Source organism: Bos taurus, unplaced genomic scaffold (assembly GCF_002263795.3).
Source record: "Bos taurus isolate L1 Dominette 01449 registration number 42190680 breed Hereford unplaced genomic scaffold, ARS-UCD2.0 contig_X_unplaced, whole genome shotgun sequence".
NCBI classification, from domain to species: Eukaryota; Metazoa; Chordata; class Mammalia; order Artiodactyla; family Bovidae; genus Bos; species Bos taurus.
This window is the reverse complement of record NW_020192294.1, coordinates 93,787-623,442: the sequence shown is the minus strand read 5'-3', so window position 1 is coordinate 623,442 and position 529,656 is coordinate 93,787. Positions and strand designations below refer to the sequence as shown.

Genomic DNA, 529,656 nt, shown 5'->3' with positions numbered 1-529,656 from the left:
GGACTTCCCTGGTGGTCCAGTGATTAAGACTCTATGCTTCCAATACAAGGGGCATGGGTTTGATCCCTGGTCAGGGAACTAAGATCCCACATGCCGTGCAGCACAGTGGAGAAAGTGTTTTTTTTTTTTTTTTTTTAATCTAGTTAAAGAAAAGAGGCAAGCTAAAAATTGCTAGAAAATGCTGGGGACCAAAGAGAGAGAGAAAACAAGAAAGGGTGAGAATGAAACTTCAGGGTGAATGCTTGTAAACCTAAAGTAAATGGGCAGAAAAAGCCAACTAAAGAAAGTAAGAAACAGGGAGGTAACATTAAAAGTCAAAAAACATGAAACGAGACAAAAATGGTCATGGTGCTTGAGCTGGTGGGGCTGAGAAGACATTGTTCTCTAGGTGTCTTGCTGGGAAAGAGGATAAGATGGCCCAGAAACGAAAGCAGGCAGGAGTGGAAGAAAGCAAGCATCCGGTGAAAGGGCCGCATGACAAGACAGTCAGCCAAGGGGTACGTCCCAGACACTGGCTGCAGAATAATGTCCTGGAGGGGTTCGTCTCCACTGCAACTGAGCCCTGGAGATGGCAGGACTTGTCTGTTGTTGTTTAGTCACTCAATCGTGTCTGACTCTTTGTGACCCCCATGGACTGTGGTCCCGCTCAGGTCCTCTGTCCATGGGATTCTCCAGGGCAAGAATACTGGAGTGGGTATGCCATGCCCTCCTGGAGGGGATCTTCCCAACCCAGGGATCAAACCCACATCTCCTGATGGACTGAGCCTGATGGTTATAGTCCATGGGGTCACAAAGAGTCAGACACGATTGAGTGACTAAACAAGAACAGACAAGTCCTGCCATCTCCAGGGCTCAGTTGGCAGTGGAGACGAACCCCTCCAGGACATTATTCTGCAGCCAGTGTCTGGGACGTACCCCTTGGCTGACTGTCTTGTTCATGCGGGCCCTTTCACCGGATGCTTGCTTTCTTCCACTCCTGCCTGCTTTCGTTTCTGGGCGATCTTATCCTCTTTCCAGCAAGACACCTAGAGAACAATGTCTTCTCAGCCCCACCAGCTCAAGCACCATGACCATTTTGTCTCGTTTCATGTTTTTTGACTTTTAATGTACCCTCCCTGTTTCTTACTTTCTTTAGTTGGCTTTTTCTGCCCATTTACTTTAGGTTTACAAGCATTCACCCTGAAGTTTCATTCTCACCCTTTCTTGTTTTCTCTCTCTCTTTGGTCCCCAGCATTTTCTAGCAATTTTTAGCTTGCCTCTTTTCTTTAACTAGATTAAAAAAAAAAAAAAAAAAACACACTTTCTCCACTGTGCTGCACGGCATGTGGGATCTTAGTTCCCTGACCAGGGATCAAACCCATGCCCCTTGTATTGGAAGCATAGAGTCTTAATCACTGGACCACCAGGGAAGTCCTTTTTCTCCTGACCCCTTTGTCCTTCACCTGCTTGTTTGCTAGGCTTTTGTTTATAGATGGAGAGCAGGCTTGATTGGTGAGGGGAGAGTAGATTTTTACTGCTTTGCGACTCCTCTCTCATTTCCTGCTTTTCTTTGCTTTCTTTACTATTTTTTGTTTTCTTTTTACCCCTGACCTCTTTGGTAACTTCTAAATCATTATACTTGGTCTTAAAAAATGTGACATTTTCTTTTCTTATATATTTCATCTGACTTAAAAAAATCAGTCAACAATGCCTATTTATTGTTCTCAATAGGGAGAAACTTTCAAAGGGACACGTACATTTGGATATATGTAGCTTGTATATGTGTAATAAACATACAGGGCTTCCCTGGTACACAGATACATACATAGATACCCACAGTGTTGCTTTATCACTCATAGTGACTATAATACATAAAACAAGAGCTGGCTGTACCAATGGTAATATGTGGAAATATTCTACAGGAACTATACAAGGACTGAATAGGTCTTGAAAGCAGCAATAAAAATTAACTTTATGATAAAATAAATATATGTTGGCATATAACAATATTCACATTTCACTGGAATAACTAGTGTTACATATTGTGAAATTGTGTTATATATTTCATATATATATATATATGTATATACATATCAAATCTAAAGTTAACTGTGAAACTCCCAATCAATAGCAATAAATTATACACACACACACACACACACATTACTGTTATTTTCCCCACAGAAGGCAGGTCATTTAAAAATAAACTTTTGGATAATCTAAAACTCACATACTGACTTATGCTACCAAAATACAGCCTGGAGTAAGCAGGGAAACAACTAAATCAAATGGACAAGGATATATAAAATAGACTGTTTCAGAGATAACATAGGACAGGTTTTATTAACTAATTTATGACCTACAATCTGTTGGCGGAGACCTTCCTCCTCCCCAACTTCAGCCTTTCTCAGCAGGATAAACAGACCAGAAGGCCTGATGGTGTGCAAAGCTCACATCTTTATCTTTGCAGGAATTTTATTTAGGGGCCTGGAAACAGAAGTTCTCACCGTTTTTCATTCACTGTAATGTTTGATGTGCTTTCTCTATACTGCGACCTTCTCTTTGGATCATTCTGTCAGGTTCCATCTTAATCTTTGAACTACTGGCAAATGATTTACTGGCAGGTAACTACATTCACAGGCAAAGTGAACTCGCTGACACTGCCTAGCTCTGGCTTCCTGCTACTGCACTGTGACTCCTCAAACATCCAGACTCGGAGCCACTACTACTGCACATGCTAATTAGAAGTTGCCATGGAACGCCCCTGCCTTGAACTCAGCAAAACTAAAGCCAACTGGGTCTTTATGAAGTGAAATGGCAGCCCCTCTGGGAGACACAGTGTGGATTTAGAAGTGCCTTTTTACATTGCTCTTATATCTTAAAGTGCATTTGCATCCAAATAGACCACATAGAGACACAAATTATAAAGGCAGGGAAGGTAGTGGAAAGAGGAAGCTCTTAAAAGCCTGCCTAAGACTTCTAATTCAGATAAGAGCTTCCACTCCACTTCCTTCTCCATTCCTCCCGCACATCCCAATCCCTGCCTGGGTGTATACAGTCAACTCTCAAATATCCAGATGGAGAATCAAGAACAACTTAGTTATCTGTGCGAAGACCTTGCGTGCTCAGTCCTGTCCAACTCTTTGCAACCCTGTGGACTGGAGCCCATTGGGCGCCTCTGTCCATGGGATTCCCCAGGCAAGAATGCTGGAGTGGGTTGCCAGTTCCTTCTCCAGGAGATTTACCTGACCCAGGGATCGAATCTGAGTTTCTTGTGTCTCCTAAATTATCAGGTGAATTCTTTACCACTACTGCCACCTGGAAAGCTATGTGTAAATTAATTTTGTTATCCAGAAATTCATACAAATGTGTCATCTTCTTCCAGCCCAAACAAGTGAAACAATGAAATAAAATGCCTCCCACCCTCTCCCACCCATTTTTCTATATGGAAATAAGTGTTTCCTGCAAGGAAAAATAACTGAATGGGGTCTGGATGGGAAATAACCTCTCTGATAATTCAGTGAGAGATAAACATGGTTATAAAAAGACAACAGTGTGGCAAGAACAGAGGGAAAGAAGTGGAGCCAGGCAACAGGGGGAGATGTTTGGTAGTAGTTAGGATCCTGCAAGGTCAAAACACCAGCAGAGAGGAAAGTTAACACCTGGATTCCAGAGGGCTTAACCCCCTCTGCCCCTTCACCTGCCCACTCCAGTGTGTTCCTCAAACACTGGCTGCAGCTTTCACTGCCTAATGGCTCCCTTTAATGAGGGGCTATTTGGAAGCCAGAAAGGAATGTGCTGAGGTCACTCAAGGGCATAGGAATTACATATGTCGTATAAAATGCCCTCGCTAAATTGACGCTAGAAAAACAGAATGGGAAAGTCTTCCCCCGAAGCCTACAGGGAGGGTGAAGCTAATCGACTGTGCTCATCTGTTAGTGCAAACTCTTGGGTTACATTTTCCTAAATCCTCTAGTCCTCTTACAAGCGATAAGGGATCTCAGCTGAGAAAAGCAATGTACCTTCTTCCTCTATGGGTTCCCTTGATCCAGGCTGAAAGAGAGGAGGAGAGGGGGTGGGAACAAAATAGAAGGAATTCACCAGACAAATGAAGCTAATAGCTGCCCTGTACATTATCAACAAGGAGAAACTCCACTAAGGTAAACTTACAGAGTCCTGAGATCTCAGCTGTCAAAACTCCTACACACCACCCCACCTCCTAGAAAGTTCTGGAAAATAGCCACTCTGCCTCTAGGCTTCACTGCTGCTCAGTTCTGGAGTGATCATAGTAACTTATGTAGGAAGGAACTTCAACCACGTATGAAGTTATGTTGATTGTCCCAGCAACCCTGTGAGGTGAATGTTTATGGCTTCATTTTTAAAGATGGAAGAACTGAGGTTCAGAGAAACTTAGCATCACAACGCTAGTAAATGGATGAGCTAGACTTATTTTCTACTTCTTCAGACTACAAACGATTCCTCTCTACCCTCAAATCAGGTCAACTTTCACTGCTCTCTACATCATTAATGACAACACTTATTCCTCTAGTTTTGTGGACCAGATTCCTGAGAGTTTGTCATGACACTTCCCAATCCCTCATCATTGCTCTTGTCCCATTCATTACCAATACATATCTATTTCACCTCTGAAATACAACTAAAAGCCATCCACCTTGCTTTCTCTCCACCTCTGTGATACTAGTACCTTGAGCCATCATCTTTCCCTAGACCCCTTTCTTAGGCTCACTCACATTCACTCTGAAGCTCCCCAACTGAGTCTCCAGGATACTGTTAATGTAGTCTTCCTGACTGCTGAAAACTCTCAGATACAGTCTGGCCATTTCCTACCCCTCCAAATACTGACTCACATCCTATCCTACTACCTCTCGGTTGAAGCATCCTTTTCTCGGGGAAGCTTTCTCTGACTTTCCTTGATTATCTGAATCCTTCCAGCACAATGTCATGGGAACACATAACTATACTTTATAGCTTTTATTCTAGTAAGACTTTTACACTTGTTGGCCTGATATGTTGCCGATGCCTGTCTCCTACACTAGAAGGGTAGGTAGGTCCTTAAGTGCAGGCACTTTAGTGTCAGGATGTAGGGTGATGCCTGGTTCAGACCAAGGATTTGATAAATTTCGTTGAATGAAAGTTGAGTTGCTTCTTTGCTCTTTTCCTGCTCTCTTTCCATTCCTGTATCCTCATCCCCATCCCATTCCTTGTCCCATCTTCACAGGCTCTTGCTCTTTCTTCATCTTAATGGGAATGAAATGCATGCCAAAGCAGTAAATACAGCAACTACACATTGCTCTCTCTAGAGTCATTAATTTCTACTAAAACACTCTTGATGCCTTAAAAGACAATTAAATCATTCTCTAACGCTGAGATTTTAGGCATCCCTGTGGGGTGGGAGAGATGCACTCTATTTCCTGAGTTCTCAGGGTAAGTGCTTTCCTGTTTAACCAGGCTGACACTGGGAGGTATCTTACTCTTGCTGCCTGGGAGGCGGTCCTGATATAACTGTCATTGCCCACCCATGAACCTTCTTGGTCACAGAAGTTCATATTTTTTTCACTTCTTTTGAGTTCTAGGCATTATGTAAAATCAGCCCCCCACATCCGGAGAAGAGAAGTCACATGCTTCTCAAAGGAATGAAAAGGAGGAAGAGCTCCCCCAGGCCAGGGGGAGATCCTCTTTGGGTTCAGGTGGGACTATAGGAAAGTTGTCTGGGCAGATATCCAGGAGATCAGTGGAAGCCACCAAGAGTGTTGCTTCTGAACATACTCGTGGACGTGTGTCAGAAGGGCTAAAGAATTAGTCACTTGGTGGGTATACCTGCATTCCAGGTAGAATCATTAGAGGAAGAAATATAGTTCTGGTTGTTATCTTTTGGTAGAGACTCAGAGACAGTAGAGATGCCCCCTAAAAAGAAATGCTGTCTCCTGGCACAGAGCATGACAGCATGGTGTGGAAAAGTGCATGCACGACAATTCTGATTGAAACGTGATTTAGGAAAGCTGGAATCTTAAACAGTTTTCTTGCCACATTTTTCATTTTATGTATGCACAGGAGGAAGACATGATTTTCTTTTAAAAAATTGGTCGAAATAAGCCAGTTTTGTTGTTGTTCAGTCCCTAAGTCATGTCTGACTCTTTGTGACCCATAGATTGCAGCAAGTCAGGCTCCCCTGTCCTTCACTATCTCCTGGAGTTTGCTCAGATTCATGTCCATTGAGTCAGTGATACTATCTAACCATCTCATCCTCTGCTACCCCTGTCTCCTGTTTGCCTTCAATCTTTCCCAGCATCAGAGTCTAAAAGAATTCTTTCCATAAATGTAGTATAAAATGTTTCAATGCTAAGAAAACACTCTTATGATCTAAAAAGATTTTTTTCTTTCTTAACGATGTATCTTACAAGAGATGATATCTCAAGATCAATGAAAATAAGTCAGAAATACAGAGTCACTTGATCTATGTCTTGATAAAGCCATTTCTGTGGACTGAATTGTGCCCCCACCACCAAGTTCATATGTTGAAACCCTAACTCTCAATGTGATGATATCAGAGATGGGGCCTTGGGGAGGTAACTAGGGTAAGATGAGGTCATGAGGGTGGGGCTGCCATGATGGGATTAGTGCCTTTATAAAAAGAGGGAGAGATTGCTGTCTCTCGGGCAAGTGAGGACACAGTGAGAAGAGACCTATCTACAAGCTGGATAGAGAGCTCTCACCAGGTACTGAATTTGCCGACACTTTGATCTTGGACTCCCCAACCTCCAGAATTCTGAGAAATAAACACTTGATACTTAACCACCTGTGTGTGCATACTAAGTCACTTCACTTATGTCCAACTCCTTGCGATCCCAAGGGCTATAGCCCACCAGGCTCCTCTGTCATGGGCTTCTCCGGGCAAGAATACTGGAGTGGGTTGCCATGCCCTCCTCCAGGAGATCTTCCTGACCCAGGGATCCAACGTGGTCTCTGATGTCTCTTGCATTGGCAGGCAGGTTCTTTACCACTAGCACCATCTGGTAAGCCCATTCAACCACCCAGTCTGTGCTATTTTGTCATAGCAGCCTGAGCTGACTAATACAGCTGCCCTGCTTCCCCATCAAACAGCACTATTTGGTCCCGACTAGCCTTAGCCAGGAGCAAACTCTTGTCAGGGCACATTAGTCCACAGGACACATCCTGTCCACATCATAGGAGCAATATAAGATTAAATGTGATATTCCACTGGGGCAGGATGTAATGAGTGAGAGTGGGACAAAGAGGGTGGGATCTGAGGATAACCTTGGGGACAAAATACCTTAGAGACCCTAACACATCAAGACACCTGGAAGACCACTGTTATGAACTAAAGCCAGGGAGATGTTCTACTTACTGTCCACAAAACGAGTGAATTTTATCCATGAATTTACTAGTCCAGTCCCTCCCATCAGTGCTGTTGGAAAGCTTACAAGCTATCAAATTACTGAGTGCAAAATGAGTATTTTTTGTTTTGCTTCTAAAATGTGTTACTTTGGGGAAAGCACCTTAAAATGGGGTGGGGGGGACTTACATTTGAGATAACGTAGATTGCTATAGAAGAAGCTGTTATAACAAGAGTCTCAAATGCAAAACCTATAAGGGACAAACAGGTGACACTAAGAAAAGAGGACCTGGTATGAGACGTTAGAAAGTATACCACGCTTCACTGAAAAGCAGGTTTTAAATCACGGAGTGGGCAAAAGTACACAGGGGACACCAATGGTTGCTTTCTACTTCTTCAACCTCTTAATTGTTTACTTGAGAATGCCTCATCCACTCCCATGCATTTCACATCCAACGAATACTTATTGACTGGCCTCCTGCCCAGCACTGTGCTAGGTGCTGTCAATACTCATAACTGTCCAGTGAACTGTGTATTCATGTCTCCAGTGATGGATGAGGAAATTGAATCCCAGAGAAGTTTAAGATGACTTGGCCAAGCCCACCATCCACCACCTTGGAATAAACCTGGGAAACACTGCTATTCTTTTGTTTTTTAGCTTTAAGCCAAGTATATCAGTTCGAGTAAACTCGTTATCCGTTCTCTAGTAGTTTATATACAGTTTCGGTCCCCAAGGCAATACATGATGAGTGTGTCAGTACAGATCTAAATAACTGCACAATTAGATACTTGGGGTGGGGGGTGGATAAATTGGGTTTAAATAACCAAGGCCTCTGCTGCAGAACAATACCTATAAATAATGCAGTTATTTCCTGGCTCCGGCCCTTTGACCAAAATTCCTATTCTGTCACGTGTTAAAACTCAAACTGTCAAATTGAGGAGGTTCTGCTTAATTTCATCTCCGTCTCAAGTTTAGACAAGTGAAGAGCAACTTGCAAGAGAGTGGGAGCAGTCAGAGCCAATCTTTATGCAGACCCAGCTATTAGGTAAGTACCACACACACTGGAGAGTGCTCCATTCCACAAAGCGCTGCTATCCATTTTTATTTTCCTTTTAAATAAAAAATAAAATCAACTGAACCCTTAGCATTAATATATAAAGCAACTCAGTTTCTCTGAAAGATTCACTCACAGAAGATTTCCTTATACGTGACTGCAAGCAATTAATTAAAAAATGGAAATGTATTTTTACACTTAACTAGAAGTCCTAGTCTAGTCATGTCTATTACCTCACCAGCCAAGCTTTCCTCAAATATAAATATATTTTAAATTGGTTTTGCTAATGCCTGAGATATTTGCAAAATCCTACTGACGCAAAAAGTGTGGGTTAGTTGCTCAGTCGTGTCGGACTCTTTGTGACACCATGAACTGTAGCCCAACAGGCTCCTCTGTCAATGGGGTTTTCCAGGCAAGAATACTGGAGTGGGTAGCCATTTCCTTCTCCAGGGGATATTCCCGACCCAAGGATTGAACCTGTGTCTCATGCATTGCAGACGGATTCTTTACCGTCTGAGCCACCAAAGAAACCCCCTACTGGTGCAAACCAGTTAGTAATTCATGATCCCTGATTCTAAGCCTTACATCTACAACTTAGCAGTAACAGCAGATGCTGTTGCCTGCTTCTTAAGAATCATCACTAGTCAATTAGTAATTTCCAGTGGGTAAAAGCCAGTATAAAACTCTGAAGTTACCTAGTACTCTGAAAATCTCTCTTCTTAACATGGTGCCCTAGGAATCCCTTACAATCCAAGAAAATGTGGTCTTGAAAAATACATTAGCAAAACAGAAAAAGGTATCAGCCAGCTCCCTGTTATCTAGAGATGCTCTGTGGGGAGCAAGGGGGCATCTTTCTTCTGTAAGTAACCAAGTTCGTTGGCATCTACTGGACATGTTCTGACGTGGAAATTATCTGGTGAACATCTTGACAGCATGAACATCGTGACCTGTGTGTTAACCTGTTTTCTGCTCACCAGTTGGAAAGCTTTGACTTCAAGAATGTCCCTCAGGATGATCAGCCAAAAAGTAAGTGGTCGAGTAAGTTTGCAGCAAATCGTACTTCACATGCTGCACACCATTCAGGCAATGAGATTACTCTTTGCAGAAATGCTACCAATTGCATGAACACTGAGTTTAAATTCATCTGTGTCCTATATACCCGCTTTTCCTTTTGAGTACTTAGCAAAGGACTTCAAAAGGCACTCAATAAATATTTGCTGAATGAATGTAACAGGAATTAATAATGCAAAATGTTTTTGAAAAGGTAATTGATGACAAATGGTAGGCAGAGAAAGCCAAAGAAAGTTCACCAGGGTTAAGAATGATGTGTACAAATTTGGTACAGTATCTAAGGAAAGAATTTACATTTAATAAATAACTTTGGAAACCAGGTTCTTTTGTGTCATTGCCTCTGGACCAGGCCACACTGGTGGCGGGAGAATTTGAGCCAAGCAAACTGTGACAGCAGTTTGAGAAAAAGAATAAATGATGATTAAACATTAGAAAGGAAGCCAAGAGAAACCTTTTGCCATCAGCTTTCTAGGGGATCTTTAAGACTAGAAAAACAATGACAATGACAACAACACACACCCCAATACTTCTTTAACTTTGTTACAGAACAAAGGGGGCAAACTGAGTGACATACAGAGGACCTTGGCCTCCCCATGATAACATGAAAGATGATAAAAAAGAATAAGGTTATGTTTCATCCATGTTGAGCCTTGAGGCTCAGGTTTTAACACAGTAGTTGAACTTTCCCTGGCTCTCTCTGTATTCTGGGCCTGGATTGTCAAAGACAGTTTCCTAGCTTTTACACAGAAATTGATCCTATCTGTACAACGCATTGGGGCAAGCTGAGGAAACTAAGTGGTCCACAGATAACCCTCAGGGGGATATGCCCATCCCAGGCACAGCTTGATGGCCCAGATGCCAAGGGGGATCAACTTCTGGGCATGTCTGCAACTCGCTCATCATCTACCAGTACTCCATGGCCCATCTTTCACAAAGCTTTGCCTTAGAGAATGTTTCTCAGGATGATCAGGCCAAAAAGGATCCATCAGGTACATTTGCAACAAATCATCTTCATATGCTGCACTTTTTTAGGGTGTCACAACATATATGAGCAAAGGACGATATTAAGGTTCCATTACTTGCTTTTTCCCTCCCATGATTTTTCAGTCTCCTTATCCAGGACACTTACTAACACCTCACAGACCTAAACACACAGCACCAGTGACTGGAAAACGACTAATGCGGCACCACTGCACCTTACCTGCCTTTCACTGGAGGATTAGTTCGGACCCTGAAATAACTTTAATCTTCAACAAGAAATCCTGTTGGGACGCTATGAATACCAAAGCGTTAAATACAATAATCACTCTTGTTACCCCCAAATGAGCTGCCCAGGAACCAGAGGTAAGTAAATTCAGGAGTCAGGGATCCCAGTCACTGACAGTAATTCATCAGCCACTGGCAAGAAGAACGCTAAACATGAGATTCCCCAAACCCAAGCTTACCCCCAGCCCTCCCCACCCCAGGAGACAGATTTATCTTTCTAGTTATATATTCCCTTGGCCGTTGATGTAATTAGTGTATAATAACTGTGTACATATCAACTCACAGAAAAAACAGCGGACGTGCTAGTTGACTTGGCTGGGGGCCATCTCTTCAGCAGGGTGAGAAAACCAGGTATAAACATCTGTTATTAACTGTATATTTTAAAAGTGTTTTGTGTCTCCTGGGTTACTGATTCCCATCGAAAGCAGTACAATATCAAGACTCCTATTTTTCTGAGCAGCAGTGAGGAGATAACAAGCTTTAAAACATTTGCATTAGGCTCCTCAGTTCTGCCGCTTGTGTTATGAAATTTATTTACTAAGACATCTGCTGTCTTATACACACACTGTTTTTCTTGGTTTCATTCTCACTGAGATGAGCAGGTTTCATTTAAACTGTGTTACTGCAAATAGTAAGGCTTTTGCAAGTTGAGAGCTCTAAATAAAACTGGCCATAGCTTTTGTTTTTATGAATAAGCAGTTGCCAATCCCTGTATTAAATCTCACTATTAAATGGACTATGACTTGCAATTTTTAAAAAAGTGGCCATTCGCTCAAACCTGCTTGTTTGTGCTGGTTACTTTTCTTGAAATTAATTTAAGAAATTAATTTCTTAATATGACAAATTGGAAATTGGGTCTGTGCGCCACTTGCCTGCTCCCCAAACCCTTAGGATTAAGTCACTGTACATGACAGAAAATGACAATATTTCTCTGCAAGATGAAAAGTCAAATCATTCAAAACAATTATCCAAGCTCACTGAATTAAGAAAATCACCTTGCCAGAAAAAAAAAATTGTACCCCATTCCAAAATCATTTTGGATGGTTATACTAGATTTTTTTAAAATAAACTTTCTTTTCAAAGTTTTACCTAAGCCCCAGAACTCAGCTGGAATGGCTTTTTCTTCTTTCTCACTCAGTTGCCTCTTATAATTGAGCATTCTGCAGTATTACTAAAATTCCCCTGCAAGTCTGTTAAACACTTTCACATTTCCCTGTTTAATTACATTCAGACTTCAATTTTTGTCCACATATAGAATAGAGCCAAATTTTAACTCAATCGACCACAACGCCTTTGACATAAAGCCTTTCTACACAGTCCCTGCCTTATATATAAGTAGACATATGCTAACTTGTCAAAATGCAAGAGTGGGCTTCTTTACATTGTCTAGAACAAAGAGCTCAGCTCAGCTTCTTTCTTTTCTCAGTGTCTCAGAAGGTGTCCTTTATTACATGTGCAGGATGGAAGGATTTTTGCTGCCGCATGAATGAAAAATGATACCTTCAGACTGCCTTTTTTTGTGACAAATTGCACTTCTACAGACTATCACTCCGCCTGTAGTTTTTGGAACCCCACTTAAAGTTACTATTGACATCCTCGGGGGCTCGGCGTTCTCGCGAAGCACCCCAGGGTTCCTTTCCACTCTGCGCGGTAGGAGAGAAACTCCTGAGTAGTTAAAAAAAAAAAAGCCAACGCCCCCCACCCCCTCCTCAAACCACCAAAACACTCTAAGGTGCGAAAATCACTGCCTCTGTGGATTCTCGGGGTACAAAACAGGCAGGAAAAGTTGTCTGGAGGTATTCGCGAAGCCTGGTGTTTGTTCAGGAAGGAGCTGTGGGGTGAGAGGCTGAGCAACGCCTCTGCCTCCACTTCCTGGGTGAGACCAGCGAGGCGTGCCCCTGAGCAGCAGCATAGAGAGAGAGATCGGTAAGACTCACCGGCTTCCCCATTTTTCCCAGGACGGGGTTTTTGTTCCTCAACTGTGATCTGGAAGAGGCAAACCTGTAGGTCCTCCAGGCAGCCTGCCTCGGATCAGCTGAATGGCTGGTGCGATCAGGAAGCTTGCTCTGTCCAGCTCGGAATCACTCCCCGTCTCTGGGCTGTGTGCTCACACGCCTCCCAGTCAGCGCAAAAATCCGCCAAACTCAGGTCAGCCTAACAGGTTTCCTTATATAGGTAAACACGAATTGCATTCCTGGTGAAAGAAGTTAACTAGGAAGCCCGGTAACCTGGTTAACTCTACACACGCCAGAGTGGCTCAGCGTCAGCCAGCCTGAGGAGGCTTTGGTTGCAGTACAAAGGGATTTGTGCAATTTAATTAAAATCATCTTTATTCCAGCAGTCTGTAAAATTGGCCCTTCTAGTGTAACTGTGAGTCAACAGCTAGTGTTTTATATCATGAGCTATGACCGACCTTCTATTATATAAAGGCACTGTAGGGAGAAAAACCAAAGTATAGGATATTATCAGTTGTCTTTTATGTTTTTAAAACCAGGGTAACTTTTCTTGAAATTATTTTCAAAGAAGTGAATAGAACGGATGATGGGACGAGAATACGAATAAACCTCTATCAAGTAAGACCCCCTAATGCCTTATAGGAACATAGTAACTAATAGTTATTCAACTTTTCCAGGCCTTTAGTAGATAATACAATAAGATCATTTAGAGTTTACTCCTTTTACAATGCAGTAATTGCCACTTTTTTTTTTAAGGGTGAAATGACACGTAATATCTATTTATTCCCTGAAATAACCCTCCTGAGCCCACATATTAAAGTGTTTGATGGTTTCAGGAAAGAAATCTAAGACTTGTGAATTTGCATAATTACATGGAAAAAAATTTAAACAAACAACCTCTTAGACTTAAGAAGATAAGAAAATGTATCTTTAAAAGTACTCTGTGGAAGGTTTAACTCTAGGCTCAAAACAGTTTTTAAATGTAAGTATGTAACACATCCATTGTCTAATAATTGGCTCTTCTCCTCTACATTTGGCTACAATTGGCTCTTCTTCTCTACACAGGCCTGTAGAGAAAAGTAATAATTCTTTTTAAGTCTAACCAATTCCACTGAAGTCTCACTATGAAGAACAGACTCAAGACTTAGTATCTGAGTGCTGGAGGTGAAGACTGCCTGCTAAATAAAGCTTATCTTAAAATGAATCATTTGTTTCTATTTCATCCACTGGTTGACTGCTCCTTGAGTAGTGTGGATCTTAGCAAAAATAGCTCAGTGTTGTGTCTTTGGTCTTTGCTCAGGGAAGAGGAGAGAATGAATGTTTACAGGCTACTGAAGCCAGCACCGACACAAACCTATCATGAAGGGTTTCTGTTAAGAGCAGGAGACTGCAAAACAAACAAACAAACAAACAAACAAACAAACACCACAGGGGCATTTTCCACCAGGCAAAGACTTTTCCATACCATTTTTATTTATATCTCTACCGGAAGCGTGTGTTATTATTTCCTATTCAAGATAACAAAATTGACATGCAGTGATAAGTGACTGGTCTAAAGTCTCATTTTGTGGCAGATCCAAAATCTCAGATCTTCTAGAATTTACCTCCAATAGAATTTTCAAAAATAAAATCCACTTGAAGAGACAGAAAAACATTCCAAATGGCAGATTTCCATGTTCAAATATCATTTTTAAGAATCATATGTCCGGAGAATTTAAAGGTAACATACCAACTGATTAAAATACTTTTATGAAGTCATAACTTACTGCTAAAATGATTGCCTTTACCTGACTCCAGAATGATCCTAAAATGAGATATTAGGTGCATTTTTATTGAATATAAATTTGGGTTATAAAATATTATGAAAATATAACTTTGCAAATATTGCACACGTTTTTCTGTTCAGAGTACACACATTTCTATGATATCAAGTTAAGACTCATCTTGACTGCCCCACTGGAAGGAATATTAGTGTTTTCTATTTATTGGGTTTTCATTAATCTTAAATAAAACTCTGTGTGCCATGCTAGGTAAATGGCTTTCACTAATATAGTCCATTTATGATCCTGCGCCCTTTATGTTCTTATAATTCCCACTGAAGCAAGTTCTGTTTGTGCAGGAACTTTAGACTTTATTAACATGTTGATGCAAGACAAAGAATGCATTTTTTCTCCAGGGCAGGCTAAACCTTTAAGTGCCTTAAGCTGGCTTCCAAATTTGTTCTTACAATTCTAAGCAAACAGTCATTTGGGCTTTAAACATAAAATATCTTAGGCTATAATTATTGAATTGAAAGGTCAAAATGAAATTTGGATATGAAAGTAGCCTATTTCAAAGTGGGAATATAACCCTCTGCTAAATCCATCTTGGATGCCTCAAGAAATGGTTTGGGAAAGACAGGGTCAGGGAAGCAACATGAATTCAACCTAACCATAGAGGACCCCAATGAGAGAATACATACAGCTGAATCATTATACCATGCCCCCAAAATAGCATTTATGGGAAATGAAATAAAATACAAGACCTACTTGAAGGGGAGAAAATATCATTGTGGTTTAAAGAAAACATCAGGGGATAGATTTGAGAAATCCCCAATGACATATAACTAATGAGTAGCTGAGCTGTAATTCAAATCTCGGTCCATCAGACTCCAGAACATTTGCTCTTTCTACTGAAGCCTGGGTGCACCATGCTATCCGAGAAAGAGCAAATGCCTGAGAAGCAGAATGCTCCCATTCTGGTTCCATCTCTTCGTGGTGTCACCTTGGGTAAATTACTTGTAATGTTTCTGAGCCTCACCTCCAAAACAGACATAAAAAGGGCTGCCTATCTCAAAGATGATGGAAAGTATCAAATTCAAATCATTCCATGTATTTTTTGATGCTTCTATGGTCCGGGCATTCTGCTAGGTCCCAGGAATACAACCAGGAGCAAGTGAGGCATGTCCCAACTACATCTTAAAGAAAGCCTGTGCACATGAATATTATGGAATGTGAAGCTCTAATGTTTCCCTAAATTTCTCCTAACAGAAGGATGTTTCGTTGAAGCTCCACATCAATACAGAAGTGAAAGAAGGAAAGTGTTAGTCACTCAGTTGTGTCTGACTCTGTGACCCCATGGACTGTAGCCTGCCAGACTCCTCTTTCCATGGGATTCTCCAGACAAGAATACTGATGTAGGTAGGTAGCCCTTCCCTCCTCCAGGGGATATTCCCAACCCAGGAATCGAACCCACGTCTCCTGCATCTCCTGCACTGCAGGTGCTTTCTTTACCATCTGAGCCTCTAGGGAAGCCCCAATATAGAAGTATTAATAGGCAAATGCCCAAGCTCATTCTCTCACTATAGTGAGTGCAGGTTACTCTCAGTAGCCAGAGGCCGGTCTTACCATGATTAGAAGTGGTGAATCTGGGCTGAGTTAACTTAAAGTAAATATTAGGGAAGGTAAAACCTCCATCATAATGACTATATCCTTATATCAAACAATAGAGGAGAACCAGGGCATTCAATTGAAAAATACCTTGAAGGTGCTTAAGAAGCTGGATGTATATGGAGTTGTTTTTATTATTAGTTCATATATAATACAGCTTCCCAGGTGGTGCTAGTGGTAAGGAATCCACCTGCTAATGCAGGAGATGCAAGAGCTGTGGGTTCTATCCCTCATCCGGGGAGATCCCCTGGAGCAAGGAATGGCAACCTACACCAGTATTCTTGGCTGGGAAATCCCATGGACAGAGGAGCCTGGTGGGCTACAATTCATGGGGTTGTAAAGAGTTAGACACAACTGAGCACACGCACATATATAAAAACAGGATGCAAAAGCATAAAAAAAGATTCCCTAAATATGTTAGCCAGTTATCTATCGATCTATTATTAAGTAACTTCTATGCAATAAACATTTAAGTGGTATGCACAGTGGATAAGGTTCTGCGAGGGATATACACAGAAAAGGATCCATAGGAAAAGAATGGTCCCAAGCTTTAATGGAGCTTTCTAGAAAAATGTTATGGTGCTCAAGAGCTGTTATCAGGCAAGATGGGTGAGGTTATGCTCTGGAAACAAGCCACCCCCAGGTCTCAGTTGCTTATAACAACAACGGTGTGTTTCTCACTCGTGCTGCACATCTATGCAGATCTCTAGGGAGGGGTCTCTATTCACAGTCACTCGGGAGCCCAACCTGATGAAGGTTCCTTTCAACACGTACTTCCACAGTTGCCAAGACAGGAAACGCGGACCTGGTGAATCATGAACTGCCTTTCAAAACTTCACTCCCTAAAGGATGCAAACTTCCGCTCACCTTTCACTGGCCAAAGCAAGTCCTCCAGCCCTCCTTAATTTCAGAGCAAGACAGGAAAACCAGAATACATGATGAGCAGACACAACAGGTATGGCAAACCCATCCGCTTAGAGGAATGGGTCCGTTAAGTAAGTAGGCCATGCTCATGACCACTATGGTATCATGACTGGCATCTGAGGTTTGGCCATCACTGACGAGATCCAATTGTCAGAGGAGTGGGAGCTTAAAAGTGGATTCAGATTATCAATGGTTCTGGCAGAACCTTGAGGGAAACAGTGACATTTTAAAAGGATGTCCTGAGGCAGGCTCTTCTTAATATTTCCATCAGTTGTTTGAGTGATGAAATAAAAGACAAGTTGATTTAATTTGCAGATGGTGCCAAATTGGATAGCTAACACCTCAGAGGATTGTGTTATAATTCAAAATGACCTTGAAGAGATGGGGGAAAATAATGTTAAGAAAGAAGCTTGGGTTCAATAGTGATAAATAAAGGATGGAAATGAAAGATCTACAAAATGGATGGGAAAAAAAACTATATTGGGCCATTATTAGCCTATAAATTGAATATATACTGGTAGCTTAGCACTTTTACTTGTAAAGCCTGTGGTATGGGGATGTAAGCCATGTAAACACAGGGAAATAGGTGTTCTTAAAATATTTCTTTACTGGAGATTCACATTTTTAGAAATAAGAAAACAGAGCAAATTCAGAAGCAAAAGCTGAAATTTCCAAAAGACTTAAGTGCCTTAGGTCAGGAGTGGGCAAATTTTTTTTCTGTGAAGGGCAAGATAGTAAATATTTTTGACTTTGCCAGCTGTACACCTCTCTATTACAGCTAACTCTATTCAGCTACTGTGGTCCAAACCAGCCACAGATAATACGGAAATGAATGTGTGTGGCTGTGTTCCAATAAAACTTTATTCACACAACTGGGTGGCCAACCTTGGGCTACACTTTGCAGACCCCTAGTCTCTACGTTATGAGAACTGTCTCAGAATGGCAAAGTGAATTTACTGCATGTGCCCAGAGGCAAGAGGAACCCTATTTTGGCCTAGTTCATTTAATAGTCCTTTACACACAGGTGCTAGTGAATAAATTGGTGAGATAAATTAAATTAAATTAGCCAATAATGTTATTCCACTGGTTTCCTTATTATATTCAGAAAGAACTAGACTATGTGATCCTTGAAAATATCATAAAAATAAAATCTAAAATATAATTTGCCTTTTCAATGTGTTAAATATTTATCAGTTACATTGTTTTTCAGGTATAAAAATATTAATGGTGAAAAATATAATGAAACCTAGAAAAGAAGGATTATGATAATGAAATTTCAGGGAACAAAAATTTGCAAAGCAGAATATATACATCAGTTCAGTTCAGTCACTCAGTCATGTCCGACTCTTTGCGACCCCATGAATCGCAGCACGCCAGGCCTCCCTGTCCATCACCAACTCCCGGAGTTCACCCAAACTCATGTCTATTGAGTCAGTGATGCCATCCAGCCATCTCATCCTCTGTCGTCCCCTTCTCCTCCTGCCCCCAATCCCTCCCAGCATCAGAGTCTTTTCCAATGAGTCAACTCTTCACATGAGGTGGCCAAAGTACTGGAGTTTCAGCTTTAGCAGCATTCCTTCCAAAGAAATCCCAGGGCTGATCTCCTTCAGAATGGATGGGTTGGATCTCCTTGCAGTCCAAGGGACTCTCAAGAGTCTTCTCCAACACCACAGTTCAAAAGCATCAATTCTTTGGCACTCAGCCTTCTTCACAGTCCAACTCTCACATCCATACATGACCACTAGAAACACCATAGCCTTGACTAGACGGACCTTTGTTGGCAAAATAATGTCTCTGCTTTTGAATATGATATCTAGGTTGGTCATAACTTTCCTTCCAAGGAGTAAGCATCTTTTAATTTCATGGCTGCAGTCACCATCTGCAGTGATTTTGGAGCCCATAAAAATAAAGTCTGACACTGTTTCCCGTTTCCCCATCTATTTCCCATGAAGTGATGGGACCGGATGCCATGATGTTCGTTTTCTGAATGTTGAGCTTTAAGCCAACTTTCTCACTCTCCACTTTCACTTTCAGAATATATACATATCATGCTTTAATTTTTCTTCCCAAGTTCTTTGTAACAAGATGAGGTTGATAAAGCAGATGTTGTCTTTTTCAGTTGTTATTTAGTAGCTAAATTATGCCTGCCAGGCTCCTTTGTCCATGGGATTTTCCAGGCAAGAGTACTGGAGTGGGTTGCCATTTCCTTCTCCAGGAGATCTTCCTGACCCAGGGATAAAACCTGAGTCTCCTGTATTGGCAGGCAGATTCTTTACCACTGAGCCACTTGGGAAGCCCAGTGGTGAACATGGAGACAAGGAGAGGTTAAGTCAGTTGTCTGATGTCACCAAGCTAGTGACGATGGAGAATAAAATAGGGCCTGGGTTCCCTGGGTTTATAATTCTAGACTATGATAAACACCAAGTGCATAATAGGATCTAGGACAAGATAGCTGATACAAGATGCAATGGAAGTGCTGCAGTGTGTCCTTTTGGCTGCCTGAGGGAAACCCAGCACTGTGAAAATCACCTCTCCTTCCCACCCCCACCCATGTGCCCCACACAGCCCCTCCCTCTCCAATCTAGTCTGCTTTGAAGTCAACCCCCAGCCTCTTCCTTCTTTGATAAAGCCCTGAAAGCTAAAGCCTAGTAATGGGTGAGTGTGTGTCCAAACCCCGGAGAAGGAAATGGCAACCCACTCCAGTATTCTTGCCAGGATAATTCTATGCACAGAGGAGCCTGGTGGGCTAAAGTCCATGGGGTTGCAAAGAGTTGGACATGATTGAGCTACTGAGCACACATGCTCTGACCACGTCTTTCCTGTTGCCTCCAACCCTTCCAGTTTCTCAGCCTCCGCACCACAGGTCAGGATCATTCTTTGTGCTGGGGGCTGCCCTAGGCACTGTAGGATGCTAAGTAGCATCGCTGGCATCTTCCCACTGGATCCCAGTAGTACTCTCTCTCCCCTTAACCACAAGTCACAACTGGAAGTCTCTTCAGACATTGCCAAATGTTCCCTAGGGGCTGGCAGCACAAAACTGCCCCCTGTTGAGAACCTCTGAACGAGATCACTGTAATTGTCTTTTTTTTTTTTTTTTTTAATTGGTGAGACCTTTGATTCCTCGACCGGGGATTGAAACCGGGCCCACAGCAGTCAAACTGCCTAGCTCTAAACACTGGACCACCAGGGAATTCCCTGTACTTGCTTCTCAATTGTTCTCCCTACTTCTGCCCTTGCCTCTCCACAGTTTATTTTCACAGAGCAGCCCAAACCATCTTTTAAAAATATATATCAGATCATGCCATTCCCTGCTCAAAACCTCTAGCAGTCTCCTCCTATGACCAGAACACAGTTTAGTTTTCATACCATGGCCCACCGAGCTTTCCATAATCTGACCTCTGCCAGCCTTCCCCAGACTAACCTCAGAGCATTATGTCCACCCACATTGGTCTTCCTTCTCTTCCCCCATCATACCCATCTTGTTCAGACCTTAGGGCCTTTGTACATGTTCTTCCACTGCCTGAAATGCTCTGCTTCGTGTGGTAGGCAGAATAGTGACCTCCCAAAGATGTCCACATCCAAGTCTCTCAAATCTGCACATATATTAAGTTAAATGAGGGGGAGGAGTTAAGGTTGCAGATGGAATGAAGGTTCCTAAATCGCTGACCTTAAGATGATCAGCCTAGATTATCCAGGTGGGTCCAAAGGAATCACAAGGTCTTTAAAATGTGGAAGGGGGAGGCAGAAGAATCTGTGTAAGCATAATGTCATGTGAGAGACTTGACTAACTACTGGTGGCTTGGAAAATGGAGGAAGGAGACCATGATCCAGGGAATGGGGTCAGCCTAGAGGTTGGGAACAGATTCTCCTCTATTCCAGAAGGAATACAGTCCTGGAGACACCTTGATTTTAGCCCACTGAAACTTATGTTGGACTTCTGACCTGAAGAACTGTATGAAAATAATTTGAGTTGTTTTAATCCACTGAAGTGTGTTAGTAGCTCAGCTGTGTGACCCCATGGACTACAGCCCACCAGGCTCCTCTGTCCATGAATTCTCCAGGCAAGAACATGGGAGTGGATATTCCCTTCCCCAGGAGATCTTCCCAATCCATGGATAGAACCTGGGTCTCCTACGTTGCAGGCAGATTCTTTCCTGTCTGAGCCACCAGGGAAGCCCCAGGCTGGTGATAATTTGTTACTGCAGTAATAGGAAACGGATACACTTGGTGTCTTCACTGCTGCTGCTGCTGCTGCTAAGTCACTTCAGTGGTGTCCAACTCTGTGCGACCCCATAGATGGCAGCCTACCAGGCTCCCCTGTCCCTGGGATTCTCCAGGCAAGAACACTGGAGTGGGTTGCCATTTCCTTCTCCAATGCATGAAAGTGAAAAGTGGCCCCTAAACCCTCAGAATGTATGCAAAGGTTTCCTCCGGGAAGAGGCCATCCATGACCAATGACAACCAGGAAGGACATCTCCACCTGTCCCACCTCCAGTGGTTCCATCTCAATTGTCCTATGTTATCACCTTCACAGTTTGGATCACTTTCTGACGTTGCCAAAAGGAAAAAATGATAACAAACTGAAAAAAAAATTAAATGGGGTGGTCCTTTTATATGCCTCAGAACAGGAATATTGGAGAAAGAACCAGGTTTGGATTAAGGAAAAAACGTTTATATTGGATGAAAAGACATTCTTGACGGTAGTTGGGGTAATTGCACAATGAAACTCGCTGCCAAGAGGGCCACGGAGGACGAGATTGTGGCAACACTCACAAAAGAGATTAGATAACTCAAGTCAGGAGAGTAAGTGGAGCTCAGCCGAGAGCATTTACTTGATGACCTGCTTGTTCTTCCTCCAGCTTGAAAATGTGTGGAGCACAAAGCAATGAATCACAGGACAACATCTGCATGTAATTGCATTTCTGTTCCAATAATAAATGTTTCAACTGCTATACTATTTATGAAAGCTGTTATCATAAAGAGCCAAGTGGGGGAAATTTGAAACACAAATGCTTATCTTAAGAAACCTTTCCTGTGCAATTCAGTGTCCAAGTACCCAAACACCCAATTTGCTGGAGCGTATGAATTGTCCTGGGGAGTTTATTTTTTGAAATTCAATTTGAAAGTGATTTTTAGGTATCTGGGTCCCTATAAAAGCCCTCTGTGTCACCCATGGTTTTCTTAATATATTTTGAAACCGAGGAGGAACAAAGGCTAGAAAATTGTTCACTACTTCCCCCACAGACCTATTGTCTGAATTTGGGGCCCATGGTCAATGAAGGAGAGAGGGTGTTTTGCACCTTATCTTTAGTCAAGAATGCTTACTCTCAAAACAGAAGACTAGGATGACAGAGTTCCCCACCCACGTCACTCCCACAAAACACCCCACACTTCAGGATTCGCAGCCTTTAAAATTGCTTGCAAAATGCCAGGACAGTTTAAAATTATTAACTGCCGATACAGAAAAGACTAGGAAATACGAGAAACTTGTGGTTCCTCGGATCAGCCTGCCCCCTCACCTCCCCACAGTTGGCAGATCATTTTTCTGGAGGCACAGGTCTTGGCACTAGAGAACCTAACTTCTCTGTTCAACATTCTCCATGCCCCCAGGGCCACCAGCAAAGGTGAGCGATCTTTCTGGCCTTTTCAACTTAGCTTGGAGGGAATGAGTGGTCTGAAAACTTCAGCAAGTTGAACTTTTAAACACTTCACTTTACTCTGCAACCTGCAACTGCGTCTGTCAGCAGCAAGAAACCCACTGCTTTGGATAAAGCATCAAAACTCGGTAAAACCACAGAGAAAAGAAAGCTAGTGCTCATAAAAGGCTGCCTCTTTCTATGTGGTGAGGCAGGTGTTTCGAGATGATGTTGTTGAGAGTTTCCCTTTTAATGAGATGGCAACTTACCACAAAGGAGGGAAATTCTCAAATGCAATGAAAACAAGCAATTTGACGATACTAATTCTAAAGTGCCTCCCCATTTCCCAAGGTCTGCATTGCTGAACTCCTACATGCTTACCTCCCACTTCATTAGCACTGCTTACAACACTACAGTTACATATATAAATCATAAGAAAAGTTCCAACATCCTTTTAGGAGGATGAAAACGTATCCCAGTTTTCCAAAGTTATTTTAAATTCATTCCTTAAAACCCAATCAATACGAGTGGTTGGACTGTGGACTGGTTAGTATCTAGGTTGCTTAAGATGTCTCTTTTTCCCACCCAGTGACCCTGACCTATATATATGAAGGTGGAGACAGAGAGATATTCATTCAGTCACCAAGGAATACCGATTACATACTATGTGTCACATACACACTCCTATTCTGGGGTACAGAACAGCAACCTAATTAAAGGTTGGAAGAGTTTCAAAAGTTAGGCTATAGTGCAAATATAAAATATTGCATTTTCTTGTTTTTACATTAAGAGCAATGGACATTCTGTGGCATTAGAAATCAACTAGACTGCATTAGCAGTGATAAGTGATGCTGATAACATGTTACAATGTGATGAAAAGGGCACTTCACCTCCTTGGTATCTTTCCCCAAACCCATCACCCCAATCTAATCGTGAAAAAACAAGAGATAAACCTAATGTCTTAGTCCATTTGGGCGGCTCTAACAAGATACCACAGACTGGGTGGCTTATAAACAACAGACATTTATTCTTCACAGGTCTGTGGGCTAGAAGTCCCAGATCAGGCTCCCACCATGGCCGGGTGTGACCACCCTCTTCTGAGCTGGAGACTTCTTGTATCCTTACCTGGTAGAAGGGGCTGGGGAACTCTGTGGGGGCCTCTTCAATAAGGGCACTAATTCCAATCATGAGAATTATACCATTACATTGGAGATTAGGATATGCATGCTAGGAAGACAAAAACATTCAGACTGTGGCAGCTAAAATGAGTGACATTCTGTAAAACATCTGATCAGTACTCCTCAAAACAGGGAATATTTTGGCGGGGGAAAGCGAAGACAAAGAAACTCACAGCCCAGGGGAGCCTAAAGAGACCTGATGACTAATACAATGTAGTGCTTTGGATGGGATCCTGGAACAGAAAGAAGGCACTTGTGAAAAAACTAGAACAATCCAAATAAAGCCTGTAGTTTGTAATGTACTGATGTTGCTTTCTTACTTTGACAGAAGTGCCATGGTAAGGTAAGACATTGACATTAGAGGAAACCAGGTAAAGGGTATAGAGGATCACTCTGTACTTACTTTGAAACTTGTTAATCTAAAATTATTCCCTCAGTTACTAAAAAAAAAACACAACATGGACTTCCCTGGTGGTCCAGTGGTTCAAAATCTGCCTGCCAATGCAAGGGACATAGGTTCGATCCCTTGTCCAGAAAGATTCCACATGCTGAGGGGCAAGTAGGCCCGTGTGCCACAATTACCCTTGAGATGAAACAACAGAAGCCACCGAAATGAAGAGTCCCCACTCCAAGATTAGATAGTAGCCCCCACTCGCTGAAACTAGAGAAAGCCTGCCACAGCAATGAAGACCCAGCACAGCCAAAAATACAATGAATAAATTAGAAAACAAACAAACAAAACCCAAACAAGAACAATAAAACAGAGCACATTCATTTTACACCGTGACCAGAGAAGGAAAAATAAGATGGAGAAAATACCCATCCAAGGACAGAAACCAGGGGCGGGGACATGTGAAGAGCAACAGACAAAGAAATAGACAGGTGGGCTCCAGGAGTGTGTTAAGAGCTCCATTTTCTTATGCGGCTCCCCGCTATTCTCTTAAGCTATAGGGAACAGAGAAAAGGATAATCTTTTAAAGAACTGAGAGATTTGATGCAGTTTTGAAACATGTTAGCATAAGGAGAAATTTCTCTGCCTTTATTTCAAATATTAGGGTCTTTTTTTCTATGTGATTCTCAAGATTCTGCAGTGTTGTCAAGATAACTTTGGTTTACCGAGTTTTTCAGTTTGTCATAACTTTCCTTCCAAGGAGTAAGCGCCTTCTAATTTCATGCTGCATTCACCTCTACAGTGATTCTGGAGCCCAGAAAAATAAAGTCTGACACTGTTTCCACTGTTTCCCCATCTATTTCCCATGAAGTGATGGGACCAGATGCCATGATCTTCGTTTTCTGAATGTTGAGCTTTAAGCCAACTTTTTCACTCTCCACTTTCACTTTCATCAAGAGGCTTTTGAGTTCCTCTTCACTTTCTGCCATAAGGGTGGTGTCATCTGCATATCTGAGGTTTTGATATTTCTCCCGGCAATCTTGATTCCAGCTTGTGCTTCTTCCAGTCCAGGTTTCTCATGATGTACTCTTCATATAAGTTAAATAAGCAGGGTGACAATATACAGCCTTGACGAACTCCTTTCCTATTGGAACCAGTCTGTTGTTCCATGTCAGTTCTAACTGTTGCTTCCTGACCTGCATACAGATTTCTCAAGAGGCAGATCAGTGGTCTGGTATTCCCATCTCTTTCAGAATTTTCCACAGTTTATTGTGATCCACACAGTCAAAGGCTTTGGCATAGTCAATAAAGCAGAAATAGATGCTTTTCTGGAACTCTCTTGCTTTTTCCATGATCTAGCAGATGTTGGCAATTTGATCTCTGGTTCCTCTGCCTTTTCTAAAACCAGCTTGAACATCAGCAAGTTCACGGTTCACATATTGCTGAAGCCTGGCTTGGCGAATTTTGAGCATTACTTTACTAGCGTGTGAGATGAGTGCAATTGTGCGGTAGTTTGAGCATTCTTCCATAGCATGGAGTAATGATATCTGATGTAATTTTTAATTTTCTAACCAGCATTTGGTTACATTTCTAAAGATTCTATTCACTGACCTCATGTCACAAGCCTCTCACAGTCATGTTGTATAATGAGGTTTTCAACTTCACCACTAGATCCTTTGGGTGGACTGTTTTATGGGTAGAGGGGAGGCTGTCCTAGGCCTGGAGGATATTTGACAACATGGCTGGTCTCTACCCCACTGGATGCCCAGTGGCCTTTCCTCTATTGTGAGACCCAGATTTGTCTCCGTCAGTTATCACATGTCACCCTGGGGACTCAAACTATCTTTTCTTTGTCTGCTTATCCACGAAGCATTAATGCTTTCAAAGTCCATCTTTTGCTGAAATTGCCATATTATCCTTTCTTTCTTATGGCTGAGTAGAGCATCCCATTGTTGTGTGTGTGTTTATTAAAAACATCTTCTTTATCCATTTATCTGTTGTCAGACAACGGGGTTATTTTTGTATCTTGGTTAATTTGAAAATATTGTAATAACATGGGAGCAGAGATATCTATTTCCAATAACCTATTTTCATTTCCTTTAGATATGTAGCCACAAGTGCGGTTGCTGGATCACTATGGTAGTTCTATTTTTTAATTTTTGAGGATCTACCTTATGTGTTTTCCATTAGTGGACTGTACCATACATTCCCAATCCATCCAGTTTAAATTCTTGGCCATATGGATGGAACTTTCTTTTTCCTCATCAGGATACCTAAAGTTTTAAACTTTAATTCTAAACTAACTCTCCTTGGGACCTAGTAGAGTTACTTAAAAAAAAAGAAATGTACTATTATACCGGCTACTTTTTAAATTACTTAGAACAGATACGAAAATGACTGATACATTTCACTGTCTTGACACTGACAGCTATAAGAAAAAATGTAATGAGCATTAAGATGTTTACATGTATTTTCTTTTTAAAACAGGAACTCTCCAAAAGCAAATAATCTCCTTTGCTGACAGTTAGATGAGATTTTACTAATGTTTCATTAGTCGTCCATCAGACTTTGTAGCAACATTTACATTTTAGTTTCAGTGTTAGAAGAATGACTGTTTTATCCTCAGGAACTAGGTCTTCAAACAATACCTCGCTTGCTTAAGGGAACGATACAAATGCTGACATTTCCTATTTCAAGACCAAGATAAACTGAGAACCTCTCTCATCCAAAAGAGCCAAATGGAGTTACTCCTGAATGTACCAAAAAATATTTTTTCAAGGACGTCCCTTGTGAGCCTAAGCAATCTCAAGTTTCCCAAAACAAAAGCATGTATGAAGTAAGGTGGCAGGTGTAGTTTAAACAAAGAAATATAAATCTATTATGCCTTATATTAAAAAGTTCTCCACATCCACTCTTAATGTTTCTTCTTCTGTGTACTCGAATGTCTTTCAAGTTTTTGTGTCCAAGATTTGCCCTGCTGTTGTTGACAAAAGAGTCCTCTCAAAACCAGAATATAGCATTTCTATACGTTTCTCTCTTGGTCATTTCTCTCATAAATTTATCTTAGAACCAAGACATGTATCTCCAAGTTGGAAAGGTCCTCAACACAGCAGAGAATCAGCTTTCTTCCATTTCAGCCCCTTCAATCTATTTCTCTTTAAAATAGCCAGTAATTCCAATTTGAGCTTTGCATTTTACTTCGGGGACTCCATTGGGCAGCAGAGAATTCAGTTTGCCTCAGTAGCTTCCCCAAGAACCCAGGCCTGAAAGAAGTCACTGTATTCTCCCAAAGCAAACAACACAACTGGAATAAAGGACTTATCAGGCATTTAAAAAGGATTAAGAAAGAAAACAACGGCCCTAGTTCCTCAATTATGTGATCTCTCAGTTTTTATTATTCACAGGAAGCAGGACTTGACTTTGTTTTCAAATACCCAAGGAGACCTTAAAAAGAAAATCTTCTGTAAAATAAGGTATTTTCTTGGTTGCCCCATGGATGATTCTCAAGGGTATGGGAAGAGCAATGTGTTAATACCAAGAGGATATATACTGATCAATGTTGATGCAAACGCGTCTTTTCTCAATCACCCCAACTGCCCATGTTTAAGCCTCACAACTAAACACAGTGAATATGCCAGCATATATTTATCCCTCTGTGCATAATTCTGAGACTTTCCCAGGTGGCTTCAGATGGTAAAGAAATGCCATCTGCCAGAGATGCAGGAGACCCGGGGGTTGATTCACCTGGGTTGGGATATCCCCTGGAGGGGAAGGGCTACTCACTTACCATACATTCTTGCCTGGGAGAATCCCATGGACGAGAGGAGTCCTGGCGGCTACAGTCCCATGGGTTTCAACAGATCAGTACAGCAACTGAGCTTGCAGAATGCACACACAGTTTCTTTAGCTTATTATTGTTGGTTCATCAATCTCCCTCAAGATATTTTAACCAGAAGAAATATTTTGCTTTAAATCAAGAGTCCGCAGGTCTCGGCTTAAATCAGTGCTGCTCCTGAGAGCATTCTGCGGTAGGACTTGGCATACATCGCCAAACCAGCTGCCAGAATGACTACAATTGAGCAAATTTTCTCATCAGAATGCAGGTAATTTCGATCTCTGGAAGAGAAACGGCAAACACAGAGAAAGTTGCCAAAAACAGAACAGCAATTCCTTCTTCTTACCTACTGAGACATCGCTCACGCCCCATCCCAAAGTTTGTAAACATCATTCCTACAATTCAGGAAACTTGAAAGCTCAGACTTTCATGTTCTTGTCGCCATGGCTTCTGACCTTTCAGGCTGAACCCACTGAATAAACCAGCATAAGAGAGATTAACGTAACCATATTGCTGAAGGTTTCAACCATCCCTCAGGGGTTCATTGAACTACACAGAGAACTCTATGTCCTGGCAGGGAAACACAGTCTAACCCAATTTTTTTTTCACCACTACATGCTTCATGGGCCTGGAAAAAATGATTCTTCTTACTTGCTTTAACCCAAAACGCCATCAAAAACAAGGACTAGGTGTCACCCAAAAACTTAATCAAGAGCCTGGATTTTATTGTGGCCGAGGGGAAAGCAGAAGGTAATCAGTGACATTTTTCTTGGCCTCTTGAGCTTACAGGAGGGGACTCACAACCCAAAATTCCTCAAGGGATACCCAAATGTCACTTATAATTCATGTGGAAAGTTGGTTATTTACCTCAAGAATCCAGAATCCTCCTCTTATGTTTTGGCAAGTTGATGACATTAAATGAGGCAGTCATCTAAAAAAGTCTTCTGTTACACTTGTTTTTCAGTTGCCTCCTTAGAGTTCAGTCCAAAATATGGCGCTTCATTCTTTAAAAGCCTCCACCTCTTGATGTCAGAAAACCTGGAAAATCTAATGCATTATTATCAGCAGAAAGCTACTGCCCAATACTAAAGGCGAGGCCTGCTAGGTAACTTTCCTTCCAAAAGCTGAGATCAACTCTCTTCCATAGAGTTACAAGCCAAACACCAGGAAGGCAAAGACCACAGTTCCTTTCCTCAAAAACGTCTAGGTCAGGTGCAAATTTGCCGAGTCTCTCTCCCAGTCACAAGTGGCTACTCCGTCGCAAGCACTTTCCCCACTACCCTTACTTCGGTTTCAAGCCATCTTCTTCCTTGCATTAATCACACCAGCTTGTTTTTGGTTTGGTTTTTGGCAAAAGTTACGTGAAGTAGAAATTTCCATATTATAAAACTCACTCCCATTCTGGTGCACATGACTTTTAGTAAGTTCACCAAGTGGTACAACTCTCCCTGTCATCTAGTTTTAGAACATTTCCATCACCCCAAAGAGATCCTTTCTTTACTACGGATGGTTAATTTCTGTTCCACTCAGAGAGTCCTTGGAAGGACTCCATCACCCCTATACCAAAACCTGACATAGATCCACAAAAAAAGAAAACTACAGGCCAATATCACTGATGAACATAGATGCAAAATCCTTAAACAAAATTCTAGCAATCAAATCCAACAACACATTAAAAAGATCATACACATGACCAAGTGGGCTTTATCCCAGGGATGCAAGGATTCTTCAATATCCACAAATCAGTCAATGTAATACACCACATTAACAAATTAAAAAATAAAAACCATATGATTATCTCAATAGATGCAGAGAAAGCCTTTGACAAAATTCAACACCCATTTATGATAAAAACTCTCCAGAAAGCAGGAATAGAAGGAACATACCTCAACATAATAAAAGCAATATATGACAAACCCACAGCAAACATTATCCTCAATGCTGAAAAATTGAAAGCATTTCCTCTAAAGTCAGGAACAAGACAACGGTGCCCACTTTCACCATTACTATTCAACATAGTTTTGGAAGTTTTGGCCACAGCAATCAGAGCAGAAAAAGAAATAAAAGGAATCCAGATTGGAAAAGAAGAAGTAAAACTCTCACTGTTTGCAGATGACATGATCCTCTACATAGAAAACCCTAAAGACTCCACTAGAAAATTACTAGAACTAATCAATGACATTAGTAAAGTTGCAGGATGTAAAGTCAACACACAGAAATCCCTTCCATTCCTATACACTAATAATGAGAAAACAGAAAGAGAAATTAAGGAAACAATTCCATTCACCATTGTAACGGAAAGAATAAAATACTTAGGAATGTATCTACCTAAAGAAACTAAAGACCTATATATAGAAAACTATAAAACACTGGTGAAAGACATCAAAGAGGACACGAATAGATGGAGAAATATACCATGTTCATGGATTGGAAGAATCAATATAGTGAAAATGAGTATACTACCCAAAGCAATTTATAGATTCAATGCAATCCCTATCAAGCTACCAACAGTATTTTCACAGAGCTAGACCAAATAATTTCACAATTTGTATGGAAATACAAAAAACCTCGAACAGCCAAAGCGATCTTGAGAAAGAAGAATAGAACTGGAGGAATCAACCTACCTGACTTCAGGCTCTACTACAAAGCCACAGTTACCAAGACAGTATGGTACTGGCACACAGACAGAAATATAGAACAATGGAAAAAAATAGAAAGCCCAGAGATAGATCCACACACATATGGACACCTTATCTTTGACAAAGGAGGCAAGAATATACAATGGATTAAAGACAATCTCTTTAACAAGTGGTGCTGGGAAATCTGGTCACCCACTTGTAAAAGAATGAAACTAGAACACTTTCTAACACCATACACAAAAATAAACTCAAAATGGATTAAAGATCTCAACGTAAGACCAGAAACTACAAAACTCCTAGAGGAGAACATAGGCAAAACACTCTCTGACATACATCACAGCAGGATCCTCTATGACCCACCTCCCAGAATATTGGAAATAAAAGCAAAAATAAACAAATGGGACCTAATTAACCTTAAAAGCTTCTGCACATCAAAGGAAACTATTAGCAAGGTGAAAAGACAGCCTTCAGAATGGGAGAAAATAATAGCAAATGAAGCAACTGACAAACAACTAATCTCAAAAATATACAAGCAACTCCTACAGCTCAACTCCAGAAAAATAAATGACCCAATCAAAAAATGGGCCAAAGAACTAAATAGACATTTCTCCAAAGAAGACATACAGATGGCTAACAAACATATGAAGAGATGCTCAACATCACTCATTATCAGAGAAATGCAAATCAAGACCACTATGAGGTACCATTTCACACCAGTCAGAATGGCTGCGATCCAAAGGTCTACAAATAATAAATGCTGGAGAGGGTGTGGAGAAAAGGGAACCCTCTTACACTGTTGGTGGGAATGCAAACTAGTACAGCCACTATGGAGAACAGTGTGGAGATTCCTTAAAAAACTGGAAACAGAACTGCCTTATGATCCAGCAATCCCACTGCTGGGCACACACACTGAGGAAACCAGAAGGGAAACAGACACATGTACCCCAATGTTCATCGCAGCACTGTTTATAATAGCCAGGACATGGAAGCAACCTAGATGTCCATCAGCAGATGAATGGATAAGAAAGCAGTGGTACATATACACAATGGAGTATTACTCAGCCATTAAAAGAATACATTTGAATCAGTTGTAATGAGGTGGATGAAACTGGAGCCTATTATACAGAGTGAAGTAAGCCAGAAGGAAAAACACCAATACAGTATGCTAACGCATATATATGGAATTTAGAAAGATGGTAACAATAACCCTGTGTACGAGACAGCAAAAGAGACAGTGATGTATAGAACAGTCTTATGGACTCTATGGGAGAGGGAGAGGGTGGGAGATTTGGGCGAATGCCATTGAGACATGTAAAATATCATGTTTGAAACAAGTTGTCAGTCCCGGTTCGATGCACGATACTGGATGCTTGGGGCTAGTGCACTGGGACGACCCAGAGGGATGGTATGGGGAAGAGGAGGGAGGAGGTTCAGCGATGGGGAATGTAATACTAATTAAATAATTTTCTATTAAAGAAAAAAAAGAAAAAAAAAAGAAAAAAAACAAAAAAAAGAGATCCTTTCTTACTACGGTATGGTTAATTTCTGTTCCTACCTCGAAGGTCTTGGAAGGATTAGTGTATTACATGCCGTTGAAGCCCTTAGGACGAGTCCTCACTGAAAGTTAAGTGAATGACCAATGAATTCTTCAGTTTTGGCTTAGATTGGCTTCCTTTAGAAACTGTCTCTGGTCCCATATTGTACGAGCTTGCTTCCTTTAAATAAATGTGTCCATAGTACTCTGTTTCTGTTGTTATCACCGTATCATTGCCATCCATTATTCCATTTACTGGGCTTGTCCCCTGGCACTCTCTGAGTTTTTAAGGCAAATTTAAACTACTTTGATCACTTCTACCACATGTTATGTCCAGAGAAGAACTTCACAGTTAAGTGCCTTCATTAAAATATTTGCTGAACTGAAAATCTGTTGCTAGACATTCTCTCGCCTCCATTCCATTCTCACACCTTTCTTTGTCCAGTTTCTCTCTTGCCAGAGAGAGAAGCTCCATGGACTGCAGCATCTGGACTGCTAACAGCTGCAGTTTCTTGACTTTGGCCAAAAGGAGGCTTTTGGCAAGATTGAGTGTGTCCACTGAATCCTATGGGACCATAACTGGTACAATGATGGAGCACAGCCATTACCGTCCAATTCCACATTTCCTGCTGGGGGTTCGGGTGGCAAAGGGTCGGGGGGCGGGTTTCTTGGATGTATTTTGTGTGAGAAGTGATGGTGGGGAAGAGTATGATTTCATTATTAAATAGCCTGCACTTTTCTAGTTTTTATTTTTATATGACACATTGTCATTTGCCATATGCCAGCATGTGTTATTGCCCAAGGTTCTCCCCTATGGAATGTTCTTAAAGCATGGACCTGTGGATCTTCTATAGTGCCACTTTCTCCATGACGACTGGGTAGTAGCGTTTGACCTTGCTTAATGGAAAATCAGTCCATCCCAGTGCTAAAACTCTTCAAGTATCCATGATTTTTTTTTTTCAGTTCCAACTAATGGAATTCCCCAGGCCAGTTATTTCTAGTCTCCACTTGAAAAAACAAAGACTGATATGTGATCCCATAAGTTCCATTATAAGAATAGCTCTAGACAGACATGTATCAGACTGAACAACCAGGACGATCTGTAGAGGTCCAAAGACCACCTCCCAGACACCTGTGTGTCATTGTGTTGATCTGTTAGTGTCTGTGAGCACACACTCCTTACAGGACCACAGCCTTACTTGGCTCAGTTCCATAGAAATAGGAGGCTTGGACTGAAATATTCAAATAGTTATGATATAACATCCTTTGTGTCAAGTCAGTGTCTTTTTGCATGTGAACTTCGACGTTATTAATAATCACCCACAAGGGACTTGGCATTATTACCCCATTTTTCACCATTTACAGTGTCTCTAATATGATCAAATGGCTAGATTTCAAAAGGCTCTAACTGAAACTGTTTTGTTGAAGCCATCAAAATGTGTCACGTACTAAATGTGAAGAGGCTTTGACATAGGAATTGGTGAATTTACAAAATCATGGTCTTCTAAAAAACACTTGCTGTGCTACTTGCCTATGGCTGCTGTGTAACAAATTTTCACAAATTTAGTGACCTAAAACAAAGCCAACTTATTGTTTACAGTTCTGGACATCAAGAAGTCCAAAATGGGTCTCACTGGATGAAATTCAAGTGGTGTGGTGGGGTGTGTTCTTTCTGCAGGCTCTGGGGGGAATCCATTCCGTGTCTCTTCCAGCTTTGAGAGGCTGCCTGCATTCCTTGGCTCCATTGGCCCCCTTTTCCCATCTTCAAAGCAGCATGGCTGGCCAAACTTTCTCATATTATATCACTTGTGATTTACTGCCTCATTTCACATCTCCTCTCCACCTCTCCTGTCTCCCTCTTTTCACTTATAGGATCCTTCTAATTATACTGAAACTCACCTGGATAATCCAGGATAAACCTCCCCATTCAAGATCATAACTAAATGACATCTAGGTAAAGGTCCTTTGTCACCCATAAGGTAACATAGCTATAGCTCCAGAAAGTTAGATGAACATCCTTGGGGCCTTTACTCTGTCTACTACAGCTCCTATTGAAATAATTATTTAAAAATTTTAAAACCTCTCCTTTTGCCAGTTATAATAATGGAAAGTATGGAAATTAAAGCTATTTTTATGAGTGATTTTTAGTTTTTCTCTTATAGCCACAAAATTCCCTAGACACACGTGCCTGATGTCTTTACATTCTTAAAAGAGTATTAAAAAACAACCACTTCAAAGGGGTTTTAATTTTTGAATTTGGAAATTAATATGTAGGTGAAATTACTGTCTATAGAGACAGTGCTTGAAATCGTTCCACAGTCATCATCAAACCATTTTCCTGAGTTAGGAAACATAAAGATTTCATAGTGATAATGATAACTGTTTAGGTTTCAGATGTTATTTTGTGATTGGAAGCTCCATTGAAACAATTTCATACTTGGTATCCTCTCATCTTTCAAAATTAAAATACAGGAGAAACACAATTTTGAGTCTACATATAATTTTCACTTATATGTGAGTGGGGTTTGGCTTTCTTACAAGATAGGAACTAGAAACATTTTTAGGTTTCTGTGGCAGCAGCTTGGAATTTCTTGCCCCAAAGAAGAAGCCAAAACCATCATACGTGATTATCCATTGAGCTCAACTGAGAGTGATTGCCCAGATGTTGAGAAGGCCAGGTTGTCTTAGCACTGAGGAGTATCAAGCAGCATGCTATAGGGGAAACAGCTGTGCAGTAAATGCTAACACTGACAAAATTTGTATTATCCAAAGGCTAACTGATTGCCAGGTTAAGGGACAAGGGTGGTGTAAGCAGAAAGCGGCACCTTCTTTTGTGGGTGCCTACATCTGAGTGGAAGATGGACAGAAGTAATATACAAAACAGATAAGTGAGCCCCAACACAGACGTTGTAATTTCTAAGAAGGGTAAATGCTATGGTGACAGTGAATTGGGTTGGGCTGTGTTTGTTGGCAGAGGGAAGGGAATTCTAAGGGATAATTATATCTCTGGAGAGGGGACATTTGAGGCTCTCATTTTGTATGAGAAGCCAATTACACTGTAGGTTCTCAAGAGTCCAGATCCCTAGGACCCCTCTCTCATCTCCAAAGTGAGGATATTATACTACTGAGAGTGAGCAAGTAACCAAACTGGAGAATACAGGGGTGGAAGATTAAATTTTTCAAATTTTAATTTCTTTCTTATTTTCTGGTCTAAAATAAATATGGTAGATGTTTTCATCTTTCCACCCTGTACTCAGTTGGTTACCTTGCTTCACTCTTTACTATGGCACCCTACTACACTTGTCCCAAGATATATAGTCATCTCTCAGAATAGTTCAAAGTATTGCGTTTTGGTAAGAACAATTAAGTGAATTTGGAAATGCTATTGTCTAAATTTTAACTAGAATAAAATCATTTCTATACCACATACAGGTGTGGAGAGTTGGACCATAAAGTCGAGCAACTGAAGAATTTGATGGCTTTGAACTGTGTGCTGGAGAAGACTGTGAGAGTCCCCTTGGACAGCAAGGAGTTCCAAACCAGTCATCCTAAAGGAAATCACACCCATGAATATTCAATTGGAAGGACTGATGCTGAAGCTGAAGCTCCAATAAACTCGGCCACCTGGATGTGAAGAGCCAACTCATGGGAAAAAAGACTCTATGCTGGGAAACATTGAGGGGAGAGGGAAGGGGTGACAAGAGGATAAGATAGTTGGATGACATCACTATCTCAATGGACATTGAGTTTGAGCAACTCTGGAGATTAGTGACGGACAGGGAAGCTTGGCCATGCGTATAGTTCACAGGGTCGCAGAGTTGGACACGACTGAGCAAGCTGAACAACACCACCTTAAAATAAATCCTCCACAATGATGGATCAATGTTTCAAAGTTTTTCTCTAAGGAAACCCATGGATGAGAAGTAAAACTATTGAGTGCAATTTCAAGTTATAATAATAAGAAAATGTCCAGAAACAACTCTTTTCTCCTCCAAGTAGGCCATTGCCAGCCACATTATGACTCTTTATTCAGAGCAAAAAGAACTCAGCCAAAAATATTTAACATTGTCAGAAATTAAAACATAAACATATATTGACAAACCAGCTCCCATTGTAGGCAACTCTATACCCAGACTCTTCATAGGATGAACCATCACAGTGGTTCCTCAAAATATTCCTTAATTCACATATACAACATGAATTAATATACATATATTTCGGTTTTTCTTGTGCATTTCTTTTTACTCTAGGACTTGCATAGTCAAATGTGCTTCTGTCATTTCTAAAAACTATTGATAGTTTATGGGCCCTTGTCAGCGACTGTCAGCAACCTATATGGACAACCCAGCTCTGAAACTCTGAAACCAAATTTTCAAGATGGTGTGAATTTTTGAGTGCTAATCAATAGTGCAGAATCACAAATTCCAGCAGGAATCATGGTGGCAGCAGGCAAGTTCCCCGAGTGATGTGGGAAGGAACATTCCAGTTCCAGCTAGAAGCTGCAGGGAATCTGAGCTGATCCCCGAGGCCCTCTCTAATTCCTGTTGCTTGGTCATAAAGAAATTGGCCAAGATTCGTCTGCACTGTCTCCTCAAAAATAGAGTTTCTGAGTCTACACAGGGTCCTGTCGTGACAAGATTTATGTGGGGTGCCTTTGCACACACATGTACAAAGTGAACCAACAGGGTTGCCGTCTACTTTTCTGTGATTTTGTTAAATACCTTTGACCCATTTTGATGCTTGCTTTATTTTACGTTGGATAAAGTATTTTCCATAAAGAGGTTGTTTCTTTCTTTGGTCAGAAGCCATAAAATCCAAAATATAGCTAAAAGCATTGTGACCTTAAAACAAATAGAGTGCCAGATATTTACTCATAGCAAAAGATGGTTTATTTGGAATCAGCAGAGAATTGCAGTTCTGGACTGCAACCATGGTGCCACCCTGCACGTTCCCACATGGGGCAAGGAAGGAGAATCTTCTAATAGAGCGGAAAGGAGTTGGAGGGACAGAGTAAACAGAGTTCCAGGCTTCTATCCGTCGTCCCTATGCCAGGAAAGAAGAGGAGCTTTCTTCTTGTTGCTGGGCTCTGCCTATAGTGACAGGCATGAGAGCGCCCCCTTCTGGCTCCCAGCTCTATTAACGTGAGATTTCTGTTCATTATTTTTACAGACACCAGAGAAAACCATACTTTGGAAAAGATACATGCACCCCCCCCCCGATTAATTGCGCCCACTATTTACAACATGCCAAGACATGGATTCCAACCTAATATGTCCATCAACAGAGGAAGGGATAGAAAGATGTGGTACATATATACAATGGAAATATTGACTGGAGCCATAAGAAGAATGAATAATGCCATTGGCTTTATCATACTTAATGTGAAATAAGTCAGACAGAGAAGACAAATATCACCATATAACTTTCTATATGTGGAATCTGCAAAACAACTGATTACAATTGAACTTATTTATAAGCAGAAATAGACTCACAGGCTTAAAAATAAAAACTTCTGGTTACCAAAAGTGTGGGAAAAGGATGGAGGAAGGGATAAAAAATAGGGGAAAGGCTTGGAATTTAAAACAATGATATTTACCACTTACTAATATACCCAAAAATAAGGAATATCCCCTTTTTTCCCTCCCTTCCTTTGGTAACATATCCAGTGAGAAAGAGTAGTATGATGATTAACTTCGTAGTTTTCAACGCGATATCGTCTAAGATCAGAAGAAAAACGTTGTAAAGACCTGAAATAATATTACCCCAAAAGATAATTTTGCAGGTTATATCTGAATAAACCCCTGGGTAAAAACATTATTGAAGGAACCCATAAAAGAAATCGGGGAATTTAAGTGGATAAAGATGGGGCAAAATAGCCCTTATTGTTTCTACTGTTAGAGTTCTGCAGTAATTGTAAGTTCCGAATCTTATGGGGTGAACTCACTTGAATTAATCCCTGAAGATTGTTCCTAGCCCCTTACACTCCCTGGTACTATTCTTCATGTCCAACAAGAGCCGCAGGTTCATCTCCAAAATGAAGCAAAAAGAAAATAAACTTTATCGGTGGAAGTGGGTAGTATTAGTCTCACCTTTTCCTTCTGACGGATCCAGTTATGAGAATATAATTATTTCAAGCCGACCCTATGTAGAGCATATAGGTTTTCGTAAAAAACTCTTCAAAGGATCTGTGGCCCAGGTTTCCTTGTAAAGGATCAATTGCCCTGCCACTACCAGTTGGACATAGGGTTATATCTTTTTGATTCATAACCCTCGAGCAATTACCGATCGGAAGACACCCTTGCGGTGTGGATCTTCCTTCCAGGAAGATCCCCTGGAGGAGGGATTAAGGGCTACCATTCCAGTATTCTGTCCTGGAGAATCCTTTTTGTATCCATGTTGATACTGATTCCCATAGTATTCCCTTCTCACAATGATCAACGTGTGTGTCACAAATGTAAAAAGATCAAGACTTCAAAAGAGTTCGACTGTAAGTCCTTCTATTACTTATTTCACTTCCACTTCACTCCTCGAGAGACTATGACCGACATTCACCGCAATAATATTGCTTTTAAGGTCTAGTTACCTCACATTGGCATGAATATCTTCTGTGCGGAATGTGTGCGCCTCAAGAGAGTTGGCTCTTGACTTGAGAAAATAGAAAATCATACTTCTACTTACTTAGTGTCCCATAATGCCACCAAAGAGGAGTGACATTATTAGGTAACTTGACCTCCTTGATATTTAGTAACTCTAATTAAGCTATCTATCTAACTTATTAGATAAAGTCTAGAGAATCCTTTACTTCTTTGGTTGTTCTATTTGAGAAAGTATATATCATTCTTAATCAGTTTCTACTAAACGATGTACTATTTGTGCTCAACTCTGTTGTCCGATTCCCAAGAGCAAATGCCGCGACGTCAGAGCACTCTACTCATGTAACCTAATGATCATCCATACGTACCGTGAGGAGAACCTACATCAGAACTTGCAAATAGAATTACATCATGAGTTCAGGTGTCAGAGTAAATAAGCCAATCCCAATCTTATTCTCTCCTCTGCCATCCCTCTATCCTCTTTTCCTGACCTTTCAAATTTCTTTTATGCCCATACGCATATTGTTCAGAATTCGGATCGATTTTCCAATGTTAGTCTGGTTTCTTTTGCATCATTAGGATCACGAAAGTGGACCAAACTATCTGTATTGTCTGAGTTTCAGCTTCAATATCAAATCTTTCGTTGTGGCCTTCCAATGATTAATCATAACAAGGAACTGAAGTCTATGCCTAATTCCCTAATGAAGATTGGCATAGAACAATTTATCTTGGATTCTTCGGATTCTCATTCATTAGCTTAATAGTTTACTTTCAAGGGACCGTCTCTATTACTAAAGTGAAAGTCTTCATTGCCAATGATCTCAACGTTAACCAAAAATGCTAATCAATTAATTCTTTTTTGGTCAGTGGCTCAAAGCATTTTACTTTTCTATAAAGTTAACTTAGTTAATAACCACTATAAATACCTTTTAACAATAATATACCCATAGGCATAGATTTACTTACTTAGAAATAAACCGCTTTAGTCGATAGTGATCTTGTTGACTAGTATTATAATTAGCGAAACTGAAATAAATAAATCTAAGGCAATGAAGAGTAAAGAGCATACAAAAGATATGAATAAGGAAAAAATGGCACCCACGATGAAATATGCCATATGAGAAAAATATGATGCCCCCTTAAAGTTAGGAATTGGATCTGGATTTTCCACCAAGTTGTCCCTGCATATAGGCCTTTAGTTTTGGGTAAAGAAACATCCTGAAGTTTCTTCGTTATGGGACGCTCCTCTGTGATATTTAGTGTCACTGTCGCGCGTCCAGAAGTTGTCCAAAAATAGTCCCGCCTGGTTTCCCTGACCATGCTAGAACGCGTTCCACAGTCTTCAAGGTGTTAAACTTCTGACACCTATTCTAGTATTATGCACCCTAATGGGAACTGTAACCCTCCTTTGTGTTGGCAGCATCCCCAGCTGCCCATGCACGTTGTGACTTAGAATCTGCCTCAAGTGGGAGACCTTTATTGATCCTACCACTGTGGTTGCGCTTATGAGAGTAACCTCTTTCCATAAAGAAAAAAAATGACGGTTGACAAACACGCGCCATGATCCCTAGTGCCCACCCTAACTTAAAATTTGACCTGGAGTAGCCTCTAGTATGGACATTATCCCCTAATACCTGGTTATTATAATGTGAGTCCCATTGATTTCACACCAACAAAAAGGCGCTATACTAGATGAGTGCAATTGTGCGGTAGTTTGAGCATTCTTCCATAGCATGGAGTAATGAAGTCTTGATGTAATTTTTAATTTTCTAACCAGCATTTGGTTACATTTCTAAAATTCTATTACACTGACCTCATGTCACAAGCCTCTCACAGTCATGGTTGTATAATGAGGTTTTCAACTTCACCACTAGTATCCTTTGGGGCTGGACTGTTTATGGGTAGAGGGGAGGCTGTCCTAGGCCTTGGAGGATATTTGACAACATGGCTGGTCTCTACCCACTGGATGCCAGTGGCCTTTCCTCTAGTTGTGAGAACCAAGATTGTCTCCGTTCAGTATCACATGTCACCTGGGGGGACTCAACTATTCTTTCTTTGTCTGGCTTATCCCACGAAGCATAATGCTTTCAAAGTCCATCTGTTTTGCTGAAATTGCCATAATATCCTTCTTTCTTATGGCTGAGTAGCATCCCATTGTGTGTGTGTGTGTGTATTAAAAACATCTTCTTTATCCATTTATCTGTTGTCAGACACGTGGGTTATTTTTGTATCTTGGTTATTGTGAATAATATTGTAATAAACATGGGAGCAGAGATATCTTTTCAATAACCTATTTTCATTTCCTTTAGATATGTAGCCACAAGTGCGGTTGCTGGATCATATGGTAGTTCTATTTTTAATTTTTTGAGGAATCTCCTTATTGTTTTCCATAGTGACTGTACCAATTTACATTCCAATCCATCCAGTTTAAATTCTGGCCATATGGATGGAACTTTCTTTTTCCTCATCAGGATACCTAAAGTTTAAACTTTAATTCTCACCTAACTCTCCTGGGACCTAGTAGAGTTACTTAAAAAAAAAGAATGTACTATTATACCGGCTACTTTTTAAATTACTTAGAACAGATACGAAACATGATGATACATTTCACTGTCTTGACACTGACAGCTATTAAGAAAATGTAATGAGCATAAGTGTTTACATGTATTTTCTTTTTAAAACAGAATCTCCAAAGCAAATAATCTCCTTTGCTGACAGTTAGATGAGATTTTACTAATGTTTCATTAGGATCTCCATCAGACTTGTAGCAACATTTACATTTTAGTTTCAGTGTTAGAAGAATGAACTGTTTTTCCTCAGGGGAACTAGGGCTTCCAAAAATACCTCGTTGCTTAAGGGAAACAGATACAAATGCTGACATTTCCTATTTCAGACCAGAGATAAACTGAAGAACCTCTCTCATCCAAAGAAGCAAATGGAGTTAACTCCTGAATTTGCTACCAAAAATATATTTTCAAGGACGTTCCCTGTGAGCTAAGTCAATCTCAAGTTTCCCAAAACAAAAGCATTATGAAGTAAGTGGGCAGGTGTAGTTTAAACAAAGAAATATAAACTATTATGCCTTTATATTAAAAGTTCTCCACATCACTCTTAAGTGTTTCTTCTCTGTGACTCGAATTTCTTTCAAGTTTTTGTGTCCAGATTTGCCCGTGCTGTTGTTGACAAGAGTCCTCTCAAAACCAGAATATAGCATTCTATACGTATTCTCTCTTGGTCATTCTCTCATAAATTTATTTAGAACCAAGACATGTTATTCCAAGTTGAAAGGTCCTCAACACAGCAAGAGAAATCTAGCTTTTCTTCCATCAGCCCCTTCAATCTTTTCTCTTAATAATAGTCCAGTAATCCAATTTGAGCTTTGGCATTTTACTCGGGACTCCATTGGGCAGCAGAGAATTCAGTTTGCTCAGTAGCTTCCCAAGAACCCAGGCTGAAAGAAGTCTTGTTATTCTCAAAGCAAACAACACAACTGGAAGACTTATCAGGCATTAAAAGGATAAGAAAGAAAACAAGGCCCTAGTTCCTCAATATGTGATCTCTCAGTTTTTATTATTCACAGGGAAGCAGGACTTGACTTTGTTTTCAATACAAAGGAGACCTTAAAAAGAAAATCTTCTGTAAATAAGGTATTTTCTTGGTTGCCCCATGGATGATTCTCAAGGGTATGGGAAGAGCATGTGTTAATACCAAGAGGATATATTACTGATCAATGTTGATGCAAACGCTTCTTTCTCATCACCCCAACTTGCCCATGTTAAGCCTCACAACTAAGACGACATGAATATGCCAGGATATATTTATCTCCCTCTGTGCATAATTCTTGAGGCTTCCCAGGTGGCTCAGTGGTAAAGAATATGCCTGCCAATGCAGGAGACCCGGGTTTGATCCCTGGGTTGAGAAGATCCCCTGGAGAGGGGAAGGGCTACTCACTTCAGTACTCTTGCCTGGGAAATCCCATGGACAGAGGGGCCTGGCGGGCTACAGTCCATGGAATCTCAAAAGAATCAGATACAACTGAGCATGCAGACATGCACACACAGTTCTTAGCTTATATTGTTGGTTCAGATCATCTCCCTCAAGATATTTTAACCAGAAGAAATATTTTGCTTTAAATCAAGAGTCCCAGGTCTCGGCTTAAAATCAGTGCTGCTCTGAGAGCATTCTGCGGGGTAGGACTTGGCTACATCTGCCAACCAGCTGCCAGAAATGTACATACATTGAGCAAATTTTCTCTCAGAGATGCAGGTAATTTCGATCTCTTGGAAGAGAAACGGCAACACAGAGAAAAGTTGCCAAAACAGAACAGCAATTCCTCTTCTTACCTTACTGAGACATCGCTCACCCCCATCCCAAGTTTGTAAAAGTCATCCTACAATTCAGAACTTGAAGCTCAGACTTCTCATGTTCTTGTCGTGGCTTCTGACCTTTCAGCTGACCCACTGATAACCCAGCATAAGAGAGATTAACTAACCATATGCTGAAAGGTTCAACCATCCCTCAGGGAGTATTGAACTACACAGAGAACTCTATGTCCTGGCAGGGGAAACACAGTCTAACCCAATTTTTTTTTCACCACTACATGCATTTCATGGGCCTGGGAAAAATGGATCTTCTTACTTGTTTAACCAAACGCCATCAAAACAAGACTAGGTGTCACCCAAACAACTAATCAGAGCCTGGATTTTATTGTGGCTCGAGGGGAAAGCAGAAGGATCAGTGACATTTTCTTGGCTCTTGAGCTACAGGAGGGGACTTCACAACCCAAAAATTCCTCAAGGGATACCAAATGTCACTATAATTCATGTGGAAAGGGGTATTACCTCAAGAATCCAGATATCCTCCTCTTTGTTTTGGCAAGTTGATTGACATAAATGAGGGCAGTCATCTAAAAAGGTCTTCTGGTACACTTGTTCTCAGTGCCTCCTTAGAGTTCAGTCCAAAATATGGCGCTCATTCTTAAAGCCTCACCTCTGATGTCAGAAAACCTGGAAGAAATCTATGCATTATTATCAGCAGAGAGCTACTGCCCAATCTAAAGGCGAGGCCTGCTAGGTAACTTTCCTTCCAAAGCTGAAGATCACTCTCTTCCAATAGAGTTAACAGCCAACACCAGGAAGGCAAAGAACCACAGTTCCTTTCTCAAAACCTCTAGGTCAGGTGCCAAATTTGCCAGTCATCTCTCCCAGTCACAAGTGGCTACTCCCAGTCGCAAGCACTTTCCCCACTACCCTTACTTCGGTTCAAGCCATCCTTTCTTCCTTGCATAATCACACCAGCTTGTTTGGTTTGGTTTTTGCAAAAGTTACTGAAGTAGAATTTCCATATTATAAAACTCACTCCCATTCTGGTGCACATGACTTTTAGTAAGTTCACCAAGTGGTACAACTCTCCCTGTCATCTAGTTTTAGAACATTTCCATCACCCCAAAGAGATCCTTCTTTACTACGGATGGTTAATTTCTGTTCCCACTCAGAGAGTCCTTGGAAGGACTCCATCACCCTAATACCAAAACCTGACATAGATCCCACAAAAAAAGAAAACTACAGGCCAATATCACTGATGAACATAGATGCAAAAATCCTTAACAAAATTCTAGCAATCAGAATCCAACAACACATTAAAAAGATCATACACCATGACCAAGTGGGCTTTATCCCAGGGATGCAAGGATTCTTCAATATCCGCAAATCAATCAATGTAATACACCACATTAACAAATTGAAAAACAAAAACCATATGATTATCTCAATAGATGCAGAGAAAGCCTTTGACAAAATTCAACACCCATTTATGATAAAAACTCTCCAGAAAGCAGGAATAGAAGGAACATACCTCAACATAATAAAAGCTATATATGACAAACCCACAGCAAACATTATCCTCAATGGTGAAAAATTGAAAGCATTTCCTCTAAAGTCAGGAACAAGACAAGGGTGCCCACTTTCACCATTACTATTCAACATAGTTTTGGAAGTTTTGGCCACAGCAATCAGAGCAGAAAAATAAATAAAAGGAATCCAAATTGGAAAAGAGGAAGTAAAACTCTCACTATTTGCAGATGACATGATCCTCTACATAGAAAACCCTAAAGACTCCACCAGAAAATTCCTAGAACTAATCAATGATTATAGTAAAGTTGCAGGATATAAAATCAACACACAGAAATCCCTTGCATTCCTATACACTAATAATGAGAAAACAGAAAGAGAAATTAAGGAAACAATTCCATTCACCATTGCAAGGAAAAGAATAAAATACTTAGGAATATATCTACCTAAAGAAACTAAAGACCTATATATAGAAAACTATAAAACTCTGGTGAAAGAAATCAAAGAGGACACTAATAGATGGAGAAATATACCATGTTCATGGATTGGAAGAATCAATATAGTGAAAATGAGTATACTACCCAAAGCAATTTATAGATTCAATGCAATCCCTATCAAGCTACCAACAGTATTCTTCACAGAGCTAGAACAAATAATTTCACAATTTGTATGGAAATACAAAAAACCTCGAATAGCCAAAGCGATCTTGAGAAAGAAAAATGGAACTGGAGGAATCAACCTACCTGACTTCAGGCTCTACTACAAAGCCACAGTTATCAAGACAGTATGGTACTGGCACAAAGACAGAAATATAGATCAATGGAATAAAATAGAAAGCCCAGAGATAAATCCATGCACATATGGACACCTTATCTTTGACAAAGAAGCAAGAATATACAATGGATTAAAGATAATCTCTTTAACAAGTGGTGCTGGGAAATCTGGTCAACCACTTGTAAAAGAATGAAACTAGAACACTTTCTAACACCATATACAAAAATAAACTCAAAATGGATTAAAGATCTCAACATAAGACCAGAAACTATAAAACTCCTAGAGGAGAACATAGGGAAAACACTCTCTGACATACATCACAGCAGGATCCTCTATGATCCACCTCCCAGAATACTGGAAATAAAAGTAAAAATAAACAAATGGGACCTAATTAAACTTAAAAGCTTCTGCACATCAAAGGAAACTATTAGCAAGGTGAAAAGACAGCCTTCAGAATGGGAGAAAATAATAGCAAATGAAGCAACCGACAAACAACTAATCTCAAAAATATACAAGCAACTCCTACAGCTCAACTCCAGAAAAATAAATGACCCAATCAAAAAATGGGCCAAAGATCTAAATAGACATTTCTCCAAAGAAGACATACAGATGGCTAACAAACACATGAAAAGATGCTCAACATCACTCATTATTAGAGAAATGCAAATCAAAACCACTATGAGGTACCACTTCACACCAGTCAGAATGGCTGCGATCCAAAAGTCTACAAATAATAAATGCTGGAGAGGGTGTGGAGAAAAGGGAACCCTCTTACACTGTTGGTGGGAATGCAAACTAGTACAGCCACTATGGAGAACAGTGTGGAGATTCCTTAAAAAACTGGAAACAGAACTGCCTTATGATCCAGCAATCCCACTGCTGGGCATACACACTGAGGAAACCAGAAGGGAAAGAGACACGTGTACCCCAATGTTCATCGCAGCACTGTTTATAATAGCCAGGACATGGAAGCAACCTAGATGTCCATCAGCAGATGAATGGATAAGAAAGCTGTGGTACATATACACAATGGAGTATTACTCAGCCATTAAAAAGAATACATTTGAATCAGTTTTAATGAGGTGGATGAAACTGGAGCCTATTATACAGAGTGAAGTGAGCCAGAAGGAAAAACACCAATACAGTATACTAACGCATGTATATGGAATTTAGAAAGATGGTAACGATAACCCTGTATACGAGACAGCAAAAGAGACACTGATGTATAGATCAGTCTTATGGACTCTGTGGGAGAGGGAGAGGGTGGGAAGATTTGGGAGAATGGCATTGAAACATGTGAAACGTCATATATGAAATGAGATGCCAGTCCAGGTTCAATGCACGATGCTGGATGCTTGGGGCTGGTGCACTGGGACGACCCAGAGAGATGGTGTGGGGAGGGAGGAGGGAGGAGGGTTCAGGATGGGGAACACATGTATACTAATTAAATAATTTTCTATTAAAGAAAAAAAAAAGAAAAAAAAAAAGAAAAAAAACAAAAAAAAGAGATCCTTCTTTACTACGGATGGTTAATTTCTGTTCCTACTCAGAGAGTCCTTGGAAGGATTAAGTGTATTACAATGCGTGAAGCCCTTAGGACAGTCCTCACTGAAAGTTAGTGATGACCAATGAATTCTTCATGTTTTGGCTTAGATTTGGCTTCCTTTTAGAAACTGTCTCTGGTCCCATATGTACGAGCTTGTTCCTTTAAATAAATGTGTCCATAGTACTCTGTTTCTGTTGTATCACGTTATCATTGCCATCATATTGCCATTTACTGGCTTGTCCCCTGGCACTCTCTGAGTTTTTAAGGCAAATTAAACTACTTTGATCACTTCTACCACATGTATGTCCCAGAGAAGAACTCACAGTAAGTGCTCATTAAAATATTTGCTGAACTGAAAAATCTGTGCTAGACATTCTCTCGCCTCCATTCCATTCTCACACCTTTCTTTGTCCAGTTCTCTCTGCCAGAGAGAGAGCTCCATGGACTGCAGCATCTGGACTGCTAACCAGCTGCAGTTTGCTTGACTTTGGCCAAAAGGAGGCTTTGGCAAGATTGAGTGTGTCATCTGAATCCTATTGGGACCATAACTGGTACAATGATGGAGCACAGCCATTACCGTCCAATTCACATTCCTGCTGGGGGTTCGGGTGGCAGAGGGGTCGGGGGGGGCGGTTTCTTGGCTGTATTTTGTGGGAGAAGTGATGGTGGGGAAGAGTATGATTTCATTATTAAAATAGCCTGCACTGTTTCTAGTTTTTATTTTTATATGTACACATGTCATTTGCCATATGCCAGCATGTGTTATTGCCAATGGTTTCCATATGGAATGTTCTTAAAGCATTGGACCTGTGGATCTTGCTATAGTGCACTTTCCTCATGACGACTGGGTAGTAGCGTTTGACTTGCTTAATGGAAAATCATAGTCCATCCCAAGTGCTAAAACTCTTCAAGTATCATGATTTTTTTTTTCAGTTCCAACTAATGGTACATTCCCCAGGCAGTTATTTCTAGTTCCACTTGAAAAACAAAGCTGATATGTGATACCATAAGTTCCATTATAAGAATAGGCTCTAGACAGACATGTATCAGACTGAACAACCAGGGACGATCTGTAGGTCCAAAGACCACCTCCCAGACACCTGTGTGTCTTGTGTTGATCTGTTAGTGTCTGTTGAGCACACACTCCTTACAGACCACAGCCTTACTTGCTCAGTTCCATAGAAATAGGAGGCTTGGACTGAATATTCAAATAGTTTATGATATAACCATCCCTTTGTGTCAAGTCAGTGTCTTTTTGCATGTGAACTTCGAGTTATTAATAATCACCCACAAGGACTTGGCATTATTACCCCATTTTCACCATTTACAGTGTTTCTCTAATATGATCAAAGCTCAGATTTCAAAAGCTCTAACTGAACTGTTTTGTTGAAGCCATCAAAATGTGTCACGTACTAAATGTGAGAGGCTACATGAGGAATTGGTGAATTTACAAAATCATGTCTTCTAAAAACACTGCTGTGCTACTTTCCTATGGCTGCTGTAACAAATTTTCACAAATTTAGTGACCTAAAACAAAGCCAACTTATTGTTTTACAGTTCTGGACATCAGAAGTCCAAAATGGGTCTCACTGGATGAAATTCAAGGTGTCGGTGGGGCTGTGTTCTTTCTGCAGGCTCTGGGGGGAATCCATTTCCTTGTCTCTTCCAGCTTTGAGAGGCTGCCTGCATTCCTTGGCTCATGGCCCCCTTTTCCATCTTCAAAGCCAGCAATGGCTGGCCAAACCTTTCTCATATTATATCACTGTGATACTGCCTCATTCTCACATCTCCTTCTCCACCTCTCCTGTCTCCCTCTTTCACTTATAGGATCCTTCTAATTATACTGAACTCACCTGGATAATCCAGGATAACCTCCCCATCTCAAGATCATAACTAAATGACATCTGGTAAGTCCCTTTTGTCACATAAGGTAACATAGCTATAGGCTCCAGAAGTTAGGATGGGAACATCCTTGGGGGCCTTTACTCTGTCTACTACAGCTCCTATTGAATAATTATTTAAAAATTTTAAAACCTCTCCTTTTGCAGTTATAAATAATGAAAAGTAGTGGAAATTAAAGCTATTTTATGAGTGTTTTTAGTTTTTCTCTATAGCCACAAAAATTCCCTAGACACATTCTGTTGCCTGATGTCTTTACATCTTAAAAGAGTATAAAAACAACCACTTCAAAGGGTTTTAATTTTTGAATTTGAAATTAATAATGTAGGTGAAATTACTGTTATAGAGACAGTGCTTGAAATCGTTCCACAGTCATCACAAACCATTTTCCCTGAGTTAGGAAACATAAAGATTTCAGTAGTGATAATGATAACTGTTTAGGTTTCAGATGTTATTTTGTGATTGGAAAGCTCCATGAAACAATTTCATACTTGGTATCCTCTCATCTTCAAAATTAATACAGGAGAAACACAATTTTTGAGTCTACATATAATTTTCACTTATATGTAGTTTGGGGTTTGGCTTTCTACAAGATAGGAACTAGAAACATTTTTAGGTTTCTGTGGCAGCAGCTTGGAATTCTTGCCCCAAAGAAGAAGCCAACCATCATACGTGATTATCCATTTGAGCAACTGAGAAGGTGATTGCCAGATGTGAAGAAGGCCAGGTTGTACTTAGCACTGAGGAGGTATCAGCAGCATGCTATAGGGAAAACAGTGCAGTAAATGGCTACCTGACAAAATTTGTATTGATCCAAAGGCTAACTGATTGCCAGGTTAAGGGACAAGGGTGGTGTAAGCAGAAAGGGCACCTTCTTTTGTGGTGCCTACATCTGAGTGGAAGATGACAGGGAAGTAATATACAAACAGATAAGTGAGCCAACACAGGAACAGTGTAATTCTAAGAAGGGTAAATGCTATGGTGACAGTGATGGGTTGGGCTGTGTTTGTGGCAGAGGGAAGGGAATTCTAAGGGAAGATATCTCTGGAGAGGGGACATTTGAGCTCTCATTTGATGAGAAGCAATTCACACTGTAGGTTCTCAAGAGTCCAGATCCCTAGGACCCCTCTCTTCATCTCCAAAGTGAGGTATATATACTACTGAGAGTGAGCAAGTTAACCAACTGGAGTACAGGGTGGAAAGATTAAATTTTCAAATTTTAATTTCTTTCTTATTTTCTGGTTTAAAATAAATATGGGTAGATGTTTTCATCTTTCCACCCTGTACTCCAGTTGGTTACCTTGCTCACTCTTTACTATGGCACCCTACCTACACTTGGTCCCTAAGATATATAGTCACTCTCACTCAGGAATAGTTCAAAGTATTGCGTTTTGGAAGAACCAATTAAGTGAATTTGGAAATGCTATTGTCTAATTTTAACTAGAATAAATCATTTCTAGTAACCACATACAGGTGTGAGAGTTGGACCATAAAGGTCGAGCACTGAAGAATTGATGCTTTTGAACTGTGGTGCTGGAGAAGACTGTTGAGAGTCCCTTGGACAGCAAGGAGTTCCAACCAGTCATCCTAAAGGAAATCAACCCTGAATATTCATTGGAAGGACTGATGCTGAAGCTGAAGCTCCAAAACTCTGGCCACCTGATGTGAAGAGCCAACTCATTGGAAAAAGACTCTGATGCTGGGAAACATTGAGGGGAGGAGGAGAAGGGGGTGACAGAGGATAAGATAGTTGGATGACATCACTATCTCAATGGACATGAGTTTGAGCAACTCTGGGAGATAGTGACGGACAGGGAAGCTTGGCATGCTATAGTTCACAGGGTCGCAGAGTTGGACACGACTGAGCAACTGAACAACACCACCTAAAATAAACCTCACATGATGGATCAATGGTTTTCAAAGTTTTCTCTAAGGAAACCATGGAGAGAAGTAAAACTATGAGTGCAATTTCAAGTTAATAATAAGAAAATGTCAGAAACAACTCTTTTTCTCCTCCAAGTAGGCCATTGCCAGCCACATTATGACTCTTTATTCAGAGCCAAAAAGAACTCAGCCAAAAATATTTAACATTGTCAAGAAATTAACATAAAACATATATTGACAACCACTCCCATTGTAGGCAACTCTTACCCAGACTCTTCATAGGATGGAACCATCACAGTGGTTCCTCAAAATATTCCTAATTCACATATACAACATGAATTAATATACATATATTTCGGTTTTTTGTGCATTTCTTTTTACTTCTAGACTTGCATAGTCAAATGTGCTTTCTGATCATTGTTCTAAACTATTTGATAGTTTATGGCCCTTGTCAGCGACTGTCAGCAACCATATATGGGACAACCCAGCTCTGAACTCTGAAACAAATTTTCAAGATGGTGTGAAGTTTTGAGTGTAATCAAAGTGCCAAGAATCACATAATCCAGCAGAATCAGGGTGGAGCAGCAATTCCCGAGTGATTTGGAAGGAACATTCCAGTTCCAGCTAGAAGCTGCAGGGAATCTGAGCTGATCCCCGAGGCCCTGCTCTAATTCCTGTGCCTTTGGTTCATAAAGGAAATTGGCCAAGATTCGTCTGCAACTGTCTTCCTCAAAAATAGAGTTTCATGAGTCTACACAGGGTCTGATCAGTGACAAGATTTATGTGAGTGTGTGCCTTTGCACACACATGTACCAAAGTGACACCAACCAGGGTTTCCGTCTACTTTCTGTGATTTTGTTAAATACCTTTGACCCATTTTGATGCTTGCTTTATTTTAACGTTGGATAAAGTATTTCATAAAAGAGGTTGTTACTTTCTTTGGTCAGAAGCCAATAAAATCCAAAATATAGCTAAAAGCATGGTGACCTAAAACAAATAGAGTGCCAGATATTTCTCTAGCAAAGATGAGTTTATTTGGAATCAGCAGAGAATTGCAGTTCTGGGACTGCAACCATGGTGAGCCACCTGCACGTTCCCACATGGCAAAGGAAGGAGAATGCTTCTATAGAGCGGAAAAGGAGTTGGGAGGGACAGAGTAAACAGAGTCCAGGCTTCTCATCCGCTCGTCCCTTGCCAGGAAAGAAGAGGAGTCTTTCTTCTTGTTGCTGGGCTCTGCTATAGTGACAGGGCATGAGAGCGCCCCCTTCTGGCCTCCCAGCTCTATTTAACTGAGATTTCTGTTCATTATTTTTACAGACACCAGAGAAAACCATACTTTGAAAAGATACATGCACCCCCCCCCCATTAATTGCAGCACTATTTACAACAGCCAAGACATGGATTCAACCTAAATGTCCATCAACAGAGGAAGGGATAGAGAAGATGTGGTACATATATACAATGGAATATTGCTGAGCCATAAGAAGAATGAAATAATGCCATTGGCTTATCATACTAAGTGAAATAAGTCAGACAGAGAAAGACAAATATCACATTATACTTCTTATATGTGGAATCTGCAAACAACTGATACAATTGAACTTATTTATAAAGCAGAAATAGACTCACAGGCTTAAAAAATAAACTTCTGGTTACCAAAGGGGAAAGATGGAGGAGGGATAAAATAGGAGCTTGGAATTAACATATATACACTACTATATACAAAATAGATAATCAACAAGGACCTACTGTATAGCACAGGGAACTCTACTCAATACTCTAATAACCTACATGGGAAAAGAATCTGAAGAAGAATAGATATATGTATACATGAATCACTTTGCTGTACACCTGAAACTAACACAACATTATAATCACCTGTATTCTAATATGAAAATAAAAACTGCAATTAAGGATGTATGAACAATTAATAAAGGAATTAAATGTATCTTTAATTTATGTGTGCATTTTTCTCTAATGGCATTGGTGAAATAATCTGAAGTTTTGTTTTTCCTTAGGTATAGGCACTAAATACCTCATGTAACTGAGCCCTCTTTGGCCATGAATAAAAATCATAATGTGCTAATGGTGGCCTGTGATAAAAAGCGAGTATTAATCTTCAAGGATTTCTTCATGATTAGAATACAGGGGCTTCAACATGTACAACAGAATGCATTCCCAGGAGAAAAAGGACAGCAGAAATTCAAAGGTCTGCCAGGCCTACCATGTCCGACAGTTCACATGTATCAAACTACTAAGTGTCTTATCAGAGGAATTTTCTCTCATTCCCTTTTCCTATCCCCTTTGTCCCTCTGCAGTAATGCACGTGCACCCACTTCCGCAACATTGACGAACTCCTCCCAGAAATATGAGCGGGGTAGAGTTACCTAAGACTGAGCCAGTGATGGTGTATTTCATTCTTGCTTTTCATCTATTTCTCCACCATCCTGTACTCTGAAGGGTAAGACTACAGAAAGGCCATTCATAAAAGCTTCTTGTGCACATAATGGTGTGTGTGAGTGTGTATGCTCTGGACACAGGGTCCACTGTCTCTGAGGAGATAGATAACTTCATGGTAGGATTCCTAGGAGGTCAATGCTCAAGGCATTTGAGCTTTGATGGTGCTGGTGATGGTGGGTACGTATGTATGTGCACACACTGGCAGAGGGTGAGGGAACAGACTTGCATAGAAGACCCTCGCCCATACTGTGGGAAAGAAGATAGAGCCAAAGCCTCTTGAATTACTAAACAAATACCACTTGAGAGCTCATCCCAGGCACTGGAAACTTATGAAAGTGGCTGGCATGATCCATGAAAATTCTACATTTGGACATGATTATTTGTTCCTTGGAAAATCTCTTCTATCCCTTTCTTGCCACATCTACCCTGAAGGTAGATCCTGGATTTCAGGTTCAGGGAATCTATGAGTTCCAGATTGATTTTAAGAAAACTATTTCTAGTTTTAAGCACTGTGGGGGTCAATGACAAACTAGCCATTATCTGGGCCAAGTGGCCACTTCAGACGGAGACCTCCTAGATATGATCAGCTCTGAGAAGGAAAAGAGTGGGCCCAGGACCTCTCAGTCACTTTGACCTTGACTGTCTTCTCCATAGGGACCTACTCAGTCTCTTCCATCTTTGAATACTGAGGTCCTAATGGATTTCCTCTACAGACAACAGCTTCCCAGGGGCCTTCAAAAGCCTGATGTCCTAAGCCAAAAATACAGAAAACCAAACACCCCCCTCTCTTGTCATCACAATAAACATGTGCAACAATAGGATGGTTTAATTTACTTTCCATATGGAAGATTTTATTAAGTTTCAAGTAGACTGGGTATGCAGTTCTTTCCTGCGGCTGCAGTTTATGACGAGGGTAACCCAAAACACATGACCACATGATAAAACAATGTAAGGCAGTGCTTCAAGAATTCTAAGTGAACAGAAGGTTGGAAAGCGATCCTTTGTATAAATAAGAGCTGGTCTCACATAATGGTAGATGCTTGCGGATTTAAAAATCCAAAGAAACATGCACTTTCCCTATAACCCATTGCCTCTTCTGGCCAGTCCAGATATATGTCTTCAGACTCTCAAGGAGGGACAACTTGAGCATTGCCTCCTGCATTGCCACCAGTAACCTGCTCTGGTACTTGAGCAACTTTTGCAGAATGTTCTTTCTTGTTCACAAGTATGTATGCTTAGTTGCTTCAATCATGTCTAACTCTTTGCAACCCCATGGACTGTAGCCTGCTAGGCTACTCTGTCCATGTGGTTTTTCAGGCAAGAATACTGGAATAGGTTGCCATGCTCTCCTCCAGGGGATCTTCCCAACCCAGAGATCGAACCTGTGCCATGTACGTCTCCTGCATTGGCAGGCCGGTTCTTTACCATTAGTGCCACCTGGGAAGCCCCAAGTATAATCCTCTCAAAATACATGAGATATTAAGAGATAAACATAGCATTTTGGAAGACACTGTGGTTGACATACGCAGGAACTGGACTAAGCATGAAATGGTGTGAATTACCAGAGAGAAGATATACTCTTCAGCTAGTAGCCTGGATTCACAGTACTCACTCTGCCATTCACCAGCTGGGGGAGTTCAAGCAAGTCATTAGGCCTCTCGAAGCCTCATGATCCTCCTCATCTTAAAAGAGACCAAGAATACCTCTCTTATCAACTTGCGGTGTGTTTCTATGAATTGGATTATTTGTAAAGTGCCACATGGGGGTTATTTATTGGTATCCAATGATTGGTTTCTGTGCTAAAGAAAATGAGAGCAAAGAGGGACTTCTTAAGAGATTATTTGGTAAAACCAGTTCACTTTCTAGATAAGTGACCTGAGGCACAAAGAAGAGAAGAAACTCAAAGTTTGTCATGGTTACACAGTGGATGTTTTCAAGATCCAAAAGAATTACACCAACAATTGTGTTGGCTTACGTATCCACCTGCTGTAAAAAATTTCCACGATACCTTCATGGAACCAGTTCAGAGAACATGAGAAGAACATTTCTGTTCCAACCATTCCTTTCAAACATTCTCTGTTCCAGTTCCCTTTTCCTTCCTCAAAGATATCCCCAGCAGACCCTTCAGTTGCCTGCACATTCTGATATTTGAAAATGCCCAGGCCATTCCAGTTTAAACTTCAGTCTCATATTCAACTTATCATGCTGGGGATCCAGAGAAAGGCCTTGGCCTGAAGTGTGTTGAGGACAGGAGGGAGCTTTGGTCACTTCTTTCATCCTGTGCTCTTCTGTGTTCTTTCTTCCTGTTCTGTGTCGGAGACGAGGGAGAAGGTACAGGGGTGGTGGTACCTGGGGCAGACGTCCTTGCCAGAAGAGGTGCCTCTGCAGTCTTCTCTGTTGACTCTTCCTGCTTCTTCCCAGAAGCCTCGTGTATGCATGAAAACAAATGCTCCCTCTGACATGAGGCTCATGGATATATTTTTCCAGAAGCCTCTGGGGATGGATCTTCCCACCACACAGTTCTCATGTAGGAAACATGTACTTCAGTTCGAACTCACTACGAACACTGCATTTGATGGTGTGCCATGCAGTCTCTTGCAGCCAGGGGCCCCTGGCTAAATAGGCAGCCATCATGCATGAGATGATGGCTCAAGCCCAAGTACTTCTCTCTGTGTCTGTTGACTCATGGGAAACCCAAATATCTTGGCTTCACCCAGAGCAAGTGTTCCTTTGTCTCTATCATGTTCTCTCTCTCTCCATTGATTGCTCTGCTCCTAAGTCCCAGAGAAGGAATCGGCAAGTTCATCACACAGGCAAACAGCCAACTCTGGAATTAAATGACATCCCTTCATCACTAATAATGATTCTTTAGAACCTTCTCCATCACCTTATTTAAAACTTAGAGCTGTCTTCTGATAATTCTCCAATGTATTCCCAGCCTTCTACTTATAAAGCATGAGGGAAGCGGTAAGGAGACTGCAGTTATTGGGGCCTCTCAAGTCTTATTAAGTTGCAGGGAATTTGTGAATTGAACACGGGAACATTTGGTGCCTCTTATTTTCATCCTAGTGTCTTTTATCTGTTCAAATTTGCTGTTAAGCCCCTCTAGTGAATTCTTCATTCAGTTATTATACTTTTCAAATCTAGATTTTCCATATAGCTCCAAAAAACTAATTTCTAGCTCTTTGTTAATATTCTCTATTTGGTGAGATATTCTCATACTCTTATTTAGCACTTTAGATATGGTTTCCTTCAGTTCTTTAAGCATATTTAAAATTCCTGATTTAAAGTCATCATCTAGTAATGCCAAAATCCGGCTTTCACAGGGACAGCTCCTGTCGCCTATTTTTTCTCCCTAGTGGATGGTCCATATTTTGTTATTTATTTCCATGTCTCATAGTTTTTGGTTGAAAATGAGACATTTAAAGTAGTATAAGGTAGTCACCTTGGAAATCAGATTCTCCCCTTTTCCTACGATATGTTGTTACTGTTATTTTTTGTTGCTATATTTGGGTTTTGGTTTTTGTGCCTTTTTTTTAAAGCAACTTTCCTGAGCTGACTGTGTTGTCTATATGCTTTGTCATTCATGACCACTAAACTCTCTACTTGATTAGCCAAATAGAGTTCTATTCACTTTTCTCATACTCTGTCAAGCCACAAGAGAGATGAGTCATCCAGGCAAAGAAATATTAGTAAGAGAACTACACCCAGTGATATATCTATGTATGCCCATATATCTATAGCTATAGTCTTTAGGCTGAAAGATGAGGATGTTCAAGGAGTGTGTGACAACAGTAATTTTAGAAATGCCATACCAGAACCATGATCTCATCAATGATCATTAGGAGCCAGGGACTTCTTTGGGCAGATAGAGAAGAAAATTTTGACGAAGTCTAGACTTGTACTGGGAATGTAGGGTGATGCCATTTCCAAGAGTGACAAGTTTAATATAGTGGGGAAAACAACCATTTCAAAACTATTACAGTGGTTGGATGAAGTATAAATGCAATACTAATTAACATATTTGCCTACAATGTCAACCTGTGGGTCTGATATGAATGCTCTAGGAATCTCAAAGTTCACCAATAAGGATTGTTCTGTTAACCAAAACCTTAGTCCAAGACCCACGTTTTTTTCTTAAGTTCTGGAGGATGAAGGTGGAGTGATCACAAGGGCTGTCATTTCCTCAGATCCCAGCTCACTCTTCTTGCCTGCCTTTGCTTTCATTCTGGTGGTAGAGATTCCTTTTGTTCACATGTATCTGCACCCCCTCTCCCCTGGAGCTATGTCCAGTTGTTCAAAGTCAAGTGACGAGTAATAGCCAATATGCTGTGGAAAGAAGTGACCTGTGTCATTTCCCAGCTGGGGAATTTTATTGCCATTGGGAGATCTTGCAACATTCTCTTCCCAGTGCTGTCATGACTGGTGATATTCCACATGTTGGTAAGTCTATTAGTCTGGTTTCCAGAGGTCAGATGACATAGAGGAGCACCCTTCAAAGACAGCTGCTATTTATCATATGTGATTAAAAATTAAACCTCAGACCAATCACAAGTACTGAAATTTGAAACTGTGATTAAAAAGCTCCCAACAAACAAAAGTCCAGGACCAGATGGCTTCACATGCGAATTCTATCAAACATTTAGAGAAGAGTTAATACCTATCCTTCTGAAACTATTCCAAAAAACTGCAGAGGAAAGAACACCCCCAAACTCATTCTATGAGGCCACCATCACCCTGAAGCCAAAACCAGAACTAGATACCACACAAAAAAGAAAAATTACAGTCCATTATCATTGATGAACATAGATGCAAAGATCTTCAAAAAAATATTAGCAATCTGAATCCAACAATACATTAAGAGGATCACACACCACCATGGTCACATGGGATTTATCTCAGGCATGCAAGGATTTTTCAATATCTGAAAAGCAGTGTGATACACCACATCAAAGAATAAAAACCATACTATCATCACAATAGATGCAGAAAAAGATTTTGACAAAATTCAAAATTCACTCATTATTAAAAAAAAAAAAAAAACACCTCTCCACTCTGTGTATACTTATGGATGATTTATGTTGCAGTTTGACAGAAAACAACAAAATTCTGTAAAGCAATTATCCTTCAATTTAAAAATAAATTAAAAAAAAAAAACTCTCCAGAAAGTGGGCATAGAGAGAAACGTACCTGAACCTAATAAAGGCCATATATGACAAACCTATAGCTAACATCTAACTCAGTAGTGAAAAGCTGAACGCATTTCCCCTAAGATCAGGACAAGATAAGGATGTCTACTCTTCCCAGTTTTATTCAACATAGTTTTGGAAGTCCTAGCCATGGCAATCAGAGAAGAAAACGAAAGGAAATCCAAACTGCAAAAGAAGAAGTAAAACTGACATTCAAGATGATATGATACTATACATTGTTGTTGTTTGTTGTTTAGTCACTAAGTTGTGCCAGCTTCTTTGCGATCCCAAGGACTGCAGTGTGCCAGGCTTCCCTGTCCTTCACTGTCTTCCAGAGTTTGCTCAAACTATACTATACATAGACACTATACATAGAAAATCCTAAAGATTCTACTGGAAACTACTAGAGCTCAACAAATGAATTTGATAAAGTTGCAGCACACAAAATTAATAGACAAAAATCTGTTTCATTTCTATACACTGACAATGAAAGGCCAGAAAGAGAAGTTAAAGAAACAATTCTATTTATCATCACATCAAAAAGACTAAAATACCTAGGAATAAACCCACCTAAGGAGGCAAAAGCCCTATACTCTGAAAACTACAAGATGCTGATGAAAGAAACCAGGGATGACACAGACAGAAAGACATACCATGTTCTTGGATTGGAAGAATCAATATTGTCAAAATAACTATACTACCCGAAGCGATCTACAGATTCAATACAATCCCTATAAAATTACCAATGGCATTTGTTTCACAGAACTAGAACAAAAAAAAAAATTCTTTTTACTTTGTATAGAGACACAAAAGAACCTGAATAGTCAAAGCAAACTTGAGAAAGAAAAGTGGAGCTGGAGTAATCAGGTTTCTGGACTTCAGATTATACTACGAACCTACAGTCATCAAATGACTATAGTTTTGGCACAAAACAGAAAGACAGATCAATAGAATAGGATAGAAGGCCCAACAATAAATCCATGCACCTACAGTCATTTAATCTACAACAAAGGGGGCAAGACTATACAACGGAGAAAAGACAGTCTCTTCAGTACATGGTGCTTGGGAAACTGGACATCTACATGTGAAAAAAAATGAAATTAGAACATTCTTTAACATCATACACAAAAATGAACTGAAATGGATTAAAGATATAAATATAAGACTGGATACTATAAAACTCTTAGAGGAGAACAAAGGCAGAACACTCTTTGACATAAATCATAACAATATCCTTTTCAATCCAACTCCTGGAGTAATGGAAATAAAAACAAATATTAAGAAATCAGTTCAGTTCAGTCTCTCAGTCGTGTCCAACTCTCTGAGACCCCACGGACTGCAGCACGCCAGGCTAGCCTGACCATCACCAACTTCCAGAGCTTGTTCAAACTCATGTCCATTGAGTCGGTGATTTCATCCAACCACCTCATCCTCTGTTGTCCCTTTCTCTTCCTGCCTTAAATCTTTCCCAGCATCTGAGTCTTTTCCATGGAGTCAATTCTTCACATCAACTGGCCAAAGTAATGGAGTCTCAGCATCAGTCCTTCCAATGAATATTCAGGACTCATTTACTTTAGGATTATCTGGTTGGATCTTCTTGCAGTCCAAGGGACTCTCAAGAGTCTTCTCCAACACTACAGTTCAAAAGCATCAATTCTTCAGTGCTCAGCTTTCTTCACAGTCCAACTCTCACATCCATACATGACTATTGGAAAAACCATAGCTTTGACTAGATGGACTTTTGTTGGCAAAGTAATGTTTCTGCTTTTTAATACACTGTCTAGATTGGTCATACCTTTTCTTCCAAGGAGTAAGCATCTTTTAATTTCATGGCTGCAGTCACCATCTGCAGTGATTTTGGAGCCCCAAAATAAAGTCATTAACTGTTGCCACTGTTTTCCCATCTATTTGCCATGAAGTGATGGGACCAGATGCCATGATCTTTGTTTTCTGAATGTTGAGCTTTAAGCCAACGTTTTCACTCTCCTCTTTCACTTTCATCAAGAGGCTCTTTAGTTCTTCTTCACTTTCTGCCATAAGGGTGGTATCATCTGCATATCTAAGATTATTGATATTTCTCCTGACAATCTTGATTCTACCTTGTGCTTCACCCAGCCCAGCGTTTCTCATGATGTACTCTGCATATAAGTTAAATAAGCAGGGTGACAATATACAGCCCTGATGTACTCCTTTTCCTATTTGGAACCAGTCTGTTGTTCCACATCCAGTTCTAACTGTTGCTTCCTGACCTACATACAGATTTCTTAGGAGGCAGGTAAGGTGGTCTGGTATTCCCATCTCTTTCAGAATTTCCACAGTTTATTGTGATCCACACAGTTAAAGGCTTTGGAATAGTCAATAAAGCAGAAGTAGATTTTTTTTTGAACTCTCTTGCTTTTTTGATAATCCAACGGATGTTGGCAATTTGATCTCTGGTTCCTCTGCCTTTTCTAAAAGCAGTTTGAACATCTGGAAGTTCACAGTTCATGTATTACTGAAGCCTGGCTTGGGGAATTTTGAGCATTACTTTGCTAGTGTGTGAGATGAGTGCAATTGTGTGGTAGTTTGAGCATTCTTTGGCATTGCCTTTCTTTGGGATTGGAATGAAAACTGACCTTTTCCAGTCCTGTGGCCACTGCTGAGTTTTCCAAATTTGCTGGCATATGGAGTGCAACACTTTAATAGCATCAATTTTTAAGGATTTGAAATAGCTCAACTGGAATTCCATCACCTCCACTAGCTTTGTTCACAGTGATGCTTCCTAAGGCCCACTTGACTTCACATTCCAGGATGTCTGCCTCTAGGTCAGTGATCATACCATCCTGATTATCTGTGTCATGAAGATCTTTTTTGTATAGTTCGTCTGTGTATTCTTGCCACATTTTCTTAATATCTTCTGCTTCTGTTAGGTCCATACCATTTCTGTCCTTTATTGTGCTCATCTTTGCACTAAATGTTCCCTTGGTATCTCTAATTTTCTTGAAGAGATCTCTAGTCGTTCCCATTCTATTGCTTTCCTCTATTTCTTTGCATTGATCACTGAGGAAGGCTTTCTTATCTCTCCTTGCTATTCTTTGGAACTCTGCATTCAGATGGATACATCTTTCCTTTTCTCCTTTGCCTTTTTTTCCTCTTCTTTTCTCAGCTATTTGTAAGGCATCCTAAGACAACCGTTTTCCTTTTTCATAGGGACAGTCTTGATCATTGCCTCCTATACAATGTCATGAACCTCTGTCCATAGTTCTTCAGGCATTCTGCCTATCAGATCTAATCCCTTGACTCTATTTGTCACTTCCACTGTATAATCACAAGGGATTTGACTTAGGTCATATCTTCATGGTCTGTTTTCCCTACTTTCTTCAATTTAAGTCTGAATTTTGAAATGAGTTCATGATCTGAGCCACAATCAGCTCGTGGTCTTGGTTTTCCTGACTGTATAGAGCTTCTCCATCTTTGGCTGCAAAGAATATAATCAATCTGATTTTGGTATTGACCATCTGGTCATGCCCATGTGTAGAGTCTTGTCTTGTGTTATTGGAAGAGGGTGTTTGCTATGACCAATGCATTCTCTTGGAAAAACTCTGTTAGCCTTTTCCCTGCTTCATTTTGTACTCTAAGGCCAAATTTGCCTGTTATTCCAGGTATCTCTTGACTTCCTACTTTTGCATTCCAGTCCCCTATAAAGAAAAGGACATCTTTTTGGTGTGTTAGTTCTAGAAGGTCTTGTATGTCTTTATAGAACCGTTCAACTTCACCTTCTTCAGCATTACTGGTTGGGGCATAGGCTTGGATTACTGTGATATTGAATGGTTTGCCTTGGAAACAAACAGAGATCATTCTGTTGTTTTTGAGATTGCATCCAAGTACTGTATTTCAGACTCTTTTGTTGACTATGATGGCTACTCCATTTCTTCTAAGGGATTCTTGCCCACAGTAGTAGATACAATGGTCATCTGAGTTAAATCCACCCATTCCAGTCCATTTTAGTTGCTGATTGCTAAAATGTCGATGTTCACTCTTGCCATCTCCTGTTTCACCACTTCCAATTTGCCTTGATTCACGCACCTAACATTCTAGGTTCCTATGCAGTATTGCTCTTTACAGTATTCGACCATGCTTTCATCACCAGTCACATCCACAACTGGGTGTTGTTTTTGCTTTGGCTCTGTCTCTTCATTCTTTCGGAGTTATTTCTCCACTGATCTCCAGTAGCATATTGGGCACCTACCCACTTGGGGAGTTCATCTTTCAGTGTACTATCTTTTTGCCTTTTCATATTGTTCATGGGGTTCTCAAGGCAAGAATACTGAAGTGGTTTGTCATTTCTTTCTCCAGTGGACCACGTCTTGTCAGAACTCTCCACCATGACCCACCCATCTTGGGTGGTCCCATATTAAGAAATGGGACCTAATTAAATTTAAAAGCTTTTATGCAGCAAAGGAGACCATAAACAAAATGAACAGACAACACACAGAATGGGAGAAAATATCTGCAGAAGATGTGACTGACAAGGGATTAATCTCCAAAGTTTACAAACAGCTCATGCAGCTCAATACAAAAAAAGCAACCCAAACAAAAGATGGGTAGAAGACCTACACAGACATTTCTCCAAAGAAGACCTACAGGTGGCCAAGAGTCATGTAGAAAGATGCTCAACGTCACAGATCAACGAGAAATGCGGATCAAAACCAGTGGGATGTCATTTCACACAGTCAGAATGGCCACCATCAAAAAGACTACAAACAGTAAATGCTGGAGAGCGTGTGGAGAAAAGAGAACCCTCTTACACTGGTCGTGGGAATGTACATTGGTACAGCCACTATGGAGAACAGCATGGAGATTCCTTAAGAAACTAAACAAAGAGCTATACCATAGGATCCAGCAATCCCACTCCTGAGCATATATATGGAGAAAACTGTGATTCAAAAGGGTACACGCCCCCTAAAGGTCATTGCATCACTGTTTACAATAGCCAGGACATGGAAGCAACCTAAATGCCCATCGAGAGAGGAATGGAAAAAGAAGATGTGGTACATATATACAATGGAATATTACTCAGCCACGAGAAAGAAGAAAATAATGCCATTTGCAGCAACAAGGATGGTCTTAGAGATGATTAAACTCAATGAAATGAGTCAGAGAAAGACAAATACTGTGTTACCACTTATATATAGAATCTAAAAAATAAAACAAATAAAATGAATATAATAAAACATAGATTCACATATACAGAGATCAAACTGGTGTCATGAGTGGGGAGAGGGAAGTGGATGGGGGAACGATAGGGGTAGGGGACTAAGAAGCACAGACTACTATGTATCAAATAAGTAAGCTACAAGGATATATTGTACAATACAGGGAAATAAGGTCAATGTTTTAAAAAAACTGTAAATGGAATATAACTTATAAAATTTTAAATCAATATGTTATATACCTGAAACTAGTATTATAATGAAAATATATACATCAATAAAAAAAGATAAATAAGCAATAGGGATGTAATGTACAACATAATAAATATAATTAACACTGCTATACATTATATATGTGTTTATGTTTAGAGAGAAAAGTTATTTAGAGAGAAAATCTGAAGAGTTCTCATAAGAAAATTTTTTTTCTATTTCTTTAATTTTGTATCCATGTGAGAAGATGGATATTCACTAAACTTATCGTGGTTATCATTTTATCATGTATGCAGGTCATATCATGAGGCTGTATACCTTAAAACTTATACAGTGCTGTATGGCAATTATATGTTAATAACACTGGAAGAGTACGTCAAGGCTGTATATTGTCACCCTACTTATTTAACTTATATGCAGAGTACATCATGAGAAACGCTGGGCTGGAAGAAGCACAAGCTGGAATCAAGACTGGCGGGAGAAATATCAATAACCTCAGATATGCAGATGACACCACCCTTATGGCAGAAAGTGAAGAGGAACTCAAAAGCCTCTTGATGAAAGTGAAAGTGGAGAGTGAAAAAGTTGGCCTAAAGCTCAACATTCAGAAAACTAAGATCATGGCATCTGGTCCCACCACTTCATGGGAAATAGATGGGGAAACAGTGTCAGACTTTATTTTTTTGGGCTCCAAAATCACTGCAGATGGTGACTGTAGCCATGAAATTAAAAGACGCTTACTCCTTGGAAGGAAAGTTATGACCAACCTAGATAGCATATTCAAAAACAGAGACATTACTTTGCCAACAAAGGTCCATCTGGTCAAGGCTATGGTTTTTCCAGTGGTCATGTATGGATGTGAGAGTTGGACTGTGAAGAAAGCTGAGCGCCGAAGAATTGATGCTTTTGAACTGTAGTGTTGGAGAAGACTCTTGAGAGTTCCTTGGACTGCAAGGAGATCCAACCAGTCCATTCTAAAGGAGATCGGTCCTGGGTGTTCTTTGGAAGGAATGATGCTAAAGCTGAAACTCCAGTACTTTGGCCACCTCATGCAAAGAATTGACTCATTGGAAAAGACTCATGCTGGGAGGGATTGGGGGCAGGAGGAGAAGGGGGTGACAGAGGATGAGATGGCTGGATGGCATCACCAACTCGATGGATGTGAGTTTGGGTGAACTCCGGGAGTTGGTGATGGACAGGGAGGCCTGGCGTGCTGCAATTCATGGGGTCGCAAAGAGTCGGACACGACTGAGTGACTGACTGAACTGAACTGAACACTGGAAGAAAAAAATTTATTTCTGAAAAAACAAAATAAACATCACTGTGTTTCATAAGAGTTTGGAGGCTTTTTTTTTTTTCTTTTGTTGTTGTTGTTAACGTAGCATAATCTGTGTTATCCCAACTGGTATGTTACTTCATTTCAGGATTTTAAGCTTGACCCACCTATAGTCCTTTGGTTTGGCCCCTGGCACCATTTTCACCACATATGCCATATTCATCAGTTTCCTCATGCTTATTTGAGACAACGAAGGGAGGAATTGGACTTACATTTTTTAAAATTGTCCTCTGAGCCTCCCACTAACATGTGAAGTTATGACACAAACCATAACAAACCAGTCTGTTCTATATTTAACATTCTATCTCTCTCTCTCTCCTGCTCTTTCTCTGAAAGATAGACTTGATGTGGAAGTCAACTGCCTAAAATTAAGTGATGAGACTACAACATACTCAGAGTTCCAATGCCTCATTATGACTTCAGCAAACCACTATCGTCTTGGGTTTCCTCTTGCTGCTCTCTAAAGCAAGGACAAGAGTGATATTTCCCAAGGTGGTTATGAGAATGAGTGTGTGTGGGTGTGTGGGGTGGCAGTGTTAGGGGAAATGCAGTGCATTTTGCATAAAGTGAGCTATAATTGAAATAGGCACTCTATTCTAAGGGAGCAGTTGAGAGAACTATGGACCTCCGGAGCATGTTGGAATCTGGTTTCTATTTTCCCACGTTTGTTTCATGCTAAATTGTTTGGGTCCCCATTCCCCACTGAAATATTTGGCCAAAGTGACACATGGTATTGCTATATTCTTTACTGAGTTATAAATAGTAGCCAATCCAATAGGAAGAAGAATCATTCTTGTATCAGCCTTTGGGGGAAGTAAAAAAAAATGTGCTTCTTAAATTCTAAATGCTTTCATTTTTAACTTTTTCTTATTTTGCTTATAAAAGAACCAGCCACTTTTCATTAAAAGATTAATATGCTTACATAATGTTGAAACATTAAGCCTTATTAAAGGATGTGCAAGGTCAACTATATTTCATTTTCAGACCACGTTCCTAGCTTCCAGTCCTCTTTAGAAAGTGAAAGTGAAAGTTGCTCAGTCATTTCCAACTCTTTGCAATCCCATGTACTGTATAGTCCATGGAATTCTCCAGGCCAGAATACTGGAGTGGGCAGCCTTTCCCTTCTCTAGGGGATCTTCCCAACCCAGGAATCGAACCCAGGTCTCCCGCGCTGCAGGCAGATTCTTTATCAGCTGAGACACAAGGGAAGCCCATCCTCTCTAGAAGCAACTCTTGCTACTCTTACACATTCTATGAATTACAAACATAATATATGATACATACAATGTACAACCAGTCCATCCTAAAGGAAATCAGTCTTGAGTGTTCATTGGAAGGACTGATGCTGAAGCTGAAGCTCCAATACTTTGGCCATCTGATGCAAAGAACTGACTCATTGGAAAAGACCCTGATGCTGGGAAAGATTGAAGGTGGGAGGAGATGGGGACGACAGAGGATGAGATGGTTGGATGGCATCACCAACTCAATGGACATGAGTTTGGGTAAACTCCGGGAGTTGGTGATGGACAGAGAGGCCTGGTGTGCTGCAGTTCATGGGGTTGCAAAGAGTCAGACATGACTGAGCGACTGAACTAAACTGAACTGAACAATGTACAAAACCTGGCCTTCCTCATATTTATCAACAAAAAGTGGGAGCAGAGTGTGTACACTGTTCTTAGCTTGGCTTTTTTTTTTTTAATCAATTGTATCTTGGTTACTGTTTTTCTTCCATCCACATAGACTGACCCATTTTTTTTCTAATGGATAAATCTTTCATTGTACATTTAGGACTTGACTTGCTGCAAGTGGCCAAGCAGGAGGTCTGTAGTTAGGTCTAATTTAAAAATCCTGAGATGCAGTAGAATATAAGCTCTGGTAGTGCAGGTTATGCTGTGTGGACAATTCCCAGATGATGGAACATTTATGTCAGACTAAGGCTATTGAAAACATCACTATGAACAAAGCTAGTGGAGGTGATGGCATTCCAGTTGGGCTATTTCAAATCTTGAAAGATGATGCTATGAAAGTGCTGCACTCAATATGCCAGCAAAATTGGAAAACCCAGCAGTGGCCACAGGACTAGAAAAGGTCAGTTTTCATTCCAATCCCAAAGAAAGGCAATGCCAAAGAATGCTCAAACTACCACACAATTGCACTCATCTCACATGCTAGTAAAGTAGTGGTCAAAATTCTCCAAGCCAGGCTTCAGCAATATGTGAACCGTGAACTTCTAGATGTTCAAGCTGGTTTTAGAAAAGGCAGAGGAACCAGAGATCAAATTGCTAACATCCACTGGATCATGGAAAAAGCAAGAGAGTTCCAGAAAAACATCTATTTCTGCTTTATTGACTATGCAAAAGCCTTTGACTGTGTGGATCATAATACACTGCGGAAAATTCTGAAAGAAATGGGAATACCAGACCACCTGATCTGCCTCTTGAGAAACCTGTATGCAGGTCAGGAAGCAACAGTTAGAACTGGACATGGAACAACAGACTGGTTCCAAATAGGAAAAGGAGTACGTCAAGGCTGTATATTGTCACCCTGCTTATTTAACTTATATGCAGAGTACATCATGAGACACGGTGGGCTGGAAGAAGCACAAGCTGGAATCAAGATTGCTGGGAGAAATATCAATAACCTCAGATATGCAGATGACACCACCCTTATGGCAGAAAGTGAAGAGGAACTCAAAAGCCTCTTGATGAAAGTGAAAGTGGAGAGTGAAAAAGTTGGCCTAAAGCTCAACATTCAGAAAACTAAGATCATGGCATCTGGTCCCATCACTTCATGGGAAATAGATGGGGAAACAGGGGAAACAGTGTCAGACTTTATTTTTCTGGGCTCCAAAATCACTGCAGATGGTGACTGCAGCCATGAAATTAAAAGACGCTTACTCCTTGGAAGGAAAGTTATGACCAACCTAGATAGCATATTCAAAAACAGAGACATTACTTTGCCAATAAAGGTCCATATAGTCAAGGCTATGGTTTTTCCAGTGGTCATGTATGGATGTGAGAGTTGGACTGTGAAGAAAGCTGAGCGCCGAAGAATGGATGCTTTTGAACTGTGGTGTTGGAGAAGACTCTTGAGAGTCCCTTGGACTGCAAGGAGATCCAACTAGTCCATTCTGAAGGAGATCAGCCCTGGGATTTCTTTGGAAGGAGTGATGCTAAAGCTGAAACTCCAGTACTTTGGCCACCTGATGCGAAGGGTTGACTCATTGGAAAAGACTCTGATGCTGGGAGGGATTGGGGGCAGGAGGAGAAGGGGATGGGAAAGGATGAGATGGCTGGATGGCATCACCCACTCAATGGACGTGAGTCTGAGTGAACTCCGGGAGTTGGTGATGGACAGGGAGGCCTGGTGTGCTGCGATTCATGGGGTCGCAAAGAGTGGGACACGACTGAGCCACTGAACTGAACTGAACTGAAGGGTATTGAAGACAATGCCATGAAGATCTTGTTTGACCTTTGCCCACATGTGCGGGTAGATATGAAGGATACACTCCTAGAAGCAGAGTCACTGACATAAAGGGTATGTAAATTTTCTTTTGCTTTAAACAAACTTTACATACAATCAAATGCATCCTTTTAAAATGTTACACCTGGTGGAATCTTTAGGGTTTTCTATGTAGAGGATCATGTCATCTGCAAATAGTGAGAGTTTTACTTCTTCTTTTCCAATTTGGACTCCTACAGCTCAACTCTAGAAAACTAAAAGACCCAATCAAAAAATGGGCCAAAGAACTAAATAGACATTTCTCCAAAGACACACAGATGGCTAACAAACACATGAAAAGATGCTCAACATCACTCATTATCAGAGAAATGCAAATCAAAACCACTATGAGGTACCATTTCACACCAGTCAGAATGGCTGCGATCCAAAAGTCTACAAGTAATAAATGCTGGAGAGGGTGTGGAGAAAAGGGAACCCTCTTACACTGTTGGTGGGAATGCAAACTAGTACAGCCACTATGGAGAACAGTGTGGAGATTCCTTAAAAAACTGGAAACAGAACTGTCTTATGATCCAGCAATCCCACTGCTGGGCATACACACTGAGGAAACCAGAAGGGAAAGAGACACGTGTACCCCAATGTTCATCGCAGCACTGTTTATAATAGCCAGGACATGGAAGCAACCTAGATGTCCATCAGCAGATGAATGGATAAGAAAGCTGTGGTACATATACACAATGGAGTATTACTCAGCCATTAAAAAGAATACATTTGAATCAGTTCCAATGAGGTGGATGAAACTGGAGCCTATTATACAGAGTGAAGTAAGCCAGAAAGAAAAACACCAATACAGTATACTAATGCATATATATGGAGTTTAGAAAGATGGTAACAATAACCCTGCGTATGGGACAGCAAAAGAAACACTGATGTATAGATCAGTCTTATGGACTCTGTGGGAGACGGAGAGGGTGGGAAGATTTGGGAGAATGGCATTGAAACATGTATAATGTCATGTATGAAACGAGTTGCCAGTCCAGGTTCGATGCATGATACTGGATGCTTGGGGCTAGTGCACTGTGACGACCCAGAGGGATGGTATGGGGAGGGAGGAGGGTGGAGGGTTCAGGATGGGGAACGCATGTATACCTGTGGCAGATTCATTTTGATATTTGGCAAAACTAATACAATTTTGTAAAGTTTAAAAATAAAATTAAAAAAAAATTTGAATGAAAGAATAAAAAAAAAATAAAATGTTACACCAAGATAATTAAGGTATAAAACTTTTCTGTTTCAGGAAGCTTTTCCATTATTGAGGAATGATAAGGCCAACAGATCAAGAGATGACTGCCATTAGAAGAATAGTTTATGACACTCACAGTTCCTGAGAGTGAGAGTACACACTGTGTCCTGGGTGAGCTGGGGAATCAGCAAGGGTGACATAGCTAAGTCAGCAGGGAAGAGACAGAGATGCTGTGGACCCAAGCCTCCTCTGTGGTTTCCTCAGGAAGTAAGTGGGAGGAGCAATGACTTTCATAGGTTATTAGAGAGGGGACTGGAAACACTGGATTGGTTGGTTTGGACTTGAGATGACTCAAATTGGGCTTTCAGAACAAGGTGTGTCTTATATCTCCATACAAGGCAGATGTTAAAGCATCAAGTTTACAGAGTCTAAAAATGTGGCTAACACAATTTCCATTACTGCCAAAGTTCCCTTACAACCCTTTGCAGAAAATCCTTCCTTAACCTCTGCTTCCGGACATGCGCTTACCTGCTTTCTATCCCCATAGTTTCGCCAGTTCTAAAACTTCATATAAATGGGATCAAACAACATGCAACCTTTTGTGCCTGTCTTCTGTTGCTCAGGATACTATTTTTGAAATTTATTCATGTTGTTTTGTGTAGTAATAGTTCTTTGTTTTCTTTGCTGAGCAGCATTCCATTGCATAGATATATTATAATTTGTTCGTTCATTCATCTCTGATAGACATTAGCATTGTTTCCAGTTTGGAGTTATTATGAATACTGCTGCTTTGAAATGTCTTTCAAATGTCTTTTGTGGGCACAGGTACACATTTCTGTTGGAAAAACACCCAGAGGTAGAATGGGTCCAGGTGTACGTTTACCTTTATAAGAAAGCGCCAAATGGTTTTGCAAAGTGATCGTGCTGTTTTATATTCATAGAGGTGTATGAGAGTTCCAGTTGCTTCAGATCCTCGCCAACACTCGATATGGTTAGTTGACATGTGTATTTCGATGAATATTGTTCTCCAAATGTGTAGCGGACACTGCTAATTGTCCAAACCAACAACTGTCCCCCCCATCTTCTTCCTACTATCATTAAGTTAAGACTTTCCCAACTTTCCTTCTTCTTCAATGTATTAAAGTCCTAGCCAGGAGGGTATAAATCAAAGTCTGCTGGGACCTACCTGGGCACAGTCTTATTTACCTAATAAAGGGACAGATATGCCAGCACCCCTCCTTTCCTCCCTCCTCTTCATCTTTACTGGCCTGATTGCAGACATGGTTCCAATGCTTGCCACTATGAGGGGAAGGGCAAGAGAATTCCAGCAGACAGTGGCAACCCAGAGCCCTCTAAACCAGCAGTCCAAACTTCAAATTATGAGAGAAAAGTGAACCTAGACTTACTGAAGCCATGGTGCCCCACATATTATCTTATTTCTAGGATATCAGACTAACATTCCTCACATTCTTTATTATTCATTTACGCAGTACCAAAGGGGATTGGCAGCTGACATACCTAGGGAATACAAGTGTCTGTTTCTCCACATTTCTCCTAATACATGGCATGGTTTTAATATTTACTCTTTTGAGGTTTTAAAAGACATTCACTTAGCTGTGGCTGAAGTTTAAAACAACCTCTGTTGTTTAAAAGCTTTTTTTTTTTTTTTTTTTCTGTGACTCACCTATATATGTCTTTTGGGTATTGACTTGTAAAAATTCTGTATCTTAATTAAATCAACTCTTCATCTGTCATATTTGCCATTTATCTTTCAATTTTATGAATGGGAGATTTTTTTTTACTGGTCAGACATTTTTAGTTTTAGTATAACGTTTTTCTGAAGTGAGATGTCCTGCATTCAAATATTAGGTCATTATTCTAAGGGAAATCACACCTGAAGTTCCAGGGGAGACTGGCTTTCTTGACTGTGCATACTTCCAATCTTTGTGAACATGCGGCTACCTTCTGCTTTCATCTGAAGGTCATAAACAGATAAGTGGGTCCTCTAAGAGAAGTCCTACTTAAAGCACTGAAAAAATTTTACTCTCTGTGGCTTATAGGAAGGTTGTCCTCATACTTCCAATCTTTTTTAAAACACGTGGGTCCTCTGTGACTTCATCTGTATGATACACATAGATATGTGGTAGGTCCAAGTTGGTCTCCCAAGATCAAACTGTATCTCCCCTTTGATCATCTCTACTAAAATTATTTATTGTAGTTCATGAAATCTCCCAATGCCATTATCAGTCAAGTGTTAAAATGTTATCAACAATTTAAATTATTATTAACATAAAAAATTTAAGGACCATGAACAATCAGCTTAGTGTGGGCTTTTCTTTCTTTCTACAGGTATATAAGGGTGGGCGTTTTGTTTTCTTTAACCTACATGAAATTAGAATTTTACAGTACATGCCAAACAAAATCAGCCTTTTCCTCAATCCCGTTTTAATTTTAAACTGCGATTTTGCTTTGGCTTATATTTTAATAAAGTTGGCATTTTTACCTCTTCTGCATCTGGAAATTCCCAGTTGACTTTGTCATGATGTGAACTGAAATCGTAATTCAGTTGGACTGAATTTGCTTTGAGGAATAAACCACTTTTTACATTTTTCTGCCCTATGATTTATTGATTTGCAAGATGTGCTATGAAATATACATACTTGTATATGTGTGTGTGTTCACACACAGAGAGTGAAGTTAAAAAAGAAAAGCATTGCATGCATGGTTCAGCTTACTACTAATTTGATTTCTTCATTTAGGGCAGCTCCAAGGAGTTAGAAATGGAAAAAAGTGAACTCAAGAGAGGACAAACAAAAAATATAGATGCAGACTGCTAAAATACAATTACTTCCATCACGTCACTGCTTTTGGAAAATAAGCACTATTTTCTATGTGTTCAGTATTTAAGAAGAATACATTCTGATACATCACTAACTATAGGTAAATCCATTAGACACTCTAAACCAACGTAACTCTAAAATGTTTGAAATAATGTGACAGCAATCAAAGATGTCCATAGTTCAGTTCAGTCACTCAGTCGTGTCCAACTCTTTGTGACCCCATGGACTGCAGCACGCCAGGCTTCCCTGTCCATCACCAACTGGTCCTGGTTTTTCCCCATTTTTGAAAGTAAACAGGGGTGTCATTTACCAACCAAAGACAGCCGCTCTGCTGATAGCACTTTCTCTTTTGTTTGTTTCAGGTTAAGAGCAGGTGACCAATTGTATTAAAACCATTTACCCAGAATAGGGGAGATTCCTGAAATACAGAACTTTCAGTGCCTGGGAAAGTCCTAGGAAACTGATGTTGGTCAGCATAGAGCAAGTTGGTCAACCTGTCTTGAGTGGTACAACTGTACCCTTCTGGGTTTGATATTGGAATATATACCTCTCCTTCATGTGCCCAGACACCATGTCTGGACATGCTCATAGTGTCTAAATGGAAGAAAAAATTCTAAAGCCACAATATTAAAGGTTTTATAAGTTTAAAAGGAGTGTGTTTTGTAGTTTAATGTCTCCAGTCATCAGGATATTGTTATAAACACATTATATTCTGAAGCAAATTGCATTAGAGAAAAACTACCTTCCCTAAGATAAATGTCTAGTCTAAGATGTACATCAACTTTGTGTTTTGCTATGAGGGGAAGAGGGATATTTACAGTATGGGTGGAAGGGTAATATTATGCTCAGAAAGCCACTGTGAAAGCAGCTTCTTTTATTGTTATTAGCACTGGACTCTCTCTCATTGGAAGGACTGATAACGAAGCTGAAACTCCAATACTTTGGCCACCTGATGCGAAGAGCCAACCCACTGGAAAAGACCTGACTCATTGGAAAAAACCCTGATGCTGGGAAAGATTGAGGGCAGGAGGAGAAGGGGACGACAGAGGATGAGATGGTTGGATGGCACCACCGACTCAATGGACAGGAGTTTGAGCAAACTCTGGGAGACAGTGAGGGACAGGGAAGCCTGGTGTGCTGCAGTCCAGGGGGGTCGCAAAGAGGCAGACGTGACTGAGCAACTGAACAACAACAAGACCAAGATAATGGAATGCCCATTTTCTGGGAAAAAGCCACCAGTGGCTGACATTTGGGTGGCAACTTTTTAAAAAGCTATACCTGAGTCTGCCACTGACATCCACATTCAGCTAGGCACAAGATCGAAGGCCATATCTAAACGCCTCTGATGTGAAGCACAGACTTCTGAAAGGGAGGTATTTACAGTCACCATGTATATGTTCAGTACTTTACAAACAACTAGACACCTCTCTTTATCTGCCCTTCTCCATTGGCCATTTTGTAGGAAAGATCTGGGTTCAAAACTTTTCCATCTACTTTGGAGTTGAGAGCTAGACAAAATGCACAGACAAGGGAGGAGACCTGGCTGGACTTTTTATTCTCTAAGAGGAGCCAGGGTGTAATGTCAGCCCAGCCAGGCTTTCCCTTTTGATTCTCATTAAATTTGTTGCTACCCCCAACCCAATTGTAGTAGAGATCCTTCAGGGATTCACAGGGGCAGGTGGAGCTTGGACCTCTCCTACGTGTTTTTTATGCTAATTCCTTCTTCTGACGAATTAGTTGTGTTTGGGCCACATCACTGACCCTTCTGAGGTTGGGGTTGCACCAGTCAGATCTCCCTTCAGGACAATTTGTGGCCAAGTGTATGGTGAGCAGATAGCCGACAGCGGCTGTACCTACCGATCTGCGATATTTCTCCCAAGACTACACTGCCTCGGGACCACTCCCGGCCAAAGAATGAGGCTAGATTCAAACCCCTGTCTGATGTGGATTCTCTAATAGGAAAGCTTTGCTCAAGGACTGCCCAGCATCTAGGGCATGATGGTCTCAGAGCTCTGTTATAGACCACAGGGTTCCTGTCCCAGTGTTCCTTCCTTCTCCTCACAGGCATTAGACATGCATCATGGATCAAAGGCTCTCCCTACCTATTCCTGCTCTGCTGCTGCTGTTTCATCTCTCAGTCATATCCAACTCCTTTCGACCACATAGACAGTCCCCAGGCTCCTCTGGGATTCTCCCAGGCAAGAGTACTGAAGGGGTTGCCTTTCCTTCCTGACCCAGGGATCAGACCCTCGTCTCCTGCTTGGCAGGCAGATTCTTTACCACTGAGGCACCTGGAAAGCCATCCCTGCTCTCTCTCTCCCATATCTTTCATTGGTATTTTCTCCATCTGTGTAGCGGCTTCTCAGATGACCTGAACTGACACACAGTTTTTCTTATTGCTTGATGCTAGAGGCCACTCAAAGTAGCAATGACATAAGGTTCTGTGTTTAGCAGGTTTTTGTTTTGTTTTGTTTTTTTTTCCTGAAGGTTGGAGGCCAAGGACAGCATTTACCCTGTAACACATCAAATGATGTATAAGTGCATCTTTAGCATTCTTGTCCTCAAAATCTTTTCCTTACACCCCATCTTATTATTTCCCATCAATTCTTCTTCCATAGGCTTCAATCTGTTGCCACATCTTTCACATTCTTAGTCTTGCCTTGTTTCTTTGATCGCCACGTGGCACTCAGCATTTGCTATGCCCCCTAAATGCTTGTTAACTTCCCCCTTTACAAACTATGTTATTGGGATATCACCTGCCACAGTTCAATCGGTTTGTTATCTCTCTTCCTAAAAGTGACTGTCAGGCCAGGGCAAAAAAAAAATGACATTTTTTCCCCAAACCCTACTATGCATATAATGCATGATGCTTCCCAGGTGGTGCTAGTGTTATAGAATCCATGTGCCAGTCAATGCAGGAGACACCAGAGATATGGGTGGGGAAGATCCCCTGGAGCAGGAAATGGCAACCCTGTCCATTACTCATGCCTAGGAAATTCCACGGACAGAGGAGCCTGGTGGGCTCGAGTCCATGGAGTCACAAACAGTTGGACACGGCTGAGTGCTCTCTCTCTCTCTCTCACACACACACACACTTGTTTTATCGGATTGTTTCTGCACTTGTTAGAATTCAGCTGTGCATATATATGTGCATCTATTAATAATTTCTCCAATCTATTCCAATACTCTACTTATCTATATTTATATCAATACCACACTGTCTTGATTACAGGAGCTTAATAATATCCCTTTTTCCCACTTTTAAAAGCTAGTTGTATCCTAGCTTCTTTGTATTTCCATATGAATTTTAGAATCAGTTTGTCAATATCTGCTAAAAAAAGTCCTACTGGGATTTTGATTAGGATTGCATTAAATCTATTGATTAATTGTGGGAGATGTGAAATTTTAACAATATTGAGTCTTTTGGCCTTTGAACAAACAGACTATGTAGGTAATCATTTATTTTCTCTCAAAAATGTTTTACCTGTACATGTCTTTTACATATTCTGTCCAATTTATCTCTAAAGCATTAAACTATTATGGTATTGTAAATGATATTTCTACTTTAATTTCCTACTGTTCCATGCCAGTATAAGTGAAGTTGCTCAGTCGTGTCCAACTCTTTGCGACCCCGTGGACTGTAGCCCACCAGGCTCCTCCATCCATGGGATTCTCCAGGCAAGAATACTGGAGTGGGGTGCCATTTCCTTCTCCAGGGGATCTTCCTGAACCAGGGATCGAACCCAGGTCTCCTGCATTGCAGGCAGACACTTTAACCTCTGAGCCACCAGGGAAGCCCTTCCATGCCAGTATCAGTTCAGTTCAGTCACTCAGTTGTGTCCAACTCTTTGCGATCCCATGAATTGCAGCACGCCAGGCCTCCCTGTCCATCACCAACTCCCAGAGTTCACTCAGACTCATGTCCATCGAGTCAGTGATGCCATCCAGCCATCTCATCCTCTGTCATCCCCTTCTCCTCCTGCCCCCAATCCCTCCCAGCATCAGAGTCTTTTCCAATGAGTCAACTCTTCGCATCAGGTGGCCAAAGTACTGGAGTTTCAACTTTAGCAGCATTCCTTCCAAAGAGCTTTAGCAGCATTCCTTCCAAGGAAATCCCAGGGCTGATCTCCTTCAGAATGGACTAGTTGGATCTCCTTGCAGTCCAAGGGACTCTCAAGAGTCTTCTCCAACACCACAGTTCAAAAGCATCAATTCTTCGGTGCTCAGCCTTCTTCACAGTCCAACTCTCACATCCATACATGACCACAGGAAAAACCATAGCCTTGACTAGACGGACCTTTGTTGGCAAAGTAATGTCTCTGCTTTTGAATATGCTATCTAGGTTGGTCATAACTTTCCTTCCAAGGAGTGAGCGTCTTTTAATTTCATGGCTGCAGTCACCATCTGCAGTGATTTTGGAGCCCAAAAAAATAGTCTGACACTGTTTCCACTGCTTCCCCATCTATTTCCCATGAAGTGATGGGACCAGATGCCGTGATCTTCGTTTTCTGAATGTTGAGGATTACAATTATTTTTGTATATTGATCTTAAATCTTGTAACTTTTCCCAACTCACTAGCTCCAGCAGCTTTTTTATAGATCTATCATATTTTCTATATAAACTATCATCTGTAAATAAGACAGTTTAACTTTTTCCCTGTCTATTCTTTAGTTCTTTTCCTTAACTAATTTCTCTGGCTAGACTTTCCAGTACAATGTTAAATACAGGTGAGGAAAATGAACATCCTGATCTTATTTTTTATTTTAGAGAGGTGGATTTCAGTCTTTCACCACAAGAATGACATTAGCTATGGCTTTCTCATAGATGTCCTTTATCAGATTGTGGAAGTTCCCTTCTGTTCCTATTTGTTGAGAGGTTTTGTCAGGAGTGGATGTTGGATTTTGACAAATGTTATTTCTATGTATATTATCACATAGTTTTTTTTTTTCTTTATTTTTAGTTTATAAATATAGTGAATTATATTGGCTGATTTTCACATTTTATGCCAACCTACATTCCTGGGATTAACATGACAGGGTCATGATGTATTAATCTTTTTATGTATTGTTGGATTTGACTTGTTACAATTTTATCTAGAATTTTTTTTTGAGAAGCACTGGTCTAGCACATAGTAAGTATTCAAAAAATGTTAATGACCCATCAGCTCAAATGCACATACCCCTTCTAGTGTTGCTGTTTTTCTGGAGTCTGATAAACAAAACTACAAAAAAATATACCTACATGGAAGCACCTGGACAAATTTAATTAACTTGTTCAGAGTTGTCATAGGAATTTAGGTTAAAGTACACATAAACCTAAGCTGAACTTCTATTTCTTAGCTACATGAAAATAATGAGCACATGTCCCTTTCTGTCTGTAACAAAGGGCTTCTCGAGTTGAGGGTTTACTTGCAATCTCAAATTTCTTCCTGGCTTTCTATGTTCAGTTTCAGACTTATCCAAGCAGCAGAAAAGCCTACCTTTTGAAACCATGGCTAATGGGGTATCTTTACACCCACACAGGACAGCAGGGTCAGGCTTCCCGCAGAGAGAACTGGGGAAGCCATCCAAATACATTACATTCTGTTAAATCTCACACTTGAAATCCACTCATTCCAGCTCACACATTATGTACAATTCACATTCTATATACACAAGGCTATTCGGCAAACTGCCTGAATTCCAATGCTTGTCATCTTCTACCCCATTCTTACACATCAAGGAAGAACAAGGACAACCGTGTGCAAGAGCAGAATCACTGTCTTCAGATTGAGTCTTCTGTGTCATCATTTTCCAACATTTCTTGAGTTAGTGTCATGGGCTATGTAACTCGGCCATTCAACATGCCCAGTCAAAGGAAAAGTTGTTCTTTTTCTTACTACCCATGGACTGTTTACACAACAGCTAGATGGAAAGAGACCTCCAACTCTGGGTACACAGCTGAGTTTTAGGAGGCCTGGGAGAAGGAACATAGCAGAAGAATTAGCAAATGTAGGTGGGTGTAGATGGGGCTGTCCATTGGGGCTATAACATACAATGAAATACAATCTAAAAGCAAGGTATAGAAAACAATGTTTAAGCTTAGCACATTTGTGCCTAAGAAACTTGATTGTTTACAGTTACATTCCATACTAGGAAGAAGCCTTCAGGATGTGGGAGCAATTTAATCCTGCGGTCTCAAATACCTGTAAAGCAGGCTGGGTGGGGCTTCCAGTTTATATTCTGACCATCTTCTGAATGATCCCTTTTGGGGTTCAAGACTGGCTACTATAACTTAATCTCGTATTTGTAATCAGCTTCAGCCATGGTTGAATGGAAGTATATTTCTAAAATGAATCATAGCCCTACTGTTTACCTAATCTTTTTCCTTTCTCTTGCTCTCTATTTGCCATTATTATATTCTAGGCAAAGATAGGATGATAAATTAGTAGAAGTCTTGCTTACTGGGAGATATTGCTAAGAAAGCTCTGAGCAATTTCTCATGAAATATTTCTAAATTTAAGCATTCAGTAAAAAATGAAGCTTTTTAAAAAACTCCATGTCTTATGACCAACTTAGTTGGCATGCATATGCTTTCATTCAACTTTTCAGGGAACGCTATGTGGGTGTCCAATGCAGTTTCAGATTTTGAAACAGTAAAGCTTTGGTGAGCAAAGATAATCTCTCATATTTATTTCTTAGATACCAAAATATCCAAGACAATGCATGTCACATTATAAAACTTCTGAAAATACTTACAAAGAATTTGAAAAATTGTGTATTTGGGGTAATGCTTTTTGTTGTTTGGACATTTACTCCAACAGTTTCCTTAACTCTTTGTTTTCCATGATTTTTATCACAAATTCTTCTTTCACTCTAATGAGACATGGATGTTCTTTTTAAAAAAATACATAAAAATTTATAAATTTAAGTATTATATATTTTATATCTTCGTATTTATGTATCGGTGTATTATTTCCTTCTGAAAACACAATTGGGCAAAATCATGAAAAGAGGCTATTGCCAGAGACCACATTCTGTGTGCTGAACAATATTTTGGCAGGACTTTCTGAGCTCTAACCTCCCTGGAAGGAGAAAGCACAGAGTGGCAGATATGCTAAGCTGACACTTCTAATGATAATCTCTCTTGAATTGGGAAGGCAAGTTGAACTGTGAAAACACGTATCTTCAACTGGAACAGTTTGGGCTACAAGAAGCAACAGAGAATGCAAAGCAGCTCATCTTCAGAAAATTAGGTTTGGGGGAAGATTTCAGGAGACATAACCTGGACCAAGTGCCCAATGCCTCAGTTCAGTGATTAAATACTCTGGTGTGTAAAGTTTGCATGTTTGGAAGGTCCAAAAGCTCACATTCAAGTTTCATTGCAAAAGGAGTGCTGTGAAGTCACAGGCAATATCATGTTTAGGTATCTGGATTACCTGTTTCTCTCTTCCTCTCCATTCCAGAGTTAATAAAGAGCCAACAAAAGTAATAGACAATAGGGGCAACATCAAACTCAAAGAAGTGGAAAGGAGAGACGAGCAGCATCTGCTGGAACTGTTGGAGGGAAAGCACCAAATACAAAAGAATGATGCGAACCAGGCAGAACAATTCAAGTTGGAAAGGAAGACACATGTATACCTGTGGCTTATTCATGTTGATGTATGGCAAACACCATCACAATCTTGTAAAAAAATAATTACCCTCTAATTAAAATGCATATATAAAAGGAAGATGAATGTCAGACATTTCCAGAAGGAGCAGAACTGGAATCATCAGTCAGGAGGAAAGAGAAGAGAATGCTTCAAGGAAATCTTGAAAGAAAACATGACTCAATGAGTATCTTGGACTCAAGTCCCTTAGCCTCTCCATGTCTCAACATCCTCCTTTGCACTCCCTTCCAGGGAGTCACACTGGCACACTCTGATAACTGAAAGTCTGGGAACAGAAATATACTTGCATATATTTTTAATGATATCAAAGTCTTATCCAAATTTGAAATGTAACATGGCATCCTTTAAATGTACCCTTTGTGCTTTATTTCAGTAGTTTCTTCAGAATGAAAAATTTCATTTGGAAACCAACCAGTAAGCACAAAATAAAATGAATGTAGTGAAAGTTGTCAGTAGACTTTCATGTATGTGTCAATAGTGAAACATTGTCTCATTTTTTTAATATGTCATTTTTGGGTCAGCCCCTCCATAAATATGCTTTTCACACCTCAGAAAGACCAAGAAAGGAATATTTTTAAACTGGGATAACTGGATGTGCCCAAAGCCTTGTCAGAAGCTCTGAACCCTTGAAAGCCTTGGTTCTCAGTGTATGAGTCATATGACACAAATTTATCCCAATGCTGCAGTCTGTTATTTAAAGAAACATGTTCTTATCTCTTCTTGGTTTGTCTTTTTTTTACTTCAGTGTAAGGAAATTTCTTCATATCTAGCAAATGTGTCTGTGTGGTAGAGGGGAGACAGAAAGAGGTGGAACGGGAAAAAGGAAATACTCTTGTGATGGGTAAGGGGGAGTTCCAGAAATATTTTCCATGCAAGTTTCCACACCAAGCCAATGGTAATGAGGACTTGTTACATGCCAGGCACTGGGTGAGGCATACAAGACACCATGTTAGATAGACATCAAAGAGACAGCAAAGAAACACAACAGCTTGGCAGCCACTCTGACTTAAAACCCCATTTGCACAGGCTTCAGAGAGCCGGTCATCTCCTGGGGAGGCTTTGGCATGGACAGAAGAAAACATCAAAGACACTCCAGACTTCAAATCCCTTCCAAGGGTGCAATCAGCAGGACAGGAAATGGGAAAGTCATCCTAGAAGGGATTTGGAAGGGAAGAAGCTCATCCAAGGACACCTCTGGCCCTGTGCATGAGCTGTTGCCATGTGCACATTCAACAGACGTGATGCAGTGAACAGCTTGGCACCCAGTCAGTAGCAAGCCTTGCCCTAGGCCCCCACTGAGAAACTGCAGGGAATAAGGCGAATGAGAGAAGAGAATTCATTGAGAGTGTTTTGTCATCGACATGGTCGACTTAATATTTTTAAAGGATCCCATGGAACAAGAAAGCCAAGTTCTAAAACAACAGAAGCATAAATAAATATCCAAAGATCGAAGCCCAAAGGGATGGGAGAAAACCGAATTCAACCACGAGAAAATGAACAGATAGGGTTTACCTGAAATAATATCTGGCAGGCTAGACTAAAAACTCCTGGTAACCCAGCAGGGTTATTCATGCTTATGGTACCTCATTATGACCAGGGAACCAAAAGCTGCCAACACACACAAGGAAAGACCTTTGATTTCATGTCACTGGGAAATAATGACAGACTATGAAATCTGCCTGTGCACAGAGCCCAAACATGGCTGAAATTTCACATGTGGCCTGTCACTGAAAGAAGATGGCAAAAATGAACGTGGTCATGCTTTTTCTCAAAACACTGGTTCCTACAAAAGCAAGGGATAGGAGCTTTCTTGAGGAGTTAGGAACATTAAGGCGAATATTATGGGACATATGGGATGTATATTGACTGTACGTACTGTATGCGGATTCACTCAAACCACACACACTATCTACGTACATGTGTGTCATTTGCGTCTTAAAATAAAATATAAATGTAAATCTTAAAACATGTATTTTAAATCAAACAAGGCTAAGATTTTATTTTATTTTTATTTATTTTTATTTTTTTTTAAGGCTAAGATTTTAAAGTAAGGCCACAACAAGTGGGAAATTTTAAGATGAGCCTCCAAGCTCAAGCAATCCTTTCTTGCGGATGCCTAGCTAGCAAGGATGCACATGGTCTGGTGTGGTTTGGAGGTCATGTACCAGTCACACTTGGAGTTTCCTGAGTGAAACCTTCAAGCGTTAGACACCAGCCTTGTTACTAAGTATCAGTATGACTGAGAAAAGATCCAGACTTCAAGAAACATGAGCATAATATCAGTACTTACCTTATATGGCGATTGTGGAGACTGAAATAATATATGTTAATCACTAAAGTGAACCCCAGAACATATTAGAGACTCAATAGACATTCACTAGTAATATAATAAATCTATTATAAATCTATAAAGAGATAATCTGTGCCACATATCACTTTATCATGCCCACAGCAACTAACAAACAGTAATCAGTAGTATTTAGTACATGTCTGTTATTTGATTTAGAACTTAGATGATCCAAAACTTATTTGATTCCCTAAGTCTTACAATATAAACAGACATATAAAACAGAACATTTCATTTTTTCTATGTGGTCATTTCCATCAGTTATTAAACAAATGCATTTTTCACTGTACCTATTTTTTAATTTCATCTTCTTACAACAGAGAAAATGTCTGTTCTTGTCATCAGTATTAAATCCCATAAACAAATCTCTAGATGTCAACACAATATTAGTACCTTGGAATAATGTTCCTCAAGATTTCTTCAAGGAGCAGATTCTCCAGATGTAAATAGGCATCTCTATTAAAAATAAAAAAAAGGACTCTATTAAAGTTAATTTAAAATGTTGGATTAAATAATGGTAATCAGATATGTAGGATTTAACAGAGCCTTAAATATGCTAATGTGTGCTATGGATCTCCAAGAGATGAATATAAAATTGCACATTTCCCCAAATTACTTGTCTACACAACTCCTTTTTTATGGCATTATCTCTTGCATAGAACTATGATCCCTAGACAGAACTAATGCTCTGTGATAGGTACTTTGGGACACGCTATTTTAGAGAGAATCCCTTAACTCTGATGATTTTACCCTGAAAAGTGGGGTCAAAATTTCCTGAGAACACAGTTAATTTTCTCCTCAGATAGTCTGCATAGAAAGCAGCGGTAGTTATAAAATATCAGTGATCTAAGCCCAGGGTTGATGGTGATATTTAATCATTGTTTTCAGGGTTTAACTGTTTATTAAATACATTGTTATAGCTCATTCAACCCATTTTTGCTCCAAGATGAGCAGAGGTTTTCATCTCTCTTCTGAACTAAGTGAACTAATCCTCTGGATGAAAAATTATTTTTCGGCAGACTAGCCATTTCTTTTCCTTTTGTTAAATTCAAGTAAGTGATTGTAATAAAACCTGCTGATTGGGAAGGCGCCTCCTGCCTATATAAGCTCAGAAAATCCAAGTGAATATTAGTACCATTTTCAGTCAAGGTCATCACTGATTCTGGAATTGCATCATGCTAACCATGTCATCAGAGAATACAATGAAAGATAGCAAAAGTCTACATGTGTATCATACTTTTCACAGTTATTTAAGCCTACATTCCAATTCCCTCTCTTGATCAGTATTTCCTGAGCTTTAGGATAATGATCACCCATGGAACTTGGGATAAATAGCAATTCTTGGGTTCTATCAGCTCATGTGTTTTTGAAATATTTCCCTGGTGAGGTGTATGAACAAGCACCTCTGGGAAACTCAACCTTGACTGCACATTACAAATCTTTATTTTTTTGAAAACACCAGAATCCTAACAGAAACCCTATTGAATCAGAAGTTGCAAAGGTTGGCTGGGTAATTGTATTTTTAAATGTCTAAGAAATAGAACCAGCTCTCTAAGGGGAACTGTGGCTCTACACTTCTGGTTCATCCATTGACAAAGCGAGAGATGGAATTACAAGGCAGCTCCTCCAACATATAGTCCCAGGCTTCTTCCATGGGATCCATTACTATTGGCCACAAGGTTCTGACCAGCGAGGCATGCTATACACGGGGAAAGCTTGAATATCCACTGAATGAGGAAGGAAGGAATGTCAAGTGTAATATCCAAAACTAAACAGACAGTATCTTTGGAAAATAGTCAGAGGTGGAAGCAGGGAAATTTGTCCAAAGAGCCCCAACAGGGTTTAATGAAGAGGTTCTTGTGCTCATTTTCATGTGCTAACTTTACTTTACCTTCCAGTATTTTCTGTCTTGTAAAATAGCTCCTTAGACTTTTAGTCTGTGACATGAAATACCTCCTCAAACTTCACCATGCAGTTTTCTGATTGGTGAGGTGGTTGCCCAATATAGTTCCATTTGTTTGGATCCCCACCCTCTGGGCTTCCCTGGTGGCTTAGTGGTAACGAATCAGCCTTCAAATGCAGGAGACGCTGGTTTGATCCCTGGGTCAGGAAGATCCCTTGGAAAACGAAGTGGCAACCCACTCCAGTATTCTTGCCTGGAGAATCCCATGGCAGCCTACAGTCCAGGGCATTGCAAAGAGTGGAACATGACTGAAGTGACTAAGCACACACACACTAGTAAAAGTGTAGAACTTATTCAGATTTCACCAGTTTTCCCACTAATGTCCTTCTTTTGTTCTAGGATCCCACCCAAGATTCTACATTGCATTCAACTGTCACTTGTCCTTAGTCTCTTCTGATATGTGAAAGTTTTCCAGATCTTGACACTTTTGAAGAACAGTGGTTGCTTTTTGTTAGAATGCCCCTCAGTATGGGTCTGTGTGATGTCTTCTGTGAGGTTATGCATTTGGGGCAAGAATACTATTGAAGCAATGTGCGCTTCTCAGGGTATCATATCTGGGGGTGCCTGATGTTCACAGGTATTACTAGGGATGTTAACTTTGATCACCTGGCTAAGGTGGTGTCTGCCAGAATTCTCCACTGTAACTATTCTTCCCTTTGTGATTACTACATATCTTAGGAGAGATACTGTTAAGTTGTGTGTCTGTCTCTTTGTAACCCCATGGACTGTAGCCCACCAGGCTCCTCTGTCCATGGAATCCTCCAGGCAAGAATACTGGAGTGGGTTGCCATTCCATTCTCCAAGGGATCTTCCAAACCCAGGGATCAAACCTGTGTCTGCTGCTTTGCAGGCAGATTCTTTACCATCTGAGCCAGAATTCTTCCATAAGGAAGAGTATAGCTTCCTTCCTCCCTACACCCATTTAAGACAAGAGACTAAAGGGCAAACACAGGCTACACAATTTTAGGTAGACCAGTAGGACAGCATGCATAGCAGTTTGGGTCTTCAGAACATGATGCTACACCTGCATTCCCTGGGGAGATTCTACCCTAAAGACTAGCAACACACATATTAGACCTGGAATATCCTAGAGTTTAACCCTAAATGCAGAGCTAGGGTAGAGACAGCAGCATAGTGGTGATGATGCGAGGAGGAGTGTTTCTGGAGGTATCCACCTGAAAAAAGTGTTAATGCTTGTTGTTTTTCAGTCACTAAGTCATATCTGACCTTTTTTGTAACCCCATGGATGGTAGCCCGCCAGGCTCCTCTGTCCATGGGATTCTCCAGGCAAGAATACTGGAGTGGGTTGCAATTTCCTTCTCCAGGGGAATCTTCCCAACCCAGGGATTGAACCTGTGCCTCTTGCATTGGCAGGTAGATTCTTTACCACTGAGCCACTTGGGAAGCCTGTGTTAATGCTAGTCAGGAATAAGAGAATTTCTGGGGTTCAGAGAATATATGCAGAAAAGGTTAAATAAGCTCATGGCAATTGGATGCTTGGTAAAAAAACCAAGTTGTTACTAAGAGAGTCCAGAGAAAAGGTGGCAGGGCAAGTGAAGAAATTCTAGAAAGAACAGAGGCTAAGATCTCATGAGGCTTAGGACTGGAAACTGAGGAATCTGGGTGAAAGCAAGGAAGCCAGGCAAGTGTGACAGAATGGGAAAATAGAAAACCTAGTATCATCAGAATTGTTCCCTGTGAAGGGCAGGAGAATAAATATTCTGGGTTTGTAGGCTGTAAAATGCTCTGTCCCACAACTCAGCTTTGCAGCTGCAGTGTGAATGCAGCTATGAACAGCATGGAAAGAAATGGGCACAGTAGGCTTGGTCCTGCAGTGGGTCAATTTGGCCTGTGGATCTTAGTTTGCCAGTTATGAAGCTGCTGCTGCTAAGTCGCTTCAGTCGTGTCCGACTCTGTGCGACCCCATAGACAGCAGCCCACCAGGCTCCCCCGTCCCTAGGATTCTCCAGGCAAGAACACTGGAGTGGGCTGCCATTTCCTTCTCCAATGCATGAAAGTGAAAAGTGAAAGTGAGGTCGCTCAGTCGTGTCCAACCCTCAGCGACCCCATGGACTGCAGCCTACCAGGCTCCTCCGTCCATGGGATTTTCCAGGCAGGAATACTGGAGTGGGGTGCCATTGCCTTCTCCAAATTATGAAGCAAATAAAGCCAATAGTATAACTGGAGCCAAAATGTCCTTTAGGCTCTATACAAAGTACCTCTTAGTTGGTCTTGTCTTCACTTAAAGACCTCCTCAAGTGGCAGAGAACCAACAAAATGACTACAGTCACTTCAAATAAGGCAAAGCAATTTGGGGGATTCTTGATAATAAGGGGTCTTGGGGTTACTCTAGATATTGCTCTGTTTCTAGATAAAGGAGTGAGCATTACCTTGAAATGTAACCAAATTACTTATGTTTATAATACATTCCCACCCAAATTAGATACATAATATGCTTTTATTTGGAAGTCAAATTTTAGAAGTGCTTTCTTTATGTTGAGGTTTCTTAAGATATTTTGAACCAAAATTGAATATAAGCCACTATTATTATTAAACAGCCTCTTAACTTGAAATTTTATGATATGAGTAATTTGAACCAAGTTCCTGCCTTAAATTATTTCAGTAAGTTGAAATAAAGGAAACACTAACATTCTCTCCAGCCTTTGATTCATCTCTGGCCTGATGTTTTGTTTAACGTTCTCCTTAAACATTATACCTTTGAAATACAAGCTTTTAGAACATAATGGTGGCTAAATAGAGGAGGATGAACCCTAGAACTTCAAATCATTTTGCTCTAGGAGAGTTAGAATATAGAGAAAACATTAAACTAACTCCTTTAGGAGTGAGATGTCAGTTCTATTTTCCTTGTACCCTCTGGGCTTTTCTTGAATCTTTGAAATCCCTTCTCTATAACTGGAATTCCTGTGAAGATATTTCTGTGTATTTATTCTCAAGTAGCATCAAAAACATTTTAGAATTCTTTGCTAACTTAATTTTATATTACTTTATAATTTTAGCAGCTTTGAAAGTTATTTGGATGCAAACCTAAGGCAAGACAGGAAAAATGCAAAGCTGCTCATCTGCGAGATGAACAGAGAAAAATACCTTCCAATATTTTCAGTTTCCATAATATCTTAGTAGTTCTCTGGAAATTTAACTTTGGGCCTGTATCATACTTTGCACTTTCCTGATGGCTCAGTGGTAAAGAATCTGCCTGCAATGTAGGAGACGTGCATTCAATCCCTGGGTTGGGAAGATCCTCTGGAGAAGGAAATCTTAACCCACTCCAGTATTCTTGCCTGAAAAATCCCACGGACAGAGGAGCCTAGAGGGCTACAGTCCATGGGGTTGCAAAAGTCTTGGACATGACTTAGCGACTAAATAAACAAAAACAATTGTACTTTGCAGATTTGATTTGAAGTAAAAGAGGCAATTTTAGCAAAATATCAAGATGTTTGTCCATTTTACATTTTATTTGTCCTTTTCATTATAGGGGACTGGAATGCAAAAGTAGGAAGTCAAGAAACGCCTGGAGTAACAGGCAAATTTGGCCTTGGAATACGGAATGAAGCAGGGCAAAGACTAATAGCATTTTGCCAAGAAAATGCACTGGTCATAACAAACACCCTCTTCCAAAAACACAAGAGAAGACTCTATACATGGACATCACCAGATGGTCAACACCGAAATCAGATTGATTATATTCTTTGCAGCCAAAGATGGAGAAGCTCTATACAGTCAGCAAAAACAAGACCAGGAGCTGATTGTGGCTCAGACCATGAACTCCTTATTGCTAAATTCAGACTTAAATTGAAGAAAGTAGGGAAAACCACTAGACCATTCAGGTATGACCTAAATCAAATCCCTTATGATTATACAGTGGAAGTGAAAAATAGATTTAAGGGCCTAGATCTGATAGATAGAGTGCCTGATGAACTATGGAATGAGGTTTGTGACATTGTACGGGAGACAGGGATCAAGACCATCCCCATGGAAAAGAAATGCAAAAGAGCAAAATGGCTGTCTGGAGAGGCCTTACAAAGAGCTGTGAAAAGAAGAGAAGCGAAAAGCAAAGGAGAAAAGGATAGATATAACCATCTGAATGCAGAGTTCCAAAGAATAGCAAGGAGAGATAAGAAAGCCTTCTTCAGTGATCAATGCAAAGAAATAGAGGAAAACAACAGAACGGGAAAGACTAGAGATCTCTTCAAGAAAATAAGAGATACCAAAGGAACATTTCATGCAAAGATGGGCTCGATAAAGGACAGAAATGGTATGGACCTAAAAGAAGCAGAAGATGTTAAGAAGAGATGGCAAGAATACACAGAAGAACTGTACAAAAAAGATCTTCACGACCCAGATAATCACGATGGTGTGATCACTGACCTAGAGGCAGACATCCTGGAATGTGAAGTCAAGTGGGCCTTAGAAAGCATCACTACGAACAAAGCTAGTGGAGGTGATGGAATTCCAGTTGAGCTATTCCAAATCCTGAAAGATGATGCTGTGAAAGTGCTGCACTCAATATGCCAGCAAATTTGGAAAACCCAGCAGTGGCCACAGGACTAGAAAAGGTCAGTTTTCATTCCAATCCCAAAGAAAGGCAATGCCAAAGAATGCTCAAACTACCACACAATTGCTCTCATCTCACATGCTAGTAAAGTAATGCTCAAAATTCTCCAAGCCAGGCTTCAGCAATATGTGAACCGTGAACTTCCTGATGTTCAAGCAGGTTTTAGAAAAGGCAGAGGAACCAGAGATCAAATTGCCAACATCCACTGGATCATGGAAAAAGCAAGAGAGTTCCAGAAAAAGATCTATTTCTGCTTTATTGACTATGCCAAAGCCTTTGACTGTGTGGATCACAATAAACTGTGAAAAATTCTGAAAGAGATGGGAATACCAGAACACCTGATCTGCCTCTTGAGAAATTTGTATGCAGGTCAGGAAGCAACAGTTAGAAGTGGACATGGAACAACAGACTGGTTCCAAATAGAAAAAGGAGTACGTCAAGGCTGTATATTGTCACCCTGTTTATTTAACTTATATGCAGAGTACATCATGAGAAACGCTGGACTGGAAGAAACACAAGCTGGAATCAAGATTTCTGGGAGAAATATCAATAACCTCAGATATTCAGATGACACCACTTTTATGGCAGAAAGTGAAGAGGAACTCACAAACCTCTTGATGAAAGGGAAAGTGGAGAGTGAAAAAGTTGGCTTAAAGCTCAACATTCAGAAAACGAAGATCATGGCATCTGGTCCCACCACTTCATGGGAAATAGATGGGGAAACAGTGTCAGACTTTATTTTTCTGGGCTCCAAAATCACTGCAGATGGTGACTGCAGCCATGAAATTAAAAGACGCTTACTCCTTGGAAGGAAAGTTATGACCAACCTAGACAGCATATTCAAAAGCAGAGACATTACTTTGCCAAAAAAGGTCCGTCTAGTCAAGGCTATGGTTTTTCCTGTGGTCATGTATGGATGTGAGAGTTGGACTGTGAAGAAAGCTGAGTGCCGAAGAATTGGTGCTTTTGAACTGTGGTGTTGGAGAAGACTCTTGAGAGTCCCTTGGACTGCAAGGAGATCCAACAAGTCCATTCTGAAGGAGATCAGCCCTGGGATTTCTTTGGAAGGAATGATGCTAAAGCTGAAACTCCAGTACTTTGGCCACCTCATGCAAAGAGTTGACTCATTGGAAAAGATTCTGATGCTGGGAGGGATTGGGGGCAGGAGGAGAAGGGGACGACAGAGGATGAGATGGCTGGATGGCATCACCCACTCGATGGACATGAGTCTGAGTGAACTCTGGGAGTTGGTGATGGACAGGGAGGCCTGGCGTGCTGCGATTTGGGGTCGCAAAGAGTCAGACATGACTGAGCGACTAATCTGATCTGATCTGATCTGATAATGAATATTGGTGTAAAATATATTTGGATCCATGTCTTCAGCTACTTTGTTGTAACACAGGAGTTGAAATATTAAGCAAATTGTTTTTCATCTAGGAAATGAAGTGAAGTGAAAGTTGCTGAGTCGTGTCCGACTCTTTGCGACCCCATGGACTATACAGTCCATGGAGTTCTCCAGGCCAGAATACTGGAGTGGGTAGCCTTTCCCTTCTCCAGGGGATTTTCCCAACACAGGGATCGAACCCAGGTCTCCCGCATGGAGGGCAGATTCTTTACCAACTGAGCTATCATGGAAGACTGTAGGAAACTTGTCAGCAATTAGCTATTACTTTGTGAAAAAAAAAAAAAAAAAGCTTTACATCCCAAAACAGTAAACAGATTACAGAATCATCTGAGTCTTAAGGCTGTAAATATTCTGATCATTAAACCCATGCATTCCTTTGGGCATAAATTAGCTTAGGCCACAGGGCAGTTGGAGGGTGACCACAGCTTGACAAACCTTATGGTTCAGCAGATGTGGTTGTAAGATATGGCTTCACTGAAAAATATTCACCACTAAGCAATTTTAGGACTACATTCTGAGGTTTTGATTTAAAAACTTGGAATTTCCAATAGAAAAGGAGTGGGTTTATATCATATTGGTCTTGGGATACAGAAATATTTAGTTGCCTCAAGTAAGCAATAATGTGAACCAATAGAGCATTTAAAATTGCAATATTTCTACAAATCTGTAAGTCATGAGATGAGAAAGGTTTCCAGCACAAGTAATGACCCTTTTGCAGTTTCTTTTTGTTGACTTCCAGATACCCAGGGGCTTTTCATGGTATATATATCAGAAGCCTTCATGTGAATCATTTGCTTTAAAAGGTCAGCTCAATATTTGAGTAGCTTGTTTGAACTGTATATTCTTTGATTTGGAAAATAATATGTATATTTTCATGTAGGTGTAGAATTATTGGAATGTTCCAAGATTTTAGAGGAAATATCACAGCCACAATCATTTCCTTGGCTGTAGAGCTGAACACTATCATTTATAATACACATTGAGAAATTCCATAAAATCATGAAATGCACAGGAATCGAGTAGGTTACCTAGACATGCAGGAGAATCAGGATGAAGGAACTCAGAAACAACCTAATGTCAACCTTAAGCTTCCAAGGTTTGGGTTAATAAAAATTGAGTCAGACCAGTAATATACTTTGATCTAGATCAAAATTTCCACTCTAATTCCCTGGCTATGAGAGGAAAGTAAATTTCCAGATTTCTCTTTGTAAAGGAAAAAAAAAAAAAAAAATGAAAGATGCTGACAGACTTCTTCAATGGTTTCAGAACTTGTGGTTAAGTTTAGGACACTCAGTAAGTTACAATCCAACATTTATATAAAGCAGGAGGGGGCTGATGAAATTAACATGTCCAAAAGTCACAAAGGAAACTTCTAAGATAAGGCAGGACTGCTATATACTTTCCTAAAGGCCGGGGAGCGGGGGTGGTTCCCCCTTTGGGGCATCATTTTCTGGGGCATCATTCCTACTAGGTGAAATACCCAGTGTACAGAATCTCTGTGACTTATTCCTGTTCCTGGCTTACCTTTCCATGGAATATTCAGAGTAGCACTTATTGGTTTTGTTAGTCAGGATTCTTTGCTTCCCTGGTGGCTCAGACGGTAAAGCGTCTGCCTGCAATGTGGGAGACCCGGGTTCGATCCCTGGGTTGGGAAGATCCCCTGGAGAAGGAAATGGCAATCCACTCCAGCACTCTTGCCTGGAAAATCCCATGGACAGAGGAGCCTGATAGGCTACAGTCCATGGGGTTGCAAAGAGTTGGACACAACCGAGCAACTTCACTTTCACTCTTTGCTTTCCCAATCCCAACAATATTTCTTTTAAAACATTCCTGTTTACTTTTAGTGGCCTTGAAAATGACCATACAAAACTTCACTGCACATTCATACAAATGAGTGAAGACCAAGAAAAAGAAAAGTCATGTTTCCATTGCCTAAGAAGTTGGCAGTGTTTTCTCATTAGACTGTAAACTCTGTGAGGGTCGGGATATTAAGCATTTGTCTTTCAGGCACTACTATGTGGTCTGTGCGTAACAGAGCATTTCAATAACTATTTCAGTTTAATTGATTACCTCTGAGGTTATCAGACCCTGTGCAACGTATTTACTTATCGCCAATTACACTTCACAATGACTTTTCTAGTTAGGCAACATTATCCTCATTTTATAAAGTTCCAAGATCACATAGCAGGAAAGCAAAAATATTTAGGATCAGATTCTAAATTTCTTATTTTAATAATTCCACATCAGCTGCCTAAAATGGTATTCAGTGGACGAAAGCAATTGCAAAATCTTTCCTCATCCCAGCAAATAAAGGATAATGTTGGATTCTTCTCATTTTTATTTGAATATCTGATATAGGAATCCCTCCTTAACCACAGAAAAGGAAGTGTTTTGAATTGTTAAGGAACCAAAAAGTCATCAGTTATTATTTAGAGAAAACCCTTCCCAATCCCCACTCCAATATTTCCCTAATCACGTTCCTGGTTGGAACACAGGCACTGAATTTAGAACCTGAAGCCCATTTCCTGTCTAAAATGGTTTTCATTCATCGAATGTGAACACTTGTTTTTTTTTTTTTTTTTTTTACTGCAAAGTTGTTTACAAAGCTGAGTTTCTGGAATTCATTTCTTTTAATGAACAAAAGAGTGACGGAATATGTAGCTGGAAGGAATTCTCAGAGAGCTGCATGCAACTGGCAGAGTTTTAAGAAAAAGTTTTCAGTTCTAATGGAGGCTCCTTAGTCCAAATTGGAGCAACATTCAGGTAAAATTCTTTTATTGAAAGAATTGAGTAACTGAGAAAAGGAAGTTGGTAACCTCTTCAAACTAAACAGAGCTTGTTCTCATCCAACAGAATCATTCATTCAGGAGTCCACGGAATTCTCCAGGGCAGAATACTGGAGTGGGTATCCTTTCCCTTCTCCAGGGGATCTTCCCAAACCAGGGATCGAACCCAGGTCTCCCTCATTGCAGGCAGATTCTTTACCAGCTGAGCCACAAGGGAAGCCCTCAGGAAATACTAATGAACGTAAAATCCTTGCTACATGCCATCCATCAGGATACTAAGTTCGTTAAGACTGACTAGTATTCATAAAAGATAACCAAGAATTTTGTTTTATGAAAGTGGTATGTGACTGCTATTCTTAAAGGCAGTACATTGAAGTGAGAGCAAATTACACTCAGAACTCTAACAGGAAGAACAATAAAATCAACACATAAGGCTGAGATCAGCTGCAAATACAAGTCACCTTTAAGACCAAAACTTGGTTGGTAGTTGATCTATAGAATATATGCATCAAAAGAAAGTGTTTCTTCTTTTACACTGGTGAAGCTCTAGTCTTTTAATTTAAATTGAGATATAAATCACATACCATAAAATTCATCATTTCAATGTGAACAATTCAGTAGTTTTTAGTATATTCAGAGTTGTGCAGTCATCACCACTATCGAAGAACCTCCCTGGTGGGCCAGTCGCTAAGACTCTGTGCTCCCAATGCAGGGGGCTCAGGTTCAATCCCTCATCAAGGAACTAGATTCCACATGCCAGAACAAAGAGTTTGCATGTTGTAACTAAAAGTTATGCACGCGGCAATTAAAAATAAAGATCCTGCATGCTGCAACTAAGACCCGGTGTGGCCAAATAAATAATGAATATTAAAAAAAACAACAATGCATCACCACTATCTAATCGTGGAACATTATCATCACTGCAATTAGAAACTCTATACTCTTTAAGCAGTCATTCACTCCTCCCTCCTTCTCCCAGCACTGGCAATCATGCACTTACTTTCTGTATCTACGGGTTTGCCAGTTCTGGAGATTTCAAGTAAATGGGATCATATAACAGGATGATATAACATGTGGCCTTTTGTGATTAACTCCTTTCACTTAGCATTATGTTTTTGAGATTCATCGACATTGTAGAATGAATCACTTCATTTCTCTTTAAAGATGAATAATATCACATGGTGAGTGCTGAAGAATTTATGCTTTTGAACTGTGGTGTTGGAGAAGACTCTTGAGAGTCCCTTGGACTGCAAGGAGATCCAACCAGTCCATCTGAAAGGAAATCAGTCCTGACTATTCATTGGAAGGACAGATGCTGAAGCTGAAACTCCAATACTTTGGCCACCTGATGTGAAGAACTGACTCACTGGAAAAGACCCTGATGCTGGGAAAGATTGAAGGCAAGAGGGGAAGGGGACGGCAGAGGATGAGATGGTAGGATGGCATCACCGACTCAATGGACATGAGTTTGAGTAAGCTCCGGGAGCTGGTGATGGAAAGGGAGGCCTGGCATGCTGCAGTCCATGGGGTTGCAAAGAGTAAGACACAACTGAGAAACTGAACTGAACTGAATATCCCATGGTATGGATAGACCACATTTTGTCCATCTATTCATCAGTTGATGGGATGGGCGTTTGGGTTGTTCTTATGTTCAGGTGATTATGAGTAATTCTGTGGTGAACATTCATGCACTGATACAAGTTTTTGTGCGACCATGTTCCTTTCATATGGTCAGCTTAGAAACAAAGAAAAGCAAGTCAGAAAGGTACCCACGACTGTGCCAATGAGAGCAAATTCATCAGTAGTCTGTTCCTTTTGTTGCTGAATAGTATTTCATTGTATGAAGATACCACTATTGATTTACTTACCAGGTGCAAGTTATTTGGATCGTTTCTCAGTTCAGTTCAGTCACTCAGTCGTGTCCAACACTTTGCGACCCCATGAATAGCAGCACGCCAGGCCTCCCTATCCATCACCAACTTCCGGAGTTCACTGAGACTCATATCCATCGAGTCAGTGATGCCATCCAGCCATCTCATCCTCTGTCGTCCCCTTCTCCTCCTGCCCCCAATCCCTCCCAGCATCAGAGTCTTTTCCAATGAGTCAGCTCTTCGCATGAGGTGGCCAAAGTACTGGAGTTTCAGCTTTAGCATCATTCCTTCCAAAGAAATCCCAGGGCTGATCTCCTTCAGAATGGACTGGTTGGATCTCCTTGCAGTCCAAGGGACTCTCAAGAGTCTTCTCCAACACCACAGTTCAAAAGCATCAATTCTTCGGCACTCAGCCTTCTTCACAGTCCAACTCTCACATCCATACATGACCACAGGAAAAACCATAGCCTTGACTAGACGGACCTTTGTTGGCAAAGTAATGTCTCTGCTTTTGAATATGCTATCTAGGTTGGTCATAACTTTCCTTCCAAGGAGTAAGCGTCTTTTAATTTCATGGCTGCAGTCACCATCTGCAGTGATTTTGGAGCCCCCAAAAATAAAGTCTGACACTGTTTCCACTGTTTGCCCATCTATTTCCCATGAAGTGATGGGACCTGATGCCATGATCTCCGTTTTCTGAATGTTGAGCTTTAAGCCAACTTTTTCACTCTCCTCTTTCACTTTCATCAAGAGGCTTTTGAGTTCCTCTTCACTTTCTGCCATAAGGGTGGTGTCATCTGCATATCTGAGGTTATTGATATTTCTCCCAGCAATCTTGATTCCAGCTTGTGTTTCTTCCAGTCCAGCGTTTCTCATGATGTACTCTGCATATAAGTTAAATAAGCAGGGTGACAATATACAGCCTTGACATACTCCTTTTTCTATTTGGAACCAGTCTGTTGTTCCATGTCCACTTCTAACTGTTGCTTCCTGACCTGCATACAGGTTTCTCAAGAGGCAGATCAGGTGGTCTGGTATTCCCATCTCTTTCAGAATTTTTCACAGTTTATTGTGATCCACATAGTCAAAGGCTTTGGCATAGTCAATAAAGCAGAAATAGATGCTTTTCTGGAACTCTCTTGCTTTTTCCATGATCCAGTGGATGTTGGCAATTTGATCTCTGGTTCCTCTGCCTTTTCTAAAACCTGCTTGAACATCAGGAAGTTCACGGTTCACATATTGCTGAAGCCTGGCTTGGAGAATTTTGAGCATTACTTTACTAGCGTGTGAGATGAGAGCAATTGTGTGGTAGTTTGAGCATTCTTTGGCATTGCCTTTCTTTGGGATTGGAATGAAAACTGACCTTTTCTAGTCCTGTGGCCACTGCTGAGTTTTCCAAATTTGCTGGCATATTGAGTGCAGCTTTGGGGTAATTATGAATAAAACCACAAAAACATAGGTTTTTGTGTGAATATAAATCTTAATTTCTCTTGGGTAAGAATCTAGGAGTGGATTACTGTATCATGTAATTCTATATTTAACTTTAAAAGGAATGGCTAAAATCTTTTCAAGGAAATCCAACCATTTTGCATTTCTACCAGCAAAGTATGAATTCTAGTTGCTCCATTTCCTTGACAACATTTGATATTGTCGGATTTTTTGTTTAATTTGTTTTTAACCATTCTAATAAGTGTTTAGTAGTGTCTCATTGATAGTTTTGATGCTCTAAATCATCCTAGGTGGGTTTTTTATTTGGCAAGTAACTTGTTTTCTTGTTACTGTTTTTTTTCTCTAGCTTTAAAAAAAAAATACTTGTACAGATATAGAGAGAATAGTATAATAAATCTGCATAAACTGATTACCCAAGTGTCAATGATTATCAACATTTTGCCAATTTGTTTCATCAAGCTCTACAACCAATTATTTTTGTTTTTTCCTGTGGTTCTGTAAAAAATTGCATACTTTATTTCATGTAACTATTAAACATCTCAATATGAATCCCTTGGATGCCTTTACAAATAAAACAAAGTGTAATCAAAACAAAATTTAACAATTCCTTAACATTTTCTAATATTTAGTCCATGTTCAAATATTCCCAATGCCTCAGAATTCTTCTTAAAATTTATTTTTTTTTTAAATTTAATTTCCTTAAAACATTCAGAGGAAGCTAAAAAATAAAATCTGAGGTCCTATTTCTCCAAATGATTGAGGTTCCCCTCAATTTTCAGAAATAGTTTGAAGTTAGCTCAGATTTTACCCAAGTTATAGTTTGGTATTCCAAATTATATTTTTATTACATAGCAGGAATTGGGGGTTATGAGACAGATATTAAGAAAACAGAATTGGTGAATCATTTATCTCAGATCAAATATTTAAAAGATGCCTGTTACTGTTAAACAGTGCAGCCAGTTGATGCTGTTGGTAGTGAATACATGGGTTGGCATTACCAGTCCAGAGTAGGAGACAAAGGACAAATGCAGTGATGGGGACACAGGAAAGGGTTCTTTATTTGGCCACGAGATAGGAAGACTTGCTTCTCTCACCTGGCATTGTTCCATACAAGCTTAGTCATAGTAGGTCCTCAAATAACTGGAAAATTAATTAAAAATCCTACCAAGAGATGTGTATATTTTACATCCGGGGCTTCAGGCAAATGAAATTTTGGTTTTGTTTTGGAATAAAACCCAAATAAGAACATTTTAAATCATGTCAGTTTCAACTTTCACTTCAGTTAGTAAACAGACAAGACTTTATTTTGAATTAGTTCCACTTTAATTCACAGTCGAATCATAAAAAAATCCATATATTAATATGGAGATTTGAAGATAAGCAACTTGGTGTGTTATGTTCTGATTTCTAAATTAATATCTCAGTTTAAATTCCTGGTGGGAATAAGACTTTTCTTCACTGCAAACTGTCATGCTGTGTTATATGGCTCCCTACATCACCTGAGCTCTTTTCAACGTTTGCACAAATGTATTTGCTAGCTCTATTACCATTTGGTTCAGATAACAAGGCTCAAGTAAATGTAGCCTGCACAATAAGAATATAATCGCTGCTTAAAATCAAACTTCAGAGCGGGTCAACATGGCATAATCTCCTGTCTAAGTGATCTGTAATTCACCTCTGTAGATAGTCATCTTGGCCCTGGAGGAGTTTAAAAGGTAGTAGCTGCCAAAAATTGTTAACCATTAAACAAAGGTTTGCTTTTCTTTTATGTGGCAGGAACAAAGGTAGACTTCTAAATCTGTGTCTGAAAAATGTGTAGGTTTTGAAGACTCCTATCCACTCTGTAACTCTTGATTTTGGTATCCAAAACAAACCTTTTAAAGTGTTCTGGGGGTTTGGGTTTGTTTCTTATTTTTTTTGTTTGGCCTTGGTTGGGTGATCTGAGCCAAGGTATAAGGGTTTCTTTTCTGGGAGCAAAGTTGACATAAAGAAAACTTGGAAAATGCAAAAGAGCCCTGAAAGGAGGGGTATTCCACTGAAATGTATTCCATCAATTGCCAGAATATTTAAGAACACTGTCATCATCATGGGGAACGTCCCCTTTGTGAGGACCAAGGTAAGTTTTCCTCATGGAGAATATACCCTTTCATTGAAACATGGTGCAGTTAACAGTCCATATACTGCCTTTCATGGTAGCTTAAAAGTATACATTAGCATTTTTGTTCACTTTTCAATTTCATAAAGTTAGCCCATTGCATTACTTCCAGCTTCAAAAAAGTCTAGTTTCGTTTTCAAGGCAACTCTAGAAGATACAGCATTTTAAGCACTAGGGGACTCAAGACTCATACACACACAGCTTCTCATGGATTCAATTAGTCACCATTAGCACCTGAAGATCTAAGTTTCTGCTCAGGGCAAGTTTCCCCCAGGGCACTGTGCTTTGTCATGATTACATTTGGTTTCTGCCAAGTTCTCTTTTTGGAACTTAGAATGTCATTTTAGACCTTCACCAGTGGAAGGACAACACCAGGTTTTTCATTAGTGTAATGGACCCATTTGCCAAAGCCAGTGGAATATGATGTTATTGATCAAATTCCTTAGAGTAAACATGTTGGCAAAGTCATTGCTTGACTCTACCTATTAGAATTGTGGTCCCCTCCTCCCCTTTTTTTTTTTTTTTTTACTGCCAGATGAAAGAGACAAAGGTAGTAATGCTTTATAACCAGGGTTTTTCAATCTCCTTGGCACTATGAACATTTGAGGCCACTCTTTGTGGTGGCGGCTGTCCTGTGCATCATAGGATGTTGGCAGTAGCCCCGGCCTCTACTCATAGATGGCGGTATCACCCCGCCGCCAGAGTCATGACAACCACAGATAACTCCAGAAACTGCAAAATGTCCTTTGGGAGACAAAAACCATCCCCTGTTGAGAATCACCATTTTATAACCACCAAGACAAGTATCTATCTTCTGTCTTTTGAATTCTTCATTCATGGACACATTCCACAGTTAACTACTATATAAAAAGTGGTGCCAGACACAGGGTGGTACTCGACATGATCTTTGCATGATGCTTAGCTTCACAGAGTTTTTGGATTAGCTAAGGAAGCTCACAGGGTAACCTTGTTCCTAGTATCTCCCTAGCAAGAGCCCTGAACCACAGTCAATATAGGTGAGGACCCATTCTGTGAACTCACATCCAGTTCTGGCTCATGACCTTCCTGTTTGCCTCCAAATCCCCAAACCATAGCACCTGTATGGTCTCAGTGGCCACTCCAAAGGATGGTTCTACTCTCTTTAGAGCTCTTTCATGGCATTTGGTTTGTATCATTCATTTCCTACTGCCCAGTTTACAGATACTATACCCAATTTATCACTTTATTCTTTTTATTTTTAAAAGTAAATTTATTTTAATTGGAGGCTAATTACTTTACAGTATTGTAGTGGCTTTTGCCATACATTCACATGAATCAGCCATATAGCACCTCCCTTAGATGTCTAATTGGTTGCCTGGATGGATGGTCAGGTCAATTATGGTGGGGTACCTTGGTAGTCAAACGAAAGAGTTTGGAGACAATCTTATTTGAGTATGAAAATGATATGACCAACATATTTAGAAATATCATCATGTTGCATGAGGCAGGGTTCTTGGGGCTGGTGCACTGGGATGACCCTGAGAGATGGGATGGGGAGGGAGAGGGGAGGCCAGGTCCGGATGGGGAACACATGTACAACCATGGCTGATTCATGTGAATGTATGGCAGAACCACCACAATATTGCAAAGTAATTAACCTCCAGTTAAAAAAAGTAAAAAATAATAAAAAAAAAGAAATATCATCATGTGACACTGAGCTGGAAAGACTGGAGAAGGAAAACCCGGAAGCCATGGAGACAGTAACAAAATTATTTTATATTCTTTCTATGGATCAATAAAGTACATCAGCAGAATGACGGCAATGTAAAAAGGGGAACAAAGGAACAAAAGAACTATTTTAAATAAAAAATAAATAAGGTTTTGAAAGATGAAGTGATCATTACAAATTAAATAGAAACCAAAGGTCTCTGAAGTTCAGAGTGTGGGGGTCTAAAAATATGATTTCTCCATTAAATACAGATGGTATTCAGATGAGCCAGGGATGTCCTGATATACTAAGGTCATCATTCTTCATGTAGTTTTCCTCCTTTGAAAGTAATGTTCTTATGAATGTCCTACTCTTAAATTCAGCAGTAATCTAAGAGCAACCAGATTAGGGAGTCAGACAATTCACTATGTGGATATCACATGGCATACAACGATGAGTATAGCAATACAATATGGATAAAAGAGGACTTACAGGATCCCTCTACTGCTGTGAAGGGAACAGACTATGATGGATCTAGGGAATAAGGAAGAAAATCATTTAGGAATTCATTACATTAGATCCTGGTGTTAGGGATGGCGACCATGAGAAGTGGTGAGATTAGAGATATATTGTGAAAATTGAGCCAACAGAACTGTAGATGAATTCAGTGTAAGAGGTAACTTAAACAAACGAACAAAAAAAACAGGTTTCACGGAACAAAATAATGAGTTGAGGAACTTAGGGAAGTAGCCAGTTTGGGGAGATATCAAAAATTCAGTTGTTGACATGGTAACATTAAGGAACTTGTTAGATATCCAAGCATTGATTTCAAATGGCCATTTGGAATCATGAATCTAAAGTTAGGTGCTTGGCTAGAAATAAAAACATGTGAGTGGTACTGCACAGAGTTCTTAATTGCAGACAACAGAATTCACACTTGCCAGTTTAAACAGAAAAGGGATATTACATAGCTCCAAGAATTTGAGGGTGAGATAGAACAACATTTGGATGTTATACAGCCAGAAATAGTGCAGCTAGGGCAAATGGCTAACCAAATCAGGGGAAAGTTCTAGTGGAAACCTCACTGTTGCTAAGTCACTGTGATGTTAGGAACTGGACACTGGAAGTCTGTCTGACTTGTTTCAGATGACACTGACACCTCAGCCATTAGGAAAGGTGGTCCTGCCTCTCCTAGGCATGACTACACCCCAATCTTGCACCTCTGTGCATTTGAGTCACAGACATTCAGTCATATGTTTCCTCTCTAGCTACAAGAAAAACATACAATTTTACCTTTACAAGCTCTCTAGTATTGGAAGGCAAGCTAGGGGAGTTTGAGATGAGTGTTGAATATGTCAATTTGCTCTATCTGCTTCAGAGAGTCATTGGTGTATACGTGGTATTTATAGTTTTGGTATTGGGGGAGGCCACCAGGGGACAGAAGAGGGACAATGCCTGGACCTCACACACCCCAATACTTAGACTACCTTGGTAGTCAACTAAAGAATTTGGAGACAATCTTTTCTGAGTATGAAAATGATGTGACCATAACAATTACTTAGAAATATCATGTGACATTGAATGAGGACTTTTTTCCCATGATGAAGAGATGCTGAATTTTGTTCAATTATTTTTCTGCATCTATTGAGATGATCATGATGAATTTCACTGATGTTTGAATGCTGAACCAATCTTGCATTCCTAAGAGAAGTCTTACTTGGTCATAACCGACTTTTTCATGCACTTTATTTGCTAATATTTTGTTAGGGATTTCTATGTTTATGCTCATGAGGGAAATTGGTCTGTCTGTTATTTGCTCTCCTTTAAATGTTTTGGCCTGGTCTTGGTTTCAGGGTAATGCTAAACTCATAATTTGAGTAGGAATGTGTTTCATCTTCCTCTATTTTTAGGATGAGTTTATATAAAATTGTGTTATTTCTTCCTTCATTGTTTCTAAAATTTGCCAGTGAAGTTATCAGAACCCAGAGTTTCCTTTGTTGGAAGATATTTCACTACAAATTTAATTTCATTATTTAGTATAGGGTTATTCACATTACCCATGTCCTCATGGTTGAGTTTGAGTGCTCGGTTTATGACTTTTGAACAGTCCTTTTCATAGCATTCAAGTTATCAGATATGCTATTAAATAGTATCAAGTTGCTCCTAATGATGCCTTTATTTCCCTTTGGATGTCCTGAGGATCTTTAGGGATGTCTCCTCTTTTAACCAGATAGTGTTAATTTGCGTCTCTCTTTTCTTCAACAGCTTGGCCAAAAGCTCATCCATTTGATTGATTTTTTTCAAAGAAACATTCTGGAGCAAAATGGAGGTTTGGTTAAGTCCAAGGAAGGAATGCATAAAGTGCTTTGAAAAGAGACAAAGGCCAAGCCAGCGTGGCAGGGTGTCACGCCTGGTGTGATTTCAAGCTGTGCATTCTTCGGTTCTAGCACTGGCTTTCCTTGGTCGCGTTAAGTGCCCACTTAGAGGGAAAGCAAAGTTCAGCTCCCCATGCTGAGCTGCGCACCTGAACGCTCTGAAAACTTGTCCTTCTTTTATTCTTCTTCAAAACCCTCCAGGCTGCTGACCAGGTAAAAGAATAGAACATATGGTCTCTATTTAATTCCTTCGTGCTTAGTGCCAAGACAAGAGGAGGTTGAAGAGTGAAGATCTCTTGGCTGTCTCCAATGCTTTCCTTTAATCTTGCTTTATTTACTAAGAGCTAATAAAAAATCTGAAGTGCTTAACTCTCGAGTGTTGTTTTTCTTCTGGGCACTGGTATTTGATTTGTTCCTTAGCCTAAACCCCCCACTCCTTTTACTGCTGAATGTGCTATTGTGAACCTCCTTTTTAAGGGTCTTTCCATTCTCCTTTCTTTGATATATCTTTCAGCTTCTCAAAGTTTGTCTTTTCCCACTCTTATTCAAAGCATTCTAAGTTATTTTAAAATATAACAATATTGGGCTTATAAAAGTAACAATTTAATTATCCTGGGCTTATAAAAAGTAACATAATTTAATTATAAAAGTAATAGTTATATGAACAATTTTGGAGGAGAGGAGAAAATAATTTATAATCTTGCTGCCCAAATGCAGTAGCTCTTTATTCTCTTTTAATATAAGCAGTGCATTTTGCATACTGACAGTCAGAGAGTAGAGAATTCTGTCCCAAATGTCTTTCACTCCATATTATTCTATCAACATGGTTCTCTATTTGCTAACTCTGTCTTATAATTACTAGGTTTGATATTCAGGTGACATTGCCTCAATTTACCCAACCATCTTGCTATTTATGGGACATTTAGATGGATAAAATCTGTTTTTAATGCTGTGTTTGGGACAAGAGCTTTGGAAAGCAATCATTCGTGCACAAAATGTAAGGGCTAATAATATGCGAGATGTGTGAGGTTTAGATATGAAAATGACCAGTTATAAAAACTTTGTGACGAATAATTCAACAAGAACAACTCCCTCTGGTTATTTTCAAGACAAAGAGCTATAGATTGGGGATGTGAGCATAAACATGACTGGAGTATCAGCATTCATTTTAGAAAAGGGGAGGAGGGTTATTAATATAACCACCCATACCCACAGAGTCAATTTCCTGCCATATCCATATCATATCTAAAATTTATCCTTGATGAGAGGGGAGTTTGGGGGAGAATGGATACATGTATACATATGGCTGAGTCCCTTTGCTGTTCAGCTGAAACTATCACAATATTGTAAATCGCTCAATTAACAATACTATAATCCAATATAAAAGTTTCAAAAAATAAAACAAAATTTATCCTTGAAAATGTGATCCTTGATACTATATTCAACTCCCAGGCCAAACTAACTTTTACCCTTAATATTTATATAAGATAAATATTTATTTCCTTATTAATTATATAGTAAGCAACCTTTCAATTATCTTTCCAGTTTCTAATATTCACATCTTCTAATATTTTATTTGGAGCTTTTAAAAAAACAATAGTTCTCAAAGGTTCATATTTCTCTATACATAATAAAAACGGAGAATAAGAGCTTGAGACACCTGACGGCTTCCTTACTGTTAAGCCTGATCATTGTGTCTTTTGAAAACAAGGAAATTGTAAAATAGAAAAAAACATGCTCTTACTCTTTGTAAATTACTCATTGTACTACCTCTTTTTAAATATTGTGCTTCTTAGTCTGTATATCAGTTTCTTTTCTTTTTAAAATTATTTTAACTTGTTAATAAAATACTTAGGATAGGCAATTAAGAGGTATAAACTATTATGTATAAAATATGCTACAAGGATATATTGTACAACACAGGGAATATTGCCAATATTTTCTAAAAACTGTAACTGGAGTATTGTTATGCTGTACACCTGTAAAAAATTAAAAAATAAAGTAGCTATATTGTACAGAAATCCTTGAGATTCTTGATATGATCAACTCCAAGAGCAAACCCCTTTAATACCCTTATCAGATTAATTACTTTGTCCTTACTCATTCCATTTTTAATATCTTTTCTCCGTTTATACATTTTTCTTAAATTCTATTTTACTTTGTAAATGCATTAGTTATCTCTGTTTTTTTGTTAGTGTGCACATGTGTGTATGGGAAAGAGCTGATATTTCCCTGAATATAGTTTTGCTAAATTCCTTTATATTAAAATGTTTTGTATCACTTTATGTTTCTCTTGTGAGCAGCATACATTTTATTATTTATCCAAACTGGTTATCATGTTTAATATATTAATCTTTTTGCATCTATTCTTACTGACAAGTTAAAATGTATGTTATATTTTACTTGTTCTTTATTCTCTGCTACTGTATTTCCTTTTTTTGACTTCTGTCAGATTAATAACTTTTTCTGTTCTTCTTTTAAAAAGATACCGTTTGCATTTATATTACTTCAGTGGCTCTTCATGTTAGCATACATAGCAATTCTACATTTTTCTAACAACTTTAAGATTATTTGCTAGTCTCACCCTTTTATCAGGACAAAGCAAGTACTTTACTGCCTTAAGCTCCATAGTAACTTCCACCCTCTCTCTTATTATTGTTCACAATTTTTTTCTCTTTCAAAAAATAAACTTATTTGCTGTCAGAGTTATATCCATTTACATATTTTATTGATTTTTATGCCCCAAGTTTTTCTTGTACCCCATATTTTCTCCTGGGTTTATATTTCTTTATGCAGAAGCCCCTCACTCCTAGGTACTGTAGCGAGGGTCTCTGACGGGGGTAAATTCACTTAAGTCTTTGTGAAACTGAAAACATCTTTATTTTACTTTTGTTCTTGAATGACAGTTAACTGAGTATAAAACCCTAGGTTGACATTTACCATCAGCACTTGGAGGCTATTAATCTTCCATTATCTTCTGGCATCTATTTCCAATTATGAAGAAATGTTCTGGGAGTCTACCTGACAACAGTCCATTCTCTGTCTTCTGTCTCTGGCAGCTCTTAAGGCCTTTTGTATATTACCCTCCACGTTCTGGAGTTTCATTACTATGTGTCTAGGTGTGGATTTATTTTCATTTAACCTGCTTAGTACTGGGGGCATTCTTTCAAATTGAGGACTCTTGTCTGTCTCCAATTTACATATAGTTAAGCTATTGTACCAGTCATTTCCTCTAATCTTAGTTCCCCACTCTTCTGACACCATTTTGATCGTTAGGGAGGGTTGAGGTACCCTGTTACAGTCTGGAGAGGATGGACATCTAAGGTCTGCATCTGGCCTTTGCTGGTGAGGGTGGTCTTTTCTTTCCAGTATTTTCTGTGATGTTTGGCTAGAGTAGTTAGTATCTAAAAGTTCTTTATATTGTCAGTCCCTCCTTTTCCTGGTCCTTTAGCTAGAGAGAGATGGCTTTTCACAGCTTTTATTTTGTCTGTGCCTTTTAGCATTTCCAGGTATCTAGTCTGGAGTCTGGGCTTCCCAGGTGGCGCTAGTGGTAAAGAACCTGCCTGCCAATGCAGGAGACATAGAGACATGGGTTCAATCCCTGGGTCGGGAAGATCCCCTGGAGAATGAAATGGCAACCGACTCCAGTATTCTTGCCTGGAGAATCCCATGGACCGGAGGAGCCTGGTGGGCTACAGTCTGTGGGGTCTCAAAGAATTGGACACAGCTGAAGTGACAGCATGCACACAAGCAGTCTGGAGTATATAATATAAAAAGGAAACCTTAGGTTCCAAGGTCCTGAGTGGGTCTGCCTTCTTTTGTCCAACTTTTTAAGTGTTGTTATGCTTGTTTTATGTGTTTTGTTTGGAGTTTTTAGTTCTACCTATGTGGAGAAATAGGGAACATCTACTGCATCTTCTTGGAAACAAAACCTATGTATTTTAAAGTCTTTGTCAGAACTCTTCTGGAAATTAATTTTAAGTGGGAAGAACATAAATAATGATAATTATCAATATTTTTGGCTATGCTCCTTGCATTAGATTTCTTCACCTATTTTTGCATGTTGGTTTTTAAGCTCATTGGAAAAGGAAAGATTTGCTTTATTTCCCTTTCTCTCTCTCTTTCAATTGTCATCCATCTCTTTCTAGTAATATTGTTGTTTCTTTCTCCAGACCCTAGACACCAATTCCAGTGCTCAGTTGCATCTGACTTTTTGTGACCCCATAGACTGTATGTAGGAGAAGGCAATGGCACCCCATTCCAGTACTCTTGCCTGGAAAATCCCATGCACAGAGGAGCCTGGTAGGCTGCAGTCCATGGGGTCGCTAAGAGTCGGACATGACTGAGTGGCTTCACTTTCAGTTTTCACTTTTCTGCATTGGAGAAGGAAATAGCAACCCACTCCAGTGTTCTTGCCTGGAGACTCCCAGGGACGGGGGAGCCTGGTGGGCTGCCGTCTATGGGGTCGCACAAAGTTGGACATGACTGAAGCGACTTAGCAGCAGCAGCAGACTGTATGTAGCCCACCAGGCTCCTCTGTCCATGGAATTTTACAGCCAAGAATACTATAGTGGGTTGCCATTTTCTTCTCCAAGGTATCTTGCCAACCCAGGGATCGAACCTGCCTCTTCTTCATCTCCTGCATTGGCAGGCAGATTCTTTACCACTGAGTCACCAGGGAAGCCCGTATTCTAGAACCAGGTTTAAAATGCAATTTAGGGCCCCTGTTCCTTGCATTGTGGGATAAAGTTATCACAGACCTGGGTTCCAAGCCATTTGATGAGTTGGTTGACATCTTAGTTGACCAACTACACCTGAGGTTTCCCACAGGCTTGGCCCACAGGTAACAAACTGTGAGCGTGGTCCTGGGCACTGAGTGGCAACCGGTGTTTCAACCTCCTTTCATTCATGAGGGAAAAGGAAGTCCCATCTCAGCCCCAACTTTCAGTAACAAGCCTACCCTGGTGCATCTCAAGTGGAGATGGAGAATCCGAGAGTACTTTAGTTGCTCTTACTTTGTAGAAGTCCAACAACCTACTATCAGACTCAGATTCCAAATGGTCTCTTGCTTCACCTCTCCCTATCATTTTGCTCTTCTGTTATATTTCTGGACCACAGAACTGTTTAATTATGTGCTGTTTAAAAAATCTCTTTGGGATCTCAGTGTCATGTACTGGGAGCAGAAACTGTATACCAAAGCAGGAATGTACTGGGTCATCTAGATGGAAAAATCTATACTTCTATTAAACATGCTTTGGAAACACCTGGATGAACTAGTTTATATAAAATAATGAGCTCCCAAATCCAAAATTATCTTTGTTAATTTAATAACTGAACCAGTTACTTAACATGACATCATTTATTAGCCATTTTGATATATAATTATGCAGTTCTCTCTTACATCCTCTTCACCTCAACTTACCATCCAAATAAGGATAGATGATAACTTTCTGCTATGTTTGTTATTCAGTATTATTGGGTAAATATAAGCCAATTGTTTACCATGATGAAACTAACTTTCTTGTAAACTTTTATTTTTGGTGCTAGTAACTGTCTCATTCTTCTTTGCTTCATTGTCTTTTTTACCTGTGGTTAATTCAACCAGTCAATCCTAAAGGAAATCATCCCTGAATACTCACTGGAAGGACTGATGCTGAAGCTGAGGCTCCAATACTTTGGCCACCTGATGTGAAGAGCCAACTCATTAGAAAAGGCCCTGAAGCTGGGGAAGATTAAGGGCAGGAGGAGAAGAGGGTGGCAGAGGATGAGATGGTTGGATGGCATCACTGGCTCAATGGACATGAGTCTAAGCAAACTGGGAGATAGTGAAGGACAGGGAAGCCTGGGGTGCTGTAGTCCTGGGGGTCATCATCACCAAGAGTCAGACATGATTAAGTGACTGAAGAATGACAATTCTCCCAATACTGTAAAATAATACAGCAATACAGATTTCTGTGCAATCAAATCTCTCAGTCCCTATACCGTGTTCTCCTTTCTCACATTTTTCTTAGTACTCTTCATCTTCACGATCCATTAGGACCAGTTTCTTTCTTGGACTTAATAAAGGGGTATGGTTTGTGGTCTTATGTGACTGGCCTTCCTCCAGAAGGATCACAGAGATGATAACCTGGATTATCAGGTTATCTCACTTTGGGGTTTCCCTAAAAACAGAGCCTGAGATGATGGCTTGAGTGGAATTAATTTGGAAGATGATATTTGCAATAGAAGTGAGGGAACAAGGAGGGTATGACAGAAAAGAAGAAAAAGCCACAAAAGACTGAGTTACTGACTTAATAAAGAGTGTGGGAAACTGGAACCCAAGTCCAATGAAACCATCTAAAGAACCAGTAGAAGAGATCTCAGAAATGTCACATCACATGAAATGGAAATAAAGTTAGTTGTCTATTGAGTCTCACTGCCCCTCTTATCAGGATCATCCCTGGGTACATTAACACCTCCCTCACATTTCAGAACAGTGGCTGTTACAGATCTAACAGGTCCCCCCCTGCTTTGCAGAGAGATCCTAGCAGCCAAAACAGAGATACTGAATGGTGATGCTGTAGGCTGGCACAAGGCACAGAATGTTCATTTCAGGTACATGGAGATCAGTTAGACTAAGAGCACGTAGTGAGACACCATGAGCATCTGCCAGCATGGGTGGTGGAAGATGATGCAGGTAACCAAGCAAAAGAGAGAAGCACTGCCTAGCTCAAGGGAGTCAAAGTCAGAGGGTTCAAGCAGAGATCCTCCAAGGAGCCCTCAAAAAGGCCCACATGGGATTCCCTGGTGGTCCATGGATAAGACTCTATGTTCCCAATGCAAGGGGCATGGGTTTGATCCCTCATCAGAGAACTAGATCTCCCTTGCCACAACTAAAGAGTCTGCATGACAAAACTAAGACCTTGGGCAACCAAATCAATAAATACAAACATTTTTTAAAAAAGAAAAGGCCCACCTGACAAAAAACCTGCTTGAAACAACCATCAATCTTGGGAAAGACAAAGCCAGCTCAGAAGGGATCAACTCCATTCATTTCCTCTTCCCTTTCCCACTCCTCCCTATGGCCAGACCCTTGAAGCCATCCCGGTCAACCGGCTGGAGGTTTGCAGATGAGGAAAAAGAAATCCAATGCCTCCTTTCTCCTCTGGAGGCTTCAAGCCTGGGGAAGTGATGAAATGCTGCCTTGAAATCAAGTTCAGGGGGTTCACTACCACCCTGGGTTGGACATTGACTTGTGAAACAAGACTGTTTGCAACTCTCTTTAATTGGAAGAGTTGTGTGTTACCTGAGGAAGATGAGAAAAGTTTTCATTCTGGAACAGGGGACATTCACACCCTTCCAAACCAAGTTCTATTGCGGATATGGGAGATCAATAAAATTGCATTTTGATTGCAGCATCAGTTGTCCTTATTGGATCAAAATGTATCATGCAATTTTCAAAAAATAAAATTCATCTTTGCTTTTCTTTCTTTTCTGGGTGACTGTATTTCCCCAAATGTAAAAGGTGATGAGGGATCTGACAGACAGAAAGTCTGGCTTGAGACTATATGAACCCAAATTCCTTACCATTGCTGATAAGGCTTGTGTGACCCTGAGTCTGATTATTCCTCCTACTCATGTAATACACTCTTTCTCAAGTTCTGTGCTCCAGCCACACTGCCATTCTCTCCCTTCCTACAGAGCACCATGATGTGGCTCCTCTCCAGCCTTCCATATTGTCCTTCTCTTTCCCCTCCTCGCACTTCATCTTTTATACACACTTAATTACTCATCATTCACTAGATCCCAACTTAAATCTTGCCTCCTCCAGGAACACCCCCACCACCCCACCAACCAAGCACCCAAGTTTACATCCGCACCTTCAGGTGCTGAATGAACTTGTTTGTGGTGCCCCATCCCTCCCAGCATCTTATCACTACTCTATCTACCTGTTTACTTTACAGGGCACTTTACCCTCACCCACGGCCACAATCTCTGTAAGAGATAATCTGTTTGGTTCATATCAGCAGCCCCCAAAGCTAGGATACTGTCTGGCATACAGTGTAAATGCTTGTCAAATGAATTAATTTATATGTGCGTGTTTATAAAACACCTGACAAATGTCCATGTATTAAGCCAAAGGGTTAAAAAAAATCAGCTTAGCAGGAAAGAGGAAAAATGACAATATATTGGAATCACCCTGGAAAATTCAGGATTTATGGTGGCTATCTATTCCTTAAGAGGGAGTTTCTCAAAGTGTGGTCCCTGGACCAGCAGCATGCCTGGGGAACTTGTTAGAGATGCAAATGCTCGGCACCTCCCCCTCATCAGAAACTCTGGGGGAAGGGTCCAACATGTGTGTTTAACAAGCCCTCCAGGGTCCACTCAAGTTTGAGAACCACTGCCTTAAATGCCCCTCCCCTGCAAAGCGCTTAAGTCATATTTGGAAGGAGGAGATGGTGTCTATTAAACATCCCTGCAAATCGAGACCCATATGATCTCCTTCTTCTTGATGCCATTCAAGTGAACCATCTAAACTAAAGACCGCCCCACACAGTCCATTACCAGAGGACTCAGCTGGAAAGGATTACAAGTGAGCAGCACTGTCAACATCTACAAACGGGGTCCAGGTGTGTGCATCTGGCACTCTTGGCTAGGAAATCACTGGATTACTTGCTTCATTTAGTTCTACATTTTAACAGTCTGACATTTTAAACTGCCTGGCTGGCTTTTTAATCAGATGGGCTCGTATCTGTACCTACCTTGGCGCGACCACTCGCTTTGTGGGAGAGTTGAATTAGCAAGGGTGTTAAGCCTCAGGTTTGGCCAAGAGGAGAGGAAGTGACACTTGAAATGTTTGGCTGATCCATACGTGACCTCAAGATGTGAGATCAAAGCTTCCAGGTGGAGGAGAAGAGTGAAGAGCCACAGAGAAATCACCCAGATCCTGCAGTGAGTATATGCTGACTCCTTTACCCAAGGAGGTCATATATTCTTAAAACCCTATCAAGTTCAGGGAGGGGGAAATTCTTGTATCTTGGATCAGATTCTGTTTTATCCATGATGGCCACCAACAAGAGCAATGGGACAGACCTTAGACACAGGAAGGAAAATAAGTCTTTAAATGGGATAAAAATAAAAATTGAAAAGCCAAAACAAACAAGGAGAGCAAAGGAAAGGAAGGAAAAAGAGTGAAAATTCTTCATGTTAACAGAATGACAAAAACAATGTGCCAGACACTGTGTAGAGGAAGAAAATAGAGAAAAGAAGAATAAAACTTTCATAACCTTAGTGCCAAAGGCTACCTACTTATTCCAGAGCGTCTTTGCCCAATAAGGAAGCCAGTAGCCACATGAAGCTATTTAAATTCAAATCAATTGAAATTAAATAAAATTTAACATTCAGTGCCTTAGGCACACAAGCCACATTTCCACTGTGAGGTAGCCACATGTGGCTAGCATAATGAACAGCGCAAATTAGAACACTCCTATCATGCTAGACAATTCTATTGAACAATGCTGCTCTACAACTTGCTCTAAGATTAAACTTCTAGGGATACCTAAATTCAGAAAACATGTAAAATCAAAGGTAAATGGCCAAGGAGGCAAGTAATTTTGTTTTGTTGATAAGTTAGAATTCTCCCTGAAATTCAGGGCAAACATAGCCTAATTTGTTTGTCTACACATCCCTCAAGCAAATACATGATGCAATTTAACACAACAAATGTGAACTTGAAGGCCTGCTTGGGCGAGGCACTGCCTTGGGTACCACTTAAAGAGTCAAGATGCACAGAATGTTGTTCTTATTCTCCGGGGTCATACTTGATGCAAAATGTAAGACCAGGACACTACTAGGAGATAAGAAAAATAGGTACATTAGGAGAAGTAGAAACTAAGCTGTGGGTCTCCAGCACTGCTAAACATATAATAGCCTTGCTAAACAAAATAAATGGATGCTCCAGTCTCATCTGAAGAGAGGAATATTACTTGGCTCTTGAAGGTGTCAGGAACATACCTTCTTCAGGGAAGCAGACACATGCAAGATGGCTTTTGAATATCAAGAGAGAAGACAGTATAGGAGAACAAGCATTCTATAGACCAAGAGATGGAGGATTTATAAACTTGCTTTGGCATGAAGGTCTGTGTTTTTGACCAAACCACTTCAGCATCTTAACAAGTTAATTATTGTCAAAAAATCCCATCATGATTTGTTTTTGAATCTTCCAAAGCAAAAAATAACAATTTGAATCCTTGAGGAGGAAAATGATCTCAGGAGTTGGTGAGATCTGAATGAAATTAACAGGGAAACAAGGTTCTGATGTCACCACAAGTATTCAGAGATCTTAAGCCAACCAAGAAGACAGTATGTCCTATCCTTTGGGGACAGATGAGTCATGTATTATACTTAAAGAAAGAAATAAAGTGAAGACACTCAGTGGTGTCAGACTCTTTGCAACCCCATGGACTATAGCCTACCAGGATCCTCCTTCCACCTGATTTTCCAGGCAAGAATACTGGAGTGGGTTGCCATTTCCTTCTCCAGGGGATCTTCCAGATCCAGGGATTGAACCCTGGTCTCCCGCATTGTAGGCAGATGCTTTACCATCTGAGCTACCAGGGAAGTCCCATTATACTTAACAAGCTATTAATTAATCTAGGGGGATCAGCAATCCTTAGGGGGAACTGCACACTTTTTTTTACATAGGGAGTAACTTTGGATTATTGGAGAAGGTGTTGGCACCCCACTCCAGTACTCTTGCCTGGAAAATCCCATGGACAGAGGAGCCTGGTAGGCTGCAGTCCACTGGGTCGCTAAGAGTCGGACACAACTGAGCGACTTCCCTTTCACTTTTCACTTTCATGCGTTGGAGAAGGAAATGGCAACCCACTCCAGTGTTGTTGCCTGGAGAATCCCAGGGATGGGGGAGCCTGGTGGGCTGCTGTCTATGGAGTCACACAGAGTCGGACACGACTGAAGTGACTTAGCAACTTAGCAACAACAACTTTGGATCATAGGAAAGCATTCCTGGGACTGCAATATTTAAAGCTTAGAGCAGCTGACAAAAATTATGCCCCAAGATGCTGTGCTGATCAGATGACAAAAACTCCTGAGCCTCTTAGTTGGGGAATAACTTTGTGACATTATCAATAGCATCTCCTGACTCATCCTGTGGCAATAATGGCTTTAACATCCTTTGGCTGATTGACTTGGGCCAATGAGATGTACACTTGCCCTGTGTTTGAGCAAAACTAGAGAAATCAGCATTAAGATTGTAGTTGACTTTGATAGCATCATAGCCAAAATCATATAAGTATTAAAGTTTTAACTTTTCCATCTCATCCTGGGTTCCGTTTCTCTTCTATTCCAGACTATTGCAAATGCATTCCTTTTTTCCTCTTTCTTTTCCTTCCTTTCTTCCTTCTTACTCCTTCCCATCTTTCTTCCTTCCCTTTTTATTTTTTAAACCTTGGAGATGATGCAGATTGCTCTTTCTTAACAGGATAAAGCAGGCAAAGAGCAAGAATGTCGATTCATTCAAGGCTGTCTTAACTTTCTTTGTCTGAACATAACCTGTCATCACCACCAGAATGCCTTCTTTAATGACAATTTCCTGTTGTACCAGATTCCAAGACTTTAATCCCTGTGAAGGGCCATGCAAATGTTAGATTTGTAAGTCATGTGCAGTTGTTCCAAGGAATTTTTATGGAGTTTCATTGGACACGCAGGTTAAAAATGCAATTTCTGGCTTTTATTAGACACTAAAAGTCTATGTTTCAACTAACTCAACAAAGAAAAAATTGGGGTGCAGTACATAGCAGATGGAAAGACCATCACCTAAGACTGTACTGGTTGCACACTGCTTAGCTCCAGGGAGAGTCATTCATGGTCATTGCAATGAATAGTGTCCCTGGGAATTGTACAGTGTACAACCTGCTCAACTGTTCATAAAAGCCTTGACAGGAAGCTTTCTAAAGAATTCATAAGTTATTTGTTCACTCAATTAAGTACTTATTGGGTGTTTATCATATGTAGGCTTTGTACTAGATCCTGGTGAGCAAAACTGATTAAATCTGTCTCCTCAGATAGATCTCATTTTATTAATATTACACTTTGCTTTATTGCACTTCACAGATAGTGGTTATTTTTTTATAAATAAGCTGAAGGTTTGTGACAACCCTGAATCATGCAAGTCTATAGGCACCATTTTTTCAACAGTATTTTCTCACTTTATGTCTCAGTGTCACATTTAGAAATTCATGTAATATTTCAAGTTTTTTTATTATTATTTTATTTGTTATGGTGATCTTTGAGTAGCAATGGTCTTTGATGTTATTATTGTGAAAAGATTACCACTTACTAAAGGCTCAGAAGATGGTTAGAATTTTTCATCAATAAAGCATTTTTTGAAGGTATGTACATTGTTTTTTTAGACATAATGCTATTGCACACTTAATAGACTATGGTATAATGTAGACCATATATGCACCATGAAAACAAAAAATTCATGATTTGTTTTATTGCAATATGTGCTTTACTGCAGTGGTCTGGAACCGAACCTGCAATATCTCTGAGGTATGCCTGTATCAGGAGAGTCAACTAATTAAGCAAGCACTAATGATTGAAGCTTAAATACTGAGATACAAGAAGAAATAATACATGGTGCTATGGAGCACAGAGGATGGAGTCCCTTTGGGAAGAGGCCAAGAGAGATTCCTAAACGAACTGATGGTCATTTCAAAATACTAGGAATGAAGCGGAATTAGACAGGTCAAGTGAGTAGACCAGTCAATCCTAAAGAAAATAAACCCTGAATATTCATTGGAAGGACTGATATTGAAGCTGAAGCTCCAATCCTTTGGCCACCTGATGCAAAGAGCCAACTCATTGGAAAAGACCCTGATGCTGGGAAAGATTGAGGGCAGGAGGAAAAGGGGGTGACAGAGGGTGAAGATGGTTGGATGGCATCACTGACTTTATGGAGTTTGAACAAACTCCAGGAGATAGTGAAGGACAGGGAAGCCTAGTGTGCTGCAGTCCATGGGGTCACAAAGTGTTGGACGTGACTGAGTGACTGAACAACAACAAAGTGAGTAGATACGGTTGGCTTGGGAAAGAAGCAGGAGATGCTGAGGAGAGAATGTTCCAGAAAGAATGCTGCTACTGCTGCTAAGTTACTTCAGTCATGTCCGACTCTGTGCGACCCCATAGACGGCAGCCCACCAGGCTCCCCCGTCCCTGGGATTCTCCAGGCAAGAACACTGGAGTGGGTTGCCATTTCCTTCTCCAATGCATGAAAGTGAAAAAGTGAAAGTGAAGTCACTCAGTCGTGTCCGACCCTCAGCGACCCCATGGACTGCAGCCCTCCAGGCTCCTCCGTCCATGGGATTTTCCAGGCAAGAGTACTGGAGTCGGGTGCCATTGCCTTCTCCAGAAAGAATATTATGCATGAAAAGCACAGAATGATGTGTGAGACACTGAGTCATCAGCTACTTCCTGCTGCCCTTCTTGTTGGAGCTGAGTGTACATGGCTCTCAGCTGAGCCATCGGACCTGCTTGGGGAAGATGTCATCTCTATGCAATCAGCCGGACAGCTGTGCTATCCCCTGCTTAGTGACACTTGTCTCTAATCTTATGCTTTGTTTCAAAGTAATTGGAGTATTTTATTCCCCAGTCAACTGTGGGAGCCCACTGAGAAAGGATATCTTAGCTCTCAATGTCCTGTAACTCTATCTCTGCATGTGGTAAGTGTCCAATAAATATTGACAGAAAAAAACTGAATCATAATCTAATCTATGGTAAATCAATGTGAGATAAGGACTGGAGGACTTTATTTTTCCTTTCCCCAAACTTTCAATTAAGTTAAACCAACACAGACATCTACCCGAGGCAGTCTCTGAGCCTGGTATTCCTGATTTCAGCTGTGCCATTAGTCAACACACAAAGAGCAGTTTCCTGATATTGTAAGATGACAGAAAAGGACGTTTAAACAAATAATGATATTTGCAGCAAAAGCCTCATGATCTCATGTTTTGATTCCAATTTTATAAACACTTGAAAGTAGCTTTATAGGTGTCCTGGGCTAATTCTAAGGGAGCGTATAGTTCTTGTGCAGTCATTGGAAAGAAAACACAGTATCCTGTTCCAATAAAAGTTTCAGACACAGCAGTAAATCAGGCTCGCCTTTCAGAATACAACATTGGGCCATTGGTTTGGGCATAACATTTGGTAATATCATTGAGACACTGAAGGCAATCGTCATAACCCACATATATCCCCAGTTCCAAGGGTAGCTTTATACTGAAGCCAGAACATGACGTTGGCATGTGGTTTTTACTTGGTATGGAGAAGACCATAGAGACAGCCTGAAATCCATTAACAAGATTAGTTTTTGCCTTGACACTAGGGGAGTAGCTTTTCTGAAAGCTTATAAAATATTTTCAGATCTTCACTAGTAAGGGTGCAATAACAGTGAGAGAAAGTTCTAATTCATTTCATGCAGCTTAGCACTTTTTTAAACATGTTAAACTGCAAATATGTGCACTGACTGAACTCAATTGCATCGTTCCTTTCTCTTGCCAGTGACAACGTTCAATCACAGTGAAGGTAAGGATCTAAAAAGTGGGTTCTCACAACGTGGCTTGTATTTTCAGCTTGCATTTCAATTAGATTTTACTTCTAATTTTCTCCTGGTTTTTGGACTACTTTGATTTCTCACAAGATCTGATTCCAAAATAGCTATGTCAAATTTGATCATCCATGACAGTGGTAAAAGTTACAGAAATATTGACTTCCAGATTTCTTTGGAGAACAAATTGAGATTTAATGCTGCCAATAACCCATATTTCTTGGGAGAAATATGCTAAAATCTTTGATTTCATCTGTAGGGATACTCAATAAAAATGAATAAAGTTATTCATTTAAAAGCCTCTCATTTACTGTATATCCTCATTACATTCTAATGATCTCGGATTACACTGGGCTATTTCAGCACTTAATTTTTCATGGTTTCTTGGGACTTTTGAACTAAGCAAATACACTCTTTAGGTGCAAATAATTGATATGTTACAGCATACATATAAATAGCTTTACAACTAGCATCTTCCCACATTTGCTTGCACATAGCTGCCCAGCGAATTTTTTTGAAAGAATGAATAATTCTATAAATATTTCTCCATATCAATCAGCCAAAATATGTGACTTGGATAATGTTCAAACAACATACTTCCAATTGCAAAATGCATTGGTTCTTTGGTCTATGTTCTCTCACAGGCCAGCTCCCAAAAACAGCCAGTAAAGTGACTATGCCAGCGTCAACTCCATGGGTGGCCCCATTCTTCAGGCCACATGAGTGTTTACCTTGTTCCGCTGGACCCTGCGTAGCCCTATCCTTCCCTAGGGCTTAGCTCTCAGGATTCCTACAGAAATCTTTCTCCAGAGACTTCCTTGGTGGTCCAGTGGCTAAGACTCCATGCTCCCAATTCAGGGGGCCCAGGTTTGACTCCTAATCAGGGACGTAGATCCCACATGTCACAACCAAGAGTTCACATGCTGCAAATAAAGATCTTACATGCCACAACTAAAAGATCCCACATGATGCAACTAAGACCTGGCTCAGCCAAATAAATATTAAAAGAAATCCTCCTCCATAACTGAACATTCAGTCCTTTGCTAGTGTCTAGAGCCAATCTCTCTCTTCGCTGGAAGGATTTAAGGAACTCTTTTTAATATCCAGAACATATCTTCATACTCTCTTGGAGTTCTTATAACTGAATGTCTGTTTTGTCCCCAGGATGATCGGCTCACTTGTGGCCTCCCACTCACCTCTGGGGCTCAGTCTGTATCTTAGTAATTGCAACTTGGACAGAGAAGCCTGTTGGGCTACAGTGCATAGGGTCACAAAGAGTCGGACCTGACTGAATCACTAACACTTTGACTTCACTTTCAGCATCCGTAGGAATGTACTGTCTTCATTATTTCTAGGAACCTTACAGCAGTGGAGGACTGTATTCTCTTGCTCCCCCATCAGCTCTGGGAGGAACCCTCCTGCAATCTCCTGCCTGCTTGCTCCTGATATTTCTGAATATCCCCTCTGGCTCCTGAAATGCCTGCCAATGTGCCCCTTCTACTTGTCAGAGACCCCACTTGGTCTCTTAACCCCTGTTTCCTGTAGGGACGATGGCTGGGTAGTATGATCTACTTGTGTGTTAGCTCACATCCTCTGAGAAGCGAGTGCTGTGAGATAGGATGAAGTGCCCAAGGATTTCATTAGGGGGCAAGCCTCCTGGAGTTGGTAATGGACAGGGAGGCCTGGCGTGCTGCAGTCCATGGAGTTGCAAAGAGTCGGACACGACTGAATGACTGAACTGAACTGGACTGCGTGAGAGGAAGTGGAGGAGGACAGGAGAGCATGCAGACTGTGATGTACAGGGACTTCCAGTGAAGGAGAGAAGAGGAGAAGACACAAGCCCCGAGTCTGCCCTTCAACCTGAGGAAGAGCTGTCAGGGCACCTCAACTAAAGTCACCCATCAAAGGAGTACCGTGTCTTTGGGGAAGGGGCTTCAGTGCATGTCCCACGATGGACAGAAGGGGGCAGAACCTAGGGCCCTTGGTCAGTTATCCACCCCACAGTCACAGGCCAGCCAGGTGCATGCTCCGAGCCTTCATCACCTGCCAGACTGGACTTTGTTCAAACACTTGAAGTCAGCTCTGTACCCTAGGAGCTGACCTCACTCTGGCCAGCACTCTGTTTAATGTCCAGGACCCAGCCTCCACCAGCCTGCTCACAGCTTATCACAGGTAGCACTTTCATGTGTCAATTCCCTCCTGGCATTTCTCAGGTTTGCTTCTCAAATCCAAATTAAAAAATAATAGAGTTGAGACATCGAGAAAATAAGAAAAGGTGTTATAACTCTCCTCCAAGAATTAAGACAGAACAAAGATGCTGGTTCAATGATTCCTGGGCCACGGAGGTCCCCTGGAGAAGGGAATGGCAACCCAATCAAGAATTCTTGCCTGGAGAATCCCATGGACAAAGGAGACTTGCAGGCTATAGTCTATAGGGCTGCAAAGAGCCAGACATGACTGAAGCGACTTAGCATAGCCAATATAGAGACATAACTGGTTTGATGGAAGTCATTGACACCAAGTCAAAAGAGTAGGAAACTCTGATGCATGGAGTCAGAGAACAAGGTCAGTGTTTCTGGAACTGGGACAGGAGCCCAGAAAAGAGGTCACCATCTAGTCAGTCAGCTTTGCTTGCTCCTGTTGCCATGATATACATGTGTGACTTCCCTGGTGGCTTAGACAGTAAAGCATCTGTCTACAATGCGGAAGACCTGGGTTCTAGCCCTGGGTTGGGAAGATCCCCTGGAGAAGGAAATGGCAATCCACTCCAGTACTATTGCCTGGAAAATCCCATGGACAGAGGAGCCTGGTAGGCTACAGTCTATGTGGTCGCAAAGAGTAGGACACGACTGAGTGACTTCGCTTTCACCTTTCACTTTCTTTGCAGATAAGATAAATGTCAATAACTTTCTATGCATAGTATACTTTATACAAATCCTATCATTGGTATTCAAACAAAAGTTTTTGAAGCAAAAGTAAGTTCTTCAATTGTCAATTTCCATGTGTAACTCTGGACAGCGTTGTTAATCTTATAAGCACATCTGAACATAAGTTTATTCAGATACTACCCAAAAACACTTGCGAGCATTTCCCAGTGTTTAAATATTTCTTATATGCCACAATTCTTTGTAGATAATGCTAAAGCAAAAATTCCTTATTAAACAATTTTTGACAGCCATAATAATTACTAAAGAGCATAAAGGATGTTGGATGTTCCATTTTAGCAACAAAGCATAATAGAGAATGACTTATCAAAGTCCTCAGAATTCTCATTTCTCATTCTGAGTCCTAAAGAATGGAAACACCAAGACAGCAAACATGGGAATCCTCCAGGAATGAGGAGAGAAACAATGATGACTAAAATGAGCCTTCACCAGTCAGAATTCAACCCTCTTAGCCAAGCAGAACTTTAATCTCACTGCTCTGTGAACCTAATTTAACTGTTCCTTCACAATAAGGAAAATTATTGTATCACACAGGCTTCAATGGGGCTTCCCAGGTGGCACTAGAGGTGAAGAATTTGCCTGCCAATGCAGGAAACATAAGAGATGTGGGTTCGATCCCAGAATCAGAAAGATCCCCTGGAGAAAGAAATGGCAACCCACTCCAGTATTCTTGCCTGGAGAATCTCATGGACAGAGGAGCCTGGCGGGCTACAGTCCACGGGCTCACAGAGTCAGACTATGACTAAGTGTACACACATGGACACAGGCTTCAATTGTGAATCTTTCCATTTTAGAAAAATATAATACAGTTTTCTTGTAAATTATTCACCCTCTAGAAAGCTTGGCAACCACATAACTACAATGGAAAGAGAAATGATAACTTAAGAAAAAAAAGCACACCCTTTTATCTATGATACTGCTGCAGATGGGTTCATGTGCTTGATCTTCAGTGAGTGTATCATATCCCTAAAGAGCTATTCCTGATTCTATTTTAGCATCTTGGTTTTATTGGAATGCCATGACAAAATATCATAAACTTCGGGTGGTGGGGTTTCAACAACTATGAGATCTACTTCACATAGTTTCAGAGGCTGGCAATTGCAACATCAAGGTGTTGTGAATTCCATTCCTGAGGAAGCCTCTCTTCCTGGCTTTCATCTTGCTGGGTCCCCACATGGCAGACAGCAAGCTCTCTGGTGTCTCTCGTTTCAAGAGCACTTTTCTTTTTTTTTTTTTTTATTTTATTTATTATTTTTTTTAATTTAATAATTTTAAAACATGTGTTCCCCATCCTGAACCCTCCTCCCCCCTCCCTCCCCACACCATCCCTCTGGGTCATCCCAGTGCACCAGCCCCAAGCATCCAGCATCGTGCATTGAACCTGGACTGGCATCTCGCTTCATACATGATACTTCACATGTTTCAATGCCATTCTCCCAAATCTTCCCACCCTCTCCCTCTCCCACAGAGTCCACAAGCCTGTTCTATACATCAGTGTCTCTTTTGCTGTCTCGTATACAGGGTTATCGTTACCATCTTTCTAAATTCCATATACATGTGTTAGTATACTGTATTGGTGTTTTTCCTTCTGGCTCACTTCACTCTGTATAATAGGCTCCAGTTTCATCCACCTCATTGGAACTGATTCAAATGTATTCTTTTTAATGGCTGAGTAATACTCCATTGTGTATATGTACCACAGCTTTCTTATCCATTCATCTGCTGATGGACATCTAGGTTGCTTCCATGTCCTGGCTATTATAAACAGTGCTGCGATGAACATTGGGGTACACGTGTCTCTTTCCCTTCTGGTTTCCTCAGTGTGTATGCCCAGCAGTGGGATTGCTGGATCATAAGGCAGTTCTATTTCCAGTTTTTTAAGGAATCTCCACACTGTTCTCCATAGTGGCTGTACTAGTTTGCATTCCCACCAACAGTGTAAGAGGGTTCCCCTTTCTCCACACCCTCTCCAGCATTTATTATTTGTAGACTTTTGGGTCGCAGCCATTCTGACTGGTGTGAAATGATATCTCATAATGGTTTTGATTTGCATTTCTCTGATAATGAGTGACGTTGAGCATCTTTTCATGTGTTTGTTAGCCATCTGTATGTCTTCTTTGGAGAAATGTCTATTTAGATCTTTGGCCCATTTTTTGATTGGGTCATTTTCAAGAGCACTTTTCTATCATGAAGACCCACCCCCAAGACCTCATCTAATGCTCATCATTTCCCATCTGAAATACAATCACAGTAGGGGTGAGGGTTTGACATATTAATTTGTGGGGGTTGGGGGGGCATTCAGTCCATAACATCCAACATGGCTGACCAAGACCACCACCAGATCATAAAAAAAAGAAGAGTCCAATCCTGGAGGGATGACTGGGCAGTTCTCACGCAGTCCTTTTCCTTGGTGCTCCTGACTCCCCTGTGGACACTGGTTCCTTAGTGTCCTCCTCTCTGGGATCTGGGCAGGGAGTGAGAGGGCACTGCCCTCCCATGTACTGAGGGCAGCCCATAAGTAAGGGTTCACAAATATCAGCAACTTCCATCCTCCCAACATCCCTAGTGGGAGCCCTCCTCCATTTGACAGACAAGCGACATCTGAGGTTCAAACAGTTTCAGTAATTCACAGGCCCATGTCACAAAAATGGTAAGGACTGGACCTAGTTTTTTAAAGATACACCACACACTACAAAATTCACCCCTTTAAACCGTACAGTTCAGTGTTTTTTAGTATATTCACAAGGTTGCACAACCATCACTACTATCAAATTCCAGAACATTTCCTCATCCCCTCAAAAAATTCCAGATACAGTAGCAGTCATTCCTCATTCCTCCCTTCCCTCAGCCCCTGGAAACTGCTAATCTGCTTTGTGTCTCTATGGGAATACCTATTTTGAACATTTCACAGAAATGGAGTCATACACTATGTGGTCTTTTGTGCCTGGAAATCAACCCTGAATATTCACTGAAAGGACTGATGCTGAAGCTGAAGCTCCAACACTTTCGCCATCTGATGTGAAGAGCCGACTCATTGGAAAAGACTCTGATGCTGGGACAGATTGAAGGCAAGAGGAGAAGGGGGTGACAGAGGATGAAACGGTTGGATGGCATCACTGATTCAATGGACATAAGTTTGAGCAAACTCCAGGAGATGGTGAAGGGCAGGGAAGCCTGGCGTGCTGCAGTCCATGGAGGTCACAGAGTCAGACATGACATAGCAACTCAACAACAATGAATGATGGACATATTTCATGTTTCTTTTCTGCTCTGAGGATGCTCTCATAATGAACTGGCCATGATGCCATCACCCTGAACCTGGGAGGAGGTTTGAAAGGTTGAAAAGTTTGCTACACATTCACCAGCACAGTGCAGCCTGGGTTGCTGCCTCTTCCCACCCACCAAACCAGATCAGTTTCAAAACTGTCTCTTTCTCAGTAGCCTCTGGTTTGATTTAATTTACTGCACTTGGAATTTGATAAGTTCCTGGCCAGCTTTCACATTCTTTTGCATCCTTGTAATTCACATATTATCTTTCAGCTTTCAGTTCTTCGAATCTTCAAGTTACTCCTGGAGAAAAGCTGCTTTACCATTTTATCTGGTTGCTGCTGCTGCTGCTGCTAAGTCGCTTCAGTCGTGTCCAACTCTGTGCGACCCCATAGACGGCAGCCCACCAGCCTCCCCCGTCCCTGGGATTCTCCAGGCAAGAACACTGGAGTGGGTTGCCATTTCCTTCTCCAATGCATCAAAGTGAAAAGTGAAAGTGAAGTCGCTCAGTCATTAATGCCTAAAAAACTAAGTCAAACACAGGGATGTATCATTACCCAGAAATGTCACTCTGGTCCGGACGCTCTTCAGAGTCTGACGTTTGGGGAGGTCTGTCCACAGGTCCCATTAGGGATCCACAAATGGAAAAGAATGCCCCCATCCATCAGGAGCTCATGTTTTTGTGGCAAGAATAGACAACAGCCAGTCACAAAACAATACAAGCATTCTGGCAGGTAGGTAAGTGCCCAAGCCCATGGTTGCAGCACCCTGCACAGACTGGGGATGCCGTGAAAGTTTTAAAACTGGAGGTTGTAGGGACTTCCCTGGTTGTCCAATGGCTAAGACTCCTTGCTCCCAAATGCAGGGGCCCAGGTTTGATCTCTGGTCAGGGAACTAGATCCCACATATGGCAATCAAGAATTCACATGCTGCAACTGAAGATCCCACATGCCACAAGTGAAAAAGACCCTGCATGCTGCAACTAAAGACCTGGTGTAGCCAGACAAGCAAACAAATAAATATGTTGAAAAAACCTGGAGGTTGTAGAAAATGGTAAATAAGTGGGATGACCATGTTCCAGGAGGCAGGCAGGCATCCCCCAAACATCTGCCATGAGAGTGGATTGATTCAAGCATAGATTTGGGGCCAGAGGGCAAAGAGACATAAAAATGGTGAATCCTTAGTCTTAATGCACACCAGGCAGAGTTCTTCCTGTTTACTAACTCCTAGTAATCCTCATAGCAGCTGGAGAAGGGAAAGGCTACCCATTCCAGTATTCTGGCCTGGAGAATTCCATGGACTGTATACTCCATGGGGTCACAGAGTCAGACACGACTGAGTGACTTTCACAGCAGAGGGTGGTCACAGTGTCCAATAAGGGAGGCAACTATGATTTAAACCCAGGTAGGTTGGGTCAGAGTCCACAGTCTAAAGGCTGCCAACAAAGGTCCATCTAGTCAAAGCTGTTTTTCCAGTAGTCATGTATGGATGTGAGAGTTGGACTATAAAGCAAGCTGAGCACTGAAGAATTGATGCTTTTGAATTGTGGTGTTGGAGAAGACTCTTGAGAGTCCTTTGGACTGTAAGGAGATCCAGCCAGTCCATCCTAAAGGAAATCAGTCCTGAATATTCATTGGAAGGACTGATGCTGAAGCTGAAACTCCAATACTTTGGCCACCTTATGCGAAGAACTGACTCATTGGAAAAGACCCTGATGCTGGGAAAGATTGAAGGTGGGAGGAGAAGGGGACGACAGAGGACGAGATGGCTGGATGGCATCACTGACTCAGTGGACATGAGTTTGAGTAAACTCTGGGAGTTGGTGATGGTCAGGGAGGGCTGGCATGCTGCAGTTCATGGGGTCGCAAAGAGTCAGACATGACTGAGCGACTGAACTGAACTGATGGTGAGAGACCATGTGGCAAATTTTAAATGACTTGACCAGTTCATCCCATTCATTCTTACATTATTCATTCAACACATATGCCCAGAATGCTGTCAGTATATGCCAGGCATGATGATAGGCTTGAGGACAAAAGGGCCAAGGCCCTTGAATTCTACCCTTAAAGCAACAGTGAAGGCAGAGCAATGGGCAGGCTGCCATTTCGTTAAGATGGAAATAGAGTAAGAATAAGACATTGCCTTCTGGGTGCTGGAGTCTAACAGGAGGAAATGCTATGAAACAGGACATACTCCAGCAAATAACTTCAGTCAAAATCAGGTACAGAAATTCGGGCTCAGCATCAGATGTAATAACCATGGAGTAGCAAACAGCTACCCACTCCAGTACTCTTGCTTAGAAAATTCCATTAACAGAGGAGCCTAGCTGGCTACAGTCCATGGGGTTGAAAAGAGTTGGACATGACTGAGCACGCATGTGTTGTTAGACCTAATAAAGGTACATCTCATCATGTATACGTGGATAAAAACTAGTGAAGAACATACTGTCACACGTGAAAGAGAAGGAATACTGTCCACAGACCACGGATGCCAATGGAAAGGGGAGCCAATTTGGTATAAAGGTGACACGGAGCACAGGGCAGGCTTGCTGGGCTAGTGAGTGGCACCTGAGGTACCATGAACATGGCTTGGGTCTCAACCCCAATCCATCATGGCTTCTCTTGGAACATTTAAGGACGTGGCCAGCACATATTAGCATATTAGCATTTGCAGGCAAGTCTTCAAAATCTCTCTGGCTGACAGAGAGGAACACTGACCTAAAGGAGGGAGTTCTGAATTCTTCTGGAAACACGCCCAATTAGAATACTCTGGTCTCAAGCGATAACGACTTCCGCAGACTGGGCACAAAACGTAGCATCTTGGCAACTCCCAACAGGCTAACCTGTTCCGTCATGAACCCCCCTCTCACTGCCCCTGCCTCCTCCAGAACTTCAAAGTGACAGGAGACGGCAAACTACTGGGTTCAGAAAGTTTTCCTCTAAAACTCCTTCTTGAACCAAAGCAGGGACAACACTTTGGGAAAGCTCTTTCCCAAACAGATTTTTCTGCTTGACCAAAGGTATAATTTTTCCTCCAGGAAGTTAAGGCACCTCATGCTGGTGTAATTGAGTTTCCCTGGGAAGAAGCCGCTGCCCCCTGGGTGGTCACTGCTGCTGAAAAATTAAACACAGATGTTTGGCGGGTCGCCTCCCCATGCATCCTGCTCTTTGTGTTTTTCCTCTTAAAGAGATGGGAGTGGGTTGAGGATGTCCCTAAAGCTAGCCCTCTGCACTCAGCAACAATATGTCCATGCAGTTGGCCGTGATACAAACCTCTGAAATGAATCAATCATCCAATGACTCCAGTCACCTCCCATATTGTTGAGCCCTCCTCGCAGCCACTGTCCTAGAAACGGACACAGCAGTTGTATCCCTTCTTATCTGAGGGATGAGCATGGGAAAACTCACATTTGTGAAATGTGTATTGTTTAGAAAAGCTGTGTTCTTATTTTAGAAACAACTGTCGATGATTTTAACCTTTCAAATGAAGGTAAAAAGGGCAATGGTTTTCCCAGGGGGCTCAGTGGTAAGGAACCCGCCTACCAATGCCAAAGACGCAGGTTCAGTCCCTGAATGTGGAACATCCCCTGGAGGAGGAACTGGCAGCCCACTCCAGTATTCTTGCCTGGGAGATCCCATGCACAGAGGAGCCTGGCAGGCCACAGTCTATGGAGTGGCAAAGAGTCAGACACGACTTAGGGACTCAACAACAAGAGTGCAATGGTTGCCTTCCTAATATGGTGCTATTGGGTGAGGGTGATGGATATTATTTTGCTAGTTCATTCACCTAATAGTAGTTTCTGAGAAATTATAAGTGGGGAAAGGAATAAAAGTTTAAGCTACTTTTAAAACTCATCTTTACAAAATCACTGCAGATGGTGATTGCAGCCATGAAATTAAGACGCTTACTCCTTGGAAGGAAAGTTATCACCAACCTAGACAGCATACTGAAAAGCAGAGACATTACTTTGTCAACAAAGGTCCGTCTAGTCAAGGCTATGGTTTTTCCAGTGGTCATGTATGGATGTAAGAGTTGGACTATAAAGAAAGCTGAGCGCTGAAGAATTGATGCTTTTGAACTGTGGTGTTAGAGAACACTCTTGAGAGTCCCTTGGACTGCAAGGAGATCCAACCAGTTCATCTGAAAGGAAATCTTTCCTGAATATTCATTGGAAGGACTGATGCTGAAGCTGAAACTCCAATACTTCGGCCACCTGATGTGAAGAGCTGACTCACTTGCAAAGACCCTGATGCTGGGAAAGATTGAGGGCAGGAGGAGAAGGGGATGACAGAGGATGAGATGGTTGGATGGCATCACTGACTCAATGGACATGGGTTTGGGTAGATTTTGGGAGTTGGTGATGGACAGGGAGGCCTGGTGTGCTGCGGTTCATGGGGTCGCAAAGAGTCAGACACGACTGAGCGACTGAAGTGAACTGAACTTATAAATATCCTACTGTCTCTTCTATTTAAAAAAATGCACTCCAATCCCCCTCCAGCTACTCTGCTCTTTATTTCCTATCATTGATAACACAACTCCTTTAAAGAACTGAGTGAACATTGATCCTGATTTCTCTTTTCCTACACATTCTTTGTGACTTCAATTTCTTTATCTCACAGCAAAAGCTATCCATTTGAAAACCTTCCAGACACACAACAAGTAGGCTGTGCTTCGAGGCTGAATCTCATGTTCTTTCCAATCCTCTACTCTCTCATTTGAGGACCGTGTTCTAATTAGGCTTAGGCATTAGTTCAAGGAGAATTTCTTTTTCGTTCACAGCTACACTCTCCTATGGTGGGTCCTTCAATCAGCCAATAAAACCACAATGAAAACACTGTCTACCACTTCATTCTGCAGTGCAAATACTAATCTATTGTCAGCTATATTCAGTCAGCAGTATTTTCTAGTACCAACAAGTCTGTCCAAACCTGATACAATGCCCCAGAAAGCAACATGATATACAATTAAAATACTGTGTTTCCACTCTTCTTAGTCAGGGCCAGTAAACAGAGTGTGTTTCCATGTGTGTGCTATGTACACTTGAAGTATACAAATGCTACTCAGTCATCTTGCATTTCTACAACTGTGCTCACTGAACGTGTTTCTTCCCTAAGTGATAATAGGAGACGAGGGTGATGGATTGGTTTGCAAGTGTATTCACCCTCCAATGGTAAACCCTGCCAGCAACTTTTGAGTACTTACGGGGAGTAAGTCAAAGTTTTAAAATCACCTTCAAAACATGTAGTTATTTCTCCCATCCCTCAATCCTTCTCCAGATACTGCCCATTTCCTGATTTCCCTTTATAAGGAGTCCTTCCAAGTGTTACGACTATTTCTGGTTTCCAATTTCCTGCTCACGTGAATTCCCATTTTGTGAATTTCTTCTGATTAAGCTTTGCAGCCGCCACTCACCAATGTTGTTCTACTGAGAGGTCACTAGTTACTTCCACATTAGTAAGCCCAGTCTCAATTCTCAGTCCTCCTCATTTGGGGCTCATTAGTAGCATTTTCCAAGCTTGTTGTGTTTGGACATGTAATATATCCAAATTGGAACTCAGAATACTCTCCCTGACCTGCCATTTGCTGCCATTCCTGCTCCTAGTCTTTTAATATCAGTTAATGACAACTCCATCTTTATGGTTTGGCCAAAGAGCTTAGAGATACCTTTGACTGTCCCATACTCACATTTGATTCTTCAGCAAATTGTATCACCTGTTCTCATCACCTCTACCCTGACCACCTAGGTCCAAATTACCCGGTCCAATCTCTTCTAGATTATTACAGTGGTCCCCTGGCTGGTTTCTCAGCTTCTGGAAAAACTGGATTTATATATACATATTCTTTAAATATAATATTTGTGCTCTGCTGTGCTGTGCTTGGTCACTCAGTCATGTTCAACTTTTTAGGATCCCATGGACTGTAGCCCACCAGGCTCTTCTGTCCATGGGGATTCTCCAGGCAAGAATACTGGAGTGGGTTGCCATGCACTCTTCCAGGGGATCTTCCCAACCCAGAGATTGAACCCAGGTTTCCCACATTGCAGGTGGATTCTTTACCATCTGAGCCACCGGGGAAGCCCAAATATATATATACATATATATATATATATATACACACACACACACAATATATATATAAAATATTCTATATTATATACAGTATATATTATATAAATATACATTTATATGTATTTTTTATATATTTTATGTTTATTATACATAAACATCAACTCCTCGGGATTCTCCCTTTGTTGATATTTGCACAAACTGTTCATCTGAATCTGATTATAAAAAAGTTGGGGGGAAAAAAAGAGTGAAAGCAGCACTGTATATACAATAGTCACTCAAAAAAAAACGTTTTGTGTGGGCAAAAGCATTATGACCTTCAAGGAGACGTATAAGTCTATCTATTATCATCTGGTGAGAACATTCTCCACTGAAATAAGAATGGAAGAAATGCCTTGATTTATTCATTTTAAAATGTTCTTGTATTCTGGTTTTATTTTCCTTGCTTCCAACTCTTTGGGAAAAAAAAAAAAAAAAACATCAATATAAATTAAGTTCTTCAGTCTACTCCCAGGGAAAGGAACAAGTTCTTCTTTGTGCAATTTTGAGAGTCATCTCCCTTCATCCATTTTAATATATGAACTAACTCCTGATTCCCTGGCCAGCTTCTATTCCATGTGTATGAATTAGCTCCATGTTGCCTAAGATTTTCAAAGGGCAGTAAAGTAACTCCACTGAATCCCATTCACAAACAGAGGAATTTAAGAAAGTACTGAGAGCATCAAAAACTTCAAGCAAGGTACAATGAGCATCAAACTATTCTACTTGTCCAATGTATAATTGTGCCACTATTTTCAAGAAAACAAAATTTGTGATGTAATACCATTGTCAACTTATCTTGCTCTAAAGCTGTGGTTTTCAACTGGGGGCAGTTCTCGCCCCTTCCCTAGGACATTTGGCAACCTGTGGAAAACACCTTTGGTGGCCTCAATGAGGAGGTGTGTGTGGGGGTGCTCCTGGCAGCTAATGTAGAGAGCCTAAGGATGCTTCTGAACATCCGGTAATGCACAAGACAACCCTCACAACAAAGAATAACCTTGCCTCACATTCCAAGAGTGTCAAGTTTGAAACACTCTCATTTCCATTTAAAACATTTATAATCCCATGGGACTATGGAGTAAATATCCAATTAAAATAGATTTAAATTTTATGAGCAGAATTTTGGTTTTCAGACTTCTGGTGCATCTCATTGAAGACACAGCTTTGACAATTTCATGCCTATGTAAGTCACCCGTGTAGCACTAAACCAGCTTCTGGAAATTCTCAGAGCAAAGTTCAGTAGCAACTAATTTCCTGAAACACAGATCTGGCACCAAACTGATACTCCAGAGATGAATACCAAAGAATGAAGCCAAGTGCACTGCACATAGTAGGTGCTGACAATAAGTATCCAGTGATTTACTGATGCATTCAGAATGTGTTTACAGTTCAAGTTTCTGGATGGTTTGCTGATACCTACATTTATCAACCCGATATAGTATTCAAATCCACAAATTTCTATAAATGAAGGTCGTGTATGATGATTTAGGAACATTTTAATCCAAAACGCTCAAATCAATCTTTATTTCAAGTATAAGCATATGTGTAGGTTTTGGTATAACTGTGTAACCACTGGGGACATCTTAAATTGGAAATCCCACATGTATTGTATTCTCTACTTTTAGGGGCTAACTACAACATTGTTAGTTACCAGAATCATTGAAGGACTAATGATCTAGTGGAGCCACACCTCTCTTACTACAAATGAAGAAAGAGAAGCTTCCAGAGCTTAGAAGACTTTTTCAAAGCCTTCTAACTGACAGTGCTGGTTAGTCACCAATCATGGACGAAAGCTCTGGTCCTCTCTTGGAGTATTCTGGGATTTTCCCAATAGACTAATTTTTATTTGCTTGTTTAGACTCAAACTTTCTAGAACAACTGTATCAATTTGTGTCATCTAGTTCACCGTGAGTCTATAAACTTGATATAAGTCCCTAAATAAGTTATTTCTTATTGTTTTATCTAAAATTAAAATCTTTCCGCTGGGCATACAGCACAATTCTTTAAAGTGAACTGAAAATTATAATTATACAGATTCAATAAATGTAATATATAATTCACACACAAGAAATGCCATTAATAATTTTTCTGCCATAATGATTTTTGAGTTATAGCAATTTATGGACAATTCCTTTTCTCCCAGAATATCAACTTTTTAACCCCCAAAACACACTAAATAAACTATAAGAAATGATATGCCAATATATTAATTTAGGAAATTACCTACTCACCAATTTACTCGACATAATTTTTAGTTGGAAAACTCAATAGTATGAAACATATTTCGGATATACCATGTCTGAATAAATGCAAAGAATTGTGTTTGGTCCTTACACCAAGCAAGAGAGATCAACAAGTTGACGGCTGTGGGCTACAAGTACCATTTTTTATATTTTTAAGCACAATCATACTTAACTTAATGCTTCTCTAAAAGTACCTTTCTGTGCTCCAACTTAATAAGTTGCTTATAATGCAACTATAGCCTTAAAGATTGCAAACCTGATAAGAAAAATGGGTCCAAAAAAATGACAACAAACCTTCATAATATTGTATTTTATGTATGAAATCTCTTTATGTACTTACCTATTCCATTTATGTAGCATCTATTTAATCTAATCTATGAAAGCTTTTTTTCCCCCCATTGAATGATTTTCAGGAATAAAGTTAAGCAAAGAGAGAGTTGAAAGTAATTTGGGATTTTAATCATAAATCCGAGTAGTCAAGCACCATCCACACTTAAAATACTACAGGTCACTTTTCCTTGTTCCCCAGTAGAACTAATTATTAGAACATTTCATTCCAGATCTTCTCTTTGCCTATCTTCCCTTTATATCTCTTCCTGCCAGCTAAATACTGAAGCATTGTAACAGACACTTCAAAAATGCCTGGAGTCAGGCATGTGACTTTAATAGGAGACTCTGGCTGGAGCTTTTTTGCAATGAAAACCAAATAATTCTGCGTTCAAATGGAAATGGAAATATTTCATCCTGAATTATCTTTATAAGATGATTCCAGCTTTTACATATGAAAATAACGGGAGATTTTTATCTGTGAATTTCTCAGGAGCTCCATTTTCAAACTATGTGGTCTATTTTAAACACACCATATGGATTATGTACTCTATGAACTACTCTGGGCTAAAAAAACTGTGCAAACACAAACCACCCAGTTCTCAAGTCCCAGCTGGCACTTCTGTTACCCGTAAGTGCTCTTTTCTGTTTATGTTTCTTACACCCACATGTATATATGTTTGCAGTTGGAATCCTTCACCCTTGTCTCTTAAAAATTCCTTGAGCAAAATTGCAGCTCCGAATGGGACTTTGCTCCATTTCTGCAGGTCAATGTTCTGCCCAGCGCTGTGGACAAGGCCCAGGCTGCAGGAGAAGGCTACCAGGAGAATGCATGGCCCAGAGTCTTCTCCTCCCCCCTCCTCCATTCTAACTGTCTTGTCTGATGTTCCATTTACTTGAGGCTCAAATATCTACTTTTGCAGATGCCACCCAATCAGAGGAACCAGCATTTCCCAAAGTGTGAGCCTTATGGCTGCTGACAAGAGTCCTATGAAAAGAAGGGTCCTGTGGCAAAAGTTTGGGGAGTCAAAACTTCTGAAAAGCTTTTATGCCTAGAGCTTTCCATGTTAATGTTCTTTGTGAATGTTCACGGTGATGGGTCTGTGGAGTACAGGTTGTTTTGTAGTATATTTAAATGTGGAACTTTTCCTTTTCTACTGAGTGTCCTCCAGGAAGAATGTTCCACAGAGCTCATTTTGAGAACTACTACCAATGTTACCGGGCTTCCCTGGTGGCTCATTGGTAAAGAACCCACCTGTCAATGCAGGAGACTCGGGTTCAATCCCTGGGTCAGGAAGATCCCCTGGAAAAGGAAATGGCAACCCATGCAGTACTCTTGCCTGGGAAATTCCATGGACAAAGGAGCTTGGTGGGCTACAGTCCATGGGGTCACAAAGAGTTGGACATGACCTAACAACTAAACAACAACAATAACCAATGCCACCAGCTAAAAGGAACTTCCCAAGGTCTAATACTATATCCCAGGGCAGGAGTCTTAAGTAGGACAGGCAGGCCTCCTAGATAGCTGCTGGGAAGCTATTTTTAAGTAAGTGGCTCTATTGGCACATGTCAGGACCCACCACACAAGTGCTTGACTATTTCAGCCTTGATAATGTACTCCTATGTGACAGTCACATTGTCACCCACCTAGGGGTGACAGCAATGATTCCAGGGATGCTGAGACATGAGGGGCAATGCAGAAAGTAGAGAGAAATTCAACTGTGTAATTTAGGGTTTGTGAATTACAAGTAGCAGCAATCCTGTTTGTCCTTTGGGTTGAGTACCTTGAGAGTGGGGCCACGTTGTCCTGGCATATGTGTGCACTCAGTGAATCTCTGCAGAATGACTCAGTGATATAGAGATCACCAAATTTGGGCAATCTCCTTGGTTTTCATGTTACTTCCCTCCTCTCTGCAGTGCCAATCCCTACTTTCACAGACAACCATGGGAATCAGCAGATATAGCCATCAGAAACAACCGCTAGGCAACTGTTTGTCCCCAGTCTAAAAGTGACCACATAAGGTGAGAGATCAGCTCTCTATTTAAAAACTCCAGTAAAAGAGGCTTCAAGGCATGCTTAGTACTCTGCTTCAGAGTTGGACACTCGCAGCTAAGGAAATCATCCTCAGTCACACCTTCTATCTCATGCAACTGTCTAAAAGGCACTTGAGGGAGGGTGGCCATCTCCCCTGAGGTGTCAAGTTCAACCACAGTATTTCCCTAAACACTTCGGCAAAACTGCCAGAGAACAAGATTTTTCCTGCTGCATGATTAGATGAAGGACATTCTCTGGAATCCATTCTCACCTTAAAATATGTGTGTGTGTGTACTCACAAATATATCTGTATACATGTGCGTGCATTTACACGTGTGTGTTTGCACGTACTAGTACCATCTGCCTAATCACATATGTTCAAGACTTTAGCCGTTTTCACGTCCTCCTTCTGTGAACTTTGTTCATTTAAATAGCCATTGAATTGGATCAAGCTGTTCCTGAAATGACACTCACATTCACTGGATCCTCTCCAGATTTATACCCTTAGTTCTGGACTTCTTTCTCTTTCGCTGACACTGTGCAGTAGGCTCCCAACTCGTAGAGAGAGATTTCCAAACTCCCCACCCAGTACTGCATGTGTATGGCCCTTTATAACTGCTGAACTGTTTTCCAATATGTTATTTGATGCTTGTGACAGCCTATGCATGCCGATGAGGTCACTGTGGACGGTAAACCACTAGCTAAGCGTCCCACAGTCAATAATTTATTTGTCAACAAATCACTCTTCCCCTGACCTTGTTTTTCCCCTATGGACCTTAGATAGTTATACAAACACAATTAAAAAAAATTTTTTTAAAGACTGCTACATAGGACCTTATTCAGTGGAAAAAGAAAGTTTGTCTTGATAGATCATTAATAAAGAAGCAACTATGGATGACAATTAAATATATTCTACTTAAAACCAGCTACTTTATACTACAAAAAAAAAAACAAAAAACAGCGAGATACTTTTTTTGTTAATACCTAAGCTCAGGTGGTGCTTCCCACATGGCTCAGTGGTAAAGAATCTACTTGACAATGCAGGGGACTCAGGAGACGTGGGTTTGATTCTTGGGTCGGGAAGATCCCTTGGAGGAGGAAATGGCAATCCAGTCCAGTATTCTTGCCTGGGAAATCCTATGGACAGAGGAGCCTGGCAGGCTATAATCCAGGAGGTGGCAAAGAGTTGGACACAACTGAGTACATGCACACACATGAACGGTGGGTGAAAAGTGGTGTGTTACCAGGAAAGGACGCTCCCTAATTGTAGGGACTTGCGGGTCTTGCCAAGTGGAACGTACAGCATATCATGGGGCATACACTATGCTTGTCTATGCTTTCTGCCCAGCACAGGCTGCCTCCTTCCAGGGTCCTCAACCTGCCAAACCCTGCCCAGCCTCTAAGCCCCAGTTCACATGCACCCCTTCCTCCACTCTGCAAGCCTGCTCTGCAACCTTAGGTTGATGCTTTCAACTCCTGTAAGGGAGTCATCAGATTCTAGTCTGTAGCCTGGTTATCTCGGTACATGCCCTCCACCCTTAGAGAATAACTCATTCACTTTACTGATTCAACAAATACCCCTTCAGTGATGCTACCATGCCGAGTGCTATTGTGAGCTCTGAAACAGAGCATCTTAAGAAATAAATTCTGCCTTGAGAGTGCAATCTTGTGCAAGCACCTGCCATCGCTGTTATGTCACATACACTGATGAATAGTGTTGCTGTGGCCGGTCCAGCAAGTCTGATGGCAGACTCCAGTTTATAGAGCGCTGTTTACTCTTCCCCTCTCTGGTGTAGCCTGAGACTGTAAATCCAACACAAAGACATATTGCATTTCAGCCTTGCATTTAGCATCTAATAGCTGACTGCACTTCAAACAGAATGGTGCTTCTATTGAGAAAGAAGTATCCCTTACATGAGGCCAGCATTCCATTAACCAATCAAAGAAAGTGTTGTTTAAACATGCCATTTCCCCCTGAACTCTTCTCTTAGTTCATTGTGTAGCTCAGAGCATTAACGGTCATGAAGAAATCTGTCACAGTCAAACTTCTTTTCCACTAAGGAACTAATTAGAACTTCTTTTTTATATTGAGAGTTATATACAAAAGAGTTAATTTTGCCAAGTGTACTGAGTTCAAAAGTGAAGAGAAGGTTCCATGGCCTCCTTGAACAATTAGCAACAACTGTTTGAGTGCTTTGGTGTTAATTACAATTGTCAGTCCATCACTTATATAATAAACTCTTCAAAGGGCCTCTTTCCACAACCAGTGTAAGCGAATACAGCAAGGAAAACAAAGAGAAACTAAGGGAACAAAGGGAAACCGCTTTCAGAAGTTCCAGTAGAGCTGAGAAATTAGAGACTCCATCATTACTTTAGATCTTGGAGAACTCTTTCAAAGCAGGATTTGAGACAGTTCTTACCTAAGTACATAAATTCCAAGTAAAAACAGGAAACTGAGGTCATGAAAGGATGTAGACAGAAGATGTACACTCATACATTTGAGGAAAGTAAATAACAGATGTAACTCTGAGCTTCCTGTTGACCAGGGCAAAAAATGAATAATGAGCAGTAACTAGGTTCTTTTTAGCAGAATGGACCATGTATGTGTGTTTTCTCTTTGGCTGAACTCCTCAATTGAGAATGGGTGGTAGTTTATTCACCTCTGCCTTCCAGTTTGTTAAACTGGATCTCCCATCCCAAGTAGAGGTTTGGACTGCATTAAATCTGACTAAATTTCCTGATGCTGAAGCTAAAGCTCCAATACTCTGGCCACCTGATGCAAAGAGCTGACTCATTGGAAAAGACTCTGATGCTGGGAAAGATTGAGGGCAGAAAGAGAAGAGGGTGATAGAGGATGAGATGGTTGGATGGCATCACTGATTTGATGGACATGAGTTTGAGCAAACTCTGGGAAATAGCAAAGGACAGTGAAGCCTGGCAGGCTGCAGTCCATGGGGTCACAAACAGTTGGATGTGACTGAGCAACAAGAACAACAAACTATTAGTAGCTTATAACTGGGACGCCTGCCTTCCCTCATGATTCCCTATAATCCATTCTTCAGAGGAAAGTTAGGGTGATCCCTCAGGATTGTAAATCAAAGCATGTCTCTCACATGCTGGCCATCCTCCGAAGGGTTCCATTGCAGTTAGCACAAAATCTAGACTCCTGTACCCTGACACCTCTGGCTCTATCTCCCTTCCTTTCCCTCAACTCTGCTTAAAGCACTCTTGGGGTCTAAGATCCTGCTATCCCCTCTGTCTGCAAAGCTCTTTCCCCCGATTTTCATACAGAGGCTTCTTCATTCATTCAGCTTTCAGGTTCAATTCTCAAGGAAGCATTTTCCTGACCACTACAGAATCAGTCTGTGCATAACTTTTGAACCGATTATGAGGTCTTACTTCCTTCCCTACACTCACCATCTGCAGGGACCTTAGTGCTTGTCCTGGTTGGCTTCTTTGTTGGGGTCCTCACACTAGCACATGAACCCCTAAGAGAAGAGGATCTTGCTTCCCTCTCCTTCCCTGGAGTAAGGAGCCCTGCATGACAGGTGCTGGTGATAAATCAATCAACTCATAAAAGACAATATACTGTAAGCTGGCTTGATTATAAAAATGAACAAAATGAACAGATACATAAATATATCATGGCTAACTCCCTTCCCTTTGTGATTAACTTTTACCTCCTTTGGGATAAAAGTCCAAGTCATTCATCTAAAGCAGGGATTCAGCCAACTTTTCTGTAAAGGGCCAGAGTGTAAATATTTTAGGCTTTGTGGGACATGGTTTTTGCCTCAACTACTCGGCAGTATGGAAGCCACAGTATGTGAACACACACAGTATGTGAACAAACGGGTATGGCTGTGTTTTAACAAAACTTTATATGCAAAAATTGGCATCTGTTGGATTTGGCCTGTAATTTCCTAACTGTAGATCACAACTGGGGCTTCCCAGGTGGCCCTAGTGGTAAAGAACCCACCTGCCAATGCAGGAAGCATAAGAGACAGGTTGGATCCATGGGTTGGGAAGATCCACTGGAGAAGGAAATGGCAACCCACTCCAGTATTCTTACCTGGAACATGGACAGAGGAACCTGGCAGGCTACAGTCCATAGGGTCACAAAGAGTCAGACATGACTGAAGTGACTTAGCATGAACACACAGACCACAATTAGTAAGAGGAAAATACTAGCTAAAAGTAAAAAACCAAATAATCAGACTTGTGGACACAGTGGGGGACGGGGAGGGTGGGATGAAATGAGAGAGTGGCAGGAAATGTACACATCACCATATGTACAACAGCCAGCCAGCGAAGTTTGCTGTATGATGCAGGAACTCAAACCCAGTGTGCTGTGACAACCCAGAGGGGTGGGATGGGGATGGGATGGAAGGTGGGAGGGAGGTTCCAGAGGGAGGGGACATGTGTATACCTATAACTGATTCATGGTGATGTATGGCACAAACAAACACAATATTATAAAGCAATTATCCTCCAATTAAAAATAGATAAACTAAAAAACAGACAAACAGAAAAATTCAATGGCAAAAAACTTCCAGAAACACTAGAGTGAAAATTTGTAGGTCTAGAAAAATACTGATACCAGGTAATAAGTGGATCCAAGTTAAGAACAGTAAAAGAAAGACTGAGTACCACCAGTGCCAATGGCCACATCACGGTTGAGGCTACACTCACAGGCTTCACTCTGCGACTGTGAAGTGATAACCCTCCCCTTCAAGAAGATGTTGATGAGATCACACTTGGAAAAATAGAGACAGGTCCAGGCATTTTATTAAAGGGAAAATGGGGGAAAAATGGACAAAAAATTGGAAACCTTTAAACAGTCACTGGCATGCATTCAGAGGCACACAGCCAGAAAGAAGGCTCAGGAAGCTAATAGATGGAGAGGGATTAAAAAGACCCCAAGATCTGTAACAAGGGGGGATAAATGAAGACTACAGAGGACACACGGAAGGGCTCATGTAAGAACACTGCAAATACTGTAGACAGAAGAGGTCTATGCTGTTCATCTATCTGGAGACTTGAAAACATGAAATATTGTAGAATGAAATTCGGAAAATACATATTTAGGCCAAATTTCCCTACCAGAGTTCAGAATAAAAAATCTCAATATCCAGATTTTTAAAGTATATTCCAGTGATCCCAGAAAACATTTCCAAGAATATGAGTATTTACATTTATTTAACACTTCACAGTTGTCCGGATACATATAGACACTCCAGTCCAATTGGATCACTGAGGCAGGCGGGAAAAAATTGATTATCCACTTTTTGTAGATGAAGAAACAGAGGCTCAGAAAAGTTACTCATTAGCTAGGAAGTGGTGGTAGAAAGCCACAGTCTTGAAGATCTCAATTAAAAGTGTTAAAATTTTGAATTGGTCATTTAATAGTTTAACAAAGAACTTACTCTAAACATACGTATACATCTTCATGGACTCAAAGAATGTTAGACTTGGAGAATTTCTGGCTATACATTAAATTGAATGGAATGATTATTTTTCAATGGAGCAATGCCTGGGCCCCACCCTAGAGCAATTAAAGAAAAAATTTTGGGGAGTGGGATTCACACATGAGTAATTTTTATTATTTTTTTTTAATTTTATTTTATTTTTAAACTTTACATAATTGTATTAGTTTTGCCAAATATCAAAATGAATCCACCACAGGTATACATCCTGAACCCTCCTCCCTCCTCCCTCCCCATACCATCCCTCTGGGTCGTCCCAGTGCACTAGCCCCAAGCATCCAGTATCGTGCATCGAACCTGGACTGGCATCTCGTTTCATACATGATATTTTACATGTTTCAATGCCATTCTCCCAAATCTTCCCACCCTCTCCCTCTCCCACAGAGTCCATAAGACTCTTCTATATATCACTGTAATTTTTAAATGTTCTAAGTCATCACCAAAGTTGAGGATCACTGATTAAGTACCGAGGTCAGCAAATATTTTGTGTAAAGGATCAGACAGGAAATATTTGAGGCTCTGCTGGCCATATGGTCTCTGTCACAACTACCCTGCTGTTGCATGGTGAAAGCAGCCATAGATGATATGTAAGCAAATGGGCGTGGCTGTGTTCCAATAAAACTTTATTTATAAAAACAAGTGATTGGCCAGATTTGGACCAAGGGCCATGGTGTACCAACCCCTGATGTAGTAGAACCTTTCTATGGAAGAGAGGCCTAGAGATGTGAACTATCCTACCCAAGGTCTAATCATGAATCAATAACAAACCCAAGGCTGGGCTCTGCTCTTCGTTTACTGGCTGCTGTGGTTCCTCTACCAGTTCTCTGGGACTCTCAAACTACAACTTTGGACCTGCTATGCTTCATTTTGCTTCCCTGGTGGTTCCTGCCAATGCAGGAGACACTTAGGCTTTCCTTGTGGCTCAGCTGGTAAAGAATCCGCCTGCAATGCAGGAGACCTGGGTTCGATCCCTGGGTTGGGAAGATCCCCTGAAAAAGGAAATGGTAATCCACTCCAGTATTCTTACCTGGGAAATCCCATGGACAGAGGAGCCCGGTGGGCTACAGTCCATGGGGTCCCAAAAGAGTTGGACACGACTTGGCAACTAAACAACAACACGCTTCATCTTTCACAAGCTTAAACATCCCTCTTGGAATAACTTATTTATTGGGAAGAAGGCTGCGTTTGGGCAGAAAGCTGTGATTTTGAGTCCCAGCTCTTCTACTTTACTAGCAGGAGAACTTCTGGCAGTTCCCTCAAACCATCTGAGGCTAGAGTGTCTGCATTGTAAGCCAGGGATGAGATTTCCAAAGGAAAATGTCTGTATGGATTAGGTGAGTACTGCGTGACCCGGTGCCATGCGTGACACATAGTATGTGCTCAGTAAATGTTTATTTCACAACCCGAGAACTTTGACTACTATCAGATTCGGGTTTTCTTGTAATTTGTGTGGACAAAAATTTGAGAAACCTAGAATATTAGGAAAAGAGAAACATTTCATCAAAATTTATTCTCACTGTCAAAGACAAGGACATGTGAAAAAGGGATGGGTAGAAGGGTAAAAGGGATATACAAAGAAGCTCCCCCAAGAGGTTGTGATGGCCATGGTCCTGGCCAATCTCATCACCAACTGACAATCACTAGCCTAAATTTTGATAAATTTCCCATCATCCCAGAAGATGAGGGGAGATAAAGAGAGTGTGATGATTCCTTGTTTTCATTCAGAGGTAGAAGATTCGGGTTGGGGGTTTGTTCACTCCATTCTCCTAAACTTGGCAACTTGAATATGAACCTAAATCTCCACAACCCATTATTCTCCACTGAACATGAGACACTACTAGCTAAATTATGAAATCAGGATTTAGCTGAAATAAGATTGATTTATACTCAGTATCATCAGTGAGTTTACTTTTCAAAATATCCTGGGGGTGACCATCAAACTACCTATTTGTATACTGAGGGTTAGAAGATTTCTCTGACATATATTGTAAAATATTGGGATGGTCTAGAAGCAGAAATTGTTGGTTGACTTCTGTGCTAAGAGATACAACATGCATTTCCTTCCTTCCTTGCTAAGGGATTCTTATTTCATTCAAACATACCTCACTCAAGTGCCACGGTATGTTTCATGCTAGGAAGTTTGAACCTATTTTCAGCTCCAGCCAAGGACTTGATTCACTTAGGAGTTATATATTAGTCTTCTCATCAGTGAGTGGATAGAGAACGGGCATGTGACTTTACTCTGGCTAATGAGAGCTAAGAAGTCAGGTAGGGGCTTCTGAGAAAGTTTTCTGATTCTCCTGAGAGGGCAACAGGACAGACTGTCTCTCCTCTTTCTCTAGAAACTATTGTGTCTGTAGACAATGCCTGACACCTGAGCTGTCATCTTGCATGCGTGTTAAGTCACTTTAGTCATGTTTGACTCTTTGTGACCCTATTGACTGTAGCCTGCCAGGCTCCTCTGTCCATGGGATTCTCCAGGCAAGAATACTGGAGGGGGTTACCATTCCTTTCTCCAGGGGATCTTCCTGACCCAGGAATCAAACCCGAGTCTCTTACATCTCCTGCATTGGCAAGCGGGTTCTTTACCACTAGCACCACCTGGAGAGCTGCCATCTTGTAGTTAAACCAATCATAAAGATGACCCTGGCAAACAGATACAGAACCTGGATCCCTGTGGACATCATTAAGTCACAGAATCAACCACTCTGAACCCGCTCTGTTTATGGACATTTCTTTCTGTCACCTCATACTTCTCCTTATGGTTTAAGTCAACTTGATTGAGAGTATCTTGATTCTGAACCCAAGCTGCTGAAACCGTTTATCTGATGCTATTTCCTGGTTGTGTTTCTCCCTCATCTCTTCTAAAATCAGTTTTCAACTCATTTTTTGCCTGAAATACAAAAAAGCACAAAGTAGCTGTCTGGCTACATTTGGTAATCTGATGCTTCAAAAGGAAAGCAAATAGTCTGGCATTCCAGAGTTTAGAAGAGAAATGTGCTTTATTAAGAAATTTCTGCAAGTGAACTTCACAGTTGGATGGTAATATACCCAGAGACGACAGCCATTCATACTTGAGGAAAGCAATGTTTTTGAAGCTGAGGCTACCTGAATGCACACAATTGAGGTAATGTTGTCTTTAATCCATCATTTCTAATTTACAATCAAATGTTCACCAGAGCAATCAAACAAGAGAAACTTGAATACATGTCTTCAAAATAACATAAGTTATTAATTCTCTCAGCTCAGTGTTTCAACTTTCTGTACTTACTCATTCCACAAATGCATGTTGAGTTTCTACTGGGTGTTAGGTTTAGGGAATACAGAAATAAAAGGGCAGTATCAATCTCTTAAGGGGATCAGAGGCTATCAGCACTACCCATTAGAACCTTTTACAATGATGAAAATGTTCTCTATCTGCATGGCCATTAGCCACTCTGGCCAGTTAGTACTTGAAATGTGGCTCTTGCAACTTAGGGACAGAATTTTAAACTTACTTTAATTAATTTTATATAGCCATGTGTACCTAGTGGCCACCATATTGTACAGCACAAGCTGAGATGGTAAAGATGACAAGAAAACCAAAGGTATTATGATCAGTACCACAAAAACAGATTCACATCATCCTACAAAACAGGACTCCAGGGGACGAGCACTTAAGGAGTTCAGCCTTGGGCAAGATAAGAAAACTCATTCAAGGAAAGCAGACTCTTAAATCCAGCTCTAAAGAACAAAGAGCAGTGAATCACCAAGTTCACTTTCTGCTTCTCTATTGTTTTTTTTTTTTTTCAATTGTATTGGGTTGGCCAAAATGTTCGTTCATCTATGAGAGCTCATGGGAAAATGTGAATGAACTTTTTGACCAATCTATTATTATAATAGTCTACCTTGTCATAAATTAGCATTTTCCATTATATTAGCATCTCCCATTTACCAGTTCACTTCATACTTATTTCTTTGTATGAAGTAGATTCACTGTGTACATGTATTAGAGCTTTCCTAAATCAGTCACTCTGCATTTGACCCAGAGAGATACATAATCAACATTTTTGTGTTAAATACATAGTACAAGGACATCCACATGCCACTTTGAAATGGTTATCTGCTGACTTGCTGCTGAGTGAAAACTACCAAAATAATTTTCTCTGACCCCACTGTATGTGTGTGTTTTCCTCTTTCATCTATTTTAAAGATCAGTTTTCAAATTACTATTCAAAATACGTATTTACCAAAATTATGTCTCCAGTTACATAAACACTAAGTATGTGGAGATTCAATTTTCTTTCTGTCCCTTATTCACTGAGACAGTCCCTTCTGACTTCTGAGCTCTTTCTGAAGCCATGAGGGCCACCTGCCCCCTAGATCAACACTCAGTACGAACCTCTGTGAATTGATTGTAGGTCCTGTCACATCTTCCCTAAACACCACATGTCCCCTAAACACATGTCCCCTAAACACCACATTCCATCTCTTTCCAAGAGGGGAAGCTGGAAATATCTGACTTTCTAAGTACTGTGGACTTTATAAGACTAGGAGGTGCAGAATGAAGACAACAGATGAGGGTAGGGACAGTGCTCCCTGTTGAGTAGAATCAACAGGGAGGCCCTGACAAGGAGTAAATGGAGAGTTTATTACTGTAGGAACTCAGGCCAAAGCAGCAGGGATGGAAAAGCTGAGGGGAGAGACAATGACAAATAGACTATCTGTTTGGAAACCCACTGAGTGCCAGAGGGCAGAGAGAGCCAAGACTTTAAAGTGGGTGATTGGACAAATGGTGTGGTCATTGTATAAACAATGCTGAGGAAAGAGATGGCTTCTCTTGGGCTGTGGTGGGGTTCAGTTGGATTTTAGGAGCAGCGGATTGTCGGAAATGCAATTTTGGAGGCCAGTGATACAGAATTCAGAGGTATCACTGAGGCAGGTAAGAGAGATGGGAAGGAGAGGGAAATAAGGCACAAGAGATTAGGCAGGGAGCAACCACCTGGATGAACTGATGCTCTTGGAGGTTTTTAGGTCTTTGAAGAGGATCATGAGACCCTGATGAAGATTATTACATGAGCAGACTGGAGCAAAGGGAAACCCGGGATGGAGTTGGATAAGGAACCCTGGGCCTGGGATTCCAAATGAACAGTGGAGAATATGTTGGGAGGGAGCATAATGCAATGGTGAAGACCACAGCTTCTGCCAACATTGAACCTGTTTTGGGATCCTGATTCCACTGCTTCCTGGCCATGAGACCTTGGACACATCAAACTGTCTTCCTTTGCCACAGCTTCCTTCTCTATAAAATACCAATGGAAACAATGTTGTGATGTGCCATGCCAAGGCTTGAGTTTACACCAGTGGTATACGCAACACAGGGAAGAGGGAGAAGAAGGCAAGTGGTCATTCAGAGTTGAAGATCTTGAAGATGGGACAGCTGTGAGTGATGGAGGTGGCCGAGTTGGGTAGCAGAGGTGAGGTGAAGATGGAGGTCCATGAAGTGCTGGAGGGTGAGGAACAGGCAGACAAGTAGGTTGGGAATGTCTTCAACATGAATGTAGAGATAAATGGGAGTGAAAAAAGAGTGGAAGTACGATGCTAAGTCTTCCTGGTAGAAGATTGATGGAACTCAAAATTTTAACAGATTATTAATCAAACATGCCAGCCTCGATCAGCAGTTTATGTATCTCTACCTCATCTTCTCCTCACAAAAGTCCTCTAAGGTCAATGTTTTCCTCCTTTTCAGAAAAGAAACTGGCACTCGAGGGTTTCATATATTTACAGTGCCAAAGTTGCTACACATAAGACATAAAAAGGGGGCCCTGAGAACCTGGGCTTTTCTAACCATAACTATGCTGTGGGGAAGTAGAAGTGGAGGTCAATAGGTTGGACCTCCAAGGCGGAGTAACTGTGGAGCTCAGATGGTGATGATGAGGGGAAGGCAGACTGAATAAAGAGGAAGAGGCAATGCTGCAAGACTGAAGGATGGCCGACATTGGCTTGGGTATTCACAAAATGAAAAGAGAGCCAATTGGTTTCCATCAGTCCTTTCTGCTATTGCAGTTACTGAACTGAGAAAGCCTTTTGCTCTTTGCTTTTTCTGGGGAATAACATAATCATTCAGGTTGGGTTGAGTGTCTGACAGTGTTTTGTGTAGTCCTCTTATTTCTGAGCCTGCCTCCTAGCAACCTGTCTGCTATGATATATACCATTTCATCCCTCTAGCAATTGGGAAATGCATTTCTGGAAGCCAGTCTCTTGGTAATTGATGCATCATTTTTCCATTAAAGAGAGTACTCATGCATTCCCGAAGAATTGCAGGTTTAAAGTGTTTGGTAATGATCTCTGGTTGCTTGTCAAGCAGAATTTCGATCGGAACATGAAAATACAACATTAGTATGATTTGCAACCCTTCCACTGGGTTCCTAATTTCCTTCAACAACACAGAGTGATATTTCTCCATGCTTAAAATCCATTACAGGTGCTTACTACATTTGGTCTCCTTTGGAGGTACATCTTCTAAGTCTGACACAGGAAAAAAGTTAAAAATGTTCTAAATGAGTAATCCCCCTACCCCACAATCTTTTAACTCTGATTTATTCCTCAGCTGAAAGTATTCATCACTAGTTGAGCTAAAATAAACTAACTCTTATGACATATAATTAAATTACTGGCAGAAATAAAATCTAAAATTCCTCCAGAGTACTTCACATAAACATCAGCAGAATAATTGAGTTGAGGTAAAATATTTTGTTGAAAGGCCCCCAAAAAAGTCACCTGAAGGAATTTGTTTCCCTAATCTCTGACAATGTTTAATTTTCTTTCACGATAATTATGGAAAAAAATTTCACTTGTGTGTAAAATCCCCTCTTCTTTCAACTCTTCTTTGCCTGCCTTCCTTTTTTTCACATCTTCACCAGAAACTGGAAATAAAAACACTAGGAAAATGTTTAAACTCTTAGCTAAATGATAGTCTCTCAAGATCTGGCTAAAAGAAATCATGCATTTACTCATTATTCACAGCTTCTAGGTTAAAATTCTAGAAAGGAGGAGTGTTATATTTCCATTCTATCCATCTGATTTCTCTTTTAGTTGGCCTAAGAACAGGCTCAACAGAATCTCAAAGACTTCATAACCAGGACACATGGGGGAGAACAGTGATTTCTCAGTCCCCAGTTAAATCCTTCAGGAGAAACACACACACACACACACACACACACCTCAATCACTCTGCACTTTTGCTCATTCAAGAACTTGTGAGTCCTAGTCCTCAGCTCCATTTTGCTTAGGAGTTCATCTTGCTTTTCTGTCGTTTGAAATTCCAAAATGATAGTCATTTTGGAAGCCAGAACTACGATGTCCACATCGCATGGAAAATTTTTAAGCTAACTTTTTCTAAGTTCACCACAAAATGAACAACAAGTCAATGCAACACTGGGTGGTTTGTGAGGCAATAAATTTTTCCTCTAAGATTCTGCAGTATCATTTTCATATTTATTTCTAAATTTAAAACAATTCTCTGAATCCACTCTTTCTTTTGGTGAGAAGCAATTGTGAAATTATCTGGTGGTTTGATAAATTTACCTTATTTTTCTCACCCTCCCTTCAACTGAACCAGTATTTGTCAAGCCATTATCCTTTCCAGATGAAGAAGAAAAAGAGACATTGGACTTGGATTAGGAAAACCGAGATCCACCCCAACTCTGCCATTTGTTAGCCACATGGACTGTGGCTGATCCTGGAGTCCCTCTGAGCCCTTAGGTCTATGTGTAAAAGAACAACATAAATAACTACAACATGAGTAAAGGGTTCAAAGAAATGGGAATTTATGAAGAAGCTTTCTAAGTGCCCAGATGCCGCACATAGGTATTTTTTTTTATTCAGACACATCTGTGTGATGAGGAATATTGGGCAAAAGAATGCTTCAGTGTCTTCCTCTTGGAAGAAAGGGTTGTTCAGTCACTCAGTCATGTCCGACCCTTTGCGACCCCATGGACTGCAGCACACCAGGCTTCCCTGTACTTCACCATTTCCTGGAGTTTGCTCAAACTCATGTCCATTGAGTTGGTGATGCCATCCAACTATCCCATCTTCTGTCTCCCTCTTCTCCTTTTGCCTTCAATCTTTCCCAGTATCAGGATCTTTTCCAATGAGTCAGCTCTCCGCATCAGGTGGCTGAAGTATTGGAGCTTCAGCATCAGTCTTCCCAATGAATATTCAGGGTTGATTTCCTATAGGTTTAACTGGTTTCATCTCCTTGCTATCCAAGGGATTCTCAAGAGTCATCTCTAACACCACAGCTTGACAGTTGTCTCGTGTATCAGCACTCAGCTCTCTAAGGACAAATGTCTTCCCACTCCAATCTCCAGAAAACTCCTTCTCAACATTCAGGACCCTCCTAGTTCCAGTCCCCAGAAGAGAACACAACTCTATCATCTGAGGAGCTCTGCCTACTGGTAACATCTTTCTACAACTTCATTTCCTTTCATCTCTCTCCCCCTTCCTTTGTCCTCTTCTGCCTCTTAACCTTAAAGTTCCACTTCCCTTCCTGACCAAAGGAAGATGGGCTACCCCTTGTCACACCTCCCAGGATTTGGGGGTCGGGGTAGAATGACTAGGAGGTGATGAAACACTCCCTGCTCTCCTCTGAAGCTTCTTGATTCCTGATTTAATGTGCAGCTATATTTCTAGTTTTTACGTCTTTTGCTATATGCTTACGCATCTCCCCTTTGCCATTCATGTTTTTACATCCTGGGACATTTTCCTAGGTCCTTTAAGACATTGAGCATCCATCCCAATTTTCTCTTTCATCATCCTTTAAAGCTTTAATAACCCTATGGACACCCTTTCAGACACCACACCTCACAGATCCTTGTCCTTTAGGGTACTAAGAACTTATTTCTTTGGCACCTCCCCTCTAAGGAAACATCACACTACACTTCACAATTTATTGCTACCAAAATCTCAAACTGTGAGAGTCCTCTAAGAGGCCACAAGTTCCCAGACTTTCAACTCTAGCAAATCCTTACTGCTCCCACAGCTCCTTTCTTGTCAGGACGTCAACTTCTGGACCCTCCCTGCTTTTCCAGTGGATCAGCATCTGTGGTCAAAAACAGGCCCTGGGAGGTGTCCATGACCTAATATCCAGAATCTGTCAATATGCTACATTATATGGCAAAAGGAACTTGCAGATGCAATTAAATTCAGGATCTTGAGATAGAGAACACTGGATAACCCCAAAGGGCCCGATGTAACCATGAAGGTCCATATTAGATGATGGGAGAAACAAAGCCAGACAAGGTGATGTGAGGATAGAATCAGAGACTGGAGTGATGTGGCTACAAGTGAAGTCATATCAGTGCCCTCTAGAAGCTGGAAAGGGCAAGAAACAGACTCTCCTGTGGAACCTCCAAAGAAACCAGCCCTACACCAAAGTTTTAGCCCAGTGAAACTCAGTTTGGACTTCTGACCTCCAGAACTCTATGAGAGTAAATTTTTAATTTAATTCCCTAAATGTATGGTGATTTGCTACAACAGTGACTGGAAACTAATACACCACTCACACAGTTGAATGCCCTCTTAACCCAGTTGGGAGAAGGCCAATAATCAATAGTTCCACTTTTGCCCTTATATTTACCCTATAATTCCTCTTTTGGGGCCTTCTTGTATGTGTGCCTTGCAAACACCCGGCCTTGATTGACTTCCATCCTAACAATGGACTTTTCATTTTGGCTAATCAGCTTCTAAATGATGCTGGAATAGATCTCAAACTAGTGAATAACTGGGTTCATTTATAAATCACTGGATTGGTACAACTATTTCTACTCTGCCTGGGATCCAAAACCCATTTCCTATCATTTCACTGTTAGGTGAACCTACTGTTTCTCAGGTTAAGATCATCTACAACCTTTCAACTTTGCTTCTTTGCTTCTCTAACTACTCCTTTTTCTTCCCCACTGCCTCAAAATCAGTACCCTTTCTCCTTCTCCAATCCACATCCTCTCCAGGCCCTCTCGATCTGATGTCATCCCATATATTCCTCAACTTCACTCTTCTTTCTAGCTTCTGTCCTTGGAACACATACAGAGAAGTCATTAGCTCCACTCATGTGTGCAGGGAAGCAGCATCTAAGCCATCAGGGATAAATTACTCCCTAGCTTTTCCCTAAAGATGTCCAGAGCCAGAAATCCATAGCTTATTTTACTTCCCCTTATATTACTTGCTTGGGCTTCCCTGGTAGCTCAGCGGTAAAAAAAAAAAAAAAAAAAAATCCACCTGCCAATGTAGGAGACTCAGGTTTGATCCCTGGGTCGGGAAGATGCCCTGGAGGAGGAAATGGCAGCCCACTCCAGTATTCTTGCCTGGAGAATCCCATGGACAGAGGGGCCTGGTAGGCTACAGTCTGCAGGGTTGCAAAGAGTTGGACATGACTTAGCGACTAAACAACAGATACTGCTTGTTTGCCTTAAAAATCAAGGAGTTCTCAGACTCCCTTGGTTTCCCAGTGGTTAAGAATCCACCTGCCAATGAAGGGGACATGAGTTCAATCCCTGGTCAAGGAAGATCCCACATGCTGCAGGGCAACTAAGACCATGAGCCACAGCTACTGAACCATCATGTGCTAGAGCCCATGCTCCAAAACAAGAGAAGCCACCGCAATGAGAATCCCAAGCACCATAACCAGAGAGTAGCCCTTGCTCACCACAACTAGAGAAAGCTCTCATAGCAACGAAGATGCAACACAGCCAAAAATTGAAAAAAGAAGAAAGAAAATAAGCTCTCAAGTGGGAAGTAATATTCAGTTGTTTAGCCTTTCAAAGACACACAGGAAAAATGGTAAACATAGTGACATTAATAGGAATTCTATGAGATCATGCAGATTAAAAAATTCTAGACGAATGTCTTCATAAATATAAAATGGTGCTTCATTTTCTTTTGAAAAACAGAGCCACTCTGCCCATGAGTCCTAAAGAACTTTGTGTTTTATGTAATAAGCACTAACTGTTTATTGAATTAAATGGTCAAAGAAGCTCATTGATATGGAAATATTCCATGTGCTGATCATCACAGGAACTCTTAGCCCAAATAGCTGGATCTGCCTTCAGGTAAGAATCTCTCCATCTCTGTTTCCGTAAGTTGGCTACAAAATATTATTTTCAATGTGTAACCTTTATCATATGGCTGCCCTTGCTAAAAACAAAATTATGTGCCTTCTACTGCTGACACTAATATATTCTTGTTACAGGTTTCAAAAACCTCACATAATAGTTCAAACAATTTTTGCTGCCAATTGAAGCCCAAGGATGAAGAGAAAGAAGCATAAAAGGAGAAAGCTATTTTAGAAAAACAACTGACTTTATGTAGATGTTAAAGATGTCAACATTTGTGGGGGGAAATCTTGCTTATTTTAAAATGTCTAACATTATTCTAGCCAAATAAATATAGAACTAAGCTTTTGCAGAAATATAATCCTTGTGGAAAAGATATAGATTTTTTTCATACAGCTATTTACTTTTGTCTTAAATTAATTGCATGTGTATGTAAAATCCACAGACTTACATTTTAAAAACATTAAATATATTAGCATTCTCAAAAATTACATTTTCAATCAATGAATTTACATACACATGAAATATGTAAGCCATTTCAATGACAGTGTAAAAATAGGTTAAAAACTCAATTTATGAAAACTAGTGGGAGCCCTCCTCCATTTTACAGATGAGAGGCATTTGGGGTTCAAATAGATTCAGTAATTCATATGCCCATGTCACACAAACAGTAAGGACCAGAATTATCTGTCTTTCAAAAAATCTAGTTTATATGCCATCAAATTTAACCTTTTAAAGTACAGTTCAGGGGTGTGCAGTATGTTTGCAAAGATGTGCAACTATCACCACTATCTAATTTGAAAACATTTTCATCCCTCTAAAACCCAAAACCCAATAGTAGTCACTTCTCTCCTCCCCACTCCAGTTCTAGGTGCCCACTATCATACTTTTTTTTTTTATCTTTTCTGTACCTTTCTTATAAGTGGAAACATACAAGATATGGCCTTTTGTGATTGGCTTCCTTCATTTAGGATAATGTTTTCAAGGTTCATTCATGTGGTAGCATGTATCTGAACTTTGTTCCTTTTCCCAGGTGAATAATATTCCACGACAGAAAAATCTATACTTTTAAGCATTACACTGTGAGACAAAAGTGTTTGTGGTCATAAAGTTCAAATACCATGTTGCAGAAGATATAAAAAGGAAACACCATTTTTCAACTATTGGATCGGGCAACATCTAAAAATCTTACAATACTCTGAGCTGCTGAGGCTGTAGGAAAGCAGCATTCAAGCATTGCTAGGGCAACAATGATGAACTGACCCATGCATTATAGAGGGCAATTGGGTAAAACTATTAAAATTACAGATTCCCTTTCTGGAAATTCATTCTATAGATACATCAGCACATATGTGAAATGATGCATTTGTTTCAACACCATCTGTTGCAGCAAAAGAAGGGAAGCTACTTTAAAGTACAGTACTACTGAACTGGTTAAATAAATGTGGTATGTCCATACAGTCCAACACTCTAAAGAATGAGAAAGTTCTTTACGTACCAACATGGAAAGTTCTCTATGATACTGTCATACCTGAAAGAACAAGCCAAAGAACACTACACAAAGAAGGATAATTATTATAATAAATAAAGGGAGTATAGTAGAGTATATATACTTATATCTTATATGCATAAAGAAACTCTGGAAGGATAACAAGAAGCTAGTAATTGTGCTTACCTGTTTGGGGGAAGAGGTTAAAACATTATGACTGGGGAATAAGTTGAGAAAGACTTTTGCCTGCACACATGCATGCTGTGGTAGGCAAAATTCTATTAACAAAAATGTCCAAGCCACCTAACTGCTGACTACTTCCTCAAACATTCATCTAGGTACTGCTGTGAAAGGACCTTTCAGATGGAATTAAGGTTGTGAGTCAGCTGATCTTAAAGTAGGGAGATTTTCCTAGAATATCTGAGTGGGCACAAAGGAATAATATAAGCCCTTAAAAGCAGGAGAGGAAGGCAGAGGAGTCAGTCAGAGAGATGATGAAGGAGGTGAGACTTGACTCACTGTTTCTGGAGGGGGCCACAGAGAAAGCAAAATAAAGAATGCAAACAACTGCTAGGAGCAGACAGTACTCTAATAGCCAGCGAGGAACAGGGACCTCAGTCCTACAACCACAAGGAATCAAACTGGCCAACAAGCTGAGTGAGCTTGAAAGCAGATCTTTCCCAAAGCCTCTTTAGGGCAGCACAGGTAGCTGACACCTTGCTTTCCATCTTGTGAGCCCCTGAGCAAAGACAGCAGCCATGCCAACTTTGACTTCTGACTCACAGAGCTGTGACATTTTGCGGTGTTTTAGGCTGCCATATTTGTGGTAATACATTCCAGCAACAATAGAAAACTAATGCATATATATGCTATACTGCTAATCTTCTTATGACAAAGATTTAAATTTAAAGGAAATCCAAATAGACTTCATAAAATAGCTGAAAATAAGGTTAACTTTCCAGGGGCATAACTATCAAGTCAAAAATTCATGGTACTCTTCTTTGTTTTATGTGACCACACTTAAATAATTTCAGACTGAAAATCACAATTTTGATAAAAATCCCCTGGGAAGCAAGTCTTATAAAACCTGAATGGTAGGCTTGTTCTCCCAAGGCCCTCTGTCTCCTAAATCTAATGTCTTCTCTAAAAACTAAAATGCCAGCATATAAACACAGTATATTTAATTCCTAGTTAGAACCGATAACATTAAATTGATAGACACTGAAGAGACAGACACCTGGCTTAAAGGAGAATGTCTGCCTTCTCTAATTGAAATGTCTAAAGGTTAAGCCTGCACTTTGTCTAACCTGTAACTACACATTTCTTCCCTTTGGTATTGGGTACGTTCCAGAGTTTTGTTAAAGGAGTTCATTGTTCTTACATGGGGGAAAAATGGTCAAATAAGTGATCTTTGATACAGAATTAAGATGAAAGTTCCAAGGACACCAGTTCTCTTTATTATCATTTAGTTCTTTATACCTAAAAACTTTGTATGAAAACAAAAACCTTCCAAAATTAACTACTTTATGTGAGGAAAAGCAAAAATCAATTTCCTTTCTAATTTGTTAGAAAAGTTAAATTAACCTCACTGTTGAGAAAAACTTACTAATTAATGTCATTGCTAGGGAAAACCTACTTATTTTCAAAACTATCTCTCCTCTTCTAAGGCCTGTGTCTACTTCTTGCCATCCACTGCGGTCAATGGATGGTCAATATCTATCCCAGTGATTCTCAACGAGATGCAATTCTGCTCCATGGGGCACATTTGGAGATATTTTTTGGTTGGCACAACTGTGTGTGTGGGGATGCTACTGGAATATAGTGGGTAGAGGTCAGAGGTACTCTTCAACATCCTATAGTGCACAGGACACTCCACAACAGAGAACTATCTGGCTTCCAAATATCAATAGTGCTGATGTTGAGAAATCCTGGTCTAGATGAATCTTGAAGGATGGGTCGGTAATGAATAAAGATGTGAGGTTCTTCATTGAGGAAAAACAAGGAAAGCCATGTTGGTACAGGCAGATCAAAAAAGGGAGAAAAAAAAAGAAGGGAAGGAAGTTCCTTTCTTCAAAGTTTCCCAATAACTGAATTGAGTTTCATTATTAAATTTAAATTCATTAAAAGAAAGTAAAATTTAAAGTTCAGTTCCTCAATCACATGCACTCCATTGCAAGCCATGTATGACAAGTGACTAGCAGATTGGGGGCATGAATTCAGACAGTATTCCTGGGACGTGCGTGTATGCACGCATGCTCAGTATCTTCAGTCATGACCAACTCTTTGTGACCCCACGGACTGTAGCTGCCAGGCTTCTCTGTCCATGGGATTCTCCAGGCAAGAACACTGGAGAGGACTGCCACGCCTTCCTTCAGGGGATCTTCCCGGCCCAAGGTTTGAACCTGTGTCTCCGGCATTGCAAGTGGATTCTTTACCCACTGAGCCACCTGAGAAGCCCAATTCCTGAGACATAGATAACATTTAATATATAGGAAGAAAGGAGGAAGGGCAGTGAGGAAGGGAACAGGGGGAGGAAGGTAGGAGGGAAGAAAGAGATGTGGGAAAGGATCACATTAAGGAAAGGGAAAGATGGGCAAAAATCTAGTGATAAGAGCAACGAGAAGACCAGGAGGACAGAGGGTCACAAAGACAAGGAGATAGTTCTAAGGAAGCTAGGCAGACTGCTGCAAAACAAGAGCACCAAGAGATTACTAAGGAAAGCCCATGACTTTCTTACTAGTGTATCATGAGCTACAAGCATTCAGGGAACAGATGAACTTTATGGAAGATTTCAAGGAAGATTATTTTTGAAGGAGCAGGAACAGATGTTCCTTTTAATTTATGTTTATTTCATGTGTTTGTTTTCTTGCCTTTTTAGGACAAGGAAAAATGGAGAATGTGGTTACACAGATAAAATGACCACCAAGCTGTCTCAAAAGTATTACTGTGCCAAAAATTCTCCTCTGAAATAATTAGAACTGCAAATCATTTTACAAAATTTTCACAACTGAAGCAATCATGTGTGAAGAGGCATTCATCATGGATGACCTTTTAAGTGAGGTATAAACTGTTTCTTGAAAAAAAAGAAATAATCTAGCACAAAAACATACTCTTTTCTCCTTGTTCCTTTCATGAAAAAGTGAAAGTGTTAGTCCCTCAGTCATGTCCAACTCTCTGCAACCCCCTGGACCTGCCAGGCTCTACTGTTCATGAAATTGTCCAGGCAAGAATACTGGAGTGGGTTGCTATTCCCTTCTCCAGGGGATCTTCCTGACCCAGGGATTGAACCCATGTCTGTTGCATTGTAGGCAGATTCTTTACCATCTGAGCTAACAGGGAAGCTCATCTCTACCCAGTTGTAAAGCCCAGTTAATGAAATATCTTAAAGAAAACGGTGATTAAGTGTAAACCATCATTCAACTGGGGTGAGGGAAATGAAGAAAGGAGAAGGTTTTGGTTACACTGGTATCTGGCATATGATCAGTAAACTGATTGGCCTCTGTTTGTTTTTCATTTTTCAGCTGCTTTTTCTGAATGGTATAGAGAGCTTATGGAGAAGGAAATGGCAACCCATTCCAGTATTCTTGCCTGGAAAATCCCATGGACAGAGGAGCCTGGCAGGCTACAGTCCATGGGGTCGCAGAGTTGGACACGACTTAGCAACTTAACAACAGCTGCAACAGTAAGCTTAAGTCTGATTTCCCCATTTGAATTCAAAGTGGATTGACATCATAACTCTTTCTTTGAGTAAACCATAAAAAAATATTCAACTGCTATTCATCCTGGACAGTTGGTTATCCTTCTGGACTTCATAAGCCCTTCCTTTATGGAGAAACTGCTCTTGTGACCCCACACAGCCCTTGAGGTGCATCTCTGTGGCTCCTTGGAAGGCAGCTGAGAGCTGGAAGTTCACTGCTGAGTAGCAGACATGAATCACTCCCTTTTGGAAAGCACAACTAGGAACATCTATGGATTTCAGATTTTGGGGAGGAAGCCTGCTCATCCAGTCTCTAAAAGGGGAACATTTTCACTGTAGCACTGTTTACAATAGCCAAGACATGGAAGCAACCTAAATGTCCATTGACAGAGGAATGGATAAAGAAGATGTGGAACATATATACAATAGAATATTACTCAGCCATTAAAAAGAGTGAAATAATGCCATTTGCAGCAACATAGATGGACCTAGAGAGTGTCATGGAGAAGGCAATGGCACCCCACTCCAGTCCTCTTGCCTGGAAAATCCCATGGATGGAGGAGCCTGGTGGGCTGCAGTCCATGGGGTCACTAAGAGTCAGACACGACTGAGCAACTTCACTTTCACTTTTCACTTTCATGCATTGGAGAAGGAAATGGCAACCCACTCCAGTGTTCTTGCCTGGAGAATCCCAGGGATGGGGGAGCCTGGTGAGCTGCCGTCTCTGGGGTCGCACAGAGTCGGACACGACTGAAGTGACTTAGCAGCAGTAGCAGCAGACAGTGTCATACTGAGTGAAGCAAGTCAGACATGGAAGGAGAAATATCATATGACACCCCTTATATGTGGAATTCAAAAGGAAATGATACAAATGAACCTTACTTACAAAACCAAAACAAACTCACAGACCTGGAAAATGAACATATTGTTGCTGGGGGAAGGGACAGTTAGGGACTTTGGGAAGGTCATGTACATATTGCTATGTTTAAAATAGATAACCAACAAAGACCTATTGTATAGCACAGGGAACTCTGCTCAATGTTATTTGGCACCTTGGATGGGAGAGGCATTTGGGGGAGAATGCATGCATGCATGCATGCTAAGTCACTTCAGCTGTGTCTGACTCTTCGTGACCCCATGGACTGAAGCCCACCAGGCTCCTCTGTTCATGGGATTCCCCAGGCAAGAACACTGGAGTGGGTTGCCATTCCCTTCTCCAGGGGGAGAATGGATACATGTATATGTATGGCTTAGTCCCTTTGCTGTTCACCTTGAACTACCAAAACATTGTTAATCAGCTATACCCCAATAAAAATGTTTTGGCGTTAAAAAATAAATAAATAAAAGGGGAACACTTTTGCCCAGACCCTTGAGAGCATTTGGTTCTAGCATTCTCTTGGCTCTGGGTTATAGAATCTAGCTGAGAAAGATCTGATAAATATCACCATGCATTCACTCTGCATTCAGTCTCTTTAAAGTCACTGACATGCCAGCCTGGGGGCTAGAATTGAAGTCCAATGTCACATGTGTTTCCACCTCTGTAGGTTGCTTAGCTTTGCCTTACCTCACACTGTCTCACCCTAAATAGGTCTACAGAAACTGGGTGTGGATAGATCTGCATGTTCTACGGAACTGTTTCTGCTGTTGTTTAGTTGCTAAGTCGTGTTTGACTCTTTGCAACCTCATGGATGGTAGCCCACCAGGCTCCTCTGTTCACTGAATTTCCCAGGCAAGAATACTGGAGTGGGTTGCAATTCCCTTCTCCAGGGGATCTTTCCAACTCTGGGATTGAACGTGTGTCTCCTGCATTAACAGGTGGATTCTTTACCACTGAGCCACCAATAAAACACCATCCTTCTGATGTAAAACCTGTAGCATCTTCCATGTAAAGAGATAGCATTCTATTATCCCTGGTGATAAAAGTAGATGCTACATAGAAGATATTCACATAAACAAGTCTACTTCCTATTCATAAGCAGCTGAATTCTCCCACCATGCTATGCTCTCCTGCTAAGTTTACAAGTCAAGAGCCCTCAGTCTGTCTCTCCAGTCCCTGCCTGCCCCCCTTGAAGACTTTTGACTTGACACACACTTCTGTCTCTCTAATCCCTGCCCATCCACCACTTTGTCCAACATTTCAGAAGGACACCACAGGATCTTGGCACTGAGCTTGTGAGAAGTTGCCAGGCCTAACTGTATCAATGCCCCTACTGAATGCTCATACAATGAAATTATAGTTTAGTATGAAAAACCCCATCGCTTTTATAAATGTGGTGATAACAGTCTTTACACCAGTACAGAGCAAGAGAAAGGAGCTCAGACTTAATCCGTTTTAATCATAGTTATTTCCTAATATAAAAGACTGTGGGACTTTTCACATTCTTTTGGAAGGATTAGTGAAGGCAAACTTGAATAACAAATTGACATTTCTGAGTTCTGGAAGAGCCAAAAGCAATACAAAAGGAAGGCAGACAGATCAAATTTCTGAGCAGAATTATTTTTCTAAGCAGAGTTTAACAGTTAACATTAGGAACAAATGTTAAACAGCTCAGCACAGTTATTTTTCTATACCTAGAACACATTTTGCTAAACAGTAAAATGACAAGTTTGAAAGACACATCTTGATGTTATAGAGACAAAGGAACTTTGTCTATGTGACAAGCATGAAGGAATCTTTTTTTTAAGAAGTGTTTCTTGAATAACAATTTGTATATTCCTTTAGTCATTTTGTTGTCTGAGGTATTCCAAAACTAATGGTATCAATTTTTCCAGTGAAGATACGTTGCTTTCTTTTAAATCATTGAATACTGGTGTTAAGAGAGATTTTGAAATCATCTACTTTGGCCTCTTCCTTTTGTCAATGAGGAAAGCAAGATCTACAAAGATTTTCCAAGCCATCCAACAGTAAAAACTCAGGGATCCATAACAGTTCAGGACTAGTACCCTGTTTCTGTGATGATAAACTCAATGATCTTTTCATTTATTGCTGGACTTTCCATGAGAACATTATATTTTATTGCTGTGTAGTTAGTATTAACTTGCTCCTCCACTATGACCCCATTTCAACTTGCTGGAATGTATCTTGAATCAAAATAACATGAACAAATTTGTTCTTGAGGTTTTACTTGTCTTAATGCTCCCACAAAGTCACTGAGCAATGCTGTGAGAATGGGATCCACCCAAGCCCTTTGAAAGCAATTTACATTTAACTCATAGAAATCGTAAAAGGAAAAGATCCCTCAGGAACTAGTTCCTTAATGGGATTCTAGATCTTAACACACTCCACATTCACCCTTCACCCTAGATGTAGGGTTTAGTCTAAACCCGGGGTTCTCAACTCTAGCACTGTGAACTCTGAATCAGTCATTAATGTTGAATGCCATCCTGTGCATTACAGGAAGCTTACCAGCAGCCCTGGCTTCTACCCACTGGGTGCCAGTAGCACCCTATCCATGAGTTGTGATAACCAAAAATGTCTTTAAACGTCCCAGATGTCCCTTGACGGGGGCTGGGGGTGTAAAATCACCCCAGATTGAGAACCACTGGTCTAAATCCCTCAGCACCTATATAAACCTTGACACACAAGAGGCACAAAAGCCAAGATGAAACGTGGGATAAAAAGGAACTCACTGGTACTTTCAACTATGAACCTTCTTTAGCTCCAAAGCCATTTTAAATGTTTTGGTGGGGAAAAAAAAAAAAAAAAAGGAAACTTGTTTTAATCAACTCTAGGCCTTTCCTCACTCCCACCACACTTCTGCCTTCAACTGTATTTTTGTTGCCATGAAAACAGAGCTTGCCTGTTTGTAATTATAATATTATTCTGTAGCAAATTTCAGTAAGAGTCAATTGGTGCACTTCCAACTCTTTGCGACCCCATGGACCCTCCAAGTCACTCTCTCCTCTTCTCCCTTCCTTAGCCAGTAGTTTGGACCTGCTCACCACACTTCAAGCATCACCTTGCCTCTGCCCCAACTTTGTGCCACAACAAGGTTCTCATTTGCTAGGTATGTTCACCCAAGACCACAGAACATTGGTGAGATGGTCAGGACTCAACCATAGGGATATGATGAAGGATGGGATGGAAGAGCCAAATCACCCATGTTTAATCACAAAGAGATAGGAGATTTTATTCATAGCTTAGATTACTTCTTTGAATATACCGATGATAGCCATGTTGTAGGAATTTGATAGAAATGTTTGATAGATGTGATTCTTACCTAATTTCTTCTCTACCTTTCTTCTGCCTTTTCCTAGATTGTGATATAATAAAATGCTCAAATCTGAAGTGTAAAGCTCTGTGAATGCTTACACAGTATGTGCTGTGCTGTGCTTAGTCACTCAGTCCAGTTCGACTCTTTATGACCTCATGGACTGTATCCTGCCAGGCTCCTCTCTCCATGGGGACTCTCCAGGCAGAATACTAGAGTGAGTTACCATGCCCTCAAGGGGATCTTCTCAATCCAGGGATCAAACACAGGTTTCCCACATTGCAGGCAGATTCTTTACCATCTGAGCCACCAGGGAAGCCCATGAATACTGGAGTGGGTAGCCTATCCCTTCTCCAGGAGATCTTCCCTACCCAGGAATTGAACCGGGGTCTCCTGCATGGCAGGAGGATTCTTTACCAGCTGAGCTACCAGGGATGCCCTTACATATGTATACATTCACGTATTAAAAAGCAAAGACATCACTGTGCCAACAAAGGTCTGTATAGTCAAGGCTAAGGTCTTTCCAGGAGCCACATACGGATGTAAGAGTTGGACCATAAAGAAGGCTGAGTGCTGAAGAGCTGATGCTTTTAACCTGTAGTGCTGGAGAAGACTCCTGAGAGTCCCTTGGACAGTAAGGAAATCAAACTGGTCAATCCTAAAGGATATCAACCCTGAATATGCATTGGAAGGACTGATGCTGAAGCTCCAAATCTTTGGCCACCTGATGCAAAGAGTCGATTCATTGGAAAAGACCCTGATGCTGGCAAACACTGGAGGAAGAAGGAGAAGGGGGTGACAAAGGATGAGATGGTTGGATGGCATCACCGATTCAATGGACATGAACTTCAGCAGACTCTGGGAGATGGTGAGGGACAGGGAGGCCTGGCGTGCTGCAGTCTATGGGGTTGCATAGAGTAGGACAAGACTTGGCAACTAAACAATATTCATGTCACTGCCTCCCAGATCAAGATATAAAACATTTCCATTACCCTAGCAGGTTTCTTTACCTTCACACAGTTAAAACCTACCTGCCACCTCCCAAGGCAAGCAATATTCTGATTTCTGTTAATGCAAATTAGCTGTTTCTTTTAGAATTAAGTTGTACAATATGTACTCTTTGTAGCTTTTCCCCCACATAACATATTTCTTAAGTTCATGCATATAGTTTTATGTGTCAGTTTTTTGCTGTTGTTGCTGTTGCTATGTAGTATTCCATCATAGAAATAAACCACAGACCTTGTTAATGGATATTTGTGGAGTTTAAAAATATTTTGGGACCCTTACAATAATGCTGCAAAGAAAATGCATAAAAGTCTTGTCTGGATGTATACATCTGGTTTCTTTGGGTGTAAAACTAGAAGTCAAATTCTAATATTAACAAAAAGAAAATGTCAGTCATTAAACTGAAGTTTTTAAATCAGGGTAAAGACTTAAAGGACACAATGCTCATTACTCATTTATCTTGCATAAAGGAAAAATAGATGAACTTTTAAATTAATGTATCAAGAAAATACATACTTAACATACCTAACAGTAGGGTGGACACAGAATGTGTCTTGAAATTGGGAAATTTTTCAGAGTACAAAGGACACTGTTAATACTGGCATTGTTGTTTAGTCGCTAAGTTGTGTCCTACTCCTTGCAACCCCATGGACAATAGCCCACCAAGATCCTCTGTCCATGGGATTTTCCAGGCAAGAATACTGGAGTGGGTTGCCATTTCCTTCTCTAGGGAATCTTGCCAACCTGCGTCTCCTGCTTGGCAGGGAGATTCTTTACCACTAAGCCACCTGGGCAACCCTAATATTTGCACTGGGGCCATGTAACCTGGATTTCCCTGAGAAAACTAAGTCTCATGATCACTCAAGCTAATTGTGACTGAAAAGATGAAAGCAAGCGCCAGATAGCTAATGTCAACTTCAGAATCAAGTTCCTTTCTGACCTTGTCCAACTTCTTTAAACCCTTGTCCTTTAATCATGACACTGGTCAGAATCTTCTCTATTGAAATTTTATAAATACTTCATAAGAGCCAGTCATAAATCATACATCTCAAAGCCAACAGAGCTGTCTAGGAAGGACTGAAGACTAGAATGCAGACATCCAGAGCTGCGACACATGCTTTTAGGAGCCTGAATATACCTGCATCTAAAGTGCCACTCAACTAATGTATGAGGTTCTCTCTTCTATTTCATTTTCTCTTTCGGTTCTCAATACATTCTGACTTCCAAATAAACTTAGGCTGGCCACAAATACTCTATGTTATTTTGCTGAAAAGAACTGAACTGCAAATTACATCAGCGGTTGCTACACATTCGGCAATATCTTTCTTCTTCATGCTTCAGTCACTGGACTTCCACTGTGATGAGAATCCCAGAAGCCCAGTGGACAGTGCCTGAAATCTTTACTAAATCAAATACCATGAAATTGTTTCATCAAGCTGATTCTCAACATTGGATGGGAGGGGGTAAGGGCTGCCCCACTGAAGCTGATACTCTTAGGCTTATGTGACAGAAGGTTTTCTTTCCACAGTATTTAAAAGTGTGAAAGCTATATAAGACAATAGCCGTAACTTAGCAATGCCTTTTGAACATGAAGGGCTACCAGTTGTTACAGGTACTGAAAATTATGTTTGTCAAAAAACAGAGAGAAAGAGAGAAAATTGAAAACTAAAATAGGACTCCTTGAAAGGAAAATAATATATACTGGCTACACTTAGCGTGTTCCCAGATTTGCTATAATGAAAGGATCAGTTGCATAGAGAGAGTAAATTTTAGTGGAATATGATGATCTGATATTAAGGACACTGTACTTTCCTATGCGGGAGAAGGCAATGGCAACCCACTCCAGTACTCTTGCCTGGAAAATCCCATGGACAGAGGAGCCTGGTGGGCTGCAGTCCATGGGGTCGCTAGGAGTCAGACACGACTGAGTGACTTCCCTTTCACTTTTCACTTTCATGCATTGGAGAAGGAAATGGCAACCCACTCCAGTGTTCTTGCCTGGAGAATCCCAGGGATGGGGGAGTCTGGTGAGCTGCCGTCTCTGGTGTCGCACAGAGTCGGACACGACTGAAGTGACTTAGCAGCAGCAGCAGCAGCATACCTTTTCAAGGGGCTTCCCTGGTGACTCAGTGGCGAAGAATCTACCTGCAAGGCAATAGATGTGGGTTTGATCCCTGAGTCAGGAAGACCTCCTGGAGAAGGGAATGGCACCCCATTCCATTATTCTTGCCTGGCAAATCCCATGGACAAAGGAGCCTGGCAGGATATAGTCCATGGGATTGCAAAGAGTCAGACACAACATCTCAACTAAACAAAACATATCTTCTAAAAATTAACCAATGTGCTCACATTTTGGCTTTAAAACATCCCTATCTACACTAATACACAACCCAGTAATCAGACTCCTGGGCATCTATTCCAGAGAAATGAAGATTCATGTCCACATGGAAAATGAAATGTGTGCGCACATATGGCATATCTGACTCTTTGTGACCCCATAGACTGTAGCCCACCAGGCTCCTCTGTCCATGGATTCTCCAGGCAAGAATACTGGAGTGGGTTGTCATGTCCTCCTCCAGGGATCTTCCTGACCCAGGGATTGAACTCATGTCTCCTGTTTTGCAGGCAGATGCTTTACCACTGAGCCACCAGGGAATCCATCTACATATAAACCTATACACAAATATTCATGGCAGCTTTATTGGTAATAGTCAAAAAGAGGAAACAGCCCAAACATTCATCAACTGATGAACAGACAAATTAACTGGTATGTCAACACCATGGAATACCACTCAGCAACAAAAAGGAACAAAATCTTGATACATGCAACAATTTGGCACACTTTAGACAATTACTCTAAGTGAGGAAAAAGCTAATCTCAAAAGGCCACGTAGTCTTCAATTCCATTTATATAAAGGTATAAAAATAGAAAAGTTACAGAGATGGAGAAGAATTTAGTGGTTGCCAAAGGTTAGAGATGGTAAAGAGGAGTGGGCGTGACTCTAAGGGGCAGTGCATTAACGAGTCTTGTGGTCATGGAACATTTGTGTATCTGCACTGTGGTCATCGTTACCCAAATTTACATATGTGATAGAGTAGTACTATACCCACAGATTGTACCAGTGTCGATTTCATGACTATGACACTGTAGTATATTTGCATAGGATATCACCACTGGAAGAAGGTACATGACACATGCAATCTCTATTATTTTTGCTGCTGCCTGGAAATCTAATTATCTCAAAGTTAAAAACTATTTTTAAAAAGGTAGAGCCACCAGGCAATTTCTTGGAGGAAGAGGTAGTAGATGCCATGTGCCTGTTCCCTTTCTATGGCACACAGCTAGCTGCCCAGAAGGTGGGGTGGTGGTGAATAGAGCCCATAAATATAGGTAGTGATACTAGAAATGCCCATAAATATAAGTAAGAATATTAGGCCAATCTCCCCTGAAAAGTACAATTCTTATAACCTGAATGGCACAAATTGAAAAGAAGAGAGGCTGAAGTGGTATATTACTAAATCTTCAAGGCAACTCGAAAGTGGATGTTAAAAGTATAAGGAAGTTTGTTTCTCAAATTATCTTACATTTTCAACATTCACATTTTACTTATAAAATCGATTTTTAAAATATACATATCTACTGTATAGCACAAGGAACTCTACTCAATATATTGTAATAACCAATAATCAAAAAAATCTGGAAAAGAATATATATATATATATATATATTTTTTTTTTTTTTTTTTTTTGCTCACTCAGTCATGTCCAACTCTTTGCAACCCCATGGACTGTAGCTGCCCCCACAGGCTCCTCTGTCCATGGGATTTTCCAGGCAAGAAAACTGAAGTGGGTTGCCATTTCCTCCTCCATGGGATCTTCCTGACCCAGGGATTGAACCCATGTCTCCTGAGTCTCCTGCAGTGGCAGGTGGATTCTGGGCATACATGCCTACAAATGGTCTTGCTCACCATGGGTCCTTGATCTGAGAGGAAATGATGGTAGAAAATTGCTCCCTCCAGATCCCTTGAGGTCCTTTCCACTCCTTCTGGGCCACCTCCCCTGCTGTGGGTACAATTTGGCCTCCAGGGACTGCCCATGGCACAGCCCTTGGCCTAGGGGAGCAGCTTTAGCTGCATCCTGACACACCTGGTAGTTGATGCTTAGCTCATGATCAATAAGAGAGGAGCATGTAAACCAGCTCAGTTCCTGGCACCAGAGGAGGTGGCAACCTCTGAGATAGTAGCTGCTCTTAGAGGTACCCTGTGGCATATCAGGAGGATGAGACTTTGCTCAACATCATATCCCTGCTTGCCTTCTACCCTGGCTGCCTGCTTGCCCAGCCTCAGAAACTCATTACCTGCAAGCATTTTCTTCATCACCTACATGTAGACCCTCATTTCAGAGTTTCTGGAGACCAAACTGAATATAAACCTATTTTTCACATAAAAATGCTTCTAAAGTCTAAGAGTATCTTACAACTGCAATGAACATTTAACTCAGATTTTGCTACTGAAAACTCTATTATTAAATTGATGTTGCGTCTTATCTCTGATGACATCTGAGATTATAAGCTGTGTGAAGGCAAGGTGGGTCTACTTTATTTTCCACTGTGCATCCAATGCCCCCAACATGCCTCAAACATATTTAATTCATTCAATTTTTGTGGAATTAATGGATTAAAATATAGTTTTATAATTTGTCTTCTATTATAATTCAAGTTACAAATTTTCTCAATGGTAGGGCAAGAATCGTGTCTGTATTTAGGCTTTTCGTAATACTTAATGCAACATCATGTCCAAATTCACCAGCAACAAATGTTATCTATAACTGGAACATAGATGCAAAACATTTTTACAGAGCGAAAACTATTAACTAGGAGAAGCTGAGCAGAGAGGACAAAAGTACGGGCAAAGAAGAGTTGAGGACAATAGGAAAAAGGGAAGACAAGAGAGGGGTGCAGTCAAAAGAAATGGCAAGTCGTGGATGTAGGTCAACTTCCAAGTGCCAACAAAGAAGAGACTACAAAATCCGTAATGCTGGGAAGAAGATGTGAGCAAGAGGCATTTTTTCAAGAACAGAAAATTAAGATCTGGACTTGATCTCCCAGAGTCTGCAAAATTCTCCATCCAATAATTATGGACCAGAAGTATGAAGATGCCCTAACAGAGCACCATAACACAATGGCTTGTAGCGCTCACCATGATGTCAGGGACTCCCAGACACAATCCAACATGAGAAGACACCAAGACCCAGGGTGGAAACACCGGGCATCCGTATTCTTTGGACCAGCCAATGCAGGAGACCCAGGTTTGATCCCTGGTCCAGGAAGATCCCCTGGAGAAGGAAATGGCAACCCACTCCAGTATTCTTGTCGGGGAAATCCCATGAACAGAGGAGCCTGCTGTGCTACAGCCCATGGGGTCACAAAGGGTTGGACATGGCTGAGCAACTAAACACACATGAGTACCCAAGTGCCCTTCCATCTGTCCTTCACCAAAGCCAATCATCAGGACTGAGTCATCCTCCTCGAGTGTTCTTTAAAGACAGCCACACAGACAGGGGGCTGCTATTTGTAGTTTGGTGCAGACATGATCAAAGGTAAGGTGACTTTTGAAGCTGTCCTACATGAAGAGGTGTCTAGATAAGACAATAGAGTAGAGGAACAAAAATATACTATTTCAGTGGGAGCAAAAGCACCGTTATCTGTGTTTGCGTTAAAGCACACATGTGTCCATGTGTGCGGTGATGTGTCTAATCACAGTTGGCAAGTACAGCTGTGGAATTTGCTGAGTGAAGAGAGTTGGTGTCATTGGGAGGGAATGAAGTCAACGTGAAGGATGTGGTGCTTCCTTTGAGACACAAAACTCAGCTCATTCCGATGCATCGCCCCCCTTTTACTTGGGATGCCCCAACTCTCCAGGAAGGGGCAGAGGGCAGTAAAAAGGTGAAGGGGACAGGAAACACAGGGCAGGAGAGACCCAGCAATTGGAGGCCCAAATTCAAAATCTATTAAGGACGGGAATGGAAGAGGTATAGGCAAGGCCCTACCCACTTTCTTGCCCACTCAAGGAGGAAGGAAGTGAGAAGAAGAGCAGTGGAGCATCAGCCTGTCCTACCCAGAGCCCCCACCCCCACCCCCACCCCACTGGCCCCTGCTCCTTCACCACCTGGCTCATCCCTCAGGGCCGCCGCTTTTACCCAGGCTCTGTCTGCAGCCTGGGTGGTTGACTCAGCCTAATTTGCTTTGCACACAGGGCTCTATCCCCTTGTCTGAAATGAGCCATCCATTATCACGGCAAATGTGGCTAGAGCAAGTAATGAAGAAGTGTTAAAAGACATGAGCAGAAAAGAGGAGTCACTTAAGAAGAAACGTATTACAGTTGGAAGCCCGTAAAAATGAGTGGTTCTCGACCAGGGGCAGTTCTGCACCCACCACGACAGCGTGGACAACATCTAGAGGCACTTTTGGTTGTCATAACTTGGGGGGTGGCACGGATGCTGTTCGTTTCTGGTGGGTAGTAGCCAGGGATGCTGCTAAACATTTTATCACGTACAGGAGACCTTCCAACAGCTGAGAATTATGGGACCTCAAATGTCCTTCATGCCGAGGCTGAGAAAGCCTGACCTAAAAAGAGCCCATCCCAAAGGTCAGCTTGGTGGTGGAGAAGCAGCCGGAATACATGGCCAAGGACACAGGTGGAGAGAGCCAGGTGGGTACTTCATGGTCACAATTCAGAGCCCGCCTCTCCAGAGCTGTGTGTTACTCCACATTTCTCAGTCTCAGTGTGTGTGGTAGCCGCCCTGTCAGTGTGGCTATCAGGATAAAGTAGCCTCTGCCATTTATGCCTCCTCCAGTGCCAGCTCCTGGGTCCTAACATCTGCCCAGGAATCTGCAAGGGTTAAAGCACAGGTCGGCCATGAAGCACTTCTCAGGCCTTCCACAGGCCTTCAACAAAGAGCACTTCCCTCCCCTTTTCTGGCTCTGGATCATTTCCGGAATGAAAATCACAGAGGCAGAGGGAGGAGGGGGACGGTCTGATCCTCTTTCCACAACCCGACATTTCCAGCATCCCTTGGTGCCGTTTCCCCTCTCCTCTGTTTTCTTTCTCCTCTAGCTCCTTTTGAGGATGGAGGGCTCCCTCCATCAGCAATCAAAGGCCTGGGCGGCAGCCAGAGCAATTTCTCTTTGCACCTTGTGACTCAAGAAGATCCAGCAGTGTGAACTTACCAGGGCTTCTAGGCACAAAAGAGCCCAAGAAGCCCTTGGGAAGATTCCTCACCCTAAGAGAGCCAAGGGTCCACCACAGAAGTGTGCTTCAAAGACAACGGGTGTGCTTTGAAAGAAAGGGTCATTCTGAGCACACCAGAGGTCCTAGAAGAGAATGACTTTCTTGTTTGCTCAGTGTGGAGTCACCCTGAGTCTCTGGCCAATGAAACTCTAATAAATATCCACTAGAATCCAAAATTGTTTCTGGAAGATTTCTGAGAGCTAATGAAAGGGCAAAGGATCACAGAATCTGTGATGGTGGAGGAGGAGCTGGTGTTGGAGGAGGTATTGACGGCAGGGGCTCCTTTACTCTGACGACCATACTGGTGACATGGTGGCCAGTACACACACTCTCGACAGAGGCCACTGGTGGCAACTGCAGCAGCCACGCCCTTGAGAGATATCAGCAGTGGAAGTAGTTCCTCTGGGGTCATTAAAAGCAAGCAAATTCCTCCCCACTGAGACCAGAGGAGGGGAGGGGAGAGACGGCAGGCACTCCCACACCATCAGGAAGTCACCTTGTGAACACGGGAGGCCATCCGTGGGAAACCCAAGCACTCTGGAGGGACCACACAAGCAGTGGAGGCAGAGTGGTCAGATAAACCCTGGTGGTGGTCACTGGCACCCTCTTCCCTTCTTATTTTCAGAGAAATGCATGTACTTTAACAACTTTCTGATCACAAAGTAACACGCCTTTTAGCAAGGCTGGAATCTTTAACAACAACAAAAAAGAAACATGGTGACTGTCACTCACGCCACTGCTCAGAGAGGACCACCTGCCTGAGGGTTGCAGTGCCGTTGCTCTGGTCTTGTACTTTTCTGTGGGTATTTTTTACATCGTTGGGAACATGCTGGACATCCATGTCCACACTCACCCATTTTTCCAGCTCACATGGGAATGGTCTAAGAAGTCAAAGCTGTAGGAAGACTTCCCATGACCCCCACCCATCCAACTCCATGAGGCGTGAGGAAAGTGGAGTAACTCTTCTTATAACTTATCAGTTGTCTCACCAATGCTTAGAGATCACAGCACCCTCACTTCCCTATTTCAGAAAATATGTTTTCTTAAGTTCAAGGCTTTCCCCTTTACGGGGAAGGAAAGTGAAGCCAAGGTGGTTTGACTTGCCTGGCACCACATTAGGAGACAAAGGCAGCCCCAGGAGCCCTCCCTCGCCCAGACAATCGTGGTACAGTCTCCTCTGGAATCAGACTGCCTGGAACACATACAGTGTAAATACAGAGCTAAGGAGGAAATAAAAGCCTAGCTCTCTATGATATATTAGAGGAATGCAAAATATTAGACCTAAGGCCTTCACATTCAATCTCCTACATTCCACTATTTATATCTGAAGCTCCTTTCCTTGTTCTTTATGTCTTTATTTTTTGACAGGATGTTAATCCTAAATCAAGATTGTAAAACTACACCATTTAAAATACATGCCTGGTTAGCAAAAAGGATCCCAGGTTTTAAGAATCATTTTTAAAATTAGATTTTTCAATTTCATTCAATAAACATGTATTGAATGTCAGCCCCAGAGTCTCCAACTCCATTCATTTGTAGGTACTAAAGGCCCCCAGAGGCGAGCCCATGCTAGCCCAATCCCAATTAATCTGTCCTCCAACCGGTAATAGACCTCTTTCCATCGAGGGCTTCCTATATGCTGGGGCACTGGGCAAAGAGCTGTTGGAGTTCTCTATCTAATACATCTATAGTCGACACCCATTTCCGTCTTTACTGTAGACAAGAAATATTTCACTTTCCTCTTAACTCTCCTATGTATATTTATGTATAAATGTATAACTCTTCTATATACACATTTTACATATACAGGATGATAAATGGCACCAAAGTATGGCTTCCGTGTTAGGTGTGTGTGTGTACTCAGTTGTGTCTGACTCTGCGACCCCATGGACTGCAGCACACCAGGCTTCCCTGTCCTTCACCAACTCCCGGAGCTTGCTCAAAGGCATGTCCATCCAGCCGGTGATGCCATCCAACCATCTCATCCTCTGTTGTCCTCTTCTCCTCCTGCCTTCAGTCTTTCCCAGCATCAGGGTTTTTTCTAGTCGGTCAGTTCTTCGCATCAGGTGGCCAAAGTATTGGAGCTTCGGCTTTAGCATCAGTCCTTCCAATGCATATTCAGGGTTGATTTCCTTTAGGATGGACTGGTTGGATCACCTTGCAGTCCAAGGGACTCTCAAGAGTCTTCTCCAAAACCACAGTTCAAGAGCATCAATTCTTTGGCACTCAGCTTTCTTTATAGTCCAACTCTCACATCCATACATGACCACTGGAAAAACCATAGCTGCAGTCCACGGGGTTGCAAAGAGTCGGAGATGACTGGGAGACAGAACAACAACTATGGAAAGCAGTTTGGAAATACCTGTTAGAATTAAAGTGTGAATTCTTTCTCCATCAGCTAAGTGTTTATCCAGTCCTAAGTGTTTATCCTGCAGAGAGACTCTCACACGTGTGAAATTATGTATGTTCAATATTCGTTTTGGCATTGGAAATGACATACATGTCCATTAATGTAAGACTAAGTAAATACAGTACACCCATACAATAGAATTCTGTATTGCTATTTAAAACCTGAAACAGCTTTATATAGGATGACTTCACAGATAGAATGCCAAGTTTAAAAACAAAAACCAACAACACAAGGTGCAGAACACCATGTGCTCAGTCGCTACATCCTGTCTGACTCTTTTTGTGACCCCATGGACTGTAGCCCACCAGGCTCCTCTGCCCATGGGATTTTCCAGGCAAGAATGCTGGAGAGGGTTGCCATTTCCTTCTAGAACATTATATACATATGCTAACATTTGTGTTTTTTTTTAAAAAATATGTATACATATATAATTGTCTATGCTTCAACATGGCCATGGGCCACTGAATCTCAGTGTTTCCATGAGACAGAAAAAAACTCTGTGTGACTCTTGATTTAGGGCTTTTGGCCATTCTGCCAAGGCCTTCAGGTAGCCATTAGGAGCACCACAGTTATCCCCGTCCATAATCCTCAGCCCCTGTTTCCAGCTGGGCACTCCAGTTTCTCAGTGCAGCTGGAACCCTGCTCTGAATAGCTAAGAGAAGCTGTGATCATCAGACTTGACCATATCTGTTTCCCTGGGTGGCACACTGCCTCTGGCCTTCCCTGGCCACTCTGTCTCTTGCCAGTAAATACTGCCTGGGATTGTGCAGCCTGCCCAGAATGAGCCCTGACTTTGCCATGCCTCTATGAACATCAAGGAATGGACTACGGTCTCCTTCTTCTGAATCAAGTCCTTCTAGGGCCTGGTTAGAGCTCCAAGATCTATTCCATGGAACACAAGAATCTCATTACTTATACAGATAAATAAACCTTACAAATTTTGCATACTCTTGCATATGCATAATCACACTGGCATAATAATGACTCTGAAGATTGCAGTGTAGAAAAACAGTTGCCTGTTTCCACCCAGCAGCTACCCAAGATTATCTGACTAATGACTCTTCCCTCTCTTTGTTGAACACCTGTGAACATGATGCAGGGTTAGTATTTCCCAAGCATGAGCAACAAAGGATGAGATGGTTGGATGGCATCTCAATGGACATGAGTTTGAGTAAACTCTGGGAGATAGTGAAGGACAGGGAAGCCTGGCGTGCTGAAGTCCACAGGATCGCAAAGAGCAGACACAACTCAGCGACTGAACAACAACACATACCACAATTGGGAAAATCTATTTTAACCTGAGTCCAGCTTTTCTTCTTTTCTCCAGCTTGTCCTTTATAAAAGAGATTCCAGTGAACTTCTCTAACAAAGCCACAGGGCTTATGGTCAACCATAAAAAAAAAAAAAAAAAATAGAGAGAGACTAAATAGGAGAGGGAGAGAAACCCAATAAGGAGGAAAATTTCAAAATTAAATATCTGATTCTGTGATTTGATGGTTATGTTCATTTCAGGCAGAAAATGAACCAGATCATAGAAAGTAATAAATCAGAAAATCAGAAGGCAAGCAGGTGGGAGAACAGATAGGAATGTGGAAGGTCACAGCAGGCAATGGGTCATAAATCAGGAGATAAGAGAACACAAATGCCTAAGAGGAGGTCAAGGTCAGTGGTTCCACTCTGGGCAGCCCATCAGAAACCATTAAAAAGCCACTGGAGGGAGATAGTTATGGACTCTTCCCTCACAGAAGGTTCAGAGATGACTACCTTTTAAGTTGGATTGATCTGAATCCTTAGAGGCCAATGTGATAATGCACTTGTACATCTAGAGGGAACCATTAAGATGGCAGACACTGTAGATACGAATATTTATTGCCATTTTACAGAGGACTTTTTCTAGCAAAAATTTTATATTACAGAAGTCTAGAAAGAAATTCTATTTATCCTTCATGCAAAGGTGTCATACGAGTTGCAGCAGCCCTTCCCCAAAGGTCTACTCAGTCTACAGAAGGCCATGGGGTATTGGGCAAGATGCCAGCTCTTCGAGTCAAGTGACCTGCATCCCATACCTGGCTCCATTGGACACCTTCTTCACCCTTCTAGGTGAGAATGTTCCTCAGTGGCTCAGTGGGTAAAGAATCTGCTTGCAGTGCAAGAGACACAGGAGACATGGGTTAGATCCCTAGGTCATGAAGACCCCTTGGACAAGGAATTGGTAACTCACTCCAGTATTCTTGCTTGAAAAATCCCATGGTAAGCCACAGTCTGAAGGGTTGCAAAGAGTCGGAAACAACTGAGCGGTTAAGCACAGGTTGGAATGTCCTCATCAGCTAAATGAAATTGAGCACTAGACAATCTTTCAGTTATTTGAGTACACTATACACTTTCCCACCTCTGATTTTTCAAACATCCTGTTGCTTCTACTTGAAATGCTTGAAGGCTGAGGCTGAGCCTCCAAATCGTTCCAATCTCAGTATGATGCCAAATATTCTAGAAGACCTTTACTTCTACCATGCTTAGGTCCCCTAATGAATACTTCTTCCATCTTCCACCAACGTAAATCACATCAGATTTTACCTTAATTTTGGTGTTTGTCTTTCCCACTAGACTTTAAACACCACCAGGAAGACAAATATCTCTTTTGTTCAGGGCTATTTCTTCACCACCAAGCATACAGTAGGAGCTCAATAAATATTTGCTAGATGATCTCAAAATGAAAATCACCAAGTCTCATTTTTAAAGATTTTTTTCTAGATCTAGTATACTTTTTCATTTAAATTTAGCAAAATAAGCCAAATTCAGTAGTCTCCTGCTTAAGAAAGTTGTCTTGAATCCTGATTTCTTATTTTGACCTTTTCTTTCTAAAAATAAAGTGTTAAACAGGTTCAAATACACTCCTATAAAGTTGTATGTTTTGAGGATGTGAAAATTGGTTTCTATTTTAATTGTACTCTGCCACTTAGAAAAGGCTTAGAAAAATGCCAAAGTGAATGATATATGTTGGATATAATTTTTATTATCTTTAGCTCTCTATTTGTGCCTGGGGCCTTGGAGGAAGTTGTGTCTGTAAGTTACAGAATGCATCTAGGTTCTCCAGCCTAGTCTGAGCAATTAACAAAAACTGAAATGGCAGGATTTCCTTGGGTCTGGGAACCCAAAAAGCTGAGGTCATTTAGAGGTCACACTAGAATCACTTGGGATCTTCCAATTCTCTGATTTTGGTGTGGACCATGGCAGAACGGGAACAGAAAGCAGGGTGGAGATTCCAGTTAACAAGGGGAGGGTGACAGAATGAGAAAACACCAGCCCTGGAGAAACAGAGGTTGGAAATGCCAGGAGACAAAGATCTTTCATGTCCCTGGTCAAATGTTGGCCAGGCTTTCCTTTCTAGGTGTCTTCTAAAGAAGAGGATAGCAAGTGCCTCATGGTAGGAGGCATCCAGAGCCTAGAAGCTTTATGATCATCCTCCAGTGCTTTAACCCAACATGAAGAATCTCACTGAACAACACAGAGCACTGAGCTGGAAGATGAAAAAAGAAATTAATTTTCACCATCAATAATTTGGTAGCCTATTGTTCCCAGGTTATAGCTTTGTACTGTTTCCTGCCATGAAATACCACAAACTAGTTTTTACCTAAAGCTGTATAACGCTTGACATTTGTGCATTTGGAGACTACTGATTCATCACTAAGTTGTCAGGGTGATGTATACGTATTAGCCTCTCCCAAGAGGCCGTCTGAAAGAGGAAGACACTATCATTAACTTCACTTCCAACAGCTGGCCTATTATCATCTGGTTATTCCTTCCGCAAAGCATCTGTGACATTGCTGGAAATTGTCATTATGACCCTTGGCAGCACACTCAACCTCTCATTCTTGCTGGGCACTGGCTTCTTACTGCACTGTTTTCTCCCCCAGCGCCGCATGCTGTGCCTGAGGCCTGTGGCTGGGCTTGCAAATGTCATTAGAGTTGGGCCTCTTGGCCAGGTGCTTTGTCCCACCTCTACTAATTAGCCCAGGTTTCCTTTCAAGGCATGTAGGAACTCTCAGTTAAGTCAAATGAAAACAATAGGTGGGGTGATGTCAGTTTTTAAAACTGTTGATTATTTTCCATATAATATCATATAGTCATGAGGATTACTCTGCACTTACAGGTAAACTATTCAGCTACTCATGAGCTCAGTCCAGACACAATGAGGCTTGTCCTGGTTAACTAAACTTTTAAGCCATGGGACACAGGGAAAAAGAAAGTCCTTCTCCAAGAAGACTTAGACTGAATATGGTACTAAGACCTCCTTTCCTGGTGAGTTTTCTAGTAATTTTTCTCACAACACAACACTTCTAGAGACAGGATTTGGAACAAAAAGTAACAAAATGATGATATCTTTAGGAAGGACCTACTGTACAGTACAGGGAACTCTGCTCAATTATATGTGGCAGCCTGGACGGGAGGGGAGTTTGGGGGAGGATGGATACATGGGTATGTATGGTTGGGCGCTTTTGCTGTCCACCTGAAACTATCACAACATTGTTTGTTAATCAGCTATACCCCAATATAAAAGTTAAAAAAAATAAGGGTATCTTGAATCTCTCTTTAGAAGCTAGAGGCACATTTTATGAATATATCATTGGCCGATTTTTCAAACAGGGTGACAACAGAATTAAGCACTTCCTGGTAGTAGCATAGGTTGTCCTGACACTTCCAACATACTAAGTCCATAGGTCACCCTAGCACAAGAAAAGAAGCTTCCAGATGTTAGCTCTGTGGCATGTGTTATATACCCTTACTTCCTTCTCCAGGGATTCTCAAAAACTGGTCCAGGGACCAGCAACATCAGCATCACCTTGGCAACTTGTTAGATGGACAAATCCTTGGGATTCACCCAAGACACAGTGAGTCTTAAACTCTGGGGGTAGAAGACAGCTATCTAAGTCTCAAGGAGCTCTCTGGGTGATTATGGTACATCTCCCTCAGATGAAGCTCCACTGCCGATCACCTAGCCAAGAAGAGCAAAGCCAGTCTGTACAGATGTTGGTGGAATCCTGGAAGCCTGGAATCTTCGATCCTAACAGTGTTAGGATCATTGTTAGTCCTACGAAGAAAAGGAAGAAGGAAAAAAAAATCACCAATTTCCTGGTAAATTTCCCCAATGGTTTTAGCAATCTTTACCATATGCAAAGCATAAAGTTCTCAAAGACTAAATACCACTCTTGAGACTTAAAGAAAAGAGGAATAGAAGACCATACTTGGGAAAAGAAATTTCTCTCTTTCCTGCTATGGAAGAAATATAACACTTATTAGGTCATTCCACAAACTACTGCCTTGGTTTCTAAGACAAAGAAAACTTTTAAGACAGAATGGCCAAGACGAATCAGAATACCTGTCTGTAGTGACTTTCCCAGTGTTGCTGACACACAACCTCTCCAAAGAAATTTTTCCTAAAGAGATTAACCTAATTACTCAAGTTCTCTTTACTGCAGTCACAAAGGAAGGTGGTGGGCGGGGGGTGGGGGTTCAGGTGAAATTGCCTTGAAATCAGAGCCCCAGACTTCGGTACATTCTTCACATTTGTGGCATTCTTGAGGCCATCAGACCACCCCTAATGACAGGGAAAAGACGACTGACTTGGAGGCAGCACAAACACCAATTATTAAAGCCGTTTCTAAGTGGGTATCTCACGAAAACACATTGCTTTATAGCCTTTAAGTGGCGGTAGGGATAAGGGAGGGCATGCCCGGTAATGGGAGAGTGTGACTGAGCAAGAGCCTTCCTGAACTTATCAGCAGGAGAAGGCTTTGAGGGGATACAGATGCCTGGGCACTGAGCTCATCTCAGCTCCAGCAACTTTCCTACTTTCCACTGCCGTCCAAATCCGATTGTTTATTTGGATTAGCTCTACCAATTTACAAGAGATGCTTCAAGGAAATCCAAATAATTTATTGCACTCAGTTAAATTATAGGACCAGCACTGGCCAGGTAATTTAACCTGGAGGCATGGCCACTTTGTTCATTACCATTGACCTTGGTCAACGGATTAAATCTCTCATTGCTCCAGTGATCCCATAAGTCCAGTGGGAATATTATCGTCAGCTTATTACGGGATGACTCCTGAGAGAAATGGATGAAAGGAGCTGGCCATTCTACAATTTGCAAGGTATTTTTATGTTTTCAATTTATTTGTTTACTTTAATTGGAGAATAATTACTTTACAATATTGGGATGGTTTTTGCCATACATGCAGAGCACCATAGATATTTTGAGCTTGAAGAACCAATTAAAAGTGGTCCATATTCCAAGTCTCTTTCAATGAAGTTGAATGGGAAATTACTGAGCCAGGGGGTAAGCATCCTATTGTGCATGACATTGACCATTAGAAGGAAATCAATCAAATGTTTCTTTTAACAGCAGAGCTTTTCTTCAGAGAGAGAGAGAAAAGGAGAGAAAATAATGTGTGTGTGCGCATGCGCACAGGCACATGTAAGAAAGAGTAATTTAAGCCAACTAAAAGGTTGGATTCTCAACAGTTCCTAGGAATCTGAGAAGTTTGAGATAAGTGAGAGTGACGTAAACGGCACTAAGCACTGATGCTTTCATAATAAATATTCTATAGCTATCTGGCAATCCAAGCCTTCAACTGAGGAAGTAGCTACGCCAGTAGGGGTGATGCCATAGTTTTGGTCATCAAGGTGGCCCTACATTCACTATGTGCCTACTAATGCACATTTCTTGGAGAGACCTGAACCCTCCCTAAGTAGCACCAGCTCTTCAGGCTCAGCCAGCTGCGGTTGCCATGGCCCAAGGGCAGGACAATTAACATTCACGAGTCAGATCAAGGGAAGAATTCCAAACACTGGGCCCTCCACCAAGAATGCAGCATCCTGACCCTCCTACTTCAAGACCTGAGAAGTTTTCAGTAAAAATAACCCTCACTAACCATCACTCCTGTGGAAGACAAAGATAATTTCGGTGAAGTCACAAGGAGCTAAAAAGAAGTCTTTAGAGATCAAAGAGTTATACTCAGAAGGGGTCAGGAAATCCAGGATACAATGATTCATCTTACATCCGCCTGCTCTTTCCGAGCCTCAGACGGGGCTGGGAGGAGGCTATCTGTCCCACAGGTAAAGCCTAACGTTGAATTAATTCCTAGTCCCATGCTGAAAAGAAACCTCATTTCCCCATCTCAAATAAATGAGTAGTATGCACCTAAGGAACGTTCAAAACAGAGAGAGTCATCACGGTGACAGACTTGCAAAAGGCAGTTGCAGGAAATTGCACAAAATAAGCAGAATAAATATTACTGGAGTGAACTGGATGCTTTATGAAACCACCACCTGAAACTCCAACTTTCTTTCAGATTTCACTTTTCCTCCCTTCTCTTTTTTTGCCAGATGAATGTACTTCCAGCTGGACCAAGGAGAAGCAATGGTGTCAAACAACGACTTGTTAAGAAATACACACCTGTCATAAATGCAAGATTCTCTCAGGGGATATATTGAATTGCGTTCCCTGCTTCCTATGAAAAGGTGCAATGAAAAAATGAATTAACTATCAACTACCAGATGTTTCTAGCATCTCTATTAGTCTGAGAAAGATGAAACAATTGCTGCATTGTACAGATGTACAACTCACATAAACATAAGTATTTAGTATGTGGGAAGAAGGCTCTACTAAATGCGTCTTGAGAATAATTGATCTTTTCTTTTTGGCAATGCTTCATCATAACAGGAAGACATCTCTTCTTCTTGAATTGACATATCTTATACCAACACAAAGAATAAGTGGGCATTTTTCTAAGGGTACAGTCATAAAGATAAGCATTTTTAGTTTAACTTTGCTTCACTGTGTCAGTTATAACTAACTTGAACTTCCTGGTGCTTCTCATACATGTATATTTCATGATTTCAAAGTGTTCTGGTTACAGAAAGCTCAAAGTACTGCAAATTCCATTCTCTAAATAACGAGAATGGGTTCCAGTGAGGAGAGGTGGTGTGATCAATGGTGCAGGAAGCACAGAGCTGCCTGCCCTGGAAAAATATTAAAGGAGAATATAATAAAAAAGAGAGAATAAACTGTTTTATTTTATTACACAATGAATAAAGTTACATTGTTCAAGTATGCGGAACAGTCATCAGTACATGTCATTCAAGGGAAGGGACACGAGTACATCATGACAAGAGCTTCAGTGTTTGCTGCTGGCTCTACATCATTGTGTCTTCCAAGCGACTGGGCTTTGTTTTCAGTTCCCTGTCATCTCAGTTCCAAAAGAGAACCATGAAATGGAAAGCAGAGGAGGAGGGGGACACCATTTTGTGTCACATACTACACGGTTCACGAACAGGATTGGTTCAGATTTGGCTCACGTGCCAAAGCTGATGGATTTTCATTACTGGCTGCATAGGCCCTTTCTGAAAGATTCTGAGATCATATCTGGGCAGAAAAAAAGTTGGAGTTTCTTAGCAATATCTGACAGTTCTCCAGAAAGAGAGGGTGTCAGCTCCCAGGCAGGAATTTTCCAGCTCAGAGCCTGGTAGCAGTTAAGAGAGTGGGCTCTGTGATCCACCAGACCTCAGTTCAAAGGCACAGCTCCACTACTTACAAGTTCAGACACTCTAGGAAACTTACTTCACCTCCCTAAGATGATTAATCCTACTTGAAAGAAGAGACAATAATGAAAATTACCCAAAGGGGCCATTGTAAAGATTAAATGAGATGATGTATGTCAAGGTTTCACCCATTTCATGGCATAGAGTAAGAGTGATAAGAATGACAACTGTAGTGATGACAAGAATGGTCACCCTAACCGTAACAGCAGTGAAAAGTGAAAGTTGCTCAGCTGTGTTCGAATCTCTGAGACCCCATGGACTGTAGCCCACAAGGCTCCTCTCTCCATGGGATTTCCCAGACAAAAATACTGGAGTGGGTTGTTATTTCCTTCTCTGGAGGATCTTCCTGAGCCAAGGGATCGAACCCCTGGATCATGGGTCTCTTGCAATGGCAGGTGGATTCTTTACTATCTGAGCTACCAGGGAAGCCCAGTAATAGCAGTACTGGCACCCCACTCCAGTACTCTTGCCTGGAAAATCCCATGGGCGGAGGAGCCTGGTAGGCTGCCGTTCATGGGGTCTCGAAGAGTCAGACACGACTGAGCGACTTCACTTTCACTTTTCACTTTCATGCATTGGAGAAGGAAATGGCAACCTACTCCAGTGTTCTTGCCTGGAGAATCCCAGGGACGGGGGAGCCTGGTGGGCTGCCGTCTACGGGGTTGCACAGAGTCGGACACGACTGAAGTGACTTAGCAGCAACAACAGTCTAATAGCAATGGTAGCAGTAGTAGCGGGAGGAATATTAGTAGCTTAAAAAACTACTAATGTGAAGTTTCCAGTATAGATTAGAGACAAAAACTATTGTCAAATGGGAGAGAAGGGAAGGGAGGCAAGAAGGGGTGGGAGATTGGCAGAGATTGAAAAAGCGGTGTTCTGACCAGACAAGTCCACTGGAACCAGAAATCATCTCTGGAGATCATGGCCCAGTGGTCATCACCCTTGCACTGAAGTGACCCTCCCAGCCCCTAGAGAGGTTTGCCCTTCTCTTGGGTGTTCTCAGTACTGTGACATGCGCTTTACCTACTGGACTAAAACTGTGCCAGTTCTTCTGAGGTGAGAGGTATGGTTTGAACTCTCTGACTATAGTGAGTATCAACCAAGAAAGAAGTGTGCCAGTGATTGGTGGTCGGGTTCTCCTGAAAATCTTGAAAAGGCAGAGAAAACAGAAATGGAGGGAAAGCCATCAAGCCTTGGGCTGATCCTTCATCCCACTGGTGTCAGCTCTTACGACTCTGCTTACTGAGTGGCACCCAAAGGTGAGTTATTGGGTGGCTTGGAGAACTGAGAGCCTTTGTGGATAAGTAAGAAAGAAGAAAATTGGTGAGAGGTTGAATGCTGAGAACACGATTGCGAGTTATGTTCCATCTGGATCCTGGAGCTACTAATTGTAACAGGGTGGGTTTGAGAGAATCAAAGACGCTCAGTGTTTCACAAAGGCAATATGCTCCAGTAAATTTATTAGAGAAATAATGCCCGCCTTCCAGACCAATATTGAAAAAAAGAACAAATTCAGATGGAGGAGATTAAAAGAATGTTAAAGAGCACTGTTGGTAGAATAATAAAAGAAGGGCAGCTACAGATCATAGACTTTTATTCCTGGAATAAATCTCTGAGATATTTAATCTAATCCCATTATTTATAGGCAAAGAAATACACATCTTCTGGATAAGAGACCTTGGAAATAACCTATTAAAACCGGGTGTTACTGTACTAGAAAAAGGAAGAGAATACAGAAATGGACACGCAGACTTAGAAGTTACCTAGGTACACGTGGTAACTGAAATCATATATGATGATCCAGTTGACCCTAGCAGAGAGAAGAGACGAATTTCAGCTTCCAAGCAAAGCATGTAAAGAGTAACACACCCATGTTGAAACAGCCAAATGGGAAACACCCAAACATACATAACTCTATGATCCAAGCCACGTGACTCAACAGAAGAGGCTGGACAGTTATATTTCGTATTTTTTTTTGTCTATCATTTGAACTTTATTTTTTACTCTTGGGATGATTCTGCTTCTTAAAGACTGTTAAGGAAATAAAGGCAGATTCAAAATTTATACAATGTTGATACTGTTTGGCCAACAACTGTAAATATGTAAAGGAAAAAGAATTTAAGAAAGACCTTTTGTCTGTTGGTAAGCAGTGAAAATATTTAGATCCAAGGTGAGTCACATACATATGTTTATATTAGAGAATCCAAAATAATGCATCATTCTTAAAAGCAGAGGTATGGGTTAAAATAGTTTCAATATTAAATAATAGGGCTCCACAACTCAGATAACTCCAACAAAAATCATGGACTGCATATACACAGGGAAGGAAAAATAAAAGCAAGCTAATGACCTCATCTTACACGGGATTCAAATAATTGTATTTCCTTTGTAAGACTGACAATTAGAGATATACAAGCTTCATTTTTTAATTTAATGGTAACTCCCTTGCCTGGAAAATCCCATGGATGGAGGAGCCTGGAGGGCTGCAGTCCATGGGGTCGCTGAGGATCGGACACGACTGAGCGACTTCACTTTCACTTTTCACTTTCATGCATTGGAGAAGGAAATGGCAACACACTCCAGTGTTCTTGCCTGGAGAATCCCAGGGGCGGGGGAGCCTGGTGGGCTGCCGTCTCTGGTGTCGCACAGAGTCGGACATGACTGAAGTGACTCAGCATAGCATAGCATTATAATTAAAATACATTCAGTGTTTGCAGAGGAAAACAGGTCAGGAATTAACTAATTATAGTTATGAATATTTACGATATACCAGGCACTTTCAAGGTATTTATTTATATGGTCCTCCGAATGGGTAAATATAGTACCTATGAAATGGGTACTGTTTTTATCTCCACTTTACAAACTGTACAAATGAAGACATTGAGGTACAAAGAATTTAAGAGCTACTGATTCTTGAAATGTTGAAATGAGCTGATGGTCTTAACATGCTACACATGCATCAAAAAATGGAAACCGGTAAGGACAACAGAAAAAATATTTTTCATGTAAATTGATGTTAGAAGCTCAAATATATTAACATAAACATAAACTTGTTTTAAAACTATTTAAGCAATAGAATTATCTATTATTTACAAGAGACTTGATACACAGAACAAAATGACGTAGAAACTTTACAAATAAAAAGGATGTGCTAATATGTACCAAGCCATTAAAAGCAAAACTAGAAAGCACTACTCAGAGTGTAATAAATAATAAATCCAGCAATGCTGCACTTATGAAAAGTATAATTCACTATAAAATACAACAGTCCGGATCAATACTGTGTAATAGAACTTTCTGTGACAATGGAAATATTCTATACTTGTGCTGTCCAACATGGTACCTACTAGTCATGTGTGGCTACTGAGTATGGAAAATACAGCTAGAGTGGTATATTAACTGAAATTAAAATTAAAAATTTAAGAAGCCACATGTGATGAGTGACTACATGACTCAATGCAATCAAGAACAGAACAAGGTAAACTTCAGAGAAAGGAAATTATAAAGATGAAAGGCAAAATTAATGAATTAGAAAATAGAAGTCATAATTATGAAACTAAATGTCTGAGAAATTGAAAAATAAAGAAAATAATAAAGGGAAAGCTCTCAATTAAGTTTTAGTGAAAAATATTGAAAAGTATCAAACACAAAAATGTGAAAAGGAGAAAAATATTGTTAAAATATAATATGCTAACAGCTTAAAATCTTAATAAAGTGTTATTTGCTAACAAAGTATAATCACCAAGCTGACATGAGAATAGAAAACTTCTGGTTGTAACACTAATTTTAAAATGTCTTTTATGGCTATCAAAAATTATCTCCCCCAAAATCTACCATGTCTAAAGAGTCCTACAGATGAGGTCTATCAAATCTTCAAGAGACAGAATACTGCTGCCTCAGAAAAATTTCAGACCATAATATGTAAACGAAAGGCTGATTAAAAGCCTAACAAGAAAAGATTATAGAGAAAATTAGAGCCTAAATCATTCTTAAATTCATAAACAAAAATCAACATTAAACAGAAGCAAATCAAGACAGTGTATTAAAACAACTGTTGTGTATTATTAGAATGACACACCTAAAACATGGGATTTATTTAAGATTTCCTATTAGGAAATTTATTATTTTGATTGATCACTTAAATATGTCACAGGATAAAAATGTTATTTCAAATACACATTAGAGGGATATTTTGTTAAATTCAATACTTGCTGCCAATTCTTAAAAACTGTATAATCCAGAAATATGAGTACTTCCATAAGATAATAATTAACATCTCCATTAGGAAAACAGTCTGTCTCACAACTGAATGTCAGCACAAAAAGGAATTCTCATGAAAATCAAGAGCAATTCAGAATGCCCAGTATCACCACATTTCCTGAAATTGTCCTAGAAGTTGTAGCCAGTGTACTAACACATGAAAGAAAAGAACGTTTACAGCTATTCCCATAGAAAGGGAAAACTCTTACTTTGTGACTGATCTTACCTATGCAGAAAATGAACAAAACAAAGCTAGTACTGGTACAAAAATCAGAATATAATAAAGTACCTCAAAATAAAAAATAGAAATATAAAATATTTTTCTATATACCTCCAGTAATAATATAATGTCATAACATGAGAAAAATAATCTAGATTTAATCTAGGATTAATAGGAAACATAAAGAAATTGTTAAATCTATTATAAGATGTAAGATTCAAAAGCATGAAAAGGCATTCCATTTTCCTGGATGGAAAGACTAATTAGTAGGATGTCAATTCTTCCCCAACAGTAATATTAATCTAATTCCAATTACAGTTTCATCAGTCCATTTGAAGAGTCTTTTAAAAGTGATTCAAATTTATATCAAGAAGATTAAATGGGTGTTACATAAAATAAAATTTTGAAAGAGAAAAAGACTGAAGTGTGAGAAAGTGTGATCTACCAAATAGTAAATTACATACATGTATGCAAATTTGATACAACAAACTCTGGAAAATTCTTAAAGAGATGGGAATACCAGACAACCTGACCTGCCTCATGACAAATTTGTATGCAGGTCAGGAAGCAACAGTTAAAACTGGACACGGAACAACAGACTGGTTCCAAATGGGGAAAGGAGTAAGTCAAAGTATTGTCACCTTTGTTATTTAACTTATATGCAGGGTATATCATGCAAAAATGCTGGGCTGGATGAAGCAAGAGCTGGAATCAAGATTGCCAGGAGAAATATCAATAACCTCAGATATGCAGATGACACCACCCTTATGGCAGAAAGTGAAGAACTGAAGAGCCTCTTGATGAAGTGAAAGAGGAGAGTAAAAAGTTGGCTTAAAACTCAACATTCAGAAAACTTTGGCTTAAAACTCAACATTCAGAAAACTAAGATCATGGAATCTGGTCCCATCACTTCATGGGAAATAGATGGGGAAACAGTGGAAACAGTGTCAGACTTTATTTTGGGGGGCTCCAAAATCACTGCAGATGGTGAATTGCAGCCATGAAATTAAAAGATGCTTAGTCCTTGGAAGAAAAGTTATGGCCAGCCTAGACAGCACATTAAAAAGTAGAGACATTACTTTGCCAACAAAGGTCCGTCTAGTCAAAGCTATGGTTTTTCCAGTAGTCATGTATGGATGTGAGAGTTGGACTATAAAGAAAGCTGAGCGCAGAAGAATTGATGCTTTTGAACTGTGGTGTTGGAGAAGACTCTTGAGAATCCCTTGGACTGCAAGGAGATCAAACCAGTCCATCGTAAAGGAAATCAGTCCTGAACATTCATTGGAAGGACCAATGTTGAAACTGAAACTCCAATACTTTGGCCACCTGATGAGAACTGACTCATCGGAAAAGACTCTGATGCCGGGAAAGATTGAGGGCGGGAGAAGGGGACAACAGAGGATGAGATGATTGGATGGCATCACTGAGTCAATGGACTTGAGTCTGAGTAAATTCCGGGAGTTGGTGATGGACAGGGAGGCCTGGTGTGCTGCAGTCCATGGGGTCACAAAGAGTCAGACACAACTAAGCGACTGAACTGAACTGAAATTTTATGCATAAGAATTTATTAGATATTTATTACATATTATAGATTAGTGGTAAAAGGAAGGCAAATTCATCAAACAGTACTGTGACAAAAGCAGAGTTTATCCTCATGAAAAATGCTAAATATATTCCAAAGTAAATTTCAGAAGAATTAAAGATTTAAATACAGGAAACTTCCAGCTACAGTAGCACTGAGGTGATGCTGCTATTACTTCAGTTCAGTTGCTCAGTCGTGTCCAACTCTTTGAACCCCATGGACTGCAGCACACCAGGTTTCCCTGTCTATCACCAACTCCCAGAGCTTGCTCAAACTAATGCCCATTGAGTCAGTGATGCCATCCAACCACCTCATCCTCTGTCGCCCCCTTCTCCTCCTGCCTTCAGTCTTTCCCAGCATCAGGGTCTTTTCCAATGAATCAGTTCCTCGATCATCAGGTGGCCAAAGTATTGGAGCTTCAGCTTCAGCATCAGTCCTTCCAATAAATATGGAGGGTGGATTTCCTTTAGGATGGACTGGATTCCTTGCAGTCCAAGGAACCCTCAAGAATCTTCTCCAACACCACAGTTCAAAAGCATCAATTCTTTGGTGCTCAGCTTTCTTTATAGTACAACTCTCACATCCATATATGACTACTGAAAAAACCACAGCCTTGACGAGATGGACCTTTGTTGGCAAAGTAATGTCTCTGCTTTTAATATGCTGTCTAGGTTGGTCATAGCTTTTCTTCCAAGGAGCAAGCATCTTTTAATTCCATGGCTGCAGTCACCATCTGCAGTGATTTTGGAGCCTAAGAAAATAAAGTCTGTCACTGTTTCCATTGTTTCCCCATCTATTTGCCATGAAGTGATGGTAATGCTATAAATGCATATAAATGCTGGATAAAATTTTAAACACTTTAGTATACAGCCAATTTTAAAGGGAAAAAAGTAAGGAAGGAAGATAGGGAGGGAATGAAGATGTAAGGAAAGTAGAGAGAGAAATCCTCTCCAAAAAAAGTTTGGGTGGGGGGGGAGAAGGACTCTCAAGCTAGAGAAGTAAATGAGTAAAGTGATACTAAAGTGTCACAAGAGGGCATATGCCTTATTAAGAGTGGGGTCTGTTCTGCTTTGGCATGGGGGTGGTCTGATAATGAATTTATAGGAGCCCTGTGTTATGTGAATACTAGTCCAAGAAATTATATGATCTATTCAAAGTCACACAGTAAGTCCTAAGGAGGAGAAAAATAAATTCATAGAAATATCATTAGGAAACCACACAACACCAAAGACTACTAGAAAATTTTAGAAGCAGCTAGGGAGAAAAGATAGATTTCATATAAAAACCAAACAAACACAATTAGACTTCAAGCAGACTTCTCAACAGAAGTTAAAGATAATGGCAAAACATCATCAATGTGTTGAGGACAACTGTCAACCTATATTTTTTTTTTATCTTTTGCTACACTGCATGGCATATATGATCTTAGTTTTCCAACCAGGGATTGAAGCCATGTGCCTTGTATTGAAAGAATGAAGTCTTAACCTCTGGACTGCCACAGAAGCCCCCAACCTAAAATTCTATACACAGAAAAAGTATAATTTGAAGTGGTGGGAAAATAAAGGTATTTCTCAAACAAGATTGAGAGAATTTCCAATTCTCAGACCTTTAATGAAAGGACTGCCGAAGTTCAGATGTAACTCAGGAAAGAAAATTGACACATGAGAGGCAAGAAGGAACAAATAGGAAAATGTGATAATGTAAACAATTTCTTCTTGTAAAGGATAATTCTGAACATTACGATGACTCTGACTAACTGGTATAGTACCAATAAGTTGGAACTAAAAATCTAGATCACAGTAACATGAATATGGTAAAGAGAATAATCAGAGTTCTAAGGTCTTGTATCGCTTGGAAAGAGGCTGACTGTAGAAAGTGACTCACGAGGCACAGTGGTGAGCATCAAGTGAATGAGAACACAGAAACCCATCTGGGCTGCAGACAGGCTGCAGGCTGGGACTGGGCTCCACAGGAAGTAATGGACAGCTGGAACCTCAGAATTCCTATCAACTGCCACCCCAAATCTCAGTCGGGAAGATCCCCTGGAGGAGGGCATGGCAACCCACTCCAGTAATCTTGCCTGGAGAATCCCATGGACAGAGGAGCCTGGTGGGCTACAGTCCATGGGGTCACAAAGACTCAGTTGGACACAACTGAAGTGACTTAGCACACATGCACACACCCCAAATCTAGACAGAAAACTGAAAGCAGCCTGTGTGTTCACCCTGATTGTTGAGGATGCCTTCCATGTTGCCCTATAGGAAGAGGCACACTCCTACTACCAAGCACAGGCACATACTACAGGCTCAGCAGCACCATGGGCCCAGGGCAGCTCTCTGCAGGATGGTGGATCAAAGGGAGAACTGCATCTTTCAGTTCCTTGCTTCAGTTTTCCCTATAAAAGCCCCCTTTAAAAGAGTCCCATATTAAAAAAAAAAAAAAAAAGCCCCATATGCCAGAGTGGACTTTGCTCCAAATCCAGAGGCATAACATGTGGTGACCAGAAGAAATCCACCTGGCACAGAAGTCATATATGCTTTTTTCATTTTAAGGCTAACAAAAAGTTAACAGAATGCAATAATTCCAAAGGGCAGAGAAATATACAGAGATTGAAAACAACTCAAACAAAAAAGTGAGAAAAAATTGGAAAAGAAAAAATAAGAGAAATAAACTTATATATCATAACAATCAAAAAATACAAACAAATCAAATCCACTCTAAAAGGATATTCCCCAACTGAGTAATACAACAAAAGTAGTTCTGTGCTTATTTTTAGGAGACATAACTCAAAGACAATCCACAGACTTAGAGAAAATCATTGCATGTCATCTATCTGATCAAAGGCTTGTATGCAGAATATACCAAGAACTTTCAAAGCTCAATAATAAGAAAACAAACAGCCCAACAAGATAAAAATGTGCAGATTTGAAGACACTTAAAAAGTAAGATACACATATAGGAAAAAAAACATACGCACTTGAAAAGATACTCAATATCATGAGTCATTAAGGAAATACAAATTCAAATCACAAGATACAATTACACACCTACTAAAATGATTAAAACTTTCAAAATTAACCACACAAGGTCTGGGCAAGAATGCAATCAAGGTACAGCTATAAGTCTTTAAATGACAGAAAAAAATACATTATGAATTAAAAAATCACACATCTAAATTCCAGTATCACACATCAGCCTGGATATACATATTTACCTCTACACCCTCCCCAAACTCCACTAAGATTACAGAGCTATAAAATGGCCAAAACTCACAAAAATAAAGAAATGGGGGGAAAGGCTATACCCACAACATTTTGGAGTCTGGAATACAGATAGAATTGAAATGGCAATGAGAAATCCTCAAAGCAAGCTAATTTATACCACAGGATGCCAGAATCATTCAGGAATTGGAGCCACTAGTTATCTTTAAAATTGGGTTATGGAGAAGGCAGAAAATAGTACAATTAGTTGCATTTTTAAAAGTGGTTAAAGACATGTATCTTTTCCCTAATCCAGGTGATCTGGAAACTACTCATTTTGGTAAAGATTACAGATATATTTTTGGGAGGGGATGGGTTGCAGGTGGTCTGGACTTCAGGATGGTCAGGGAAAGGATGCTGTAGGGCCATTACTTAGAATTCCACTGAATGATGAGTGAGAAATTTCCAACCAGCATTAAATCTCCCAAGAAGGAGATGGGGAACATCCCCCTGGGAAAACTCGTCTCAGAGAAAAAACTCACTGACCCTGAGATGTGGGGGACCCTCAAAAAATAACTCCTCCCAATGATCGACATTGAAGCCCATTCCTCTAAAAGGCCCTCCTTTCCCAAAAGGCACACAGGAATCCAGAGCAACCAATTAGCTCCTTTTTACAAGCTGGACACCAACTATCCATAGACCTTCCAGAAAGCCTCTAGCATGAATAACAGAGATCAATACCAAAGAGGAACTGAGGAAAAGATAGGGAGGCAGGGAGGACACTTTAAGAAATTAAAATATCAACCAAGAGGTAAGAAAAGGTATGGCACTCAGGAAGGAAAGACTGGGTGGTATTATTAGAAAGAAATAGACTTTAGAAAGTAAAATCCTGATAATAGGCATTAAATATATGAGAAGGATTAAAAGTTGAAGTTGATAACATTGCCCAAGAAGTAAAACAAAAAATTGGGGAAACTAGAGAGAAAGGTAAAAATACTGAAGCTAAGTTTAAGTCCAAACTTCAAATTAATAGAAATTTCAGAAAGAGAGAACAGAGACTATTGTAGGTAGAAAAGTATGCAAGAAATAACACATAAATTTCCCAGAAATTAAGAACTCTCCAGATTGAAAATTCCTGTCAAATGTGTAACACAATGGAGCCCTTAAGTCAAGTTGAGAATTGCTCTGCTTTATTATTATGAAAGAAAGTTAAACTGTTAGTGGGCTCCACCGGTCTGACTCTTTGAGACCCCATGGACTGTATGTAGTCTGCCAGGCTGCTCTGTCTGCAGTGGGTTGCCATTCCCTTCTCCATGGGATCTTCCTAAACCAGGGATCGAACCCAGGTCTCCTGCATTGCAAGCAGATACTTTACCATCTGAGCCACCAGGGAAGCCCTCACTTTATTATTACATATGACTATAAAGTAGCATACCATGAACTAATCAGATTCCCAGATGCAGTACTATTGTCACAAAATAACTAACAATGTAGCATCATGATACATAGAAAAAGAAGTCCTGGGCATCTTTGTATTATTTAGAGGATCAGCTTCCCTGCCTGTATCACCATGAAGCATGCTACCAGAAATGTTCTATTATTTTTTTTTTTGAAATGTTCTATTATTAAGAAACATATTCACAAGAGTTCAAAGGTGGAAGCAATCAAGTGACTATCAACAGATAAATGGATACGCAAAACAGTCTAATCATACAATGGAACTCAGCCTTAAAAAAGAAGGAAATTCTGACATACGCTCGAACATGGATGAATTGTGAAGACTTTATGCTAGTTAAATCAGCCACACACAAAAAGACAAATGTTGTATGCTATCACTCATAAGAGGTACTTAAGAGTTGTCAGAGTCATAGAGACAAAGTGGTTGCCAGGGCCTGGAGGAAAAGGGGAAAACAGAGTTACTGGGTAATGGATACATGATTTCAGTTTTACACAAAAAAGAAAAAGTTCTGGAGATGGATGGGGTGATGGTTGCACAACAGTATGAATGTATTTAATGCTACTAAGTGTATTTCAGTTCAGTTTAGTCGCTCAGTCGTGTCCAACTCTCTGAGACCCCATGGACTGCAGCACGCCAGGCCTCCCTGTCCATCGCCAACTCCCGAGCTTGGTCAAACTCATGTCCATTGAGTCAGTGATGCCATCCAACCATCTTATCCTCCGTCGTCCCCTTCTCTGGTCTTCAATCTTTTCCAGCATCGGGGTCTTTTCCAATGAGTCAGTTCTTCACATCAGGTGGCCAAAGTATTGGAGTTACAATGTGTATTAAAAACCATGTATTTAAGATGATTTAAATGGTATATTTTGTTATGTATATTTTACTACAATTGAAACAGTTTTAAATAAAGTTATTAAAGAGTGACCAACAACAAAACATTTAAAATTTTATCTTTTCCTTAAAAAGTAAAAAATCTTTAACATTTCTAGCCACAAATATATGGATGTACACATACATATAAACATATATGTGTATATAGCATTTTTCTTTAATACTTTAAATTTTATTGGAGTATAACTGATTTAAAATGTTGTGTTAGTTTCTGCTGTACAACAAAGTGATTCAATTATACATATATATATATATATATATATATATATATATATACACACTCTGGAGAAGGCAATGTCCCAACCCACTCCAGTATTTTCACCTGGAGAATCCCACGGACAGAGGAGCCTGGGCATCTACAGTCCATGGGGTCGCAAAGAGTCAGACACACTGAATGACTAACACACACACACAGTCTCTCTCTCTTTTTAAGGTATTATTCCCATATAGGTCACTATAGAATACTGACTAGAGTTCTTTGTGCTATTAGTAGGTTCTTATTAGTTATCTCTTCTATATATATATATATATCAGTGTGTATATGTCAATCCCAACTTCCCAATTTATCCCCCCTCCTCTTTCCCTCCCACTCCATAACCAAAAGTTTGTTTTCTATATCTGTGATGCAACTTCTGTTTTGTAACTAGGTTCATTTGTACCATTTCTTTAGGTTCCACATATCAACAATCTCACATGGTATTGGTCTTTCTCTATCTGACTTACTTCATTCAGTGAGAAATCTGTATGCAGGTCAGGAAGCAACAGTTAGAACTGCACATGCAACAACAGACTGGTTCCAAATACGAAAAGGAGTTCGTCAAGGCTGTATATTGTCACCCTGTTTATTTAACTTATATGCAGAGTACATCATGAGAAACGCTGGACTGGAAGAAACACAAGCTGGAATCAAGATTGCCGGGAGAAATATCAATAACCTCAGATATGCAGATGACATCACCCTTATGGCAGAAAGTGAAGAAGAACTCAAAAGCCTCTTGATGAAAGTGAAAGTGGAGAGTGAAAAAGTTGGCTTAAAGCTCAACATTCAGAAAATGAAGATCATGGTATCCGGTCCCACCACTTCCTGACAAATAGATGGGGAAACAGTGGCTGACTTTATTTTTTTGGGCTCCAAAATCACTGCAGATGGTGACTGCAGCCATGAAATTAAAAGACGCTTAGTTCCTTGGAAGAAAGTTATGACCAACCTAGATAGCATATTCAAAAGCAGAGACATTACTTTGCCAACAAAGGTCCGTCTAGTCAAGGCTATAGTTTTTCCTGTGGTCATGTATGGATGTGAGAGTTGGACTGTGAAGAAGGCTGAGCACCGAAGAATTGATGCTTTTGAACTGTGGTGTTGGAGAAGACTCTTGAGAGTCCCTTGGACTGCAAGGAGATCCAACCAGTCCATTCTGAAGGAGATCAGCCCTGGGATTTCTTTGGAGGGAATGATGCTAAAGCTGAAACTCCAGTACTTTGGCCACCTCATGTGAAGAGTTGACTCATTGGAAAAGACTCTGATGCTGGGAGGGATTGGGGGCAGGAGGAGAAGGGGATGACAGAGGATGAGATGGCTGGATGGCATCACTGACTCAATGGACATGAGTCTGAGTGAACTCCGGGAGTTGGTGATGGACAGGGAGGCCTGGCGTGCTGCGATTCATGGGGTCGCAAAGAGTTGGACACGACTGAGCGACTGAACTGAACTGAACTGATAACAATCTCTTAGTCCATTCATGTTGCTGTAAATGGCATTATTTGGGTTTTTTTTTTAATGGCTGAGTAATATTCTATTGTGTGTGTGTGTGTGTATATACACACACCACATCTTTATCCATTCTTCAGTTGATGGACATTTAGAATATTTATGTCTATACTTCATACTGATCTAAAGTGCACAGATCCTCATGTAGATAATCACAGGATGACAATTAATCAAACTGCAATTTTACTAAAAAGGACTTTTGAGTTCATGGTGGTCATAATGATACTCAACTTAGCACCACTCACCTCACAACAATATGGCCTAATATGAAGAACCAATGTGCAGAAATATTTTCTTAAAAGGAAAGAAACACAGCAGGTGATCACAGAAACTTTGCATTTTTTTAATGTTCCAGAATGTTCAATTTATAATAGTGTACATTGAAAATACAGAGGAATGAAAAAGTGTGCCTCCTTTAGTTTTCTACTGAGAGATGTGTCTTCTTTCTCTTTTCCTCCCATTATCCTCTTATCAGGTTAGAAATAAACTGTAAAACTGGGGAGGGAGGAGGGAGGAGAGTTCAGGATGGGGAGTACAGGCATACCTGTGGCAGATTCATTTCGATGTTGGGCAAAACTAATACAATATTGTAAAGTTTAAAAATAAAATAAAATTAAAAATAAAAAAATAAAAAAAGAAATAAACTGTAAAATGTTATCTTCTGTATATTAATTTTGTATTCAGCAGCTTTACTGAATTCATTGATGAGCCATCTGTTGCATTTCTATATATTAACAATGTAATATTAGAAACAGAAATTAATCATAATCATTATTACCAAAAAGAATAAAATACCTAGCAACAAACCTACCTACAGAGGCAAAAGACCTTTACTCTAAATACTGTAAGATGCTGATGAACGCAACTGAAGATGACACAAACAGATGGAAAGATATACCATGTTCTTGGATTGCAAGAATCGATATTGTTAAAATACTCAAGGCAATCTATAGATTCAATGTAATCCCTGTCAAATTATCAATGGCACTTTTTAAAAAAACTGAAAGAAAAAATTAAAATTTGTATGGAAACACAAAAGACCCAAAATAGCAAAAACAATCTTGAGAAAGAAGAATGGAGCTGGAGGAATCATGCTCTCTGACTTAAGCCTATATTACAAAGCTACAGTCATCAAAACAGTATGATCTGGCATGAAAACAGACACATAGTTCAGTGGAACAGGATAAAATGCCAAGAAATAAACCCATGCACCTGTGGTCAATTAATCTATGACAAAGGAGGCAAGAAAATACAGTAGAGAAAAGACAGTCTCTTCAATAAGTGGTTTCAGGAAAACTGCACAGTTACATGTAACATTCTCTAACAACACACAGAAAATAAACTCTAAGTAGATTAAAGACTTAAATGCAAGATCAGATACTGTAAAACTCTCAGAGGAAAACATAAGCAGAACACTCTTTGACACAAATCACAGCACTATTTTTTTGGTTCTGTCTCCTAGAGTAATGGAAATAAAAACAAAACTAACAAATAGGACCTAATTAAACTCAAAAGCATTTTCACAGTGAAGGAAACCATAAACAAAAGACAACCTACAGACTGGGAGGAAATATTTGCAAATGATGCTACTGACAAAGGACTAACTTCCAAAATATACAAACAGTTCATACAACATACAAGCAAAGAAATAACCCCATCAAAAACTGGGCAGAAGACCTAAACAGACATTTCTTCAAGGAAGACATTAAGATGGTCAACAGACATATGAAAAGATGCTCGACACTGCTAATTATTAGAGAAAAGCAATCTAAACTACAGTGAGGCATCACCTCTCACACCAGTCAAAATGACAAAAAAAAAAAAAACGTAAAATAATAAATGCTGGAGAGGGTGTGGAGAAAAAGGAACTCTCTTTCCACTGCTGGTGGAAATGTAAAATGGTACAGCCAATTTGGACATTCTTCAAAAAACTAAAAAGAGAGTTACCATATGCTTCAGCAATCCCACCTCTGGGCATATATCCAGAGAAAACTACAATTCAAAAAGATACATGCTCCCCCCTATGTTTGTAGCAGCACCATTTACAACAGTAAAGACATGGAAGCAATCTAAATAACTTTGCTATACACTGGAAACCTATGCAACATTGTAAGTTAACTATACTTCAATTTAATAGAAGAAAGATGTGGTATATATACACAATGGAATATTATTCAGCCATAAAAAACAATGAAATAATGCCATCTGTAGCAACACAGATGGACCCAGAGATTATCATATTAAGTGAAGTAAGTCAGACAAAGACAAACATCCTACAATATTACTTATATGTAGAATCTAAAAAAAAAAAAAAAGATACAAATGAACTTCTTTACAAAGCAGAAATAAACTCACACAGAAAACAAACTTATAGTTACCAAAGCAGAAAGCAGGGTGTGCAGGAAAGAGATAAATTAGGAGTTTGAAATAAAGATATACAGGTTCAATCCCTGGGTTGAAGATCCCTGGAGGAGAAAATGGCAAGCCACTCCAGTATTCTTGCCTGGAGAATTCCATGGACAGAGGACCCTGGCACACTGCAGTCCATGAGGCCACAAAGAGTTGGATACCACTGAGCTCACACATTATCATATATAATATAAATGACAAGGGCCTACTGTGTAACACAGGGAACTCTACTCAATATCTTTTAATAACCTATAATGGAAAATAACCTGAAAAGGAAAGTTTTGGGGTGAATCACTTTGGTGTATACCCGAAGCTAACAGCCTTGAAAATTAACTAACTTCAATTAAAAAGAATGGTTTAAAAAAGTTATCTTCTACTCCATCTCAGTCAGCCTTGAAGGAAGGTCAGTTTTCCACCAGCACTTGGTGAGTATGAATCTATTACAGTTTCTAAGTCAGAGATTTCACAAGCTCCCTGATAAAGCAGGTCTGTTCTAACTGTCTCTTAAGTAATCAAGTGAAAGTTGCTCAGTCGTGTCCAACTCTTTGCAACCCCATGTAATCAAAGTTCTTCATTTCTTTCCTGCTTTGCCATTAGTAGAAAAAGTTGAAATCGGTATGTTTTAGATTCTGATTTCTAAATCATTTTTTCATGATTAAAAAATTATATTTTAATGTGGTCATTGAAGAAACATTCTAATAGTAGATCAAAACTTTAAAACTATGATATGACCCAGCAACCCCACCACTGGGCATACACATATACCTTGAGAAAACCATAATTGAAAGAGACACATGTACCCCAACATTCAGCACTTTTTACAGTAGCTGGGATGTGGAAGCAATCTAGATGTCCATTGACAGATGAAAGGATACAGAAATTGTGGTACATATATACAGTGGAATATTACTCAGCTAAAAAAAGAATGCATTTGAGTCCTAATGAGGTAGATGAACCTAGAGCCTATTATATAGAGGGAAGTAAGTCAGAAAGAAAAAGACAAATATTGTATATTAATGCATGTGTATGGAATCTAGAAAAATGGTGCTGATGAACCTATTTGAGGCAATGGAGATGCAGACATACAAAACAGACTTGTGGACACAGCGGGGGAAGGAGAGGGTGGGACCAACTCAGAAAATAGTACGCAAACATATACACTACCATATGTAAAACAGATAGCAAGTGGGAATGTGCTGTGTGACACAGGGAGCTCAACCCAGTGCTGTGACAACCTAGAGGGGTGGGATGCAGTGGCAGATGGGAGGTGGGTTCAGAAGGGAGGGGACATATTTCTACCTGTGGGTGATTCATGCTGATGTATGGCAGAAACCAACACAATACTGTAAAGCAATTATCCTCCAATTAAAAAAAGAAAAACTATTGTCTTATATACTATATGATCCCATTTAAATGAAAAACAAGAAAGTGCAAAATTTTAGTGACAGAAAGATCAGTTGTCTGGGGCTAGGGGTGGGTAGAGGGAATTCACCATAAAAGGGCACTGAGAACTTCTTGACTGGGATGGTGATAATAGACTGAACATCACAGTTTATTATACTGTATACCAAAAATGGGTGAATTTTATAATGTATAAATAATACCTTAATTCTTTTAAAGTGCTTTGTTAAAAAGGAAAAACAAATACAGCCTGCAATCTCACTATTCAAACACAACCACTATTAATATATAGATGTGTTCTGAATGTTTATCATACTTTTTTCTTCATTTATAAACATAATGGAATCATACAGCCCTTGGCAGTTTGCTATTATAACAGTTTGACATAGTATTTTCTATGTGACATGGTCTTCGAAATCACCATTTTCATTAGCTACCTAAAATTCAATCAAGTGACAAGAATTACTTCATTGTGAAAACTACTTAATTATGTGTCTACTGTTAGTCATATTGATTCTTGCTCATTACTCACACATGCAAACACTACTTAGAAAAAATTTTGTACATAAATATTTGTACATTTTATTTCAAAATTTAGAAATATTTTTAGACTACATTCACAGAGGTATAATATTGAGCCAAACAATATCAACATGTTTAAGGCTCTTGCCAAACTCTAGATACTTGCCAGAAGAGCCATACACATTTTTACTGCCTTCAGCAATGCACAGTACCCTTTTCAACCCTCCAGAATTGGATATTATCATTTTTTAAATCTTAGAGACTTCCTAAGGACCTCTCCCCACAGCCTTTCAGCCATAATGAACTTCCTAACTTTTTTGTATCAAGCTTCTCAAAATTTTTCTTTTTGTTCCTATTTCCATTCCCCGTTTTCTCTTCCTTCTTTCCTTCTCTCATCCACCCCATTTTCTCCCCTTCCCAAACCAACCTTAATTGATGTTTTTCTTCTTTATCAAACAGAACGCTTGTATAACATGAATCTGAGAAGAAATGTTTCACCTAGGCCAAGACCAAATCTAAGGCATGGGAACAACAGCATGTCCTTTGTGTAACAAAGGACAGAAAAATACTCAGGAAAATCAAATGCATTTCAGAGACTGGACTGTCAGAGGCCAGAGACTGCAGACCTTTTTATTGATAGAAAGTGAAAGTGTAGTCGCTCAGTCATGAACAACTTTTTGTGACCCCATGGACTGTAGCCTGCCAGGCTCCTCTGTCCATGGAATTCTCTAGGCAAGAATACTGAAGTGGATTGCCATTTCCTTCTCCAGGGGATCTTCCTGACCCAGGGATCAAACTTGGGTCTCCTGCATTGCAGGCAGATTCTTTACTGTCTGAGCCACAAGGGAAGCCTTTTAGTGACAGGGAGTCTAGGAAAGCAGAGTCAAGGAGTCAGGCTTGAAGGCTGTCACTTCCTTTCTTAAGTCCTTCCTTAACGAAGCAGAAATCTGGGGACAGAAAAGTCACTGGACCTGGTGAGAATCAGGCACATAGTAATCAGCTAATAGAATAAACAAACTCATAAAGTGCCCTTCCCAATTTGGATTCCAGGGTCAGTCATTTCTTTGGATCTCCTGGGAACCCTCAATTTGTCCACTATGCCCACTTCCGTCTCTCTCTTCTTCTATGTCTGTCTCTCTTTCTCACACACAAACATACCCACGTGGTCCTTTTCTTGTCGAGTCTCACTCTGTATTTCTATTTCCTTCTCTTGCCACCATTGACCAATGGTGTACCAAAGTGGCAGGGAGGGGAGTCAGTGGTATTTTATCACTGACATTTACAATCACAGGTACATGGTAGTAATGAAAAAAAGACTAACTTTTAGCCAGTTTTGTTAGTCTCCTATAGAGAGGGAAATGGCCACACAGTCCAGTATTCTTGTCTGGGAAATCCCAAGGACAGAGAAGTCTGCTGGGCTATAGTCCATGGGGTCACAAAGAGTTGAACACAGCTGAGTGAGTGAACATACACACATGCATTCATCTCCTAAAATTATCTGTATACGATGTACCTTCTCCTATCTGAACCCAGGGTGGATGGCCTCCCTGCAGCCACTGTGAATATTAGTTCATTCTTTTCCCCCTACTTCATTTATCTTTTCATTACCTCATAGCTTCAGCTAACTCATGACTTGTGAATCTTCCTAACCACAGCCTCTCTGTTTCATTGCCAAGGTTCTGCACTGCACCACTGTGGGAGTCCTGCTCATGGCCTTCCTTGTACCTCACTACTTTTTACCTTAGGCTTTTGATCATTCCTATAGAAGAGCTGGAAGGAAAAATCCAACCCTTCATTTTGCAATTCCTAATTTAAATTTCCAAGGGAAAATTTCCAGGAATCTGGCTTGACTCTCCTTTTCATGCGAGGCTGCATGGGAGGATTAACTCCACGGAGTTGTGGGCCCATCTTGAATCCAGTAGATGATCACCCTGCTGCATCCTAGATCAATTCCCCAGGTACCTGATAGACATACCTCATAGGGGGAAAAATTGTTCTACTTATGGGATATTAGTAGCTCACACAACATATTGAATGGTATGAGGAAATGTACAGAATCTTTAAGAAAAACAAGGACCAGTTTGTTTACATGAAAGCCAAGACAATACCCAACCACTCTAGTCTCTTCCAAATGAGGCCAACATCACAGCTTTCCCATCCTTGCATAGCTCACACCAAAATTCTCCTTTTCTCTTCAGAAGGCAAATCCCACACATTTAGTTTGCTGATTTCTATGTCAGCATATCCAATGGGCATCTTTGACTGCAGAAACCTAGGTCATGGGCAAGTGTCTGGCTCCAAATGACGCTGGAGGAGTTTTTTGCCTTCCATTTTGGGAGGCCAGAAGTTTCTCAATTATTACAAGAGTGTTCTTAAGATTCTAGGCAACAATCATCCACTATATCCTTCCTTCTTGATGACTGAATTCATATCCTCCTTCCAAGACACAGCAGATTCCCTCAGGCACTGGGCTCTCAATCTCATGGAGCATACCTATACTGTGACCTCTGTCTTGGAATTGTGTATTTGTGTTTCCTCAACTCATAAATTCCATAAAACCCATCATTGTCATGGGTGTGCTTGATCCTTCTTTGCATTATTATTCTCCTTATTTAGCACGCAACCAATATCTGGCATATGAAACCTACATGCAGGTCAGGAAGCAACAATTAGAACTGCACATGGAACAATAGACTGGTTCCAAATAGGAAAAGGAGTACGTCAAGACTGTGTATTGTCACCCTGCATATTTAACTTATATGCAGAGTACATTATGAGAAACGCTGGGCTGGAAGAAGCACAAGCTGGAATCAAGATTGCCGGGAGAAATATCAATAACCTCAGATATGCAAATGACACCACCCTTATGGCAGAAAGTGAAGAGGAACTAAAAAGCCTCTTGATGAAAGTGAAAGAGGAGAGTGAAAAAGCTGGTTTAAAGCTCACCATTCAGAAAACAAAGACCATGGCATCTGGTCCCATCACTTCATGGGAAATAGATGGGGAAACAGTGGAAACAGTGGCAGACTTTATTTTTTGGGGCTCCAAAATCACTGCAGAATGTGATTGTAGCCATGAAATTAAAAGACGCTTACTCCTTGGAAGGAAAGTTTTAACCAACCTAGACAGCATATTCAAAAGCAGAGACATTACTTTGCCAAAAAAGGTCCGTCTAGTCAAGGCTATGGTTTTTCCTGTGGTCATGTATGGACGTGAGAGTTGGACAGTGAAGAAAGCTGAGTGCCAAAGAATTGATGCTTTTGAACTGTGGTGTTGGAGAAGACTCTTGAGAGTCCCTTGGACTGCAAGGAGATCCAACCAGTGCATCCTAAAGGAGACCAGTCCTGGGTGTTCACTGGAAGGACTGATGCTGAGGCTGAAACTCCAATACTTTGGCCTCCTCATGCGAAGAATTGACTCATTGGAAAAGACCCTGATGCTGGGAGAGATTGGGGGCAGGAGGATGAGACGACTGGATGGCATCACTGACTTGATGGACATGAGTTTGGGTGAACTCTGGGAATTGGTGATGGACAGGGAGGCCTGGCGTGCTGCGATTCATGGGGTCGCAAAGAGTTGGACACGACTGAGCGACTGAACTGAACTGAAGCATTTAATAAATGTTCTTCTTGATAGGAGTAAAAGTGGAAGAAATCTTAGTTGAAATACTCTTTATCTGCAAATAGTTCAGTGATATACCATTGGTTGAATTCTCTTTGGCTCAACACCTCCAATTCAAGGGAAGATTTTAAATTCTGACTCAATAATATAGCACTATAATTCACCAAGGTGTCTAACCAACACTAAAAACCATTTAAATAGTTTGTGGTTTTCTACTCTGCCTAAGGGAAATAAGAACACTAGCGTGAGTCTTCCCAAGATTAGCAATACACAAGCAATTTGAATTCAGGATCCTGTGATATTATAAATGATGTGACTTTCAAATGGAGACACGGTCATGAGGAAGAGGCTAGAGAGGAGATCTCAACTGTAAAAGTCATTTAAAATGAGATTTGTTAATAGCCATGGGATTTGCATCAGTGTTACTCTGATTCTACTTTGACATCATCAAATGGTCTCCATGGGCCTGCTGACAGCTTCATGTGTTGACTGTGACAACAATCTGCATCCATGAAATGAATAGGCAAGTAGGGAGTACATATTTTTATAAGTGGACATAAAGAGAACAATGAGCAAGCAAGTCCCCTTTCTATGTTTGAAATGTATATGAAACTGGTCATTTGGAGCCAATTCAAGGGATTTAACATCAATCTTTGATAGCCATTTAACTGAAATTGTTATGAACCAGTAAGTTCTGTAAACGGGATGATTGACAGAGTACCTGAATGGCAGATCCCCACTCCAGTCCCTCAAGTTGTACAATACCATGGCCCATAATCTTGTAGACAGTCTAAGCAGGTGATAAGAGTGAGGGAGGGGAGGCTTAATTCAATGAATAGCAAATATACTAGAAAATACTCAAAAAAGACATCCAAGGGCTACCCTGATCACTGAGAATAAAAGGTAGGACAACAAATTCTATTTTAATACTCAACTCCACTCTTCACTCCACATTTTTAAAGATGAACAAATAAAATGAAAAATGTGACACTGAGCCTAAGTCATCCACTCCCTTTTGCATAGTGAACTTTTTTTGATAGGGAAATCATGTGAACTTCCCTACACTAAATGCATTCACTGTTTTCCTCAATTTTTTGTTAAGGAGGAGAAAGAATCCAGTTAAAATTTCCACAGTAGTATGTTTATTATCGCAGGTAGTATACAGGGCTACTTTAAACCTATTGAGAGCATTTCAGTACAATAGAGATAATTTACTTTCCAATGATGACAGGTCAGGTTCAATTTCATGGTAGACTTGGCTAGCAAGGAAGAATGGACTAGCATTCATCTGGGGTCTCCATATAGTTCTTGGCTTAATTTCAGCAATATACAGTATGAACTATGAGGCTCCATTAATTAAAATCCAAAAGACCAAATGGAAGATGGATGTTTGTTCGACAAAACTACTATTTTTTCCATCTGTTTCAACACTGTGTGAATAAGGATTTTCTCCATCAAATGAAGAAAAGCCAACATTTCAGAAATGTCTGTATTTCCAAATATTACGCTGAAATTCAAACATTTCTAATAAAATTTGACAGTGTTTATACATGTTTTTAATCTAATCGTTTACATATTCTTTTTTCTTCTAAAATGATTAATCTGTTAATGTATATGACTTTGGCAAATACCAGAATTGTGTTTTTCACTATGGTCTTAGCAGTTATGACTTTTTTTTTCTACAATACTTCACTACTAGATTCCTGTTCCTCACCTTTTCACCCACCATTCCTTCTTTGCTCTATTATTCCTTCTATTTCTCTTTCCCTTCCTCTCTTTTTCTCCATTATGTATGATAGGAATATAGAATTATCATATACTTTTATTTATAGAATATCTTCACTTTAAATGGAAATGACGATAACACTAACTTCATTTGGTTTCCTGTGACAATAAGTTAATATAAGATTGGGATTGACATATACATACTTCTATCTGTGTGTGTATATGTCTGTGTGTATGTATCAGTTCAGTTGCTCAGTCATGTCTGACTCTTTGAGACCCCATGGACTGCAGCATGCCAGGCTTCCCTGTCCATCACCAACTCCTGGAGCTTGCTCAAACTCATTTCCATCGAGTCAATGATGCCATCCAACCATCTCATACTCTTTCGTTCCCTTCTCCTCTTACCTTCAATCTTTCCCAGCATCAGGGTCTTTTCCAATGAGTTAGTTCTTCACATCAGGTGGCCAAAGTATTGGAGTTTCAGCTTCAGCATCAGTCCTTGCAATGAATATTCAGGACTGATTTCCTTTAGGATTGACTGGTTGGATCTCCTTGCAGTCCAAGGGACTCTCAAAAGTCTTCTCCAACACCACAGTTCAAAAGTATCAGTTCAGGTTGTTTTTCAGGACTCGGCAAGGGTACTAGACGCCAAATTGCTAGAGACCAGCAGCTGTAGTTGCAGCCATTTTATGTTCAACCTCAGGATGTTTCCCTTGGCCAAAAACGCACTAAGTCATCTGAGAGTTCAAAGCATTCAGCAAGCAGTGGCAAAGCAGATCCATCAAAAGCGGGCACCTGATTTCCATGACAAATATGGTAATGCTGTATTAGCTAGTGGAGCCACTTTCTGTATTGCTGTAGGGGTATATATGGCAACACAAATTGGAATAGAGTGGAACCCATCGCCTGTTGGCAGAGTCACCCCAAAGGAATGGAGAGAACAGTAATCATCCCAGCTGATTTAATACTGAATTGTTTCAAAATCAACTCATAATTAATTCCAAGTAAAAGTACTATGTACCCATTAAAATATAGCATGTTTGAAGAAATAAAGTATACTTGAAACCTTCACACAAAAAAAGTATCAGTTCATCAGTGCTCAGCTTTCTTTATAGTCCAACTCTCACATTCATGCATGACTACTGGAAAAACCATACCTTTGACTAGACAGACCTTTGTGGGCAAGTAATGTCTCTGCTTTTTAATATGCTGTCTGGGTTAGTCATAACTTTTCTTCCAAGGAGTAAGTGTATTTTAATTTCATGGCTGCAGTCACCATCTGCAGTGATTTTGGAGACCCCAAAAATAAAGTCTCTCACTGTTTCCATTGTTTCCCTATCTGTTTGCCATGAAGTGATGAGACGAGATCCCATGATCTTAGTTTTCTGAATGTTGAGCTTTAAGCCAACTTTTTCACTCTCATCAAGAAGCTCTTTAGTTCTTCTTCACTTTTTGCCATAAGGGTGGTGTCATCTGCATCTCTGAGGTTATTGATATTTCTCCTGGCAATCTTGATTCCAGCTCTTGCTTCACCCAGCCCAGCGTTTCTCATGATGTACTCTGCATATGAGTTAAATAAGCAGGGTGACAATATACAGCTTTGATGTACTCCTTTCCCCATTTGGAACCAGTCTGTTGTTCCATGTCCAATTCTAACTGTTGTTTCTTGACTTGCATACAGATAGCTCAGGAGGCAAGTCAGGTGGTCTGGTATTCCCATCTCTTTAAGAATTTTCCACAGTTTGTTGTGATCCACACAGTCAAAGGCTTTGGCATAGTCAATAAAGCCGAAGTAGATATGCACAGTACATTATGTGAAATATCAGGCTGGGTGAATCACAAGCTGGAATCAACATTGCTGGGAGAAATATCAATAAGCTCAGATATTCAGATGACACCACCCTTATGGCAAAAAGTGAAGAAGAACTAAAGAGCTTCTTGATGAAAGTGAAAGAGGAGAGTGAAAAAGCTGACTTAAAACTCAACATCCTAAAATGATGATCATGGCATCTGGTCCCATCACTTTATGGCAAATAGATGGGGAAAAAGTGGAAACAGTGACAGGTTTTATTTTCTTGGGTTCCAAAATCACTGTGGGCAATGACTGCAGCCACAACATTAAAAGACACTTACTCCTTGGAAGAAAAGCTATGACAAACCTAGACAGCATATTAAAAAGCAGAGATATCTGCCAACAAAGGTCTGTATAGTCAAAGCTATGGTTTTTCCAGTAGTCATGTATAGATGTGAGAGTTGGACCATAAAGAAGGCTGAGTGCCAAAGAACTGATGCTTTTGAACTGTGGTGCTGGAGAAGACTCTTGAGTGTCCCTTGGACTGCAAGAAGATCAAACCAGTCCTACCTGAAGGAAATCAATGCTGAATATTCATTGGAAGGACTGATGCTGAAGCTGAATCTCCAATACTTGGCCACCTGATGCAAAGAGCAAACTCATTGGAAAAGATCCTGATGCTGGGAAAGACTGAAGGCAGGAGGAGAAGGGGATGACAGAGGATGAGATGGTTGGATGGCATCACTGATTGAATGGACATAAGTTTGAGCAAACTCCAGGAAATAGTGAAGGATAACTTAGTAACGGAACAACAACAACAACCATATAGCACTAGGAACTCCACTCAATACTCTGTAATGACCTGCATGGGAAAAGAATCTGAAAAAGAATAGATGTGTGTGTGTGATTCACTATGCTGTATACCTGAAACTAACACAATGTCGTAAATCACCTATATTATGACAAAAATTAAATAAAAATATGACATTTAAAAAACAACTGGGGAGAAGTAAGTGAAAGTAGGTAATATGCTTAGAACATTGCTGGGTGTATAAGTTAGCAAACATCATCTTTACTTTTGGTAGCTACTGAATTTTATAATCCTTGTTCTTAATTTCCAAGCAGACAAGTGAAATGTCTAGCATTTCTCTTTAAAAAGCTATCTTTTTATTTGTTGTTCAGTGTCCTCTCCATGCTTTGAGGAATTCCCAGAATCTCCAACTTTTTAGAGCAGTGGCTCTTTATCTTTTGGGGATAACAAGAGATGCTCTAGCCTTCACCCAACAAAACTGCCCATATACACAACATTCTGCACACTATTAGGGGTCTCACTGATATCTTAATTCATCTGTTGGCTGATTATTGGTCCATTAACCTTATTTGAGAACCTCTGCCCCAAAGAGAAGTTTAGTACTACATTACAAAAATGAAAAATAAAGCATGTGCTTATGGGTAATGCTACCCACTCCAGTATTCCGCATTCCATGGACTCTATGGTCCATGGGGTTACAAAGAGTAGGACACAACTGAGCAACTTTCACTTTCACTTTACTTTATGACAATACCAAAGCAAGGTGGAGGGGAGAAACAGAGGTGGGGAGGTGCTCTTTGAAAATATTTGATTGCTGCTATTTCCATAGTAACTAAACACAATATTGAAAATGTCACTCAGGTTTGTCTGTAAGATGGTATGGGAGAACCTGAATGAACTTTTTGGCCGACCCAATATCACCTTTGGGGAAAATGAAAAACTTCATGGGAAGTTTCTGCACTTATTTGAGCATTTGGCATTATTTTATTTTGTATTACATTGGAGGGATTCATCTTTCTAGATGTCACGACCATGACCCACCCATGCCTTGCCTCAGGACTCAAAACAGTGTTGTCAAGCGGAGAAAGCAGAGATTTTGGAAGTCTACATCCTGGAGTTTGTGTTCTGGTTCTCCTCTCTCATTTCCTTGCCTTGGGTGTGACATTACATTTCTTGGAAGCCTTGTCTTTCAAAGTTTCAAGAAGGTAATATCACCTACTACACAGGTTACTGGAGAGACTATCAGATTGGTGTGTTTAATGCTTGTAGATTACCTTTCCTTGGGTTTTTAAAAAAGTTTGCTGAATGAACAAGTGACAGTGAAGCCTGTTGCCCCTTTTGTTTTAAGAGCAATTTTAGGGCTGTCACACCATGATTTTCATGCCTTACACATCCTATCTGGGTGGTAGAGTTTGCTTCTGCTGCTTTTACTGTAAAATTTGAACTTAGAAACATCACTGTAGAATAGTGTTCCTGTTCCAAGAACGGGACATCCTTAAACCACACAGAGAAACTGTTCATATGTCTATTTTCTTTGACTTTATAAGGGAAGGTATAGAGAAAAAAATGAGGACACAAGAAGGAAATGGTAAAAATGGGTATAAAGTATCTGTCTTCTTCTATATGCTTTATAAGAGAGAACAGTACAATTGGTATTAATCCTCCAAACTTTAAAATTCTCATTTTAAAGACAAATTCTCATTCTTTTACCCTTACTCATGTTTTTCCACTTGCTTTCATAGTCTAATAGGTGAAAAAAGAAAATATCACATCTGGCAATGGTTTTTCATGGCAACATTCTGTTTGTGGTATAAACTTCCTCCCACCATTTGATAAATTGAGACACAAATTGTGATAAATTTCCATCCACAAATTCCATCTGCTTATGCCATGTGTTATAATTAATCTATTGTAAGCAAGGCAGTTTTTCTTAACTTACCAAAGAATGCCCACTGAGAGGAAAAATTAGTACTTCTTTAATTCATTCCCATCTACACTTTATGCCAAAAGGGCACTTTTTTCCTGTACTCTTATGTATTTCTACAAAATTCAGTGATCAAATATCCATGTATAAAACCTAAACACTGAGATGGATACCTCCAAGGACAATTGTCCAAATAACTTTTGAACTTCCATTCTACCAGACACTGGGTAAATGTAAACTGTTGGAGGCAGGTATTTGGGTAGCTTATGATTTTCTTCTGGGGGACAGAGGCATACATGAAGAGGGTGAATGATGCCAACAGGCTAGCATTTGGAACATCAGCCCTCAAATCTGTGGATCAGGACTCCTTCCTGCATTTTTCTCTTAACCTTGATGGTTACTATACTTCTCTTCCTATTTCGCCATCCTTCCTTTGATAAAAGCAGACTACCCTTGCTTTTAAAAATGTCCATATCAGCACCCATCATTTAAAAAGTGGACACTGAATTTCCAAATACATGGGGTTTTTAAAGCATCTTTGATACTAATTTCTCATTCAAATGCTTTCTTCTCTGCAATTGCCCTCCATGGGTTTTCAGTCTTTTAACTTTACTGAGGCTTTCTACAGCTAAGTCAAAGATCTCTCTTGGTAACTGTCACATTACCCTTGAAAATAGGTGGGTTATTTTCAAACATCTTCTGATATTGATTTCTAACACAATTCCATGGTGATATGAGAACAGATTCCATATGATTTCAATATCTTTAGACCACGAAAATTTTGCACCTTGTTTTATGTCCCTGGATATGTTCCAGTGTCTCCTGGTTTATAGTCTATGGGAACTTGAATAGAATTTGTATCCTGCTCTTGTGTGAAAACTGTATAAATCTTAATTATGTTGAACTGTTTCATGGTGCTTTTCAGGTCTACTATAGCCTTCTACTTTCCTATTCATTCTATTAATTTTTGTGAGTTTGATATTGAAACTCCAACTAAAAATCTTTATCTACTTAAAAAAATAATTGTAACATAGTGGAACTTTATGTAACTTTGTTCTGTATTTTCCAAGTCTCCTGTAAATGTGTTATCATACTTTCATAAAGCAAAAAGAGAAAAATTTTTTCATATCAGAATCACTCTAAAAGAGACAAATAAGTTCTGCTCTTTCTTCTGTTGTCCCTTATTTTATTTTCCTGTGGTGGAAGGATAGCCATTAAGTGATTTTTGAGATGAATTTACATAGACATGAAATTCAGATGAAATACCAACCATTTCCACCAATAAACACTTATTATGCACCTACTATATACATTAACTTAGGCACTGAGAACATAAATATGGGTTGGGTATAATTGGTGCCATTTACCCAGGAATTGTTTATTAGGACAAAAAGATGCCTAAATAAGTAATTATATGGGTATACAAATATATGCCTAGGAGTTTGCTGGCACAGGGGATGACATGATGAATTGTGCCTAGAAGGTAGGGGTACCAGAGATAATTTATAACATCACAAAGGAATGCTGTATAAATGAATCTAAAAGGTGAAGGATTCCAATAATAGCAGATTAGATTACTGGAACCACCCCTCCACCAAAGGAAAACAACAAGGTACTTTTTTTTTATTTATTTTAATTGAAGGCTAGTTACTTTACAATAATTGTAGTGGTTTTGGCCATACAGTGACAAGAATCAGCCATAGGTGTACATGTGTTCCCCATCCTGAAGCCCCCTCACACCTCCCTCCCGATCCCATCCCTCTAGGTCATCCCAGTGCACCAGCGCCGAGCACCCTGTCTGATGCATCGAACATGGACTGGCGATCTGATTCACATATGATAATATACATGTTTGAATGCTATTCGCTCAGAGCATCCCACCCTCGCCTTCTCCCACAGAGTCCAAAAGACGGTTCTGTACATCTGTGTCTCTTTTGTGGTCTCGCATACAGGGTTATCATTACCATCTTTCTAAATTCCATATATATGCATTACTATACTATATTGGTGTTTTACTTTCTGACTTACTTGATTCTGTATAATAGGCTCCAGTTTCATTCACCTCGTGAGAACTGATTCAAATGCATTCTTTCTAATGGCTGAGTAATATTCCATTGTGTATATGTACCAACGCTTTCTTATCCATTCATCTACCAATAGACATCTAGGTTGCTTCCATGTCCAAACAGTTCATCCAGTAAACAGTGCTGTGATGAACAATGGAGTACATGTGACTTTCAATTCTGGTTTCCTTGGTGTGTATGCCCAGCAGTGGGATTGCTGGGTCATATGGCAGTTCTAGTTCCAGTTTTTTAAGGAATCTCCACACTGTTCTCCATAGTGGCTGTACGAGTTTGAATTCACACCAACACTGTAAGAGGGTGCCCTTTTCTCCATTCCCTCCCCAACATTTATTGCTTGTAGATGTTTGGATAGCAGCCATCCTGACCGGCATGAGATGGTACATCACTGTGGTTTTGATTTGCATTTCTCTGATAATGAGTGATGTTCAGCGTTTTTTCATGTGTTTGTTAGCCATCTGTATGTCTTTTTTTGCAGCAAAGGAATTTAGAATGGAGCAGTGGGCTCCCACAGATGGGGCAGGGGGAATAGCACACATACCGTGCAGGCAATACTGGGGGGCATTGCCCATGAAGACTTTTATTAAAAGAATAAACCCAAGTAAATGCTGGTTCTGTTTTTATTACCATCTCCATACTCCAGTATTCTAAAATAATGTCAGTAATGACATACGTTTCCTCTGCAAAACCAAATTGTGTTGGTTTAAGTTTGAAAAGTTGGTTGTCATATATGTCAGGTTTTAATATTTTACATATTATTTCCAAGGTACAAAGTTTCAGTGTACATATATACAAATGCACACACACATGTGTTTGTGTATATATATATAAATATATATAAAGGCACATGTGTGTGTGTGTGTGTGTGTATATATATATCCAAACACATACACATATGTGTGTATGTGTATGTATATATAAATATATATATATATATATATATATATATAAATTCACATGGCCACAGTTTTAGCACTGATTTTTAACAATTCATTGTCTTCTATGAGGGAGTTCATTAAGAGAAGACCCTGTTCAACAATTGTCACCAACACAGGCTGCCATGGTTACCACTGCTCCCTTCCCCAGAGCATCCTTAATGGTTTGCAAGACCTTGAGATCACTTCCTGCACAGCCTGCAGTCCCCGAGGGAATGTACTAATAGGCACCCCACATTCAAACAGTTGATTCTAAATACACGGTGATACCACAAAAATTGTCAGAAGACGCACGATGTGCTTTTATTTACGTCTAAATCAGTGAAACAAAGTATTCACTGCAAGGAACAAACTTTTTTTAGCTTGAAAAGAACAAAATCGTCTTATATTTGAACACAAAGTATTTGCTGAATTTGAAAAATAGGTTTTAAATGAAATTCATTCTTAATTGTCAGTTATTTTGAGACTATGGAACAAAGAAAATAAACTTATGTTAACTGGGGCTGCTTAAGCTGTATCTTTTTCAGATTTTTTTTTAATTCCCTTACACTTTTACAGTCATAAATAGATATAATAGACAAGGTTTGGAGGAGACACACTCTCCCTGCCATGTGACCCCATCAGAGTTGACTTAAAGAGATGAGGATGGCAGGGAGTTTGCAGGCCTCTTTAGGGGAATTACAAATGCCCCATTTCTCCCACCAAAACATCTGAATTGCTCCCCATCCTCCGCTAGAGGTGTCAGGATGGGACTTTGTGATGTCAAGGCTCACCCAGGGCCACCATTGGCTGGGCAGGAGACTTGCTGACCTCATAAAGCATGAGGGTGTGTCTCCCTGGGGAGGGGTATATATAGTGGTGCTCAGGGGCTCTGGAGCAGACCACTGGGAGGCCTCAAAATGACTAAGCGGACTGGGAAGCCCCAAGGCTCCAGAGTAGTTAGGAAACACCTGCCTCCTGTTACCCGGGGCAAAAGGATGAAGACCTCCTCTCAATTGAGGCCCAAAACAAATGTCAAGGTGAGCTGAAGCCACCTAAACTCCTCTTGCCCATTGACCCCACCCCATAAGACCCCCTGCCCTGGTCTTGCCTGGCACATAACCCTTCTCTGCCCACACCCCTTCTCCGGAAGCTGTCGTTCCTGTCCACCTTCACCCTCTTCCCCAAACCAATGCCATTCTCTACCCCTCTCTTGTTTTCTCCAGGTGGCCAGGGCAAGTGCGAGAGTGAATAATCACCTACAGGCAAAGCTGACCAAGAAAACTTCTCAGAAACCGCCCACCACGAGGAACCTTAGAAAAATCGGAGGCTCAAAGCTCTGTAGCCAGGGTTCCAAGGTGAATGAAGAGCTGAATCAGAACGGACCAGAGGAGGTCCCAGAGAGTGTGGAGACGCCTGTCATTCCAGCGGGACCGGTGGGCAGCCAGTGACTTGAAGGTATGGCTAGAGACCTCAGAAATCTTTGGGGGTCTTGCCGCTGAGTACTGGCCAACAGTACAGACGTTGACTATTATACCAACTCCATACATTAAGAATGAAAATAAAATCAACCTGATGTGAAAGTATGTTTGTCTCCGAGTTCTCTGAGAGTGGGGGGCAGGGAGGGCAGGGCAGGGATAAATGTGTGAAGAGGGAGAGAGATGGGTCCTGTGGGGTTGGAGATGGGACCAGAAGGTCCAGTTTGCCAGAAAGTAGTGGGGGAAGAACTGGTTCCAGACTCAGCTTCAAAGATATACTTCCCATGGGAGAAGAGGAAGAGGACTTGGTGTTTCTCTGCGTGCGTGCAGAGATGGAAACTGAGCCGGGGAGCCGTGTCATGTGTGCGGTGGCAGTGCCATTTGCTACAAAGGCATAGAAGGAAGTTGCCCCATAAAAGGAATGGAATATTGACATTTGCAGCAACACGGAAGGTATACTATGAAGTAATATAACTCAGACAGAGATAGACAAATACTGTATGATATCACTTATAGAATCTGAAAAACACCACAAAGTAGAGAATATAACAAAAATGGAGGCTCACAGATACAGAGAACAATCTACTGGTTACCAGCAGGGAGGGGATGAGGGAAGGGCTATACAGAGGTGGGGGAGTGGGAGGCTCACCGTGTTAGGTGTAAGAGGAGCTCAAGGATGTATTGTACAACATGGCGAATAGAGCCAGTACTCTGTAATAAGTATAAATGGAAAGCAAACTTTTACAATTTTTTAATAAGAAAGAAAAGGAAAGAGGGGGGAGGAAGGAGGGAAGAAAGGAAGGAAAAGAATGGTGTTTTTGGAGGTCACAAAGCCAGCATTGATTAGGCCCTTTTTAGCAAAGGAATGTAGTTTATTTTTTTTTTAATGTATTTATTTTTTTTTAATTTTATTTTATTTTTAAACTTTACATAATTGTATTAGTTTTGCCAAATATCAAAATGAATCTGCCACAGGTATACATGTGTTCCCCATCCTGAACCCTCCTCCCTCCTCCCTCCCCATACCATCCCTCTGGGTCGTCCCAGTGCACTAGACCCAAGCATCCAGTATCGTGCATCAAACCTGGGCTGGCAACTCGTTTCTTACATGATATCTTACATGTTTCAATGTCATTCTCCCAAATCTTCCCACCCTCTCCCTCTCCCACAGAGTCCATAAGACTGTTCTATACATCAGTGTCTCTTTTGCTGTCTTGTACACTGGGTTATTGTTACCATCTTTCTAAATTCCATATATATGCATTAGTATACTGTATTTATGTTTTTCCTTCTGGCTTACTTCACTCTGTATAATAGGCTCCAGTTTCATCCACCTCATTAGAACTGATTCAAATGTATTCTTTTTAATGGCTGAGTAATACTCCATTGTGTATATGTACCACAGCTTTCTTATCCATTCATCTGCTGATGGACATCTAGGTTGCTTCCATGTCCTGGCTATTATAAACAGTGCTGCGATGAACATTGGGGTACACGTGTCTCTTTCCCTTCTGGTTTCCTCAGTGTGTATGCCCAGCAGTGGGATTGCTGGATCATAAGGCAGATCTATTTCCAGTTTTTTAAGGAATCTCCACACTGTTCTCCATAGTGGCTGTACTAGTTTGCATTCCCACCAACAGTGTAAGAGGGTTCCCTTTTCGCCACACCCTCTCCAGCATTTATTATTTGTAGACTTTTGGATCGCAGCCATTCTGATTGGTGTGAAATGGTACCTCATAGTGGTTTTGATGTGCATTTCTCTGATAATGAGTGATGTTGAGCATCTTTTCATGTGTTTGTTAGCCATCTGTATGTCTTCTTTGGAGAAATGTCTATTTAGTTCTTTGGCCCATTTTTTGATTGGGTCATTTATTTTTCTGGAGTTGAGCTGTAGGAGTTGCTTGTATATTTTTGAGATTAGTTGTTTGTCAGTTGCTTCTTTTGCTATTATTTTCTCCCATTCTGAAGGCTGTCTTTTCACCCTGCTAATAGTTTCCTTTGATGTGCAGAAGCTTTTAAGGTTAATTAGGTCCCATTTGTTTATTTTTGATTTTATTTCCAATATTCTGGGAGGTGGGTCATATAGGATCCTGCTGTGATATATGTCAGAGAGTGTTTTGCCTATGTTCTCCTCTAGGAGTTTTATAGTTTCTGGTCTTACGTTTAGATCTTTAATCCATTTTGAGTTTATTTTTGTGTATGGTGTTAGAAAGTGTTCTACTTTCATTCTTTTACAAGTGGTTGACCAGTTTTCCCAGCACCACTTGTTAAAGAGATTGTCTTTAATCCATTGTATATTCTTGCCTCCTTTGTCAAAGATAAGGTGTCCATGTGTGCGTGGATTTATCTCTGGGCTTTCTATTTTATTCCATTGAGATACATTTCTGTCTTTGTGCCAGTACCATACTGTCTTGATAACTGTGGCTTTGTAGTACAGCCTGAAGTCAGGTGGGTTGATTCCTCCAGTTCTATTCTTCTTTCTCAAGATCGCTTTGGCTATTCGAGGTTTTTTGTATTTCCATACAAATTGTGAAATTATTTGTTCTAGCTCTGTGAAGAATACTGTTGGTAGCTTGATAGGGATTGCGTTGAATCTATAAATTGCTTTGGGAAGTATACTCATTTTCACTATATTGATTCTTCCAATCCATGAACATGGTATATTTCTCCATCTATTAGTGTCCTCTTTGATTTCTTTCACCAGAGTTTTATAGTTTTCTATATATAGGTCTTTAGTTTCTTTAGGTAGATATATTCCTAAGTATTTTATTCTTTCCGTTGCAATGGTGAATGGAATTGTTTCCTTAATTTCTCTTTCTGTTTTCTCATTATTAGTGTATAGGAATGCAAGGGATTTCTGTGTGTTGATTTTATATCCTGCAACTTTACTATAGTCATTGATTATTTCTAGTAATTTTCTGGTGGAATCTTTAGGGTTTTCTATGTAGAGGATCATGTCATCTGCAAATAGTGAGAGTTTTACTTCTTCTTTTCCAATTTGGATTCCTTTTATTTCTTTTTCTGCTCTGATTGCTGTGGCCAAAACTTCCAAAACTATGTTGAATAGTAATGGTGAAAATGGGCACCCTTGTCTTGTTCCTGACTTTAGAGGAAACGGTTTCAATTTTTCACCATTGAGGATAATGTTTGCTGTGGGTTTGTCATATATAGCTTTTATTATGTTGAGGTATGTTCCTTCTATTCCTGCTTTCTGGAGTTCATTGGAGGCTAATTACTTTACAATGCTGTAGTGGTTTTTGCCATACTTGACATGAATCCGCCACGGGTGTACACGTCTTCCCCATCCTGAACCCTCGCTCCCACCTCCCTCCCCTCCCATCCCTCTGGGTCATCCCAGTGCACCAGCCCTGAGCACCCTGTCTCATGCATCAAACCTGGACTGGCGATCTGATTCACATATGATAATATACATGTTTCAATGCTATTCTCTCAGATCATCCCACCCTCGCCTTCTCCCACAGAGTCCAAAAGACTGTTCTGTACATCTGTGTCTCTTTTGTGGTCTCGCATACAGGGTTAGCATTACCATCTTTCTAAATTCCATGTATATGCGTTAGTATACTGTATCGGTGTTTTTCATTCTGACTTACTTCACTCTGTATAATCGGCTCCAGTTTCATCCACCTCATTAGAACGGATTCAAGGGTGTTCTTTTTAATGGCTGAGTAATAGTCCATTGTGTATATGCACCAGTGCTTTCTTGTCCGTTCGCCTGCTGATGGACATCTAGGTTGCTTCCATGTCCTGCCTATTGGAAACAGTGCTGTGATGAACAAAGGGGTACACGTTGTCTCTTTCAATTCTGGTTTCTTCGATGTGTATGCCCAGCAGTGAGATTGCTGGGTCCTATGGCAGTTCCAGTTCCAGTTTTTTAAGGGATCTCCACACTGTTCTCCATAGTGGCTGTACTAGTTTGCATTCCCCACAACAGAGTAAGAGGGTTCCCTTTTCTCAAGCATTTATTGCTTGTAGATGTTTGGATAGCAGCCATCCTGACCGGCGTGAGATGGTACCTCATTGTGGTTTTGATTTGCATTTCTCTGATAATGAGTGATGTTCAGCATCTTTTCATGTGTTTGTTATCCATCTGTATGTCTTCTTTGGACCAAAGGCCTTTAGAATGGAGCAATGGGCTCCCACAGGTGGAGCAGGGGGAGTAGCCCACCTCCCACCTCCCGTGCAGGCAATACTGGGGGGCATTGCCCACGAAGACTTTTATTACAAGAATAAACCCAAGTAAACGCTGGTTCTGTTTTGATTACCATCTCCATACTCCAGTATTCTAAAATAATGTCAGTAATTAAATACGTTTCCTCTGCAAAACCAAATTGTGTTGGTTTAAGTTTGAAAAGTTGGTTGTCATATATGTCAGGTTTTAATATTTTACATATTATTCACAAGGTATAAAGTTTTAGTGTACATATATATAAACGCACACAAGTGTGTGCATGTGTATGTATGTATAATATATATATATATATATATATATATAAATTCATACGGCCACAGTCTTAGTACTTATCTTTAACAATTCATTGTCTTCTATGAGGGAGTTCATTAAGAGAAGACCCTGTTCAACAATTGTCACCAACACAGGCTGCCATGGTTACCACTGCTCCCTTCCCCAGAGCATCCTTAATGGTTTGCAAGGCCTTGAGATCACTTCCTGCACAGCCTGCAGTCCCCGAGGGAATGTACTAATACGCACCCCACATTCAAACAGTTGATTCTAAATACACGGTGATACCACAAAAATTGTCAGGTAATGCACACGATGCGCTTTTATTTAGGTCTAAATCAGTGAAACAAGTATTCACTGCAAGGTACAAACTTTTTTGAGCTTGCAAAGAACAAAATCGTCTTATATTTGAACACAAAGTATCTTGCAGAATTTGAAAAATAGGTTTTAAATGAAATTCATACTTAATTGTCAGTTATTTTGAGACTATGGAACAAAGAAAATAAACTTATGTTCACTGGGGCTGCTTAAGCTGTATCTTTTTCAGATTTTTTTTTTATTTCCTTTACACTTTTACAGTCATAAATAGATAGAATAGACAAGGTTTGGAGGAGACACACTCTCCCTGCCATGTGACCCATCAGAGTTGACTTAGAGAGATGAGGCTGGCAGGGAGTTTGGAGGCCTCTTTAGGGGAATTACAAATGCCTCATTTCTCCCACCGAAACATCTGAATTGCTCCCCATCCCCCGCTAGAGGTGTCAGGATGGGGCTTTGTGATGTCAAGGCCCACCCAGGGCCACCATTGGCTGGGCAGGAGACTTGCTGACCTCATAAAGCATGAGGGTGTGTCTCCCTGGGGAGGGGTATATATAGCGGTGCTCAGGGGCTCTGGAGCAGACCACTGGGAGGCCTCAAAATGACTAAGCGGACTGGGAAGCCCCAAGGCTCCAGAGTAGTTAGGAAACACCTGCCTCCTGTTACCCGGGACAAAAGGATGAAGACCTCCTCTCAACTGAGGCCCCAAAAAATGTCAAGGTCAGCTGAGGCCACCCAAACTCCTCTTCCCATTGACCCCACCCCATCAGACCCCCTGCCCTGGCCTTGCCTGGCACATAACCCTTCTCTGCCCACACCCCTTCTCCTGAAGCTGTCGTTCCTGTCCACCTTCACCCTCTTCCCCAAACCAATGCCATTCTCTACCCCTCTCTTGTTTTCTCCAGGTGGCCAGGGCAAGTGCGAGAGTGAATAATCACCTTCAGGCAAAGCTGACCAAGAAAACTTCTCAGAAACCACCCACCACAAGGAACCTTAGCAAAAACGGAGGCTCAAAGCTCTGTAGCCAGTGTTGCAAGGTGAATGAAGAGCTGAATCAGAACGGACCAGAGGAGGTCCCAGAGAGTGTGGAGATCCCTGTCATTCCAGCGGGACCGGTGGGCAGCCAGTGACTTGAAGGCATGGCTAGAGACCTCAGAATTCTTCGGGGGTCTTGCCGCTGAGTACTGGCCAACAGTACAGACGTGACTATTATACCAACTCCATACATTAAGAATGAAAATAAAATCAACCTGATGTGAAATTATGTTTGTCTCTGAGTTCTCTGAGAGTGGGGGCAGAGAGGGCAGGGCAGGGATAAATGTGTGAAGAGGGAGAGAGATGGGTCCTGTGGGGTTGGAGATGGGCCCAGAAGGTCCAGTTTGCCAGAAAGTAGGGGGGGAAGAACTGGTTCCAGACTCAGCTTCAAAGATACACTTCCCATGGGAGAAGCGGAAGAGGACTTGGTGTTTTTCTGCGTGCGTGCAGAGATGGAAACTGAGCCGGGGAGCCGTGTCATGTGTGCGGTGGCAGTGCCATTTGCTAAAAAGGCATAGAAGGAAGTTGCCCCATAAAAGGAATGGAATATTGACATTTGCAGCAACATGGAAGGTATACCATGAAGTAAAATAACTCAGACAGAGATAGACAAATACTGTATGATATCACTTATAGAATCTAAAAACACCACCAAGTAGAGAATATAACAAAAATGGAGGCTCACAAATACAGAGAACAATCTACTGGTTACCAGCGGGGAGGGGATGAGGGAAGGGCTATACAGAGGTGGGGGAGTGGGAGGCACACCGTGTTAGGTGTAAGATGAGCTCAAGGATGTATTGTACAACGTGGGGAAGAGTGCCAGTACTCTGTAATAAATATAAATGGAAAGCAAACGTTAACAGTTGTATAATAGAAAGAAAAGGAAAGGAAGAGGGGGGAGGAAGGAGGGAAGAAAGGAAGGAAAGCATGGTGTTTTTGGACATCACAAAGCCAACATTGATTAGGCCGTTTTTAGCAAAGGAATGTAGTTTATTTTTTTTAATTCATTTATTTTCATTGGAGGCTAATTACTTTACAATGCTGTAGTGGTTTTTGCCATACTTGACATGAATCCATCACGGGTGTACACGTCTGCCCCATCCTAAACCCCACTCCCACCTCCCTCCCCATCCCATTCCTCTGGGTCATCCCAGTGCACCAGCCCCGAGCACCCTGTCTCATGCATCGAACCTGGACTGGCGATCTGATTCATTTACGATAATATACATGTTTAAAACCTATTCTCTCAGATCATCCCACCCTCGCCTTCTCCCACAGAGTCCAAAAGACCGTTCTGTACATCTGTGTCTCTTTAATGGTCTCGCATACAGGGTTATCATTACCATCTTTCTAAATTCCATATATATGCATTAGTATTCTGTATTGGTGTTTTTCTTTCTGACTTATTTCACTCTGTATAATAGGCTCCAGTTTCATCCACCTCATTAGAACGGATTCAAGGGTGTTCTTTTTAATGGCTGAGTAATAGTCCATTGTGTATATGCACCAGTGCTTTCTTGTCCGTTCGCCTGCTGATGGACATCTAGGTTGCTTCCATGTCCTGCCTATTGGAAACCGTGCTGTGATGAACAAAGGGGTACACGTTGTCTCTTTCAATTCTGGTTTCTTCGATGTGTATGCCCAGCAGTGAGATTGCTGGGTCCTATGGCAGTTCCAGTTCCAGTTTTTTAAGGGATCTCCACACTGTTCTCCATAGTGGCTGTACTAGTTTGCATTCCCCACAACAGAGTAAGAGGGTTCCCTTTTCTCAAGCATTTATTGCTTGTAGATGTTTGGATAGCAGCCATCCTGACCGGCGTGAGATGGTACCTCATTGTGGTTTTGATTTGCATTTCTCTGATAATGAGTGATGTTCAGCATCTTTTCATGTGTTTGTTATCCATCTGTATGTCTTCTTTGGACCAAAGGCCTTTAGAATGGAGCAATGGGCTCCCACAGGTGGAGCAGGGGGAGTAGCCCACCTCCCACCTCCCGTGCAGGCAATACTGGGGGGCATTGCCCACGAAGACTTTTATTACAAGAATAAACCCAAGTAAACGCTGGTTCTGTTTCGATTACCATCTCCATACTCCAGTATTCTAAAATAATGTCAGTAATTAAATACGTTTCCTCTGCAAAACCAAATTGTGTTGGTTTAAGTTTGAAAAGTTGGTTGTCATATATGTCAGGTTTTAATATTTTACATATTATTCACAAGGTATAAAGTTTTAGTGTACATATATATAAACGCACACAAGTGTGTGCATGTGTATGTATGTATAAATATATATATATATATATATATATACATATAAATTCATACGGCCACAGTCTTAGTACTTATCTTTAACAATTCATTGTCTTCTATGAGGGAGTTCATTAAGAGAAGACCCTGTTCAACAATTGTCACCAACACAGGCTGCCATGGTTACCACTGCTCCCTTCCCCAGAGCATCCTTAATGGTTTGCAAGGCCTTGAGATCACTTCCTGCACAGCCTGCAGTCCCCGAGGGAATGTACTAATACGCACCCCACATTCAAACAGTTGATTCTAAATACACGGTGATACCACAAAAATTGTCAAGGTAATGCACACGATGCGCTTTTATTTAGGTCTAAATCAGTGAAACAAAGTATTCACTGCAGGGTACAAACTTTTTTGAGCTTGCAAAGAACAAAATCCTCTTATATTTGAACACAAAGTATCTTGCAGATTTTGAAAAATAGGTTTTAAATGAAATTCATACTTAATTGTCAGTTATTTTGAGACTATGGAACAAAGAAAATAAACTTATGTTCACTGGGGCTGCTTAAGCTGTATCTTTTTCAGATTTTTTTTTTTATTTCCTTTACACTTTTACAGTCATAAATAGATAGAATAGACAAGGTTTGGAGGAGACACACTCTCCCTGCCATGTGACCCATCAGAGTTGACTTAGAGAGATGAGGCTGGCAGGGAGTTTGGAGGCCTCTTTAGGGGAATTACAAATGCCTCATTTCTCCCACCGAAACATCTGAATTGCTCCCCATCCCCCGCTAGAGGTGTCAGGATGGGGCTTTGTGATGTCAAGGCCCACCCAGGGCCACCATTGGCTGGGCAGGAGACTTGCTGACCTCATAAAGCATGAGGGTGTGTCTCCCTGGGGAGGGGTATATATAGCGGTGCTCAGGGGCTCTGGAGCAGACCACTGGGAGGCCTCAAAATGACTAAGCGGACTGGGAAGCCCCAAGGCTCCAGAGTAGTTAGGAAACACCTGCCTCCTGTTACCCGGGACAAAAGGATGAAGACCTCCTCTCAACTGAGGCCCCCAAAAAATGTCAAGGTCAGCTGAGGCCACCCAAACTCCTCTTCCCATTGACCCCACCCCATCAGACCCCCTGCCCTGGCCTTGCCTGGCACATAACCCTTCTCTGCCCACACCCCTTCTCCTGAAGCTGTCGTTCCTGTCCACCTTCACCCTCTTCCCCAAACCAATGCCATTCTCTACCCCTCTCTTGTTTTCTCCAGGTGGCCAGGGCAAGTGCGAGAGTGAATAATCACCTTCAGGCAAAGCTGACCAAGAAAACTTCTCAGAAACCACCCACCACAAGGAACCTTAGCAAAAACGGAGGCTCAAAGCTCTGTAGCCAGTGTTGCAAGGTGAATGAAGAGCTGAATCAGAACAGACCAGAGGAGGTCCCAGAGAGTGTGGAGATCCCTGTCATTCCAGCGGGACCGGTGGGCAGCCAGTGACTTGAAGGCATGGCTAGAGACCTCAGAATTCTTCGGGGGTCTTGCCGCTGAGTACTGGCCAACAGTACAGACGTGACTATTATACCAACTCCATACATTAAGAATGAAAATAAAATCAACCTGATGTGAAATTATGTTTGTCTCTGAGTTCTCTGAGAGTGGGGGCAGAGAGGGCAGGGCAGGGATAAATGTGTGAAGAGGGAGAGAGATGGGTCCTGTGGGGTTGGAGATGGGCCCAGAAGGTCCAGTTTGCCAGAAAGTAGGGGGGGAAGAACTGGTTCCAGACTCAGCTTCAAAGATACACTTCCCATGGGAGAAGAAGAAGAGGATTTGGTGTTTTTCTGCGTGCGTGCAGAGATGGAAACTGAGCCGGGGAGCCGTGTCACGTGTGCGGTGGCAGTGCCATTTGCTAAAAAGTCATAGAAGGAAGTTGCCCCATAAAAGGAATGGAATATTGACATTTGCAGCAACATGGAAGGTATACTATGAAGTAAAATAACTCAGACAGAGATAGACAAATACTGTATGATATCACTTATAGAATCCAAAAATACCACCAAGTAGAGAATATAACAAAAATGGAGGCTCACAAATACAGAGAACAATCTACTGGTTACCAGCGGGGAGGGGATGAGGGAAGGGCTATACAGAGGTGGGGGAGTGGGAGGCACACCGTGTTAGGTGTAAGATGAGCTCAAGGATGTATTGTACAACGTGGGGAAGAGTGCCAGTACTCTGTAATAACTATAAATGGAAAGCAAACGTTAACAGTTGTATAGTAAGAAAGACAAGGAAAGGAAGAGGGGGGAGCAAGGAGGGAAGAAAGGAAGGAAAGCATAGTGTTTTTGGACATCACAAAGCCAACATTGATTAGGCCATTTTTAGCAAAGGAATGTAGTTTATTTTTTTTAATTCATTAATTTTCACTGGAGGCTAATTACTTTACAATGCTGTAGTGGTTTTTGCCATACTTGACATGAATCCATCACGGGTGTACACGTCTTCCCCATCCTAAACCCCCCTCCCACCTCCCTCCCCATCCCATTCCTCTGGGTCATCCCAGTGCACCAGCCCCGAGCACCCTATCTCATGCATCGAACCTGGACTGGTGATCTGATTCACATATGATAATATACATGTTTAAAACCTATTCTCTCAGATCGTCCCACCCTCGCCTTCTCCCACAGAGTCCAAAATAAAGACTGTTCTGTACGTCTGTGTCTCTTTTGCGGTCTCGCATACAGGGTTATCATTACCATCTTTCTAAATTCCATATATATGTGTTAGTATACTATATTGGTGTTTTTCATTCTGACTTACTTCACTCTGTATAATCGGCTCCAGTTTCATCCACCTCATTAAAACGGATTCAAGTGTATTCTTTTTAATGTCTGAGTAATATTTCATTGTATATATGTACCACTGCTTTCTTGTCCATTGGTCTGCTGATGGACATCTAGGTTGCTTCCATGTCCTGCATATTTTAAACAGTGCAGTGTTGATCATTCGGGTCCACATGTCTCTTTCAATTCTGGTTTCCTCGGTGTGTATGCCCAGCAGTGTGATTGCTGGGTCATATGGCAGTTCTAGTTCCAGTTTTTCAGGAATCTCCACACTGTTCTCCATCGTGGCTGTACTAGTTTGCATTCGCACCAACAGTGTAAGAGGGTTCCCTTTTCTCCAGCATTTATTGCTTGTAGATTTTTGGATAGCAGCCATCCTGACCAGTGTGAGATAGTACCTCATTGTGATTTTGATTTGCATTTCTGTGATCATGAATGATGTTGAGCATCTTTTCATATGTTTGTTAGCCATCTGTATGTCTTCTGTGGAGAAATGCCTGTTTAGTTCCCTGGCCCATTTTTTGATATGGTCGTTTATTTTTTTGGTATTGACCTGCATGAGCTGCTTGTATATTTTTGCCTCCTTTGTCAAAGATAAGGTGTCCACAGGTGCATGGATTTATCTCTGTGCTTTCTATTTTTTTCCATTGATTTCTATTTCCGTCTTTGTGCCAGTACCATACTGTCTTGATAACTGCAGCTTTGTAGTATAGTCTGAAGGCAGGCAGGTTGATTCCTCCAGTTCTATTCTTCTTTCTCAAGATTGGTTTGGCTATTCGAGGTTTTTTATATTTCCATACACACTGTGAAATTATTTGTTCTAGTTCTCTGAAAAATACCATTGGTAGCTTGTTAGAGATTGTATTAAAAGATTGCTTTAGGTAGTATACTCATTTTCACTCTATTGATTTTTCTGAGCCATGAACATGGTATATTTCTCCATCTATTTGAGTCATCTTTGATTTCTTTCATTGGTGTTTTATCGTTTTCTATATATAGGTCTTTTGTTTCTTTAGGTAGATTTATTCCTAAGTATTTTATTCTTTTTGTTGCAATGGTGAATGGAATTGTTTCCTTAATTTCTGTTTTCTAATTGTTAGTGTATAGGAATGCAAGGGATTTCTGTATGTTAATTTTATATCCTGCAACTTTACTATATTCATTGATTAGCTCTAGTAATTTTCTGGTGGTGTCTTTAGGGTTTTCTATGTAGAAGATTATGTCATCTGCAAACAGTGAGAGTTTTACTTCTTTTCCAATCTGGATTTCTTTTATTTCTTTTTCTTTTCTGATTGCTGTGGCTAAAACTTCCAAAACTATGTTGAACCGTAGTGGTGAGAGTATTTAAAACAGCTGATTTATGGTATTCAGCAACTAACAAGGGAGAAAACCATTTTAAAATCAAGGAACTAGAGAGAGAGTCGCAAAGAGGTAATCTTGCCTTTTGGGTGCTCTTTCTCCCTTTGGAACATTTGTCAAGTCCACAAGAAGGGAATGAGGAGCTGAGAAATTGAGCAGAACTTCTGACAGTCTCCTAAGTCTCATGGAACAAAATTGGGAGTCTGGGATCACCCAAGAGAGTGGGAACCTGCTAACCATGCCAGGCTGGGTAACAGGCTTCCTTGTCCTTCACTATCTGCTGGAGTCTGCTCAAACTCATGTTTGATACTAACCAATTATGGTAACATCAGTTTATCTTTGCATCACATCAGAACTACTTTATTTCAACTGTGGTTTGTGGACAGCTCTGATCTCTCTTCATTGCCAATCCCCTTCAAGATCCCCATTATTTAATGGTTTGAATCTCCAAATAAAACTCTTTCTTATCTTGTTGAAATTTTTTTCTATTTTTTTCTAAGTTCTAAAAACTTTGGGTTTCATGTTGACCACTCAGAAGAAGTGGGAGTTGTTCAAACCTCTGCACCATTTTCTTGAAAAATTAGAGTTGTGAGTGAACACAGGAAAACTTTCCATTTTGTAGCTCTATGATAAATGAGGCAAGTCTTGTCTAGCTTTTGTACAAAATACAAATACAAAATAACGATGTCTTTCTCTTCCTCTCATTATGCTTAGAAGGACCAGGTGACTGCCCCACAAAGCGTATTTATTCTAACAGCAAACGTGGTCTTACTGAACTGTTTTTTGTGGACGCCATGAGTTTATAAATCTACTTATCCTCCTACCTCCTATTCTCTCAAGCTGATATTCTGTATGGAATGCATGAATGCAAAAGTGTTTAAAAGGGTGAAGAATCAAAAGTCAGGAAATGCCTAGTTAAGGATCTTAGGAACAATGAGAATTTGGACATATTATATAGTCTGGGTAAATTATGACACAGTTTTTACCACATGAACAGAACTGCACTGAAAGTATAAGCTTACAAGGGAGAGAGGAGTAGAAAAATTACATTCAGGCCACAACACCCACGTAATTGGGCTGGAGAACTTTTGGAATTTCCTGACAACTGTTCTAAAAACTGAACTGTGCACATAGATATTGTGGTAGCAATATCTGCATTTAGGCTCCATGGGCTTATTAAAGGAAGAAACTATTCAAGAGACATCTTCGACTTAGCAGTCCCTAACTCAAAAGTTCTTAATTCATGTGTCTTTATGGGATTGCAATGGAACAACAGGAATAAATCAGAACAAAAATTAATATGTCTTTGTAGGTTCTTACTCTTTACATTCATATTAGGAATCTTTCCTGAGAAATGACCATTCTGCTGAAGTGAATTTTTAATCTTTTATTTTTTTTCAGAAATATGAAACCCCTTGTATCTGTGCTTTAAATTTTGTTTTTGAGCAAGAAATAAATGGGTAAAATTGATGAGAAAAGCTGAACTTGGAAACTCATTCATATCCATTTTTGCCCTCTCTTTTCCTGAACAAAGCCTTAATTAATAACTAAAGAGCCACATTTTTCACAAGGATAAATCTTTAGCACTTTCTTCTTGCTTTCCATATGCAAATAGTGGTCTCAGATAGTGAGTGCTGTGGTTTTCTAGATGAGATAAAATAATTATTTTATATCAGCTAAGAATTAGAAATCAATGATATCTAAACATAATTTCCTTATCAGCTTCCTGAAGAGCATGAGGATTTTAAACAAAATTTGTTACTAAATTCTAAGTCTGCAAAGTTCCATCTTTCATGAATGTATAGGGTTGGCCAAAAAGTTGCTTAAAGTTTTCCCATAACATGTGAATTACCATGCTTTGTAGGTTTAATTTAGTTTCAGAAAGAGGGTAGAAATGGATCTATTCACTGTTTATTTCCTGGAGTGGGTGCCAAAACTTCCATCTACAGAACTGAACAGCCTCTACTGGATTAGAGTTAGAATTTCATTCTTCCACTTACTTAACACAAATACAAATGCTTATTACTAACTATTCTGTTCCCCTGAAAGACAATGATAACAACAGCTAACACTTGTTGATTTCTCACCTTCACTTTATGTGAAAAGCGAAAGTGAAAGTCAGTCATGTCTGACTCTTTGTAACCCATGGACTGTAGCCTGCCAAGCTCCTCTGTCCATGGAATCCTCCAGGCAAGAATACTGGATTGGGTTGCCTTTCCTTTCTCTAGGGGATATTCCCAACCCAGGGATTGAACCCGGGTCTCCCTCATTGCAAGCAAATCTTTTACTGTCTGAGCCACCAGTGAAGCTTAGTTTGTGTGAGTCACTGTGCTAACAAGTCCTCACGCCCTTACCTCATTTAAGCCAGTCAAGAATCCTACATGCCATCACTATATCCTTCAGATGAAAACAGCAATAGCTGTGTAACAGAGTTTAGAAACTTGCACAGAAACTGTGTATAACAGTAAAAGGTACACACTGCTGATGCACAGCTAGTCAATACTATTCACTAGAAAACACAGGAACAACTACAACACATGGCCTTCCTGATCTAGCTGAATCACAGCTCCTGGATAGTTACTGCTGTTGTTCAGTTGCTAAGTTGTGTCTGACTCTGTGACCCCAAGGACTGCAGCACACCAGGCTTCCCTGTCTTGCATTATCTCCCAGAGTTTGCTCAAATTCATGTCCATTGGAGAGTACAAAGTGAAAATAAATGAATTTAGAGTTCCTGCTATTTCAAAAAAGAAGCTGATTGTCGAAAAGGCAGACATTGAAGAAGTGTTCTATCTTTCACCAGAGCTTGTTAATATATCACAAGTATTTTAACTACTCTCAGGAACAAATGGGTAAACAGATACAACCCCCTTCACTCTATGATGGGCTAAAAATTGAGAAGTGGCAGCTCTTGTTTATTTTGTCAGGTTAGCTTCCTGAAGGTCATTTTTCAAGGGCACTGCATGTAATTGGGAGAAAAAGAAATTCTTTTATTTTGTGGTATCTGTTTACACATCGAAGAGGCTAATTGAATTTCACTGCTTATAATCTTGTTCATTTATCAACAACCCATAAGGGAGACGAATTTGAAAGTGCAATTATATGAAAATGTCATCTCAAGAACCAATCTTGGGTACCTTAAAATTCATCTACTGAACTTTCAATTCTTTCAGATTCACTTTCATTTTTGTCCCATCTGTACAATCACATGGAGAGTCAGGTACCTCCACAAGTTTTTAACAAGGTCTCCGATTCACTGAAAAGTCTCTCAACTCCAATTTTCTCCTTCCTATAGACACATGTATTGCTACTTCTGAATATTTTCACTCTAGTCATTATCTATTATGGAAGACGAAGGTTTTGGTTCCTGCCTCTCCTCCGCCCACCTCTTCCCACCCGCAGACAGCTCCCATCTCCAACCCTTCAAAGTACTCAGAGGGCTCAGGACACGCTACCCCCAAACATGGCACCTTATCACAGTGCATTTTCCAGCTGAAGGGATTTGAGGAAAGGCACGTGTGCGAAGAATTTTCTGACCTTGCCCTGGAGCAGGTCAGAAAACCCTCCTGTGAGAGGTAACCTCCCTACACATGCGTGCAAGTGTAGCTTAGTCACTCAGTCATATCCAACTCTTTGTGACCCCATAGACTGTAGCCTGCCAGGCTCCTCTGTCCATGGGATTCTCCAGGCAAGAATCCCAGAGTGGGTTTGCATTTCCTTCTCCAGGGGATCTTCCCAACCCAGGGATCAATCCAGATCTCCTGCATCTCCTGCACTGGCAGGCAGGTTCTTGACCCCTAGTGCCACTGAAAAGAGCATCCCTATCTCCAAAGTCGAAGGGACCAAGACAGGAATCTGAATCAATGTCTTGCTCAGTTTCCCTCACTTCACTACACCAATTTCATACCCTTTGTCCTCTCATATCTTTCCACAACTGTCTACTCTTCATCAAACCTGGCACAAAAACACTCACCATTCAATCATTTCTTTGGGTCATTTCCTTATGAAGGCTCTTGTCATATAAAACTCATGCTAAATAAATTTGTATGCTGTTCTCCTGTCAACCTGTTTTTGTCCAATTTTCAGACCCAGCCAGGGACCCAACGAGGATGGAGGAAAATTTTTTCCTCCTCAACAGTATTCATCCTGTGATTTTGCTTAGACTGTCATGTGCTTTTTAGATTATTATGTCTCTGTAAATCCTATTTATAACTGAGTCATGTTATATACTATGACTGCTTTCCCATGCAACATTTTGTTTTTCTTAAAGTTATTAATGGTCTTGTGGTTGACTGCTTAGTTCTGTATGTACTTAATATCAGCACATCTAATTATCCTCAAGCTGTGTACACCTTTCCAGACATTAGGACATACTGACGCCTCTGGATAAATCCCTCCAGAATGTTCTGAGCTGCTCCAATCTGGATCCACTTCTAACTCTACCCTCATTATTTATCTACTGACATAAGTTTACTAGCTTAAAACAATACTCATTCATTACCACAACGTTTTTCTAGGTCAGGGGTCCAGGCGTGGCATAACTGATTCTCTATTCAGAGTCTTAGGGGGCTGAAATCAAGAAGGTGGTCAGGGATGCATTCTCATCTGAGGCAGAGTTCTCGTCCAAGCTCATGTGGCTCTTGGCAGAATTCATTTCCTTAAGGTTATAAAACAGACCCTCAGTTTCTACAGACCACCCACCAATCCCTAACATGTGGTCCTCTCCATAAAATGGCTGTCTGCTTCTCTAAAGCCAACAGCAGAGTCAATCTGCTACCTCAAATCTGACTTCTTCACTTGATGATCTCTGTACCCTCTGAATGGGCTCACCTGATCCAGTCAGTCCCACCAAAAATAACCTCCATTTTGAGGAGCTTAAAATCAACTGATTAGGGGCTTTAATTACATCTGCAAAATCTCTTCACCTTCACCGTAAAACTTAATCATGAAAGTGACATTAGGGTCACAGGTCATACCTAGATACAAGGGAGGGGACTATTTAGAGCATGTCTATCGGGGATTGGAAATCCTGGACAGGACGTGTCTTAGAATTCTGTCTACTACTACACCTAGTAACTGGAAGCCATTCAAGAACCTGTTCCATTACTATCATGGGAATTTCCTTAGACTTTCTCTTGGGTTGGAGTCCCTGTTTCCATGGCCCTTTGACTTCTTTCTTGATTAACTCCCTAATTTTGCAGAAGCATGTCTCAAATAGCTTCCTGAAAAGGATTGCTTGGGAAGCTAAGTTCTGTTTTGCAGACACTGGCAGTGGAATTTTCAGTTTGAAGTTGCTTTTCCTCAGAATTCTCACTGTGTGTTACTACACTGCTTTTTTGCTTCCACTGTTGCTAGTAGTAACTCTAATGTCTTCAAATACTTAATACTTAGTATAAACATTTTTTTCCTTCCTGAGAATTTGTAGAATCTATTTTCTGTCCCTGGGTTTCTGAAACTTGTTGATAATGTGCCTTGGATTTGGTCTGCTTCATCCTTTGTTCTGTACATTTAGACATCCCTTTCAACTGGAACATTCAAGTTCTCTAATTCTGGGGAATTTTTTAAATTATTTTATTGATGATTTCTTTTTCTCTGATATCTGTCCTCAAGTCATAGAACAGCAATTATTCTAGAACACCCTATATGGATCTCTATCTTTTTAAAATTTTTGTCTTATTTTCTTCTGTATTTTCTATCCTATTTTCTGGACAGTTCCCTTGATTTTGTCTTCTAACAGTGTGTGTTACCATATTTTTAATGTCTAAGATTTTCTGTTCACTAAATTTTTTTTATAGTATCCACTTCTTGCTTCATAGATTTATATCTTCTCTGAAGATATTAATAAAAATCATTTTGCATATTTTCTTTCCATTGTTATTGGTATTTCAAGTTATTTTTTTAAAAGTAACTAAAGTAACTGGCAGTCCTTGACCATCTGGTCATATTTAAGGATGAGGCACTAAAAAGATAACTGGGAGCTCTTGGGGACAATGGTTGTCAATGGTGCTTTTGTCTCTATGGTGATATTTGGAAGATCTCTGATTTGAGTATCTTCTATTCACTTCTTTTGCAACTTAGATTTCCAGAGAAGAAACTTCTGACCTCCTGCGTTGAAAGTACATGTCTGGCTGCCAAAACTCTTGAGCTATGGGAGGGGAGAAGGCTGGAGATCTCAAGTCTCATATATAAGGTTTATCTTAATCCCCATGCTTTCTACTTGGTCTGTTTTAGCATGTGCCTCATATTGCCTCATTCAAAGATCATCTGTTTATCTCCTTTACAGAATAAACCTCAAGTCTCTGGCCAGAACAGGAGAGGGATGTTTGCTCAGCTGCCGAAATTTGGAATGGAGATATGAGGGGCTAAATTCTTAAACAGTCTTTCAACCAGTTCTTCCACCTGCCAAATAATGCTCCTTTGGAGGATTCTGCAATGGACATTAGGTCATTTCTCTCCTTTCCCAACTTCCAGCTTAGGATTCAGCTTTCTCATGTCTGGGAAGTCATTTAACTCCCATCTACCTTCCTACTGGCCTCTAAGATTTTGTCGCTATTGTCTCCTCATTCTTGGTCCTTGTCTATTCGTATCTTCTTTTTAACATTCCTTTCCTCTCATTTAGTGGAATTCTGGGAAGAAGAGACATGAAAGTACGTATGTGTTCAATCTGCCATTCTTGACTATTTGCATAGAAGACCATCACAATCAGAGTTTGCAAGGATAATCTCTCCAAATGATTTGAGAGCCTGTCTGGAGGAATTCACTCATGAGAGAGTCAAGAGACTTTCAGGAAAAAAATATAAGTACATAATTACTAAAATGGAGTCATTTTAGTGGTTACAGATAAATTAATAGAATGAAAATAGCAAAATCAAATACATAAAAATATTTGGTATATGATAATCCATTCTTTCAAGTGTAAGAAAAGGATTAACCTGCAAATTTGCCAGTTGACATGACGTTATAACAAATAACTAATAATTTTTATATATGTATGTATAAAGCCTTCATCAGAATAAATTCTGATGGACTTCCCAGATGGTCCAGTGGCTAAGACTCCACACTCTCAATGCAGGGGGTCCCGGTTTGATCCCTGGTCATGGAACTAGATCCCACATGCTGCAGCTAAATGTTCTGCATGCCTCAACTAAGACCTGGTGCAGCCAAATAAATAAATATTGAAAAAGAAATTCTGAGAGTCCCTACCACTTCTCAGGATCAGAAGAGAATTCCAAGGACATCTTTCAGTATTTGGTTGTATCTCTGCCATTTCTCTTTGCTCTGGTTCTCACATCTGAAGGCAGCTGGCTTTTCTGACACCCTCTGCCCACTACACCTACACGCACACCTAAGAGATCATGACAGCCTTTACCACTACTTCCAAGATCACTGAGCTCGGTATTTGGTCCACAGGCTCCCACATTGCCAGTTCTGTCAGAGGTTCTGCCACTCCCGTAAGGCCCAGTTGGAAGTGGGACACCTTATCCACTGCTCTCAGAATTCCCAGCTCTTATCCACATGGTTGTTGTTTAGTTGCTCACTCATGTCCAACTCTTTTGCAACCCCATGGACTGTAACCCGCCAGGCTTCTCTGTCCACGGGATTTCCCAGGCAAGAATACTGGAGTGGGCTGCCATTTCCTGCTCCAGGGGATCTTCCTGACCCAGGGATCAAAGCTGAGTTTCCTGTATTGGCAGGCGGATTCTTTACCACTTAACCACCTGGGAAGCCCACAGAGCTGGGAACTTTGCTCCTTCAGGGCTGGACTGCTGCCTCACTTCTTCAACTCTTTGAGCCCTGATCTTGTCCTCCCTGACTTCTCAAAACAAGGGCCTCTTTGCTGTCCCTTGAAGAAAAAACCTACACACCTCCAGAGAGGAAGCCCTGAGGTTCCAGAATGCTGTCATCCTGATTAACAAATTATCCCCAAACTTTGCATCTTAAGCAATAACAACTCCTATTTTGCCTGGAACCCCTCGACTTGGGACTGCTCAAAGGCTGAGGACTGGGATATGGAATTATCTGGAGGCTAGGACACTAACGTTTCTGGTGGCTGGTGGGGCAGAGTGGGGGCCAGAGGTCCCGGCTGGTGCTGCCAAGTCAGGAATGAGCACATGGTCTCCTCGTGTGGCTGACACATCGTCACACCATGGTGGCTGGGTTTCAAGGATCACTGTCCCGAAGAGAGAGAGAGCCAGGTACAGTCATAACACTACTTATGACCTAGCCTCAGAACTCACACAGTGTCCCTTCCACTACATTCTATCTGTCGACCCATCCAAAATTCTACTCAGGCTCAGAGGAGGGGAAATTGATTGTACCTCTTGATAGGATTATGGCATGGTTCTAGAGGACCATGTGTGGGACTATAGTTTGACAAAACAGAATTTGCCATACCTGCCTTCCTACATTAAAAAGAAGAAGAAGAAAAAATGCTTCCTTTATCTGTGTGTGAAAAGTCCACAGGCAAGAAAAGATACAGTTAATTTCTCAGTTAGGTTACCCTGCCCATCTGGTTTCATGGTTGAGCTACAAGTGCTAACAAATCCTTCGCTACATCAATTAACTCTGCTTTGCTTCAAGGTCATGGAATAAGCCCTTAACCAGCGCCAGTCACCTTGAAAATAAATGATACTGCTAACAAGGGCAACCAGACAATAAAAAGAATAGCTCAGTGTAATTCTATTTCCACTAGCACATGATCTATTAAAGATCAGGAAAAAATAGATACATCAGGACTCTTTCTTTGCCTAAATAAAGGTGGCCTACAAATACTTATGTAACAGGAGAAGCAAATTAGTTTCCGTTTTCTTTCCAAGTAAATTACTTATATCTTACTGCTCTACTGAACTCATTTATAGAAGAACAGATCAGGTTTTGTTTTTCTTTTAACTAAGAACATGCCATGTTATTGCTAAAAATTCAATGTTACTCTCTTGCAGGTACATTTAGCCAAGTCTTTGTAGAGGCTCTATCATTTGATTTTCTATCATGACTATACTTTTCACAAATGTACCCATGAAAAATTAGCAATTGCCTAATTCCTAAAAGAAAACACAACACTGCAAAAAGCAATCTGCTTAGAGACTTCTAACATACAGAATAACTACATTTCCTTTATTATTATATTATCTTTGGCCACCTGATGCAAAGAAGTGACTCACTGGAAAAGACCCTGATGCTGGGAAAGATTGAAGGCTGGAGGAGAAGGGGACAACAGAGGATGAGATGGTTGAATGGCATCACCAACTCGATGGACATGAATTTAAGCAAGCTCCAGGAGTTGGTGATGGACAGGGAAGCCTGGTGTGATGCAGTCCATGGGGTTGCAAAGAGTTGGACATGACTGAGTGACTGAACTGAACTGAAAAACACTTATAGTCCAAATCAAAGTCCAGGTTAATTTCAGTAACTGACATGCCAAAATGTTGCTTGAGACTAGATTCTAAAATTCACAACTGATATATTTGCACCTGGAGTAGGATGAGGGAGAAAGTTCAGTTTGCTTATATTCTTTCTTATACCAAAGAAATAAGATTTGGACTAAGTAAGCAAGCTTTGGTCCCATGTACTGAGGGTCTTTCTTAAGAAGTAAATCAAAAAATAATTTGCTAATGACCTTAAACATAAAGTGAACCAGAGACATGGCCTATTTAACTCCCAAATCTGACTTTGATCAATAGAATTTCCTGGCAGACTTGTTAGAAATATATTGAAATAGAAACAGATTCCTAGAATCACCTTTAAAAATTTGACTAAGTCTGGTATAACATCCCAGAACCTGCATTTTAAACAATGCCCCTATTTAAAGTTTTAAAGTCTCATTTTTGGATTGTCCTCATTTTCAGAGAAGGAATGAATTGGGAGACAGGCTGAAACAAATGGACCAACTAACCCAGATGAAGTTTTATTTTTAGTTCTGACAACACAATAACGACAGAATTCACTGTAGGCCAGCCATGGTTACAAATACTTTACCAGTATTCAGTATTAACACATTTAGTCCTCACAACTAATGATGTAGGTGCTATCATCCTCAAGTGTAAGTTGAGGAAACTGAACAACAAAGAGGTCAAATAACTTTTCTAAGGGCCCACAACTGAACCCAGGCAGTCTATGCTCATATTCACAATGCCTTGCTGACTTCTGGGAGACCTAATCACAAACACATACAAAAGTATTTGTGGCCATGGAACTACAGGATCAAAGACCAACAGACTTGAAGTTGTCAGCTTCTCTTTTTCTCAGCCTTTTGTAGCTGGGGTTAACACTGTAGGCTCAATGCCGTGGGGATTCTGTGACAATGTAGTCGCAGAGTACCAAATCCTACCACCAGGAGAAGACAGTGTAACCCAGTTGTTGGCCATCCTAATTCCCATAATTCCCATTACAGCCATCATTTTTATCCTCTGGTTTCTCCACTGGGATGGCCTGGAACTATCCTGCCATCCCTACCCATTCCCAACTCTCGCCAACTCTGTCCCTTGAGTGATTGATGGGTGCCATTTCCCATAAACCGAGAGCCTTCTCTGGGGGACTCATTTACAACCAGAACGTTTGTCCTCTCAGTGACTACCACTCTGACCCAGCAGCCAGATCACATTACCTGGACACATTCCCATACCTTACCCAACTCTCATTTTTCCCTAGACTTGGTGTCTTCAACCTGACCCTAGCCCATGCCTTACAACCTTCCAATCCAGAAAGAACACACAGCTCCCCAGCATGCTTTATGAGTATTCCACATCCCCATATCTAGAAATAAGTTGATAGCTCATAAAACTATACTTACAACTTGCTCTCCAAACTCATTCCTTCTCTGAAAATGAGGACAATCCAAAAATGAGACTTTAAAAACTTTAACTTATGTATAAGTGATTTATGATGCTTCTGAATTAGACATTTTCAACTTTCGCCTTACAAAGAGGGATCTGTCAGATCTCATAATCTGGCTGTAGAAGTTTAATGCCACAAATTGACATTATATAAAATATTTAAAACATAAGAGATGTGTTATAGAAGATAAGTTCATTATGGTCCTTTTTTAGCTTATCAAGAGGTACATTAAGAAACTAGGACTTGTTCTTAGCTGCATATGCTGTATGAACAGGCATAAGGCTAAATTTTTCATTCCTAAGCATTTGGGCCATACATAATCAATTAGCTAATATGCATTTTCTTGGCTTTATTTCTTAACTGTATTTATGTACCATAGGAGGCAGCAGGAAGAAAATGTTAACTATCCACTCTTAAAGCAAAACTTGAAAGATTATGTCAAGGTAGCATGGTATGGTGGAAATATTATTGGCAATGGAGTCAGGGCTCAAATTCAACTTGCAACTTCCCAATGACTTAGCTTTTCAAATCTAAGTAAAGGTTCATGGCCTTATGCCATGCTAGAAGTCATGCCAGTAGAGAAGTAGACAATGCGACAGGACTCACTGAAAGGAAAGGAAGCAGGTACACATCAACCCCATCATGTGCTTTTTCCAAATATCTGAATTATATCATTTTATATCATTTTGTTTAGCTGTTTAAAACCAGTCAATCCTAAAGGAAATCAACCCTGAATATTCACTGGAAAAGTGAAGAAGTGAAGTCACTCAGTCATGTCCAACTCTTTGAGACCCCATGGACTGTACCCTGCCAGGCTCCCCTGTCCATGGGATTTTCCAGGCAAGAATACTGGGATGGGTTACCATTTCTTTCTCCAGGGGACCTTCCCGACCCCGGGATCAAACCTGGGTCTCCCAAACTGCAGGAAGGCTCTTTACTGTTTGAGCCACCAGGGAATTCCGGGGAATTCATTGGAAGGACTGATGCTAAAGCTGAAGCTCTAACACTGTGGCCACCTGATGCAACGAGCCAACTCATTGGAGAAGACCCTGATGTTGGGAAACAGAAGGGAATGACAGAGGACAAGATGGTTGGATGGCATCACCTACTCAATGGACACGAGTCTGAGCAAACTCTGGGAGATGGTGAAGGACAGGGAAGTGTTAGTCCATGGGGTCATGAAGAGTCGGACACAACTGAGTGACTGAACAACAACAAAGCTGTTTCAGGGATCCGGTAGGTTGAACTGGGTGGTTTTGATATTGGAGGTAGTGTTAGGTGAGCAAAAGGGAGAGGTATTACACCATGGATTCAGATAAAAGGGTTATAGATGATTAGTTCAACTCCCCTCTCATTTTCTCATTTCCTGGCACATCAAGAGGTCACTGGGTACATATACACAATGGAGTATTACTCAGCCATTAAAAAGAATACATTTGAATCAGTTCTAATGAGGTGGATGAAACTGGAGCCTATTATACAGAGTGAAGTAAGCCAGAAGGAAAAACATCAATACAGTATACTAATGCATATATATGGAATTTAGAAAGATGGTAACAATAACCCAGTGTACGAGACAGCAAAAGAGACACTGATGTATAGAACAGTCTTATGGACTCTGTGGGAGAGGGAGAGGGTGGGAAGATTTGGGAGAATGGCATTGAAACATGTAAAATATCATGTATGAAACGAGATGCCAGTCCAGGTTTGATGCATGATACTGGATGCTTGGGGCTAGTGCACTGGGACGACCCAGAGGGATGGTATGGGGAGGGAGGAGGGAGGAGAGTTCAGGATGGGGAACACATGTATACCTGTGGTGGATTCATTTTGATATTTGGCAAAACTAATACAATTATGTAAAGTTTAAAAATAAAATTAAATTAAATTAAAAAAAAGAGGTCACTGGGGAGAAGATAAACTGCCTTGGGTGTGAATTGCCAGTTGAGCCATTTAACTTCACCAAAGCATCCCACCTAATTCACAGAGCTTCAAATAAGGGTCACAGAAGAGCATCAGAATACTAAACTGGTCACACTGAAGGGGTTACCAAGGGAAGACTGCAGGTGAATACGTACCCTGCAGGCAGAAGTCAACAACAAACACAAGGAACCTAATGATGAAGAATTTTAAATTGTCTTAAGTTCCTGACTTCATTTAAATCTACTTAAGGAATGACCTTTTATCAAAGGTCACCAATGAAATTCTGGACACCAGGCTCAACAGGTTTGTTTCAACCTTTTCCTTCTTTTGATTCTTCTGGCTTTGGACACATCTTCTTCCCAAGGTGTTTATTCCAGAACAGGTTTGTTTTTTTTTTTTTTTTCTGGTGTTCCTATTTCTTCTCTGTCCATTTCTTAGCTGTCTTTATTCCTTTTTTCCTCCTCAGGTTTCTAAATAAAGACACACCACATAGCTTAGTTTTTGGCCCTCTTAATATTTACTCTCTTTCGGTTAGTCTATTCAGTCCTTTAGTTCCTATTTTTCTCTTTCAGACTGATCAACTTCTTAAGCATGATTCAACATTTTTAAGTTACTTATACACATCACTAAACATGTACACATCGCTAACATGTACACATCGCTAACATGTACACATTGCTAACAGATGACTCTGATCCCTGCAACTTTGCATCATGTTTCTCTTCTTACATTCCCTGCCCCCAAACCCCCAAATTCCCTAACATAGTTCCTCTTTGCCGCCTTCCTCAAGCTGCCCAGGCTCATGAACTTGAGGTCACCCAGAACATCCCTTTCTCATTCACCCTTGAAGCTTAACGGATGTTAACTACTACAGATTTTGCCTCCCAAATTCATCCAGGTCTATGCCACTCCTCCCCTTCCTCACTGACACTGTGTTTCACATCCCCATTACCTCCTGAGTAGAGTTAACATCAAGAGAAATACAAGTCTTCAAGTTATTCAAAGATTATTCTATTTTTTGTAAGAGGTGCTATATTTTCATTGGTGAATAAATGTTAACAGCCAAAGGGAAGATAAACACATGTCAAAGAGTAAAGGAAGATGAATAATCCTTCTGAAAGAAAACTTCTATTAAGGTTTTCTTTTCTTTTTTTTTTTTATTTTTTATTTTAATTGGAGGCTAATTACTTTACAATATTGTGGTGGTTTTTGCCATACATTCACATGAATCAGCCACGGGTGTACATGTGTTTTCCATCCTGACCCTCCCTCCCTTTATCTGGGACAATAATGATGATGGAGGGCCAAATACTGTTCAAAGTGCTTAACTTGAATAATTTCTTTTTTTAAGATTCTTTATCTATTTTTAATTGGTGGATAATTGCTTTAGAAGGTTGCGCTGGTTTCTGCCATACATCAACATGAATCAGCCATAGGTATACACATGTCCCCCTCACCTTGAACATCCCTCCCGCTTCCCACCCCATCCCACCTCTGCAGGTTGTCACAGAGCATTGGGTTGAGCTCCCTCTGTCACACAGCAAATTCCCGCTGGCTATATATTTTACACATGGTAACCTATATGTTCCCATGCTACTCTCCACATTTGTCCCACCCTCTGCTTCCCCTACTACCCCATGCCCACAAGTCTGTTCTCTCTGTCTGAGCCTCCATTGCTGCCTGGCAAATAGGTTCATCAGTACCAACTTTCTGGATACTATATATATGTGTTAATATATGACATTTGTCTTTCTCTTTCTGACTCACTTTACTCTGTATAATAGGCTCTAGGTTCATCCACCTCTTTAGGACTGACTGAAATGTGTTCTTTTTTATAGCTGAGTAATATTCCATTGTGTATATGTACCACAATTTCTATACCCATTCATCTGTCGATGGACATCTAGGTTGCTTCCATGTCCTAGCTATTGTAAAAAGTGCTGCCACAAACATTGGGGTACATGTGTCTCTTTCAATTATGGTTTCCTCAGGGTATATGCCCAGCAGTGGGCTTGTTAGATTATACTTCTAAGTCACTTCAGTTGTATCCGACTCTGTGTGACCCCATAGACGGCAGCCCACTAGGCTCCCCCGTCCCTGGGATTCTCAAAGCAAGAACACTGGAGTGGGTTGCCATTTCCTTCTCCAATGCATGTAAGTGAAAAGTGAAAGTGAAGTCGCTCAGTCGTGTCCGACTCTTAGTGACCTCATGGACTGCAGCCTACCAGGCTCCTCCGTCCATGGGATTTTCCAGGCAAGAGTACTGGAGTGGGGTGCCATTGCCTTCTCCGGTTATATGTTAGGGTATATGGTAGTTTTATTTCTAGTTTTTTTAAGGAATCTCCCTACTGCTCTCCACAGTGGCTATATAAATTTACATTCCCACCCAAAGATTATTAATCTTAAAATGCATTTGTCATGTAACTGTTACAAATAACAAAGGCAAAAAAACTTTGAACAATTACCAATCCAGGGAAAATCACCCAAAGGCTGCAGCAACACTGAAATGAATGTTGTGTCTTTAAATAGATGTTTACTGTTGCAGAATTAATGTTTACAAGGGCCAGGATTCCTTTAGACAAAACAAATGCAAAAATCCATAATATCTTCCCTCCTCTAATTAGTCAATGTATAATACAGAGATGATGGCAACATAAGAATGCCATATCAGTTTTTCCAAATGCTTTTATAGACCATCTGAATCAGGATCAACCTGGTAAAATGCTGTTTACCAGGTATAATATAATTCTCACACTTTACCCTTCTTTTGTAGTACATGTAGAAGATGCTTTTTAAACAAGTTCTCACTATGATTTCTATGCACTTTAGAATTAAGGAACCTCTAAAATATAAAAAGAAAAAGGCTACAAAAATTAAATAAGAATATTATAAATTATATTTGTTTTCTTTTTCATACTTGCCTCTCTTTGAAAATTTTATAGTTATATAAGAAAACGAATGTGTGACTTTAAAAGCAAACTTGTAGACTATTCCTGAATTTTGCCTATATATATATCAGGCAGTAACTCATCAGTAAATTCTTTTAAAATACTAGGAAGATTCTGTAAAAGGAGAAGAGATTGGAGGCAGAACTTTCCCATATATTCTCAAAAGTACAATTAAACTCAAGAGTGACTTAAATAATCTAATGGGGTTTTTTTATTCAAAAATTTTTTTTCAAAATTCCAGATGTGTAGGAGAAAGATAATAAAATTATAATACCATTGTTCTTTTAAAAAAAAAAAACCTCAAGTTCTCTTGCTAATAGTTAAGAATACTGATTTATTTAAAACATAACATGTTTCTGCTTCATAACAACATCTGTATTATTTTACATTTTTATTGGCAACTTTCACTGTACCCTGGTGATTTCTAAAAATCCTCATACTTCCCTGCTGGTCAAAGTTTCCAAAAAATAATAAACAAATGATTATTAACTCTGATCTTTTTATTCCATGACCATGTATTCCATAAAAAACACTTGAGAAGGCCGAGCTATTAACTTTGGGGAAAATAAGGTCCATATACCAGATTTCAACTTTAGAGATATTTTGTGAGGTGGAAAGATCATCACGAGTACATAGTACAACACCCACCACAAGTGCATTATTCCCAAGGGAAAGTGTTAGCATCTGGACTTCCATTAGCATTAAACACTCCTAACTTCTCTCACACACTCCACTGCTCATGGAGAAGCTGCTATCATGGCAAGTGTTGCCTATTGCTAAAGTTTCTAGCCAAGTTGTTCAGCTAGGAATCAGCTAGGAATGATTTGGACTTCTAGTGGAGACAATTTGGCAGTATCTGGAGAATTTTTGGATTGTCAGATCTGAGGAGAACTATGGGTATCTGGTGGGTAGAAGCCAGGGATACTGCTAAAAACTTATCAAGCATAGGACAGCCCCCATAACAAAGAATTGTGAAGCCCCAAGTATCAATGGCACCACAGTTGAGAAACCCTGGGCTAAACCCATGGTTCTACAAATTAATGCCCACTACCATAAAGTCTTAGGCTCTGTCTCTTCCTGCTTCTCAACCTTCTACCATAATAATCATCATTTGAATCAAACACCTTGGCTTCAGAGTTCTTTATACCCTCACATTAATTGTTGCTAATCACTTTGAAGCCTTCCTTGATTCATGCCCTCAACCCTAGCCCTTGTACCAACTCTTCCCATCAGACAGTTTAGATCCCACCATATCATCTTAAATTTTTATCAGTACAACTTGCATTGGAACTAAAGGTCTGTCTCTCTTGCTCTCAAGAATCATCTTCTTGAGTGTCAATTCTTACCTAACTACCCCTAGCTGCCAACATAGTGCCTTAAACATAGTAAGTGCATAATAAATATTTGTCAGGCTAATGAAATAACTTGAGATTTGCACTCTACTAAACATGGATAATGATTCACGGAATACAAAACATAACCTTTGCCCTCAACTACTTCCCTTTTGGGGTAAAGATATACACAGGAAAGGATAGCAAGCAATGTAAAACAGTACCTAATGAGTAGCAGATGTCTAAGTCAGATAACAATTACTAGAAAAGATTTCTGATGGGTGTGAATTCCCTTAGAATGCTGGTAAGTAGAGAGTGCCTCAGTGAGGATACCTTTTGTAAGCTAGTCAACATGAGGAGGCCATCCCACGCCAGTAGGAGGTGGATGTGAAAGGCAGCTTGAGCAAAGCAAGAGCACTTTGCCCATCAGAACCATGGCCATTGAAAGCACATTTTTGGGCTCTTTTTTCATACTCTTTCTCATAAAGTATTCTGAGTTGGTGGGGCGGAGTGGTTTACAGAAAAGCAATGGTAGAGGCCTAGGCATTATCATCTCTGAAATAGAACTTTGGGTCTAAATCTATTTCTTAGAGATAGATTTCACTAGTGTAGTAGATGCTGTAGTGTGCTACCCAGACTCACAACTGCTGGCATATGGGATACTGGTGACTCACAGCTGAGTTCCTCTGTAGGAATGATTCATTACCAAAGAGAGTGGCCTCACCCTAGCTAACACTCCCTGTCTGAGTGCAGCTTGCATTCAATGACTGCCAAATGGAGAGATGTATATTATAAAATCCTGGTCCCCTTGTCTCAAGGCATGACAATTCTGAAGACCTGTCAAACTTCTAAGGGCTTCCCTGGTGGCTCAGATGGTAAAGAATCTGCCTGCAATGCAAGAGACTCAGGTTCAATCCCTGAGTCGGGAAGATCCCCTGGAAAAGGGAATGGCAACCACTCCAGTATTCTTGCCTGGAGAATTCCATGGACAGAGAAGCCTGGCGGGCTATGGTCCATGGGGTCGCCAAGAGTCGGACACGACTGGGCGACGAACACTTTCACACACTTTCAAAGCTCTAAAGCTTCCTAGCCCGTGACCATTTCAACTCTTCCCTCTCTCTATCCTACTTCTATCCTTGACAGCACTCACCAATGAATTATTTGCAGGAAAATCTCCATCTCAGACTTTATTTCCTGGAAAGCCCAACTAAGACTACAGGAGAGGAAATGAACCAACAATAGTGGTGGCAATGAGAAAGGATGGGGTCCAGCAGATTTTAACACTGTCCTTCTTGGGCAGTCAGCAGTTAGACCACTGTAAGCAGGAAAGGAATCAATCATCTCACACACCCTGCAGTATTTCATTCCCATGATCGAAATGGTACCCCATATCCCTGGGAATTTTTCCTACCTACCCTCAAATGAGATCTGCTTTCAAAGCCTCCTCTGCACGGGAGCTTCAGTGACTGATAATATTTTCAAGTCTCACCTAACAGAAATCTATTTTTTTCCATTCAGCCTCGATGCAAGCTAAATCAAGGAATCAGTTTCCCACAGGAGAATAGTTAGGGAACCTTGCTGGTACCTTTGAAATCAGAGCAGGTCACCCTGAATGGTGGGAGAGACAATGCCATGAACTCACCAGACTCCATTTTCTTATCCACCTAGACTCCATGTTATTGATTTCCTAGCCTCCTCTGTGATGCCCCCAGGCCATATGAATGAATCCTGGCCTACACAGAGTGGGTGGAAGTGATGTCCATCAGCTATGAGGTCAGGTTCTTAAAAACAGTTCTCCAGGCAATCTCTCTTTGTTCTACCATTTGGTTGAAAATAATCCTGTAAAATTCTGAGGCCTCCGAGGAGAGGAGAGCCATAAAATGTATGGAACCTGGGCCCTTGAATGGGTGAATGTAATACAGCCTTCCACGGCACCAGATCAACTGTGCTTGGGTTATGCCACAGAGATTTATGGCTTACTTGTCACTACAGAGAGTACTGATTACCTTACCACATTCACTTCTCCAGCATTTATTGCTTGTAGACTTTTGGATAGCAGCCATTCTGACTGGCGTGAAATGGTACCTCATAGTGGTTTTGATTTGCATTTCTCTGATAATGAGTGATGTTGAGCATCTTTTCATGTGTTTGTTAGCCATCTGTATGTCTTCTTTGGAGAAATGTCTATTTAGTTCTTTGGCCCATTTTTTGATTGGGTCATTTATTTTTCTGGAGTTGAGCTGTAGGAGTTGCTTGTATATTTTTGAGATTAGTTGTTTGTCAGTTGCTTCATTTGCTATTATTTTCTCCCATTCTGAAGGCTGCCTTTTCACCTTGCTAATAGTTTCCTTTGATGTGCAGAAGCTTTTAAGTTTAATTAGGTCCCATTTGTTTATTTTTGCTTTTATTTCCAATATTCTGGGAGATGGGTCATAGAGGATCCTGCTGTGATGTATGTCAGAGAGTGTTTTGCCTATGTTCTCCTCTAGGAGTTTTATAGTTTCTGGTCTTACGTTTAGATCTTTAATCCATTTTGAGTTTATTTTTGTGTATGGTGTTAGAAAGTGTTCTACTTTCATTCTTTTACAAGTGGTTGACCAGATTTCCCAGCACCACTTGTTAAAAAGATTGTCCTTAATCCATTGTATATTCTTGCCTCCTTTGTCAAAGATAAGGTGTCCATATGTGCGTGGATTTATCTCTGGGCTTTCTATTTTGTTCCATTGATCTATATTTCTGTCTTTGTGCCAGTACCATACTGTCTTGATAACTGTGGCTTTGTAGTAGAGCCTGAAGTCAGGTAGGTTGATTCCTCCAGTTCTATTCTTCTTGCTCAAGATAGCTTTGGCTATTTGAGGTTTTTTGTATTTCCATACAAATTGTGAAATTATTTGTTCTAGCTCTGTGAAGAATACCATTGGTAGCTTGACAGGGATTGCACTGAATCTATAAATTGCTTTGGGTAGTATACGCATTTTCACTATATTGATTCTTCCAATCCATGACATGGTATATTTCTCCATCTATTAGTGTCCTCTTTGATTTCTTTCACCAGTGTTTTATAGTTTTCTATATATAGGTCTTTAGTTTCTTTAGGTAGATATATTCCTAAGTATTTTATTCTTTCCGTTGCAATGGTGAATGGAATTGTTTCCTTAATTTCTCTTTCTGTTTTCTCATTATTAGTGTATAGGAATGCAAGGGATTTCTGTGTGTTGATTTTATATCCTGCAACTTTACTATAGTCATTGATTATTTCTAGTAATTTTCTGGTGGAATCTTTAGGGTTTTCTATGTAGAGGATCATGTCGTCTGCAAATAGTGAGAGTTTTACTTCTTCTTTTCCCATTTGGATTCCTTTTATTTCTTTTTCTCCTCTGATTGCTGTGGCCAAAACTTCCAAAACTATGTTGAATAGTAATGGTGAAAGTGGGCACCCTTGTCTTGTTCCTGACTTTAGAGGAAATGCTTTCAATTTTTCGCCATTGAAGATAATGTTTGCTGTGGGTTTGTCATAGATAGCTTTTATTATGTTGAGGTATGTTCCTTCTATTCCTGCTTTCTGGAGAGTTTTTATCATAAATGGATGTTGAATTTTGTCAAAGGGTTTCTCTGCATCTATTGAGATAATCATATGGTTTTTATTTTTCAATTTGTTAATGTGGTGTATTACATTGATTGATTTGCAGATACTGAAGAATCCTTGCATCCCTGGGATAAAGCCCACTTGGTCATGGTGTATGATCTTTTTAATGCATTATTGGATTCTGATTGCTAGAATTTTGTTAAAGATTTTTGCATCTATGTTCATCAGTGATATTGGCCTGTAGTTTTATTTTTTGTGGGATCTTTGTCAGGTTTTGGTATTAGGGTGATGGTGGCCTCATAGAATGAGTTTGGAAGTTTACCTTCCTCTGCAATTTTCTGGAAGAGTTTGAGCAGGATAGGTGTTAGCTCTTCTCTAAATTTTTGGTAGAATTCAGCTGTGAAGCTGTCTGGACCTGGGATTTTGTTTGCTGGAAGATTTTTGATTACAGTTTCAATGTCTGTGCTTGTGATGGGTCTGTTAAGATTTTCTATTTCTTCCTGGTCCAGTTTTGGAAAGTTGTACTTCTCTAAGAATTTGTCCGTTTCTTCCATGTTGTCCATCTTATTGGCATATAATCAATTGTTGATAGTAGTCTCTTATGATCCTTTGTATTTCTGTGTTGTCTGTTGTGATCTCTCCATTTTCGTTTCTAATTTTATTGATTTGATTTTTCTCCCTTTGTTTCTTGATGAGTCTGGCTAATGGTTTGTCAATTTTATTTATCCTTTCAAAGAACCAGCTTTTGGCTTTGTTGATTTTTGCTATGGTCTCTTTTGTTTCCTTTGCATTTATTTCTGCTCTAATTTTCAAGATTTCTTTCCTTCTACTAACCCTGGGGTTCTTCATTTCTTCCTTTTCTAGTTGCTTTAGGTGTAGGGTTAGGTTATTTATTTGACTTTTTTCTTGTTTTTTTGAGGTATGCCTGTATTACTATGAACTTTCCCCTTAGGACTGCTTTTACAGTGTCCCACAGGTTTTGGGTTGTTGTGTTTTCATTTTCATTCGTTTCTATGCAAATTTTGATTTCTTTTTTGATTTCTTCTGTGATTTGTTGGTTATTCAGCAGCGTGTTGTTCAGCCTCCATATGCTGGAATTTTTAATAGTTTTTCTCCTGTAATTGAGATCTAATCTTACTGCATTGTGGTCAGAAAAGATGCTTGGAATGATTTCTATTTTTTTGAATTTACCAAGGCTAGATTTATGGCCCAGGATGTGATCTATCCTGGAGAAGGTTCCATGTGCGCTTGAGAAAAAGGTGAAATTCATTGTTGTGGGATGAAATGTCCTACAGATATCAATTAGGTCTAACTGGTCTATTGTATCATTTAAAGTTTGTGTTTTCTTGTTAATTTTCTGTTTAGTTGATCTATCCATAGGTGTGAGTGGGGTATTAAAGTTTCCCACTATTATTGTGTTATTGTTAATTTCTCCTTTCATACTTGTTAGCATTTGTCTTACATACTGCGGTGCTCCTGTGTTGGGTGCATATATATTTATAATTGTTATATCTTCTTCTTGGATTGATCCTTTGATCATTATGTAGTGACCATCTTTGTCTCTTTTCACAGCCTTTGTTTTAAAGTCTATTTTATCTGATATGAGTATTGCTACTCCTGTTTTCTTTTGGTCCCTATTTGCATGGAAAATCTTTTTCCATCCCTTCACTTTCAGTCTGTATGTGTCCCCTGTTTTGAGGTGGGTCTCTTGTAGACAATGTATGTAGGGGTCTTGTTTTTGTATCCATTCAGCCAGTCTATGTCTTTTGGCTGGGGCATTCAACCCATTTACGTTTAAGGTAATTACTGACAAGTATGATCCCGTTGCCATTTACTTTATTGTTTTGGGTTTGATTTTATACACTGTTTTTGTGCTTCCTGTCTAGAGAATATCCTTTAGTATTTGTTGGAGAGCTGGTTTGGTGGTGCAGAATTCTCTCAGCTTTTGCTTATCTGAAAAGCTTTTGATTTCTCCTTCATACTTGAATGAGATCCTTGCTGGGTACAATAATCTGGGCTGTAGGTTATTTTCTTTCATCATTTTAAGTATGTCTTGCCATTCCCTCCTGGCTTGAAGAGTTTCTACTGAAAGATCAGCTGTTATCCTTATGGGAATTCCTTTGTGTGTTATTTGTTGTTTTTCCCTTGCTGTTTTTAATATTTGTTCATTGTGTTTGATATTTGTTAATTTGATTAATATGTGTCTTGGGGTGTTCCGCCTTGGGTTTATCCTGTTTGGGACTCTCTGGGTTTCTTGGACTTGGGTGATTATTTCCTTCCCCATTTTAGGGAAGTTTTCAACTATTATCTCCTCGAGTATTTTCTCATGGTCTTTCTTTTTGTTTTCTTCTTCTGGGACCCCTATGATTCGAATGTTGTAGCGTTTAATATTGTCCTGGAGGTCTCTGAGATTCTCATTTCTTTTAATTCATTTTTCTTTTATCTTGATTCAATTATTTCTACTATTCTATCTTCTAATTCACTAATCCTATCTTCTGCCTCTGTTATTCTACTATTTGTTGCCTCCAGATTGTTTCTAATTTCATTTATTGCATTATTCATTATATATTGACTTTTTTATTTCTTCTAGGTCCTTGTTAAACCTTTCTTTCATCTTCTCAATCCTTGTCTCCAGGCTATTTATCTGTGATTCCATTTTGATTTCAAGATTTTGGATCAATTTCACTATAATTATTTGGAATTCTTTATCAGGTAGATTCCCTATCTCTTCCTCTTTTGTTTGGTTTGGTTGGCATTTATCCTGTTTCTTTATCTGCTGGGTATTCCTCTGTCTCTTCATCTTGTTTAAATTGCTGATTTTGGGGTGTCCTTTCTGTATTCTGGCAGTTTGTGGAGTTCTCTTTATTGTGGCATTTCCTTGCTGTGTGTGGGTTTGTACAGGTGGCTCGTCAAGGTTTCCTGGTTAGGGAAGCTTGTGTCGGTGTTCTGGTGGGTGGAGCTGTATTTCTTCTCTCTGGAGTGCAATGAAGTGTCCAGCAATGAGTTATGAGACGTCTTTGGTTTTGGGGTGTCTTTGGGCAACCTGTATCTTGAAGCTCAGTGCTGTGTTCCTTTGTTGCTGGAGAATTTGCTTGGTATGTCTTGCCCTGGAACTTGTTGGCCCTTGTGTGGTGCTTGGTTTCAGTGTAGGTATGGAGGCGTTTGATGAGCTCCTGTCAATTAATGTTCCTTGTAGTCAGGAGTTCCCTGGAGTCAGGGTTTGGACTTAAGTCTCCTACTTCCAGTTATTGGTCTTATTTTTACAGTAGTTTCAAAACTTCTCCTTCTATACAGCACCACTGATAAAACATCTATGTTAAAGATGAAAAGTTTCTCTATCGTGAGGGTCACCCAGAGAGGTTCACAGCGTTACATGGAGAAGAGAAGAGGGAGGAGGGAGTTAGAGGTGACCCGAATGAGATGAGGTGGAATCAATAGTGGAGAGAGTGGGCTAGCCAGTAATCACTTCCTTATGTGCACTCCACAACTGGACTGCTCAGAGATGTTCACGGAGTTATACAAAGAAGGAGGAAGGAGACAGAGGTGGCCAGAAGGATAAAAGGGGGGAATGAAAAGGAGGGAGACAGAACCAGCCAGTAATCAGTTCCCTAAGTGTTCTCCACTGTCTGGAACACACAGAAGTTCACACAGTTGGGTAGAGTAGAGAGGGGTTAGGGAGGAGACACAGGCGACCTGGTGGAGAAAAAGGAGAGTCCAAAGGGAGAAAGAGCAGTCAAGCCAGTAATCTCACTCCCTAGTGAAAAATGGGTGCTGAAGATTGGGTTCCTAAAGGTACAAAATTGGTAACAAATACATAAAAGCAAAAATTAAAAATCTAGAGTAGAGGTTGGAATTTCAAAAATACGATGTTAAAGAAAAAAAGGAAAAGAAAGAGAGAAAAAACGAACAAACAAAAACAAACAAGGTCGCGAAAATTATAAAGAAAATATAGGTACAAAATTGATAACTAATACCAAAAAGCAAAAGTTAAAAATCTAGAGTAGAGTTTGGAATTTCAAAAATACAATGTTAAAAAAAAGAAGAAGAAAAAGAAAGAGAGAGAGAAAACAAAAACAAAAACAAAAACAAAGTCGCAAAAATTATAAAGAAAATACAGGTACAAAATTGATATCAAATACCAAAAAGCATAAATTAAAAACCTAGAGTAGAGTTTGGAATTTCAGATATACAATGTTATATAAAAGAAGAAAAGAAAGAAACAGAGAAAAAAAAAGTCACAGAAATTATAAGAAAAACTATAGGTACAAAATTGATAACAAATACCAAAAAGCTAAAATTAAAAATCTAGAGTAGAGTTTGGAATTTCAAAACAATGTTAAAGAAAAGAAGAAGAAGAAAAAAAAAAACAAGGTCAAAAAATTATAAAAAATATATATATGAAGTTTGCTGAAGAAAAAAAAATAGGGTCTTTTTTTTTGCAAAGTAATAGGTTATAAAAGTGAAAATTAAAGGAATAATAGAGGACTTAAAATTTTTTTTAAAAATTTAAAAAAAAAAAAGAAAGAAGAATGATCGTAAAAACAGTAAAAATATATCTAGGACTTTCTCTGGTTTTGTTGTGAGTATTGTGGGTTCAGTTCATTTTTGGTTAGTTCCTTTGTCCGACTTATATTTCTCAAGATCTATAGACCCCTTCCTATGTAGTAGGTAGTAACCACAGGGTTTTAATCTATTGCCTGTAGCTTCCAAGGTGGTTCCCTCTGTTATAGCTTCTTCTGTTTGCTGGTCTCTTCAGTGTCTGGTTTCTGCCCTGACACAAAGGGGACGGTGGAGGACACTTTTTTTTTTTAGGCTCACTTGTTCAGTCGCGCTGTGGGGAGGGAGGGAGGGATGCTGCAAACAAATAACACTGGCGTGTGCTCGAAGTGCCTCATTCACACTGGGTCTGCCCCCGCTCACGGCGCGTGTAGCCTCCCTGCCCACACTGCTCAGGCTCTAGGTTGCTCTGCTGGGAACCATCCGTGGCCGGCCCTGGGCTGCCTGCACCTCCCAGTTCCAAGCCACTCAGGTTCAGACACTCGGGTAGTCCTCAGAGGCACAGACTCGGTTGGGCCTGCGTTTTGTGCCCTTCCCAGGTCCAAGCAGCTCAGGTGATGAGGTGTTTGGCGAGCGCAACTGCTGCGACTTATCGCCTCCCCGTCGCTTGGTTATCTAGGTGTGCACTGGCACACCTTCTCAGGCAGATGTTGACCGTCCAGACCCTCAAGAAGTTTTAGTTAGCAAAGAAGCCTGCTTACAGTTTTATAGATAATGTCTCTCTGGGGCTGCGATTGCTCCCTTCCAGTTCTGGCTGCCTGTCACCAGATGCAGCCGGCTATCTCTGTTCAGTCCTTTGTTCCGTGTGCGGGCCTGGTGGTGTCTTAGGTTAGGGGCTGGCTTTTCGCGTGGTAGATATCCCACAGTCTGGTTTGCTAGCCCAAATTATTTCACTCAGATAGCGCTCAGGGTATTCAGGCCAGGTCCTTACTCTAAGTGATGCAGCACGTGCCGCAACTCCCTGCCCAGCCCCCGCTTGCTAATGGCGTGTGCAGGCGTCTGCGCTGCTTCTCCGCTGGAGGAGTTACCGTAGGGCTCACAATCTGCGGGTTTTAATTGTTTTTCTCCCTGTTATGTTGCCCTTTGTGCTTCCAAAGCTCGGTACAGATTCGGCAGTGAGAAGGTTTCCTGGTGTTTGGAAACTTCTCTCTTTTTAAGACTCCCTTCCCGGGACGGAACTCTGTCCCTCCCTCTTTTGTCTCTTTTTTTTGTCTTTTATATTTTTTCCTACCTCCTTTTGAAGACTTGGGTTGCTTTTCTGGGTGCCTGATGTCCTCTGCCGGCATTCAGAAGTTGTTTTGTGGAATTTACTCTGTGTTTAAATGCTTCTTTGATGAATTTGTGGGGGAGAAAGTGTTCTCCCCATCCTACACCTCCGCCATCTTGGCTCTTCCCCTCAGCTTTCTTTATAGTCCAACTATCACATCCATACATGACCACAGGAAAAACCATAGCCTTGACTAGACGGACCTTTGTTGACAAAGTAATGTCTCTGCTTTTTAATCTGCTGTCTAGTTTGGTCATAACTTTCCTTCCAAGGAGTAAGCATCTTTTAATTTCATGGCTGCAATCACCATCTGCAGTGGTTATGGAGCCCCAAAAAATAAATTCTGACACCGTTTCCATTGTTTGTCCATCTATTTCCCATGAAGTGACAGGACCGGAGGCCATGATCTTCGTTTTCTGAATGTTGAGCTTTAAGCCAACTTTTTCACTCTCCACTTTCACTTTCATCAAGAGGCTTTTTAGTTCTTCTTCACTTTCTGCCATAAGGGTGGTGTCATCTGCATATCTGAGGTTATTGATATTTCTCCTGGCAATCTTGATTCCAGCTTGTGCTTCTTCCAGCCCAGCGTTTCTCATGATGTACTCTGCATATAAGTTAAATAAGCAGGGTGACAATATACAGCCTTGATGTACTCCTTTTCCTATTTGGAACCAGTCTGTTGTTCCATGTCCAGTTCTAACTGTTGCTTCCTGACCTGCATACAGATTTCTCAAGAGGCAGATCAGGTGGTCTGGTATTCCCATCTCTTTGAGAATTTTCCACAGTTTATTGTGATCCACACAGTCAAAGGCTTTGGCATAGTCAATAAAGCAGAAATAGATGTTTTTCTGGAACTCTCTTGCTTTTTTGATGATCCAGTGGATGTTGGCAATTTGATCTCTGGTTCCTCTGCCTTTTCTAAAATCAGCTTGAACATTTGGAAGTTCACGATTCACATATTGCTGAAGCCTGGCTTGGAGAATTTTGACCACATTAATTGCAGCTTTATTTGAATGTAGTCATGAGAGGTAGGTTTGTGAGAAGTTTCCTGGATATTTGAGGAATCTTGTCTCAGAGAAGCCCCACACATTAAAATATCCTAGAAAATTCAAGAAAAAGCAAAGACTTCTGTGCCATTATTAGCATAGCTAGTGGAGGTAATTTAATCAAAAGCATAACCATTTACACACCAACAAACAACTGGCATTCTGTATTTAGCTATGGAAGATATAAATGGATCATGTAATTGCATTCACCCATACATATTATACACATCATTGATTGTGTGTTAATGTGTTTAAATTTTGTTTGAAAAACAAACTACCCTGCCAGCATGCTCTGAGTAAACAAACTCTTAGAAAAGAATGATGAACAATGTTTGGGAAAAGAGAAGGAAACCTGGAGAAAAATGGACTAAGATTTTCATTTTTAAGTGAAAACTTGGATAAGCTATAAGGCTGCTTGGGTATATTTAGAAATTATACAAGCTAGAAATATAAGAAATGTGTATTTTAAAAGCGAAGATAAACAAAACATGATGAATATTAACTCACTGTTACCCTGCTTTCTAGATTCCTATATCCCATATTTGGAAGGTAAAATAACCAAGTGAAACAGGAAGACTTGCTTTTCTCTTTTAAGTGAATTTTCCATGTTGAGGGATTTGGCTATGCTTCAGTTCTCTGGAGGGACTATTTAAAAAAAAAAAAAAACACTTAGATTGTTATCTTTGAAACCATCTTCACAAAGGGCTCAAATTTGAAGTTGTAAGAAACTGGTTTCAAACCTAGAAACGCATCTGATTTCATTTTATTTTAAATTTTATCCTCAAGGAGTGCATTATGTATTTTAAGTCACTCTGGAAGGGGGCATCCAAAAATCTTTCAGTTCACAAGAGTACTCACTATACTGCAACATTTTCATCCACTTACTAATGTCTGAATACCTCTAATACTCATTGCTGGTTCAATCCACTGTGTGTGTGTGTGCGCATGCGTGCAAGTAATTTTCTTGCATCAGAGGCAGTTTTCTGTTTCTTTAAATTTAGGATCCCACACTTCTTCAGGGAAAAATGCTTTAGATAAGATCCAATGACTGGATATTCAAGCAGCTACACACACTCAACTTGAACAAACTTCAGGAAACTCAAATTTATGCTTCTGGTAGTAGAGTTCTGTACACTATCGGCACAACATTTTGATAAATTATATTTCTCTTGACTTCAATCAAAATGCAAAAATAGGATGTATTTATAATTATGTTTGTAACATTGAGTATATTTCTGACTGGAGAGGATTTCCAGTTTAACTATGTATCAATGAGAACCAAAACCAATGTGTATAATTTTACACATCTGTTGATTAGCAAAAATGTCCACAGAATGATTTCTGGCTTCATACATTTCAAACTTTATTTCTTTCCCCACCATCTACACACTTTTCTGCCACATTCCGTGGAGCACACTCATACCCCAATACAATCTGTGGTCCTATGCTTCAAGTCATAACACAGAGTGAGTCATCAGAGGGACGGAGACTGGAGTCTTCCTGGAAACCATTCCTACGCTAGCACAACTAGTGGTAATATACACAGAAGAGACTTATAATAAATATATTCCAATAACCATGGGGGTGTCAAAGTCACAGCTGGGATTTTATATCTGCATTTTTCATCCACAAGTAAACACACCAAAAGTTTTGTATTTGCATCCCCAACTCAACTTTCCCTTAGCAGGTCCTCCCAAAGCCCCTGACCTCTTGGACACCATGAAGAGAAGTATAACAGAGGGGGTTCTGAAATAGGAAGAGACAGCAGTTTTAGCCCACTCTAGTTAAAATATATTACATTCACAAATTTTACACAAACATATGACCATTTGAAGACAGAGGCTCCTGCCAGCATTCTAGAAGGGACCCATCCAGTGGTGGTCCTCAGGTTTAAGCTTTATCAGCTTCAGGATGTTTTTACTTCTACATAATTCTTTCCTCTGTAAAAACTTTGTATATGGAAACTTTCAAACATATACAGAAGTCAGAAGAATATATAATAACTCACCATGTACTCGTCACTCAGTTTCAAGAACTATCAACTCAGGACCTTTCTTATTTTCTTCCATACCCTTACCTACTTTTCCCTCTCCTCCTCACCCTGGGTTATTACCATGCCACTTACAATTATTTCTGTATATACGTATATGCTTAGGTTTATATTTCTTGTGGGATTTTAGGACAGTTTTATCAATGGCTATAGTGGAGGACACTGGAGCCTGGTGTGCTGCTGTCCATGGGGTTGCAAAAAGTCAGAGATGACTTAGCAACTGAATAACAACAGTAATTAAATATTTGTTTTGACTTCTGCCAGGAGAATTGCTTTTATTTCCTAATATTTGCGTAAAATAGACTGAGTCTGTTCAATAGTACTCATTTTTAAACATTTGCAATAAAGACAAGATTTCATTTGACCTTAAACTTACACAATGTTATATGTCAATTATATCTCAATAAAGCTAGGGGAAAAAAGAACGCACTTGAACTAACAATGACCTTTCCTTAACAATAGAGCTGTGAATGAACTTTTCCAAGAACTCCCACATGTTCCATTTTTCTTATGGCTAATAATAGTCATTAATCAATCATCATATATGCATACATACAAACACACATACAGAAAGACATATGTAATTTTTCTTCTTGCATCACATTCTTCTAAGCCTAAACCAAACCAGATTTTTTTGGTCATGGGGAAAAAAAAATCTATAAATAAGGTGTTAAAGGAAGAAATAAGAAAAACACATGAAAGGTCATCTAACACATTAACACGGTTAAGGAAATCAATGCCACACCCCACTCCACACATTCCAGGGGCAGATTTCCCTATCACATTTTATACCATAGTTCTAGATAACTTCACAGTAAGATATCATAAAGCATACCTAAAATAAAAACACTTTAAAATCTCATGATTAGCACTTCACTCAAAGTCAAAAGAAGGAATTTAAGTTGGTAACTTTAGTGCAAGAAAAAATTTATAAAATTTTACTATTCTTATTAAAATAAGGGCTATTAGGATACACCACACCTTGGGGAACTTTCCTTTAGAGCCATAAATGTTCTAGCATGAGAAAAATAGTGTATTAGAAGGATATTATAGAAGGCAATGGCACCCCACTCCAGTACTCTTGCCTGGAAAAATCCCATGGACGGAGGAGCCTGGTAGGCTGCAATCCATGGGGTCGCTAAGAGTCAGACACTACTGAGCAACTTCACTTTCACGTTTCACTTTCATGCATTGGAGAAGGAAATGGCAACCCACTCCAGTGTTCTTGCCTGGAGAATCCCAGGGATGGGGGAGCCTGGTGGGCTGCTGTCTATGGGGTCACACAGAGTCAGACGTGACTGATGCGACTTAGCAGCAGCAGCAGCAGCACATTAAAAAGTGTTGGTACATGTTGTGGTTCTAAACTGGCCTAATATTAAAAAGTTATGATAAATTCCTTCAAATTTTGAGAGTTCACCCCCAGGCTGGAAGCCAAGGGTTCTGGGATTAACAAGACGAGCAGAGTCCCTACCCTCACAGAACTTATGATATACTGAAAAAGAAAAGTACCCAGGGAGTTACAATCCTATGTGACACTTGTTATGACATAGGAATTACAAGGGGTTTCAGGAGGGTGGTGCAAGGGAGTGGAACCCAGGAAAAGGCCTGGAGAAGTGACATGTAGACTGAGGTTTGCAGCAGCCTTCCAGGTGTGATCTTATTTCATTAAAAGTTTGGGTGTATGCAAAGTGGAATGGAGACTGGAGAAGACAATAATGGGGGCAGAGAGAACAGGCAGAAGACCACTGATGCGGATATGAACGAGAGAAGATGGCATCCTGGACCAGGACGATGGCAAGGAAGATGGGCAGAAGTAGGCAGATTCAAGAGCTATTTCAGAGCTATCATCCACAGAGTTTAGTGATGAGTTAGAATGAGTGGTAAGGAAACTGGGAGAATCTGGAATGTGTCTTGAGACTGGAAGGTGATGGGTTTTGTTTTGTGAATCTGGACATGGAGTTGAGCTCTTTGGCTTCAAGATTTCTATTTCAGTTGATTCTCCAGAGACAGACACAAACATCTCAAATTAGAGCTCAGCCTTGTGATTCATGAAATTTTAAAGAATGTGCATGTGTGGTGTAATTACTGCTATAATTTAACGGGGTTGTTTTGTGCCCTAAAGCTGAGAAGCGAGCATACCTTTGTGCGTTCAGAATGTTAATTGAATTACCTCTGACTTTAGTTTATGTTCCTTAAGTCCAAACTCTTAAGTCAGGCAAAGGGCTCACAGTTATGTAGTACCATACTTAACTACCCTTTTTATAAGCAAGGATTTTTATACCGAAAATAAACAGAGGCATACAGACATAAACCCATAAATTATGTGGGCAAGTACTTTAAAGGAACATGTATTTGCACAAGGACCAGGAGAGCTTTCCTAAAAGGGACCAGGTCCTGGGAATTCTCTCTAAAAGTGATTTATTTCTGTCAACATTCTTCTTCAATTTAAACATACGCATTCACATATATTTAAATTTCTCCAGACATTTGACTTTAAAGCTTTACTTCTGATGTTCTGAATAAATACCTTTAGCAAAGAAGCAATAAAGTAAGTTAAGGCAGCTTTTCTTTTTGAATCTACCTTTCTTGTACAAATCTTCCTCTAAACACCTAAAGATCATTTGATAATATTTCTTTAGAAATGTTTCCTATAAAGTATGTGTGTGCCTATATATGTATGAATAACATATACGTGATACATATCATACACACATATATTACAAACTACTGAAATGTTTCTTATTGCACTGAATTTTTTTCTTACAGAAGAGTTCTCAGCTTTCTGGCAAAGGAGATTTCCGACTTTATAAATGTATTTCTACAATGAATTTCAATAAGAATTTATTAAACATCTACTCTGTATAGATGGATGTGCTGGTGTGTCAATGCATATTATTATCATAGTAAGCTAATTGTCAAAATAAAAGCAATAATAAGCTATAATGTTAAAAAAAAGTCATACACTTAATGCTGCTGCTAAGTCACTTCAGTCGTGTCCGACTCTTAGTGACCCCATGGACTGCAGCCCACCAGGCTCCTGCGTCCATGGGATTTTCCAGGCAAGAGTACTGGAGTGGGATGCCATTGCCTTCTCCGCATACACTTCATAGCCACAGATAAAAACAGACTTACGAGACCATTTTCTACCTTTCTAGCTGATTAAGAAGCAAGAGAATGAAACACGCTTTTAAAAAGCCTGGTCCCTGGTGTGTCATAACAGGAATTGTCCATTCTCCAGCCCTGGTAACCCATTTGCCATACAATCTTGACGATCATCTTCTACCAAAGGATACTATACATGGCCATTGGCACATGTCAAGTTATTTCACATCCTAGGTTATTACTCAGTGCCCAGAAAGTCTTCCTATTATTTCTATTTCCTGTAAAATAATCCTCAGTTCCCAGGAGGAGGTCATTTTGCCTTAAATAATGAAACTGCACTTTGGGTTATGTATCCTCTTAGTGTGTATCAAGTATATTATCCCTAATACAAAAATCTCATCTGTTAGCTTAATGCAAAGCTTTACTTTCCCCTCACTTATAACTTACAGAAAGACACGTTGAACAAGTTAGTTATGTCAATACATGTCTGTTAAGCCCATGAGCTGAATTCCAAAAGGACTGAAGGAATTTTTTTTTAAATGCTCTGCTTACACTGCTGCAACGTTAACATCGCTGACCCAATTAGAAACATACATGGATAGCTCTGTATTTGTAACATTCTGTATGATTTAAATGACAAGGTGCCCTAAAAGGGAGCCAAGATATGTGTTCTGATGTTCCAGAAGTGGTTCTCTCTGGCAAAGGGAGTGTGATTCTTCAGCTAATCAGAGAGAGATCTCTCTTTAAATCTGGAGCTGGAGAGCCTCATCATAAGAAAAAGAATGAGCACAAAAGGTGTCCAGAACAGGACTTTCTCTGCTGTTCCTCAGACCCAGGAATCCTGCTGGTGTGAAGATGGGTACATCCAAAGAGAAAGCACCCCGAGGACTTGCTGACATGACCCCGTGACCTTCAGCCAGGTCACCACACACCCAACAGCTGTCCCCAAGGAGACTGCCTTGGCTCTCCCTTTGCTGGTAATGAGACTCCATGGATAAACCCTCTTACCTGGTTCCAGGATTTCTTTCTCAGTTCCTGCTCCATCACTGCCTCTTCTCAGCTCCAAATATTCTGGTTCTACTTCCTGCCTCTCTCCACCAGTCCCACACCTGATCTGTGGACAAACTTGGACACCCTGATGTTTGGCACCTTGCCTTAATATGGTTTCAACTCACTCTCTGGCACCTGTGCCTCTGGCTCCCCCTCCATCCAAACTTTGGCATCCAGGAGTTTTCTGGTTGGCCAGTGCTTCCATCAGATGCAATCCTACCTAATAAGAGCAAAGCAAACAGTCTGAACCATATCCTAAAAGTACCCTATCCATCAGTCAATATAGGCTTAGTGATGTGTGTGTAACAAATAGCTCCAAACTCTCCATCATCTAAAGTTGAGGTTTGTTCAGCTTATCCTACATGTTCAGTATGGCCCAGCTATGACTCTACTCCAAAACACTTTTGCTCAGAGGCTCCACCACTTGGAACATCCCTGGTCCCCACAGCTAGAGGAAGAAAGCATGAGGTGTTACAAATGAGCTCTTAAAGACTCAATGTATTTGCAGCCATATTTCTTTGGTCAAAGCAAGTCATGCAGCCCTGCCTGCCTCATGTCAAGGGGGCACGAAGGTACAATCGCACCCAAAGGCAGGAGAACCAGAGATATTGCTGAATAATATTAACTGTTACCACAGGCACGAAGTTTTAAGTCACAATTTTCTGATCTCATTGTTTATGGAACTAGAATATTGACTATAGTGTTGGTTGGCTCTGTTAACTCTTAGTAATCCCTAGAGAAAGCTTGAAGATTTAATTAGGGCTTCCCAGGTGGCTCAGTGGTAAAGACCTGCAATGCAGGAGACCTGGGTTCGATCCCTGGGTCAGGAAGATCCTCTGGAGGAGGGCATGGCAACCCACTCCAGTACTCTTGCCTGGGAAATCCCCTGGACAGAGGAGCCTGGAGGGCTACAGTCCATGGGGTCACAGAGAGTGGGACATGACTTAGCAACTAAGCACAGCACACATGCACACACTGCAATACAAAAGGGCGAGAAGAAGCAAGTCCTTGATTAAAAACAAAACTTCCAATGCTATAACTACTAACTGTCATTAGTCCTAATATATTAATATTAATAACAGCCAAGGTTTCATTTCTCGGGCATTTGCAGCACACCTCTAAGCTCTTTACATATATAATTTCTATAAGTCTACAGCAAGACCATGGTACAAGTACTCTTTTTATTCTCATTTTATAGACAAGGAAATTTGACCCAGTGATGTTTAGTAATGTGCTTGGGGGTGACAGCTATCATGGTTTAATGGATGCTATTTTAATCTTTAAAATATTAACATGAAAGTGTCACATAGTTTGGCTCTTCTACTAGCTCCAGGGTTTCCACACTGGGTTACTGTGAGCCTCCTGGCTCGTGATTTCTAAAGCAATGTCAGTCTTTAGGCTTTAATCCAGAGAAGATTTTTGGCACATCACAGAGAAGAATGGAGTGGGGTGGGGTGGGGTGGGGAGTACACGACTTTTGATTCTGGCTAAAATGTACAAAGTCCTAACAGAGCATCATTCTTACTCCAACCACCAAAATAGCCCTGATGGCTACAAAAATCAAACTTTTATAAACTCCTTTCAAGAGCAAAGATGCAAAGAACCCTAAAGGAACAAATTTCTAGAAAACAATGAGCTAGTCCCAAGTGAGAGGAGAGCCGTAAGTGTTCTCACTCACAGCAGAATGACAAATGGAGATGAAATTCAGACGGAAAGCGTAAGGAGAAAGGAGCCAAGTTGCAGTGAAAGTTCAGTGGTCATGTGTGGCGGACACGTGGACAACACCAAGAGTTCGGCCACAGAGCGAGTCTACGCTGAGCCATCAAATCATTCCCACAGTGTGTCACAAAGTTCTCAGGAGTATTGTGCCAAAGGTTGGGGCAGGACAGAAAATGGATTTCCCCATTGGAGGAATAGGGCCTTTCCCAAGGAAATGGCAACCCTCTCCAGTATTCTTGCCTGAGAGATCCCATGGACAGAGGAGCCTGACAGACTACAGTCCACGGGGTCACAAAGAGTCAGACACAACTGAGCAACTGAACAAGTGCAAGGCAGCCATCTCCCATCTCCAAAACCAGACCTGATTAAAGTGTACCCGTGACCCTCTGGACTCTGAGGTCCCAAAGGCCTGGGGCTTGTCAGTTGAGAGAAATTAACCTATGACATTCCTGGTAAGTCAGCAATAGAAGAACAATAAGAATCTACAAATTACCAAGGAAATGTGACCTTAAACCCAAACTGAAAAGACTGACATCAAATACTGGTGAGGTTAGGGAGCAACTAGAATTCTTGTACATTTCTCATCAGAGTTTAAAACAGTACAACCACTGTGGAGAACTGTTTGGCCATTTTTTTAAATTAATTACTTTATTTTAATTGGAGAATAATTACTTTACATAATTGCGATGGTTTCTGCCATACATCAGGATGAGTCGGCCACAGGTATACATGTGTCCCCCTCCCATCTTGAACCCCCTTACTTCTCTCCTCACCCTATCCCTCTGGGTTGTCCCAATTTCTAACAGTCAAACACACATCAGTCCTAAGAAACAACACTCCGCTCCTGGGTCATAATCTAAGATGAATAAAAATGTATGTCCAAAAAAAGATTTATTTACAAATGACCAAAGCAGTGTAACTGATGAGCTCAAAATTGGAGACTACTTATGGGTTCATCAACATGTAGGTAAAGTTTTGTGTGTTCACACAGTACAATACTAGTCAGCAACCTGACTTACCTGTACAATCAAAAACATAGATGATTCTCAGAAACATGTTGAGTGATAAAAGCAAGGCATAAGAGTACCCATGAATCTACCCATTTATATGAAGTTCTAAAACAAGAAAAATAATGCATGGTGATAAACCCCAAGTTGAATTAGCCAGTGAGGGGCACAAGAGAGCTTTTTGGGATAACAGAAATGTTCTATTTTTTTGGCTTTGGATGGTTAATACATGTCATTGTCAAAATTTAGTTGAAATGAAGATTTGTGCAATTTACTAGAGCTTAATTATACCTCGCTTTTAAAAGGTATAAGGTTAAATACTGTTCTTTCAGAGTATGTGAATGAGTCAGCTCCAAACTGAGTCCATAATATCAGAGTTAAATGCCAGGTCTTGTAGGCCACCCAAGGTCAATGTAAAACAATCACAGCACTTCTCTTATTCAGAGCTTTTGACAGTCAGGTGCAGACATGACGGGACCTGCTAGAAAAGGGCACAATCCCACACCTCATGAGTGATTCTATCCTTTCATCTGTTTCTACCCAGTGTTATCTCATGCTGAGTTATCCAAAACCTGCTGATGTGTCACTGCTATAACCTCTCAGTGTGAGCCTTTAATTGCTCAGGGTCAGCCCTTAAAACACTGGGGATTCCCACTCTAACTGCACAGAGCTTATCAATGTATGGCGTGCTAGAGCTCTACTGCTTATTTTGTTATTGCCATTTCTGATCTTAACTTCTCCACACAGGCAAACACTTTTCCATAAGGCTCCTCTGACATGCTCCAAAATGACTCCTCCTAGAGAGATAGAAAGTGGTATTATGCAGTAGGGTGAATGGAGGTGAGAAAACAAGCAGCTTGTCTTAATACTGCCTAAAATGTCACTCCCCACACGTGTTTGTACATAGGAAACATCAAGGAATATTGTTAAAATTATGATGCTGATTGAGCAGGCCTGGAGTGGAGTCCAGGGTTCTAAATGTCTAACAAGTTCCTAGGTTCTAGGGTGTTGCTGGTCCACAGTCCACACTGATTTTAAGGCCAAAGTTTTCCTTTCTCTTCATTTTCTGGAAGATGCCTCTCTCCATGTGTGAATTCTCAGTCCAGGCTTCAGCTTTTGACTGCTTCAGGTTTAAACATGCAAGCTAGGGTTCCAGCAGTGGGCCAAGGTTAGCTTTTGGAATTAAAAATAAACAACCTGGAAAGGCATTTTAGTTTTCATAGATTAATTCAAAATTATTCCATCTCTTCTCATGTCCTCCCATCATCCATCTGTAGGACTCCCATTGATCAGTAGCTTCCACAGAGTAGGCAGACCTTCCAGAAGCATCTAGGATCAGACAATGAGTCATAGGCAGGAGCTTCACCAAGACTTCAGCTCACATCAGTTAGGATATACATCCTGACTGACAGAGAAATAGGGATGCAGGTCAGTAAGTTCCTCTCTGGAATGGGTCAGAGCCTGCTTCCATAACCAAGTGGGGAAAACAGCTTCCTTCCCCATTGACTCTGCTGGGTACAATGATGATTCTCAGATGGACACAACGGAAAAGATATTTTACCCCAGAGTGACCTTTTGGCAACAGCATTCTAAGAGATGGTAAGATTATGACAGCATGGTGTTTGGCATCCAAGTTCTTGAATCATTCAAAAAACATTTAAGATGTGATCTTTACCCAAGAATTCCAGAAACTTTTTTAAAGAAAAATACACTTGAGACACTGAATCTAAATAATTCAGAATATTCATAAATTCCCCAACCATTTAAGCACTTGATTCATTATTTAGGAAAAACTTTATATGCAAAACAAAAAATAACCAGTGCTTAACGTAATGACATAGAAGACGTATTGCAATTGATCAGGTTTAACTGGATAAGTGGCATTAGTCCTTGACCACATGAATATTTTGTGAAAAAATAAACCACAAACAACCAAAACATACAAGGGGGCCACAGAGGATGAGACGGTTAACTGGCATCACGGACTCAATGGACATGAGCAAACTCCAGGAGATAGTGAAGGAAAGGGAAGCTGGCATGGTGCAGTCCATGGGGTTGCAAAGAGTAGGACACAACTTAGTGGCTGAACAACAACAACATACACAACGTGACAGCAAAAGAAGTCTACAATCAGCTCATAGTTTTGCTAGATCAAACTCTTAGAGGAAAACAGGCAGAACACTCTCTGACGTAAATCGCAACCAGATCCTCTATGACCCACTCCCAGAGTAATGGAAACAAAAACAAAAACAAACAAATGGGACCTAATTAAACTTAAAAGCTTTTACACAACGAAGGAAACTACAAGCAAGGTGAAAAGACAGCTTTCAGAATGGGAGAAAATAATAGCAAATGAAACAACTGACAAAGAATTAATCTCCAAAATATATAAGCAGCTCATGCAGTTCAATACCAGAAAAAGGAACAATCCAATCAAAAAGTGGCAAAAAGACTTAAACATACATTTCTCCAAAGAAGACATACAGATGGCTAATAAACACATGAAAAGATGCTCAATATCACTCATTATTAGAAAAATGCAAATCAAAACCACAATGAGGTATCATCTCACACAAGTCAGAATGACCATGAGCAAAAAGTCTACAAACAATAAATGCTGGAGAGGGCATGGAAAAAAAGGAACCCTCTTACACTGTTGGTGGGGATGCAAACTGGTACAGCCACTATGGAGAATAGTGTGGAGATTCCTTAAAAAACTGGGAAGAGAACTGCCATACGACCCAGCAATCCCAATGCTGGGCATACATCCAGAGGAAATCAGAAGTGAAAGAGTCATATGTACCCCAGTGTTCACTGAAGCACTATTTACAGTAGCTAGGACATGGAAACAACCTAATATTCATCAGCAGACAAGTGGATAAGGAAGTTGTACTACATATACACAATGGAGCATTACTCAGCTATAAAAAGGAACCCCTCTGAGTCAGTTCTAATGAGGTAGATGAAACCGGAGCCTATTATACAGAGTGAAGTCAGAAAGAGAAACACAAATACTGTATATTAATGCATATACATTGAATTTAGAAAGACAGTAACGATGATCCTATATGCAAGTCAGCAAGAGAGACACAGATGTAAAGAACAGACTTTTGGACTCAGTGGAAGAGGGCGAGAGTGGGATGATTTGAGAAAATAACACTGAAACATGTACATTACCATATGTAAAACAGATGACCTGTGCAAGTTCAAAGGAGGAAGCAGGGCACCCACAGCCGGTGCTCTGGGACAATCCAGGGGATGGGGTGAGGAGGGAGGTGGGAGGGTGATTCGGGATGGGGGGCACATGTGTACCATGGCTGATTCGGGTCGATGTATGGCAAAAACTATCACAATATTGTAAAGTAGTTATCCTGAAATTAAAATTAATTAATTAATTTAAAAAATAGGCTTTAGTTTCCAAGCTCTTCCAAGTCTCCAAGCTCTCAGCATTTCCCTTTACGTTCTAAGGGCTAGTGGCTCAGGCTGGGGGCAGTGCGGCAGTTTCTGCTGAGTCAGAGATCTCCATTGTATTCTTGTGCACTGGCTTTTGGAACTGAAGTAAAGGCCCTTTCACTTCGGGTGAAATTCCTCTTGGTAGACTGGACCTAGGCTGGTCTTTGGAGAGAGATCAAGTTCTGAGCCTTTGGAGTGGGAGGACTAACTCCAAGACCCTAGACTACCAGAGAACTAACTCTCAGTTCAGTTCAGTTGCTAAGTCGTGTCCGACTCTCTGCGATCCCATGAATTGCAGCACGCCAGGCCTCCCTGTCCATCACCAACTCCCGGAGTTCACCCAAACTCATGTCCATTGAGTCGGTGATGCCATCCAGCCATCTCATCCTCTATCATTCCCTTCTCCTCCTGCCCCTAATCCCTCCCAGCATCAGGGTCTTTTCGAGTGAGTCAACTCTTCACATGAGGTGGCCAAAGTATTGGAGTTTCAGCTTTAGCATCAGTCCTTCCAAAGAACACCCAGGACTGATCTCCTTTAGAATGGACTGGTTGGATCTCCTTGCAGTCCAAGGGACTCTCAAGAGTCTTCTCCAACACCACAGTTCAAAGCATCAATTCTTCGGCGCTCAGCTTCTTCATAGTCCAACTCTCACATCCCTACTTGACCACTGGAAAAACCATAGCCTTGACTAGACGGACCTTTTTGGCAAAGTAATGTCTCTGCTTTTGAATATGCTATCTAGGTTGGTCATAACTTTCCTTCCAAGGAGTAAGTGTCTTTTAATTTCATGGCTGCAATCACATTCTGCAGTGATTTTGGAGCCCAAAAAAATAAAGTCTGACACTGTTTCCCCATCTATTTCCCATGAAGTGATGGGACCAGATGCCATGATCTTCGTTTTCTGAATGTTGAGCTTTAAGCCAACTTTTCCACTCTCCTCTTTCACTTTCATCAAGAGGCTTTTTAGTTCCTCTTCACTTTCTGCCATAAGGGCGGTGTCATCTGCATATCTAAGGTTATTGATATTTCTCCCGGCAATCTTGATTCCAGCTTGTGCTTCTTCCAGCCCAGTGTTTCTCATGATGTACTCTGCATATAACTCTATGGAGTATCAAATAGTGAGAACTCACACAAAGGAAACCATTTGAATACAAGTGGTGATTCCAAGTCTATGCCCCGACCAGTAATGCTGAAGAAGCTGAAGTTGAACAGATCTATGAAGACCTACAAGACCTTCTAGAACTAACACCCAAAAAAGATATCCTTTTCATTATAGGGGACTGGAATGCAAAAGTAGGAAGTCAAGAAACACCTGGAGTATTTTTCTTTTTGCCTTACTTCACTCTGTATAATAGGTTCCAGTTTCATCCATCTCATTAGAACTGATTCAAATGTATTCTTTTTAATGGCTGAGTAATACTCCATTGTGTATATGTACCACAGCTTTCTTATCCATTCATCTGCTGATGGGCATCTAGGTTGCTTCCATGTCCTGGCTATTATAAACAGTGCTGCGATGAACATTGGGGTACACGTGTCTCTTTCCCATATATGGAATTTAGAAAGATGGTAACAATAACCCTGTGTACAAGACAGCAAAAGAGACACCGATGTATAGATCAGTCTTATGGACTCTGTGGGAGAGGGAGAGGGTGGGGAGATTTGGGAGAATAGCATTGAAACATGTATAATATCATGTATGAAACGAGTCGCCAGTCCAGGTTCGATGCACGGTACTGGATGCTTGGGGCTGGTGCACTGGGACGACCTAGAGGGAGGGTAGGGGAGGGAGGAGGGAGGAGGGTTCAGGATGGGGAACGCGGGTATACCTGTGGCGGATTCATTTCGATATTTGGCAAAACTAATACAATATTGTAAAGTTTAAAAATAAAATAAAATTAGAAAAAAAAAAAAAAGAAACACCTGGAGTAACAGGCAAATTTGGCCTTGGAATACGGAATGAAGCAGGGCAAAGGCTAATAGAATTTTGCCAAGAGAATGCACTGGTCATAGCAAACACTCTCTTCCAACAACACAAGACTCTACACATGGACATCACCAGATGGTCAACACCAAAATCAGATTGATTATATTCTTTGCAGCCAAAGACAGAGAAGCTCTATACAGTCAGCAAAAACAAGACCGGGAGCTGACAGTGGCTCACATCATGAACTCCTTATTGCCCAATTCAGACTTAAATTGAAGAAAGTAGGGGAAACCATTAGAACATTCAGGTATGGCCTTAATGAAATCCCTTCCGATTTACAGTGGAAGTGACAAATAGATTCAAGGGACTAGATCTGATAGACACAGTGCCTGATGAACTATGGATGGAGTTTTGTGACACTGTACAGGAGATAGGGAGCAAGACCATCCCCAAGAAAAATAAATGCAAAAAAGTAAAAAGGCTGTCTGGGGAGGCCTTACAAATTGCTGTGAAAAGAAGAGAAGTGAAAAGCAAAGGAGAAAAGGAAAGATATACTCATTTGAATGCAGAGTTTCAGGAATAGCAAGGAGAGATAAGAAAGCCTTCTTCAGTGACCAGTGCAAAAAAATAGAGGAAAACAATAGAATGGCAAAGGCTAGAGATCTCTTCCAAAAATTAGAGATACCAAGGGAACATTTCATGCAAAATTGGGCTCGATAAAGGACAGAAATGGTATGGACCTAAAAGAAGCAGAAGATATTAATAACAGGTGGCAAGAATACACAGAAGAACTGTACAAAAAAGATCTTCATGACCCAGATAACCACAATGGTGTGATCACTCACCTAGAGCCAGACATCCCAGAATGTGAAGTCAAGTGGGCCTTAGAAAGCATCACTATGAACAAAGCTAGTGGAGGTGATGGAACTCCAGTTGAGCTATTTCAAATCCTCAAAGATAATACTATGAAAGTGCTGCACTCAATATGCCAGCACATTTGGAAAACTCAGCAGTGGCCACAGGACTGGAAAAGGTCAGTTTTCATTCCAATCACAAAGAAAGGCAATGCCAAAGAATGCGCAAACTACCACACAATTGCACTCATCTCACACACTAGTAAATTAATGCTCAAAATTCTCCAAGCCAGGCTTCAGCAGTACGTGAACCGTCAACTTCCAGATGTTCAAGCTGGGTTTAGAAAAGGCAGAGGAACCAGAGATCAAATTGCCAACATCCTCTGGATCATGGAAAAAGCAAGAGACTTCCAGAAAAACATCTATTTCTGCCTTGTTGACTATGCCAAAGACTTTGACTGTGTGGATCACAATAAACTGTGGAAAATTCTGAAAGAGATGGGAATACCAGACCACCTGATCTGCCTCTTGAGAAATCTATATGCAGGTCAGGAAGCAACAGTTAGAACTGGACATGGAACAACAGACTGTTTCCAAATGGGGAAAGGAGTAGGTCAAGGCTGCATATTGTTGCCCTGCTTATTTAATTTATATGCAGACTACATCATGAGAAACGCTGGGCTGGATGAAGCACGAGCTGGAATCAAGATTGCCGGGAGAAATATCAATAACCTCAGATATTCAGATGACACCACCCTTATGGCAGAAAGTGAAGAAGAACGAAAGAGTCTCTTGATGAAAGTGAAAGAGGAGAGTGAAAAAGTTGGCTTAAAGCTCAACATTCAGAGAACTAAGATCATGGCATCCGGTCCCATCACTTCATGGCAAATGTGGAAACAGTGTCAGACTTTATTTTTTGGGGCTCCAAAATCACTGCAGATGGTGACTGCAGCCATGAAATTAAAAGACGCTTACTCCTTGAAAGAAAAGGTATGACCAACCTAGACAGCATATTAAAAAGCAGACATTACTTTGCCAACAAAGGTCTGTTTAGTCAAAACTTTGGTTTTTCCTGTGGTCATGTATGGATGTGAGAGTTGAACTATAAAGAAAGCTGAGAGCTGAATAATTGATGCTTCTGAACTGTGGTGTAGGAGAAGGCTCTTGAGAGTCCTTTGGACTGCAAGGAGATCAGTCCTGAATGTTCATTTGAAGGAATGATGTTGAAGCTGAAAAACTCTAATACTTTGGCCACCTGATGCAAAGAACTGACTCATTTGAAAAGACCCTGATGCTGGGAAAGATTGAGGGCAGGAGGAGAAGGGGACGACAGAGGTTGAGATGTTGGATGGCATCACCAACTCAATGGACATAAGTTTTGGTAAACTCTGGGAGTTGGTGATGGACAGGGTGGCCTGGCATGCTGCGATTCATGGGGTCGCAGAGTCGGACACGACTGAGCGACTGAACTGAACTGAATACAAGACCTGGCATCACCCAACTACCAGTAGCACCCTGTGCAGGATGCCTCACCTAAACAACAAAAATACAAACCAAATCATCAACAGACATAATTACCACCTCATTCAGCCTTGCCCATCAGAGGAAAAACAAATAAATAAAAACTCAGCACAAATCTCACCCTATACAAAGCTTACACAAACCACTGGACCAACCTTAGGAGGGCAGAAACCAAAAGGAAGAAAGAATTCAACCTTGAAGCCTGGGAAAGGGAGACCTCAAACACAATTATTTAAAAAAAATAAATAAAGAAGATGAGCCCATCATAGTTGAACAAAGTTTAGGAGTTCTAAATTTTGCTTAACCAGTTAAAAAATGTATAAATAAATTGTAAATGGAGGAATCCAGTTAAGTGCTGCCTCTAAGGTTCAGGAATCTACCTAAATACAGAAATCTGGGGGTTTATTAAGAAACAGATTGGAGGAGTTGAGCTGGGATTTCTGGTACTCAGCAACACAACTATATAAGCACTTACATAAGCAGTCAACTATTTTATTTTCATTGCTTGTCTTCCCTTCTAAAAGTCTAAAACTCTGCCATCCTAGGACATTATAACACTTGTTCAAGGTTGTGGGAGTCTTTATTCCTAAAAAGCAAGTCTGTATCACTTAACATTGCAATTCTCAAGCATTCACTGAGCACTGGCCCAATATTTTGTTAGCAATTATAAAATGTATATTATCAATCAAGCCTAGTTTTCCTAACATCGCTTTAGGTGAAGCATCAGGATTTCTCTCCAGACTCAGAATGAGTGATAAAATAGCAGGTAATAGGATATCTGAGGATAAGCAGAGTGAAACTGAACTATTACAGAAAAGCCCTGGGTTCATTTTCAGCATAGTATAATCACAAACATTGTCACCCTCACTACAGTCACCACCGTCACCCTTATTACTGCATCATTATAATCATCACCATTACTGTCACCATCATAAACTAGTGATAGCACAGAAAATATAGAAGTTTCATTGAAAAGAATTTTGGCTGTAACTATTAAGCCTTACAAATTTATATCCCATTTGAATCAATTTCTCTCCAAGGTACCTGTATGACAGAAATACACGGGTACCAAAAAAAAAAAAAAAAGTATGGAAAAAATTATAGAAATATCAATTCTTACAAATAAAATTACATACTCCTAACAGGAATATTTCTAGGCAAATTGACTCTAAAATTTACATTTCAATAGAAAATTGTTTGAAACAAGGAAAAATTATGAAACACCCTAAATAATTTCAAAGACAAGTTTACTTAACAAATGTTTATCAAGTGGCTATTGTGTCAGGTATCATTTTTAGCCAAAGGGATGACTAAATAAAATCTTGGTATGTTACTACTGCAGAACACTGGGCTGCATGTAATGAGAATAAAAAACACCTAATTAACTAATGTGGGAAAAAATCTCTAAGACATGTTGTGAAGTTAAAACAAATCATGATACAATATATGCAGTACAGTGCAATTTGACTCTCATAATAAAAAGTATCTCAATCTGAGCCTGTAAAAATCCAACTAAATAGGAAATAATCCAGGACGATACCTTATGAACAGGGGATGGATGATTACTTCTAGAGAGGAAAGTGGAATTGAGTAAGCTGTGGACAATTTTGGCTTTGTGTAATATTTGAATTTTTACCAGAAGAATGTGTTTATTACATGCATACCTAAAATTTACCAGGCTACCTGAAAAAATACTGATAAAGTATTACTTGTCAAAATGTAGTCTAGAACAAACTGTACTTAATAGGATGTTTTCAAATACCCTCATTGTTGGTCGTTTTCCTAGGAATTCAAATTTAGCAGGCTAGTATCAGACCAACTTTATCTTTGTTAAAAGGCAGGAAGGCAAGTGGTAAGAGAAAGAACACACCAGGATGGTGCTTACCATCAGTTAAATGTGGGTTTTAATCCCTATTTTGGTACCTGATAAACACATATGTCCTTAGAATGTATACTTTAAGTAGCCAGCAACATGATGCCTAACAAAAAGTGACTTAAACAACAAGGGTTTGTTCACTCACAACCAGAAACCCAGAAACAGAACACTGCCAAGGAAGAAAACTTTAACAGTTCTCCCCTGGCTTTTACCTCATAGTTGCAATATGGCTGCTGCAGCTCCAACAAAACACCACATCCTTATAAGACAGCAGTCCAAGTAAGAAGGAACGAGGTCTTTTATATATGCAGGTCTCTACCTTATTAGGGAGGATAGGTTTTCACAGCAGTTCCCACATTTTCCCCTTACATTTAATTGGCCAGAACCAGGTCACATAGCTACCTTCAAGTGAATCACTGGGAAAGAGAATAATGTTTGACTTAAGCTCAAACATAGTTCATATCCTGAGACTGAGCCCTCTGTGCCTGAGCACATAACTACACACTGCCCACAATAATTCTGGATTCCTCTGTTAACAAAAGAATAATAAAGAAACCACCACTGAACAGCCAGGCTTCTCAGGTGGCTCATTGGTAAAGAATCCACCTTCCAATGAAGGAGATGCTGGAGACACAGGTTCCATCCCTGGGTCAGGAAGAGCCCCTGGAGGAGGAAATGGCAACACACTCTAGTATTCTTGCCTGGATAATCCCATGGACAGAGGGGCCTGGTGGGCTACAATCCAGGGGATTGCAAACACCTGGACAGACTGAGCACACATGCATGCACACACTGAACAGCTGATGAACTGCTACAATAAGTATCTAAAGATTCAGTTTGTTCATCTGTAAATTGGGGCAAATGACTTATTCTCAGAACTGCTTGGTACACTAAATAAGATAGCGTATGGTAAGCACTTCACTTATTCTAAGTTCTTGGTCAATGTCAGTTTTTGTTCTCAATCACTTCCATCAATAATTATGGCATTATTTCCATATTGAGCCTTTTAAAAGATAGACACCAGGAAAAGTAGGAGCTGTAAAACATATAGTTCTCCATTTCTTGCATTTAGATATTCCTATGGACTTCCCTGGTGGCTCAGACGGTAAAGCGTCTGTCTACGATGTGGGAGACCCGGGTTCAATCTCTGGGTTGGGAAGATCCCTTGGAGAAGGAAATGGCAATCCACTCCAGTACTATTGCCTGGAAAATCCCATGGACAGAGGAGCCTGGTAGGCTATGGTCCATGGGGTCGCAAAGAGTCGGACACGACTGAGAAACTTCACGTTCACGTTCATGTACATAATATATGTATATTCTGCAACCAGAAATGTCATCATTTGTCTGAAATGCCAAATTGGTTTCTGCAGAGTCCTGTTTCTGTCCGCCTGCAATGCAGGAGACCTTGGTTTAATTCCTGGGTCAGGAAGATCCACTGGAGAAGGGAAAGGCTGCCTAGTGGTTCAGATGGTAAAGTGTCTGTCTGCAATGCAGGAGACCCGGGTTCGATCCCTGGGTTGGGCAGATCCCCTGGAGAAGGAAATGGCAGTCCACTCCAGTATTCTTGCCTGGAAAATCCCATGGACCGAGGAGCCTGGTAGGCTACTGTCCATGGGGTCGCAAAGAGTCGGACACGACTGAGCGACTTCACTTTCACTTTCACCCACTCCAGTATTCTGGCCTGGAGAATTCCATGGAATATATAGTCCATGGGTTGCAAAGAGTTGGACATGACTGAGTGACTTTCACCTCAAAGAGTCCTGTACAAAGCAACACAATTAAGTAATAGAAGTCATTAGAGGAGATACACCATCAAGAAAAGACTTTCCTAATATTAATTTCAAGTTTATCTCTTGATGCACAAAGGGATCACCACATGGGTGCTAACTGGACACTATTACCTCATGTGGCAGAAAGGAAGAGGGAGCCAGGTCTCCCCGGCCCCTTTTGTAAGGGCACTAACCCCAGACTCCCATTTCCCTCTGACAACTAAGGAGGAGACATTTACTTTCTCAGGAAAGACATCTTCTTGCCAATTTCAAAGCAGTAACGCCTCAAGTCCTTTGCACATGATGGCAACTTAAAATTACTCCACTGTAAATAATCTGATGACAAATTTGGCAGTTTGATTTTAGCCACAGTGGGGAAGGGAAGAGCTAAAGGGCTCAGAGTTGGGCTTCTCTCCATCCAAGTAGACAGATTTACCTCAAGCAGTGGTTCTCACCCTTGAGTGTGTATCTGAGTCACCTGGCTGCTGCTGCTGCTAAGTCGCTTCAGTCAGGTCCAACTTTTCATGACCCCATGGACTGTAGCCTGCCAGGCTCCTCTGTTCCAAGGGATTCTCCAGGTAAGAGTACTGGAGTGGATTGCCATACCCTGAGTGTGTTACATCACAGATCTCTGGGTCTCACTCCCAGTAGATTTAAGGTGGACTCTATAGTTCTAACAAGCTCCCAAATGATGCTCAAGATGGTGTTCAGGACTCCTCTCAGAGAACCACTGCCTGAGGGATGCAGGAGTCATGCCTGCAAGTGACAGCATTAGCCTCTCCTTGAATCCACACCTGTGAACTCAGGCTCAACCCCAGTCAAACAATGGAGAGCAGAGCATGCGAAATGTATGACATTTCTGAATAACTTCAAATTATTTCCAGCCTGCAGAACTTGAGACTAGATGACTTCATTTGGGGGTAGACCCCCTTCAAGGAAGCTTGAAGGGAGATGAGAAAGGCCACCTATCCAAATAAGCCGGCTTCTCACTACCTCACGTGCCGACTTGCCAACAGAGAGAACAAAGTCACACTCAAATTCTAAACACTTTTAAGGGCGTACAAGTATTTCAAGTCCATGATCCCTTCCTTTGTTTTAGGTCTCAAGAATGTAGGGCTTTTTGCCTCTTTGCCATCACAAAAAGCCAGGACTGTGCTCCGTCACAAAATGCAAGAGCGTGGCCCAGACCAACTGCTGGGCTGAGCCTGCTGTCAACTGCGTGGCCAACAAAGGACCAAAGAGCTGGATTAGACAAAAAAAAAATTTTCTGTCGTTTGAGGCAACAGATTTTTCCAAACAATATTTTAATTTGCATACCAAGCCAGATTCCCTCTCGGAGGACGGATAGAGAACATTCCATCGTGTAAGACAATACTCATTCCCATAGAGTGATGTCAGGGCCAAGCGAGCAACGCTCTTTCTGAGATTCTTTTCCTGGCCGTTAAGGTTCCTGTTATAAAATGTTAACCACTTCAGAATCGGGCAAGAGGTTGCAAATCTCTGTTAGTGTTTTTACAGAAGCAAAAGAGACAAGGCTGTCATCAACTGCCTCATGCGCAATTATTTAATGACTTTTCCCTCCTGGTATGAATAGGATTTCTGCAATCTATCTTCACCTCCCAGGACTTTCTTCTCCCAGGAATACCAATTTGGGTAGTTTATTTCTGCCAGCTTTTGACGTGCAGGGAGCAGTCTGATTGTTTGCTAAAATGATAGGAGGCATTTCAGGGCTCTAGGACTAAATCCTGGTAGGAATTTTGAGGTTAATAGGAAACACACTGGGCATTTTGCTAGTTAGGGGAATACCACGGCACAGGGAAGATTAAGGACAAAACGCTCTCTAACGCATAAATGATAGAAAATGGTGTGAAGAAGTACAGCACAGCAGGGAGATGCTGCCAAGAGCCTATTCTTAGGGTTACTTGAAAAAACACCAAGTTAAAAAAAAATACACTATTTCATCTACTAACTAATCAAGTATCCTTTTCTCTCTCTGCATATGAATTCCATAATTTTAAGATGAAAGAAAAAACTTGTATTCCATTTGAACTCTAACTATGTGCTACTTTTTAATTGTGAAAAGCCTGAAAAAATGGATATAGGACACTGAGGGGAAAATACAGTATCAAACAGCCTGAAATAACTGACTTTTAGTCAATTTAACAGAGCTATTTTTTAAAAATAGGAGTATAGTTGGTTTACAATGTTGTGTTAGTTTCTGCTTGCAGAACAGTGAATCACTTATGCATACACACATATCCACTCTTTTTAGATTCTTTTCTCATATAGGTCATTACGGAGTATTGAGTAGAGTTCCATGCACTATACAGTAAGTTCCTATTAGTTATCTATTTTATATACAGCAGTGTGGGTCAATTCCAATCTAACAGAGCTAATTTTAGGATGAAAAAAAGGAATACAGAGAAACCTTGAAATCCCCTTGATTTTTCCCCTTGTCCTATTTACCTCTCATTATCAAATTTGTTGGGAGTCTTCCCTATACAGGGCTTTGTCCTTTTATTTTATATACATATATTCTAGAACAATGCTGAATATAGTGTTATATGTTTTCTAATATCTATAAGAAACTGTTACTCATGAACCCATGGATTATCGCCCACCAGGCTCCTCTGTCCATGGGATTCTCCAGGCAAGAATACTGCAGTGGGTGGCCATTCTCTTCTCCAGGGGATCTTCCTGATCCAGGGATCAAACCCAGGTCTCCTGCATTGCAGACAGATTCTTCACCGTCTGAGCCACCAGGGAATCCCAATATCTGTGTAGCTGCTATCAATATGATACTGAAACTTGATTTTTTTTCATTCAGTGTTATACTTTTGAGCCTGTCTATACATAGAGACCGAGGTCATTTTTAAAGGCAGCATCAGCTTCCCCTTCTATAAACACACTACAATATGTATTTAGCCAGCTGATAAAAGCTTCAAGTGTTGTCCATTTTAGACAATTACAAACAATGCTGCGTCTCCTTCATGTTTCTAGAGGCTGTATTGGACTTCATCAAGGACAGAACGTCAGAGTGTCTGCACACTTCCACCCCTGCTAGATAACATCAAAACACTCTCCCAAGAGGGGATCGCAATAAGTATTCTGATCAGAAGCACTGACAGTTTCTGTTTTCCCTCATTTTGGCAAGACTCCAACTATGTCATTCTTAAGTTATTCCACTCATCCAAGGATCCCTGATCAACAGCCAAGATGAGTTTCCTGCTCACAGCTAGAATGAGATGACAGTGGACAGATTTACCTCTACCTCTGCCCACTGCTGCCGCTGCTGCTAAGTCGCTTCAGTCGTGTCCGACTCTGTGCGACCCCATAGACGGCAGCCCACCAGGCTCCACTGTCCCTGGGATTCTCCAGGCAAGAACACTGGAGTGGGGTGCCATTGCCTTCTCCGCCTCTGCCCACTAGCATCCCCTATTTCTAGAAACAGAATCTCTCTTTTCTACAGAGAACTGCCCTCCCACTCTGAGTTGTTAGTCACAGTCACAAAGGAGCTTCTCTCTATGTAGAATGACCCATCACAGATAGAGACCAAAATAGAAACAACCAGAATTTCTCATGGGCAATGAGAGAAAATCTCAAGCTTACTCGAGATTTTAAATAACGTGAGAAGGAATAAGCTGTCTTTGTCTGCCTGTGGATAAATGAACAAAGAAGAAAGAGGAATCAAGATTAGATAGAAATTCCTCTCCTAGGTATAGATCCACAAGAACTGAAGACAGGGGTTGGAACAGATAGTTATACACCAATGTTTGTTTAGCATTATTCAAAACAGCCAAAAGATGGAAATGCTTATCCATGAATAGATGAGTGGATAAACAAACTATGGTATATCATGCAATGGAATATTATTCAGCCATAAAAAGAAATAAGGTACTGATACTTGCAATAAAATGGATGAACCTGGAAAGCATTACATCATGTAAAATAAGCCAGATACAAAGAGATAAATATTGTATAGTTTCACTTATATGAAATATCTACAATAGGTAATTTTATGAAGACAGAAAGTATATTAGAGGTTACCACAGGTGAGGGGAAAGGGGAGTTACTGCTTCATGATAACAGGGCTTGTTTAAGGTGATGGAGAAGCTTTTGGAGCAAATAGTGATGATGTTTGTACACATTGTTAAGGTAGGTAATACCACTGAATAACATACTGTGTTTTTGTATTATGAATATGTATTACATAATGAATACATAATGAATGTATTATGAATAACATAATAAAATGGTGAAGACAGTATATTTTATATGCATTTTATCACAAAACATTTTAAAAACCAGAAAACCATTGAGATAAAAAAAAAAGATTAGACATACAGACAGAAAGACACATATATCTCCCAATGACATTGTTTGACTTCCTGGATCCCACCATGCCCAAAGTCAGACCTAATTATTTTATTCCTTAGTTTTATAAATCAGTGTATTCTATTTTTTATTTGTCTTGTTTGAATTGGTTTTCTGTCACTGGGAATTGAAATAATCCTAGATCAAGCATAACAGTGTATGGTCAGAAAGGAAAAATGTTTGATCTCCAAATCCACTCGGGTTCTAAACCTTTCTTTAAAAAAACAACTCTGCTATCTACAGGCAATCATTCCAATCTTATCCTAATTGAGCTTGTGTGCAGGCTATTGAGGAGCTGGTAATAGCTTGAATAAACATGACAATCTTTTAATTTCTGTTCACTGCTTGATACAAGGTCTATCCCAACCCAATTTTTTCCAGATACATCTCTCCTCTGGTTAATGGGCTAAGGAGAACTGGGTAACATGATGAAGAGGATACAAAGGAAAAAAAGAGTCCACAACAATGAGAAAGTGGACATTCAAAAATGATTTTTTACTACAAAGCAGAAGAGAAATGATCCAAGATCCGAAGGCAAAATAATTCTCCCATTTTAAGCGATCATTCTGACCTGGAGAGTGAGTGCTCCCATTCAGAGTCACCATCCATTCCTGGAGGAAACTGGAGACCCCTCCTTTTTTGTAAAGACAAGTAAGTATTCTGCCTTGATATCACATTTCGCTCTTCAGTAAGGAAACTGACAAATCCTTAGTGGCAAGGAAGAAGGGGAGGAGGAGAAAGAGAACCCCTTTCCTTGTGTTTATCTTTTCATGTAATTTTGTATTTCTGTCTTCACATAAATTTACCAACAGACAACATAAATATAGCAAGATAAAAAATAATGGAATATGTGCAAAACGAGATGGGTAATTTTAGACCTTAAATTCATGGGAACAATTATACTTTGAATCCAACAGTTCCTCCTTTCTCACATATGGCAAACCTGACTAACTTGCCTGTAATCCTGCTCTTAATATGACTTTAAATGAAGCAAAAAAGAAAATAAAACTGTTTGCAAAGAGACAAGCTATAAGATTAAAAGTATTATTTATTGTAGAATTTCTTAGACTTCATTAGGAGAGGGGAACAACAAAACTGTGAAGGATTCCAAAATTAGTAATAAGTGTGATGAAAATCTTAGAAATGCAATGGTCTTTGGGACAGGCAAGAAAGGAAGAAGAGGTTTCCTTGTGTGGAGTAAGGAAAGGGAAAGCACATTGAGCGTAAACTGGAAGACCCTAGAGACTGCAATAGGCAAAATCCAAATATCAGTAAGAGATTACATTGCTTTAGACGTCTTTGCGTTTACTAGCCATCAGTATGTCTTCTTTGGAGAAATGTCTGTTTAGGTCTTTTGCCCACTTTTTCATTGGGTTGTGAGTTTTTCTGCAATTGAGCTTCATGAGCTGCTTGCATATTTTGGAGATTAATTCTTTGTCAGTTATTTTACTTGCTATTATCTCCCATATGAAGGCTCTCTTTTCACCTTGCTTATAGTTTTCTTTTGTTGCGCAAAAGCTCTTAAGCTTAATTAGGTCCCATTTGTTTATTTTTGTTTTTATTTCCACTACTCTGGGAGTGGGTTATAGAGGATTTGGCTGTGATTTATGTCAGAGAGTATTCTGCCAATGTTTTCCTCTAGGAATTTTGTAGTTTCTGGTCTTACATTTAGGTCTTTAATCCATTTTGAGAAGACATACAGATGGCTAATAAACACATGAAAAGATACTCAACATCAGTCATTATTTGTTCAGTCACTCAGTTGTGTCCAACTCTTTGCGACCCCATGGACTGCAGCACCCCAGGCCTCCCTGTCCTTCACCATCTCCCAGAGTTTGCTCAAACTCACGTCCATTCAGTCAGTGATGCCATCCAACCATCTCATCCTCTGTTGTCCCCTTCTCCTTCTGCCTTTAGTCTTTCCCAGCATCAAGGTATTTTCCTATGAGTTGGCTCTTTGCATCAGGTGGCCAAAGTACTGGAGCTTGCATTTCTCCACTCATTATTAGAGAAATGCAAATCAAAACCACAATGAGATATCATATCATATCAGTCAGAATGGCCATCATCAAGAAGTTTACAAATAATAAACACTGGAGAGGACGTGGAGAAAAGGGAACCCTCTTACACTGCTGATGGGAATGCAAACTGGTACAGCCACTATGGGGAACAGTGTGGAGATCCTTAAAAAACTGGGAAGAGAACTGCCATACAACCCAGAAATCCCACTGCTGGGTGTACATCCTGAGGAAACCAGAAGTAAAAGAGACACGTGTACCCCAGTGTTCATTGCAGCACTATTTACAATAGCTAGGACATGGAAGCAACCTAGATGTCCATTGATAGATGAATGGATAAGGAAGTTGTGGTACATATACACAATGGAATATTACTCAGCTATAAAAAGGAACACATTTGAGTCAGTTCTAATGAGGTAGATGAACTGGAGCCTATTATACAGAGTGAAGTAAGTCAGAAAGAGAAAGACAAATGCTATATATTAATGTATATATATGGAATTTAGAAAGATGGTACTGCCAATCCTACATTCAGGGCAGCAAATGAGACACAGATGTAAAGAACAGACTTTTGGACTGAGTGGGAGAAGGCGAGGGTGGGATGATTTGAGAGAATAACATGGAAACATGTACATTACCATACGTAAAATAGATGACCTGTGCAAGTTCGAAGGATGAAGCAGGACACCCACAGCTGGTGCTCTGGGACAACCCAGAGGGATAGGGTGGGGAGGGAGGTGGGAGGGGGGTTCAGGATGGGGAGGACACATGTATACTTGTGGCTGATTTATTACTGATGTATGGCAAAAACCATCAAAATATTGTAAAGTAATTATCCTCCAATTAAAATTAATTAATTTTTAGATTCATGTCAATGTATGGCAAAACCAATACAATATTGTAAAGTAATTAGCCTCCAATTAAAATAAATAAATTTATATTAAAAAATAAAAAAGAAGTCTTCACAGTGGCCAAGCACTACAAATGCAAATTCAAAAGGAAATTAGGCAAAATATAACAAACTAGTCTCTGTTCCACATGAAAAGAAAAACACAAAGATAGAAAAAGAATACTGTGACATTATGGAATTTTTTTATCCAACATTTCTCTTCTTTCCTTTTTCTCCCCCAGCCCTGGAACAGCTCCATAAGGACTGGAAGGAAAAGAGAGCAAAGGAACAAAGGAAACTCCTTTCGAAAAACAAATGGGGTTTCCAAACTTCATTTATGCTGCTCTTCATCCAGTTTAGTATGTTTCTTTCTTCTCTAAATGCTGACGTGGTTGCTTTTTCTGCCTGGTATTCATAAGCAAGACATTTTTGAAATATGTAGCTTCATACCAGTAATGGGGTGGGGTGGGACACCACACAAAGGAGCTTGCCTTCCAAATAGTAGCACAAAGAACTGCTTCTTGAAATATGTCACATTTCCAACTCTGGGAAGGCACTGCTGGCCGAGGAAGCAACAGGAATGGCCGACAAAGGATAGTCCATATCTCATTATAACACAATCAAAAATATGAGCTGCTATTTCCACTTCTGACACCATGTGAATTTTCAGTTCGTTTCACATTCACAGAGGTTTAGCTGAATGAATAATGCCATAGAGGGAAAAAGCTATTTGGCAGAAAAGAGGTACAAGGAGGGGATAGGAGGAATAATTGACATGGCAAGTCATTTGATATTACCAGCTAAGCTCCAGGATTGGGGTTTTGAGGATAATTCCAAACAAAATCCCAGACGTTGGTTTGGAAACTGTTTCTCTAATCTGTGCTCTACTTTTGTGGCATTCCAATGAACGATATCCTCAAATTTTAAGTGTTTTCTTCAAACAGAATTTCCTGTGAATTGGTAACAAATAATTTAATTGAATCTGTTAGAGAAAGATCTATTCTGTTTTGGTCAAAGTATGAACGAGTTATAAAGAATTGTTTATACAGTTCTATAATAAATTTGAGGGCTTACTTAAAATACTGAATAATTAAATGTATTACAAGGAGTTGGATTCTTTATTAAAAATCCATATTACTAGTGGTTACCAGGGGGAAAGGGGAGGGGCAACAGAGAGGTGGAGAAGTAGGAGGCAAAAACTACTCAGTGAAAGATACGCTACAAAGACGTATTATACAACACAGGCAATATAGTCGATATTTTGTAATGACTGTAAATGGGCTGCAACTTTGAAAATTTATATAAACATTAAAAATAAACTAAAAATTCATTTTAATTCAAGGCCAGAGTCTGAATTTCCTTTCTGCAGCTTTTAAATCTCATTTATGCAACTATTTCCTTGTATCCCTTCATTGGTTCACTCTTTCAGAAGCTGAGAACTGTAAAACTGCTGCATACGTATGTTAATAACTATCATTTATTAAACAGTTAACTAGTCACTTCACACAGTATCTAATTTTATCCTTGAGACTATGTTTTCATCTGCATTTAATAGATGAGAAAGCAAGTCCCTGAGGTGTTGGCTAACTTGACTAAGGCTGCGTTTAAATGCAGATCTAACGCCAAAGCCTGTGCAGTTTTCACTCTGCCATGCTATCTCCAACTGAAAGAAGATGGCCATACCACCATAAAGGGGACTATGTTAACATAGCAGTGAAATGTTCATAGAGAATAAACAGAACAAACTATATCAGAGAAAAGACCTTTTCCAAAATATTAGTCACAAGGGCTTTCAAAAAAGTTCTAGAACCACATCTCCTTATTCCTAAATCATTAGTATTACTCCATTATTTATATACAAAATTATATTAAAATTATTAAAATAAGATCTTCTAAAAGGTAGGGAAATACCAGGGTCCTTTTCTGGAAGACTGAATAAAAAAGGTCAATCTATCGGTTTAATGCTATTTCCCCAAGAATCCAAGTGAACTTCATTTGGACTGTGGGATTATTTTCTTTGGCATGGAGGTGAAGAATCAGGTGAAAAGGGTTATAAAGTTTTATGAAAATTACAAGAAATTTTTGAAATGTAATAATGAAGATAGATTTGCTAAACATCATAGCACTGTTTACAATAGCTAGGACATGGAAGCAACCCAGATGTCCATCAGCAGACGAATGGATAAAAAAGCTGTGGTACATATCCACAATGGAATATTACTCAACTACTAAAAAGAATGCATTTGAATCAGTTCTAATGAAGTAGATGAAACTAGAGCCTATTATACAGAGTGAAGTAAGTCAGAAAGAAAATCACCAATACAGTATATTAATGCATATATATGGAATTTAGAAAGATGGTAATGATGACCCTATATGTGAGACAGCCAAAGAGACACTGAGATAAAGAACAGTCTTTTGGACTCTGTGGGAGAAGGAGAGGGTGGGACGATGTGAGAGAATAGCATTGAAACATGTACATTACCATATGTGAAATAGATTGCCAGTCCAGGTTTGATGCATGAGACAGGGTGCTCAGGGCTGGTGTACTGGGATGATCCTGAGGGATGGGATGGGGATGGAGGTGAGAAGGGGGTTCAGGATGGGGAACACATGTACACCTGTGGCTGATTCATGTCAATGTATGGCGAAAGCCACTACAATATTGTAAAGTACTTAGCCTCCAATTAAAATAAATAAATTAAAAAACATTGTTTTAAAACATGTAATAAAGTTACTATCATAAAAGGGTATGGCATTAACATGAGAAAAGACAAAGAGGTTCAAATAAACATGTAAGAATGTAATGTCTGTTCAAGTCATTGTTTCAATTACAAAGGGCAAGAATATGCAATGCATTTGAAAGGAAGGGAAGGAAGAAGGGGAATGGAACACTGAAAGGAAACTGAAATGCAGATGTACATATGGCATGTTGAAAGAATTCAATGAACTCCAGCAGGAATACAAGAGAGTAGTTGGGGATTAGGGAAAGCACATAGGAGGTTTGCAGAAGGCCAAAATGCCAGGCTATATTTAGGCTTTATCCAACAGTTACATGACTCAGGGAACTCAACCCAGGACTTTGTAACAAGCTAGAGGGGTGGGGGGTTGGGGGCAGGTTAAAGAGGGAGGGGACATGTGTATCTATGGCTGACTCATGTTGATGTATGGCACAGGGCAACACAATATTATGAAGCAATTTTCCTTCAATTAAAAATAAATAAGTTTGGGGAAAAAAAAGATCCCTAAGAAAAAGTTTGAAATAGACAGGGAATTAGCAGAGCAAGGGTAGAAGACTAATATTTATCTGGTACTGACTGTTGTCCAAAGTATTATTCTCAGAAACTGACATACATCATTACATCCTCATCACAACCCTATGATTTTGGTATTTTTCAATTAGTAGCTTCCTGTGCTGGGTACTGTTCATTCTGTTTTTATTTTTTGTAGTAATATTTGTACTTCTTTGTATTGTTTGTTTTATTTTTGTGGCAATATTTGTGTTGTTATTTTGAATTTTTCTTGTAGCATGCTATTAGTAAAACAAAAAGATTTTCCATTTAAGAGAATACAGTTATGATTATAAAATTAAAGTAGCAAACTAGTTGGAGAAGGCAATGGCACCCCACTCCAGCACTCTAGCCTGGAAAATCCCATGGATGGAGGAGCCTGGTGGGCCACAGTCCATGGGGTTGCTAAGAGTCGGACACGACTGAGTGACTTCACTTTCACTTTTCACTTTCATGCATTGGAGAAGGAAATGGCAACCTACTCCAGTGTTCTTGCCTGGAGAATCCCAGGGATGGGGGAGCCTAGTGGGCTGCCATCTATGGGGTCTCACAGAGTTGGACATGACTGAAGTGACTTAGCAGCAAACTAGTATTGTTAATTTGAGTTGGAAATATGTATTATTAATATGAAGTCATACATTTAAAAAATATGTACTGTCTGGTTTTGATGAGTAAAATGACCAGTAGAAATAATGTCCAAACCTTTAGGTTCTGACCTTTAATTTTATCCCCCCTTCTGAAATGGATCAGAGTTTCTTGGAGAAATGGCCAATTCAAGATCTGGTTTAGTGGCAGGGAAGATACAAGATGAACCCAGGATTTTTATAGTGCCAGAAATCAAGGAAGATTTCAAAGACAAATAGAATCATTTCAAAGGGACAGTGGAACCACCTTAAAGAGGCTCCTACTAGGTCAAATCTATGAACATCTGAGCAAACAGTGGCTACAGTTCAGTATCCACACTTTCTAAGTATTAACTGTAGAAACACAGGCTGGGGGAAATGAGATACTTTGTCCAAGAATATTCAGCCAATGAGAAGTGAAGTTGATGCTGACAGTTTTCATGACTTCAAAGTGACGCTCCTACCATACAGCATGCTCCTCGACCAAAGAATGCTTAACTGAAGAGACAAGTGCAGAAGTGAGGAACATAAGAGACAGCTAGAAAGAGGCAAGTAAGGAAGCCTGAACGCACTCTTCATTGGGAAAGGATTTTCTACTAAGTAGCTCCATGCAAAGTTACCAAAGAATGACTACAGACACCCAAGCAGTGGCTGGGTAAGATGGAGTATTAGAGAAATGACTCAAGTCCTTCCAATACTGATGTCCAGATGTACCTCATGGTGACATTTCCCTTTAATGTCCCTGCGTATCCTTGTGCTTGGACATGAGTTTGGGTAGGCTCTGGGAATTGGTGATGGACAGGGAGGCCTGGCATGCTGCAGCTCATGGGGTCACAAAGAGTCAGACACAACTGAGTGACTGAACTGATCTGATGCTTGTGCTAAGTCTCTCAGTCACGTCCAAGTCCTGCGACCCCATGGACTGTAGCCCACCAGGCTCCTCTATCCATGGAATTCTTCAGGCAAGAATATTAGAGTGGGTTGCCACGCCTTCTTCCAGGGGATCTTCCCGACCCAGGGATGGAACCTGCACCTCTTATGTCTCCTGCAGGGGCAGCAGGTTCTCTACCACTAGTGCCACCTTCCTGTAATAGTGCTCAAATGCCCGCTCCTGACAGAATGTTCTTGAGCTCAGGCATCTCTGGAGAAGGGAATGGCAAACCACTTCAGCATTCTTGCCTTGAGAACCCCATGAACAGTAGGAAAAGACAAAAAGATGGAAAAAAATAGGAAAAGACAGTGAAAGATAAACCCCCCAGGTTAGCAGGTGTCCAATATGCTACTGGAGAAGAGTGGAGAAATGGTTCCAGAAGGAATGAAGAGGCTGAGCCAAAGCAGAAAGCAGGCCCAGTTGTGGATGTGTCTGGTAGTGAAAGTAAAGTCTGATACTCTCAAGGACAATATTGCATAGGAACTTCAAATGTCAGGTCCATGAATCAAGATGCCTAATGGTGTGTTAACTATCCCTCAGTTCACCCTGGTGCCCTTGGGGGCCTACAGCCAGTCCTGGAATTCAGTGCCCGACGATTTCCTAGTCTTTCCCAGAAGGTTACAGTAACTCTTCTCACAGTTTTGCCCCCAACTTTCACTTTAAAGTGAAAGTCGCTCAGTCATGTCCGACTCTTTGTGACCCCATGGACTAAACAGTCCGTGGAATTTTCCAGGCCAGAATACTGGAGTGGGCAGCCTTTCCCTTCTCCAGGGGATCTCCTCAACCCAGGGATTGAACCCAGGTCTCCCGCAGTACAGGTGGATTCTTGACCAGCTGAGCCACCAGGGAAGCCCAACAGGGACCCTATCCCTCCTTTAATTTCACAAAGCATGGCTAAGACCAGGCTCTAGAAGTTAATCAAATTTTACTGACTACATGAGGCTACTAGGAAATCAGATGGGAACTAGTGCAGCTCCTGGTATCCACCATGTTATGGAGTAGAGCCCACCTCCCATTACCCACTCATCCTGGGAGGGGCTTTGACTGTTGTCTCCCCCATACCCCAACTCTCCTGGGACTTAGAGAGAGGAAACGCTAGTTTATCCTTGATTACCAGTCTCAGGTTCCCTTCCTGTGAGGGTTCAACTCCAGCCTGCTATGAAGAATTATTATGCACATGGCTCACAGTTACAGCTTCCCTTTGGCATAACCAAAAAGTTTACTGTGGGTATTTTTCTTGCCACAACTGAGGAGCAATCATCCTCAAAGTGGAATCAACCATTCATCTCCAGCAACAAAATAAACCACAGAAACTTCAACACTAGCATGTCTTTTTCTCCCAAGGCTCAAATATCCCAGGACTAATTTCTTCAATTAAGGCCCAGGGTTAAAATTCTGGAACTGTCTTTCATCTAGATTCAGAAGTCTCTGAGAAAGAGAAGCTGTCCCCAAGCTCATGATCTAGCAGGCAAAAAGCAGCCTTGACATGAGGGAGGGGAGGATCCATACAGGGGACCCACATCCTCCCCAGAGCAAATGCCAAGGAACTGATGACTCTCACCTCCTCCCATCCATTTTATGATTCCGCCAGATCTGAGAATTTCACTCCATTCTGTGTCTCAACTAAGAAGTTGTACTTATGTACTATGACCTCTGGCTGGCGTATTTTAGAGACATGCAAGGTGATCGAAGGGCAGGCCGTGTCCCTCCTTCCCTCCCTCCCTCCCTTCTCCTTCCTCTCCTTTCTTCTAATCTCATCTGCCTGCTGACAGTTTTGGACCCCATCCGGGAGCCAGTCGGACAAGAGAAGATGCACACGTTGCACTGTTGGAGCCTGGCTCTGTACCCCCGGGGGCTGAGCTCTACGGACTACATGAATCAACAGTTGCTCCAGATGGAGCCCTCTCCATCCGCCATAAGCCATGTGGGCTTCTGCAGTTGAGTCAGGTACCAGCTCCAGCCCTGTGGGGTCCTAGGATGCAAGAACAGACCTCACGGGTCTCAGCATGAGGCCCAGACGTGTGCTCCTCGCTGTGACAGGGGTTAGGGGGAGAAGTCCCCTGCCTTCATTCTTGGGGTTAGGAACGGTAGGACTCTCGGTGCTACTTCCTCAAAAAAAAACACTCCCTCACAAATGTATCTTTCTCCTCTATCCTCCTGACTCATCTTCCACGTCAGTGACTCCTCTGTTCCGGGTTTCTTTGGCTTACTCAGAATGAAGGGCCTGGTGGGCTCTTGGAATGCGGTGTCCCTCGTCATTGCTCCTCAGCCACAAGTGCCCCTGGAAGGGCCCCATTTTAACAACATGGAACATTACAGAAACGCTTGAATATGTAAGATTACCTTCTCAAAGAATTCCAGCGGTGGTCTTCCCTGAGGGAAATGGACGGGCAAAGGCCAGAACTGACACATATTTTTCATTCTCTTGTTTTGGGGGATTTTTGTATCAGGTACATGAATGTTAGAGCTAATAGACTGAACCTAAGGAAACTACCAACTTTTGACAACTTTCAATCTACCATTTTCAGACAATCTTGTTTGTCCTCAACATAGTCAACTGCAGGAAATCAGAGGTGAATTATTTGATGTTTCTCCTACCATCCAATCATGACACCTGTTAAGTGGCCAAAGCTGTCCCTCATCTCTTGCTCTCAAACCTTGACCCTGCTATATAATTTTCCAGCTTCTATCTTCTACTCACCAAGTTTGCTTCTGGAAGCAGAAAAGAAGCAGAATGGAACCTATGGAAGACAAGAACATTCCCACTCTGTCCCTATGCTATGTCCAATACGCTCACCAAGGACCCAGACAAACAACCCTCTGGTTTTCTGCTGAATTTATTCTCACTGCCTACAGGCCAATGGAGAGAGAGTGCCATTCCATGGCACAGATGCCCATTCAAGGATCTGCCACAGATTCAGCCTCATGTGTAGACATATCTGTCTCCTGCATTACATGATTCTTTTTTTAAGAAAAAAGGTTATGTCTTTATCCCCCAAATGAGAACAGTGCGAAGATCAGGACAGTAGGTTCTCAACAAATGATTACTGAATGAACAAATGACCTTGTTATGAATGCTGGCATGATTTCATAGCATAAATGAACTCAGCAAATACTTGACACCGTTGACTCCTTATTCTGGTTACAGGGCAAGAGTCTGTCTCAATGTGCAGGGGGATACAACTGTGAATCATTAGCGTATGCAGACTCAATTACTCAATGGGCCGTGTATGACAGATGTCTTGGATACACAGTCCTAGCACACAGAAACGCACTCTTTCTGAAAACATCCCTTGACAAAGAAGGGTAGCCAGTAAGACCCTGGCTCCTACAGACGATAATTCCGTTATGCCTCAGAGCCTCCAAATTTCTATCTTGCTTCTAAGTGATGAGGAATTTCAAGTCTCCAAGGAGGACAAATAACAGGAGAAAACTTGGTCAGGAAACTCCAGGCCCCCAGGGCTAGAGTTTAGAAAACACCTATGCAGGTGAGGCCGCTTTCAAGAAGTTTCGACTATATAAATTCCTCTTTGTCAGACTTACCCTGTATTAGTCTAAGACAGTTATTATATTTTCTTATTATAAGCATGCACTGTGTCCTGCACCTGGAGCACTTGCCAAATTGCAGATTTATTCCTCTTTCTATACATCTGCAAAAAGAATGTGTGTTCTGTTTCATCAGGGAGTTACTTGAAGTCACAGATTGCTAACTCCAAATGAATAGAAACAGTGATTAATCTTGAAGATACGAGCTCGCCACTATTCATGTAACAGATGTCCGTTATGATGAGTTACACATTTGTTCCATGTTTACACTAAAATACAAAAAGAAGATTCAACTATTTTGTTAAAAAAAAAAAAGAAAGAAAAGAATGAATGGGGGAGGGGGGAGGTAGGGAATTAGAACATACTGGAAAGTGTTTATTCAGGTGCCAGGTTAGATGCGATCTCGACATGCAGTACGTCCACAGGGTGGCAGGTAAGGAGGCAGGGAGCGAGGGATAAGCTGGGGTAAACGTTCCTGGCTTCATGTCAGGGTGTGGATATTAACTCACTTCATCTCCCTTGGCTGACAGAAGCACTAATGCCCAAACCGGCAATTTCATCAGCATCAGCTACACAGAAGACGGGATTTCAGAGGAAGGCGTGAGAAAAGGGAGACTGATGTATGTAATTTTACTCAAATAATTAAAAACAAAGTTGGCAGTCTATCTTCCTGTCAAGAAGAATAAATATCAGACTATGGAGTTGGAAGGCCAAGTGCAAGAGGCTTCCTGCTGCTCCATCTTAACTTGGGTCCAATACAAACTTTAGAGTTGACTCTTCACAAAAACATCCATTCAAAGTGACCTTCCTCTGTGCTTTTGCAGTTCCCCTGAGCAGAGCTAAGGCAGAGAAGAGGATACATGCCAGGGGTAAGTGTGGAGGGGGCTGCCCGACTAAGCCACGTGAGAGCTGATAGTTCCATAGCCACAAACACAGGGTTTGTATAACCCTGAGCTATTTCTCTAAAATATAAAAGGATGAGTGCAAGAGAAGTTTCCAGAACTTTCCTTTCTCTCATTATTTGATTCCTGTCCTCACAAGCCCAGAACTAAAGCAAAGCCTGCATTATAGTAGGAACTAAGTACGTATGTACACACACACACACACACACACACACACACACACATTTAAATGAACTAAATGAGCATGGGCTGGACTTCATGAAAGACATATGCACGTGGATTATATTTATCAATAGATTAATTACCTTACATATTTACAGGCTCAATGGATTACAGCAGAGGCAGTATCACAAAAGTTAAAGAATCTTTTCTGAATGTTAAAACATGGCTGTAACGTGTACTGAACAATACCTCTCCAGAGTTTCTTTATTTTTAAAACAATTATTTATTTATTTTTGGCTGTGCTGGTCTGTCATGTGGCGCATAGGCTTTTTGCTGCTGTGTGCACTCCTCATTGTGGTGGCTTCTCTTGTTGCAGAGTACAGGCTCTAGGTGCTCAGGCTCAGTAGCTGTGGTACACAGGCTTAGTTGCCCAGCAGCATGTGGAATCTTCCCAGCCCAGGGATCAAACCCATGTCCCCTGCATTGGCAGGTGGATGCTTAACCACTGGACCACCAGGGAAGCCCCCAGAAGTTTCTTTTTAACAGCAACACTTTTAAGAAGAGAAAAGAAACTTCATTTTGTTATTTAATAAAGGGACGGGATCAGCAAGACCAGTCAGTAAAAAATGAATAATTTCAACAGACTCACTGAGGGTTTTGCTTTTAAAGCATTTTAATCACTATTCCTCTCTATTTCCAATAATGTATCATGTGCATGCTTAGTCATTTCAGTCATGTCTGACTCCTTGTGACCCCATGGACTATAGCCTGCCAGGCTCCTCTGTCCATGGGATTCTCCAGGCAAGAATACTGGAGTGGGTTGCCATTTCTTTCTGTATCAAACCTTTTCAACTGCTCCTAACATGTTGAATTTTAAGATGTGAAATACTCCACTTCTACATCTCAACCCTTCTTGTTATTATTTGAAGATTATGAGAGAAGGGAGCAATCCTCCTTGCATTTGTGACAGTCACAATTCCAATTAGAGACTGGAACTATCCTTCAGAAAATTCCTTGTGCTGATGAGATTTCTGGGAGCCAGTAAGGCAGCAAAAGCCTATCTGTCTACCTTAAGCAATGCAGGGAGAGACACACTGCAAAGGGAGCCAAAATAATTAAGGAACTCAGCTTACTAAAAATGACACATTGATGGTTCAAAAGGACACATGAACCTCAATGTTCACTGCAGCACTGTTTACAGTAGCCAAGACATTGAAGCAGTCTATCAACAAAGGAATGGATAGAGAAGATTAAATGAAAGTGAAAGTCACTCAGTCGTGTCTCTTTGCGACCCCATGGACTATACAGTCCATGGAATTCTCCAGGCCAGAATACTAGAGTCAGTAGCCATTCCCTTCTCCTATGGATCTTCCCAACCCAGGGATCAAACCCAGGTCTCTTGCATTGCAGGCAGATTCTTTACCAGTAGAGTCACGAGAGAAGCCCAAGAATACTGGAATGGGTAGCCAATCCCTTCTCCAGCAGATCTTCCTGACCTAGGAATCGAACCGGCATCCCCTGCATTGCAGGCAGATTCTTTACCAACTGAACTATCAGGGAAACCATAGACGATGAGGTATATATATACAATGGAGTATTACTCAGCCATAAAAAAGAATGAAATAATGCCATTTGCAGCAACACAGATGGACCTAGAGATTATCATACTAAGTGAAGTCAGACAGAGAAATATTGTACAATATCCCTTATATGGTGAATCTAAAAAGAAATTATACAAATGAACTTACTTACAAAATGGAATGGGGGGAAGTGAGGAAGGATACTTATGAGGGGAAGAGGGAGGAGTTTGGGATGGACATGTATATGCTGCTATATTTAAAATGGATAATCAACAAGGACCTACTGTATAGCACAGGGAAATCTACTCAGCATTATATAGCAATCTAAATGAAAAAAGAACTTGAAAAAGAATAGATACGTGTATATAAATAACTCAATCACTTTGCTGGTCACCTGAAACTATCACATTATTTGTCAACCATATGCCAATATTTTTAAAAAGTTTAAAATAAAAATTAATTTAAAAAAATAACCCGTTGTAATGCCATGTTCAAAGTGTTAGTAAGTGGGTACTTGGAGCGAGATGAAAGAGTCTTATAGGCATTCTCCATCTCTCTGTCAAATAAAATTGAGTATTTTTATGTAGTCTAATCCCAGCAAGTGAACCAAGTTGATGACAGAGAAAGGAAGCTTCCATTTTTGAAGAAAGTAGGAATTTCAAGAATATAGGGGTCAGCAAACTTTCTGTAAAGGGCCAAAGAGCAAATGTTGTTGGTTCTGTGTGCCACAGGACCTTTGCTGCAGATAACTATCACGATGGGGAAAGCTGCTGCTAAGTCGCTTCAGTCGTGTCCAACTCTGTTCGACCCCATAGACAGCAGCCCACCAGGCTTCACTGTCCCTGGGGTTCTCCAGGCAAGAACACTGGAGTGGGTTGCCATTTCCTTCTCCAGTGCATGAAAGTGAAAAGTGAAAGTGAAGTCGCTCAGTCATGTCCAACTCTTAGCGACCCCATGGACTGCAGCCTACCAGGCTCCTCCATCCGTGGGATTTCCCAGGCAAGAGTACTGGAGTGGGGTACCATTTCCTTCTCCAGATGGGGAAAGCAGTCATGGTCAAAAAAAAAAAAAAAAAGGCAGAGCTGTGTTTCAATAAAACTTTACAAAGGTAGGTGACATGACAGGATGGATTTAGCTCACAAGCCAGAGTTTGCTGACCCCTGGGAAAAAAACGTGGATGTCTCTCCAAAACAGACTGAAGATGCCAAACTTAAGGTCCCATTGAAAATTACAGTGCTTCTCATGCCCTGTACTTTTAAACCACGCTCAGCACCACCTACGTTTCTTCAGTGCATCTTCACCATCTTCCAATAGCATGTTTCTTAAATAAATCAGAGATGCACTTCTCAAACTATCTGCATAAGCTTAGATTCGACCAAGAAAATAAAGTCATTCTAACCATCCCAGCAATAAAGAAGTATTAGGGCTTATATCAGGTTTGGAATATCTAGAGGTCAAGCAGGCCGATACCAAAATGGAAAAAAAAAAAGAAAGTCACTACCAAAATGCAGGAAAGTAGACACTTGACTCCACCAGCCCATCCCAGTAATATGGGTGGTTACCAAAAGCTCTACAGAACTCTCCTCCAATATCCAAGAATTTATGAACACCCCCGGCTCCCCCCAGCAACTATCTCTGTCTACACCACCAAAGCATCTTGGTCTCCAACACTCCCTAAAAAGCCACCGTGAGTCATCTTCCTGCCCAACACGCAGCTGCAATCACCCCTGATCATAATAACTTCTATTTCTTTCATCTGAACAAAGCTCACGTTACTCTCTTTGGCAGACTCTAACTCCGGACCTAACAGAAGCAGAAGATATTAAGAAGAGATGGCAAGAATACACAGAACTGTACAAAAAAGATCTTCATGACCCAGATAATCATGATGGTGTGATCACTGACCTAGAGCCAGACATCCTGGAATGTGAAGTCAAGTGGGCCTTAGAAAGCATCACTACAAGCAAAGCTAGTGGAGGTGATAGAATTCCAGTTGAGCTATTCCAAATCCTGAAAGATGATGCTGTGAAAGTGCTGCACTCAATATGCCAGCAAATTTGGAAAACTCAGCAGTGGCCACAGGACTGGAAAAGGTCAGTTTTCATTCCAATCCCAAAAAAAGGCAATGTCAAAGAATGCTCAAACTACCGCACAATTGCACTCATCTCACACACTAGTAAAGTAACGCTTAAAATTCTCCAAGCCAGGCTTCAGCAATATGTGAACCATGAACTTCCTGATGTTCAAGCTGGTTTTAGAAAAGGAAGAAGAACCAGAGATCAAATTGCCAACATCCGCTGGATCATGGAAAAAGCAAGAGAGTTCCAGAAAAGCATCTATTTCTGCTTTTTTGACTATGCCAAAGCCTTTGACTGTGTGGATCACAATAAACTGTGGAAAATTCTGGAAGAGATGGGAATACCAGACCACCTGATCTGCCTCTTGAGAAACCTGTATGCAGATCAGAAAGCAACAGTTAGAACTGGACATGGAACAACAGACTGGTTCCAAATAGGAAAAGGAGTACGTCAAGGCTGTATATTGTCACCCTGTTTATTTAACTTATATGCAGAGTACATCATGAGAAACGCTGGACTGGAAGAAACACAAGCTGGAATCAAGATTGCTGGGAGAAATATCAATAACCTCAGATATGCAGATGACACCACCCTTATGGCAGAAAGTGAAGAGGAACTAAAAAGCCTCTTGATGAAAGTGAAAGTGGAGAGTGAAAAAGCTGGCTTAAAGCTCAACATTCAGAAAACGAAGATCGTGGCATCCGGTCCCATCACTTCATGGGAAATAGATGGGGAAACAGTGGAAACAGTGTCAGACTTTATTTTTCTGGGCTCTGAAATCACTGCAGATGGTGATTGCAGCCATGAAATTAAAAGACGCTTACTCCTTGGAAGCAAAGTTATGCGCAACCTAGATAGCATATTCAAAAGCAGAGACATTACTTTGCCAACAAAGGTTTGTCTAGTCAAGGCTATGGTTTTTTCTGTGGTCATGTATGGATGTGAGTTGGACTGGGAAGAAGGCTGAGCACCAAAGAATTGATGCTTTTGAACTGTGGTATTGGAGAAGACTCTGGAGAGTCCCTTGGACTGCAAGGAGATCCAACCAGTCCATTCTCAAGGATTTCTTTAGAAGGAATGATGCTAAAGCTGAAACTCAAATACTTTGGCCACCTCATGCAAAGAGTTGACTTGTTGGAAAAGACTCTGATGCTGGGAGGGATTGGGGGCAAGAGGAGAAGGGGATGACAGAGGATGAGATGGCTGGATGGCATCACTGACTCGATGACGTGAGTCTCAATGAACTCCAGGAGTTGGTGATGGACAGGGAGGCCTGGTGTGCTGCGATTCATAGGGTCACAAAGAGTCAGACACGAGTAAGCGACTGATATGAACTCCAGACCATACAGGGAAGAGAATTGGAAGGGATGCTGTGCCCACCTGCTCTTCAGCAGTGTAGAAGCGATCTTTAGAGGGGGCTGATGTCTATGGGGTCACACAGAGTCGGACACGACTGAAGTGACTTAGCAGCAGCAGCAATCATACCTACTTGACAATGGCTAGGCCACCACATTCCTCTCCTTGGTCAAGGCAGCATCCCTCCATCTCCCATTACCCCTTTTTAACTTTCAAATGAAATAAACAACATAGTGCTTCTGTCCTACTTGTTGCAGGGATTCCCTATCTGCCCCAAACTCACTCAAGCGTCCCCCACAAATGGAGCCACCAAGTCCTGTTTGTTATTTTATCCATAAACAGTTGATGACTGTCCTTTAGTTTAATCACAATAGCTCTTTCCCTGGTGGCTCAGATGGTCAAGAATTGGCCCACAATGCAGAAGACCCTGGGTGCAATCTCTGGGGCAGGCAGATCCCCTGAAGGAGGAAATGGCAACCCACTCCAATATTCTTGCCTGGGAAGTCCCATGCACAGAGGAGCCTGATGGGCGGCAGTCCATGGGGTCTCAACGAGTCAGACACGATGGAGTGACTAACACCTTCACTGGGCAATGTAAAAACTGAAATATGGGTTTCACTCACTCATTATTCCATAACAGTGGGAAGGAGGATGGATTTTATTGATATATACAGATATATCCCTATCAAAACAGGAAGAAAAATGCCTTAATACAACCCTCATTTCTACAACTGGTCACATGGCCACTCTTAGTTCTTACACCTGTCTCTTTTATTACTCACAGGGAGTGGCATACACCCAGAATACTCAAGTAGCATCACCATAGATTAAGGAAATCCAGCTGGGATCTTGGGCTTCCCTGGTGGCTCAGAGGTTAAAGCGTCTGCCTGGAATGTGGGAGACACTGGTTCGATCCCTGGGTCGGGAAGATCCCCTGGAGAAGGAAATGGCAACACACTCCAGTACTCTTGCCTGGAGAATCCCATGGAGGGAGGAGCCTGGTAGGTTACAGTCCATGGGGTCGCAAAGAGTCAGACATGACTGGGTGACTTCACTTCTTCTTCTTAGCTAGAATCTGCCACCCACCCGCTATCATCAGGTGCCTGCCTTGCCTTGTGCATGAGTCCAGCCTTGGTTTCTCCAGCTCCTGGGCTCCCCCCCAACAGAGCCCACAGTCTCACCCTCGCTAGTGACCCACTTTTTGGCAACTCCCTGGCTCAAGGGAGGCAAAGAGATTAGAACTCAGTGAGCCAAGGAAAGGAGCAAAGCCCATCCAGGCTGCCATGTTTCTAAATCCACATGCTCCTCCTACCCCCATGTTTTAACCTTTAAATCTGGTCTCTGGTCTTCTGCTGCTGCTGCTGCTAAGTCGCTTCAGTCGTGTCCGACTCTTTGCGACCCCATAGATAGCAGCCCAGCAGGCTCCCCCTGGGATTTTCCAGGCAAGAACACTGGAGTGGGTTGCCATTTCCTTCTCCAACGCATGAAAGGGGAAAGTGAAGTCGCTCAGTCGTGTCCGACTCTTTGCGACCCCATGGACTTGCAGCCTACCAGGCTCCTCTGTCCATGGGATTTTCCAGGTAAGAGTACTGGAGTGGGGTGCCATCACCTTCTCTGCTCTGGTCTTCTAGATGGGTACAAAAGTGAACTTCACCTTCAGTTACTATCATCTCTTTCTTTCTCTTTTCCTCTCTTCCCTTCTTCCCCTCTCTCCCCTCTCTTTCTCTGAAATCTGCTAGATTTTAGAGAGTGTATCTTCATTAAATTACACCTAAAAGGCATGGATTAACTCTCTTTGATCTAAGCTGGGTAGCTGAGTTGATTACAGACTGGGGTTCGTGGATTTAGATTCGGCATGAACACATTTTGCTTTGTACCAAGGAAAAGCCTATTTCAGAACTTCAAAGTCTAACTCCCCTAGCCAGCCAGCTCTCAAATGTGTGCTGGTGGTCAAGGGCAAGGATAATGTGTGTGACGGTTCAGTGCAAGCGCTACCCCCAGCCCTAAGAAACTGATCGAGACACCTTCTCCTTAATGACAGGTGTTTTAATGGGCAAGGGATAATGAGGTTTTCCTTTAAAAAAAAAAAAGGAAATAAAGGTCAAAAGGTTAATATCATCTGAAAAAGCTTTGCCAATAAAAGCCCCCACAATATCCAGTTAAGAATACCAGTTTCCAAATCCTCTCTCATTCTTTCCACCCTCCCTCCCCACATGTGTGTACCCCCATATACACACCCACACGTGGGCACACACACAATAATCAAAGAATTATGGAAGACAGGTCAAATGGATTTCAACTAGTATAAGGGTTGGTTAAAGGGTCAGAAGGACCCGAGTTCCAGTCTTGCTCTGCCCTTACTGTGATTCCCTTATCATGTTATTTAACATCTGTAAGCATCAATTTTCTCCATTAGTAAAGCGTGGATAATTTTAATTTTCTGAAGAAAATTATCACCAACTTTGAATGAGGTGAAATGGGCTGTGGCGTGACCTTTTAAAATCTTACTGGAGCACTAACCTGCCTACTGAAGAGTTAATTATCTAGGGAACATATGTCTGTTTGACTTTCTTTTATTTGATTAGAATTCACATGCTCTGAAGTCATATATTAATACATCGATTTTTATCCAGTGGTAAAGATAACCTCAAAGGTTATGGTTTTATTGCCCTGTAGGATTTTAACCAGTTTTGAATCTACCCTAGCAATATTATTCTATCATGCTATTTTCCCCTCAAAATGTCTATAAATATTGAATTCTTCAAAATGCCCATGGCATCATCATAACCCTCTTAGGGTTCCCATCATTAATGAGCTGAATAAATTCTTCACAGGCATTCATTCTCTATTTGTGTGAGACTCCTGTTTTTAGCACTTTAAAAATTACACGCCAATAGTACCTATGTCATGAAGTTGTTATGAGAATTAAATAAAATAATGCAAAAAAGCAATTAATAAGGCCCTGATATTTTAAGCAGTTAATGAATATTAACTATTATTATTAGCTGTAATTAAATGCAGTATGATGCACAGGAAATAAAAAATGTAGCATATTAACTTCTCCCAGAGATACCTATGCAGTTAAAACAAAAATAAAGAAAATATTCATTTAATATTCAGCTTCACCTTGATCTCCCTTGGGACTTTTGAATCCTCTAGAATCTAGCCCAGTGAATTAAACTTTTGAACTAAAAGCCATTTTCATGGATGATGCCAGCCCTTATAATTGGGTGGCTCTACAACTGTGTATAGAATAAAGAATCTGTTCCACAAAGAAAAAGAATTTCCCCACTTCACCTGGTCAATAGTAGATAATAAAATTAAAGTTGGGATTAAAGTAAAAATAATTTTTCTTCTCCATCCTCCTTTGATATACCCAATTATTATTCCTCATTTTATTTCCTTCAATTTTAGTGGGTTATTTTCTCTGGCTTTTCCCCCATAAGTTTTTAATGGCTACATCCCTATCTTCTTTTGTCTGATTTCATTCAGTAATTGCCAAAAATAATGGTGTTTGCTCACACAAAAAAAGCCAGTTCCTCTAATTTCACTATGATTTTGGTTGCCTTTCATACACAAACGGCTTTTTCAAATTATAAATCCTCAAAAAGCAAACTCAGATCATTTTTAGTTTCTGTTTTTCGAATTTTTTGTTTGTTTGTTTATCCATTTTTTAGAACTTGGCATAGGAGTTAAACCAGCTTTGGCTCAGAGGAACCAACTGAACTGAGTAATTCTATAAGTGTTGAAACAACACTTCAGAAGCAACACATAACCTTTCCATAGTGATGTCGAGAGAAGAATAAAAAAGCATCTATAAAAATAAACACAAGCACTGGGGCACGCAATTTCCACAGAGAAGTACAAGGGCAACAAAAGGAACTGGGATTTACTCTGAACTGTACACAAACCACAGAGAGCCTGGGTCATCAAATACTTTTTAAAAACCTTCAAACACTGAAACACAATGCAGAAACCTACTGCACTCATTTAAAAAAGCAAACAAGGGAACACAGGGACTTAAATCAAGATTAAACACTCAGCTGTTGTTCCCTTCCAGTGAACCGAAGAAGAGCCAGTTGAATTTGAAAGAAAGTGAAGAAGATAAATAACACACGTAGTACTCAACAGTTCTATCTGCAGAGCTTACTCATGTGTCTAGACGTGATCAGACATTTTATACACACACACACTTCAGATACATACTCATGTGTGTTATGTTGTGTTGTCTACCTGTCTGTTTCATATACTGATTTATTCATACCAACACACATTTCCTAGCCTTTGAAATGGGTGAATACCACCACTAAGCAAGTGAAGAAATCAGCTGAGGCAGCCCTCCTGCATGACGACTCTCGTCCCTGCCTACTCCAAGTGTGGTCCCTACATCAGTAGCACCACCTGGGAGCTTGTTAGAGATGCAGAGTCTCAGACTGCACCCCAGATCTCGTGAATCAATACCAAGATTTTAACCAGATTCCCTGGTGGTCTGTATGTACAAATTCAAGTCTGAGAAGGACTGCCCTAGATCCACGCTACCCAGTACAAGCGGTGATGAGCCACTTGTCTATTCAACTGACATGTGATTGGTGAGACTGAGAAACTGCCTTATTATAATTATTAAAATATAAATCTAAAATATAATACTTTATTCCATTACTGGAATACTTCTAAATATGTTGGGAACAACTCTGATACATGAATCTAAATACAGATCAAGTATTTCCGATGAAAACTTAGTATCTGAATTGAGAAAGTGCTCTAAATGTAAAATACACACCAGATTTCAAAGACCTAGCATGAAAAAATGTATGCAACATGGGTCACGTTTTCTAGAATGATTCGAGGTTAAAATACAATTTCAGATATGTTGAGTTAAAAAGTTCACATGCTTCTCTTTTACTTTTAAAAATATGACTACTGGAATATAATGCCTCAGGTATTATTTCTACTGGACAGTACTGCTTTGGATCCACGGGTCTCAAACTCTAAAACTACTGCTGCCTGGGTTTCAATCCCAGAGATTCTGGTGAAATTGGTCTGGTGAAATTGGTCTGGCGTTAGAATTTTTAAATGCTCGCTGGTGATTCTATTGAGCTGCCAAGATTGAGAACCACCACCCCAAGTTAATATAGATTCATTAATCCTAACTGATAAATAATGACCTCCTAAGGACCTTATGTCTTCTAAGAGCTTCCATCATTCCTCAACTCAGAGGTGGAACTGGAGAAGAACTGTACTGCCTATTTTTTACCTGGAGGGCAAAAGCATCCCCACGGGTGTTATCAGGGCCAGAGGCTGGATGAGATTATTCTACCTCAACTCCAGGCAGAATCAGACAAACCAAAAGACACGAAAATCGAGGTCCTCTCAGTTATCTCCAGAAATCCATCTCCGGCAATTCCAGCAATTGGTTTCCATATCCAATGCACTGGGTCTCCGACTTCTCTGTGCTTAGAATAATTCCTTGCATAGTTTGTTTAAAAGCAGAATTTCTGGCCCTGAGTGAGTCCCAGAACTCTGCGGTAGGGTGACAAACCACCCAGGATTGCCCAGACTGTCCCATTTGGGTTTCTAGCACCACATCCTGGGCCAACCAGCCCAGAAGGACATCCTACCCCGGCGTAGTGCGTGTGTAACAAGTGGTCCAAGTGACCACTGTAGACACCAAGTGTGCAGTTGGAGAACCATGCTGAGAAACATGGGTTGTTGAATATTTTCTAGTGACATCCTTTCTGGATTAACCAACTGCCCTAAAAAGCAGCCATTGAAGGGACACAAATAGTTCAGCAAATAACAACTGGAGAAAAGCTCTCACCTAATGAAATTTATCAGTAAATTATGTAAACCTGTATGCAAGAGCAGCCACCAAAGAGGTCACCCTGATAGCTTTAAAGGGAATGATTTCAGTGTCAAGAATTCAGCAGCTAGGAGCTGGGGAGGCCAAGTCAGTGTATGGCATGAAGGCATGTCAACCTGAAGTTTGATCACTGCTTCTGTCATTTGCTAGCTGTGTGACTTTGGTGAAGTTCCTTGACCTCTCTGTGCCTGACTGTTTTCATCTGGGATGATGAAATGAGTCATTCATACCAACAGTGAAGCTTAGCCATGAGAGTAAAAAACAATGCGTGGGGCAGACATATTCCAGTCGAGGGACATTCTACAACATACCTGACCAGTTCTCCTCCAAACTGTCAAGGTCTTGAAAAGCAAGGAGAGCCCGACCAACCGTCACAGCCAAGGGAAGCTCCAGGGGACAGGATGATCTACTGTCATGTGGCATCCTGGATGGCACTCTGGAACAGAAAAAGGACATTAGATAAAAACTAACAAACTTCCGGGACATCCCTGGAGTTTCAGTGGTTAAGACTTCACCTTCCAGTGCAGGGGGGTGGGTTCAATCCCTGGTTGGGGAACTAAGATCCCACATGCCTCACTGTGCCGCCAAAAGATTCAAATATATAAATAAAAGGAATACGAAGAGGAAAGCCTTATTTGGAAACAAAAAAAATTCAAATCAAGAATGAATGTTAATATTAATGTATCAAAATTGGTTTACTTCTTGTGACAAATGCACTATACTCATGGGAGACAAGAATAGGACAAACTGAGTGTGCCGCTATGGGAACTCTGTATGCCTTTACAACTTTTCAGTAGATCTAAAACAACTCTAATTTTAAAGGTTTATTATAAAAAAAAAAGTGCCTAGCATGGTAGCACACAGGTCAGAATTACACAGTTAACCATAGTCACTATTATTGTGAACTATACATGATGGATGATGTGTGTGTGTGTGTGTGTGTGTGTGTGTGTGCATGTGTGCACTTAGTTGCTCAGCAGTGTCTGACTTGTTTGTGACCCCATGGACGGTAGCTGGCCAGGCTCCTCTGTCCATGAGATTCTCCAGGCAAGAATACTGGAGAGGGTTGCCATTTCCTCCTCCAGGGGATCTTCCCCACCCAGGAATCGAACCCACATTTCCTGCATTGGCAGGTGGGTTCTTTACCACTGAGCCACCTGGGAAGCCCTATTATGGATGATACCAAAGGAAAAACAAACATCTTGATCCAACATTTTCATGAGAAACTAGGAGCTTGAAACCTCAGAGATGGGTTGAGAGAAGATGAGAGGGAATATGCAGAAGCCATAAAGATGGCTTCTGTCATCTACAGCCAGTCCCCGGCCTGTAACTCCTGTCACATGACCCTGCTGCTTTTCTCCCTGATATTGCTCAGAGGCTGTCATTACTTTCTTCACTCAAATGTTCCCAGTTCTGAGCCCAAACTCCTGTACCCCTCTGCCTGTGCACACACATGCCAGCTAGAGGGTCAGCATCAAAGAGTAGAGGAAAACCACTATGGACTAGCCAGAGGTGTCTCAGATGGTAAAGAATCTGTCTGTAATGCAGGAGACCCAGGTTCGATCCCTGGGAAAAGAAGATCCCCTGGAGAAGGAAAAGGCAACACATTCCAGTATTGTTGCCTGAGAAATCCCATGGACAGAGGAGCCTGGCATGGCTAAGCAACTAATACTTTCACTTCACAGAAGCAGAACCCTTTTCAGCCGTGTTATCTCCTCCAAGCCTCCTTGCAGCTCCTCTACCTCTCAAAAAATAAAAGCACACAAGCCAATAAATGCAAATACCACCACTCCACTGACCAAGTAACCTCGCTTGGTGGGGCGGGGAAGGCCTCACCCTCGGGGTCCCGTTATACTTGCAAATACAGGTGGTAGAGCTTAAACGAATACTTTAATATATTCACTTGGACTATACTGGACCTTGTGTTTCCGATTTCATTTAAGCTTCAGGAAAAAAAAAAAGCTGTTAGATAGGCAGGGCAGATGTTTTTACCCCCATTTGAGTGATGTAAAAATTTTTCCAGAGAAAGGAAGGAAGGAAGGGAGGGCGGGAAGAAAGAAATTTCAGGAGACAAGCTGATTCATACAGTTAATTTGTGGGTCTCTGTATTAAGCTATTGGGGCTGCCCTTATAAAATATCACGGGCTAGGGGGCTTAAACAACAGAAATTGGTTTCCTCACAGTTCTGAAGTCTGCAAGTCCCAAAGCAAGGGGCCGTCGGGGTGGGTTTCTGGTACAAACTCTCTTCCTGGCGGCAGATGGCCACTTTTGCTGCATCCTCTCTGGTGGAGAAGGAAGGGGCTGGGTTTCTTCTTCCTCTTCCAAGAACACCAGGACTAGCAAATTAGCACCTCTCTCAGCTGACCTCACTTAACTTTAATTACCTTCTCAAAAAAAAAAAAAAAAGGAAAAACCCTTCTCCAAAGGCAGTCACAGCTGAACCTAGGACTTCACCATTGAATTTGGCCGGGGTGGGGGAGGGAGGGTGCGGGTGTGTAGGTGTGTTAGTCTCTCAGTCATGTCTGACTCTTTGCGACCCCATGGACTGTAGCCCACCAGACTCCTCTGTCCATGGGATTTCCCAGGCAAGAATACAGGAGTGGGTTGCCACGTCCTTCTCCAGGGGATCATCCTTACCCAGGGATCAAACACGGGTCTCCAGCACTGCCGGCAGATTCTTCACCGTCTGAGCCACCAGGGAAGCCTGGCGGGTAGGGAAGGGTACCCCCCAAACTCAATTCCATCCATAAAAGGGTGCTCTCTGACAAGGGACAGAAGAATTCATCGCATGACAGGGATGAGCTAACTCTTAGAGGACGGGAAGAACAACCAATTGGACTAGAGGTCAGCTCACTCTGGCCATCGGGTCAAATTCAAAGGTCATCTTTGTTAAGTCAAGAAGCTTTTATTGGACCTCCATCATGCCCATTCATCTGCATTTTGCCCAGGGCTGCTTTCCCGCTAGGCTGGCTGAGTAGACTAAGGGCTCCTGAAGACCCAAATATGAGCTTTCCTGTCCTTTAAAGAAAAAGTGCACCAGCTCCTGGGTTCGACCAATCTGTGATAGTTGGTGCCATCTGCAAGATGCCTCCTTAGATCAGTAATCCCGCCAGTTCACTGGGAGCAGAAGTGCCTTCCAGAGTCACAGCCCGCAGGCACGGAGCTCAAGAGAAGAACTCGATCGAGGGCACAGAAGGTTCACGAGACTGGAAAAGACTTCCAGGCCACCCCACCGCAGGGCCTAGGGCTTTTCTCTTAGACCTTGGAACTGTGTGTTGGTATCAGCCCTCAGCACTGTGGCTTCCGACAACCCTCTCAGCCTTACAGACTCTTGCCGCTCAGGCCCCAAAGGCCACGGCTGTTTCCAGTCACACCCTATCAGTGCTGGCTGTGAGTTATTGTAGGCGTTCAGTTTCTTGAAATTTTACTTTGTTTCAGTTTTGCATGTGTTTTGTATGATTAGGGTTTCCATAGAAAGCAGATCACTTGAATTAAGGGAGCCTTGCAAATAATTACGGAGACCTTAAGGGGTTTCCAGGGAAAATCTCGGGACTGTGAGTCCCAGATGCAATTGTGGGTCCTTTTCATTATTAGACAGTATGTTCCCTTTTCTTTTCAGCATCTGATATTGAAGTCATGGTGTTTTCCTTACTGTATTGATTATAACCCGGGTTCCTTTTTATAGAGACATTTGTCAATAGAAAACAGTTCTTAGATCCTCTTTGAATTAGTAGAGACATTCCCCAAATTATTTACTCAAGAATCCAGAGCCTTCTCATTAGGCCTGTGGTAGAATTTAAGGAGGCAAAACTACAATTGGGATTAATTACACTGTTGGCAAATGGATCTTGTTATTATTTGACTTATTGATCTTCCTGTCCATACAGACAGATCATTTGCATGTAGATTCCTGCTGCTTTAGTCTGTCCAGTATCACTTGCTCTGAGGGACATCCTGTCTCCCATTGCATGTGGTTGTAATCAATTGCAACACTCCAGGCTGCCCGCAAATCATATTACCCTGTTCTACCCCCTCGACATAGTCATCGATCCAAAAGAAAGTATGTGACCTGATAGGAGCTGATTAACCAGGATGTTAAAGAAGCTCTGAGAGAGGCTGTCACACAGAAGGACACCAGGCTGAGAGAGGGAGGCAGAGTCCCCAGATCCAGCCCTTCCTGAAGCCTTACCCAGCCCTGGACTTCCTAGGGATGTGGACCACTAAATTCTTTTTTCTGTTTGACTAATTCCAGTTGGGCTTCTCACTCAAAGCCCCAAATGTCCTCACTGATATAACACACTTCCAGATAGACTTTTAAGTATTCTCAGGAATATGCATCGCAACTTTCAGAGGGTGCAGGGCACTGAGCACTGGGATCCATGAGTCCTAATCCCAGCTGCAGCCTTAGAACTCCCAGGCCTTCCCTCTGCCAGCTTCAGGGGCTTTAGAAATGGAGAACCTATGGGACATGGGATGCAACCCAGTTTCTTGGGTATATTGGGTTGGCCAAAAGTTTGTTTGGGTTTTTGTAACAAGGAGATCAAACCAGTCAATGCTAAAGGAAATTAACCCTAAATATTTATTGGAAGGACTGATGCTGAAGCTGAAGCTCCAATACTTTGGCCACCTGATGCAAGGAGCCAACTTATTAGAAAAGACCCTGATGCTGGGAGAGATTGAGGGCAGGAAGAGAAGGGGATAACAGAGGATGAGATGGTTGGATGGCATCACTGACTCGATAGACATGAATTTGAGCAAGCTCCGGGAGGATGGTGAAGGACAGGAAAGCCTGGCGTGCTGCAGTCCATGGGGTCGCAAAGAGTCGGACAGGACGGAGCAACTGAACAATAACAATAACACCTGAATGAACTTTTTAGCCAACCCAGTATTTATGCCTTCTCTTATGCACAAAAGTGCATTCTGGACTTGCTTTCTTAAATTCCATTTCTCCCTGACCTTTGGCCCTTCTTGGCGTGGAAGCCGGACAAAATCCATGAGCATGTAACACTGATGGTATCAATCTTGGGAAAGAAGGGAAGACCAAGTAGGTGAGTGGCTGGACCCCCAACATTGATAATGCTTGACAGAGTGGTCAGGCTAACGTCTGGGGCCGGGGTTGGATGCCAATCCTACCAGTGGTCCCACCCACCACAGAGGTAACCAGGAAGGAGAGATAAAACTCACAGTCCACCACCAAGTGGCTGCAAAATTACCCCTTCAGTGAAGACCCATGTTTTTCTCCTTTGTTTTCCAGAAGATAAGTTTCTAAACCCATCTAAAGTCTGCCTCACTAGATTCTTTAACTGTCGCCTGAAGTGTTAGTTATGACTCCGTTTCTGGAGATAAACTCTACAACCTCCCTCCTCCCCCAGGAAAGTTCCTGACCGAGGCCCATCCACACCAGCCAAAATTCTGATCCAAGTGACTGGCAGTTACCTAAATGCCAGTGATATTGGGCACTTACATGTGTTTGCAGGTCATGATAAATAAGTACCCTTCTTCGTTGTCTTGTTTCTTTGCAGTTTACCTTGGCTTCTTCTGTTTCAAACTGATAGAACTAAAGTCAGTTTTTAAAACGCATGGGGAAGGGAAAACTCTTTAGGTTAAAGGCGGTCCGCCAAGGTGCTAATTCCATCTTTGGTAGGTTTTTCCCAGGACTGTGTTCCTCATCCAGGAATTTCCCTGAGCTTGGTGGTTCACTGGTCCAAATTCCAGCTTTGAATATATAAACCAGCTGAAGTGCTGGGTTGCCCCAGGGACTAGCAGGCAGTTTCTGAACTTCCATCGCCCCCCAGTGGCAATTTCTTAAATCTTTGTGTTAGTTACTCAAAAGAATTTAGGTTATGCCTTTTCCCTCCAAAGTCATCTAAAAACAAATTTTTTTTTTTAAATCTCATACTGCAGATTTTCAAATGTTTGTGTGGAGATGTGTTAGTAATGTCGAGTTTATAGCTGCTGTTTCACAGGGTCATAGATTCATGCAATTGACAAGAATCATGCAATTGACAGATCTCACCAATTAGGACGCCCTTAGGAAAAAATTCTTACCTATCACAGCTGTAGAGTCCAATATGAAAGTGATTACCCCAAATGAGTTTTTTTTTTTAATTGAGAGGATCCATATTTGGGTTTCCACTTTTCTGAGTCAATTAAAACACTGTCATTATGATTTCTAAACTCATGCTATCCCTTTGTAAACTTTTCCACCATAAAATGTTTTGTAAGATTGTCTGAGAAGGTGAGAAAACATTTAAAGCCAAAAACTATGAAGGTTTTGGAACTATATATATATATATATATATAAACTTTGTAAAAGCCAACCTCAAACCCATACAAATAACTAGAAATTATCACTATCAGGTTGTCAAGACCTGTAGCAGATGAATTAAGACACGAAGTAGCAGAATCAAAGGAATAAAAAAGTTTTAGTGATTTCAAACCTCAACCAGATGAAACTCAGCAATAGGTGACAGAGTTGCCCTGGGTCATTGCATAGAGAAGTTTAATGATCCTGAAGAGTCTTTCCATGGTCAGTAGGCACATTTAATCCATCTACCCCCATCCACCCACCCATCACCCCATCCCCTTATCCATTTACCCACCGACCCATCAGTCCATCCCCCCATTCATCCATTCAGACAGGTTTAGAAAGATACTGTGTGGAAAACAAAAGAGAAAAAAGTGTTTCTTCACTGCAAGAATAACTTTGCATCCACTTGGTCATGTGCTGTGGGCTTTGTTTCTCTTTCCTGATTACCTCCATCCAACCATCTATAGATTAGGTATGTGCCAGATGTTCTGTGACGTACCAAGGCGAGAAGATGGATAAGATGTACTACCTGCTGTCATGGTTTTCAAAGCAAATGAGACTTTCAAGATTTTTTTCAATATGGTCTTTATTCTAAGGCTTCATTCTCAGAGAAGGTGGAAATAACCAGCACCAAACTAATACCTTTTGAAAAGACCTTGAGCAGGTAGCATCAAGAAGCCTAGAGATCTAGTCAGCCTTGACTGCGTGGGTTAGAGATGAGAACTCTGCCCTCCATAGCCACTGAATGTTTTCTCTGAAGAACAAAATGTAGGCTCTGTGGGATTCTAAAAACACAAACTATTTTGAGATAGAGAGCAAGTATATGTATGGAACAGCTGAAGAATATTTTTATGGCATCATAAGCTCACAGCCTCATGTCAAATACAGTCAATGCTTTTTGATGGCTGGTATAAAGTGTTTTTTTTTTTTTTCACCTCATGTTTGAGCAAAGGGGGAAGTGGAATTTCAGAAACCAAGTCCAGACTGAAGAGGCTTATTTTCAACTCATAAAAGGGAAGGTTCTTGCCTCCCTACCCTAGCAGTGGAGTTATTACTTCGGCTTATTTTTTCCAATCACAGTAAATTCTTTGGGTTCACCACCTGCTAGACCCCACCCCCACTCTGCTTTTAAATTAGAAGCCGGGTTTATAGTCCTTTAAATAATACTGACCTTGTGCTGACCCCCTACACATCAAGCATTCCTGCCACTCCTAAATCCGGAGTGGAAGTGTGTGCCCTTCAGCTTCCTTTACTCAGATCCTGACTTCTTTCCGGCCAGAACATTCTCCTCCTCTGGCCACCTGCTTCCCTCACCTTTACAGGATTAATTTCATCAAATCTCTTTTGCTCAAGTATCCTGAATCCTGGTGATCTAAGGGCCTCATTGTTAGTGCCAAAGTCTATCATTTCTTCCTTTTTCATGTCTAGCATAATATCTTGCACGTGTGTGTGTGTGTGTTACGCTCAGCCGTGTCCAACTCTTTGCAACCTCATGGACTATAGCCCACCAGGCTCCTCTGTCCATGGAATTCTCCAGGCCAGAATACTGCAGTGGGTTCCCATTCCCTTTTCCAGGGGATCTTCCCAACCCAGGGATTGAACCCAGGTCACTGGGCTTACCTGATAGCTCAGTTGGTAAAGAATCTGCCTGCAATGCAGGGGACCCCAGTTCGATTCCTGGGTCGGGAAGATCTGCTGGTGAAGGGATCAGCTACTCACTCCAGTATTCTTGGGCTTCCCTTGTGGCTCAGCTGGTAAGGAATTCATCTGCAATGTGGAAGACTAGGGTTCGATCCGTGGATTGGGAAGATCCCCTGGAGACGGGAAAGGCTACCCACTCCAGTATTCTGGCCTGGAGGATTCCATGGATTATACAGTCCATGGGGTCACAAAGAGTCGGACACGACTGAGGAACTTTCACTTTCACTCCTGCACTACATATTCTTTACCATCTGAGCCATCACGGAAGCCCCCTGCACATAGTAGGTGCTTAATAATTTGTTAAAAGCAAGGGAAGGGGGAATAGCAGGGGGAGAAAGACAGAAGGAAGGAGGAAAGACAGAAGGAAGAGAGAGAGTGAGGGAGAAGAGAAAATAATAAAGAAAGAAATGAAAGGGAGAGTAAAGCATTCTTTTACAAGGACCTACTATCTCTCTGGGCTCCCCTGCTGGCTCAGTGGTAAAGAATCCACCTTCCAATGCAGGAGATGCGGGTTCGATCCCTGGTTCAGGAAGATCCTCTGGAGAAGGAAATGGCAACCCACTCCAGTATTCTTGCTTGGAGAATCCCATGGACAGAAGCCTGGTGGGCTACAGTCCACAGGGTGGCGAAAGAGTTGGATATGACTTAGCAACTAAACAATAACAAGTTATCTCTCTAATAAGCACCACCCACCAATTAAATACCCACTTTTTCTTAATGAATGTCCTAAGCAAACTTTTGAAGTTTTTTCAGTGATTTGACTTTGCACAAATGTAATCTCTTAGAGTTAATACTTTAAAGTGATGCTTTTCAGTGTTTTCTTGTGGTCCTTTGGGGTAAAGACTGACCTGTTCTCTGTTAAAATAAAACAATGCAACGCCACCCCCCAACACACACAATTTTCAGGAAATCTTTAAAGTAGCAGATAGAACATTCTTCAATGTAGCCCTTTTCCTACCACACAATTCTTACCTACATAGTCGAAGTGTTTGAAGAGAGCAAAGCACGTGAATGCACAACAACACAAAATTCAAAGCTGTTCCCAGAAATGGAATTTCCCTTAAGCATTTAACCACCAGTATAATATACAATCATTTCTGGCATCTGCGTGATACAATGAAAGATATATTTCATGCTGTTTCCCGAGGAGTAGTAGCCCATTTTTTTTCTAGTAGCCACTTTTTGGTGGTAGAATTTCCAGCACCATAGCAGACTCACCTGAGTTAAATATATCTGGACGGGCGAGACCTTGGAGGGGATCCTCAAGCTACATGAGTGCCGCCTGATCCTTTCTCACCTCAGAGGGCCCAGTGCTCAGTGCTACTACCCTGCAAAAAGTAATGGAATTGAGTATAAGGCCAGTATGAGAAATTATAAAGGAATTTAAAAAATGTATCAACTACATTATTTTCACAGATAATTACTTTTGAACTTATTTTGATAAAGCTAGGGGCTAATTATATAATGATTGTATCAATAAATGGTAGAATAGTCATATTCATCTCATCTACTTACTAGATATATTATAAAGCTGAATTAATTGGGGGTAATGCAAAACTTTAGGCAAATGTCCTGCTTCCATGTGAGATGAGACCTAAGCAATTTTCCCTCACCAGGAGGTACTTTCAAGTAATGCTTCTTGAACTATCTACAGTGAAGGACTAGTTTTTTGTTTTTTTTTTTTTAATTTCTAATCAATTTCCAACCAATATTTTGGTTAAAAACAAAAACCAAAACAGTACTAATGGGATGAAACAAGATGCAAACATACAAAATGCACCCCAAAGTTCTTTGTTATCAGATTCATGAGATATAAAGTGATTCTCTTAAATGGCTATCCAAGTTTTTCTAAATGCTGGCTTTCAATTTATGTTCTTCTTTCCAAAGACAACACACAGGGGAATCGAAAGTCTTACTGTCAAAGTATGTTCCTTGGACCAGGAGCACTGGCATCACTTGGGTGCTTGTGAGAAATACAAACGTAGACTCTCACACCCCATCCAGACTAATGGAATCAGCACCTGCATTTTAACAGCCTCTCTGAAGGATATGTACACCCAGTAAAGTGTGAGATGCACTGATCTAAACTAGAAAATCCAAGGTAATTGTACATCACTCAGGGAACTCAAACCGGTGCCCTGTGACAACCTAGAGGGGTGGGATGGTTTGGGAGGTGGGAGGAAGGCTCAAGAGGAAGGGGACATGTGTATACCGATGGCTGATTCATGTTGACGTATGGCAGAAACCAACACAACACAACATTGTAAAGCAATTATCCTCCAATTAAAAATATTTTTTAAAAAAAGCAATTGTATAGATACACAGACACACACATATAACTTTAAGACCATAGAATGTTTTATTATCAACTCATATTTTGTACGATACTTATTTAATAGTATCACCCTTAAGCAAAGTATAAGCCTTCATCAGCTAGGCCTGGCCTTCCTATCCCCCCAGGGCTCAACATCTGAGTCACCTGAATCTCTAGGTCCTGGGAAGATCAAGTTTCCCTAAGTTACATGGTGCTTCTCAGAGATCTATGTTCCTATGGTCACCTCTGCCTCTGGACTCCTCTTTCTACCTGGGCTGACTGAGTTCACATTGACCCAGATGAAAAAAATCAACCCTTCTATCATCTTGTACAGAAATCCATTTGCCAAAGCTTTTGTTGATTTTGTTAAAACTCAGAATAAAACACAGCTACTTGGATATTTTATGAACATTATTCAAAAAAAAACTATATGCCAATCTAAAAAGTTAACCCAATGGGTAATGGATAAATAACACTAGACACACTGCCCCCACCCCCTCAAAATTAGGAATATCCATAGCCACTTTCCTGAGTTAATATTTTTATTTTGCTGTAAAGTCCTAACCCACATAATCAGAAAAAATTACAGGCATTATAGTTAGAAATAAGGAGGTAAAATTATTATAAGTTGAAATTATATGACAGAATCCCTGGAAAATCTGGAAAATCAAAGATAATAAACAAAAAGTAAGACTAACAACAACCTGTGAATTCAAAACTTTGCAAAACATAAGGCAAATGTAGTCAAAAGCTTTCATAAATATACCAACAATAAATTTGAAGATATAAAAAGAGGAAAAGATCTCCCAGTCATTACAAAAACAAAGTTTAAATAACAAGTAATAAACTCAACATTTTTAAATGATTTTAAGAAACACTTTAAAATTGTAGTAAGGGTCACAAAAGAAGACTTGAACATTTGGAAAGGTACTGCATGTTCATGTATAGGATGACACATTTTTCTAAAGAGTTCTAGTTTTCCTAAATATAGAAACTTAACATAATCCCAGTAAATTACCATCCAGATTTTCAACAACAAACAACCTTGACCAGCCAACTCCAAATTTCATTCAAAATATAAACAAGCAAAGTATCAAGAAAAATTCTGAAAAAGAATAATGAGGAGAATGATGCCAGATGGTCCCAATACTTAAACTAATATAGTATTGGTGTGTTTGTGGACATAATGGTTCAGAGTACAAAGTCCAAAATAGATCCACATACACATGGGAATTTAGTGTCTTAATAATGAGCATGCATGCGTGCTCTGTTGCTCAGTCGTGTCCAACTCTTTGCAACCCTATGGACTATAGCCGGCCAAATTCCTCTGTCCATGGGATATTCCCAGGCAAGAATACTGAAGCAGGTTGCCATTTTCTCCTCCTGCAGTTCTTCCCGACCCAGGGATCAATGATGTCTCAAATCACTGTATGTAGGGGGATATAGGGGGATGATTTATTGAAAAACTAGCCCTGAGACAATTGAGTAAATGAAAAAGATAGAGGGGAGATTAGAGCTGTACTTCATTCCTTACACCAGAATAAATTTCAAACATATTAAGGGTTTAAAGTAAACAGGTGAAATTTTTTTAACTTGAAAAAACAGAAGAATTCATTTAGGACTTAAAGTACTTCCAACCATGCCCCACACCTAGAAATCATAAAAGAAAAGGCTGTGAAATTAAGGTACACAAAAATTACTCAAAGCAAAATTCACCACAAACAAAACAAAAGAAAAATGACCAACTGAGAAAATATGTCTAGTTCATCATTGTGAACTGAATTGTGTATTTCCCCTCCAAATTCACGTGTCAAAGCTCTAACCCAAATATGACTATATTTGGTGTTTGGGTCTTCCGGGAGGTAATCAAAGTCAATTAGGTCATAAGGGCACAGCCCTAATCTGAAAGGACTGGTGTCCTCAAAGGAAGAGACACCAGAGAGCTCCCTCTCTGCACATGCATGGAGAAGAGGCCAAGATAGCAGCTGTCTCCAAGCCAGCAAACCAGAGACCAACCCTGATAGCACCTTGATCTAAAGCTCTGACCTCCGGAACAAAACAAGTTTCTGTTGTTTAAGCCCTTCAGTCTGTATTATTCTGTTTGGCAACTCAAGCAGACTAATACACTCACACTTTAGAAAAAGAGCTAATTTCTTTACTATATAAATAATTTCTGCAAAATCAGTAACAAAAGAGCAATACATTGTATTGATGAAGGTGTGGGGAAACACATGCATTCCAAGAGGGACAGGTCAACTGGTATAACCACCTATTGATGATAATTTGGAAATACCTATCAAAGATAAAAGCAACTTCCTCTTGACCCAGTCATTTTGATTCTAGGTGTTTATTCCATAGATGTGCTCACATGTGAGAAACAATGTGTAAATACAATATTACTCAATGCAGCACTGTTAGTAATGGGAAAGTATTAGAAACAATCTAATTTGTTGTTCACCAGTAAGAGACCGGTTACGTAAAGTATATTAATCTATACAATGGAAGAGTGTACAACTGTTAAATAAAAACAAAAGGGAACACTTTACACATCAATATGGAAAACCTCCAAGATATCTTAACTGAAGGAAAAAGAGAATAGGTGTAATATTGCATCTAACAGGTCTGATACATTGCAATAACCCCTAATTAGCCTTTAAAGATCAATTCATGGTGATGTTTGTACATTATAAATGTATTTAATGCCGCTAAATTGTACACTTACTTAAAAACACCCAAAATGGCTTTCAAAAAGACAATTCAGAGGTCATCTCCTCCAGAGTAAAGGCAATAAAATGAAGTCACTCAGTCGTGTCCAACTCTTTGTGACCCCATGGACTGTAGCCTACCAGGGTCCTCCATCCATGGGATTTTCCAGGCAAGAGTACTGGAGTGGGTTGTCATTTCCTTCTCCAGAGGATCTTCCTGACCCAGGGATCGAACCCGGGTCTCCCGCATTGTAGGCGGATGCTTTACTGTCTGAGCCACCACGCTAAATACATTTTCTTTATACTCCCACAGTAAGCTTATAAAGTAACCACAATGAATGAAATCACCTGAGGATGTATCTGTCTCAGCACCTAGAGTACTGGTGAGGTGGCAGGGAATGTGTCCCACCCATCCCATGGCCTCCAAGACTGGCCCCATATCCAGCATGTGGTAGCAGCTCAGGAAATATTTCCTTTGCTGATTTCAGACTCAAGCCTACAACGTCAACTTCTGCTGAGTGTCCAGCCTGCTGGCCTGCCCTGCAAATTTAAGATTTGTCAGTCCTCACATTTCTAAGGATCTAGCTAGTTATACCTCTTATTGGTTCTGTTTCTTTGGAGAACCCTGATTTGGGGCAAAAGAGAACTCCTCAGATAACCTCATGCATTAGGCTTCCTACTAACATGGCTGCCTCTGCTTCTGATGTAACATCAAGGAAAGTGCGGCTGAAGAGGAACCTTGAGCAAATTAGTAGAGAGGCTCCAGAGAAGAGGAGCAAGAGTATTATATTTTAGCATTTATGTTGACAATTTATTGCCTAACAGGCTCTTTTGTCCATGGGATTTCCCAGGCAAGAATACTAGAGTAGATTGCCATTTCCTACTCCAGGGGAACAAAAGCCACATGGGAAGCCCCTTATAATTTATAGTATATTTCTTTGGCTATAAAGCCTTAAATTGCCATCGCTGGAGAGAAAAGACAGAGAGACAGACAGAGAGAGAGAGAAAGAGAAAAGGAGAAAAAATCCAAATCTTTGCTATATTCTGATTATATCTTCCAAATATGTGTACCAATAACTCTGCACTTAGAGCCAGCATATCTTTGGTTTTTATTGTATAAGGAGATCATGCAATAAAATAATATCACAAACATCTGTATCTAGGATTCAAGAGATAAAACATGAATTTTAATATCCCCTGAAGCATATTTCTTGGAAAACTGTGTCTGATGTGGTGGTGGTAGAAGACTGGTTTGTCAACTTGTCTTCTCTGCCTTTAATTCCTTATCCCCACTTTCCAGTGAATCCAAACCACTTGAGAGAGCCTTCCCAGTCCTTCTCCTATAGCCGCTTATAACTTACCTTCTTGACTTTCCTTCCATTTTTACTTTTCTTCTCTCCAATTTATTAATTCATAATGCTTACAATAACAAATAAAACTGATGAAGAGGCAGGAATATGTCTAGGCGGTTGAGCCAAGCATGCCCTTCTGAGTAGGGAAGCTCAGCTAGTCTGAAGGCTCTTTAGTAAATATGGAATGATAGCAAAGAAAAAAGCCTTGAAGACTACCACCATTCACATTTGTGGTTTTACCAGCCAACCACACCAGATGACTTACAGTTCTTTATTTGCAACCAGCACTTACTTTCCTGAGTTTCAGTTCTACACTCCGAATTGCTTTTTGGATTTCACTGCTCATAGCCATTGTCATCACAATGGCAGTGTGTCCAACACTGAACTCATCTTGCCCTGAAACCTACATATTTCTCAAAATCAGCAGCCATTTCTGATACTCCCTCTCATCTTACCTTCTTACGCTTAGCTTTCTCTTTACACAGTAAATTGGTAATTTCAGACATAGCCTACCATATTGTTGTTCCCCTTCAAAAGAAAAATTATGTTAGATGGTCCTTGGCTATAGTTTATACTTTAGAAGTGGACAGCAAATCCAACACCTGCAGGAAATTTCATTAACAGAACCCTATTATTGCTCCTGGAATGTGAAGTCAAGTGGGCCTTAGGAAGCATCACTATGAACAAAGCTAGTGGAGGTGATGGCATTCCAGTTGAGCTATTTCAAATTCTAAAAGGTGATGCTGTGAAAGTGCTGCACTCAATATGCCAGCAAATTTGGAAAAATCAACAGTGGCCACAAGACTGGAAAATGTCAGTTTTAATTCCAAACACAAAGAAAGGCAATGCCAAAGAATGCTCAAACTACCGCACAATTGCACTCATCTTACACACTAGCAAAGTAATGCTCAAAATCCTCCAAGCCAGGCGTCAACAGTACATGAACCATGAACTTCCAGGTGTTCGAATTGGATTTAGAAAAGGCACAGGAACCGGAGATCAAATTGCCAACATCCGCTGGATCATTGAAAAAGCAAGAGAGTTCCAGAAAAACATCTATTTCTGCTTTATTGACTATGCCAAAGCCTTTGACTGTGTGGATCACAACAAACTGTGGAAAATTCTGAAAGAGATGGGAATACCAGACCACCTGACCTGCCTCTTGAGAAACCTATATGCAGGTCAGGAAGCAACAGTTAGAACTAGACATGGAACAACAGACTGGTTCCAAATGGGGAAAGGAGTACGTCAAGGCTGTATATTGTCACCCTGTTTATTTAACTTATCTGCAGAGTACATCATGAGAAATGCTGGACTGGATGAAGCACAAGCTGGAATCAAGATTGCCAGGAGAAATATCAATAACCTCAGATATGCAGATGACACCACCCTTATGGCAGAAAGCGAAGAAGAACTAAAGAGCCTCTTGATGAAGGTGAAAGAGGAGAGTGAAAAAGTTGGCTTAAAACTCAACATTCAGAAAACTAAGATCATGGCATCTGGTCCCATCACTTCATAGCAAATAGATGAAGAAACAATGGAACCAGTGAGAGACTTTTTATTTTGGGGGCTTCAAAATCACTGCAGATAGTGACTGCAGCCATGAAATTAAAAGACGCCTGTTCCTTGGAAGAAAAGTTATGCGCAACCTAGATAGTACATTAAAAAGCAGAGACATTACTTTGCCAACAAAGGCCTGTCTAGTCAAAGCTTTGGTTTTTCCAGTAGTCATGTATGGATGTGAGAGTTGTACTATAAAGAAAGCTGAGTGCCAAAGAATTGATGCTTTTGAACTGTGGTGTTGGAGAAGTCTCTTGAGAGTCCCTTGGACTACAAAGGAGATCTAACCAGTCCATCCTAAAGGAAATCGGTCCTGAATATTCATTGGAAGGACTGATACTGAAGATGAAGCTCCAGTACTTTAGCCACCTGATGCGAAGAACTGACTGATTGGAAGAGACCCTGATGCTGGGAAAGTTGAAGGCAGGAGAGAAGGGGATGACAGAGGATGAGATGGTTGGATGGCATCACTGACTCAATGGACGTGAGTTTGAGTAAGCTCTGGGAGTTGATGATGGACAGGGAGGCCTGGTGTACTGTAGTCCATGGGGTCACAAAGAGTTGGACATGACTGAGCAACTGAACTGAATTGAACTGATTATTGCTCCATTTTTCTTTGTGGTAATTATTATCTAGTGGTAAAGAAACCACCTGTTAATGCCGGAGACACACAAAATGCAGATTTGATTCTGAGATTAGGAAGATCACCTGGAGTAGGAAGTGGCAACCCACTTCAGTATACTTGCTTGGAAAATCCCATAGACAGAGGAGCCTAAAGGGCTACAGTCCATGGGGTCACAAAGAGTTGGACATGACTGAGCGACTGAGCACACACATACACGCAATTATTAGTAAACTAGATCCATACCAATTATTTCCACAGGGAAGGAAGGATGAAATCTCCCACTCCTCCAAGCAAGACTATCCTGATGTTTCCTGCCTAGGAGGGTGGTAAGTCACATTGCTCTGCAAAGCTCGTCTCCAGAGCGATGTGCATTTCACCCATCACGACCAGTGCTGCTCCCATCACTTCCAGTCCACCATGTTAAATCTGATCACCAGTAATGGCCCACTTGTGATGTGACAGCAACTGGCTTAATAATTTCATCACAGTAACATAATCATAATAACAAGTTTGCCACTAAACGCTAGCTTTTCCCACCATTTCAGCTTCAGAATAATTGGGCGAAAATAGATAACCAACAAGGATATACTGTACAGCACTGGGAACTATACTCAATACCTTATAATACCCTATAATGAAAAGGATTCTGGAAAACTCTATACATATATATATATATATATATATATATATATATATCTGAATCACTTTACTGTACACCTGAAACTAACACAACATCGTAAATCTACTGTACTTCATTTTTAATCAAAAAGTTAAATGTAAAACATTTTTAATTAAAAAAAGAATAACTGGGGTAGAAAGAAGAGGAATTCAGTTAAATTGTCCCAATGCAGTTACAGTACTGAGTGTACACGCACACACACATACATGCACAAGTACATGTATATCTATATTGTATACTGCCCAAGTTGAGGAGATAGGAGCCCCTGCTCTAGCTGCCAGGTATCAAGGACAGCACGTTTCCGGCCTTTGGTTTGCCAAGAACAAAGTTTCTTAACCTTGGCACTATTGCCACGGGTCTGGATAATTCCTTGCTGCGAGAGCTGTCCTGGACATTTTAGGATGTTTAGCAGCATCCTTGGCTTAGATCCACTAGATGCCAATGGCAGTCTGATAGTTTACAGTAAACGGTGTTGGATTTGTGATCTCCAAGAAGATTTAACTTCAGGACCAGGGACCAGGCTTGATCACTCAGGAGCTTTTGTGTAGCAGAGTTTTATTAAAGTAAGAAAAGGGACAGAGAACGCTTCTGACATAGACATCAGAAGGGGGCTGAAGAATGCCCCCCTTGCTGGTGTTAGCAAGGGAGTTGCATATTTTTTTAACTGGTTATTGCAATTAATCAAAAGAATGTCTCAAGGTTGTAAAAATTTTACCAGGCCCACTCCCACAATTTACATTTTAGGATAACAGGATTAGAATTTAACAATAGAAAGATCCTACCAGACCCACTCCCATGATATACATTCTAAAATATCAGGATTAGCCAGAAGGTTTTCAGGAAGGAGAAACTGTCCTCAAGCAGGATACATTATTGTTATATAATCCCTAGTACAGAGTTTAAACTGAGTTGTTTATTATGTAATCATCAGTTTGAGGCTTAAAGAAAAAAAATGTTTTATGTGACTAAAACTAAGGAATGTAGAGGGGAAAAAAAAAGTTTGTCCTTTCCTCCTCCTTGAGAACTCCAGACCCCTATCTGCTCCTCGAGAACCCCAGACCTCTCTCCTTGGGGACCCCCAGACTTCTTATCAATCTGCCTACGAATTGACTCTCTCAAATCTCTACCTCTAGTGTGACAACCAAAAACGGTTCCAGACATTTCCAACTGGATGGGATGAGGGCAATAAAACCCCATCTCCACTGGAGAAGCACTGCTGTAAATGGAAGCAAGGCCCTGCCTCCTATCAAACCTCATACATGATGGAGTCCCAAACACAGTAAAAGGCTGGGCATCTCCCCATCAGCATTCATCAGAGGACAACCTTCAGTTTTTTGAACTGGTCCCATGGCAGGCCTGTCAATGCCCTCCCAGGTAGGTATCAAGGAGAGTTCAGTCTTAAATAAGTTCTGCTATAAATGACAGAAACTTTTTCAAACAGTGATGCCCTGTGTACATATGGACACATGGAAGTAGAATTCAGATAAGTCGGGAGTGACCCACGGTAAAAGGTGGTTATCTATAATCAGTGAATTAATTAACTTTTTAGAGGTTTATGTTAAGAGACCCTGGTCTCATAAAAACTAAACACACACACACACACACACACACACACACAAGGCCTGGAACTTATTAGCGATAATATAGTCTCTGAAGTTATTACAATAGTATTAAAATATTAAGCAGAATCATAACCTCCAGTAATTGAATTTTACTGGCAACAAATTCTTTTGATGAAAACGGGCACTGATCTCAGAGAGTGTGAGGCAGCCCTGGCCCCTGGGACAGACATGATGTGGACATGGTCCCTCTGAGCACAGATGTGGCGAGTCCCGGTGAATCCAGGCAGACCCGTGCAGCCCTGAGCTACAAGGATGCTCACCAGCTCTGTCTTAGCAACTTGCCCTCGTGTATTCAGGCCCCAGCAAAGACCGTGAAGGTCATGGGCAGCGCTGCCAAGGGAAGGTCCCTGGACCTTACTGCAGAGCGGTGAAGAGTGAAGTTGAGAAAAGCAAACTTCTCCCTGTTGTCAGGTGAGTAATTCTTCGTAAAACCCTCCTCCAGCTTCACATCTCACTTAGAAGAAAATACACCCCCCGCCCAGAGAGCTCCAGCAGCTTCGTCCTCTCCTAGTTCCGCCCTCACTCACCCCGGGCCGCCCCCTGGCCTTCTGCTGTTCACTCCAATCACAGGACGCTCTCCTTTACTGTTACCGTTGTCTGCACTGCTCTTTGTCCTGATCTTTATATGCTGGGTCCTTCTCATCATTCAGGTCTCCGGTAAAATAGCCCTCCCCGCCCCAACCACTTAGAGAGGGGTCTTCCTGATGTCCATAGCTGAGGCTGTATTCAGGATCTCAATCTGTCCTGTGCATGCTGATCTCCTGGGGAGCCTGCTACAATGCAGACTTGGACTCAGTGGTGGGGGGATGCTATTGAAGCTGTGATTCTACATTTCTAACAAGCTCCCAGGAGATGCAAATCTCTGCTTCATGGACCACAACACTTTGAGTAGCAGCGTCACCCTTCAATTCCCGTCACACTGTGTGCTGTGCTAAACCACTTTAGTCATGTCCGACTCTTTGTGACCCCATGGACTGTAGCCTGCCAGGCTCCACTGTCCATGGGATTCTCCAGGCAAGAATACTGGAGTGGGTTGCCATGCCTTCCTCCAGGGGATCTTTCTGACCCAGGGATCAAACCTGCATCTCTTATGTCTCCTGTATTGGCAGGCGGATTCTTTACCACTAGCGCCACCTGTTTCATTTTCTTCTTGGTATCTCTCAGCTTTGAAATCATCTGTTCATGTACTGGATCATTCATTGGCTGGTTGATCTATTTGTTTACTTAGAAGGTAAATTCCATACGAGTCAGGACTTTGTCCACTGTGTTCACCTTTGTATTCTCAGCACTTAACACAAGACCTGGCATATCACAGATGTGCGTACATCACAAAGCATCACAGATGCTCTATACATACTGTTGAATGAGTGATGTTGTTCAAGATTTATTTTCTCTTTCACCCTGCCTGCTTACTGGCTGCTTCAGTGACTGCTCATTTACATACCAGGATCTAGGCTGTAAGTAATAGGACAGTGCTAGCCATTCAAATGCCAGGCAGGAATTGCTAGTTCCAGGTCCAAGCTGAGATATGAAGTTTGTACTAGAATTTAAATCTGCTGTCACTAAGCACAATTTTAGTGGAGATGATATATTTTTCATAGCAAGAGGTTCCTGATGAAGGAAGCCATGCCTTACTTTTCCTCTAGTCCAAGCTCATCTCAGGACAGACTGATAACAGTGTGTAAACTAGACCCACTGGGGTGACACATTTTGAGTAGCACTAATATAACGTATTACTTTGCTAAAAAAGATAAAAAATATTTTTAAAAAACTGGGGGATTTTTTGATAATATTTTTAAAATGCTAATACACAAAATACTTGACATGCTAGGTATTCACTCTGACGATCACTCTAGAAATGACTAGAAAAATTTTAAGTAGTTTCTATTTTTAAAAATCAGAAAAAAAATCAAAGTTATTTCTACACAAAGAAAATATCCCTCTTTATAGTAGGCCATAAATGTTATACAGTATCTACATTGTTATAATAGACATTTCAATATTCAAATTTTAACACTTACCGAAAAGGTCCTGTTCTGTTAGCAGATCGAGAATCCCCCCACATCTCTTTCTATGTCAAGAGGGCCCAATAATTAGATCCTTTTGCTACCAAACTCTGGTTATAGCAGTACCGAGGCAGCACAGCCTCCGCGGTCCGCTCCTCCTAATCCTCAGCCGCCGCCACAGACCCAGCGCCACGGAAACCGGAACTTCCTCCATGACGGGCCTAAATATAAGGGATAGAAACCTTAAAATATATTTTCTGATTTCTTTTTTTAAAAATCAATTTGTTTATTTTAATTGGAGGCTAATTACAATATTGTGGTGGTTTTTGCCATACATCGACATGAATCAGCCACAGGTGCACCGCAGGTGAAAGTGAAAAGTGAAGTCACTCATTCGTGTCCGACTCTTTGTGACCCCGTGGACTGCAGCCCGCCAGGCTCCTCTGTCCATGGGATTTTCCAGGCAAGAGTACTGGAATGGGGTGCCATTTCCTTCTCCAGGGGATCTTCCCGACCCAGGGATCAAACCCAGGTCTCCCACATTGCAGGCAGACGCTTTACCCTCTGAGCCACCAGGGAATCCCAGTGGTAGGTAGGTAAAATAGGTAGGTAACCATAGGTAGGTAAAATAAATATCCTTTAAAATACATAATTACAAAATATTTTTGTCATGTACTGCAATAAAGTATTGTATGAGAGAAGAAATTGACCCCCCTGTCCTTCCCTCCTAGCTATGACCTCCCAGGTCACCTGCAATCCATCATAACCATGAATTTTCCCACTGTTACCCTGATGGAGTCTTCCCACCACTTCCACCACACCCTTGCATGTTTCCATGCCCATTCCCCACCCCCACATGACCATGACCCTCCTTGCTGCCTGGCTTTACGTGCCTCATCTGGGTCACAGTCCTCCTGACACACCCCTGTTTCCTGCTTGGCCACACCTACATCCCATGCAAAGGTAGCTGTGCTCTCCTGCTGAGACCCTAGCTTCTGCATCAAGTCCTCATTGCTGGCCCATGCTTGCTTCCCACACTCTGGCCACGCCATTCGTGAATAGGCTAAACTTTCTGTGTTCCCTCTTCCCAAAAGCCTGACCCTGGGAAACTCTGGAGATGGGCCTCAGGTCTTCCAAGAAATTATGAAAGGGATCTAAAATTTTGACAGAGAACAGAGAATGACAGGTGAGATTATAATTAATGGTAGAAAAGAATAAAGAATTATGGACAGAAGGGGGAATTCCCTGAGATACAGAATTGGGAAAGACAATGAAGTTTTGTAAGAATGGAAAATTATGAGAGAAAGTGTTAAGTTGGGGAGAAGAAAAGAATTGGAAGGAAACCAGGAAATTATTAGAAAGAACAGAAAATTTTGGATGAGTAGAAGAATTGCAGGAGACAAAGGGAATTGTGGAAAAGCATGGAGAATTGTGAAAGAGATGGAGAATTGTAGGAAAATGCTGAACTCTGGAGAAGAACAGAGAATTGTGGTATAGATTGGGAGTTACAGGATATCAGGATGGCTGAGTGGTCTAAGGTGCCAGACTCAAGCTTAGCTTCCCCACTCTGGGGATTCTGGTCTTCCAGTATAGCCAGTGGCTTAGATGGTAAAGAATGCTCAAACTACCACACAATTGCACTCATCTCACACACTAGTAAAGTAATGCTCAAAATGCTCCAGGACAGGCTTTAGCAATATGTGAACCATGAACTTCCAGATGTTCAAGCTGGTTTTAGAAAAGGCAGAGGAACCAGAGATCAAATTGCCAACATCAGCTGGATCATTGAAAAAGCAAGAGAGTTCCAGAAAAACATCTATTTCTGCTTTATTGACTATGCCAAAGCCTTTGACTGTGTGGATCACAATAAACTGGAAAATTCTGAAAGAGATGGGAATACCAGACCACCTGATCTGCCTCTTGAGAAATCTGTATGCAGGTTAGAAAGCAACAGTTAGAACTGGACATGGAACAACAGACTGGTTCCAAATAGGAAAAGGAGTTCATCAAGGCTGTATATTGTCACCCTGTTTATTTAACTTATATGCAGAGTACATCATGAGAAACGCTGGACTGGAAGAAACACAAGCTGGAATCAAGATTTCCAGGAGAAATATCAATAACCTCAGATATGCAGATGACACCACCATTATGGCAGAAAGTGAAGAGGAACTCAAAAGCCTCTTGATGAAAGTGAAAGTGGAGAGTGAAAAAGTTGGCTTAAAGCTCAGCATTCAGAAAATGAAGATCATGGCATCCGATCCCATCACTTCATGGGAAATAGATGGGGAAACACTGGAAACAGTGTCAGACTTTATTTTCTTGGGGCTCCAAAATCACTACAGATGGTGACTGCAGCCATGAAATGAAAAGACGCTTACTCCTTGGAAGGAAAGTTATGACCAACCTAGATAGCATATTCAAAAGCAGAGACATTACTTTGCCAACAAAGGTTCGTCTAGTCAAGGCTATGGATTTTCCTGTGGTCATGTATGGATGTGAGAGTTGGACTGTGAAGAAGGCTGAGCGCCGAAGAATTAATGCTTTTGAACTGTTTTGTTGGAGAAGACTCTTGAGAGTCCCTTGGACTGCAAGAAGACCCAACTAGTCCATTCTGAAGGAGATCAGCCCTGGGATTTCTTTGGAAGGAATGATGCTAAAGCTGAAACTCCAGTACTTTGGCCACCTCATGCAAAGAGTTGACTCACTGGAAAAGACTCTGATGCTGGGAGGGATTGGGGGCAAGAGGAGAAGGGGACGACAGAGGATGAGATGGCTGGATGGCATCACTGACTCGATGGACATGAATCTGAGTGAACTCCAGGAATTGGTGATAGATAGGGAGGCCTGGCGTGCTGTAATTCATGGGGTCGCAGAGTCGGACACGACTGAGTGACTGATCTGATCTGATCTGATGCTGTCTCTGCATGTAACCCCCACCACCACCAAATCTGTCTATAAAAGCTCTCAACTTTTATAGAGAGGGAATCAACCTTTTGACAGATGTCCCCCACCCTCCCCCTCAGTTGCCAGCATCTAAAATAAAGCAACCTTTCCTTTCCACCAATCTGGCCTGTTTATTGGCTTTTGAGCAGCGAGCAGCCAAAGCCACCATAAACTCCTTTCAGTAACAAGATCTCTAACATGAAGGCTATGAGTATTCAGAATGAATGGGCCCATCAAGTGCAAAGCCAGTGAAAGCAAACAGCATATCTTTTCAGACCACTATAAAGAAGAGAAGATCCTAAAAATATCGAAGAAGAAAAAAAAAAAAAAAAAGAAATGACATCTGATTTCTCAATATCAACAATGGAAACTAGAAGATAATGAAGCAATTACTTAACAATTTGGAATGATATGTTTCTAAACCTAGAATTATATATCCAAGCTGCCAGTCAAGTGGGAGGGTAAAACACAGACATTTTAGATTTCCAAGACCTTAAAACTGATGTGCTCCCAAAACAATGCAAAGAAGAATACACAACATCCAAGAACCAGAGATCCAAATCAAGACAGGAAAAGGTTGACAGCAAGGTCCAGGAAGACAACAGGCAGAAATAATTTCCAAACAGTCTAGAACTGGGCAGTGGCAGAGGTCAGGTGTTTATCCAAGAGTGAGGACTCAAGGGGTTGGGGGAAAGAAAACATATACAGTAGCTACTTGGAGAAACAAATGGCAGTCCACTTCAGTATTCTTGCCTGGAAAATTCCATGGACAGAGAAGCCTGGCTGGCTACAGTCCATGGAGTGGCAATGAGTCAGACACGACTGAGCGTACATATAGAGTGAAAGTGAAGTCACTCAGTCTTTGCGACCCCATGGACTGTAGCCTACCAGGATCCCCCATCCATGGGATTTTCCAGGCAAGAGTACTGGAGTGGGTTGCCATTTCCTTCTCCAGGGGATCTTCACGACCCAGGGATCGAACTCCAGTCTCCTGCATTGTAGGCAGACGTTTTACCGTCTGAGCCACATACAGAGTAGTTGATATATTTGAATGCTGACAGGTAATCATTTAAAACTAGACAAAGGGGAAAAAGGAAAAACAAGGATTAAATTCTAATGGAAATTTTGTACAAGAAAAACTGTCATCAGCAGTCATTACAAATATTTTTATAGTCATAATAATGTAGATACTGAAGTCCTAAGGGAAATCAGTCCTGAATATTCATTGGAAGAACTGATGCTGAAGCTGAAGCGCCAATATTTTGGTCACCTGATGCAAAGAGCTGACTCATAGGAAAAGACCCTGATGCTGGAAAGATTGAAGGCAGGAGAAGGGTATGATAGAGGAGTAGATGGTTGGATGGCATCACTGACTCAATGGACATGAGTTTGAGCAAGCTCTGGGAGTTGGTGATGGACAGGGAAGCCTGGCATGCTGCAGTCCATGGGGGCAGAGAGTCAGACACGACTGAGCAACTGAACTGAACTGAATGTAAGTACTAAACAAGATTTATCCAAAATGATTTATAACTATTGGTAGAGTGGAGGGATACATGTGTACGTGTGTGCATGTTTGTGTTAGCATGTTAGTGGAGGGACAAAGAAAAAGAAACAATTCAGAGTGGAAACTGAGGCCAAAGGTGTCCTGCCACAGTCTTCTCACCCACCTACTGCTTTTCCTGTAACTCCTAGCATTAGTATTAGTAGCTCCTTCTCTATAAAGCATTCTTCTACTTACTCCTTCCTTTCTATCCACTTGCTGCACATCAACCTCACAATAGTCACTTCTTCCAAAAGTCCAGGAACAATCTGCACATCCATATACTGAGATTCAAATATGGTTATTTGTCTGCATGCCTGTCTCTTCAATTACCAAAGGTTCTTGCCCTCTTTGTGAAACATGCCCCTTTGGAATCTGGTGAAATGTGTTATCTTCTCAAAATAGTATTTTTACGTGCATAAAACAAATTACAAAAGAAGCCAATTACAGTTGCTCCTCAGTATCCATGGGGGCGTGGTTCCAGAACCCACCACAGATCCCCAAATGCAAAGAAGCTCAAGTCCCATAGTCAGCCTTCCATATCCATGATTCAACCACTCCCAGATTCTAGTATTTATTGGAAAGAAAAAACCCACATGTAAATAGACACCTGCAGTTCAAGCCCATGTTATTCAAAGGTCGATTGTATATTGAAATATAGTTATTAGTTATCAACCTATTATATTGAAATATAGTTATTAACATGCTAAAAAAAAAAGATTGTGTAGGTTAAAGGCTAGGTTGCCCAGGAAATACACACCAAAGTAATATAGTTTTTTAAAATGCTGTCTTGATCCAGTTTTGAGGCAGTGGCTAGAGGCTGGTCAGTTCCCTGACTTCAGCATCTAAGCCCACAGCCCCCAGTCACCTCCCTTACTGGGCTTTCATATTCTGGGCCACTATCTACCTGCCCTCATCACTCCTGGGCCAGGTACCAAACAACTGGGGATAGCTCCTATGCTCCAGAGCCTGCTGAAATTATTTAAATTTCAGCCTGCTTGCCCTGCCTTGCTGGCTCCTCTGTCCCTGTGATTTCCCAGGCAAGAATACTGGAGCTGATTGCTGTTTCGTCCTCCAGGGGATCTTCCCCACCCAGAAATTGAAACTGTATCTCTTGCATTTCTTGCACTGGCAGGTGGATTCTTTCTCACTGTGCCACCCGGGAAGCCCTCTTTCCTACAGAAACCATAATAAAGGCTCATACCCACAGTTCCCCTCTCCATCCCTGCCTAGTGGTGTGCCCAGTGCCCCCATGTGTGGCGCCTCATGGTGTGATATGTACTCTGACTCTTGGGATCTGTGAGTATAATAAACAATCTTTTTAATGGTAGTCATTTTCTGTCATCAAATCTAAGCAAAATTACACTTATTAAAAGGCTGAGATTCCACAAAATTTGTGCATACAAATGTCCTCATGAACAACTTTGAGAGTGACGGAAAGACAAGGCAAAGGGAAAAATCGAACTGTAATGCAGTCAGAGTGGGAGCCTCAGCTCATCCTAGGAGCAGCTCTGAAGCTGCGATGGCCCTTCTCAGTTGTCCCCCTTGAGGCTAAGGGGCCTGGGCTTAGGTGCACTGCAGCCTATCCCCACAGAGGGAATATGATTTTTCCTGAAGCAGTTCTCTTAGGCACTGGGCAATTCCTGGAAAGAGACTTCACAGGTGCACTACGGTGATATAGAAAGATACATGCTTTTTATTTACATTTTAAATAACAAGATAAACTTACTTTAATTTTAAAGTAGTGATGAATAGTAGTATTTTGAGACAGAAATGACAATCATATGTAACATCATTTCTCTGTAATTGCTATCAGTGCCACATATATCTAACACTACCCGGATTTGTTGCCTGCCTTCCTGGTGGAAAAAAATACTTTCTGTTAGAGGCAAGCGAAAATACAGACCTTCAAATCCACACAGATGGTTGGTTGGCATCACCGACTCAATGGACATGAGTTTGGGTAAACTCCGGGAGATGGTGATGGACAGGGAGGCCTGGCGTGCTGCAGTCCATGGGGTCGCAAAGAGTCGGACACGACTGAGCGATTAAACTGAACTGAACTGAACTGAACTCCACACACCCTGTTAAGAAGACCTGCGGAGCCGAGAACTTTTGTTCATTTCTGGATCTCCAGATTCGGCCACAGATCTGCATACCTACTGATGTTTCTTGAGTCATTACTATAATTAAAACTGACGGGATACAATTTAAAAGGTATAAATTTTAAAACTCTTCCTATGCAACGCCTCCGCAGCTTAAAGCGCCTCGCCCTATGGCAAGTTTATTCAAGCCGAAAAGTCTATGTCGGCTTCGCCAGGAGGGGCGGGGCCAGAGAGGGGCCTTGCCTTTATAGGCCGAGGAGGACAGGAGGGGCGGGGCCTACTCCATTGTGATGGACAGAAACCCTCCCCCTTCAGCCGGTGCGCCCGCCTCCCACGCGCCCGGAAGTCCTGCCTTCGGAAGAGGAAGTAGCGGCGTGAGCGAGAGCCGGTGGTGACCCGGGCAACAGCTGTGACCGAACGAGGGGAGGGGAAGGTGGTGGCGGTGGTTTGCTGCCACTCCGCGCCGGAGTTGGCGGTTAGAGGCGGGACCGGCAGCCGGGTACAGGAGTCAGGTGCGGAGGGGCAGGCTGGCTGAAGCAGAGGCCGGGGGCGGTGTCTGGGATCCCGGGACTCGAGGGTGCCACGCGCGGGGACCGTGCGAGGAAGACTGCGGTCGCGCTGTGCCCTCCGCTGACCTTTCCTTCCTTCCTCTCTTTTCTGCGCCGTACTCTTCCCAGACCCCCAGCTCCTCGCCTATCCCTCGTGCCGCGTGTCTAGTATGGACTCGGTGGGCTTCCTCTCTCATCGGATCACCACCTCGGGACCCTCTTCCCTTCATCCCCGGGCCTACAGCCCCCTCGCTATGACATAGTTTCCCAGGGACCGCCTCACTTCACCCCCCAAGTCCGCACACCCTTAGAAACGTCCCCTCAAAGGTGTAGATTTCACACTAGTATGTCCCAAAGGGGGTGATCTGTTAAAGCTGTCCCTCATCAAAGTGGAGGGTGAAGTGGAGCCCCTGCCCAGTACATTTCTATAAAGGTGACAAGGAGGAAAAACAAGGGTTGGCCACATTAAGAATACTAAGGGAATAGTGGGAATCCAGGCATCAAGCATTCATCTCTCTGGTTTGGCCCGTGTGAATTTAGAATTGCTTGGATTCAACACTGGGAGTCCCACCATGGGCTTGTCTGCATCTGCCCCTGCTGCTTCTACAGTTCAGACCTCTACCCCTGCAGCTTCAGATCATCAGACAGCAGCCCCAACGTCTGGATGCCCAATGCACGAAGGGAAAGTGAAAGGTAATGGACCATTTATCTAGAAGATAAAAAGAATTCTCCAAAAGAGCTCTGAGGAGGTGGTATAGCATGCTGGTGAGGCTCCTAAGGCCTGGGAGTGGGGTGACCTGGGTTTGGTCCTTTTGTTGTTACTTTCAAGGTATGTGACTGTAGACAAGTTACTTCTCTAAGTCTCAACCCATCATCACCTGTAAGCTGAGGATATAGAATTGCCCAGGGTTGTGGTCATGACTGAGATCGTGGGTAAGTGAGGAGGGATTGCTCCATACATCAGCCCCCACTCCAACAATTTGCTGTGGTCTACTTTAGCGGGTTTTTTAGCTGGGAAGGCAAGCCCCGCTCAGCCCAGAGGACACTTGGCAATGCCTGGAGGCCTTTCTGCACGTCGTAACTCAGAGGGGAAGGTGTGTCTAATGAGAAGACAGAAGTGCTGCTAAATATCCTACAGTGTACAGTGCAGACCCTGCAACAGTCACCTGGCCCCAGATGTCGAGAGTGCCCAGGCTGAGAAACTTTGGTCTAGATCATGCTGTCTTTCTTTATCCAGACAGCTTTACTCCTCCCTCTGTTGGATTACTCTCTGTGTAAAAAATAAGTCATTGCCTGATGGACTTGCTGTTCATTTTTTTAGGTGCAAAGGTGAGACTTGAAATGCTTTCCTTTTTCATTGGTCCACCTGCCGCTTTAGATTGTCTTTGTAAAAGTATGCTCTGAATCCACCAGATGTGTGACGACTTGTTTCCAGACATGAGGGTAGGAAGCAGTGTTAGCGTGCTTATCTAGTGCTGACGCTTCCTGTGTTACGGCTGTTCATTCCTTCAGTCAGCCCACAAGAATTTGCTCCCTGTCCACCCTGTGCCAAGCACTGAGTGGTTCTGTGTGTTTTGTTTTTCCACTGAGAGAACAGCAGTGTCTAAAACAGAAAAAAATCCTTTGCCTAGTGGAGTTTACATTCTCATCCTCAAAATCCTGCGTGGTACGTCCCCTACCCCGACCCCCTTGTTTCATAATTAAGGAAACTTACAAGTCACACAGCTAGTGAGTGGCAAAACCAGCGAAAATTCTGGGGCCTTGAATAAGGACCAGTCCAGTGCTCTTCTAGGGTTTCTCCTTACAGGCAAAATGGAGGCAGATGTGGACGAAGCAGGTGTGTGTCTGTTCTGAGCATCCCTAGAAAGTCACACAGTCCTGTCTAGGGTCTGATTTCATTTGCTGTGTTCCTAGGAGAGCTGTAAGTCAGATGAATTTGCTTTAGGAAAGAAGGTGGGTATATCTGTAGGAGATTGAAGGGGCTACTGGTTCTCTGGTATGAAAAACGTAAACAGGATTTTCTTTCCAACACCAGTTGGGACCAGTGTGCCAGAAGAGACTGGAGAGGAGAGGGGGGCAGAACAAGTCTCCCTCCACCCCTCAGTAGACAGCTCTACAGGGTCCTCGCAGAGGAAAGGAAGTAAACAGAAATTTGTCTTTTGCGTGTAGGGCGCCCAGAGTTCAGTGTCTCCTTGGTGTTCACTGCTGCTGCCCAAGATAAGGGTTCCTTTCCACCAGCTGTGTCTTCCTGGGCCATAGCTCTCCCCTTGCCTGCCTGCCTCCTGTGTCTACACCGCCTTCCCGGCCCGCACACTTGTTTCCAGCGGCACCTGGGATCCTTAGGCATTGACTACCCTGCCCGCTGCTGTTCTCAAAGTGGCATCTGGATCCCTCGTGGACTGGGGGATGTTTTCTTTAGTGGGTGCCTTTGCTTGATGAACTCGCTGTCTCCTGACAGCGAATTGAGCCTCGGCCAAGTGGTCTTGTTTTAGTCCTGGAGCAGGGCACAAGCAGAGCACATCCTGAATTTTCTCTATGAGCCTTTTGGATGGCTCTTCTGCTCATTTTTACCTCCTGTCCCCAGTCCCTGAGAGAAGACATCCATAATGAAGGTCTGGCCTCCTGTGCCCTGGTGGGAGTTGGGTCTTGTCTGGAACTGGGGAATAGAAAAGTCAGGGAGACCCATTCACAGGGGGCCCTGCCCCCAGAGGTACTTCTGTAACAGCTCATAGCAACTCCCTGCTCCGTTCCTAAACCCCTGCTGTGGGCAGTACCTACTCTGCCAATGCTGAGACTCTGGGGGTTTATTTTTCTTGGGGTGGGTAACACAATAGGAGAATGGGTACCCATTTCTCTTCCAAGGGGAAAGTTAATTTATGGAGCCTATTCCTGGACTGTCGGATGTTAGCGCTTGGTAGCTGTGACCAGTAGAAGCCTGACTTTGTCTGTGCCGGTGATCCCTAGTCAGACATTCGACTTTTTGGGGCCCAGATTGAGAGCCAGATGTCCTGCCTTTGTGGTGACAGTGTTTTCACCCTTGATCCGTTTCAGGCTGTCCAGTGAGTGCCGAGCCGTCGGACTCAACCTGTGGGAGCAAAACGAACTCTGTGCCTGCGCACCAGGAGCGCGCCTACGAGTACGTGCAGTGTCCCATCACCGGCGCCAAGGCCGCGAATAAGGAGAACCTGGATCCTTCTAACCTGGTAACCCTCGACCAGCCCCTCTGCCCAGAAGTTTTTAATGTAGGGATGCTCTTACAGGCTCCCAAACTACAGGCTGCTGGGATTGATCCTTCTGCGCTTTTAAAATGGAGAAGTCTGATATTCCATCCGTAGTGAAAATCTAGACTGTGTCACTAAGTGTAGTTTCGGAGAGCGCCTAGGAAAGCCATGGACTATCCCCAAGCGCCAGAGCAGGCTGACCTGGAATCAGCCACACCAGAGGATGTTGCTTTGGGGGTAGAGTATTAGGTGGGCGGGAGATCTATTAGCAGCACGGCTGGAGTTCGGAAAGGTGTTGCTGGTTTGGGGAAACACCATAGGCACACGGCAAGGTTGGGGTGCCTCTTAAGGCACAGCTGGGTGCCAGCCTTGTGTGACCGCCAGTGACAGAATGCCATCGAGAAAGTGGTGGTATTCTGTTTTGTATACATATCAATACACACACATTTATCACCCCATCTTTTTCAGAAATTTGTAGTAGTGCCTGCCCATCATGGTTATTAGTTTTTACTTTCTAATCCTTGAGAAAGAGACCAAATGTTTGACTGTAGTATGTATTTACCATTTATGTGAAGTCAACAAGGAAAAGAGCTTCTGCGCTCCGACTCAACCGAGAGGCCTGAAACTGATGTCGCTGGTTTGATGGGGAAACTGGGCTGTGTGTGTGATGCCTTGCTTTCCAGGAAGTAACTATGTTGCTTGTTTCTACTTTGTATTTCCAACCTTTTTTTTTTAAACCCACTTACTTTACATAGATGCCACCTCCTAATCAGACACCAGCCCCCGACCAGCCGTTTCCACTATCTACTGTGAGAGAGGAATCGTCTATTCCGAGGGCAGATTCAGATAAAAAGTGGGTTTATCCTTCTGAACAGATGTTCTGGAATGCGATGTTAAGAAAAGGGTAAGTGAGCATATTCCTGAGGCTATAAATTTGCTTGTGAATCTAACCTTTTTAACATTTAATTTTTAGATGAATCTAATCTAAGAATTAAATGTTAGAGGTTTTATCCCCCAGGTGTACAGTAAATTTTTATACTAACCAACTGATTCTTCAGACTTAAGTGCAATGTATTAGGATTCTCCAGAGAAACAGAACTAATAAGATGTATATATCTTGATATACATATAAACAGATTTGTGGTAAGGAACTGACTCATGGTTACGAAGGTGGAGATGTCCCATAGTCGGCTCAGCAGGCTGGAGACCCAGGAGAGTCTATATTTCAGTTCAAGTCCAAAAGCAGGAAGAGAAACTGATGTCCCTGTCGGAAAGCAGGCAGGCAGAAAGAGTTCCCTCTTACTTGCAGAGGCTCTGCCTTTTTGTTCTGTTGCAGCTTTGAGAGCTGGGCCCGCTCTGCCCATTTAAATGTTAATCTCATCTAGAATAATGTTTGACCAAATATCTGGGTACCCCATGGCCCAAACAAGCTGACACATAAAACTAACCCATCACAGCCAGTAACTTTTTTTTAAGTACCACTGCTATATAAAATACTTAGAAAAAGGGAATTTGTGATACTAATTAAAAAAGTGTCACTTGAAAAATCGAGGGATCCTTGATATTTGGATAAATCGGATTTTTGGTGACACAGTGAAATGAATACATGGCATTCACAGTAATGTTTGTCAAGTTTTACCAAATGTTCTTTCCTAGGTGGAAATGGAAGGATGAGGATATTAGTCAGAAAGACATGTATAATATCATTAGGATTCACAACCAGAATAATGAGCAAGCTTGGAAGGAGATTTTGAAATGGGAAGCCCTTCACGCTGCGTAAGTATGTTCAAGATCTTAAAAAAACCATTCTTCCAGCATCTTAATTTCATAGCTGCTTTCTATGAAAGAAATACAGAAGGGTTTTAGTCCAACACTGTGCTATTCTATTAAAACATTTTAGGTAGCAGGCCTGTCTCAGTGACTTGCGTGACAGACTGCCCTACTCAGTCATGTAAAATGCCAACTATTTAAGTATGTTCGTGGGTTCAGTGAGTCCCAAGTGCAGAAAGGACGGAGCAGGGATGGCTGGTCTCTGCCTCCTGATGCGTGGGGTCTCAGCCACCGAGACTTAGTGGTCAGGGGTGACTGGACACCCGTGGGCTGGAAGCCTTCGAAGGCCCCATTTACTCCCCTGGTAAGTGATACCATGCCAGCTCTCAGCTAGGACGCCTGCCCATGGCCTCTAAATGTGGCTGCTTTGGCTTCTTCACACCATGGTGACTAGGTTCCCAGAGCTAGAGTTACAGAAAGCTCCAGGGACACTGCATCTCCTGTGATGACTGAGTCTGGGAAGTCCCATAGTGTCACAAGCCTGCCCACATGCAAGGGGAGGGGCCGTTGACCCCAGATCTCAACAGGAGGAGCATCACAGTCCATTCCAGGCAGAGCACAGGGGCGAGAAACTCTAAAATGCTCTCTGCCCTAAGGGAGCTGGGAAAGATTTTGTTCACACAGCAGCATGTATTGAATCCCCATCAGGAGTAAACATCAAGAGGCATCTTTGCACATGATCATTTTTCTTGGGGAGATGGGGCTTCCCTGGTGGCTCAGATGGTAAAAAATCTGCCTGCAATGCAGAAGACCCAGGTTTGATCCCTGTGTCAGGAAGATCCCCTGGAGAACGGAATGGCAACTCACTCCAGTATTCTTGCCTGGAGAATCCCATGGTCAGAGGAGTCTAGTAGGTTGCGGTCCATGGGGTCGCAAAGTTGGACATGACTAAGAAACTACACACTTTTTCTCTGGGAGACTAGCTAAATGCATTTGTGAGTTAGTGGCGATGGGCCATCAGTCTGTTCAGAGCCGTGGTCCTCACACTTGAGCTGCCTCAGCATCACCTAGGGGTTTGTTGAAATACTGAGTGCTGGGCCCTGCTCCCAGGATTTCTGATTCAGTCGATCTGGGGTGAGCATTTCCAAAATGGTGCCTGCTTGAGGGCTCCACCTGGAGAAGGGTAGGGGGTGGGGCGTGTCTCCACGGAACCAGATGTCATCATGGTTGGTGGCTCATGTTTTTAATACATGGCAAAATGTGATTAACTTCTTGGACAAAATCCACTCAATGTGGAGACTTAGGCTGCAAGTGTGAACAAATGTGAAGTCGCTCAGTCGTGTCCGACTCTTTGCGACCCCATGGACTGTAGCCTACCAGGCTCCTCTGTCCATGGGATTTTCCAGGCAATAGTACTGGAGTGGATTGCCATTTCCTTCTCCAAGGGATCTTTCCAACCCAGGGATCGAACCCGGGTCTCCCGCATCATAGACAGACGCTTTACCGTCTGAGCCACCAGGGAAGTCCAGGCTGCAAGTGTGCTGTTGTTAAAGCTGAGAATGAAAGGAGCTTGGCTAGTCCTTAGCCGGGGGCCCATCACACGTGGGGTGCTTTGCTCTATCCCAGTTCATTAGAGAGACCTGTTTAGGCCAAATCCTGTCTTTATAGTGACAGCAGCTGCCAAGACAAGTAGCCTCTTGTATTTTCCACTCCCCCTGCAGGGGACAGTGCTGTGTGCCTTATGCCAGATGACCAGGAGACTCCCCCCCCCCACCCCACCCCCATGGCCCCTGTGAGCTTGGGGGTGGAGGCTGGCAGGGCACCTAGAAAGTTCAAGCCCAGGGTCTGCCCAGAGAGTGAGTAGATTGTCTCAGCACGACCTTGTCCCCCACCTGTCAGCTTGTGTACAGTTATTTAAAGAGATGGCCCAACACTGATTACATTAGTTCCTAGGGAGAGCAGCAATTTTCTTTCTTCATGAAGGTTGCTCATTGGTTTCAAACGAGAGAGGAGTATAGCATTTTCTTACTTTCATCTGGAAAAAACCCCAACTGCTCTTCGTGCAAGAGAAGAGTTTATGCCTGATACCTGATCCTTTTGTTCCTGAGAGTACACCATGTGGACAGGCCCTGACCCCGGACTCCTGCCAAGAGCAGCACAGATACTCAGAGGGAAGGGGAGGGAGTGGCACGCACTTGATCCAGAAGTTAAAGCACAGCATTTTTTTTTTAAAGCAAATAGGGATATTTCTGTGAGGTTTTTCAGTTACCTTTCTCTAATATGTAAAATATATACAGAAAAATGTGTGTCATGGAGAAACTGCAACATTCTGTTTTTCAAGGGAAAGAGAGTTATCTTATTTCTTCTTTGGGGATTTCTAGTGAGTGTCCTTGTGGTCCATCCCTGATCCGGTTTGGAGGCAAAGCAAAAGAGTATTCGCCACGGGCAAGAATTCGCTCCTGGATGGGGTGAGTGTCTGCAGAAACGTTCTGTTCCTCAGGTCACGGTCTGCTTGCTCTTGGCATTAAAACCAGGCAGTCAAAGAACTGCAGTGCCATCTTGCGAAACATGCTTCACTTTCAGCTGCAGACCTCCTGTGCTCCCTCAAGGTGGTGCTGGCGGGCAGCTCGGGGTTACTTCCTGTCTTCTTCTTATAGAGTTGACCGGAGTCATCTTCTCTGTGTTCTTGCAGTGCCCCCTCGCTCCTCCCACACTCCTGCTCTGTCCACCTATGCACTCCATGCTCCCTGTTGTCATCGGATTCACAGCTCCCACCTGCTTCCCTGGTGGCTCAGCTGGTAAAGAATCCACCTACAATGTGGGAGGCCTGAGTTCTATCCCTGAGTTCAGAAGATCCCCTGGAGAAGGGATAGGCTACCCACTCCAGTATTCCTGGGCTTCCCTGGTGGCTCGGCTGGTAAAGAATCCACCTGCAATGCGGCAGGCCTGAGTTCAATCCCTGGGTTGGGAAGATCCCCTGGAGAAGGGAAAGGCTACCTATTCCAGTATTCTGGCCTGGAGAATTCCATGGACTGTATAGTCCATGGGGTCACAAAGAGTCAGACACGACTGAGCAACTTTCACTTTCACCTGCATTTCTGCAGGTGCTGAGCTGACCTCCCCAGCCTGGCTGTGCTTCCTGCCATTGACCTTCTTCCCTTGTAGCAGATGAGCTGTCTGCTGATGGGGGAGCCTCCTGCTTTCCAGCCCTACCTTCCCACAGCACTGTGGACCATGCTCATCGGAGTCTCACCTCTCATCCAAGGTGGACCCTGAGAGCCAGCCTCCCCATGTGCTGCCCTGCTGGCTTTCTCACCGCCTAAACCCCAGCTCAGCATCCCACAGGCATGGTAACCCCCGCCAGCATGTTTTCATTCCAGGTACGAGCTGCCTTTCGACAGGCACGACTGGATCATCAACCGTTGCGGGACGGAAGTGAGATATGTCATTGACTACTACGACGGGGGTGAGGTCAACCAAGACTACCAGTTCACCATCCTGGACGTGCGGCCCGCGTTGGATTCGCTGTCGGCCGTATGGGACCGGATGAAGGTGGCCTGGTGGCGCTGGACTTCCTAAGCACCGCTTTGTCAGAGATGAGAAAATAGAAACGATTTTTTTTTTCTGAGAAGTACATTAAACTATTTTCCCCAAACTGAATTGCGCTCCTGATGTAACAGGGATTCCAGGGGATCATCCTACCTTCCATGCCACTTAGCAAAGGGTACTCAGCATGTGCTCTTCTGAGTACCGTTTGTACCTTGCAGTTGACGGCACATCATTTTAAGTTGAGGCCCTCCCTGAGTTTCTCCTTTAACTGCAGTATTGTCTGTCTATTTGATCTAAAAATCTGAACTTCTGAAAAAGACCTTTGCTGAAAATATGAAGAGAGCTGCTCTTTTCCCTCCCTGTTTTAAATACTGATGTGTAGATCTGAAAGCCCACAGGATGCTCAACTTTGACCTGGTCCAATATTTTATTTAAAAGTGTTCTGTTAGGCTTTTTATACAAGTTACCAGCATTTCTCAAGTCCATCAAATACAGTAGTGACCCCTGAAGAAAATACAGCCACACCCCAGCAATGTACTCCACCAACCTGAGGTGTGTGTGTCTTGCTCTCCAGATTCTTGCTGTTGTGATTTTTTTTTCAGACTGGACCTCAATCCAGAATAATTTCAACTCCCCTATGATTTGATGGCGCACATGTGTTGGGAGTATGTCCTAACTTTTTAAGTATTTTCCTTTTAATTCCCATTGTTCTGACCTGTAACTGTGTTCCATGTAAGCAGGCTTCACTGTTCTGGCATTTGACAACTTAATCCCATTCTGGAGTTCATCCGTTCCCCTGCCTGAAGCCTTCCTCTTGTCTGCCTGACCTGAACCTTGAAGGTCTGGCTGAAGTCACAATGCTAGGAGTGGTCCTGCTCTAAAACACAGTATTTTATCCATTGCTAGAATTCACAAGGAGAATATTTTTCCCAGATGTAGAATGGTTGCATCAACTCACTCTCTGTTCACATCTGTTTTTTAAGGGATTTCTAAGTTTGCCACTGAAATTCTTTGTATCAGTCACCCACACACTGGTTGTTCAACTTAGAGCAGCATAATACGATTGTTGGTTGTTTTTGTTTTAAGTGTTCATAGTAGTAACTCAGGAGAAGGTGATGGCACCCCACTCCAGTACTTTTGCCTGGAAAATCCCATGGATGGAGGAGCCTGGTGGGCTGCAGTCCATGGGGTCATGAAGAGTTGGACACGACTGAGCGACTGCACTTTCACTTCCCACTTTCATGCACTGGAGAAGGAAATGGCAACCCACTCCAGTGTTCTTGCCTGGAGAATCCCAGGGGTTGGGGAGCCTGGTGGGCTGCCGTCTATGGGGGTCGCACAGAGTTGGACACGACTGAAGCGACTTAGCAGCAGCAGCAGCAGTAGTAACTCATTTATCCTGAATATCGTGGAGTTAAGTTAGTACATGAACTTAGGAGTCTGGAGTGATTCATTTGGTATGAATTTCATTGGTGTGTCTGTGTAGAGTTTTAAAAATCCAATAATCTTAAACATCTACGTTTCAAAATATTTGTGTATTTTCAAAGAAAATAAAGCTGATAATTAACAGGTTTTGAAAATCTATTAAGAGTAATTTTATACTTCATCAGACAGAAATAATCTTTACAGAAAGGACGGCTATAGTCTTTGTGCTGGAGGTAGCCATTTTCGTCACAGCACATATTTCTCACCCGCTGAGGAAGGGAGTTACTGTTGGCATGTTTTTTGGTCCTAAATGCCATTGAGTAAGTAAAGGTTAAGGCATTATTATGAGAAACTAAGTGTTGTATCTGGAAACTGAAAATTGAGCCACAGGCGGGAATCACCCCTTTTTAAAGGATTCTAATATTTCTTGAGAAAAACCACCTCTAAAGTAAACTGTCTTGCGAAGCTGATGACAAGACCACATTTATACACCCTCCACTTGGGAAGAGAAGACTGCAGCCTATTGGACGTAAGCTGCTTGGTGTCTAAATTATACTTGATCAGATCCAGGGATCAATACTCTGTTCTGATAGGAGGTTTCATTTATAACTTGAAATCATTTTGGATATTCTCCAGGCTTTTAAGCTCCATCTTTTGTCATAGGCTATTCAGGATTAGAACAACATACTGCCCCTGAGGCTAAGGATTAGCAGATAAGGTGGGGGTGCCAACTGGGACTGCAGATGAAAATGTAGTGTTCCTAGTCGTGCCCTAACTCCCATCCACTCATGAAATGTTTATGACACTCTACATCCTGTCGGGAACACAAAAAAGCAAAAGGTCCAGCCCCCACCTGCAGGGAACTCATAACCTTAGGGAGGACAGTCTATAAATTCAACGCTGATTTAAAAAGACTTGTGTTAATCCATGGGTTATATGCAAATTCACTTAAGTATATTTTTAATATATATTGAATATACAGTTACCAATTTTTTAATGAGACACCAGTATGGTTTATCCCCCATCAGCTACTCCTCAACTGAGGAGTTGCACATTTCACACCTCACCTCTGCAACAACTATGGGAGTTATACCATGGATCATTTTTGTCGCCATAGGCTTGAGGCTGTGTGTGGTGATCAAGAATACTTTTTCTTGAGAAGATACCTCCACCCCACCCCACCATGTTCACTGCAGCATTATATACAACAGCCCAGAACAACCTGTGTCTGCTCATGGATGAGTGGATAAAGAAAATGTCTTATATCGTGTGTGTGTGTACATGCATACATGCTAAGTTGCTTCAGTTGTTCCGACTCTGCGACCCTATGGACTGTAGCCTGCCAGGCTCCTCTGTCCATGAGATTTCCCAGGCAAGAATACTGGAGTGGGTTGCCATGCCCTCCTCCAGGGATCTTCCCCACCCAGGAATCAAACCTGGGTCTCCTTCGTTTCTGGTGGATTCTTTACCGCTGAGCCATCAGGGCAGTGTGCGTGCGTGCGTGTGTGTGTGTGTCATATATGCCTATTATTCAGCCATGATAATAAAATCTTGGCATTTGCAAAAATATTGCAGTACCTTGAGAGCATTATGCTAAGTGGAGTAAGTCAGAAAGACAAATACCATACAATCTCACTTATATGCAGAATCTAAAAAACAGTACAACTACCCAAAAACCTGAGCTCATAGACAGATTGCTGAGACTGGTGGTTTCCAGAGTGTGGGGGTTCAGGTAGGCAAAATTTGTGAAGGGGATTAAAAGGTACAAATTTCCAGTTGCAAAGCAATTAAGGACAAATGTTCAACATGGTCAGAGTATGAAAGTGTTAGTCATGTCCGACTCTTTGTGACCCTATGGACTGTAGCCCTCCAAACTTCTCTGTCCATGGGACTCTCCAGGCAAGAATACTGGAGTGGGTTGCCATGCCCTTCTTCGGGGGATCTTCGTGACTCAGGGATCAAACCTGGGTCTCCTGCATTGCAGGTAGATTCTTTACCGTCTGAGCCACTAGGGAAGCCCAATATTATATGGCAATTAAAGCTCAATTTCTTTAAAAAGGATAGACAAACCCGTGTCCTGGGGGCAGACATCTGGTTTAGAGCCACGTCTCAGCCCTTCACTTGCTGTGTAATCTTAATATCTCTGGCCTCAGCTTTCTTGGCCATAAAAAGAACAAAAGAACTGAGCGGTTTTGTTTGTTTGGGCTGCTGTTACAAATACCATCGACTGGGTAGCTTATAAACAACAGAAATTCATCACTCACCGTTCTGGAGGCCAGAAAGTGCCAGAGTAAGGCGCTGGAAGATTCCCTGTCTGTAAGAAGGACCCACTCCCTGGTTCAGAGATGGCGTCTTTGGGCTTGTTCTCTTGAAAGGGGAGAGTGCGGGTGTCTATTACAGGCTGATAATCCCATTCCTGAGGCTCCACCCTCTTGACCTAATCACCTCCCAAATCACCTGAACCCACTCGGAGCCCACAGCCTGGAAAGGCTTAATGAACATCAGCTGTGGCTAGTCATTCACGAGGAAAAGGCGCGGCTAGGAATCAAAGAAGAACCGAGAAACAGTACCCACCCCTTGCCTTGCTTCTCCCAAGACGAGTCTGTCTAGAGAGGGAGCAGAAGGGTCTCCTTTTGATTTTGGTTACTCGTAAGAATTAGCTTGCTCTAAAGGAGCCCATGATCTTTAAAATCGCTAAAGGGGAAAAAGATGGGTAGCAGACTTTGACCTTTTAAAAACCATGAACATGACAGGGTGACATTTGGTTTAGTACTATGCCAGATCCGCTTGACAAAACTGAAGATTGTAATTAGGCCGTTGTGCTTCCTAACCTGAGATGTAGCTCATTGTGTCCTCAGGATCACAAAGGTGTCCCCTCCGTGGAAACTTCAAATGTGTGTGCCTGCTCAGTCCTGTCTGATTTGAATCTTTGCGACCCCATGGACCCCCATTAGGCTCCTCTGTTTATGAATTTTTTCCAGGCAGGAATACTGGCCTGGGTTGCCATTTCCTCCTCCAGAGGATCTTCCCAACCCAGGGACCAAACTGACATCTCTTGTGTCTCCTGCATTGGCAGGCAGGTTCTTTACCACTCAGTCACCTGGGAAGTCCAACTTAATATGTCTCCAGATTAAAAACATTACAAAGTTATGTTTACTGAAAGTAAAAGGTATGCAAAATCAATTCAAAAGCAATGCATCACGTGGAAAGTATTCTAATATTTTTTTCTGAAATCATAGCAGGTATTGAAAAGTACCGGGAAGATCCCCTGGAGGAGGGCATGGCAACCTGCTCTGGTATTCTTGCCTGGAGAATTCCATGGACAGAGGAGCCTGGTGGGCCACAGACCACGGGGTCGCACTGAGTAGGACGTGACTGACCAACATTTAATGGGCTAAGTTTCATCACCATCAGATGGCTTCTATTAACAGATGCTGTCCGAGCTTTACGATCCTTGCTTATTGCTAATAGATAAGAGGTGGAAGTCTCCCACAACACATGGAAAATGTTTCTCTTTAATCAGTTTGGGTCAATTTGGCATTAGGCCTGTGTCCTCACACCCCTCCCATTTTGCATTCCCAGGAGAGTGCCTGGTGCTTAGATTAACCAGAGGAATCATCTGCAGAAAACTGCAGTGCCCACTAGAGAATTATATCACTAAACAATGATAAAATCCCAGTCTTAGTTGTCATTTCATTATTTTTCCTTCACTCTCGTAGGTTGGTGTTTCAAATCTGGCGGTAGTGGCTAGTGTAACAGAAGAAGACAGGCTTGGGGAATCTTCATTTCTGTATTGACTCTCTGCATCGGCTGGGGGATTTGAACAAGCCCTTTAGGTCTGTAAGGCTAACTCACTTCATTCTTTTTATAGCTGAATAAGATTCCATTGTATGGATGGAGGACATTTTTTTTTGTAAATCAGGTCATTAGTTGATGGACTTTTGGGTCTTCCCATAGATCCTCCTAAAGGTTCCTTTCTGACCATAATTCTAGGTTTTATGTGGCCTATTTCTCTCACATTTGATGGACTGGGTGATGCCATGTTTTAAGCTAAGGAAAAATAAATGCTTTGAAAACCTACTTCAGACTAGTTTTTACATAAAGTACATCAGTGGCTGCACTCTTAAAATTTCACACCATTCGTGGTTAACCAGTGCTTTCTTTTTCCTCTATAAAATGGGCTTAAAAACAACCCAAAAGTCCATCAACTAATGACTGGATAAAAAAAAAAATTGTTGTCCATCCATACAATGGAATCTATTCAGCCATAAAAAGAATGAAGTACTGATTCCTGCAACAAGATGGATGAATCTTGAAAATAATGTGCTATGTGATACAAAGGGTGGAGACTGTATGATTCTATTTATAGGAATGTCCAGCATAGGTCAATATATAGAGGCAGAAAGTAGATTAGTGGTTGCCATAGCTGGGTGAGAGAGGAATTGGGAGTGAGTGCTAATGGGTATAGGGTTTTATTTCAGGGGTGACGAAAATGTTCTAAAACTGATGGTTGTGCACCACTGTTACTCTACTGGAAACCACTGAAGTGTACACTTTAAATGTGTGAAGTGTCTGGTTTCTAATTATAGCTCACTAAATCTACTTGAAAAATGGGAAAAAATGTGCTGGCTGATCCCTCTATTAACTGAGTAGTCAGTCTACCAAGAGTCAATAACTTAATTAAACCAAACAAAAGAAGATGTGATATAAATGCATAAACCAAATCCATACATACTAAGGAATGATTGAGAAGAGCTGAAAGCAGAATCAGTACAAATACAACCATGAAATCAGAAAGGGTTGGGGAAATATTGTAAAAATCCAGGATAACTCTCGGTTCATTGTTTCACGGTGGTTTCTTCAATTTGCTGCAAAGAAACTGGAAGTGGGATGTTAGTGGCTGTGGATGGACTAAGAATGTGAAAGTGGGCCCTCCCACACCCAGAGAAAGAAATGGCCTTGGCTCCACAGTGGAAACTTAGTAAACGGTGTCTGTTTATGTGCTGTTAAAACAGAAGACAAAAATCATTTTATGATCACCTGTTTCACCTGACTTAAAAAAATATGATTCCATACTGTTCAGGCAAAGTATTGCATTAGAGCAGCATTTTGGATCTTGCTGCCTTTCCCCCTCTCCGCCTCTCCCCCATCTGTGGTCTCCCCAGCTAGATGCTCCTCAAAATTTTGTGGAGATCAAATCCCCTGGAGGGCTTGTTAAAATGCAGATTGCTGGGCCCCACCTCCAGGGGGCCTGATTGAGTCAGTCTCATTAGAATTGGCATTCCTAGGAGGAGAGTGTGCCCAAGAGATGCTAATGGTGCTGACCAGGGTCTGAGCTTCACTGGACTCTGCAGCCTTCAAACCCTCTTCACTTCCACACACCCCATCTTCACGATTTATTTACAATTGCCATGTATTTACAATTGCCATGTATTTACACAGCCGTGGGTCAAAGTCCCAAGTAGGAAATGGGAAAGCGAAGATTACATGTAAATGCCACTTGTCCTTTGTGGCTTATTCCCAAGGATTCCTTGAAGTCCTCCCGCTCCTCTAGGCTCTGAATGTTGCACAATCCCACCTTTGTCTTGTCTTCATAATGAAAACCTTTCCTTGGAAAGTTCACCCTCTCACATCACTTCAGTAGGTGATGCGGGGGGCGGGGGCGTAGGACGATGACAATGGGGTGAAGGCAATGAATGACTTCTCAGCTGGGACAGAAAACCCCTCTGTTAGTGGGTGCTCTTTCTTTGTGAGTCGTGGTCTCAAAAGGCAAACCCTCTCCTGGTGGCCACTCCCTCGAGCTGCAGAGGTGTTCTGGGTGGTCTCTGCTCCTTGAGCTCTGTTCATCGTATTCAATTGCAAGGGCATAATGAACTGCCACAATCGAAGTGGTTTTAACAATAGAAATGGTTCTGGAAGCAACAAGTAAGATCAAAATGTTGTCAGAGGTGTGCCAGAAGGTGCTAGAAGGTCTATTTCAGGCCTCTCTCCCAAAGTTCTGGCAGTTCTTGGCTGGTTCCAGAACTTCCGTCTTCACAAGTTGTTCTTTCTGGGTACGTGTCTATGTCCACGTCCAAATTCTCCCCTTTTATTAGAACAACAGTCATACAAGATTAGGGTCCACCCTAATGACTTCATCTTAACTTGATCATCTGTAGAGACCCTCTTACCAAATAAGGCCACGCTGGCAGGTACTGAGGGCTAGGACTTCAACATCTTTTCCATAGTGGACACAACTCAACCCATAACATGCTCGTTGGCAGAATGGCTGTGAAATTTCTCATCGGGGCCAGGCAGCCTGTCCCTCTGGCGTCTGAGAGCTGTCACTGCTGAACTGTTTCTTTGTTTGCGCACTTTGCTCAGCAGTGACATGGCCAACCAGCACTGCCCTGGTCCCTAGCAAGTCTTTGCCCTTCAGCCAAGCTCGGCTGTGCTCAGGGCCACCGTGACATCTGCCTCTCCAGGTCTCAGCGGCTGATGGAAGTCTCTTGGTGGGAGGCCAGGGAAAGGGCAAGGCAACCAGCTCACCTCCTGCAAAGTGCCAGGAAGGAAAACGAAGCAGGCGACTCACCTGCCCACAGCCTCCCCTCATGGCAGACTTTCCCAAGCAGATTCCGGACCCAGCTCCTGAGTCTTTGACCAAGTAAAGTGATCTGAATTTAGGAGGACTCTGAACACTGACTTGCCATGATCCTTTCCTGCATGATTCAACATGTTTCTGATTCATTCTCTAAGTCATTTTCCTCTGCTAGAGAAGACCCACTCAGAACCCCAGACTTGGCATCAAGACGGCTTTAAGCTGAAGACATTTGAGATTCAACAGATGCAGAAAAAAAAGCCTTTTAGAGCTTCCCTTATCTGACTAAAAGCAACTTGTGGGAAATGAAGCTACTATAAATCCCCTCTCTGGGGGAGTTTTATGGTTCCGAGGGAGACAGAAAGACTGTTCATACCTGTATAGACCATCCTTATCACAAACTTTCTTATCTCCTGTCTGGTTTCCTGAAAACTCATTTGTTTTTTCAAACAAACCTATTTGCTTTTCCCTTAGAAATTGTTTCTCTCCACTGCCTTTTCCCTACTAGGTTAGGTCTGTAAACCTTTAACCATTTAAGGAGCCAGATACTTCCTTTGTTGGTTCCTGTATGCATGTGAAATAAATCCTTTTTGCCAGGTGATTAAGAGGGTATGGGAAAGTTTTTTCCCTTCAAACCTACTCCAGTATTCTTGCCTGGAGAAGCACATGGACATAGTAGACTGGTAGGCTACAGTCCATAGGGTCACACACAGTCGGACACGACTGAAGTGACTTAACAGACTCACACACACACACACACACACACACACACACACACACCCTCTAAGCAAATGTGGGCATCTTGTTTGTAGAGAAACAAGAAACAGCTTTGCTCCTGAAGGTTCAGTTCAAACAGCAGGTCTGCACACTTGGATGCATGCACGCTCAGTTGCTTCAGTCATGTTCAAATCTTTGTGACCCCATGGACCACAGCCCGCCAGGCTCCTCTGTCCATGGGATTCTCTAGGCAAGAATACTGGAGTGGGTTGCCATGCCCTCCCTCCAGGAGGAATCAACCAAGGAATCAAACTTGCATCTCCTGCATTGCGAGTGGATTCTTTACCCACTAGCACCACCTGGGAAGCCCCACACGTGGATGGCCCACCACCAAATCCTGGTTCTGTCACCTTCCAGCTGTGCAACCTTGGGCAACTCATTTGATGTCACTCGCGGTCTTTCGTGCTCCCTGGAAAATGAGGATAGTTGTGATTCCCGTCTACTGCTTGTGAGGGGGTGAAAGAGTTAATGGGAGTGAAACACTTAGACCGGAGCGGGTGTCCTTAATAAATGTTAGCTCATCATGCTGCGTAAAGAATACTGGCGAACAGATGTTGGTCCAACTGAATTGAGAGAATCTTCTGACCTTTCTGTGACCTCGGGGGGCCTGCAGTTGGGGCTGCTGCTGTGTGCACCATGGGGGACTGCAGGCCACACCAGGCCAGGGGTCCGCACTTCCAGAGACCGGTGTCTGGAGCTCCATGCCTTCACAAAGCCATCCTGTGCAGAAGAATTCCAAGCTTTATTGGAATTTTCCTTTGCTTTGGATTTTTTTTTTTTCTCAAGAACATTTGCTGCTGATTTAGTCTTGTTTTAAAATTCTGTCGGGTCGAGATGTTGACTTGTTTTCATCTCAGTGTGCCTCTTAGTCATTTCTTTTCTTCTCAGTTCTGGTGCCTCCTGCAGTTTGCTTATCAGAGCGATGTACACATAGGCCTGGACGGGGACCTGATTTGATCCCAGTGCTGTTTGTCTGCCAAGCAGATGTGTATTAAAATGTGCATAAGAAAAAGAAGCAAGCTGGGCTTACTTAGAAATTTCTTCAATTTGCACAAACTCCATTGGTAAAAGAGATTATTTTTTTCTATGAAAACCCACAACACACGTATGTTAATAGCCACTTAGATCAAGACAAATTCCTGTTTGGCCATTTGGGTCCTATCACTGTGCCTCCTGCCGACACATAAAGATGGTGACTCAGTACTCAAAGACGTAAGACTTGTGTCAGCAGGTAGCTTTCTTCTTGACTGTAGGATCTCTTTGCTCCTAGGAATGAATGACTTCGACAGCCTTTTAAATGGTTTTGTCCAACTTGAAAGAGTTTATTATTTTTTTCTTGTCAGGTGTTCTATCACTTACAAGGTGTTAGAAGTGACTCCAACTTTGACTCAGGTCTTTGTGTCTTGTGCGTGTGTGTTTTAAAACAGCTTATTTTCAATGTGATAAAGGCATCTGAGAAACAAGCCTTCACTCACTGAGTTAACAATATGGCCACTGGCCTAAACCATCTAAAAAGAAAGGGAGAGTGAATATCGTTCATTACATGGACATACGTGGGCATACACAGGCACAGCACACACACACACACACACACACACACACACAATTGCATTACATAAAAATATTCTGAGCCATGTTTTCTGGACTATTCTAGATCTGACCATTAATAGATGGACATACTTTACCTTTTAAGACACAGACATCTACCTCAGGGCCATCTGATCTGGCAGTTGAAAAAAAGGACTGTTAGGGCAAAAACCCGGTGGTGGCAGGGGGTGGGGGCAGCCCCATATATCAGGCAGTTGAATCCAGAAAGGAGAGAGAGAACTAGCCAGACGGGGGTTAAATCCAAAGCCAAGAAAACACAGAGTCAACAGGAGGAGGACGAGGGGAGGTGGCATGGGAAAGCAACCTGTGAGCTACAATCAGGCACCATTTGCTCTGGGTCTTGTTTGCAAATCTGGGCTGTGTGGGGGCAGCCAGAAAGAGCCAGAGGCCAGCAGGCAAATCCTTCCCACATTCCCGCCAGTGGCAGAAGTGCTGGACCCACAGGCAGAGCCCGAAGACCCCCATCACTGCCCTCCCTCCCGGTTAAGAAATGTCAGACAGCATTTCTAGACTTCATCATTTCAACCCTGACACAGAAGGGGCATCCAAGGCCTGTGGTGTAGATATGACATACAAGGATTGTGTTGGGAAACACTTGTCCAGCACGTGGGAAACCACCCGAGTTCCCATCTACTTCCTCATCAACAACTGAGTTTCAAGTGGATGACAATCAACCTTCACTTGCAACAAACACCAATTTCACTGGGTTATGTCTCCAAGCCACCTACGACTTTTTATTAGCTCTTCAGCTGTATGTGGATAGTACTGCCACTGTTCATTACACTTGGACTTGCAGATAGGGAAGTGTGTATGTGGAATGGTGTGTGGGTTCATTCATGAGATTCAATGCCAGTGAACAAAGCCTTTGCTTTAACTTTTTATTCATTATGGCACAAGAACTTGAAGAAACACCACTGAAAATGTCATTGCCAATATGAAAATTAAGAGTAGCATGTTTTATAAAAAAAAATCTTTTTCTATGATACACATTCCCTTATGAAGTGAAAAAAAAAAAATCTCATAAAATACTTAAGCGAATTGCCACCTGCTGGTCAAAAATTGCTTTGCAGTTGAAAAACTTCAAATTTTTACTGAAGTATGGTAGGAACATTTTACATTGCACAGAAAATTACCAAAAACATTTCCTCAGCCTTTGGCACAGTGTAAATACAGAGCTCCGTTTTTTTCCAAATATGATTTACTTCACAAAGCGCTGCATATAATTTGGTTAATACTGATGATGGGGCAAAAGGAAAAACCATGTTCTGTAATTTGAGTACTCTCTTTTCACCCAAACACTTTATAGTTGGATTCCAGTTTATAGTTTTGAAAAATACATAGAAATCGTACATTATAAATATATATTATATATGGTCTATATAAAGTTGAATTTGACCTAAAATGGGAAGGACAAGTTCTTAATTATTCTTTCTTTGTCAGGCACGGCCTTTCTCTTGTTCAATTAACTGAATTCTTTCTAAACAGATTCTAAAAATATATTCCATAATGTATCAAATTTAATATTTTCCTTAAAACATATTCAATATGAAAAGGCATTCAGTGACTATATTCTTTTTGTATCTCACTACTATATAAAAATATGGCTTCTCATATTCTGTTCTATTTTGCTTTGTTAGTGTTATTCTTAGGCATTGAAAGAAGGGCTGTCCCTAGTTAAAAGCTATGGCAAAAGCACAGAAACCCGCTTGTGCATATTCTAGAACATTCTATAGAATCTCATTACTTAGAATAAGTGACTAAAAAATGTGTTCCTTCTGTTTTCTGTGAATATAACATATAGGATTATCATACATAATCTGTTACAGAATATACAAGAGTCAAAACTGAAGTCACATAAATACAATTAAGCTATACCAAAGCGAGAATTTTATCTTATACAGAGCCAATGTGAATAGCTTTTAGATCGGACGTTAGCATACATTTTTGTTTTTTTCTGAAGGCTGGCTATGCAATAGAATCTTATTATAAAGGGTCAGGGTCCTAGGGTGCTCTATCTTTAAGTGTACTGACGTTTCTCGTGTTGTTTTTTTTTTAAAGTGTAAAAGAAGAAAAATAAGTAAGTGCCCAATTGTCCAACACCCACTTTTTCCCCTACTGAGTGGAAGAAGGCTGTTTGGGAGGTGAGGGGTGAGCGTGGGGGGCTCAGACCAGCGTTTCCGGGAGTGCATCGGGGTTGTCGGTGGACAGGAGCTCCCAGATCTGCCATCGCTCCCTCTGCCAGTCGAGCCAGTTGGGTTCCCCCAAGGTCTTACTGTTCTGATCGCCGGCGGGACTGGGGTAGGCGCTGCTCGCTTTCTGCTGGGCGGCCTGGTGCCCTCGCTGCGGCTCGACTGTTTGGCTTCCCTCTTGCGAAGCTGTTCCGGAGCCTTCTTCCAGCCTCCGCGGCCTCCACAGCGGTGGCTCGGCGGCTTGGTGGGCCGGGGATGCGACGGTTGACTTTCCTGGACCAGGATAAGGAGGAGGAGGCCGCTTGTCGTGCCTGGCACCCTCTGCAGGTCTCTGGGGCAGGGGCTTGGCTCTCCTCTGCAGCCAGGCCCCCTCCGGCTCGCTCTCGGCGAGGTCCTCGGCGCTGCTCAGAGTCCAGCACGGCTCCGGCCTCGGCCTCGGTGTGGGCTGCCCGCCGCCCTGGATGTGGGGCGTGCTGCAGACGCGGGCCACCGGGGCGTGCGCCCTCGCCTCAGCTGCCGGGCTCGTGGTCTGAGTCCTCCGAATAGCCTGCGCACTGCTGTCCAGTTCTGTGGGGCTCCCCTGCCAGCGGGGCCAATTGGGGGACAGGTTCCCTTGAGACAGGGAGCACGGCCCCGGGCGGAGGGAGCTGCTTTCAAAAATGTTGCCGTAGGAACCTGGGAGCCAGAGAGAAGGACGAGAAATGCAATTGGTTTGTAGCCTCCCTCTCGGGATGCCTTGCAAGTTTCAAAACAAAAAAACTTTTTTTTAAAGCACAGGACATGTTTAGCTGTGGCTGACTACAGTAGAAAACTTCCTAGTAAGAGACCTGACCATGCTTCTTGCTGATCAGCACAATTCATGTAACAGCTCCAAAGACAGACGCCTGGACTCGGGCAGCTTCACTGTCAAATGAGACTAAAGAGTCCTGTGCCTTAATTTCTGCCTTCGGAAAGCCCCTCTCTGCCGTGCTTATGGAAACTTTCTGAACCTAGAAAGTAAAAGGAACGTTCTCTTCCTGTTCAGTGCAACTTGCAATTGGGAAGGACATACTTACAGTGTTTCCATGTTTCTCTTGTGTCAATCAAAGCTGTAGGAATAAATGAATTGAATCAAAAATGCCCCATTTAGTGCCAGAAGGGGAAGGCAGCAGCCCATGTGAATATTCTACCCCTGCCACTGTCGGGGAGACTGGCTCCTTATTCACCCATCATCCCCTTTCCTTCCTGGATGATATTTCCCAGCCTCCCTTGCAGTTAGGAGGGCCACATATATAAGGTCTGGCTAACAAATGTGGAGGTGTGATGGAAGCCATTTCTAGGCCTGGTCTAGTAGGAAAAACACCAAATGCACTCGTAGTTGTCTGGACTTGGTCTCTTCCCTCAACTTCTAGCCCACAATGGAGCAACCATGGAAGACTCTGAGGCCTCTGAGGATGGGGGAGCCACTGGCTAGATGAAACTTGAGCTGAGCCCCTGCATGACTGGAACAGAGTATTCCCACCCCTCATTACCCTGCACAACCCACCTGGACTGCGGAGTGAGGATAAATCAACCTGTGAAAGGTTAAGCCACTGACATTTAGAGGATGTTTGTAACCTTCCCTAACGGATACAACTTTCTTCAGGAAATTGAAAGGAGAGCAAAAAAAAGTGTGTTTCACAAGCAAATGAGGAGTTCCTGGGGCATATGTCCCTAGGCTGCCTGTCTCCTGTTGATTTGCCCTATTCTCTCATTTCTTAAAAAGTAAGCAGGGAGATCATTTTGCGGGGAGAGGGGCATATAAACATGTACACAGGGACAGATCAGACTTGAACCAGCAGAGGGAAAACAGAGCAGGATATCTTGGAATAATTTATCCTTGGGGGAAAAGACAGTAAAGCAGCTCATGGGATAAGGGGAGATGTACTTAGATAATGGCTCAATACTCAAATACTCAAACTGGAGTAGAGGCCATTAAAATAAAAATGCACCATGCTTTAAAAATGTAATGTGGGAAGTATTACAAAACAATGAAAAAGGGAACACACACACACAGGGAAACAATAAAACAATTCACACACTTCATATTATATGCCCTCCTCCAGGGGATCTTCCCAACCCAGGGATCGAACCCAGGTCTCCCGCATTGCAGGAGGATTCTGTATGGTCTGAGCCACCAGGGAAGCCCTCATATTATATATTAACATATATTCCAGATGGATTAAAGAATTAAGTGTTAAAATAATGAAATATTGTGATGGAGAAAAGTGTATAGATGACTAATTCGCCAATGCTTAAGTACAAGTTAAGATTAATTTTGTGAAAGAATTCACACAAAAGAGAATTACTCGTGTAAAACCATTAAAAAAGTATCCAGATATGCAAAAAGGGAGAAAATGCAAGGAATATCAGTGGCAAACAATGTGGTCAAAGGGTTAATGCCTTTATTATAAGAAGAGTTTGTAAGAATCAATTTAAAAAACACTAGCATACATAAATAGCCAATGACATAAGGATAATCTGTGGGTGAAATTCAGCTGATTAATAGAAAAATTGAAAAATACTGGTGAGAAATACAGGCAAATGATAATAATAAACACAATTTTGTTTTTTAAAGAAACCCAAATGCAAACCCAGTGATTTGCAATACCAAGGAGATTAAAGTGACATGGACAGTACCATGAAATGGCACTGCCACTATGGCTTATGGAACACAAGCCACTGTATCCTCTATGCAATGTGAAGTGACTATACCTCTGAATTCTTGGATAGGTTCATTATATTTTGACCCACTTTCTTATTCTGTTTTGTATTTTTTTGGGGGGCTGCATCACACAGCTTGCAGGATCTTATATCCCCAACCAGAGATGGAACCCAGGCCCCCAGAAGTGGAAGCACGGAAACCTAACTACTGGACCACCAAGGGATTTTCCTATTTTCCCACTTTCCTATTTCAGATTTATAACTGGCTTTCTAAAATTTTGTGAACTCTTTTTACAATTTAAAATACAAAATCCAAAAAGTACCTAAAAGAGGTCCCTGACATTAACTTATTGCAACATCACTAAAAAAAACGGGAACAACTCAGTGGTCCCAACACTGGGCTATAAACTATGAATATGCATCCAAAATACTACACAGCCCTTAACGACAATAATGGAAAATGCCTGGAGGATGAAAGGTAGACAAATCATATAAAGGCACACAGTCAGAATGAGTATAACTATCTTTAAAAACTCTTGCAAATGAAAGAAAGTCAAAGATTGATGTACTTTGGTGGAAAGGTATAGCTTTATCTCCTTTTTCCCTATTTCCAGCTGGGAAATGGGATATTTCCTGCCATATCAGTAAACAAGGATGTCACAGCCCTCAGTGATTGCAGCCTTCCAATGTGAGCCACCCTGAAGAAACTCAGGAAAAAAAAAGAATACCTGTCATCTAGCAGCCATCAGATGGTGGCCACTTCCTGCAGCCACTCCCTGTGGTGAGCCCTGAGGAAGCTCAGGACATGAAAATACAGGATACTGGCCCCAGGTAGCTGAGGTGCAGATCAAAGGAATGATTTCAGTGAGCCCAGGCTCTTGCATCTTCCCAGGCAGAGAAAAGTGCTAAATTCCTTAACTTGAGATATCTGGTTTTCCTTTAATTAACAATAATCTGTTGACACTCAGACTACCTGCCCTTTGTCGCAAACGTCTATATAACCTGGCTCCTTCCCTTGCCTCCTCAGAGCAGTTCTCTCACACTACTCCAAGTCTCCCCAGCTTGGAGTCCTAAAAATTCCCCCCAAATAAAATATAACACTCAACTTTTAGGTTGTGAATATTCCTCCTACGTCAACACAGCATTTTTCAAATAATATCTGAGAAGCATGTAATACGATGATAGTAAGGTGAAAAGCAAAGAAAATTAACTTTAAAAATAAGTGCAATATTAGTTTGAAAATATAATCCTTTACCTGTCATTCCTGGGTCTTTGGATCCACTTTTTAATGTTGAATGCCAAGTTCCCCAGATATTGAAAGCCTCCTCTGCCATATCTAGGAAGAAGTGTAAAAAAAAGGTATGTAACTCCAAATGAAAACTGAAGATTAAAAATAAATCAATAAATATTTTTATGACACCTCTTCTCGAAGTATTGTATTCGAGATTGTGATGGATACAAGACAGAATATGATGCAGACCTGCCTTTTAAGAGGCCTATTCCATTTGGGATTCACGAAAAGGCTCTTTCTCTGTGATGGCTGTGGTAGACAGAGTAAGTCATGATCCCCAAAATCTGTGAAGATGTTATAGTGAAAAGGGTCTTGCAGGTGTGCCTAAGTTCTGGATTTTGGAATAAGGAGATGATTCTGGATTATCTGTGTGAGCCCAGTGTAATCACAAAGGTCTTTATAAGAGGGAAGCAAGATAGAAGATGCTATGTTGCTGGCTTTAAAGATGGAGGAAAGGGCCATGAACCAAGGAATGCAGGCAGCCTCAGAAGCTGGAAAAGGCAAGGAAACAGATTGTTCCCTAGAGTCTCCAGAAGGAAGAGAGCCCTGTGGACCCATTTTAGATTTCTGACGCCCAGAACTGTATGATAATAAATTTTTGTTTTAAATCACTAAGTTTGTGTTCACTTGTTATGGCAGCCCTAGGAAATGAGTAGAGTTGTCATGGGTGACAACAGCTTCAATCGCATCAACATAGAGACAGAGGAACAATGGTTATAGTTTGTTTATCTTGCCTACGGAATACTCCTCTGTGGCATCAGCAGTCACAGTCCTACATGTGTTTATTCATACACCCTCCCTAATCTGTCTGTAAATATTTACAGCCTAAGGTTCTATCTTAGGTGTTCCCACCATCTCATTTAATCCTTACTACAATCCTGAAACCTAAGAGCATCTCAGGTGGCTCAGTGGTAAAGAACCCACCTGCCAATGCAGGAGACATGGGTTCAATCCCTAGGTCAGGAAGATCCCCTGGAGAAGGAAATGACAGCCCACTCCAGTACTCTTGCCTGGAAAATTCCATGGACAGAGGAGCCTGGCGGGCTACAGTCTGTGAGGTCACAAAGAGTCAGACACGACTTAGCATCTAAACAAACAAATTCGGCAACGTGATGATAATGACTATTTCTAGAAGCAAATGTCTACTGGTGCTTCCCTGTGTTCAGCAGTTCATATGTGTTCATTCTCTCATTTAATCCTGAAGAGATGTCCCTGAGTCCATTTCACGGACGAGGCAAGTACTTTCACATTTTAAAAAGAAATGTTATGCCTGATGGAAATACCAACTACTGTTTTCACTGTAAATTAAAAGAAATTTTTGAAAGAAATATTTGTGAAATAAAAATAAAGCTGCTGTGATTAAAAACACCAAAAAAAGGGAGCCCTTTCAGAGTGACTCTTCAGAGAAAACTATATATTTGTGATACAGCAGCAAGAATTTGTATTTTGTCTTCCAGTGATCAGTTTAAAAGTGTCCTGCGAGTCCTGACCCTGAGGAATTGTTCTGTGGAGGGGGAGTACAAAATTGAACATTCAGTGGTCAAATCCATTTGAGAAAAGCTGCAAACCAACCCCTCCCTCCCATCGTGGAAATTCATGGTGCCTGCTAGTAGTGTAAAGATTTTTGAGAACTTGTACAGCAGAGAAACAGTTCACTTGGTTAACTCAGGCTTTCCCAAATGTTTTGACCATGGAAATCTTCTTTTGCCTAAAAGTCATCATTGCCATGGAGACTTATTTGGAACTTGCCTGCTCCTTATATAGTGAGTTCAGCTTGTTCTCTGTATAAAAGTAACAGCAATGGCGGGGTGCCATCTTAGACTAAAAGATATGTACCCAAGCCCACAGGCCAGGAGCCAGCAAGTTCCTCGGATGCTGGAGGGGAGAGTCAGCTGGGACTGTCTGGGGCTCACCGCGCTGGAGACTGCTTCCCACCTAGCTGGGTGTGCAGGGATTTGGACCCAGGATGAGTGTTTGGCAGGTCCTCAGTAAATGCTCATTGAATTAGAGAAACATGAAACAAGGAAGGGTTGGAGACCAGGTCCAAAGCGCCCACACCAGGCCACAGGTGCAATCAGAGGGACTGGATGAATTACCTTTGCCAAGCCTTGGTCCAGGAGAACTCTCCCTCGACTTCGAGGAGGGCAAGTGGCCCACCCGGCGCGCACACGGCTCCGGCCCTTTGTAAAGCTTCTCTGAGCCCCCCGGCACCGCGTCCTCTTGCATAGCCAGCAGGGAACGCTCAGACAGCACAGGGGAGTTGTTGTCATAAGGGGAGAGGTCTCCGCTGGAGGCCTTGTTGGAGTCTGTGGACGAGTGCCTTCCTCCCATGGAAAAGGAGACTTCAGACCTCAGCATGTCAGGGCTTCTGGCACAAGGAGACAATTACAGGTGCGTGAGTGTGTTAGCAATGAGAGACCAGATTCAAACCAGCGGACAGGTTTACAAATGACGGCAGGAGAATGTGTGGACACAGGGGCTGAAACAAAAGAGTTTCTGAGCAAGGTTCCATGTCAATCAGGTGAAAGCGTTTCTATGAAATGGCCAGCAGATGGCAGCAAAACCCAACAGATGTCACAGGAAACGGCAGGGCGAAGTGATGAAACCCTTCAAGGTGCATCGCTGAAATGCCTGTTGGATCAATCCCTGTTTCCATTTAAAAATTAAAATCTGATGCTCACTATCTGTTAAATAGGGAAAACTGTAGATAACTCTAGCTTTCCTCAATATCCTGAATTAAAAATAATTCAGACAAAACTATGAGTGAAACGTTACATGCAGTTTATGGACACCTTTTCTCCTTTCACCCAAATACTAATGTCAATCAATCCATCCTTCCTGACAACGATGATGATGGTGGTGGTGGTGGGAATAACTGTTTTATGGATAAAATGGTGGCTAAAAAGATAAACATGACCGTCACTGGAATCCATGGTATTTAAATACACCTAAAAGGATTCTACAAGGCATGCGTGCTTTTACAAATTGATGTAAAGCATACTAATGAGCGTATCCATTAAGTTTTATATGAGCATGAGTTGTCACAGCAACAGAAATAATGGGGAAAATGTGAGCCGAATAGGGAAACAAGAACATCAGGAACATGACAAGAGTGTTTGAAGTCTTACCTGGGAACATCTGTATTTTCTACTTTCCTCAAAACAGTGGCCCTGACAACATCTTAAAGGGAAATGATCACAGATTGATTAAAAGTTCCCAAACCTGCTTCTGCTGCCCCCCCACCCCCACCCCTCGCCCCACTTCACTTCTCTGGTCTTTACTTTCTTTTGGATTAATTTTTCAAGACAAATCCTTGGTGATCTTATAGAAGGTAACCACATGCCTGAGCAAGCCCTTCCTAATCTAAGGGTTCTGTGTATGCAGGAGGAGAAAGGATGCTGTCAGGGGGTCCAGCTTCACTGGGGGCTCGGGCCAGGCTTACTGACAGGGGAAGGCAACTCAGCTGTGACAAGCTTTCCCTGTCACCGAGGCAGTTAGGGCCCCAAGCACTTTCTGCTGAGGGAATTTCTTAACCACATGGAATAAACAGTCCTTTCCTTGCCTACTCTTTAAACCAATGACTGACGACCTTATGGGAAAGAGCCAGAGGACAACCCACGAGGATGGTTTTCCAGAAACTTCAGGCTTCCAATGAATGAAGGAAAAATAAAAGGAACTTACTACTACTGCTGGAAAGTGGAGGAAAAAAACGATTTAACTGCCATCATTTAATTAAAGGGGGAAACTCTCTCTGATTCTATGGAGGGAACACAGGACAAAACAAACAGACCCTTGTCTGTCATCATGGGGTTTGACTCTCATTGGGGACACTCCACTGTGAGAATGAGCAAATACAAGTGTGTTGAACTGGAAGCCACACAGAACTCAGCTCAGAATCTGGGTTCTACATTCTGACCGGGGCTAGACATCAAATTGCTGGGCTAACTTCAGTTGTTTTTCCCTGTTTAGTTGACATTTTTCCATTCATTAATGAAAGTGTCTTATGTCTGCTCGGCAAGAATAAGTCACAGTGTTATTTCGATAAGAGTGGGCACATAAAACCTGCTTTAATGACCTGTTTTAAAGAGAGTCTAGTCAATTCCTTTGCCAAATTAAAACATCTATCAGGGCCACAGATGCTTTTGGGCCCCCTTACAACAGGAAGAGAGTTTTGGAAAGGTCGTATTATAGCTCATGGAGACCACAATGGTTTGGTCTCATATCTTGCTCATCTGTCTTACAAAACATACAGAAGAGAATATATAGAGCAAAACATAAGTTGCAGATTCAGTCAACAGTCAACGTGCATCAGGAAAAACACCCCATGAAAGAAATTTCTTGAACATCTCAAGTACTAGGGACAGTACTTCTGACATGGCAGCGTCCCCATCATCTGCGAAATGCATCACTGGTTGGAAATGCGAATTCGCAGGCTGCCCTTTGGATCTCCTGACGGGACTGGCAATCACAAGCAGGGCCCAGGGCCAAGTGAACCCGCAGGGCCCCACAGTGAGAATAATGACTAGAATTTCAAGATGGTGACAACAGATCATTAAGCCAAATGGGTGCTGCTTCTGAGGACTGAAAGGGAACCTCTGGGTGCAGGGCTTTAAAAGCCCTCCAGGTAATTTTGATACTTGGGGGAAGTCAGATACCAAACCTGAGATACCAAGCCTACCTGCCCTCCCTCGCCCCATAGATGTGACCGTGGGCTATGGATCTCCTCGGAGGCAAGTCAGCAGAGAGACCACAGGTACTGGCCACAGCCTCAGCCCTGGTTGGCAGTGGGGGCAGTGGGCTGGTTCTGACTTCCAGCTGGCAGGGCTACATCGGATTAGAGGAGAGAGCGTGCCCATTGCAGCCAGCTCCAGCCTGCAGGAGCCAGATCGCTGAATGCTATCTGGTTATGGATCAGAACATGATAAGGGGAGGGGGCAGGAGGGGCCAAGCTGCCTTTCTCTGCTGTTCGGTGTCATTGTCCAAGTCAAGCAACCGAGGTCACCATAGCTGTAGCCCCCATGAGGGAGAAACCGGAGGAGGAGGCCAGAGCTAATCCCTGGGGGTGGAGGCGAAAGCGGCAGACACAGCCCATGGACCTCCTCAGTGGGGCTGGGGTCACCCCCAGGAACATGGGCAGGTGGGGGATCCCTCTTTCCCCAGCCAGTGTACCTAGCCATGGAAGCTGATGCAGGTTGAGTGCACATGGCGAACAGCTTGGGTAGCCTCTTATGTGAAGCAACCCCTTGGCCTGGCAGAAGCACATAAGTTGACGTGTATATAGAATTCATTGTGTGGCAGCAACTGGATGAAGTTACTGTTAACAACTCTGATCACACGTCAAGAGAGGACTGAAAGAAATGAGGGGATGTTGACGTTGCATGGGGCGAAGACTCTGAAAATGTATTTGATAGATACTGTTTAAAATCATGGGCTCCCCTGATAGCTTAGCTGGTAAAGAATCCTCCTGCAAGGCAGGAGACCCCGGTTTGATTCCTGGGTCGGGAAGATCCTCTGGAGAACGGATAGGCTACCCACTCCAGTATTCTTGGGCTTCCTTTGTGGCTCAGCTGGTTAAGGATCTGCCTGCAACACGGCAAGCCTGGATTTGATCCCTGGGTTGGGAAGTTACGCTGGAGAAGGGAAAGGCTACCCACTCCAGTAGTCCAGCCTGGAGAATTCCCTGGACTGTATAGTTTAAAATTATTCAAAATCAATAGTAAAATGCCTTGTTTTATGCTTACAGTTGGTGGCTCTTTTATATGTTTAAAGTATTTCCTATTTATCATTTTAATTTCTCAGCAGAGGTCAGTAAGGTGGTGGCCAAATTTGCCCAAGAACCCACGCCCAAGGGTTGTCTTTCTACACGTGTGCGTATGCGCTCAGTCGTGTCCGACTCTCTGAGACCCCATGGTCTGTAGCCCGCCAGGCTCCTCTGTCCATGGAATTCTCCAGGCAAGAATACTGGAATGGGTTGCCATTTCGTCTTCCCGGGCGATCCAGTCCCCCAGGATCCAGTCCATGGATCAAACCTGCATCTCCTGCACTGGCCAGCGGATTCTTTACCACTGGGCCACCTGGGAAGACTTGTCTTTCCACACGAGAGCCCACCAATTAATGAAATAAAATGATTATATTTATTCCTCAGAAGTCTCACTATAATAGTGGGAGTTCAGAGTTTTCAAAAATTTTAGTGTCACTCCATTGCTTTATCATTAAATCAACTGGAAACAAATCCAGGACCTTCCCTGTGAGTATCTTTGAAAAAAATGAGACAAGCTGTCACTGATATCTTCTCTAAGATTTGCCTCTAAGCTAATTCGCCTCTTGGAAGACAATTTTAAGTTCAGCGCTCCAAGTAAAGGGCTAAAATATTCATGTGTTTATTTATAGAAAATATTTACTCTAAGCAGTGAGACATCGTTGAGAGGCACATGGTGTTCTGTCTCTCTAGGTGTTGGAATTTCATGGATTGAGGTGGGGAATGCTGAGTGGATACACTGCCAGTTGACATGGGTTTGCCTCCATGACTGGAGAGCCTTCCCATGAGCCCTGAAAGCCTCGGGACCATCCACAGCATGCATGGCCAGTCTCGGCCAACCAAACAGGCATGAGATGGACACGGAGAGCGAATTGCTTTCTCACCCTTAGCTGGTCCTTCCAGGTCAGGGTGTAAACACGCTGGCAGGGTACTGTGGGCAGGCCTGCACTGCAGCCGGAGGCACAGAACTCGTTCTGTGGATAGACGGAAAACTCCGGTTCAATCACCGGAAATGGCCGGCCCGGCCCCTGGCTGAGCGACCCCAGTAAGCAACATCCTTGGGGATTTCAGACTTGCTTTGGTTTCATGATTGGTTCAGCCGGGAACTGATAAACCCTCCGTCTGTTGGAACTCAAAGCACATAACCATCGTTGACGCTGTTAATTGTAATTGGAAAGGAATCCACTGCCATAGCCACTCTGGATTTATGGAAGATTTTCACATTCATCATGTTCACTTCTGCAAAACATCCCTTATGCAGAATCCTAGGGACAAAGGCAGCCCACTCCAAAGAGAAGCTGACATGGATCCACACTCCCACCAGGAGATAGACATTAGAACTTGCCCAGGTTTCCTAAAATTTTTGTTGCTATTTTGTTCATTGTAGATCTTTGGCGATGACATTGGTTTTTAAAAATTGCTACATTTAATTGTTGTTCATTTTGATGACTGTTTTAGCACACCCTTAAAACTGGCACCTCACTTTCCTCACCCTAGTCCCAGCCCTGCTCTGTTCTGTTGCAAATGCCTGTGTTTATCACACCTTGTCTTCTTTGATTCTGTTCTCATCCCCTACTTCCTTACATCCCTAAATCAAGGAGGGGGGGAATCTATTCTAAGTATCTTTGGAAAAAAAGAGCATATAATTCCAATAAATATACCAGACAAGCAATTAAAAAACTAGAAGTCTTGCCTTTTTAGTAATATAAATCTCTTCTAATCTCCTCTTGGCATTCCATTTTGGTTGAAGCCAAAAATGTAAGTAGACAAGCACAAGGAAAAAGAATGAATCCTCCTTTCACTCCCCCAGTTCAGTTGTCACATACAGAAGAGGAAACAACTCAAATGGAAGCATGAAATTCCCAACTATTACTAAATGTTTCATCTTTCAAAACAGAAATTATGATGAGGATGTTCTTGTTCTTGGTTTGACACTCTTTTGAAAATTTACTTGTCCACTCCAAATAAAATCTTATGCAGTTGCCACGTGGGGCACGGGAACCTAAAACCTTATTTAGGTATGTGAATTGATGGCACAGAACAGAAGCTTCAGGAAATAAATCAAAGAGTCGGAAGAGAATAACGAGGGAGCTCGTGCATATCACTGCACTTACAGAGTTCATTTTAGAAGCTACTGTTGCTTTCCACTCTGTGGTCTTCCTGAAAATCCTTTCCATTCTTGCCTTTTATAGCCCTTGTAGCTGAGTTTTCACTAAATAAAATCTTCAGAACAAGAGTTCTGTCCATTTCCATTGCACCACAGCTTATCCAGGTCCTCCACCTCATGACCTGCAAACGGAACCGCTTTCTGTCCGTTTCAAACTCTACCTGGCCTGACGCGATCAGGTCACCTTCCCAACTTCGGTGCCTTTCGTCCTCACCCCTCTTTCCATTCTAGAACCATGCCACCATCCCGATGCCAGTTAGATCAGGTGGGCTTTGCCTTTTCCCAGAGTGCCACAACTTAACATGGATGGGTTCTCTCATGCCATGTTGCCTTTGTAAGTTACTGTCTCATGGACAGCAAGGCAGAATCTAGTGACACCCCACTTAAAACTACTTACACCTACTTACCAACTACTTTGGTAAGTAGTTATAAATGAACAGAATGATGAAATGCCAAGCAATGTGATAATGATCATTAACGAATACTAAGCATTTATTTAAAGCCGGATACTAATAGCCAAATAACTATAAAGTTAGTACGACTTTTTCCTATTTTTTTTTTTGGCCGCATGGCATGTGAGATCTTAGTTCCCTGACCAGGGAGCGAACCTGCACCCCCCTGTATTGTATGTGCAGAGTCTTAACCACTGGACTGCTAGGGAAGTCCTCATCCCAGTATGACTTTTTATCTCTAGTTTACAGATGAGGAAACTGAGACAGAGAGAGAAATTGATTTACCCAAGACAGCACAGCTAACTAGAAGTGGAAATGGGATCTGGACTCAGGCAATCTGGCTCTGAATTCAAACCTCATGACCAGCATTTTATATCATATAAGTGTGTGCTATTGATGGGTAATTGGCATGCCAGTGTTGCCAGCATTGGGGTCCTGCAATTTGTCAGCACTGTAATCTATCATGACCATGATCACTCTAATTCTTCGCCACTGCTTCTTGGTTTAGGCATCACCTCTAAGCTTGCCATTTAAGGGCTTCTGCCCTCTGTGCTGGCCAGCTTTTTTTACTGTGTCCCCAGCCAGCTGACATATTTACTTTTATGACCAGGCCCTGGTTCAAGCTCCCCAAACATCTAGGCCTATTGACAACCTCTCCAGCCCTACAAAGTTCCCTTCAAATCCTTGCTCTTCTCAGAAGCTATCCATGAGACAGCAGGAAACATTTCTTTCTCTTCTCCAAAGTTCATGTGGATTTATGGTCTGGAGCACTGGTTGCCTTCTCTGTCAACACAGAGCCCCCTTTGGAATGTAACAAATCACCTAACCTCAACTCTCTGGATGACAGGAAATATGTAGTATCTACTGGGGCAGCTCTCAGCTGGCAGTTCTTAGCCTGGCCACTTGAGAGAGAATCACATGAGGGCTTTGAAAATCCCCGTGTCCAGACTGCACCCCAGAATAAGTGAATCCGAATCTCTAGGGGGGCACCCAGGTGGAGGTATTCTTCAGGTTCCCCAGGTGATTCAAATGGGGAGACAAGGCTGAGAACCAGGGACCCAGCACATACCATTTGTCCCTTGGAGTATCAACAAACCTGCAAGCTCTTAAAGATGTGAGCTTTTATAAATAGGATGGATAAACAAGAAGGTCCTACTGTAGAGCACAGGGAGCTATACTCAGTATCTTGTGATAAACCATGTTGGAAAAGAATCTAAAAACTGAATGTATATATATGTGTATACATATATATATGTACATATGTGCACAACAGAATCACTTTGTGGTATGGCAGAAATTAACACAATGTTGTAATTCAACTATACTTCAAAAAAAATGGAAAAAAAATTGCCTTGAGATTTTAAGCTTTTGCTCCTCAAAGTGTGGACCATGGCCCAGCCATATCACAGTTCCATCTGAGGGTCTGTTAAAAATGCAGTTTCTCAGGCTCCCTCCCCAGACATACTGATTCAGAGAGTTTTTTTTAACAAGAACTCCTGGCGATCCAGATGCACAGTAAAGTGGAGAAGCACACTTTAAAGCCTGCAGAGACTATCTACAGCTCGAGGGTTAGGACTTGCAAGCCTCAAATGGCCATTAAAAATCCATATTTATTTGTTAATGTATGTATTTTCATTTCCTGGCAGCATTATCATCCTTCTGAGCTGCTGTCTGACCTGTATCCAGACGGAAAAACTAAACACTCACTTCTCCTTACTTAGTCAGTCTTCTCCCAAAGATTTCTGTTCCATGGCACTCATCTCTGCCATCTTCCATGCTCCTGTGAGCTCACCTCCCTTTCCTTGAAGCCCTGTCACTCACCTAACATCTTGGAATAGGGTCAGCTTGCCTAGGCCTTGCGATTCTTGTTCCTATGGGGACAGGCAACAGAAGAGGCCAAACCACTCTACAGCTTGGGATGGGCTTAATATGATTCCTCCTTTTCCTAAGATCAGAGAAAGAAAGGCCCATTTATTGGTGTTTATATGCAAAGAGTGTACTTGAAAACCACACAGAAATAACTTCTATCACCTATTCTTCAACGTATAACATTCATGTGCTTTTAAATGCCATGTAAAAGCAAGAAATTCGGCAAGTTAAAAATCAGTGTTTTTTTTAGGTGTGTGTTTTCTAGCTTTCCCACAGAGAAGTGGTTTAAAGGCAGCTTGACGGGGGATTCACAGAGAGAAGGCCACAATGTCTGTTCCCTTGCAGGGGAAGGAAATAAGTTCCTTTAAATTCTGGTCGCACAAGATCTACTGCGAAGAAAAGCCCTGTGTTAGTTTAAATTAGAATCTACACCTTGATGATAGCTAGGTATCTCAGGAAAATTTAAGAAAACCTAATTTTCTGATATGAAAAGTAAGACCATGAAATGCTAGCCCATGTATATAATTTGAATTAATTTTTATTCTCCCTTGCTCTTAGGGCTTGAATCTAGGCAGAATGTCTTACTTGAAGCAGAAATTATCTTGATAATGATTTGCACAGAAATGGATTTTAAAAAGTGCTCTTGAAAGGATGATCCACTTAAAAATTCTTCACTGCTCTATAGGACACAGAGTGAAACTGAACTGAGCAGGGTTATGGACGTAATGACCCAGAAAAGAAGGAGGCCTGAGCAGTGTGCAATTTCTTTCCACCAAGTTTCTGTAAAGAACATAATGTTTAAGCATTTGAAATAGTTTTAAATGAAAATTAGTACATCAAACTCAACATCAGTATAAAAGAACAATTTAATGCATGTCCATCTTTCCAAGATACCACTGAATAAGACAGACCATTACAGTATTTATGTATGACTAAGAGAGAAAATGCTATGAAGACATGTCACTGATTATAAGATTAATCTCAAACTTATGGATACCAAGGAGGGGAAGGGCTGGGGTGGATTGGGAGATTGGAATTGACATATACACACCACTATGTGTAAAATAGATAACAAATAAGAACCTGCTGTATAGCACAGGGAACTCTACTCAATGCTCTGTAATGACCTATATGGGAAAAGAGTCTGAAAAAGAGGGGATATGTGCATATGTGTAACTGATTCCTTTGCTGTACACCTGAAACTCACACAACATTGTAAAGCAACCATACTCCAATAAAAAATTTATAAAAAAAAGATTAATCTTAATTTCAGGGATTATAAAACCTGGGGGAAAATGTGTCTTAGAATTGTTGAAATTCAGTAGATTAAAAAGCACAGCATAAATGATACTTTCACGAAGGATCACAACTTTTCCTGTCACAAATTGAGGGTTTGGTGCCTTGATGGCAACATCGCTCCTGGTTCATGATGCAATATTGTCCCCTTAACTGGCTTTGTTAAATATTTGGCGCCCTCCATACACTCTGCCTCTATAGCCAATGGTGAAGAGAAATCATAAAATCTAACCAGCAGAAAAAATTCAGTGCTTCTTCTTTGGGGGAAAAAATGGTGGCAAACCATAGCCTACAGGGAGGCTTGTATTTTCCTCATTGCAAACATGGGGGCCTGTGGAGACCAGTGTGCATTTCTATCAAAAGGATGCTAGCTATAAAGAGTGGGCAAGTCGAGAGGGTGAACATGTCTCATTTCAAATGGCCACCTAGGCCTTGGCTGAGGCCTGTCCTGTGGTTTGGTGATGCACCTATCCCGCTGGTGAGTTACACAGGTAAGATGCATCCAGGCGCATCCTTGGGGGCTGCTAAGCACAGTTTTAAGCACTGTAGAAGTGGAATCACTGATGCATATCACTGTCAGTTCCTGCACTTCCTGCCAGTGTGATTTAGTGGCTTTTTCTTTTTTTTCTGGTAAACACAGTCTCAAGGGGCTGGAAAAAGACAAAAAATGAAGCAGAAAAATCCCCAAAGGCATTTTGTAATTTGACAAGTCAATTGGTAAGACAAGGATTTTCTTTTTAGGGGGACAGATCAGATTTGCCAGGAAGTCACCAAAATTCCACTCAAGTCACCCTGCGTGGAGCTATGTAAACTTTTCTAATTCTTTGGAAATGGAAATAGACATCCCCGAGATGATTTGAGAAGATGGCAAAACAAGCATACTCACGAAGACTGGGAGGCCTTCCTTCTGAGTAGATAATCCACCACATCCGGATCGGTCTCTAACAGGCTGATCAGCACTTCATTCTGCAGATCCGGGGGAACCTGCACGGACCAAGTGTCAAGGCATAAATAAAACCACTCCAGCAAGAGGTGAACTGTGGTCACTGGCAGGCTGACAATAGCGTCTAAAAGGATGCCTCAAAAGTTATCTACAGTCTATGGGGTCGCACAGACAACAAAAGTTATAAGAGAACAGAGGGATTTGTTGGTGAAAACCAAATCTACACCAATCCATGCAGCCAGTTTCATTCTTAGAACAAACTGGATGATTACCAGAGAGTCATACTCACTGGGCTTCCTGGTCGCTCAGACTTACTGTAAAGAATGTGCCTGCAATGCAGTAGACTTGGGTTAAATCCCAGGGTTGGGAAGATCCACTGGAGAAGGGAATGGCAACCCACTCCAATATTCTCGCCTGGAGAATCCCATGGATAGAGGTACAGTCCAGGGGGTCACAAACAGTTGGACATGGCTGAGCAAATAACACTTTCACTTCACTTTCATATTCACTACTCAATTCAATTCAAGTGGGGTGAACTGTCACTCCACTTGTGACTGGAGATAGACCCTAACCACTTGGAACCCTCTGTTGCTTGGACTCGATTTTCTTGACTTTGAATGAGCAAAATATCGTGGTTAAGAGGACTGGTGTTCATAACTTCTTGTCCAAATGGGGACACTTTCTAAGTTCATATTTATAACTATGCCAAGACAACAGGCAGAAATGGGGACTGTCTTGGGTGGTTCTGGAACATATGATTGGTTTATTGGGCACAGACCCTGCAGCCAGAGGCTGCTTGTGTCTGAGTTCCAGTATATGGCTGTTGGGCTTTGGGCAATGGATCTAACCTTTCCAGGTCTCAGTGTTCTCATCTGGAAACTAGAGACAGTAAGAGGACTCACCAAAAGGGCTGATTGATGTGGTGATGTAAAGGACGCATTACATGTTGAGAACTTAGAAACACCACCTGGCAGATAGCAGACACTCAAAAAATGCTGCTACTACATTTGCAGATGCCACTTTGCCATTCAGTGCCTGCCTCCACTTGTTTCTTGCATCCTGGTCTATCAACAATTAAGAGTTTTTGCTTCACAGTGGGATGAGGCATGCTCTAGAATGTTATAGATGAGCATCATGTGTTTCTCTAAGCTTAATCCTCAGGGCATGAGAGGACGGCCTTCCAATCCTAAATCACTCATGTAGGACTTTTCTAGAAAACAAGATTGAACTTGGCTCCAACGGTTTTCTACTCTGTAGATGCTCAACCAAAGGAAATTTCAACTATTGAGGGAAAATACATTTTCATTCTGATTTTCTCACATGTGAGCTCAGAGACAAGACTCTTAAAAACTGTGGGGACAAGTCTTCTGAGAATAAGTGGTTGGTGGAAGAATTTGCCTCCTGCCTCTTGCAGAACTCAATTCATCTTAACTCTAAGAAGCTGGAAACAATTTTATTAAGAAGAACAGGGATGAGAAAGCAACAAAATGTTTTCCTCCTTTCATAAATCTGTTCTTCCTACTTCATTCTGAATCTTCATTAATGACTTTGTCAAACCCTAGTCACACAGGCTAAAAAGCTGGGTTGGATTCAAGCTTCTCTGTGTCCTTTCCCCTCCACATTCAGAGCCAGGAAACCCACTTGATTTCATCTCCAAGATGCCTGTTACTTCTTCCCTCTTTTTTCCATTCCAGCTGCAATGATCCAAGTTTGAGCCCTCATTATCCCTTTGGAGTTCTCATCTGTTAGCCATTACCAGCTGTCATTTCCCTGACAGTCATACTGCAAGTTCCCTCTGAGAAACTAACGGCTCCCCAACCTTCAGCTTGAGGGTGAGGTGTGCCCTCGCCTAAACCAATGAGTCTTTCATCCCCAGACTAAAGCATGGGTGCTTGAGTGATGAGCATGTGACTTCATTAGAAGCAATGCAAAGCTGTGAGAAGTCCCCAGGGACTTGGGAGAGACAGGATACAGGGCCTGAAGATAGTGCTGACAACTGAAGAAACAATTCCAAGAAATGGAGAGAAAGAAAAAGGGGTCCCTTGACATCATTTGAGTCCCAGGTAAAGCCATGCCTGAAGCCACATTTGCTCTTAGATTGTTCAGCTGTGTGAGCCTCCAAATTCCTTAAGCTGGTTTGAGCTTTTAGTCGAAAACAAAGATCCATCTTAGATGAGCCTTTGATACAACAGCTTGCTAACCTGTTGTTGTTCAGTCACTCAGTCATGTCTGACTCTGCGACCCCATGCACTGCAGCACGCCAGGCTTCCCTGTCCTTCACTGTCTCCCGGAGCTTGCTCAAACTCATGTCCATCGAGTCAGTGGTGTCATCCAACCAACTCATCCTCAGTTGCTCCCTTCTCCTCCTGCCTTCAATTTTGCCCAGTATAAGAGTCTTTTCCAATGAGTTGGCTCTTCGCATCAGGTGGCCAGAATACTGGAGCTTCAGTATCTAACTTGCGTACTCTCTGTTTCCCTCAACACGTATGTCAAATTTCTTCTCTGGTTGTCACAATGCTCTGATCAAGACACTTGACCAAAACCCTTTTTAATCAAAGCCATCCCCTCACTTGCTTGCCTCAATCTGTTCCCATCTCTGCCCCTAGCTGTCATACCCACACACATTCTACTTCAGTACCACTGTGCGTCTCACTCTGACCTTTTCCCACCTCATCCCTTTAATTCATTACATAAATATTTGGTGAATGCTTCCCGAGTGCCAGGCACTGGATTCTGGGATTCAGCAACAAACCAAACAGACAAGAATTCATATCTCCTTGAAGCTGACAGTGAATATGGGAAGACTGGCACTAAAGAAATAAACAGAAAACATAGCAAGGATCACCTGGAGAAAGATAAAGCCAAGACAGGGAACAAAGAATCCTGGGTGGGAGCGTGCCATTTAAATGGGATTGTCAGAGAAACTGACATTTTAGCAGAGAACAGAAAGGAGGAAGGAATTGGAGAAAATCATTCCAAGGAGAAGGGAGAAAGAAACAGCAAGATGCTGAGTCAGGAGCAGCGAGGAGGCCAGGGAAGTTGGAACAGAGTGAGAGGAAGAAGGCGAGTGGTAGGAAGGAGGTCAGGTAACCAAGGCCAGATGTTGTGGAGTCTTACTCCATGATAATGATTTCTGCTCTCAACCGAAGTAGGCAGGGAGCCTCTGGAAGTTCTGAGCAGAAGACGAACACAACTTGTCATCACTCTGGCTACCGAGGTGCTAGGAGATTGCAAAGAAGCAAAGGGTGAAGCTGGGAGCGCAGATGGGGGAATTGTTGTCGATACATCCAGAAGAGAGTGAGGGAGGGCCAAGCCAGCGTGGTGAGTGGATGAGAAATATTTGGATCCTGGAGACAGTGAAAGTAGAGACCATAGCAGCAGCTAATCGACCGGGTGGAGAGAGACAAGGAAGAGGAGAGGGAGCAGGGGATGAAGAAGAGAGGCTGACGTCAACGTTCCCAGGAAGGACCGGCTTGCTGTTTACTGATACAGAGAAGCTGCAGGATGAGGAGGAGGCTGGGGGTAGAGCCTAGGACTGTGGCTTCCCTAGTGGCTCAAACAGTAAAGAATCTGCCTGCAATGCAGGAGACCCAGGTTGGCTCCCTGGATCGGGCTTATCCCTGGAGAAGGGATAGGATACCCACTCCAGTATTCTTGCCTGGAGCATCCCATGGACAGAGGAGCCTGGTGGGCTACATTTCATGGGGTCGCAAAGAGTCGGACACAACTGAATGACTAGCACTTTCACTTCACTTAGGTATAAGAGTGAGAGGCCTGTGAGACATCCAAATGAAGGAAAGCTCTACTAAGTGATCAGGAATAAGGGTCTGGGGTTCAGGAAGAGTCCTGGGTGGAACATAGAAATTTGGGGGACACACATATAGATAGTACTTAAAGCTCAGTGACCAAGTGCAATGGCCTAGGAATGAGAATGGAAGGAGAGAGGAGCAGGACTTTAGGTCCAGAATGGGAATATCTGTTCTCTTACTTTATTGAATACATTAAATCAATTAAAAGACTGACTATGTTTACAAACAATATGACCCAACAGATACACATGATTCCATCAGTTTTTCTAAAAGTAAAATTCAAAGGGTGAAAATGAGAAGAGAGGGAACTCATTAAAAAAAAAAATGAACTGCGAAGCAAAAAATGGTATAGGCCAACAATGTATACAATAATTTTTTTTTTTAAAAAGAAACTTTCACGAGCAAATTAGGAAAACTATGTGTATTTTTGTCCAGTTAGTTTAATTTAAAATTTCCTATGCTTAGACATGTAATAAAAAATTTTGCTCCAAGCGCCAAATCCATTCCCACTAAGAATAAACAGTTGGAGTGGATGGCCTTCAGAGTGGTGCAAACATCACAATATCAATTCTCTGATCAACTCAGGTTCATTATTAGAATAGCTTACATGAGGGATCATTATTTGAAAATAACTTTGCATACATTTTCAAAAACCATTCTGCAATTCAGAGTTTTACTCATTCAACTAGGCTTCATTCCTAACAAATTACAATTACTGACGTTTATTTTCGGTAGCATATGTGACCTTTACTTGGTAAGCAATGCAAATAGAAAGGGTCAGTGCTATAACCCTATCTACAGTTCCTTTCTAAAAGACTCTTGGTACTATTTTGCCTTGGAGACACTATTTACAAATGACTGAAAAAATATAGCTTAACTATGTATGGATCTGTGTATTGCAGGAAGGGTAGGTACTATTTTCCTATGTATTACACAAGACTGACTACAGTGTATAATACATAAGCCATTACTTTAATTAATTTATTCATAGCCCATCTTGTTACAACATGATTTAAAGCAGCTTTCAGAATTCACATGATAAAACCACGTTTGTTTAAAAAATAAAGGAATAGTTCAGAAAATTGGAGCCAGTGGGAAAATGAAAGTAGAGAATTTGAAATGATGCCTGGAACTGACTTTTAATATTCATACAACAGCATTCAGTGCTGTTTTCCCAATAATTCCTCTTATCTGGGTCCACATTTGCACATTTCATTTCCTACTATTTAATAAAAATTTCAAATTACTGGCTCAGTTCAATAGGATGAGTATTCATTTTCTATTAATTTAGATACTTAATAGAGAAACCAAAGTGAAGAGAATGACCTGACAGGAAATAGCAGCTCACAGTGCGGAAGAAGAAATACCCAGGCAGACCATCCACACACACATTCCTTTTCAGTAATTAGGATGCTGTTGAAAGAATATCTGACCAGGAATCGATAGCTCCTGAGCTCCAGTTTTGGCTCTGCTGCTTATAATTAACGTAAACTTGGGAAACATCAACCATCTTCTTTAGGATTCTGTTCCTCCATCTGGAAATCTGAGCATGTCCTATCTGTCCCCTTCTCCTTTATGGGGATGCTATGTGGAGCAAAGGGCTAACAAATTTGAAAGTATCTGAAGAGTTGCAAAGAACTTTAGAATAAAAACTGTATTGGAAATAGACAAAATAAGTCAAATACTTAAAAGAAGAAACTAAAAGCAGATCACTTGGAGATGTGAATATTTGTTCTGAGATTTTTTTTCTTGCCTAACAGCCATCAATTTCCACCTCTTATCCTGGGTGCTTGCAAAGAAACATGCCTATTCTCTTCTGCCTAACACTTCTGGTGGGTAAGGAAGTTCTGGGATTTCTTCTCAACATGTCTCCATTCTCGGCTGCCCCTTGAATTTCTAGAGCTACACTGTATGACCTCTTGAAGCTAGACTCTGTGTAGCTTCTACCTTTTGGCTTTTTCTCTTCTGTCAGACCTCAGGTCTTTGGGCTGGTCACATTGTCAGAAAGCAGGGATTATCTGACTTGACTGCCTGGAACTTCAAGAGGTTGCAGTTCTCTGTCAACTGGCCTCCTTCACAGCTACGTCAAGATCATATGGGCCAATCCTGGCCAAGGGACCCCAAGGGGGGTCTTGTGGAAGCTTCTAGAAAAGGCTCTCCTTCATAATGACAAGAGATGCAGGAGAGAAAACATCTCTCTTTGTGACTGGATGTGATAATGGCTGCAAGAGCTGCTGAAAATGATTGTGGCCTCTTCAGCTAAAGATGGTGGACCAGAGAGAGGATAAGTGCAACTGAGCTGCTAAAATTGTGCCCCCAGGCTTCTTCTTATGTGAGATAATATTGAATTGGCCAAAAAGTTAATTAGGGTTTCTCCAATGGCACCCCACTCCAGTACTCTTGCCTGGAAAATCCCATGGATAGAGGAGCCTAGTAGGCTGCAGTCCATGGGGTCGTTAAGAGTCAGACAAGACTGAGCGACTTCATTTTCACTTTTCACTTTCATGCACTGGAGAAGGAAATGGCGACCCACTCCACTGTTCTTGCCTGGAGAATCCCAGGGAAGGGGGAGCCTGGTGGGCTGCCGTCTATGGGGTTGCACAGAGTCGGACACAACTGAAGTGACTTAGCAGTAGCAGCATAACATCTTTTAACAAATTTTCTGGCCAGCCCAATAAATCCTGATGTTTGCCACCACCCATAGTTGACTGCAGTTGCAGTTGGAACTCCTACCAGCATATCCAGGACCGTTCACTCACCTACTCATTCACTCACACACTCAACTTTATGCTCTTTCAGAACACGAGCTAGGCTGGTGCTTCCTCTGCAATGGATACTGAATGAATGTTGTTGGAATTGCTACAAATACTAATAAAAAATAACCCAGGATTATTGGTCTTCATGGTGTACACCAGTCTAGTTGTTTCTCTCTTCTTGGAAGCGGTACCAATCTCAGGCTATAGGAAAGTTTCCTTGTTACTCATTTTTAGACTTGGAAAATAAATTTCCTTTCCCAACTGAGGATCACTAGAATTTTTCTAATAAGTTCTTAAACTACTGTTGCCATCGATACAAAAACTCTAAAAATGAAATGTATGACTCAATAATCAAATTTTTTTCTTCTGGGACTTTGTATGTAGTGAAACGGAAACTAAGGAGTAGAATCATAAAAAGCATATTACTTTTTTTAAATCAATCAATTCTGAACATTTACATGAAGAAACCAAACCCATCCCAAAAGGGCTTCTTCCTTTACAATTTATTGTTTCAAAGCAAAATCTCCATTGGGTTTTACTCAAGTATTTAGCAACTTTAGATATTTTCTAAGGGTACCATATATGGTTGTGTTTATTTGGAGACTCAACTCCTTAGATTTTCATATGTTCCTTCAAAGGATAATGCTATTTCAAAACTCAAAAGAACTTTGGACTCTCCTGCTTGAAAGAAAAAATGTAAACACTGCACATATGAAGGAATAAAACTGTCACAATTAAAATCCACCCTATCAAATTAAAAATGAAACATTGAATGATTGCCTCGGGTGTAACTGCTATGATGTATTTTATCCCATAAACCACAGAGAGGGAAAGATGGTTTGAGTTTTCTCCATTTGCTAAGTCACCATAATAAACCATTAAGGGCATCTGGGAGAGCAGTTCCCAGGACCCAATCCTGCTGCTCTGTCTTGCCAGCAGGTGTTTCACACCGATCCACCACTTGGCACTGAACCGAGAAGGATGCTTTGCATTGAGAACTTTAACGCTCCCCAGCAGAAGTGGATGTCACTGAAAGTCATGATGACATTTCTTTTCAGCTAACAAACACACTCAAGAAATCGCTTTGGCTATTTATGGGAGCAAAAGCTCAAACACAGGCAGGCCCAGCCTTGGACCTTTGTGCAGCTCTGGTTTGGAGGATGGCTTGATATTATGTAAAGAGGTCTCAGTGCATTTGAAGGGTCAGGATGCATTAAGAAATTCAAAAAATTTTTCTCACGTGCCAACCCATGCCACACAGCGTTTCTGGCAATTAGGAAGCATTCATGAACAAATACAGTCTAAGAGCCCAGGATTCATGGAGCTGTGATGGGGGATGACTCGTGGAAGATGAAGAGCAAGGAGTAGTCTTTGCTCCATGGCAACAGGTTACAGGAAGTGGAAACGGATCAGGTGTAATACACTCTGGCTCCTCTCCCCCTGCGGCAACAGTGCATGCATTCTGTCATTGCAGACAGGGACAAAGTGAGCTGGCTCCAGCAGGAACACACACTGGCTCTTGTAGCCATCTGCTGGCCTGGACATCGAGTGGGTCAGTGTTATGATCAGTTCAGAAGGACCGATGCTGTTAAAGGTCCCCTTTACTCCCCATTTTCAAATTGGCTAAAATATTCTCCCCCACCCACTCCTGGCCAAATGGACTCCATATATGAGACATCATATTAAAGTACCTCATCTTTTGAGTAGGGGGGAGTATCACACTGTAGTAATAGTTCACTTACAGTTGTTGCATCACTTGGGCAAACACTCTTGGCTTACTTCTCATGAAATCATGGTGAAATTTAGAATAAATTATTATGATGTACATAATAACTAGCCCAACTCCTGGCACATGAACAGTGGTTATTTAAAAAAGAAAAACAGTGGTTATATAAAAAGGGAAATGGAAATCACATATAATTATCTAGCTATGTCGATAGGGGGTGGTCTCTAGTTTGATGATCTGGGTTCCTGCTTGACTCCTTTTGACTTGGCATGCAAAAGAAATTTTAAGAAAATGTAATTTGTGCCGGGAAAGAAGAGAACACAGAGCAAAGCTTGGCTTCTAAGCTTGGAATCTTCATCACAGCCTCTGACCCTTGCTCCCAGTAGTTCTCATTCGAAATTTCCCACGTGTGCTGTGCTGATCTCCAGCTAAGGCTGACCAATCAGCAGAGTGGGAACGCTCTGGCGTTCCCACGTCTCCACTGTGCTCGGCACTTTCCATCAGCCCATAAGGGCGGTGCCTTTGCCTCTTTCCCTCTCTCCAAAAAAGAAGCCCTAGTAGTATCGGCCCTGAGAGGGAGCGGACTCTTTTCTCCACTCTGCTCCGAAGCTCTTATTAATTCCAAGCGCCACGATGAATTTTCTCTGGCATTCCCAACATCAGCTACAGAAGCCACAACTTTCAGAACAATTTAACGGGTCCCTGATGGAGTAGCTGAATGCTTTCTGCCTTGCAGTGATACCACTGATCATTTCTAGATATGCATGATTCTTCCCTTTGATTTTCAGTGTTCCCAGAGAGAGTATGATTTTGTGTTTTCAATTTTTATATAGTTACTGATATCAGGGACGGAGGGTTATGATTTAAAGGTTGGGGAATCTAAGGTGTATGGGTACTCAATTAAAAAAAAAAACAAAACACATTTTTTTCTTAGCAATACAGTATTACAGTATTTTTTTAAACAAATAATTACTGAGCTCCCATTTTCTGCCAAGTATTTTCTAGGTGCTGTGGATATCAGTGAATAAAACAAGCAAAAATCCCTGCTTTCATAAAGTTTGCATTCTATTAGGTTTCAACAAGCATAATACACAGGGAGTTGAAGGTGCTCAGTGCTATAGCTAAAAGGAAGAAAAGAAGAAAGGGCTAGGAGTATATATATGTGGGAGCAGGTCACAGTGTCACATGGTGAGGTGCAGACGGGCATCACTGCCAAGGTGACACCTGGAGGTACTTTGATAGGGCAGGCACCTGATCAATTTCATGCAATAATAGCAGTGATTTCTCTCTGTTTCTGAAGTGCCTCTGTGTGTGTGTGTGTGTGTGTGTGTGTGTTAATCGCTCATTCATGTCCAGCTCTTTGCGACCCCATGGACTGTAGCCCGCCAGGCTGCTCTGTTCATGAGATTTCTCAGGCAAGAATACTGGAGTGGGTTGCCATGCCCTTCTCCAGGGAATCTTCACGACCCAGGGATTGAACCCGGGTCTTCTGCATTGTAGGCAGATTCTTTACTGTCTGAGCCACCAGGGAAGCCCTTTGATGTACCTAGTCCATGCCGTTAAGTGCCCTATGATATCATTTCTAATTCTCAAAATAATCCTGTAAAGCTTCATCTTTTTTGTTTGTTTGTTTCCAACAGAAAAATGAAGACTTAGAATAGGGCCAAGATTACATAGCAAATACCTGGCTCAGCAGAGATTTGAATTCTGGGAACTGTTTGTAAAGCTCATGGTCCTCCCACCATTTTGGGAGTTTCCCAAGATGTGGTTTTCCCAAGGTGTGATTAGGAAACTAGCAGAAAGCCCTGGAGGCATTCATTAGTGCACAATTCTGGGCCCCATCTCATTGCTACTCAGTCTGAATCTCTGGAGTGCAGCCCAGGAATCTGAATGTCTGACAAATTTTTCTTATGACTCTGCTGCATGTTCAAGTTTGAGAACTGTGATTTTAATCTGCTGCTTTGGTCTTTTGATAGAGTGATCATCATGGTGGGTGTTATCATGACCGCTTTCCAGCTGGATGATTTCTAACCCAGTGTCTGAAAAGCAAACAACCAGTTAAAAAAAAAAAAATACTGTCCTAGCCACGCTCTCAAATTGCAGGTCAGCCTCTAAAGCTGGGTATCGCTTCTGTGTTCTGGGACAGTCAGGTTCTTTTTGGCACTTTCCCATTAAGTCAGATACTGGCCACTTGGGAAAGGCAGTGTCAACATGTGGAAATGAAGGACATTATAACACTCAGAACAAGCTTTGGGTCCCTGCCAGGCCTCTGTGGGTTTGTATATCCCTTTCATCAGTTCCATGGAACCACTGCCTCCAGAATGCATTCTGCCTTGAAGGACAAGCTCACAGCCACCTTTTCTAACAAGTCTTCCTTTCGGATGCCAACGGGAAGTGATGCCTCCTACTCTGACTTCGTAAACATGTCCAAGAACTGTGCAAGAGTACAACAGCTAACCACCTTTAACCATTAGGTTCTGTCTAGCTTCATCCTTTCTTGTTTGTCATTACTGCGCTACTTCTGAAAGCTTCTTAAAACAAAACAAAATGAAACAGCTATATACAGGAATGAATTTTTGTCCATTCACACAGACCAGCTTTGCCAACCAGTCACCAGTGTCAGTATAACAAACTAGATTCTGAAATGCCAGATATTCCAAAAATCATCCACAAGTGAGGAGATTAATTAATAAAAAGAGGTGAAGCTAGCACATAGAACTGTGCAGATTTTAGAACTAGAAGGGATCTTGGTTATTATTCACTCTAACCTAGTCCTTTGATAATTAAAGAAATGGAAATCAAAGAAGATGAGGTCTCAGAGCTAATGTATATTAAGTGTTAGTCGCTCAGTCATGTCCGACTCTTTCTGACCCCATGGACTGAGCCCACCAGGTACCTCTGTCCATGGGATTCTCCCAGGCAAGAATACTGGAGTGAGTTGCCATTTCCTCCTCCAGGAGATCTTCCTGACTCAGGGATTGATCATGGGTCTCCTGCACTGCAGGCAGATCCTTTACCATCTGAGCCACCAGGGAATCCATGTATAGTAAAGAGAGGACTATAGCAAAGTCAGTTTTCTTTTTACTGACCTACGCTAGAGATCTTTGTACTGTCCTCCTACTTCATTGTCCTTTTTCTCAATATATAAATCTCATAGGTTGTCTAAGGAGATCAAGAATGCTTATGTGAATGGTTAACTTACTCTGAGAAAGGTAGCCTTAATTTCTCCATGCCCATACCTCTTCATAAGGAGTAAGGATCAATAATACAGAAATCATCACATGTCACAGAGGTACCACTGAGTCATTCATTAATCCAACCAATATTTCTTGTGTTTCCACCAAGTACCAGGTGTAGGGGTAATGCAGTAAAAAAAAGTAGATGGAAATGAACAAAAATTCACTCCGACAGAAAGCTTATATTCTAGTGGGGAAACACAAACAAAAGAAATGAATAAAGTCCTTATGAGTAATGATGAGCGCTAGGAGGAAAAGGCAGGGAGAGGGAATAGGAAGTGAGGATGTGCGTGCATGACTGTGGGCTGTATGTCAGACAAGGTGGCCACAGAAGGCCTTGCTGAGAAGTACAGATCACAACTGGGGAACGCAAATATGAGCTACTACCCAAGAGAATTCTGACATCAGTCTCCACAGAGAATGGCAGGTAGAGATGAGATCTGGAAAACGCTGGGAAAGATTTGAGTACTGACGTTCTTCTGGTGCTGTTAATAATCTAGGCAGTGCGAAATGGAAGCAGAGGAATGGAACAATTAAAATGGCAGCAACTAGACTTTGAAGGAAGCCATGAAGCAATTTGCTAGTATCTGAGGTAAAAAGAAATGTCTGATGGTTTGTGGTTTCACATAAAGAACCTTGCTTAGAATACAGAGTTTAGAGAATGGAATTCAGATTGACAAGCAGTATTATTATTATTTTTTTTTTAATCTACAGAGCATGAAGCAATGCCAAGACTACTTGGCAAGATGATATGTGACTTAAAATTTGATGAAAATGTTGAAAAATTCAAACATCTGATTCGCCCAAATATGTAATTAATTATGAGGATTTTGGCTGAAGGGTGAAATTTAGACTGTTGTTGCTGTTTAGTTGTTAAATTGTGTTAAGTCTTTTGTGACCCCATGGACTGTAGCCTGCCAGGCTCCCTCTGTCCATGAGACTTCTCAGGCAAGAATACTGGAGTTGGTTGTCATTTCCTCCTCCAGAGGATCTTCCCAACCCAGGGATTGAACCCACATCTCCTGCATTGCAAAGTGGATTCTTTGCCACTGAGCTACCAAGGAAGCCCTGAAATTTATTATATAGAGTTCATGAAAATGTCCATGTTTTTTTGAGAGTCTACTGCATGCAACACACAGGCAGTGCCTCAGAGACTCAAAGAGGAGCAAGACACATTTCTACCTCAGTGAACTTTTCACTGCAATAGATCCATTTTCACTTCCTCCTGGGCATCCAGAAGGAATTCATTTCTCCACTTCCCTTGCAGTGAAGTACAGTTTGTGGCTGAGTTCTGGCCAATGGGATTGGAGTGGGCAGGATGGATGTCCCTTTTAGGTCTGGCCCATGAAATCCTAGGGGATTGAAGAGTCTCAAAATGCAAGGAGCTGGGGTCCCTATGTCACCAGCAGGAAGGCTGTCCACTAAACATCTGATTAAAATTTATGTGATATTTGTGTCTATTGTGCTGAAGTGCTGAGATCTGAGCCAATTTATGTTGCCCAAATAATACAATTATTGATGAACATTTGCATAGAATTTTACAGTTTGCAGAATGCTTTCACATATCAAAGGATTCTGGGAACCGCCCTGGGAAACAGGTCATATTTTAACTTTTTCCCCATTTTCCAAAAACTGAAACTGATGCTTATTGAATACTGAATTACTTGGTCATGATTACAAAGGTGCAACAGAGAGAGCAAATATTCTAAACCACTGGCTCTCAAATTTACAAAAATAACTGGTATAAGACAAGGATGGAAATAAATCTAATGCAAGGCCTTTGATTAACATAGACAAAATATTAGGGAAATTCAAAAGAGGGAATTAGCACACTCAGCTGAAGAAGCCACTAAAGGCTCTAGTGGAATAGGTAAGATTTGTAGTGAGTGTCTTCAAATTCAAAAAAGAAATCTATGAAGAACCATCGAGAAGGTTTCTACAAATTTTGATATGTGCTCTGAGTGTGAATAGACACAGAAGAGAGTTGACATTTGTTCTAATGATCCAAGGGAAGTGGGAGCAAGCAATGAAGTTTTTCTGAAGGAAAACAGGAACCAGTAATTCAATACAAATAAAAAAAAATATTTACTGAGTGCCTGCCAGATGGAGAGCCTTCCAAAATTGTACAGAGGATACCGAGAGGTGATAACAAGGGCACAGCCTGTGTGCTAAATGCGCTTATAATCTACTAGGGGAAACAGCCATACATGACTTCAACACAATGATAAGATAAACATCAATAGGAACAGTAATAGGGTTCAAGGGACAGAGAAGTGACATGGTAAAGTGATGTGAGAAGGACACAGGGAAGATAGGTAGAGCTTCATGCAGGAAGCAGAATCTCCAGATTGACCTTGGAGGAGGGGCCATTGCTGAGGATGGTTATAAATACATGAATTCATGGGGGCCACACATAATTCCAAAAAGAGGTCTTTTTATCAATTTTGGGGGCAAGGACACTGCTATACAATTCATCAAGTGATTCCAAAACATGACTATTGTTTAGGAGACAGTGAAGTGACATTTATAATTTGGATATGTTTGTTAAAACATGGAATCATAAACTTACAGTGATGTCATAGGTGTGTACATTTCTATTCCTACTGAAATTGCCTGGCTTCCAGTGAATTCAGTCAATGACCAGTACTATGAGCCAAAAGGTGGTGTCCCTGTTTCATTATGCCACCAAGAGGCAATCAACAGGCAGCTTACCGAGATGTCCTGCCAAACGCGGGACACTCACCATGAACAGGGCCTCATAATTTTCGATCATTTTCTGCACCACAGCAATGATGGCTGTGCTCTCTTCAGCGCGGGCCGAACTCTGGACTGAGAACTCTTTGTCTGACGACTTCTGCTTGTGCAGCAGGTTGGGTCCAAATATGGTGGCCAAGTTTAGAGATGTCATTTTGTTCCCAGTGACCTGCAGAAGCAGAGGATACAAGGATGGTTGTGATTTTTGCTTTTCAAAACACTGAGCGGTTAAATAATCAATTGAATCTTTTTACTTTCTCATTTTTTTCTGCAAGGACCACATCATCTCTGTCAGAATCCATGAAGGGCATCACATTTTCCTTTTGCCTCACATCTTGAAGTTCATAGCTCAGTGGTCATCTCAATAGCATCCTGAGTAAAATTTTAGAATGCTGTTTTTGTGAAACTGGTACTATATAAAATTTCTATCCTGTCTGCTCTCAAAAAATATTGATGTTCATCCATTCAACTGACCATCTATCCATCCCTCTATCTATCTCTTCATCCATCAACCCATCATCTCTTTATTACTCCATCCACTCAGTACCCACCATAGATGGGCATTTTTCATGGATTCTAATTATTCTAAAGTTTTTTTCAACAAAGATCACAAACCACTCCTTATTTTAAAGGGTTGAGATTCTAGAGGAGAAAAGCAACTGATCAATTACAAGTAGTCGAGAAGATCCCTTGGAGGAGGGAATGGCAACCCACTCCAGTATTGTTACCTAGGAAATCCCATGGACAAAGGAGCCTGGCAGCCTACAGTCTATAGGGTCAGAAAGAGTCGGACACAACTGAGCTGAGCACGCACGCATGAGTATAAAGTATGAAACTATCAACTCTGGAGGCCCCAGGGAAGACACTCCAAAGAGGGGGCAACATTTGCCCAAAACCTTGAAGAAGAATAGTTTGCTGGGCTGAAAAACAGAGGAGCTGGCGCAGGGGGCACCTTCACAGTGGTGAGAACACTGTATGCAAAGACAGAAATAGATTAAATATGCCAAGGCACCCCAGGAAGCTCAGCAAGGCAGAGGGTGCTACAGGAAGGCCTGGTGAGGGCCAGGTGAAAGTCACCGCTACGTGTCCCCTGAGGGGCAAACCTGCTCTTGGTTGAGAACCACTGATCTAGGCCAGTTATTTCTCCTGTTGAAATCAGTTGAAAATCTATAAATGCCCAGGTAAGTATGGGAACTGTGGATGCCTGGGGAAGTTCCTTTGCCTGGGAAGGTCTGCACGGCCTTCGAGAGACAGGTGGATGCACAGCATAAAAGTCAAACACAGAATCAGTTTCTGACCCACAGCTAAGACTCAGCCTCTGAAGTCCCCACCTTGTCCCATGGAGCCCTGAGTGGATGGCTACCCAGCCCCGCAAGCCTGGCATGGCACTTGTCTGCGTGGGCGCTCAGTAGCTCAGTCGTGTCTGACTCTTTGCAACCCCATGGAGCGTAGCCCACCAGGCTCCTCTGTACATGGGATTCTCCAGGCAAGAATACTGGAGTGGGTTGCCATTCCCCGCTCCATGGGATCTTTCCAATCCAGGGATCAAACCTACGTCTCCTGCATTGGCAGGGGGATTTTTTATCATTACCACTAAAGTAAAGATAAGGGGTGTGTTATTTTTAGAAGGCGAGGCCGTTTTCAGGTTTGCTGCCAAGGGGAATGATTTCATGTGGTAAACATTGGGAACTTTTAAGAAAGTGCCCTTTATGTACAACAGTTCAATTCCGTTTTTCCTTTGTTTCATTTCATCGATATAAAACTTGACAAGTTTTCATATTATTTTTCATTTCTCTTCCTGGAAACTCATGGCTGAGGATAAAACCAAATGTGCTCTATTTTCAAATTCATCCCTTTAGAACTCAGAGGCATTTGGAATGCTTCCCCTTTCCCTCTTAAAGTAATATTGGGGTTTTCTAATTAAAACAACAACAACAACACGATCAAATAGAAGATTTTGTTTTCTTTGAAAAGAATGTTTAGTACAAGGACAATCCAGAACTCTGCTTCCGCTCGCTTGTCTTCTCCTGGTGCTATTTTGGGAATGCAACACAAGCCCGCTGTTAAAATGCACCAAAATTCCAGCTGCAGACCACGATGCTGTGGTTTGTAAATGCTTTTTTTTTGTTTTGGTTGGTTTTACTTAATTGTCTTTTAAACTGGAAGGAGATTTGCTCACAGATGGCATCCACCTTTGTCCCCATGTTGTAGCATCTCTCTCTCACTTGCCCCATCACCTTTCTCTATGACTAGCTAATGTAATGTGTGCTTGGGCTTGCTCCATTACTTATCAGAGAATTCAAGGAAAACATTTATCTCTAAATAAGCATCCTAGACCATTTCTAAGCCAAATATGAATAGCTCACATTTATTAAAAGCTCAGCATGTCGGTGAGGGAGAGAAGGATTGGGAGTTTGGGATTAGCAGAAGTACACTTAAACATAGAATGGATAAACAGCAAGGTCCTACTAGAGCACAGGGAGATATATACAATGCGTGCTCCTGTGTGCTCCATCACTAACTTGGGTCCAACTCTTTTCCAACCTCATGGACTGTAGCCCGCCAGGCTCCTCTGTCCATGGGATTTTCCAGGCAAAAATACTGGAGTGGGTTGCCACTTCCTTCTCCAGGGGATCTTCCTGACTCAGGGATTGAATCCAGGTCTCCTGTACTGAGGCAGATTCTTTACCATTTGAGCTACCGGACAAGCCCTACTTGAGTCACTACCCTATGATAAACCATCTTGGAAAAGAATATGAAAGAGAATGTACCTATATAACCGAATTACTTTGTTGTACAGCAGAAATTAACACAACACTATAAACCAGCTATATGTCAGTAAAATAGAAAAATTTTTCAAGTTTAGCACGTAGAGTCACTGGGCTAGGGGCTTTGCACAGAGTGTTGCGATTCCTTCTCACTACTCATAAGATGAAGCTGCTGCTGTCATCATTATTTTACAGACAAGGGAAGGGATGCACAGAGCCCGGTTCTAGGCAGCCTCTGCCCCTCACTCTTGCTGGCAGAGCCAGCATAGCAGGCACGTGGGAGAACTGGCTCCAAAGCCCGGCCAGGGTGAGGAGAGTCAGGTACTGACCCTGCTACAGATCCAAAGCCAAGCTTCCACTTCCTTGAGGCCTGTGTCTCATCAAAGGCCCATAATCCCGGCCCTGTGTTGGTAGTCTGTAACTTCTTTTTGCCCCATAAGATTCTCTGAAGAACTGGAGGCCAGCTATGGACCCTCTCACCCCACCCCAAAAAAAAAAATATATATATATATACACACACACACATTCACACCACATATTCCATGCCATGCCGGGGAGTTCTTGGATAACCTGAAAACCACTCTCTAGACGTTTCCATGATGTTCCTGCAATATTCTCTCTAGAGGAAATGAAATCTTTCTTATATTTGGGAATTTCTCTTTTCCCCTAAGGAGCAAAACAAATAGCAAACTGAACAAAATGGAATAAAGCAAAACAAACCCAAGATAGCAAAACATTTGATAAAATACCACTATTTTTTCCCCCTAAAGCACTCATTTACTGGTCAATAATTTTTCTCATGCCCTTCTTTTAGACATCTTTAAGATCCCGTCAGTGATACATGGGAGTTTAAGCACCTATTAGAAAAGAAATATTACATTCATCTCATAAAAGAGGAAGTTCAGGTCTCCCCCTACCCCAACTCTATTTTCCCTCCTCTTCCTCTGTTTTATAAAAACAATTTCACATAGTAAGGTACTGGCAGAGGCTGTGTGGGCCTCCAAGCTCCTGACACTCTGCATCATTTTCTGCCTTTTGCAACGCGTAAGAACTGCCGGACACACAGGTGACACACCTAGCACAAACTAACAAACAGGTGAGAGCAGAGGTTGAAAACTGCTTTGCTTCTTGACTGTATTTTACAGTTGAATTTTTCTCTCACTCCAGTGCACCCATTCTACCTGTTCATACCAAAGCAACTTAAACATCGTGAATAAAGAACCTCTCTCTCATTTCTCCTCCCTTGCCCTTCTTTTCTACCAGAAGGGGTTTTAAGCTAACTCCCATTCCTAGCCCATACTTATGTGGCCTGCTTACTCAACCTCTGCACACCCTTTGATATGGCGTTTAAATTCAATCTCCTCCACAAAGCCATTCCTAACATTTCTGGTCCACGTTCATCACTTCATCTCTGGAGTTCTGCAGTGACTCTGTGTTGAGATTTCTAATTCTATAAATCCTTGTGTTTTTACCCACTCCACCTTCTAGGATGCCATGGCATTCCGGGAACATGAATTAGAAAATTCCCAAACGACGCTCACTGGTTTAGAGAAACACAGAGTAGGTGCTCAGAACATACATGATTGAGATACCAAGGCCACTCTTATATGGAAACATTTATAATGTGAAGTGCTGTTTTTCACATTGCTATTCCTATGAAACCTTCCTAACTCACTTTCTTCCTGTCTCAAACCAATCTACAACATAGATTATATCACCTTAGTCAAATCCTTCCAAAGATTCATGGCTTAAAAGAATCAACCACCTACCGCTGGCAAAGGCATTCAGTACCCTGGGAACTTAGCCCAATTTCCTCTCAGACCTCATCAGTACTTTCCCATACTGAAGCCTCTAGTCCAAGATGGCTGTGTGGGCTACATCTTCCTGTAACTTCTGAACATTTCACAAAAGCAATGCTCTCCTCATATTTCCTCTGTCTCTCTAATTTTTGGTTACTGGTCCTTCATTTTAACTCAAGGTTTAGGTTAAGAGTGTCTAGGAACCCTTGTCATCTCTTGCTTCCCGTACAACTTTGCTGTTACCAGCATATTTTTCTATGCCTTGTAATAAACTAGTTTTCTCAATGACTGTGCAGTACCAGTTGAAGAAGTTTTGTGTCCAAAGTTTAGGTAAGGAAATCCAGGTTTAGGAGGTTAACAGATTTGTACCAAGAACACAGACTCAGTGAGTTATAAAGCTACCAAGTGTTTACAACCAGGGTGGGCTCCCCATCATCCCCAGGGAAAGGGGGACTTCCCGGGAGGCACCAGTGGTAAAGAACCTGCCTGCCAATGCAGGAGATGTAATAGATGTGGGTTCGATCCCTCGGTCGATTCCCTGCAGAAGGGCATGGCAATCCACTCCAGTATTCTTGCCTAGAGAATCCCATGGACAGAAGACCCTGGTGGGCTACAGAGAGTCAGACACGACTGAAGCGACTTAGCACGCACACATGCAAGGATGTTTTCTTTTCTTTGCCATAGGCAATGCAGTCTTGTTCAGCATTTGGACTGAAAGAAAGTCTGAAAATGATTCCAAAAAGGCACAAGTGAGTTCCACTGGACATTTTGCTTTCCTCAATGCCTTCTTAATCACCTAAAACCTGACTTTCTTCACACATAGTACTTAAGAAATGTCAGAGAGGCGTTTCACGTACCTGGGAACCCAGACAGGGCTCTGCCTTAACCCAATGATTAGGGAGATGATTCTATAGCTTATAGTCAATAAAGGCTGACACCCAGTCGGGTAATATAACTACTTAACAATTATGCAAATTACAGTATATCCAATGAAGAGCAGTGTGGGCTGAAGGAAGGTGTCAGTGTCATATTATGAAACCTGAAGCCAGCAGAGTTTCACTAATAAGTGCTATGGAGATAAACGGCTAACTCAGGGAAGTTCTATTCTCACACTGATAGGGACGATGAGGATAAGAAAGGTAGAATTGCTTTTCTGGATTAAAGCAAAAAAAATTACATATGAGCATGGCCTTAGGGAAAGCAATCTGACAATTACAGAAATGAATCCATGACACAGCTGAGTTCTGCTTAATAGGATTTAAAATAGAAAGTTTCTGAGGTAAGCCTGGAATGTCTTTGGCTCCTTCTTGTTGATTTACAATGCATGTTAGCATAGTAAAGGGTCTGAATCTCCTGGGGAATAAAAAGTCAGGGAGAAGTATGACTGCATGGTTTCAAAAAAGGGAAGCAGGTCTCTTGTTAGGGTTAAGATTAAATAGTGAAAGTGAAGTCGCTCAGTCTTGTCCAACTCTTTGCGACCCCATGGACTGTAGCCTATCAGGCTCCTCTGTCCATGGGATTTTCCAGGCAAGAGTGCTGGAGTGGATTGCCATTTCCTTCCCCAGGGTATCTTCCCAGGAATCGAACCCGGGTCTCAGTTGCTCGCTAATAAACTCCGGGAGTTGATGATGGACAGGGAGGCCTGGTGTGCTGCGGTTCATGGGGTCGCAAAGAGTCGGACACAACTGAGCGACTGAATTGAACTGAATAGGTCACTTAAAATTGAGGCCAGCATCTCTCCTTTGTTCAAGGGAGAAAGTGGAAAATACCTTGATGCACCAAAGAACACCAGAGCCTAAGACCTCAGACTGCGGGCCAAGTCCAACAAGAAGATTCCAGAGGCGTTCAAAGGACTGTGGAGAACCTGTCTGTAGGAGTTGACACCAGGTGGCACTGAGATGCATTGCTCTTTAGTCACCCTGTCGTGTCCAACTCTGTGCAACTGCATGGACTGTAGCCTGCCAGGCCCCTGTGTCCGTGGGATTCTCCAGGCAAGAATATCGGCGTGGCCTGCCACGCCCTCCTCCAGGAGATCTTCCTGACCCAGGGATTGAACCCACGTTTCCTGCCTTGGCGGGCGGATTCTTTACTGCTGAGCCACCAGGGAAGCCACCTTTTTCTTTTTTAGCTCTCCCTTTCAAAACAGGAAAAAGGAAGAGGCGCGCATGCGTGGCGGCGGTGGGGGGCGCACCTCCTGGCCGTCCTTGCTGACGTTGTCCTCGGCGTGCCTGGCCACGATAGACAGGAACTGCAGCAGGCGGTGGAGTGTGTCGCAGTTGCAGGGAGGTAGCAGGTAGATGAGGAGCTGCAAGGTGCCCAGCTGTTCCTCTGGCTCCAGCACTGAGCAAGGCAAGAAGAGGGGCTCTCAGTAAGTCAAGGCGGAGGTCACGCCCTTCCGGCTCAACTGTCTTCAGAAAGGGATTAGCAAGGCAAGTCACCTTTCATTCCTGCCCCCCACCACTGGTTTAGCAGTTCAACAGGAAGGTTCTATGAGGGACAGAAAGACCAACGTGACCTGGGGAAATGTAACACCCACAGAAATCATTCATTTCCCTTATTTTCTTCTTCTTCCTTCCCTTGGTGGAAATCCTCACAAACTTTAGGGATCACAGCCCATTTGCGAACCATGTGGGAATGTTCTAAAATCTGACTTTCTAACAGTTTGGAGGCCCTGATCTGTTGAGCAGTACACAGGAGGTAGACTTTGTTGGCAATAAGCGAAACCCGGTACGAAGTCAGGGTCTTCTTCTCTGTTTTGAGCCTGTCACCTGCAGCAGGAAGGAACGCATGGAGGCTCACTCAGTTCCAGCCACTTCCTCCTCCCGGTCGCCCTCCTGTTCTCCTTTGGGGAGCTGTGCCTCTAGCCCTGAACCAGCCACATTACAAGTCCCAATCCTGGGCTCTGCCTGGAATATTTCCCATCCCCCTTTCTCACTCTGGGTTCCAGAAATGCACTCATTTTTAGGCATGGACTCAATCCTCTCTGTTACTCCAAAGCATCAGTTTGTAGCACTTTCTACTATCCTAGAGTCTTCTGAAGGCATCCCCAGTGTTTCTTGGCTACTTCCATTTGATTCATGGCAACTTTCTTCCTGCCAATTCTCCCCAGGGTAAGTCTCAGAAAATTCCCCCAATAGCCCGATCATTAGAGATAGATAAATCAGGTCAAAATAGCTATTAGGAAACATATGCACAAGGTTTTGATGAGTGAGTGGGACATCCCAGTAAGACATTCCTGCAGATGACTGGGTTACATACAGAGGGTGTTGATGAAAGCTGTGTACAGCTCCCTGGTGAGCAGGGGGTCTGGCATGTCCCTTAGGAACTCCTTCAACAAGGCAGCCACATCATGGACGCTGTGCTCTTCCTCCAGGGAGACATCAACCCCACGGTCAAACTCCTCACGTAGCTGGAAAGACAACGGTTCCAGTGGCAGTCTCAGAACAGCACACCTCAACATTCAGTGCCCAGCAAAAGAAGGGCTGTGACACGCAGCCTCGAGGAGTAGGTTTACCCAGACCCCGCCCAGACCCCAGGAAGGAGAAGCAAACAACGCAAACCCAGCCCTGAATAAATGAAGTGAAAGTGTTAGTTTCACTATATAGCCATCAGAGAAGCCGATATAAGCCCATATATATGTGTATATATCTATAGCCACCTGGTGGCTAAGACTGTAAAGAATCTGCCTGCAATGCAGGAGACCTGGGTTCAATCCCTGGGTCGGGAAGATCCCCTGGAGAAGGGAATGGCAACCCACTCCAGTATTTTTGCCTGGAGAATCCCATGGACAGAGAAGCCTGACGGGCTACAGTCCAGGGGGTCACAAAGAGTTGGACACAACTGAGTGACTAACACTTTCACTTTCATATATATATATACATATATATACACACACATAGGAAATGCATTATTAAATAAAAGTATGTGGGTTTACTGTTAATGACACAAGCAGCAGGGCTTGATAACGACATCCAGAAGGTTGGGAGGAAGAGCTAAGGGGTTAGGTCAACTCTGACTGTGGGAGGGAGGAATTAATCCATTGTATAGCAGTTTTGCATGTCAGCAATTTTACCACGTTGGAATTCTGACATTTTCCACAAATACTAGACAAGGAAGCAAAGAGATTTTTCTGCAAACAATGAAATTAAACACCCTGAGAAACCATTTGTTTCTCTGAGGCTTGAAGGGTGACAATAACTAAATAAAATCTGTCTTAGATTTGTCAAAGTAGCTTTATTAACATTTTCCAGGAAGTTTGCCTGCCTTCATCATTATCCTCGCTCCTTTAGCATTTATCACAGTAGGAAAACACAATAGCCAGAAGGAAGTCATAACTCTACACCCTACTTTCATCTCGGACAGCTCAACTTCTCTTAGGTATTGTTCTCTGATGTTAAAATCAGTCAGTGAGTTTATGAATCTGCTCTAGGCAGTAAACTTCTGTAAGTGTTCGTGTGCTCTGTCACTCATTCAGGACAGATGTGCTGCCCATCTGCTGCGTACCAGGCCTTGGTAAAGGTCCTCAAAATGCGGTGATGAGTCAGGAGGCAAAGCCCTTCCCCTCCTCCAGCTCTCAGTCAGGTGATAAACTGGTAACGTCATCAATCACTAATTAGCTCTTAATACTGTGACAGTTGTTCTGAAGAAAAAGTGTAGAGGGTTATGAAGTGATATAACACCATCAATGGTGAGGTGGAGCATACTTCATGCTTGAAATCTGACCACTTATTATTATATATATATATATATATATATATATTTTTTTTTTTTTTTTTTTGGAGAGTCCATAAGCAAATCTCCATACGAAGGTTTTCCCTTGGGTGAATAAAGATATATCTGAGGAATAATGTCTGTCACTAGCCACCTCGCCACCTGATAAGAATGGCCATTACTGTCCTGAATGGCTCATCAATTCCGGGTCACTCGCCCTTAGTGTGCACCAGGCAGCCAGAACGAAGCAGGCTTCCATTGGCACCACCCCTATTCGTGACCATTCAAACATACTGTGTTACTTTTCTGAGCGAGAACACACACACATACATGCGTGCGCGTGCCGAAAGAAAGGACTGTGGAAAGAGCTTGATCTAAACTGTGTGTCTTGAATTAAATGTCTTTATCTCTCTAAGCCTCAGAAGTGGGTGAAAAGGCTTTGTCTCTCAGCTGGTGGGCGAATTCAGTGAGGTAACGTTTTTGAAAATATTCTGCAGCTCTGCACAGGAGGCCTAAGAAATGTTACTATGCTATCTTCTTCCTGCTAGTCCTATTGTGAAATGTTAAATGTTGTTCAGTAGTCTCTTAAGTGACTATTATAAATAAAACCAACCAACCAACCAAACAGAAAACATACTTCTTTTGAAAAACCCCTTTTGTCTGGACAAGAAAAGACACAAGAAGGCATTTATTTCACTTAGTTTCAATAATATGAACAAATATCGTTTCTTCAGCTTCATCCAACTAAAATTATTTTCATTTGGCTTCATTTTTGAATTGCTGGGTTCCTTACTTCTTTCTGTTGGAACCAACAGAGGGAAAATAATATTTTAATTTTCTTTTAGCCAACATATGAATTCTTTTCTCAAAGGAAGGTTTGTCTTTTATGAAGCTGTCATGAACACAGATATCTGTCTAATCATAGGAACCTGCTTCTGAAGCTCTAATACCAAACTTCTTTTGCAAGAAATCTGGAAAGTGTTGAAGGAAACTGAGGGGTACAATCCCTACATGGAAGATGAATTGGGGAATCAATGGTTCCATAGAAAATTAATACCATTATTTTTGAGAAGTTAAAGCTATAAATGTAGCATTTTCACAGAAGAGATATTAACGGGATCACTCATATTGCATTTTAGTAGAAATGGGTACTATATAATTGTTTTCTGTTTATTTTCACTTACTGATCAGGTACGCTCTGAATCTCCTGAATTTACAGTGTCAATAAAATGTTTATAAATTAGTTTTGTTTTGTTGTACATGCCAGGGGCACGTATAGATGTTGTGCTTTCAATTGTATGATCCTGAATCTTTCTGAGCTTCTGAGTTCACCTTTTACTTCTTGGGACTCAATTATACTATAATCGCAGAAAAGATATTCAGAAATGAATTTGCATAAGCTCGAACTTTGCACAAGGTAATTCACCTAAAAGTCAAGTGAAATGTACAATATCATCTCCACTTTTCACTTACTTGTCTCACTCTCTTTTTTGAGCTTCCAACTCGGAATATCCCCACTGTCTGGAGGCCTGCAAATAAGGAAACAAAATCTTCAGTCCTGTTTTATGGTTTCAAACTGGAGCAAATCAAAATAGATATAAAACAGAATGCCAATACCACGCTGCAACATGCAGGGTAATGGTGACTTGACAGCAATGCACTAATGCTTATTTATGCCATGCTGGATTCACCAGGTACCTAGAAGTTAGCCCTGCTAGCACCAGGATCATTTTACATTAAACACTTCTGGTTAAACATTATTCTTGTGATATTATGTATTTCCACACTTTCTCCATATGAAAAAAATACTGTAACATTTTCTTCATTATACAGAATAATTAAACATGAGCTTTCTATGAATTTCCAGCCCTTTATCAATTTGAAGATAGATATTTCTTGCCTCACTGATCATAATTAAAGCAGGTACTTATGAAAGAAAATCTATAATGTGTAAAAAATGATATACTTTAAAAATACCTGGTGTAGAAGTAATGATTTAATATTTTGATTTATTTCTATACAGTCTTTTCTCCATGAAAAAATTATATATAGAGAGAGGAAATGCTGCTGCATTTACTTAATATTATGTCACAAGAATTTTTTAAGCCAGTAAAAATTTTGTGTAAATGTTACTTAAAATGGATACAAAATACTCTATTACATGAATGTGCCAAAATTCACTTCATATTCTCCTCTGAATGACAATATACGTTCCACGAACACATATGCACTTGTTCTGATACCATAACTTGCCGATTAGGAACAACTCTGCACATCCGTCTCAGTTTACATTTCTGATTCTCTTGAGAGCATGTCTTAGAAATGGGATTATGGGACCAGTGCATCAAGAAGATTTATCTAGTCCTAAATGTCAGTAGTGCCAAGGCTGAGAAGCCTTGCTCCAAAAAATTAGGTCTCTTAAACAATTGATCACAAATTAGAAAGGTCAACAGTAGTTCCTCAGTATCATTAAATATCCAGTCAACATTCAGATAAGGTTCACCAACTGTGATCGGTTGGTGCGCCTTGCAGTCTCTTAATGTGTGTTTCCCCCCCTGGCTGTTTATACATTTTCCTTGTCATAATTGGTTTGATGAAGATATAGCACTGATTTCCCACCGTAGATTCCCTCACTGTTTGGATGAAGACACTCTGCAGTGCCGTTTATAAGTTCCTTTCTCCCCTTTATTTCCTCTAAAGAGATAGAGTTTTCTCTTATTACGCTTAGAATTTGGGGGCAAGACTACTTCACAAGAGCTATTACGCACTTCTTTTAAGGGGGCAGAGAATGTGTGAAGGACTTATTTTCCTATGCAAGCCATCAGTCACTGCCACTGCTGATCATCACCTACATTTACTGCTTCATTGCTGGCTCACTTTCTCTTCATTTGGGATAAGGGCAATGCCAGATTGTAACTGCCCATGTCTGTTTTGCTGCCACACGAAGAGGGCTGGTGTGAGAGTCAACAGACCATGAAAACATAGTAAACGGGCCAGCAAACATCATTTGCATCCTGAATCTGTCTGATCCTGAATCTAGATAAAACATTCAGACTCCCAGTATGTAAATGGGATTTTGGTGGGGGAGGGGGGTGTATGCTTTGCTTAATCTATTTTTATCTGGGTTCTTCTCTTGCCACTGAAAGAGTTCTGACTAGTCCAGTATATAATTAAATTGGAAAGAGTTTAAAATCTTAATAACATTATTTCTTTCCATCCTGAAACAAAGTAGACATCATACTTTGTTTCTTAATTCCTTAATGTCTCTTGGTAAAGCTTTGCAGTTTTTTTCACAGAAGTTTCTTCTTATTTCAGGTATTCTAGCTATACTGTATGTTTGATATTAATATAAATGAATTATTTTATTGGTATAGTACATAATATTATTGCTCTTATAGAAGACGTGGATATATTTTTGTATATTTATTTTATGGTCTTGCCACATTGTGTATTAGGTATAAGACTTTTAAAATTGGTTTTCTAGAGTTTCTCAGTTAGAAAATATAATACGCAAAAATATCCAAAAATATAATATAAAAAAATGGACTTTTTATCACTTTTATATCTTATACGTGTTATTCTGAATTTCCAGAATAATTTGAGAGAATCATGCTGAGAGGCTAGTCATTGCTGATTTGCACAAGTACATATTAGAATCAAACACAGAATTATATTTCTTTATCTACAAGATGAGCATAATAAGTATCCGCTTCAAAAGTTGTTCAATGATTCAATTAATCAATGCATATAAAATGCATAGACTTGTATATGGCACCTACAGAGAGATATAGGCCCTGACTGGTCTAAATGAGAATTTCCATGCAAAACAGAAAACTTTATTTTAATAGTGCTGTGTTGTGCTCAGTTGTTCAGTCGTGTCCGACTCTTTGTGACCCCATGGACTGCAGTCCACCAGGCTCCTCCATCCATGGGATTCTCCAGGCAAGAATACTGGAGTGGGTTGCCATTTCCTTCTCCAGGGGATCTTCCTGACCCAAGGATCAAACCTACGTCTCCTGCATTGGCAGGCAGATTCTTTACCACTGAGACAGTTGGTAAGCCCTTATTATAATAGTATGACTTCACAATTTTAATTTTGGCTGCATTATTTTCTTGTTGGTTCAATGGTTTCCAAATAGCTGAAATTTCTACATAAGTGAGATATCACATAAGGGCACTTTCTTCCCACGTGAGACTATTCCTTTGCTTGAATCCCTACAGTCTGGGCAGAAATGCCTATTTCTATGTCATTATTTCCTCAATTATAGTACTTTTCCACTCAGTAAAGGTGACCGTGATTTTGAAAATAACAATTAATAGCTAGTGATTGATTACTGTAATTTCTATGTATTGATTATAATCTAAGTTTTTAATTAATTAATTTTTAGGCAGAGCAGATGACAGCCTTCAGATAGCCAATGCCATTCTCTGATATAAGCTTTAGAGTCATTTTCCTCAAGAAGATGCAGTCCAGGCATTCAGTAACCTTGACTTGAGACAGTCACTGAGAAAAAACAGGTGTCCATCAGAAAAGTCGTAGATCTGGGAAAGAAATATGACATTGCTGTACACTGTCCCAGAAATTGATGCAATCACTTTTCTCTCCTTTTCCTCCCCTTTACTGGAATGGGAACTAGACCCCGGCCACCTGAATCTCAGGCTTAGGGAATTCAAGTAAGGAGGGCAGGCATAATAAATCGGCACCCCGCCCCCAACTCAGCCTAAATCCGAGACAGAGGAGAGTCTGACTCTTTGTTATGTTGTCTGGTTTTTTGTTTGTTTGTTTGTTTTTGTTTGAAATGTGTGGTTCAGAGAAAGCAAGGATGGTTAAGGAAGTCTGGCCTAATAGTAGAGAAAGCATTTGGTGAAGTAAAAGTGGGGAAGGGTAGTGTACACGAATATAGATGGAGTCAAGACTACTGTCCAAGACCGGTTTATTTTTTTTCCCTCTCTCTCCATTTTTTGTTTTGTTTTGTTTTATTATTGAGTGTGTAAGTCCAAGACTGATTTGAGAGAGAATGAAAAGATCTTTGACAAATATCTATAAGGCTAAAGTGACTCAAACTCTCTGCTATCCATTTCAAAAACTGGCAAATAAAGTCTTACAAAAATTGCTTTTGAAGTTTGCCCTTTTTTTGTGATTAAGATTAATATCTGTTTGAATTTGAGCCTGTCTCTTATTTTTTCCAGAGCCATTTGGTCTAAGCATCGTGGAAACTCAGAACAGAATCAGGATCTTGAAAGACCATGCAGGTTATCTTCTTTCCTTTAGGCCCTCAAGTGCACTGAAACTATTTCCCACCCCACCCCCACCCCATGAACTGCCCTGTTTTTCAGTAATCTTAAAGGAAATGCTATTTCACAGAGTAAAATTCATGAAAATTTATTTTCCAACAGAAAATATAAAGACGTGCCAAGTTTTCTTTCACAAAAGCAGTTACTCAAACTGTCACTGCAATTTTGCATGATTGGAGTAGAATTTTCTCATTTAGAGTTCTTTAAAGTGCCTATGGTTACTCTCTACATTCCTTACAAGGAAAAATTATAATTATAAAAGTATGAGTCGCTTTTTCTACCTCGTAGCAAAGTATAGGCTGAATTTATGTATTTATGGTACTGAACTCTTTACTTGCTAAGCTATTTTGAAAAATAATTTTGTTCATGTAATACTGATTGAACATTTACATTGTTATCATGATACTAAGTTTTGGGAATTCCAAATGTCTAAGATACTTTTCTTGATGTCTAGTTTATCTTCTAAGGAGAAGACACAGATAAACAAACACATGAACATACATACATACATCTACATATTAAAATTTTGTATAAGCAAAGTTTTCATACATATTAATTATATTAAGTCACTCATATGTATGTTATCTAGTGATTTCCATATATAACAAATTGATTAATTTTTGTAAAGCCCCACTTTTATTAGAAATAGATGAGAATGTTAATGTAGTTATGTCTATATATCTTCAGGATTTGTTTTTCTGTTTCTGTTTTCTTTATTATGATGAGTACATCACTTTTATAGTAAAAAGGTAATTACAGTGATGTATGTGAATTATTTCTAAATAAAACTGGAAAAAAGAAGCAATTAATAAACTCTTCTCATTCCATAAAATGCATGCTAACGTGATAGCAAACAAATTCAGGTTGTAGACATGGCAGTTTGATGAGCCAAAAGTCTAAAGTTCAACAAAGATTTTAAAGAACTGTACATAGCTTTAAAGTCAGCATATTAAGTGGAACTGATTTGCCAAAAGGGGTACGATGAAGAAATTTTAAGTGGACATCTTTCCACAAAAATGCAAATAACAATAGAGAAAACTATTGTCCAAAACTACATACTTTCTATTCACTTAAGGAATGGTTTCCCGGTCTCTTCTTTTAAGAAGTTGATTCTTTCTTTTAAAGGAAGCCTTGAGTAACCTCAACATGTAAAGAACATAGAAGTGGCTCTGCTTTGTTTAAAGGAGGTCCTGAGGTCCTGAGGATAACCCCGGAGAAGGCAATGGCACCCCACTCCAGTACTCTTGCCTGGAAAATCCCATGGATGGAGGAGCCTGGTAGGCTGCAGTCCATGGGTTCACTAAAAGTCAGACATGACTGAGCGACTTCATTTTTACTTTTCACTTTCCTGCATTGGAGAAGGAAATGGCAACCCACTCCAGTGTTCTTGCCTGGAGAATCCCAGGGACAGGGGAGTCTGGTGGGCTGCCGTCTATGGGGTCGCACAGGGTCGGACACGACTGAAGTGACTTAGCAGCAGCAGCAGAGGATAACCCAGCCCAACACGCCTTGTCCTCCCTTCAATTTCCTGTCTCCAGTGTCACTTCTGAGGACTCTTTGGCTCTAGGGAGTTTGAATATCATCAAGTTTATCCCCCCTCATATCTTGTTTATCCCTACTGGGGTTATGCCAACACTATGTAAACTTTCTTCACAAAGGAAATTTCGATCTAGAGCCTGATCAAATGAATATAGAATTGAAATTGAATGTTTAAATGAATGATGCTTGAATACGTGAAAGTACTTGATTGCTGACACACAACTCTGCTTACCATGTTTTTCAAGATGTTGACAGCAGCTGTCCACCAGCCTCGGGACCTGCCTGTAAATAGGATTCAGGCTGAGTTTCTTATCTCTGGCTTTTTCTTTTTTATTTTGAGCCTCAGCAGGCAAGGAGAGCTGTAATGCTTCCAGCAGTCGAGACTGATTGTCATCAAGATCGGTGATAGAATCCACTGACATTGCACCCTGCAAATTATATACAGACATGAACAAAGAGTACAGATGGAGAAAATAAAAACTGCTTCGCCCAATGCTGTCCAATAAATACTTTTGCCCACTTAAAATTATACTGTTTAATTGTGCTGTTTCTATTTTAAAAGGAAAAAACCAAACACCTTTTGAAAAAGTTGGGAAACCTTCACGACATGGGGTAAGGTACTGACAGTTACAATTTCAACAATAGACAACTTTTTCCAAATGGAAGACAAGAGATGGCAAACATACAATTAAAATAGTTTGACCCAACCACTTCATTCCTTGAAACAAGAAAAAAAATATCACATACTTGATGAATGAGGTAAAGTCAGAGAACGCTTGTGAATTATAAAAAAACAACAACAATTCAACTATGGCTCTAGAAAGTAGATTTTAAAATAGGATTCCATAAACAGTCTTAGTTTGGTTTTCCCCAGAAGTGGCACAATGTATTTTATTAGGGGAACAGTCCCAGGAGATAGCTGTAGGGGAGTGGGGAAATGAGAAAGGCAAGTGAAGGCAGCCAGCAAAGGGAGCCTCGCCAAGCCCGTGACAAACCTGTGCGCAGCTAGAGCCCAACTGCCCTGGGAATCTGGACGATCGTGTCAGTCATGTACCTCAGAGCTATTCCTGCTAAGGAGCGAGGGAGCTGAAGTATTTACCACAAGTCTCCAGAGTCACTGATTAAGGGCAACTTCTGGCAGGGGTAGGGAGGCGACATTAATGTCTTCCTACTTGCAGGCTGTCATCTGCACGGGTGGGTGTCTCTGGCCATCAGAGAGAGCCTCCAGCCAAGAGATGAGGTCAATGACAGGTGGAAAAAAGGCTGGAACGCTAGGAATGGTTAAGAGCTGAGGGTAAGGGCACAGGGCACCCATGATGTCTGTATGGCCACCCACTCTTTGATGAAACCTAGAGGAAGAGGTTGGCAGCTGCTGTCCTAGCAAGGCCTGGACAGAGGGGAGGGCATTGGGGAGGCCCATTGCCTGGGCTCTAGAGTCTCAGAAAGCTCATACATGGCATTTCGGTGTCATTGCCTTGTAGACTTATACACACAGTCTGAGAGATTATGATGGGACTGGAAGAACACTTCCATCATGCAAATTCAAATATTCCAGGATGCTGTCATTTCTTCAATGGTAAACACAGGGAAACCCTGGAAACACCGGTGGGTGGCTCAGGTGCCCCTGAATCTTGGAGAGGTTCTAAATGTTGGAGGCTGACTGAGCATTGTGGATGTTAACTGGAAAGTGTCTGGGGTTTTAACTAGGGTAAGAGTTGATGGCTGGAGATGGCAGATTTGGGCTTTCAGGCAAGAGGAAAAGGAGAGATCTCTCAGTGACCCAGGAAGTTTCAGAGATATTTATCTCCTGATTCAGCTAATCATCAACCAATTTGCCTAGAAACTCAGCTTTCCTGGATTGAAATGTGAAATCTGAAGTGCTAGATAATAGCACGGTGCCTGGAACACAGTACTCACTTAATAAATGGAGCCATATTACTGTGTGCTATGCTAAGTTGCTTCAACTGTGTCTGACTCTTTGTGACCCCATGAACTGCAGCCCGTCAAGTTCCTCTGTCCATGGGATTCTCCAGGCAAGAATACTGGAGTGGGTTGTCATGCCCTCCTCCAGGGGAATCTTCCTGACTCAGGGATCAAACCCATGTCTCTTATATCTCCTGAATTGGCAGGCGGGTTCTTTACCACTAGCACTACCTACCATGTTATTACAGTATTGATTTGAAAGAGGATATGTGTGTGTGTTTCTACAGTTATGTTGGAGAAAAAACCCACGCCCTATTGATAAGAAAAAATCTCATTGTTTATAAAGTAAGTGTAAGTAAGTGTTAGTAGCTCAGTCCTGTTTGATGCTTGGCAACAACCCCATGGACTGCAGCCTGCCAGGCTTCTCTGTCCATGGGATTCTCCAGGTAAGAATACTGGAATGGGTAGCCATTCCCTTCTCCAGGGGATCTCCCCCACCCAGGGGTCGAACCTGAGTCTCCTGCATTGCAGGCAGCTTCTTTATCATCTGAGCCACCAGGGAAGCCCTGCTTATGAAGACCAGTAGCAAATTTACTTAGCCAGGCATAGTTCTTAGATGAGTGAAGAGATTAACAAAAACACTTGGCCCTGCCCTCAAGCCTCACAGTCTCACCGGAAATTCTGGTAACAACAGAAGATCACACTAGAGCAGGATCAGTGGTGATGTTGTAGAATGTTCTGAATATCATGGGTAACCAAGGAGAGGCACCCAACACCTTTGAAAGGGGTCAGGGAAAGGTTGTGAGGGTGTGTCAGGTGTCTCGGGGCCAGCGCAAATTCTCCCTGAACGGGGTTGTTGACAGATACTTGGACACAAACTGTATTTCCAGTTTTCACATAAGCCAAGACTCAGAGAATAACCTTAGAGCTTTTCCGTTGTCCTAACTTCAGTGTCAGAGAAAACACTGGCCAACTCACCCTCCTCCTGGGCCGAGGAGCCGGCTCCGGGGTATTGGGAGACGTTGACTCATTTGGTGTTTCCGAGGTGGAGCTGAGAGATGAGTTACTGCTTGAGAGTTCTTTGTTTTGTCTTTTATTTCCAAATGGGAGGAGGGAAGCCACAAAATCGGAGGCATCCTTGTGCTCGTCCCTCTGCGAGTCCTGCTTGAGTTTATAGGCCCGGTCATTTGCGATAACTTGGGATAAGGGCATTCCAAACGCTTGTGGGATGAACTCTGGAATCAAAAGAACAAACATTCACTTTCAGAGGAAGAGCAGACCAGGGAAGACTCTCAGTCATGTTGCAGACTGAAGGGCAGACATATTCAAATGACTATTTTCTGAAGAACTGATTCATCCCAAAAATATAGAGGTGACTTTTGGGTTTGTCAGGGAGGCCAAAGTTTCTATCTCAGTAAAAGAAAGTCAGTTTGTTTAAAGAACAAGGGTTTTAGAAATCTAGGCTTCCAGCTTTTCTCCATGTATCTCAAGAATGTTTAAAGGAAATAACTTTATAAAGAAAGGTGACATTTTTGATAGGATGAACATGGTCTATACAGGCCATGGAATTCTCCAGGGCAGAATACTGGAGTGAGTAGTCTTTCCCTTCTCCAGGGGATCTTTCCAACCTAGGGATTGAACCCAGGTCTCCAGCATCAGGCGCATTCTTTACTAGCTGAGCCACAAGGGAAGCCCAAGAATACTAGAGTGGGTGGCCTATTCCTTTTCCAGTGGATCTTCTTGACCCAGGAATCGAACTGGGGTCTCCTGCATTGCAGGCAGGTTCTTTACTAACTGAGCTATCAGGGAAGCCCCCTCATAAGTACACCATTTTACAGACTTAAGTCTTTGATTGATGTCTCAAGAACCCCCAAAGCTTACAAGGCCTGAGAAGACTCTGTGCATATACATTTATTCAACAGGCACTTACTGAATACCTATATGTACTGTGTCAAGCTATGCAGTGGGGAGTATGCTCTTGTAGGCTTCAGAATGTGGGGTGGGGTAAGGGAGTAGAGAATCATATACATAAATAATTATAATTGAGTCTATCATGTGCTATACTGGCTTCCTTGGTGACTCAGTGATAAAGAACCCGCCTGCCAATGCAGGAGACCTGGATTCGATCCCCTCTGCGTAGGGAAGAGCCCCTGGAGGAGGGCATTGCAACTCACTCCAGTATTCTTGCCTGGAGAATCCCATGGACAGCGGAGCCTGGTGCGCTATAGTCTACGAGGTCTCAAAAGAGTCAGACACAACTGATTGACTAAACCACCACCACACGGGCTGTTAAGAGAGATGCAGAAAGCCTGAAATTCAAGTAAGTGGTTACACTTCGAGGTTCCAAGTCAAAGACCAGCGCCTGAAATGACAACCCAAGAGGCAGAGGAGCAGCTGGGGAAGGAGTTTGTTCAGTTCTTTCTTTGTGTTTTTTGTCCCCACATGCTGCCTCCAGTTGCTGGGTTTGTGCTGTCACTCTCGTGATCTACATTCAAGCCATTCTCCTGGCCACACAAAGAAGTGGGTTCTCAGCACCAACTATCTGGTGAAGGGCCCAGGATATAATTTGTTACATCCTCCAGGAAGGACAATTTTGGGGAAGGAGCATCACGGAGATGGAGACAGTCGCATTCTGGATCTCTAGAGTAAATCCATTTGTATACACATACATTGTAAGCACACCAGTCCTTAGGGCCAGGCATTTTATTGGTAATACTTTACATTCATGCTGAAAAGCATTAAAAATTAAATTAAATGGATTATTTCTGTGAGGCTCAAAATTACATCTCCTAGCAGCAGAAACTGGAGTCTAGCCTCACCCTTGTTTTTATAACCCTTGTGAATAAAACCAGAATGATCAAGGGAAAACAATTCAAAGGTTGAAAAGGCGAACATTAAATCACGTGGAAAGAGGCTCTAAAAGGTTTTCCCCTTTGATCCATGGCAACAGCTTGAACATCACCGGGCTAGTACTCAAATCTGCAGTAAAAGCAGAAATGGCACTTGAAAAGTCTGCACCTCTTGTTCTGTCAAAACATGCAATTTATTTTGAAGTGAAAAATCAAAACTTCCACATTTCTGGATTTTCAGAGGCTGCTTCTCACCCTCTATCACCAAACTAGTCGACACATGATGATACAAAAAATAATTTAGGCATTTGTTTTGAGGATCAATGTGGACAGGGTAGTAAGATCCAATAGTCACTGCTGGTAAAAAAAGGTCATTTTCACTACTAGCAAAATTAGAGACCAAACAGGCAGCTCAGGATTTATTGTGTTTATCAGTGCTATCTTGTCTATGGGAATAATCAAATAGTTTTCCTTCAGAAAGGTTGGGCAAGTCTAGGAACATGTATATGGCAAGGCTGATAGCTATTTGGAATACATAAAAACTTTTGGAGAGTAATAACACCAGAAAGGACATTGATAAATATATCAAATGACCTGTGTCTGCTCAAGTAGGTATATTCATAACAGGGATTTAATATGACATGAGGAGTATTGATTTCTTTTTGAGACATGTTATCCATATAAAGGGAACCAACCAGCTTCGGCTAGAGATTTCTAATATCCTTGGCAAAAAAAGAGAAATACGGTTTCCTTCGGTATCTGTCATTTTTCATATCTAAAAGTCTGTTGCTCTACTTGTAAATTGGAATCATGGAATACAAATGAAGCAGATGGAATACATAAAGTCATTCTCCCCAAATGACTCTTTCACTTCTCTTTTCTTTCCATTCAAGAGATGCAGCCACGTATAACAGGTTTTTATTTCTAATAGGCTTTCTTCCCTGGCTGAGTTTATTTATTCTTTCAGTGGTAGTGTTTTGATGTAATCTCTTTAATTTCTCATTGCCTTCTCCGGAGAACTCTCACAAGCTTGAGAGAGGAGATAGATCCCTCTATGCCCTGAACTTGTGTCACAGAGTCTAGTCTCTGGAAAGTTCTTGGCAGGGTTCCTTGCATATAATTGCTTCTCGAAATGTGGTTATTGTAAAAGCAAGGATTTAGCCCAACCGGGTTGAGCAAAACCTTCCTTTTTGTGTAAATAAAGTGCTGGGCACAGGCTTATCTGTGGGCTTGAACCTCTTCTGTTGGAGGGAAAAGGAAATCTACGGACTCTGTGCTGATAGCTGTTAATAAAATTGATAATGGGTTTTTCAAACCATAAAGACATTAACCAAGAGTCAGTGTTTTGGGGCCAGGGACAGTGTGTATCACATTCTGATCTATTGTCTGTGCTTCCTGAGGAGATGGCATCCCCTGCCATCCTCACTGCAGACTGTCTCTGTTGCCTCCCCGTGGTCCTGAGCCCCTGGAGGTGGTGTGCTGGTCTCTCAGCTCCCTGCAGCAATTTCCAGATCCTTCCCTCCCACTGCGTGGCTGAAACCTTGGGCTGCAAGCTTCCTTGGCACCCCTGCTCATTGCTATCTTCTATCCTGGCAGTCAGAACCCTTGGCCACCATCATCCCAGGTGACGTGGATGTCTACCTAAATGACCCATCTGATTCTCTATCCTCACATCTCGACTTCCTCCTCCTCTTCTCTTTTCCTGCATGCCGCCTTTTTCACCAGCTCCCTTGGTCCCAATCCTGGACCTTACCTTCACCAGAACTAAGTGCAGGGCAGCAAAGGAGACACAGATGTAAAGAAGAGACGTTTGAACTCAGAGGGAGAAGGAGCAGGCAGGATGATTTGAGAGAATAGCACTGAAACATATATATTACCATATGTAAAATAGATAGCCAGTGGGAGTTTGATGTATGATGTAGGGCACCCAAAGCCAGTGCTCTGGGACAATCTGGAGGGATGGGGTAGGGAGGAGAGGGCTGGGGTTCAGGATGGAGGGGACACATGTATGCCCATGGCCGTTTCATGTTGATGTATGGCAAAAACCATCACAATACTGTAAAGCAATTATCCGCCAATTAAAACAAATTAAAAAAAAAAAAAAAAAAGCGATCTGGCATCTGGATTCAGGCTTCCTCCCTCCACTGTTGTCTCACACCTCCAACCCAGATCATGTTTTATACTGCGGTGTGACAGTCTTTTCAAAGATACCATTAAGCCATCCCTCCTTAATTTAAAGAGTAGTAACAAATACCTGATGTTTCAACTGTTATTTAATATGACACAGAATGAAGTTGTATCAACTATTCTTCTATAGGGGCTACTTCACAGCTCACATGTAGTAACACGTCTAGACAGGGAGGGACAATAAAACATGGCATGATGTCATTTCAGCATAAAGAAAGGTGCTAGACCCGGACTATCACCAGAGTTTACGTCGATAAACATACGGCATCATCCGAAAGTATCCTGTAGAGTGGGGACCTAGCTCCCAGACCTAGGCTATGGTAAAACCTATTCCCCTTGTGCTCTGATTAGAAAGAATATTAACTGGAACAAAGCAGCTATTTTTAAACCTTTTTTTTTTTCCCCAAAGTGATTCTTTTTGACAGAAGAAAGAAATTTTCTGAAGTTCTGAAAGTTGAAAAAATACTTTTGGGATGCCAAGTAATTTAACTAAGAGAAATGAAGGACTTAGAAGTATTCTGTATGAAAATATATGTTTTCTGAACCAGCATCAATCCTGGCTTCCAGATGGAAATTATAAGTCATATGGGCACTGCTTAAAGTGGGAGGAGGGACACAGAAGTGTCACAGGATCTGCTGCATATTATGTTAAGGCAATTTAGTAAAACACGGGACATGATTCAGTCTGATTGAATCAATTAATATAGCAACAAATCAAACATTTAATGAGTCACTCTATTGGGAGAGCAATTTGATTCTAAAAAGCTGCTCCTATCTATTTTTAGATGACTTAACCCAAAAGGTCATTTAGAGTTTCCTGTTTTCCTTCTTTTACTCTTGAATTCAAATGATTGTCATTTTTCACATGTGCAGCTGTTATGAACCCAAATGGTAATATTGGAATGGAAGAAAACAATGTGAACTGGCCACAACTGTGAGAGCCCTGCGCACTGCTCCATCACACCCTGGTTCCCAGGACATCCATGTGATGGACGTGTGGCCATACACAGGACTTTCTAGTCAGGAAAAAAGCCATGTCATTAAGCTTGACTTAAGCCTAGGATATCATCTTTTTAACTATCAAAGCTACAAACAAACAAACACAACCACCTCTTATGCCATATATCTTGATATTTCTTTCCTTAGTTGGATGCATGATGTATCCTTTCCTTGGAATCACCAGAATCCACCTTCCTTTTCCCAGCCAGCACACCGTGCAACCTCATAGAACACTGCCAAATTTTCAGTGAGCCTATATAATATCTAAATACAATTTGGTCTGAAAAATGTATACTAGCCCAGTGCATACTGGTTGATTACTTCCCCTGGCCCTTCCTGCCCAACCTTTTGGAGAAGCACACATACATCTCCCTCTGCTGAGGGAATTAAAACATCTGCAAAAAAAGAGAAATGCTCATTCTGTTTCATTTAACATGAATGGGCACTTTTGAAGAATCACCTCAAGTCTACACTTTGAGTGTTCAGATCCCAGTACCAATATCATCATCCTAGAATAAACAACTTTAAAGATAACACATTACTAATATCAGTCTGGATGATCCCTTTAATAAATCTATAACACCGAGGATCACTCTAATCTAACGAGATAAAGATGGCTCATGGCAGGAATAGGATGAGTAAAAACTCTAGTTTAAAAAAGCTACCCTGGCTACTAATATTTATTTAAAATATAAGGCCATGAATTTATGAATTAATTGAACAGAATACAATTTTTCAGACAATGATGGGTAGCTGAAGAAGAGCAAATATTGTTTGCATTCATTATGCTAGCATTAGATTCTGCTACAGTAGACTGTGCCCTGATGAGTAAACTGGTTAGTATGGACCAGAGTTCTCATCTTAGAAGGTGCACATTGGTAGTTATAAAATGACTCGTGCCCAGTACCTATAGAGACCAATGGGGTCAGATTTTCAGGGGCACTGGGATATTTAAAGGCTTCACAAATTATTCTACCAATACAATGTAGTCAGGGGCAGGGATCCTTGATATTTTCATGTCCTTTCCTCCAGCTGGAGGTAAACATTTGAAATGTCTGGAGATATTCTGGTTGGGGGCAGTGGTACTGGCATCGAGTGGTAGAGACCAGGGACGCTTATATTAAACATCTCAGACAATGTGCAGGACAGCCCCCACAGCAAAGAACTGTTTCGTAGAAAATGTCAAGAGTCCCAAGATTGAGATATCATGCTCTAAGGGCAGTAAAACACTAGTTTTCTATTCTCTAGAATTCTTTTTAAATTTTATTTTTAAAATTTATTTTTTAATTGGAGGAAAGTTGCTTTACAATATTGTGATGGGTTCTGCCATGTGACAATGCAAATCAACCGTCATCATACACATATCATACATATGTATCATATATATCACCTCCCTCTTGAGTCTCACTCCCCACCCACCACCCCACCTCTCTAGATCATCACAGAGTGCCTGCAACTTCTCGCCAGCTATCAGTGTCATACATGGTAGTGTATATATGTCTATGCTACTTTCTCCATTCGTCCCACTCTTTCCTTCCCTCACTGTGTCCGTAAGTCTGTTCTCTATATTTGCATTTCCATTCCTTCCCTGCAAATAGGTTCATCAATACCATTTTTTTCTATTAGGATTCTTTATCTCTTTTTAGTCCAAGAACCAGATGTCATGACCCTTTAGGCACAATTCAAGATATGGGTGTAGAGTCTGGGATCAGTGGTCTATCTAGGTCTTGTCTAATACTTATCACAATGCATTTATTTTTATACCTTTGATTTCATTGCCTTTCATTACTTTCAAGCAGAAATTTGATCATTATATAAAAGAACGCCAAGGCAAGACATATGGCCTCCCTTACTCAACACTCATTCACTATGACACATAAAATGGAAATACATTCATATGACCACACCACTCAGCAGTCATTTCATATGAAGACATAGAAACAAGCCACAAAAAGATACGCTGGGCTAATGGGGCCCAGGTGCCCATTATGTGGGCTCAATGAATATTAGTTAAAAAGGAACACAAATACCTCTGCTGCTGCTGCTGCTAAGTTGCTTCAGTCATGTCCGACTGTGTGCAACCCCATAGACGGCAGTTGACCAGGCTCCCCGTCCCTGGGGTTCTCCAGGCAAGAACACTGGAGTGGGTTGCCATTTCCTTCTCCAATGCATGAAAGTGGAAAAGTGAAAGTGAAGTCGCTCAGTCGTGTCCGACTCTTAGCGACCCCGTGGACTGCAGCCTACCAGGCTCCTCCGTCCATGGGATTTTTCAGGCAAGAGTACTGGAGTGGGGTGCCATTGCCTTCTCCGCCAAATACCTCTGACAGAGTGGCTAAACTATTGGTTTCCTAAATATCCACAGAAGGGGACAGTATGAAGAGAGTCAACCATTCCCAAAACCCACAGGGCAAAAAAAAATGAGCATGCTGTGATCTAACATTACAATGCTGACAACAGCCCATCTTCACTAACCATGAGGATGAGACTATTTCTTTCCAGTAGAAATGGTAGGCGAATCCAAACTCTTTGTCATTCAACTAGCCCTGCCTAACTATCTAGATTTGCCAGACAGCTGGTTAGCGTTAGAGATGCTATCCATGGCTACTCAACCCAGGTTTTCCTTATACACTGCTGATTGGCCAGCTTCATAATTGGAACCATGAACTTGGCATGAATCATACTTTGCTCAAACCAATTGAACTCATCAGTTCAGTACAGGGCCACTCTAACACAAAAGAATAGACCCAAACTGCCTTTAATGGCATTCCACTGTAGACATCCAGTTTACATAATAGAGTTGAACCACGTAAATCAATGCAATTCAGAAACCCCAGCAAATTCAACCAGTATGCTCCATGGAAGACACATTTGCTTTAGTTCATTCTGTCTTTTACCTCTGTCTTTGTTTTTCTCCTTCCCGAGTGAATCCAGTTTCTTTCTCAAAGATTTCTTTCTCTTTTGTCCATCTGTAAATATTAAAAAAATGAAAAGTTGTAAAAACAAGCAGATAAATGACAGTTTACATTTTCAATAAATACATTTCAGCAGAAGTGTGACCTCTCACTTTACTCATAATTTGGCATTTTATTATTTTTTTTAATTTGGCATTTTAAACAGAATATTGGCCTTGAAAATACGTGAAAATTCTTAACTTGGATTGAACATATAGCCAGAATCTTGGTGTGTGCTCTTTAATTCGATTTCAACCATGGAAAGTACAGAAAACTTGTTTCCTTCAGAAGCCATTTAGTTTTGACACTTAGATATGTTTGCTTTTACTATTACATGAGTTTCTTCATATTTAGGCAAACTAATGTCATCTCAAATTAAATCTCCATGAGAGGGGAGTCAACAGTACACACAGCTTTGACATCCATGAGCTAATAGAGTGTAACTGAATAAGGAAGTGAATTTGGGGTCCATAGAACTCAAATCTAATCATTGTTACACCATTTACTAATCTTGTGACTTTGGATAAGTCTCAGGGTCCTCAACTATAAAATGGGAATTTCATGGAGTTGTTGTGAAGACTAAATAAAATGTTGCATATAAAGTGCTTAATGGAGAGCCTGACACATTCTATAAATTCAGATCTGCTCTCTTTCAAGGTAGGGGGGTCGGGTTTCATAGTATTCCATAGTATGGCTATACCATAACTTAATTAACCATCCCCCATCACCCCCACTGACGGACATTTGGGTTGTTTCTAATTTTTACTAGAATAAGGAAGGCATTTATCCTTTTAGCATCTTATATATATGCACTTGCAACATATGTACTTCACTGGTGAACTCACTAAAGAATATAGATACCTTCTATATCAGTAGGCAGCTGCAAATGAACTCCTAGTATGTCATTATAAAATATTGGCAGTCATCATAGTGAGAATGTGTTTTGGAATAATGCAGCTGTCCACTTCATGTGTAGGAAGTGCAAATCAGGACTCTGCACTGCTACCCATCAGTAGAAATGCAGCCCATGCTGCAAGGAACCTTGGGTTTTAAAGGGGATTAAGAATTGTTATTTTTCACAAGATATCCTTAATAGTGTAGTAAAGCAAGAGATTGAGTCCAATACAACTTAAAGGCAAGACTGTTATCAGGACAAGACAGACTAGGCATTCGTCAACAGAAATGAACATTCCTGGGATCCTCATGGGGCTGCAGATGTTCCCCACACCCCCTCTCTGAATTTTTGGAGTCAGAAGACATCACAATATAATCAACAGGCACATGCAAGCCCTCTTTCCCTTCAGAAAGCAAAGGATATACCCATAAAATGGACATAATTCATGACAGTCTTCACTTTTGCAGTTATAAAATATGTAGGTGAAAATGATGTAAATCAGTTGTGATGTGGCAAAGAGCCATCAATCTCTTTCATCATGTGTATGTTCTTATCTTCAGTATCTAAAAGATGATCTCACCACCGGGCCTACCATGATCTGTTACATCATATAAACATTAATCTCTATGTGTTACATCATATAGACATCACAGACATTATCATATAGACATGTTATATCATATAGGCATTAAACATACTAATTGCACACGATTCTAATCTGTTCTTCAAATAGAACTGACAGGTCTTTTACTTTGCAATGCTGTGGCCACCTGAAGCAAAGAGCCAACTCATTGGAAAAGATCCTGATGCTGGGAAAGATTGAAGGCAAAAAGAGAAAGGACAGCAGAGGATGAGATGGTTGGATAGCATCACCAACACAATGGAGATGAATTTGAGCAAACTCTGGGAGATAGTGAAGGACAGAGGAGTCTGGTGTGCTGTAGTCCATGGGGTCACAAAGGGTCAGACATGACTTAGCGACTGAACAACAACAATACTTTGTTCATCAGTAGTTCATATCACCAAATAAATTTGACTATATTACAAGCAGATTCCTTTAAAAATTCTATCATCTCTTCGTTTTAATAGTTGAGCCAGAAGAAAAATTAAACCATATATTAAATCCTAAGGGATTTATTTTTCATAACCAGTGGACATATCCTAAATTTCAAGCAAGTTGTCAAAGAACCAGAATACATGTAGGATAGGAGACATTTTCTTTTAAGATAGAACAACTTTTTAAAACTTTTTTTAAATTAGAGGATGTAGGACATGTGTAGATGTGTATAAATATAAATATACAGTGTAAGTAATAATGAAGAATTCAACTCTCACATAACCAGCAGCCAAGTTCAGATGTAGACTATTGCTAGTACCCGAGGAGCCTCCAGAGAGGGCCTCATACTGAAGGTATTCTTTCTTGCTTCAATTACATATTTTAGTCATTAATACTTGCTAAAAATCACTCTGTTGAGGCAGGTAGTGAAAGTGTGTGACTTAGTTGTGTTCAAGTCTTGGCGAACCCCACCAGGCTCCTCTGTTCATGGAATTCTCCAGGCAAGAATACTGGAGTGGGTAGCCAATCCCTTCTCCAGGGGCTCTTCCCAACCCAGGAATTGAACCCGGGTCTCCTGCACTGCAGGCACATTCTTTAAAAATGCCCCTAATTAAACAGAGGTGAACGTTATTAATAGGCAACTAGACAAAATGATGGATGATGTGCAATAACATGTGAGGAGGCATGGCTTTAGCCATTTTCTCATTTAAAATCCTCAGGAAAAACAAACAGAGCTGCGCAATAAAACTGCTCACTCCTTCCTTGCGATCCGTCAGTAGTTTTCTGATTGACTCTTTAGTTTTTGAAGAATGTCTTTTGTTCCCACAGAGCATAGAGAATCTGCTCAAGAGACTGCTGTACCATGTACTTACAACCATACAGAACAGTTTATGTTCAACCCATCATTCCTCAGATGCCAGAAAGTGTGATAAGGGCAATTCTATCTTGTAAAGTAATTTAAGCTTCCTGCGGAGAAGGCAATGTACTCTTGCCTGAAAAATCCCATGGACAGAGGAGCCTGGTGGGCTGCAGTCCATGGGGTCGCGAAGAGTCGGACATGACTGAACGACTTCACTTTCACTTTTCACTTTCATGCATTGGAGAAGGAAATGGCAACCCACTCCAGTGTTCTTGCCTGGAGAGTCCCAGGGACAGCGGAGCCTGGTGGGCTGCCGTCTATGGGGTCGCACAGAGTTGGACACGACTGAAGCGACTTAGCAGCAAGCTTCCTGACTATCCATGCTGCACAGCAATGTTTTTACAGTGCAAATAGTGATCAGCATATGCTTAGAACCAGATATGGAACAACTGACTGGTTCCAAATTGGGAAAGGAGTATGTCAAGGCTGTATATTGTCACCCTGTTTATTTAACTTATATACAGAGTATATCATGTGAAATGCCAGGCTGGATGAGTCACAAGCTGGAATCAAGATTGCTGGGAGAAATATCACATCTTCGGATGTGCAGATGATACCACTCTAATGGCAGAACGTGAAGAGGAACTAAAGAGCCTCTTGATGAGGGTGAAAGAGAAGACTGAAAAAGCTGGCTTGCAACCCAAAGTTAGGAAAAAAAAAAAAAAAAAACTAAGATCATGACATCTAGTCCCATCACTTTATGGCAAATAGAAGGGAAAAAAGTAGAAGCAGTGAATATTTTATTCTTGGGTTCCAAAATCACTGAGGATGGTGAGTGCAGCCATGAAATTAAAAGAAGCTGTGACAAACCTAGACAGTGCATTAAGAAGCAAAGACATCACCTTGCCAACAAAGGTCCGCATAGTCAAAGGTATGGTTTTTCCAGTAGTCATGTACAGATGTGAGAGCTGGATCATAAAGAAGGCTGAGCACCAAAGAATTGATGCTTTTGAATTATGGTGCTGGAGAAGACTCTTGAGAGTGACTTGGACAGCAAGGAGCTCAAACCATTCAACCCTAAAGAAAATCAACTCTGAATATTCATTGGAACGATTGTTGCTAAAGCTGAAACTTCAATACTTTGGTCACCTGATACAAAGAGCTGACTCATTGGAAAAGAGCCCAATGCTGGGAAAGATTGAAAGCAAAAGGAGAAGGGGGTGGCAGAGGATGAGATGGTTAGATAGTATCACTGATTCAATGGACATGAATTTGAGCAAACTCTGGGAGATACTGGAGGACAGAGAAGCCTGGTATGCTGCAATCCATGGAGTCACAAAGAGTCACCTCCCTCAAATAGACACCATATTTGACACCACAAAGAGTCAGACATGACTTAGCAACTAAACAACAACAATATGCTTACTAACTGGTCCCAGAGTGGGCACTATCTTATGGGCTACAGTGACCTGGAGAGAAAACTGGAGTCACACATCCTGATCAAAGGCATCTTGGACAAAGCACTAGAGGATTGCCCTCCATGTGCCTGCAGGAGACCACATCCTAGATGGGAGAGCCCACAGACATACATGAAACAACAGCAGGTGGTAAGACAGCAAGCCTTCCACAGCCAAGTGACCAGAGGAAAGGAATCACTGGTATGGAGTGTGGTTAATCCAGCCATCTTGAAAGAGGCCAGTACCAAACAGGGTCTCTGGAGAGTTGAGAACAACAAAACATGAGCTTGTCCCTCTAGGAGAGGCTTTTCATGGTCTCACTTGCTGTCAGGTAGTGGTGGTTTCTCTAGCTAGATGAGAAGCTCTCTGAGGGTAGAACCATATCTCCTAGGCTTTTGTCTCCCTCCAGGTAAGGAGCACAGGGCAGGGCATGCCATGAGGACTTGTCAGCACTGTCTATGACCAGAAGTCAGATGGAGGTTTTGGGTTGGTTCCAGGAAGAGCCCAGGACCACTGAAGTATACAATTCCTAATTTTAATCAGATAAGATCAGATTCAGAGAGTTCAGTTCAGTTCAGTTCAGTCACTCAGTCATGTCCGACTCTTTTCGACCCCATGAATCACAGCACACCAGGCCTCCCTGTCCATACCAACTCCCGGAGTTCACCCAAACTCATGTCCATCGAGTCAGTGATGCCATCCAGCCATCTCATTCTCTGGCGTCCCCTTCTCCTCCTGCCCCCAATCCCTCCCAGCATCAGAGTCTTTTCCAGTGAGTCAACTCTTCGCATGAGGTGGCCAAAGTACTGCAGTTTCAGCTTTAGCATCATTCCTTCCAAAGAAATCCCAGGGCTGATCTCCTTCAGAATGGACTGGTTGGATCTCCTTGCACTCCAAGGGACTCTCAAGAGTCTTCTCTAACACCACAGTTCAAAAGCATCAATTCTTTGGTGCTCAGCCTTCTTCACAGTCCAACTTTCACATCCATACATGACCACAGAAAAAACCATAGCCTTGACTAGACGAACCTTTGTTGGCAAAGTAATGTCTCTGCTTTTGAATATGCTATCTAGGTTGGTCATAACTTTCCTTCCAAGGAGTAAGCGTCTTTTAATTTCATGGCTGCAATCACCATCTGCAGTGATTTTGGAGCCCCCAAAAATTAAGTCTGACACTGTTTCCACTGTTTCCCCATCTATTTCCCACGAAGTGATGGGACCAGATGCCATGATCTTCGTTTTTTGAATGTTGAGTTTTAAGCCAACTTTTTCACTCTCCTCTTTCACCTTCATCAAGAGGCTTTTTAGTTCCTCTTCACTTTCTGCCATAAGGGTGGTGTCATCTGCATATGTAGAGGTTATTAAAGAGTATTTTCCATATTAAGCTGATTCTAGAGATACTAAGGGTAAAAAATATTGTCCAAGGAAAGACTCATTTTTGGTGACAGATGGAAGAGTAAGGGTTACTTTTGGGGAATGGTGACTGACTGCAAAGGGGTATGAAGGAGCCTCCTGGTGTGCTTAGATTGTTCCTTAGCTTGATCTGGTTGTTGGTAACATGATCCATGAGCTATATGTATTAAAAACCCATTGAGTTGTACGTGTGGACATTCATATTTATTTACATCACTATATATATGTTATTCCTCAATAAAAATAACAAAAGACTTTGTCATTTTTATGGAATGGCACCAATGTAAAAATTACATGAATCGAATGGAGATGCAAACCCAGCACAAAAGTCTTGCACCACCAGAAAGTTCTCGTACCTCTAACTTTTCTAAATATCTGAATGCCCATGATCTCATCCAGCAACCATGACTTCCTTGTGACACAGGCATACAGGGACAATGAAGAGCTGGGTGATTTTGGAGTATGTACTAGAAGCTGAGCATCCATGGTCTCATTACATTCTCATAGCAGCTCTACAAAGCTCACACTATTATATTTTGTGATTTTATAGATGATGTTAGGAGAGGTTAAGTAACTTGTCCAAGGCAGAACTTGGTAAGGGATACATTGAAAAACTTACACCCAGGATTAGCCCACACCAAATTGGTCCTCTTGATTTCTCACTGTGCTGTAGTGAAGAAAATATGGTGTCTATTTGAGGGAGGTGACATTAAAGACCAGATACAGGGAGCAACATGTCCAAAGTAATACAGAGTTACAGAGGAAAGAGAAACTAACAATATTAGTTCTAAATGTTCACCAGGATGGGCATCGATTATTTTTGCATGTATGATATTATCTAATACATATCAGCATACAATCCACTCATGTAGCCTTTTGATCTATCTATCTTGCAGTTGAGAAAATTAACATCAGAGAACTAAAGGAAACTGTCCCCAAATCGCAGGACTGGTAGGTGGTAGAACTGTAATCCAAACTCCTAATACAGCTCTTTCTAAAAAGCCTGACTCTGTCTTGAGAGGGGTGGCTTGGAGAACTCAGATACTTGTGATGAGAAGCTGAAAATCCTTTGTTTAAGGTCACTAGGCGTCTGCATCATGAGAGATGGTTCTGAAGGTATTTGTAAAACAGGGGCTGTTCATCTGTGAGGGTCATTTAGACTCTGCCCTACAAGAAGTCTGAGTGATGGGCAAGAACATGGTAAGGCCCATTCCTTAGTGAAGCAATAGCAGAGAATGGATGTAGACGGCCAAATTCAGAGATGCACCTGGATATGGGACGGGGCATCAACATTTAAGTCCCTTTAAATTCCTTCACTCACAGAGTTCCATAAAGATCACATTATTGGAAAGGAGAAGAAACTGCCCGTGCAAATTGCCTGAGACATGAAATGAAGTCAAACAGAACTAAGTGCAACTCTGGGGACAAAACCCTCTTCTGATGCTGCCACAGAACTAGTCCAGTGGGTTCGACATGACCGTACCCACTTCCCCACCCCACTACTCCAGTTGTGTTTAGCCTGCACAGTGATTGATTGATTGATTTAATTGAAGTATAATTGATTTACAATGTTGTGTTAGTTTCAAGTGTACAGCAAAGTGATTCAGTTATACATATATATATGTGTGTATGTGTGTGTTCTTTTTCAGATTCTTTTCCCTTATAGGTTATTACAAAATATTGAATATAGCTCCGTATCCTATACACTAGGATCTTGTTCATAATTTATTGTATATATTCAGATCGGATCAGTCGCTCAGTCGTGTCTGACTCTTTGCGACCCCATGAATCGCAGCACACCAGGCCTCCCTGTCCATCACCAATTCCCGGAGTTCACTCAGACTCATGTCCATCGAGTCAGTGATGCCATCCAGCCATCTCATTCTCTGGCGTCCCCTTCTCCTCCTGCCCCCAATCCCTCCCAGCATCAGAGTCTTTTCCAGTGAGTCAACTCTTCACATGAGGTGGCCAAAGTACTGCAGTTTCAGCTTTAGCATCATTCCTTCCAAAGAAATCCCAGGGCTGATCTCCTTCAGAATGGACTGGTTGGATCTCCTTGCACTCCAAGGGACTCTCAAGAGTCTTCTCCAACACCACAGTTCAAAAGCATCAATTCTTTGGTGCTCAGCCTTCTTCACAGTCCAACTTTCACATCCATACATGACCACAGAAAAAACCATAGCCTTGACTAGACGAACCTTTGTTGGCAAAGTAATGTCTCTGCTTTTGAATATGCTATCTAGGTTGGTCATAACTTTCCTTCCAAGGAGTAAGCGTCTTTTAATTTCATGGCTGCAATCACCATCTGCAGTGATTTTGGAGCCCGGAAAAATAAAGTCTGACACTGTTTCCACTGTTTCCCCATCTATTTCCCATGAAGTGGTGGGACCGGATGCCATGATCTTAGTTTTCTGAATGTTGAGCTTTAAGCCAACTTTTTCACTCTGCTCTTTCACTTTCATCAAGAGGCTTTTTAGTTCCTCTTCAGTTTCTGCCATAAGGGTGATGTCATCTGCATATCTGAGGTTATTGATATTTCTCCCGGCAATCTTGATTCCAGCTTGTGTTTCTTGTATATATTATTATATACAATATATATTGTATATATTTCTTGTATATATTATTATATACTAATATATATTGTATATATTAGTAGTGTGTATATGTTAATCCCAAACTCCTAGTTTCTCTCTCCCTTCCTTTCCCCTTTGTAATCATGTTTGTTTTCTATGTCCTTGTATCTATTTCGGTTTTGTAGATAAGTTCATTTGTACCATTTTTTTTAAAGACTGCACATATAAGTGATATCATATGTCTTTTTCTGTCTGGCTTACTTACTCAGTATGATCATCTCTAAGCCAGACGGAGATCTGCAAAAACTTAAGCTCTAGGGCGAAATCTTGGGAAGTTCACATAGGTGTCTGGATTCCCGACCTCTTGAGGAAGGTGCGAGAGCTGGCAGCACCAGTACCGCAGTCCTCAGGCTCACCCCAGGCCAGCAGAGATGCCTGTGCCCCTGAGCCATGGCACACCTGGCAAGCCTTGGAGTTTGCGACTCCATCCTAGCCTACAAGGGAGGTTCTAGCTTGTTTCAAATCTTCAAACAAAATTCCTGCAGAGAAAAGTTGAAGGAATGCTTTTTGGCAGCACCTCTCCCACTTTCCCCAACCACAGCTGCCTTGCTATTTACTTGCACCAGAAAAACAGACTCTTAGAGAACGCAAACCAAAGGAATTCATAGGCAGTGAGGGGAGCACAGTCACAGAGTAAGGAAAAAATGACATAAAAAGACACACTTGGGTGGCAGAATGGGAAGTGGCCTTTTAGAAACTGCAAATAATTTATGCCATGCTTTCTCAGCCTTGGCATGAATGACTTGTGGGGCTGGATAACTCTCTGTCCTGAGGGGCTGTCCTCTGCATGGTGGGGTATTTAGCAGCATCTTTGGCTTTAGTTTACCAGATGCCAGAACACCCACCCGTTCTCTGTTGTGACAAATGATAATGCCTCTGGACATGGCCAAGTGTCCCTCAGGGACAAAACCACTCTGGTTGACCACCACCGGTCTGTGCATAACTCTACCTAGAGAACAGCTATGGGCTCAAACCATGTGACATCTGAACTAGAAAACATTGCCATTTTCTGACCGGTCACAATACTCAACTTTAATCTCAGTATGTGTTTTTAAAGAATAATATAAAAATGTTTATGAATCGATGAGCCTTTATATATAATGATGAATTTTGGACACAATAACAAGTTCTATCAATTTATAAAGAAACGCAAGTCTGCCTATAGCTATCTTTATACCAAGTCCTGATTACAGGTAGGGGGATACAGCAAACTCCGTGAGTCAAAAACCTTCTATTTCTTTCCATGAAGTTTTTTTTTTTTTTTCTCCTCTGATGGGGTTGTGGGCAGGGAGGGGGACATCAGATCGTGTCATCTGGTGGGGAACAGTTGTGTGAATGGAGCATCTTTAGCATTCAGGGAAGATACAGGGAGACCATTTCTTCTTCTTTTTTTAAGAGGGCTAAACATGGTGAGGGTGAAGAGACCTACTGGCCAGCCCTTCATTGGCCAGAACTAGGATTCTGGAGGAAATTGTAGGAAGACACTTTTGTCAGCAAATGGAACTGCTCAGCAGTGAAATGTGTAGCCTCACAAAAAAGCACTGCTCCCTGTGGCTTCACTCTCAGACGCTCTCTGTCTTGTGGCCCTCACTCTGCGGGGGGAACTATGGCATGAGGAGCCCTTTGCAAAGGGCTCTGTGGTGAGGAAGAGGGGTCTCCAGCCAGCAGCCAGGCGAGCGAGCCTGGACCCTGATCCTCCAGGCCAGTCACGGAGGATGACTGCACTCAGATGACTGCAGTCCCGGGCCAACTGGATGCAAACCTCATAAACCAGAACCGGAACCGGAACAACCAGGGTAGGGTAATCCCAGAAACTGTATGACAAGAAACATTTGTTAGTTTTTAAAAAAGAAAACATAATGCTCAGCTAAATGCATGTAGTATCCTAAATGGGATCCTGGAACATAAAAAGGATATTATTAGTGGGAAAACTGGTGAAATCTAGTGTGGCTTCCCTGGAGGCTCAGACAATAAAGCATCTGCCTGCAACGCGGGAGACCTAAGTTCGATCCCTGGGTTGGGAAGATTCCCTGGAGAAGGAAATGGCAACCCACTCCAGTATTCTCTCCTGGAGAATTCCATGTGGTTGCAAAGAGTCTGACATGACTGAGTGACTAACACTTTCACTGGTGAAACCCAAAGTCTGTAGTTCAGTTGAGAATAACAAACCAATGTTGGTTTCTTGGTTGTGATAAGGGTACAAAGGTTATAAAACATGCTATCATTAGGGGGAACTGGGTGAAGGGCATAAGGTTACTCTGTATTATTTTGGTAACTTTTCTGCCAATCTAAAATGACTCCCAAATTAAGCATTTGTTTTTTTTAAATGCCCTTTCCCCCAGGCACTAGGTGAATTCAAGCAACGGCTGAAGACTCATTTGTCAAGCATGTGAGAAAGTGGAGGCTTGTAGTGCTCACTTAAGTACTTCTGAAACACACACATAAAGCTGAACTTTATGGCAAGAAGGTGACTCACAAGCCAGTTTCTGACCTAGCTGAAACTATTGAAATAATCTGCCTAATCACATCCCTCCGATCTGAAAGAAAACATGTGTCTAGGCCAATATAAAGAATCCATTTTATCGCCATTCTGTGTAGCATGTTTTCTGGAAAGGGAGTGGACAGTTGAGAGGCTTGACCAGATCTGTTTTTTTGGCACTGGTGATGTTTTCATACATGGCTAGTTAGACGATCTTTAGATACCTCCTATTTCTTAGGTTCTCTAAATCGTTTTTCTTTTTAAGTTATCTAGACTTGGTACCTGTCATGTGCATCCAAGAACACTGATTAGTACAGAATCTGTTTACTTTTCATGTTCTGATGCCTATTCTGATAAGCCAAAATGTAGTTTTAAATCAGATGTGTGAAAGTACATTAGGTGAGTTACAATCCACAGTTACAATCTGTGGATGTCTTATAAAAGCAGTTACTAAAACTATGTTTAATCCTTCACTAAAACTAAAATTCATCCTTTATTCTCATCTGCATCCCCTTTCAATGGCTCTCAAGCCACAGATCTCCCCAAAATAAGGTAAGTGAAAGACTATACCAGATATTTTATTTCCAGTTTGGAGCTCTGTCAAAGAAGTAATAATATTATTTATGGCCCCTGGCACCTGAAGGCCATTCGTTGGGCCCACACTCCAAGTCTAGTGTTTTTGGATAATTAATCTCACCGATGTAAGTTAATATGGCTAAATAAATCAGCATTGGAAAACAATATAGGGACTGATGAGAGCTGGGCAACCAAAACACCAAAGTCATATTCCAGGAAAATTCGAGCTGGACAATGGAGCCAGTTACTGCCACACACATGCACAGTGGAATGAGTTCAAAAGAGCCCCTGCCACTTTGAGTTGCCTGCTTCATATTCAAAGTACATCCCAAGAAAAGGAAAGGAGAGCAGCCTGGACAGGAAAGAGTAGTAGTTACCAGGAAAGTGGCCACCTCTGCTTCTTGGCCGGAAATGTGGCAACAATCCGAGGATAGGGGAACCATTGGAGCCAGTGAGATACTCTGGCCTAAGAGTTAAACTGGGATTGACCCCATATATTTAGGACAGGAGCCAAAGGAGGGCTCTCTCCTCTCTTCTAAAATGAGTAACCTCTGTTAAGGGATGATGTAGGGTGCACAGTCCTCAGCAGTTGCAATTGCCAGGCTCCAGAGCACAGGCCTGGGCTTAGCTGCTGTGTGGCATGTGGGATCTTCCCGGATCAGGGATCGAACATGTGTCTCCGGCACTGGCAGGGAGATTCTTTACTACTGAGCCACCAGGGAAGCCCCTCAGATTCAGTCTTAAAGGATGAAGTTACCCTTCTCAGGAGCCTTTGAATTTTGGTGGGGATTTCTCCCAAAAAATCACATGGTGCCTGCTGAGTCTAGGAAATCCGTTCTTGTCCTAAGCCTCTTAGTGTTTTATTCCTAGTAATCCAAACTTTTATCAAGCAAGTGTTCTACTGGTGAAAAAAGATGAGAAAATCTCAAATTCGGGGCGGGGGATGGGGGGACACTGATAGTTTTTTTCAGTGGAAACTAGGGCTCTAGAGAGTGAAAAACAAGAATTCTGGAAGAAAACAATCTACATGGAAAAAGTGCAAAACAATGTATTGGAGTCCAAACTGGCTCTGCCTTTCAGTCAACTTTGAACCTCACTGTATATAGAGATATTCATGCTATTTTCAAAAAATATTTCAGGCTATGGACTCTTGGTTATTTCATCAAATCTATATAGGTTAAAGTTTCCTTTTATGTATCACCTTATCCTTGGCAGTTTTTTCCATTAACCTTGATTGAAATAGAAAGCAGGTAGAAACCGGGTCAATGAGTCATTCTTCTTAGTTTAAATTCCAATCTATCCAACACTATTTCTTCATCCTGCTATCACCTTGTGGATTAGAGTTTTCAAAATCTAATTTCCAAAGTGTCTGTGTTTCTTGGGGAAGGAAATATTTATGGTATTCTTAAGCAATGCTGATGCCTCTCCTTAGGGCCACGGCTCCCCAAAGTACTTGAGAAATGTAATCCCCACAGTTTACATGTTGAAGTGGCGGTGAAATTATCAAAGCCATGGTCAGAAACTAAGAACATTCTGTGAGTCTCACTGTTGTAAAGAAAGACAGATCTTGGAGATCACGCTTCCAGCTAAACTAAACACTAAGAAACCTTTCTCCTTTCGTGTAAATTATTTGGCAAGGTAATTGAGTATGAGTGAGTGAAGTCACTCAGTCATGTCCGACTCTTTGCGACCCCATGGACTGTAGCCCACCAGGCTCCTCCATCCATGGGATTCTCCAGGCAAAAATACTGGAGCGGGTTGCCATTTCCTTCTCCAGGGGATCTTCCTGACCCAGGGATCGAACCCAGGTCTCCTGCATTGCAGGCAGACACTTTAATCTCTAGTTCTGAAATTTTTTCTCAAGAGGAAAAAAAAAAAAAAGGCCTTGTAGATTCTTGAACCTCAAAACAAGTAAGGTTCTAGTTCAGAAAACATTGAGCTATTCGATTTGTCCAGCAGTCCCATTATTCTACCAAAATGTGAGGTAGAAAAGCTGTCTGCATGGCTTGGATGCCACGGGCTTAAAAGCTCAACTATGGTTTTTTCCTTAACTAGGCATTCTATGTAATCACTGCTTACTGTAATAACTGGTCGTGAACAAATTATACCCTACAAAGACCTTTTCCTTGCTGTCATTTTTTCCACTTTCAAGTACTATGAGTTAAGAAAAAAATAAATAAAGGTATAAGCTCGTGATCCAAAAGAACAGCTCTGCTGTTACCTTCTCTCAAACTAGGAGCTAGTCTGCCCTTCCAGGCTCTTGAATGTATGCTCTTATTGTGCATACATTGAGTTGAAAACAGTATTTTTAACTTAGTCTATGGAGGTATTGTATTTGCAGAAACAAAAGTGTCCAAATATCAGGACAAGAAAAATGGCTTTTGGCAAGTCATTTCCTTAAGTTATATTTCTTTCCTGGAGCATAAAGGAAAGCAAGGAGGTAGGAGAAAAAAAAGACAGAAAGCATTCATCCCAAAGAAATATCCTAGATTAGTAACTCAAGGATATTAAATTGCAAATTAGAAGAGTTTCAGCATTATTTGTTTTAAAGCCAAAGCTTGCAGGTCAAGTTAAAAAGACTCAGACAAGGGCATTGACACATGGTGTGATTTTTTACCTCTCTAAGGGGCTAATGCTACCTACCTTCTCTTGATAGATATCATTTTATATAAGCAAGAAGGGAATCAATTATCTTTTTTTGGGGGGGGGGATCAATTATCTTTAAGTAATAGACTTTAATCCTTGGAAACTCCTCCAAATTTCCTCCAGTTGCTGTCATGAAAACAGCTCTCATAGATTCAGTCACTGGCTCAATGGTACAATTGGATGAAGACTATTAACCTCATCCTTTCCTTTCCCATTCCTGTTTTTGATTATTCCTTGAACCATTTGAGCAGTTCTTTATGATATGTATGAGTGCTAAGTTGAGAAGGGATGGGAGCCTGCTAGGAGACAGCAGTGAAAATCTTTTTTTGCTATTAAAAAATACTTGCTGAAGAGTCACTGCTCTTCTCTGCCTCTTCATGCTGCCACAGAAGCAGTGATGCCAGATGCTACCACAGTCATTTTGTGACAAGGAGGGAAGCCAGACAAAGAAGGAAGTGACCCATGATTGCAGCAGAGAAAAAAGGTGGAAGGCCACTGAATTAATGAGTCCTAGAATTAGCCTATCTGTGGGCTCCTAGTAAAGAAATATAATCAATTGCTTTGCAATATGTTCACTTTTTTTTGGTTTCTGTCATTTGCAGCCAAAGCATCTTTAACGGTGGATAATTCAAAACTGTTACAGGATATGTTTTTCTACTTATATTTGTTCTAGCCTTGTCAGGTAAAGGCAGCCCTAGAAGATCCGGATTTGAGTGGCATCTGAGATAAGGAAGGAGGGTTGGAACAGGAAGATCAGATTACAAAGAACTGCAAATCTGTAAATAAGTGAAGTCCTTAAAGACAAAGATAGCTAAATGCTCAGTTATCAAACCAGATAGTAATAATAAAGCTAAAAATCAACCCATACTGGAGATTAACTTATTATTAAAGTCACCCATCTGACGCATAACTTACATTCCTATAATCTGCATGCTGGCTTCAGTTGTTTAAGCAACTCATTAAAATATTGACATTTCTTTCTTGTTTAGTTTCACCAAAGGAATTTATTACTCACTTTGAAGAAAAAATATTTGATCACAATAAACACTAAAACATCTGAGAGTTATGAAGTTCTGATAACTAAAAAAAAACACTCAATTATTGAAAAATAAAACTAAGATAGTGAAGAAATTGAAATGAATGGGATGGTCTTGTTGACCAACACATGGATAATAACTGTGAATTACTATATCAAATTAATTAATGTTAATCTCTTAAATCAGAGGTCAGCAAGTTTTTTCTGTAAAGGTCCAGACTGCAAATATTTTTGGCTTTGTGGGCCACATGGTCTCTGCCAAAACTATTCCACCCTGCTGTTGAAGCACTAAAGTAGCCTTAGACAATACAGAGACAAATGAGTATGCTGCGTTTTAATAAAACTTTATTTACAAAAACAGGCAGTGGGCTGCATTTGGCCTGTGGGCTGTAATTTGCCCTCTCCAATCTTGAATGAAGACCTCCTTAAACTACTTTCCCACGGCTTTCCACTTATAAAAATGTTAGAAACACCCACTGATTGAATTTTTAAATCATCTTGAGGGCTCAATTTCAAATTATCTAGAAAGCATGATGGATTAAAAAAAACACTCAGTATTTAATTTCAATTAATACTTATTTGCCTTTGTTTTGCCCAAAGGGAAACAAAGAAAAAAGCAAAACTGGAAGCTCCTATTCATATTTCAAGGATGGGACATTCTGGGTAATTATCAAGTTTACTTTTGGGCCATGATCCCAAAAGAGAGAATAGTGTAGTCTTGAAATGTTTGAAAGGTGCCAGAATATTTCAGAAAATGCAGTGACAAAAGTTTTGTTCAAGATGCCAAAGCCTTGTGCAGTAATAGCTGCTACTCCAACAAAAATATATCCATACATGTAAATGTAATCGGTAGGGACAAGAGCTCAGATAGAAACCTATATTGTCTGAGAACACGAAGGAAGCCATTTGTAAACATGAAGGCACAAAACATATGGTGTAAATAACCCCTGACTATTGTACTGACTTGCCTGCTTGGCAGCAGAACAGAATCACACAGCAGCACACACTCGAGAACTTGACGTGGTAAAAGCCCTGGGGTATAGAGGAGAGCATCCAAGAAGAAAATTTCAAAACAAAACAAAACAAACCTGCAGCAAAACTTCGCTGTCATTTTTGGGCTTTCCTGGAATAGGTAGATAAGGCAACTTATATCTGTCAGGGCCACCACAGGTCACTTGGAAAGGATGATATCCCCTGCTCTGTGTTTTAACACAGTTGATGTATCTGTGCTTTCTCTATCAACCGACTAAGAACTCCTGGAGGATATGGACTATTGTGGAGCTCAGGCTCTAGGGTGCTCGGGCTTCAGGAGTTGTGGTGCGCAGGCTTAGTTGTCCTGCAGCATGTGACATCTTCCCACACCAGGGATCGAACTCATGTCCCCTGCATTGGGGGTGGTAGATTCTTAACCATTGGACCACCAGGGAAGTCCCTGTGGATTATTTTTGACATGACATTATAGCTTCCATCAGAGGTTTCTACCTCTTCAGAACCTCATACTCAACATGGCGCCCTCCTTCAGGCTGTATGCCCAGCTTGGTACAGGAGAGGGAGCAGTGAAGCGGCACAGGAAGCCCCTGGGTGACACTCCACTGTTGGGCTCCAGGTAGAGAAGGCACTAGATGCTTAGGCCGAGGGTCTAGCCTCTTTCTGTGGCCCTAGGGAAAGTGCCCCATCCATCTTCAGTTCAGTTCAGTTCAGTTGCTCAGTCGTGTCTGACTCTCTGTGACCCCATGAACTGCAGCACGCCAGGCCTCCCTGTTCATCACCAACTCCCGGAGTTCACTCAAACTCACGTCCATCAAGTCGGTGATGCCATCCAGCCATCTCATCCTCTGTCATCCCCTTCTCCTCCTGCCCCCAATCCCTCCCAGCATCAGAGTCTTTTCCAATGAGTCAACTCTTCACATGAGGTGGCCAAAGTACTGGAGTTTCAGCTTTAGCATCAGTCCTTCCAAAGAACACCCAGGGCTGATCTCCTTCAGAATGGACTGGTTGGATGTCCTTGCAGTCCAAGGGACTCTCAAGAGTCTTCTCCAACACCACAGTTCAAAAGCATCAATCTTACCAAGGCCCTAAGGGCCACAGTAATGAACAAGTGAAAGTTTTCTATGCTGACATTTTTTTTGTTCTTTGTGATCATCTCTTCTCCATTCCATCTGCTTTCCAAGATTGTGTGTGGGTCATAACTTATTAATGAATCATGAAAATTTGGTAGCTCATAGAACGCAATAGAAGAGAACATTGTAGAGGTGTATCTCAGATAACGATAAGCATCATTTGGCTTGTGTGTTTGATGGGCTGAGATGTAAAATGTATTTCTCACTATAGATTTTGGACAAAAAGTTTGAAACCTTTTCCTCTAAGATAAACTTAAATCTGTGGGGCATGCTCAGCACAGGCTACAAACTGAACAGATTCCTTCTTTTAAGTGAAAGAGTATTGCAAATAGCTTTGATAGTAACCTCAGTAGGCAACGGGGGCCTTGGGAGTTGGTTTTTCAACAAAGGCATAGATTCTGTGGTTAAAGATTACTCTGCTGCTTTTTAGGTGCAGTGGGCAGAATCGGAGAGAAGTCTTGAATTGAAGAAAGCAGAGTCTATGGTTATAGTTAAAGTGAGACATAATGATGGGGTGACCCAGGATTGAGGATAGATACAAGACAAAGTGATATGGTGATGATATGATAATGATGATGATGATGAATGACTTTTCTTGAGAGTATAAAACGTTAGGTGATGTTTTCAGCTCATCATGGTTATTACTTTGCTCAAATATCCTGTCAACCCTGTGGGACCATCAATCAAATTTGGAAACTGGGCATGGGGTGAAGCAATAGGGAAGCACTGCCATTTCAAGATCATTACTGAGGATCCTGTGGAACACAAGAGAAAGATGGTTGGTGGTCTTTAGAGAGAAAGGGAAGAGTGAAGGCAGGGGCTTACTTTCAAAGGTAAATATGCAGGTATGCATACATGCATTCATGCATTTCTCAAAGATTTTGCTGAGAGTCACTGGAGTATTGGGCAGTATAACCAGTGTTCCAGATTCAGAGACAAATAAGAAATAGCCTCACCCCACGGGAAATCACAACTCTCCAGGGAGATCACATCATTGGTGATTGTGAACACATAAAAGATGCGACCACCTCTACAGCTCATACACTAGAGACATTTGCTGAGGGTCTCTGAGCCCAGTGGCCTACATTATTTTCTGGTCACCCTACTTGGTGATTGTTTCCTATCAGCATTTTTACCTACACTGGAGTTTGGGGATCTGAAAGTAGGTTTCAACTTCATTTTTATTGGGTTGGCCAAAAATCGCGAATGAACTTTTTGGGCAACCCATAGTTACACAGAAAGCTCTGATAAACCGGTCTAGCATTTCACCTCTCCAAGTGGACAACGGCAGCAGGGATAATGCAGAAATTGGACAGTTATAGTTTCTGTCTAGGGTTGTTACATAAACACCCAAGATCAATTGCCTTGTCCACCAGGTTGCCCTTATTTTTTAAAATCAACATTCAAATCACAAACCAAAGATAGCTGCAGTGTTAACCAACCAAGAATGTCATTCTCTTGATTTCACTGAGTTGTTTACTTGGGTTTTACACAGCCTGAGGGACAATGGTGAGGGACCATTTTATAAGGAAGCCATATAACTGAGCAATTTCGAGGCATCAGGCTTCTCTTTTCTTAGACTATTGTCCACATTTTCTTAAACCATCAGCTATTCCTCATTCCATGACACTGTTTTCAAAACATGTAAACAAAGCCTTTCTCAATTTTGATACCAGAAATTAAGTGAAGAAAAAAACAGCACTGAAGAAAACTTGAGTATGTATTTCTCTCTTGTGAAACTATTCAGCTTTAAATATTTAGCTTCCATTATAATGAGGTTAAGCCATATCGCCTACACTAACCTGCTTTACATACTGGGCATCAACTAGTCACTTCCTTTCATTTTACCTTAGACCAGAGGTCAGCAATTTTGCTTTCCTGTGAAAGACCGGATAGTAAAAGTTTGAGACTCTGTGAGGCATAAGGACTCACAACTATTCAACTCTCCCACTGATGCTGAAAAGCAGCCATAGACAATACGTAAATGAATAAGCATAGCTGTGTGCCAATAAGATTGTATTTACAAAAACAGATGGTGAGCTGAGTTTGGCCAGTGGGTGTCAGTTCACTAACCCCTGTCTTAGACCATTTGTATTAAAATGCTATCCAAATAATATTAATTGAACCTGATACATAAACACAACTCAGTTGATGTGCTCTGAATAAATGAAAAGTTCGTGAAAACCATTGTTGCTGTTGTTGTTTTTTAGTTGCTCAGTCATGTCCCACTCTTTTGCAACCCCATGGACTGTAGCCTGCCAGGCTCCTCTGTCCATGGGAGTTCCCAGGCAAGAATACTGGAGTGGATAGCCATTTCCTCCTACAGGGGTTCTTCCTGACCCAGGGATTGAACCTGCATCTCCTGAGTCTCCTGCATTGGCAGGCAGATTCTTTAGCACTGAGCCATCAGGGAAGCCCGTGAAGGCCATGAGGTGTTTAATTTCTCGATCATGATCTCCGCATTTGTTTCCTGGATCAGCTGTTAAACTATCCATAGACTATAGACAGTCTGATTCAAGAGCCTATGCCAAGAGCAGCCTTTGACCAGGCAGAAACATTCCATGGTTGCCTCTATGGGGCAATCTCAAGCTTACAGGAAAACGCAATTGATAGATACGATCCCTCCCACTGAAAGACATCCTTATTTCTACACTAGATTCTCTATAGCATCTTCAAAATTTCCTCACTGAAATGGCTGGAAGAAGCACAAGCTGGAATCAAGATTGCCGGGAGAAATATCAATAACCTCAGACATGCAGATGACACCACCCTTATGGCAGAAAGTGAAGAGGAACTCAAAAGCCTCTTGATGAAAGTGAAAGAGGAGAGTGAAAAAGTTGGCTTAAAGCTCAACATTTAGAAAACTAAGATCATGGCATCCGGTCCCATCACTTCATGGGAAATAGATAGGGAAACAGTGGAAACAGTGTCAGAATTTATTTTGGGGGGCTCCAAAATCACTGCAGATGGTGACTGCAGCCATGAAATTAAAAGACACTTACTCCTTGGAAGCAAAGTTATGTCCAACCTAGACAGCATATTCAAAAGCAGAGACATTACTTTGCCAACAAAGGTCCGTCTAGTCATGGCTATGGTTTTTCCAGTAGTCATGTATGGGTGTGAGAGTTGGACTGTGAAGAAGGCTGAGCGCCGAAGAATTGATGCTTTTGAACTGTGGTGTTAGAGAAGACTCTTGAGAGTCCCATGGAGTGCAAGGAGATCCAACCAGTCCATTCTAAAGATCAGTCCTGGGTGTTCTTTGGAAGGAATGATGCTAAAGCTGAAACTGCAGTACTTTGGCCACCTCATGCGAAGAGTTGACTCACTGGAAAAGACTCTGATGCAGGGAGGGATTGGGGGCAGGAGGAGAAGGGGACGACAGAGGATGAGATGGCTGGTTGGCATCACCGACTCGATGAATGTGAGTTTGATTGAACTCCGGGAGTTGGTGATGGACAGGGAGGCCTGGTGTGCTGCGATTCATGGGGTCGCAAAGAGTCGGATGTGACTGAGCAACTGAACCGCACCGAAGTCTAGATGGGAGTAACAAATTAAACTCATCAGTCATCTTATAAGGTTTATGTAAATCTTACTCATTTTTATTGTGTGTGTCTCCTGGCTAAATAGATACAGAGGAGGGAGGAGTCACAAGATTGGAGAATCCTAGGTTCCTGCATGACTGTGTGGAGGACAGTCCACTCTCCTGATTGTTATGGCCAAGCTGCATTAGATAGTGCCTGAAAGACACTTTTATACTATTAAGGTACTAAGTGGTTAGCCTATCTTGACTAATATATAAATAGCCTATCTTGACAAGTATATATCTGTGAGATGTATTTGTAGAAGTAGCTTTATTGGGCCATTTCAAAGTTGCATGCATGCTAAGTCCCTTCAGTCATATCTGGTTCTGTGCGACCTATGGACTCTAGCCTGCCAGGCTTCTCTGTCCATAGGATTCTCCAGGCAAGAATACTGGAATGGATTGCCATGCCCTTCTCCAGGGGATCTTCCTGACCCAGGGATCGAACCCGTGACTTTTAGGTCTCCTGCATTGGCAGGCAGGTTCTTTACCATTAGCGCCACCTGGGAAGCCCAATGTTGTCAAATTGCCTTGAAAGCTGCTGCAACAACTATATTCCTATCAACAGTATATGAGAGTCTGTTTTCTGAGAAAATATACTATCCAACTTTTGGAGTCATTCCAATCTAAGAGGAAAAAATAATCTCCCTGTTGTTGAGCTTGCATTTCCTGAATGAATATGAGGGTGAGAGCACCTTTACAGATATTTATAACTCATTTTAATTTCTTTTCCTGTGAGATGCCTATAATTTGTCCACATTTTAATTATTTTCTTTCTCATATTAATTTGTAATAAAGGTCTGTATCCTGGAGAAGTTAGCCTTTAGTTTTTCAAATGTGTTATACATTTCTATTTATTTATTTATTTACTTTTTTGCCCCACAGATGATTCTATTCTTTTTTAAATGTAGTGAAACAGGTCACTCTATGTTTTCTGTGTAGTGACTTTCTCCACGTAAAAATATATTAATATCTAGCTGTTTTGTTTTAGTGCATTCATAGTTTCATTTTTTAAATCTTCAAATCTTTCTTCCACATCAATTTATTTTGATATAAGGAGCAAGGTCAGAATCTCAATTTTTCTTCTCAATGGTAGTCTCATTGTCAGAAATACAATAATAATCCATCATTTCCCCCTGATAGGAAATGCAATGTTTATGTCATAAGTTCTCATATTTATTTTAGCTCAGTTCTGAACTCTATTATCTTCCATTGATCTGCCTATTGTGAAGCAGTACAATATTCTTTTAATTGCTTTAGTTTTATAACATTTAATAAATGGCTAGGGATAATTTCTCTTTGACCTCTTTTTCAGATTTTCCCCCGTCTACTAACTTTCATATAATTATTTGCCAAGATGATGTTTAGATCAATTTAGTGATATTACAAAAATTAATTCTTTCAGTATGTTTTCTGGAACCATGCCCAGTTTATAGATAATTTAGGACATAATTTATATCTTTATATAATTGATTCTTCTTACTTAAGAAAAATATGTCTTTTACATTGATTTCTAACTTCTCTTCTTATTCAGCTTAGATCCCAAGGTCTGAGACTGTAATCACTCTCTTGTATACTGTATTAATACAGCTGCTGTAACAAACAACCACAAACTTAGTGGCTAAAATGACTTAAATTTATTATTGACATTTCTGGAGACCAGAAGTCTGAAATGAGTCTCACTGGGCTAAAAGCAAGGTATCAGCAGGGTTGCATTCCGTCCTAGAGGCTCTAGTGAGAATCTGTTTCCTTGCCTTTCTTTAGTTTCTAGAGGCTGCCTGCATTCTTCGACTTGTGGCCCTTTCCTCTATCATCAAAGCTAGCAGCAATGCATCTCTCTGACTCTTCCTCCAAAGTCATATCTCTTTTTGACTACAGCTAGGAAAGTTTCTCTGCTTCTTAGTACTCATATGATTAGTTTTAATCCCCCCCAGATAATCCAGAATAATCTTGCTGTCTTAAAGACCCGAGTTGGTCACATCTGCAAAGTTGATTTAGACATGTTAAGGAAATAGCCAAAGATTCCAGGCCATCTTTAAGGGGTCTAGATTTCTTCTTACCACAGATTTCTCAACTGCCATGTCCCTCCCTACCAAGACTGAACTCAACTAGAAAATCCTAACTCCACTGTTAGGAGAAGGGGGCAACAGAGGATAAGATGGTTGGATGGCATCACTGACTCAATGGACATGAATTTGAGCAATCTCCGGGAGATAATGAAGGACAGGGAAGCCTGGCTTGCTACAGTCCATGGGGTCACAAAGAGCTACTGAACAACAACAACAAAGCTGCCCAGATGTTTATTCTGCAATTTAAATTCCCAGCTTCTAACCTTGAATAGACCTTTTGGGCTGCCCCGTAATTCTGCAACATTGCTGGTCCATTCACTTCCCGCTTTTCCATTCTTTTCCTCTTTCCTCAAACCTCCAGGACCTCCTTCTTATCCCCACTCCTAACAGATGAAATCGTTTATTTTGCTGAGAGAGGAGAGGCAATCTGGAGTGAAATTCCACATGCTTTCCCATCATCTAATCTGCCTGCATCTGTACCCATATAACCCATGTCCACCTGCTACTAAACCCCAGGAGGAGCTCAAACTCTCTACCTGTGGCTTTGGATCCCACCACTGCAGTCCACTCTAGGAAATAACTCCAGTAATTTCCTAACCCTCAACCTTCAGTTCTTCCCTCTCTATGGTGAATCCCAGCAGCTGATGAATACATTATATTATCATTCATCTGCGCTATGGAAGCACCAGTCTCATAGAGGAAGACAGTCCTCCAAACATACACATAAATAAATTTCTATAGTCATTCCAGGGGCTTCCCAGGTGGCACAGTAGTAAAGAACCTGCCTGCCAGTGTAGGAGATGCAGGAGATGTGGGCTTTATCCCTGGGTCTGGAAGATCCCCTGGAGAAGGAATTGGCAACCCACTCCAGTATTCTTGCCTGGAAAATCCCCATGGACAGAGGAGCCTGGTGGGCTATAGTCCATGGGGTCACAAAGAGTTGGACATGACTGAGTGATTGAGCATGCACACACAGTCATTCTAAGGTAACAAAGAGCAAAAATGTGAGCTTGAATATGTTTCCATTTTCATTATACCCACTATCTCAGTAGGCTTTATATCATTTGTTTAGGTTCTAGACCGTGGTATCTGTATTTATTTTCCTGAGTAAATTCATACAGTGACTCTGACTCTGTTTAGAACCTCCACTTAGGTTTTTGCATGGAACAAAAGTGGCCATCCTCAGCCCGAAGCTGCCATCATAGCACTCAGCACCAGCCATGCATTTGATCTTGGTAAATATTCAATGTCTATAATCATCTCACCCAAACACTAGTTTTAGAACTCTTGGGTGATATCTGTTTTTTCCCACCCAGCCACACAATTCCTTCTCTCTTTCATAAGTAAGAGATGATTTGTAAATCATTAGCTCCCATTTTGATAGAAAGTGTCAAAATAACTCCTGAAGCCCAAACATCTTTGAACATCTTGATAGAACAAATCTTTCTCTGAATGTACTAGGACTCACATAGTTGCAGAAATAAGCAATGGAGACAGAGCTTCTAGCAGATAAGTTATATAAAATTCTCTGTTTGTTAAAGGTTATTTATTTAATGGACTCTTTAAAAAGCAAGAACAAAGAGAAACATCAAATTCACTGGATTTGAAAACAAAATTACAAAGAATATTTGTTCCTTGATATCTCATCTGATATGTCTCAAATCTGGGTTTCACATAAGTTTTTAGAGTCATCATTTCCTTCACTATAAACTGGGCTTGCCAACATTTCTATTAAAATTTTTTCTTAGGAACTGAAAGATCATCTGTTCTCGTAAAACAGAAACAGGGCTGTTGGACCCCACCTGGGCCATCTTGTGAATTAATAGGGAAGCAAGGGCAGGTTTCGACTCCAACCTAAAACCAAACAAAGACAAGATGAGGCAGAATGAGATTATCCTAGGAAGAAGCAGCAACCCGGCCTGATGGCAATTAGTACTCATTTTTCACCAACTGCCAAAGGGATTTTCTTCTTACTTGAGGTGAGTATCTCTGTGTTACATTAGCATGAGAAGATACAACAAGGCTAGGAATTTCCTCCTGGGAGGAACTGGCTATGGTTGTGGTGTCAAGTAGAGTATGATGAAAAAGCCATAGGAGCCAGGCATCAGTCAGTGAAATGTGCCTGTCCTACCAGTCCCTTGGCCTAACCTGCCTCTGCCTTCTCCTGAACTCTTTCATGACCTTCAACAGAGTCCAAGATACCAGTTTAAAGAATAAAAGTGGCCCCTCTTGCCACTTCTGTTTAACATAGTATTGGAAGTCCTAGCCACAGCCATCAGGCAAGGAAAAGAAATGCATCCAAATTAGATGGGAATTAGTAAAACTACCACTATTTGCAGAGGACATGATATTTTGTATAGAAAACCCTAAAGTCTCCACCAAAATAGTATTATAACTAATCAATGAATTCAGTAGCAGCAGGATGCAAGAATAACATACAGAAATTGGTTGCTTTTCTATACAGTAATAATGAACTATCAGAAAAAAGTAAAAAAAAAAAAATTCCATTTAAAATCACATCAAAAAGAATGAAATACTTGGGAATAAACTTAACCAAGGAGGTGAAAATCCTATACTCTGAAAACTATAAAAGACTGATGAAGAAAACTGAAAATAATACAAAGAAATAGAAAGATATCCCATGCTTTGGGACTGGAAGAATTAATATTATTAAAATGGCCATACTACCCAAAGCAGTCTACAGATTTAATGCAATCCCTATCAAAATACCCATGACACTTTCCACAGAACTAGAACAAATAATCCTAAAATTTGTATGGAACCACAAAAGACCTGGGATTGCCAAAGCAATCTTGAGAATAAAGAACAAAGTTGGAGATATCACCTTCCTAATCCTTAGACTACAGTAATCCAGTGTGTTACTGATACAAAATTAGACACATAGAGCCCAGAAATAAACTGACACACCTCTGGTCATTTAGTCTATGACAAAGAAGGCAAGAATATACAATGGAGAAAAGACAGTCTCTTGGATAAGTGGTGCTGGGAAAACTCAACAGCTGCATGTAAGAAAATGAGATTAGGACTTCCCTGGTGGTTCAGTGGTAAAGAATCTGCCTGCCAATGCAGACAGAGGACATGGGTTCCATCCCTAGTCTGGGAAGATTCTACATGCTGCAGGGCAACTAAGCCCACGCGCCACAACTATCGAGTCCGAGTTCTGGAGCCCGCAAACTGCAACTGAAGCCCACATGCTCTAGAGCCCATGCCCTGCAACAAGAGAAGCCACTGCAATGAGCAGCCCGTACGCCGCAACTAGAGAGTAGCCCCCAGTCACCACAACTAGAGAAAGCCCAAGGGCAGCAACAAAGACCCAGTGCAAGCAAAAATACATAAAACATAACAACTTTTAAAAAGAGCCAACGCAAAAAAAATGAGATTAGAATGCTTCCTCACGCCATATACAAACATAAACTCAAAATGTATTAAAGACCTAAATATAAGACTTGAAATCATAAAGCTCATAGGCAGAACACTCTTCTACATGTCGGAGCAATATTTTATTGGATCTATCTCCTAAGGCAGAAGAAATAAAAGCAAAAATAAACAAACCGGGTGTAATTAAACTTAATATTTTGTCCTTGAAAAATCAAAAAGATAACCTATGGGGACTTTCAGTGGTTAGGAATCCATGCTTCCAATGCAGGGGGCACAAGTTAGATCCCTGGTCAGGGAACTAAGATCCCACATGCCATGCAGTACAGAAGAAGAAGGAAAAAAAGACAACTTATGGAATGGGAGAAGATTTTTGCAATGTGACCAATAAGGGGTTGTATGTATCCAACATACAAAAACAGCTCATACAACTCAGCATTAAAGAAAACAAATAACCCAACTGAAAAACAGGCAGACGACCTGAATAGACATTTTTCCAAAAAGGGAAATGCAGATGGTCAAGAGGTCAGAATCACTAGCCATCAGAGAAATGCAAATCAAAATCACAATGAGATATCACCTCACATCTGCTAAATGGATATCATCACAAAGTCTACAAACAACAAATGTTGGCGAGGATGTGGAGAAAAGGGAATCCTTCAAAACTGTTTGTGTGAATGTAAACCAGTGCAGCCACTGTGGAAAATAATATGGAGGGTCCTCAGAAAACTAAAAGTAGAACTACCATATTATCCAGCAATTCCATTTGCGTATATATCTAGAAAAAAACACACATTCAAATTGTTTTGTTGCTAACTCATGTCCAACTCTTTGTGAACCCATGGACTGTAGCCTACCAAGCTCCTCAGTCCATGGGATTTCCCAGGCAAGAATACTGGAGTGGGTTGCCACTTCCTCCTCCAAGGGATCTTCCTGACCCAGGAATCAAACAAGCGTCTCCTACATTGGCAGGCAGATTCCTTACCACTGAACCAAGGTACATGTACCCCAGTGTTTCATGACAGAATTATTTACAATTGCCAAGGTATGGAAGCAACTGAAGTATTCACAACATATGAGTGGATAAAGAAGATGTGGTGTGTGTATATATATATATAAATATATGTGTGTGTATATATTTATATTTATATACACACACACAAAATAGAATATTACTCAGGCATAAAAAGAAAGAAATCCTGCCATTTGAAGCAATGTGGATGGACTTAGAGAATATTATGCTTAGTGAAATCAGTCAGACAAAGAAAGACAAATACTGAATGATATCACTCATATATGGAATGCAAAAAATAAACGAATGTATATAGCACAACAGAAATAGACTCATGGATGTAGAAAACAAACCAGTGATTACAAGTTTGGAATGGGAAGAGAGATGGGCAAGATTGGGATATGGGATTAAGAGGTACGACGTACTATGTATAAAACAGATAAGCATCTAGGATATATTGTACAGCACAAGGAACCATAACCATTATCTTATAATAACTTTGACTGGAGTATAGTCTGTAAAAATACTGAATCACTATGCTGTATACTTGAAACTAATATAACATTGTAGACCAACTATACTTCAATTTTTTAAGAAAAAGAATAAAAGTGGCCCTGAGAGTCATCATCCAATGAAAAATTCTGGGTGGTCAGTGTTTTTGTGCTGCTCTCTTTAGTCAACGAAACTGAACCTCCTACTAGAGAGGTGAATTACACAAGATCACCTGTGGAGGGGAAGTGATCAGACAAGTTCTCATATTCTAGTCTTCAGAGTCCTACTCTAGAACTGTTACCATTAGCCACAAATAAGCCCAGAAAATAGCCCCACCAGCTCTGTTGTTGGCGAAATGTAAGCACATGTGTTCATGTGTACATTCAGGTTGCCCAGTCTCTACACTTGGGCCCTTGGGACCTGACAATGCTTGCTGTGGGGAACTGTCCAGTGTATTATAGGATGTTCAGCATTCCTGGCTTCTAACCCCTCTAGGCTGTGAAAACTCAAAGTGGAACCAGACATTGCTAAATTCCACCTGGGGGTGGGAGAACCATCCTTGGTTGAGAACTACGTATCTATGTGTATGTGCATATGCATGATATGAATTATTTTATGAATAACTACTCACGAAGCATTCCCTCAACCCCTCAATAAAAGAAAACAAAGGAGAAGTTCTGCAGATACTGAAATCTGGCAGGCAATCTAGCTTTTATATGTAAGTTTTAGGCACAGCTTCCAATGTTCTTTTCATGTCAGGTTTACCCTATTTGTGTAGCATCACAACTTTTCACTCCACCTCAAATTACCTTTCTGTATATGCTAACACATTAAAAAGTGCCTTTATAGAAAATAGAAAACATTCAGAAATGTGGCTTTACAGATCAAAGGATTTCAAATATATGTTTCCCAGTTTTAGTAGAATCAGGATCTGTGTTTGTAAAAACATCAGACAACTAGGCCTGCACTGGCTTCAGTGCAGATGAACCCTAACAGAGAATGCTAGGTGGATAAAAATAAGTTAACATTGGTATAATAACTGATTCTGGGTTTGCATAAGGTCAAAAGACCTTGTGTTTAACTGGTTGCTAAACCATTCAACTGGTTATTTTGAAATCATATTGAGATAGACATGGTTTTTCTTCTCATCTTTTAAGGGACTTTTTTGAAAGTTCTTTTTAACTGGTTTTGCTGAAGCCATGTAGACTGTTGAGGTGCACGTGGCTTTCCCCTTTAATGCCCCGTCAATCTTCCTTTTAATAAACATATTAGTTGACATGTAAACTGTCCTATTGAACACATCTGTCAAACTGGATGCCCATGCCAGCCAATGACCCAGAAGCTGTAGCTTCCTTCCTGAGGCAGTGGTACGGCTGAGATGAATCTGCAGCTTGTAACTCTGGCAGAGCATTTGTGACTGGCAACATCCCCCACGGAATGGCAAAATGGGGCCTTACCTTTGGGAATGGTGATCTGACAGCTCAGGTCACAGTCCTGCTGCAGCTGATAAAAAGCCACTTCCTGTAGGCGGGCTCGCTCCAACTCTGAGAGGCTCTGGATGGGCACTGACCTCAGCCGCACACTGCGACCTGACATACTGTTCCAGGTGAAATCACCCTGCAGACCAAGGGGGAAAACATCAAGGGTCACACAGTGATCTGCGACTCACAGACCTCAGCCTCTCCCTCAATTGGTCACAATGTCAAGCAAACTTCATTTTTGTGTTCCAAAATCAGCTCTCAGTCCCTAAAATCCAACCCACTCTTAGTTAACTGTGGATTTTCTCAGTCAATTGCAAACATCCCAGTCTGGAGAATCTTCTAGGTCACCCGATCTCATAAAATGACACGAAGAAAACCATGTGGAAAGATACTTCAAGATACTTCTTCCTCTCTTTTATGGGAACACATGGAAACTTTTTCATTTTTATTTCTCAGTAACAGAAAAAACTACTGCTAATTGCCATCATGCAAAGGCTAACAGAGTTTTGCCAAGAGAATGCACTGGTAATATCAAACAGTCTCATCCAACAACACAAGAGAACTGTACACATGGACATCACCATATGGTCAATACCAACATCAGATGGATTATATTATTTGCAGCCAGAGATGGAACGGCTGTATATAGTCAGCAAAAATAAGACTGGGAGCTGACTGTGGCTCAGATCATGAACTCCTTATTACAAAATTCAGACTGAAATTGAAGTAGGGAAAACCACTAGACCATTCAGGTATGACCTAAATCAAATCCCTTATGATTATACAGTAGAAGTGACAAATAGATTCAAGGGATTAGATCTGATATACTGAGTGCCTGATGAACTATGGACGGAAGTTCATGACATTGTGCAGGAGACAGGGATCAAGACCATCCCCAAGAAAAAGAAATGCAAAATGGTTGTCTGAGAAGGGCTTATAAATAGCTGAGAAAAGAGAAGCGAAAGGAAAGGAGAAAAGAAAAGATATACCCATTTGAATGTAGAGTTCCAAAGAATAGCAAGGAGAGATAAGAAAGCCTTCTTCAGTGATCAATGCAAAGAAATAGAGGAAAACGACAGAATGGGAAAGACTAGAGATCTCTTCAGAAAAATCAGAGATACCAAGGGAACATTTCATGCAAAGATGGACACAATAAAGGACAGAAAAGGTATGGACCTAACAGAAGAAGAGATTAAGAAGAGGTGGCAAGAATACACAGAACAACTATACAAAAAAGATCTTCTCAACCCAGATAATCACGATGGTGTGATCACTCACCTAGACCCAGACATCCTGGAATGCAAAGTCAAGAGATGGGAATACCAAACCACCTGATCTGCCTCCTTAGAAATCTGTACACAGGTCAAGAAGCAACAGTTAGAACTGGACATGGAACAATGGACTGGTTCAAAATCGGGAAAGGAGTACATCAAGGCTGTCACCTTGCTTATTTAACTTATATACAGAGTACATCATGCGAAATGCCAGGCTGGATGAAGCACAAGGTGGAATCAAGATTGCCGGGAGAAATACCAATAACCTCAGAGATGCAGATGACACCACCCTTATGGAAGAAAGTGAAGAACTAAAGAGCCTCAGGAAAGTGAAAAAGGAGAGTGAAAATGTTGGCTTAAAACTCAACATTCAAAAAACTAAGATCATAGCATCTGGTCCTATCATTTCATGGCAAATAGATGGGAAAACGATGGAAACAGTGACAGACTTTATTTGGGGGGGGGGCTTCAAAATCACTGCAGATGGTGACTGCAGCCATGAAATTAAAAGATACTTACTTTTGGGAAAAAAAGCCATGACCAATCTAGACAGAATATTCAAAAGCAGAAACATTACTTCCCTGACAAAGGTCTGTCTAGTCAGAGCTACGGTTTTTCCAGTAGCCATGTATGGATGTGTGAGTTGTACTGTAAAGAAAGCTGAGCGCTGAAGAATTGATGATTTTGTATTATAGTGTTGAAGTATTATAGTGTTGAAGAAGACTCTTGAGAGTCCCTTGGACTGCAAAAAGATCCAATCCAACCAGTCCATCCTAAAGGAAACCAATCCTGAATGTTCATTGGAAGAACTGATGCTGTCACTGAAATTCCAATACTTCAGCCACCTGATGCAAAAAAATTTGACATTGGAAAAAACCCTGATGCTAGGAAAGACTAAAGGTTGGAGAAGAAAGAAAACAATAAAAAATTAAATGGTTAAATACTACCATGGATTCAAAGTGCGTAAGTATGAACAAGCTCCGAAAACGGGTGACAGGAAAACCCGAAAGGTGTAGTCCACGAGGTTATAAAATAATTGATCACAAGTGAGAAAATCAACTGAGCAGACTAAAGCATAACACATTAAACAAACACACAGAAAAGTGTTAGATACAACAAGCCCAAAAAATACACCCTGCCTTAATATTTTCTTTTCGTAAGGTCTGTTTTTGGATACAACCATATTGGTTTTGTCCATCTGACAAAACCTCCAAAAATTGGGAGCTGCGCAACCTGAATTCCTAACCGAACCCGGCCGCATGCTAAGCGCAACCCAAAAGACCCACCTTGGGAACGAGCACTCCTAAAACAGTTAGGGTGAGCAGTGTCAAGGGTAAGTCTGGGTCAAGAGTTTGTGGCAGATCTTTTCACTTAAGTGCGTGAAGGTTCATTAATCGAAATATTACGTTTAAAAGAAATCTACGATGAATTAAAGTAGTAAATTCAATCATATTGCATGCGGTGCATGCTGGTTATGCAAACGAACGCTGAGTCTCCGCCTCCGAGATTCACGCCTTTCCCCGCCCCAGCTTCCGGTCCCTTGTTCCCAGGCCCCTGACTCCATGTTTTCTCCTCGACACTCTGAGTCTGATTTCTTCTCAATAAGTATTTTGTTGACGGCTTAAGATAATGATCGGAGAAGGAAATGGCACCCCACTCCAGTACTCTTACCTGGAAAATCCCATGGACAGAGGAGCCTGGTAGGCTGCAGTCCATGGGGTCGCTAAGAGTCGGACATGACTGAGCGACTTCAATTTCACTTTTCACTTACATGGACTGGAGAAGGAAATGGCAACCCGCTCCAGTACTCTTACCTGGAAAATCCCAGGGACAGTGGAGCCTGATGAGCTGCCGTCATGGGGTCGCACAGAGTCGGACACGACTGAAGTGACTTAGCAGTAGCAGTAAGATAATGATATATGGGTACTGGATATGACACAGAGAAGGTTCACTATAAAGTCAAATGAAATAGAGTGCTGAACCTCCTCAGTCGTGCCCAGACTATTTGCGACCCCATGGACTATAGCCCTCCAGGCTCCTCTGTCCATGGAATTCTCCAGGCAAGAATACTGCAGTGGGTAGCCATTCCCTTCTCCAGGAGAAGCTGCCCCAGGATCGAATCTGGGTCTCCCGCTTTGTAAGCAGACTCTTTACTGTATAAGCCATCAGGATGACTCTAATCACTATTCAAAAAAAAAAAAATTACTGCCAAAATAGGAGAACTGAATCATCCGAAAAGACCCCGATGCTGGGAAAGATGGAAGGCTTGAGAAGAAGGGGACAACAGAGAATGAGATGGTTGGATGGCATCACCGCCTTGATGTACATGAGTTTGAGCTAGTTCCAGTTATGAAAAGGAAGGACTGATGCTGAAGCGGAAACTCCAATACTTTGGCTACTTGATGTGAAGAACTGACTCATTGGAAAAGACCCTGATGCTGGGAAAGATTGAAGGCAGGAGGAGAAGGGGACGACAGAGGATGAGATGGTTGTATAGCATCACTGACACAATGGACGTGAGTTTGAACAAGCTCCAGTTGGTGATGGACAGGAAAGTCTGGTGTGCATGGGGTCACAAAGAGTCAGACACAACTGAGTTACTGAACTGAATTGCCATCATGCACACTAGACATAGGAATGTATGTTGATAGCCTCCCATGTACCAGTGATGGTGTCAAGGGATTTTTAGTTACTCCTTCAAACAACCTTAAGAGGCAGTTAGCATTTCTGACCTTATCCTATATAGTATTTAATAACAACTGTATAATAATACAATCTAGTATATTTATAATATATACCACAATATATTATTATATATAATATATACTTATGATACATTATCACAATGTTTACTTAGGATACATTATGTTGATATTATAGTAATATATAGTATGTATACATATAATACGGCTTCCCAGGTGGCTCACTGGGTAAACAATCTACCTGCAATGCAGAAGATGCCAGACATGTGGGTTAGATCAGTGGGTCAGGAAGATCTCCTGGAAGAGGGCACAGCAGCCCACTCCAGTATTCTGGCCTGGAGAATCCCCATGGACAGAGGAGCCTGGCGGTCCATGGGGTCACAAAGAGTCGGGCATGACTGAAGCGACTGAGCAAACACAGTACGCAAATACAGATTAACTGAGGCTTAAGAAGGTTAAGTAATTTCCCCAAAATTGTAAAACTTAAAAGACTTGAAATCAACCAGGACTTGAGCTAAAAAGACTTAGGCTTTTAAATTCTATGCTAAATTATAACCACTGAGTTTCTATTTTATAGCAGTCTAATGAGTTATTTTCATCATAGTAAGTATAGAGATATGATCAATAAAAAGTACATATTCGTATAGACATCTGATGTGAAAATACTCCACATCAAAGAATCAAAGCAGAGATTCCCAGAATCCTGGGTTTGTTTGTGTGCACACATATACACCACTGATTCCACTGAGAGTGAATATCTCTACTCTTGATGCAGACAGTGAGAAAGTGATGACATAAGAAACAATACTTCGCAGTCCTCTGAAACCTAATGTCCCCTCACAGAGAAGGAATTCCTAGGAATCACAGATATCAGCCAAGGCACAACAGCTTTGATGAGGTAGCTACTGTTTCCTCAACAATCAAGAAAAGTTCTGGGAGAAGGAACAGTGTTGGGCCCCACAGACACTGCCAGGGATTTGCTGTGGATGTGGGAAACATTAAGGAATCCCCAAAGACTTCATCATCCTTATTAATTATTCACCTGAAAGAAGAGAGACAGAAAGACTGGCCCCAGAGACTATTAAGACACCTTTCTTCCATACTGGTAGCAAATTCCTGCCTAGATGATTCATTCCAAAGAGTAAATGAAGTATGTTAATGCTTGGATTTTTTCCCCCTCTTTATCTGGGATTTCACTAATTTATTTATTCATTGTTTTAGCAAATGGAGATATCATACTCTGGTGTGCATGCTCAGTTGCTCAGTTGTGTCCGACTCTTTGTGACCCCATGGACTACAGCCCGCCAGGCTCCTCTGTCCATGAGATTTTCCAGGCAAGAATCCTGGAGTGGGTTGCCATTTCCTCCTCCAGGAGATCTTCTCTACCCAGGGATCAAACCCGTGTCTCTTCCTTGGCTAGTGGATTCTTTACCACTGCACCACTTTGGCAGGAGTAGAAAATAAACCACGGTAAGTAAAGAATATAGTGTATTGAATAATAACAGCTAAGGATGGGCGAAAAAGCAGGGAAGGGGCCAGCAGTGTTAGCAGAGGACAGAGATTTACAGTGTTAGATTGGGGGAGGGGGGCAGGGCGCTGGGAAAGACCTCACAGGGAAGGCTATGTTTCACTAAACATGCACACACGAGTGCATCCCAGATGGGAAGTTCCAGATGAGCTGGTGATTTCTTGATATCTTTTGTTTTTGGTTTTTTTTTGCTTTACCACAAGGCGTGTGGGATCTTAGTTCCCTGACCAGGGATTGAACTCAGGTCCCCTGCATTGGAACTGTGGAGTCCTTACCACTGGGATGCCAGGGAAGTCCCTGGTGATTTTTAAATATGAAGTTTAGGTATCAAATGGAGCCTACTGCTGCTTGAAGTGTCAAAATGGAATTACATACCTATTCTTTAAAAGCATTTAAAAAATATGCCCTCCAATGGCTCTGTTATCTGTAGCAGGGGTTGGCTATCTTTTTCTGTAAAACGACAGAAAGTAAATATTTCAGGCTTTGTGGGCCATGTGGTCTCTGTCAAAACTACTCAGATCTGCCTTTGTGGCATGAAAGCAGTCATAGTTTATAAGTGAATGAGTACAGCTGTGTGCCAATCAAACTCCATTTACAAAAGAAGGTGTAGGACAGTGGGCTACAATTTGCCAACCTATGTATAATAGTTTATGGCTTAAGTAAAATAAACCATTTCCTACAAGATACATTTTATTTTTTTTATTTACTATGTCCTCCAGGGCTTCCCTGGTGGCTCAGTAGTAAAGAATCTGCATATAAAGCAGGAAACATAGGTTCAATCCCTGGGTTGGGAAGATCTCCTGAAGAAGGAACCGGCAACCCACTCTAGGATTCTTGACTGGAAAATTTCACGGACAGAGTAACCTAGCAGGCTATAGTTCATGAGGTTCATGGGGTCGCAAAGAGTCAGACACGACTGAGCGAGTAAACAACAAATGTCCTGCTGCATAATTAATTTGAACAAAATGTAATGAACACCTATTACATGCTAAAAATAGTACTAGGCTTGAGATTATCAAAATGACAACAGTCCTTGTCCTTAAGGAGTTGAATTTTGGTACAAAGAACACACTTAATCCATGAAATACAGAGATTGTGATATTAGAAGTAAGAGCCAAATGCAATGGGATGCCTAGAATAAAAGGCTGTGATATAAATCTGGGGATAAAGGAAGGCTTTATAAGAAGTCAGTGTTTCACTGGAGGCTTGAAGTTGAATAAGAGGAGTACGGGTTTGCTCAGTAGAAATGCAACATTGGAAAAACAATTCAGTGGGTGCCAAGGCAAATGAATTTGAGAGAACAGGCTTGTTTGGGGGAAATTACAAGGCTAGAAGAAAGGAAACAGCAGTAGGTAAAGCCACGTAGAAATCAGGGCCAGATCCTGGAGGGCTATCTCTGTAGGATTTTACTCAGCCAGTGATGGCTAGTCATTAAGGAACCTTGGTTAAGAGAGGAACATGATCAGACTTGCATAAGGGAAAGATGACTGGAAACACTGTTGTAAAGGATTGAGGGAGAAAGTAAGCCAAAGATCCAGAGATCAGAAGAGACACTGGACTAGGTAGGATGCTGATTGAAATTGGAGTAGATGGGAAGATACTTAGAACCACAAAAATGCTTGGGGGAAAACTGTATCTAGTTGGGGGCTGGGAAGGGGTAATCTAGGATGACTTAAACATTTCTGGTTTGAACAACTGGGACGATGATACACTAAATCACTAAGATGAGAATGAGCAGAAGGGAATTAGGTCTGGTGTGGGGGGGGGGGCATGTGGACAAGAAAGATGTTCAAATTTTGAAAGTGATATTTTATCTCTAAAAACAAATAAATAAAACACATTCCCAAATCTGGCAAAATAGAATCTGGCCAGTTTACATCTTTCTTGAGCCTTCGTCTTCTCTCAACTACAATAGTTCCTTCACAATCAAGTAATACATAGTTTTGGAAACTGCTCACAAATGACCACCCTTAGCATAATAAAAAATGAAGTGTGGTGTTTTAAATTCCTCTGAGTCCATTATACATCATAGCCCATGACTCTTAACTTTGTAGAATTTGTAACTTCTTTGGAAAATTTGGAATTATTAGCCAAAAGGGAGAAAAGGCTTCATCTATTTGTAAAGACTTGAATGTATGGAGTTGCTGTCTCCTGCGACTTTAGTTCTTGCAGCAGCTGATGGTTCCAGAGAAGGCTACAGACAAACCCAGAAAAAGAAAAGAATTGGGCGCTTTCTTGAAAGCACGGCAGCTGTATTGATCAGGCTTTGGAAAAGTCATTTCTCAAAGGAGACGAAACTGTCCCCAGAGTCAATTGGTTCTTAACCCCATCCTTAGGACATGGCTGAAAAAACAATGTTCCTAGGAGAGAAAGTTATCAAATAATAAATGAAGAGGGACTTCAAAGACACCTCAAAAGCTGTATATTAGCAAATGTGTGGCATCTTAAAAATATCATTCAGTTACATTTTTGATTATGGGTAATGGACCAAGTTGTTTCATAATCACAAACATAATGTACCAGAAACTTGAATAATTGAAGCCTAAAGAGTTCACTCACACCTGGAAAAGTCTGTATGGGCTACTTCAGTTCATCACCCTTCATCCTCTCCACCATCTCATTGTCTTTTGCTGCTACCTGCCAATCAGCAGTCATAATACATTAAATAATCTCCATCTTCCCCTAGGTCCCAATTTTCTCAGTGTTCCCAGTTTATATTTCCACCATTGTGAATTTTTAATGACTTCGTTTCAAATTAAGTGCATGTAATTTCAACATTTTTTTTTTAAGTTGGAAACATGAGGTTCATTCTGGGGAAATTATAAAATGAACACAACTCACAGGCTAAACCCTGTGATACTATGAACTACTTTCATAGTATCTTGGGATAAAGTCAGGAGATGTGTGACTGTCTAAATGACTTAGAACAGTATTCTTCATTTTTATTTTTATCCTTAATGCAGTAGAGACATTTTGAGAATAAACGTCTAATTTCAGAGCCAAGAACACATAAAGTCAAGGAAATGTCACAGTACAATGGCTGGGAAAGCTGCAAACATGTCTTAGAGTTATAGTTGGATTGCTTTTTAAGGTGTGATAAATTAGTGATCCCGGGGTCGGGAAGATCCCCTGGGCAAGGAAATGGCAACCCACTTCAATATTCTTGCCTGGAGAATCCCATGGACAGAGGAGCCTGGTGGGCTATGGTCCATGGTGTCGCAGAGTCAGACTCGAGTGAGCGACTAAATAACAACTGTATAGAGCACAGTAGTACAATATCTTCAAGTCCAGAGGCAAACATAAAAGCTTGCTATTTTTTGTGTTTGCTTTTTATGTATTATTTGTGTGAAAAGTCTTATAAACTTATTACAGTACAGTACTATATAGCCGATTGTGTTAGTTGGGCACCTAGGCTAACTTTGTTGGACTTAACGAATAAATTGGACTTATGATCTCAATCTTGGAACAGAGCTCTTTCGTATGTAGGGGACTTAGGATACTTGGATGAATGCATCCACCTTCCTTGTCTCAATCTACATCATCTTTTAAAATTAAAGAGCTTTTTCTCAAAACATTCATCCACGGTTTATGCAAGTTATCCTAAAGTTTTAATCAGAGTATTCTCAATGAAGCATTTACCCTGAAATCTAAAATCAGCTTTTTTTTCCTGCCTCCTCATTTCTTCATTCAGGTTGCTACAGCTTAGGACAGAGTCCCCGGATGCAGCGCCCATGGAACCACACAGACCAGTGTGTGTGGGGGGAGGGCAGTCCATGAGCTTTCCACATCTCCTGGTTGCCTCTTCCTAGAGTTCCCAGGGTCACAGTGTTTACATGTGTAAAATATATTTGCCTTTATATTATGAAAACTGTCAAATATGAGCAAAGACAGAGACTAGACTAATGACCACACATAAGTTTTGCGGCAGGTATCTGCTCTGCAGTTGAGCGCATATGGTTTTCTGATTGGCCCACACAATCAGGATTGAGAACCACTGTGCTCAAATGTTGACCAGATTCGGGTTGGGTTCTAGTAAGTCTGCTCTTCCTAGAAAATTCAAGACATTAACTACCACCAAAGAAAGATGCAAATTTACCACAAGATGTGATTTTCTGAACTAACATGAGCTTTAAGGCACCCAGCAGTAAGCGTGTTCTGCTTTCTTTTATTGAACAAATGCAGTGATGCCATAAGCTCATTCATTCCTCATTCATTCAACAACCACAACAACAAATGACTTGAACCTGACACTCAGAGATGAAAACCTATACTCTTAGCCACTACAACATCCTGGCTGGTGGATACAAAGCTTGAGAGATGCTCTTCAGCCTGCAGTCAAGTTCTGTGGAGGCAGAGAGAAGTATAGTGCGGAGTTACTAGACACAAAGTGTGGCAGCCAGAATAATAGCCCCTGCCCCCAAAGATGGCCACCTCTTAATTCTTGTGACTGTGTTACCTTACCTGGCAAAAGGGGCTGTGTAGATGTGATTAAGTTAAGGCATCCTGAGATAGTGAGGTTATTATGGATTATCCAGACAAATGCAACGTCATCAAAGAGTCCTTACCAGAGGGAGGCAGAGGTGGCTGTGTGTGTGTGTGTGAGAGAGAGAGATTGATTTGAAGATACTAGGCTCACAGCTTTAAAGATGAAGGAAAGAGCCATAAGCCAAGAAATGCAGGCAGCTACTAAAAGCTGGAAAAGGCAAGGTACAGATTCTCCCCCAGGGCCCCCAAAAGGAATGCAGCCTTTGATCTCAGTGGAGTGAACTGCTGCTGCTGCTGCTGCTAAGTCGCTTCAGTCGTGTCCAACCCTGTGGGACCCCATAGATGGCAGCCCACCAGGCTCCCCCATCCCTGGGATTCTCCAGGCAAGAACACTGGAGTGGGTTGCCATTTCCTTCTCCAATGCATGAAAGTGAAAAGTGAAAGCGAAGCCACTCAGTCGTGTCCAACTCTTAGTGACCCCATGGACTGCAGCCTACCAGGCTCCTCCATCCATGGGATTTTCCAGACAAGAGTGCTGGAGTGGGGTGCCATTGCCTTCTCTGCAGTGGAGTGAGACTGACATCCAAAACTGTATGACATTAAATTTCTGATGCTTTCAATTTATGATAATCTGTCACATCAGCAATAAATAGGAAACTAACAGAGAAGGAATAGGAGGGAGCATTAGAAGAGAATGTTGGTGAGGTCAAGGGGACTGAGTTCAGATGAGGATAAGCTCCCAAACACTGTAGAAGGTAGATCTCGACCTGTCAGATTTTTATCTCCTGGTGCTAAAGTGCTGCTTCACACTATAGGTATCCCGCCAATGATTTAAGCTGGAAGGTTTCCAAGACTGGAATCCTGAAAGCACTTTCCCCACTAACTAGAATTTTAGAAAGTTACACATAGTAAATATTTCAGGCTTGTGGTTCATATAGTCTTTGTCACAACTACTCAGATCTGCCAATGCAGCACAAAGGCGGCCGTAAACCACATGTAAACAAAAGTTCCAATAAAATTTTAGTCATCAGTTCAGTCACTCAGTCATGTCCGACTCTAGCATGCCAGGCCTCCCTTTCCATCAGCAACTCCTGGATTTTACCCAAACTCATGTCCATTGAGTTGGTGACGCCATCCAACCATCTCATCCTCTGTCGTCCCCTTCTCCTCCTGCCCTCAATCTCTCCCAGCATCAGGGTCTTTTCAAATGAGTCAGTTCTTTGCATCAGGTGGCCAAAATTGAGCCACCAAATATCAGGTGGCTGAGTTTCAGCTTCAACATCAGTCCTTCCAATGAACTCCCAGAACTGATCTCCTTTTGGATGGACTGGTTGGATCTCCTTGCAGTCCAAGGGACTCTCAAGAGTCTTCTCCAACACCACGGTTCAAAAGCATCAATTCTTCAGTGCTCAGCTTTCTTTACAGTCCAACTCTCACATCCATACGTGACTACTGGAAAAGCCATAGCCTTGACTAAATGGACCTTTGTTGGCAAAGTAATGTCTCTGCTTTTTAATATGATGTCTAGGTTGGTCATAACTTTCCTTCCAAGGAGTGTCTTTTAGTCATAGACACTAAAATTCTGATGTCATATAATTTTCAAGTCACAAAATATTATTCTTCTGACTTTTTTCAACCATTTAAAAATGGAAAAACCTTTCTAGGCATGGAGGTCATACAAAAACAATTTGGCCCACTGACTGTAGTTTGCCAACCCCTGATATAAAGAGATTGGGGTCACTTAGGACCCTATACATATTTATTTGGCATCTACTCTCACGTGGCCAAGACCCAGTCCCTAGCACCCTGCATCATGAGCTATATATATCAGCTAGATTCATGAGAGCAAGAGCCTTGTCTGGTGTACTGACCTTGGTGTTCCCAGTACCCAAGATAGTGCCTGGCAATTAATTATCACTGAAGAAGAAATAATTCACAAATAATAAATATCTGTCAGTCTAAGAACTACATGGATAAGGTACATCATGAGTCCAATAGGAAATTGGAAACTCACCAACTCATGTAATACTGTGTCTATGAGGGAGAATATCTTCTGGATTTGAATAAATTGCTAAGAAACAGTCTTTTGAAACAAAGCCTGTAGATGAGCCCCCAAATGCCAGTATATGGGGGCAGAAAATAAGTGTAAGAATATGAGCCCTGAGGAATAATGAAACTATGACACTCACACTCACACATCAGATCTCTTATGAGCAGGAAGACACAAACACAAAGGTCAGTGTTGCCCTGCGACACTCACTACATGGGCCCCGGAGCAATAAACAAGCACCCCGAAGCACGCCAAAGCCCACCAGCACAGCCTAGAATGTTTCTGGCTGTTCCTCAATTCTGAAACACACACTCCAGGCCAGCATTTTTCTTTGGTGACTGTTTATCTCATAAGTGGATGACTCATTTTAAGGTTCTCCAGATCCAGTTTTTGAGAGGTTGTCACAGGATTTTTTTTCTTTTAGATTGAAAGTGGATGATTTCTAATTTGCTTTCATTTCATAAATGTGAGATTGAAAGTGACCCAATGTTTCTGGATAGACAAAAGACCTTGATATTATAAAAATATCCTTTCATTCTGGGATACCATGGGGCAGCACTAATAAAGGGTAACAAAAGGATATAGCACAGTGGTTCTTAGGGGTGATTTTGCCCCCTCAGGGGACATTTGGCAATTTCTGGAAACATTTTTGACTATCATGACTCTCAGGTGGGTTTCCTACTGGCAACTAGTGAGTAGACATCAGGGATTGCCTCAACATCCTACCATACACAGGATAGCCCCCTGTGCCCACAATGAACTACCTGGCTCCAGATGTTCACGATACAGAGATGGAAAAAACCTGGCCTAGCATGAGTTAGGTCTGCTCTTAGGTCCAAATCACACACAATCTCCTTAAAATGATGGTGTCAGAAGATATTAACACTCAAGTATCCGTTTTGTTTATCATCAAAGGTATGCACCCTTATATAATCCCTTATGCATGCTATCCATGATTATGTATATTATACATGTAGTTTTCTGTATGTTATATAAATAAATAAACAGAATCCTAGAAGTTATGTAGAATTAGCATTAAGAAGGACAAACACCACAAGCCAATTTAAAAGAGACAAACAAAAAAGCCTCAAATCTTCATTAACTGGAGAACAAATCACCGAAAGCATTAACTAAAGAGATTTCCTTCCCGCCAGAAGTATATGTCTCCACATTGAGAAAAAAGAAGCAAAAGGCAAACTGAAAAACCAACCATCTAATATCTGTGATTTATTCAGAAAGGTCATTCTTCTGAGCTAAATCTCATCTTTACAAACAGACTTGATTTTCCCATGAAATAAAATTGACTGAAATGATTTTGGTTTTGGTCTATACCACATTGTTTTCTTATGTCCTTGAGACTCGTCTCTAATTGCAGCATCTCTTTAACCTCATCCAACTGTAAACTTCCCAAAGCCCAGTGAGCCAATAAGAAGTGATGCAAGGCTCCTCAAAATACGGCCAGTAGACCTGGGGCAGTGGAATTACCTGGGCAGATGATTCTTGTCAACATGTAGGTTTTTGGGCTCTAAGGCAGATTCAGGGAATTAGGGTCACAAGGAACAGGGCCCAAATACCTTCGCCATAAACCAGAATCCTCAGGAGATTCTCATCTTTGCACAATAAAGATTGGGACCCACTGGGATGGCAGTAAAGACTTGGATTCATATGGTTATGAGCTCTTTGGCATGATTCAGAACATCTCTAAGCCTCAGTTTTCTCATAAATAAGATGGAGCAAAGAATAAGACTTACTCCCAGGTTTGTAGTGATGGTATGAGACAATGCAAGTGAATTGTTTGCTGAGTGCGTATGAGTTCCCAGCAAGCCCTAAATACATGGTAATTAAAGTTATAATTGGACTTCACTGGTGGCTCAGATGGTAAAGAATCTGCCTGCCATGCAGGAGACCGGAGTTCGGTTGCTGGGTTAGGAAGGTCCCCTAGAGAAGGGAATGGCAACCCACTTGACTATCCTTGCCTGAAAAATTCCATGGACAGAGGAGCCTGAAGGGGTACAGTCCATGGGGTCACAAAGAGTCAGACTGGACCGAGTGACTAAGCATGTTTACACACACACAAATTTATAATTAATTTTAACCATCATTCCTCTAAATTGGCCTCCCTTTCAAAAACTTAGCAGTTTTAGTGATACCAATAACTCTTAAGAAATGTGTGTTGAATTCATGAATAAACGGTTCCACTATGAGTAAGATGGAGGAGGGCATGGCAACCAACTCCATATTCTTGCCTGAAGAATCCCATGGACAGAGGAGCCTGGTGGGCTACAGGCCATAGTGTTGCATAGCGCTGGACACGACTGAAGCGACTTAGCATGCTCGCATGCACAGCTGGACTGTGATTCCACATAGGTGAGAAGCAGAAGGAAAGACCAGATCAGTAAGTTAAGGGTGGGAAAACCGGCATGCCATTTAAATAAACCATGCCAGGGGCTGAATTTCTTTTGTCTTCTCCTGTGGCCACCTGTCATTTACTAATAATTAATACTTGCTGAAGTATGGCATAAGTTTAAATACCAGGCTCACAACCCACATTTCTGAAAAGGGCTGCCTAGTTCTTTATAACTCCAAAATAAACACATCTCCAATGACAAGGAAATCCCTTCCTCATGAGTTTCTGGGCAAAGTTGAGGGTATTTGCATAGCTGTTACACTCCTGTTTGGACTCTTCAAAGAGGTTATTCCTTTATGAACTCAACAAATAACTTTTGCTAATTCTTCTTCTCTTGATTCTTCAAGCACTCCTTCTCAACAGATCTTTAGGAATATTTAATACTTCTATATCTCGCTTAATTTTTTGTATTATTTATATATTCTGCTTTTTTTTCAAAAGCAGAAACTTTAGAAAATTCTGAACATTTGGTTGGTATAACAGTGCATTTTTACTTTTTGCCTTAGTATATTAGCTATTGATTGCTAGTACAAGAGGTGCCAAAATATGTTAGAGTAACATGATGGAAAAGTGGACTTCACTCATTCAACAAATATTAACGAGCACCTTTGATAAGCCAGGCACCATTCTAGATACTGTGGATTCATTGGGGAACAAAACAAAGAGCTCTCCTCTCAAGGAGTGTCCAGGCCAGTGGAGGAAACTGATGAGAAATAAACATAATCAATGAGTCGATTACATAGCAAGTAATAAAGTGATAAGCTCCAAAGAAAAAGAGAAGGTAGAGGAAAGTGAGGGGCATCAGGAGTGTTGGGAAGGTTTCCAGGGCAACCTTACTGAGAAGCTGATATTTGAACTAACTCTTATGGAGGTGAGGTAATGAGCCAGGCAGATTTCAGGAGATGAGCATCCCAGACAAGTATGAGTTGACACAGGGGCAGCTTGGGGCTGTGGCTAAAAGCAAAGGTTGGCAAGCTTGGCTGCCTGGGCTTGAGTCCCAGTTCTGCCACTTTCCAGCCATGTGGCTTTTCACAAGCTTATTTTCTCTCCCCATGCTTTGTTTTCCTAATCCATGAAATGGGGATGATGACAAGCCAGGGCCTGGAAAATCACTGACTGTGAACCAAATCCCATCTACTGATTGTTTTTGCAAATAAAGTTTTATTGGCACATAGCCACAGTCATTCCTTTCGGAACTGTCTACAACTGCTTTCACACTACAATGGCGGAGTTGAGTGGTTCTAACAGAGACTGGCCTGTAAAGGTGGAAATATTTACTATATGACTCTTTATAGAGAAAGTTTGCTGGCCCCTGGACTACACTAAAAGTAAAGGCACACCTATGATTAGGGTTTCTCTTTGGGATCATCATTCTCCTCTCCTAAGATTTTGTTTCTCTGGGCAACATCCCAAAGAACCTATAAATATATCACATGACACAGTAAGACTTGGGGACATTGTAAAGTATGTAAAAGCTGGAGTGAAATAAAAGTGGTTCTCTGCAAATGGCCTATTTGTCTGGATTACTGATAAACCAAAATTGAAATGAACACTGAGAAACCCAGTGCTGTGCTACCACCACTCAAAAACAACAAACAAACAAACAACTCCCAAACTTCTCTCGTCACATCTTGTTTCACTCATACATCTTGTTTCAGTGGAAAGAACCTTTGGCAGGGAAGAGACACAACCACATATTCGAAGTTCCCAAAGGCGAAAACATCAGAACAAAAGGCCAGTTTCATCTCTGTGTATCCTGAGTTGAATTGTGGACTTGTCTACCAGCCACCGATTTAATTCTGAGTTTTAAGATTCACTTGAATCTTGGATGGGGAAGAGATAAAAGAGCCCGCACAGATCCCAAGAGTGTGGAAAAATGGAGACCCTTGCAAGAATTAGAAACTTCTCAATGACAGCTCCAGCAGCTGATGGTTTTGCTTGTCTTTCTATACTTAAATTTAGTTCACTGAAATTAGAATGACAGACCTCCAGAGATGGATTGGACCTTGGAGATATGGCTAACATTGTCCACTCTCTGCTAGCTACTGTTCTAAGTCCTTTATTTATATTAACTCATATAATTCCTACAACAACTCTAAGAACTTTGTTACCATTATTATCCCCATATTTCAGATGAGATTATCTTAACGTGTCAAGATCACGCACCTAGTAAATGGCAGAATTGGAATTTGCAGCCAGGATGTAGATTCCAGAATCTAGACACTCACAACCGTATGTATTTCACCACATCTCCTGATGAATCAATCCAATTCCTACCTTTGCAAAGGAGCAAAGAAAAATCCAAAGAAGTTAGGTGACCCCTGCAATAGCAGTGGGATCTGCATTGTAAGAGTCACATTCTACCTTTTCCACCACTGAGTCTTTTCATTCTGAGACATACCCTTATAATAGTATAAACCAGAAATTATGTAAAAATCCAAAAGCTTAAGGTTTTACTCTTTTATAAAGCAGAGCACATTCGATTTATGATTAGGCTTATCTAATGTCTGAGCTGTTCTGCAAAGCCTGTATTTATCATAGCCACGGAAACTAAAATCTTGCCCTGAGTTCAAGAAGTCTAGAGGGGCACATAAACTACTTTACCCTTTCAGACCTGAAAACAGCCTGTGCTGAATCTTTGTAGAAATCAGCCCAGATCCACTTCATCACGGCACGCTCCTTTCTGGTCCGATTTGCTCATTTCAAGCTGCTCCAATATCATCAATCAATCTAAAAATAATGTTCCCATAAATCTCCATTGGCACAGACAGACTTAGCTGTCACACATTTCAGACACTAATCAATCCACTTTTCTTCCCAAATCACAAGACAAATGTGGAAGAATCACAACATTATATCACAATAATCTGGAAAAGACGAAGTATAGATATTTATATTGCTTACCCATGAATTATATTCAGCTGTGTCTTTGCTGTCCTCTCTAATTTCACTGAGCTAAGCTTGGAGTAGGAACTTGAGTCTGTTTAAAAAAAATTATTTTTTTGATGAAAAATACATCCTGAAATGGCAGATTGCAGCGAGTGTCTGAGAAATGGCCCAGCTGGCATAGCTGTGACTCCCACGATACCTTTTGTTGCCAGAGACCTCTGCTACCATACGTCTCGGGACCAAAAAAAAAAAAAAAAATGCTATCTTTTCATCGGACCATTGAGAAGTTCCTGTCCCTTCAGAATGGAGGCAGGCTGTGTCGCTGAGTGAGTGAGTGAGTGTGCGAGTGAGTGAGTGTGCGAGTGACTGAGTGTGTGTGTGTGTGTGTGTGTGTGTGTGTGAAAGCAGTGCTAAGGGGGAGGAACAAAAAGAATGCAGAGAAATTGAAACTGGATTTCCTGATTTTTATTTTAATAAGACTATTTTGAAGAGATATTCTGGAGTTACAAAAGGATTCCTCTAAAAAAATCCCCCTTTCCACAGGGATCTACAAATGGTAATTGGATTGTAACTGTGCAAACTGTCCTTATTAGGAATCAACCAAAGAATGACGGAAGCCTCGGGTAAAACCTCTGAGAGCGTGATAAAGCACATAGGGTGCTTTCTTTGTTTAGGATAAAGTCTCAGTTCTTGCATTCCATTTTAAAAACACAGACTTCTTCATTTTTCTAACACTAGTAAAAAAAAAAACACTAAACAAAAAGGTTTCATTCTCCCTTATACTGAAGCACAACACATGCTCTGAATTTTACGCTCTTTGTAAAACAATAGTCCTTGAGAAGTTGTTCATTTCCTGCACAGGGGGTGTGGAGGTCAGAGTGGGTGTAACCACTGTGGCCCTGTTTAGGAGGGTGCAGGTTGGGGGTGGGGGCAGCAGGGAGACAGCCTTGAAGAACAGAGAGAAAAGGAAAGATTAAAAACATATCGTGATCACTAATTACCTTGATCTCCATGTATTCCACATGGCACTGAACCAAAAATAACTCAAAAAGACATCTTTGTTTTCCATTCAATATGAAGTTATAGTTCTCCTGTGGTCACAAGTTCCAACAAAAGAATCACTGTGATTATAACTGACAAACTGAGCAATAATTTCATGGAAGACCTTACTGACTCAAAATTTAGGGACTCGGTACATTTTTTACTAGGATTCTGTGAGGTTAATCATCACTTGATATAAGCCACACACAGCTTCTGTTGCTCCTGATATTTATTTAGTGAGAGGAAAGAATTTAAAAACAATAAAATACATCAGATGTTTTTCTTTACTAGAAAAATTACACTTAAAGAGAAATTCAGAGTAAAAATTTGCCTGTTGTAGCATATACCCTCACCTCCACTAACCTCAAAACTCAGATGTTGAAAAGTCATCATTTCAGCAGATAGTGAATAAGGTTCATGTAATCTGAATACTCATTTATGGAATTTAGACCCACCAAAGTTATTTAATATAATACTTTGCATGGAAATGATAAGTATGCGATTCATTTGTCATTGTTGGGCAAGTGATCTTTCAGTTTATGAATAGATGCAAGCACCCTGTAGTCCTCAGTGAATCCTTATTAAGTGTCAGATATTGTTCTAAACATTTTATGGGCACTGACTCATTTAACTGATGAAAGAATTATAAAAAGTAGTTTACATTTTTATCCCCATATAATAGATGAAAAACAGAAGCTCAAGAGGTTAAGTAACTTACTCCCAAATTCACAGCTCATAAGTAATGCAGCTGTGATCCCAACTATATTAAAGTTTTTCTATGAAATTGGCTGGAAGACAAAGCCATAGTTCACAAGCAGCTGTAGTCAGAGCCACGTCATGGTGTTCAGTAAGAAATAGACGCAGGGATTTAATGAGTACAATTACCTAAGCCTGGAGTGGCTTGTTCATTTGATGGAGACAACACTGTCAGGTCCATGAATGTTTCATGTGAAAGTGAGCATTTCTTCAAGTGGCTAATCTCAAGTAATCTTAAGAGACAATGTTTTGTGAAATTCCTAGTTTGTTTTAACAGTGGAAACAAGTCAAGCCTTGAGAGGATATGCAGAAATAATGGAGAAGTTGAGTATCTCTGGCATTCTTTGGGAAAATGCATTCAAGCCAGAAAAACAAAGGGTGACATAAGGAATCTTCTTTAAGATTCAAATACTCTTTAAGTAGAACCAAGAAGAGGCCAAAAAGTCACCCAAACAGCCTTTGAAATAAGTATCAGGAAGCAATCATAAGGTCCAATCTGTGGAAGAGTTTTGCCACCCAGAAAAAAAATGCCAGGAACACGGTGATCTTTTACCCACTTAACTCTTGATTAGCCAAGGACACCAAACAACAATTTACAGCCTCAATATCTAAGCCATTAAGCATTTACTCCTGACTCTTATTCTGGATTATTACTGTTTATATCACTAGGGACATTTTGCACTTTCAGGGCAAAAATATTATAGAACCACTTTCAAACTTTTGGAGTGAACACATTTCTGATGATACCACTGTTTTGCTTAAAACCCTTTGATGTCTCCTCTTTAGCTCATGGATAAAGTTCAGATTCCTCAGCATGGCATCCATTGCCATGTGTGCTGATTTAAACAGAATAAAATCAAATATTCATTGCAAAACAGAAAATAATAATAATTGAATATATTGAGCATATATTAGGTGATATGCACTACACATGTGGTATGCATTCACTCCCACAATTGCATATTATGGGTGTGGTCATGGAGATATAGAAACAGAGGAAAAGACTCACAGGCTGCACAAAGACTTCTTCATGGGCTCTCAGCTAGATGACCCATCCCAGTCTCCTTTGCACAGAGTAGAGGTCATATGACTAAACTCTAAGCAATGGACTGTAGGAGGAAGTGACAGGCTTCATTTCTAGCCTTGGCCCATAAAAACCTGGAGACAACATCTCTCAAAGCTACATGAGGTCATCCCAGGCATGGACCACGCTTCTCAATATTCATGCCCAAGCGTCCCCTGCTCTTCAGTTCTGACCACCTCTGGGATCTGCCTTAACCAATCAAACGTGGCAGAAATGACAGTGAGATAATTCTGGACCTAAGACTTAAGAAGTCCTGGCAATTTCCACTTTGGCATTCTTGGGACCCTTGAACCACCATGTCATAACTGTGGCTACTCTACTGGAGAAACCACCTGGAGAGGCCACATGGAGCGTGAGAAGAGCTTAGCTGTCCCAATGTCTCAGCTCAATCCAGCTTCCAGACAACCTCCCAGTTGAGTGAAGTCTTATGAGTGACCTCTGTCAAGGCCAGCAGAAGTGTTCAGCTGAGCCCAGATCAGATTACAGGACCATCAGTGAATAAAGCAGTGGTTGTTTTAGGCCACCAAAGCTGGGGGGGCAGGGAGGGCGGGGGTTTTTTTTGAGGCAGTGAATAACCAAATCAATATCTTCTTGTGTTGAAGATAGTGGAGCAACAGGAAAAAACAGCTTGGGTCCTTGAATCCTTGTTTGGAACACAGCCATCCTACCAATCATAGAGACTATGACAATACGAAAGTGAAAGTGAAAGAGAAAGGTGCTCAGTCGTGTCCGACTCTTTGTGACCCCACGGACTGTTCTTCAGGCAAGAATACTGGAGTGGGTAGCCTTTTCCTTCTCCAGGGGATCTTCCCAACTCAGGGATTGAACCCAGGTCTCCAGCCACCAGGAAAGCCCAACAATATGAGTGAGTAACAAACATTATGGTGAGATTTGGGAACGTTTGTGATATGGCAATCAACCTCACCTTTTTAAACTTCTTTTGTACACACAGATCACAATTCTAAACAGTTTGAATCTGGAGTCCTATCCCTGGAACTTCTCATGTACGTCTCCCCACTGATCCACGTGGCAGGTCATTCCTTCAGTTTCAACATTTTCACATGGAAAGAAAGTAGCTGATCAACCGGATGATAAAATAAAAACTATTCTTTATAAGTCACTTTGCAGAACATGTAGAAAGTCTTTTAGGAACAAAAGAATAAATAGTTTTAAATAATATATAGCAAATATTTAGAAACAGGTGATGCTTCTTTTAGAATTATGACTTGATATGATGCAATGGCATAGTGAAATTTCATCTAGATCATATTTATCACTGATCAAACTTTTGCTGGTCCAATTACCCTCTTTTGACCAGTAACATAGAACTAGCACTTGAGGTCTTAGTATTTTTTGTGATGGTATGTAAAAAATGTGAAAAATTGTTAAGGACATTTCAATCCTTCTGATACTGTACAGAGTACAGTGAAGATGTGGTATCTTTTAGTTGCATTATCAGACTCTACCTTTATATTGGGCTTCCCTGGTGGCTCAGTGGTAAAGAATCCACCTGCAATGCATGGGTTTTATCCCAGGGCCAGGAAGGTTCCCTGGAGGAGGAAATGGCAACCCCCTCCAGTATTCTTGCTTGGAGAATCTCATGGACGGAGGAGCCTGGTGGGCTGCAGTCCATGGGGTAGCGAATGAGTGGGATACGACGGAGCGACTAAACAACAACAAGTAAAAACACAGAAGGACGATTCTGCATTCTCTCGTGGCTATCATTTGCTTCCCTAACAATACTTATCTGCCCTCTTCACTCCCAGCACTTGACCTTTGTCTCATTTCTAGTATTCTCTTGCTCCTACTGTCACCCACTTGCAGACAGACTAACTTTCAGATCCTTCAGATCTAAATATCTACCATCAAAGCCAAGTATTAGATATCTGGAAAGTTACTAAAGGCCACAAATCTGAAACAATCAAAACCACAACAGAGAGTCTCTAACACCTGGCAGTGGTGGTGGTTTAGTAGCTCAGTCGTGTTGAACTCTTGCAACCCCATGGACTGTAGCCTGCCAGGTTCCTCTTTCCATGGGATTCTCCAGCTAAGAATACAGGAGTGGGTTGCCATCTCCTTCTCCAGGGGATCTTCCTGACCCAGGAAATGAACCCAGGTCTCCTGCATTGCAGGCAGATTCTTTACCGACTGAGCTACAAGGGAAGCCCAACACTTAGTTAGGGCTTACAGAATATTTGCTATACTCTAGGAGGCAGGTTGGCACCCCACTCCAGTACTCTTGCCTGGAAAATCCCATGGACAGAGGAGCCTGGTAGGCTGCAGTCCATGGGGTCGCTAAGAGTCGGACATGACTGAGCAACTTCACTTTCACTTTTCACTTTCCTGCATCGGAGAAGGAAATGGCAACCCACTCCAGTGTTCTTGCCTGGAGAATCCCAGGGATGGGGGAGCCTGGTGGGCTGCCGTCTATGGGGTCACATGGAGTCGGACACGACTGAAGTGACTTAGCATAGCATAGCATAGCATAGCATAGGAGGCAGGTACTAGGATTGTTCTCCTTTTGCAGACAAGAAAGTAACTTGCTTGAATTCACACCCAGACAGCCTGTTTCCAAATGCAATGGGTTTAGCCCTTAGGCTATATCACAGCATGCCAGGGACATTTTCTTCAATGAGTCTCTTGGAAGACACGTGCGCGAAGTGAGTATGGCACAAAGCACCCGACCAGGACTGGATGGCCCCTCTGTAACTGGGAGAAATCTGGTAAATGCATGGAGGGCAGCCAAGTTCCCAAAGCCTTTATGAAACAGAGGGACAGAAATGTGCACACAGAGAGGCAGGGCAGCTGGGGGAAACAAACAGAAAGCTGAGGTGGAGATCACCTCCGGGAGCAAGAGTGGGGGACTGGTGTCTGAAAGAAGGAGAAACAGGCATTTTAGAAAGCCTCTCGGGTCATATCCTTTACAAGCGGAACACACATGCCAAGTTTTGGAGTAAAGGTGTGACACAGTGAAAGCGGTGTTTGAGGAAAGATGAATGACGCAAACTGGTGCACAACAGACAGGACGGGAGAGCAAGAGGAAGTAAACATTAGGTCTACAGTGTGGTGGGAAAGGGAGGCTCTGCGCATGGCATCAACTGACAGAAAGGGACTGAGGCAGTGTCAGAAATAAAAACTCAAAGTGGTCCACTTTCAAGGACAACTAGCCTAGAGTGACAGCCTGCTGATGTGATAGCCATTAGGATCCTCGTGGGGGAAAATCCAGACAAAGGGAAAGTGGAGTGCCTAGGATTTTCACTCGGGCTCATTCTATTGGTGAATTCAAAACATAAGAATGGGAAGAAGAGTGCAAGGAGAATAATAAATCCAGGTGATATCGGGAAGATTGTTAACCCCATAGTACTCAGCCAGGGAGGAACTGGGGGAGGGGCTAGGGTGCCTGATGAAAAACCCATTGTAACCACTCTGGGTGTGCCTGCCCACCAGCCACCCGATCTTGCAAGACCATCACTAAAGCCTCGCTTCCCACTGCACCTCGTGTCTCCAAGTCCATTCTTTGGGTTTGGGCCCGTGGGCTTTATTTCCCACAGGAGCAATAAAGCAAGCAGTGCTTAGAGATGCTTTCTTTATGACAGTCCTTCAGTTTGTCCAATAAATGTGGATTCCCCAGAGAGTCAGATCCAATATTATACTGGGAGAAACACCTTCAGGGGCATAGTGAGATGTTCGCATCCATTTTCAAGTATATGCATCTGTTACTAGACTGCAGAAAAAAAGTCTAGTTTTAATAATATTCTTGGGATATTTGCTACAAAAGCAAAATCAGTTCAGATGGAGATGGTGACAAATTTTAGAACAAACTCTACAAGGACCACCTGCAATGCGGGAGATCTGGGTTCTATCCCTGGGTTGGGAAGATCCCTGGAAAAGGAAACAGCTACCCACTCCAGTATTCTGGCCTAGAGAATTCCATGAACTGTATAGTCCATGGGGTCGCAAAGAGTCGGACACGACTGAGTGACTTTCACTACAAGGACCAGCCGTTCTCTAACCTGGCTGCACATTAGAATTACTTGGCGTATACCTCAATTAAAAAAAGAAAAGAATTACTTGGTGCCGTTTTCAAAAATACTCATGCCCTCAACCACCTCCAGACCAGAGAGGTCCAATAGACGTTTCTGTGATTATGGAAATTTTTCTACTGTCTGATATGCTGGCCACTAGCCACCCATGCTAATGAGCTCTTGAGATGTGATTAAGCAGACAGTCACTGAACTTTTAATTTTCTTTCATCTTCATTGATATAAATGTAAGTAGCCACTGTGGCGAGTGGCTATCGTATTGGACAGTGAAGGAAGAGGTCAAATCACTGAGACTCTTTAGGGTTGGGGTGTAGGTACTGGCAGGCTTACACAATTCTCCAGGGGACTCCAATGTGTGGTTCAGGGTGAGAATCATTGCAAAGGTCTGCGATTAAGGAAATCATCAGTGGTGGCAAATTCCTCCCACTTTTTCTCTAATTCCACTAAGTGTGTGCCATGCACTGTTGTCTCTCTTCCTGCTGTCCCCACTCCTCCCTTCTCACATCCTGCCACATTGCCATATGAAAGGTATACTGTCTAGTCCTTTATTTACTGACCCTGCCAGATTTCCCTGATACCAAGGGTAGATTCTGATCCTCTTTCCTTCTCTCTCAGGGGCAGCAGAAATAGAACCTAATAATGCTACCGAGTAAGAATTCAGTTCCCACATTTGTGCACCCATAATTTAAATTTTTTTTCCCTTGCACAGGCTTGATCCAGATGCCACTTTCTATGATTACTGCCATGGACATGATGAGGAATATTTTTAATGGTAGCACAGTGAAGCGGCCACCGTCTTTGAGGTGTGATAAACAGGTCTTATCTGCTCATTTGCCACTGTTTCCTTCAAATGGGATGCGGATGACAGCACAGTGGTTGCAGGGCAGGTTCTGTGGTCCCTCTGAATTCCAGCTCAGCCCACAGCTAGCCATGTCTGTATCTAACCACTCTAAGGCTCAGTTACAGAGTCCTGTGGGAGACCTAGAGAACAAGTTAGTGGTTACCAGTGGGGAGAGGGGATGGGGAAGGAGCCAGACAGAGGTAGGGGAGTAATAGTAAACAAACTATTAGGTATAACATAAGCTGCAAGGATATTTTATACAACAAGAGGAATATAGCCAATTTTTTGGTAATAACTATAAATGGAGTACAATCTTTAAAACTGAATCACTCTATTGTACACCTGCAACTTATATAATATTGTGCAGCAACTATGTGAAAGCATTAGTTGCTCACTTGTATCCGACTCTTTGTGACCCAAGAGTAGCCCACCAGGCTCCTCTGTCCATGGGATTCTCTAGGCAAGAATACTGGAGTGAGTTGCTGTGCTCTCCTCCAGAAGATCTTCCCAACCCAGGGATCTAACCTGGATCTCCCGCATTGCAGGTGGATTCTTTACCATGCCACCAGGGAAGCCCACTATACTTTAATTAAAAAAAATAGTCCTGTGGGGAGGATTGAGCAATGCATGTAAAATATGCATGATGAATGAGACATGTGCTACACACACACTCTCCTACCCCAGATTTTGACACCCTGCCCTGCCATTTTGTGGTGAGTAAAGCAAATAGCAGGACAAACTTTTGGGAGGAAGTCATGGAATTCATAAAAGCATGTTCCAATAAGTGATTAATTAATGTGGCAATATGAAGACAATTTGGAAAATTCTTACAAGGAAAAATAATATGATTCTGTGATTTTCAAAAAATATTGAACTTATTTATTCTAATGAGTCTTCACTTTGATTGATTTCCATACCACCGTTAATATTAATGGGACAAGGAAATATGTGCTAATAAACACAGATAAACAATTTATTCATAAAAATTATAAGACTCAGAATTCCAGGGTTCAGTGATATCAACATCAGAAGTATACTGTACAATCTCCAGGCACATTATCCCTTTGTAGAGCTTTCTCAATGTAGTCTAACAACATGTTCCAATATTATTTTCAATTACAAACACTATTGATTGATTTTCTACACTGAGTCTTCCTGCCTTCTTCCTTGTTAAGTATCTGTCTATGGGTAGAAAAAAATTTTAATGTAAGAAAACCTAAAATGACAATCTGTTAGCATCATCAGAGTTTGTAGTCCACACAACTATCAATGGTAAGGATTGCTTGTCAGTGACTCACAGCACAGATAAGATAAGCAGGGAACTATGCACTATCCCCAGGGAATTTAGATAGGTGAGGAATAACTAACATTTCTTGTGGATGTAAATATGTGTGTGTGTGCTAAGTCGCTTCAGTTGTGTCTGATTCTTTGCGGCCCTGTGGACTGTAGCCCACCAGGTACCACTGCCCATGGGATTCTCTGGGCAAGACTACTGGAGTAGGCTGCCATTTCCTTCTCCAGGGCATCTTCCTGACTCAGGGATCAAATCCACATCTCTTATGTCTCCTGCATTGGCAGGTGGGTTCTTTACCACTAATGCCACCTATTGCCATCATTATTCCTAGCCTTAATTATGTATTCCTTGTTTTAATCATTAAACAATTTTATGAGGTAATGTATATTAATATGTATTCATTTCACAGATAAAGAAATCAAGCACTAGGCAATTAACTTGTCCCAGGAAATAGACTGTAAGTGACTGAGCTGGGATTCAAATTCATGAGCCTTAACCCCAGAGTTTGGGGTCTTAACCACCCCACTCCGCTACCTCCCTGTGAGTACCAAACTTTCCTCTCAAAGTATGGGCGGTATGACTCCAAAAGTACATCAGAATGACTGTGTGAGGGCACTCTAGGCTGATCTCAAATCCTCTCTCATTTATTTTTCTTACAAAATAAAATTCTGAAGTTTCTAAATTATCCGATATCAAGAATAAATTACTCCTAGCATTGATTCAGGCATGACTTGACCTTGAGGTGGCAACTATCAATCTAGAGGACAGGTGGATGGACTACAGCCCTGGCTACATCCAGCCCCTACTAGCTTTTGTAAACTAGAGCCCAGCAAGGTCCATTCATTTCCACCTTGTCTAGGGCCATGACTGATAGAATGGCAGAGTTGAGTGGTTGCACTAGAGATATATGAGTTTCAATGACTAATATTTACAACTTCACAGAAAAAGTTAGTTGGTCCTGTTCTGGACTCACTGAAAATAAATCACCAGACATGCAGCACAGGAAATGACAGAGTTGCAAAGGAATCACATCTTTTTACAACTCCCATTGCAACATGTACGTATGTATAAGCAGATGAATCTATAGATTGCTCAATAGCGTAGTTTCCCTTTATGTCTCTTTTGAGGCCCCAAACGACCTAGACCCTGGAGCTACGTAGGGAATAACTTGTGATGTCTCACTGTGGAGGGAGGGAAGAGAGGATGGGGAATGTCTAAATGTCAGATATTTTCCCAGAAAACTCTAACTTCATAGGCTGCCTCCCTCTTCTGCAACTATCACACCACCCAGCCCATCACATTTTAGCTAATTTCTTGACATTTAGACGTAGGAAATCTATTTGACTCTTTATATTTGGGTCTTTTCACTCTGCCTAGATTGCACATAGATGTGGCATTTCGAAGAAATAGCACTTACATTTTGTGCTTTTGCACATTTGTTGATTGAAAGAAAGCTTTTGGGAAAGTACACTTCTGAGTCTAAACTGAAAACTATTTTGTGTCCATTAGCAAAACAACAAGACTGGCAGGCCATACTTATATTTAGGACACTTGTTCTAAAGTAGCTAACATCACTTCCAATAAAAATGAAAAAAGTCTTACTTTCTGGCTTTTACTATTAAGTGTCAAAGCATCTAAAAGGGTCAACTTAATTTGCAGAACAACACAAAATGCCAGGTATGACATAAAAACAAGCCATCTGCACTTACTGGCACAGAGCTGACTTTTTAGTTGCCATGTTTCAGGCTTTTTTTTCTTCCAGAAATGTTTTCTCTTCAATATACTATGTTTAAAATGATAAAAAGTGTTTCACAGACCTGTCTAAATACTTCTGCTTTGACATAAGGAACAAATGCTTCCTTTGAGCAATGAAATGTACAGAAACTGAAGTCTAAAAAGTAAATTATAGTAAAATATTACTGGGGCTTGGAGAGGTAAAACAAATGGATGCATTTTTAATAGACTTTATTTCTTAGAGCAGTTTCAGTTTCCTAGCAAACCCGAGTAGAAGGTTCAGAGACTCCCATACAACTCCTGCCCCTACTCAAGCACAGCCTCCCCCCTTCCCAACATCCCCAGCAGAGGGGCACATTCGTTAGAACCGACAAACCTACCCTGATGTGTCACCATCAGGCTAAGTCCATAGTTTACATTAGGGTTCATGTGTGATGTCGTATGTTCTGCTGGTCTGGACAGATGTGTAATGACATGTATTCACAATTATAGTATCACCTACAGTCGTTTCATTGCCCTAAAAATCCTCTGTGCTCTACCTATCCATCTCTCGCTTCCCTTACCTCTGGCAATCACCGATTTTCTCATTGTTTCCATGGTTTTGCCTTTTCCAGAATGTCATCTAGTTGGAATCATGCAGTACATAGTCATTTCTGATTGGTCTTTTCTACTGTGCATTCAAGTTTCTTCATGTCTTTTCACAGCTTGATAGATCATTTCTTTTTGGCTCTAATAGTCTATTGTCTGGATGTCCCAGAGTTTATTAATCCATTCACCATCTGAAGGACACTTTGATTGCTTCCAAGGTTTGGTGATTATGAATGAACATCCATGTGCAGATTTTCATGTGGCTATAAGTTTCAGCACCTTTAAAAGGGTAACTGAATCATATGGGAAGAGTGTATTTAGTTTGGTAGAAACTGTCAAACTACCTGTCAAAGTTGCTGTACTGTTTGGTATTCTCACCAGCAATGTATGAGACTTCTTGTCGCTCACCAGCACCTGCTGTTGTTACTGTTGTGGATCTGGACCACTATAGTAAGTGTACAGTACTATCTCATTGCTGTTTTAATTTCCATATCCCTGATCACACATTATGTGGAGCATCTTTTCATGGGCTTATTTGCCATCTGTAGATCTGCTTTGGTGGAGTGTCTGTTATGGTCTTTGGCTGCTTTACAACAAGGTTGTTTGTTTTCTTATTGCTGAGTCTTAAGAGATCTTTGTATACTTTAGACACCAACCTTTTACCAGATGTGTCTTTAGCAAATATTTTCTCCCAGCCTGTGACTTATTTTCTCATTCTCTTGACATTGTCTTTCACTGGGCAGAGATTTTTTAATTTTAATGAAGTCATGCCTCTGTTGTTATATCACCATACCCAAGGTCATGTGGGTTTTCTCCTGTGTTACCTTCTAGGGGTTTTACAGTTTTGCATTTTACATTGAGGTCTGTGATCCACCTTGAGTTAATTTTTGTGAACAGTGTAAGGTCTGTGATTAGAGTCATTGTTTCGTTTGTTGATGTCCAATTGTTCCAGCACCATTTGTTGAAGAGACGAACTTTGCTCCATTGTCTGGCCTTTGCTCTTGTAGGAGAGATCGATTGACTGTATTTGTGTGGGTCTACTTCTGGGCTCTTTATTCTGTTCCATTGATCTATTTGTCTGTTCTTGTGCCAATACTGGAGAAGGCAATGGCACCCCACTCCAGTACTCTTGCCTGGAAAAATCCCATGGACGGAGGAGCTTGGTGGGCTGCAGTCCATGGGATCGCTAAGAGTCAGACATGACTGAGCGACTTCACTTTCACTTCTCACTTTCCTGCATTGGAGAAGGAAATGGCAACCCACTCCAGTGTTCTTGCCTGGAGAATCCCAGGGACGGGGGAGCCTGGTGGGCTGCCGTCTCTGGGGTCACACAGAGTCAGACACGACTGAAGCGACTTAGCAGCAGCAGCAGCAGCAGTGCCAATACCACACTGTCTTGATGACTGCCGTTTTATACTAAGTCTTGAAGTCAGATAGTGTCAGTCCTCCAACTTTGTTCCCCTTCAATTGTGTTGGCTGTTCTGGGTCTCTTGTCCCCACACATAAATGCTAGAATCAGTTTGCCAGTATCCACAAAAATGACCTGCTGGGATTTTGACTGGAATTCCCTTGAATGTGTAGATCAAGTTGAGAAGAACTGACATCTTGACACCGCTGAGTCTTCTTATCCATAAACATGCAGAATATCTCCATTTATTTAATTCTTCCTTGTTTTTATTCGTTGAAGTTGTGTAGTTTTCCTCATATAGATGGTGTACAAATTTGGTTACATTTATACCTAAGTACTTCATTTTGCGGGGTACTAATATAAACGGTATTATGGTATAAGTTTAAATTCTACTTGTTGAATGCTTGTATATAGGAAAGTGATTTTGTATATTAACCTTGTGTCCTACAACCTTGCTATAATTGCTTATTAGTTTCAGGATTTTTGTTGATCATTTTAGATTTTCTATGTAGATGATCACATCGTCTGTGAATGGTTGAATGATCACATCATCTGGTAGAGATTCAGGAGGTAAAACTTACAGAAGTGTGGGGGCCTCCTGATGATTGGGTTTCCCTGAGGTTTTCAACTCTCAGAGTTATTCACACTGAGTCTCCAGCAATTCGTCAATGCAGTTCAGGTTTCCCCACTCCAGCACTGGTTCCCTTAGAGACTGTTGCTTCAATAAGTTATGATTCTCAGTATTCACCTGTTGATCTCTCCAATTTTTAGAGGCATCAGTGCACCCTCTGACTTTCCTTCTCTTATGGATCTAAGCAGAGTTGTTGACTTTTCAGTTTGTCAGACTTGTACTTGTTAGGTGGAGGGGTGTCTTCCAAGCTTTTTACATGTCAGACGAGAGACCCAAAGTTTTGATACAATTTTAAAGATACAATTTACATACCATAAAAATTATCATTTTACACTATATGAGTCAGTGTTTTTTTTTTTTAGTATGTTCACAGATACATGCAACCATTACCATTATCTAATTCTGTAATATTCTAATCACCCCCAGAAGAAACTCTATACCCATTAGCAGTCACTCTCCATTCCCCCTTCATCTCTGGTCCTGACCACCACTAACCTACTCTATGTCTCCATACATTTGCCAATTTTTGACTTTTAACTTAAGTGGAATTATACAAAATGTGGCCTTTTGTTTCTGGTTTCCTTCTCGTAGCATGTTTCCAGGGTTCATCCATACTGTAGCACGCATTAATACTTCATTCCTTCTTATGGCTGAATAACATTCACTATATGAATATACCAAATATTGTTTAACCATTCATCAATTGATGGATATTTGGGTTGCTTTCACTTTTTGCCATTTTGAATAGAGCTGTACATGTAAAAGTATTCATGTTAATATGTTTTCAATTCTCTTGAGTACATGCCTAGGAGTGGAATTACTAGATTATATGATAACACTGCTGCTGCTGCTGCTAAGTCACTTCAGTCGTGTCCGATTCTGTGCGACCCCATAGACAGCAGCCCACCAGGCTCCCCCGTCCCTGGGATTCTCCAGGCAAGAACGATGGAGTGGGTTGCCATTTCCTTCTCCAATGCATGAAAGTGAAAAGTGAAAGTGAAGTCACTCAGTCATGTCCGACCCTTAGCGACCCCATGGACTGCAGCCCACCAGGCTCCTCCGTCCGTGGGACTTTCCAGGCAAGAGTACTGGAGTGGGGTGCCATTGCCTTCTCCAATGATAACACTACAAATAGCCAAACAAAGGCAACAACAAAAACTTAAACAACATGAGTTCAAACACCAACACTTCAAAATATTTTTAGTGCAAAACTCATTTTTCAGTTCATTCCTTTCATGTGAAAAAAATATCAAGTACAAGCAAACCTATATAGTACTTCCACTTCATATAGATTAGCTTTGGAGCTTTAACTAAACAGTGAGAAGGAATACAATTCTTCAATTTATTTTCTTTTCACAGGCTGATGATCATGAGTGGCTTGAAGAATTTAAACATTTGGAGTGTTAATTTTTTTTTAGAAACTGAGCCAGGTAATGGCTCTATCAAAAAGAGCAAGTAAAGTCTTAATCCCTTTATGCTCACATTTTAATTCCAATGACTAAGTGTTGATATCTAGCCTGGCAATTTTACGTGTTTAAAAAAATAAAGTACAGTTCAGAGTCTAGTTCCTTTCAAGGAGATATTCTTGTCTATATAAGGAGAGAAACTAAAAACAAAATAACTGCACAGAACTGTTCATTAGCCTTGTTTTAATTGCCCTTGTGTTCTTTGATTTTATTGTTCTTTGGGTGAGGAAAAGCCAGAAGAGCTTAGTACCTCTTGCAAGGTAGTCATTCCATCCTGCAACATTTAATAGGACCAGAAGCAAATAAATAAGAAAGATAATCAAGCTTTATTTCTGACTCAATGAGCTTCTTTTTGGCTCTACAGAACAGTCCCTCACAGCCTCTATTGTCGAGAAATGGAGAAACCACTAGACAGATAATGTGGCTGGCAGAATAATGGCCTCCCCAAAGATGTTCACACCCTAATCCCTGAAACCTGGAAATACAGTTGATCCTTGAACAACACAGGTTTGAACTGCACAGATTCACTAACATGCAGATTTTTTTCCCAAAAGTAAATACTACAGTACTACATGATCTGCAGTTCATTGATATGGAAGCATAGATGCAGAGGAATTGCATTTACGGAGGGCTACTGTAAGTTGGATGTGGATGTTCAACTGTGCAGGGGGTCACTGCCCCTGATGCCCACCCTTGCATTGTTCAAGGTTCAACTTATGTTGCCATGGCAAAAGGGACTTTGCTGATGTAAGTAAAGTAATGACTTTGAGATGTAGAGAGGCCCTGGATTACCCAAATGGGCCCTATATAAATACGTGGGCCTTTGAAATGGAAGCACATTTTCCAGCAAATTTCACAGTGATAGAGATACGACTATGGAAAATTGGTCAGAAAGATTCAGTCTTGTTGGCTATGAAGTTGGAGACAGGGTTCCATGAGCCTAGGAATGTGGGTGGCTCCTAAAAACTAAAAAAGGCAAAGAAATGGATTCTCCTCTTGAGCCTCCTGAAGTAATGCAGCCCTGTGGACATTTTGATTTTAGTCCATTGTGACCTGTGTCAGGTTCTAACCTAGAGCTGTAAGATAATGCATGTATCATTGTAAGCCATTGATTTTGTGGTAATTTGTTACAGCAGCAATAGAAAAGGAATCCAGGGGGAGTCAGAAAATGTCTATGCCTTACAAGGGACTCCTAAACTATTTAATGACGGATTTCCCAAACTGTTCCATGATCAAGTAACTTTGAGAAAGTTGTTCATGTGAGCCCCATCTTAAAGAGTCAAGATTACTATAACTAAGGAAAACTTGGGAAGTCCTGAAGAGGGAGCATTGTAACTCAGAGTATCTTCTAAATGCACTTGCTACAATCTCGCCTTTTTCTTTTTTTCTTTTCAGAACATGTCTTCACGCCCCTCAGATTCCTCTGAACAGAGCTGGGAAATGCTGAGCTAATCCTACCTGCTCAGCTGAGAACCTGAGACCGAGAGGAAAGAAGTGACTAGCCAAGATGGCACTTTGGCAACACAAAGACTCAGCCCAGGCCTCACAGCCCTCATCTAGAACCCTGTTCAAAAAGCCACTCTGTCCCACTGACAAGACAACGTTCCCTGGAATCCGGACTATGAGGAGAGACTCACCCCAACAAAGCTTATAACATCAAATTCTCTCCTCAATAATAGCAAAAACAACATGGCTGCCTTAGCACTGAACTGAATTTTATTATTTAAAATAAAAGGGTTCAACAAACTATTGAAAATTTACTAATTTCATTAACCAGAGGAACGCAGTAAAATACTTCCCCCACGGTGACTGAGTATGTTCCTCAAAATGCCTAACTCTGCTGCCAGAGTCCATTTTCCACAAACTCTGGTTCCCATAAAGGCTAATTTGAGAAGGAACAGAGGTACGACCAAATGCTGCTGTTTTCCTTCATAGCACTTAAATAATGCTTTCTCCACATTTCCCACTGCCTGTTCCAAGAGCACTGTCCTTTGATGTTTTTCAGATACACATTATCCACATCCTTTTCCAGAAAGTGAATACTTTTTTCCACCACCTAGGTTTTTAAATAATAATAATAAAGATTACAACTGATAAAGCTAACGACTCAGAATGCTTCTTTTGTGCCAAAGTCTGTGCTGCATGCTTCATGTGAGGAATCTCATTTAATCTTTACAACACCCGATTAAGTTAAGTATTACTATTAATATCTCTGTTTTTACAGATGAGCCAACCGTGGCACAGAGAATTTGAGTACTCTGTCCAAGGTCAAGTGACAGGAAGTGGTGGAGTCAGTCCCCACGTAATCTGACTTAGAGCCAGGGGGCTTGTAAGCAGTAGCCCAGTGGTTCTCAACTGGGGGTGGCTGTACCTGCCCAGACCTTTGGCCATACGCAGAGGCACTGCTGGTTGTCACAACTGAGGGGTGGAGTGCTACTGGCATCTAGTGGGCAGAGGCCAGGGATGCTGCTAGACATCCTAGAGGACCCAGGACAGCCCCCAAACAAAGGGAGATTCCGCTCGAAGTGTCAAGAGCTCCAGGATTAGGAAACACCACCCAAACCAAATGCCTCCTCAGGCCAGGGTGTGCTAATTGTTGGTAGGACACGCGCCTTCTCATTTCTAGGTTAGAGTCTGTATCTGGGAAATGAGGTTATCTCAACCAGGGATGGGGCCACTTAGAATCACAGGGTCCATTTGGTGCATCTTCTCATAGCATCGATTTACTAACTAGTTTCAGCTGGTACTTTCACACTCTGCCCTGCCATCCCGGAATACTACATTATTTTAATTTTGTCCTTCAATGGCCACGTGGGAAGAGCAGTAGCCCACCAGGGCATGAAGATTTGCTTTTCATTAGCCTTGTCCTTATAGTCCAGAAGATGCAACAGCAGTGTCTGTGTCACAGGCAATGGAGATAGCAAAGGGATGCAGCCACAACTGGGCTGCTTGGGATGTAGTTAAAATACTTTTGGAGAGCAGTTTCTGTAATATCTACTCAGAATACAATTGGGCATACCATTCGACCCTGCAATTCTATTTCTAAAAATGTATTTTGCAGAAATACGGAATGGGCAAGATACATTTACAAAGATGTTCACCTCAACATCAACTCTGATAGCAAAAAACAAACTCCATAACAGTAGAAATGCTAGCCTATGTTCACCAAAACATGCATGCAAGACTGTTCATAGCAGCGTTATTTGCAACAATCAAAGTTTGTAAAGTACACAAATACTCATCAAAGTAGAATGGATAAATTGTGGTAAATATATCCACACAATGGAATGCTGTGTAGCAATGAGAATGAATAAACAAACTTCAACCACCTACAACAATATGGATGAATTCCACAGACATCATTCTGAGCAAAAGAAGCCTGACACAAAAGAGAAAATACTGTATAAAACCCTAAATGCAAAGCATAATAGGCAAATCTGTGCTGTAAAAAGACAAATCAGGAGTTACTGTAGGGGAGAAGTGACTGGAAGGGAGTTCAAGGGGAGCCCAGGGTGCTGGTCATGTTTCCTCATATGGTATAGGTGTGTTCACTTTGGGGAAACATGAAGTTGTAAGCTTATGTACGATAGGTGCCCTTTTCTACATGTGTGTTCTATTTTATAGGGGCTTCCCCAGTGACTCGGCAGTAAAGAATCTGCCTGCAATGCAGGAACCGCAGCAGAGACAGGTTTGATCCCTGGGTTAGGAAGATCCCCTGGAGGAGGCATGGCAATCTACTCCAGTATTCTTGTCTGGGGAATCCCATGGACAGAGGAGCTTGGCGGGCTAGAGTCCATGGGGTTGCAAAGAGTCAGATACGACTGAAGCAACTTAGCACTCACACACACACTTCTATTCTCTCTCTCTCTCCTTCTCTCTCTCTCTCTCTCTCTCTCTCTCTCTCTCTCTCTCTCTCTATATATATATATATATATATATATATAAATACATACATATATAAACATCAGCAACCTAAATATCCATCGGTGGGTAACTAGCTACATAAACTACAAAATGGGATATATAGTGAATGGAATTCTATGCAGCCATTAAGAAAAATGAAGTAGCACTCTCTGTATAAACTTGGGAAAATGTCCACGCTATATAAAGGCAAACAAGGAAGTTGCAGAACGGCATGATGTCTATCATAAATTTTATAGGAAACACGTTTGAGTGTAAGCACAGAAAAAGCAGAAAGGATATTCGCAAATGGTTAATAGTAACTTTTGCTTGAGGAGGGGCTTCTTAGGGATTTTGACATTCTGCCTAATGTATTTCAATATTGTTTGAGTTTATTTACTAACATGTATTATGTTTGTACTCAGAGAAGAAGGGCATAGAGAAAATTAAGATGAACAAGATATGCCTTACATTTGAGCCGGTTATTATGTCATCACGTGGGAAGTACGGGGTTTTGCTGGATGAAGGCGATGCTAATGAGATAAACCTAGTGCCTTGCCTGCAGGGCTCCTAATTGAATCCAGTGAGGGTGGTCACTGTTGGTTTGTTGCTGGCAATCTTAACAATTGATTCAAATTTACACTTGTTTGCTGGGCTGCTCCACATCCAAATCTAGTTGTGGTGTGGCCACCACAAACGGGATTCTTGGCCACACAAAGAATGTGTCTACAAAACGAGAAAACAATTGGATTTGTTTGATTACATGAACAAAACTGTATATTCAGAGGAAGGAAAAATCAAAACAGCTACACCCAAAGTAACCTACCCAGATGGGTGGTTCATGAAATTCACTCACTCATTGAATCAGCATTTTAGCAGCCTCATGCGGACTCTGTGAGAGAATCTGTTTGAAATGAAATACTCACTTGTAGATAAACCAACAGACCATGGAAAACACTTTTTTCTTGAACCATCGTCAACAAATGTTTTCTGAGTGCCCACCGTGGGTTTGCCATCATGCTAAAACTCAGTGGGTCCAATACTCCTATTGTTTTTTATTTTTATTTTTTTACTTTACAATATTGTATTGGTTTTGCCATACATCAACATGCATCCGCCACGTGTTTTTTAAACTTTTAATTTTGTGTCGGAGTATAGCTGATAAACAACATTGTGATGGTTTCAGGCGGACAGCAAAGGGACTCAGCCATACATACACATGTATCCATTCTCCCCCAAACTCCCCTCTCATCCAGGCTGCCACATAACACTGAGCAGAGTTCTCTGTGCTGTACAGCTGGTCCTTGTTGGTTCTCCATTTTAAATATACCAGTGTGTACTGACACTCCTATTTTATAACCAATTGCAAATGCCACTGTGCTGAGTGTACTTAATTCCACTCATGGCACTGAATGGAACTTCACTTGAAAGAAAGAACCATTGATTTGGGTAAAGTTGATAGAACTACAGCTTTTCATACACAGTAAATGTCTATGAGACATATATTAACAGTTCATAAGGTAGACTAGATTGTGTCTCATGGAGTTCAACTCTGGTTGCATGTTATATTCAACTGAAACAGAATTTCTAGAGGTGGCACCTGGCCATCTATAGTTGTAAAAGCTCCCCAGGTGATTCAAAACCATGATGAACTGGAGCCATTGCTCAGACCAATTACATCAGAAGCTAGGTGGAACGGGACACAGAGTGTTATTTAAAAGCTACCCAAGTGGCTCTAAACTATAGTCTGCACTGAAACAAATTTCTCCTGAATTTATATTGTAAAAGAATCAGATGTGGCCCTTCAAGAAGCATTTTGGAAAGGGACCCAATATGACTTATGTGAAATGGAGTATTTCCTGCCATATCAATAAATAAGGATGTCACAGCCATTGTTGATTCTGGCCTTCCAAATGTGAATTTCTGAGCCCGGAAAGCACTGAGGAGTGGGGTCGGGGTAGGGGTGGGGGTAGGATGGGTGAAGAAGTGGCAGCGGCAGCCATCAGCCCCAGGCTGAGATGCATAGGAAAGGAATAATTTCAGGGAACCCAGAGTCTCGCATCTACCCACATATAGAAAAGCGCTAAATTTCTTAACTTCAGATATCTGGTTTTCCTTAATTAACAATAATCTTTTGATGTTCCGACTATCTGGCCCTATTGCAAACTTCTATATAACCTGACTGACTCCTTTCCCCGCCTCCTGGGAACAGTTCTCTCGGGATTACTTGAGATGCTGTCTCCAGGTCTCGAAGTCCTAAAAATTCCCATCTAATAGAACATAACTGTCAAGTCCTAGGTTGTGACTATTTTTTTGTTGACACTTGGTTTCAGTGTGTGCACTTTTACTAGAAGGTTGACCACAAGGTGGTATTCAACCATGTTATGGTTTCAGATGTTTCAGCTAATGTGTATATATGAGCTAGCAGTTTGTTAAGTGCTTAACAGGCTTAAACACTAGTCCACGTGCTTGATTGACATTATTTCATTTAATCCTCATAACAATTCTATAAAGAACTGAGTGGGAAGAGTCTGAGAGCACTGCCATACACAGGGCATCAAGTCCTAGACAGTCAAGGTTACACAGACTCAGGCAGTTTGAGAAAACACTTCTTTAAAATTGAGAGCAGGAAATGGGCCAATTATTATCTGCATAACTTTAAGATTCCCACTCTGACCAGGGCAGATCTTGAGAACTAGCATTCATTTGTAAATGGGTTACAGGGAGGAGGAGGGCCTCGTCCACTCACAGAAAAGAGGTCACGCTTATAAACTGACTTTCTGAAGTGTACACATTTTTGAAGCTTACGTGTTTCCTCTCTTTCTTCATTCCTTAGACTGTTAGATTAGTAGGATATGATTAAATTGCAATTGCCCGCTTGTTTTCATTATCCACGGTTTAAATCAAATCTCATGCTTCTTTTTGCTGCTCAAGGGGTACTTATAATCTGCAGTAGAATTTTAAAGCTGAGTTAAGCATAACTCTCTGAGAACGATTGATACAGTGTTACAGTTGTACCATGCTGCTGCTGCTGCTGCTAAGTCGCTTCAGTCATGTCCAACTCTGTGCGACCCCAGAGACAGCAGCCCACCAGGCTCCCCCGTCCCTGGGATTCTCCAGGCAAGAACACTGGAGTGGGTTGCCATTTCCTTCTCCAATGCATGAAAGTGAAAAGTCAAAGTGAAGTCGCTCAGTCGTGTCTGACTCTTAGCGACCTCATGGACTGCAGCCTACCAGGCTCCTCCGTCCATGGGACTTTCCAGGCAAGAGTACTGGAGTGGGGTGCCATAACCTTCTCCGACATTTGTAGCATAGAACACGCCAAATCCAAATTGATATACATTTTAAATTATTGGGACCATGATTCCAAATCTGCATATTGAAGGTGAAGAGCACTGGGACATACCATTTTCTTTTTTAAATAACAATTTTAATCTTTTTTAATACTCCGAAAAGTGGGTGGTTTTTCCCATCAGATATTTTTTTCAATTGTAATTTTTATCTAAGTAACTCATTTCCCCTATTCATCTCTTCACTTTTCTAAAAGAAATCACAGAATTTTAAAACTCAGGGTTCATCATTCAGATTGTCAAAGGCCCTGAAACAGTGGTTTTTCCACCACAGAGGCTGGGTGCAGGCATCCACGCCACTTCCTACACCTCTACACTCAGCTCAATTCTTAGGTAAGTATAGATTTGTGGTTCTCAACTGGGAGAACTGTTGTTCCCCTTCCTCCCCAGGGAACATACGGCCATGTCCGGAGACATTTTTGGTTGTTATCACTGGGAGAGGAGGTGGTTCTGGCATCTGGAGGATAGAGGCCGGGATTCCGCTAACATGTTACTTGCACAGGACGGACCCACAGCAAAGAATGATGTAGTCCAAATGCCAAGGATGCTGACACTGAGAAACCCTGCTAGCAAGATCCATTTTCCAACACATACTGTATGATACCAGTTATATGAAATGTCCAGGATACACAAACCCATCAAGACAGAAATCAGATTGGTAGGTGTTTAGGGCTTGGGCAAAGGGAAATAGGGGGCAATTGCTAATGAGTATGGGATTTCTTTTCAGGTGATGAAAATGTTTTGAAACTAGATTGTGGGGATGGTTACAAACTTTATAAAGATACAAAAATATACTAAAGCCCACTCAGCTGTACACTCTAAACAGGTAAACTTTATGATATGTAACTGCTAGGACAATAAAGTTATTAAAATTCTTTTTATAGACCTTTCATTAAGTAGCTTTTATTTCTGACTAAGCAAGGGCATTTTTGAATAGCTCTAGGTTTGGCTGGAGAATATTCTGTGGCAGCCCTTATTAAATGCAATTCTGTATTTTATAGGAAAGATTACAGACTTTTACTTTTTAAATTAAGATGTTCCCAGAATGTTATTGTTTTTTTCCATAATATTATTTGGTCTGGGGCCCTTTCAGATATTACATTTATCTGTGAGCTAATAGGTCAGGAGTGCCTGGGACAGGGCGGGTACCCAGGGGTCTGGTCTACTCTAGCTTTCATTGTGATGTAAAGATGGCCAAGTCAGCCAACCACTTCCCACTTCAACTTCCTCGTTCCTGACAAACTTTCATGTTAGAAACCCAAGAAAGCAAGCAGGGTGAGAGCAAACGTGTAATGCTTCGCTGCTGCCAACTGTACACAACTCACATTCCTTGCCCTGGCATCCAGGTCTCTCTCTTCCCACTGGCCACTTGCATCGCTATTTTTCAATCTAAAATCCCTGCTCCTGCCCAGTTGGTCTTCTTCTGCATACCCAAGAGCCCTCTGCATTTTTCCATTTCTGCTGTTTCCAATGACAAAGCCCTGTGATGGAATAGCCTTTACATCTATCCAAATCCTCTGCATTCCCAAAGTCCAGACACCCTTCTACCTTTTTCCAAAGCCTCTGATTCACGGTAAATGACAGCAGTTACTTCAGGTAAGGAATTGTACATTTAATTGCTAAGCATGGAAGCACGACAAGATGTCTGTCACCTCTTGGACCTCGTCTTATACTCCAGCCTCGACCTCACACTATGCCAGCAGCACTGGCCTCCTGCCAGTTCCCCAACATGCCATGTTGGTGCCTTTGTGTTGGCTCTCCCCCAAGAGATGCTCAGGTTTTAAAACTGACGACCCTATTGTACCTTACAACTCAGCATTTTAATGCCCTTTAGCCAGCTCTGTATTTCCTTTTCCTTAGCCCTTCTCATCTTTTAACATATCTTTTATTTATCATATCTGTTGTTCATATTGCTGTCTGTGAGACTGTGAACAGGGATCTCTGCCTTTTGTGTACTGATACACTCCATGAATGTAGAACATGCCTGGCATGTGGAAGGTAATCAACTATTATTTAAACATGTTAAATGCTAGAACATCGGATGACATTTAATAAACTTTAGTTTCATCATCATTGCTGTCGTCACCATCAACTGTATCTCATGGGGCAACTCTTACATACTTTAACTCCGTAACACTGCACTGTGTTTAACCTTTCCTGGTTCTGTATTTTATATACTGTATAAAGGTGGGGTAAGCTTCTTAAGGGGAGAGACCAATGGCATGTATATATTTTTGATATGTCTTCTTTTCAGATTGAGATATAATTCACTTGCCATGAAATTCACCACTTGAAAGTTTACAACTGAGCGGCTTTCAGTATAGTCAAACGGTTGTACAACTGTCACCACTGATCTAATTCCAGAACATTTCCATCACCCTCTTCATAGAAACCCCAAACCCATTAGCAGTCCCTCCCCATGCTTCTCTCTCCCACATCCCGGCAACCAGGAATTTAATTTCTGTCCCTATGGATTTGGTTATTCTGGGCATTTTGAAAAGGGAATCATACAATATGTGGTCTTTTGTATCTGGCTTCTTTCAGTTAGCATCATGTTTTCAAGGTTCATCCATGCTGCAGCACTTGCCAGTACTTCATTCTTTTTTATGGCTGAATAATATTGTGTGGTATGGATATCATGCCATATGTTTACATGTGTGCTGCTGCTGCTGCTAAGTCGCTTCAGTCATGTCCAACTCTGTGCGACCCCAGAGATGACAGCCCACCAGGCTCCCCCGTCCCTGGGATTCTCCAGGCAAGAACACTGGAGTGGTTTGCCATTTCCTTCTCCAATGCATGAAAGTGAAAAGTGAAAGTGAAGTCGCTTAGTCGTGTCCGACTCTTAGCGACCCCATGGACTGCAGCCTACCAGGCTCCTCTGTCCATGGGATTTTCCAGGCAAGAGTACTGGAATGGGGTGCCATTGCCTTCTCCATACATGTATGCTAGGCTTTGAATATTACAGATACTCAATAAACATTTTATCCCAATGATTTAAAAATTCTGGAAGCATATAGAATGCTACTGAGAAGAAACTTAGCACAGGACTGTGATTCTCCTAAGAGCACATGATAATCAAGATGATGCATTAAAAAAACATTAAAAAATGTAACATTAAAAAAAAGGTAAAAAAATTAACATTAAAAAAGAGGTAACTTTAAAAAAGAGATTTTATGATTTTTTCAAGCTGTGTTAGCATTATACTGGGGCAAATGTCATCTACAATTAGAACAAACTTGTACTCACTCCATTGAATTCTGTGATAGGTGACTGCATCTCTTTAATTTCAAGTAAAACTTCTTATGATAAAATGGATGTGAGTAGAATTATTGGCTTCCTGGTGGTGCTAGTGGTAAAGAATCTGCCTGCCAATGCAGGAGACACAGGAGACTCAGGTTCGATCCCTGGGTTGGGAAGAACTTTTGGTATTCCTGCTAATTTATTTCCTCAGAGTTAGAGCAACTTCAAATGTAGTTAATATTCCAGACATACCATTCATGATGTGGCCTTTTAAATAGAAGTTTGGAAATAACTCTCAACTACTATCACTGAATTTTATATAATTGAGGGATGTGATAAAGAAAATACTAGTTGAAAAGCTGCTCACAGTGCTGTCTATATTCAAAAGGCCATGAGCTAAAACAATAACCAGAATGGATACCAGAAATGACAACACAACCAGAACTGGGGGCATTGCCTGCACTTCGGTTTCACCATTTATTTCTTGTTCCCTGTAGAATTAGCTGATCATATGAAAATAGTATTCTGACTTTTTACACTTATGTCCTTGTGGGTAATTCCTTAAGAAATGAACATGAAAGGTATCCTACTGAATTGTAACAAAGTAAGAATTTTCTATCCAAGAACAATAGAAGAAATTCTGCATATCAAATATGTGAGAATGATCATTTCCAGCCTCTTGGGTGGTGAACTATTTCCTTTGCTGTGTCTCCTTGAGCAAGTAGTGACATTGTCATAATATTGGAAACCATGTTTAGGAAGAGTCAGTTGTATGCTCAAGACATTACCAGCTTCCTGTTACTGATGTTTCCCCATTTTCCAGGTAGGGAGGTAAGTATACAAGAGTCAAGAACACTGGCTCAGGTCAAGCATCATGGCTCAATGGCCCAACCATAACTCTAACCTATGCTGTCCTTTACCAAAGACAAGTTCTCTGCACCATAGCATATTGCTTTTGTTTGGAGACTACCAATCTGAGTACGTGTACATCGAATTCCCTTAGGAAAGTGCAACTTACTTTGGTGTATTTTGCTCAATAAGCAGAAATAAAAATGCTTGTTCTTATGTTACTCTGTTACCTCTGTTAACACAGACATAACATTTTCACTCCTGACAGTTACCAGTTAATTATAACCCAAACAACATACTATCCATCTGCATATAATTTCCCTTACTGAAAACTGCTCCACCAGATATTTAGGAAATGCTTACAGACCTGACAAATTACAAGCTGTATGAGTTCTGTGTGTGTTTATATTATTCAGATAGCTTTCACTAGTGATCTAAAAGGGACCCTATAGCTTTTTAAAAATCATTTCTTCCGTCTTTGATTTGTATGTTCAGCTTTTCCTCCCCCTGAGAATGAATATTAAATAAACCTAGGGCCTGTGAAAGATCCAGGCCTATCACTCAGCACTCTCTCTGAACAGGGATGAGCAATATTATACCCTAAACTTGTATCTCTCTGGCATTTGTTCTGTTCACCAATTATTTAAAAGAAATAAAATCTCGGTTTCCCAAAAGCTTTCAGGAATAAATCTCTTAGATAACTACTGTTAATATTTTGGTGACTATCTCCCCAACTGGAAAAAGGGAGAGAGTGAGAAGGAGGGGAAGAGGAAAGAGGAGGAGAAGGAGAATTATTTCAGAGCCAAAGGACTTTAAAAATCTTTTTTTCCACTAAACTATGTCACGAAGAGTCGGACACAACTGAACAACTGAACTGAACTGATGTATCACAAGCATATTTCTATGTCACCAAATACAGATGGATACCCTTTATATGTGCCACAGTGGATTTGAACCAGTCCCTCATTGGGAGGCATTTTGTTCTAGATGTTGGTTCATAAACACTTCTATCTACTTTATATTGTCCTTGGAAACAGCAGGCACTGCCTGTAACTGAATCTTTCCCTGGTGATTCAGCGCGTGGGTATCCATTCATGTCCAATCACTGCAGGACCTCAGGCTGAAAGACTGAAGCGATTCCATGGAAAATTAATATACCCCTCCCCAGTCCAGCCAGAGAGCTCCTGGAAGACTCTAGGTGGGCCGCCTTTCCCACAGACCCCGAGTCTTTTGTTGTCACTGTGCTCCTTCTCTGCCCTCCTCATCCCTTTCTCCTCCACAAACACAGACATAGGCCAAGAGCGTGTTTACTTCCTGAAGGTGAGAAGGACCATCTGTTCCAACACCCTCTCCTAGCATTCTCCACCCCTATGCAGAGTGAAGAATGCTTCTAGAAACTGTGAGCAGTTTGAGAATTGGGTCACTGACCTATTCATCTTTGTACTCCAGCGCCAATGACTGTGCTAGGTACATACGAAGAGCTCAGCAATGGCTACTGAAGTTAGATCAGAGCTTTGGCCTTTGAGGGATAAGAGTTTAGGGTCTAGGGCTATCTTCCTTTACTGCAGTGCTGTTGTATTTCCTGCTGCTTCAGTAAAGTTTCCTTTTTTCATTTCAGGACTCTTGGGGCTTGCTGAGCCAGTCACCACCAGTCACCACCTTTGATCACCACCTTGAATAACATCACCATGCACTTCTATCTTCTTATATATGCCATTCTTCTAATTCTTTACCCCTGTTACTGCTTTTCTGATGCTTTTTTTTTTAATCCCAAGTCTACTCACTTATTAAATGTTGTTAGCCAGTAGAAGATTCCTGTTTTTTCCCATAGCTTCAAATGACCAGCCACAAAACAGTTGAGTCCAGGATATTCTGGAATATGTACTGATGGCTTGCAGTCACTAAAACATGTGAATATGGGGGAGAGAGGTTAGGTTTTTTTGCTATTATTCTTTTCCAATTACACCTTGGGCTGAAGCCTAGAAAGATAATAATAATAATAACAAAACTTTATTATATCAAGCAAATTAACTCAGTTTCAAATAAGGAAAAAAATCAATTTTATCTATCATAGTATATTTGCTTGTAATATATTAAATTTAAACTAACAGGTCAGAGCCAAATATAATGAGGATGTTGTGATAACTGATTCTAAATCCTTTACAGCATCTCCCTTTTTAGGTCCTTATCACAGGCTGTTTGCATGAAAGTCAAGAGGAGCACTGACAGCAATACCGAGGTAACCATCTGAGTTGTTTAAAAGCTCATCTCTACATTTTCATCAATTAATTGACACATTTAGCCAGCACCTACTTTGTAAAAGAGATTTTTCTAGCTACCAAAGAGCTCCCAAGGAAGTATGACACAATACCTGACTTTTAAAGGTTCCAAAAGGAAGTCAGTGTGTTTATTGGAATCAATGAGTGATGGTGTCCCAGGGTTCTGAAGAGGGTACAATTCCATTCCAGCAAGGCACCCAAACAAAACAACCAGCCTGGAGAATGATATTTTCTTTTAAGTAAATGTCTACAGAAGAAACACTTAAAATCTGACTTTAGTTCCAGCCGCATAAGAAAACCCACTCCTGAAATTATTCTAGAATACTAGAGAGTTGTAGATCTGTTTTAAAAGAAGATTCAAGAAATGGGCTCCTGTAGATGATAGGAAAGTCTTCTGGAACTCATAACACCTCACTTATCCAAATGTCACTTGCATATCTCGACCACTGCTGAAAACCAGGAAGTTGAGCAAAGGGGGAAAGTGCAAAAATAAAACAAAATATCCTCCCAGCATTAAAAACCAGGGCCACAATACTGAAAGTTTTGAGCTTTTCTCATAAGTAAGCCTCCCAGGCCACCTCAGCTTAGAGCATCTCTTTACTTACAGTCCACACATATTCCTAACATGCTTGGCCATGTGATTTTCCAGCACACTGTAAATCAGAAGATTACAAGGGGAGAAGTTGCTAGCATAAGGAATGTGAGAACAGCAAAGTGTGATGGGTTGTAAGTCAAGAAAAAGAATAACTACGAAAAAATGGGCAAAAGAACTTATTAAAAAACTATAATGCACCACATGAAAACTTTCTGTATGTATGAAGTTTGTTGCTGTTGAGTATCCAACTTTTTGTCTGAGGCCAGGCATCGCAGGAAGTGAAGATATTTAAGATATGCTTCCGCTCAGAGCTCAAGGGTGCTTCGGCTCTTGACTTCCATGGCTTCTCTTTACTAAGAGTATTTGATTGGGACAAAGTAAGGAGTGTGACGGTGGTGGGTTAGATTCTAGTTGTCTGGGATTAACCTATGCTTGGCTCATCTCTTTTCATACTCCAGGAGTTGGTGATGGACAGGGAAGCCTGGTGTGCTGCAGTGCACAGAGTCGCAAAGAGTCAGACACGACTGAGCGACTGAACTGAACTGAACTGCCTCATCTCTGATCACTGGCAGGCAGGGACCATTTGGTTCTTGATTTGTGCCAAAATCCCAGCCTGAGGTCCTTCCACATGAATTGCATGTCCTGCAGCCCCTGCTTGATTCCACAAAAATCAGGAGGGAGTTAAAGCAGCTGTTTCTGGGACAGAAGGTGTCTGAATGTAATGTTTTTTGTAACCCTTTCTCGGATCTTCCTTGTTCCCATTAAGCAAGAATGGGAATCTATAAGGGCATTTATTCACTAGTCATTTTGGAGAAAAAATTTTGGAAACAGGAATAAAATCATTCATGTATCAATATTTGTCCCCTAAGTAATACAAATGGTCCTAGGTTCATAAGTATTCCACACATATATTTGAAATGAATGTGTAAGGGAATAAAGACACATTCTGGGGTCATTCTATCACAGATATTCCATAGATATTTCCATAGAGGAAAATATTTTATTTTGTGATGCATTTTTGAAATAGTGATTTAAAAAAAAATATTTGATGTCAGAGAATAAGAAAAACAATAACACAAATACTTTGGAAATGTTATAGCCTCTACCTAACAAAATAAGCCTAGTAAGTTCAGTCTAGTAAGTTCTGTTTTATAAAGTTAACTTATTCATAAGTGAAACAACTGCTTATAGGAAAAAATTTTCAATTGAAAAACATTGAGTAACTGTTAAATTGCCTGTGGGACCTAAATTAGTGGAAGAGATTTCAAGCATAGAGATCCATATTTTAGTACCTTGTGACTTGGGATATTCAGTGGGGGGAAATAAATAGAAAGAACCACATTGTTTCTATTGCATTTGCCATTACACTGAACAAGTGCCCATGGTGGATTGGCAATGACTCACTATCTGATGGACCAGAGAAATTAATGCCATAATAAAGAATCATTTTGCTGATCCTTGTGGCCAAATGTATGACTCTTTCTCATTGTTGAAAGGTGAGGCAAAATAATGAGACACATTCTATAAACCTACAAAACCACAACTAGTTCACAAATGACTTGTCCTTAATCTTTTCAGGCACTTCAATGTATGTAGTTAAATAAAATGAGGAGAAAGATTACAAAAGCATATAATATGATCTACATTTTCCTTCCTCTCCCTCTTACTGTCCCTCCTACTCTCCCTTATCTCCTTGCCACAGACCTCCCACCTCCTCTCCCTCCAAGTAAGCTGATATCAATTCTCCATCCATTTTGCAACTTCCTTCAAAAGGAATCCTTCTTACCTTTGACATATAATGAATACACTCATGAATAAATGCAGACTATGGACACAATTGACTTTTAGAAGCATATTCTATGTTCCTTTTCAATCACATACTTGCCTTTTAAAACTTTTCACTTTCTCTTTTGTAATTTCTCTCTATCTCTATGGTTGAAAGGTCTACCTTACCTTTCTTCACAATGGTTACTCAATTTCTACTAATTCATCCCCAAGGATTATCTTAGAATCTTATTTGTTAGCATTTTTAAACATTAACTGTGTGCCAAGTACTGGGGTTGAGGAAGGTGATAACTTTCCATTCCCCCCAGAGATGTCTCTCATTTAGTTTTTACATGAATCCTCTTGTAGGCTCTAGAGTTGTCCTCATTTCACTGATGAGAAAACTGAGGCTCAGATAGGCTACATATCTTCTCAAGTCCCTCAACCCCTTGGTGAAGCTGGGTTCAGGACCCACAGGTAAGTCTAACCTCCAGTTCTTAATACTGTATTGCTTTTCATGGATATTATCTCCTTGAATTTAATTCAGCCAATGTGGAGTATCAATATAAAGATATATGTACATGAACAAACTTTAGAAATATTACTTAAGTAGTCAAAAAGATCCAGCTATACTGCTAGCAGTATCTGGGCATATAATGAGAATTTCCTTTATTGATCAAATAATGATAGACTCCTCATCAGCTACCTCTTATCAATAGTCACAAATTTTGTTTTCTTTATATATTCATCTTTTTTAATATTCTTTCCATTATGGTTTATCACAGAATATTGAATACAGTTCCCTGTGCTATACAGCTGTTGCTGTTTAGTTGCTAAGCCATGTCCAACTCTTTGCGACACCTCGCTCAGCTCCTCTATCCATGGGGTTCTCCTGGCAAGAATACTAGAGTGAGTTGCCATTTCCTTCTCCAACAAATTTTGCTTTTTTACTGGTCATATTTTAGAACAAAATAAAAATCCATATGCTTTACTAAGGTAGAAGAATAAAAAAATTTAATAGCTAGACTGGAGGTCCTCTCAGAACAGGGCTTTGGTTGTTCTTCAGGCAAAGGAGAGGCTGCTGTGAACATGGGGATAAGATAACTAGAAGGACAGTTAGGAGTCTCTGAAAGAAAAAAAAAAGAGTAGAATTCGGATTTGTTTATGAGAGAACGAGGGATTGGGCCAGAAGGATGTAGGTTAAGAAGGGCCATCAGCCACTAAGAGAGGCTGAGCTGCTGTGTGGGGTGGGGGAGCCAGGGCAATGCTTCCTGTGATATACATTTGTTTGCAGGAATCAAAATGTGTTTTTAAGTGTGTGGTGTGGTATGTGGTATGTCCTTGGCCTGTCCTTCAAATCATGAGTAAAGTTTGGTTACTGGGAGAATCTTGAGTTCATGGTGGCTTGGATGGCAGATGGGTTACAGAATGAAGCCAAGGAGAAGGGCCTTTATCCTCTTTCCATGGACACCAGAATGGTGATTAAGGTGATTCCTTTATCACCTTTATCACCATAAAGGTTGATAAAGTTTGGAGAAGGTGATAAAGGAATTTTCACAGGGAACAGAGAAAATATCTTTAATGGAAGTAGCAAAAAGAGCAGTGGTGATCCTGAAATTATAATTCCTCAGAGAATTATTGGCAAGAGCGTTGGGATTTTACCAGAATGGAGATTTCAATCAATTTATCCTGATCTGAGGGCTGGGGAACCCTAGAGGGCACATTGATTAGACTATAGAAACTCAGCCATCTAACATTTTTTTGGTAAAGAACAATGTTATATTCGTTAGAACCAGGGAACAGACAATGACATGGCTGTTTCTTAATAGTAAATCTGAATATATCAGCATGTGCAGTCAACTCATTTGCTGACCTAAAAACAGACTGATGAAATTTTTTGCCTGTTAAACCTATTATTGCCTATAATGAAAGACTATATGCACTAATCACAACATACAGTCTTATATTTGATCACAGCTTCTAAAAGTCATGATGCAGGGATTTTTAGTTACACTCAACACATTTTTCCTTCAGAAACCTGATTGGTTGCTCTAGATGCTGTGAATGGTATAAAATGAGCTCTTAGTTGGAAGAAATCTAAAGAATCAAGCATCCCTGAGTTTCAGACAGAAACTTACTGAGAACGTGTGTTCAAAGGTATGTGGATTTTATTCATAATTTGGTATCCTTTCTATTGTACTTACTTCTTTTTCTGCATTTCATGTTCAAAAGATACAAATGTGTTCTACATTTCTAATAACTTATATTGTCAATATTCAGTTGCTTCTTCAGCTGGACCATGATTAAATTAAACTGATTACTTAAATGAATTATTACTTTCTCATGCAGCAAAATGTTTGTTTATATTTCTTTAAATTTTAGGTCCAGAATCCCAAAGCACTTTTCAGGGCCAAATTTCACAGCAAAATATTTAATTACTTATCAATTAAGGCAAAAGTAATTTTTCACAGGCTGTGATACATTACTTAGAAAAACATTTCATTTAATTCCATCAAACAGAACCATCAACAAAATGGTTTTCCTCATGAATGCAAACTTCAAAAAAAACAGATTTAGGAGGTAAAAATGTCAGTGTACTTCTCATAGCCTGCATTATTACACCCGATACTCATTTCCGATGCAAATTTAAGGCTTTTCTTCTGACAGTTCTCAAAGTTAGCCAGTAATTTGCACCACAAGGCAATGTATTTTAGGATGGCTTGTTTTGCTTCATGTTCCAAGGGTCTTATTTGTGGAATAATTACAGTGCAGTGTCAAACAAAAGGAAAATGTCATCATCTAAATATGGAATCTTTTCAATAAAAGCCATTCGACGTTCAGAGAATAATAACAGAATATTAGCACCGTCCTCTCCCCTCTCTTCAACCACATCTTTTGCTCCACATCTGGAGCTCAAGGATGTTACCTGAGGGTCTTAAGTCCTGTCAGTCAGAACACCTGAAATTAAATTCCATTCCTTCCTTATTCTATTTTCTCAGATGACTGATTTTTAACAGTAGCAGTGCTCAGGTGGATGGTACCAAAACCAACGTTTCTGTGCCTCCTGGTTCTAAAAGTATCAAATAGTATGCACCCTGATGATCTCAGTTTTTAGAGTTAATTCTGTTTTTAATCATTTTAATTATAACCTACATTTAGCTTCTATGACTCTACAGGCTATATAGGTATAGGAAAATGGCCTGCAAATTCATGTCATTTATGTCCCTAAAGCTTGTTCAGCTCTCAACCTAAATGAAAAACATCTTTATTACCACTGTAATTCCAGAAACAATAAAATGGGTTGAGAACTGGAATCATATAGGAATGAAGTAATCTCACAAGAAATGGTCCATCCTTTTTATTAGCAACAGACTAATATAGATTTTTATGTGGGTTTCATGAAGCATTAATTATGTCCTTCTTTGAGAAGAGATAAGAAAAGTGGGTGTTGACTTGTATTTCAGGGCTATCAAGAAATGGGGACCTGGATTTTGTTTGCCTGCCTCCTGGGAGCAGCCTTCTCTATGCCTGTGAGTAAAACCCCTCCTTCAAAAGTAAATGTCCAGTTTCACAAGCTTGGAAACAAAAGTCTGCCCCACAGTGGGTAAGCGTTAGGGTTTAAAACAGTACATGATCAGATTTCCTCAAATGTCTCTGTGTTTAAGAAACACTTTGAAAACTTGTTATAAAAAATGGATTCCCAGATGCTTCTGTCAAAGATTCTGATTGAGTACAGTTGGGGTGGGGCCCAGGACTCTGTATTTTAACAAGCACCCCAGGAGATTCTATTGGAACAATTAGCCTGTAAATATCATCGCCCATCTCTAGATGGAGGAAACTTTTGGAAGGGACCCTTGAAAGGCCTCCAGAGAAAGTATTCAACCAGCCTTAGGCAAACATTACAAAAATGTCAGTTTTCTCTAAAATTCAGCTTTTCATAAGTGTCCAAATATTTTCCTGCTCCCCCATGTCCACTGCTGTTGACCTTCAGAGGGTAAGATTTTGTGTTAGGAATTCCTTTCTTGAACCATCTCCCTGTTCTAAGAGACCTCATCCTTTTGGGCGTACCTGTTAAGCGAAGGACGTCCGTGTGGTTGTCTGGAATCCAATCTATGCTCAATACATATGGATACATGTTATATTGAGATGTACCAAGGGCTGGGAGGTCTGACCAATTGTCTCTAAATACAGGTACACAAGAGGTTAGATCACATGCAGGCAAAGCAGGATCCATCTGTTTTTCAGTGGCCTAAAGAGCAGTTGATACAACCAGAAGCCAGCAAAGCTTGAATATCTGCCTCCTCTCTTCCTCTCTCACCCATAAGACCAAGATTCTGTGCTCTGCCTTCCTGAAATCCTGCATTGTGGCAATTCCTAGGTCCCTGAGGGCCCCAGCATTGCAAATTCAGTCCTTTTTCCCCTCTTCGATTTAACACCCCTATTCTCTGAGGGCTTCAATCAAGAATATAGAGGAAAGGCAGTTAACTAAAAGGAAAACAATTCACACTCAGATGAGAGGAATAAACCCTCTTATGAAATTTGAGCATTTTAAAAGAACAGAGCCTTAATCAGCTCACAGCCTGAGGGGGATGGTCTGAAATGTCCTCCTCTCCCCCTTCCCCCCACCCCTCAGGGCCAACCAGAATTCCACAATGCAGGCATCAATCACTTGGCCTCCACTTTTGACAAGACAGACAGTCCTGGTTTCGATAATTATTCAGGTTGTTTTTTATTTTGAGCTTCAAAATTCTTCTACCATAGAAACATTGACAGAATCATAAAAAGATGACAGAATAATGAAAAGAATCAGCCAAAACTTCAGAAATCAACTCTTCCATTTCCCATGTGATTTGTACTGTCTCCACTGCGCCACACCCATCTTGTTTTCACATGCTTCCATTCACATAGTTGTTTCTTTGGTTGCTGCTCATGCCTTATTTACTCAGCATGCCCATTGTGAGTAGTATCTTTTACTTAACCACATAGCCACCTCCTGATCTATAAGGGAATGTTCGTCAGACAATGCTCTTCTTGCTGGCATTTTGTAATTGTGTAAGAAAAACATATCCTTCTTCCCAACTTGGAGTGAGTTTTGAGACAAGGAATATTGCCTGCCATATCAGTAAACAAAGGATGTCACAGTCCTCAGTGATTGCAGCCCCCTTCAGGGTGAGCTGGTGAGCCCTAGGGGACCTCAGGGAGGAAGGAATACCTGCCATCTAGAAGCCATCAGATTGCAGTCACTCCCAAAGGTGAGCCCTGAGGAAACTTTCAGGGAAGGAGAATACAGGATGCTGGCCCCAGATAGCTAAGCTGCAGATCAAAGGAATGATTTCAGTGAGCTCAGACTCCTCCATCTTCCTGTATACAGAAAAAGCACTAAATTCCTTGAGATATCTGGTTTTCTTTCATTAACAATATCTTTTGACATTCAGTCCACCTGCCCTTTGTTACAAAATTCTTATATATCCTGGCTCCCCACCATCGCCTCCTCGGAGCAGTTCTCTCTAGGTAACTTGAGATGTTGCCTCCTGGTCTTGAAGTCCTAAAAATTCCCACTGAATAAACTATAACTCTCAACTTTTAGGTTGTGAATATTTTTTCAGTAGACAGCTTCATCAAGAAATAAAATGATGGGTGGGCTAGAGTAAGACTGATTGACAACATGGACGGAGAGGTGTCTGAAGATCAGGGGAGGATAAATGTGTGCTGGTTTCTGTTCCTAGGACATCTAGTTGTTCTGGACCTCTTTAAAATAAGAGGGCTCCTCTCCTACACAGGGCACATGTTCAAACTAAAAGTAGACCTCAAATATATTCTGCACTATATAGATTTTTTAAAAGTAGCTGCAGTCTCTCTTAATGTGAAAATTGCATATTGACTTAATCTCTTTCCCTCTCTCTCTCTCTCCCCTTCTTTCTCTCCCCCTCCCTTTTCTCTTCCTCTTTATCATTCTTTTTCTTCTCCTTTCCCCCTTCCTATAAAAGCTACCACCTCATCCTGGGCACCCTGGTTATATCAACTTCAGCTATGAGGTAATTTTTCTCTTTACTAATTTTGACCATTGTTTGAGTTAACAATGCCCTGGGCTCTGTAAAGAATAGTGTGTTGATTCTTCATTCAAGATGTTTCTCAGTCCCACTTTTTCAGTTCTCACTACCAGCTTCCTGGTTTAAGCCCTGGTGGGTCATCCCAAGCCTTCATTGCCCCAGAACCCTCCCACCTGGCCTCTCTGACTCAGTTCCTCCTCCTTATATGGCTATAAAGTTTATCTCCCATGAACTACCACTCAGGGGGACTGCACGGTAGGGCAGAAATGAACTCTGGCTGAACAGCTTTGTTCTATCCCAGCCTGTAAAACATGGGGAATCAGGTAAGATGCTATTTAAGATCCTTTCCAGCTGGAAAACTCCCAATTCTAAGATAGTCACACTCTGTGTATCTCCCTCATTTGTCCTTACTGAGATATTAGTGACCAAGTGGTCTGTGAGAGCAATGGAAAGCATGAGATTTCTGGAAATTGGGTTTGAGGCTCTCCTCACCCCCATACTTACCATGAGACATTAGGTCAATTGTTTTCTCTCTCTAGAACTTTGGTTTCCTCATCTGGAGAAGGGAAATAATGATAATCCCCTGCCTTCAAAATATTGTTTGGGGAGCAAAATAGTTAAGCAATATCAAAGGTGCTTTGTTAAGTATGACTTGAGCAAAGTTAATAATTGTTTATTGTATTGATATCAAATACGATCTGAAGGAGTCGCTGGACCTGGGGTGAACCAAATACATACTGCTTAGAAAGAAGGAAAAGTCTTACTTCTTTCATAGGTTCAAATGACAATCCATGAGTTTGTTTACCCATACAAACTGAGAAAAAGTGTCAATAAAAATTTGAGGCAAGATTTTCTGTTATATCTTAAAAGGATGACATATGTGACCTGAAAACCTGTGTTTCTAGTATAAGGGACAGTGTTTCTGCCTCCTTTATTTTTTTTCATTGTTACATCACATCAAAAAAGGATATAATTAAAATTATATCACATTAATTTTCTGTTTTTTCTCTTGTAAAGAAGAACAGGAGCTGAGGAGTTAAACAGACTTACAACTTTTATAATCTCAGTCAACTTCATGAGCCTCTAACTCTCCATGACCTTGTCTGTAAAAGTGAAAGTGATGATACTTGCCTCAGAGTATCTAAGAAAACATGAAAAATGTGTGTGATGGCTGTAAGGTGGAACCTCACACATAGGAAGCACCTAACAAATGTTTACCTTATTCTTTCTTCCTTAGAACTCCTATTTTCAGGGTATCAGTATTGACGAGACTGCATTAGTGAGTCTATATTTCATGCAACTAAATTAAAACAAATGTATTCTAATCTTTCTTTCTCTTAAGGTGCTCACCCCTCTGAAGTGGTACCAGAGCATGATAAGACACCCGGTATGTAGATGTTTTTGGTTCTTTATTCCCTTAAAATATTAAGCATGCATTTCAATTCCCTTTTTAAGTGAGGCAACATATCTATGCCACATATAGACACTAATGGGAACTTTAGTTGGTAAACGGTCAAATCTGTATACACAGTTAGAAATTCTTGCACAGGAAAAAAAAATTGAGTAAATATTAATATTGCCATAATGACAAAGAAAACATTGCTGCTTCTCCAGTTGGAAGTCAATGGAGCTGATGGTAAACCTGACTCTTTGTTTCTCACCAGTACCCTTCCTATGGTTACGAACCCATGGGTGGATGGCTGCACCACCAAATCATTCCCGTGGTGTCCCAGCAGACTCCCCAGAATCACGCCCTGCAGCCTCATCACCACATCCCCATGGTGCCAGCTCAGCAGCCCGTGGTCCCCCAGCAACCAATGATGCCAGTTCCTGGCCAACACTCCATGACTCCAACCCAACACCACCAGCCAAACCTCCCTCTGCCCGCCCAGCAGCCCTTCCAGCCCCAGTCCATCCAGCCGCAGCCTCACCAGCCCCTGCAGCCTCACCAGCCCCTGCAGCCCATGCAGCCCATGCAGCCCTTGCAGCCCCTGCAGCCCCTGCAGCCCCAGCCACCTGTGCACCCCATCCAGCCCTTGCCGCCACAGCCACCTCTGCCTCCGATATTCCCCATGCAGCCTCTGCCCCCCATGCTTCCTGACCTGCCTCTGGAAGCTTGGCCAGCAACAGACAAGACCAAGCGGGAGGAAGTGGTGAGTATACCTTGAAGTCACTACAACACTTATGAAAATGGTCGAGCGAAAATGGCCCCCCCAGAGATTGAAAATCTCTCACAGTCCAAGGCCTACAGTTTCAGTAGCTACAGCTACAGCTCAGTGATTCAGTTAGTCCAAGTGTGTGCTGTAAGTTTATATTATAAATGAGTTCATCTATATGGCTTAGAATTAACACAATAGCTTTTATGGTGGACAGGGAGGCCTGGCGTGCTGCGATTCATGGGGTCGTAAAGAGTCGGACATGACTGAGCTACTGATCTGATCTGATCTGAAATTCTATAATTACTTTGAATTCCTACCAGAATATCTATTATTGAAACCTGTTAATTTTACAGACAGTACTATAAGGGAACATTAGTTCTCTTTATCTTTCAAAGGTTTGACCAGCAATAATAGGCTAGAATTGAACCGGAGATTTCTTTTAAAAGGGTAATTTTTGCCAGTGAGGGGATGCAGATATTTGAACAGGTAGGTGGGTGGTCTCTTTAAAAACCTAAAGGAAAATTACTTGTTTAAAGTGGTTTTTAATCTAACTTGGAGGAAGCTAAACTACACAGATTGCTAGATTCCTTTTCAGTGCTGGGATTCTGTAGATTAAGCTTTTAGCAATAAGTCTTCATAGTAAAGGACAAAATATCCTTTCATTACAGAAAGCTCTTTCCCACTCTTCCAAGTGAGTGGGAAATAGTCAATAAGTGACCCTTATCCATATATATAAACCCTCACTTTTGTGTATAAGAGATTATGTAATTCTACTGTATGCATGTCTTCAAATGTAATTCCAAGCTATAAATGTTATTAATGATTTTCTACTGAGAAAGTGAGGGGTGGGGTAGAAATGACCTGGATGGGGAGCCGGGATACCTGAGTTCCAGTTATAACTCTGCACTCAAAAAGGAGATGCTGTTTAACAAGTCACTTCAACTATATGGGTGTTTACCCTTTAAAATGAGAGGAAGTAACTAAATCAAATAACTTTCAAGCCTTTGTCTAAGAAGAAATACCATAGTTTTCCAATAAAAATTATATGTTATATAAGGCTTCAAAATTATGGGAATATTTGTGGAGAACACAGGCATATTTGTGGAAAATATGGAGCATATTTGAAAAATGATTGTATCCCAAATGCTCTGGTGCCTACAGTTGATTATTCTAGTCTAAGGTACAGGTTATGTCTTTGTATAGAAAATATGTTTATCTCAAAAAATGCATTTATCTCTTTATTAATAATTAGTGTTATGAACTTTATAAATCTTGCCAGAGCTATTCAAGGAAAGGTGATTTTGGGTACGTAGTTTGAACTCTTTAAAATTCCCATCTAAAATTAGAGTTAAATAGTGATAGCATCTTAGAGTTGTCTTAAGAAAATAAAGTGATGAGTTTAGAAATGACCATGCAGAAAGTACTCAACAAAATACAGCAATTGTTGTTTTATTATTCAATAATTGTTTTAAGTATTCTGAAGGCAGGGGCCTCCATCCTGACACCTCATATCTAATGACTATGAGACAACAAAGAAAGTTTGAAAATTATAGAGTTCAACTTCAATGGCTATAATATTGTTTTGGCAAAATTGAACCCATATTTGTTACTATAAATGGTACTCACTAAGAATATTTGTAAATTGTTTTACTTGCTTCTTTTGCAATTTTTTTCCAGGATTAAAAGATCAGAAAATGAGAAGAGACCTGAAGTAAATACTTCAGTTGCTTTCAGAAAGACACAAGAACACAAAGATTTTTTCCTACCACCACCTTACTTAGTAAATTCTGTAACTAAAAATAAGCAAACAATAAAAAGTTTAAAAAATCATTCCTGATTTTGTGCTGAATTAAAATTTCATGTAACTGCAAAGAAGATATAAATGGATCTTCTTGAATAAGATAGGAACTGCTCATTTACACCTACAAATTGACCATTCTGCAGGCAAATAAGGACTATATTTCTCTTTAGAGACAATTTAAATTATACCATCTCAAAACTTTTAAAAAATACAAGTTTACATAGTAGTTGTAATAGTTGGTAATGTGAAAAATTATGAAGAAGTATATAGTCACTGAGCCAGAACAAAACATTGTTGTTCAGTTGCTCAGTCATGTCCAACTCTTTGTGACCCCATGGATGGTAGCCCACCAGACTCCTCTATTCATGAGATTTCCCAGGGAAGAATACTAGAGGGGGATGCCATTTCCTCCTCCAGGGAATCTTCCCAACCCAGGGATCTAATCTGCATCTCCTGCATTGGCAAGAGAATTCATTAGCACTGAAACACCTGGGAAGCCAGAACCAAATGAGGGAAGTTTATATGAAGAATTCTTTACATTAAAAAGATAAGCTTTTCTGAAATGTTTATATTACAAAACAAATGAAAACTTGGACCACTGGCTTTATATTTCACACCACATTAATAACCAGAATCTGGTCTTTTGATCTCATTCTACTGAAAGCAATTTTTTGATGAAATTATGTGATACATAAAATAATGTACTGAATTTTAAATCTTCGAGGTATTTTCCTAAGAAAACTTATATTAAATGGAGCTTCAAATAGGGAATCACAGTGGTTTTATATACAACTCATTTCTTTCACTTCATAATCTTTAAGATGATAAATTCTACTGTATAGTCTTCAAAATGTTAACAGATGCATAAAATGGACTCAGTACAGCTTTACTTTCCCACTTATATTTATATTTGAATTCTTTTTTCCTCCTACACCCAAACAGAATTGTAAACAGGTTTTTTAGCGTTTATATTACACAGTACCCACAGTAACTTTATTCCAATACCTTTATGATTAAGGCCCCTTAATCATTTTCTGGCATGAATAAACATTACTGGGAGGGTGTCAATGTTCAAGCAAATAACCTGATTTTAAAGAATTTAGAATAAATTAAAAAGTCAGAAAGAAAGCTTTTAATCAACTGACATAGGCCAATTCTAATCAATTTAGTATGTATTTATTAATCACTCTCTAGGGTAAGGCAGTATTCCATGACCTGATAAAAATAGTAAGTCCCCATCCTAAGGAATCTAGAATCTACCAAAGGGCTAAAATAAGCTCACAAATAATGATAAAGTGAAAGTGAAGTCACTCAGTCGTGCCCGACTCTTTGCGACCCCATGGATAGTAGCCTGCACCAGGCTCCTCCGTCCATGGGATTTTCAAGGCAAGAGTACTGGAGTGGGTTGCCATTTCCTTCTCCAGGGAATCTTCCCAACCCAGGGATCAAACCCAGGTCTCTCACATTGTAGACAGACGCTTTACCATCTGAGCCACCAGGAAAGTCAAATAATGATAAGAGAAAGCCTAATAGTGTTAAGACCGTGGCAGAAGTGTAGTCAAAATGCCTTGGCAAATATGAAAGAAAGTGCTAGTCACTCAGTCATGTCCAACTGTTTGTGACCCCATGGGCTGTAGCCTGCCAGACTCCTCTGTCCGTGGGATTCTCCAGGCAAGAACACTGGAGTGTGTTGCCATTTCTCTCTACAGGGGATGTCTTCCTGACCCAGGCAGACATCATTAGCCATGTGTCCAATAGTTTTCCTCACCACTCGGTCCTTGTTGGCAATGCTGGAATTAATCCCAGCATCAGGCTTTCCATAAATTCAGGAGGGAGGAGCCCCCTCCCCTGTCCCACAGAACAAATGCTCACTCCTCCAATTATGGCATCAATTACTATAAAATACCATATCCACACCAAATGTGGCATGTTTCCCTCATTAGTGATTGGTTTAGGGAATGGTTGTGTTGGAAGCTGAACAATGAATTAGGCTGAAAGGGAAATCTAATAGGAGAGGCAGAGCTTCTGGGAAAAAGAATGACTGTCTAATTAAAACTGTGTACCTAAGTTGTTACTGAGCCTGTAAAGCAATTATCCTTCAATTAAAAAATATATACATTAAAAAAAAACTGTATACACATGCTAGGGAAAAGTGCTGTTCTGTCTTTGGATCTATCTCTTTGAGGATGTGATGCCTGGAGTTGTGTCTGCCATCTTGTAACAAGGAGGGACAAGTAGAAAGGCAGAAACTCTCTAGGTCTTCGGTGCCCCTGAAATAACCAACCTTAGAACCATCTATCTCTAGATGAATGATGCACTCTATTTCCATGCTAGTGTCTTTCAATTGTGGGTCATAATTGATTAGTGGGTCATGACATCGACATCAAGAGCCCTATCATTTATGTCATGCCAACAAACTTTCTCTTCCAACAAAGTAATGCTTATATGGTCAGGACTAAGGAGAACTGTTTTGTCAATGACTTTCCTAAAAAAATCCAGTAGAAAGATAGAAATATATATCCTGGTATAGTCCCCAAAATATATGCCCCCACCACACTTTGTCTTCCACAGCTCATGAAAATATTGCCATTATGTTTATTCGTACTGAGAAACATTTTCAGGATGTAAGGAATGATGTTACTTGAAAACTATGTGTGATATTGGAAAGAACACAAAATTTCAAATCAGACTGGAGTTGCTTTCAGGTTTTCTGATATAAAAGGATTCTCTATTTGGGAAAATCACTGACAAAATTATTTTTGTTTTATAATAATTCAAATTATATACATATATTCAAACCACATATTTGAATTACAGGAAAAAGTTCAGGCTCTGGACTCTGAGGACTGCTCACTATGGAATGAGGTGTACTGTGTAAGTGATAAGAAACTGAAACTTCTGTATTAAATGCCCAAACATATGTTTTAATAAACCATTTTTACCATAGTCTTCTATAATGGACATGCATGTTAACCAGAACATAGGATCTGTTTGATGGTCCAGAATCAGACTTATGAACATCCATCACTGAAGCGAGTTGTCTTGGAAACTCAGAAGCAATAAAGCTTTTATGCCTGTTTTAATTGCCTGATATTACTTAGTCTAATCATTCCTTTCTGCTGCAGGCAATTCCTTCTTTTTGTTAGTGTCTATTTACATCTTCTAATATGTAGGTTACTTTGTATACATTTTCTTCCTAACAAAATAAAGTACATTGACCTTTGGATTGTTATTCTGGAAGTTCCAGTCACTTTGAAATTATTTAATTTCCTGATTGCCTATCTGTGGCAGATGACTGCAATGGACAAACTACATGTAGATATGTGTGGCTACCTAGTGTAACACAAAGTATCACCATGTAATACTTACACCACATACTTTGTAAGTATCACCATGCAATACTTACAAAGCTGATGTAAATTAAATAAAAAGGAGCATTTCTAATTCATTTAAACTCAAGCTTAGTTGCCCAATGTCGTATGTTTTTGAATAAAATATGGAAGAAAAATCACTAGATAATAATGACCAAGACTCAAAGTATAGGCTGAAATAAATAGCAACACTGATTATAAATGGACTGCAAGGAGATCCAACCAGTCCATTCTGAAGGACATCAGCCCTGGGATTTCTTTGGAAGGAATGATGCTAAAGCTGAAACTCCAGTACTTTGGCCACCTCATGCGAAGAGTTGACTCACTGGAAAAGACTCTGATGCTGGGAGGGATTGAGGGCAGGAGGAGAAGGGGACGACAGAGGATGAGATGGTTGGATGGCATCACCGACTTGATGGACGTGAGTCTCAGTGAACTCCGGGAGTTGGTGACGGACAGGGAGGCCTGGCATGCTGTGATTCATGGGGTCACAAAGAGTCGGACACAACTGAGCGACTGATCTGATCTGATCTGACTGTAAATACACTAATAAACACAAATATATATAAAAACTTCTTAAATCAACAAAAAAAGAAACACAAGAGTATATTATTGACAAAAGGGTGCTATGTCTTTGAAATTAAGCTAAAAATACAGATGAAGTTGAGTAGATAACCTCAAGGAAATTCTCATCTCACCATAACCACTCCCATGTCACTAATACATTTAAAACCTGTTCTGCTCTCATTCACTTCTTATTGGCGAGGGCTTCAATATGCATAACTTTTCCAGGGTGCAAATATATGTCTAGGAATTACCCAAAGAGAGTCATCAAAATGTATGGTAAGACATGTTCAAAGATGATGATTATGTATTCTACTGAGAACCTGCATCTCTTCGAAATTTGTCTATATGTATTTGAAGGAATTATGTGGTAAAAAGTATCTCTAGAAGAAAATTTATTAGTGGAAAAAATGTGATAAAGTAAAATTTAAGACCAAGACTGTATATCAAATGTGAATATTACATGTAACCATAACATGTAAACAGGGCTTCCCTGGTGGCTCAGACCATAAAGAATCCGCCTGCAATGTAGAGACTCAGGTTTGTTCCCTGGGTGGGGAATGTCCCCTGGAGAAGAGAATGGCAACCCACTTCAGTATTCATGCCTGGAGAATCCCATGGACTGTAGCCTCAGACCTTGGTGTCACAGAGTTGGACACGACTGAGTGACTAACACTTCACTTTTCATAACGTGTAGATAATTTGAACACACATATATAAATGTGTGTAGGAAAAAAACTAGAAAGAAGATACATCTGTTTGTATGAAGATCCAATTTTTCTACCAAAAAATATAATAAATTACTTCTGTAATCAAGAACAAATTTAATTTTTAAAGTTCGTTTTCCCTTTTTTTCTGCTTCAATTCAAACACACCTCCTTCCTTCAGTTCCCTTTGATGTTAGTTTTGGATCTTGGTGAGTCCCCTTCAGGTAAATTCCCAGCAGAAATCAGTTCATATGTACTTGATTTTTCAGAGAAATATTTGGACCAAAGACGGGTGAAAGGAAAGGGGCAACTGGCTTTAGCAGGAACAAAAACGAATAATACAATCAAACAACAAAGAAGATATGAGCATCATAAAGTTAAGGAAAAAGAATTTAGAAACAACAAAAATAAAGTAAAATAGAAATGATCACCAAAGCAGCTCCTACTGAAATTCTATCAAAGATTGTTGCTGCTGCTAAGTTGATTCAGTCTGACTCTGTGCGACCCCATAGACGGTAGCCCACCAGGCTCCCCCGTCCCTGGGATTCTCCAGGCAAGAACACTGGAGTGGGTTGCCATTTCCTTCTCCAATGCATGAAAGTGAGAATTGAAAGTGAAGTCGCTCAGTCGTGTCCGACTCTTAGCGACCCCATGGACTGCAGCCCACCAAGCTCCTCCATCCATGGGATTTTCCAGGCAAGAGTACTGGAGTGGGGCGCCATTGCCTTCTCCGTATCAAAGATTAGCTGGATTCAAAGAGCAGGCAGGTCAAAGAGAAAACTCAATGTCTTAAGTCCTAAACCCTTAAAGAGAGGAGGCTTGTGATGATTTCAAATTAAATGGGTTGGTTCTCTTTTGATTCAAATAATACCTAAACTACTGCTGACTTAAAATTAGTCAATTATCTAATTTTACTTTGGGGCTTCAACTGGCTATAATGTATATTTTTCTCTCCTATGCTTAATTACATCGGGTCTGACTCATCTGAAGAGTTCAACCTCAGTCAGTACCCATTCTAATTAACCAGAAAATGCTCACAGTTCACTTATTAGAAAGGGCAAAGGAAGATGCAATTTAACATGCTAATTTCTAGGCTCTATTTTCATAACCCCCTATTTTTTTTATGGGAAGTTTGGTTTTATTAAATTGAAAACAATTTGAAAGAAAACCCAAGATTGGCCTCTTAAATTCATGAGTAATGCTTATTACTCCTTGCCAGATATATGGCTCTTGGATAATGAGCTATTTGGAAGGCAAGAGTCCTTTAACAATGCTGTGCAGCAGCAAAATTAGAATACAAGTGTAAGACACATTATTTTAATATATGCATTGTTAGCATGCAAAGAGGATGGGAAATGAAGGATTACCTGGAAGTAACCATCACTCAGTTAGAAAGAGTAATAGTTGTCACATTTTACAAATCAAAATTTAGGGTGATAATATAATGGAATATTTAAAATCAAAGACATATGCTGACTGGTAATTATGCTCTACACTTGGCACTGTTCAGTAAAGATCCTCATGTGGCTATTCAAATTTTTTTTAATGAAAATGAAATGAAATTTAAAATTCAGTTCCTCAGTCACACGGGACACATGTGGCTAGTGGCTACCATACTGGACTGCATAGACGCAAAACATATCTTTTACCACCCAGAGTTTTACTAGACCTGCTAAGTCACTTCAGTCGTGTCCGACTCTGTGCGACCCCATAGACGGCAGCCCACTAGGCTCCTCTGTTCCTGGGATTCTCCAGGCAAGAGTACTGGAGTGGGGTGCCATTTCCTTCTCCAATGCATGAAAGTGAGAAGTGAAAGTGAAGTCACTCAGTCATGTCCGACTCTTAGCGACCCCATGGGCTGCAGCCTACCAGGCTCCTCCATCCATGGGATTTTCCAGGCAAGAGTACTGGAGTGGGGTGCCATTGCCTTCTCCGAGGAATTCAAAGATTTTAAACAAAAGATGAAACAAACAGACTTGCTGGTTAAAACTGAATATCTCAACTATCCATTACAAGTCATTTTCCAAGCACTCCAGGAAGTACAATCTTGTATGGGAATTTTCTAAGAACCCTAGAAACACCCTTGTCTTCCTGAGGTTGAATCACAGACTCCAAAATGGTTTCCCTTCTAGTGGTCTTTTAAAATAGACAAATCCAGAGTTCCGCTAAATTGATTTTTCTGCTTGTAAGAGACACTTTTAGTTCCAAAGAAATGGTCATTTATTTTCAGTCCTCTACCAGCCACATCCACACTGGAGGTAGAAGGCGGGGGCTGCCCTTGACCTAGGGTTTCACTGGAATTAGGCCAAAGTGTAAGCTGATGAAAAGATAAAGAAAAAGATAACAAACTTTCGTCCATCCCTGAGAGTGGCTGATTGCCTGTAAGCGTTGGAAAATATTTACATTCTTTTCTATTTTGTGGTTCAAACCAAGAGCGCAACATAGGATAAATGGGTACCTGCATGCTTGAGAATACACACGCTGACAGACACACTTACATGTCCACGAAGTTTACCTCCAGTAAAAGGACATATGCTATTAGAACAAACTGAAATTTTAAATGAAAGTTTTCTCCATTCCAAGCATTTAGAGACTATACGGCTATTGTACTAATTATCACTATCAAGGCATATTATACTTCTTTCAATACAAAAATACAAGGGGAAAAGGTCACGTTGTTCATTTTATTTACAAACAAAGTCAAGTTGACCACTTCCTCTCACAACTCAACACAGAAACACTGACTTTTCTCCCATTTCTGAAGTTTGCCCCTTAGAAATAAACACTTGCGGAAAAGACTGAGTTTAAGGCCAAGGCTTTAAAAAGAATACAAAATAGCAAGGAACTGTATTGATTTTTCTTAAAAGGGATTTGATTGCGGCTTAACATGGGGATCACAAGAGAAAAATGATTTCAGCCAATTTCCTACATTTCCAGAACATAGTGGCCTCTAGCTGTGTTCCACATTGCTTTAATAAAACAGCCATCAGCCTGTATTTGTTGTGAAATTCTTGTTAATTGGAATTTTTAGTTGTTGTTTTGTGATTTGCCTTATAATTTCCTTTGCTCTCATTTGGTCTAGAGCCTTATCACTAGGGAGTCACTGGCTGAAATTTACTTCTTCCAAAACACTTCCCTGCTGGGAAGAATTCATCCTGTATTCATATGAAACACCTGATTCTTCTAGAAATAAAAAACACTTGAGAAATAAGATGGGCTTCCCTGGTAGCTCGGACAGTAAAGAATCTTCCTATAATGCCAGAGACGTGAATTCAATCCTTGGGTCAGGAAGATCCCCTGGAGAAGGGAATGGCTATCCATCTAGTCTTCATCTGAAACACCTGACTCTTCTAGAAATAGATAATGCTTGAGGAATAAGATGGGGCTGGGAGTGGTGAGGACAGAACAGGTTGTGGTGAGAGGAAAGAAATGGTCATCTAGGTCCCAAAATATCTCCCTCAATAAATCATGCCTGAATCACCCATCAAAAAAAAATCAAGATTAGTGAAGGCCCCTTACAAATAACAGGCCCTAGGGTCAACAAAAAATAGTTCAAGGTGCAGCATTTATATTCTTTTTCTTAATCAAAAAATTTTACAACAATGTTAACTATCTCCCTCAGAACAGCCAGATCTTGTTTTCTTCTTCAAAGAATTTTCCATGCTTTGAATTTGTCTGTGGAATGTGGGGGTTCTGGGGTCACAATCGTGACCTTGGCCTATCTGCTGTGGAAACTTGGATGAGTTTCTTGCCTCTCTATGCCTCAATTTCTTCATCTATAAGTGGTACTAACGTCCATCTCTGAGTCCTTTTATGTCAACACATTCTTCCACTCATATTCAGAAAGGGGGAGCCTTCTCCTGGATCTATAGACGTACAAAGGGGACACTACACAGGTGGAAGCAGGGACTGATACAGAATTTGAAACTATGAAAGCTTTCTCTGCCAAAGGCTCCAAAGTTGAACACAACTGCCTCATGTCAATGTGCCATCTCTGACAGAGCCAGCTGAACACCTCTCTCACGATGGCTATGCTCCATGGGCCCTGCCTTCTATCTGACATCCCGAGAGGCTGTTCTTCGCCACCTCTAAGGTCACTCTAAAGGCAGCAGGAGAGTAAATCCACCAGGAGGGCAGTATGGGCTCACTGGCGGCCAGAGCATTAGAACTTCTCCCTCGGAATGTCTTCCTTTTACCTTCTTTGTAAGGCCTGGCCCCCGTATATGGCGACTTCCAACTCTGAACCTTTCCTTGTCACTCTGGCATTGGTCTCAGCTCAGCTAATTCCCCTCTAGGCATTTCTTTACCAAACTGTGTTTCTTTAGAGCGGGGGTACTCAACCAGGCAGCAGTGCTTTCCAGGGCATGTGTGGCAATGTCTGGAGTCACAATGTGGGGATGCAGATGGGCCTGAAGTGGTACTATCAGTGTCTAGTAGGGAGAGACCAGGGGTGCTGCTGACCATCCTCAACGCACAAGACAGACCGCCCACGACAAAGAATGATCCAGCCTTGAATGTCAGCACTGCTCGTGCTGAGTAACCCTACTCTGGAAAAGAACACCAACACTGAGTCATGCTGTGTGTTCAAAACCTAACATACAGAAAGATTGAGACTCTGGACAAATGTCTGAGTCGGTATGCATTTTAAAAACATCACTGAGAAAGAAAACCCAAAGCTCACATCTCAAAGTTAGCAAACTTGCTATAGGACCTCATACAAAAGGATTTTCACTTTCTGTATCAACTGCATCAGAAAACTCTAAACAGCTTGGGGAGTGACCAGGCTGTTAAAGAAAACGTGCAAGATGAAGAGATGGTCACTCTAGGATTAAATCAGCTGAGTTCTCTAAATCAAGGCAATTCTGCAGAAATTAGAATAGTTACTTGCTTCTTCTGAAGTTACATAAAAGTGGTTGTGTTAGCTGAGTAAGAAAGGAGGAGAAAAATAATCAGATCATTAGCCATTAGAATAAGCACTGAATTAGAGCTCATTTAGTTTGTTTGGGAAACATCTGGTTTTTAAATTTGCTTGAATTTGGCAGAATAACGAGATAAGTAGTGTGTGCAAAGAGTGGGCAGGAATTTAAGATGCCTTAATTCTCATGATTTTCAGAACCATCACTCTCCCAATATTTGATGAGTAAAGTTTTGGGCACAAAATTATTACCAAAAACCTCTGACAACCATGGGAATATAAAGCAGTGTGATGTAAGTAAAGGAGACCTACTTTGATTGAGTGCAGACCTTAGGAAACCTACAATATTTGAGGGACTCAAGACACAGAACATCTTATCTGTCCAAATATCAAACTCAAGACACTCTTTCAAATGTGATTAAGCCCCTCCCTCCTGGCCTCCATACACCACAAATCAGGAGAATGGCCATAAACGAGCTTCAGCTCAATGCCTCCTCATCTGGAGACCTTTTCTTGTTGGTCCATACAGGCTGGAGTGCTCAGGCCTCGAGGTTTCCCAGGATATGTTGGGTGTGCCTCTATTTCAAGAAACTACTTGTTTCTACTTTTGTCTCTCTACTAACTGGTAAACTCCTTGAGGGAGATTTAGAAAAATATCTAGAAGCTGGTCGGTATGCTTAATATCTACTCAAGGAACTGTCATTTGCATTAAAAAGTTACCACACAGTCCTATAAAAGTAAAGCTAATAATAATAACATCAAACATTTACTGGGCTCTTGTTATAGTCTAGGCACTGTTCTAAGCACGTGACATGTATTGGCTCCTTCAATTTTCACAAGCTTGTAGAAGAAAACTTGTCTCTGTCCTCAGTTTATAGATGAGGAGGTGTTCAAACATTCAACTTGAAAAAGAAACGAGGTATTTCTTAAAACACAAACCCTGTCCCATGTTTGATGAGTATCACTTAAAAGGTTAACTAATTTGTCATCTGCTCCTAGGATCCTAACTAAACCAATTTATATTGCTAACAGCAAATATAAATTCAACTGATCAGAGTCATAAAGCTTGTCTCCTCTTGCCACTTAATTTTTCCTGCCCATTTGACCTCCCAAGGATGTGATAAAGAGCTCATTGTAAAGAAAGCTACAGAACTCTCAATCAGATAACTCCTCTGCAGTTGTGGTGAACCACCACACATGGGGAGGAAAGCTCTGCAAATATAGGCAAGTATCCCCACTCCAGGGCATCACTGCCATGGCAACCAGGAGAGAGTCGTCCATCCCAGCTGTGAGTGTGAACCTGAGCATAAACGGCCCTCACCCTTTCCTTGGCTCCAAAAGGTGGGTTGAAAACAAACACAAGTCCAGACCTTATAGGAACAGCTAGGTGCTGTCTTTCATTGATTCGTTCAGAGAAAGCTACAGTGGGAACTAAGGACATCCAGAAAATTCAGGCCTTGACCCTACATTATCTTGCTTCCCAGGAGGCGCACTGAACTCATACCCAACACATAGAGAGGCCATTTCAAGTGGCATTTTAAAGTTCACTGAGAATGGTCAGAACAGGGAGGTTGCTGACATATTCTTCCCAGGACATTAACTCAGAACTAATTGGCTGGCATACTTTCTCTACCCGGCACTTGATGTACAGATTAAAATACACGAAAAGGTTCAGTATCTCAATAGCCTCCTGCATTGAAGCCTCCACAAGTCCTAGCTATCAAGGTGGCACTCCCAACTGGCTCCCCCACAGCGTGCTGACTAGAGAAGGAAACGTTTGTGAATTTGCACAGTGACATGCAGAAACAAACTCAGGCTCAGAAGGAAGATTCACAAAATCCAATGTTCTCCCTGTCATCAAGAACTTGGGCTCAACCTGGTTTCCACAAATACTTTGTTCTTAATCTGGAAATAGCCACAAATGACCAACTGCAAATTATTTTTTTTTAATAGAAAAAACAGTGATGGATTTTTAACTATATTTACTGAACATTACTTAAATGCACAATTCCTATCAGTAGGATTTTCGAAGAGAGTTGGAAAACAAAAGGGGATTTACTGCCTTTGTGGCTCATTTTCCCACAGGTAGAAAAAACTGTGTCGGACGAACAGTGTTAGGTAGCTTGGAACCTGCAGTCACTGCAGCTTGAGTTGATTTCGGTTATAGCTGCTAATACTGTAAATAACCAGAATTGCAGTATTTAAGTCTTTGCCCTTCTTTCAAAATGGATCATTCAACAGATTGTAAATGACGGTGACTTAAGACAAATAAATTTTCTCCAAAAGTAATTTGGTTTTTAACAAATTAAATAATTTTCATATATTTACAGTACTTTTAACAATATATAGATAGTGACAATGTGCGCACGATAGGGAAGAACTCCACATATGAATTGAAGTAGATGGTCATGTAGTTTAAGGTAAGAGATGGCTGATCTGTAGGAAGGCCTGTGGCTTCACCTTCTTGGTGTTAAAAACATTCATCAAATAAGCTAATGTTTAATATGATACCCTCTGTTCCTTTAGGAAGGATTCAAAGAAACCTTTACTTGTAGCTATATAAAACCAGCAAGTATCTAAGCTCTGTGAACACCTTCAGAATATTCTAAATTTTAGGTCTTTCTATGAAATCATAAAAAGCTGGACCCACACAAAACAAGGTTTGTACCAGAGGTTGCAAGCAGCAAAACCAAGGCTTTCTGCTTTTCTCCATCAGTTATCTGTCTTTGCTGCATGCAAGAGTCAGACCACATTTTGAGGTTTCACATCAGTATCCATTCTGCTTGTAAATGTCATAGAATCTTCATCCTCCATTGTACTGAGGGGAAGGGCAAGATTTGCCCTTTTCCTGAATTTTCATCATTATATGGCATCCAATGATCCAGACCCAAAGAGAAGCTCAAAAGCAAAGGTACTTAGTCTCGGTTCTACCACGGACTAGCCAGGTGACACTGCCATCGTCAAATCCACTACTACATTCAGTTTCTTTGTTTCAGAAAAATATTGCAATCAAAGGCCACTAAGATGCATGCAACACTAACAATATAAGCCAATGTGCATTGCTAAAGTCAAATTGCATCCATTTTTAAATACTGAAAAAACAGCCAAAAGGAAAGGTGCCGAAGAAATGGCAGATCCTTACTGAGATTTGCTTTATGTGTTCAATAAAAATATGAGTGTCTTGGCAATGATATGTAGCATTCCAGTCAGCCTGGCTTGAAGGCTCTGAATCTTCTCCTAAAGCAATAGGCAGAGACATCTGAAGTGTCATTTGAACCATCTGAACTTTGAAGCTGAAAGAGACTCAGGTGCTGGCACCAGCTGAGTCAATCCCTCCAAAGTGACTGCTGCTCTCATCCTTTCCTGCTTGTGTCTACCTTCCCCGTTGCAGCTCCAGGACTATTACCTCATGAAGCCATCCACGATCTTGTTGGCTTGGGTCCTGCTGCACTTCAGGCAGGAGGCACAAACACACAGAGCCTGAAATGTACACACTGTATCTTCTTACCTCTGCAGGGTCCTTACACCTCAGCAGCAGCAGCAGCTCCAGGCAGAACTGACCTCCCATCCTCCCCAAGCAGAGCCCCTGGTCAGTGTGGGAACAGAGGAGGAGGCTGGAGATGGGGATACTGCTTGGGGAGCTGAAGGAGCCGGGCAGGCAGGCTCCCCAGCTGGAATGCGTAGCTAGAGGCCCTGGGAGGGAGAAGGCCTGGGGTCACTGTGATCCTCTGAGTCAGACACCCTGGGGAACTCTCAGCTCTGAAAGGCCTCCTTTGGCACACGAGGCGGAAAGGCACAGAGAACTTACTAGGGGGAAAGTTCTGAAAGTTATAATTCCAAGGTAAATGGTTACATGGGTGTATACCAGTTTAAAGTAAATGGTAGAGGTGCAATATGAATGCTGGAGGGGGCACATCATTTACATGATATGCTAATTCTTATATCTGATAAGGGACTTGGACCCAAAATATATAAAGAAATCTTAAAGCTCAATCATAAATAAACAAATAACCCAACTTTTAAATGGGCAAAACTCTTAATAGACATTTCTCTGAAGGAAATATACAAATGACCAATAAGGATATGAAAAGAAAGATGCTTGACAGCATTAGCCATCAGGGCAATACGAATCAAAATCACGATGAGATACTCCATTACACCCACTCAGATGGATACAAAGAACTGTTGGCAAGGAGGTGGAGAAATTGGAGCTCTCATACGATGCTGGTCTGAACGTAAATTCTCTGGAAAACAGTTTTCAATTTCTCAAAATGTTAAATGTGAAGTTCTCAAATGACCCAACAATTCCACTCCTCACTATATGCCCAAGAGAAATGAAAATATTTATCCACACAAAAACTTGTACACAAAATGATTCACAGCAGAATTACTTACAATAGCCAAAAAATTGAAACAACCCAAACGTCCATCAGCCAATGAATAAGTAAACAAAATGCGACATACCTATACAATGGAATTACTCAGCCATAAAAAGGAAAGAAGAACTGATACATGCTACAGTGTGGATGAACCTTGAAAACATTACAGTGAATGAAAGAAGCTAGACACAAAAGATGACATATTGTATGATTCCAGTTCTATGTTGCTGCCGCTGCTGCTGCTGCTAAGTCTCTTCAGTCGTGTCTGACTCTGTGCGACTCCATAGACAGCAGCCCACATGCCCAGAATAGGCAAATCTGTAGAGTGGCAAAAGATTAGTGGTTGCCAGGGGCTGAGGCAGACGGGAAGACTGGGGGGAGCAATGACTAAGAGGCACAGGGTTTCTTTTGGGGCTGAAGAAAGTTTTGAAATTGATGGCAGTAGTTGTTGCAAAACTCTGACTACACTGTTAAATTATACCCGTTAAATGAGTGAATTGTAAGGTATGTGAATTAAACCTCAATAAAGCTGTTTCATTAAAAAATGGAGTGTTAGCTCTTGCTTATTCCCATGCCACAACACTTCCCCAATTACACTGGGCTCCTCTGAGATCACCATGACTCTGGCAAGTTCACCTATGTGGCTTGCCAGGGGCCATGGTGAGAGAGGGCTTCTGTCAAGCATAAGCTGTAACTCCTGGCCCCTGGTAAGTCAGGACCCTTCTCCTCAGCTTCCTTTCTAGGACACTTCTGCTAAGACTTCTGCTCCAGCTTCATGGTTTGGCCCCTTTCCGCCCTGACTCCTTCGTTCCCTGGTGGTGACTCCCTTCCCAGCACACCCACGGTTCCCATTGGTGAAAGTCCTTCCAAACTCACACTTGTTCCGGTATCGCATGGAGCCACGCTCTCCAAATACATGAGGTGTGACTTAAGCACAGTGGCCCCTGACAGCACAGTCACTTTTTCATAGCTGAAATTCAGTAGTTAATCATTACTCTTTACCTTGTTTTTTTCTTGAAGAAAAAGGAGCTATTTTTTTTTTTTTTGAGCATTAAAAAAAATAAGAGTATTGCCTCTACAAGCTCTTGTGCATTTTTACAATTATAAGTAAAAAATTATCAGGATGCCAATGAGGCAAGCAATTCAATGAAGAGAAAATCACAATGTTCACTGGGTTAAAGAGATTCAACATTCTTATATAATTTTATCATTCACAAAGAGAACTACATTAGAGTTACTGACATTTTAATTAATGATACTCATTATTATTATTATTTGTTTATTTCCATAGCCTTTATCTTTCCAAACTATTCTTGGGCACAATATGCCAGTGCCCAAGAACATCATTTTCTTCCTGATAACTAGTTATACCCTGTCCCCTGCTCAAGATTTTGTTTGAATCAGAGCATTCTGATATTAGGACAAATGTCTTAAGAGAAAGGTTCACAAGAGGCCCCAATTAACAATCATGCATAGTGTTTGGGATTTATAACATTTTGGACCATTGTGTAATTTTTGCCTATTGGATTTGTTGGAAATTTTTCAACCTTTAAAAGTTCTTAAAACTATTCATTTTTATGTAAATCAAAACTGCCATGAAGTCCCACTTCACATGGGTCAGAACAGCCATCATCAAAAAATGTACAAACGCTAAACGCTGGAGAGGGTGTGGAGAAAAGGGAACCTTCCTATACAGCTGGTGGGAATGAAAGTTGGTGCAGCCACTATGGAGAACAGTATGGAGGTTCCTCAAAAAACTAAAAATAGAGATGCATGTGATCCTGCAGTCCCACGCTTGGGCATATATCCAGAGAAAACAATAATTTGAAAAGATGCATACACCCCAATGTTCACTGCAGCACTTTTCACAATATCCAAGACACAGAAATAAGCTAAATGTCCATCGACAGATGAATGGGTAAATAAGATGTGGTGTATATATATAATGGAATACCACCAGACATAAAAAAGAATGAAATAATGCCATTTGCAGCAACATGGATGGACCTAGAGATTGTCATACTAAGTGAAATAAATCAGAAAGAGAAAGATAAATAACATATGCTATCAGGTACAGGTAGAATCTAAAATAACACAAATGAAGTTATCTTTGAAATGGACTCACAGACATAGAGAACAGACCTGTAGTTGCCAACAAGGAGGGATGGATTGGGAGTTTGGGGTTAGTGAATGCAAGATAATAACAAGGTCCTACTGTAGAGCACAGGGAACTATACTCAATATTGTGTCATAAATCATAATGGAAAGGAATATGAAAAAGAATATATACATATATATGTATAACTGAGTCACCTTGCTCTAAAGCAGAAATTAAGCTCATTGCAAATCAACTATACTTCAGCAAAATAAATGTTTTAAAAAATTATTCATTTTTATAAGTTGGTACCACTGCCCTCTGAAGAACATCGGTAGAGGAGAAGGCTTTCCCATCTGAGGATAAGCAAGGTTGCAAATGAATGTTCACAATAGACCCTGTCTGTGTTCATTCTGTGCCAAAATGTTCATACAGGCTTTTTCTCAAACGCATTTGAGTGCTGTGTGTAATAGATGTCATATAATAAAACTCAGAGGCACACGCTATGTTACTTTTTAAGGAAAAAAAAGTGGGGGGGGGGTGATCAAAGGGTTTAACAATTTTATTCACTGGCTGATATTCAGCGACTCTGAAAATTTGGCCACTGCTCAGGTTTGTGAATTTCTATGGAAAACGAACTGTGTTTGGCAAGCTTGATGAAATATGAAGCTGATAAAAAAATGTTTCATGCTTTCTCAAGACCTTATGCCACTAACTGTGTGGGATTGGAAAAACTGTTCAAATGTCAATTTAAATGTCACTTTAAACACTGTAAATAAATGATTTTCTATACCCATATGAATTAATATAATTCTGTTGATTTCAGACCATAACTTGAACTGAAGTTTCTTTGAGTTTTAACTAGGAAATGTTTCATGGAGAACATGAACTTCAGAGTAGACAAGTTGAGCTCAGTTGAGTTCTATTCAGAATCAGAAATGTTCATGCAATGCATTATTTTACACTATGGAGAATTGACTGAAAACTCAATTGACACAAAGGTTGTTAGGAAGCAGGTCCTGAACTCAAAAAGAAAGGAGTAGGCCAAAAGAAATAAAACATTATTGGAACAGTTCAAATCATTATGTAAAAGAACACTGTGGTGAATTCCGTTGCAGAGTTCATGACTCGTGAACATTATCTCCAAACCAGTCATCTCTGAGTTTTATAGAGTCGACTATCCAACTGCCTTCTTGACCCTTCCATCTGGTATCTCAGGGTCATCTCAAACTTCACTTATCCAATGCTGAACTCTTGACTTTCCTTTCTGGCAAATATCTTTGTGCCTAAGCCTCCCACGTCTTAAGAGGTGTTTGTAAAGCATTTATCTCAGTGCCTGGCATGCAGATCTGCTCAATAAAGGTTGATGACGATGATATTGATGATGACTGATAGTGATGGAAGATGATTTTTATGCATCCAATTAGTTGAGCCAGAAACCAAATGGTTTTTCTTAATTCTTTTCTTCACTTCTTGCCTCACATTTCATCTATTCCCAGTTTCTGTCAACTCTGCCTTCAAAAAAAAAATTCAGGAAACCAACCCCTCTTCTCCAACTCTGCTGTCATCATCCCACCTCCAGCCTCCATCATATTTCTCTTGAACAGCCTTCTAGCCAACCTAACCATGTCCACTCCTGCCCTTGCCCTTGTTCCTTCTTCCCAGAGGGGAAACCAGAATGATTTTCTTAAACACAAACCTTCATTACCAAAACACATATGGTGCTTGGGTCTGGAAGATTCCTTGGAGGAAGGCATGGCAACCCACTCCAGTATTCTCATCTGGAGAATCTCATGGACAGGAGAGCCTGGCGGGCTATAGTCCATGGGGTCACAAAGAGCTGGACACGATTGAAATGATTTAGCATGCACCATATGGTGCTTATCATGTATTTATGAAATATGTTAAACATCCTTATGAAGTAGATACTATTATTACTTCCATTTTACAGGTAAGGGATTGAGTAAGGAGGGCAAAGCCACAATTCACACTCAATCAGTTTGAGTCCAGAGCTGGGCTACACAAAATACCATTCCATACCCAAGCTTTAAAAAAATAACAAACAAACAAGCAAAGACTGTCAGTTTGCTTCACTTAGAATACAGTCCATCTGCAAAGAAGTGCCCTGAGCAAAATGGTCCGGACTGGCTTCCTCAGCCACCCCATCATTCCTCTCTTTCCTCCTGTTGCCCTGACACTCATAAACAAGACGAGCTGGGTACTGCACAGGGGTTTCTCTTTGTGCTGTTCCTGTGCCTGAACTGTTCTTCCTAGGAATTTTCATAGGCCTGCCTCCTCATTCTTGATTCTTTAATCCCACTCCCTTGCTAAAGGCTTCTCTGACCTTCTCAGTCTGAAATCAATGTTCCCTGGTTTCTTGATCTCAACATTCCATTGATTTTCTTCTCAGCACTTATCTCAGCTTGTAATTGTTTTCATATGCTTGTCCATTTGTCTGTTGACTGTCTCTCCCATTGGTCTGGAGGCTTCACAAGGATAATATTGTTCATGACTCTATCTCCGCCACTGAGCATATTGCCCTGCACATAGTGCATGCTGAGAAGTTTGATAAAAGATTGGATGAAGACAAGAAGGCTTTGGTAATATGAAATATCCGCTTAAACCACTGGTTCTCCAAGTGTGACTGGAATCACCTAGGGATGCCTTTTTTTTTAAATCAAAGTAGAGCGCCAGGACTGTTATTTTAAGCACTTACTTTTGAGGCCTATCACAGTCTTGTAGAGAATTTTTATAATTTTGATTTTGACATGATTTGGCAATGAGTAACTCATAGCAGAGAAGGCAACGGCAACCCACTCCAGTACTCTTGCCTGGAAAATCCCATGGACAGAGGGGCCTGGTGGGCTGCAGTCCATGGGGTCACTAGGAGTCGGACACGACTGAGTGACTTCACTTTCACTTTTCACTTTCATGCATTGGAGAAGGAAATGGCAACCCACTCCAGTGTTCTTGCCTGGAGAGTCCCAGGGACGGAGGAGTCTGGTGGGCTGCCGTCTATGGGGTCACACAGAATCGGATACAACTGAAGTGACTTAGCAGCAACAACTCATAGAATTCTTGTTTGGCTGTTATTTTTAAGTTATCATTGTGTGTTTTCAGGAATACTTGCTAGGAGAGAAAAATGTACATTATAAATCACTTTTACATGTGATAAGATTGTTAAAAATACTGACAGTGAAATTGCCATACTATGCTTTTAGGTAAGAATTACATTATTACCTTGGGAGCCAATAATTTCCTTTTCAAGCTTGTAGACATTTGTGGGGGCTCCTGGAGAGCTTGCGGTTTCCAGGCCCCATAATCAGATAATGGTGTGTAATGGACAAAATGGACCAGCTGGAGTCAGCCCTGAATCAACCACAACAGGACTCCTGCCCAGGAATCTGCATTTTAAGAAATTTTCCGGAAAATCCTACACAAAATTTGAAAGCTATTCTTTTCTCTTTGTCTAGACTTATGTGTGTTGTTTTAGAAAAATATACAACAGAAAGCAGTGTCCGCTCTTTAAATCTGTGGTTCAATTCTGCGAAATCCAAGATAATGTTTCACATAAAGGAAAAACATGCACTACTAATTAATGTTAAGCTCATTATGTGTCCAGAAATGCAGATTATCAATAATTTTTTCAGGAAAATGAATCATCTTTGTTAAATATCTTTTGTGAGCCTATAGGTCCACAGGGGATGAAAGGGCCTGGCATTTCTCACCTGGAGGGGAAGGATGAATCATTTGGCCAGGCTATGTTTTAGGCTATAAGTGGATAGTGTTAAGAAAATTAAAATTGTAAGCAGGAGGGCTTCCCTGGTGGTCCAGCAGTTAAGAGTCCACCTTGCCAATGCAGGGGGCATGGGTTCAGTTCCTGGACTGGGAAGATTCCACATGCTGCAGGGCAATTAAGCCTAGTGCGCCACAGCTACTGAGCCCCCACACCTACACCCCATGCTGGAGATGCTGGAGATGAGTTCCTGCCTGGTCCACCGTGACCTTCCTCTCTTCACATGGCCCTTCCCTGCTCAAAATCCTTCCACTGTTCTTCAGTCAATTGAGATCTTTCAGCACAAGACCCTAGGCTTTCCATGACCTGACCCTAATTCAGTCTTCCGAATCCTTCTCTTGCCCTTCCTCCCAGCAAACCCTGCACTCTGGCTCAACAGAACTGTTCACTCTCCTACTTTTCAGATCCTGTCTTTGCTTTTGTCATTTGCCTTCTCCAGGGTTCCCTTGACCCTCATATTTCCCGTTAAATATCCCATCTGTTATTACTCCCTAATTTATGTAGCCAAGCAGGACCGTTCTTCCTGAATTCCCTGACTTCTTCAACTTCTTCCCAAGCTCCCTCTCTATGGTTTTCCTTAGCTAAGTTGATCTAAGTTCATCCCTCCAGTGACTCAGGCCAAAACCTTGTCTCCCTATCACCTCTGACTTCATATCGTACTCCACAGGCAATCCATTAGTGAATCTCACTGTCATTATATTCAAAACATGGTAGAATCTGACCTTTTCTCATCGTTTCCACTGTTCCACTCTGGTCCAAGCTAAAATCATCTCTCACCTCGATTAATAACAAAAATTTCGAAATGACTCAGCATAGAAAGTGGTTCTGCAAACCCTCCCTAAAATACTCATTTATCATTCCTCCTCACTGAAGATAATTTTCCCTGAGAAAGTCTTCAGATTGTTAGTAAGTCACTTCCAGTCTTATCTTTTTCTAGAAAGGTATTGATGCAGATGACCCCCCAAAAAATAGGGGTGCAGAAGAGCTCTCCCAAATCCCACAGCGGGGACTTGGATTGCTACAGAGAGCGGTTATTCTTTGGCAGTTCACAGGATTCTTAATGAGACCTAAATTGCCCTTTTTTGCTCAGAACAAAATAGTACTGTTTCACGAAGTGTGTTTATTCTTCATGTGGACACAGTGTGTAGAGTGGGCATTCGCATATATTTAAGGGCCAAATGAGCTGATCTTGGTAATATCACCCTTCCTGCCCATAACTGATCCTGGAACCCAGATGAAAGCATGTGAATAAAAGGTGTCTGGAGGCTTATGCAAAAGCTTGCTTTGACTGTTAGCAAGAGACACAGGAAGACGGAAACATTTTCTTCCTCTCTGTCAGGGTTTCTCAACCTCAGCACTGTTGACATTTGGGTCATCTGTCATGGGGACTGCCCTGTGTGTGAAGAATGCTTAGCAGCAACACTAGCATCTCCTCAGTTGTTAGAATCAACAACGTCTCCAGACATTGCCAGACATTGTCTCCTGGGGGTGGATTACCCCAAGTTGGGAACCACTGCCCTAAACGTCAGATTTATTCCCAGACTGCCACAGGTTCTCTCAATAAGAGCTTAGAGATATTTAGTCAGTCAGTCAGTCAGTCAGTCGTGTCCGACTCTTTGCGATCCTAAGGACTGTAGACTGCCAGGCTCCTCTGTCCATGGGATTCTCCAGGCAAGAAGACTGGACTGGGTAGCCATTCTCTCTTCCCAACCCAGGGATCAAACCCAGATCTTCTGTATTGCAGGCAGATTCTTTATAGTCTGGGCCACCAGGGAAGCTATAGAGATGCTTAGAGAAACATAAAGTCAAGAGAATTGCAGGAAAAAGACCAGAGTCACTGAATGAAACCCATCATACTTGTGAAATTTTGGATGACACAAGCCTCAACAATTCCTAATTATTTAAGCTGGTTTAAGTGGGTTTTCCCATTATTATCAGTGAGGAGCATCAAACTGATCCAGGGTCTACCATCACAGTTCGCAGCACGTTGCTTTATTCCAGGGCACCCTGCAGCTTGCAGAAATGAGCCAAGTCCCAGCTTGGGGCACAATTCCATGGGTTCAGCTTTATGTTTAGGACAGAAATAAAATGGCTCACTTTCCCATTTGTTAATTACTGCTTATCCACATTTGTTATAGAATTGTATAATTTCAAAGCAGGAAGTGATTTTAGGGAAGGAGAATTAAGCTAAAACCAACGTCTATGTTTATCTTCAAAGGAAGGCTTTCCAAAGAGGATTAAGCCATGTGCCTGCAAATATCAGGAAAAGAGCCATTATCCACTTCAAAACACTTCCTGAGCATGACGAGTCACCATACATCTTGCGTAAAAAGCAAAGGGAGATATTTTCTTATGGCCACATACACTTAAATATTCATTCTTCTTAAATAGGAATTCTGCATGGTTTCAATGACTAAATCAATTATCTATTTACAGTGAACTTCTTGTCATTTCTGTGCTCAGATCTGTCATTTAATTTTACCATCTATTTTTTTAAACCTGAAAACTGATGCACAAACTAGAGCTGGCATAATTAACAGACTATTCTATTTGGGGTATAGTGGGGAGGAGGAGAAGATAAAAAATTGTAATCCATTTCTTATGACTTTTATTTCTATGTACTATTAGTTTACATTATTGTTGCTTATTATAAAAGCAACGTAAGCTTACAATTATAAAATCATAAATATAAAAATAAGCAAAATGAATAATATTTAATAATCCATAATCCAAGAATCAATCACTGATTATACTTTAGTGAATATTCTCCCAAATATTTTTCTTGCATATTGAGATATTTCTTCCCAAATTGTATCATATTATTTTGAAATCCCCTTTAAGGTATTTTAAAACTTTCTTTTAATCAGATGTTTAAGTTGTTCCTATCATGACCCCATTGTAAACAGTGATTCATATGAATGGCTGGCTGAAAATGAGTTATATATGCTCAAAAATAAAAATGCAAGAGTAAAACACAAAACAAAAAAAATTCTACAACATGGACTGAAAATCATTGGCATCAGAGTTCTGCTATCATCCACTTGTACATCCAATCACAGAAAGCAGCCTCAAAGAGGACAAAGGAGAAAGAGAAAAGCAGCCTTGCAGCAAAGGAAACTACCCCTGCGACAGACATGGTGGGACAAACACTACATAAACCTAATGGAGAAGCATGCCACAAATGAGTCCCAAGCAGAGTTTCCTAGTTTGGAAGTCATAAAGTCATTACCTAGGAAAAAAAACAAAACAGGCTGTCTTCAATCATACAATTGTGAAAAATAAATAGCTTGCTCCTCTACAAAAATCCTGTGATGGCAATTTCAAATAGCTAGATTTGCATATATATCCACATGTCTATGTTTATTTATATTTATATGTATTTATATCTGTACTGATGCCTATTACCTACGTCTATATCTATAAACATACCTGTAACTGTACCTGTATATCCATTCACCCATCCATCCACTGCCCATCTACATACCAGTGGTTCTCAGACTTGAATGTGCATCAGAATCCCCTGGAGAGCTTCTTGCTAAAACCAAGGTTCCTCTATCCTGTCCCCAGCTTCTGATTCAGCACGTCTTTGACACAATCTAAGAATCTGCATTTCTAGTAAGTTCCCAGGTGATGCAATGCTGCTGGTGTGAAGCCTACACTTTGAGAAGCCCTGCCTATGCTTTATCTCTCATTACCAATCTACATTTTAGTGAACATATGGTTATCCCCACATACTTGAATTTCATTATCATAAATTGTTAATAAAAACCATAGTGTTACATACTATACAAAACAGATATTATGGTGCTTTCAAATTCTTTCCACTTAATTCAATAAAAAATTATAAGATATAAAAATTATCACCATGTACCTTCTTCCTCCCAGGAGAAAAGTTAAATTGTGATACATTTCTTGCTTTTACTTGGTTCTCACTGCATTTGGCTTTTAACTTGATGTATTTACATCTTAACGATTCAGATTTATTTTCCAAACAGTGAGATGAAACAGGGACGACGCAAAGGCAGCTTCATTTTGAAATTGGCCAAGCTCTTGTAAACAAGCTCTTGACGGAGCAATTTATAATTCTCTAAACAGTTGGGGAAAATATCACACAGAAAAGCAGATGTTATTCTCCTAACTTCTCTTTCTCTCTCTTTTTTTAGGTCTACAGTACTGAACCAACCATATTACCTTGAGTAAATGTTGGCTTCGCTGGATGTCAACCATGTTAGCCATACTCAAGATGCGGTTCAAAGAGCAAAGCTTATCAGACAGTTCTGTGGCCTGCTTCCTCATGTTCATTTGATAGCGCTTGACTTAGGGGTTGTGTTGGCTCAGGTTTGCAGCATGCAATGGGAACACAGTTCCCCAGATGCCAACTTTAACCTAAATAAAAGCTAGGCCTGCATTTCTTCAGGGTTAAGTTAAAGAATACGGGCTGTGCTGTCTCAGACCCCAGTGGGTACCAGTTAGTGGGAGACAAGATGTATACACAAGGAAATGTAATTGGTGACTTTAATGGGTAACCAATTGTAGGACTGAGAAAAAGAAAGTCACTTTGCTCTCGTGCAGTTGGGAAAAACCTCATATTCCATTTGTTCAAATCCTTGAGAAACAAACGTTATTTCTCCAGAAAGTGAAATGCAGACATTGAAAAGGGAGGCAAATTTTTAAAGAGGTCAAAGTAAAGACTGTCTGAAGGAGGAGTTAATGTGTGACAAGAGGAATTAATCCCAGGAATGATGAATGCCACTACTGAAATGATTATAAATTACAGGCCACCTGCAACCTATCCCGAATGTCTTTCATGTGAGAACAGGATAGATGGAAGAATGGGGAAAAAAACTTGTGCCCTAATGGAGAAAAAGGAAGATGTGTGCTTTGAGCAGTTCAGAAAAAGTCTCTCTTTCTACCTCAATATATCTGTAGATCAACAGATGTGTGTGCATGTACACACTCACATCAAACTTTGTGGAATAACTCCAATTTATCTGTAAGACCCTCTCATTCCCGTTAAGCATTCAAAATGCTGCTAATTTCAAATGTTTCAGCAAGTAGCCACTGAAACAATGATACAGACAGCAATCATTGTTTAAACTCAACATTCAAAAAACTAAGATCATGGCATCTGGTCCCATTGCTTCATGGCAAATAGATGGGGAAACAATGGAAACTGTGAGAGACTTTATTTTCTTGGGCTCCAAAATCACTGAAGATGGTGACTGCAGCCATGAAATTAACAGACGCTTGCTCTTTGGAAGAAAAGCTATGACAAACCTAGACAGCATACTAAAAAGCAGAGGCATTACTTTGCCAACAAAGGTCCATCTAGTTAAAGCTATAGTTATCCCAGTAGTCATGTATGGATGTGAGAGTTGGACCACAAAGAAAGCTGATTGCCGAAGAATTGATGCTTTTGAACTGTGGTGTTAGAGAAGATGCTTAAGAGACCCTTGGGCTGCAAGGAGATCAAACCAGTCAATTCTAAAGGAAATCAGTCCTGATTATTCATTGGAAGGACTGATGCTGAAGCTGAAGCTCCAATAATTTGGCCACCTGATGTGAAGAACTGGACTCATTGGAAAAGACCCTGACGCTGGGCAAGATAAAAGGCAGGAGGAGAAGGGGACAAGAGAGGATGAGATGGTTGGATGGCATCACCGACTCAATGGACATGAGTTTGAGCAAGTTCTGGGAGTTGGTGATGGACAGGGAAGCCTGGTGTGCTGCAGTCCATGGGGTCGCAGAGTCGGACATGACTGAATAACTAAACCGAGTCAGCAATACTGAAGTAAAATTGCCACTAAAAAAATGTCAAAAAGAAAGTACTAATAGGCTGTAATAATACAAATATCTGCATTTTAACATTTACAGCTGTATATGTGTTAGGTTCTGTTTTTTGTGTTAAAGACATCCCCAATATAAAAAGATAATTTATTGCAAATTGTGAAGATAATTTACTGGAAGCATTACAATAGTAGAAATGGCAACTATAAGAGTTTTCATAAGCAACAGTTGGCCTATAGTTTTAATTTGATTAGGCACAAATTTAGTGGCAAAATGCTATTTTGAAGTAAAAATTAGTACAAAAGATGCAGTAAGTAAACATTTTCCAAAATGAATATCTTTTCTAAAGATGTGTAATCTTTAAAGAATAGTGAGATAAATGCTACTCATATGGAACTTCCCAATACAGTGAATGCATGCATGAATAAAAGAATACATTTTAAAAAATCTGTTGGTTCTTAGATCTTACCTCCCAGAACTTCAACAGATATCTCATACACACACACACACACACACACACACTCATTTTCAAAGTGAATATAATCCTATTTTTAAAACAATTGTGCCAAAAGAAGTTATAACTACCCATCACACCAAAAGATGCACAGTTTGGCTATAGCAGCTTCCACACTGTTCAAATTAAGATCTTAAAAGCACAATAACACACAAAGCAGTTATCAAAACAAGTTTGCTTCAGAATTCAAAAACACTTGTCACAGGAATAGAGTGAAACTTTTAACTCTCATCGTTAATATAAACTGACCATAAATATCACAGCTGCTGGTATCTTAGCAAGAAATCTTTATGAAGGAATTGCAGTTAAAATGATAGCTCTAGAAAATGAGATAAGTGACCAACTAAGGAATCATCTTTTCTTTGCACTGTGATGAGACATACATGAGTAAAACAGCTGGCATCCTCAGTGAAACACTAATGTCAACTTTAGAGATGCAAAATGTCCCAGGTCTGAGGAACATCTCAAAAAATTGTTGGAGAAAAAAGAAAATATTTTAGTGAATCATCTCTTGCACAGAGTTTCTCAACCTTGGTATTCCTGACACTTGAGGCCAGGTCATTTTTTGTCATGGGAGGCTGTCCTGTGCATTGAAGGATGTTGAGCAGCACCCCTGGTCTTCACTCCCTAATGCCAGAAGCCAACCACTACCTCCCAATTCTGACAACAAAAATGTCTCCAGACACTGCGAAAGTGTTTTGGGGTGGGAGTGAGGGAATTCTTCCAGTTAAAAGCATTGACAGCACACATTTATATAAACTTGCTTGATTAATTGTAGTAAATATTATAAAACTGTTCAAAAGTTTATATTCATACAGAACTCGTTCTGTTAATTTTGCCAAAGTGTTGTATACAAATTTTTGTATTTTATCACAACAGATTGACAAATCTGGAGTGACTGCTTTTTAGACTAGAAATTATTAAAAGCCATTAAAATACTTCTGATGATCTTAAGAAAATTCTAAAGATTCTCATCCAGCATTTGTAATTTGAGGCTTAAACCGAAACATTATCAGTGTTTTGCAAAATGCTCTCTCCAGAATGAAAGCACAGATTGTGTTATCATTGGAAACCACATGGGAATGATGTTGCTTATGTTATACTTTAAATGAAGGAAAACAATCTGTTTCTCCTATTTGGACAGAGTCTCAGAGTAATATTACTGAGGATGGTATACCTTGAAATTCTAAAAGTTTTACATTAATTATCACATATATCATAGGTAAATATTGATAATTTATATTAATTACTTAGGAATCAGTTGGCAAAAACTCTCTGTAGGGAGATTATTTCAGAAATAGTCAATTGCAATAACCATTTAAGTGAGATTTTACCCTTAAAATTTGTCTTAGTAGCACTTGCTAGTAAAATGAACAAAGAAAAAGTATATGCAGGTCAAAGGTGGTTGACTCTACTTAGATTTTTAATCTGAGGAATTGATTTTCCAAATAAGGAAAATAGGCAAATTTTCTTAGCCAAATTTATTTAAAAATATGTGACTACATTACTTAATGATAATAGATCCAGAGATTAAAATACTTATCAACAACTATGAAAATTATGATATACTCACTGACATTATAGAAGAATTATTCAAATTTGACAAGAAATGTCAGGAAATTTTAAGGATAATTATTGAACAAGTCAAGTGAGGACAAACTGCCCACTTCAATAATAAAACAAAATATGAACAGTCTTATTATTTTCTAAATTGTTTATTTCTTTTTATAATTTTCTGATAAAGATGATTTATTTATCACTAAGTATAATCATATTATCATATCACCAGAAGACATTTCATATAATTAAATGTATATCAGAATAAAATCTTTGTTAGTCTGTACAATAAATTATTGGTTCAGAAAATACTGTCACTCTGTTATTCACATTCTCACGCAAATAAACATCTTAGACCTAAATTTTCACTTTGCAATTATTTGACATTTATTATTGAAATTATAAAAACTAAAATATAAGAGTCTAAAATAGATTTCATTTGAAAAAGGAAAACATCCCAGATGAAACTTCTTTAAAAAAAATATAGTTCTATTTTTCTTGCTAGCTTAGTAATTCTCAACTAGAGTGACTTCCCACCTTAGAGGACATTTGGGGATATATGGAGGCATTTCTGGGTATCACAACAAGGGGAGGTGCAGTACCACTGGCATTTAGAGGGTAGAGATCAGGGATGCTGCTAACATGCCACAATGTATAGGACAGCCCTTCATTAAAAAAAAAAAAAAAAAAAAAATCTGGTCCCAAAGATAATAGTGTTCAGGCTGAGAAACCTTGCTCTAGATGAAAGTATTTCTTGGTTTAATTTGTGTAACAAAGCAAGAATCACCCAATTCAAATATGATGAGAATCCCTTATTGGAGAGTATGTTATTACCAAAGACAGTTTTCTTCCTCCATGGAAGGCAGAAATTTAACTACCCTTCTTGTTATTGTTGGCATCTTTGGGAACAAGAAACAAAATGGAAGATTGAAGGGACAATAGAAGCAGTCTGAAATGAGTAATCCTTACACTGCTATTCTCTAATTGAATATATCTTATTTGAGCAGAAAGTATGTATTAATACTTTGATACTAAGGGAGAAGCAATGCCTTCACTGCAAAACAGGAATCGCTTGACATGATAAGAAAAATGCATCACAAAAATTAAAACAGCTAAAGCTTAAGCAATGAGTTTGACTAACTATCTTTTTCCCCGCCCTGATGTCAGCCATAGTGATATTCTGTATTGCTTAGGATTCACTATAAAAATCGAACTTTTAACAGCCCTAAGTAAACATCTTCATTTTCCACAGACCTAAGTGATGGCAGAGTAATATGATTGCTTACAGCTGCAAATGCCTCATCATGAACTAAACACTTGTTAAACTCTGGCTAAAATTTCTCTTCACTGGCTTATTAGTGTCTTTTCCAAATAAAACCATTTTTTAAACTAATTCACTAAATAATGCCATGGTAGAAACCCTTAATTAAGTCATGAATAGACAATGCAAATAATCCACATATTACACAATAAATGCACATTAAATTAAAACAAAACAAACTGTGTTCCTAAATATAAATTACTTTATCATTTTAAACTAGGAACTAGCAGTGTGTAAATTTCTCATGTTTTACTCCACCCAAAGGAAAGAAAAATAGAAAACATCATACTATGAAGGGAAAAAGAAATTTCCTGTGTGTTTACTTTTCCTGGGTGTCTATGAGTTTTTAGGTTATGGGTCACCACCACTTCAGGAAACTGGTGTCAAGTTTCAGAATGGGTTAGGAGTGAGAAGGTGAGGTAAGAAAAGGGCATCTGGCATTCATTCCTACTAAGAAAGAAACAAAGTCTGGAGAAATAACTCCAGCAAGAATGAAGGGATGGAGCCAAAGAAAAAACAGTACCCAGTTGTGGATGTGCCTGGTGATAGAAGCAAGGTCCGATGCTGTAAAGAGCAATACTGCATAGGAACATGGAATGTCAGGTCCATGAATCAAGGCAAATTGCAAGTGGTCAAACAGGAGATGGCAAGAGTGAACGTTGACATTCTAGGAATCAGCGAACTGAAATGGACTGGAATGGGTGAATTTAACTCAGATGACCACTATATCTACTACTGCGGGCAGGAATCCCTTAGAAGAAATGGAGTAGCCATCATGGTCAACAAAAGAGTCCGAAATGCAGTACTTGGATGCAATCTCAAAAACGACAGAATGATCTGTTTGTTTCCAAGGCAAACCATTCAATATCACAGTAATCCAAGCCTATGCCCCAACCAGTAATGCTGAAGAAGCTGAAGTTGAACGGTTCTATGAAGACCTACAATACCTTTTAGAACTAACACCCCAAAAAGATATCCTTTGTATTATAGGGGACTGGAATGCAAAAGTAGGAAGTCAAGAAACACCTGGAGTAACAGGCAAATTTGGTCTTGGAGTATGGAATGAAGCAGGGCACAGGCTGATAGACTTTTGCCAGGAGAATGCACTGGTCATAGCAAACACCCTCTTCCAACAACACAGGAGAAGACTCTACACATGGACATCACCAGATGGTCAACACCGAAATCAGATTAACTATATTCTTTGCAGCCAAAGATGGAGAAGCTCTATACAGTCAGCAAAAACAAGACCGGGAGCTGACTGTGGCTCAGATCATGAACTCCTTATTGCCAAATTGAGACTGAAATTGAAGAAAGTAGGGAAAACCACTAGACCATTCAGGTATGACCTAAATCAAATCCCTTATGATTATACAGTGGAAATGAGAAATATTTAAGGGACTAGATCTGATAGACAGAGTGCCTGATGAACTATGGATGGAGGTTCATGACATTGTACAGGAGACAGGGATCAAGACCATCCCCATGGAAAAGAAATGCAAAAAAGCAAAATGGCTATCTGATGAGGCCTTACAAATAGCTGTGACAAGAAGAGAACTGAAAAGCAAAGGAGAAAAGGAAAGATATAAGCATCTGAATGCAGTGTTCCAAAGAATAGCAAGGAGAGATAAGAAAGCCTTCCTCAGCGATCAATGCAAAGAAATAGAGGAAAACAACAGAATGGGAAAGATTAGAGATCTCTTCAAGAAAATAAGAGATACCAAGGGAACATTTCATGCAAAGATGGGCTCGATAAAGGACAGAAATGGTATGGACCTAACAGAAGCAGAAGGTATTAAGAAGAGGTGGCAAGAATATACAGAAGAACTGTACAAAAAAGATCTTCATGACCCAGATAATCACAATGGTGTGATCACTCACCTAGAGCCAGATATCCTGGAATGTGAAGTCAAGTGAGCCTTAGAAAGCATCAGTACATCTGTGTCTCTTTTGCTGTCTCACATACAGGGTTATCGTTACCAGTCCAGGTTCGATGCATGATACAGGATGCTTGGGGCTGGTGCACTGGGATGACCCAGAGGGATAGTATGGGGAGGGAAGTGGGAGAGGGGTTCAGGATGGGGAACACATGTACACCCGTGGCGGATTCATGTTGATGTATGGCAAAACCAATACAATATTGTAAAGTAATTATATTTAAAAAAAAGAAAGAAAGCATCAGTACGAACAAAGCTAGTTCAGGCAATGGAATTCCAGTTGAGCTATTTCAAATCCTGAAAGATGATGCTGTGAAAGTGCTGCACTCAATATGCCAGCAAACCTGGAAAACTCAGCAGTGGCCACAGGGCCGGAAAAGGTCAGCTTTCATTCCAATCCCAAAGAAAGGCAATGCCAAAGAATGCTCAAACTACCACACAATTACCCTTATCTCACATGCTAGTAAAGTAATGCTCAAAATTCTCCAAGCCAGGCTTCAGCAGTATGTGAACCATGAACTTCCAGATGTTCAAGCTGGTTTTAGAAAAGGCAGAGGAACCAGAGATCAAATTGCAAACATCCGCTGGATCATGGAAAAAGCAAGAGAGCTCCAGAAAAACATCTATTTCTGCTTTATTGACTATGCCAAAGCCTTTGACTTTGTGGATCACAATAAACTGTGGAAAATTCTGAAAGAGATGGGGAATACCAGACCACCTGACCTGCCTCTTGAGAAACCTATATGCAGGTCAAGAAGCAACAGTTAGAACTGGACATGGAACAACAGACTGGTTCCAAATAGGAAAAGGAGTACATCAAGTCTGTATATTGTCACCTGCTTATTTAACTTATATGCAGAGTACATCATGAGAAACGCTGGGCTGGAAGAAACACAAGCTGGAATCAAGATTGCTGGGAAAAATATCAATAACTTCAGATATACAGATGACACCACCCTTATGGCAGAAAGTGAAGAGGAACTAAAGAGCCTCTTGATGAAAGGGAAAGAAGAGAGTGAATAAGTTGGCTTAAAGCTCAACATTCAGAAAACAACGATCATGGCATCTGGTCCCATCACTTCATGGGAAATAGATGGGGAAACAGTGGAAAAAGTGTCAGACTTTATTTTTGGGGGCTCCAAAATCACTGCAGATGTTGATTGCAGCCATGAAATTAAAAGACACTTACTCCTTGGAGGAAAAGTTATGACCAACCTAGATATCATATTGAAAAGCAGCGACATTACTTTGCCAACAAAGGTCCGTCTAGTCAAGGCTATGGTTTTTCCAGTGATCATGTATGGATGTGAGAATTGGACTGTGGAGAAAGCTGAGCACTGAAGAATTGATGCTTCTGAACTGTGGTGTTGGAGAAGATTCTTGAGAGGCCCTTGGACTGCAGGGAGATCCAACCAGTCCATCCTAAAGGAGATCAGTCCTGGGTGTTCATTGGAAGGACTGATGCTGAAGCTGAAACTCCAGTACTTTGGCCACCTCATGCGAAGAGTTGACTTATTGGAAAAGACCCTGATGCTGGGAGGGATTGGGGGCAGGAGGAGAAGGGGACGACAGAGGATGAGACGGCTGGATGGCATCACCGACTTGATGGACATGAGTCTGGGTAAGCTCTGGGAGTTGGTGATGGACAGGGAGGTCTGGCATGCTGGGATTCATGGGGTTGCAAAGAGTCAGACACGACTGAGCAACTGAACTGAACTGAAAGGAGCCATGCATTAACTTGGTGCCCATTCAAACATTCACTGATAGTTTACACTGAATCCCTGACATTACAAGAAAATCATTCTTGTGTTGTGAATGCTGTTGTTTTGGTATTAGATTGGTGATAATGTTCTCATTTTACTGAAGGAAGAATAATTAGGTATCTAAAGTCATTTCCAGACTTTGTACTGTTCATCCGCAAACATCTGAGTAGTATTACTTTGCGGCAGTATAGCTATGGTACAGAAATGTTCCGTTCGGCTCAGTTGCTCAGTCATGTCCGACTCTTGGCGACCCCATGAATTGCAGCACGCCAGGCCTCCCTGGCCATCAGCAATTCCTGGAGCTTACCCAAACTCATGTCCATTGAGTTGGTGATGCCATCCAACCATCTCATCCTCTGTCATCCCCTTCTCCTCCTGCCCTCAATCTTTCCCAGCATCAGGGTCTTTTCAAATGAATCAGCTCTTCGCATGAGGTGGCCAAAGTATTGGAGTTTCAGCTTCAGCATCAGTCCTTCCAATGAACATCCAGGACTGATCTCCTTTAGGATGGACTGGTTGGATCTCCTTGCAGTCCAAGGGACTCTCTAGAGTCTTCTCCAACACCACGGTTCAAAAGCATCAATTCTTCGGCACTCAGCTTTCTCTGTAGTCCAACTCTCACATCCATACATGACCACTGGAAAAACCATAGCCTTGACTAGATGGACCTTTGTTGACACAGGAATGTACCCAGTGATTTAGAGGACCAGCATTTAGTGGACCAGATTGGGTGGAAAGCAGTACAAAATCTTTTTAGTACAACTTATCTCCCAATTCAAAAGTTAGTTTGGTGCCCTGGAGTTGCCAAAATTCATCTAAAGGTTTTTGTGTACAAAAATTCTAGTCTTATTTTAATTTTCAACCCATTAAATCCAAAGAATATTAACCCACAGCTAGATTGTTCTTGAGGCTAAATAACTGAATGTTTTCAACAAATTCTCCCAGGACTATAAAATAGCTAATCTATGAAAGGAAATTGATTTGGTAATCATAGAGGGATGATGGGGACTCATGAAAACAGGCAAGTGGTAGAAAGGCGCTTTTCCTCTAAATGGCAGCTCTATCATCTTTGTAATTCAACTAATCCCATTAAACCTACACAAGATCAGGTTCCTCACTTTAATAATAAATTTCAGGAAGGCTGACAGAGCTGAGCACTGTTGATGCCAGGATTATGAGATCATTTTGGGAAGTTCCTGGAGCTGCTGGTGGGAGACTGATTTATTCATTCTGTCTCTGTTGGTAAAGATTTTATGGATCAACATTGAAGTAGTCTTTTTTTTTTCAACATTGCAATTTAGTGATTAAATAGTCTTAGTTAACCCTTTGCTCTCTATCTCATCTCTTTACAACAAGTTGTTCAAGAACTGCACCTGTGCCAAAAATGTTGGGCTGGCCAAAAAGTTCGCTCAGTTTTAAGTTCAAAAAGATCTTTCACTTTCACAAAGAACTTTATTGAACAACATATTCATGAACCAAATGAATTTTGGGGGCCAACCCAATATATTCTCAAGTAGATTCTGGCCATCGTTTTATAACCACAACCACCACCACCACAGTAACAACAGCAACAACTAAAGCTAACAACTGTTTAACACTTACTACTGATGAGCTACAGTCAGAGGCTGCAATGAGTCAGACATGACTGAGCAACTGAGCACACACACACAGGCCAGCTACTCTTCCAAGCATAGTTCTAAGCCCAGGGTGCACCACCATGCTGGCTAAAAGTCCTAAGGAGGTTTCTCAAGGAGGTGTGGGTTCAATCCCTGGATCAGGAAGATCCCTGGGTCAGGAAGATCCCCTGGAAAAGGAAATAGCAATCCACAACAGTGTTCTTGCCTGGAGAATTTCATGGACATAGGATCCTGGTGGGCAACAGTCCATGGGGTTGCAAAGAGTTGGACACAATTGAGCATGAATGCACACACATAACAAGATACACATGTGTCTTAGAATTCCAGAAAGTATAGTAACTACCATTTTGGCATCCCTGAATAGGATAGCCTAATGTTGAAAAAAACAAGTAAGTGTCATCGTTCATGCATTCCACAAACAGTCATTGAGGGCCTCCTATATGTCAGGCTCCAGATATACTCACTCATTCAGTCATCATGACAACACCAGTGTGCCCATTGTCCAGGCAGAAAGGTATACAAACTTGCCCACAGACCCACAGCTAGCAAGTGGCAGCATCAAAATGAAGACAAGAGATCTGGTTAATCCTTCAAGTCACTTGGTGAATGTGGTCACCATTCATCTTGGCACTCTAGCTGGAACCTTCAGGATTTCCCCCTTCCTGCTCTCTCTTATTACCACCACTAAACGGGCCAAGTCTCCCGAGTGACTTCTCTTCCTTATTCCTCTCCATTCTCACATTCTCACCTTGGCCCAAGTCCAAATCGGCTTTTTTTTTTTTTCTTTTGGTTTTTTATTGAGGTGAAATTTACACAAAATCCAATTAGCCATTTTTAAAGTGTACTCTTCAGTGGCATTTAGTACATTCACAGTGTTGTACAATCATTACCTTGATCTAGTTCTCAAACAGTTTTACCATCCCAAGAGGAAAATCAGTAGTACGACTAAGTAATCTCTCCTCATTCTCCCTCTCTTCCTCCAACCCCTGGAAACCACTCATGCATTTTCTGTCTATGGATTTACCTATTCTGGATGTTTCCTGTAAATGGAACTGTATAATATGTGACCTAATGTTTTCAGGATTCACCCATGCTGTAGCATGAATCAGTGCTTCATTCCCTTTAATGGCCAAACAATGTTCCATTGTACAGCTAGACCACATTTTGTTTATTCATTCATCTGTTCATGGACATCCAGGTTGCTTTCCCTGTCTGGGCATTGTAAACAGAGCAGCAATGAACAGTCACGTACAAGAATGTTTTTGAATATCTGCTTTCAATTCTTTTGAAACATATACCTCGGAGTAGAATTGCATCTTTTAAGCATCTCCCTAGGAGTGGGATTACTGAGTCATGTGGTAACTCTAAGGTTTACCTCTTTGATGAGCCCCTCATAGGCATTTGAATGGACTCATGTGCTAGGATAGTCTCCCTACTTGCAGCCTCCCATTCTCTAACCC

At 41.1% G+C, this 529,656-nt stretch overlaps 3 protein-coding genes, 2 long non-coding RNA genes and 1 pseudogene across 7 annotated transcripts; 4 read left to right on the top strand and 2 right to left on the bottom strand.

Annotated features, from left to right (window-relative positions):
• Positions 1 to 43,484: 43,484 nt before the first annotated feature.
• Positions 43,485 to 327,324, bottom strand: LOC112445842 (uncharacterized). Of its 2 annotated transcripts, XR_009493785.1 has the most exons (6): positions 326,824 to 327,324; positions 320,447 to 320,652; positions 308,787 to 308,896; positions 299,869 to 299,993; positions 83,135 to 83,197; positions 43,485 to 43,865 (listed from the first exon to the last, which is right to left on the bottom strand). It is a non-coding gene; the product is annotated as an uncharacterized lncRNA (long non-coding RNA). The 2 variants fall into 2 exon arrangements; XR_003033830.2 differs by lacking the exons at positions 43,485 to 43,865; positions 83,135 to 83,197 and adding an exon at positions 256,645 to 258,041.
• On the top strand, positions 203,476 to 203,931 carry LOC100301462 (cytochrome c oxidase subunit VIIb pseudogene; annotated as a pseudogene).
• LOC112445843 (uncharacterized) lies at positions 217,302 to 217,922 on the top strand. Its single transcript, XR_003033831.2, has 2 exons — positions 217,302 to 217,378; positions 217,564 to 217,922. It is a non-coding gene; the product is annotated as an uncharacterized lncRNA (long non-coding RNA).
• Positions 327,325 to 327,503: 179 nt separating the features above from the next.
• On the top strand, positions 327,504 to 336,216 carry HCCS (holocytochrome c synthase). The gene is made up of 7 exons (NM_001098886.1): positions 327,504 to 327,534; positions 328,111 to 328,263; positions 330,622 to 330,773; positions 331,547 to 331,695; positions 332,448 to 332,567; positions 334,943 to 335,029; positions 335,942 to 336,216. The coding sequence occupies exons 2-7, from the start codon at positions 328,143 to 328,145 to the stop codon at positions 336,138 to 336,140; spliced, it is 828 nt and encodes a 275-aa protein (NP_001092356.1). The 5' UTR covers positions 327,504 to 327,534; positions 328,111 to 328,142; the 3' UTR covers positions 336,141 to 336,216.
• Positions 336,217 to 348,018: 11,802 nt separating this feature from the next.
• ARHGAP6 (Rho GTPase activating protein 6) lies at positions 348,019 to 435,781 on the bottom strand (the record flags this gene model as incomplete). Its single annotated transcript, NM_001191354.1, is given in 12 exon segments — positions 348,019 to 349,361; positions 352,624 to 352,704; positions 354,756 to 355,027; positions 365,088 to 365,185; positions 379,415 to 379,594; positions 386,184 to 386,332; positions 387,251 to 387,401; positions 390,176 to 390,231; positions 395,769 to 395,964; positions 398,438 to 398,694; positions 406,389 to 406,460; positions 435,622 to 435,781. Coding segments are annotated over 12 exon segments (2,373 nt in total), but the record flags the coding sequence as incomplete, so codon positions are not given.
• A 50,191-nt stretch (positions 435,782 to 485,972) lies between these two features.
• Positions 485,973 to 493,873, top strand: AMELX (amelogenin, X-linked; the record flags this gene model as incomplete). 2 transcript variants are annotated; one of them, NM_001014984.1, is given in 6 exon segments in its annotated part: positions 485,973 to 486,000; positions 487,308 to 487,373; positions 489,831 to 489,878; positions 491,236 to 491,280; positions 491,558 to 492,046; positions 493,730 to 493,873. In NM_001014984.1, coding segments are annotated over 5 exon segments (642 nt in total). In that variant the 5' UTR covers positions 485,973 to 486,000; positions 487,308 to 487,319.
• Between the last annotated feature and the right edge of the window lie 35,783 nt (positions 493,874 to 529,656).

Coding starts and splice junctions, on each gene's coding strand:
- HCCS (NM_001098886.1), top strand. CDS start 328,143: ATGGGCTTGTCTGCATCTGCCCCTGCTGCTTCTACAGTTCAGACCTCT. Junction 330,774..331,546: donor ACCTGGATCCTTCTAACCTG/GTAACCCTCGAC, acceptor TACTTTACATAG/ATGCCACCTCCTAATCAGAC. Junction 331,696..332,447: donor AATGCGATGTTAAGAAAAGG/GTAAGTGAGCAT, acceptor GTTCTTTCCTAG/GTGGAAATGGAAGGATGAGG.